The following is a 576,716-nucleotide window of genomic DNA, read 5'->3' on the forward strand; positions in this document are numbered from 1 at the left end:
TATGTTTGTAGATGTTAAATAGGTATGCACAGGAGAGATGAATAAACTTGCACTTTAGGGGGGGCGATTTATCAAAGCATCAATCTAGGCACATTCTAGATGGGCTAAACGCTCGCCATACATCGCTGACGCGAATCTACATTTGACTGCCTTATTTCTTAACAAGTCTGTCAAAAACATGTGCATCATCGCACTGTTGATAAATAAGAGTCATCGATGTTGTGGATATCCTTATTTTTCAACTGATCTACCCTTAATGTCCATTAAATGAAGACAGTTTATTTATACCATTTAATTTCTGTCCATGAAAAAGCACATTTTTGTAAAGCTAATCTTTTATTTTTTCATCTGTTAATGTCCAAGAAATAGCTAGATTTATACCTGAACAAACAATAATATCTCATAGAAAGTTATTTTTCATTTATACCACTATGGGGCCCATTTATCAAGCTCCGTATGGAGCTTGAGGGCCCGTGTTTTTCTAAAGACCGCTGCTCCATAACCTGTCCGCCTGCTCTGAGGAGGCGGACAGGCATCGGCACAATTCAATCCGATCGAATACGATCGGGTTGATTGACACCCCACTGCTGCCGATTGGCCGCGAATCTGCAGGGGGTGGCGTTGCACCAGCAGTTCACATTGCGTCATATTTTGTGCAAAGTATTGCATCAAATTTGGTGCGTAGTGGAGAGTGGGACTTGTATTACATGCGTTAAACATGGTGCAAATAGATTTATCAAAAAATGGAAGCTAGCTATAGTATTTAATGTATTTATTTAATTTGTATCCCTATATCTACTAGTGCTGCTGCCAGACAGGCATTGACACACATCTACTTGTGCAGCCTGTTGCTGGTTTATTAATTTCCTCCTTCTGTGTCTAAAAGGTCAGGGACTGTGTTCCTTTGTTTCAATCCTGTATAAATAATTTGTCCCCTTGCTTTGTAATGAACTCTACTACAGAGAGATGAAACATAAACCATAAGTAGGGTAACATCTCCCTACTTGATTTTATTTAGTAATAAGAGCAGATCTTAAAATATTTTGTTATCACAAAAGGTTAAAGGGACATGAAACATTTTTATTATATTTCATGATTCAGGTGGTTCATTAATATCCTCCTTCCGCGTCATAAAAGTATCACAAATTTAAAAAATTTCTGCATGTTCATTGTTAACTGTCTGCGATGACAAACAGCATAGAAAAAAACCTTTTCAGACTCCCATTGATTTCTATAGCATTCGCGCCCTCAGAAGTGGTGGTTTGAAGGATAGGTACGCTGCGTCGGAATAGACGTGATTGTACCTGTTTAATGTTTGATAAATTGGTAAGAGGGTCAAATACAGTCGAATGTGATGGCGGATCATCAGTAAAACGCTCAAATAGAGTCGAATGTGAAGGTGGATGATCTGTATTATGCTCAAATAACGCAAGCAACGATTTGCATCGGATTGATCTTGAGGGAGCTTATATTATGTCAAACATTTCAACATTGATACTGTGTTAACTAAGATGGATCAATGTTGTGTCTAATTTGTCGCGGACTTCACAGTTGAAGCTTTCAATAGGATTGAGCTTGCATTCTATTGGTTGTTCCAATCAGCCAATAGAATGCAAGCTCAATTCTATTGGCTGATTGGATCTTTTTAGGATTTTTTTAACTTTAATTCCGATTGGCTGATATAATTCTATCAGCCAATCGGAATTCAAGGGACGTCATCTTGGATGATGTCCCTTAAAGGAACCTTCATTCTTCAGTAGCCGTTGACAGAAGAGGATGCTCCGTGCCGGATGTCTTGAAGATGGAGCCGCTCCGCGTTGGAAGGGTGAAGATAGAAGATGCCGTCTGGATGAAGACTTCTGCCTGCCTGGAGGACCACTTCTTGCTGCTTGGATGAAGACTTCTCCCGGCTTCGTTGAGGACTTCTGCCCACTTGGATGAAGACTTCTCCCAGCTTGATGAGGATGGATGTCCGGTCTTCAAAAACTGTAAGTGGATCTTTGGGGGTTAGTGTTAGGTTTTTTGAAAGGGTTTATTGGGTGGGTTTTATTTTTAGCTTAGGGTTTGGGCAATGGAAAAGAGCTAAATGCCCTTTTAAGGGCAATGCCCATCAAAATGCCCTTTTCAAGGCAATGGGGAGCTTAGGTTTTTTAGATAGGATTTTATTTGGGGGGGTTGGTTGTGTTGGTGGTGGGTTTTACTGTTGGGGGGTTGTTTGTATTTTTTTACAGGTAAAAGAGCTGATTTCTTTGGGGCAATGCCCCGCAAAAGGCCCTTTTAAGGGCTATTGGCAGTTTAGTTTAAGCTAGGTTGTTTTTTATTTTGGGGGGCTTTTTTATTTTCATAGGGCTATTAGATTAGGTGTAATTAGTTTAAATATTTGATCATTTCTTTTTTATTTTGTGTAATTTAGTGTTTATTTTTTTTTTTGTAATTTAGTTAATTGTATTTAAGTAATGTAATTTATTTAATTGTAGTGTAATGTTAGGTTTTATTTTATAGGTAAATTTGTATTTATTTTGAGTACAAACTTACCTGTAAAATAAAAATAAAACCTAAGATAGCTAAAATGTAACTATTAGTAATATTGTTGCTATCTTAGTTTTAGTATTTCGTTTTAAATAGGAATTATTTAGGTATTAATTGTAATTTTTATTTAGATTTATTTTAATTACGTTAAAGTTAGTGGGTTTTAGGGTTAGGTTTAGACTCAGGGTTAGGTTAAGGTTTTAATAATTTTAGTATTGTGGCGGCGAGGTTGGGGTGGCAGATTAGGGGTTAATAAGTGTAGGTAGGCAGCGACGACATTGGGGCAGCAGATTAGGGGTTAATAATTGTAGGTAGGTGGCAGCGATGTTGGAGACGACAGATTAGGGGTTTATAAGTGTAGGTAGGTAGCAACGATATTGGGGGCAGCAGATTAGGGGTTAATAAGTGTAGGTAGGTGGCAGTGATGTCGGGGGTGGCAGATTAGGGGTTAATAAGTATAATGTAGGTGTCAGCGATGTCAGGGGCAGCAGATTAGGGGTGTTTAGACTCGGGGGTTTATGTTAGGGTGTTAGGTGTAAACATAACTTTTATTTCCCAATAGGAATCAATGGGGCTACATTACAGAGCTTTATGCTCCTTTAGTGCATGTGTTAGGCTTTTTTTTAGCTGGCTCTCCCCATTGATGTCTATGGGGAAATCGTGCACAAGCAGGTAAAACCAGCTCAAAGCCGCGCTGGTATTTGTGTGCGGTATGTAGCTCAACGCTGCCATATTGCCTGCTAACGCCGGGTTTTTGCAAACCTGTAATAGTAGCGATATAGGGAGGTGAGCAGTGACAATAGCTTGCAAATGATTACCGAGCCACTCATAACGCAAAACTTGTAATCTGTCAGAATATTAGCACATGCAACAATGTGTGCAATAATTATACAGTAAACATGTCACATATAAATTTGTGCTTTGTTAAATAGACTACATATATTTACATTGTTCTTTTTAACTATCTCTAACCAGTCAATACCATTTCACCAATATTTCATCCAGCAAGTCCACTAGCACACCTCAAGGAGGCATTGTTAACATTACAAAATACATGCCTATACACATATTAAGGTCTATAAATATTTTAAACGAATTGAATAACAAATGCATGTTTTCTCATATCAACATAGGAAGACATGACTATATTACAAGTCGCGCGCTAATGTTAGTGCGCATGCAATATTAAGATATCACACCTGCGTTAACATTCGTGCGTATTACAAGTTGAAAATTATTGCAACCGTACTAGTGCATACTATCGGCTAGATTACGAGTTGTGCTTTAGGGTAAAAAAGCAGCGTTAACAGGTCCTAACGCTGCTTTTTTATGACCGCTGGTATTACGAGTCTTGCAGGTTTAGGGGCACCGCACACTTTTTTGGCCTTACCACAAAACGACTTACGTAAACTTTGTAAAGTCTTTTTTCAATGGGACTTCCATGGCGCCGGTATTAGGAGTCTGTCCTGGGAGGCCAAAAAGTGAGCGGTACACCCTACCCCGTCAAGAGTCCTAACACATTTAAAAGTCAGTACTTAAGAGTTTTATGGTACAACGCCGTAACATAAAACTCATAACTAAAGTGCTAAAAAGTACACTTACACCCATAAACTACCTATTAACCCCTAAACGTAATTGTAATTGGCTGAGGGAGCGCACACTTTGACACACATGATATCTCTGCAGCCAATGACAGAACCTCTTCAGTCATAGTTACAAAGACCAATGAGAATCCGTTGCCAGCGGATACAAACAGTTAAGCTATTCATATGAAGTTTTAAAAAATATAGCTACCTTTTAATCGATATTAACACTCTTTCACCAAAAAGTTCATTTCTAACAAAGACACGTACAGGGATTTCACTTACTTTAGCCTATGTCTTATTACGCTGAAATCCTAAGATTGGAGTCGGTATTTTTACATAAACAGGCTGCAAAAAGATTTTTTTTTCATTGTTTTAAACATTGGACAATTTATAGTTTTTATGTATTTCTCTTAGATATTCAAATATTTACTTCTGTTTGTCATATTATGTTGCTTACATTTGTATTTCTATAATGTATTTAAATATTTGCATTTGCAAATTGTAGGTTTTTCCTTATATAAAACTGCAATTAGATATACTGCTGTGTGTAGACAGGTGTTCATCAACCACTAATTAGAGAACACACCCTACAGAAGGGAGGTAAATCTTTTGTATGTTAGTTTGTTAGGTATAAAAGGCAGAGGTAGGTTTGAGAATTATTATATGCCTGATGAAACGGTTTGCTAACCGAGAAACGCATTGCAAATATTGGGGTCCACACTGTTAACCCCTTGGTTTACTTGCCACAACAAACCTATGTGTTGTTGTATTTTATTTTTGTGCTTTTAATAAATTATAATTTTTTTAATTCATCTGCAAGTGGATCACTCTACCTACTTTCTGCCAGACATCCTTTACAACAGATATCCCTAACATTTGGTACAAGTTTACTTTGGGAAATTTGGATCTACTACCTCACAGCATTTGAGACTGTGCCTTGAGGTGAGCTGCCACAGCTGCCTAAATCTGGAGCCTGTCCCCACCAGCACATTGGTGTGCTTTTGGAGCATGTGAGTACCCATTTTATATCCAGTACAATTTTGCTGTTTATACTCTTAATGGTCTGCACATGTAGTGCTCCTTTCCTGTGTTTTCTACAACTCTCCAGCACTACATCATTGAGAGCGTGACTGAATGGGTGAGCTGTCACACCTGTAATAATCTGCAGCCTATCCCTACTAACACATCAGTGTGTTCTTGGAGTATGTGAGTACCCATTTGGCTATCTTTTAAATTCATTGTGTTTACATTGGACGATACATCACATGAGGCGCCCCTCTGTTCTTTTCCTTTTTGTATAGTATCACCTGGACCTGCCAGTGAGGAGGAGGCAGCCACCACTTGAAAAGCAGCTTATACCTTACCAAGGACATTATACTTTGTTTTATATGCCAATGGTGTTCTAAGACTCTTTCCAATTTGTATATATGATTTATTTCTGTTTGTTTTATACTGCTTATTACAGACGTGCCAATTCGACACTATTTCACCCTTCATATAGCATATTGTAGCGCCCCCTTGTGTGACCAGGTCACACTGTTTGTATATACAGTTAGCTCTATTGCAGGTCCAAACCCTAACCTAAAAATAAAACCCACCCAATACCCCCTTAAAAAAACCTAACACTAACCCCCTGAAGATCGACTTACAGTTCTGAAGACCGGACATCCATCCTCAAGGAAGCGGCAGAAGTCTTCATCCAAGCCGGGACGAAGTGGTCCTCCAGACGGGCAGAAATCTTCATCCAGACGGCATCTTCTATCTTCATCCATCCAACAGGGAGCAGGTCCATCTTCAAGACATCCGACGGGAAGCATCCTCTTCATCCGGACTCTTCTTACTGAATGAAGGTACCTTTAAGTGACGTCATCAAAGATGGCACTCCTTAGATTCCGATTGGCTGATCAAATTCTATCAGCCAATCAGAATTAAGGTAGAAAAAATCCTATTGACTCATGCAATCAGCCAATAGGATTGAAGTTCAATCCTATTGGCTGATCCAATCAGCCAATAGGATTGAGCTCACATTCTATTGGCTGATTGGAACAGCCAATCAGCCAGTAGACTGTATTTATTTTAACTAGGTAGTTAGTAAATAGTTAATAACTATCTACTAACTAATCTACCTAGTTAAAATAAATACAAACTTACCTGTAAAATAAAAATAAAACCTAAGATAGCTACAATGTAACTATTAGTTATATTGTAGCTAGCTTAGGGTTTATTTTATAGGTAAGTATTTAGTTTTAAATAAGAATTATTTAGTTAATGATAGTAATTATTATTTAGATTTATTTTAATTATAATAAAGTTAGGGGTGTTAGGGTTAGACTTAGGGTTAGGGTTAGGTTTAGGGGTTAATAACTTTAGTATAGTGGTGGCGGTGACATTGGAGGCGCCAGATTAGGGGTTAATAATATTTAACTAGTGTTTGCAATGCGGGAGTTCGGCGGTTTAGGGGTTAATATGTTTATTATAGTGGCGGCGATGTCCGGATCGGCAGATTAGGGGTTAATGATTTTATTTTAGTGTTTGCGATGCGGGAGGGCCTCGGTTTAGGGGTTAATAAGTAGTGTATGGGTGTTAGTGTACTTTGTAACACTTTAGTTATGAGTTTTATGCTAAAGCTTTGTAACGTAAAACCCATAACTACTGACTTTAGATGGCAGTACGAATCTTGACGGTATAGAGGGTACCGCTCACTTTTTGGCCAGGCAAAACTCGTAATACCAGCGATATGGAAGTCCCATTGAAAAATGTAGTTACGGTAGTTACATTGCGTTACGGCCAAAAAAGTGTGCGGTACAGCTATACCTGTAAGACTCATAATAGCAGCGGTAGTGAAAAAGCAGCGTTATGAGGTTTTTTCACTCATAACGCAAAACTCGTAATCTAGCCGTTAGTTTTTAATGCATTTTAATATTTAATATTATAATGTGCTTTACATAAGAGAAAATGCTCCATATATGTTTAAATAGATATGCCTATAAATATCTGTATATACCTATATCTATTTATCTATCTATCATCTATCTATCTATCTATATTTAAATATATAGCAATGTCCCCGCACACTATATCAGGTTATTATAATGTAACAAATATGCATTAAACACAGTGTATAAACATAGATGCAAGGTATAAAAACAAAATCCAGACTGGGCATCCCCAGTCAAACTTAAACTATGACGTCAGTTCATAGCATCAAACCCCTTCATGCAATGCTAGCATTTGGCATAATGAGCCCCATGAAACAAAATGTATTCTCCGGCCAATGAATGAGTGTGTTCAGGTGTGTTAAACTGCTTCATACATGTAACTTTTTATTCCCCTTCCCGCTCCCAATAGGTTAGTAGCTATATAGATGCAAAGTTCAAGTGATAGTGTTATCCAAGCAGCTGTCATTGTGGCATTAATGTGATAGAGTTATCCAAGCAGCAGATACTGTAGCATTGGTGAAGCACAAACAAGCACACGCAGAGGATTTTATTGAGACACCGGCACTCAAGGATCAACTCCGCCAGGTCCCAAGACAGTTCTCTTAAATGCATAACTGTGTCTGAAATAATTTGTAAAGCAGGAGAACAGGGTAGCCAGATAAGTACATGTATGTAACTCATGCAGCAAACATAATCATAGAATGTCAACACTCATAGAGCAAAGACCTCTAAATGCAAGTTATAAGTCACATGGGTATAAAGTAACATCCGCGTTTAGAGCAATCTCACCCAAGTTCCAGTAGTTCATCCTGCGAATACCAATGACACAGTCCTTTACGCCCCAGCTTTTCCACATGTGTGTCCAGAAAGTCCATTATTCTTTACACTAGGATAAATTATCAATAAACTGGAAGAGGTCATTGTGGTATATTTGGAGTGATAAATTTGACACCACCGGACTTAGTCAATCTCCAAGATGGTTTCAGTCCAAAAGGGGACACATTCGCACAGTGCACAATTTATAAAATAATAACAAAAAGTATAAAGATCTGAAATAACTGTAAATGCAATCATTGCACTTTGTTCTGCCTCCAGTATTTCATCCTGAACCTGACCTCTGCTTGCTCACTCTGCTGCGCCTAAGCAGTTTTCAGCAGCACATCCATAAAAAAGTTATACTGTGGAAAAAGTGTCTGCAAGCAGACTTTCTACTGACAAGTGCACTTACACCTTTCAAGGAATAACTGTAGCATTCTATAAACTTTCAAACAAAATGCAACTCAGGTTTAGGAAGAAATATTAGAAACTATAGGGAAGAAAAGAGAATAAATGTCTTATTTATGTAGTGGTCTGGAATAGGTTACAAACCTTCCTGAGGTTCCAAATATTTCTGTTCTAATAGATTAGCAGTGAAAAAAAAAAAAGATGATATAAATTGACACATAACACATTTTGTAATTAAATATATTTATGTAGTCTTGCAATAAATTATAGTAGCTGAGACTGAAAACCTGAATACATTAAAAGACAGTAAGTATGTGTCAGGATTGTGCATAACGACATAGGACAAGGTGTCATGATTTCAGTATTGTGGTTGAATTGTTTTTGAAATGAAAACATATGAATGAGTCAGACCCATATTAACATTTGTTGATAACAATAAAAATCTAAATTCCATGTCTATTAAAATAGGTTCTTTTGGGATATATTGTATGTTGATTTGGGTGTTTCTCCAGCATTTGTTATTAACGTTATTTATTTCCAAAGTGCTGTCAAATTCTGTAATAGTGGATGCATGAATGGGTGTGCACAATGACACTGATTTATGATAAAAGGAAATACAGATACTTATAGCAAACAAAACACACAGGAGTGGGAGAGCACTGATCTCAATGTATTACCATTTAAAGTACCAGCAGGTTACATTGTCTAACACATTACAGTCATCCCCTGGAACATCAGAACATCTAACTTTAGTGCAACCAATCCTCAGATATAATCACTATGCCTTTTTTCTATTTTCACTACTACAATACTTAAAGGGACAGTCTACTTTAAAATTGTTACTTTAAAAAAGATAGATAATCCCTTTATTACCAAATTCCCAATTTTTGCATAAACAACACTGTTATGCTAATATTTGTTTTACATCTGTGATTACCTTGTATCTAAGCCTCTGCAGATAAATGGTGTTACAGAATTGGCAATAAATCCTTAGGGAACATTTGTACACAAATAAAACATTTTCTTAAAGGGATATTAAATCCACTTTTTTTTTCTCTTGAATCAGATAGACCATGTCATTATAAACAACATTTCAATGTATTTCTATTTAATTAGCTTTCTTCTCTTGGAATCCTATGTTGAAAAGCATAGCTAGGTTTGTTCAGGAGCAGTAATGCACTACTGAGAGATAGATGCTGATTGGCATCTAGAGAGAGAGAGAGGGAAAGAAAGAAAGAAAAAAACAAACACACCCATAATATTTGGCCTGGAAAAAAAGCCAAAAGGCTTCAGCCAATAGATTGAGATCAAGGCCAATGTTACAGATATAGTCAAAGGTTCATACTCCTAAGCCTTAATGATTATGCTCTCACAGGAAGTTTTATTATAGGATCCCAAAACTAAAGATATTTGTAATAGAAGTAAATTGTATTTTTTTATTTAATTGTATGTTCTGAATCCTAAAGATTTCATTTTGATTTTCTTGTTCTGTTAAAGGTACAGGCCCCTATTTAAAAAAGGTCTTGCGAACCTGATCCGACACTGCGGATCAGGTCCGCAAGACCTCGCTGAATGCGGAGAGCAATACGCTCTCCGTATTCAGCATGGCACCAGCAGCTCACAAGAGCTGCTGGTGCAACGCCACCCCCTGCAGACTCGCGGCCAATCGATCGCCAGCAGGGGGGTGTCAATCAACCCGATCGTACTTGATCGGGTTGATTTCTGGCGATTCCTGTCCGCCTGCTCAGAGCAGGTGGACAGGGTTATGGAGCAGTGGTCTTTAGACCGCTGCTTCATAACTTGTGTTTCTGGCGAGTCTGAAGACTCGCCAGAAACACAGGCCGTCAAGCTCCATTCGGAGCTTGTTAAATGGGCCCCATAGTCTAGACTCAATACTTATTCATTATTACTTATTGTCACATACCAGACAAGCATCTTGCAACGGGTTCCACATCTATAAGCCTGTAAGAAGTACATAAAAAAATTAAATAACCATCGTTTGTTAGCAGCCGAAAATGACCGTAAAGCTCCACCAACAAATTTCTTCTTGCCCAGTTAGCTATTTTCTTGTATAAATGTTTAGCAGTACATGTTTAATATTTTTCAGTTAGGTATTTTAAATTGCACGTGCACAAATCAGCATGTGCAAGTAGGAAAAATAATTGGAGAAACTTAACATACCAAAACAAATAGGTGGTCGGAGCGCGGTGACCATTTTCAGCTCTTAAGTAAAGATTTTGGGCTAACAAATTATGAATATTTAAATATTGTATGTAGTTGTTAAAAGCTTATATATGTAGGACCAGTTGCAAAATGCTACTCTGGTATGTAACAATAAGTAATCAAAATGATGTATTGGTTCTAGACTGCCCCTTTAAGTCATTTTAATCTAGAAACTTACATAAGCTCACAGAATCTATTTAGCAGTCATATATGTAGTCCGGAAATTTCTACCCAGATTCAATCATGCAGATAGCTAAATTTATTGAGATCATCAACAGAAAGCTTTTTGCTAATCTGATGTGAATCTAATTTACACTGCAGTAAACATTTTTTCACCTTTAATGGAACACAACTAACTGTACAATCAATCACCTCACTCCTCTCTGTGGCAGTACTTCAGCTCAGATCTGATCTACGTTTGCTCACTCCACTGCACTTAAGCGTTTTTCAATATTGCTCCTAGAAAAATTCATACCTTGAAAATGAGGTGAGTAAAAAGTGTTTGCAAGCAGACTGTCTCCTGACCACTGCAGTTATACATTTAAAGCAAAAAAATGGTTACATAGACATTCGAAAACAAATCAAGTTTATCATAGAAATAAGTAAAAATGGAATATAATGTAAAAAAGTGCTGAAAATTTTAAAAAATAAAAACAGTTAAGCCCATGTTTTGTACCTGCAATGGGTTAAGCTTTGGGGGGAATGCTTTTAAAATGACTATATTTTAGTTGCTTAGATTTCCTGGTTCACTATATGTGCTCTATCGGGATGGATATTATTTGAGAAATCGATTCTTAAAGGAGAGGTAAAACTACAAAATAATGTTATATAGTGCAGAATTATATGACATTATTTTAACGCTATTTTTATACTGCAGCCATTGCAGCCATATTTTATTATCAAGTACAGCTTTTCAGAGCACCGCTCCTTGCTCCTCTACTGAGCGGGTCTGTTTTTTTTCCTAAACGCATCTGGGCAACTGTCTACTCACAGCCAGCTCAATCGCGCCATTAAACTCAATGTAGCTCGCTCCAACTCTGGTCTGGTAGCGGAAGTGAGCTACATTGAGTTTAATGGCGTGACAGGGCGGCTGTGAGTAGACAGCTGCCTAGATGCGCTTAGGAAAAAAAACAGACCCACTCAGTAGAGCAAGAAGCGTTGGTCTGAAAAACTGTACTTAATAATAAAATATGGCTGCAATATTTTGTAGTATAAAGTTAGCGTTAAGATATTGTTATATAATTGTGCACTATGTGCAGAATTATATAACATTATTTTGTAGGTTTACTGCCCCTTTAAATGAAACAGGACTAGTTTGATTTGCAATTACATTTTTACTTGTTAAATGTCCTCTCTACATCTATTTCCTCTATTCTTGGGCTGCATAGAGTACCGGAAAACTTCAACAACAACAAAAAAAGGGAGGGCTTACCCTCAAACCCTCAAACGTGCATTTAAATTTTATTCTGATTTTTAATTTTAAGAACTTTAAGAAAGTAATGAACCCAGACTATTGTCAGTATATATAAACTGTACATAATACAAGGCAGAACCAGGCAAAGACAAGAGCATTTTGAGCAGGTCTGGCACCAACGATTCTCATAAAATATATAAACCTTTCATTAGTACCTATAGAAAAAAGTGAAAATTAATTAGTTTTTATGACTGCTTTATCGGTATCCATCTTCCCTGCTTATTTATTGTGGCAATTAAGCATAGGTGAAAGTATAAAAAAAATTAAAGGACCAGATTACAAGTGGCAAACTAACTGCGCTCAATGGCCCGGATTACAAGTTGTGTGGTATGGCTTTACCACACGCAAAATGGTCTAAATCTAAAGCATCTATCATCCTATTGGCTGATTTGAATTTGTCAGCCAATAGAAATGCACGTGTTTTTGTGTTATAAAAAGGGTACCTTGCATTCAATCTTCAGTGTGCGGCTTGGAACCGCATGAAGAGGAGCTCTGTGTCGATGCTCTGATAAGGAGGACCAATGTCGCAGATGACATCACCAGAGGACTTCGCCGTCGACACTGGGATGAAGATAGAAGAGGGACCATGGGATAGATAAAGATTGGAGAAGATGCTCCGCCAATGGATGAAGCTGTTTCTTCACCAGGCGGAGGATGATCGCCGCTCTTATTTATTATTTTTTATTTTGGGCTGAAAAAGAGCTGAATGCTCTTTTAAGGGCAATGCCCATTCAAATGCCCTTTTTGGGGCAATGGTTAGATTAAGTTTGTTTGATTAGGTTATTTATTTAGGTTTTTTATTTTGGGGGTTAGGGGGTTTTTATGTTAGGGGGTATTACGTGTTTTTTTAAGGTAAAAGAGCTGCCCTGCTATTGGAAGTTTATTTTTAGATTGGGGGTTTTTATTTTTTGGATTTTCCTAATTCCGATATTACGAGTCTTGGAAGAAGACACCCTCTCCTGTCAAGACTCCTACCACATTTAAAAGTCAGTAGTTAAGAGTTTTATGGGCTAACGTCGTAACATAAAACTCTTAACTAAAGTGCTAAAAAGTACACTAACACCCATAAACCACCTATTAACCCCTAAACTGAGGCCCTCCCTCACATCATAAACACTTAAATAAAGTTTTTAACCCCTAATCTGCCGACCGGACATCGCCGCCACTGTAATAAATATATTAACCCCTAAACTGCCGCACTCCTGCCTCACAAACACTAGTTAAATTTTATTAACCCCTAATCTGCCGTCCCTAACATCGCCGACACCTACCTACATTTATTAACCCCTAATCTGCCACCCCCAATGTGGACGCTACTATATTAAATGTATTAACCCCTAAACCTAAGTCTAAACCTAAGTCTAACACAGGTAAAAGAGCTGATTACTTTGGGGCAATGCCCCGCAAAAAGCCCTTTTAAGGGCTATTTGTAATTTAGTATAGGGTAGGGAATTTTATTATTTTGGGGGGCTTTTTATTTTATTAGGGGGATTAGATTAGGTGTAATTAGTTTAAAAAACTTGTAATTATTTTATTATTTTCTGTAATTTAGTGTTAGTTTTTTTGTACTTTAGTTTATTTAATTTAATTGTATTTAATTGTAGTTAGTTTAGGTAATTAATGTAATGATAGTGTAGTGTTAGGTGTAATTGTAATTTAGGTTAGGATTTATTGTACAGGTATATTTGTATTTATTTTAACTAGGAAGTTATTAAATAGTTAATAACTATTTAATAACTATTGTACCTAGTTAAAATAAATACAAACTTGCCTGTAAAATAAAAATAAACCCTAAGCTAGATACAATGTAACTATTAGTTATATTGTAGCTAGCTTCTGGTTTATTTTACAGGTAAGTATTTAGTTTTAAATAGGAATAATTTAGTTAATTGTAGTAATTTTATTTTGTTTTATTTAAATTATATTTAAATTAGGGGGGTGTTAGACTTAGGGGTTAATAAATGTAGGAAGGTTGCGGCAACATTGGGGGGGCAGATTAGGGGTTAATAAATAGTATGTAGGTGTCGGCGATGTTGGGGCAGCAGATTAGGGGTTCATAGGGATAATATAGATGGCGGCGGTGTCCAGAGAGGCAGATTAGGGGTTAAAAATATAATGCAGGTGTCGGCGATGTCGGGGGCGGCAGATTAGGGGTTAATAAGTGTAAGATTAGCAGTGTTTAGACTCTGGGTTTATGTTAGGGTGTTAGGTGTAGACATAATCAATGGGGCTGCGTTAGGAGCTGAATGCTGAATTTTTGCAGGTGTTAACTTTTTTTTCAGCCGAATCTGCCCCATTGTTTCCTATGGGGAAATCATGCACAAGCACATTTAGCCATCTTACCGCTACCGTAAGCAATATTGAGGTGAGATGTGGAGCTAAATTTTGCTCTACGCTCACTTTTTAGAGGCTAACGCCGGGTTGAAAAAAACCTGTAATACCAGCGTTGTTTTAAGTGAGCGGTGAGAAAAAAAGGAGCGTTAGCAACGCAAGCCTTACTGACAAAAACTTGTAATCTAGCCGAAAGTGATTAACCCCTAAACTGCCATTCCTCACAATGCAAAATACTTAATAAATGTATTAACCCTTAATCCGCCATCCCCCCACAATGCAATAAACCTAATTACACTATTAACCCCTAAACTGCCACCCCCCACATCGCAAGAAACCTAATGAACCTATTAACTCCTAAACCGCCATCCCCCCACTATGCAAATAACTAATTTAAGCTAAACCCCCTTACCTAACATCCCCTAAATTAACCCCAGTTAGATAAATTAAAAAAATACTAAGTTAAAATTAAATTTAAAAAAACTAACATTACTTAAAAAAAACTCAGATTAAATTAAAATAAATAAATCTAAAATTACAAAAAATAAAAAAGTCTAAGATTACAAATAAATAAACCAAATTATCAAAAATAAAAAAATTAAACCTAATCTAATACCCCTATGAAAATAAAAAAGCCCCCCAAAATAAAAACACACTAATCTAAACTAAGCTAACAATAGCCCTTAAAAGGGACTATTGTAGGGCATTGCCCTAAGTTAATCAGCTCTTTTACATAAAAAAATACTAAGTCCCCCCTAACAGTAAACCCCCAACCCACCAAACCCCCCAAAATAAAAAAAAACTAACACTTAAAAAACCTAACATACCCATTGCCCCTAAAGGGGCATTTGTATGGGCATTTCCCTTAAAAGGGCAATCAGCTCTTTTGCAGCTCATGAAAATAAAAAATCCCTAATCTAATATAAAAAGCCACCCCAAAAAATAAAAAAAATCCTTAGTCTAACCCCCAAATAGGTACTCAACATTCCTGATGTCCGGCGGAGAAGGTCTTCTTCCAGGCTGTGAAGTTCTTCTTCCAGGCGGTGAATGTCTTCTTCCAGGCGGTGACATCTTGTTCCAGCATGGCGACCTCTTCTATCTTCATCCAGAGTGAAGGAGGCGCGGAGCAGAAGTCACCGCGGAGCAAAAACACGGATATGAACAGCCAATAGGATTTCAGTAGCTCTCATCCTATTGGCTGATTTGAAAATTTCAGCCAATAGGAATGCAAGGTACCTGAAATATAAAACAGGTACCTTGCATTCAATCCTCAGTGTGCAGCGACGATCGTACGAACAGAATCCTCCACGCTGGATGGCTCTGTGGCCGGAGTTCTTGCTCCGCGGTCACCTCCGCTCCGCACCGCCTCCATCCTGGATGCAGATAGAAGAGGTCCTCACGCTGGAAGAAGATGTCACCGCCTGGAAGAAGACATTCACCGCCTGGAAGAAGTACTTCAGCGCCTGTAATTTTAGACATTTTTATTTTTTGTAATTTTAGATTTATTTATTTTAATTTAATCTTATTTTTTTTAAATAATGTTAGTTTTTTTAATTTCATTTTAACTTAGTATTTTTTTATTTGATCTAATTGGGGTTAATTTAGAGGGTGTTAGGTTAGAGGGCTTAGTGATTAAATTAGTTATTTGCGATGTGGGGGGATGGTGACTTAGGGGTTAATAGGTTAATAAGGTTTATTGCGTTGTGGGGGGATGGCGGTTTAGGGATTAATAACTTTATTAGGCAGTTTGCGATGTGGGGGATGGCGGATTAGGGGTTAATACATTTATTAGGTAGATTGCGATTTGGGTGAATGGCGGATTAGAGTTTAATAGTTTAATTAGGTAGATTGTGTTGTGGGGGGTTAGCAGTTTAGGAGTTAATACTTTTATTATTAGTTGCAATTTGGGGTGATGGTGGATATAGGGGTTCTGACGTTTTTTTGAACTTTTTTTTTCTTATGCACCGCCAGTTTCTAATCTGCCATAAGTCACTGGTGACTCCAGAAATGTGTATTTACTCACATTTCTGGACATCGCCAATTTATCTGACTTACGGCAGTATATGAACTGCCGGCACGGTTTATGTGATTCCCCGATGTGCAAGGTGAAATTACTGGCGACGCGGGTTTCAGCAGTTGCGCTGAAGTTTGCGCTGCATATGTAATCTCACCTTGATTTGACCTAGTTATCAAAGCCTACAGACTGGCAAAAGTTTAAATCTGTGACGTAACATACGATCCGCCAATCTCAATCCGACACAGATCGATGCTTACATCATTACAGATGTTCCGAATACACATTCCCCACTAGTTGACACTTTGTCATAGTTATCAAATAGTTAACCAGTACGCTCGCAGCTATTCTGGCCCAGCGTACCTGGTTTTCAATCCGCCACCCTGGAGGCCACGGATGCCATAGGAATCAATGGGAGTCTGAAAGCACCGAAAGCTCATGCTGCCAGATATCCCATTCATTTCTATGGTAAAAAAACAGTAACGTTTACACCTAACACCCTAACATAAATCCAGCGTCTAAACACCCCTAATCTGCCGCACCGACATCGCTGCAACCTAAATAAAATGTATTAACCCCTATCCCGCTGCTCCAGGACCCCAACGCAACTAAATAAAATGTATTAACCCCTAAACCCCTGACCTCCCACATAACTACCACTAACTAAACCTATTAACCTCTAAACCGCCAGCCCCCCACATCGCCATAAACTAAATTAAGTAATTAACCCCTTAACTTAACAACCCTCTAACTTTACATTAAAATTACAACATCCATATCTTATAATAAATTTAAATTTACCTTTAGAATTCAAATAAACTATATTAAAGTATTAATTAACCTACCCTAACTATTACACTGCAATTAAATTAAACTATATTAAACTATTAATTAACCTACCCTAACTATTATACTAAAAATACATTAAACTACCAATTAAATTAACTATATTACATATTTAAAAACCTAACCCTACTCAAATTATTTAAATCTACAATTAAAATTTCTAAATTACAATATAAATAAACACTAAGTTACAAAAAATAAAAAACACTAAGTAACAAAAATTAAAAAATACTAAGTTACAAAAAATAAAAAAACCACAGTATCAAAAATAAAAAAGAATTACACCGGATCTAATAGCCCTATCAAAATAAAAAAGCCCCCCCCCCAAATAAAAAAAACCCTAGCCTACAATAAACTACCAATGGCCCTTAAAAGGGCCTTTTGCGGGGCATTGCCCCAAAGAAATCAGCTCTTTTACCTGTAAAAAAATGCAAACACCCCCAACAGTAAAACCCACCACCCACACAACTAACCCCCTCAAATAAAAACCCTATTTAAAAAACCTAAGCTCCCCCTTGCCTTGAAAAGGGCATTTGTATGTGCATTGCTCTTAAAATGACATTTAGCTCTTTTTCTGCCCAGACCCTACTCTAAAAATAAAACCCAACCAAAAAACCCGTAAAAAAAAAAAAAAAAAATTTTTTTTTTTGGTAATGTAGCTTTTTTATTTTTTGTATTATTTTTTTTTTTTTTAACTAATCAGCCAATAGGATTGAGCTTGCATTATATTGGCTGATTGGAACAGCCAATAGAATGGGAGCTCAATCCTATTGGCTGATTGGATCAGCCAATAGGATTGAACTTCAATCCTATTGGCTGATTGCATCAGCCAATAGTATTTTTTCTACCTTAATTCCAATTGGCTGATAGAATTCTATTAGCCAATCGGAATCTAAGGGACGCCATCTTGGATGATGTCACTTAAAGGTACCTTCATTCAGTAAGAAGACTCCGGATGAAGAGGATTCTCCGCGTCGGATGTCTTGAAGATGGACCCGCTCCGCGTCGGATGGATGAAGATAGAAGATGCCGTCTGGATGAAGACTTCTGCCTGTCTGGAGGACCACTTCTCCCGGCTTGGATGAAGACTTCTCCCGGTTTCGTTGAGGACTTCGGCCCGGCTTGGATGAAGACTTCTTCTGGTAAGTCGATCTTCAGGGGGTTAGTTTTAGGGTTTTTTAAGGGTGTATTGGATGGGTTTTATTTTTAGGTTAGGGACTTTGGGCTGCAATAGAGCTAACTGCCCTTTTAAGGGCAATGCCCATCCAAATGCCCTTTTCAGGACAATGGGGAGCTTAGTTTTTTTTAGATAGATAGATAGATAGTATTATTTGGGCGGTTGGTTGTGTGGGTTGTGGGTTTTACTGTTGGGGGGGTTGTTTGTATTTTTTTTACAGGTAAAAGAGCTGATTTCTTTGGGGCAATGCCCCACAAAAGGCCCTTTTAAGGGCTATTGATAGTTTAGTTTAGGCTAGGGTTTTTTTTTTATTTTGGGGGGGGCTTTTTTATTTTGTTAGGGCTATTAGATTAGGTGTAATTAGTTTAAATATCTGTAATTTGTTTATTATTTTCTGTAATTTAGTGTTTGTTTTTTTGTACTTTAGCTAATTTAATTTAATTTAGGTAATTGTATTTAATTTAGTTAATTTATTTAATTATAGTGTAGTGTTAGGTGTTATTGTAACTAAGGTTAGGTTTTATTTTACAGGTAAATTTGTATTTATTTTAGCTAGGAAGTTATTAAATAGTTAATAACTATTTAATAACTATTCTACCTAGTTAAAATAAATAAACACTTGCCTGTAAAATAAAAATATTGTAGCTAGCTTAGGGTTTATTTTATAGGTAAGTATTTAGTTTTAAATAGGAATAATTTAGTTAATGATAGTAATTTTATTTAGATTTATTGTAATTATATTTAAGTTAGGAGGTGTTAGGGTTAGGTTTATGTTTAGGGGTTAATAACTTTAATATAGTGGCGGCGACGTTGGGGGCGGCAGATTAGGGGTTAATAAATAGTATGTAGGTGTCGGCGATGTTGGGGGCAGCAGATTAGGGGTTAATACATATAATGTAGGTGGCAGTGATGTCCGGAGCGGCAGATTAGGGGTTAATAAGTATAATGTAGGTATCGGCGATGTCGGGGGTGGCAGATTAGGGTTAATAAGTGTAAGATTAGGTGTGTTTAGACTCGGGGTTCATGTTAGGGTGTTAGGTGTAGACATAACTTTTATTTCCCCATAGGAATCAATGGGGCTGCGTTAGTGAGTTTTACGCTGCTTTTTTGCAGGTGTTAGACTTTTTTTCCGTCGGCTCTCCCCGTTGATCCCTATGGGGAAATCGTGCACAAGCACATTACACCAGCTCACCGCTGACTTAAGCAGCGCTGGTATTGGAGTGCGGTAATGAGCAAAATTTTGCTCAACGCTCACTTCTTGTCTTTTAAAGACGGGTTTCTGAAAACTCATAATACGAGCGCTGTAGGTAAGTGAGCGGTGAGAAAAAACTGCACGGTAGCACCGCACAGCCTCTAACGCAAAACTTGTAAACTAGGCCACTAAGAAGATTTTCTCCTAAATAAATAACATTGGAATGTAAAATAGTAAAACATATTTAGAAATATTCAAATTGGTCATAAATGATTTTTAAATGTATTTGAGTGGCAAGGGCTCCAAAGTGTGTGTGTATGTGTATATATATATATATATATATATATATATATACATACAACATCAATTCCGAAATAGTTGGGACAGCAAAAAAAACAAAAAGAATCATTTGAAAATTAAATTTCCCCTGTACTATATTGCAAACATATTGAAAATACATTATTAACACATTATTTGATGTATTACTTTGTGAATTTAATGTATTTTTTAAAATATACACTCATTTTAAATCCATTTACCCTGACACCCCCCCCCCATACCATGAGAGATGCTGAATTTTGGACCTGAGGCTGAAAACAGCTTGGATGATCCTTTACCTCTTTGGCCTGGAGAACATGACAGCTATTTTTTCCAAAATCTATTTGAAATATTGACTCCTCGGACAACAAAACACGATTCCACTGAGCTACTGTCCATCTCAGATGAGATCAGGCCAAGATGAGTCGGCAGCACTTCTAGAAAGTGTTGATGTATGGCTTCTGCTTTGCATAGTAAAGCCTTAACTTGCATCTGTGGATGCAGCGGTAAATGGTGTTGACTGACAAAGGTTAACCAAAGTATTCCCAAGCTCAGACGAGGATTTTTCATTACAGACTCATGAGGGTTTTTGAGACAGTGGCATCTGAGGGATTGGAGATCACGTGCATTCAGAAGTGGTTTTCGGCCTTGCCCTTTACGCACCGAGATTTGACCGGATTCCTTGAATCTTTTAATTATATTGTGCATTGTAGAAGGTGAAATGCCCAAAATCCTACTGATTTGTCTTTGGGGAATGTTGTTCTCAATGTGTTGGATTATTTGCTGATGCATCTGTTGGCGAGCCTCAACCTATCCTTGCTCTTAAAAGACTAGGCCTTTTTGGAGGCTCTTCATATAATATGATTACGCAATTGCCTCACCTGTTTCACATCACCTTCTTATTTAAACTTGTCACATCACTATTATTCCTAAATTGCCCCTGTCCCAACTTTTTTGGAACATGTTGCAGTCATCAGATTTGAAATGAGTGTATATTTTAAAAAATACATTAAATTCACAAAGTAAAACATCAAATAATGTGTTAATAATGTGTTTTCAATATAGTACAGGGTGAATTGAATTTTCAAATGACTCCTTTTGTTTTTTGTTTTTTTAGCGTTTTCCATACTGTCACAACTTTGGGGTTGTATATATGTATGTATGTGTGTGTATGTATGTATGTATGTATGTATGTATATATATATATATATATATATATATATATATATATATATATATATATATATATATATGTGTGTGTGTGTAGATATATGTATAGATATATACATACATATATATATATATATATATATATGTATATATATGTGTATATATGTGTTTATATTATTATTATTCTTCTTTATTTATAAAGCGCCAACAGATTCCGCAGCGCTGTCCATGGGTAACAAAGATAAAAGGACATTACAATATGAGACACCAGACAAAATTTAACAAACAAATACAGGGGGAATTGGGAGCCCTGTTCCCGTGGAAACTTACAATCTAAATGGGTAGGAGGGTAAGAACAGGAGGTGGGGACTGCAAAGGTGGGAATGGTGTTAGTGTAGAGTTAGATGAGGGCAACTATTAGGCACGTGGAATTCATTAGTTACTGATTTGGTGATAGGCTTCCCTGAACAAGAAAGACTTTAAGGAACATTTAAAGGAGGAGAGGTTGGGGGAAAGTCTGACAGCTCGAGGAAGTGCGTTCCGGAGGGTTGGTGCCGCACGAGAGAAGTCCTGTAGTCTAACATGGGAGGAGGTGATGGTAGAAGAGGCAAGGAGTAGATCATTGTTGGATCTTAAAGGATGGGCTGGAGTATATTTGTTGAAGAGTGAGGACATGTAGGGGGGGATGCATTGGTAAGGGCTTTGTAGGTCAGAGTGAGAATTTTGAATTGAATTCTGCTGTGAATGGGGAGTCAGTGAAGGGACTCACAGAGGGGTGCAGTGGATACAGAGCGTTGGGAGAGGTGGATTAGCCTAGCAGAGGCATTTAGGATGGATTGAAGGGGGGAGAGGTGGGAGAGAGGAAGGCCAGTTGGTAGGTTGTTACAGTAGTCAAGCCGGGAAATTACTAGGGTGTCAGTATATAGCAGGGTTATAAAACAATTTATTTGTTATTATTCTTTAAAACAAACCCCCAATTAAAATGTATATACGAAACAATTTAAATTAATAATTATTCCTAAATTCTTTATATTAGTTACAATTTATATACACATTGAAATATATTAAGTAGAGACTAACTTTGAATCAACTATGCATGCTTATTCTGTTACAATATTCTATACCACAGGTCATTATAAAAATATACCTTTAAAATTAACCTTACTCACAATAATTTGCATTAAAATACCGAGGGGCGGAGCTAGCTGCCTAAGGGAGCGGAGGTGTTAGCTGACAGCTCTCTGCTATATAACATTTATAAACTGTTATAACCTTTCCAACCGGACTCAACTTTGGCCATAGGAAGCCTAACTAGGTGATCAAGGTGTAGGCATACTTAGACTGGACATTCGAGCCTGTAAAACTACCCTGCCTTGCCACCGAACTGTCGCCTGCTACAAGCGGAAGTGAAGGATTACATCAGGCGCCTGACATATCACAGCTGCGTGGCCTCAAATCCGACACAGGCTCAGTTAAGCTCCGGAGGGTCGGGAATCCGCTCCGGAGCTGAAGATAAAGCACCAGAGGCCAGCGGCTGTCAGTACCGCGTGAGCTCACAGAAGACCGGCCCTGAACGGAGACGCAGAGGCCCATCTAACCCACCCAGCCCATCTAATCAAGCCTGTAGCGGTTGGCCAACTTGCCCCTCACCTTTCAACCTGTAAACCACGCAGCAACAACTGAGGCAAGCTGGTACGGAGGCTGCATCTACATCCTGAAGCAGGTTTCCCCACGCGTGAGCCCTGGAAGCTGATCTGCGACTCTGCAGCTAGTGGCACGAACGGCCGCCATTTTCACACGGCCCACTCAGACGGCAGTAACTGGATATCCCGCAGCAGAAGCACTAGAGGCGGGTAAGATACTCTACATGGGGGGCCATATCACCTTGACCAATACTGTCCCCTGTGTGAAGAAGGATAGAGAGACTGAGCAATTTACCCTAGCGTTGCAGATATCAGCTGCAGTACCACTCGCAACACAGTAAAGGGTACAGACATTAAACCGCATCTGACATAGTTGCTCGACTAAGCCACCCCAGCTAGTCCATAAGTGCATCATACTATTCAGGCAATTGGGGAAAGAACAGGGTGCATGAGGCAGACGCAAACAACATAAGAGCTTCTGCTTATTGACATCAAAGGTTGAGGCATCTTGATTTATAACAAAAGACACGGCCCCATAGATACAACATACTTGGTGACAGGGCCTAAGGGACTTTAGGTGTATTTCGCAAGTAGAGTTAAAGATCATCACGCTCTGAATAGATCAGTGCTAGCTCCAGTACTGAAGCTGGTGTTGAGGCAAGCAAAAATAAATATTTTAATAGTGATCATAACTGCCAGACTGCACCCAAGACAGCCTTATCTATATACAGCAGAAAGTCCTACATCAGACCCCCATTCTGCGCCTCTGGGCCTGCACGCCACAATAGACCTCTCACATAACAGTCTGCACCAGCCACAACTAACAGGACCTGAGAAATCTACTGGAGATAAAATCCTACTAGAGTGAGCAGGCACTTCTACATATGCAAGCTGAGCCAGAGACAGGCTCTATCACTTAGGGGCGCATCTACATTAAAGCCTAAGAAGTTTCATTAAAACTGCCCAGCAACCGCAAACTTTAACCCATCTCCCCACCATTTCCCACCTGTTACCACAGGTGGGTCATATCCTCATCCCCTTTACCCTCTTCGCCGAAAGGAGGCAAATCCCCTGGGGAGCAGGGTATACACTAAAGGCTGCAGTTACCACATACCCGGCTCTAGGGTATAGGAGTTACACTTGCATAAGACACACACTTCAAGAAGAGACCACTCTCTCTCACAGTAGAAATAACTGCCCGCACAGGACAAGACATCTATCAAAAGAGCTTCCAGACTAAACCATCTTTCTCAGAGCATTCCTCCTTATTTGAGGAGAACAACACATAGCAATATGTAATTGAACTCTACCTGTTTGTGGCCCCGCCGGCCAATGCATTCCTACTAGCATATGTGAAACAAGCAGGCTCTCAGCTGCAACACGCATAAACTAATAGACAGTCTCATATCTCATAATAACAAGATGTCGCAGGCCCAGAAAAGAAAGCAGAAACCCCACGCCACACCAAAAAGAACAGTGGTAGATAATTTTCAGCACCGCTCTAACATGGCCCACACGAGGTCAGAAGATGAATATTCAGATACCGGGAGTGCCTCAGACACCCAGGCCGGCTCAACATTAAAAGCAAAAGGCCTCACAAGTTCTAGGGGCCTCCAACAGTCCTAATAACAATATGATAGAAACCATTCAGTCCCTATTGACCTCGCATCATGATTCCTTAACTAAGAGATTTGACAGGTCACATGCAGATTTGAAGAGGGACATCGGCCTCATAGGGAAGAGAACAGATGCGCTGGAGCGCAAGCAGGAAGATCTGGCAATAGACCACACCAACCTTCTTAGTTACTCCCAATCTTTAGCCATTCAAATTACAGATTTAGAACTGAAGATGGCGGATCTAGAGGACAGATAGCGCCGTAACAACATACGCATTAAAGGTGTACCGGAATCAGTTCTACCACAGGACCTGGAGAAATACCTACATGGACTATTTGAAGCGGTATTGGGACCTGCGACAGGTTCTGAGAATCTCATAGACAGAGTACACAGAGCCGTTAGAGCACGAACAGCTGATGGTGGTCAGCCAAGAGATGTAATAGCGAGGCTCCATTATTATACATACAGAGAAAGAGTTATCAGAGCTTTAGCCAGAGACAAACGTCTACCTGAAGAATATACAGGACTGCAAATCTATCCAGATCTTTCCACTCACACACTACAGATTTGCAGGCATTACCAGCCTTATACCAAAATACTGAGAGAGAGAGACTTAAAATATAGGTGGGGATTCCCAGTAAAACTCTTTATCGCCAAAGATGGTCATCAGTACATGGCCTCCACCCCCCAGCAGGCACGTGAGTTGCTACAAAAATGCTCCCCTCGGATGGAGAAGATCGTGCTACCGACACAGAAATAAACACTGGCCTAAGGGCATCGGCTCCACCGTGGAAACCACTGCCGCAGAGATCCTCTAGCACTGTTGGAAAACTCAATGAGACCCTCAAGAAACACAGAGACCCTATTGGTCCACATCAGGACACAGACACTTAGAGAACCTGCTTGCTCGTCTGCTTATTCATTTTCTTTACTGTATCCTCTGACAGGAGAAGAAGAAACATCACAGGAGGAAGTGCTCTCTTGTACCCAAGGACTATCTCGCTGACTGAGCAGAATGAAGACGGGTGAGATCAGAACAATCTTATACTATAGTTTGCTCATTTACTCAAGTAATGGACACTCACCATAGACCTTAAATATGTTTGTTTCCTACTGTTGCTTGCATTTATATTGTTATTTTATTACATTGAGTTATATAGTTAGATAATAGACTAGTACTTGGATCATTTATTTGAGTGATAGACGCTAGCCATGACCTATGCACCTGTTTGTTTCCCGCTATTACTCGTAAACTCATATTTCATTTTACTATGCTGAATTGTATATCTAGATAATTGTATGCTCCAATACCCTGCTATCCTACTTCTTTCAGTGCCTGATCATGAGGGGCACTGAGAGTAGACTGAACCTACATCCAAGAGCTACCATTGAGTATGGAACCATCATAGCATTAGAGACTTTAGTGCGAGTTGGACATATACTATAACCGTACCCCACTTTAATACCCCCTGCCAAACCTTGACCTATACAGAGATTACTGAAGTGCTTGATTTAGCCCAGGTACAGGTAAATTACTATAGGACTACTTTACCCTTCCCGAAATCCTTAGACAACGATCCCTGACCACGACGACCAACAGATCCCCAGTCAGCAGTCCACAAGATAGCGAAAACCCTATGCTCTTTAATAGTCCAATCCCCCCCTAGACGCACATTAGCTACCCGAGAAACACCCTCACCGACCAACGACTCCAATGACCATAGTACAGGAAGCCCACGACTGCAACCTTCTTCCCTCCACTGACCTATCCATAAGAGACGAAGCACGCATAGTACCACTAGTGAGAGCCTGCACACACAACATATAGTACTCTATACTAGGCTCAGTAGCTTCAACAATAACCAGTGTAATAAAGGTAGCTATGACATTATCTATTACTTTTGTTCGACTGATTAGCATTGTTTAAGGTTCCTCCTGTTGAGATTAATGTATATATTAAGAGGATCACAGCACTGAATGTTATCCTATGGATGACATACGTACTAAATACATATGCTTTTTCTTTTTCTTTTTATAAGGTCTTTTTTCTCTCTTTTTTCTCTTCTGTTTTTTTTTTTTTTCTTTTCTTTTTTTTTTCTTTTCTCCTACATTGGCCTGGCGGGGCCATGGACCCCTCTCCGCTAGCTCCCCCCCAAAAAACATATAAGTTGTGCCCCACTAGCATAGACTAGTTGGTGCACTCATTGCGAAAGTGTATACTTATCACTTTTAACCAGTCAAAGAAGTTTTAACTCTTTGAAGTTTATATAATACTTCTCATTCCAAACCACACTACGTACTTCTAACTCCTTCCGTACAAGATTAGCCCCCTGCATCCGCCTACTAGGCTGACCTCATATTCCAGGTGACCCAGGCAACCCTCCCTTGGCCCCTATACGCATAGCCACATTGAATGCACAAGGCTTAAATTCCCCCACGAAGAGGAGACTACTGCAGCAATATACCTCTACACACAAAGTACACATTATGCTCTTGCAGGAGACCCATTGGATGGGGGAACCCCGGACCTCTGGGATTTCTCGGCTCTATCCAGTATGTGAGACTGCCTCCAGCACGGAAGGCAAAAATAAAGGGGTCGCCATTTTGATCAGTAGAGATTTATCCTTTAAAATGGAATATATCGAGAGAGATAACGAAGGTAGATTTCTGATACTCATCTGCCTACTCAATGACACATTGTTCACATTGTTCACATTAGTCTCACTGTATGCACCTAATTCCAAACAAATTCCATTCCTCCGTAAACTACTAGCACACATAGAACAGATTAAAAGAGGACACTTAATAATAGGGGGGGACTTTAACATGATCTGGGACCCAGCCAATGACAAAAAGTCCACTATCTCTATGCGCTCGGATAGAAACATTTCCCCAACCTCTAATGCCTTTAGGAAACTCATATATCAACACAATCTTTATGATGCCTGGAGGTGCCTGGCACCCTCAGTAAAAGACTATACACACTTCTCGAAGGCACATAACTCATACTCCAGACTGGACCACATATTTTGTGACTCGTGGTCATTGGACCAACTTGTCAACCCTACCATCAGACCATGCACGTGGTCAGACCATGACATGGTCTATTTAGACTTTACTAAGATGCAAACCCTGGCCAATAGACCCCCATGGAGACTCCATGAGCAATGGCTGTCTGATACAGAACTCCCAACACTTCAGGAGATTGTGAAGGAGTTTCTATCACACAATGACACAGGAATCACTGATGTGAGCATGGTATGGGCCGCCCTTAAAGCGTACCTACGCGGACATTTCATACAAAAAACGGCCCGACTACGTAAACAGAACAGCCAGCCCTTAGCAAAACTATATGGAGATCTCCGCACCCTTGAGCAAATGAACAAAATGAGCCCTAGCACCCAAGTGGCCCATCAAATTGGACTCATCAGAGACGAGATCTCCAAGAGAGATCTGACACGGGTTCAGGAGAATCTCCATAAACTCAAACAATTGTATTACCACAAAGGAAATAGGGCAGACAGGCTTCTAGCCAACAAGCTCCGCAAGCGCACGCTACAGCAGAGGATACCCTGCATTGTAACACACAATGGTATGGTACACTCTCCAAAGGAAATAGGCGCTGCATTCGCTAATTATTATTCTTCCCTCTACAACATTGAGAAATCAGAAGCAGCTGGCAAACCTGACCATAACAACATCCTCAGGTTCCTAGAAAAACTACCTATACCCACACTCTCTGAGGAATCCAAGATCGAGTTGGGACGGCAGTTTACGCCAGCGGAGATCAAAGTAGCCATAGACGGCCTAGCACCCCGCAAGGCCCCTGGGCCTGATGGGTTCACGGTAGTGTTTTATCGAATGCTCAGCCCGATCCTAACCCCGATATTGCTCCGACTGTTTCAAACGGCAGCAACTAAGGGTGCCTTCCTTGTGGAATTTTTAGAAGCAAATATCACCACAATTCATAAGGAAGGAAAAGACACGCTGCTATGCTATAGGCCTATCTCGCTTATCAACGTAGACGCCAAAATCAATGCGAAAATATTAGCGAATAGGCTAGGGAAGCATCTACAGACAATTGTGCACTTAGATCAAGTGGGCTTTGTCCAGGGGAGACAGGGCACCGATAACACCCGGCGTCTCTTAAATATATTCTCGGAGGCCGCAGATATGGGACTCCCTCTACTCACCCTGTCGATAGACGCCGAGAAGGCCTTTGACAGGGTGGGGTGGGATTACTTGTTTCAAACCCTATCAGCATTCGACATACCGGACCCTTTCATTACGGCGACAAAAGCATTATATTCTGCCCCAACTGCAGTTGTTAGGGGAGTGGGATTCTGCTCCCCTAAAATCACAATCAGCAATGGAACCAGACAGGGATGCCCTCTTTCCCCACTATTATTTGCCCTAGCTATTGAACCCCTAGCAATTGCAATCAGAGAATCAACGCAGATTTGTGAAGTGCAAATGCATGATACCCCCCAGAAGCTCGCGCTATTTGCTGATGACCTTACGGTCTTTCTATCAGACCCGGTTACTTCACTTCCCCCATTGATGGCCCTCCTCAAACAATTCTGGGATATTTCCCATTACAAGCTGAATGTTGCCAAAGCGGAGGTGTACTCCATCAATATCCCACAGAATGAGAGGGAAGCAGTCCAACTTGCTTACTCCTTCAATTGGTCCAGCAAAGGAATCCGCCACTTGGGAGTTTTTCTCTCCCATAAGCAGTCGGTAGTGATCAAGGAAAACTTTGAAACATTACTAACGACCATCACAGCGGAGATTAATACTAAGAGATATAGTGATATATCTTGGATGGGTAGAATAGTGGCTCTCAAGATGATGATCTTGCCAAAGCTCACCTACCTGTTCCGCTGCATCCCGATACCAGTCCCAGTCACGCTGATACGGAGGTTCCAGACCCTCTTTAACTCGTACACTTGGTGTACCAAAAGACCTCGGGTAGCTGCACACATCCTGCAAATGCCGATAGAGAGGGGGGGGCCTTGGACTACCTAGCGTTAGAAAATATTATGAAGCGGCTATGCTGACCCATGCTACAGCCTGGGGCAGGGATCTCCCTCCAACGAGGTGGAGAGAACTAGAGCAGGCATCACTGCCAGCTTACATTTACCTAGAAGATTTGCTTAGGCTGCCCCCGCATTGGCAAACCAAAGTGCACGTCGCTAACAGTATAGTAAAGGGGTGTCGAGATACCTGGATTAAGTTGCGGCACAATAAATTAGTTGCCCCACATCCCTCACCAATACACCCAATAAGGGGCCTCCTATTGGGACTACTCAACACACATCTTGACACATGGACTTCAACGGGCATAAACACTGTACGAGACTTTTACAATAATGGACAGCTACGAACACACAAGGACATGCTCGACCTCCCCACACTGACACCCAAACACCAATTCGACTTACTGAGACTTCGTACCCTGATGAGATCCTGGGGTTTCTTAGGGGAAACGCTGAGGGATCTGACCATTTGGGAGACACGTTGGATAACTAATTCCCAACAACATAAACCCCTCACAATACACTACCACTGTCTGATGGAGGAAGGGACTACTTCAAAAACGATTCATATGGATGCCTGGGAGAGAGACCTACAGACTATACATACACCAGAGGCTTGGAGCAAAGCCATTAGTTTAACAAAAAAGGCAACCCATTGCATCACCCTCTATGAGTTGTATTTCAAAGTAATCACCAGATGGCACTTAGTCCCCACGAAATTGCAGAGACTCTTTCCTGACCATTCACGGCTGTGCTGGAGGGAATGTGGAGCCGGGGTCCCCCATCCATGTTTGGTGGACATGTCCTAAATTAACGACCTACTGGCAGAAAGTAGAAAAGGTCTGTGTAGACCTTGAACTGGCATCATCCTTAAGCCCGGCCCTAGCCATCTTACATCTAAACGTAGACAAACTCCCCAAAACCAAACAAAATCTCCTGATATGCATCCTCATTTCTGCTAAATTGCTGATTGCCAGGAATTGGAAAAAGAGCCGGCCTCCTAGACTGCAGAGTGTTATTGATAATGTGACCTATATCAAAAATATGGAAAATTATATTGCCAGGGAACGAGGACAACTGAACAATTACTGCTTAATTTGGGAACCCTGGGAAACCATGTTACGTCGCCCAGCCCCGACCTGAATATTCAAATATGTGACCCTTGCCACTCTGCCCCTGCACATCCCTGGATATCAAGACAGTTGCCCAACATCCTGACTGGTAGATAGCGGGCGGAGAGGGGTCGGAAGACCCCCCATAACCATAGGAGTTTATAATGTGATGTAATGTAATGTTTAACACTAAGCTATTAGATCGCTTCCATTGACTGGTTTATTACCCCAAGGATAACACCTTTACTGTATATTAAACTATGACTATGCACCCCTAAGAGTTCTTTATATATGTAAAAGGTAACCTCTGTAAAAACGAGGACTCCCTTACAGAGAAAAGCTTGCATTCTTACTTACTGTTTGTAATCACACATATGTATGTATCTTTCATGCTATGCCAAACATAGATATTGTCTACATTTTTGTATGAGAAATGCTGTATGTTGAAAATATGTCCTCAATAAAAAAAAAAAAAAATTGCATTAAAATACCACCATGAAATACCAGAATATGGACCACTAACTTTAACAGTGCTTAGTTAAACAATATAACAAGATACTTTAACAGCCAATTTCTATGCCAACTTAGAGCCTGACTTAGAGATATGCAATACAAAGGACCTTTATCCAGCAAGTAAATGACTTAGCATTAAATATGACTAGTTTTAAACTACACAGGATTATGAACATTAGCTTAAAATACAAAGTGCCCTTTTAAAATTACCCACTGCAGTCTAGAATGCCTTAGAATGCCCTTGATTTAAATATTATATATATTTACCAATTTCTTATACTTTATCAGGTCACCAGTTTGAGCATTCAGTTAATATCCAAATATGTCTATCATCATATGTTTTAGGGGAATTATGCACATTTGTAAGAGAATTAATCTTTATAGTCTCTTATTCACAGAGTGTCCAAACGTATTTGTTTTACAAAAAACTGTGTTCGCACACTGGTCTCTCTATAAGCAAAAATGGCAGCAAGCAGGATTGCAAATAGTCACCAAGCAAAGTTTTTCCACCAAGATCCTTTTTTTCTGTGTGCAGAGTTTTTGTCTGAGACAAGACTCCTCCCCATATCTTAATCATTCGATAGATTTGGATACACACTCTTCTCTGATTGGCTACTGGGAAATGTCATTTTAACAGCCAAGTGTCTTTTGGTTGTAGTTCTGGATTTAGGCCATCGGGGGCAGCAGACAAGACAAACAGTTTCAACACTGCTATACAGTAAATATAGTTCTTATATATATTTTTATCAAATGCCTATTTTTATATACTTTTAATCTCTTTAATCTGTTTTAATAATTATATGTTCCATATACGGTCCGTTTAATATAATTTTATTCTGAGTATTTCAAGACTAAGCATGAATATATTCCACTTATTATATCTTAAAAATGCGTTTAAAAGTTGCATTTTTATGAGGGACTAGTAATATCAATCAATAGAACATATATGTCTATCTGAATTATTCTGTATATTAGTTCATTTGATATACTGTTACATATTTTATTTCCTAGTCTCATCTTATATAATATATATATATATATATATATATATATATATATATAATTATATATATATATATATATATATATATTATAGTTATTTATTAATACATGTCTCAACAGTGTTTAAGACATGGGCTCAAAATCTGTGATGCATATATATATTAACTTATAGAGGCCAATTTAACAAATGTCTTGCAGACTGATCCCACATTGCGGAACAGGTATGCAAGACATTGCTGAATGCGGAGAGCAATACGCTCTCCGTATTCAGCATTGCACCACCAGCTCACAAGAGCAGCTGGTGCAACACTGCCCCCTGCACATTCGCGGCCAATCGGCCGCCAGCAGAGGATGTCAATCAACCCGATCGTACTCGATCGGGTTGAATTTCAGCCATTCCTGTCCGCCGGCTCAGAGCAGGCGGACAGGGTTATGGATCAGCGGTCTTTGTGACCGCTGCTCCATAACTTGTGTTTCTGGCGAGTCTGAAGACTCGCCAGAAACACGGGCCATCAAGCTCCATTCGGAGCTTGATAGATAGGCCCCATAGTATCTTATTTGGAAACCTCATCTTTACACCAGTTACTCCCTGTAATTCTTATTAGATTTCTGGAAAAAAAAGAAAAATGTGTTTATCTTGAAATAAATGGGTTAGAAATTTTTAATTTACTATACAGCTACTTATTCAATACAGCAGACATGTATCCAATATAGTATAAGTTTCAGATCAATACATATATATTTATATATATATATATATATATATATATATATTTATATATATATATATATATTTATATATATATATATATATATATATATATATATATACACAAACAGTTTACAGTACATACACTCTCACTACCTATCATCAACTGCCAGGGTGCTCTCAGGGAGTGTATAGTAGCAAATAATTCAAAGCACTCACTGGTCTTCTGCCATCAAATTGAAAATTTATTAAGTTACGTTTCGGGACATATAGTGTCCCTTCTTTGGGACGCTATATGTCCCGAAACGTCACTTAATAAATTTTCAGTTTGATGGCAGAAGACCAGTGAGTGCTTTGAATTATTTGCTACTATATATATATATATATATATATATATATATACACACATATACATCTCTCTCTCTCTCTCTCTATATATATATATATATATATATATATATATATATATATTTATATATACAGTACATACATACATGTTGTTAATATAATCTTACATAAAGATTAAGTCACAGCATTCCCATATGTCTGTAGGTAACTTGAGTTCAGATTCTTTGTGTATCTGAGGTTTAGGGGTAATTAACAGGCCTGTGCTATATTACTATATTCTCAGAATTTCTGTCTTCTTATCTGACTTATGTAGATAATCTTGTCTCCAACATCCCATGATGTATCCTGGCCTTGGTAACCATCAGGCCCCATGTCTACCCCTCCTGTGGAGCCCTGAGCTTCAAAGTCCAAATGCCCATTATCTATCTTCACTAATTGAACAATTGTATCATCCCTTTTGTTTTCCAACTTGTCTTTAAGCAGCAGTGAGGGGGGGGTAGGGGCTATAGTGAGACCTATTCATATCAAATTAGATTTTAGCTAAAATGAAATATTAGATTCTATGATAAATCTGTAGTTTATTTAAGGTTACTTCACAGGTACCCTGACAAGGGAATGGATTAGCTGTTTAGTAGTTTCAGCACTCAGAAAAGGATGAATTTTGGAGATATTGCGTAGGTGGTTGCGACAGAATGAAGAGAGTGATTGGATGTGGGGTATGAAGGACAGATTGGAGTCAAGTGTAACTCCTAGGCAGCTGACTTGAGGTGATTGAGAGATAGTGGTGTCACCGACAGTGATAGTAAAGTTAGAAACTAAAGTAGAATTAGATGGGAGGATTAGAAGAAGCTCAGTCTTGGACATGTTGATTTTTAGGTGGTTAGAGGCCATCCAGGAAGAAATGCCAGATAAGCAGTCGCTGATGTGGGAAAGGACAGAAGGAGAGTGTGCAGGGGTGGATAGGTAGATCTGAGTATCATCAGCATAGAGGTGATAGTTGAAGCCATAGCTACTGATAAGTTTACCCAGTGAGGGAGTATAAATAGAGAAGAGTAGAGGGCCTAGAACAGAGCCTTCAGGTACTTCAGGTACAACAGACAGAGGCAATGGAGAGGAGTAGTCACCAGCAAATGAGACAGAAAAGGACCTATTAGAGAGATAAGAGTGGATCCAGGAGAGGGCAATGTCACAGAGGTCAAGAGAGCTGAGAGTCCGTAGGAGGAGGGGATTGTCAACAGTGTCAAAGGCAGCAGACAGGTCAAGTAAGATAAGTATAGAATAGTGGCCATTGTTATATGAGTTTATATGTTTGTATTGTACATATATACACATATAAACACATAAATACACAAATATATAAATATATACTTTATATATATATATATATATATATATATATACACATACATATAAACACATACACATATTTAGACATATACTCTTATATATACATTATAGCCCTTTCCAGTCAAACACCTTGTCATATACCATATACCTTTTAACCCTTATAAAACATGTTTATTGTTATTTATATTAAATATTTTTTATCAGAAAGTGTATATATGAGTGTAATACTTTATTTTAATGTATGTTGTGTTTGGTGCAACTTTTTTTAACCCTTACACCAGGTCTTCAGGTGCCCTAATCCGTTGAGCGATCAAATGCAACCATTTACTTTTAACTTGTAATATGGTTATTGCGTCTCATGCTTACAATAATGTGCTTGAGGCGAGGTCTGCAAATCATGTCCACCTGACACGATAAATGGAGCTCTTTGACTCAAAAGAAATGTTTGATATTTGCCATGAATGAATCATAAAAAATAGCATTTAAATTGGCATGGAGAGAAAGGACCCACATCTTTGAAGATCTTTTAAAAATTCACATTCAGAATCCAGCTTTCAAGTTAAAATTTGTCTTTTTTAAATGATTTGAGGGACCTTGCAGTACTGAGGAGACTTTTTAGATAATCTCACTAGATCAGAGAGCTTTAGATCATTAGGCTGTTAGTCCCTGATTCTCTTTACTTCTCTGGTCTGGTAAGATTACCTATGAAGTCAAGGCAAATTGTAGCTTAAAACCTGTTTATCTCGCTATTCAGGGTTCTGTATGTAAAGTAGAGGCATCTACATTACACTATAATGTTGGGAAAAATCTCCATATTTTTTGCCTAATTTCTCTCCATGCCAGCAAGTTTTTGACACTCAGTGCTCTCCCCAATGTTTTGCAGCTCATTTAGAAATAATGCTGCACCAGGATCTCGTCAATTTAACAACAGAAGCAGCATATCTTTATTTATTTACTACCTTTTTTGCAAGACACCTACTAGACATAAACCTACTAACTAGACATAACTGAAACTGTTCCTTTTCTTGCGCTATCTTAAATAGATGCAAACAATTCTCTGCATGCATGAATCTTGTATCCCTTGTATTTGTTCCTGCAGATAATGTATTATACCAGCTCTAGAAACAATACATAAAAAGATTAAGTACAAACATCTGTTGAAAGAACTGCAGAAGCTGTTGTTAGTCACTAGTAAAACATGGTGTCACATTCAGGTTACTTTTAATGGTTCTCCTAGAAATACATAAAACTATGATACTCTTGCTGTCATCTTAGATTATTTGCTGCCATATGCAACTAACTCAACCACTACATAAAAATAATACATTTTGAAAGCCATACGATCTCCTCCAACCTACATTTAGTGTAGTAGATAGGGTGTTGTAGGCTACACGTACTGTATAAACAGAGGCAGCTGCATACTAAAGCCGTACTTAATATATCAAAAATAAATATGCTTTATAAAAAAAAAGAAAATATGTTGTAGGTCCCTCACTAGGACATGTTTATTTAACGTGCTTAAAAAACTATGGGGATTATTTTTTACACTTAGACAATGAGCATAAAGAAGTGTGTAAGTTTTAGGATTTGTGCATATACTGGTGATGCGGCATCATTTGTGGGCCTCTCCTTTTTATATTGGACATGAAGAGGTAGATCCATCATATCTCGTAATATCTCCTGGTTCTTATGATCCCTATAATGTGGTTTTATTTAGCTTTAGCCTCCAATTATTAGTTTAAAGGACGGAAAAAGGGAAGATACCCAGTTTAGTTTCTATTTTTTATGCCCCACATGCCAAGGCAATTAGCAGGTTGTTCAATAATACCTTGGTTTAAAATCAATCTAGAATGCATGTGTGGTCACTTTTGCTGATACTTAGGGAATTTATGCTACATTTTTTTTAACTGTTTTTATAGCAAAATCTGTCAATTTCCTTGCACCAGCAGATCAAATCTTTTTGCTCTATACAATTTCTAAATTATTAAGGGCCATATTACAAGTGGCACGCTAAATATGTTTTTGCTCACGTACTAACACAACTTAAAGTAAACTTTAAAAACGGACAGATTAGCGTGCTTATTACAATTTGAAATTAAAGAGTTAGTCAAGTAAAACCCGATGCTTGTTAACTAACAGATTAACAAATTATCCCCATATACATCAATGAAGTGCGCTTTAGAAAAAACATCTCAACACCACGTTACGTTAGAACTAAAGCGTTAAAAAAGAAGATAATGTTTTTATTTTATTTTGAAATGTATATTTATATATATATATATATCTAAATATATGATTATTTTTTAAATATATATATATATATATCTTTATTTGAATATACACAGATATAAATATTTATAGGAATATATATTTAAAAATACTAAGAATATTTCCTATGTGATGAACATTGGAATGTAAAATAATTCATTAAATAAACAGTAAAAAACATAAATATTAAAAATATTTAAAAATATTTTTTCAGGTTTTAATGTATTTGAAATTTAATCTAGGTCTTCAGTCAAGCAAACCCAATACACGTTAAGTTTGTGCTCGAGTGAACATGTTTTCTTTCAACTTGTAATTTGCTTGCATGTTAGAGCGGTCGCGATATTGCTTATAACGACCTGCGCTAACTTTAGCGCATCACTTGAAATCTAGCCCTAAGAGTTGTCACTTAACATATGACTAAAAAGTCTTGCACTGACTTATTTACTTGCTCTGATTTCTTTTTTGGAATAAAAAAAAAAATATCTGTTATTATTCTCATTGAATCTTCTCTATTTCCTTGAAGCGTTTTATTCTCTATTGAAGCTTTGACTCAGTAGTTTTCAATAATGACTAATTGCTAAAAGCCTCTAACCTCGAGAGCCAGTCAATATTATTGGTCTTCTTTAAGTGAATAAAATCCTTAATATTTGTGTTTCCATTATTCAAATACTTTATTGATGTAGAATTGTTATTTTGCCGAATGACATTGCTCAAAGAAGTGGTCACTTAAATATTGAATATTGATAGCTTTAAGATAAAAAGACATATTACAATTCACCTTCACGATTGACACATATATTATATTTTGTAATCCTTTTTTTTTTAGAGAGCATATTTCTTATTTACAATAATCAGCTTTCCTAGTTTCAGCAATGTCATTAACTTTATAAGAGGCATATTACATTTTTATTATTAAAGGGACATGAAATTAAAAAATAAACAAATCTATATGGATGAAGCTGTTTTATATTTGATTTATAATATCCTACTCTCTCTCTCTAAATAGTGCCTTTGAAATAAAATAAAGTGATTAAAATGTGACAACCTACAAAAGGATGCATGCAGATCAAACAATTAGAGAATGTAGAGGGACATGCTGGCTGCTGACCATTGGCTGATTCACTCATATCTTTATGTGCTGAGCCTACTTATTGTATGCCTAAGTTATTATGTTCTGAGGCACCATTCTAAAATAACACCATTATCCAAAAAATGAAACTACTTTATATTCATAGAACAGTTTAATTTTTTACTGGTATGTCCCTTTAAGTGCCAATATAAGGAATGCTTACTATAAATGACCATGGTTTAAATATACCAGCTTTTTTCAGCCAAAGTGTAATTTTATTGCATTTTTTATAAAAAAATAATTAAATAGAGAACATATCCCTACAAAAAAAGGTTTTTCGGAACAGCTGTTCTAAATTTGCCATTTTAAGATTATTATTATCGGTTATTTGTAGAGCGCCAACAGATTCCACAGCACTATAAACAAAGGGGGAGTACAACAAAACAATTATAGGGATCAAATGGGTAGAGGGCCCTGCCAAGAGTTGCACTGTTGTAGTCAGCTCTTAAGAAGGTGATCTACAAACAGCTGGACTATTAGGCTTACATGCTAAGGGGGTTCAGGGGATAGCAATGGAGGAGTGGAACTGGTATAAAGAAAGGTTAGCATAAGTTGTATGCATCCCTGAACAGTAGAGTCTTTAGGGAGTGCTTGAAGCTTTCAAAACTAGGGGAGAGTCTTGTGGGGCGAGGCAGAGAGTTCCACAAGATGGGAGCCAGTCTGGAGAAGTCCTGTAAACGAGAGTGTGATGAAGTAACCAGAGAGGAGGAGAGTAGGAGGTCATGAGCAGAGCGAAGGGGACGGGAGAGAGAGAATCTGGAGACAAGGTCTGAGATATAGGGGGGAGCAATGCAGTTGAGGGCTTTGTATGTAAGAGTGAGAATTTTGTGTTTGATCCTAGAGGCAAGAGGAAGCCAGTGAAGGGATTGGCAGAGAGGTGCAGCAGATGAAGCGACGTGTAAGGAAGATGAGTCTGGCAGAGGCATTCATTATGGATTGTAAAGGAGCTAGGTGGTAGGTGGGGAGACCAGAGAGGACAGAGTTGCAGTAATCGAGGCGGGAAAGAATGAGAGAATGGATTAAATCTTAGTTGTGTCTTGTGTAAGGAAGTATCTAATTTTAGAGATATTTTTAAGGTGGAAGCGGCAGGCTTTAGCCAAGGACTGAATGTGATAAGTGAAAGAAAGATCTGAGTCAAATGTGACCCTGAGACATTGGACATGCAGGGTAGGGGTAATGATGGAGTTGTCGGCAGTTATAGAGAGATTGGGGGTGGAGATTTTTGAAGAAGGGGGGAAAATGAGGAGTTTTGGAGAGATTTAGCTTGAGGTAGTGAGAGGACATCCAGGAAGAGATGTGAGAAAGACAGTTAGTGACACAGGTTAGCAAAGAAGGAGATAGGTCTGGTGCAGAGAAGTAGATGTGGGTGTCGTCGGCATACAAATGATATTGGAAACTGTGGGACTTTATTATGGAACCTAGTGATGATGTGTAGATTGAGAAGAGAAGGGGACCGAGGACAGAGCCTTGCGGTACTCCGACAGAAAGTGGTGACGAGGCAGAGGAGGCCCCAGAGAAGGCTAAACTAAAGGTACAGTTTGACAGGTAGGAAGAGAGCCACGAAAGGGCTGTGTCACAGATGCCGAAGGATTGGAGGGTTTGGAGCAAAAGAGGGTTGTCAACAGTTTCAAAGGCTGCGGACAGATCAAGGAGGATAAGCAGAGAAAAGTGGCCTTTTGATTTTGCTGTAAGTAGGTCGTTGGTAACCTTAACAATAGCTTTCTCTGTGGAGTGATGGGGACGAAATCCAGATTGCAGTTGGTCAAGAAGGGAGTTTAATGTAAGGAAATGGGATAGGCGTATGCGTACATATACTAGTTTTTTGAGAAGCTTTGAGGCAAGAGGGAGGAGGGAAATAGGGCGGTAGTTGGATGGGGAGGTAGGATCAAGGGAAGGTTTTTTGTGGAAAGGTGTGACCAGTGCATGTTTCAGTGATGAGGGAAATATACCGGTGCTGAGGGAGAGGTTGAAAATGTGTGTTAGTATAGGGGTAAGGGTAGCAGAGAAGGAGGGGAGTAGCTGTGAGGGGATAGGGTCAAGGGGACAGGTAGTGAGGTGAGAGCACAGTATAAGTGCCGAAACTTCTTCTTCAGTAACAGGGGAGAATGAGCTAAGTTTCAGGTTATGTTGGTTGTGGTTAAGTGAGAGCATTTGAGGGGGGGAGAGAATGGAATTATGTTGAGAGCTGATTTAATTTCTGATGAAGTCAATTTTGTTATTGAAGTAGCTGGCAAAGTCTTGAGCTGAAAGAGAAGTTGTATTAGGAGGTGGGGGAGGGCAGAGGAGAGTATTGAAAGTGGAGAACAGATGTTTTGGGTTTGAAGAAAGATTAGAAATAAAAGTAGAGAAGTAGTGTTGCTTATGGAGATTAAGGGCAGAATAGTAGGAGTTCAAGATGAATTTGTAATGAAGAAAATCTGCTGAACTCCAAGATTTTCTCCAGTGCCGTTCAGCGGGAACATCTGCGTAGGTACCGTGTCAGAGGAGTATGCCAGGGCTGAGGATGAGTGTGTGATTTCCGAGCAATGGTAAGAGGGGTGAGATTGTCAAGGATGGATATAAGGGTGGAATTATAGTGACAGATAGATTTTTCAGTGCAGGAAAAGGAGGAGAAGGATGAAAGGAGCGGTTTGAGGGAATTAGCAAGCTGTTGCTGATCTAAATACATAATGCTTCTGTGAAGTTTGGTGTGAGGAGTAGAAGGAGGGAGAGTTGTATGAAGGAATGATATGTTGCAAGTAAGGAGGTGGTGGTCAGAAAGAGGAAAGGGGGAGTTTGTGAAGTTTGAGAGAGTGCATCAATAGCTAAAGATCAAGTCAAGAGATTGACCGTCTTTGTGAGTGGGAGAATCAGTCCATTGTTACAGACCGAAAGAGGAAGTGAGTTGTAGAAGTTGTTTTGCAGATGAGGCAGTGGGATTGTCAAGGGGGATGTTGAAGTCGCCAAGAATGAAGGCAGGGGTGTCTGAGGAATGGAAATAAGGTAGCCAGGCAGCCAAGTGATCTAGAAATTGAGTTGAGGAGCCAGGGGGTCGGTATATGACTGCAACACGTACAGAGAGAGGGGAGAATAAGCTAATCATGTGGGTTTCGATTGAGGGAAATGTGAGGGAAGAGATGGGATGTATTTGTTGAAAGGTGCAACGAGAGGAAAGTAAAATACCAACACCACCACCTTGTCTATTACCAGACCTAGGAGTGTGGCTGAAGTGGAGACCCCCATGTGACAGAGCAGCAGTGGATGCTTTGTCTAGGGGAGAGAGCCAGGTTTGATAATAAATCATGATTTTTAGTATTTTTCCTGCTCTTGTTTTTTTTTTTTAAATAATAATAATAGATGTTTTTTTTAGACTTAAAAATCTGTATGATTGTATGTTTATTGTAAACTGGGGTGGTCCTGCATCATTTACACAATTGTAAATAAGTAAAGAGAAATTTCTCTAAAAAACCTAGATTTCAATTTTGCGCTATACCGGGTGCATATAGAATGCAAAATTGAGCGGTATAACACTTTCCATATCGGTGACATTACAAGATACTGAAAAATCTCCTTATGCTGTGCATTATGGTGCATTAAGCTCCATACCACACAAATGCCAAGGGCTGAGTTTACGTGCATGTGCACGTTTTCCCCCATAGACATCAAAGGTGAAAAAGTGTTAGTAAAAAAAATAACACCTGCAATCGCAGAATTACAAATCGCCGTAATGCAAACCCATTGATGTCTATGGGGAAAGGAAAGTTATGTTTAAACCTAGGCTGTGTGTGTGTGTGTGGGCTGTGTGTGTGTGGTGTTTGTGGGGACTGTGTGTGTGGGATCTATGTGTGAGCTGTGTGTGTGTGGGCTGTGTATGTGTGTGGGCTGTGTGTGTATGGGCTGTGTGTGTGGACTGTGTGTGTGGGCTGTGTGTGTGCTGTGTGTGTGTGGGGGCTGTGTGTATCCTTGCAATCTCGCTATTTTATATTGCGGGCTATTGTAATAATTTTGTTGTTTTGGTGTGTGTGTGTTTTTTTGCTATTATGTCTCTATATAACTATATGTTAGTATGTGATTATTTCTTTTTATAAATATACTATAAAAATTTTTAATATTGTTTCACATTTAAATCCTTTACTTCCCTTTTCATTTGTTTAAACTGATACTATGGCAACCAATGTGGGTGTTGTCTTTAGATTTAGTTTTTATTGGTTAGGAGTCGTTTAAATTAGCAGCAGCTTATGTGTTGAGTATAGTCTGATGAAACAATGGTGTGCCACCAAGAAATGCGCTGCTGTTTGCAAATGTTTTTAAACCTTTTTAAATAAATGGTTTTAACTTTTGCTACTGCGACTCCTTCATCTCTGAGACCCTATTGGAGTTCTCCCGGTGTTACCGCTGCCTAGACTGATATGGATATCATGTGGTTGCTGTGTGTGGCCATCCTCCAGTATACCTCCGCTGTTTCCATGTGATTGCCGTGGTGTTTGAGTCTGTCGGGTGACTTTGAGGACCCAGCTTGCCTTTTTTGCACATTACAGTGCTTTCCTCCATGTGAGTAGATTTCTACCTGTCGTTTGTGCTTCCCTGATACTGTGTGATCTACCCTATGAGGCGCTTTCCTTTCTTCTCTCTCTGTTATATCAACCAGATCACTTTACTTACTGACTGACCACTTATTTCTTGATCAATCTTCATGAAGTTAATAGGAAAATAGTATTTGTGAGCTGAGCTATGGGTAGGAAGAGAGTTTAAAGAAACAAAGCAATGAACTACCTCTCCCTACAAGGCCTAAGCCCTAAAGTCACCTGTAGCATGAGAGGTGACAAATATAATACAAATAAATATTACCGTGATGCCTATGATGACACAGAGGTGGCCTCAGACCAGACTAGTAGTACAACTCGTGAGGAAAAATCAAATAAATGTTTTATATGAATAAATTAACACAATGTATTATTAAACAATGAATGAATGATTAAAAAACATTCATTGACAGTTCTTCTTTTCTTTAAAAGGAATTGCAGTCATAGCCATGTTAATGATCCACTCTTGTTCCTCCTTTAGCATCTGGCTAGCCTTCACACTGTGTGGAAGTGTCCAGCAATCTTACAACACTTCTAAATTATGTTGACTAATCTGCTATGACCCTCGGTTGGGAGAGAGGATCTCACAACAAGATGAAGAATGTGCGGCGCACATCACACTCTAAGTGCATTGGTCATGTTAGCTGCTCCATCTGTAACTACAAAGCCCATGCCTGATCTCCAACCAACATTTTTTTGAGGGCTGATAATATATGTGCTGAGGTATGCTGGCGATCCATAACCTCAGTGTGGAGAAGGAAGGAACGATAGCCCAAAATTAAATAAACTTCACTTTTGATTCTTATATATATAAGTTAAGATTATTTACTTTACTTGTATGTTACTATTGTACTTTGTGACTGTTGTCAAACCAAATAGTGTTAATTTATTTAAAGGGATAGTAAACCCCAAAATGTTCTATTATGATTCAAATAGAACATACAATTTTAAACAACTTTCCAATTTAATTCTTTTATTAAATGTTCTTCATTCTCTTGGTATCCATTGCTGAAGGGACAGCATTGCACTACTGACAGGAAGTTGAAAATATCTATTTAGCCAATCACGAGACAAATGTGTGCAGGCACCATTTAGCAGCAGCTCCCGCTAGTGCATGATATGTGCGTATTCATTTTTTAACAGGGGAGTCTAAGAGAACGAAGCACATTTGAAAATAGAAGTGAATTTAAAAGTGTCTTAAAATGACATGCTCTATCTAAATCATGCAAGTTTAACTTTCCTATCCCTTTAATTAAAATAAATCAATATATGCAATGGCAATTTCACATCCCACTAAAGTTTTACTTCTAAATCTATAATCTTACAAATCATATCTTAATCTATTCACTAGTCTACTACTTACTAAATAAAACTGTTCAGTTACACTGTGGTTAATAATACACTGCAGTGCTAGGTAAACAACTATTAAACACTCAGGGCCTATGTTCTTTGCTGCTCCTTAGCTTGCCTAGATAAACCTTTCAGCAAAGGACAACAAGAGAATGAAGCAAAATAAATAATAGAAGTAAAATGAAAAGTTGTTTAAAATTGTATGTTCTGCCTAAATCATGAATGTCTAATTATGACTCTACTGTCCCTTTAAGAAAAAAAAAGTTGCAAGTATTCAAAGGAATATGGTATGTGGCTATGTACTTGACTGCAAAAGGCTATAATATATATAAATATATATACAGTATATATATATATATATATATATATATATATATATATATATATATATATATATATATATATATATATATATATATATATATAGATAGATAGATATAGATATAGATATAGATAAAATAGAAGTAGTTTCAGCACTGCTTTATCAAAATGAATAATTTATTGAGGTGTAGAGGACAAAACACAGCAACGTTTCAAGCCTACATAGCTTGATTAAGGGCTATGTAGGCCAAAAACGTTGAAGTGTTTTGTCCTCTACACACTCAATAAAGGATTCATTTTTATAAAGAAGTGCTGAGACTAAGTATATTTTCTTGGATTTGGAAATACAGTGCTGTACCTCCTCTTTTGTGTGTGTGTATACATATATATATATATATATATATATATATATACTGTATTTATATTATATGTGTCTAAATAATAATATTTAATGTGTTGTACTGTGTATTTATTGTAAACATTTCATATTCCAATGTTCTTCACTTACAGGAAAATGTTATTTTTATTGCAAATACATATTTTTTTATATATATATATATATATATATATATATATATATATATATATATCTGTATATACCTAGAATATCAGTATAAATAAAAAGAGAGAAGCGCTCAACCTGGGAATGAACAATAGCATAATAGCTTGTTCTATGGCTAGTTACCACTCAAGAAGCAGCCTCCTTTTGCTCAACATGTGCCTTTCAAAGAGAAGAACTTTCCTGAAGCATACCAGTCTGATCCTGACTTCACAGTACAGTCCAGCCCTGAAATACCAGGCAATCCCTCTCTGAACGAGAGAAACAGCAAAACCCCAGACATACGTTTCGGCCTATTGTGGGCCTCGTCAGTGAGGTGCAGCCATATCCCTCTAGGCACACTGAGCAACGGGTCCACGTCTGGATTCCTGCATCACACTTAGGGAGACTTCCCTAAGTGTCATAATTTGCATAAATAAAAAAAGAGAAGTGCTCAACCTGGGAATGAACAATAGAATAATAGCTTGTTCTATGGCTAGTTACCACCCAAGAAGTAGCCTCTTTTTGCTCAACATGTGCCTTTCACAGAGAAGAACTTTCCTGAAGCATATCAGTCTGATCCTGACTTCACAGTACAGTCCAGCCCCGAAATACCAGGCAATCCCTCTCTGAACGAGAGAAACAGCAAAACCCCAGACGTACGTTTCGGCCTATTGTGGGCCTCGTCAGTGAGTTGCAGCCATATCCCTCTAGGCACACTGAGCAACGGGTCCACATCTGGATTCCCGCATCACACTTAGGGAGACTTCCCTAAGTGTCTTAATTTGCATAAATAAAAAGAAAGAAGAGCTCAACCTGGGAACGAACAATAGCATAATACCTCAGTGACGAGGCCCACAGAAGGCCGAAACGATAGTCTGGGGTTGTTGTTTCTCTTGTTCAGAGAAGAATTGCCTGGTATTTCAGTGCTGGACTGTCATTGGGCAGGGTCAGACTGATATGCTACAGGATATTTTTTCTCTGTGAAGGGGCATAGTGTGCTAAAAGAGTATGCACCCTGAGTGGCACTGAAAATGAACAGACACGGAAGTTTTTCTAGCTTTTGTTCTGTCTCAGCTGAGTGCATCTCTCTCTCTTTTTATATTTATGCAAATTGCTCTTGGGTCTCCCTAAGAGTAAAAGTGGAAACCAGACTTGGACTCCTTTCACACATGCCCTTAGAGAGATGCGACATCACCTCGCTGATGAGACCCACAGAAGGCCGAAACGATCATCTGGGGTTGTTGTTTCTCTTGTTCAGAGAAGAATTGCCTGGTATTTCGGTGCTGGACTGTCATTGGGCAGGGTCAGACTGATATGCTACACGATATTTTTTCTCTGTGAAGGGGCATAGTGTGCTAAAAGAGTATGCACCCTGAGTGGCACTGAAAATGAAGAGGCACGGAAGTTTTTCTAGCTTTTGTTCTGTCTCAGCTGAGTGTATCTCTCTCTCTCTTTTTACTAGTATATCAGTATATCTATTCCTATAGATATATATTTTACATGAAAATGATCATATATATATTTATCTATATATGTTATAATAAAATTTAAAAAAAATTCTATGTGAAGAGCATAGGAATGTAAAATATGTGCAAGGTTTTGTAATGTAGGTCTAAAGCGGTGTCAGGTTAGTGCACATGAAAACTTAGTTATCTTAAAGGATTACTTTCTGTTATAATTTTTAAGCTAAACAACTAACATATTAAAGTTAATAAACATTAATTAAAACCTACTGACCTATATTTTCTCCAAAACGAAGTTTCATAACGTTCTAAAAGTTATATCTTTTATTCGCCGATGATGTCACGTTATCCTGCCCACTATTTTCAGCACTGCATGTTCAAAATACTTAAACCAGTAACTTTGTGTTTAAAGCGCCATTTTGAAACCTAGGTATTGTAAGCGGATTGGTACAGAGCAAAGGATACCCACGGAGTGGGTTTGGAAAACAATTAAATTTGCAGACAAGATTTCTGCTATACGGTAGAGATATGTTAATGAAATGCTATTGATAAAAAGCGTATTTGGGGTAGTTAGTTAGTAACAGGCATAGAAAATATTTACTTACAGTGGCCCTTTAAGGAACGTCATTGAAATATGAAATTTAAAAAATATATATATTTTACAGTATATGTAATAATTATCAATTATAAAAACATAATAATATGTTATTAAATACTTCAATAACACGCCTTAAGATAACTACATTTAAATGAGTGCTAGACCTACATTGCGAAAACCCGAATTGCGTTACATAACATACTTCCCTGACAGACTGCATGAAAACCATCACTCTGTTTGCCTGTTCTTCCTGGTTTTGTTTTATTGCATAAAACCTGCAGACTGTTATGGAAACAAAAACTAATAAACAGATTCATGAAAAGAATATTCATTGATCAATATTTGTTTATTAGTTGCCCATGATATTAGTTAATTGTATATTAATGAATATCGTGAATAACAAAATAGTTTGATGTTTTTTACATTTGTTACAAAACAAATACACATCTCTAAAATATATACAAAACACAATTGTAGCTCACTTTCACTTAAACTTAAGCTGCCAGGGTGCTTGTAACATCCATATAAAAACATCAAAGAAAAACAGGCACATTCTGGTCTTGCTCACAAATAAAGCTTTTATTGCTGTGATGTTTCAGGGATAATCTAACTTTCCATCTGAGGAGGACGTCTGAGCAAAACCATTGCCTGCCTTTATTTTATACATATATATATATATATATATATATATATATATATATATATATATATATATATATATATATATATATATATATATATATATATATATATGTGGTACAGAAGAATGATGAGATAGGGACATCTCCTGACTCCTGACTCACCCTATAGCGCTACTATAAAGGTGTTAAAATACCCAAAATATCTTATAGGGCACCTCTATACAACAATCTAGCTGTGAAAAACCTGCAGCCAATTCCTAAAATGCAAAGGAGTCCCTTCACACCTCTAATACAGTAAAAAATGAAAAACAAAGGATGCAGGATGGCGCAGATGAAACAGCTAGTATACACTGATATTAATCAATAAAGGTATTTACATAAAAGGTATAAACCTGTGATCATTCATACCATGTAGGAAACAACTATGATAAGATAATTTATAATAAAGTATAATCAAATATAAAAATATGTAGTAAGATACACAGTCCCAAAAGATGATAAAAATGAAGTCAGAATAGCAATCTTCATCAATTTCTCCCCATTTAGATGTGCACTTACTTCCAGCAACCTCAATCCTATGAGGTAAGAATGTAGCAATATCACTGATGGGCTAGGCACCTCCTGTAGTATGGATCAAGCTGATCGTGGGTCTCTCAATATGAAGACTTCAAGGCCTTGTCACTTTCTGCTCATGTAGAAATATGGCACACACCCTTGATTGTCGTGCTCTCTTAGTGGATGGAAATTTTCAATTCCGGTAACCTTAGCAAAGTCCCAACACAAATGATGTATGGAGCATATAGTGGTTGTCTCAGTCCTTTTCCCCAGTGCAGTCTCCAAAACTCCAGATGATGCAGCACTCTCTTAACACCTTAGTAGTAAGTAATATTTCTTTGGAGCACTTAGACAGTGCTATTAGGCGCAGGCTGGGTATTTGTACAGCAACCCAGCTTACTGCTCTGCCGAATACAGACACTCAGGGATGCAGAGGCCCAGGGTAACAGGAACAAACCAAACAAATATATATATATATATATATATATATATATATATATATATATATATATATATATATATATATATGAAATTGTTTACTTTTTTAAAGGGTTAATACTAACCTTGGCATGTGCTACATGCTCACCAAACCACATTAAGTTAAGTATTGTAGCTAAAGGTAAACTTTGAAACATTTACATTCATTTTTTACTAGACAATGTGCCTTAATTTCATCACAAATGCAAATTCATGATGACAGACGGCTAGATTACGAGTCTTGCATTATGAGCTGTGCGGTGCTAAAGTGCAGTTTTTCTCACCGCTCACTTAACTGCAGCGCTGGTATTATGGGTTTTTACAAACCCGGCGTTAAAAGGCAAGAAGTGAGCGTAGAGCAAAACTGAGCTCAACACTTCACGATTTCCCCATAGACATCAATACGGAGAGCCGGCTGAGAAAAAGTCTAACACCTGCAATAAAGTAGCGTAAAGCTCAGTAACGCAGCCCCATTGATTCCTATGGGGAAACACATTTTATGCTTACACCTAACACCCTAACATGAACCCCGAGTCTAAACACCCCTAATCTTGCACTTATTAACCCCTAATCTGCCGCCCCCTACATCGCTGACACCTACATTATATTTATTAACCCCTAATCTGCCACTCCGGACATCGCCGTCACCTACATTATACTTATTAACCCCTAATCTGCTGTTCCCAACATCGCCGACACCTACATTATATTTATTAGCCCCTAATCTCCCGCCTTCAATGTCGCTGCAACCTACCTACATTTATTAACCCCAAATCTGCCGTCCCCAACGTCGCCGCCACTATTCTAAATTTATTAACCTCTAAACCTATGACTAACCCTAACCCTAACACCCCCTAACTTCAATATAATTTAAATAAATCTAAATAAAATTACTATCATTAACTAAATTATTCCTATTTAAAACTAAATACTTACCTATAAAATAAACCCTAAGCTAGCTACAATATAACTAATAGTTACATTGTAGCTATCTTAGGGTTTATTTTAATTTTACTGGTATGTTTGTATTTATTTTAACTAGGTAGAATAGTTACTAAATAGTTATTAACTATTTAATAACTACCTAGCTAACAATTAAATAAATCCCCTACATTAAATACAATTAAATAAATTAAATTAGCTAAATCACAAAAAAACCTAAGTTCCCCATTACCCTGAAAAGGGCATTTGGATGGGCATTGCCCTTAAAAGGGCATTTAGCTCTATTGTTGCCTAAAGCCCTAACCTAAAAATAAAACCCACCCAATACACCCTTAAAAAATCCTCTTGAATGACGTCACTTAACGAAATATTCATTCCGAAGAAGACATCAATTGAAGAGGATGCTCTGCGCCGGATGTCTTGAAGAAGGAGCCGCTCCGCTTCGGAAGGATGAAGATAGAAGATGCCGTCTGGATGAAGACCTGCCCATCTGGAGGACCACTTCTGCCCGTCTGGAGGACCACTTCTGCAAGCTTTGTTGAGGAAATCTTGCCGCTTGGTTGAAGACTTCTCCCGGTAAGTGAATCTTCGGGGGTTAGTGTTAGGATTTTTTAAGGGTGTATTGGGTGGGTTTTATTTTTAGGTTAGGGCTTTGGGCAGCAATAGAGCTAAATGCCCTTTTAAGGGCAATGCCCATCCAAATGCCCTTTTCAGGGCAATGTTGAGCTTAGGTTTTTTTAGTTAGGATTTTATTTGGTGGTTTGGTTGTGTGGGTGGTGGGTTTTACTGTTGGGGGGGTTGTTTGTATTTTTTTCACAAGTAAAAACAGAATTTATGTTTACCTGATAAATTACTTTCTCCAACGGTGTGTCCGGTCCACGGCGTCATCCTTACTTGTGGGATATTCTCTTACCCAACAGGAAATGGCAAAGAGCCCAGCAAAGCTGGTCACATGATCCCTCCTAGGCTCCGCCTTCCCCAGTCATTCGACCGACGTAAAGGAGGAATATTTGCATAGGAGAAATCATATGATACCGTGGTGACTGTAGTTAGAGAAAATAAATCATCAGACCTGATTAAAAAAACAGGGCGGGCCGTGGACCGGACACACCATTGGAGAAAGTAATTTATCAGGTAAACATAAATTCTGTTTTCTCCAACATACGTGTGTCCGGTCCACGGCGTCATCCTTACTTGTGGGAACCAATACCAAAGCTTTAGGACACGGATGATGGGAGGGAGCAAATCAGGTCACCTAGATGGAAGGCACCACGGCTTGCAAAACCTTTCTCCCAAAAATAGCCTCAGAAGAAGCAAAAGTATCAAATTTGTAAAATTTAGTAAAAGTGTGCAGTGAAGACCAAGTCGCTGCCTTACATATCTGATCAACAGAAGCCTCGTTCTTGAAGGCCCATGTGGAAGCCACGGCCCTAGTGGAATGAGCTGTGATTCTTTCAGGAGGCTGTCGTCCGGCAGTCTCATAAGCCAATCTGATGATGCTTTTAAGCCAAAAAGAGAGAGAGGTAGAAGTTGCTTTTTGACCTCTCCTTTTACCAGAATAAACAACAAACAAGGAAGATGTTTGTCTGAAATCCTTTGTAGCCTCTAAATAGAATTTTAGAGCACGAACTACATCCAAATTGTGCAACAAACGTTCCTTCTTTGAAACTGGATTCGGACACAAAGAAGGCACGACTATCTCCTGGTTACTATTTTTGTTAGAAACAACTTTCGGAAGAAAACCAGGTTTAGTACGCAAAACCACCTTATCTGCATGGAACACCAGATAAGGAGGAGAACACTGCAGAGCAGATAACTCTGAAACTCTTCTAGCAGAAGAAATTGCAACCAAAAACAAAACTTTCCAAGATAATAACTTGATATCAACGGAATGTAGGGGTTCAAACGGAACCCCCTGAAGAACTGAAAGAACTAAATTAAGACTCCAAGGAGGAGTCAAAGGTTTGTAAACAGGCTTGATTCTAACCAGAGCCTGAACAAAAGCTTGAACATCTGGCACAGCCGCCAGCTTTTTGTGAAGTAAAACAGATAAAGCAGAAATCTGTCCCTTCAAAGAACTTGCAGATAATCCTTTCTCCAAACCTTCTTGAAGAAAGGATAGAATCTTAGGAATTTTTATCTTGTTCCATGGGAATCCTTTAGATTCACACCAACAGATATATTTTTTCCATATTTTATGGTAGATTTTTCTAGTTACAGGCTTTCTGGCCTGAACAAGAGTATCAATGACAGAATCTGAGAACCCTCGCTTTGATAAAATCAAGCGTTCAATCTCCAAGCAGTCAGTTGGAGTGAGGCCAGATTCGGATGTTCGAACGGACCTTGAACAAGAAGGTCCTGTCTCAAAGGTAGCCTCCATGGTGGAGCCGATGACATATTCACCAGATCTGCATACCAAGTCCTGCGTGGCCACGCAGGAGCTAACAAGATCACCGATACCCTCTCCTGTTTGATCCTGGCTACCAGCCTGGGAATGAGAGGAAACGGTGGGAACACATAAGCTAGGTTGAAGCTCCAAGGTGCTACTAGTGCATCCACTAGAGTCGCCTTGGGATCCCTGGATCTGGACCCGTAGCAAGGAACCTTGAAGTTCTGACGAGACGCCATCAGATCCATGTCTGGAATGCCCCACAATTGAATTATTTGGGCAAAGATTTCCGGATGGAGTTCCCACTCCCCCGGATGAAATGTCTGACGACTCAGAAAATCCGCTTCCCAATTTTCCACTCCTGGGATGTGGATTGCAGACAAGTGGCAGGAGTGAGTCTCCGCCCATTGAATTATTTTGGTCACTTCTTCCATCGCCAGGGGACTCCTTGTTCCCCCCTGATGGTTGATATACGCAACAGTCGTCATGTTGTCTGATTGAAACCGTATGAATTTGGCCTTTGCTAGCTGAGGCCAAGCCTTGAGAGCATGGAATATCGCTCTCAGTTCCAGAATATTTATCGGGAGAAGAGATTCTTCCCGAGACCAAAGACCCTGAGCTTTCAGGGGTTCCCAGACCGCGCCCCAGCCCACCAGACTGGCGTCGGTCGTGACAATGACCCACTCTGGTCTGCGGAAGCTCATCCCTTGTGACAGGTTGTCCAGGGTCAGCCACCAACGGAGTGAATCTCTGGTCCTCTGATCTACTTGTATCGTCGGAGAAAAGTCTGTATAATCCCCATTCCACTGACTGAGCATGCACAGTTGTAATGGTCTTAGATGAATTCGCGCAAAAGGAACTATGTCCATTGCCGCGACCATCAAACCTATTACTTCCATGCACTGCGCTATGGAAGGAAGAAGAACAGAATGAAGTACTTGACAAGCGCTTAGAAGTTTTGATTTTCTGGCCTCTGTCAGAAAAATCCTCATTTCTAAGGAGTCTATTATTGTTCCCAAGAAGGGAACTCTTGTTGACGGAGATAGAGAACTTTTTTCTACGTTCACTTTCCACCCATGAGATCTGAGAAAGGCCAGGACAATGTCCGTATGAGCCTTTGCTTGAGGTAGAGACGACGCTTGAATCAGTATGTCGTCCAAGTAAGGTACTACTGCAATGCCCCTTGGTCTTAGCACCGCTAGAAGGGACCCTAGTACCTTTGTGAAAATTCTTGGAGCAGTGGCTAATCCGAATGGAAGTGCCACAAACTGGAAATGCTTGTCCAGAAAGGCGAACCTTAGGAACCGATGATGTTCCTTGTGGATAGGAATATGTAGATACGCATCCTTTAAATCCACCGTGGTCATGAATTGACCTTCCTGGATGGTAGGAAGAATTGTCCGAATGGTTTCCATTTTGAACGATGGAACCTTGAGAAATTTGTTTAGGATCTTGAGATCTAAGATTGGTCTGAATGTTCCCTCTTTTTTGGGAACTATGAACAGATTGGAGTAGAATCCCATCCCTTGTTCTCCTAATGGAACAGGATGAATCACTCCCATGTTTAACAGGTCTTCTACACAATGTAAGAATGCCTGTCTTTTTATGTGGTCTGAAGACAATTGAGACCTGTGGAACCTCCCCCTTGGGGGTAGCTCCTTGAATTCCAGAAGATAACCTTGGGAGACTATTTCTAGCGCCCAAGGATCCAGAACATCTCTTGCCCAAGCCTGAGCGAAGAGAGAAAGTCTGCCCCCCACCAGATCCGGTCCCGGATCGGGGGCCCACATCTCATGCTGTCTTGGTAGCAGTGGCAGGTTTCTTGGCCTGCTTACCTTTGTTCCAGCCTTGCATTGGCCTCCAGGCTGGCTTGGTTTGAGAAGTATTACCCTCTTGCTTAGAGGATGTAGAACTTGGGGCTGGTCCGTTTCTGCGAAAGGGACGAAAATTTGGTTTATTTTTAGCCTTGAAAGACCTATCCTGAGGAAGGGTGTGGCCCTTACCCCCAGTGATATCTGAAATAATCTCTTTCAAGTCAGGGCCAAACAGCGTTTTCCCCTTGAAAGGTATGTTAAGCAATTTGTTCTTGGAAGACGCATCCGCTGACCAAGATTTTAGCCAAAGCGCTCTGCGCGCTACAATAGCAAACCCCAAATTTTTCGCCGCTAATCTAGCCAATTGCAAAGTGGCGTCTAAAGTAAAAGAATTAGCCAATTTAAGAGCATGAATTCTGTCCATAATCTCCTCATAAGAAGAATCTTTATTGAGCGACTTTTCTAGTTCATCGAACCAGAAACACGCTGCTGTAGTGACAGGAACAATGCATGAAATTGGTTGTAGAAGGTAACCTTGCTGAACAAACATCTTTTTAAGCAAACCCTCTAATTTTTTATCCATAGGATCTTTGAAAGCACAACTATCTTCTATAGGGATAGTAGTGCGTTTGTTTAGAGTAGAAACCGCCCCCTCGACCTTGGGGACTGTCTGCCATAAGTCCTTTCTGGGGTCGACCATAGGAAACAATTTCTTAAATATAGGGGGAGGGACAAAAGGTATGCCGGGCCTTTCCCATTCTTTGTTTACAATGTCCGCCACCCGCTTGGGTATAGGAAAAGCTTCGGGGGGCCCCGGGACCTCTAGGAACTTGTCCATCTTACATAATTTCTCTGGAATGACCAAATTGTCACAATCATCCAGAGTAGATAACACCTCCTTAAGCAGAGCGCGGAGATGCTCCAATTTAAATTTGAATGTAATCACATCAGGTTCAGCTTGTTGAGAAATTTTCCCTGAATCTGAAATTTCTCCCTCAGACAAAACCTCCCTGGCCCCCTCAGACTGGTGTAGGGGCATTTCAGAACTATTATCATCAGCGTCCTCATGCTCTTCGGTATTTTCTAAAACAGAGCAGTCGCGCTTTCGCTGATAAGTGGGCATTTTGGCTAAAATGTTTTTGATAGAATTATCCATTACAGCCGTTAATTGTTGCATAGTAAGGAGTATTGGCGCACTAGATGTACTAGGGGCCTCCTGTGTGGGCAAGACTGGCGTAGACGAAGGAGGGGATGATGCAGTACCATGCTTACTCCCCTCACTTGAGGAATCATCTTGGGCATCATTTTCTCTAAATTTTGTGTCACATACATCACATCTATTTAAATGAGAAGGAACCTTGGCTTCCTCACATACAGAACATAGTCTATCTGATAGTTCAGACATGTTAAACAGGCATAAACTTGATAACAAAGTACAAAAAACTTTTAAAATAAAACCGTTACTGTCACTTTAAATTTTAAACTGAACACACTTTATTACTGAAAATGTGAAAAAGTATGAAGGAATTGTTCAAAATTCACCAAAATTTCACCACAGTGTCTTAAAGCCTTAAAAGTATTGCACACCAAATTTGAAAGCTTTAACTCTTAAAATAACGGAACCGGAGCCGTTTTTATATTTAACCCCTATACAGTCCCTGGTATCTGCTTTGCTGAGACCCAACCAAGCCCAGAGGGGAATACGATACCAAATGACGCCTTCAGTAAGCTTTTTCTATGTATCTGAGCTCCTCACGCATGCATCTGCATGCCTTGCTTCCCAAAAACAACTGCGCAATAGAGGCGCGAAAATGAGGCTCTGCCTATGATTAGAGAAGGCCCCCAGTGAAAAAGGTGTCCAATACAGTGCCTGCCGGTTATTTAACATAATTCCCAAGAATAAAATAACTCCTCAAAGCTATAAACTATTAAAAATGCTTATAAATCAATCGTTTTAGCCCAGAAAAATGTCTACCAGTCTTTAAGCCCTTGTGAAGCCCTTTATTCTTATTTAATAAAAATGGCTTACCGGATCCCATAGGGAAAATGACAGCTTCCAGCATTACCAAGTCTTGTTAGAAATGTGTCATACCTCAAGCAGCAAAAGTCTGCTCACTGTTTCCCCCAACTGAAGTTAATTCCTCTCAACAGTCCTGTGTGGAAACAGCCATCGATTTTAGTAACGGTTGCTAAAATCATTTTCCTCTTACAAACAGAAATCTTCATCTCTTTTCTGTTTCAGAGTAAATAGTACATACCAGCACTATTTTAAAATAACAAACTCTTGATTGAAGAATAAAAACTACATTTAAACACCAAAAAACTCTAAGCCATCTCCGTGGAGATGTTGCCTGTACAACGGCAAAGAGAATGACTGGGGAAGGCGGAGCCTAGGAGGGATCATGTGACCAGCTTTGCTGGGCTCTTTGCCATTTCCTGTTGGGGAAGAGAATATCCCACAAGTAAGGATGACGCCGTGGACCGGACACACCTATGTTGGAGAAAGAGCTGATTTCTTTGGAGAAATGCCCCGCAAATGGACCTTTTAAGGGCTATTGGTAGTTTAGTTTAGGCTAGGTTTTTTTTATTTGGGGGGGGGGGGCTTTTTTTATTTTGATAGGGCTATTAGATTAGGTGTAATTAGTTTAAAGAATTTGTAATTTGTTTTTGTTTTTCTGTAATTTAGTGGGTTTTTATTTTTGTGATTTATTTTATTTTAATTTAATTTATTTATTTAATTGTATTTAATGTAGGGAATTGATTTAATTGTAGTGTAGTGTTAGGTGTTATTGTAACATAGGTTAGGTTTTATTTTACAGGTCAATTTGTATTTATTTTAGCTAGGTAGTTATTAAATAGTTAATAACTATTTAATAACTATTCTACCTAGTTAAAATAAATACAAACTTGCCTGTAAAATAAAAATAAACCCTAAGCTAGATACAATGTAACTATTAGTTATATTGTAGCTAGCTCAGGATTGATTTAACAGGTAAGTATTTAGTTTTAAATAGGAATAATTTAGTTAATGATAGTAATTTAATTTAGATTTATTTAAATTATATTTAAGTTAGAGGGTGTTAGGGTTAGAGTTAGACTTAGGTTTAAAGGGTTAATAAATTTAGAATAGTGATGGCAACGTTGGGGATGGCAGATTAGGGGTTAATAAATGTAGGTAGGTGGCGGCGATGTTGGGGGCAGCAGATTAGGTGTTAATAAATATAATGTAGGTTGCAGCGATGTCCGGAGCGGAAGATTAGGGGTTAATAAGTATAATGTAGGTGGCGGCGATGTTAAGGGCGGCAGATTAGGGGTTAATAATATATAACTAGTGTTTGCGAGGCGGGAGTGCGGCGGTTTAGGGGTTAATAGATTTATTCTAGTGGCGGCGATGTCCGGAGCGGCAGATTAGAGGTTAAACATTTTATTATAGTGTTTGCAATGCGGGAGGGCCTCGGTTTTGGGGTTAATAGGTAGTTTATGGGTGTTAATGTACTTTTTAGCACTTTAGTTATGAGTTTTATGCTACAGCGTTGTAGTGTAAAACTCATAACTACTGACTTTAAAATCTTGTCAGTAGAGGCTGTACCGCTCACTTTTTGGTCTCCCAGGACAAACTCGTAATACCAGCCCTTTGGAAGTCCCATAGAAAAAAGGGTTTACAAACTTTACGTAAGTCGGTTTGCGGTAAGGCCAAAAAAGTGTGCGGTACACCTATTCCTGCAATACTCGTAATACCAGGAGGTGTAAAAAAGCTGCGTTAGGACCTGTTAACGCTGCTTTTTCACCTTACTGCAAAACTCGTAATCTAAGCGAGATTTTCCATATGATTGCACTAATTTCTAAATTTGTTAGTATAAATTAATTTCCTTAAATTAGCTTTAAAAGGTAAAATACTTACCTACAGTTGGCTGGGGAGCTTTGCTAATTCACAGAACCCCAGGCCCTCGCTAATAGACAATTTAGCACAGCAGATCCCAAAGATTGTTGTAAAGGAGAAGGTACTTTAGCAGAGACTCTGGGAGTTACCCCGCTAAGACACTTATTAGCGTGGCCCTGGGCTCTGTGAAAAGGGTCGGAATTAACAAAGCTCCCCCAGTTCACTATAGGTAAGTATAAAACTTTAGAGCACAAACTTTTGCGCCTGAGCGATAAGAGGCTTATTGCGGGGTTTGCGCTCGTTGGGCTTACCATTGGTATTAAAAGTTTAAAGTAAATGCAATCGCTTGAGCGCAATCGCAATCTATGCTAGAATGATTATCACGACTTCAGAGCTCTGGTTAACTGTTTCGCAAAACATAAAAGTTGCACAACACACATCAAAAATATATTATAAAGAACAGTTACACTCATAATACCACCATCTAATAAAAATTATTAAGATAAAATATTGTACACAAAGTTATAAAGGCTCAAATATATGAGATCTCAAAGGCAGGCTTTAACATTGAGACACATACATATACATGCTTAAAGATGTCTAAGTATGTATGTACTTTATATATATATATATATATATATATATATATATATATATATATATATATATATATAAAACTATATATATATATGTGTGTGTGTGCATATGTATTTATGTATTTATATGTGTATATATCTATTTACAGACATATATATACATAGAAACACATAAATACATATGTACACATATACAGGGAGTGCAGAATTATTAGGCAAGTTGTATTTTTGAGGATTAATTTTATTATTGAACAACAACCATGTTCTCAATGAACCCAAAAAACTCATTAATATCAAAGCTGAATAGTTTTGGAAGTAGTTTTTAGTTTGTTTTTAGTTATAGCTATTTTAGGGGGATATCTGTGTGTGCAGGTGACTATTACTGTACATAATTATTAGGCAACTTAACAAAAAACAAATATATACCCATTTCAATTATTTATTTTTACCAGTGAAACCAATATAACATCTCAACATTCACAAATATACATTTCTGACATTCAAAAACAAAACAAAAACAAATCAGTGACCAATATAGCCACCTTTCTTTGCAAGGACACTCAAAAGCCTGCCATCCATGGATTCTGTCAGTGTTTTGATCTGTTCACCATCAACATTGCGTGCAGCAGCAACCACAGCCTCCCAGACACTGTTCAGAGAGGTGTACTGTTTTCCCTCCTTGTAAATCTCACATTTGATGATGGACCACAGGTTCTCAATGGGGTTCAGATCAGGTGAACAAGGAGGCCATGTCATTAGATTTTCTTCTTTTATACCCTTTCTTGCCAGCCACGCTGTGGAGTACTTGGACGCGTGTGATGGAGCATTGTCCTGCATGAAAATCATGTTTTTCTTGAAGGATGCAGACTTCTTCCTGTACCACTGCTTGAAGAAGGTGTCTTCCAGAAACTGGCAGTAGGACTGGGAGTTGAGCTTGACTCCATCCTCAACCCAAAAAGGCCCCACAAGCTCATCTTTGATGATACCAGCCCAAACCAGTACTCCACCTCCACCTTGCTGGCGTCTTAGTCGGACTGGAGCTCTCTGCCCTTTACCAATCCAGCCACGGGCCCATCCATCTGGCCCATCAAGACTCACTCTCATTTCATCAGTCCATAAAACCTTAGAAAAATCAGTCTTGAGATATTTCTTGGCCCAGTCTTGACGTTTCAGCTTGTGTGTCTTGTTCAGTGGTGGTCGTCTTTCAGCCTTTCTTACCTTGGCCATGTCTCTGAGTATTGCACACCTTGTGCTTTTGGGCACTCCAGTGATGTTGCAGCTCTGAAATATGGCCAAACTGGTGGCAAGTGGCATCTTGGCAGCTGCACGCTTGACTTTTCTCAGTTCATGGGCAATTATTTTGCGCCTTGGTTTTTCCACACGCTTCTTGCGACCCTGTTGACTATTTTGAATGAAACGCTTGATTGTTCGATGATCACGCTTCAGAAGCTTTGCAATTTTAAGAGTGCTGCATCCCTCTGCAAAATATCTCACTATTTTTGACTTTTCTGAGCCTGTCAAGTCCTTCTTTTGACCCATTTTGCCAAAGGAAAGGAAGTTGCCTAATAATTATGCACACCTGATATAGGGTGTTGATGTCATTAGACCACACCCCTTCTCATTACAGAGATGCACATCACCTAATATGCTTAATTGGTAGTAGGCTTTCGAGCCTATACAGCTTGGAGTAAGACAACATGCATAAAGAGGATGATGTGGTCAAAATACTCATTTGCCTAATAATTCTGCACTCCCTGTATAGACACATATACAAGTGCATTGGAGCCCTTTGCAGTTAAGTAGATGTAAACATGTTAAAGCATATTTATGCAATATTCATTTTTAGTAGTGTTATAGTGTATATATAGTGTAAATAGTTAACATTCCAAACTTCTGCACATAGCAGAATATGTTATACATATTTCTAAATAGATATTCCTCTCTCTCTCTCTCTCTCTCTCTCTCTCTCTCTCTCTCTCTCTCTCTCTCTCTCTCTCTCTCTCTCTCTTTCTCTCTCTCTCTCTCTCTCTCTCTCTCTCTCTCTCTCTCTATATATATATATATATATATATATATATATATATATATATATATATATATATATCATTGGACTGTGGTAATTAGAATTTGTTGCACCTTGGTCCTTATTCCAAGAGCGAGTGGGAGTGTACCTTTCATCTTTGCTTGATATATATATATATATATATATATATATATATATATATACTGTATATATAAACACCAGATATATGTAGAGATATGTAATTATGAATAAATAGAACATACCCTGTTATTTAAAGAACATTGGAATGTGAAATATTAATATTTTCATGTCAGTTAAGCACAAATGAGAATATGCAATCGGGTTTGCCCGAGAGTCGGGTATTAGATTTTCTACCAATTAATTTTCTCCATTTCCTTCTATGGAGGAATACGTGAACACACACGCAAAATTCTAACTTCGGCTTTTTTCACTTGTCAGATTAGTGCAAAAGTGAAAACAGTTTACTTTCAACTCTTAATATGAGCGCAACCCGACAAGCACAAAAAGCTTACTTCACTAGAGGGGAAGTGTTCATTTGGGCTTCAATCATAATCTGGCCCATAGTAAGTTATTTAAAATTAGTTTCTTTTGATTTTTAATGTAAATCACTCCAGGTGATATATAGCAGTGTTTCTCAACTGCCGTCCTCAAGTACCCCCTACAGGCCAGGTTTTCATTATAGTTAAACTATAGCACAGGGGAAATAATCAGATGATCAGTAACCACGGCAATTAACCTGCACTCACCCATCAGCTGATTATTTCACCTGTGCTCTAGTTCAGCTATAAAATAAAAAAACCTGTCCAGTTAGGGGTATTGAGGGCCGTGGTTGAGAAACACTGATATACAGCATGCTAATGCATTTTTTGCTAAATTCCAGAAAACCTTGGAAAGAAAAATAAAACTGTAATATAATAATTTTGTACATTTGATTTTAAATAAGCAAACCCATTGCATTATCTTTACTAAAGCTAAATATGCTATACCAAAGCATTTTCCCCCCATTTTATGCCTAATGTCCAATTTAAAGCTCTTTTTTCAGCAGAGAAACTGTAACGCTTTATCATTATTTTTACTTGTTCAGTTTCAAATGCTTTTCAGATGAATCTAATCATTTCTGTATTGCAAAACAAATAGGATTTTTTTTGGAATTCGGATGTGTTCCTTCCGCTTGCTTTCAAATGTGCTACATTTATGTATCATTTAACAAGAATATATATTGTGAGCGGTTTGTGGGAGGAGGGGTGGATTACAGCAATTTGTCTTCTAATCTTTTTATACTCTTATGGCCAGTAATATATGAGCGTAAAAAAACTGTTCCAGCTAAATGTTAAATCCACAATCTACACGTATTGACTGTACAAATATGCATTTCTTTAGTTTTATTAAGTTGGCCGTAAAGGGGTTAAAGAGACAGTGGACTTGATTCTTTAACAGTCTCTCAACATCTCTTCATTCATTATAGTGCATCTTAGAAGAGGCTTGGTGAGACTTGAAAGGACTTCATTCATATAGTACAGTGTCAATGTAAAAACACAAAGATGTTGTCTTTTATCAGAAAATTACATAGAACTAAGGGAAATTAACTTCAACATTCAATCATCTCATAATATGTTTAATCAAGAAAAATAAAACAACATTCCAATATGCATTCATTATTTATTTAACTTTATTTTTTTGCTGTAACGTTCTTCTGAAATTTGTGTTAGGTCTACACCCTTCAGATATGGCGATGTGCCTCCATTATACTTAGGTATGGAGAAATTCACCTGTGACTGCAACATTCTACATAGTGATACGTTAGATCTGATCAATAAAGTATATCGGGGACATAAAAAAACCTCTTCATTTTTTTTCCAACTATGATTGTCCAATGTTTCCTAGAGAGACCAAAAAGCTAATTCTGCAACATATTTTTATTCAAAATGCAGCAAATCCATAGCTAGTTTAGTCATTTTGAAGAAAACATTGGTTATAGATTTTGCTTCTTGACCTCTCTGTGGGACAAGCACAATCATTTGTAATTGAGGACTTAATTGCAGTGAGCGCAATGCTATGAGTTTAATGCTCCATTAATATTTAAGGTCTAAATTATTATAGCTTTAATTTCTAAATGAAACTGAGTTTTTATATCGAATACAGATCTTTAACCTGGTGTTTTCACCTTAGCTCAATTAGACCCCTTAATTGTCCCACTATGTATTAGAAAACATCAATAAAAATATCCTCTTTATACAATATAGGACTAGATTCACAGACATGTGTGAGCTTGAAGAGGGGCCTCATTGTAAAAATGGGATCATGTTCAAAATAAATTAAGCATTACAATATTTCTCAGAATACAGTAGTGGGTGTTCCTTACGTTGATATCTATAGTCTATAGTGCCCATTACATGAAATCTCACACATGAAAGATGAAAATGTTGCTAATCAGGTAAAACAATTACAAATGCAATAACTTCAGAAACATGCTTGAAACACAGCAATTGTTTGTAAGTGTAGAATATTATCATTTTTGTTTTGTTATAGAAAAGTATTCTTGCTTGATAAAACCAAAGGCATCTCAGAAACCTCTCAGACAGATCAAGGGTCTGACCTGGATTGACCAACTTGAAAATCTTTCTGCAGGTCTTTGCATTTATTTATGCAGCACCAACCCCTGCTCACATGCGACCAATTGCGCGAGAGCAGATCCTGTCAACAAGTTAGAGGTGATTTATCTCCACAATCTCAGAGGTGGAAGAGAAGTTGTAAAGCAGTGGTCCTATGACCGCCCCTTTGCAACTTGCATTAAGAAGACTTGCATGAGCAAGGCTGTATCGTAAAAGCTCCAAAGCAGCCTCCACTACCATAACAAATGGAGCTGTATGTGTCCCACTGTATTATATGGGTGTAATTGGGATCTAAACCTCTGCCAAACATGTGAAATTCAAAAAGACTCTATTGTCTTTGAGAAGTATTTTGTCTAGCGGTATTTCAAAGTTTACGAGATTGTCTAATTTTTATTTTTTACCTTTTTTGGACTGGCAGTTCCTGGTTTGTAACGGGTGAATAGTGATGTCGCGAACTTAAAATTTTCGGTTCGCGAACGGCGAACACAAACTTCCGCAAATGTTCGCGAACGGGCGAACCGCCATAGACTTCGATAGGCAGGTGAATTTTAAAACCCACAGGGACTCTTTCTGGCCACAATAGTGATGGAAAAGTTGTTTCAAGGGGACTAACACCTGGAATGTGGCAGGCCGGAGGGGGATCCATGGCAAAACTCCCAAGGAAAATTACATAGTTGATGCAGAGTTTGGTTTTAATCCATAAAGGGCATAAATCACCTAACATTCCTAAATTGTTTGGAATAACGTGCTTTAAAAATCAGGTATGATGTTGTATCGATCAGGTAGTGTAAGGATTACACCCGCTTCACAGTGACAGACCAAACTCCCCGTTTAACGCACCGCACTGCATTATTCTAGGGCCAAAGGGAATCACAGGACCACGACCACGACGGCCCCTGCGGGGTGGCCTGTCTCTGCCTGTCATTTTTTTTTCAATTAGTGGTACTATGCGTGCACGCTACTGTGACAACAGATATGAGTGGCACTGTGCACTGGCAGAAGTTGGCAGAGTAGATGCTGTAGGCCTGACACACATGCTTGCAGACAACTAACTGCTATTCAATCTATTACAGTCAAAATTGTATTTTTTTTTTAAATGTTCATTACTGTTACACTAGATATGAGTTGCACTGGTGTGACACTGCGCCCTGGCAGGCCCTGAAACGCACACGTGTGAAGGAAACTGACTGCTATTATTTCACAGTTAAATTTCTAGTTTTTTTTTAACCCCTTAATGACCGAGGACGTACGCCATACGTCCTCAGAAAAAATACAGTTAACGCCTGAGGACGTATGGCGTACGTCCTCGGTTTGGAAAGCATCTGGAAGCGATCCTGATCACTTCCAGCTGCTTTCCGGTTATTGCAGGATGCCTGGATATCGAGGCATCCTGCAATAACAAATTTTACCCCTCCGGTGCAGAGAGAGCCACTCTGTGGCCCTCTCTGCACCGGGCATCGATGGCCGCATTCGTTGGTGGATGGGAGCTGAAGTGGGAGGCCGGTGGGCGGCCATCGATTCAGTCCTTGTCAGAGAGGGGGGTGGGATCGGGGGCGGGATCGCCGGGGGCGCGTGCACGGGAGGCGGACGGGAGCATGCACGGGGAGGGAGCGGGTGGGAACCGCTACACTACAGAAAAAAATGTTTTTATAAGTGGGAGAAAGGGGTGCAAAATATTTAGTACTTGGAAATCTAAGTGATCTGGGAGCGGGTGGGAGATTGGTCTTGGGGGGGGAAGCTAAACTACAGAAAAATGAAATAAAAATAAAAAAAAACCATTTTATTTGCAAACTGGGTACTGGCAGACAGCTGCCAGTACCCAATATGGCCCCCAATAAAGCAGAGGGGGAGGGTTAGGAAGCTGTTTTGGGGGGTATCAGGGAGGTTGGGGGCTAAGGGGGGGATCCTACACAACAGCATATGTAAATATGCTAAATATATATATATATATATATATATATATATATATATATATATATATATATATATATATATATATATATATATATATATATATATAAAGATAGCTTTTATTTTAGTACTGGCAGACTTTCTGCCAGTACTTAAGATGGCGGGGACAATTGTGGGGTGGGGGAGGGAAGAGAGCTCTTTGGGAGGGATCAGGGGGTCTGATGTGTCAGGTGGGAAGCTGATCTCTACACTAAAGCTAAAATTAACCCTTTAAGCTCCCTACAAGCTACTTAATTAACCCCTTCACTGCTGGGCATAATTCTTGTGTTGTGCGCAGTTGCATTTAGTGGCCTTCTAATTAACAAAAAGCAACACCAAAGCCATATATGTCTGCTATTTCTGAACAAAGGGGATCCCAGAGAAGCATTTACAACCATTTGTGCCATAATTGCACAAGCTGTTTGTAAATAATTTCAGTGAAAAACCTAAAGTTTGTGAAAAAGTTGACTATTTTTTTTAGTTTGATCGCATTTGGCGGTGAAATGGTAACATGAAATATACCAAAATGGGCCTAGATCAATACTTGGGGTTGTCTACTACACTACACTAAAGCTAAAATTAACCCTACAAGCTCCCTAATTAACACCTGCACTGCTGAGCATAATACACGTGTGGTACCAGCGGCATTTAGCGGCCTTCTAATTACCAAAAAGCAATGCCAAAGCCATATATGTCTGCTATTTCTGAAAAAAGGGGATGCCAGAGAAGCATTTACAACCATTTGTGCCATAATTGCAGAAAATGTTTGTAAATGATTTCAGTGAGAAACCTAAAATTTGGAAAAATGGAACATTTTTTTTTTATTTGATCGCATTTGGCGGTGAAATGGTGGCATGAAATATACCAAGATGGACCTAGATAAATACTTTGGGTTGTCTACTACACTACACTAAAGCTAAAATTACCCCAAAAAGCTCCCTACATGCTCCCTAATTAACCCCTTCACTGCTGGACATAATACACGTGTGGTGCGCAGTGGCATTTAGCGGCCTTCTAATTATCAAAAAGCAACGTCAAAGCCATATATGTCTGCTATTTCTGAACAAAAGGGATCCCAGAGAAAAATGTACAACCATTTATGCCATAATTGCACAAGCTATTTGTAAATAATTTCAGTGAGAAACCTAAAGTTTGTTAAAAAATTTGTGAAAAAGTGAACAATTTTTTTTATTTGATCGCATTTGGTGGTGAAATGGTGGCATGAAATATACCAAAATGGGCCTAGATCAATACTTTGGGATGTCTTCTAAAATATATATATATACATGTCAATGGCTATTCAGGGATTCCTGACAGATATCAGTGTTCCAATGTAACAGTTTGGAAATAGTAAAGTGCTATTTGTATTTATGGCCCTATAACTTGCAAAAAAAACAAAGAACATGTAAACATTGGGTATTTCTAAACTCAGGACAAAATTTATAAACTTTTTAGCATGGGTGTTTTTTGGTGGTTGTAAATGAGTAACAGATTTTGGGGGTCAAAGTTAGAAAAAGTGTGTTTTTTTCCATTTTTTACTCATATTTTATAATTTTTTTATAGTAAATTATAGGATATGATGAAAATAATGGTATCTTTAGAAAGTCCATTTAATGGCGAGAAAAACTGTATATAATATGTGTGGGTCCAGTAAACGAGTAAGAGGAAAATTACAGCTAAACACAAACACCGAAGAAATGTAAAAATAGCCCTGGTCCCAAACGGACAGAAAATGGAAAAGTGCTGTGGTCATTAAGGGGTTAATGTACACTACTGTTACACCAGATATGAGTTGCACTGGTGTGACACTGTGCCCTGGCAGGCACTGAAACGCACACGTGTGAAGGAAACTGACTGCTATTATTTCACAGTCAAAAAACTGTTGTTTTTTTTTTAAATGTACACTACTGTTACAACAGATGAGTGGTGGCACTGGGCAAGTGGGCACAGTATACGCTGTGAGCCTGACACACACACTGGCAGGCAGGCAACTGCAATTAGATTACACAGGAAAAAAAAAAGCAGACATGTTCTAGCCCTAAAAAAGGGCTTTTTGGGGTGCTGTCCTTACAGCAGAGATCAGAAGAGTCCTTTCGGACTGTAGTGGACACTGAATACACTAGCCTAGCTATTGATTTCCCTAATTAAATCAGCAGCAGCTACACTGTCCCTCCTCTCACTAAGAATGCAGCTTCCGAATGAATCTAAAATGGATGCTGTCCAGGAGGTGGGAGGGTCTGGGACGGAGGGTCTGCTGCTGATTGGCTGGAATGTGTCTGCTGACTGTGAGGTACAGGGTCAAAGTTTACTCAATGATGACGAATAGGGGGCGGACCGAACATCGCATATGTTCGCCCGCCGCGGCGAACGCGAATAAGCTATGTTCACCGGGAACTATTCACCGGCGAACTATTCGCGACATCACTACTGGTGAAATGAAATTAGGCTGGAAGAACTTGAATCAAATAGAAAAATATCATGAGCAGTTTAGCTTTCTGTCTGAGCGATAACAAAGTAATTTGGTAAATGACTTACTGCAACATATTCATTCTGATACATGTGAAAAAATATAAATTAGAAATGCTTATAATTGCTAAAATGCTGTATCAATTTAAATATTTAGAGTATATTTTGTGCATATTTATATTGGTGCATAGCACAAGAGAACCTTTTAAAAAAATAGAAACAAATTGCACTCTGTTTTGGAGCGTCAAATTAGAGAGTCAGAGTAAATTGTTTACTTTTAAAATATAACATCCCCCCCCCACATTATAGAAATGTAAAGACAGATATATTCTCAGTGCTTTATAACTACAGGTATACCCCGCTCATACAGCGGGTTAGGGACCGGAGCCCCGCTGTAAAGTGAAAACCGCCTTAAAGTGAAACAAGGCGGTTTTAGCTTTCTTTTCACATGCCAGTGTGTTTAAAAGCTTGAAAACATGTTTGAACTAACATATATTAGGTGTGTAATAGCGCTATATTTAGTTTAACACAAGCACAGCTCAGTATTCAATTAGTATTCAATAAATACTGTACCTGTAAAATAGTGACAATTACTGTAGTAAAATTTGCCAGACTATAGCACTGAGACACAGTTTGCACTGAAATGCTGTAAACAGAGTGAACTGCGCATAACAAAATGGGCCCAGTCACTTTTCACGCAATCTCATGATAATTACAGCACTGTTTCAAAATCCTTGGAGGTTGAAGTTCAGCTCCACAAAGCGCTGTATTAGCGAATCGCTGTAAAGTGAAGCGCTGTAAAGTGAGGTATACCTGTATAACGCTTTTATTTTCATACATGATCTATGGATAAACAATTAAAGGGACAGTCTAGGCCAAAATAAACTTTCATGATTCAGATAGAGCATGTAATTTTAAACAATTTTCCAATTTTCTTTTATCACCAATTTTGCTTTGTTCTCTTGGTATTCTTAGTTGAAAGCTTAACCTAGGAGGTTCATATGCTAATTTCTTAGACCTTGAAGCCCACCTCTTTCAGATTGCATTTTAACAGTTTTTCACCACTAGAGGGTGTTAGTTCACATATTTCATATAGATAACACTGTGCTCGTGCACGTGAAGTAATCTGGGAGCTGGCACTGATTGGCTAGACTGCAAGTCTGTCAAAAGAACTGAAAAAAGGGGCAGTTTGCAGAGGCTTAGATACAAGATAATCACAGAGGTTAAAAGTGTATTATTATAACTGTGTTGGTTATGCAAAACTGGGGAATGGGTAATAAAGGGATTATCTATCTTTTAAAACAATAAAAATTCTGGTGTAGACTGTCCCTTTAAGTGTCTCAGATGCCTGGTAGAGGGAACAACTCCTGTGAGCAGCTAAAGGCACATGAAAAACTCCAGTTCAATTAACAAAAAATATCTCTCTTGTGAAATCAACCATGTTTGCATTTAGAATTCCTAGCTGATATAGGATTCAACTGGCTAAACTGACTACTTGAATTTATGATGAGCAACAGATCAAATTAATTTGCTTCTCATTTAATGTAATGTTTACATGTATACATTTATTCTGTTAATACAAGGTGCACATACTGTTGACATTTTACTTTGTAATTAAAACAATAAACACCTTGTACCAGCTGTTGCAATGCAGAAGTTATGTAGATATAAATGTCAACCAAGGTCTTATAGTTTTTGTAATATAGTAATCATTCCAAAAACACAGTAACACCCATCCAGGGAATGAATACACATAGGCCCCCATTTATTTGTTTATGTTTTATTTTTCCTTTGTAAAATAAAACTGACAGCTTCAAAAAGTGACAGGGGACTTTTCTGGGTGTATCTGAATCTCTCTTGCAACTCTCAAGATATTCTCTAAGCATTTTCTACCTGCAGGTCTTACTGATTTATCTCAACAATAGCATTCAGATATTTTGCTTAAAATTCATAACACACTTAATTTAACTGACAGAAAAGTAGTGTGTACTAAACTAAAAGCACATGCAAGCTAATTTGTAGTTAAAACATTTCAGTTTAATTTGTACTTGCTGCATACTGAGAAATTGTATCAGTACCGGGTTCACCCCTTTTAACCACACTATCCCCTGTGTGATTCTCTATCCAAAGAGCAAGATTATTCTATGGTAGGAAACTCTATCTCTCTGGGAGTACCAGGTTCCATCCTTTTTCTTTAGTGAATTCAGTGTGATAAGCCCCTGTGAATTCCAAGCTACCATTTCTCTCTAAGACAGAGCTTTTGGGCCCAAAGAGAACCTCTCCTTCAGGGCCTCTGGAGCAATTGCTTGTGCAATGCAGCACCCTACTTAAATGAGAGCAGGGCTTGTCAGTCATCACAGACGCATGAGTCCCTGGATTTTTCACATTGTTCACATTTTGTGCTAGGATCCTCAAGCATCTTCATCCACTCTTTGAACTTCTCTTCTGGGTGGTTATCTAATACGTAAACTTTTCCAAAGTGTAAAGCTTAAATGTGCTGACAAGTGCTCTTTCACAAAATACTAAAATAATTTACTCTGATAAATAATTAAATTGTGGAATCACTATAACTTGTACAGACAGTAAAGTATAAGGTTACATTCAGGATCAAACCTCAAACTACAATAAAACATCTACTTAAATAAAGACCTTTTTTAATAACATATGCAGGGGGAAATATCCAGTCATTCCCAGCATGCCATTAATTATCATTAGGAACATGCTGATGAACTCTAATTGAATTCAGGTGAGCCAGCACACCACAGCGCCAATTAAATACATTCTGACATTTCACTCACAGTGCAATTTTTATTGGGAATATTCCACACAGAATATTGTATTTATCATAATGCCCATAAAAGTATGAATTTTTAGCAGGCTCTTTCTTTATGAGTTCTGTTATATTTTATTTCAAAACTGAAGTATTATATGTTTGCTCTTTTTATAGCACAATAAAAGCATGTCTATGTATGCACATAATCTAAAGACATGTCTACTTAGATGATAATTGTGTTATGTACAGCTTTGGGAAGTGTGTTTTTTTTTCTTATCTACCACATACAGTTCTTTATGTTTTGTATTTGCTTTTAAATTAAATAGCAATAGCCAAAAACAGATCATTGGGAATTATGTAAAATGTTTATTTCTTTACTTTATTAAATGTGATTTAAAATAATAATAATCATAATATGTAATGTTTAATGACTGAAAATGTGAAGCGTCTCAAAGTATATGTTACTTAATTTGTGCTTGCCACTGAGTGTCTGTGGTCATAAATAATTGTGGGATCACTTCACCTATATCTTCTACAGATTAGTAGATGTTCCATCCTTTAACATCTATAGCTGCGTTTAGTGCCCAATACATGAAATGAGAACCTATTGCTAAGAGATTAAACCAATTGCAATCACAAAAACTTGAAAACATGTTTGTAAATGTTTGTAAAAATTATAAAATATTTGCACGTCTGTTTTGTTATAAAAAAGTAGTCAAACTGTTTTTTATAGACATTTTTAGGTTGGTATACTTTCCAAAACTGCAAATCCATCACATGCTTAAAGGGACATACATTTGCATGATTCATATAGAGCATGTCTCTGTAAGACACATTTAAATTCACCTCTATTTTCAAATTTTCTTCGTTCTCTAGGTATCCCCTAGTTGAAATAGAAAACGCACATATCCTACACTAGTGGGAGCTAGCTACTGATTGGTGCCTGCACACATTTGTCTCATGTGATTGGCTAACTAGGGCCTAGATTTAGAGTTTGGCAGTAGCCGTCAAAACCAGCGTTAGAGGCTCCTAACGCTGGTTTTAGGCTACCGCCGGTATTTGGAGTCAGTCAGGAAAGGGTCTAACGCTCACTTTGCAGCCGCGACTTTTCCATACCGCAGATCCCCTTACGTCAATTGCGTATCCTATCTTTTCAATGGGATCTTTCTAACTCCGGTATTTAGAGTCGTGGCTGAAGTGAGCGTTAGAAATCTAACGACAAAACTCCAGCCGCAGAAAAAAGTCAGTAGTTAAGAGCTTTCTGGGCTAACGCCGGTTTATAAAGCTCTTAACTACTGTGCTCTAAAGTACACTAACACCCATAAACTACCTATGCACCCCTAAACCGAGGTCCCCCCACATCGCCGCCACTCGATTACATTTTTTTAACCCCTAATCTGCCGACCGCCACCTACGTTATACTTATGTACCCCTAATCTGCTGCCCCTAACACCGCCGACGCCTATATTATATTTATTAACCCCTAACCTGCCCCCCACAACGTCGCCGCCAGCTACCTACAATAATTAACCCCTAATCTGCCGACCGCAAAGCGCCGCCACCTACATTATAGCTATGTACCCCTAATCTGCTGCCCCTAACACCGCCGACCCCTATATTATATTTAATAACCCCTAATCTGCCCCCCTCAACGTCGCCTCCACCTGCCTACACTTATTAACCCCTAATCTGCCGAGCGGATCTCACCGCTACTATAATAAAGTTATTAACCCCTAATCCGCCTCACTCCCGCATCAATAACCCTATAATAAATAGTATTAACCCCTAATCTGCCCTCCCTAACATCGCCGACACCTAACTTCAATTATTAACCCCTAATCTGCTGACCGAATCTCGCCGCTACTGTAATAAATGGATTAACCCCTAAAGCTAAGTCTAACCCTAACACCCCCCTAAGTTAAATATAATTTAAATCTAACGAAATAAATTAACTCTTATTAAATAAATTATTCCTATTTAAAGCTAAATACTTACCTGTAAAATAAACCCTAATATAGCTACAATATAAATTATAATTATATTATAGCTATTTTAGGATTCATATTTATTTTACAGGCAACTTTGTAATTATTTTAACCAGGTACAATAGCTATTAAATAGTAAATAACTATTTAATAGTTACCTAGTTAAAATAATTACAAAATTACCTGTAAAATAAATCCTAACCTAAGTTACAATTAAACCTAACACTACACTATCAATAAATTAATTAAATAAAATACCTACAATTACCTACAATTAAACCTAACACTACACTATCAATAAATTAATTAAATACAATACCTACAATTATCTACAATTAAACCTAACACTACACTATCAATAAATAAATTAAATACAATTCCTACAAATAAATACAATGAAATAAACTAACTAAAGTACAAAAAATAAAAAAGAACTAAGTTACAAAAAATAAAAAAATATTTACAAACATCAGAAAAATATTACAACAATTTTAAACTAATTACACCTACTCTAAGCCCCCTAATAAAATAACAAAGCCCCCCAAAATAAAAAATGCCCTACCCTATTCTAAATTAAAAAAGTTCAAAGCTCTTTTACCTTACCAGCCCTGAACAGGGCCCTTTGCGGGGCATGCCCCAAAGAATTCAGCTCTTTTGCCTGTAAAAAAAACACATACAATACCCCCCCAACATTACAACCCACCACCCACATACCCCTAATCTAACCCAAACCCCCCTTAAATAAACCTAACACTAAGCCCCTGAAGATCTTCCTACCTTATCTTCACCATACCAGGTTCACCGATCGGTCCTCGGAAGTCTTGATCCAAGCCTCGGAAGTGTTGATCCAAGCCCAAGCGGGGGGTTGAAGAGTGACGTCCATCCTCGGGCTGAAGTCTGGATCCAAGCGGCGACTGAAGAACTCCATCATCGGCCTGAAGTCGGAAGTCCATCATCGGGATGAAGTCTTCTATCAAGCAGCATCTTCAATCTTCTTTCTTCCGGAGCCATCATCTTCCAGCCGACGCGGAACATCCTCTTCTCCCGACGCCTACTCGCCGAATGACGGTTCCTTTAAATGACGTCATCCAAGATGGCGTCCGTCGAATTCCGATTGGCTGATAGGATTCTATCAGCCAATCGGAATTAAGGTAGGAAAATTCTGATTGGCTGATGGAATCAGCCAATCAGATTGAAGTTCAATCCGATTGATCCGATCAGCCAATCAGATTGAGCTCACATTCTATTGGCTGTTCCGATCAGGGGTACATAGGGATAATGTAAGTAGCGGCGGTTTACGGAGCGGCAGATTAGGGGTTAATAATAATATGCAGGGGTCAGCGATAGCGGGGGCGGCAGAATAGGGGTTAATAAGTGTAAGGTTAGGGGTGTTTAGACTCGGGGTACATGTTAGAGTGTTAGGTGCAGACGTAGGAAGTGTTTCCCCATAGCAAACAATGGGGCTGCGTTAGGAGCTGAACGCGGCTCTTTTGCAGGTGTTAGGTTTTTTTTCAGCTCAAACAGCCCCATTGTTTTCTATGGGGGAATCGTGCACAAGCACGTTTTTGAAGCTGGCCGCGTCCGTAAGCACCGCTGGTATCGAGAGTTGAAGTTGCGTTAAATATGCTCTACGCTCCTTTTTTGGAGCCTAACGCTGCCATTCTGTGAACTCTCAATACCAGCGGTATTTAAAAGGTGCGGCCAGAAAAAAGCATGCGTAGCACACGCACCCCTTTGGCCGCAGAACTCTAAATCTAGGCGTAGATGTGTTCAGCTAGCTGCCAGTAGTGCAATGTTGTTTTTTCAGCAAAGGATAACAAGAGAATGAAGCAAATTGATAATAGAAGTAACGCTGTTTAATATTGTCTATCCAAATCATGAAAGAAAATTGTGGGGGTTCCTCTTCCTTTAATGTAGCTTAACAAATAAAAAAAATATCCCAATATTAATCAAATGCTTATAATCTTTTTTTATTATTATTTTTATTTGCAGTTCAAAAAGAAACATAGTACAATGCAGTGCATGCAGACACAATAAGACCAGAATTGGCAAAGTAAACAAAGTCGTATAAAACTACATGGTATTACTCTGAGGTCTCTATAAGTGTTCACTTAACAGGAGTGACCATGTCACACAAAGTACCATGTTAAGAAGGTCAGATCTTGTAAACCTGAGGGCACCAAGGTGGTGAAACAAGTTGTCAGGGTTCTAAGTTCTCAATTAATGTTCACAAGACCCCAGGTAGAGTAAACAAAGATTAACAATAGCTATAATTCAATAGTTATAATACAAATAACTATACAAAAGAAAAGAAAAAAAGAAAATCAACAACAAGAACACAAGTTGTGTTTATCTATTTATAACAGGGTCAACCAAAACCTTTTATTTGAACATTTTCTATAATACGAGTTATTTAATTATTTATTTCCTAAAAAGTGTTTTGAAGTACAGAGAGAACATAGTTATATCAAATGTCAGCTATTTGCTAAAGAAAAAACTCTCAGAAAAAATTCATATCCTGGAAAAAGTCCAGTTTGCCTATCTTTAAATAGTGAAATCGCTTCAGAAGGAGAGTGTTATCTACTACTGACTTTCAATCGCTCATGTTGGGGGTATTAGTTGACTTCCAGAATTTAGGAATCAGTTGTTTTGCAGAGTTCAGGAGTATCTGGAAAAAAAGTGTTTCTTAAGCATGCAGGAGAAGTTTGGTTTTGCGTTTAGCAAAGCAATATCTAAAGTTAATATAATATTTGTCTGAAGTATGTCATTTATAGCAGATATTATTTGGTCCCAGTAAGGCTTTATTTTACAGCAACCCCACCATATGTGTGATAAGTCCCCTTTGGACCCTCATTCTTTCCAACATTTATCATTGGCTGTGGGGAATAAGTATTTTATTTTAGAGGGTGTGAGATACCATTGCATCATTATTTTAATCTTTACCTCCAAGGCCTTAACCGAGTGTGCGGATTTGGACAATGTTTTAAGTCTGGAAGAACAGGTCTCAACGGAAAGTCGGGATCCCGTTTCTTTCTCCCAACTGCCTATATAGCTTGGGAATTAGGGGGAAATACATTTTAAAACTATTTTATATAGAGTAGAGAGAGTTTTTTTAGGGGGTTTGTCACTGACGCAAATGTATTCAAAAGGCATTAGAGGACGTAACATATCTTTTTTATGTTTATGAGAATTGAGAAAATGTGACATCTGGTGGAATCTTTTCCAGGATTTTAAGAATCCCGGACCTATTTCCCCCAGTTAAGAGTGTAGAAGGATCTTACTGTCTTGGGTGAGTATATGGATAGGGAGAAAATGTGTGAGATTCTAGACCCGTTCAGGTTGTTTCTCTGTTCCCACTGGGAATTCACTAAAACCTAATAAGGGGGAGAGGGGAGAGTATTTGGAGGTCAGGAAATTATTATTTTTATGTAACTTCATCCAATCGCTCCATGTATTGGTCATAATTGAGGACTTTGAGGGTAGGTATTTATATGTATTATCTGGATTCCAACACATGTTACCCATGTGTGAAGTTGTTGTGAGGTGAACTTCTAATTGGACCCAACTCTTGCATGTGTCTGGATGATATCTAGACCATTCCATAATTCTGTGTAAGGAAAAAGCTTGCCTGTAGGCCTGCAAATTTGGTATGCCCAGACCACCCTCCTAGGTAATTTGGGTCAGAATGTGTCTAGAGAGTCTTGGAGGTCCACGTCTCCAGATATAGTAATATATAATTTTCTGCAAAAGATTAATGTGATGAGAAGAGTTCGATATAGGGAGTGTTTGCATGAGGTATAAGGCCTTGGGGAGCAGCATCATTTTGACTGCAATTATTTGTCCCAACCAACTTAAGTTCTTTGGGAGCCAGGTGGATGTAAGGTGGCCAAACTCTGAAATGAATCTGGTATAGTTTTTTTTTATGTAGGATATCAGGATGGGAAGAGATATAGACCCCTAAGTACTTTAAATATTTTTTTTGTATTTTAAAAGGACATTTACTAAGCAATTCACAAGTGATTGTTGAGGATAGATTTATTGGCATAAGTTCTGATTTATGAAAATTTACTTGGAGATTTGAGACCAATCCATATGACTTTAGTTCCTCCAATACCACAGTGAGAGAGCCAGAAGGGTCAGTCAAAGTCATAAGTATGTCATTCTCATAGATTGCGAGTTTGTAAATTTGCTGGTCCACATGGATACCTTTGATTTTGTGATTTTGGTGAAGGTTGATAGCTAATGGTTCCAGGGCTAGGATAAACAGCAGAGGGGACAGAGGGAAGCCCCGTTGCGGATCTCCAAGAGATCGGAAAGGCATCCATTGACTCTTACATTTGCTGAAGGGTTATGGTAAAGGGCAAACACTTGCAAGATACATTTAGAAGGGAGTCCAAAGTGTCGTAGAGTGGTTAGTAGGAAAGTCCAGTCAAGTCGGTCAACAGCTTTTTCTGCATCTGTCAATAAAAAGCAGGAAGGTGTGTTAGTGGAAGAGACAAGCTCCAGAAGATCTAGAACTTTGATAGTGTTATCTTTGGCCTCCCTCTCCGGTACAAAACCCACCTGGTCATGAAGAATCAGAAATGGTAAGATGGGCTCAGTCTGGTTGCTAGAATTTTAGAAAAAAAAATTAAATCCACATTCAAAAGCGAAATGGGCCTAAAATTTGCAGGGAAGTCTGGGGGCTTGCCCGGTTTAGGGATGGCTGTAACACATGCTTGTGTCATTGTATCTGGGAATTGTAAGCTTTTGGGAATTTGATTAAACAGATTTGTAAGTTGTGGGGCTAAAGTTTGTATGAATGTTTTGTAATAAAGATTTGTGAAGCCATCTGGGCCAGGGGCTTTATTAGGCTTTAGATTTAAGATAGCGTCCCTGACTTCTTGCACCTGTATAGGTTGTTCTAGAATATTGATGGCATATTAGGTACAGGAATATTTTGAAGGTATTTTTCACAGAGTTTTCTGTGTGCTACCTCATTTCTCAGTGGGAAGATATTGTGAAGTTTATGATAGAAAGATTTAAAAGCTTCATCCAAACTAATAGTATCTTCTATGACCAAGTTATTTTCTCCTTTTAGATGATGAATATACGCTTTATATTTTTGCTGTTTTAGGGATTTTGCAAGCATCTTACCCGCCTTATTGCTTGTAAGTTAATATATTGATTTTGTGCTTTGATGTGAAGTAGTTTATTAATAAGTGATCTGGCCTCAGATAGTTGAGATAATACATTGCCATCTTTGGGGTTCAATTTATGCAAATAATCGAACTCTGGGATTTTTTAGGCAAGGATTTTATGTTCTAGCCTCTCTTTTTTGTTTGTTTGAGCTTTCAACTTTAAGAGTTCACCTCTCATGAAGCCAAAGGGTGGCCTCATTTACATCAAGGGTGTCGTTTATGAAAAAGTAAGACTGAAGCTGATCTTCAAGATGTGTTTTGTGCCCCGGCTGTAACAGGTTGGAATCATTCAGCCACCATTGAAAGTTTTTTAATGGTGTAGATGGCCAATTCAGGACGCAAGAGGCCATTTAATGATCGTACCATATAGTGTGCTTAATACTAGTTTCTGCTACATAGGATATGGAAACATGATCTACTAGCACGTAACCTAGTCTTGAATAGCTTTGCTGGGGGTGTGAAACGAAAGTGTACTTCCTTTTTTGTGGTTATATGAATCTCTACGTATTGTGTAGTGATAATAATTTGAGTTTGCTAAATCGAATGCAGTGCACTCTGTGGGACTGTGGATCTAAGATTTGAGCAGTCTACACTGGGATTTAGTGTAATATTTAAATAGCCAGCCACAATCAATGGGCCTTTGATTAAAGGGGTTAATCTGGTGATAACTTGTTGTATAAAGGCATCTTGACCCTTGTTTGGTGCATATAGGTTAACGATAGTGATTGACTTGCCATACAGGAGACCTACCACGCAAAGATATCTCCACTCTTTGTCCATATCAGTGTGTAGTGCCATGAAAGGGGTCGACTTATGGATAAATATGATAACACCATTAGTTTTTTTTTTTGAAGGGTTAGTGCTGTGGTAGTGCTGGGGATAAATAGGAGAGAAGTATTTAGGTTAATGTCTCGATTTAAAGTGGGTTTCTTGTAAGAATAGTATGTCCCCCCCCCCCCCGGTTCTTAATATCACAGAAGGCCATTCTCCTCTTGGAGGGGGAATTAAAACCCTTCACATTCTTAGAAATAAATCTTATTTTCCCCCGCTGTCTATCTGCCATTCGAGTTATTTATGGGTGGTATGAGTATACTCAATTTATAAATTTGTGGAGACAGTGGCATTGGGTAACATAAAATAAAAACAAACAATAATAAACAAACTAAGAAAATTAGTTGTCAACATTGACAAAGGGTAATAAACACTTAGAGGATGACTAAAATCCTCATCATGTAAAACTCTAAACTTGCATAGTGATCTCAAAATATGTAAATCTAATTAACTGAAAAAACCCCACAAAACCTGTTAAGGCATCGGGTTGCGGCATCACACCAAAACCGAGTAACTGAATAACGTTACACAATAAACATATAAGTTATCAAGAGCTGATAAGTAAATATTTGTAATCAACAATAATTAAAAATGTCTATCTTATAAAGTCTTTCTAGAAAAGGAAAAATTAGACGAGCTGAAGTAAACCGTTTAATGACGAATCTTTAGAGAGAAAAGGATACATGACCTGAGGTTTCAGGTGCCCTCAGGGTTATATGATGTTGCTTCTGTTTTGGAGGTTTCTTTGGGTTACTCTTCTGCCATTGTCATTGTGGTAGAGGTAGAAGAGTTGGTGGGGTTTCAGGGTTAGGCTCGTGGCCGCTTCAGGGATGGGTAGATTTAGGGTTTTGCAGGTTTCCGGGATGTTGCTTGGCGACCTGCAGACTATCCGTCTACCTCTCCAGGTTATTTGCAAGTGGAATGGAAATTGTATGCAATTTTCTGTTTCCATAGAATGGAAGTAAGGGGCTGCATCTCCTTTCTTTTTTGGAGAGTTCTACTAGACAGATCAGCATAAATATGCAGGTCTACCCCATTGTATCTGATCGGCTGTTTCAGACGGGCTTGTTTCATAATTTCTTCTTTGACCAGATAGCTTGTAATTCTAGCTATAACATCCCTTGGAGGTTGTTGACCAGTGGGTTTAGGGCAAAGTGCCCTGTGGGCCTTATCCATTTCAACTAAAAATGAAGTAGCCTCGTCTTTAAGGAATCTGAAAAGATCTTTGAGATATTGGAATAGTTCTGATGAATTAATTTGCTCAGGGATACCCCTGATTCTGACATTGTGTGGCCTACTTATCAAGCTGTCAACTTGGTATTGGTGCTGTCGAATGCAAGTAAGGGCCATTGGTAGTTTATTGTAGGCTAGGATTTTTTTTTATTTTATGGGGGCTTTTTTATTTTCATAGGGCTCTTAGTTTAGGTGTAATTAGTTTAATTTTTATTTTGTGTAACTTAGTTGTTAGTTTTTTTAACTTTGTAATTTTTAATTGTAGATTTAAATTATTTGAGTAGGGTTAGGTGTTTAAATATGTAATATAGTTAATTTCATTTGTAGTTTATTGTAATTTTGTAGATTAATTATTAATTTAATATAGTTTAATGTAATTTTAGTATTACGGTTAGGGTAGATTAATTATTAGTTTTTATATAGTTTAATGTAATTTTAGTATAACAGTTAGGGTAGGTTAATTATTAGTTTAATATAGTTTAATTTAAATCTAAAGGTAAGTTTTAATTTATTATAAGATAGGGATGAGTTAATATTTAATATAAAGTTAGCTGGTTGCTAGGTTTAGGGGTTAATAGGTTTAGTAAGTGCTAGTGATGTGGGAGGCCAGGGGTTTAGGGGTTAATACATTTATTTTGTTGCGGTGGGCTCCGGGAGCGGAAGGATAGGGATTAATAACATTATGTAAGTGGCGGCGGGGTCTGGAGCGGCGGAATAGGGGTTAATATCTTTATGTAGGTGGCGGCAGTGTCAGGCGGCAGAATAGGGGTTAATTAGTATAATGTAGGAGGCGGAAGTGTCGGGGCGGCAGATTAGGGGTTAATAAGTATAATGTAGGTGGCGGCGGTGTTGAGGCAGCAGATTAAGGGTGTTTAGACTCGGGGCTTATGTTAGGGTGTTAGGTGTAAACATAAGTTTTATTCTTCCATAGGAATCAATGGGATATCGGGCAGCAGCGTACATAAGCTTTTGCTGCTTTCAGACTCCCATTGATTCCAATGGCATCTGCCGCCTCCAGGGCGGCGGATTGAAAAGCAGGTACGCTTGGCCGGAATAGTGGTGAGTGTACCTGTTAGATATTTGATAACTAGCAAAAGTAGTCAGATAGTGCCGAATTTGCATTCGGAACATCTGCAATGACGTAAGCATCGATCTGTGTCAGACTGAGACCAGCGGATCGTATGTTATGTCACAAATTTCAACTTTCGCTGGTAGGCTTTAATAAATAAGGGGAATCAAGCTCGCCACAATTACGCTGCGGAATTCCAGCGTATTTGCAGTTGACGGCTTGATAAATAGGCCTCTGTGTCTTCTGCTGCGGCTTTCAACATCGTTGAGCTTATTCTCTAGCTGCTGAATAGTTTTATTTTGATTGGAGATTCTTGTGTATACACTAGATATTGTGGAGGTATGTGAGTCTAAGTCTCCAGATTCTCGACTCTCTGGCCCATGTCAATCATTTCTTTCTTGAGATCCGAAATCTCATCTTTGATGCGCTGTTTAACTTGTACAATCAGGGTAGAGAAGTCTTTTTTTGAAGGCAAGGATATAAGGAGAGCTCTGGGGATGGTGATTGCTTTCCTTAGAGGATCATCCTCAGAATCTGAGGATGGAGAGAGACCGCACTGCAAAGATGGCGTGCTTCTCTAGTGTGTAGCAGGAGTTTCATCCAAGGATAAAAAAGTTATTAACAGAATAAGTAGAAGAGGACGTGGATTTTACTTGATTCTCCTTTTTATTTAACTTTTTGGGGACATGTTGTTGAAAACTCTTGCTGGCTTGGAGGTATAATGAAGAGCTGCTCTGGTTTACTGCTGAACAGTTAGTATAAATGTGTAGTGCAAAAAAAGAAAAACAAGTTTAGAGAAAATCAAGCATTAATCATCAGCTTATGGTATGTTAAATGATAGAGGGCATTTCTACTGCTTTTTGCGCAGAACAAATATCCCTTATAACTGTAATTCTGGGACCAGCTTATGCTGTGTGACACAACAGGCTGCACACCCTAATAAAGGCCAGATCCATCTGCCATTGTAGATCTCAAGCAGCCACGTGGCAGAGGTAATGGACTGAAGCCACTCGCAATTGTTTCCAGGGACAACATACACTCCTCACCACAAGACATCTTTAATTAGGAGGCAGAGTGTGATTATAGAGCATCCTTACTTCTTGCTGCTTTAAGGAGTTGTATAGCTGTGTATGGGCATTATTTTCCTCCCCCGTGTAGGGCCTGGCTAATCACTACCACTGTGCAAACTGCTGCAGGGCTCTTTGTAAGTGGGACAATTTTGTCTTACCGCTTACAGGCTAAGCGGCTGTGGAGTCGGATGTGGTCGAAGAAGCTTCAGTTGCTTTAGTGATCAGAGGCTCAGCGACACCCGTGACATGGTGGCCTCGGGCAGTCTGACTGTGGGACTCCGGATCTGTGCTTGTTCATCGAGGTGGAGTACACAGTGTCTGCTGAGCGACAGGACATGCACTAACAATGCAGGGGCACAATTTAGGTGATATAAGTTGAGTTTTTTAGGTAATTAGGCGAGTTTTACATGATGTGGGTGCTGGAGCTCCTTCACTGTGCAGCCTCTTCCATCGAGCGCTGGCTCCGCTGCCCTCCATATAACCCCAAACTCCCAAACTTTTGTTAAAACCAACATTTGTGCACTTAAACACACAAGAGCCACTGTATATGTGCTCCATGGAAAATTTCAAAAGCAAACCATGTAAGGATAGATTTTTTTATATAACAGCTGTTTAACTTCATGAAAGAATTTCTTAGTGGTATTACATTGCCAGACTGGAAAAGTGTTTGTTTAAGCTGGACAGGTAGCTCAGCATTCTAATGCACTGTGGCTGAGTTTTGAAGCAACCCAAGGGTTGCAGGTTCAAACCCTGGTGAGGTCCACTCAGCCTTTCATCCTTTTGAGGTCGATAAAATGAGCAGCGCCTTGAGACCCTTACGGGCAATTTAGCTGTGCTTTACAAGTAATCCAATACATAAAAAAGGGTTTGTTTTAGAATTTATATTTGGAAAGGACAAAAATGCAGACCTTACTTGGCTTTTGTGTGTTTAGAGGGTTGAGTAAATATGAAGAGAAATTAAAAAGAGGGCAAAAAAATTTAAGCTTATGTAAAATTAAAATAAGAAAAAAATGTTCTTTTAGCTTTGACTCGCTTCTTAATATTTACATGTACTTCATATTTAGCTAGATTACAAGTTTTGCATTGTGGTTTGTAACGCTGAAAATATAATATTTTCAGCGTTAAAACAGCACCGCAGCTATTACAAGTGTTGTCGGTATAGGTGTACTGCACACCTTTTAGTCTATACCGCAATGTCAGTCCCGCACACGTAAAAATGACATATTTTCATGGGATTCCCATATCGCTGCTATTACGAGTTTTGTGGTGAGGCTAAAAAGTGAGTGTTACAGCCTAAAACAACAAGATCTGTACCGCCATCCAAAGTCAGTAGTTATGAGTTTTACGCTACAAAGCTGTAATATAAAACTTATAATTAAACTGCTACAAAGTACACTAAACACCCTCAAACCTACCTATTAACCCCTAAACCGAGGCCCTCCCGCATCGCAAACAATATAATATATTTATTAACCCCTAATCTGCCACTTCCGATATCGCCGCCACTAAAAATTTTATTAACCTCTATTCCGCTGCTCCCCGACATCATCGTATTAACCCCTAAACCGCCGCCCACCCGCATCGCAAACACTATTTAAATATTATTAACCCCTAATCTGCCGTACACCCACACCGCCGCTATAATAAACCTATTAACCCCTAAACCTCAAGCCACCCACAACGAAATATACTAAAATAAATTCTTAACCCCTAAACCTCATGCCCCCCACAACGAAATATACTAAAATAAACTATTAACCCCTAAAACGAAAACCCCCCACAACAAAATAAACTCATTTAAACTAGTAACCACTAAACCTAACAACCACATAACTTTATATTAAAATTACAATTTCCCTAGCTTAAATTAAATTAAAACTTACCTGTCAAATTTAAAAAAATTATTTTAAACTAACAATTAAACTATTATAATTATTAAACTAAAATTAAACTAACTGCCAATTAAATAAAAATAAACTACCAATAAAAAATCCTAACACGACCTACAAAAAATAAAAACTAGCTAAATTACAAAAAAACAAACACTAAATTACGAAGAAAAAAATATATATATCAAAAATAAAAAAGAATTACACCTAATCTAATAGCCCTATCAAAATAAAAAAGCCCACCCAAAATAAAAAAAAACTAACCTACAATAAACTACCAATGGCCCTTAAAAGGGCCAAATATATCAGCTCTTTTACCTGTAAAAAAAATACAAACACCACCCCAACAGTAAAACCCACCACCCCCACAACCAACCCCCCCAAATAAAAACACTAACTCTAAAATAACCTAAGCTAACCATTGCCCTTAAAAGGGCATTTGTATGGGCATTGCCCTTAAAGGGCATTTAGCTCTTTTACTGCCCAGACCCTAAACTAAAAAAAAAAAAAAAAAAACCCTTAAAGAAACCTAACACTAACCCCAAGACGATCCACTTACAGTTGTTGAAGTCCCGCTTGAAGGATCCATCCAGCCGGCGAAGTCCTCATCCATGTGGCATGAAGTCTTCCTCCAGGTGGCCTCTATCTGGATTTTTTTTTTTCTTAATTGTTTCACCTTTTCTGGGGTTATGTGTATGCAATGATATATTGCCAAATTGTGCATTATAGCCCCTCTATTAGAATATTTGCACCTTTTTTAAATATATAATACTATTTTACTCCTAAAAATTGCTAAAAATAATTTTTACTTGGTAATTGCTATTTTAAATAAAAGAAGGATAAATATTTGATGCTTTGAAAAATAAAGGGACATAAAAGTGCAAATTTTTGCACTGTTACTTACATTATATTAAGTAAAGTTTCTTAAAATCACATGCTCTGAATTCTGGAAGTTTGCATTTTTACTTTCATGCTCTCAGTCCAATATAATAAAACCCGTAGGGACAAGGTGCAGCCAAGCCCCCTGATCTTGCGCATCAAAATCTTTTTTTTTTGTGAATATAAGAAACCTATAGAATCAGCGATGCAGAATTTTGGGATGCTATGATATTATGATATAAATAATAATAGAAGCAGCCAGAACCTGTGAATATTTAACAACTCCATAAAGGTTAAATAGATATACATATGCTAAATCCAGAATAACAAAATAAAGAATTACCACTGAAAACATAAATAGTCTTAATGACAAGCACTGCATTTCCATTGAAATGTGGATCATAATATTATGGATATTTATTTTTGGATATCAATACTAGATGTTGTGGCAGCATTCTCCAAAAATATATTGGCACAAATTACTAAAATAAAACCTTTCACATTATCTCTAGTAGACAGCATATCCATTTACTGGGTGTACTTGTTATCTTTTGAAGTCACAAATACATATCCTGTAATATATAATGGTAAGAGAGTGTTTCAGAAATAGTTGCTTGTGGCGCAAATAAAATTCAATTTATATTGATATTGCAAATCATTCATTGTTATAGTGACAGTTTCCATTTCTAAGTTGCTGAGTTCTCAAGTACAATGTCCTTTCTGTTTTGTGTTTCAATTTTTGCACATAGAATATGTTCTCCTCCTGGGATTTATTTGCATGACAGTGGGACTAAATAATTCAGATTGTAGTTATTGCCTGTATTTTGTATGTCAGATAGTACGCAAATGACTGTCTCAAGAGTCATGTCTCAGTTAAAACATTCTTGGAATATTTGAACAAATAATCTAGCTCTCTGACTGTGGGCAACAACTAAAGACCAATACACTTTTCCCCCAATGGAAGGATATGATAGTGCATACCTAGCATTTTCTAGGTATTAATATAAGCAAATGTCCCTAACTTATAAGGAATTATCTCTAACCTAAAATAATACATTCTACCCAGGGTATGTGTGAAAGTGATGGCCAGGAAATATGTAGCTCTGAATATGTTTTTGGGAGTTAATCTAGGTGTGGAAGGAATAAAACAAAAAAGGCTTCACTTAAAAAGTCACATGTAACACTGCTTATATTTCCAGAAAAATTAAAGATAAGGAAGAATGTGTTTGTACACAAAGTGATAACATAATGAGGCACAAAACCAGCTACTTCTTATACACAAATAAACCTGAAAATGCAATTTCTGATACATTTTTTACTTGGCAGCTGGTATAACAAATCATTGAAAATACATTAATATAATTTTTTTTTACAGTGTACTGTCACTTTAAGGGAATGGCTTAACTGAATATTTAAGATAGATTTACTAATCCCAACCGAAAAGGGACAGTCAAGTCCAAAAAAAACTTTCATGATTTAAATAGGGTATGCAATTTTAAACAACTTCCCAATTTACTTTTATCACCAATTTTGCTTTGTTCTCTTGGTATTCTTAGTTGAAAGCTAAAACTAGGAGGTTCATATGCTAATTTCTTAGACCTTGAAGACTGCCTCTAATCTGAATACATTTTGACCACAGAGGGCATTAGTTCACATGTTTCATATAGATAACATTGAGCTCATGCACGTAAACTGACCTAGGACTGAGCACTGATTGGCTAAACTACATGTCTGTCAAAAGAACTGAAATAAGGGGGCAGTCAGCAGAAGCTTAGATACAAGATAATTACAGAGGTAAAAAGTATATTAATATAACTGTGTTGGTTGTGCAAAACTGGGGAATGGGTAATAAAGGGATTATCTTTCTTTTTAAACAACAAAAATTCTGGTGTTGACTGTCCCTTTAAGGTAAATTATAATAAAAATGCATAATATAATGAAAATAGAGGTTAAAATCTTCCAAACTCAATACAATTATGTTAGATTAGAATATTTTAATTTAATGTCACGAGGGGCATGCAATTATTATGTCATTTTAAAACTAGAATGGACTTATTGAGTTTTGAATATAAGGAACATTGTCTCCATCAATTTAGAAGAGGGGCATTTATATGGAATGATACAGTGTGTGACTGATTACTCTTAAAATGATGACAAACTCTGAAATTGGAACTTGCACCATATGCAAAAAAAGTATAATCTCTATATTTTCCGATAGCACTATAGGCTAAATACAAACCGATCATCAGATCTTCATTATTTTAGCTGAAGTAGTCTTCATGTATATCTCTATCTATCTTTATATATTTATATATGCACACCTTACAAAACGAGTATAAATACTTCTTTGGGAGTGCTGCCAATAAGACAATAAGACCAAATAGTTACACAAAACAGGAGGTATTGGCGCACATCCACTTGCGAATAAACAAAACATTTTTAAATGCTGCAAACATTTGCCTACCAAAATGACCTATGCTTTTATATTAAGATTGGGATTTTAGTCACACAATGGGGCCTATTTATCAAGCTCTGCATGAAGATTGATGCCCTGTGAAGGCTCGCCAGAAACACAAGTTATGAAGCAGCGGTCTAAAGACTGCTGCTTCATAACCTGTCCGTCCTGCTCTGAGGCGGCAGACAGACATTGCCGGAAATCAACCCGATCCAATGCGATCGGGTTGATTGACACCCCCTGCTAGCAGCCGATTGGCTGCGAATCTGCAGGCGACGGTATTGCACCAGCAGTTCACCAGAACTGCTGGTGCAATGATAAATGCCGAGAGAATATGCTGTTGGCATTTATCAATGTGCAGCAGACATGATCCGCAATATCGGATCATGTCTGCTCGCATCATAATAAATAGGCCACAATATGTCCTTTTTCTACTTAACTAGTGACCAACTTGCAAGGCGTTCCAATGTTGACTGGTCCTAACACTACATTACTTTACCGTTATGCTATGAATTATTCCTGCTTCTCTATAATAGAATGGGACTCCATGGTTTTATATACAATTCCAATACACACAGGCCTAGATTTAGAGTTCGGCGGTAGCCGTCAAAACCAGCGTTAGAGGCTCCTAACGCTGGTTTTTGCCGCCCGCTGGTATTTGGAGTCAGTGATTAAAGGGTCTAACGCTCACTTTTCAGCCGCGACTTTTCCATACCGCAGATCCCCCTACGCCATTTGCGTAGCCTATCTTTTCAATGGGATCTTCCTAACGCCGGTATTTAGAGTCGTTTCTGCAGTGAGCGTTAGAGCTCTAACGACAAGATTCCAGCCGCCTGAAAATAGCAGGAGTTAAGAGCTTTCTGGCTAACGCCGGTTTATAAAGCTCTTAACTACTGTACCCTAAAGTACACTAACACCCATAAACTACCTATGTACCCCTAAACCGAGGTCCCCCCACATCGCCGCCACTCGATTAAAATTTTTAACCCCTAATCTGCCGACCGCCACCTACGTTATACTTATGTACCCCTAATCTGCTGCCCCTAACACCGCCGACCCCTGTATTATATCTATTAACCCCTAACTTGCCCCCCACAACGTCGCCGCAAGCTACTTAAAATAATTAACCCCTAATCTTCCGACCGCAAATCGCCGCCACCTACGTTATCCCTATGTACCCCTAATCTGCTACCCCTAACATCGCCGACCCCTATGTTATATTTATTAACCCCTAATCTGCCCCCCTCAACGTCGCCGACACCTACCTACACTTATTAACCCCTAATCTGCCGAGCGGACCTGAGCGCTACTATAATAAAGTTATTAACCCCTAATCCGCCTCACTAACCCTATCATAAATAGTATTAACCCCTAATCTGCCCTCCCTAACATCGCCGACACCTACCTTCAATTATTAACCCCTAATCTGCCGACCGGAGCTCACCGCTATTCTAATAAATGTATTAACCCCTAAAGCTAAGTCTAACCCTAACACTAACACCCCCCTAAGTTAAATATAATTTTTATCTAACGAAATAAATTAACTCTTATTAAATAAATGATTCCTATTTAAAGCTAAATACTTACCTGTAAAATAAATCCTAATATAGCTACAATATAAATTATAATTATATTATAGCTATTTTAGGATTAATATTTATTTTACAGGCAACTTTGTAATTATTTTAACCAGGTACAATAGCTATTAAATAGTTAAGAACTATTTAATAGTTACCTAGTTAAAATAATAACAAATTTACCTGTAAAATAAATCCTAACCTAAGATATAATTAAACCTAACACTACCCTATCAATAAAATAATTAAATAAACTACCTACAATTACCTACAATTAACCTAACACTACACTATCAATAAATTAATTAAACACAATTGCTACAAATAAATACAATTAAATAAACTATCTAAAGTACAAAAAATAAAAAAGAACTAAGTTACAGAAAATAATAAAATATTTACAAACATAAGAAAAATATTACAACAATTTTAAACTAATTACACCTACTCTAAGCCCCCTAATAAAATAACAAAGCCCCCCAAAATAAAAAATTCCCTACCCTATTCTAAAATACAAATATTACAAGCTCTTTTACCTTACCAGCCCTGAACAGGGCCCTTTGCGGGGCATGCCCCAAGAATTTCAGCTCTTTTGCCTGTAAAAAAAAACATACAATACCCCCCCCCCAACATTACAACCCACCACCCACATACCCCTAATCTAACCCAAATCCCCCTTAAATAAACCTAACACTACCCCCCTGATGATCTTCCTACCTTGTCTTCACCATGCCAGGTTCACCGATCCGTCCTGGCTCCAAGATCTTCATCCAACCCAAGCGGGGGCTAGACATCCACTGAAGAAGTCCAGAAGAGGGTCCAAAGTCTTCCTCCTATCCGGCAAGAAGAGGACATCCGGACCGGCAAACATCTTCTCCAAGCGGCATCTTCTATCTTCTTCCATCCGATGACGACCGGCTCCATCTTGAAGACCTCCAGCGCGGATCCATCCTCTTCTTCCGACGACTAGACGACGAATGACGGTTCCTTTAAAGGACGTCATCCAAGATGGCGTCCCTCGAATTCCGATTGGCTGATAGGATTCTATCAGCCAATCGGAATTAAGGTAGGAATTTTCTGATTGGCTGATGGAATCAGCCAATCAGAATATAGTTCAATCCGATTGGCTGATCCAATCAGCCAATCAGATTGAGCTCGCATTCTATTGGCTGTTCCGATCAGCCAATAGAATGCGAGCTCAATCTGATTGGCTGATTGGATCAGCCAATCGGATTGAACTATATTCTGATTGGCTGATTCCATCAGCCAATCAGAAAATTCCTACCTTAATTCCGATTGGCTGATAGAATCCTATCAGCCAATCGGAATTCGAGGGACGCCATCTTGGATGACGTCCCTTAAAGGAACCGTCATTCGTCGTCTAGTCGTCGGAAGAAGAGGATGGATCCGCGCTGGAGGTCTTCAAGATGGAGCCGGTCGTCATCGGATGGAAGAAGATAGAAGATGCCGCTTGGAGAAGATGTTTGCCGGTCCGGATGTCCTCTTCTTGCCGGATAGGAGGAAGACTTTGGACCCTCTTCTGGACTTCTTCAGTGGATGTCTAGCCCCCGCTTGGGTTGGATGAAGATCTTGGAGCCAGGACGGATCGGTGAACCTGGCATGGTGAAGACAAGGTAGGAAGATCATCAGGGGGGTAGTGTTAGGTTTATTTAAGGGGGGTTTGGGTTAGATTAGGGGTATGTGGGTGGTGGGTTGTAATGTTGGGGGGGGGGTATTGTATGTTTTTTTTTACAGGCAAAAGAGCTGAAATTCTTGGGGCATGCCCCGCAAAGGGCCCTGTTCAGGGCTGGTAAGGTAAAAGAGCTTGTAATATTTGTATTTTAGAATAGGGTAGGGAATTTTTTATTTTGGGGGGCTTTGTTATTTTATTAGGGGGCTTAGAGTAGGTGTAATTAGTTTAAAATTGTTGTAATATTTTTCTTATGTTTGTAAATATTTTATTATTTTCTGTAACTTAGTTCTTTTTTATTTTTTGTACTTTAGATAGTTTATTTAATTGTATTTATTTGTAGCAATTGTGTTTAATTAATTTATTGATAGTGTAGTGTTAGGTTAATTGTAGGTAATTGTAGGTAGTTTATTTAATTATTTTATTGATAGGGTAGTGTTAGGTTTAATTATATCTTAGGTTAGGATTTATTTTACAGGTAAATTTGTTATTATTTTAACTAGGTAACTATTAAATAGTTCTTAACTATTTAATAGCTATTGTACCTGGTTAAAATAATTACAAAGTTGCCTGTAAAATAAATATTAATCCTAAAATAGCTATAATATAATTATAATTTATATTGTAGCTATATTAGGATTTATTTTACAGGTAAGTATTTAGCTTTAAATAGGAATCATTTATTTAATATGAGTTAATTTATTTCGTTAGATAAAAATTATATTTAACTTAGGGGGGTGTTAGTGTTAGGGTTAGACTTAGCTTTAGGGGTTAATACATTTATTAGAATAGCGGTGAGCTCCGGTCGGCAGATTAGGGGTTAATAATTGAAGGTAGGTGTCGGCGATGTTAGGGAGGGCAGATTAGGGGTTAATACTATTTATGATAGGGTTAGTGAGGCGGATTAGGGGTTAATAACTTTATTATAGTAGCGCTCAGGTCCGCTCGGCAGATTAGGGGTTAATAAGTGTAGGCAGGTGTCGGCGACGTTGTGGGGGGCAGATTAGGGGTTAATAAATATAACATAGGGGTCGGCGATGTTAGGGCAGCAGATTAGGGGTACATAGGGATAACGTAGGTGGCGGCGGTTTACGGAGCGGCAGATTAGGGGTTAAAAGTGTAATGCAGGGGTCAGCGATAGCGGGGGCGGCAGATTAGGGGTTAATAAGTGTAAGGTTAGGGGTGTTTAGACTCGGGGTACATGTTAGAGTGTTAGGTGCAGACGTAGGAAGTGTTTCCCCATAGGAAACAATGGGGCTGCGTTAAGAGCTGAACGCTGCTTTTTTGCAGGTGTTAGGTTTTTTTTCAGCTCAAACAGCCCCATTGTTTCCTATGGGAGAATCGTGCACGAGCACGTTTTTGATGCCGGCCGCGTCCGTAAGCAACTCTGGTATCGAGAGTTGCATTTGCGGTAAATATGCTCTACGCTCCTTTTTTGGAGCCTAACGCAGCATTTGTTTGAACTCTCGATACCAGAGTTAAATTTATGGTGCGGCCAGAAAAAAACCCGCGGAGCGTTAACAGCCCTTTTACCGCCGAACTCCAAATCTAGGCCTAAGTTTGGGGGTGGGGTGTTTTATTCAATGGGAGATGGCCAGTCTCCTTTTTTTAATATTAATCATCAAACTTTGTTTTAGCAGCTTTAACACACCGTACAAAAAGAGTTTATGGGCCCCAGTGTTTCAGCCTCGTGTGAGCGAACTTGAAATTCTAGCTAAGTAGCAGCGGTTTTAAGACTGCTGCTACTTAAACTCTCCGCCACCTAATATGCCACGCCACCTAATTTTTCCCACACAGTAAGAGGCAGCCCCACAGCTTATGCATACAAGGCCACTTGTACAGTCCTCTATAGGATGCTGAAAACATTCAGAAAAAGGGTGACATCTAGGTAAATAGCTAGCCTTTATTTCTACACAAGTCAAAAGTATCTGGCGGGTGAAATGTGCCCCCAAAGCCACTGCCATCAGGTAGAAAACTTCACCAAGAAGCTCTTCGTGTCATTATATGTACCTAACTGATATGCCACAATGTGTTTGTTAGGCACAATTGGATTATACATATGCAATGTCACTGGAGGCTTGTAGCCTTCTATAATTATTCTTTAGTTCCAGCACAGGAGCAAAGAAAATGTGTAGTAGATCCTTTACCATATCATCAGCGATGAAGATGTGGTTATATTTCTTCTGTCTCTATACTACAATCAAATCTTACCCTTCTATTCCATCTGACTCAATATACAATCTGGTGAGTACAAAAAGAGGGTGGAAAAAAACTCTGTATATGCAATGATAAAAAAATAGATCACCATATAGTATATCTGTACATTCAAAGAAACTGCATGGTCTTTTTTACACAAAAAAAAACCCCTCAGCCAATAGGGTTTTACTATAGCAGGGGATTCTGGGTATTAATATCCAAATAATGCTTCACTTTAACTCAGCTTTTATTGTTTCTGAGATCTGTTTTGAATATGCTTTCCGTCTTGCCAGTGAAATTATGTTAAAGGCCACTTTATATCAAAGTAAGGTGACTCTATTGTTGTACAATTATAGCGCTACTAAGCGCATAGCTTACTGCCATATTGGCAACAGGTCACATGTGCTAAAGCAACAACATTTTTAAAGGAACAATTATTGCAAGTTAAAGAATATTTAAAATATTTCTATTTGATTTTAAAACGCACTACATTCTATTTTGTATTTGACATTTATGACTCTTTAAGTATATATTTAAGCATTTTTCTGTTACCTGTCTAAAATATTACCACTTTCATATTCTGTTATTCTGATATTCAGAAAAGGTTATCACAGTTTCTACAAAGATGCAGGAACTGACCTTTTGAGATATTATTTCAGAGGGTGGCGTTTTAGCATTTCTGATGGGAGCAGGTATATCCATCACAATGCTTGTATTGCTCTTATCAGGAAATGTAGCTTTTTGTCCTCAGACGCACTGCAGGAATGTTATAGATTTCTAAAATATAAAAAAAAACTTGTTTCTTGTTTTACATAAAACTATTTTTTTATTAAAGCATTTTAAAACTTGTATAAAAATACCAGCTGGTGTTATGGTATAAATTACGGAGGGAAAAAGCTTAAATTTTTTATATTAAATATTAATGCTCTGCATCACTCTTTTATTATACTTGAAAAGCTTAATTAGCACAGAAATAGTTAATAAATTAAAAAAAAAAAAATGTATCAACCGTCCAGAGTAAATTAAAAGCATTGACCATATAAGAGTTCCTTTGAGCAGTTTATTTATTTATAAAACTCATAATTCTTCACTGGAGTCTAAGGGGATTTTGCAGATAAATACTTTACTAGGCTTTTACTTTATTTTTATGTGTGTATGTGTTTCTGTGTGTGTGCACAAGCAGACTCATACAGCTTATTGCCTCCAAACATCCCTCTTCATCTTTTTTGCTTCAGCTATTACTGTGGACTACGATTACATTTATATACTTCTCTAGATATATTCAGAAATGGATATAGGCAGAGTCATGGTCTATGGAAATTAAAACTGGGCATCATTTGGGCAGATCAGGGTTGTTTAGCTGTGTTGCAAGGCAGTCCCTGGTTTCATTTTGTTAAAATGGGTATTTTGATAGGAAGGGGAGTGCAGCAGAGGGTCTGGAACTCACAAATCATGATTATCCAGATAAGAATGTTAATAATATATATTTACAAACATTGCTTCAAAATGACCATGTTAATGAAGGTTCACTTATGCATTTTGGCTAAAAGCGCCAGTTAATTAAATACATTTTATTTGCTGTAAGGTGATGTGTGTAGCTTTTTGTCTTTATTTGCTATCAGATTACCATATTACAAGGAGCAGGGTGTTAGTTCAGTCTTTATTTCCTATCAGATACATGTTACATAAGCTATTCAAAGTATAAAGTAAGTGCATAATTTAATGTAGTTTGATTTAATAATAATTAAAAAATAATAATGGAGAGTGTAGCTCTGCCACGTGATGTTTGCTGCACTCTCCATTCCAGCATGCAACTGATTTTGTATACTTTTTTCCAAGCAGTTGACACAGTGAGTTTTCTTTGTTAGTGTTATTATTCTCTGTACACGTTTTATCAATTTAAATGTATATTATACTCATATGGATTGGTAGATGTGGTCTATGCTAAACTATAAACATTACCACATCAATGGTAGGTGTTGCCTACCTCTCAGAATTTTTTTATTTTTGTATTTATATAAATCATCTAGATGTAAAGGTATATTCATATACTAATTTTTATTTTTCATACAGTGTCTTATTGTGAATCACGTCCAATATATTAATGATATGGTTATTTTACACAACATTTTTGGTAGGATGTATAGATGTTTTTAGTTAGTAGCTATTATTTTATCAAATGTTATTTATACACTTCATGGGAAATGCTATTTTTCTTATTTTATATGTATATAGGCCTGATGAAACAGCCCTGCGAGGTTGAGAAACGCGTCACCTTTTACATTTTTGATAAAGATTTTATGCAATTAAACATTGTCACAAAGATCCATTTTATTGTTGACATCTGATGAATAAATATTGTAGTACCTGTGTATCCTGCCATTTAGAGCACCTTTTTATCCCTCTACCTGTGATCAGTCAGCTGGAAGGCTGGGATGTTCCAGCTTGCTATTAGAGCACCTGGAGGTGCTCTTTTTGGGAGTATTCTGTACACTATTTCATAACAATTTGATACAGGCTGTGCTAGGCCATCTTGGCGCCCTTGTTTTCTTTGTGTTTTAGTTTTTGCTGCCATCAAGGTTCACCAAGACCCTGACCAAGGAGCAGCCTTGGCCGAGGAGGAACAATAGTTATACAACTCATTGGACTTGTGCACTATTTATCCATATCACTTTTGATTGATTGACTATTCACATTTATGACTTATTCTCATATTGGGTGCACCCTTTATTATTCTTTGGTGTTTTGAGTGGAACAAATAAAATAAAGTCTGACCTGTTGTCTAATTTCTTGTTACCGATTATCAAACTCCAGCAACCACAACTTTGAAATGATCACATAACTCTGTGGTACAGGAATCTACTAATACCCCAAGAAAAATAACATTCTTCACATTAGCGAGTGAGAGAACTGCTCCACTATGTTAAAAAACATTGGGGGGACAAACAGGAAATAATCATATTATGAAGAATTGAAGTGTACACACGCCCACATTTCATTCTAACATTTTAGGAATTAAGAAATGCAAACAATGTAAAATAAAACGTTAAAGGGACATGCAAAGCAAATTATTTATTTCATGATTCAGCCAGAACATGTTATTTTAAACAACTTTCCAATTTATTTCTATTATCTAATTTGCTTTATTCTATTGGCATCCTTAGTTTTAAAGCATACCTAGGTAGGATCAGGAGCAGCAAAGCATTACTGGGAACTAGTTGCTGATTGGTGGCTGCACAAATATGTCTCTTTTCATTGATTCACCAGATGTGTTAAGATAGCTCCAAGTAGTGCATTTTTTGAATCATGAAAAATAAGAAAAAATAAATTTTTGGGGGGTTTTGTGTCCCTTTTAGATATATTTTAGTGTTGGGTAAAGTACATAAAGTTATAATCAAAATTATTTGGAGAGGAACATCTATCACACATTTACTGAAAGTAAAATATTATTACATTTCAAGCATAATAAGTCATCATTTGTACAGAAAAAACATTGTATACTGTTATTCCTTCAGCTATAATCAATGATAGTGTCAATTAAGAATATAAACAATGTTTCTTGCATTATCCATATGGCTACTCTAGGGGCGGACAGATGTTTAAAAAAATCCCTGAGAACATTCAGCCTCTACAGCTTACGTCTTGTACATTTCAGAGACACCTACATCTCTGATCTGAAGTGATCCTGAAGCTTTATATACTATTAGTTATCGAGCTGCTGGAAACTTCACAGCTGGAGTTGAGAAATCCCCTGATTTTAAATATTCTTCTCTTTTTCCAGTATGAAGGAGTGTTGGCTAAAAACTTAAGCAGCCTTTTCTTTTGAGGAATGCATAATTAATTTATTATTTAACCATATTATTATTCATGTATTCACTACCCCCTCACTGCACTGAGATGTTGTGGTATTGATACTGCATATCTTTGCTCTGGATATTGTCAGCATAAATAATTTATGTTAAAGTAGTTCATGTAAACATTTTTGCTTAAGGGCCAGCGACAATAGGATTAACCAATCATTGTAGACAGACCTGTTATTTTCTTGTACATTTGAATTTTGCATATAATGTCTGATAGAGAGTAGTAGGAAATTAGATCTGCTTTGTTCTTATGTTTAACCACTTACATTTTATATTTGACTGTATTATTCTAGCCATAACTCTCTGTAAATGGATATACTCTCAAAAAATACAACAAGCTGTGGTTAATTGTTTATATAAGACATAGTATATGACATTGGTTATAAAGAATACCATGTTATCTCTTTAAATTGATACTAATGATTCTGTTATAAGTGTCCACTTGGTTTATTACAGTTTGCTCATAGCATAATATAATAGCATTAGCCAATCCATTCTGTATTATGCCCCTATGGCTTTATTTTGCAAAATATTTCTGAAGAAGTTTTAGATCTGTCTAACAGGAGTGATAGTGTAATCAAACAAATTGGGGGGAACGACCGGCACACAGAGTCAAATGTAAAAAACATCAGCTTTTATCATCTATTATCAGTTATTAAAGGGATACCGAGCCCACATTTTTTTCATGATTCAGATAGAGCATGCAATTTTCAGCAATTTTAAACATCCTGTTCATTTAATGTTGCCTTTTAATAAAGTAATTGATATAAGGCTCAGGGCAAAATATCCTTGCTGTCCTCTCACAAATCTGTATTTGAAGTCCAGGCTTTATTCATATTTTCTCCTCTAATATGGCTGATAATGGTTTGCTGTAATTTATTTTGACCTCTAGTTTAGGAATTGTTTCTGTTTTTAGCTAGAACAGGGGTTCCTAACCATTTATGTTCTTTTGAAATATGCATTACACCCATTTACGTGTGTATTTTGTGTATATTGTCTGTGAAATTCTAGGTTCCCCACTAACATATTAAAATGGTTTAAGATTCAAATAATGAAAAGTAATTAGTGTATATATAAGTAATATATTTAATTAAAATATACATTTGATACCTCAAACAGCTAAAATCATATTTTAAGTCTTAATTCTTACACAAACTTATATGAAATATGTTGAAGGCCACAACACCATGACTGAAAATCACTGGCTATATATAACTATTGCTACCTTCTTTGTAGGTTAGCAATTATCAACACTTTGGCCTTGTTTACTATGTTTTTGATTAATTAATCATTGATATATTTATGGAAGAATTATACATTTAAATGACTGATCTTTTTTTTTAGCGTGATGACCACTTATATTACCATTATTCATTATAATGCTCAAAGTATGCATATATGCCTAATGTAGTATTGCAAAGACTGTTACAACAGTATTGATTTATGGGTAATTGATTAGTGTGAGCAATATATTTCAGTCATTCTATCTTATGTCTTTTATGTACATTTGCATGTCACACACTGGGAATAGAATCATGTGGACAGTATGTTTGATTGTATTGAGATTTTAAAAAGGTCAAGTTATAGGTTAAGGCAGAAACACAGTACATGATTGGTAAACAGTAAAACAGGCCATACCTAGGCCAATAATATGATTCAGCCAAGGATACAAGTGGAAGGTGTAATCCATTTGGAACATAATAAAGCCAAATAAAATCAAATAGTAAACACAATTCTAGAACCAAGCAGCAAACAGTAATGCTACTTAACCCTGCATAGCAAAACTGTCTTCCAGAATTATTTCATACAAGAGACCATGCATGGTAATGGCTAGCCTGTGAGGCACTGATGATCTGTAAAAATTCAAAACTTACAACTAGGTGTAAAACAGGAAAAATTAACCAGTCATTACAAGTGGCTGGTTATTGCTACCGAGAGTTTCCGGTAGCAATTAGCACTTATAAAATTAACCAGAGGTTAATTTTATAAATATGACCCAAATGCCCACAAAATACTGTCTACTTTATTAAAAAATAAAGATAGCAGCATCTTTATTTTTTATTAAAATTACCGCGCTAGGCAGTATTTTGGGGATAAAGTTGGTGGGAGTGGGAAGAAAAGTGTCTTTACTTTGTGGCCAATGGGAACTGTGTGTTCCCAGTAAATATATATCTATATTTTTATATACATATATATATATATATATATATATATATATATATATAGGGAGTGCAGAATTATTAGTCAAGTTGTATTTTTGAGGATTAATTTTATTATTGAACAACAACCATGTTCTCAATGAACCCAAAAAACTCATTAATATCAAAGCTGAATAGTTTTGGAAGTAGTTTTTAGTTTGTTTTTAGTTATAGCTATTTTAGGGGGATATCTGTGTGTGCAAGTGACTATTACTGTGCATAATTATTAGGCAACTTAATAAAAAACAAATATATACCCATTTCAATTATTTATTTTTACCAGTGAAACCAATATAACATCTCAACATTCACAAATATACATTTCTGACATTCAAAAACAAAACAAAAACAAATCAGTGACCAATATAGCCACCTTTCTTTGCAAGGACACTCAAAAGCCTGCCATCCATGGATTCTGTCAGTGTTTTGATCTGTTCACCATAAACATTGCGTGCAGCAGCAACCACAGCCTCCCAGACACTGTTCAGAGAGGTATACTGTTTTCCTTCCTTGTAAATCTCACATTTGATGATGGACCACAGGTTCTCAATGGGGTTCAGATCAGGTGAACAAGGAGGCCATGTCATTAGATTTTCTTCTTTTATACCCTTTCTTACCAGCCACGCTGTGGAGTACTTGGACGCGTGTGATGGAGCATTGTCCTGCATGAAAATCATGTTTTTCTTGAAGGATGCAGACTTCTTCCTGTACCACTGCTTGAAGAAGGTGTCTTCCAGAAACTGGCAGTAGGACTGGGAGTTGAGCTTGACTCCATCCTCAACCCGAAAAGGCCCCACAAGCTCATCTTTGATGATACCAGCCCAAACCAGTACTCCACCTCCACCTTGCTGGCGTCTGAGTCGGACTGGAGCTCTCTGCCCTTTACCAATCCAGCCACGGGCCCATCCATCTGGCCCATCAAGACTCACTCTCATTTCATCAGTCCATAAAACCTTAGAAAAATCAGTCTTGAGATATTTCTTGGCCCAGTCTTGACGTTTCAGCTTGTGTGTCTTGTTCAGTGGTGGTCGTCTTTCAGCCTTTCTTACCTTGGCCATGTCTCTGAGTATTGCACACCTTGTGCTTTTGGGCACTCCAGTGATGTTGCAGCTCTGAAATATGGCCAAACTGGTGGCAAGTGGCATCTTGGCAGCTGCACGCTTGACTTTTCTCAGTTCATGGGCAGTTATTTTGCGCCTTGGTTTTTCCACACGCTTCTTGCGACCCTGTTGACTATTTTGAATGAAACGCTTGATTGTTCGATGATCACACTTCAGAAGCTTTGCAATTTTAAGAGTGCTGCATCCCTCTGCAAGATATCTCACTATTTTTGACTTTTCTGAGCCTGTCAAGTCCTTCTTTTGACCCATTTTGCCAAAGGAAAGGAAGTTGCCTAATAATTATGCACACCTGATATAGGGTATTGATGTCATTAGACCACACCCCTTCTCATTACAGAGATGCACATCACCTAATATGCTTAATTGGTAGTAGGCTTTCGAGCCTATACAGCTTGGAGTAAGACAACATGCATAAAGAGGATGATGTGGTCAAAATACTCATTTGCCTAATAATTCTGCACTCCCTGTATGTATATATATATATATATATATATATGTATGTGTTAATACATTTATATACACATATTAACACATAAATATATATGTATATAATCATATACAAATATATTTAGCACTGCTGCCCATGGCTGCGCTAATTACTGATTCTGATGCAGTGTATAACAGCATTAGAACGAGGATCCCATAGGAGCCTATGGAAGCTCGCTTTCGTGAAAATTTGAAATACACATTATCATACACTGGTATTACACAGTGGAGCACAAATATTGCTTTCATCAAAGTGATATTTAGCGCTCCACTTAAAATCTGGCCCATAATTAGCTATCTGACAATTAATATTTGTTCTAAGTAGAAATTTAACTAGCAGAATGTGATGTCATAACTGAGATATTTTCCCATTGCTATACAGATTTACAACATGTTATTGATGTTTTATATTATCACATTTTCGCTTGTGTTCTAAACAATATTTTACAGATATTTCTTAACTGCTTGTCCATCTCCTTCTGGTGATTTTTTTCTTTCCTTTTAGTATATCTAAAAAGCACATTACATTCATTTTCTGTGTATGTTTCTGCTTTAACTAAATGGATTTTGCAATTGACGTATTGGATGACCTGAGTTTTACAGGGATTAGAATAATGTTTTCAGCTACAGCAAAAATATCCAATTCTAAAAAAAGTAGATTTTGTTTGCAAAAATACAAAGATTGACATATACTGCTAAATTTTTTACTTTATATGTAAGAAAATAAAAACACAGTTTAATCTTTAAAACACAATTTTTAAACATGCTGCATAAAATCTGTGGGTACAGGTCCAAATAGGATGGGTTTGGTAAAACAAAACAAAAATATCCTTGCAGTATTAAATAAATTAACGGGAGAGTAAACACCTTCACCTAGATTACAAGTTTTGCGTAATGGCTGTGCGCAAATAGCGCATGCATAAAGTTAATTGCGCACTCTTCATAACATACGTAGGTATTACAAGTCTGAAAAGTATTTTGTTACGCATCACGTTAACACGAATAACGCGTTTATTTCACTTGCGTAATCATGGGCGTGTAATGGATTCCCCCATAGAGATCAATGCAAAGTGAACAATAAACAGATTTTTTAGCTAACACTCAATATCGCGAGAGATACACAGTGCTCTGTCACATTTCACATACAACCTAATGGACACTAAAAATAATCAGGTCAAATGTACAAACAACAATCGCTCACACAACATAGCACATCCGCATTCAACATTCGCAATCGTTTGCAAAAAATACTAACATTTACACTAAACGAGGATTCAGAAAATACGTTTGGATCTGCATCACGGAACAAAAGAACAAGAAAAATGAATTTCACACTGATACACAAACAAAACATTCGCATTGGTGATTAGGAAAGATCATTAAAAATTAACATTTAGAACAGTTAACAAATACTATACGATCCGAAATCTTAATTTGCAATACTAAATTATGAGAATGTTATGCAAAACGATTACTATGACATCATCACATTATACACATTCCCTAAAAACATATGTGGATTTTGAAACTAAATATGAGCATGCACAAATTCAAACTACCACTCCACATTGCACACATACAAACGAGTTTGTGTACAAATTTGTCTGGGTAAGTGTGTGAGTTTACTTTGCAAACAGGTACATCATAAACCATTTACATAGAGTATATATGCATGCTCTAAACATGGCTTCCGTGACTGTATTTCTTTTTTGAGATAGGTACAGGTCTAGGTGTTGGAGGTTAGAGATAGTCAGAGATAGAGAGACAGAAAGTTAGTGAGTTAGTGAGAGAGAGAGAGAGAGAGAGAGAGAGAGAGAGAGAGTTAGTGAGAGAGAGAGAGTTAGTGAGGGAGAGAGTTAGTGAGAGAGAGAGAGAGAGAGAGAGAGAGAGAGAGAGAGAGAGAGAGAGAGAGTGAGAGAGAGAGTTTGGGTAAGTGTGTGAGTGCTGCTTTGTTTTTCATTACTTACACATAGTTAAACATATTTACTTTCATTTACACGCAAACACATTAAATAAATACATACACATAGCAGTATTACTACATATACACACACATACACTCCATACCCCATTCTCTTTAAACCTATATCCAACCAATAGTTATATTTTGTTCTTTTTAGACCAATTTATTGTTTACATACCCTCATTTAGTCCTTTTCTTATACGTTTGTCTGTTAATTACTACCCCTTACCCTATTTTATAAATCCCATTCACACTTTGAGCACTTTTTACTTTCATTTCATTATTTTGACCCTCTTTCATTTGTGCACTTTCACCTTCTGAAAGGGTATGGCGGGAAGGAGGACTAGGGGAGAGCCGAGGCAGGAGATCAGTGAGGAGATGGGGGAGGAGATTAGGCGGCAGAATAGGGATGAGATAAGGCAGGAGATTAGTGAGGAGATTAGGGAGGAGATGAGGCAGGAGAGTGGGAGAGGAAGGGGGAGAGGAAATAGAGAGGAAGGAGGAGATGAAGGGGCAGAGGTCAGGGTGGGTGGGCACAGCCACATTGTTGAAGATGAACAAGTGGCTGGGCCCAGTGGGGCAGGTCAGGAGCACAGACAGGGTGCAATACAGTCTGGAGAACAGAGGCTTACATCACATGGGAAACCCAGGAAGAGGGAGGAGAGGTATACCACAGAGGAGAAGGAGGCCCTTATAGCGGCCTATATGGAGAGGGCTACGAGGCTACAGGCACCAAAGGCTGCCCCTTCATTGAAGAAAAAGTTGTGGCTGGAGATAACAGATGCTGTCAATGCAGTGGGAGAGTTCAGGAGGGACATAAAATCCATACAGCACTGCTGCTGGGACTGCAGAAGTGAGCTCAAGAAAAAAATGTCGAGGGAGAGGCAATACAATTCCCGGGACCGGTGGCGGGCTGGAGCAGACATTCGTCTACAGCCGATGGGAGGAAATACTGAGTCCCAACATCTCCAAGGTGGCCCTAGTCGGGATCGAAGGAGGAATCGATAACGGGCACCTGCACTTCTCATCTGCTGGTAAGTTCATTTACTAATCTCTTTTCATCCACCTCATAACCCATTCACATGCAAAATAAATTATGGATATGACTAACGCAATTACGCTTTTTTAAACATTATTATGAAAACACATTCAGAATTATCTTGAGAAAATTGGATTTGAAGAAAAAGCTATCACATTAGTATCTAGTCTACAGATTATGTGTGTATTAATACTTTGGGGCAAAAAAGTATTTAATCAGCCACCAATTGTGCAAGTTCTCCCACTTAAGAAGATGAGAGAGGCCTGTAATTTTCATCATAGGTATACCTCAACTATGAGAGGCAAAATATGGAAACAAATCTAGACAATCACATTGTCTGATTTGGAAAGAATTTATTTGCATATTATGGTGGAAAATAAGTATTTGGTCACCTACTAACAAGCAAGATTTCTGGCTCTCACAGACCTGTATCTTCTTCTTTAAGAGGCTCCTCTGTCCTCCACTCATTACCTGTATTAATGGCACCTGTTTGAACTTGTTATCAGTATAAAAGACACCTGTCTACAACCTCAAACAGTCACACTCCAAACTTCACTATGGTGAAGACCAAAGAGCTGTCGAAGGACACCAGAAACAAAATTGTAGACCTGCACCAGGCTGGGAAGACTGAATCTGCAATAGGCAAGCAGCTTGATGTGAAGAAATCAACTGTGGGAGCAATAATTAGAAAATGGAAGACATACAAGACCACTGATAATCTCCCTCGATCTGGGGCTCCATGCAAGATCTCACCCTGTGGGGTCAAAATGATCACAAGAATGGTGAGCAAACATCCCAGAACCACATGGGGGACCTAGTGAATGACCTGCAGAGAGCTGGGACCAGTGTAACAAAGGCTACCATCAGTGACACACTACGCCGCCAGGGACTCAGATCCTTCAGTGCCAGACGTGTCCCCCTGCTTAAGCCAGTACATGTTCGGGCCCATCTGAAGTATGCTAGAGAGCATTTGGATGATCCATAAGCGGATTGGGAGAATGTCATATGGTCAGAGGAAACCAAAGTAGAACTGTTTGGTAGAAACACAACTCGTCGTGTTTGGAGGAGATAGAATGCTGAGTTGCAACCAAAGAACACCATACCTACTGTGAAGCATGGGGGTGGCAACATCATGCTTTGGGACTGTTTCTCTGCAAAGGGAACAGGACGATTGATCCGTGTACATGAAACAATGAATGGGGCCATGTATCGTGAGATTTTGAGTGCAAACCTCCTTCCATCAGCAAGGGCATTGAAGATGAAACGTGGCTGGGTCTTTCAGCATGACAATGAATCCCAAACACCCTGCCTGTTAAATAAAGCAAATATTTGTATTTTTAATAAGCCTGCATGCCATATTTCTTTTGATGTGTTGACAACATTGAATACGTTAAATAAAGTGCATTTTTTAAAAACCTAGCTTAAAGTGTTTTACTTATTAGGGAAATCTATTTCATTTAATAGGTGCATGAAAGCAGAAAATTCTCTTACATGATTTTGACAGAGCATAACATTTTATACAACATTCACATTTACTCATATTATTTGATTTATTATCTTGCTATCCTTTGCTGAAAGGTTTATCTAGGAAAGCTCAGGAGCAGTAAAGAACCTAGCTTCGATCTGCTGATTGGTGGCTGCATATATCTACCGATTATGATTGCCTCACCCATGTGTTTACTTAAAAACTAGTAGTGTATTGATGTTCCTTCAACACATTATACCAAGAGAATGAAGCACATTTGCGAATAGAAGTTAATTAGAAACTTGGTTAAAATTGTATGTTCAGCATAACTTATGAAAGATACATTTAGGGTTTCATGTCCCTTTAAGAGTGAAATTCATGCTCACAGTACTATATTTGGATAACAACAATGTTCAATCGATACATGACACAATATCGAACATTTACATTAAGAATAAATATCAGGACATAACAGCTATAAAAAGTATGCATCTCATATATATATCATGATATAGGTGAATGCATATTGAGAAACTTCAAATACAAATGCGCATGTTTAGGAAATTACAATGTAGACAATTAAACAGAACACATAAATTATTTGTTAATGAGAAAATATTTAACATATTAAACAAGATGGAGTATATTCATCACTGAACATTCATGGATTAGCACTTGTCTCAAAATATATTCGGGATCAACAACCCATTGTCTTCATTCGTTTCTTCCACAAGACAGTCATCAATAGATTTTTGTTTGCTCTTTATCATCTATGTTTCAATAATGTACAAGATTGACACAATCCATAAACCTAGAAAATTATGGTTTTAAACTTGTGTTCTTATTCACAAACATGGCGCATCCAATATCGCGGAACAACGTGATCCAATCAAATGACGGATTTTACACCTTTGCATGTCAATAACAAATGTATTTCTATTTAAAAAACTAGCATGTGCTATATTGTTAACTAGCAAGCGTGTTTGTTTTATGTAATGCACAGCTTCACATAATGTAACGCTAGATAACATAATACTGTGATATGTGAAATATAATCCATCGTTGTTAATAAATATATATTTCATTAGAATAGTAAGATTAGGAAATATTTAGGAAGCTTCAAAGTTTAACATATAAATAATACTACTATATACATAATAAAAATGTGTGTATTGTTTAAACATTATATGTTACCTATAACAATATATTGTTTGATAATTAAATATAATAAAAAAAAGAGATTAATCATCTAAAATGTGTGCATTACATACAGTGATTTCTTATGTAATGCTACTACAATAAGATGTAATGAAAATTGGAATATATGTGCTGGCAACATTCAGATTATAGTCTGTTTTAAATATATTATATGTGTATGTTGATTTCCAAAGCAAAAATATTAAAAATTACATTATGACTGTATATCCATAAATTAATAACTGTTGTCAGCATCACTTAAGGATTATCAACATAAAATAACTTTTATTAGAAATTACATTAATAAATAAAGAAGAAATATAAATATGATAAATATGATTTATGAAGGTTATAAAACATAAATAAATAAGATAATAGGACAAATAAATCAGAATGATGACACAACCCCTTTGGAACCACCTGACAAGGTGACATAGTTCATCACAGTCCTTTCGGGGAGTTGACAAGGGTAAACAAAGGGCAACATAGCCCCTTTGGAGCCATCTGACAAGGTGACATAGTGCATCACAGTCCTTTCACGGAGATGACAAGGGTAAACAAAGGCCAACATAGCGCTTTTGGAGACATCTGACAAGGTGACATAGTGCATCACAGTCCTTTGAGGGAGTTGATAAGGGTAAACAAAGGCCAATATAGCCCCTTTGGGGACATCTGACAAGGGCAAGCAGAGTGCAACAGGCACAAAAATAAACTTAAAAAAAAAAATAAGCCAACGGGCAACAAAACAAACATGTTATATGGACGGAGGAGTTATTCCTGCTCCCTTGGGTCATCTCCGGACCCTCCACTTCCTGGGGCATCCTCCTCACCTTCCTCAGCCTGAGGTGCTGCAGCTGTGGCTTGCTGCTTTGCATTCATACGGATGAGGTGGATAAGCATGAGGCGATTAAGTCGCAGCTGCAGCACCATGGAGTCCTGCATCCATGCCAGCAACTGATGGCAACCCAGCATGGTTCTCTTCAATTGCACTAGAGCCTCTAGCATCAACCATGCTGAGTCATAACCTAAACAAAAAAGAATAATTCAAAATGAATATTAGTTACAGAACATAATCAAGATATAGCAAAGGGACATTGTACTAATTTAAATACAAATCAGATAGAAGAATAATTACACATGAAATATGTAATATCATATTTATCATATCATATCATATCAGCCAATCAGATTCAAGTTCTATCCGATTGGCTGATCCAATCAGCCAATCAGATTGTGCTCACATTCTATTGGCTGATCGGAACAGCCAATAGAATGCGAGCTCAATCTGAATGGCTGATTGGATCAGCCAATCAGATTTTTCCTACCTTAATTCCGATTGGCTGATAGAATCCTATCAGCCAATCAGAATTCGAGGGACGCCATCTTGGATGACGTCATTTAAGAGGATGGATCCGCGTTGGCTGGAAGAAGATGGCTCCGCTCCGCTCCGGATGGATGAAGATAGAAGATGCCGCTTGGATGAAGATGTCTGCCGGTCCGGATGTCCTCTTCTGCCCGGATAGGATGATGACTTCTGCCGCTCTGGATGTCCTCTTTTGGTCCATCGGTGCCCAGTTGGGTGAACACGACTCAAGGTAGGGAGATCTTCAGGGGGGTAGAGTTAGGTTTATTTAAGGGGGGTTTGGGTTAGAGTAGGGGTATGTGGGTGGTGGGTTTTAATGTTGTGGGAGGGGTTGTATTTTTTTTTACAGGTAAAAGAGCTGATTACTTAGGGGCATGCCCCGCAAAAAGCCCTTTTAAGGACTGGTAAAAGAGCTGGTTACTTTTTAATTTAGAATAGGGTAGGGACCTTTATTATTTTGGGGGGCTTTTTTATTTTATTAGGGGGTTTAGAGTAGGTGTAATTAGCCTAATATTCTTGTAATCTTTTTTTATTTTTTTTAATTTAGTGTTTTTTTTTTTTGCAATTTAGTTTAGTTTATTTAATTGTATGTAATTGTAGGTAATTTATTTAATTAATTTATTGATAGTGTAGTGTTAGGTTTAATTGTAACTTAGGTTAGGATTTATTTTATAGGTAATTTTGTAAGTATTTTAACTAGGTAGCTATTAAATAGTTATTAACTATTTAATAGCTATTGTTCCTAGTTAAAATAAATACAAAGTTGCCTGTAAAATAAATATAAATCGTAAAATAGCTACAATATAATTATTTGTTATATTGTAGCTATATTAGGGTTTATTTTACAGGTAAGTATTTAGTTTTAAATAGGAAGACTTTAGTTAATAAGAGTTAATTTATTTCGTTAGATTAAAATTATATTTAATTTAGGGGGTGTTAGGGTTAGGGTTAGACTTAGCTTTAGGGGTTAATACATTTATTATAGTGGCGGCGAGGTCCTCTGGTCGGCAGATTAGGGGTTAATAAGTGTAGGTAAGGTAGCGGCGACATTGGGGGGGGCAGATTAGGGGTTAATAAATATTATGTAGGTGTCGGCGATGTTAGGGGCAGCAGATTAGGGGTTCATAGGGATAATGTAGGTGGCGGCAGATTAGGGGTTAAAAATATTTATTATAGTGGCGGCGATGTGGGGGGGCCTTGGTTTAGGGGAACATAGGTAGTTTATGTGTGTTAGTGTACTTTAGAGCACTGTAGTTAAGAGCTTTATAAACCGGCGTTAGCCAGTAAAGCTCTTAACTCCTGACTTTTTCTGCAGCTGGAGTCTTGTCGGTAGAGGCTCTATCGCTCACTTCAGCCAAGACTCTAAATACCAGCGTTAGGCAGATCCCATTGAAAAGATAGAATACACAATTGGCGTAAGGGGATCTGCGGTATGGAAAAGTCGCGGCTTGAAAGTGAGCGTTAGACCCTTTCCTGCCTGACTCTAAATACCAGCGGCCGGCCAAAACCAGTGTTATGACCCCTTAACGCTGCTTTTGACGGCTAACACAGAACTCTAAATCTAGGCCATAGAGTTCCGTCTCTTATGTGATGTACTTGTCATTGGATCATATCTCGAGTGCATTATTAAATGTGAACAACATACAGTTCTTTTAGACACATGCCTGTGGATTGACTTTAGAGAGTCCACCAATTGGATAATATGGGCGTGTGTAATATGAATTAATATAATTTATAAATGGCCACTCCACATCAGCTGAAGATATTATATCATGGAAGTTTAAGATTGTTTTAAATTAAGGAACCTCAATACCATTGCTTATTGGATAAAACACAGTATATTATCCTTTTTTTTTTGGTGTACACCTTATTTTTTAAATATTGTGAATTATTTTTGCACTATTTATACATATTTTTTTTTTTTTGGACACTCATTTATACATTTTTGGACACTTTTTATTTGATTTTTTTTTTTTTGGATATTCATCAATCACAAAGATAAGGGGCGTGATCAAATATACGGCGCAGGTTTCGGCGCAAGTGTGGGAAACTGTGCCGCCCGTAATTTCACCTTGCACATTGGGGTATTACATATACACCACCGGAAGTTCATAAAGTTCCGTAAGTCTGATAAACTAGCGATGTCCAGAAGTAAGCGTAAATACAAATTTCTGGAGTCGCTAGTGACTTACGGCACTTTAGAAACTGCCGGCGCCTAAGAAAAGTAAAGAAAATAATAAATCTCCCGTAGCAGTCTAACCTGCCTCCCAAAAATAAGCCCGACACGTAAAACCCCTATATCCACAATCCCCCCTCTCACTACTAATAATAAATGTATTAACCCCTAGACCGAAAAACCCCCACAACGCAATCAGCCTAATTATTAACCCCTAAACCGCCATAGCCCACACCGCAAGTTATAACTAAATGATTAACCCCTAAACCACCATAGCCCACAATGCAATAAACCTATTCTAGTATTAACCCCTTAACCACCATAGCCCACATAGCCTATTAAATGTATTAGCCCCTAATCTGCCGCCGCCAACATCACTGCCACTATAATAAAGCAATAAACCCCTAAACCTAAGTCTAACCTTAACACCCCCTAACTTAAATATTATTTAGATAAATCTAAATAAAATTACTATTATTAACTAAATTATTCATATTTAAAACTAAATACTTACCTATAAAATAAACCCTAAGATAGCTACAATATAATTAAAAATTACATTGTAGCTATTTTAGGATTTATTTTTATTTTACAGGCAACTTTGTATTTATTTTAACTAGGTACAATAGCTATTAAATAGTTAATAACTATTTAATAGCTATTTAGTTAAAATAAGTACAAATTTACCTGTAAAATAAAACCTAACCTAAGTTACAATTACACCTAACACTACACTATCATTAAATTAATTAACTACAATTACCTAAAATTAAATACAATTAAATAAAATAAACTATAGTACAAAAACAAACACTTAATTACAGAAAAAAATTACAAAAAGTTTAAACTAATTACACCTAATCTAACCCCCCCAAATAATAAAATTTCCTACCCTATACTAAATTACAAATAGCCCTTAAAAGGGCTTTTTGCGGGGCATTGCCCCAAAGTAGTCAGCTCTTTTACCTGTAAAAAAAGAAATACAACCCCCCCAACATTAAAACCCACCACCCACACCCAACCTTACTCTAAAACCCACCCAATCCCCCTTAAAAAAAAACTAACACTACCCCCTTGAAGACCACCCTACCTTGAGGCATCTTCACCCAGCCGGGCAGAAGTCTTCATCCGATCCGGGCACAAGTGGTCCTCCAGCCGGGCAGAAGTCTTCATCCGATCCGGGCAGAAGAGGTCCTCCAGCATCCTTCCTGGCCGACGGACTAACGACGAATGAAGGTTCCTTTAAATGACGTCATCCAAGATGGCGTCCCTTGAATTCCGATTGGCTGATAGGATTCTATCAGCCAATCGGAATTAAGGTAGGAAAAATCCTATTGGCTGATGCAATCAGCCAATTGCATTGAGCTCGCATTTATTGGCTGATTGGAACAGCCAATAGAATGCAAGCTCAATCCTATTGGCTGATTGGATCAGCCAATAGGATTTTTCCTACCTTAATTCCGATTCAGCCAATCGGAATTCAAGGGACGCCATCTTGGATGACGTCATTTAAAGGAACCTTCATTCTTCGCTAGTCCGTTGGCCAGGAAGGATGCTCTGCGTCGGATGTGTTTAAGATGGAGCCGCTCCTCATCAGATAGAAGAAGATAAAAGATGCCGCTTGGATGAAGACTTCTGCCCGGCTGGAGGACCTCTTCTGCCCGGATCGGATGAAGACTTCTGCCCAGCTGGAGGACCACTTGTGCCCGGAATGGATGAAGGCTTCTGCTCAGCTGGCTGAAGACGGCTCAAGGTAGGGTGGTCTTCAAGGGGATACTGTTAGTTTTTTTTAAGGGGTATTGGGTGGGTTTTAGAGTAAGGTTAGGTGTTGGTGGTGGGTTTTAATGTTGGGGGGGGTTGTATTTCTTTTTTTACAGGTAAAAGAGCAGATTACTTTGGGGCAATGCCCCGCAAAAAGCCCTTTTAAGGGTTATTTGTAATTTAGTATAGGGTAAGGAATTTTATTATTTTGGGGTTTTTTTTTATTTTATTAGGGGTCTTAGATTAGGTGTAACTAGTTTAAACTTCTTGTAATTTTTTTCTGTAATTTAGTGTTTGTTTTTGTACTATAGTTTATTTTATTTAATTGTATTTAATTTTAGGTAATTGTAGTTAATTCATTTAATTCATTTAATGATAGTGTAGTGTTAGGTGTAATTGTAACTTAGGTTAGGTTTTATTTCACAGGTAAATTTGTACTTATTTTAACTAGGTAGCTATTAAATAGTTATTAACTATTTAATAGCTATTGTACCTAGTTAAAATAAATACAAAGTTGCCTGTAAAATAAAAATAAATTCTAAAATAGCTACAATGTAATTATTAATTATATTGTAGCTATCTGAGGGTTTATTTTATAGGTAAGTATTTAGTTTTAAATAGGAATAATTTAGTTAATAATAGTAATTTTATTTAGATTTATTTAAATAATATTTAAGTTAGGGTGGGTGTTAGGGTTAGGGTTAGACTTAGATTTAGGGGTTAACTACTTTATTATAGTGGCGGCGACATTGGCAGCAGCAGATTAGGGGTTAATACATTTAATAGGCTATGTGGGCTATGGCGGTTTAGGAGTTAATACTAGAATAGGTTTATTGCAGTGTTGGCTATGGCGGTTTAGGGGTTAATACTAGAATAGGTTTATTGCGGTGTGGGCTATGGTGGTTAAGGGGTTAATACTAGAATAGGTTTATTGCGGTGTGGGCTATGGCGGTTTAGGGGTTAATAGAGTTTATTAGTTATTGTGTTGGGGGGTTGCGGTTGACAGGTAGATAGACATTGCGCATGCGTTAGGTGTTTATTATTTAGTTTATTTTTGCAGGCATTTTATGGAGTTACGTGCTCCCATACTCAGCGCAAGGCCTGCTACGGCTGCCTTTTATGGCGAGGTAAAAATGGAGTAAGATTTCTCCATTTTTGTCACGTAAGGCCCTGCGCTGGATATTGGATACCGATTTACGACGCGGTCCCATGTTAGCCTATGGGAGTAAAAATTGCGAGCGATGGGTGAAATATACGGGCATAACTTGTATGCTACGCCGTATATGTAATACCAAAATTGCGCAAAATCTGGCGTCGCCGGCTTTTGCGGGCGACGCTCTACATGTAATGGAGGCCAAGGATTTTGGATACTTGTTCCACTTGGATTTCACATTTATATGATTCTGATTTCATTTTTATCATCTGTTTAATACATTTTTATTTCCTCTGTTAATGTACAGTTTTATATACACATTGCAATACCATATGCAATCTGGGCAAACTAATTTGTATCTATTGAAATTCCATTTAGGATCAAGTAATAATGTTCTTTTTTATTCTTATTTAAGATTAAATTTCAAGTTTTTAAATCTTATTATATTTCATTGTATATACCCTCATTTATCTTACTTAAAGCTTTTCTAGCTACCAGCTATTTTAGCGCTCCTCTCATCACGCTTATATTTCAGTCCACTCCAAGATCGGGTTGAGAGATCTTGCAATTAGGAGGAGCTTATGTAGCATATTTAGGTGCTGTGAAACAATCTCTATTCGAACTATTCACTTAGATTAAGATGATTGCCTTGTTAATCTTAAAAATAATTTTTAAAATATTAACGGTTCAATCAATTACTATTCAAAACATATACACGGTAGATACTACCTTTAACATTAACTATTAAGAATAGAATGGTATCTGACATTACTTTTTTAGAGTATGTTTTATTAATCTATCTTTTACATTAGGATTTCAATGTATGTCATCACAATATTAATAGACACATTCATAATTGAACTGTTTAGGTTAGAGGAATATTAATGTTTGTCCGAGTGAAATTGACAGTCTACACATAAATCATGTTAAAACCCCTTGACAGATCATATATCATGAAATTAAATTGTGAAATTTCAACATGATTATGTTTTATGTATACTTAGAAGTGGCTGATAAGCTCCGAACAATGATGACATAATGAGATGGTCTGCATCTAGGCACTCAGATGATTATCAATGACTGTCTGTACAATTATAAGATGATTATTGTGTGATTGGATGTAATATACATGTGATATCATGATGTCATTCATGACAATTTATACATAAATAAGCAAAATATATTCTTAAGTTCTATGTTCATGCTGCATGATATAGAAAGGGGGGCAATAGTGTATTGGAAACTTAATGGGATAATATATTTGACTTACCATCAGACTCCAAAGGAACATCATTCTCGCCATCACACATATAACATCCAGATCTGTAAAACATAATATGTTGTGTACATGTTAAAAAAAAAATCTTAAAACATGTGTTACTGGTGCTCAAGGAAACACATCAATGTTGCATTAAAGAGATACTGAACAAAAGTAATGCATTTCATAATTTATATGGAGCATGCGATTGAAATCAAAGATATATTTCTCGATGATTAAGATTTAAATTAATTGTCTGAAATTTGTATATCATGAAAAAAAGCATAGTACATGGAACATTTAATGCTTATCATGTGTGTATCGCTTGATGATTGTTGTCTACATTTATACAAAATATCATCATGTGCTATCCATGTTCTGAAACACAAAGTTGTAGACTAAGAAGCTTTGAGATTTTAATATTAAACTAACAAAAAATATTTATAATTAGAGGAGTACATTATAAGGTTTATTCAAATGGAATGATCCATCATAATCATGATCTGAAAAACGTTTGTTAATACACCTTTAATGACGTATGAATGAGTAAATGGATTTACCATCATCCTGCAAAGGCAGGTCTGGATTGGTGATGGATCCCTCCGGGCTTGTCAGATTAACTTCAACTATTAATGATATCAATAAAAACTTATGTAACACAAGTTGTACATCTGCTTTAAAAAACATTTTTGCATGAATAAAAATGTATTCTAAACAATTTAAAATAATATATTTTCAAATGTTAAGAGTAGACCACTAATATGAAAATGCTATTCATTAGTTCATCAAGGTGAGTATAAAGAAAATGATGTCTTTAACAGATGTACTATTTCTTAAAAGATTAGACATCCAATTCTTATCATATTCATCTATTGTAAAACTGAAAATATCTATTGGTTCCTGTTTCAAAATAAATCCAGACAGACAATTAACACTTTGAATAACAACTGGTGACAGCTAGAACATAATACATGTGGCACATATAGATAAGTTTGTGCAATGTACAGTAATGTGGTTTCTGACACAACACATATTGATCATAATGCAAGACATAAGATATATTAAAACATATGTCATCATGGTGCTGTTAGAATATGCTTATATATAAAGGTAATCCTAGAGGGAAATATGTTATTTAAAGCACAGTATTGTTTCATCAAAACAGTGTAATGGGTAAGAAAGATATTTTGTATCTTTAGATAAATACAATATCAATATTTGAGACCGTCGGGGGTGGAGCCAGCCGGCCGGGGTGCACACGCACTGAAAGGTGGCTCCGTGTAATATTTTAACCTAAGTACTGCTATCTTAGTCTGAGTGGAGACTAACCTACATAAAACGGGTAGCGGATCACCCTGTAAGACTCCTGGAGGGATTTGAGGACTGTGGCTTACATATTTGAGCCATATCGGCTTATGCTGGGGAACGCATTGTGTATAGCTGAGAAAGAGGTGCCCGGCGGACATATTGGAGCCAGAGAGCGGTGTCGGTCCGACCGCGGCGTTATCCCTTGAGGAGGTAGTCAACCTCTTTTTCCCACAGGGGCAGTTGAGGAGTGGCGAGAGAGGAGATCCCTCTGTCCTTACCAGGTGGAGATTCGGCTTCCCTGAGGTGGCTTGTTCGTTTCAAGGAGCCCCGTTGGCCATCTTGGATTCATCACACAGGCTGTCACAAAGTTCTGCAGCCCCCTGTGCCTGCTATCTACTGCAAGCAGTGAGAGGTGAGAGGCAGTAGAGGGGATACTTTGAGGGGAGAGGTGGAGGTTTCCCCAATTACAATAAGACCGGTAGGTGCTTCATTTACACACCGGCAGCTCAGGGGCTTTTTATTCTTGACCACGTGGACATTAGAAATCCTTCACTCCACATCGCATCTCCACACATAGGTCACAAGTTTTACAAACAGCAGCTCATTACAATACTTGCACCCATCATTTATTCATAGAACTTTGCCCTAGGAATTCCAACACATATTTTTCAAGTATGTCATGCTTGTGTTACCTTTTGAATTCATCCCTGTTATATTTCATCACGCATTAAGTTTGTATTTTTTGTCACGTTAAGTTATGTATGACTTATATACCAAGTTTAGGAGCCACTACCTTTTTCTTGTATTCAATGTTTATCCATACGATTTTTATTAAACTTCAGGTATAATTATTTCTAGTGTGCTATGTCTGCATCACCCTTATGTACAACGATGCTGTGTTATCCTATGCATTTATATTGTTCTTTGTGCTATGTCAGTTCATGTACGGATGCATCCATTGTTTTGGATACAGACTCTACTCCTATCTGGGAAAACAGAGATTATTTATAAGTCACACAGTTTTTTCTTTAATCCTTTATCCATAGGACTTTGTCCTAGTAATCCTGACACAGCTGTCCCCAGTATGTCATGCTTGTGTTACCTTTTGTATCCATTACTGTTATATTTCTTTATGCACTAGAATTGTATCTCTTGTTATGTTAGCCAATGCATGTCTTAAACACCAAGTCACTATTATTCTTATGTACTTATTATTTCTTCATAAGATACTGATTTAGGCCTTCAGATATAATAGCTTCTTGAGTGTTACACTTGCATCGCCCCTATGTTTCATGATGTTGCATCATCCTATGTACATAAATTGTCCTTAGTATCATACCATACCCTGTATGGAATAAGCTCCAGAATTTAAGACAAACACAGTTATAGAGGGCTGCGCCTCTGCTGCCGGTGTGACCTGGTCACTTCAGAGCTTCCCGCCCACTTTTTATTCTGTGGATAACGGGGATGACTTAGTCCTCCCTATGGGTGTTTGGGTCAGGGCTGGCGGCTGAGGTTTCATCCTTCCGAATTTTAATCATTGTTTGTTAATGTTACGGGTCCCTCTGCTCTAGGCGGACTTGTGTTATTCAATAAGTCAAAATTGATGTTCTTTATATGCATTCTCTGTTGAGTTATTTTTTTACACTGTTGGTTTACAATTGGTTCCCACATTTACACACAGCTTGGTTCCTCGGCACCCTAGGGTTCCTAGATTCTCAAGATCCCTCTGCTCCTCCCTCCCTACTCTTCTATCTCTTTACTTACTCACCTTCCTGCTCTCTTGCCCTGTAAACCTTGCAGTAGGGTTCCTTCCCTTTCTTTTACTTTCCTTATTTGTATCGGTTGTTTTCTCCGGCCTGGCTGGTTCTTTCTAGCCCCCCCCCAATTAGGCTTGAATTTTCTATTCAATTTATCCACATGATGTTATAAACTAGAAATTCCCCTTTTTTCTTTTCTTTTTCTCTTCTTATTGTTCAGAAGCCTACTTGCGGTTTCCCTTGTAACATACCGCATGTACTAGGGTGACCTTAGAGCCGTGGCCCTCCTTCTTTGGTACATACTTTTATTGACTAAATATTTTCTCTAGGTTACTTTGAAGTTGAAGATTACCCTGCCCTAGGTATTCACTTGAAACTCCCCCTTTGCTCCCCCCCCCTTTTTTTCTTTCTCTCTTTTTCTTCTTTCCCTCTCCCTTCCTTTCTCCCGAATTCACGATGGCCATTACATGTGTATCCCATAACGTGAGAGGCCTCAACTCCCCCACGAAAAGGAGCCTTCTTCTCCGCTCTCTCAAATTTTTTCAGGCTAAGATAGATTTTTTGCAGGAGACCCATTGGGTGGTAGGTAAACTGCCAATGCTGCGCTCCCCACTATACCTGAACATGTTTACGGCATCTTTTACTAAAAAGTCTAGGGGGGTTGCTATCCTGGTTCACAGGGATATTTATTTTGAACAAATCCACATAGATGCTGATCCTCAGGGTCGCTATATAATTTTGGTATGCAAACTGGATGGAGAAATATATACATTAGCTTCATACTATAGCCCCAATACAAAACAAATCAGACATCTCAGAAAATTCTTTACCAAACTATGTAAACTCAAAAAAGGATCACTGCTGGTAGCAGGTGATTTTAACATGGTCTTAGACCCTTCCGTAGATAAACCCATTCCCCAGGGGCGGTGTTTGTACAAAACCTCCCTTGTTACTGCGAGGCAATTTTATTCCCTCCTGGCTCAGGTGGACCTCTTTGATGTATGGCGTTCCCTCCACTCAGAGGATAAAGATTTTACCTTTTATTCCCCCGTACACAATTCCTATTCTAGGATTGACTTTTTTTTTGTAACTCTTGGTTCCTAGACCAGATATCAGCGGCTCATATAGGTAACTGTACATGGTCTGACCACTCTCCCATTACTATTCAGCTCCCTCTTGCTTTGACTGCTTCACCTAGACCCTCCTGTGCCTCCAGGATTCCCTCCTTTCCATCCCAGGCCTGAAGGATACTATATCCAAGGAGATTTTCTATTTTCTGCAGCATAATTACATGGGCAACATAGACAACTTCTGTTTATGGGGCGCCTTAAAGGCCTTTCTTAGGGGCCTTTTTATCAAAGTGCACAGCCACACCCGTAAAAATTCCGCTGTGTCCCTGGCTCAATTACATAAGTCCCTTAGATCTATTACCAACCAGCATATGTCTATGTTAAATCCTTCCCTCATTCCTCTCATTGAGAGTACCAGGAAATCTATAAGGCTCTTGGAGAACCAAAAAGTGCAAGACTGTCTTAGGGCTAATAGGCGTCTTTTTTATCTTAAAGGTAATAGACCAGATTTCCTCTTAGCAAGAAAATTAAGAAACCGTATGGCCAAAATCGAGAATCTTCTGAGGGGGAGAACCAAGATCACTAACCCGAAAGATATAGGGGCAGAGTTTGCCAGTTACTATTCACAACTCTATAATTTAGGGGAAGAGAAACCCCAGAATAAGCCCTGTGGTGCTTCTATCTGGGACTTCCTGTCTGTAGTGAACCTTCCTAGCCTGTCACAGGAACAGATAGAGATGATAGAGTCTCCTCTTACAGCCAATGAAATCACTTCGGTGATCCTAAAGTTGAAACCGGATGGCTATACTTCTCTCTTCTATAAGTCCTTTGTTCACCAGATATCCCCGGTCCTTGTAAGAATATTCAGCAAAGCAGGAGCCACAGGCTCTTTTCCTGAGGAATTCTTGCAGGCTACAATTGTTACTCTGCTGAAGCCGGGTAAATCCCTGGATACCTGTCCCAATTTCAGGCCCATCTCACTATTGAATGTTAACATCAACGTGTATGCCAAGGTGTTAGCAAATCGCTTGAATGCCCTTATCCCTCAATTAATAGATTCCAACCAGGTCGGATTTACGTTGGGCTGTGAGGGCCCGGATAATACCAGGAGGCTGCTCAACATCCTTCTGGAGGTCGGTCGGCTCGGTCAACCCTGTGTCACCTTATCTCTCGATGCTGAGAAAGCATTTGACCGAGTCGACTGTTTATACCTGAGGGAGGTGTTGCTGACATTTGGCTTTCCACAAATTTTTTGTAATAAGATTATGGCCCTATATTCCTCCCCCTCGGCAAAGGTTAGTGGCATTGGCTTCCGCTCTCCTAGCTTCAAAATCTCTAATGGCACCCGTCAGGGGTGTCCTCTTTCACCGTTGCCCTTTGCCCTTGCAATGGAGCCGCTTGCAGGAAAAATTAAGGGTTCCTTATAAATTGAGGGAGTTAATATCTCGGGCAGTACACATAAGGTGATTTTGTTTGCGGATGACCTAACTGTGGTTACTTCCAAACCTTTATCATCGCTCCCTGCCTTGTTTCTCCTCTTGGAGAAGTTCGCAAAGATCAGTTACTACAAATTGGATTTTTCTAAAACAATTGCATATGCGTTAAATATCCTGGCTTTTGATATCCAGAAGCTGGAAGCCCATCTTCCCTTCCAATGGTCCAAGGAAAAGATACATCATTTGGGAGTTTATCTTTGCCACGACATCCCCACGGTTATCTCTAGTAATTTCGCTTCTCTTTAACATAAATTTAAGATCCTATTGAAGCAATGGGAATCCCCTTTTTTGTACTGGTGGGGCCGAATAGCTGCAGTGAAGATGAATCTGCTCCCCAAAATCACATATCTTTTTCATTGCCTCCCAATTCCGATCCCTAAGCCTATTATAATTCAATTCCAGAGGGCTTGCAACCTCTTCATTTGGAGGGGAAAGCGATCAAGAATAGCGGTAAAATACTTATATAATCCGGTCCTGGCAGGGGGAGCTGCTCTTCCTAATAGCAGGGGGAGCTGCTCTTCCTAATATTATTAAATATCATGCGACAGCGAGACTCACCCACCTATCAGCATGGGGAGAACGTAAGTTGACTTGCAAATGAGCTGTTATAGAACAAAACTCTATATCTTCCGGCATCCCTTTGCAACATTTAATATGGGTCCCTAAACATGCTAGGAACCTGGTTACCTCTGGGAACTACATAGTTCAGGCAAACCATAAATTCTGGGACAAAATTCAACACTCTATCGGCATCTCCCTGCATCCATCACCGATACATCCTCTAGCTGGCCTTCTTAAACCATATCAAATTCACATGTGGAATGGTGGGCAGAACAGGCTTTATTGACTGTGGCAGACCTATGGGTTAATGGGTCATTTATGTCAGTGGCCGCATTCCAGAAGAAGTACCCCCACAGACCCCTTTTTCACTTTGAGTTCCATAGACTTAAGTGCTTCTTACGATCCTGGGGGTTCCTTGCTACCCCCTCAACCATGTACTGGATGGGAGAGGAGATGCAAACAGGAGACACGTGCCCCTAGGATGTTCTCCATGGCCTATATGGACATCCTAAACACACCCATTTTTTGTAAGACTCCCCAAATTAAGTAGTGGGAAAGGGTGCTTGGATTTGAGGCATCGGAGGAGGCCTGGTCCAGAGCCATATTGCATAATAGATGCGCGATTCATAACGTCGCTAAAGTAGCAATATATATGATTCCTCTCCTCTTTTTCATATATTTATGATTTCTGTAATCCAATTTACTGTTTGTATCTACTGTATAACCTCAATAAAAAGTATTTAAACAAAAAAATTCAGCCAATCGGAATTCAAGGGACGCCATCTTGGATGACGTCATTTAAAGGAACCTTCATTCTTCGCTAGTCCGTTGGCCAGGAAGGATGCTCTGCGTCGGATGTGTTTAAGATGGAGCCGCTCCTCATCAGATAGAAGAAGATAAAAGATGCCGCTTGGATGAAGACTTCTGCCCGGCTGGAGGACCTCTTCTGCCCGGATCGGATGAAGACTTCTGCCCAGCTGGAGGACCACTTGTGCCCGGAATGGATGAAGGCTTCTGCTCAGCTGGCTGAAGACGGCTCAAGGTAGGGTGGTCTTCAAGGGGATACTGTTAGTTTTTTTTAAGGGGTATTGGGTGGGTTTTAGAGTAAGGTTAGGTGTTGGTGGTGGGTTTTAATGTTGGGGGGGGTTGTATTTCTTTTTTTACAGGTAAAAGAGCAGATTACTTTGGGGCAATGCCCCGCAAAAAGCCCTTTTAAGGGTTATTTGTAATTTAGTATAGGGTAAGGAATTTTATTATTTTGGGGTTTTTTTTTATTTTATTAGGGGTCTTAGATTAGGTGTAACTAGTTTAAACTTCTTGTAATTTTTTTCTGTAATTTAGTGTTTGTTTTTGTACTATAGTTTATTTTATTTAATTGTATTTAATTTTAGGTAATTGTAGTTAATTCATTTAATTCATTTAATGATAGTGTAGTGTTAGGTGTAATTGTAACTTAGGTTAGGTTTTATTTCACAGGTAAATTTGTACTTATTTTAACTAGGTAGCTATTAAATAGTTATTAACTATTTAATAGCTATTGTACCTAGTTAAAATAAATACAAAGTTGCCTGTAAAATAAAAATAAATTCTAAAATAGCTACAATGTAATTATTAATTATATTGTAGCTATCTGAGGGTTTATTTTATAGGTAAGTATTTAGTTTTAAATAGGAATAATTTAGTTAATAATAGTAATTTTATTTAGATTTATTTAAATAATATTTAAGTTAGGGTGGGTGTTAGGGTTAGGGTTAGACTTAGATTTAGGGGTTAACTACTTTATTATAGTGGCGGCGACATTGGCAGCAGCAGATTAGGGGTTAATACATTTAATAGGCTATGTGGGCTATGGCGGTTTAGGAGTTAATACTAGAATAGGTTTATTGCAGTGTTGGCTATGGCGGTTTAGGGGTTAATACTAGAATAGGTTTATTGCGGTGTGGGCTATGGTGGTTAAGGGGTTAATACTAGAATAGGTTTATTGCGGTGTGGGCTATGGCGGTTTAGGGGTTAATAGAGTTTATTAGTTATTGTGTTGGGGGGTTGCGGTTGACAGGTAGATAGACATTGCGCATGCGTTAGGTGTTTATTATTTAGTTTATTTTTGCAGGCATTTTATGGAGTTACGTGCTCCCATACTCAGCGCAAGGCCTGCTACGGCTGCCTTTTATGGCGAGGTAAAAATGGAGTAAGATTTCTCCATTTTCGTCACGTAAGGCCCTGCGCTGGATATTGGATACCGATTTACGACGCGGTCCCATGTTAGCCTATGGGAGTAAAAATTGCGAGCGATGGGTGAAATATACGGGCATAACTTGTATGCTACGCCGTATATGTAATACCAAAATTGCGCAAAATCTGGCGTCGCCGGCTTTTGCGGGCGACGCTCTACATGTAATGGAGGCCAAGGATTTTGGACACTTGTTCCACTTGGATTTCACATTTATATGATTCTGATTTCATTTTTATCATCTGTTTAATACATTTTTATTTCCTCTGTTAATGTACAGTTTTATATACACATTGCAATACCATATGCAATCTGGGCAAACTAATTTGTATCTATTGAAATTCCATTTAGGATCAAGTAATAATGTTCTTTTTTATTCTTATTTAAGATTAAATTTCAAGTTTTTAAATCTTATTATATTTCATTGTATATACCCTCATTTATCTTACTTAAAGCTTTTCTAGCTACCAGCTATTTTAGCGCTCCTCTCATCACGCTTATATTTCAGTCCACTCCAAGATCGGGTTGAGAGATCTTGCAATTAGGAGGAGCTTATGTAGCATATTTAGGTGCTGTGAAACAATCTCTATTCGAACTATTCACTTAGATTAAGATGATTGCCTTGTTAATCTTAAAAATAATTTTTAAAATATTAACGGTTCAATCAATTACTATTCAAAACATATACACGGTAGATACTACCTTTAACATTAACTATTAAGAATAGAATGGTATCTGACATTACTTTTTTAGAGTATGTTTTATTAATCTATCTTTTACATTAGGATTTCAATGTATGTCATCACAATATTAATAGACACATTCATAATTGAACTGTTTAGGTTAGAGGAATATTAATGTTTGTCCGAGTGAAATTGACAGTCTACACATAAATCATGTTAAAACCCCTTGACAGATCATATATCATGAAATTAAATTGTGAAATTTCAACATGATTATGTTTTATGTATACTTAGAAGTGGCTGATAAGCTCCGAACAATGATGACATAATGAGATGGTCTGCATCTAGGCACTCAGATGATTATCAATGACTGTCTGTACAATTATAAGATGATTATTGTGTGATTGGATGTAATATACATGTGATATCATGATGTCATTCATGACAATTTATACATAAATAAGCAAAATATATTATTAAGTTCTATGTTCATGCTGCATGATATAGAAAGGGGGGCAATAGTGTATTGGAAACTTAATGGGATAATATATTTGACTTACCATCAGACTCCAAAGGAACATCATTCTCGCCATCACACATATAACATCCAGATCTGTAAAACATAATATGTTGTGTACATGTTAAAAAAAAAATCTTAAAACATGTGTTACTGGTGCTCAAGGAAACACATCAATGTTGCATTAAAGAGATACTGAACAAAAGTAATGCATTTCATAATTTATATGGAGCATGCGATTGAAATCAAAGATATATTTCTCGATGATTAAGATTTAAATTAATTGTCTGAAATTTGTATATCATGAAAAAAAGCATAGTACATGGAACATTTAATGCTTATCATGTGTGTATCGCTTGATGATTGTTGTCTACATTTATACAAAATATCATCATGTGCTATCCATGTTCTGAAACACAAAGTTGTAGACTAAGAAGCTTTGAGATTTTAATATTAAACTAACAAAAAATATTTATAATTAGAGGAGTACATTATAAGGTTTATTCAAATGGAATGATCCATCATAATCATGATCTGAAAAACGTTTGTTAATACACCTTTAATGACGTATGAATGAGTAAATGGATTTACCATCATCCTGCAAAGGCAGGTCTGGATTGGTGATGGATCCCTCCGGGCTTGTCAGATTAACTTCAACTATTAATGATATCAATAAAAACTTATGTAACACAAGTTGTACATCTGCTTTAAAAAACATTTTTGCATGAATAAAAATGTATTCTAAACAATTTAAAATAATATATTTTCAAATGTTAAGAGTAGACCACTAATATGAAAATGCTATTCATTAGTTCATCAAGGTGAGTATAAAGAAAATGATGTCTTTAACAGATGTACTATTTCTTAAAAGATTAGACATCCAATTCTTATCATATTCATCTATTGTAAAACTGAAAATATCTATTGGTTCCTGTTTCAAAATAAATCCAGACAGACAATTAACACTTTGAATAACAACTGGTGACAGCTAGAACATAATACATGTGGCACATATAGATAAGTTTGTGCAATGTACAGTAATGTGGTTTCTGACACAACACATATTGATCACAATGCAAGACATAAGATATATTAAAACATATGTCATCATGGTGCTGTTAGAATATGCTTATATATAAAGGTAATCCTAGAGGGAAATATGTTATTTAAAGCACAGTATTGTTTCATCAAAACAGTGTAATGGGTAAGAAAGATATTTTGTATCTTTAGATAAATACAATATCAATATTTGAGACCGTCGGGGGTGGAGCCAGCCGGCCGGGGTGCACACGCACTGAAAGGTGGCTCCGTGTAATATTTTAACCTAAGTACTGCTATCTTAGTCTGAGTGGAGACTAACCTACATAAAACGGGTAGCGGATCACCCTGTAAGACTCCTGGAGGGATTTGAGGACTGTGGCTTACATATTTGAGCCATATCGGCTTATGCTGGGGAACGCATTGTGTATAGCTGAGAAAGAGGTGCCCGGCGGACATATTGGAGCCAGAGAGCGGTGTCGGTCCGACCGCGGCGTTATCCCTTGAGGAGGTAGTCAACCTCTTTTTCCCACAGGGGCAGTTGAGGAGTGGCGAGAGAGGAGATCCCTCTGTCCTTACCAGGTGGAGATTCGGCTTCCCTGAGGTGGCTTGTTCGTTTCAAGGAGCCCCGTTGGCCATCTTGGATTCATCACACAGGCTGTCACAAAGTTCTGCAGCCCCCTGTGCCTGCTATCTACTGCAAGCAGTGAGAGGTGAGAGGCAGTAGAGGGGATACTTTGAGGGGAGAGGTGGAGGTTTCCCCAATTACAATAAGACCGGTAGGTGCTTCATTTACACACCGGCAGCTCAGGGGCTTTTTATTCTTGACCACGTGGACATTAGAAATCCTTCACTCCACATCGCATCTCCACACATAGGTCACAAGTTTTACAAACAGCAGCTCATTACAATACTTGCACCCATCATTTATTCATAGAACTTTGCCCTAGGAATTCCAACACATATTTTTCAAGTATGTCATGCTTGTGTTACCTTTTGAATTCATCCCTGTTATATTTCATCACGCATTAAGTTTGTATTTTTTGTCACGTTAAGTTATGTATGACTTATATACCAAGTTTAGGAGCCACTACCTTTTTCTTGTATTCAATGTTTATCCATACGATTTTTATTAAACTTCAGGTATAATTATTTCTAGTGTGCTATGTCTGCATCACCCTTATGTACAACGATGCTGTGTTATCCTATGCATTTATATTGTTCTTTGTGCTATGTCAGTTCATGTACGGATGCATCCATTGTTTTGGATACAGACTCTACTCCTATCTGGGAAAACAGAGATTATTTATAAGTCACACAGTTTTTTCTTTAATCCTTTATCCATAGGACTTTGTCCTAGTAATCCTGACACAGCTGTCCCCAGTATGTCATGCTTGTGTTACCTTTTGTATCCATTACTGTTATATTTCTTTATGCACTAGAATTGTATCTCTTGTTATGTTAGCCAATGCATGTCTTAAACACCAAGTCACTATTATTCTTATGTACTTATTATTTCTTCATAAGATACTGATTTAGGCCTTCAGATATAATAGCTTCTTGAGTGTTACACTTGCATCGCCCCTATGTTTCATGATGTTGCATCATCCTATGTACATAAATTGTCCTTAGTATCATACCATACCCTGTATGGAATAAGCTCCAGAATTTAAGACAAACACAGTTATAGAGGGCTGCGCCTCTGCTGCCGGTGTGACCTGGTCACTTCAGAGCTTCCCGCCCACTTTTTATTCTGTGGATAACGGGGATGACTTAGTCCTCCCTATGGGTGTTTGGGTCAGGGCTGGCGGCTGAGGTTTCATCCTTCCGAATTTTAATCATTGTTTGTTAATGTTACGGGTCCCTCTGCTCTAGGCGGACTTGTGTTATTCAATAAGTCAAAATTGATGTTCTTTATATGCATTCTCTGTTGAGTTATTTTTTTACACTGTTGGTTTACAATTGGTTCCCACATTTACACACAGCTTGGTTCCTCGGCACCCTAGGGTTCCTAGATTCTCAAGATCCCTCTGCTCCTCCCTCCCTACTCTTCTATCTCTTTACTTACTCACCTTCCTGCTCTCTTGCCCTGTAAACCTTGCAGTAGGGTTCCTTCCCTTTCTTTTACTTTCCTTATTTGTATCGGTTGTTTTCTCCGGCCTGGCTGGTTCTTTCTAGCCCCCCCCCCAATTAGGCTTGAATTTTCTATTCAATTTATCCACATGATGTTATAAACTAGAAATTCCCCTTTTTTCTTTTCTTTTTCTCTTCTTATTGTTCAGAAGCCTACTTGCGGTTTCCCTTGTAACATACCGCATGTACTAGGGTGACCTTAGAGCCGTGGCCCTCCTTCTTTGGTACATACTTTTATTGACTAAATATTTTCTCTAGGTTACTTTGAAGTTGAAGATTACCCTGCCCTAGGTATTCACTTGAAACTCCCCCTTTGCTCCCCCCCCTTTTTTTCTTTCTCTCTTTTTCTTCTTTCCCTCTCCCTTCCTTTCTCCCGAATTCACGATGGCCATTACATGTGTATCCCATAACGTGAGAGGCCTCAACTCCCCCACGAAAAGGAGCCTTCTTCTCCGCTCTCTCAAATTTTTGCAGGCTAAGATAGATTTTTTGCAGGAGACCCATTGGGTGGTAGGTAAACTGCCAATGCTGCGCTCCCCACTATACCTGAACATGTTTACGGCATCTTTTACTAAAAAGTCTAGGGGGGTTGCTATCCTGGTTCACAGGGATATTTATTTTGAACAAATCCACATAGATGCTGATCCTCAGGGTCGCTATATAATTTTGGTATGCAAACTGGATGGAGAAATATATACATTAGCTTCATACTATAGCCCCAATACAAAACAAATCAGACATCTCAGAAAATTCTTTACCAAACTATGTAAACTCAAAAAAGGATCACTGCTGGTAGCAGGTGATTTTAACATGGTCTTAGACCCTTCCGTAGATAAACCCATTCCCCAGGGGCGGTGTTTGTACAAAACCTCCCTTGTTACTGCGAGGCAATTTTATTCCCTCCTGGCTCAGGTGGACCTCTTTGATGTATGGCGTTCCCTCCACTCAGAGGATAAAGATTTTACCTTTTATTCCCCCGTACACAATTCCTATTCTAGGATTGACTTTTTTTTTGTAACTCTTGGTTCCTAGACCAGATATCAGTGGCTCATATAGGTAACTGTACATGGTCTGACCACTCTCCCATTACTATTCAGCTCCCTCTTGCTTTGACTGCTTCACCTAGACCCTCCTGTGCCTCCAGGATTCCCTCCTTTCCATCCCAGGCCTGAAGGATACTATATCCAAGGAGATTTTCTATTTTCTGCAGCATAATTACATGGGCAACATAGACAACTTCTGTTTATGGGGCGCCTTAAAGGCCTTTCTTAGGGGCCTTTTTATCAAAGTGCACAGCCACACCCGTAAAAATTCCGCTGTGTCCCTGGCTCAATTACATAAGTCCCTTAGATCTATTACCAACCAGCATATGTCTATGTTAAATCCTTCCCTCATTCCTCTCATTGAGAGTACCAGGAAATCTATAAGGCTCTTGGAGAACCAAAAAGTGCAAGACTGTCTTAGGGCTAATAGGCGTCTTTTTTATCTTAAAGGTAATAGACCAGATTTCCTCTTAGCAAGAAAATTAAGAAACCGTATGGCCAAAATCGAGAATCTTCTGAGGGGGAGAACCAAGATCACTAACCCGAAAGATATAGGGGCAGAGTTTGCCAGTTACTATTCACAACTCTATAATTTAGGGGAAGAGAAACCCCAGAATAAGCCCTGTGGTGCTTCTATCTGGGACTTCCTGTCTGTAGTGAACCTTCCTAGCCTGTCACAGGAACAGATAGAGATGATAGAGTCTCCTCTTACAGCCAATGAAATCACTTCGGTGATCCTAAAGTTGAAACCGGATGGCTATACTTCTCTCTTCTATAAGTCCTTTGTTCACCAGATATCCCCGGTCCTTGTAAGAATATTCAGCAAAGCAGGAGCCACAGGCTCTTTTCCTGAGGAATTCTTGCAGGCTACAATTGTTACTCTGCTGAAGCCGGGTAAATCCCTGGATACCTGTCCCAATTTCAGGCCCATCTCACTATTGAATGTTAACATCAAAGTGTATGCCAAGGTGTTAGCAAATCGCTTGAATGCCCTTATCCCTCAATTAATAGATTCCAACCAGGTCGGATTTACGTTGGGCTGTGAGGGCCCGGATAATACCAGGAGGCTGCTCAACATCCTTCTGGAGGTCGGTCGGCTCGGTCAACCCTGTGTCACCTTATCTCTCGATGCTGAGAAAGCATTTGACCGAGTCGACTGTTTATACCTGAGGGAGGTGTTGCTGACATTTGGCTTTCCACAAATTTTTTGTAATAAGATTATGGCCCTATATTCCTCCCCCTCGGCAAAGGTTAGTGGCATTGGCTTCCGCTCTCCTAGCTTCAAAATCTCTAATGGCACCCGTCAGGGGTGTCCTCTTTCACCGTTGCCCTTTGCCCTTGCAATGGAGCCGCTTGCAGGAAAAATTAAGGGTTCCTTATAAATTGAGGGAGTTAATATCTCGGGCAGTACACATAAGGTGATTTTGTTTGCGGATGACCTAACTGTGGTTACTTCCAAACCTTTATCATCGCTCCCTGCCTTGTTTCTCCTCTTGGAGAAGTTCGCAAAGATCAGTTACTACAAATTGGATTTTTCTAAAACAATTGCATATGCGTTAAATATCCTGGCTTTTGATATCCAGAAGCTGGAAGCCCATCTTCCCTTCCAATGGTCCAAGGAAAAGATACATCATTTGGGAGTTTATCTTTGCCACGACATCCCCACGGTTATCTCTAGTAATTTCGCTTCTCTTTAACATAAATTTAAGATCCTATTGAAGCAATGGGAATCCCCTTTTTTGTACTGGTGGGGCCGAATAGCTGCAGTGAAGATGAATCTGCTCCCCAAAATCACATATCTTTTTCATTGCCTCCCAATTCCGATCCCTAAGCCTATTATAATTCAATTCCAGAGGGCTTGCAACCTCTTCATTTGGAGGGGAAAGCGATCAAGAATAGCGGTAAAATACTTATATAATCCGGTCCTGGCAGGGGGAGCTGCTCTTCCTAATAGCAGGGGGAGCTGCTCTTCCTAATATTATTAAATATCATGCGACAGCGAGACTCACCCACCTATCAGCATGGGGAGAACGTAAGTTGACTTGCAAATGAGCTGTTATAGAACAAAACTCTATATCTTCCGGCATCCCTTTGCAACATTTAATATGGGTCCCTAAACATGCTAGGAACCTGGTTACCTCTGGGAACTACATAGTTCAGGCAAACCATAAATTCTGGGACAAAATTCAACACTCTATCGGCATCTCCCTGCATCCATCACCGATACATCCTCTAGCTGGCCTTCTTAAACCATATCAAATTCACATGTGGAATGGTGGGCAGAACAGGCTTTATTGACTGTGGCAGACCTATGGGTTAATGGGTCATTTATGTCAGTGGCCGCATTCCAGAAGAAGTACCCCCACAGACCCCTTTTTCACTTTGAGTTCCATAGACTTAAGTGCTTCTTACGATCCTGGGGGTTCCTTGCTACCCCCTCAACCATGTACTGGATGGGAGAGGAGATGCAAACAGGAGACACGTGCCCCTAGGATGTTCTCCATGGCCTATATGGACATCCTAAACACACCCATTTTTTGTAAGACTCCCCAAATTAAGTAGTGGGAAAGGGTGCTTGGATTTGAGGCATCGGAGGAGGCCTGGTCCAGAGCCATATTGCATAATAGATGCGCGATTCATAACGTCGCTTATCTGAAACTCTTCCATAAAATTTTATTTCAATGGCATCTAACCCCTCTCAGATTATTTCAGATGTCCCACATTCATTCCCCCTTGTGTTGGAGGGGCTGCGGGAGCATTGGTACTGCGGCAGATATATGGGGTTGGAATGCGCCAAGATTCGTAGGCTCTGGACTAGGGCTCTCTTGTGTGGCAGGCAGTTCGGGATACGATAGGGGGGCATGCTTTGAAGGGTCTTTTCCACATGTTTCCTGAGAGGCTACCTGTGCAAGTCCTTCATTTGTGTATATATCTATTCACAGTGGTCAAGTTGGTAATAGCCTGAGCGTGGCGTCAGCCTAACAGTCCTGTGTGGCCCCAAGTTTTGCTTATTATGACACATATAGAATATATGGAATGACCCATTTTTGCAGCTAATGACAAAATTGATACCCACTGCCTGAGCTGGGAACTTTGAAGACAATGCCTCGAGCCAGCGGGGAACCCCTGAATTTCTCTTAATTTATGGCCCCAACAAAATTAGGCTACTGATCATCCATATCTCCTAGATAGCAGGCTGAAAACCCTCCCCCCCTTCCATTTTTTTTTCTCTCTCTCTCTTCCCTCTTTTTCTCTCTTCTTCTCTTACTTCTCCCTTGTTTTGCTTTGATTTCTCTAGGGCTCGGAGTATTTTTGACAGGGCTCTTCCCTAGAATACCTAATTCCCTAAGGGGTCATGGCTCTGGTCGGTTGTCAGTTCATTAGCATATCATGTGTTCAAAGAGCTTATCTTATTTTGTAACAGTTGTATAATGTGTATTATTATATGTTTACTTAACACCAAAGGTAAATAAAAAAAAAAAAAAAAAATGTGAGGTTTATTCCTGTAATATTATATAATTGAGAGACATCGGATATGGTTATGTATAGTGGCTACTATATGATTGTGAGGCAATGGTTGTGGACATGTAAAGTAGCAATATATATGATTCCTCTCCTCTTTTTCATATATTTATGATTTCTGTAATCCAATTTACTGTTTGTATCTACTGTATAACCTCAATAAAAAGTATTTAAACAAAAAAATTTTTGAGACCATCCCTCTAAAGGAATAGTCTATTGCATATGTTAATGTAATTAATCGAATAGAGCATGCAATTTCAATCTGATATATAATTTTCTCCTATCATAATTAATATTTAATTATCATTCTATCGTAATTAGAAGAATAAAATATCTAAGCATATGAGATGTTTATTTTGATATTCAACACCTGTGTAAATATTTTTTACTGTTGTCTAAATGTAGCCAACAACTGTCGAGCACTACCCAAGTGCTGAATACAAAATGTGCCAGACCATAAGATTACATTCAACTATAGATAGCAAGATTCTGAGGAATATCTTCGAATACAATTAAATTCAGATTTTGATTACAATGGAATTCGATCTCTGAATCATTAAATTTATTTTAAATACACTTTGAATTTATTTAGAGGATCCATGTTAATATAGATCAATGGGAATGTATTAGGCAATGGTATGTCCAAATTTGTATGCCAAAAGTGAAGTATAATGAGACATACCAGAATGGGACAAACCCGAGTTTGAGGGTCCAGCACCAACATTCATATCTGCAAAATATTAAATCAGGATTGGATATCATTAATTAAAATCATAACTTTGACACACCATCATTGTTTTTGAATTTGACAAAGTAAAACATATTTTAATTCTTCACGTGAGTTAATTGTTTTTTAAAATGTATTTATAAATAAAGAGATCATGTATGTTTATTTTAAAGCTTATATGTTGTTGACTGTCCCTTTGAGTCATATTATGCATTATTGTATTGTCATCAATTGTTACACATTGATCTTTCATTTATACATTTATATTGATAGTATCAATCATTTTATTTATAATATTGATAATCATGATACTGTATTCTTAACATTTATACAAATTAATGTATACATTTGACCAACATGTCTAAAGTAATACCACTGTAACAGCAAACCTATGTTCACGTCTCTGCGCAATTATATCTTCCATGAGCATTGCACAATAATTAAAAGCGTCTGTGATTATTAATTTATTTAGATCTAGTAGTGTGATGAGTATATTTTATTTTAGAAGACTTTCACATATATTTACAATTGTGTGTATCACGAAATTCAAATATGATCATAGTAAATATTTAATGATACAAATTAATATTTCAAAGTTTTGTATGAATCGATATTCAATGTATAAAATGGCGGAGGATAGGAATTTTGTGGATGCGCACTTCCATTTTAGCTCTGTGACGCATATTCGTGATTGCGTAAAAAATAGCATTATTCCTATTTGACGAATCTAAATTCAGACGTATACCATTCTATGTAACGTCTGTTGTGAAATCTATATATGACTGCATAAACATTGCTTACATATTAACTCAAATATTAAGTCTGATCTTTACCTGGTACAACCTCTGTCCTACTTCCTCCCAGGTCACTGATTGGAGCTGCACTGGCCTCCAGGTTGGGGGTTTCATGGCCAGCAGCTGGGGGCTGGGAGGGGGCCAAGGACTGGGGGGCTGCACATCTCTGGGGGAAACGGAGATTGAGGAGGGTGCATAAAGCCTCCTCATGAGGACAAGTTTCTGTGGGGGTGGGCCCGGATCCGCACCGCTCCGATGGACACGAGTCCACTCCCTCATGAGGTGGACTTTATTCTGCAGCTGCAACTTCATATCCCTGAATCTCCGGAGCATTTGCTCGGGGACGTCTGCCACCCCATTAACAGAGAGGGAGACAGACGCCCAGATTGCCTCCTCGACCGCATACACCAGTGTAGCACTTTCCTCTCTGGTGAACCTGGGAGTAGACATCCTGTCTACAGGCACTAGAGAACTGACACAAATGTCTACGTGTAATAGACTTTTATATGGGTAAGTAAACATGAGATATACCATGGGACATGGTATCTGTACATCTGATTGGATAACATACTGTAATTATGTTCCCATGTCTGTGAGGCCATACTGACTCAAGTCATGTTTGTGTGATGAACTCTGATTGGCCGTTACTTAATGGTTTATGGATTCGTATCTTTGTAACATCCATACACATACCTCCTAGGGGTGCTATTACTACATTTGGCATGCAGAATTTCATTTTGAATTGCTGGAAATATAATGTGTATGTGACGCATATATAATATACGTAATCCGTTAAATATTAATCTATTTTTTTGACATTTGATCTATATTTTATTTTTTATCACGATAGTAAATATAATCCAGACACATTATTAAATGTTTATTATACATTTCAAAGTTTAATATTGATCAATAGATGTGTAACATTGTTCAAGTTTTTTAAAAATATGTTTATAATATTTTTGAATCCATAATGTTAATATTGTATGTATTCCTTGGTTCTTAAATGAATATCATGACTCATTGTGAAGTATTGTCAGTGCTTCTTTTTTTAAATGTATTTACAATCCCAACAATGCACATCGATTGTGTGTGTGAAATTATATTTGACTTTTCCATAAATGTGAATCTCATGTTGAAAGATATGTTTACCACTCTATATTTCAATAATGGTGAAGTGTTCTTTCTATTTATAATGGACGTTACTTTGAGAAAATAAAGGGACATATTTTTTTTATATAAAATAAACTTTTGTTTCTTATTTTCAAAAAATAAAATAGAGCATATATTTGAAAAAAGATGAAAAAGTCCAGTTCAAGCCTCAATAATAAAATTGTTTTGTATTTTATTAGTAATTCATTAAAAAATGAGAGTATGGGAAATGAAACCCCATTGCAGAGTCAAAGAAAAGTCTGACCGGTTTCGGTCCACAGGACCGTAATCATAGACCTAAATGCATGCACCTGTTTGCACCTTTTAAAGGAAAAGCAACATGGCGATTGGTTAAAAACAATGTATTCAATGACTCAATAATTGTTCCTGTTTAAAAGGTACACACTTAGACATTTACACAGAGAAAATACTGAAAAAGAGAATGAGCACTGTACGTGATCCAAAATTACCCATCAATATCGTATATACATAAGTAAAAAGACATATCCAAAACTGCTCATTACAGAATATTCAAATATTATGGTACACCATTCACATTCAAAATGAGCAAAAAACTTAATGTAGCAGTAAATGTAGGGGACACATATCCACCTATGCCCTTTAAAAAACCTAATACTCGGGGATAGCTTAACTAATTATGCTACCATCATAGTTGATACAAGATAGGGCATATAGTGATATATTTTCATGAATCTTCTTAAACGGTTGTCACTTAGTCAGTTGATCCAAAACTCAAATATTTGGAATCCACACTCTATAACCATGGCACATATCTATCACAACCGAGAGCAACCCCTATATATTTACTGACAAGTCCTGTTCTAATAACATACCTTATATCTATAATGGGGAGGGACTAATAGATGTACAATTGGGTAAAGGAGTGCTAAATATTTGGTATATATTTACAAGTTGAAAATTGCAGACTAAAGTCAATTGTTTATTACCTATACCAATAATTGATTATATCATATTCAGAATTGAAACCTACTGGTATCAAAAATTAAGTTTGAAAATCCAGTAGGTTTCTTGCCTGCACAGGGTAAACAACAAGTCTCCACATCTTGGTTTCTTAGGAATTTGCTCTATGGCTTGCCATCTAAAACTAGTCACATCCTGATTATGGGCCTCCAGGAAATGCCTTGAAAGTGCAGAGCAAGGTCTCTCACCTGATATATAGGATAAATGTTCCCTGACTCTGGTCCCCACCTCCCTGGTGGTTCTGCCTACATAGGATTTTGAGCACAAGGTACAGTTTATCAGGTAAATGACAAAGGTACTCCTGCAGTTAACACAACCTTTGGTCTCAAAGGTATCACCAGTAGCATAAGATTTAAATGTTCCACAAGTCTTAATATGGTCACAGGACGTACAGATACGTTTACCGCACTTGTACGTACCATTGTGATGTAGCCATAAACTTGATTGCTTATCTTCAAGCATACTGGGGGAGAGTATGCTACCTAAGGATGCACCACATTTCGCTACAAACATGCATCCTCCCTCCACCTTATCTCTCAATTTAATATCACCCATAAGTATAGAGAAATTCTTCTCAACTATCCTACAAATCTACTATATTGGTTAGAGTACAAAGTTATAAACTTAGGTTTCATATGCTTCCCAGAGGAGCTATCCTTTTTATTAATCATTCCCTTTAACAGAGACAGCCTATTAATTTTACTGACCCTCTTGTGAGTCTTTTCCACTAGACCTCCAGGATATTCTCTTTCCTTAAGTCTATTCTTTAGATCACAACTTTCCTCCTGGAACAGCCTCTTGGGTGCAGTGTCGTCGCACCCTCATGAATTGGCCTTTAGCAATACCAATAAACACATGTTTAGGGTGATTGCTTTTGGCGTGCAACAGGCTGTTTCCAGAAATTGGCTTACTATATAATGAAGAGACAATCATGCTTTCTTGGGGCAAACCTCTAAGAGAGATATCCAAAAAGGAGATGACATCCGTACTCCACTCATAAGTGAACTTGATACCAACCTCATTAATATTTAGATCTTCTACAAAGAGGCTCACCTTTTTCTGATCAGCTGCCCAGATTATAAGCAGATTGTCTATATACCGGATATATTTAACAATATAACCAGATGGTTGGGTACCACTGCCTCCATAAACGTGGGACCTTTCCCACTACCACATTAAGAGGTTGGCGTAGGAGGGGGCAAATTTAGCCCCCATAGCGGTCCCACGCCTCTGGAGGTAGTAATGGCCTTGAAACATGAAAAAGTTATGGTCCAAAAGGAACTTAACCGAATGTACAATCAAGTCCTTCATACCTGATGTAAAAATCAGTAAACAAATCTAGATAGAATTCTATAGCCCTCAGGCCATATGTGTGGGGGATAGAGGAGTACAGTGAAACAACATCTATTTGTTAACCAACTGTACTTCTCCTTCCAACCTACTTCCTCCATCACACAAATGGCCTGAGTGGTATCCCTAATATAGCTAGGTAATCTAGGGACCAAAGGCTGCAAAAAATGGTCAACCAATTGGGATAGTGGTTCCATCATGGAGCCAATTCCTGCAACAATGGGTCTACCATTGACATTCGTTAAAATTTTATTCACCTTTGGGAGGTGGTTGAAAATGGGGATAACCGGATGTTTGACCATCAACTGATCTGCTGTTAAATGATCTATCAGTCCATCCTCCACCGCCTTATCCAAAAAGTGACTTAGTTCCCTAGAAAAACCCACTGTGGGGTCCCCTGGAAGCTGTGAATATGTTTCTGGATCATTCAGTTGCCTGTATGCCTCAGCAATGTAACTAGCCTTGTCTATGACTATGACGCTGCCACCTTTTGTCCGACTGTTTAATGATTATACTATCATTATGTTGTAAACTAGTTAGTGCTGCTTTCTCTTTAATTGTCAAATTATGTGGCCCAGATGTCGTGTTCATGGACAACTTAGTGAGGTCTTCCACCACTCTCTGGTGGAAAACCTCAAGTGATTTACCCCTGGCATGAATAGAATAAAATGATGATTTTGGTATTACTCTAGGTATGGTCATGGGGGGTATCCTAACATACCTTCTCCCACATGTAATAGACTCTTTAGATATACTACAGCACATGTATCTTCAAAATCTAAATTATCATATGTAGCTGCATCTTGGGGATTGTAATGTGTGTCACTACCTTGACTGGTGTATCCTGAATCAGAGAACTATTTACCAACTGTGAGGTCACTGTAAGATTTTAATGTGTATAAATGTAGTATTACTGTAGTTATAGAGAGATGGTATTATTACAGTTATAAAGAGGTTAATATGTCCTTCTTACTATTTTAAACATCAGGCATGAAGTAATGCTGAGGTAGCCAGTTTACGTATACCAAGAGTTAAGATCATATATGGGTAAAGAAGATTGCTGTGGATAGCAAGAGCTTACAATAGTGTAGAGCATCTTATTTGGAACAGAGACAAAAGTATATGGTCAGCATTCTTAAAGGGTATAAGAATCAGGAGAAAGGAGAATAAGCTAGAGTTCATCTTTGGAAGGGAAACACCAACGATACAAGCTGTAACCAGGTCTCCCACAAGAAACAGATGGGGTAATATTCATTTTATGTATTATTTCTCTGTTAAATTGTTTTTATGTGTTTAACCTTGTAAACAATAACATGTAATCTTGTTATTTATCTGTTCTTTAATAAATGTGTGATGGTTTAAATAGTTGAAGGTAGTATGGTTGTCTGTTTCTGGAGGGTTTAATAGATATACAGTACGGTATATGAAATATATTAATTTTGCGACGTGAACAGCTTTTAACATAAGATCCTTTGGTTTAAGAGTAATTTCTTACATTTTGACGGTAGCAGGTAGGAGAATTGTTAAGATTCGTGTTCACAATAGATAGCTTTATTTTTAGGTTTTGTTAAAGAGAGATAGATTACTTGTGCTGAAGAATTAGCTGGCAATCTTTAGATGAGTAGTTGTTTGTAACATTCACAAGGTTAAAAGGTTATGGAGCTGTTTTTGGGGAAAATCGCTTCAGTTAAAAAACAGAATGAAATTTTAAACTATAGTGAAGGGGTTTTTAATCCATGGTCTAATATACAAGAGTATGTTAATAAATCTATTGACAATAAGATATTTTCCAAGTCTGAGGGAAAGAAAGCATTAATGTTTGGTGCATACAAAATAGCAGAAAATTATTCTAAAGTAACTGGAGAATTGCAGGATTTACAAAGACAGTTAACTGTGGTGAAATGTCGGAATTAATCTTTAACTCTAGCAAATACTTCAGCTGTTTCTTTTAGTCAGGAAACTAGAGAAGCTTTGTTGACAAATAGAGAATTGAGTTCAGAGAATGTGTCTTTACAACAAATGTTACTTGATGCTCATGGAGCAATATGAGGTTTAAAACAGTCAGGGCAAGTGTGTGTACCTGAGGATCATTCTAAATGTCATGAAATTATTAATGATTTACAAATAAAACTGGGTCAAAGAAATGCATTAATCGCTGCATGCAAAATACCAGTTAATTTTGTAGAGTCAGAGTGTGTTGAAGATGTGAGTGACAAAAAGAATGTGGAGAATGTAAAGATGGCACCGATTCTAGTGAAAGAACAGTTGGATGAAGAGGGAGAGATCATTTCACGTACTAAAATTAACCAGCCTTTGTCTAGAACAGAAATTGCTACATTAAGTAAGGAACTAGGACAGTTTAAATTAGGCGATGATCCCTTAGATGTTATGATTAGGTTATCACAATTTGAAAGAATACACAAAAAATTGCAAACAAATGATATATTTGATATAATTGTAACAAGTATGGATGATGCATTAAAAGCAAGCATGCCTTCAGATGTTATTCTTAGACCAAGAGTTAAACAACAGTTAGTGCATGAGTTACTAAAAACATTAGGAATTGATGAAATGGATGCTCATTCATCATATGGAAATTGCAAGCAGAGAAAGAATGAATCAGTGCAAGGATTTGCTGATAGACTGTTTGAAATTTATAAACTAACTTTGCCTGAAAATACTGAGGCAGATCATAACAATGAAATGTATAAACGTGGGTTACTAAACCGCATTAATCCAGAAATTATAAAATTGGTTGGTTTGACTGTGTCTTCAAGTAACATTTTTAACAAAATAATTGAATGTCTAAAAAAAGCAGAGTTGTTGTGCAGAGAAACTAACAAGGGAATAAAACAGAGAATGTCTGTAGTTGGAAAGCCATTCCCAGATAACAGAGAATGTACTAAAATCATTTCTAACAAGAAAATATTGGTAAAATTGAAGTATTATCTTCGTAAAAAATGGAGACATATTAATGCCCAATTTGTACAAAGACACAATACTGTTGTAGCAACATCTGCTGAACAATTTGAAACTAGATACAAATTGGAAAATCTAAAAAAGGAACTGGAAAGAGTTAAATTGATTCAAATTACAAATACAATTACCAGTTCTGAAAATGGGTAAAAAGGGATAATTACCTCCAAATCATGTCTGGAGTGAGGTTCAGACATAATGTATATAGTTGCCCAGTTTTTAAAGGAGTCGTGAATGGGGGCTCATGATGGAATGTATTTTTAATAAATACTGGTGTGCCTATATTCATTATTTATACCTCACAAAACCTCAATCTAATCCATTGTTCGTAGGGGGAAAAACAAATTGTGTTGCAAGTTTTTCAAGGTTTCATATAAAGATGTTATAAAGCTAAAAATGATATGAATTTAATTGATAATGGTATTTTGAATTAGAAGAATATTTAGTGAATTTGTATGATGAAATGTCAATTTTGGGTTATAAATTTCTCACAAAATATAATGTTTTACTTTATTATGCTAATGGTAAAATATAGTTTAATACAGATGATAAACATGTTATTTCTGTTTCACATTATGTTTATAGACTAAAGAAATATGACACGTTAAGTTTACTTGTACATACAAATGCTAAGGTTACAAATATTTTGCAGCAGTTTGCACATGCATTTGCTGAACATACATATGATTTGGGAAATTGCAAGGGGAAGAGTTTAGAACAGGAAATGTACAGTTAGCTATAAAAGTAATATCCATATTATTATTATTATTATTATTATTATTATTATTATTATTATTATTATTATATTGCTAGGGAAAGTGAGCCACACGTACAACAAACAATATATTATTTATAGGAACAAGGTCTATTGAGAAAATGTAAATTTGTTACTAATTTTACTATTTAGTTTGTACAGAAACCTGATGGAAATTGGCGTTTAACTATTGATTAAGGTAAATTACATCCAGTGACATCTGCCTAGGCATCAAAATGTCAGAGAGGTTCCTACTTTTTCCTTTATCCCTCCAAATACAAAAAGTGTTATTGCAAAGTTCACATTTTCCTTTGAACTTAATTGGTGAAACTAGGAAACAGTATAATTTCATCTGCAAGATTTTAAAAGTGGGTGCTGATGCTAATGAAAAGAAATATAGACATTAAAATAAAGGAAACAACTTTGTTGCCAGTATGTTTGCTATATGAAGGTGAACCACATAAATAGTCACTTTTTTGTGTTCTCTTTTTCCTCTCAATCCAAGTTTAAATATTTTGGTGCAAAGTCTAGATGTTTACTGTGATGGTTCTTTTCATCATGAGGATGGTAAAGAATATACAGGTTTTGCAATAATTTTACCTGATAAAATAGATATGCATTCATGTGAGATACATTATTCGCAATATGCTAAATTGGCTAATGTTTGTTGTACATTGGAACACTAAGCAGATATGGCTATTGACATTTATAATAATAGTGCATATGTGGTTAATACACTGACAATGAGTCCTTTGTATGTATATAATGGTTTTAAGTCATATGATGAAAGACCATTGGTACATACAAATCTGTTGAAGTATATTTCATATTTGCTAAATAAATGTAAATTGCCATATGCAATAATTAAAGTAAAAAGCTCATACTAAAAGTGATGAATATAATGAACAAAATAACTTAGTTGATGCTTGTGCTAAAAAGGCTGCAAAACAAGTAAAATTATGGGAGTTCAATGAGGAACCTGAAATTTCTGCAATTACATTAAAAAAATAAAAATAAAAAATGATAAAATAAAAATAAAGCAAATTTGGTGTCATTGCAAAATTCTTATATTTCTTATATAATATTAAAATAAAGGCATTTAGCAGGGAAACCTTTATCAATGCCAGTATCATGGGCAAATTACAAATTTATAAAATCTGAAGAAAAAGTTATTTGTATTTCCAGTTGTTGTATTCCTTAAAGGGACAGTGAACACCAGAATTGTTGTTGTTTTAAAAGATAGATAATCTCTTAATTACCAATTCTCCAGTTTTGCATAACCAACATAGTTTAATTATACAAGTTTTACCTCAGAAGACTGACCCTTATTTCAGTTCTTTTGATAGACTTGCAGTTTAGCCAATCAGAGCTGTCTCCATTGTAAATTCATGTGCATGAGTTCAATATAATCTATATGGAACACGTGAACTAATGCCTTCTAGTGGTGAAAAAATATAAAAATGCATTTAGATTACAGGTGGTATTTAAGGTCTAAGAAATTTGCATATGAACCTCCTAGGTTTAGCTTTCAACTAAGAATATCAGCAATATAGCAAAGCAAAATTTGTGATACAAGTGAATTGGAAAGTTGTTTAAAATTACATACCCTATTTGAAACATGAAAGTTTATTTTTGGACTTTCCCTTTAAGAATGTGTAGATTAATTTTCAAAAATGTAATTTGCTTCCTATAGGCGGACATTATTCTGCAGATAGAACATGTGACAAAAATACAGAAAAATTTGTAATGGTGGCCACCAATGAAAGATAATATTTTTTGTTTTTTTCCAATATGTTCTAGAAATTTGCCTTGTCTGCAGTTTAATTCTTCAATCAATATGAATCAATAATTATTAAGGTTTTTACTTTTCCCCATGACAAACCTTGGTTACAAATATAAATAGATATTATTTTGTTTTGTTGTTTTTTACCTAGAATACTAGAAGAATACATGTATAGTTTAGTGGTAGTAGATGTATTTACAAAATGGATTGAAGTTTTTCCAAAAACAAATCAAGTAGTTTTTATAGTTGCATAGGTTATTTATTTGAGCTTTTCTCTAGATGGGAATGCCATTTGTAGTAGAAAGTAATAATGAGCCTGCATTTAGTGGGAAAATATTTCAAGGAAATTAATTAATCATTGGGAATTAAGCATAAATTATATATTGCTTATAGACTTTAATCATCAGGAGCAGTAGAAAGGGGTAATAAATACTATAAACAATTATAAACTAAAATTTGTAGCATTAAACTTTCAACATGGAAAAAACGTTACCTTTATGTTCAATGACCATAAGATCTATCCTACATTCTACTACAGGTGTCACGCCATATCAAGTAATAACTTGTAGATTGAATAAAACATTTGGAAGGACTTTACTTTCAATTGCTACATCAAATTTACAAGGGGCAATAATAAAAATTTGGATAAAAACATAAATTATGCTTACCTGATAATTTTCTTTCTATTTATGAAGAAAATGAGTAGCACAACATATTGACAATGTAAATATGTTGGTAGCTCAAAATATTGTAAGGAGTAAAGCTCAAATAAAAACATATTTTGACAAAATGTTAGACCTTTTGAAATATAATGTAATAGTTATAGTAATGATAATGAGATTTTATGTCTAAAAAAGTCGCTCATTTGTTCCTAAAATGAATTGTTCTTTTTGTGTTTCGGATAAAGATAATTTTATTGTTTATTTCTTTGAAATAACGTATACGAAAACAAAAAAAACAATTTTAAATGGTATTATATTAAATAATTTTAAAAATATATGAATTAACAGATACTGCATTTGATTTTTCTTAGAAAGAATCTGAAGAAATACCAAAAAGATGACAGCCTATCTTCAAGTTGGGAAAATCCATGTCCTAGTGTTGTTATGACCGATTATGGAGGGTTTTGCTGGAAGAAATTCTTTTGCATTTTCAGAGGACTACATGGGTACTTCGAATTGTCTAAGACAACTTCAAGATGGAAATCGTGATTGTGGTATCAAAATCAATGTAACTGAACTAGTTTTGGAAGATGATCAATAACATCAAAATAAACATTATGATCCTGAATGTATTAACATAGCATTGGGCAAAGGATCCAGTCTAATGTTACAAAGTTATACAGAATGGGTTAAATGTGGCAAAGAAACATCTATTTTTAAGTTTGTTTTTGCAAAATATAAAAGTTAAGGACAATGACATTATTTTGGGAACAAAAGAACGTTACAACATCCGATTGTACGATTTTACTTTAAAAATGTTAATTGTTGTTAAACGTATAATTATTTTGTTTATGTTAATTTTGTATAAAGAGAATAGTTTATAGAGTAATGTGCTAAACCTTACCGTTACACTATAAGGCCTAGCAAAGGGGTGGACTGTAAGATTTTAATGTGTATAAATGTAGTATTACTGTAGTTATAGAGAGATGGTATTATTACAGTTATAAAGAGGTTAATATGTCCTTCTTACTATTTTAAACATCAGGCATGAAGTAATGCTGAGGTAGCCAGTTAACGTATACCAAGAGTTAAGATCATATATGGGTAAAGAAGATTGCTGTGGGTAGCAAGAGCTTACAATAGTGTAGAGCACCTTATTTGGAACAGAGACAAAAGTATATGGTCAGCATTCTTAAAGGGTATAAGAATCAGGAGAAAGGAGAATAAGCTAGAGTTCATCTTCGGACCAACGATACAAGCTGTAACCAGGACTCCCACAAGAAACAGACGGGGTAATATTCATTTTATGTATTATTTCTCTGTTAAATTGTTTTTATGTGTTTAACCTTGTAAACAATAACATGTAATCTTGTTATTTATCTGTTCTTTAATAAATGTGTGATGGTTTAAATAGTTGAAGGTAGTATGGTTGTCTGTTTCTGGAGGGTTTAATAGATATACAGTACGGTATATGAAATTCGTTTGCACAGGGCCCATTATTGATATATGTATATATTAATTTTGCGACGTGAACAGCTTTTAACATAAGATCCTTTGGTTTAAGAGTAATTTCTTACAGTCACAGACCAGTTTATTCACATCAACTATGGTCTTAATAAATCAAATCTTTTAGAAGGTATAAATCTCAGACCATAATTGAGTACTCTGCGTTCAACTTCTGACAACTGGTACTTGAATATATTAATCACCATGTCTACTGGTAATTGCTTTGTCTTTTTTTCTCCCTTAGGGGATACCTTGTTTGCTCTTGATTCACTGTATGGGGTTTTGGGGTAATTATAACTTCCCCCCCCCCCCTTCGAATTGGTTCTGGGCCAATTAATTTCAAAGTGGGCGTTTTTTTGTGTTTGTTGAAATTTTGTTTTTCCCCAATAAATCGTAATGTGAAAGTTTTAAAGTGTAAAATCTACCATATACAGTGCATCTTCTTAATGTTTGTTCATATGCATAACAAATACTTATTGAACGCAATGTTATATTAAAAACCACACGTCCACGCTACTTTATTGAAAGTGCATACTTGTGTATAATGTGTGCATAGACATGGCATAGAATCTAATGGATCAATGTTGCTGCAATATTGTTGCAAAATGATAAAGTAACGGCTGACATCTATAATATTATATATATAAGTGATGGGCGAGATCTCAATATTTTACGTGTCCCATTGAAATCGCAATAATAAAAAAGATCTTCCAAACCTCTCGTCTATGTAACATTGAGTGAGAAACTGATGAAAGGGGCGGTAAAGTCCTAATGCTCGAATCTGTATGGTTGAAGCATAGAATTATGTAATCATATTAACTACATGCCTGGCTAGTTTCCAAATCTTTGTTCTGTTGTTTTTTTTGTCAACATTCTTATTGTGTGATGATTAAAAAGATAAATGTGTGTTTTGTTGTGTGATGCGTGTTATGCACATATATGTATGTATTGTCATTCTCTCTCACAAATGTTCATTTATATAAAACAGTATGGCATTGTTGTTCCTTCCAAAAAAAGCAACAACTATAATATTTTCTAAGGACATATTATAATTATACGTAATTCCTAATGGTATATTATGTTTAAATCTTGATGTTAAAGGGACATTAAAGCCATAATTTATCTTTCATGATTCAGAGAGAGAATACAATTTTTAACAACATTCCAATGTACTTCTATAATGTAAATGTGTTCATTGTTTATATATTGTTTGTTGAATAAATAGCAATAAACATGGGTGAGGCAATCACAGAAGGCATCTATGTGCAGCCACCAATCATCATCTACTGAGCCTATCTACATATGTTGTTCATCAAAGGATATGAAGAGAATAAACTAAATGATATAATAGACGTAAATTAGTCAACTGTTTATAATTGCCTACTGTTTCTGAATCAGGAAATAAAAAAAATGTTGTTTTATGTCCATTTAAATATGTGTTAATTCTTAAAACTGATTTCGTATTTGTGATGATACAATTGATTGTGATTTATAGTTGATGTAATGTAATTTCCTAAAATATTTTGAGCTTGTACTGATGTTCAGACATATAAAACACATAACTCCAGTGCCAAATAGTATATTTCGTGATCTATTTGTGATTGCGGGACCTAAGCAAGAATGAATGAATTAGCGCAACCCGTATAACGCTGGTATTATGAGTTTAAAAAGAGAAAAATATTGCTTGCAAGAAGCCGGTCGCGTGCATGAGCACGTATTCCCCATAGAAGTCAATAGAGGAGAGAAATTGAAAGAAAAAAACTTCCAAAACTACTGTTGCGCGCAAAGTGAGTAGCGTCATGTCATTCTGTGAAAAAGTACATCAAATCGTGATAATTTCATATTTAAAAAATGTTTTGTGTACGTAATCTGCTGTATACTGTTTGTATGTAGCAAATACTATATGTATGTGATGATATTTGTACGTAGATTTAGGTAAATGAGCGTATGTTCATGTATGTCTAGTGTGAGTCAATGTAAAATAAGTTTGTGCGCACCCGAGATCTTGTATCTTTGATCCATTATATTTTTACTTTAATATTTTTTTTTAACAATAAAAAACAATGTACAGTGTTTGTATGAATGTAAGTGTACTTTATATAATATTTTTGAAGTGATTCATGAAGGTTTTTGGTGGCAATATATAAATAACTACTGGTCTTGGATAGCATAATGGATTTGTGCGTACATGGCGATTTTTTTTTCAAACTTGTAAGGGCTGCATTAGGGAAACTGATGCGTTATGGGCCATTTGACAACCAGTACTATTATACATTTTAGAACAAATTAACTACTTTTTACTTTAATTATTTTTTTCAACCTGCACGCCGTATTTAACAAGCAGCGGTCATAAGACCGCAGCTTCCCTAACCTTCCGCCACCTCTTAGGTGGCGAATTTCAGTCTCTCCGGTCTAGTCCTACTGGGGAGATGGACAGCTCCGGTCCGCGCGTGATTGGCTATGCACGGGCAGGGGGCAGGATTGCACGCAAGAGTAAAATAGTGCTCGTGTGCAATGCTGAATTCCATCAGAGGTGAGCTGCGGTGGACAGTGGTGACACTAGGGTTAGTGTCACCCGGTGCGGTAAGTTATGGTGTCACCCCCTACCCCTCAGAAAGCAGACACATACAAACACAAAAATACAGGCACACTCACATACAAACACACACTCAGACACACTTAAAAACACACTCAGACACACACACAAAAACACTCAGACACACACACAAAAACACTCAGACACACAAACACACTCTGAGAAACACTCACACACACACACAAACACTCACACACACACACACAAAAGCACTCAGACACACACACAAAAACTCAGACACACACATACAAAATATGTAAACTGTACTGCATTAATTATAAAGCTCATGCCTAGAGTTGCTCCCTGGCTCAGAAGAGCATCAAATGAAAGATAAACAGTGCACTCTAAAACTAAATCACTAAAGAAAAGGTTTAGGTCCGCAAACTATGAAAATTCTGCTCTCTGTTACAAGTCTGTCAGTGCACAGTCCCGGGCCGCGTGCCTACCGCTTCTTATGGCCAATCACCTCTGCACTCTGCCCACCCCAGACCCACACCCGCCCTCCCCTCATACCTCTTCAGTGTGAACTTAGTGTACTGTAACCGTACCGGTCTGGTGGGCATCATATGTGGCTCCTTCACTTTAGAGACAGTGTCAGACAGTAATGCGGTCAGGTGCCAGGACTCCCTCTCACGATTTCCCGGTTCCTGTTTAGAGAGACAGCACAGCAGTGAGTGACTCCACTGCTCCACATGTCACTGAGCAGTGAGCACAGATAGGCAGGCAGGTTTAGGCTAGCAGCGCAACTTCGCAAGCCCCACGGCATGTCCACAACATTGGTGTAGGGGTGGAGCAAAGTACAAACAAGCAAAAGCAGCCGGGAAAACTATTTGTGGAAATTGCAGCGCTGACTCAAGGGGCAAAAAAATTAAGTGTGTCTACAACTTCCCCAGTCCCACTAATGTTCACAAATGCTGGCCCCTCTAATAAAAAATATATGCATCTCTACATTGTATTTCTTTGAATTTCAATAAAATTAAAAAAAAAAAAGGGTGTCACCCGGGTGTGACCCGCACCCCTGCACCTACCTAGTGATGCCACTGGCGGCGGACAGGGACGCGTATGTGCGCCCCTGTCTGCCTCAGCTTGATAAATCGCCCCCTTAGTCTGCAGATAACAAACCTAGCAACTGTTGTAAAGTTAGTAAAAAAGGAATAGTTTTGTAGTTACTATCAGTTAAAGCAAATTAGGGGCAGATATGTGGCAGAGTTATAGCCTTGAGAAGTCATCACGGTGCATTTCAAAATCTGTGAGTTAGAAATTGCTCTATTTTCAAAGCTAATTTACATAAAAAGGGGTCAAAATAAATAATGAAAATATATCTCAAAGTTGTTTCATTATGCATAACTAAGCAATTAGCAACATTAATAAATGTTGGACGGACATGATCCGTCCGACATCGCTAAATGCGGACATCATACGCTGTCGGCATTTAACATTGCACAAGCATTTCTAGTGAAATGCTTGTGCAATGACGCCCCCTGCACATTCGTGGCCAATCGGCCGCTAGCAGGGGGTGTCAATCATCCCAATTGTATCTGATCGGGATGATTGCTGCTTACGACCGCTGCTTCTTAACTTATGTTTCTGGCGAGACTGAAGGCTCGCACGGAAACCGCTGAATTCGCAGCATGTTAAATCGGCCCCTATATATCAAATTCCCAAGGCTTATATTGTCTCTTAAAACATATCTATTGTTTCTACAAGAAAATAGAAAACCACATGAATAATTGTGCTTAAAAAGCAATAACCATGTTTTGCTGACATTGGGCTAGATTGCAAGTGGCGTGCTAACTGTTGAACGCAAGAGATAATTGGTTTACCATGACTGTTTACACACGTCATAAGTAGTGCGCTTATTGCATGTTGAAAGTAAAAGTGTTTGCTTGAGTGCAATTGAATTTAACGCCCGTCAGGATAGCACGATTTCAGAGCTATGAATAACTGTTACACGAGTTAAAAAAGTTGCAAAACACTCATTCAAATTATATTGTACTAGTCCTAAAGCCCATGTACACGGGCCATTTTTTGCAGTACAGCAGTCCCACCCCTTGCTCTCTCTCTATCCCCCCTCTCTTTTGTGCTTTCTCCCCCCCTCTCTTTTGCGCTCTCTCCCCCCACTGTTTTGTGCTCTCTCCCCCCACTCTTTTGCGCTCTCTCCTTCTCTCTTTTGCGCTCTCTCCCACTCTTTTGCACTCTCTCCCACTCTTTTGTGCTCTCTCCCCCCCACTCTTTTGCGCTCTCTCCTCCTCTCTTTTGTGCTGTCATCCACTCTCTTTTGCGCTCTCTCCCACTCTTTTGCGCTCTCTCCCCCCTCTCTTTAGTGCTCTCTTCCCCCTCTCTTTTGCTCTCTTTCCCCCCTCTCTTTGCACACTCTGCCCCTCTCTTTTGCGCACTCTGCCCCTCTCTTTTGTGCACTCTGCCCCTCTCTTTTGTGCACTCTGCCCCTCTCTTTTTTGCACTCTCCCCCCTCGCTTTTGTGCACTCTCCCCCCTCTCTTTTGCTGTCTCTCTCCCCCCTCTCTTTTGCTGTCTCTCTCCCCCCACTCTTTTGCTGTCTCTCTCCCCCCTCTCTTTTGCTGTCTCTCTCCCCCCTCTCTTTTGCTGTCTCTCTCCCCTTCTCTTTTGCTGTCTCTCTCCTCCCTCTCTTTTGCTGTCTCTCTCCCCCCTCTCTTTTGCTGTCTTTCTCCCCCTCTCTTTTGCTGTCTCTCTCTCCCCTATCTTTTGCAGTCTCTCTCCCTCCTCTCTTTTGCTGTCTCTCTCCCCCTCTCTTTTGCTGTCTCTCTCCCTCCTCTCTTTTGCTGTCTCTCTCCCTCCTCTCTTTTGATGTTTCTCTCCCTCCTCTCTTTTGCTGTCTCTCTCCCCCCTCTCTTTTGCTGTCTCTCTCCCCCCTCTCTTTTGCTGTCTCTCTACCCCTCTCTTTTATACAACACACAGAGAAAACCCAGCACTCACTTACAAGCTCTCAGCTAAGATTTAAAAGCAAAAATGGAAAGGTTAGTAACCGCATCTGGCCAAATGGGACAAGCTCAGGTACCACGTCAAGGTCCTTTCCAATACCTGAGACCCTAAAACAGCCACACAATGCAAGCTTTCAAATCAAAACAAACTGAAAACAAGGGATGGGTGCACAGGAATATGTGACCACCCTAGACATATACAAAACACGGAAGGGAACTGCACTCTCATACCGGACCGGGTACACATCCCATGACCCTGCAACATGCCCAGCCCTGGGTGCCACTGGCACTCACAAGAAGCTGTGCTGTTTGTTTTGATTTGAAAGCTTGCATTGTGTGGCTGTTTTAGGGTGTCAGGTATTGGAAAGGACCTTGACGTGGTACCTGAGCTTGTCCCATTTGGCCAGATGCGGTTACTAACCTTTCCATTTTTGCTTTTAAATCTTAGCTGAGAGCTTGTAAGTGAGTGCTGGGTTTTCTCTGTGTGTTGTATAAATTTGTTTTGTAATTTTCCCTATGGTTCTTGCACCCAGACCTGTCTGGGGTTAACTGCCTGTGGCTCTGGGGACAGAACAGCTTCCTGTGAGTGCCAGTGGCACCCAGGGCCGGGCATGTTGCAGGGTCATGGGATGTGTACCCGGTCCGGTATTAGAGTGCAGTTCCCTTCCGTGTTTTGTATATATATATATATATATATATATATATATTAAAATACAAGCGAAATGTCGAAAGAAGTTCAGCGCTGCAAACACGTGGAATACAAATACAATGTTACTATGTCAAATATACTAAATGTCTTTCAGATATGATGGACAAATGTTCTATCTATCCCACTGGTTCTATATGAACCGATATAAGACAAAGTCCGGTGAATATAAAAGTTCAACAATAGTAGTGCAATGGTTTGAATTGATAATACTAGGTGGAACTCAAATTACAACAATTGCAACAATGATGCTGGGGGATAAGTGGTATACCCTTACCAGAGGGTACCTCAATCTTATGAGGTAATGTCAGCGCGTCTGTTTGGATTCTCTCCAGTCAGTCTTGGATTTTCCTCCTGTGTGTGAAAAGATCCAGGTCTTTACATTCGTGCCGACTTGTGTATGGTGCTTTCAATCTAGGAACTTCCTTGTTCTTTATATCACTGGCTTGGTATCTCCTCGTAGTATGGTGGTTCCGTCTGGACCTTGGCTCTCACCGTATTCAGAGGGACAAAGCAAAGAAAAGGAAAGAGCACATAGCGTGATACTGTATAAAAAATTTATTACATACAAGAACGAGATAAGAAATACACTCACATTCAACAACCTCAATCCTTATGAGGTAAGTAAGAACTTGTACATATATTTTTATACACCTTACACAGGTGTTACTATGCCCGGTATCGTTATAGATCACTTGGTGGTGGTTTAGACTTCACTCAGTGTGGATTGTTAGAGTTAAAACAGTAGAATAGGATACTTGTGGTTGAAAGGGTCTGTCGCCAGGTATCGTGACAGTTCACTTAGTGGTGATTTGCACTTGATTCAGTGTAGACTGTTCAAGTTGAAAACAGTAATGATAGATTGGGATACTAGAGCTTGATATGGCTTGTTGCTGATAGAGTTACAGCAGCTACGGTCTCAGTTATACAATAAAAGAGACTATAAAGAGACTGAGAGCCTATCCCTCAGATTTATAACACTGGACAATATTATGTTGACCCGTCTAACCGGCAGAGTAAAACCGGAATAAATTGAATGTATCAGAGCCTGCTATGTGAAGTAGGTGAAGTAGGTTAAGGCTGCTGTTTTGTCAAAACCTATCTTGTAATTAAGTAGGCAGGTCAGTGTTTGCAACTTCGTTAGCCAAATCAGTGGCTTGGTGTATAATGCGCTGATTATGTGTATATGTGGATGAGAATAAAATGCCAAAGAAAAAAGCAAAGTATTAAAACTCCAACTACTGTTGTATAAATAGTGGAGAGATGGCACTCTAGGACGTGCCTCTAGTTTCGGTCAAATAGATGAGCCGTGTGAGTATCGTCAGGGACCGCTGTGAGTCACTGTGCAGATGTCAGCCACTTCAGGAACAAAGAACAAAGCCACTCTCAGATATCGTAATCCTTACGCGTTTCGAAGCTTGCAAGATGCTTCTTCATCAGAGGGAGTTTGTGGCTTGTTTGCAGAAGTGGCTGAAATTTAAAGGGCTGTGAGTGGGCGTCTTGGTTCCGACTGACGTAGTACGTCATAGCGTTTGCGGCTGCGACGTGACAGTGACTCACGTGTTGTCTTGGAAACAGATTTTGTATATATGAATACCTTATGTGTGCGGACTTGGTTGATAAATAAAATTGTATTTTTCAACTGGGTAGAGAAAGGGAAAATATATAATTATTTATTATTGGTATATATTATTCCATCGAAATGGTTGTGTCCTGGGTCTTATAAGTGAAGTCTTAAATGAAATGCGATATTCTAAAAAGCGCTTGTATAAATTGCTAATAGAGACTCACTCATTTTCTTCCAGCCAGGTGTGAGTGTATACATAAAACCATAATCATTGGTCTTAATGTGTTACTATGGGGGTTTAATAAAATTAAAATTGAAAATAAATTCTAGTGGCCGGCTGCCCAATTAATGTTTGAGCCTGTATAAAAACTTATTCTACTTTTACTCCTTTTTTCCCTATTTTGCGAATGCCTTTGATAGAGGAGTTGGAGGAATGTTCTATCATTTCTATAAGAATAAAAAACTAAAGAACTAGAATAATGAGAATAACCATTGTCAGAGATGGAAGGAGGGGGTTTTTTTAGGAAATTTTTAGACCTATGGGGAGTGTATAATATGTTAAACTATACCAACCCCCCTTGCCAAACTCTGAAAACAAATACCATAATTACAGTATTTGTGTAGTGAGAGATAAAAAAATGCTGTCGAACTGATCAGAAAAAGATAATAATCGGGATGTGACCCCTTGTGAGTAATGGACAGCATAAAGTTACTCATTAAAAGTTTGTTTGTTTTGGATTGAAAGAGTACTGGTTTAAAATATGGTTAATGTTACTGTTTAAAGGAAAGCAGCTAGATCTATATCTTCATTCATACCCCTTGGGGTCATGGTGCCCATATAGTGTATCCAGTATGATTCTCTTTGTCTTAATTTTTGAAATCTGTCTCCCCCTCTATCTGGGGCCAAAACCTGTTCAAGAATAGTGCCCTTTAGAAGTGCAGGGTTTTGTTGATGGAAATACTTGAAATGTCTGGATAGGCTATGATCTTTATATCCTTCTTCGATGTTTTTCAGATGTTCCAATAGGCGAGTTTTGTAAGTCCTTTTCGTGCGCCCGATATATTGGAGTTTACATGGGCATTCCAATAGATATACCACAAAGCTGGTTTTACAGTTAGTGAGTCTGTTGATATTGCATTTCTTATGTGGAAATGTACGAGACTGTACTATTTTGGTGGGTTTCTTTGGGTCATATGCATGTTCACATCCCTTGCAATTCAGGCGGTTACATTTGAAGAAACCTTTGCTTTTTGCTGTTAACCAATTTTCTCCAGACTTCTTTTTAATTTGAGTGGGGGCCAGCATTTGTTTAAAATTTAGATTTTTCCTAAAAATTATTTTTGGTGCTGGACCAATGGCATTTTTCAAGAGTTTGTCCTGCTGTAATATTGGCCAAAATTTTCTTAGGATCTTTTTAATCTCTGGAGCCGCTTCATTGTATGTTGTGATCAACGAGATCTTTTGAGGTTTATAAGAATTATTTTTTGATTGACCTTGTAATAAATTTTTTCTTTCTAATTGTCTCACTTTTTTTCGGGAATTCTCAATCAATTTTTTTGGATATTTCTTTTCGATAAATTTAGTTTTCAAGATGTCTGATTCAGTGTTGTAATCTTGTATCTTGGAACAGTTCCTTCGCACTCTTTGGAACTGTCCGAACGGAATGTTATTTATCCATGGTCGATAATGACCACTGTCGGCTCTTAAATAGCCATTGCAGTCAGTTTCTTTTGTGTATAATTTTGTTAGAATCTCTTCATTTTCGTGGAATAACACTAGATCTAGATATTCTATACTTGTATCGGAGATTTTAGATGTAAATTTCAGATTATAGATGTTTGTGTTTAGGTAATTGATGAATTCACTGATAGTTTTTTCGTCTCCTTCCCATATGACCACGATGTCATCAATATACCTTCCCCACCAAATCACATTATGCTGGAAAGGGTTGTTGGTATAAATGTATGCTTTTTCCCATTCCCCCATGTAGAGGTTTGCGTAGCTGGGGGCCATAGTGGTCCCCATAGCTGTCCCACTGATTTGTAGAAAAAATCTGCCATCAAAAAGAAAATAGTTTTTTTCAAGGACAAACCTAATGCTATCCAGGATGAACTGTTGATGTATATCTGTCAGGGATGTCTCTTTTAGTACTTGTGACATTGTCTGTATTCCCAAATTGTGCGGAATACAAGTATATAAGGAAGACACATCTAGTGTCATCCATTTGTATGTATTTTTCCATTCCCTTTGTCCCAATTTTGAGATTAGATCCGTGGAATCTCTTATGTATGAGGTTAATTTTGGAACCAAAGGTTTCAAGAAATAGTCAACATATTGTGATAATCTTGCAGTCAGGGAGTCAATTCCTGACACGATCGGACGTCCTGGTGGGTTTTGCTGGTCCTTGTGTATTTTTGGCAGGTGGTAAAAGATTGCCTTCCTGGGATGTTGGTGGGTTAAGAATTTTAATTCATTTGTGTTGAAAAGTTTGTTAAACTGTGCAGTGTCTAAAAGAGAGTCATATTCTTTTAGGAAAGATTCCGTAGGGTCTCCTCTAAGTTGGACGTATGTAAGAGGATCATTCAGAAGTCTATATGCTTCTTTGATGTAGTCAGTTTTATTCTGGATGACCAGACCCCCTCCTTTATCTGCTTCCCTTAGGATAATGTCATCCATATCCATAAGAGTTTTTAGGGCCTCTTTTTCTTTTTTGCATAAATTATCATGTCTGATTTTGAAGTTTGTACAGAGGTTGTCTAGTTCTTTGGTTACTAGATCATTAAATGTTGGAATGAAGTTTCCTTTGGATTGTGTCGGATAGAAAATGGATGAAGGTTTTAGATTAGAGTTATTGTTCGTGTTGATAATAACATCTTCTGGGTTATTGTCATTATTGGAGTATAATTCTTCCAGAATGTTAAGTGTTTCGTAGTCCATTTCTTCTAGTTGTTCTCTCATATTCGTGTTGTCTTTTACTTTGATTTTTTCAAAGTGTCTACAGAGGGTGAGTTTGCGGATGAACTTGTTGAAGTCAATAAATAAAGTAAATGGATTTGGGCCTCTTGTAGGTGCGAAACTGAGGCCTTTGGATAATATTTCTAGTTGTATATTAGAGAAGTTACTGCTGGAGAGGTTAAATATTTTTAGAAATCCCTCTCCTGTTTTCCTCTCTTTGGAGTTCTCGGCACTTCGTCCTCTTCTGGTCCTTTTCTTTTTCTGTTTTGGTCCCTGGACCATTGTGGTCTGAGGTTTACTTCGTAATTTGTGGATATCTATAACGATTAATAATTATGAATTCCAATAACTTTGAATTTGGAAACTATTTTGACCCCTTTACTAAAATTAAAAAACTATCGTTCAATTTGGACGATGAAAGCCAATTGATAATAGAACAGAATGCTAATCCCAAAGAAATCTTCGAAAACTTAGAGAAACTAAGTAAAAAACAACTAACACACTGGTACGACAATTTGAACTTAGAAAGATACCTTAAATATAAGATAGTCCCCAAAGGCTTAAAACTTTACAAATCGTCCATTTTTGACCCTGAGGACGTAGAGTATCTCTCTGAGTGGGATACAGCATTGGAGGAGTGTTCTATCACTCTAATAAAAATTGCCTCTAAGTACCGTAATTACAAAATAGGGAATATTACGGAAGAGATAAAAGAGCTAAAAAGTAGTTTGGAAAAATTCAAAGGGGACCCAGGGGTAAAAGAACTAGATGAAATTAATAAAGAAAAAATCTCTCGCTTCGAAACCACTCTAGAAGCAAAAAAAAGAAAAAAAATTCTGAGAGACTATTTAGACATGCAAGAGGGGGAAGAGTCTAGGGGTCCTGATGGGGAAGACAACATATGGGAAGACATTACGTCTGTAGAAACATCAGGTAATGATAATCCCGCAATTAATACCCAGGTTACACCACATTCTAACAATAACCAAAATCATAAGGGCACCAGACAAATTAATTTTAAACTCCCTCCAAAAGGTATAAAAAGAAAAGACAGCACTAAAGCTTCTACAAATCATTTCAAATATAACACTCGTACAAACAGTACTAATTCAGATACTTTTCATTCTAATGGAAAGCGGCGGGATCAATATCCAAATTTCATTAAAAACAAAACCAAAGATAACTTTCATTACCCATTGAAACAAACTACATGGAACCCCAATAACCATAATGGAAAACAAAGGGGACAGACCAACAACATGGACCATACATATAATAAACATCACTATCAAAATGTACACAATAAGAAAGAAACTACATACCAACAATACCAAAACCAGAAACATAGATACCAGACAAATCCTGAACGTGACTGGAGAAATTCGAATCCAGGTCCGAGTGGGTATACCACACACAGACAAGAAGATAATATGTATAGAACACATAATAACGGAGAATACAAACGGAATTTTTTAGAGGAAGAATGGACAGGCTACCATCATCCACAAATCAGACAAAATACTACAGAGATACCAAAAAGAAACAGGATAGAATCCACAAATTACGAAGTAAACCTCAGACCACAATGGTCCAGGGACCAAAACAGAAAAAGAAAAGGACCAGAAGAGGACGAAGAGGAAGAGGGCTGGTGGAATCCAGAAGGAAGAAACGAAGTGCCGAGAACTCCAAAGAGAGGAAAACAGGAGAGGGATTTCTAAAAATATTTAACCTCTCCAGCAGTAACTTCTCTAATATACAACTAGAAATATTATCCAAAGGCCTCAGTTTCGCACCTACAAGAGGCCCAAATCCATTTACTTTATTTATTGACTTCAACAAGTTCATCCGCAAACTCACCCTCTGTAGACACTTTGAAAAAATCAAAGTAAAAGACAACACCAATATGAGAGAACAACTAGAAGAAATGGACTACGAAACAATTAACATTCTGGAAGAATTATACTCCAATAATGACAATAACCCAGAAGATGTTATTATCAACACGAACAATAACTCTAATCTAAAACCTTCATCCATTTTCTATCCGACACAATCCAAAGGAAACTTCATTCCAACATTTAATGATCTAGTAACCAAAGAACTAGACAACCTCTGTACAAACTTCAAAATCAGACATGATAATTTATGCAAAAAAGAAAAAGAGGCCCTAAAAACTCTTATGGATATGGATGACATTATCCTAAGGGAAGCAGATAAAGGAGGGGGTCTGGTCATCCAGAATAAAACTGACTACATCAAAGAAGCATATAGACTTCTGAATGATCCTCTTACATACGTCCAACTTAGAGGAGACCCTACGGAATCTTTCCTAAAAGAATATGACTCTCTTTTAGACACTGCACAGTTTAACAAACTTTTCAACACAAATGAATTAAAATTCTTAACCCACCAACATCCCAGGAAGGCAATCTTTTACCACCTGCCAAAAATACACAAGGACCAGCAAAACCCACCAGGACGTCCGATCGTGTCAGGAATTGACTCCCTGACTGCAAGATTATCACAATATGTTGACTATTTCTTGAAACCTTTGGTTCCAAAATTAACCTCATACATAAGAGATTCCACGGATCTAATCTCAAAATTGGGACAAAGGGAATGGAAAAATACATACAAATGGATGACACTAGATGTGTCTTCCTTATATACTTGTATTCCGCACAATTTGGGAATACAGACAATGTCACAAGTACTAAAAGAGACATCCCTGACAGATATACATCAACAGTTCATCCTGGATAGCATTAGGTTTGTCCTTGAAAAAAACTATTTTCTTTTTGATGGCAGATTTTTTCTACAAATCAGTGGGACAGCTATGGGGACCACTATGGCCCCCAGCTACGCAAACCTCTACATGGGGGAATGGGAAAAAGCATACATTTATACCAACAACCCTTTCCAGCATAATGTGATTTGGTGGGGAAGGTATATTGATGACATCGTGGTCATATGGGAAGGAGACGAAAAAACTATCAGTGAATTCATCAATTACCTAAACACAAACATCTATAATCTGAAATTTACATCTAAAATCTCCGATACAAGTATAGAATATCTAGATCTAGTGTTATTCCACGAAAATGAAGAGATTCTAACAAAATTATACACAAAAGAAACTGACTGCAATGGCTATTTAAGAGCCGACAGTGGTCATTATCGACCATGGATAAATAACATTCCGTTCGGACAGTTCCAAAGAGTGCGAAGGAACTGTTCCAAGATACAAGATAACAACACTGAATCAGACATCTTGAAAACTAAATTTATCGAAAAGAAATATCCAAAAAAATTGATTGAGAATTCCCGAAAAAAAGTGAGACAATTAGAAAGAAAAAATTTATTACAAGGTCAATCAAAAAATAATTCTTATAAACCTCAAAAGATCTCGTTGATCACAACATACAATGAAGCGGCTCCAGAGATTAAAAAGATCCTAAGAAAATTTTGGCCAATATTACAGCAGGACAAACTCTTGAAAAATGCCATTGGTCCAGCACCAAAAATAATTTTTAGGAAAAATCTAAATTTTAAACAAATGCTGGCCCCCACTCAAATTAAAAAGAAGTCTGGAGAAAATTGGTTAACAGCAAAAAGCAAAGGTTTCTTCAAATGTAACCGCCTGAATTGCAAGGGATGTGAACATGCATATGACCCAAAGAAACCCACCAAAATAGTACAGTCTCGTACATTTCCACATAAGAAATGCAATATCAACAGACTCACTAACTGTAAAACCAGCTTTGTGGTATATCTATTGGAATGCCCATGTAAACTCCAATATATCGGGCGCACGAAAAGGACTTACAAAACTCGCCTATTGGAACATCTGAAAAACATCGAAGAAGGATATAAAGATCATAGCCTATCCAGACATTTCAAGTATTTCCATCAACAAAACCCTGCACTTCTAAAGGGCACTATTCTTGAACAGGTTTTGGCCCCAGATAGAGCGGGAGACAGATTTCAAAAATTAAGACAAAGAGAATCATACTGGATACACTATATGGGCACCATGACCCCAAGGGGTATGAATGAAGATATAGATCTAGCTGCTTTCCTTTAAACAGTAACATTAACCATATTTTAAACCAGTACTCTTTCAATCCAAAACAAACAAACTTTTAATGAGTAACTTTATGCTGTCCATTACTCACAAGGGGTCACATCCCGATTATTATCTTTTTCTGATCAGTTCGACAGCATTTTTTTATCTCTCACTACACAAATACTGTAATTATGGTATTTGTTTTCAGAGTTTGGCAAGGGGGGTTGGTATAGTTTAACATATTATACACTCCCCATAGGTCTAAAAATTTCCTAAAAAAACCCCCTCCTTCCATCTCTGACAATGGTTATTCTCATTATTCTAGTTCTTTAGTTTTTTATTCTTATAGAAATGATAGAACATTCCTCCAACTCCTCTATCAAAGGCATTCGCAAAATAGGGAAAAAAGGAGTAAAAGTAGAATAAGTTTTTATACAGGCTCAAACATTAATTGGGCAGCCGGCCACTAGAATTTATTTTCAATTTTAATTTTATTAAACCCCCATAGTAACACATTAAGACCAATGATTATGGTTTTATGTATACACTCACACCTGGCTGGAAGAAAATGAGTGAGTCTCTATTAGCAATTTATACAAGCGCTTTTTAGAATATTGCATTTCATTTAAGACTTCACTTATAAGACCCAGGACACAACCATTTCGATGGAATAATATATACCAATAATAAATAATTATATATTTTCCCTTTCTCTACCCAGTTGAAAAATACAATTTTATTTATCAACCAAGTCCGCACACATAAGGTATTCATATATACAAAATCTGTTTCCAAGACAACACGTGAGTCACTGTCACGTCGCAGCCGCAAACGCTATGACGTACTACGTCAGTCGGAACCAAGACGCCCACTCACAGCCCTTTAAATTTCAGCCACTTCTGCAAACAAGCCACAAACTCCCTCTGATGAAGAAGCATCTTGCAAGCTTCGAAACGCGTAAGGATTACGATATCTGAGAGTGGCTTTGTTCTTTGTTCCTGAAGCGGCTGACATCTGCACAGTGACTCACAGCGGTCCCTGACGATACTCACACGGCTCATCTATTTGACCGAAACTAGAGGCACGTCCTAGAGTGCCATCTCTCCACTATTTATACAACAGTAGTTGGAGTTTTAATACTTTGCTTTTTTCTTTGGCATTTTATTCTCATCCACATATACACATAATCAGCGCATTATACACCAAGCCACTGATTTGGCTAACGAAGTTGCAAACACTGACCTGCCTACTTAATTACAAGATAGGTTTTGACAAAACAGCAGCCTTAACCTACTTCACCTACTTCACATAGCAGGCTCTGATACATTCAATTTATTCCGGTTTTACTCTGCCGGTTAGACGGGTCAACATAATATTGTCCAGTGTTATAAATCTGAGGGATAGGCTCTCAGTCTCTTTATAGTCTCTTTTATTGTATAACTGAGACCGTAGCTGCTGTAACTCTATCAGCAACAAGCCATATCAAGCTCTAGTATCCCAATCTATCATTACTGTTTTCAACTTGAACAGTCTACACTGAATCAAGTGCAAATCACCACTAAGTGAACTGTCACAATACCTGGCGACAGACCCTTTCAACCACAAGTATCCTATTCTACTGTTTTAACTCTAACAATCCACACTGAGTGAAGTCTAAACCACCACCAAGTGATCTATAACGATACCGGGCATAGTAACACCTGTGTAAGGTGTATAAAAATATATGTACAAGTTCTTACTTACCTCATAAGGATTGAGGTTGTTGAATGTGAGTGTATTTCTTATCTCGTTCTTGTATGTAATAAATTTTTTATACAGTATCACGCTATGTGCTCTTTCCTTTTCTTTGCTTTGTCCCTCTGAATACGGTGAGAGCCAAGGTCCAGACGGAACCACCATACTACGAGGAGATACCAAGCCAGTGATATAAAGAACAAGGAAGTTCCTAGATTGAAAGCACCATACACAAGTCGGCACGAATGTAAAGACCTGGATCTTTTCACACACAGGAGGAAAATCCAAGACTGACGAGAGAATCCAAACAGACGCGCTGACATTACCTCATAAGATTGAGGTACCCTCTGGTAAGGGTATACCACTTATCCCCCAGCATCATTGTTGCAATTGTTGTAATTTGAGTTCCACCTAGTATTATCAATTCAAACCATTGCACTACTATTGTTGAACTTTTATATTCACCGGACTTTGTCTTATATCGGTTCATATAGAACCAGTGGGATAGATAGAACATTTGTCCATCATATCTGAAAGACATTTAGTATATTTGACATAGTAACATTGTATTTGTATTCCACGTGTTTGCAGCGCTGAACTTCTTTCGACATTTCGCTTGTATTTTAATTTTTTTGTCAGTGTTAGGGGTACACTGTATCGTACTTGTTCAAGCAGCTCAAATACCTACACCCATTAAGCTTACAGAGAACATATACATCTCACCTGTATATACCTCACAGCTAGATGTAAAAATCTATTCACACTTTCTCAGTAATATATTACCTACCTTTTGGTGGAACAACTGAGCGCTGATCCTTTCTTTATATTTCTCATATATATATATATATATATATATATATATATATATATATATATATATATATATATATATATATATATATATTGTGTATATATGTATTTATGTACTTATATGTGTATATATGTATTTATGTACTTATATGTGTATATATGTATTTATGTACTTATATGTGTATATATGTATGCATTTGGAGCATATTCTTCACATAGGGAAATCTGTTCTAAGTATTTTTAAATATATATATATATATATATATATATATATATATATATATATATATATATATATATATATATTTATATATATATATATATATAGTGGGACCTCGGTTTACGAATTTAATGCGTTCTCCGGGACGTTTAGTATTGCGAAAAATTTGTAAACCAAAACACGGTTTCCCTTAGGAATGCATTGAAAACCAATTAATGCGTTACGGAGGTGAGAAAAAAGTCAAATAAAGTATTTTATCTGTTCAAAACTCTTTATAAAGTGCACTTTAAAGGCATAAATACTGTACAGGGACATGATTAATCAAGCAATAACATTTCAAACATCCAACTTTATGTTTTAAAACATCACACATCAACTTTTAAAACATGGCAGACTGTTGGTAACATGGTACAGTACACTTTAACTGTACATAAATAACACGTCAACAGGGAAAACATGGAAAATAGCAAAACAATTTCAACACTGTTTGGAAGATGAGGAGGACAAGGGCAATTGGGCAGCACTAACACAAGCAGGTTCTGCAAAACACACAGTAAAAGGCATGCACAGCACATGAGCTGTAACCGGCATGCACAGCACATGAGCTGGCATGGAAACCACAGTAAAAGCCATGCACAGCAGATGAGCTGTAACAGGCATGCACAGCACATGAGCTGGCATGGAAAACAACCCCACATTGCAAAACACACAGTACAGTACTGTAACAGGCATGCACAGCACATGAGCTGTAACAGGCATGCACAGCACATGAGCTGTAACAGGCATGCACAGCACATGAGCTGGCATGGAAATCACCCCCAGAATGCAGAACACACAGTAAAAGGCATGTAAACAACATGCTCAGCTCCCTACCTTTCCACTTCTTGAGATGCACCAAAAAGGCTCCAAAACCTGCTGCAAAAGGCTCCAAAACCTGCTGCAAATGGCTCCAAAAGGCTCCACAACTTGCTGCAAATGGCTCCAAAAGGCTCAACAACTTGCTGCAAATGGCTCCAAAAGGCTCAACAACTTGCTGCAAATGGCTCCAAAAGGCTCAACAACTTGCTGCAAATGGCTCCAAAACCTCTCCAACACCTCCACACTACACACTCACGTGCTACCCACACTTCAGTATGCAGGGGGCGGAGCTATAAACTGGGACACTTGTTTCGTATTGTGAAAAAAATTCGTAAACCGAGGCATTTTTTTTAAGAATTTTCATTTGTAAACCGAATTTTTCGTTTACCGAGGCGTTCGTTAACCGAGGTCCCACTGTATATATATATATATATATATCTGTATATATCTATACCTATATATATAATCATAGGAATAGAGGTGAGAAAAGCGCTAGTATCAGTTCTTGTGGCCAATTTTCAAATGTTATGTATCCCCCAAAAGGGTGTCTACTTACTTCAATATACCTCACTCCTAATGAGGTAAGTGCCAAGTGCGAGAAGGTCACACACTCACATAATGAAACCTCAATCCCAAATGAGGTAAGTTAATCGCAATAAAAAAAATCCACGTCTGGGTCAGGTTCCTGCCAAATAGTCTGTCCAATAAACTCAACTAAATTGAATGTAAATAAAAATATAAAAATCTTTAACCTCTCTGATAAAATATTCACTGATAAGGCTCTTGCAGTTTTAAAAAAAAGGCTTCTTGTTTGCCTCAACAAAGGGTGCAAACTCTTTTTCTCCGATTTGTTGATCTACATACGTTTATCAGAAACCTAAACCTTAAAATGACACTTTGAAAAGGTGAAAAAAGATAAACACAACACTGAAACAAATCTAGCCATGCAGAATTTTAATTAGAAGATGTAATTGCACTAGAGTAATAAGAATCTGCTAACCGTGGGGAATTGAATACAAAGAAGGGGACTACCTCCGCTATTTCAATTGCAACATATACAGATTTAAAACCAGCATCTAATTTCTTCCCGGTACAAGCTAAAGGTAATTTCACCCCAGTATTTGAGAATCTAGTAATCCAAGAAATTAATGAATACTGTAAACATTTCAAAATAACCAAATGCAATCTTACAAGAAAAGAAAAAATGGAACTGGAACTTATCAAAAAAGATATGGAGATAGTGATCAGGGAAGGTATAGTTATCCAAAACAGAGGATTACCTATATGAAGCTTATAGATTTCTGGTAGATGAAGGGGTATATAGAAAATTACCTTCAAACCCTACTGAGATTTTTATAAGTGGAGCTTGAGCATTAACTGAGCTAGAAGTAAGCTTTTTGTGCGTGTCAGGTTGCACTCGTATTACAAGTTGTAAGTAAACTGTTTTCGCCCACACGCTAACCCAAAGAGCATAAAAAGCCGAACTTACAATATCTCCCATGCGATAACCTATTCCCCATAGAAGTCTTATTGGAGCAAAAAAGTGATTGCATATTCTCAAGTGCGCTAACCTGACATGAAAATATTAATATTTTACATTCCAATGTTCTTCACATAGCAGAATATATCTATACCTATAGATAGATAGATAGATAGATAGATAGATAGATAGATAGATGATAGATAGATGATAGATAGATAGACAGACAAATATATATCTACACATACATATCCATCATTTTTATTAGATGGTATTATTATAGTATTTTTGATGTGTTTTGTTTTGTGACCCTTTTTTGTTTCGCAAAGCTGTTTACCAGAGCTCTGAGGTCACGCGAACCCAACACATTTTAACTTGAATTGCACTCAAATGATTGCGTTTATTTTCCACTTTTAGTACAAACGAAAAACCCAACACACGCAAACACCCGTGATAAACCCCTTTTGGCTTGCACGTAACTGTAAGCACTCCACTCGTAGTCTAGCCCTTAATGTCTCTGCTGTACTGTGAGTTGGTTTAAAAATGAATTTCAAACTTAAAGGAAGAAAGAGGTGATGCAGTAAAATAAATAAACACGTTGCCATGGGTTACGACATCTTGCATCAAATATTAATAGGTTTCATTTTATGAAGCAAATATTTATGGGCAGGATGCAATGGTATTTTTATTTAATCCTTTTTATGTTTGTCAGAATCATTTAGGTCCAAGCAATCAATTTAAACAAAGGTTTTTATTGCATGGGTAGGAAAAAAGAAATCTACTCTGGCTGAAACATATTAAAAAAAGAAAGAGACAGTTTATTCCCAGCATTTAAAGTTCATATGAAAATTAAGACCATGTTTATTTTTCATTAATGCAGGCTGAGAGGCTTAATTTAACAATCTGTCTTGAAAAAATAATTAATGCAACTTCTTCCTGCTTTATATATCATATAGACTGAATCATTTATTTTATCACACACACACATGTATTTTTATTACACAGATGCACAAACACACACCAGAATAAGAAAACACATAATCATTATATTTTAAGCTAAAATGCATCATTTCTACTAATAAAAGTAAAAACAGATTTCCTAGTAGATTAAAAAAAATAGAAATCTTAATATTTAGCAAGGCCGTCACTTGCCTTAATGACTACTTTAACTCTTTCTGGCATTAATTCTGCAGTTAGGTGTATTTCATTACCCCAGCACTACATTAGAGCTTCTCCAACAGTTATTAGAAATGTCACAATGGTCTCCATTCACCAAGCCCATCATTTGAGGCTCGCTTGAAACGATAGTTAATCAAAATGATTGACAGCCCCTGCTAGTAGCCGATTGACCCCCTGCAAGCAGGGGGCGGCATTGCACAAGCATTGCTGATGCAATGTCTAGCCAATGTTTAATGTAGGCAGCATATGCTGTCTCCTCACAGTGATGTCCGCTCAACGTTTTTCTTTTCAAATGTTTCCAAAGATCTTCATTGGGGTAAGGACCAGTGATTGTAAAAGAAAAGCCATACAAAATAGCACTCTTTGCTCTTCCTTGAAATTCAAAAATGCCCGACACAGCTTCAATGTGTGCTTAGGATCATTGTCCAGCTGGAATATTTATCCTCTTACACATAGGGGCTTTAAGACCGCTGCTCGTCCGCCACCTCTGAGGCGGCGAACTGCAATACGCCCGATCAGATACGATTGGGTTGATTGACACCCCCTGCTAGCAGGCAATTGGCTGCGAATCTGCAGGGGGCGGCATTGCACAAGCAGTTCACCATTTAGCAATGCAGAGCGGACATTATTCGCTATAGTGAATCATGTCTGCCCGGGGTATGATAAATCTACCCCAAAATCTTAAAACAGAAGGAGGACAGAAGGAATGGCATGGCTCTGTATAATGGAGCTGTACTTCTCTTTGGTTAAAGTGTTGTTCATGTTTTGCAAGTCAACCATTTCAAACAAAAATAACATTCCTATAACTGAATATTTTTGTTCCATATTTAATTCTAGGTTTTACACATTTTGGGCTAGATTACGAGTGGAGCGCTATTTATTGCTTTTTCTCGAATGCTAACTACTCTCAACTTTGGCTCTTTGCACGCATCTGGTAGCTCGTATATTATATATAAGTTGAAATTATAATTTTTTTTATCTTGTGCACTACCCCAAAGTGCAAAGAGACAAAGTTTGAATATTGTGACCACATTAACATACTCCCATAGCCTTCAAAGGAGCAAGAAAAGCAGATAAAACCTAACACTCATACTCACGCTCTAACGCGAATCGCCATAAGCCCCTACTATAATAATCCGTAAACCACCACATAGCCCACCGAAAAGCACCCCACTACACCATTAACCCCTAAGCCACCATACCCCCATAATGCAAAGTACCCCGCTTCACCATTAACCCCTAAATCGTCTCAGCCCCAGATGGCAAAGTACTCACTAACCTCTAAACCCCCTAACCAGTTAACCCCCTATCCCGCTAACACCCCCTACGTTACCAAAAAAAGAAACCTAACATTACATTAAAAAAGCTAACATTACATTGAAACAATAATAATAACATTACATAAAAACCCCCAACCTATTAAAAAAAAAAAAACCTACCCAAAAAACGTCTACCACTAGACCCCAAAGATGGTACTCACCATACTTGAATTGGTCTCCTACGTGATCACCAACTGCGGTGCTCCTCATCTATCCTGTCGGCGGTGGTCTTCTATCTTCATCCCGGTAGTGGTGGTCTTCTATCTGCATGCTATTTAACAGAGATAAAAAAAAAACCTCTTGAAAAAAAAGTCACTTGGTTACAATATTTTACAACTTTTTAATAAATAATCAAATTAATTGGACCTGAAAATGCTGAAGAAACAGCAAGTAATGCAGCAAATTGCCTCCTGGATGGTTCTCTGCTATTTTCAGCACAAAGCTAACTAGATATAAACCAAGTGCCTCACTGGAATATGCTAGCGTTCACTTTGTAATAAAGTGGATCTTATCCATGGCCCTGTACCTTTAGATTTGGTTTATTCACAAGGTGGATCTCATACAAGCAGTTTTCAAAGACTAGTACTGACTGTTTAGCCCAAAAACTGATATTTTCTGAGCATCAGTCTTTTATTAGTATTTATATTTATTTTGTTTTTACAACTGCACTAGGCCGTGTTTAGGGTCTAAAGTCGATGGAAGTGGGGTGTTAGAAAAAAAGGCACTGAAAAGTGACTTTACATTTCGGTCTATGGAAACTGTGTGTTCCCAGTAAACATATATGTTTATGCTTATATACATACAGTATCTCACAAAAGTGAGTACACCCCTCACATTTTTGTAAATATTTTATTATATCTTTTCATGTGACAACAGTGAAGAAATGACGCTTTGCTACAATGTAAAGTAGTGAGTGTACAACCTGTATGACAGTGTAAATTTGCTGTCCCCTCAAAATAACTAAACACAAAGCCATTAATGTCTAAACTGTTGGCAACAAAAGTGATTACACCCCTAAGTGGAAATGTCCAAATTGGGCCCAAAGTGTCAATAATTTGTGTTGCCACCATTATTTTCCAGCACTGCCTTAACCCTCTTGGGCATGGAGTTTACCAGAGCTTCACAGGTTGCCACTGGAGTCCTCTTCCACTCCTCCATGATGACATCACAGAGCTGGTAGATGTTAGAGACCTTGGGTTCCCCCACCTTCCATTTGAGGATGCCCCACAGATGCTCAATAGGGTTTAGGTCTGGAGACATGCTTGGCCAGTCCATAACCTTTACCCTTTTAGCTTCTTTATCAAGGCAGTGATCATCTTGGAGGCGTGTTTCGGGTCGTTATCATGTTGGAATACTGTCCTGCGGCCCAGTCTCCGAAGGGAGGAGATAATGCTCTGCTTCAGTATGTCACAGTACATGTTGACATTCATGGTTTCCTCAATGAACTGCTCCCCAGTGCCGGAAGCACTCATGCAGGCCCAGACCAAGACACTCCCACTACCATGCTTGACTGTAGGCAAGACACACTTGTCTTTGTACTCCTCACCTGGTTGCCGCCACACAAGCTTGACACCATCTGAACCAAAGAGGTTTATCTTGGTCTCATCGGACCACAGGACATGGTTTCAGTAATCCGTGTCCTTAGTCTACTTGTCCTCAGCAAACTGTTTGCAGGCTTTCTTGTGCATCATCTTTAGAAGAGGTTTCTTCTGGGATGACAGCAATGCAGACCAGTTTGATGCAGTGTGCAGTGTATGGTCTGAGCACTGACAGGATGACCCCACACCCCTTAAACCTCTGCAGCAATGCTGGCAGCACTCATACCTCTATTTCCCAAAGATAACCTCTGGATATGATGCAGAGCATGTGCACTCAACCTCTTTGGTCGACCATGGCGAGGCCTGTTCTGAGGGGAACCTGTCCTGTGAAACCGCTGTATTGTCTTGCCCACCAAGCTGCAGCTCAGTTTCAGGGTCTTGGCAATCTTCTTATAGCCTAGGCCATCTTTATGTAGAGCAACAATTCTTTTTTTCAGATCCGCAGAGAGCTCTTTGCAATGAGGTGCCATGTTGAACTTCCAGTGATCAGTATGAGGGAGGGTGAGAGCAATAACACCAAATTCAATACACCTGCTCCCCATTCACACCTGAGATCTTGTAACACTAACGAGTCACATGACACAGCGGAAGGAAAATGGCTTATTGGGCCCAATTTGGACATTTCCACTTAGGGGTGTACTCATTTTTGTTACCAATGGTTTAGACATTAATGGCGGTGTGTTGAGTTATTTTGAGGGGACAGCAATATATTACATAGTAGATAAGTTTAATTTCTTCAGTGTTGTCACATGAAATGATGTGATAAAATATTTACAAAAATTTGAGGGGAGTACTCACTTTTGTGAGATACTGTATATATTTATGTATTAATATGTGTATATACACATATTAACACATAAATATATATGTATATAAGCATATATGTATATAATTACAAATGCTGCTATTGCCGCGCAACTTACCGCCTTTGCTGCTCTTTAGTTCTGATACAGTGTGACGAGGTACCCATTGGAGCCTATGGAAGCGCGCTCTCATGAGCGCAATGCTTCCCAGCAATGCGAGTGCAAGCTTGTGTTCGCATTGCTGTTAACTTGTAATACCAGCACACAATAGCGTGCACTGGTATTACACAGCAGAGCGCAAATATCGCTTTCTTGAAAGAGATATTTTGCGCTCCACTTGTAATCTGGCCCTATATCAGGTTTGGATATATGAAAGCTACACTAAAATCTAGACAGACAGTTCCATTTATCTTGGTGTACAAGGTTCCCTATTAGTAAACCTGTCTGGGTTCAGGGCAATTGGGCATCTGGGCATTCAGGGCAACATATTTACTTTATCATTATTATTATTATCAGGTATTTGTAGAGCGCCAACAGATTCTGCTGCGCTATAAACATAGGCGGTATACAAGATAACATTTATAGGGATCAAATGAATAGTGGGCCCTGCTGAGAGTTGCACTGTTGCTGTTGGCTTTTATGAAGGTCACCTACAAACAGCTCAAAGGCTTACATGCTATGGGGTTGATGATGGGTTGTGTTTCTATTCAAATGCAAACAAATTGTCACTTAAAATAAAATATAATGTATTGGCATAATTTACCACCTTGTCATCCCTAATAGTGGTATAATACATGTACAAAAATTACTTCAATCGTTAGTACTTTATCTATATTAAATCTGACTTGATAGTGTTAATTGTAAAAAATATGATTAAAAAGATTGCATATTGAATTTATAAATAATTTTTCTGATCTATAGAGGTCCTTCCAATGAGACTTCAGTTTGCACCATCAATGTAGTGATGTTAAAGAGACAGTAAAGTCAAAATTTACCTTAAAGGTTACATGAAACCCACAATTTGTCATTCATGATTCAGATAGAAAATACCATTTTAAAAAACTCTCCAATTTATTACTGTTATCAAATTTGCTTTGCTCTCATTTTATTCTTTGTTGAAGGGATATCTAGATAGGTAGCTTACCCATGTTTGGAGAACTACATGACAGGAAATAGTGCTGCCATCTAGTGCTCTTGCTAATGTATAATATTGTTGCAAAACTGTTGCCATACAGTGCTGCAGGCACGTTCACACTCTTGAGTTTACCTTCCTGCTTTTTAACAAAGGGTAACAAGAAAATGAAGACATTTTTATAATAAAAGTAAATTGGAAAGTTGTTTAAAATTGTGTGTTCTATTTGAATTATGAAATAAAAAATTGGGGTTTTATGTCCTTTTAAATGGAATGGATAAAGCACAACATTTTAATCAACATTCCTATTCACTTCTGTTATCAATTTTGCTTAGTTCTCCTGGTATCCTTTATTAAAGAGTAATCATAGGTGAGCTCAGGAGTGTGCACATGTCTCTGGCAGCAGAGTTTGCAACATTGTTTATAGCAATGTTATACATAAATGCAAACACTGCTGCCATAGACTATTAAAGACAAATGCACGCTGCTTAGCTTCTACCATACTACCTTGCTTAACTCTGAACAAAGGACATTAAAGGGACACTGAACCCAAAGTTTTTCTTTTGTGATTCAGATAGAGCATGCAATTTTAAGCAACTTTCTAATTTACTCCTATTATCAAATTATTTTCATTCTCTTGGTATCTTTATTTGAAATGCAAGAATGTAAGTTTAGATGCCGGCCCATTTTTGGTGAACAAACTGTGTTGTTCTTGCTGATTGGTGGATAAATTCATCTACCAATAAACAAGTGCTTTCCATGGTCTGAACCAAAAAAATAGCTTAGATGCCTTCTTTTTCAAATAAAGAAATCAAAAGAACAAAGAAAAATTGATAATAGCAGTAAATTAGAAAGTTGTTTAAAATTGCATGTTCTATCTGAATCACGAAAGAAAAAATTTGGGTTCAGTGTCCCTTTAAGAGCAAATTAGATAATTAAAGTGAATTGGAAAGTTGTTTAAAATCGCAGACTCTATTTGAATAATGAAAGGTTGCTTTTCCCCTGATGTACTTTCAATACATAGGGGGCAATTTATCAGCTGAGGCAGACAGGGGCGCACATACGCGTCCCTGTCCACCGCAGCTCACCTCTGGTGGGCTGAATTCTCCAGGTGGAATTCAGCATTGCACACACTTGTGTGCAATCCCGCCCCCTGCCCACGCATAGCCAATCACTCACGGGTAGGAGCTGTCAATCTCCAAGGTCGGACTAGACTGCGGAGATTGAATTTTGCCACTTTACGCTTCTTGTTAAATACAGCGTGCAGGTTCTCTTGTGAGAACCTGCAGCCGTAGTGGGTCGAAATGCTTGCAAACCCTTTGATAAATCGACCCCATAGTTACCAATGCATTTGACCCCTTGAGAATGCCGGTTCACGGCGAAACATGTTAGGGGAGGTTGAGGAGTGAAATGGGATCTTACCATGTTTTAAACTAGCAAGGAAATGCAAGATCATAACTATAGCATAAAGAGCTGCAGTTCCGATGAGATTGTCTATTATTGTACTCTGACAATGGTTTATTGAAAGGATCTCACTCACATAATAATCTATAGTAATTATTTATAGTTGTACTCAATGCACAGGATCCTATGTATCCTAAAGATCGAAACAATATTGTAGTATAGGTGGAATAAGTTTATGGTGTATTTTTAAGCCAACCAATTGTCTAATCACTGCATTTGCAGCCCCGCATACATGTGTGTTTTCAGCATGTTGCAGCGCTATGAGTAATTTCTCGATGACTGGTCTATTATTTACTTATCATCATTTGTATTATATTTGCAAACAGACATTGATATAGCAACCCTATATATTGATTTTTTATTAGCAGTGTCTTTTGAATTGTTTTCCCAGCAAATAACCACGGATTTACAATATCGTCCTAGGCCAATTAAAGGGATAGTACCCTGTCCCATTTCTCACTACTATGCTGAGTACACATTTACAATCCTACTCACGTTCCTTGTGTTGTTAATGAACTACCATTTTTTTTTTAAATTGCCTTAATAAAAGTTATATTTTTTTCCCCACTCTGCCAATCATATAACTCTTGTTCCACTTTAAGCCATTAGGAAAATGAGTGCTTGAAGTTGTACATACATTTCGGTCTTGTACTGATAGTCCACCACCGATACCTAGTAAATTACTACTACATTTACATAGTTATTATACTTGTACACAAAAAAAATAATTACTACAGGGTGTTTCCACAATTACTATTAGTGTAGTGCCATTAGCTTCTATTGACAATATATATATATATATATATATATATATATATATATATATATATTATTATTCTTTATTTATAAAGCGCCAACAGATTCCGCAGCGCTGTTCATAGGTAACAAAGATAAAAGGACAGTACAATATGAGACACCAGCCAAAATTTAACAAACAAATACAGGAGGAATTGGAAGTTTATGGGGTATATATACATATATAATATATATATATATATATATATATATATATATATATATATATATATATATATATATATATATATATAAAGTCCATGGGTAGCTGCACTCCCACTCTTAGATAGACAGTAATCAGGGTGCAAAGTCGAAAAAGTTTAAATAGCAAAACCAGGGACAGCACTCGCTGGATTAATAAAAAAAAACCCACTAAATGTATTCATGGTGACGTTTCGGGGTTCACAGACCCCTTCCATCCTCAGACCAAACAACAATGTGACAAACACAAATCTTAAACAATAAACCCCACCCCCTTGAGATTCAAAAAAATTGTGCCAAAATGGTTAGCAACATTGCACACAGCAATAAGCCAATAAGACGTTAGATGTTAGTGCATGTTAAGTGTTTGTAGTGCATCAAATATACAGAAATAGTCTTGTATCATAGTGTAATATCCACCTTATTCAGTGTCTTACTTTCTCCTATACATAGATAGAAGGTGTCACTCATTCCAAAATAATATCTTAAGCCCTCTAGATGTTATGCTTTAGTAAAATGTTAGTTGCACTTACCTCATTCCTAAAATCATAACCCTTAATATTGGTTATGCACGTTTATTGATTGCGTTGTTGGTTCCACATCATCAGTGTTTAGCTGTGAGTAGCATATTGCGGTAGTGTGTCAGAAGCCACACTGCACATTTCGTGTGCATATTGCGTCACTGTCATACGGCTAATTAGCATATGTAAACACATGGAAGCAATACACTACCGATCCCCTTATGTATGTGTATCAAATGGTTATTACTATAGTTCTAGATCAATTTTGTCATATTACCATTAAACTTGTTTACTGTTATATATTGTGAATATATATATATATATATATATATATATATACCATGTAGCCCTCAGTTTACGCCAGGGTTAGGTTCCAGAAGGAATGGTTGCAAATCAAACCATTGTAAATTGAAACCCAGTTTATAATGTAAGTCAGTAGGAAGTGAGGGAGTTAGGTTCCAGGCCTCTCTCAAAATTGGCATGAGTAACGCCTAATACATTATTTTTAAAGCTTGGAAATGAAGACTTTAAATGATAAACAGCATTATAAACTTAATAAAATAATCACACAACAAAGAATATATACTTAAACTAAGTGAAATGAACAAAAACATTTGCTAAACAGCATTATAAACCTAATAAAATAATCACACAACACAGACTTTACTTGCATTTTTCTGCAAACAGTTCTTTCTATGCATTCCAATCTGGACTGATTTATAGACCGGAAAATCTTGTTCCTTTGCAAGCTGCTCGATAGCTCAGGTCTGGTTAAACTGATTAATTTCAGCTTGCTTGGCTTGCATAACTTTGCTGCAACACAAGCGGACAGCTCCACCTACTGGCTATTTTAATCAATGCACTGCTTCTCAATGTTTTTCAATAGCAGTCACATGACTGAAAAAAAGGTTGTTATTCTGAAACGGTGCAAATTGAACAGTTGTAAGCCGATAGACACATATATATATATATATATATATATATATATATATATATATATATATTTACCTGTATATGTTAAGAAAAAATGAGAAATTACAGATGAGCCCTTGTCCAGCACTACCCATATATTATAAATTGCAAAAAGTCAGACAGGTTACTAACAAATGAAAGGCACAACACATGTGTTTGAAACAGTCAAACATTTATTAACCCACTTAATAACCTGTGGAGAAACTGCTAAATGCACAAATCTAGACACCTTCACAAAAACAAAAATCCCATCAATAAGCACAATATCACTCCCTGGCTGCTTAAGAAGTTAGTAAAAATTGTCCACATTCCTCCTTGCTTATATCCTTGCATGCTTAACAGTGTGAAACAGTGTGAAAAATATACATTCATTGTTAATTTTGTTGTTAGGCCAACACAATGCAAATTCAAGCAAACTCTGTAGTCCCCTGTTAGCCCCAAATCTGCAGGGGGCGGCATTGCACCAGCAGTTCACAAAATACATTGTATCATGTCCGCTCGCACATTAATAAATTGACCCCTTTATCTCAGTCATTTGTCCAATCCTCAAATTGTTGTATATCACTTCTCATTTTTGTATCGTCTGCAAAACAGACATACTTTCCCCTGTAGCCCTTTGCTGATATCTCTGAAAAATATGTTAAACAAAACAGGCCCCAGAACTGACCCCTGAGGAACACCACTAGTAACAGCCCCCACTGCTGAATGTACTCCATTTACTAAGACACAATCGGTTAGATTACGAGTTATGCACACTATAGGGAAATGAACGAATGCAAGAAAAGTTGCGTTTATTTAACCCCCTATAGGTCAGCCATTACAAGTTTTTAAAAACCCGGCTTGTGCGTGCGATATGGGGTTTTTAAGCTCCATACCCCACACTAAACAAGTGCTGTTTTGACGTGCTCGTGCAAGATTTTCCCATAGACATCAATGGGGAGAGCGGGTGGGAAAAAAGTCTTACACCTGCGATCGCGGAAAGAAAATCTCCGTAACGCAGACCCATTGATGTCTATGGGGAAAAAGAAATTAACATTTAAACCCAACACCCTAACATAAACCCTACGTCTAAACACCCCTAAATAAAGCTATTAACCCCTAATCTGCCGCTCCTCATGTCGCTGCCACTATACTAAAATGATTAACCCCTACTCCGCCGCACCCCAACATCGCCACCACTATATTAAAGTTATTAACCCCTATTCCACCGCTCCCTGACATCGCCGCAACTAAATAAAGCTATTAACCCCTAAACCTCTGGCCTCCCACATCACTACCTCTAAATAAACCTATTAACCCCTAAACCGCCAGCCCCCAACATTGCAACAACCTAAATTAAACTATTAACCCCTAACAGTATACAAACCCCCACCCCCCAAACTAACAAGGACATTTTGGGGGGCACTTAAAAGGACCTTTTGTAGGGCTTTGCCCTAAGTTAAACAGCTCTTTTGCTACAAAAAACAAACACCCCCTAATAGTATACAAACCCCCCACCCCCCAAACTACCAAGGGCCCTTAAAAGGGCCTTTTGGGGGGGGCTTAAAGTTAAGACAGCTCTTAGAGCTAAAAAGCTCTTTTGCTACAAAAAAACACCTCTTAAAAAAATACATTACACAAAATAAACAAATTATCCAAAATAATAAAAATGATTCCTATTCTAACACCCATTTAAAAAAACACCCCAAAATATTTTTTTTTTATCTAGAATAAACTACCAATGGTCCTTAAAAGGGCCTTTTGTAGGGCATTGCCCTAAAGATATCAGCTCTTTTTCCTGAAATTAAAATACAAATACCCACTAACATTACAAACCCCCACCCCCCAAACCCACAAAATAAAAAATACTATCTAAAAAACCTAAGCTACCCATTGCCCTGAAAAGGGCATTTGGATGGGCAATGCCCTTAAAAGGGCATTTAGCTCTTTTATATGCCCAAACCCTAAACTAAAAAAAAAAAACACCCAAAAAATGCGTTAAGTCCCGCTTGAGCGATCTTCATCCAGGCGGAGAGAAGTCTTCATAAAAGAGGCCTCTTCAATCTTCATCCAGGCAGCATCTTCTATCTTGTTCCCTGCGGCGCAGAGCGGGTCCATCCTGAAGACATCCGGTATGGAGCATCCTCTTCATACGGTCACCGCTGTACACTGAATTTTCAATGCAAGGTACACGATCCAAGATGGGGTCCCTTGCATTCTTATTGGCTGAATAATTTGAATCAGCCAATAGGAATTAGAGCTGCTAAAATCCTATATGCTGTTCAAATCAGTCAATAGGATTTAAGCAGCTCTCATTCTATTGGATGATGAATCATCCAAGAGAATGAGAGCTGCTTTAATCCTATTTGCTGCTCAAATCAGCCAATAGGATTTAAACAGCTCTCATTCTATTTTTCAGCCAATAGGAATGCTAGGGACGCCATCTTGAACCGCGTACCTTGCATTGAAGATTTAGTGTACGGCGGCGACCATATGAAGAGGATGCTCCATGCCGGATATCTTCAGGAAGGACCCACTTTGTGCCGCCGGGATCAAGATAGAAGATGCTGTCTGGATGAATATTGAAGAGGCCGCCTGGATGAAGACTTCTCACTGCTTGGATAAGGACTTTGCCGCCGGGATGAAGATTGAAGAGGCCGTCTGGATGAAGACTTCTCGCCGCTTGGATGAAGATCGTTCAAGCAGGACTTCAAAAACTGTAAGTGGATCTTCAGGGGTTGGTGATAGGTTTTTTTAAGGTGTTTTTGGGTGGGTTTTTTTTAGTTTAGGGTTTGGGCATGTAAAAGAGTTAAATGTCCTTTTAAGGGCAATGCCCATCCAAATGCCCCTTTCAGGGCAAGGGGTATCCTAGGTTTTTGTTAGAGTTAGGTTTTTATTTTGGGGGTTGGTTGGGTGGTGGGTTTTACTGTTAGGGGGTCTTTGTATTTTTTATTTTTTTCACAGGTAAAAGAGCTGTTTAACTTAGGGCAATGCCCTACAAAAGGTCCTTTTAAGGGCTATTGGTAGTTTATTGTAGGCTAGGGGATTTTTTTATTTTGGGTGGGCTTTTTATTTTGATAGGGCTATTAGATTAGGTGTAAATCTTTTTTATTTTTGATAATTTTGTTACCGCTAGATTTAGAGTTCTGCGGCCAAAGGGCTGCGTCAGCTACGCGTGTTTTTTTCCTCCCGCATCTTTTAAGTACCACTGGTATTTAGAGTTTACAGAAGGGCTGCGTTAGGCTCCAAAAAGGGAGCGTAGAGCATAATTTACCGCCACTGCAACTCTAAATACCAGCGGTGCTTACGGACGCGGCCAGCTTCAAAAACGTGCTTGTGCACAATTCCCCCATAGGAAACAATGGGGCCGTTTGAGCTTGAAAAAAATCTAACACCTGCAAAAAAGCAGCGTTCAGCTCCTAACGGAGCCCCATTGTTTCCTATGGGGAAACACTTCCTAAGTCTGCACCTAACACCCTAACATGTACCCTGAGTCTAAACACCCCTAATCTTACACTTATTAACCCCTAATCTGCCACCCCCACTATCGCTGACCCCTGCATATTATTATTAACCCCTAATCTGCCGCTCCGTACACCGCTGCAACCTACATTATCCCTATGTACCCCTAATCTGCTGCCCCTAACATCGCCGACCCCTATATTATATTTATTAACCCCTAATCTGCCACCTCCAACGTCGCCACCACTTACCTACAAATATTAACCCCTAAACTGCCGAACGGACCTCACCGCTACTATAATAAAGTTATTAACCCCTAATCCGCCTCACTCCCGCCTCAATAACCCTATAATAAATAGTATTAACCCCTAATCTGCCCTCCCTAACATCACCGACACCTAACTTCAAGTATTAACCCCTAATATGCCGACCGGACCTCACCGCTACTCTAATAAATTTATTAACCCCTAAAGCTAAGTCTAACCCTAACACTAACACGCCCCTAAATTAAAAATAATTTTTATCTAACAAAATAAATTAACTCTTATTAAATAAATTATTCCTATTTAAAGCTAAATACTTACCTGTAAAATAAACCCTAATATAGCTACAATATAACGAATAATTATATTGTAGCTATTTTAGGATTAATATTTATTTTACAGGCAACTTTGTATTTATTTTAACAAGGTACAATAGCTATTAAATAGTTAATAACTATTTAATAGCTACCTAGTTAAAATAATTACAAAATGAACTGTAAAATAAATCCTAACCTAAGTTACAATTAAACCTAACACTACACTATCAATAAATTAATTAAATAAAATACCTACAATTATCTACAATTAAACCTAACACTACACTATCAATAAATTAATTAAATAAAATACCTACAATTATCTACAATTAAACCTAACACTACACTATCAATAAATTAATTACATACAAATACCTACAAATAAATGCAATTAAATAAACTAACAAAAGTACAAAAAATAAAAAAAGAACTGTTACAAAAAATAAAAAAATAATTTACAAACATAAAAATATTACAACAATTTTAAGCTAATTAAACCTACTCTAAGCCCCCTAATAAAATAACAAAGCCCCCCAAAATAAAAAAAATGCCCTACTCTATTCTAAAATAAAAATAGAAAAGCTCTTTTACCTTACCAGCAATTAAAAGGGCCTTTTGTGGGGCATGCCCCAAAGAATTCTGCTCTTTTGCCTGTAAAAACAAACATACAATACCCCCCCAACATTACAAACCACCACCCACATACCCCTAATCTAACCCAAACCCCCCTTAAATAAACCTAACACTAAGCCCCTGAAGATCTCCCTACCTTATCTTCACCACGCCGGGTATCACCGATCCGTCCAGAAGAGGCTCCGAAATCTTCATCCAAGCCCAAGCGGGGCCTGAAGAGGTCCATCATCGGGGCTGAAGAGGTCCATCATCCGGCTGAAGTCTTGATCCAAGCGGGGGCTGAAGAGATCCATCATCCGGCTGAAGTCTTCTATCAAGCGGCATCTTCAATCTTCTTTCTTCCGGATCCATCTTCATCCCGCCGACGCGGAACATCCATCCTGGCCAATCAGATTGAGCTTGCATTCTATTGGCTGTTCCGATCAGCCAATAGAATGCAAGCTCAATCTGATTGGCTGATTGGATCAGCCAATCGGATTGAACTTGAATCTGATTGGCTGATTCCATCAGCCAATCAGAATTTTCCTACCTTTATTCCGATTGGCTGATAGAATCCTATCAGCCAATCAGAATTCGAGGGACGCCATCTTGGATGACGTCCCTTAAAGGAACCGTCATTCGTCATTCGTCGGGAAGTCGTCGGCCATGAAGATGGATCCGGAAGAAAGAAGATTGAAGATGCCGCTTGATAGAAGACTTCTCTAGAAGGATCTCTTCAGCCCCCGCTTGGATCAAGATTTCAGCCGGATGATGACCTCGCTTCGGCTTGGATGAAGATTTCAGAGCCTCTTCTGGACGGATCGGTGATACCCGGCGCGGTGAAGATAAGGTAGGGAGATCTTCAGGGGCTTAGTGTTAGGTTTATTTAAGGGGGGTTTGGGTTAGATTAGGGGTATGTGGGTGGTGGGTTGTAATGTTGGGGGGGGTATTGTATGTTTTTTTTTACAGGCAAAAGAGCAGAAAAGGCCCTTTTAAGGGCTGGTAAGGTAAAAGAGCTTTTCTATTTTTATTTTAGAATAGGGTAGGGCATTTTTTTATTTTGAGGGGGCTTTGTTATTTTATTAGGGGGCTTAGAGTAGGTGTAATTAGCTTAAAATTGTTGTAATATTTTTATAATGTTTGTAAATTATTTTTTTATTTTTTGTAACTTAGTTCTTTTTTTATTTTTTGTACTTTAGGTAGTTTATTTAATTGTATTTATTTGTAGGTATTTGTATGTAATTAATTTATTGATAGTGTAGTGTTAGGTTTAATTGTAGATAATTGTAGGTATTTTATTTAATTTATTTATTGATAGTGTAGTGTTAGGTTTAATTGTAACTTAGGTTAGGATTTATTTTACAGGTAATTTTGTAATTATTTTAACTAGGTAGCTATTAAATAGTTATTAACTATTTAATAGCTATTGTAACTGGTTAAAATAAATACAAAGTTACCTGTAAAATAAATATTAATCCTAAAATAGCTACAATATAATTATTCGTTATATTGTAGCTATATTAGGGTTTATTTTACAGGTAAGTATTTAGCTTTAAATAGGAATAATTTATTTAATAAGAGTTAATTTATTTTGTTAGATAAAAATTATATTTAACTTAGGGGGGTGTTAGTGTTAGGGTTAGACTTAGCATTAGGGGTTAATAAATTTATTAGAGTAGCGGTGAGGTCCGGTCGGCAGATTAGGGATTAATACTATTTATTATAGGGTTATTGAGGCAGGAGTGAGGCGGATTAGGGGTTAATAACTTTATTATAGTAGCGGTGAGGTCCGGTCGGCAGATTAGGGGTTAATAATTGTAGGTAGGTGGCGGCGACTTTGGGGGTGGCAGATTAGGGGTTAATAAATATAATATAGGGGTCGGCGGTGTTAGGGGCAGCAGATTAGGGGTACATAGGGATAATGTAGGTTGCAGCGGTGTGCGGTCGGCAGATTAGGGGTTAAAAAAAAATATTTGAGTGGCGGCGATGTGGGGGAGCCTCGGTTTAGGGGTACATAGGTAGTTAATTTCCCTTTTACTGAAGTTAAACTAACAGGCCTGTAGTTACCAGATTCTTCTCTACTGCCCTTTTTATGAAGAGGTATTACATTTGCTATTCTCCAATCATCTGGAACAGCTCCTTTTAATAGTGACTGATTAAACAGATCAGTTAATGGGGCACTTAGCACTGATCAAAGTTCTTTTAAAAAACCCTTGGATAAATATTATCAAAACCTACTTTTACATTTATTTTTGATAATGCTAACAAAACCTCATTCTCTGTAAAAATATTAGTGTTAAGCTCATTTCCATTTTTTTAAGCATCTAACATTGATGTTTGTGTATTGCTATATTAATTGCACTCATGAATGTAACTGTGTCATCACTATCATTTATGCATAATACTACCGGAAGTGACGTTATTTCAGCTTTTTCGTAATGATGGAACGCATATTTGTGTTCCACTTCACGCTGTTTGGTGCCACAGGGAAATGAGGGCTATGATGTTTTGTATCAATTAATCATACTATAAATTTGTGTTGTTTGGCATTTGTAAATTTGCTCTGAAGAAGGGGACAAAAGGTTCCCCAAAACGTCAATAAACGTTTAACACTGTCTGAAATTCAAGTTCTTGCATTATTCTATTTGAATATTTAATTCATTTTTGCACCTAGGTTGCTGTCTCTGGGAGGGTGTATCTATTTATTTGACTATATATTTGAGGTATATTTAGAGATACATACATAAGCATATCTATATATATGCAGTATATGCCTCTGACGATATACTGACGCATGTTAAATTCAATTGAGCTCAAGCAAGCAAGCTTACTTTCAACTTTTAATATGCGCACTACTTCCAACGCCCAAATGTTAGCGAGACACTCGTAATCTTTCTCTCTGTATGTAAGAAAAGAAACTAGGAAGTGGCCTTTATGAGTATGAAGCTCTTGACTGAATAATCTTGTGCACCTGTGCACTCACTGACAGAGGAGAATATTTATGCAAATACAGAGGCAACAAGGACAAAAGGAGCAGAGAATTGTCTACACAGTCATTTCTAAAACAAATTAAAGGAAAGAGGAATAAGAAGAGTGGGGGTGGAGCTCATAGTGAACAAGAAAATAGCTAAAGTTTTATCAAATTACCCAGGATCCTTTCCTGCTTCATGTGATGCCACAAAGCATGAGAGAGAAATATTCTTATAATACATAGCAGTTTTACCTAAATATAAATTCTGGTTCCACCACATTTAACCTGTTGTTATTTTTACCCAGTATACTTTACTTTTAGTGCCTTAACACGTTAAAGGGATACTAAACCCAATTTTTTTCTTTCATGATTCAGATAGAGCATGAGATTTAAGCACCTTTCTAATTTACTCCTATTATAATTTTTTCTTTGTTCTCATGCTATCTTGATTTAAAAAGCAGTACTGTAAGCTTTAGAGCCGAACCATTTTTTGTTCAGCACCTGGGTATCACTTGCTGATTTGTGGCTAAATGTAGCAAACAAATCAGCAAGTTCTACCCAGGTGCTGAACTAAAAATGGGCCGGCTCCTAACCTTTCACTACTAGTTTTTTAAATCAAGATAACATGAGAACAAAGAAAAAATGATAATAGGAGTAAATTAGAAAGTTGTTTAAAATTGCATGCTCTATCTGAATCATGAAAGAAAAAATTTGGGGCTAGTATCCATTTAAGTGATAGTAATGACCACGAATAAGGTACAATGCAGATACCCAAAACATATTACAATATGTTTTGTTTTTATGTAGAATTATATAGTTTCTGTAATATTTTACTTCTGAAGAAGACTTGTGAATCACTATAAATGGTCATTTTACTGTAGCAAATATAACATGAAAAATCCTGACTTTTTTTAAATATTACAATTTAAATCATTAACAGAGTGAATTAATTACTGCTATTAAATTAGTATCTGAATTGTTAAGCATATACTAATTAAGGCAATGTTTTATCTACAAGCACAACTGGAGATGCTTTTCATAATTTTATTGGATATCACAAATGTAATCATGCATACATTTCAATTAGTCAACAAAATCATCTCAATTACATTAATAAACACTTCATTCATACACCTTTTTCCTTGAATTATTTTCTTAATTGAACCCATATAACACAATATATGAAAATCACACTGCTAATTACATGAACGTATTGCATAATGTTTGAAAGGGTTTAAAATAGGAAACTAAGAAATTATTATCAGGGCTGAATTAGTTAGTAATCATACTATGCAGTTGTGTGTGGGAGGTCTCCCCACTCAAGACCTTCCTTTAATCTTTTATAACAATTTTTTTAACCAGGGATTGCTAAATACAAAATTACTGTCTAAGGATATACATTGGTAGTAAAATTGTCCTTACATGCAATGTCTGCTGTTTATTGCTTTCATGGTGCTAGGGGTTTACATTTTTATATGATGAGGTTTTGAACCTAGAAATATTAAAATTAAATCACAATCTGGGGCCAATTTAAGAAGCTGTCAATCAGCCCCAATGCAGCTGTTTCTGCACGAGCCTTCAGGGCCGCTGGAAACAGCAGTTAAGAAGCAGCGGTCTTGAGACCACTGCTCCTTAATTCGTACACCTCCTCTGAGGCTGTGGACATCAATGGAGATCAATCCGCCTTATCATATACGCCTTCTAAGTCTGCACAAGACCTAAAAAGTTATTTTACTTCAGAAAGATCATGTCAGACTAATCTGATTGACTTATTTGATTATGTAACAAAAGTATTAGTCCCGGGTCCAGATTTCAGCAAAGCATTTGACACCATCCCACACAACAAAATAATTCACAAACTGTATCTCCTTGGTCTAGACTCAAAACATTGTGAACTGGGTAGAATGCTGGCTTAAGGATACAAAACAGAGTGTCTTAGTAAATGGAGTACATTCAGCAGTGGGGGCTGTTACTAGTAGTGTTCCTCAGGGGTCAGTTCTGGGGCCTGTTTTGTTTTATATATTTATCAGAAATATCAGCAAAGCACTACAGGGGAAAGTATGTCTGTTTGCAGATGATACAAACATATGCAATAGAGTAGATGTTCCAGGGGAGGGGTAGACAAAATGAGAAGTGATATACAACAATTGTAGGATTGGACAAATGACTGGTATCTAAATTTTAACAAAGTAAAGTGTAAAATGAAGCGTTTAGGGAAGAAAAATCCAAATGTTAATTACAGATTTATTGACACTTTACTGACTGTTACAAATGAGGAACGGGATTTAGGATTTATTGCTTCAGGTGATTTAAGGCCAGCAGATTGAATGGATGTATAGGTAGAGGTATTTGCAGCAGAAATAGTAAGGTTCTTATGCCACTTTACAGATTATTAGTTAGGCCTCATCTTGAGTATTATGTGCAGTTCTGGAGACCACATTTTCAGAAGGATATAAAAAAACTTGAATCTGTACAAAGGAGGCCTACCAAAATGCTACATATTCTAAAAAAATAAAACATACCAGGAGAGGTTCAATGACCTAAATATGTATAGCTTATAGGAGTAAAGCTGAGGCTTTTAAGTATTTTACATCAAGTGAAAAATTCAAGAACAAGGGGTTGTGATCTCAAGCTGAAGGAGTAATTTACGGAAGCACTTCTTTATAAAAAGGGTAATTGATTAATGGAATAAACTCCCACAAGAGGTGGTAATGACAAACACTATGGAGGACTTTAAGAATGACTGGTATATGCATAAGGCTATCCTGCAAACTAGATAAGTTTATACTTTTAGGAAATATAGGGCAGACTTGCTGAGCCTATGGCTCTTATCTGCCATCAAAATCTATGTTTCTATGATTAAAAATACCCTTTTAACCCCACCTACACTGATTCTACTACATAAGCTGCCACCACCCAGCTGAAATAATCAACTGAACAGCAACCATGATTATTAACCTGCTCTCACCCTTCTGCTGATTTTTTTGACCTGTGCTCTAGTTAAGATATCATGGCCTGTTAGGGGAATTTGAGGACTGTTGACAAACACTAATTATTATTATTATTATTATTATTATTATTATTATTATTATTATTATTATTATTATTATTATTCTTTATTTATAAAGCACCAACAGATTCTGCAGTGCTGATCTATACTATTATACACCTATTATACACCTATTATACACCTATGTACCTGCTTTAGAGTTTTAAATAGTTATGTTTTATTATGTATTGTAGAAAGCAATGAAAAATTGTATTTTAATTTAAAGTTTATATATTTTTGATGTTTTTCATTTACAGGATAAGGACACCGATATTGTTTTGCTTTAAGAATTCTGCAATGTAGCATTATGAGATTTAATTGGTTGGTTTCAAATTTGGCAGGGAACTAGACCTTAAAGCCATATTTATGATCTAGCAGGTCCTCACCACCAACTTCCTGTACCTTTCTGAAGTTAAATACCTACCTACCCAGGCTGCCCTTAATAATAAACAGAAAAAATAACACACATTGTTATTGGTAAATTAACAACTTTAGAATTTATTAGGGAAAAAAACATTAAATGACCAAAAAAACTACCAATTAAAAAATCTAAATTACAAATTTAAAAAAAACTTAACACTAAAAATTATAAACACTAAATTACGAAAAATAAAAAACTCTCACCGAGATTACGAGTTTTGCTGTAACAGGGGTGCGTTGCTAACGAGCATTTTTTTTTTCACCGCTCCCTTAAGACAATGCTGGTATTACAGGTTTTTTTAAACCCAGCATTAGCCGCAAAAAGGTGAGCGTAGAGCAAAATTTAGCTCCACATCTCACCTCAATACCAGCATTGCTTACGGTAGTGGTAAGCTGGCTAAACGTGCTTGTGCACGATTTCCCTATAGGAATCAATGGGGCAGAATCGGCTGAAAAAAACCTAACACCTGCAAAAAAAGCAGCGTTCAGCTCCTAACGCAGCCCCATTGATTCCTATAGGGAAACACATTTATGTCTACACCTAACACCCTAACATGAACCCCGAGTCTAAACACCCCTAATCTTACACTTATTAACCCCTAATCTGCTGCCCCTGAAATCGTCGCCACCTACATTATATTATTAACCCCTAATCTGCCACTCCGGACACTGCCGCCACCTACATTATCCCTATGAACCCCTAATCTGCTGCCCCCAACATCACCGCCACCTAAATTATAGCTATTAACCCCTAATCTGCTCCCCAACGTTGCCATAACCTACCTACAATTATTAACCCCAATCTGCTGCCCCCATCATCGCCGCTACTATATTAAATTTATTAACCCCTAAACCTAAGTCTAAACCTAAGTCTAACACCCCCTAACTTAAATATAATTTAAATAAATCATTCCTATTTAAAACTAAATACTTACCTAAAAAATTAACCATAAGATAGCTACAATATAACTAATAGTTACATTGTATCTATCTTAGGGTTTATATTTATTTTACAGACAACTTTGTATTTATTTTAACTAGGTAGAATAGTTATTAAAAAGTTATTAACTATTTAATAACTTCCTAGTTAAAATAAAGACAAATATACCTGTAAAATAAATTCTAACCTAAATTATAATTACACCTAACACAGTATTACCATTGCTTGGTATTGAAGGTAATACTGCTCTGTCAAGCCTCTCTGAATCTAAGCAGAATCTTGTTTAAGCATATCCAGTATCTTCACGAAGACGCTGCTCTGCTCTCACTTCCAGCTGATCGGCGGTGACGTCACCTCAGCTGCTGCCTGACACTTCCGTGTACGCCAGATACACGCTACCTGCCACAGATCTATCAGCTGCTTTGTCAAGGTACCATCCAAACTTGCCTTATTAATCTTACCTGTCATGAACACTTGCACTCATATCCTTTGCCAACGCTTGGTAAGGTTTATAATTCAAAATTCAGACAATCTTATAATTTTTCATTTTTTATGCGCAATGTATTTTTTCTCTTGCTAGCAATCTTGAGAGTCATATTCATTCTTACTGTTCTAATATGTTCATGTGTGGACAACATTAGCAACAAGACAATGTTAATGTGTTTGCATTGAACTATAATATATTTTCCCAACATTCAAGCAGTATAGAGTTAAGTCTGCCTCTAGACTGCTAGAAATTGGAAACACACCTATTTTTAATTGCTAGCAACCTAGTTGCTAATCAATGAGCAGAAAAGTAACATCTTTATTTTTGTGGAATTATTACAGAATACCAAGCCTGAAAAAATTTAAGGGGTATAATGGATCCTGTGGAACTCTCTAATTATGTTGCCACACTTGGACAAAAGGTGGATCAGCTGAATCTGGGCTTAAGAGAACTACAGGTGGAAAACCAAACTTTAAGGAACATAATTAAAGAAGGGATTAGTTCCAATCCACCTCACAGTGACTCACACCCAGAACCACCTGTATGCCCCCCAGATAAGTTTAGCGGTGATAGGAAACATTTTAAGCAGTTTATTAATGCTTGTACTTTATTTATCACCCTAAAACCAAAAACCTTCCCCACAGAGCATGGGCAGATTCACTATATGAACAAAACAATCCTATATTAAATTCATTAGATAACTTCATCACTGCCCTGTCATCTCTTTATGAAGACCCCCACAGACAACACACAGCAGAAAATAAACTCAGAAATTTAAAACAAAACAAAAAACCTGTTGAGGATTACAAATCTGAGTTCAAGATCTGGCAAATGGATTCAGGTTGGAATCAAGTCTCACTTAGGAGCCAATTTAGGCTAGGCTTATCAGAAGCCATTAAAGATGAATTTGCCAGACTTGACCTGCCAGATGAACTAGATGCTCTAATGCAGCTTAGTATCAAAATTGATCATAGAATAAGAGAAAGAAAACAGGAGAAGTATTCCCATGACACAAATACCAGATACTCAGATATGAAAACAACATCACAGCACGTAAAAGTCACAGATGAACCCATGGATATAGCAACTATCAGGGGACCATTGACCTCCGAAGAAAAAAACAGACGTAAAGCAAATCACCTTTGCATGTACTGTGCCTCCAATGAACATGAGGTTTCTGCTTGTCCACTACTTAAAAGAACAAAGAGGGGTAAGATAAAAAACATTGAGGTTACCATATCACTATCTAACTCACAAGTAACCAACTGTTTAATTCCCATTTCTCTGCAGTGGGACCACCACCGCCACCGCTGTGAAGCTGTGATCGATTCTGGGGCATACGCCTCTTATATTGATTTAGCACTTGTAAAATTAAATAAAATTCCACTGATTAAAAAAATTAAACCTGTCATGGTGCGTCTTATTGATGGACAACAATTGGTCTCCGGTCCCATCACACACCAAACAGTACCACTGTTAATGACAACACACAATCAACATCATGAATTCATCACATTTGATGTGCTTCCTTCACCCATTTTCTCTATTGTCTTGGGTTTGCAATGGTTAAAGGTACATCAACCAACTATTTGTTGGGTAGAAAACAAGGTAAACTTTACATCTTCCTATTGTAAAACCACCTGTTTTCCACATACTCCACTCTTAGCAGTAACAGAATCTAAGATACCCCCAGAATACTTAGATTTTGAACAGGTTTTTAGTAAAAAGGAGGCAGAAAGCCTACCTCCGCACAGACCTTACGATTGTCCGATAGATTTAATACCCGGGTCTGATATTCCTTACGGCCACATATTCCCACTATCTGAAGCTGAACTAGTAGATCTTAAAAAATACATTAATGAGAACCTTCAAAAAGGGTTTATAAGACCCTCCACGTCACCTGCAGGATCAGGGATATTTTTTGTAAGAAACAAGGATCAAACCCTACGCCCCATCGTGGATTACAGGGAGTTGAACAAGAGAACCATAAAAATAGGTATCCCCTCCCCCTCATCCCAGAGCTTATTGAAAGGTTAAAAGGCGCTACCATCTTTACTAAACTGGACTTGAGGGGAGCATACAATCTCATACGCATAAGACCTGGTGATGAATGGCTCACCGCGTTCAGAACCCGCTATGGATTGTATGAATATACGGTCATGCCGTTTGGGCTATGTAATGCCCCCGCAACCTTTCAAAGGTTCATAAACGACATATTCAGAGATTTACTAGACACTTCAATGGTTATTTATTTGGATGATATTCTTATTTATTCATCTAATATTCAAGAACACATAAAACAAGTCAGAGCCGTCCTCTCCAGGCTACAGGCTCACCACTTATATGTCAAACTGGAAAAATGTATTTTCCACACACAAGATATCACATTTTTGGGATATCACATAACTCCTAATGGCGTGTCCATGGAAACTGATAAAGTCTTATCCATATTGAATTGGCCAATACCTAAAACAAAAAGAGATGTACAGAAATTCCTTGGTTTTTCAAATTTTTATTGAAAATTTATAAAGAATTTCGCTAATATTGCTAAACCCCTCACAGAATTAACGAAAAGCAAAAAACCATTTCTATGAACTAATGAGACTAATCTAGTCTTCCAATTTCTTAAGAAATGTTTTACAACAGCTCCTATACTCATTTATCCAAACCCAGAACTTCCATTTGTATTGGAGGTGGATGCCTCTCATTATGCAATAGGTGCAATCCTCTCCCAGCGACCAACACCACAAGAACCATTACACCCTATTGCTTACTACTCTCGTGTTCTAACTGTCTCCGAACTTAACTATCATATAGGAGAAAAAGAGTTATTGGCAATGAAATCTGCTCTAGAACACTGGAGACACCTTCTAGAAAGTACTGAAGTTCCAATACAGATTTATACCGACCACAGGAACCTCCAGTACTTGAAGACCCACCACACTTTAACTGCCAGACAAGTTAGATGGAGTCTATTTTTCTCGAGATTCCACTATAACATAATCTACAGGCCAGCCTCTAAGAATATCAAAGCTGATATCCTTTCCAGACTCCCAGAAAAAACAAATATTCCAAACCAATATGGAACTTTAATCCCAGAAAACTGTTTCCAAGAAAACCTAGGCTTGGCCTTTAATGATGACTCTCGTGTCAAGACGGAACAACTAAAGGATTCATCAGTTCCAAAGACATTGCTAACCAAAGGAACTGATGGACTCTTCTACAAATTTGAAAAACTCTATATACCACCTTCCCTCAGGTTGGAAATTCTTAAAAGTATGCATGACTCACAATTAACAGGACACCCTGGAGTTCAAAGGATCATAGAACTCACTAAAAGGTTCTACTGGTGGCCAAACATGATTTCTGAAATTAGAAATTATGTACAGACATGTGAGATTTGTACAACTTGTAAACATGAAAAAACTAAACCAGTTGGTTACCTACTATCCCTTCCAATTCCTGAAAAGCCTTGGACACATATAGCGGCTGATTTTATTGTTGAACTGCCAAAATCCAACAATAACAACACCATATTGGTTGTTGTAGACCTTTTCTCTAAAATGTCTCATTTTATCCCGTTCCAAAAATTGCCCACCTCCATGGAGACTGCAACCCTTTTGATCAACAATGTAATAAAATTACATGGACTCCCTCTTTCCATAACCACTGACAGAGGTAGCCAATTTACTTCCCGGTTATGGAGAGATCTTTGTGCCTCCCTAGGCATTGAAAGGCGTTTGAGCACGGCTTACCATCCTCAAACGAATGGGCAATCTGAGAGGACTAACCAGTGGCTAGAAGAATACCTCAGATGTTTCACAACTCAAAATCAAGACAACTGGGCATCTCTACTACCCTTCGCAGAATTTGCACATAATAATGCTTATCATTCTTCAATTAAAACCACTCCATTCTTCACAAATTATGGATACCACCCGGTTTTTCACGTCAATCCTCAACAAGAAAGTCTTTGTCCAGTGGTGAACGATACAACCAACAGTATTGCAGAAACTTTTTCCATATTAGCAGGGAATATTAAACATGCCCAAGACAGACAAAAAACTTATTACGACCTCAGAAGGAGACCAGCTCCTAATTATATGATTGGTGACCTTGTCTGGTTATCCACTAGAAACCTTCGCCTCTCAACGCCCTCTAGGAAGTTAAACAAGTTCTATATTGGACCTTTTCCGATCAAGGCTGTTATTAATTCCAATGCTGTTACCCTGGATCTACCGGACTCTTATAAGATTCATCCCACCTTTCATGTCAACTTGTTGAAACCATATAAAGAACTGAGGGAATGTTCAAACTCACTTCCCATTCAACTTCCTGTCTCTCCTGATAATGAGTTTGAAGTGGAAAGTATCCTGGACTCTAGGAAAGTTTCAGGTCGTTTACAGTACCTGGTGCACTGGAAGGGCTACCCTTCAGGAGAAGACTCTTGGGAACCCTCTGTTAATTTGTCAGCTCCTCGACTGGTTTCCCTCTTTCATCGGAGGAATCCACTTCGTCCTCATCCTTGAACCCCGGTGTGGTTCATTTTGAGGGGGCCCTCTGTAACATACTCTGTTCCTTTAACAGCCGTTCCTCCTAGCCTCCTTTTCACTCACCTTCCCCCTTATAAGGCACACCCACATAACCTTCATTGCTTGGTATTGAAGGTAATACTGCTCTGTCAAGCCTCTCTGAATCTAAGCAGAATCTTGTTTAAGCATATCCAGTATCTTCACGAAGATGCTGCTCCGCTCTCACTTCCAGCTGATCAGCGGTGACATCACCTCAGCTGCTGCCTGACACTTCCGTGTACGCCAGATACACGCTACCTGCCACAGATCTATCAGCTGCTTTGTCAAGGTACCATTCAAACTTGCCTTATTAATCTTACCTGTCATGAACACTTGCACTCATATCCTTTGCCAACGCTTGGTAAGGTTTATAATTCAAAATTCAGACAATCTTATAATTTTTCATTTTTTATGCACAATGTATTTTTTCTCTTGCTAGCAATCTTGAGAGTCATATTCATTCTTACTGTTCTAATATGTTCATGTGTGGACAACATTAGCAACAAGACAATGTTAATGTGTTTGCATAGAACTATAATATATTTTCCCAACATTCAAGCAGTATAGAGTTAAGTCTGCCTCTAGACTGCTAGAAATTGGAAACACACCTATTTTTAATTGCTAGCAACCTAGTTGCTAATCAATGAGCAGAAAAGTAACATCTTTATTTTTGTGGAATTATTACAGGTATGTCTTTTATTAAATGGTAATTAATTTTAAGGTTCCTGGTCCACCCCTTTCCTGTGATGGTCCTGATCTTTCATGTCTTTCGTTTCTAAATGTATCTGTTACTCCATCCGTCTATGTTCTTTTCTCTGTGGTCTTTTCCCCGTGACTTTCTTTCCTCTTGATTTTGTTTACTGTGTCCCTCTAACTTTCTTAATCCAAAAAAATACCCCTCTCACTTCCCCTATCACTTTCTTTCCCCTTTGATAAGTCCTCCAACCTCCCATCTCACTCCTCAATTCACCATCTCTCCTACTGTCACTCGCATTTTACCCCACACACCCCTTCCTCACTCTCTCTTTCTCTCTCAACACTCATTCTGATGTCAAAATAAAGAAAAAAATATGTGATATTCACGTGTTTTTGCAAAACATTGTATGTAGTGTTGTGTTGCGTGTGGTGTATGCGAGTGTGTGTTTATGTTTCTGAATTTTATGTAAGAAATGTTTTTAAAAACAACAAGGCTACCTGTCCCTCTATAAGCACAATTCAACAACACAGATAAAATTCTAGGGCTGAACAGAAATTCGTATAGCGTACAATTTGGTGATAATGAAGTGTTCCATTATGGGTTGCTGTCAACCTTCTTCCAGGAAGGTGTTTGGAAAATCCCCTAAAATGCCATAAACATAACATAAATTCGAAATTTAGAAACCAAATAATACTAGAAACTCAGATAAATCTTTATGTACATTGGGTGTTTTTCACGGAATGATTGGAATAGCTTTGAAACTTAATGGAAAGGAGACCATACAAAAATGTATTATGTCTTTGCTTTGTAACATTAGTTTTACGAGTTTAAACAGAAAGGCTCTATCTTATGTATAAAGTCAAGGAAATACTATTTTTACTCTGGCAGTAATGATTTTCAGAACATGCAGCTATAGTTTGAACAAAAGCCAATCTGCTGTGTATTTAGAGCTATTTTAAATGTCTAATTTTTTTTAATTAAGGGATCCCAGATAAGTATATTATTTTTTTCATATCCGATTTGGAAAATGAAGCACTTAAACCAGAATGTTTTTATTTAATCATTTATTTAATCAATGAATAACATGATTATACCACACACTGCTCTAGTAGCCCTAACAATGTTTGAACCCTATCACTATAAACTCTCCAATCTACCAGCTCCATAAAAATTTAGGCCAGACCTCCTTCTGCTATTAATCCCCAAAATGACAGACCCTTTTACAATGAACCCCTATGCAGAATCCCTACCATTATTTAAACTATAAACACTGAACCCCATTGCAAAATAACCGTTTACCACATATGCCACTGTAACACCTACCATTATCTAGCCCAAAGCTCTACTACATATTACAATAAACCTAACTACATAGACCCCTTTTTCTCCAAGGGTAGACTAAATTTCAAGAACCCCCACAGCTTTTAAGGCCCCTCCTAAAATCAAATAATTAATCAGTAAGAAGAGGGGCTAGCTCGATTCTTTCACTGAGCCCTTATTCTTCAATTTTATTTACTTGACCATTCAGGTGTTAAATAAAATAGTATAAATGAAAGGAAATCATTCTCCGGCCATGACCTACATTGGTTAAGAGGAGCGTGATGGACCATTATTGAAATGGCTGTAAGAAACTGATTTCTCAGGAATGAAGAGTAAAATAGGACAAATTACTTTAAAAGGGCTATTGGATATTTTGTAGGCTAAGGGTTTAGTACTGATGATGCCCTTTGGTTGCTAAGAAAGCCTTTGGGTTCTAACATTTTTGTAAGGTGCTAGGCCCTTGGGTAATGGTGGGTCTTAGCAACTAGGGTAATTGTGGTGTGGTGTCCAGCTGTTTAGAGATTAATAGCGGTAGATGTTCCAGTGATATAGGGATATACTGTTATGGATATCCAGAAATATATTAGTAAATTATAATGTCTGTCACTTTAAGGGTTAATAGTATTACGTTATATACAATAAAGGTACAGTGGTTAACAACAATGCTCTGGGTCTGATGTGTTAGAGGTTATTAGTTGTTGATGGTTCAGTATAGTAGGTCTTAATTCAGACAGGGGTAGATCACAATTAGAGTTAATTTTAATGTAGTGTGCAGTGGTTATAATATAGTAAACACATTGGTAACTACATTATAAAAACATCAAGTCAATGTGATGGTTTATCTACAATGTATCTTTCCATATTGAGTTAATAACTCTTTTGTGGCTGATGAAATAGCTGAACAGTCACAGAATTAGATCTTATATATGCTGAAATCGAGCAATCCATGAAATCCCTGTGGGGGAATAAAATGGCCGACAATCTAAATTAAAGGGACAGTCTACACCAGAATTTTTATTGTTTTAAAAGATAGATAATACCTTTATTACTCAAAACCTAGTTTTGCATAACCAACACTGTTATACTAATACACATTTTACCTCTTTGATTATCTTGTATCTAAGCTTCTGCAAACTGCCCCCTTATTTCAGTTATTTTGACAGACTTGCATCTTAGCCAATCAGTGCTGGCTCCTAGGTAACTCCACCTGCATGATCACAGTGTTATCTATATGACACACGTAAACTAACACCCTCTAGTGGTGAAAAACTGTCAAAATGCATTAAGAAAAGAGGCTGCCTTCAAGGTCTAAGAACTTAGTATATGAACCTCCTAGAATACCAAAGGAACAAAGCTAAATTGGTGATAAAAGTAAATTGGAAAATTGTTTAAAATCACATGCCCTATCTGAATCATGAAAGTTTATTTTGGGCTAGACTGTCCCTTTAATGTAAGGGTTAGGACTATGTAAAGAACATAGAAATGTAAAATATGCATAACGTGCTTTCGGGTTTCACATTTTAGGTCTAACGTGGTGTTGGGATATCACATGTGAGGAATTAGTCATCTTAAAGCGTGTTATTGAAAAATTAAATATAAAATGTTAAAAAATATTAATATTAATTAAAAATGATTATAGATACTGTAAAATATATGTATATATAGAGTGCCCTCCACTAAAATGGGTATCCTTGGTAAATATGAGTAAAGAAGGCTGTGAAAAGATGTCTTTATTATTTAACCTTTTGATTTTTTGTTCAAATTATACACAAAAAAATCTTTGTTAAATATATGTGTGCTACCCCTATGAATTCATATGAGAAAAATATATTTGAAGTATATTCCCATTGATATTTTACATTTTTAGTACATCTGAGGGACAAGGAACAGAAAATTGTTCATCCATGACTTCCTGTTTCACAGGGGTAATTTCTCTTAGTCATTCATCACAATGGGTAAGAACAAGGAATATAGCTGTTATGTGCGGCAAAAGGAACTTCAAATGGGATCGGGTTCTATGGTCAGATGAAACAAAAATAGAGCTTTTTGGCAATAAACACCAAAAGGTGGGTTTGGCTTACACAGAGAGGTAGCCATATGGAAAAGTACTTCATGCCCACGGTTAACCATGGTATTGGCTCTTTAATGTTTTAGGACTGTTTTTCTGCAAGAGGACCTGGATATTTTGTTAGGATATATGGCATCATGGACTCTATCAAACAAATATTAAATGAACACCTGACTGCCTCTACCAAAAAGCTTAAAATGGGCTGTGGTTGGATCTTCCAGCAGGGCATTGATCCAAAACATACATCAAAATCAACACAAAAATAGTTTACTGACCACAAAATCGAGGTCCTGCCATGGTCATCCCATTCCCCTGACTTGAAGCCCCAAGAAAACCTGTGGGATGAAATGAAGAGATCTGGAGAAATTATGTATAGAGGAATGGTCTCAGATCCCTTGCCATGTATTCTCTGACCTCATCAGGCATTATTCGACAAGACTCAGAGCTATTACCTTGGCAAAGGGAGGTAGCACAAAGAATTGACTAAAAGGGTGCCAATAATAGTGTCACACATATATTTAAAAAATATTTTTTTTTTGCATAAACCTGTGTTGTGTTTGCAATTGTTTGATATCCATAGGAGCAGAGTATTTTTAAGTATTTTGTGAACAAAAGATCAAAAGTTTAAGCAATAAAGACAATTTTTCACAGTCTTCTATGCTCATATTTACCACGTGTGCCAAAATTGGTGGAGGGTACTGTATGTATATATATATTATTTTTTTCCTATGGATTATTTTGACTTTTTTTACAGTATCTATAAAACCCCAAGCATGTTTTTTAATTTGTATTATTAAATATACAGTATATTTCTATATATAACTGATAATGTTAATTTAAATTGATATCTATACCTATATATCCATAGGAATAGATATATAGGTATATGCAGATATATATAGGAATATATATAGGAATATATATTTACAATAAAAGTACATTTTCCTATATGTGAAGAACATTGGAATATCTTGTGTCTAGGGATGTGCATTTGGATCTTTTGTGAGGATCCGAATGCAGAAGTAAGCAGCGGCTCCTTCCCTTCTGATATGTTCATATCTGGATTGATTCTTGTAAAAGATCCCCACTCTAAAGATCTTTTACAGGAGTTAATCGGGCTAAGAAAATATCTGAAGGACACGAACCACTGCTTACTTCCGCATTCGGATCCTTATGAAGGATCTGCAAGTACATCCCTACTTGTGTTCATCTGTAATTTTGGGATTACCTGTGTCTTGCCTCTTGGGCAGGGATGTAACTACAGATGTCTCAGAGGTCTCAATTAATATTGGGCCCACACATCTAGGGGCCTCTTCTGGCCCTCCAGACAGCAGTGGCATTCCTATAGTGGGTCCAGGGTTGCCTGGGCTCCACCTTAATTGTGTCTGGACACTCTGTGTGCCCCCTTGCAAAATATGAATCACAGAATAAGGAAAGTGTATGAACTTGCCTTTATGGTGGCAGTGTTTCCAAGATAACCACCACAGTATTGTTGTATAGGAAAACCTGGCACCATATTTGTATAGTAAGGCTACACAGGTGCACAATTAACCAAGGTCGAAGGAATACACAGTCACAGAGAAGCAGCTCCTCTTGATTATACATGTTAATGCCTGTGGGTGCCTGTTTTTTTTTGTGATTGTGGATGTGTGGGTGCATTTGTGTGTTCATGTGGGTGCCTGTGGATGTTAGTGTGTGTTATTTTTCTCTGGTCTTACATATGATGGCAAGTGCACAGATGCCTGATATGTTGACTGACTGTGATACAGGACAATATCACAGTCTGTCAATACAAGGGCAATACGTGTTTATTCTACTTGGAAAATGTTTTCTGCTGGATTGGAATGCTGCTGCCAAATTGTCCCCATGCTGGGTATGGTAAAACGCGTCACCTGTTATAGTAATAGTAATAATATACATTCTGCTCTGTTTAATGCATAGATAGACAGACAGACAGACAGACAGACAGAGAGACTGACTGACATACATACAGACAGACAGACAGACAGACATATAAATAGATAGATAGATAGATAATAGATAGACTTGAAACCTACACTAATAAAAGGCTTTAGGATTGTATACATTCTGCACACACTTATGTATAGACTAACTGCAATTAGACCCCCCAACACTTGGGCCCTTGTGCTAATGTACCGACTGTACTATTGGTAGTTCTACCCCTGATCAGAGACATTGCTTTCTGAGTATGCCATGCTTGATATTGTGCATCTCAACAGTTCCAAGCAGTTAAAGTACAGCTTGTATGAGGTTATAGAGTGAGTGTGGCCAGATTATGGCTACATTATCCAGTTGCTGTAAAAATGTGTATACATATCTGTATTATTTTTTCTCTTCCAACTTATATTATTTGTTTCCTTAATAAATTGTTTGCAAAAGTAGAAAAATATTTTTCTGTTTTTCTATCACTGTACCTGAATTTTTAACAATACAAAAAGAGAAATGGTTGGACACTGAGGCTAGACCATTGGGTATTTTTATCAGTGTCTATTTTGTCCAATATAGGATTAATGCATACTGTATATTTGTTATGTATAAAATTATCAGTCCAGTGAATAAAGGTATAAACTTACTACATGGCCCTTGGCAGAAACACTTCTACTAATATCATTGACGTATTTATCCTTTTTAAAAAGTAAGTTTACCAACTGCAATTAAGGAAAACCAAAAAAGAGTCATAATGAGTAACTTTAATGAAGAGCGATTGAAGTTTTGAATTTTAGTGTCAGGAAGATCTCCAGTAATGAAGGTAATTAAAGAGTACAGACGTTCTATTTTCTCCCTATATTCTTGGTTACTTTAAAGGGAACTGAAGCAGGTGTCTGTATGAAGTATCTACTTATGTTCAGTAATACAATTTCAAAGTGAGCAGGCAAAAAAGATTTAAAAGAGTTATCATACAAAAAAGCATCACACACCTACACTGCTATTTTATCCAATTTTCATCTGTCAACTAGATGAACAAGCATAGATCTCTCAAACTACTGAATTCTTCCCATGTATTTGTCAAGTTTAATGAATTTTAAAATACATTAAAAAGTTTTTTAAAAACTAGTGTTGAATTTATACATGACTTGTCCTCTTCTACTCATTATGAAAGAGAGGCATAAACAATATATGCTTGAGTAACACTGCCCATATGAAAATGGGACTGGTCAATATTATAGGACCCATTACTGGTAGAGGCACTGGTAAAGGCAGTTATATAACATGTTGCAGAACTGTCTCTACCAGTGAAGGTCTCTCTAGCCATCATACTCATTTGTAAGTTTTACAAAAGTTAACTGTACTCGCAACTACCTGGAGCCCCCAGTTCAATTAACCCTATTTCCAACTACCCATAATCTCATTACCATCAACTCTTAGCAAAACTATCCAAACTATACAGTTAACTGTTACTGCTATGAGGCCTAACTGCAACCAATAAACCACTGCAAACCGCTCTTAAAGGGACATTATACACTCAATTTTTCTTTGTCTAAATGTTTTGTAGATAATCCATTTATATAGCCCATACAGTTTTTTTTTTTGTTTTTTTTTTTTTATAGTTTTGCTTATTTTTAAATAACATTGCTCTGATTTTCAGACTCCTAACCAAGCCCCAAAGTTTTAGGAGAATACCGACATATAACTACTCCAGCTTGATCCTGTTTGTGTAAAGAGTCTTTTCAAATGCAGAGGAAGTGGCAGGGGGGAGTGTCTGTTTTTCCCACTTGCAGTGGGTGTTCTAGCTACCTTTTTAACAGAGCTAAATTGGGAGCTTCTATGTAAGGCCTAGATTTGGAGTTTGGCGGTAGCCGTGAAAACCAGCGTTAGAGGCTCCTAACGCTGGTTTTAGGCTACCGCCGGTATTTGGAGTCACTCAAAAAAGGGTCTAACGCTCACTTTTCAGCCGCAACTTTTCCATACCGCAGATCCCCTTACGTAAATTGCGTATCCTATCTTTTCAATGGGATCTTTCTAACTCCGGTATTTAGAGTCGTGTCTGAAGTGAGCGTTAGAAATCTAACGACAAAACTCCAGCCGCAGAAAAAAGTCAGTAGTTAAGAGCTTTCTGGGCTAACGCCGGTTCATAAAGCTCTTAACTACTGTGCTCTAAAGTACACTAACACCCATAAACTACCTATGTACCCCTAAACTGAGGTCCCCCCACATCGCTGCCACTCGATTACATTTTTTAACCCCTAATCTGCCGACCGCCACCTACGTTATACTTATGTACCACTAATCTGCTGCCCCTAACACCGCTGACCCCTGTATTATATTTATTAACCCCTAACCTGCCCCCCACAATGTCGCCGCCAGCTACCTACAATAATTAACCCCTAATCTGCCGACCGCAAAGCGCCGCCACCTACATTATAGCTATGTACCCCTAATCTGCTGCCCCTAACACCGCCGACCCCTATATTATATTTATTAACCCCTAATCTGCCCCCCACAACGTCGCCTCCACCTGCCTACACTTATTAACCCCTAATCTGCCGACCGGACCGCACCGCTATTATTATAAAGTTATTAACCCCTAATCCGCCTCACTAACCCTATAATAAATAGTATTAACCCCTAATCTGCCCTCCCTAACATCGCCGACACCTAACTTCAAACATTAACCCCTAATCTGCCGACCGGAGCTCACCGCTATTCTAATAAATGTATTAACCCCTAAAGCTAAGTCTAACCCTAACACTAACACCCCCCTAAGTTAAATATAATTTAAATCTAACAAAATTAATTAACTCTTCTTAAATAAATTATTCCTATTTAAAGCTAAATACTTACCTGTAAAATAAATCCTAATATAGCTACAATATAAATTATATTTATATTATAGCTATTTTTGGATTTATATTTATTTTACAGGTAGCTTTGAATTTATTTTAACTAGGTACAATAGCTATTAAATAGTTAAGAACTATTTAATAGCTAAAATAGTTAAAATAATTACAAATTTACCTGTAAAATAAATCCTAACCTAAGTTACAATTAAACCTAACACTACACTATCAATAAATTAATTAAATAAAATACCTATAATTATCTACAATTAAACCTAACACTACACTATCAATAAATAAATTAAATACAATTCCTACAAATAAATACAATGAAATAAACTAACTAAAGTACAAAAAATAAAAAAGAACTAAGTTACAAAAAATAAAAAAATATTTACAAACATTAGAAATATATTACAACAATTTTAAACTAATTACACCTACTCTAAGCCCCCTAATAAAATAACAAAGCCCCCCCAAAATAAAAAAATGCCCTACCCTATTCTAAATTACTAAAGTTCAAAGCTCTTTTACCTTACCAGCCCTGAACAGGGCCCTTTGCGGGGCATGCCCCAAGAAGTTCAGTTCTTTTGCCTGTAAAAAAAAACATACAATACCCCCCCCCAACATTACAACCCACCACCCACATACCCCTAATCTAACCCAAACCCCCCTTAAATAAACCTAACACTAAGCCCCTGAAGATCTTCCTACCTTATCTTCACCATACCAGGTTCACCGATCGATCCAGAAGAGCTCCTCCGATGTCCTGATCCAAGCCCAAGCGGGGGGCTGAAGAGGTCCATGATCCGGCTGAATTCTTCATCCAAGCGGGAGCTGAAGAGGTCTTCCATCCGATTGAAGTCTTCATCCAAGAGGCATCTTCTATCGTCATCCATCCATCCGGAGCGGAGCGGCAGCATCCTGAAGACCTTCGACGCGGAACATCCATCCTGGCCGACGACTGAACGACGAATGACGGTTCCTTTAAATGACGTCATCCAAGATGGCGTCCCTCGAATTCCGATTGGATGATAGGATTCTATCAGCCAATCGGAATTAAGGTAGGAATATTCTGATTGGCTGATGGAATCAGCCAATCAGAATCAAGTTCAATCCGATTGGCTGATTCAATCAGCCAATCAGATTGAGCTTGCATTCTATTGGCTGTTCCTATCAGCCAATAGAATGCGAGCTCAATCTGTCTAGCTTATTGGCATATTTTTTGATAGACCAGTCTAGCTGGACCTGTATGTATTAGATACATTGATAGATTTCATTTGCTTCTTTGGTTTATACATTAAATAACAAAAATGCCACTATAATATATGATAGATATATGATAAAAGCAGATTCATCAACCTAATGGTAAAGGTTTATTTTAGTAGCTATGTGTAGCAATGCCTTAAACAGTGACGCAACTGCCAGTGGTATTTCAATCTATTAGAATATACTTTTTGTGCAGGTTTTCATAAGTCTTTTGGCCTTATCTAATTCAATAGTCTTTACTACTTGAAAACCCATTTTGCCTTAAATATATTGGCTTTCCACTAAACAAAATAAAAAATAATGTATTTGTTTCAGAGATGCCAACCAGTCCCCATTTTGTGTGAAAATTGCTTTCTGGCAGGTCTTACCCACTGCCCCCTTTAGGTCTTCCTGCCTTATAAATATCTAGCTTTTGCAAAGTGGAATCTGGGACAACTGTGCCTATATAATGTCAAGTTCCACCTCTAACCTTTAAGACTCTGCCCTGAATGCACCCCTAAGTAGTGGACTTATTCAACAGAGGGCTTGGTGCAATTTTTTTGGGCCCCCAAAGGAATTTCAGTAGTAAGCAATAGTAATAATGTACATGTAGCTCTGTATAATGATTTTGAGGATATACAGATAGATAGATTGATAGATAGATCAGCATTATGCATTAATAAAGGCTCACTTTATATGGATTGTACACATTCTGCACTTGCCTATGTATAGACTGGATGCTATGCCCCCCCCCCACCACCACCACCACCACTTCGGCCCTGGTGCCACTGCAACTACTGCACCAATGGTAGTTCCACCCCTGCCTCTGATCATAACTCACCAGTCCTGGATATTTTCTAGTTATAGTTGGATGGTATATATTGTATATATTCATATTATTAAACTTTAATTCTTCAGCACACTGAAATCATTTTATTGTTTATGACTGCAGCTATTTTTATAATTTTTGCTTAAAATATGAAATTATTCAAAATGTTATAAAATTGTCAATTTGTCTTGAGTTGGTGTAATTGCTTAACTGGAAAAAAAAACCTACTTTAAGCAATCAGTCTTCATAGATATTGAATATAATGCAATGTTTTAATTTGGCTGCTTATATGCTCTTCCATGTGTATGCCAAGTAAAGCATGTTTTTCCCCATTTTTATCCTATCCAGTTGTAAGAAAACATTATGTTATATCATCACCATTTAATGGTAGTTTAAGGTAAAAATGACAGCTTCATCAATCAGAGCAAACGCCCAAAATACTGAAGAATTTTTAGCATTTTTGTTATCACTCCATGTAAAAAGAATTAGAGCATTTTTTTTTACCTATCAAAACTATATAGTGTTTTTTTAGTAGACAGCCCAGGGTATTGAACTAGGCCCATTTTGGTATATTTCATTCATGCCATTGTTTCACCGCCAAATGGGTTTCTCACTGAAATTTATTTACACGCAACTTTTGCAGTCATAAGGCAAATGGTTGTAAAAGGTTTTCTAGAGTCCCCTTTGTTCAGACATTTTTAGCAATTAGGACGCTAATTACAGCTAATTACAGCTGTGCACCACACTTCTGAAATTCTCAGCAGTGAAGGAGTTAATTAATTAAAAAAAGTTAAAAATAACCCAAACACAATCACAGTTAATTAAAAGGTCAACATAAGAAGATAATATTGCATAACTCATAATCCAATGTTCTGCACATTCTATTGATTCTTAAAGAGATATTAAAATATTTATTGGATAGATTTTTGCACAATTATATATTATACATATATATATGGGGCTAGAAGAGATTCAAATAGAGGATATGTCTATAACGGGGTAGATAATAGTCATGATGATCAGGATATCTATCAGACAATGATATACCAACATCCCAATAAAATTAAAAATATAAATACCAATAAAAATGAAAGAGCACTATATGACAATATGGGTGTGAGGCCCAAATTTCCAAAGTGGCAGAATATGAGTAATAAAAATCAGCATCAAAATACTGGTGCTCATTTTAAACCAAATCGAGAATTGCACCAAGAATCTTCTTCTTTATCTTTTTTAGGGGTTTGCAACTCCCCTATGGGGAGAAATCCCAAAAGAGGAGAAAGATAATAGGATGCAGAGGAGGAGTGGGACTCCAACTCAAAAAGAATAAAAGGGAGAGAATGGCAATAATGAATGATCATGGTGAAAAAATATTTAATATGAGTAAAAAAAATGGACGCAGGTTAAAAAAGTGTCCTAGAAAAGGGACTTGCTTTTGCACCCACAAATAATCCAAGGGATTTTGAATTATTTATAGATCTTGAAAAATTCTCCAGGAAACTTACTTTGAAGAGGTTTCATGCCAATAAAAATAAGGCAGATGTGGAGGACCCACCACCAAAAACATGTGATGAGTCTTTCACACTGGACACATTACTTTCACTTGAAAGAGAGATTGTGGAGCAAAATAGAATTGTAAGTAATCAGGATATTGTACATATTTTGGAAGAATTGGAGTTAGAAGCAACAGACCTTAAGGTGAATCACACAGGTCTAAAACCCAATTCAGCATTTTTCCCCTGCAAGCTCAAGGCAACTTTATACCAGTTTTGAATAAACTGGTATTGAAAGATCTGTAAGACATTTGCATGAACAAAAACAGTAATATAAATTATAATCTAAGTTTGAGGGAGAAAAGAGCACTAACTAATTTACAAAATGATAATACATTGGTTATTCGTGGAGCGGTTATTCGTGGAGCATGTGTGTAGTTCCCTAAGTGTGCTAGTTCATAAGTGTAGAGAGAGTTATAACAACAGAGTTAGACAAAGGAGTGGATAACAGAGATAAGTACTTTTCAAATTTCCCATATTAAATGCAAACATGCTACACTTTCTAATATCTTTATTAACATTTTCCTCCCTTCTCCTTAAAGTCACAGCTCTTCCATTCAGAAACAGCACTTAGAACATTCATATTTCTCCTTCTCTTCTACCTTCCCCTCTCTACAACACAAATTAACTCTATTCCTATCTCACACCCCTCAGCCAGCCATGCGTCACTGATCCTAAACTTAAACACTCACATAAGACACATTCTCATCTTTACGCTCACCATCTTTCTTCTTCTTGCAGCTGGGGATGTCTCGCTTAACCCAGGTCCACTCTCTACTTCCCTCAGATCACTACCCCAAATGACACCTCATACACGTTGCCCATGTAACCCTCTAAACCTCATTAACTGCACCTCTATTAGTACACCCAAATTCTCGTGTGCCCTTTAGAATGCACGCTCGGTATGCAATAAGCTTACATCCATTTGCAACCTATTTATTTCACGTTCACTTAACCTGTTAGCCCTCACTGAAACTTGGCTTTCCTCCTCTAACACAACTGCTGTAGCCTCTCTGTCCTATGGTGGCCTGCACTTCAGTCACACTCCCAGGCCTGGAGACAAACAAGGAGGAGGAGTAGGAATTCTGTCTCCACACAGTACCTTTCACTGCATTCCTTCACCCCCTCTTTTTCCTTCTCATCTTTTGAAGTTCACGCTATCCGCTTCTTCTCCCCTATAGCTCTTCATGTTGCAGTTATCTATCGCCCCCCTGGCCCAGCATCACAATTTCTGGACCACTTTGAAGCCTGGCTTCCAAATTTTCTCTCTTGTAATGTCCCTTCTCTCATCTTAGGGGACTTCAACATACCCCTTGTTAAGCCTAACACGCCTGCTGCCTCTAAACTTCTATCCCTTACTATCTCTTTAGGCCTGTCCCAGTGGACAACATCTCCAACACACTGTGAAGGCAACTCCATAGACCTGGTCTTCACAAATCTCTGTTCTGTTTCCAACTCCCTTAACTTCCCCTTTCCTCTCTCTGACCACCATCTACTAACTTTCTCTCTTACCTGCTACATCTTTGCAAGCCCTCAAAGAAATGCTACCTTACAGGAATTTAAATGACTTGGATGTCACAGACTTTTCCACTCAACTGAGTCCTCTGCTCTCTGGCATTTCATCCCTCTCTTGTCCAAACCTTGTGACTCTACAGTATAATTTGGCACTAAAATCAACACTTGACAAAACTGCACCCTCCACTCTTCGACGTACATCAATCACTCGACGGCAACCGTGGCACACTAAATAGACCAGATATCTTCAGCGATGCTCACGGGCTGCTGTATGGCAGTGGAGGAAATCACACACCTGTGCTGACTTCCAACATTATAAATTCACCGTTAAGTCCTACAACTCTGCGCTCAGCCTGGCCAAACAATTCTATTTCTCCTCCCTTGTGTCATCTTACACATCCAACCCCAGAAAACTGTTCTCAACCTTTAACTCCCTTCTACATCCGCCTGCCCCCTGCCCACTACCAACCTCACTGCTCAAATTATTGCTGATCACTTCAAAAATAAAATTAAACACCTCACACCCCTCAAACCCAGCAATCCTACCCACCCCTTCTATTAACAAAAATCTATGCTACTTCCCTCCTGTAACAGAGGAATAACTCTCTGTACTCCTATCCTTGGCTCATCTCACAACCTGCCCACTTGACTCTATTCCGTCATGACTTATTCCCTCTCTCTCTGCTTCACTAACCCCTACCCTAACTCATCTCTTTAACCAATCTCTCACCACTGACACATTTCACATTCAAGCATGCGTCAATCATACCAATCCTAAAAAATTCCTCGCTTGACTCCTCCACGCCTTCTAACTATCGACCGGTCTCCTTACTTCCCTTTGCTTCAAAATTATTGGAACGACTAGTCTATAATTGGCTAACTCAATTTCTCACATCTAACTCCTTACTTGATCCACTACAATCTGGTTTCCGCCCTAAACACTCATCAGAAACCTCTCTTGCTAAAGTAACAAATGACCTGTTTTCAGCTAAAGCAAAAGGCCATTACTCCTTACTAAGTCTTCTTGACCTGTCCGCAGCTTTTGACACAGTTGACCATCCTCTCCTTATAAAAATACTACATTCATTTGGCATCTGAGACACAGCCCTCTCCTGGTTTGCATCATATCTGTCAAACTGCTAGTTTTCAGTTTCCTTCAACAACATAGCTCTGTCTTGGGCCTCTTGCTTTTCTCTGTTTATACATCCTGCCTTGGAAAACTTACAGCCTCCTTTGGATTCCAGTACCATTTATATGCTGATGATACCCAAATCTATCTTTCCTCTCCTGATAGCTCTCCCTCTTTACTCAACCAGATTTCTAACTGTCTCTCTGCAATTTTCTCTTGGATGTCTTCACACTACCTCCAACTCAAACTGTCCAAAACTGAGCTGCTTCTTATCTCTCCCTCTTTGAGACATCACACCCCAGGTCCACTGTCTTGGAGTCAGACTAGACTCAGAACTCACATTCAATCCACATATACAAGCTCTTACAAAATCCTGCCGTTCACACCTACGCAACATTTCCAGAATTCATCCCTTTCTTACTCAAAAAAACTACATAAATACTTATTCATTCCTTCATTTTGTCATGCATTGATTATTGCAATCTACTCCTAAATTGCCTTCCAAAACACCGCTTCTCCTCCCTCCAATCTATTATGAATGCTTCTGCTAGACTCATCCACCTAAGTCGATGATCTACATCAGCTGCTCCGCTCTTCCAGTCTCTACACTGGTTCCCATACACTCCAGAATACAATTTAAAGTATTAACCCTAACTTACAAAGCACTCAACAGTCTAACTCCCAACTATATTTCCTCTCTCATCGTGAAATATTCCCCATACCGTCCTCTTCGATCAACCTCTGACCTATGCCTCTACACTCCTGTTATCTCTACATCCCACTCCCACCTCCAAGACTTCGCACATGCTGCTCCTGTCCTCTGGAACTCTCTACCCGCTTCATTAGACTGTCCCCAACCTTGTATAGCTTCAGACACTCCTTGAAAACTCACCTATTCAGAGAGGCTTACCATCTCTCCTCCATACAACATCCCAACCAAACTAATACATGTACATGAACTGCCTGACTCACTGCTGCATATACAACCGATGTAACAAGCTACCCAAACCTTATGTCTCTGCACCCTAAACCTATAGAATGTGAGCTCTCCGGAGCAGGGCCCTCTTCCTCCTGTACTAGATTTGTTTAGTTTTGTTATGTTTTTGTATTTTAGCACAAATCTTTGTCATTGTATACCCCTATCACTGTACCCAGCGCTGCGAAATTTGGTGGCGCTATACAAATAAATGATAATAATAATAATAATAATAATAAAATGTGGGTAACACTAGATGTTTCATCCTTGTACATGTGTATACCACACAATTTGGGCCAAACAGCAATCGAATATTATTTTAGAAGGACTGGTTATATTGATACTTCCCAACATATTGTATTTATTTTAAAGAAGAATTATTTTTTGTTTGAAGGAGAATTTTTTCTCCAAACCACCGGTATCACAATGGGGACGAAATTCGCCCCCAATTTAATGAATTCACCAAGATTACGAGTTTTGCGGTAACAGGGGTGCATTGCTAACAAGCATTTTTTTCCACCGCTCCAACGCTGGTATTACAGGTTTTATTAAACCCGGCGTTAGCCGCAAAAAGGTGGGCGTAGAGCAAAATTTTGCTCCACATCTCACTTCAATACCAGCGTTGCTTACGGTTGCGGTAAGATGGCTAAAAGTGCTCATGCACGATTTCCCCATAGGAATCAATGGGGCAGAATCGGCTGAAAAAAAACCTAACACCTGCAAAAAAGCAGCATTAAGCTCCAAACGCAGCCCCATTGATTCCTATGGAGAAACAAAAGTTATGTCTACACCTAACACTCTAACATGAACCACAAGTCTAAACACCCCTAATCTTACACTTATTAACCCCTAATCTGCAGCCCCCGACATTGTCACCACCTACATTATATTATTAACCACTAATCTGTCGCTCCGGACACTGCCGCCACCTACATTATCCCTATGAACCCCTAATCTGCTGCCCCCAACATTGCCGCCACCTACATTATAGTTATTAACCCCTAATCTGCCCCCCTCCCAACGTCGCTGCAACCTACCTACAATTATTAACCCCTAATCTGCCGCCCCCATCGTCGCTGCTACTATATTAAATGTATTAACCCCTAAACCTAAGTCTAAACCTAAGTCTAATACCCCCCTAACTTAAATATCATTCAATAAATCTAAATAAAATAACTACAATTAAATAAATTATTCGTATTTAAAAATAAATACTTACCTTTAAAATAAACCATAAGCTTGCTACAATATAACTAATAGTTACATTGTATCTATCTTAGGGTTTATATTTATTTTACAGGCAACTTTGTATTTATTTTAACTAGGTAGAATAGTTATTAAATAGTTAATAACTATTTAATAACTTCCTATTTAAAATAAATACAAATTTACCTGTAAAATAAATCCTAACCTAAATTACAATTACACCTAACAAAAAAAAGTAAAATAACCCCTCCAACATTAAAACCCACCACCCACACACCCAACCCTACTCTAAAAACCCCCAATCCCCCTTAATAAAGCCTAACACTACCCCCTTAAAGATCACCCTACCTTGAGCATCTCTTCACCCAGCCTGGCACAAGTGGTCCTACAGAGGGGCAGAAGTCTTCATCTGATCCGGCCAGAAGAGGACCTCCAGACGAACAGAAGTCTTCATCCCGGCGGCATCTTCTATCTTCATCCATCTGGAGCGGAGCGGGTCCATCTTGAAGCCAGCTGACGCGGAGCATCCTCTTCTTCCGACGACTCCCGACGAAAGAAGGTTCCTTTAAATTACGTCATCCAAGATGGCGTCCCTTGAATTCCGATTGGCTGATAGGATTCTATCAGCCAATTGGAATTAAGGTAGAAAAAATCCTATTGGCTGATGCAATAGAATTGAGAATAGAATTGAGCTTGCATTCTATTGGCTGATTGGAACAGCCAATAGAATGTGAGCTCAATCCTATTGGCTGATTGGGTGAAGACGGCTCAAGGTAGTGTGATCTTCAAGGGGGTAGTGTTAGGTTTTATTAAGGGGGGATTGGGTGGGTTTTAGAGTAGGGTTGGGTGTGTGGGTGGTGGTTTTTAATGTTGGAGGGGTATTGTATTTTTTTTTACAGGTCAAAGAGCTGATTACTTTGGGGCAATGCCCACCAAAAGGCCCTTTTAAGGGCTATTTGTAATTTAGTATAGGGTAGGGAATTTTATTTTTTTGGGGGGCTTTTTTATTTTGTTAGGGGGATTAGATTAGGTGTAATTAGTTTAAAATTCTTGTAATTATTTTTTTATTTTCTGTAATTTAGTGTTTTTTTTGTACTTTAGTTTATTTAATTGAATTGTATTTAATTGTAGTTTAGGCAATTCATTTTATGATAGTGTAGTGTTAGGTGTAATTGTAATTTAGGTTAGGATTTATTTTACAGGTAAATTTGTATTTATTTTAACTAGGAAGTTATTAAATAGTTAATTACTATTTAATAACTATTCTACCTAGTTAAAATAAACACAAAGCTGTAAAATAAATATAAACCCTAACGGCTAGATTTAGAGTTTTGTCGGTAACGACCCGCGTAGCTAACGCTGGCTTTTTTCTGGCCGCACCTTTAAAATAACTCTGGTATTGAGAGTCCACAGAATGGCTGCGTTAGGCTCCAAAAAAGGAGCGTAGAGCATATTTAACGCAACTTCAACTCTCGATACCAGAGTTGCTTACGGACGCGGCCAGCCTCAAAAACGTGCTCGTGCACGATTCCCCCATAGGAAACAATGGGGCTGTTTGAGCTGAAAAAAAACCTAACACCTGCAAAAAAGCTGCGTTCAGCTCCTAACGCAGCCCCATTGTTTGCTATGGGGAAACACTTCCTACGTCTGCAACTAACACCCTAACATGTACCCCGAGTCTAAACACCCCTAACCTTACACTTATTAACCCCTATTCTGCTGCCCCCGCTATCGCTGACCCCTGCATATTATTATTAACCCCTAATCTGCCGCTCCATAAACCGCCGCTACTTAAATTATCCCTATGTACCCCTAATCTGCTGCCCCTAACACCGACGACCCCATATATTATATTTATTAACCCCTAATCTGCCCCCCACAACGTCGCCTCCACTTGCCTACACTTATTAACCCCTAATCTGCCGACCGGACCGCACCTCTATTATAATAAAGTTATTAACCCCTAATCCGCCTCACTAACCCTATAATAAATAGTATTAACCCCTAATCTGCCCTCCCTAACATTGCCAACACCTAACTTCAAACATTAACCCCTAATCTGCCGACTGGAGTTCACCGCTATTCTAATAAATGTATTAACCCCTAAAGCTAAGTCTAACCCTAACACTAACACCCCCCTAAATTAAATATAATTTTAATCTAACGAAATTAATTAACTCTTCTTAAATAAATTATTCCTATTTAAAGCTAAATACTTACCTGTAAAATAAATCCTAATATAGCTACAATATAAATTATATTTATATTATAGCTATTTTAGGATTAATATTTATTTTACAGGTAACTTTGTATTTATTTTAACCAGGTACAATAGCTATTAAATAGTTAAGAACTATTTAATAGCTAAAATAGTTTAAATAATTACAAATTTACCTGTAAAATAAATCCTAACCTAAGTTACAATTAAACCTAACACTACACTATCAATAAATTAATTAAATAAAATACCAACAATTACCTACAATTAAACCTAACACTACACTATAAATAAAAAATTAAATACAATTTAAAACTAACTAACTAAAGTACAAAAAATAAAAAAGAACTAAGTTACAAAAAATAAATAAAATATTTGCAAACATTAGAAACATATTACAACAATTTTAAACTAATTACACCTACTCTAAGCCCCCTAATAAAATAACAAAGACCCCCGAAATAAAAAAAATGCCCTACCCTATTCTAAATTACTAAAGTTCAAAGCTCTTTTACCTTACCAGCCCTGAACAGGGCCCTTTGCGGGGCATGCCCCAAGAAATTCAGCTCTTTTGCCTGCAAAAAAAAACATACAATACCCCCCCCAACATCAAAACCCACCACCCACATACCCCTAATCTAACCCAAACCCCCCTTAAATAAACCTAACACTAAGCCCTTGAAGATCTCCCTACCTTGAGTCGTCTTCACCTAGCCGAGCCAAATTCTTCATCCAAGCGGAGCAAGAAGAGGTCCTCCATCCGGTAGAAGTCTTCTTCCAAGCGGGGCAAGAAGAGGTCCTCCATCCGGTAGAAGTCTTCATCCAAGCGGGGCAGAAGATGTCTTCCATCCGATTGAAGTCTTCATCCAAGCGGCATCTTCTATCGTCATCCATCCGGAGCGGAGCGGCAGCATCCTGAAGACCTCCGACACGGAACATCCATCCTGGCCGACGACTGAACGACGAATGACGGTTCCTTTAAATGACGTCATCCAAGATGGCGTCCCTCGAATTCCGATTGGCTGATAGGATTCTATCAGCCAATCGAAATTAAGGTAGGAATATTCTGATTGGCTGATGGAATCAGCCATTCAGAATCAAGTTCAATCCGATTGGCTGATCCATCTTGGATGACGTCATTTAAAGGAACCGTCATTCGTCGTTCAGTCGTCGGCCAGGATGGATGTTCCGCGTCGGAGGTCTTCAGGATGCTGCGGCTCCGCTCCGGATGGATGACGATAGAAGATGCCGCTTGAATGAAGACTTCAATCAGATGGAAGACCTAATTTGCCCCGCTTGGATGAAGACTTCTACCGGATGGAGGACCTCTTCTTGCCCCGCTTGGATGAAGACTTCTATCGGATGGAGGACCTCTTCTTGCTCCGCTTGGATGAAGAATTTGGCTCGGCTGGGTGAAGACGACTCAAAGTAGGGAGATCTTCAGGGGCTTAGTGTTAGGTTTATTTAAGGGGGGTTTGGGTTAGATTAGGGGTATGTGGGTGGTGGGTTGTAAAGTTGGGGGAGGGTATTGTATGTTTTTTTTTACAGGCAAAAGAGCTGAATTTCTTGGGGCATGCCCCGCAAAGGGCCCTGTTCAGGGCTGGTAAGGTAAAAGAGCTTTGAACTTTAGTAATTTAGAATAGGGTAGGACATTTTTTTATTTTGGGTTTTTTTGTTATTTTATTAGGGGGCTTAGAGTAGGTGTAATTAGTTTAAAATTGTTGTAATATTTTTCTAATGTTTGTAAATATTTTTTTATTTTTTGTAACTTAGTTTTTTTTTATTTTTTGTACTTTAGTTAGTTTATTTCATTGTATTTATTTGTAGGAATTGTATTTAATTTATTTATTGATAGTGTAGTGTTAGGTTTAATTGTAACTTAGGTTAGGATTTATTTTACAGGTAAATTTGTAATTATTTTAACTATTTTAGCTATTAAATAGTTCTTAACCTGGTTAAAATAAATACAAAGTTACCTGTAAAATAAATATTAATCCTAAAATAGCTACAATATAAATATAATTTATATTGTAGCTATATTAGGATTTATTTTACAGGTAAGTATTTAGCTTTAAATAGGAATAATTTATTTAAGAAGAGTTAATTAATTTCGTTAGATTAAAATTATATTTAACTTCGGGGGGTGTTAGTGTTAGGGTTAGACTTAGCTTTAGGGGTTAATACATTTATTAGAATAGCGGTGAGCTCCAGTCGGCAGATTAGGGGTTAATAATTGAAGTTAGGTGTCGGCGATGTTAGGGAGGGCAGATTAGGGGTTAATACTATTTATTATAGGGTTAGTGAGGCGGATTAGGGGTTAATAACTTTATTATAGTAGCGGTGCGGTCCGCTCGGCAGATAAGGGGTTAATAAGTGTAGGCAGGTGGAGGCGACGTTGAGGGGGCAGATTAGGGGTTAATAAATATAATATAGGGGTCGGCGGTGTTAGGGGCAGCAGATTAGGGGTACATAAGTATGACGTAGGTGGCGGTCGGCAGATTAGGGGTTAAAAAATTTAATCGAGTGTCGGGGATGTGGGGGGGCCTCGGTTTAGGGGTACATAGGTAGTTTATGGGTGTTAGTGTACTTTAGAGCACAGTAGTTAAGAGCTTTATAAACCGGCGTTAGCCCAGAAAGCTCTTAACTACTGACTTTTTTCTGCGGCTGGAGTTTTGTCGTTAGAATTCTAACGCTCACTTCAGCCACGACTCTAAATACCGGAGTTAGAAAGATCCCATTGAAAAGATAGGATACGCAATTGACGTAAGGGGATCTGCGGTATGGAAAAGTCGCGGCTGAAAAGTGAGCGTTAGACCCTTTTTTGACTGACTCCAAATACCGGCGGTAGCCTAAAACCAGCATTAGGAGCCTCTAACGCTGGTTTTCACGGCTACCGCCAAACTCTAAATCTAGGCCTAAGATAGATACAAATGTAACTATTAGTTATATTGTAACTAGCTTAGGGTTTATTTTATAGGTAAGTATTTAGTTTTAAATAGGAATAATTTATTTAATTGTAGTAATTTTACCATCTTGATTGGTCCCTATAGGTTATTTAAGCCATACTTTTACCAGCAGTAGACATCTTGAGAAAGGCCCAGCTTTGGGGCCGAAATGCATTGATGTACATGTTATAAGTAGTCACTGCTCGAGTTTACATATAGGGTAAGCCTATTTTCAATTAAGTTTATATTCATATTAGCATTATTATACTATGTGATTTTTGTTTTTTACAGGTACTGCAATTTTTGGATCCTATTGGATTCTTATTCACTTTTTTTTACTTGATTCACTTTTCTCCAATTTTTTATTTTTTTTTATTTTTATTTGTATCATATATTTTTGATAACCATCTTTATTTTGATTTTTGATCTCTTAGATACCCCATCATACACAAAGGATTAATTGGATTCACAAGGGCACCGGATCTGTTACACAGAACATTTGTTAAGGATATCATCACTCATTAAGACTTTTTATATCATTTGGGACTTTTAATACACATTTTTTTTGTGTTTAAATGTTTTGGTATTCCCCTCTCTCCTGAGGGGCACTTACTCTATTGTTTTTAACTATTTTTTAATTGTTTTCAATCAAATTGTTATATGTACATAGAGACCTATACAGTTCTCAGGTGCCCTTATCATACCTCATTTTGTTTGAGGTTATATCTTTTGAGTTTTTAATTGTGATTGTAAATAAATATTGTGTATTTTTTTATGTACTGTACTTAGAGGTGTTGCGCCTTGTTTTTTCTATTATATATTTATATATATATATATATATATACATGATTATATATAGGTATAGATATTTACATATATATATATATATATATATATATATATATATATATATATATATATATATATATATATATATATATATATATATATATATATATATATATATATATATATATATATATATATATATATATGTTTTATATATATATATAGGAATATCTTTTTATAAATACACAGAACATATTCTGCTATGTGCAAAAATAAGAATGTATAATATTTACAATAAATACATAAACACTTTATTAAATATGAATATTAAATAAATATGATTTGCCATGTTTTCATCTACTTGACTGCAAAGTAGGGATGGACGAATGTGGTGAAAGTGCAATTCATTTGGTAGAACAAGTAGTCCTGTGGACATTCATTTTGGACATTCGAATGTTGACAAGAACAAGAATCCATTAAAATTCGATAATCGAATGCTATTTCCAGTTTTTGAATGTTACTTTCATTTTCATAATTAAATCAACCATATACATTTGAAATTTTGAATTTAACATTTGATTTAATACAAACTATTCAGAAGTTCAATAGTTCATATGGTAGGGAATTTGGAAAATTTTTACATAATAGATACATATATATCACTTCACATTTTTCTATTTCAAATATTGCATAATTTAAATATTACATTTAAAGAGAGCATTAGAAATACTATTACTAATATATGGATTACATTTTTTCTATTTTGAATATTGCATTAGAATTATGCAAAATTTCAATTAGAAAAAATCTTATCAAATATTACACTTAAAAATAGCATTATAATGTTAGAATGTTGTACAAACATTCAAAATTTGAAACAAACTAACAAATGTATTTCGTTTCATTTTCGAATGTTGCAAAACATTTGCCCATCCCTACTGCAGAGGGCTCCAATGCACTTATATATATACGTCTTTGTATGTATGTGCTTATATGTGTATAAATGTCTGTAAATACATAAAAACACATATAAATACATAAATACATATGTACACACACACACACACACACACACACATATATATATATATATATATATATATACATTTATATGAATGTATCTCAATGATAAAGCCCTTTGCAGATTATTTATTTTTAACACCTGGGACCTCATATATTTGAGCCCTTATAACTGTTTTATGTAATCATTTTATTTAATAATTTTTATTAGATGGTGTTAATATGAGTGTGACTGTACTTTTTAATGTATATGTGATGTGTATTGTGACACATTTTTGTCAAGCGTAACAGTTAACCAGAGCTCTGAGGTTGCAGTACTCATTCTAGCGTAAATCGCTATTGTGCTCACATGTTCACATTTACTTTCAACTTGTAATAAGAGCGCAATTTTACTTGCGCGCAACCGGCCACAAAACCCAATATCGCTATCACACAAAAGATAGCGTTCAACTTGTAACCTAGCCCATTGTGTGCTAAAGACAAGTTGCGCACTCCTAAGCTCATTTTAGCCTGCCTAGGTCTACTCTTAAAAAAAGGATACCAAATACCAAGAGAAAAAAAATAATAATAATTGAAGCAAACTTGATTTTTTTTTTGTAATGCATTATCTGTCCAAACGATTAAACTTTAAATTTTACTTTACTGTCCCTTTATTTCAAATGGATGTGTGTGTGTAATGAAAGCCAAGAATCATATAATAAGAATATGACGTTTTTACATGGCAATGACTAAAGGAATTACAATAATGTATATTATACATTTGACTTGGCATATTCTAGATTCCTAAAGAATTTTTATGGTGTTAAATGTGTATTATAAGCATATTCAAATACAAAGCCTGTAGCCATTCTGAGCTGAGATGTGTATATAAAACTACAAGTCATGCACACAATAGTATGTTCCATAAATTTAGTTCTTTTCTGCTTTGTGATTTTATCTCCTTCTTTAAAAATGATGTAGCAATGAATTTAAAGAAATGTTTTTTTTTATATTCCCAATACAGCTCAGGGAAAGAAAACAGAGCTATATATGTCTATTGTTTACTCTTTCTCAAAAGTTGCTGAATATATTTATATAGTTTTACGCAGGAAATATTATAGTATAATACCAAGCATGACATACATAAATGGGCAGTAAATGCTTTGAGATTGTAAAATAAAATGCTTAATAACATATAGTAAAACAACTTTGCAATATTTTTTGATGATTTATTTTCCTCCTTTTCTAGTAATTTATCAAATTAAAGGGATATGAAACCCAAAAATGTTCTTTTGTGATTCAGATAGAGAATGTGATTTTAAACAACTTTCTAATTTACTTCTATTATCAATTTTTCTTCATTCTATTGGGGGGAGATTGAATAAGCAGCGGATGCTGTTTTCTCTGTCCGAAATTTCCAGCTCGCCAGAAATGAAAGTTTCAGTAAGTAGCAGCTGTCGTAAGAACGCTGCTCCTTAACTTGTCCGGCTCCTTTTAGGTGGAGGACTTCACTCATTCCGATCTGATACGATCGAGATGATTGACACCCCCTGCTAGCGGCCGATTGGCCGTGAATGTGCAGAGGGCGGCATTGCACAAGCATTTCACAAAAAATGCTTGTGCAATGTTAAATGTCGACAGCGAATCATGTCCGCTTGACACTTAGTAAATTGACCCCTTTGTATCTTTTGTTAAAAGGCAGGGGCGTATGCTTAGGTGCTGACCTTATTTCTGTAGTCCTATATGGCAGCATTTGCAAGAATGTAATCCATTTGCAAGAGCACAACATGACAGCACTATTTCCTGACATGTAGCGCTCCTGATGTCTACCTAACTATCTCTTCAACACTGAATATAATGGTAACAAAGCAAATTTGATTACAAAAGTAAATTGGAAACTTTATAAAAATGGTATGCTCTATCTGAATCACAAAAGCAAATTTTGGGTTTTATATCCCTTTAAGGGTTTTCTCATTCTTAGAACCTGAAGTGCATATGCCACTTCACATGCCTACTCCACCACATATTTGTCAATAATTGGCTTCAGCATGGGGGATTAGATTAGAATCTACAAAACAATAACAATATGACAGTGGCAAATCCTTGTTTTTTCCAACAAGTCTGGATTGGCTTCTCCAAATAAGGCAAGTGGTTGCTTGAGTTTGGCTGCTGAACACAATTGTAGCAAATAAGGTATTAATGCAGTCAAAAATAATACTCACCTAATATATGATTTTATGTCCCCCCTGGTACTGCAGCTTTCTTTATTGCAGTGAACCTATTTTAATCTGTGAAAAGGTGTGAAGCCCCCCCTCTTTGTACTGGAGGCCGCCATCTTGGAACACAGGTATTCTCATACAGTATGACAGCAATAGTGAGATTTTACATATCAATGAGGTTGTCAACTTTTTAACAACTGTATAATGTTCTTCAAGTTAGGGTGTATGATAGAAAGTAGGAGCTGTACGTTTTTGTTGTGGCTGCATGGTTCTATAATAATACTAAGGGATCTTTTAATTATATTTTGAGTATCTGTAAAACTGTGTAGAAAATGCAAAAATATAAAGCTCACACAATGTATCATGCACACTAACTCCAAGCAAATGATGCAGCTGCCAAAAAGGAGAGAATATCATTGATCTGTGAGTGTGCACAGACTGTGAGAATACCTGAATTCCAGGATGGCAAAATCCAGTATGAAGAGGCGGAGCTTTAGTATCTGGCACCCATAAGCTAATAAAGTAGGAGAACTAATTTGAAAAGAGCTGCAGGAATAGGGTGAGATGCAATAATGTGGTGAGTAGTTACTACTCTTTTGTAGTTTTGCTCAGCAGATTAATGTCCCTTTAACAGATTCATTACATCATGTTCATAAATATAACACAGCAAAATTACTTTAAAGGGACAGTATACTATAAAATTGTTTTTCCCTTAACGTGTTTCCAATGACTTCTTATGTCGGGTGCATAGTATAAAATGTATGAAAAATTGCTTCTTCATGTTTATTTTTGTATATCAAATATCTGTTTTTGTTATTTGAAACTGCAACCCATTTTAATGAGTTTAGCTTGCAGGAAAATCAGATCTCCTTATATACACACGTGCTATTTTGTATTATCTCTGTCTGTGTACATAAGCACAATACTTAGAATAATCAATTGAAAATTAACATTTTATTACTTATCTCTTCTAAGCCACACAGGGAGTGTAATTTCTTCTACTGGCTAGGTTTACACAGCTTTTCTTTAGCCTGTACATTAGTATAGGCAAGGATACCACAGGCAAAATCAGCTATTTCAAATGTCAAAATAAAAATACATTTACAATATTTGTAAATCATTTAATACACTCCAGCAGGTAAAAAAAAGAATAATTGGGAACAAATTAAATGGGAACAACTTTTAGGGTACACTGACCTTTGAAATTGAATTTGTGCTACCAAAATATGTTTAAGATAATGTAAGATCCTACAACTTGAAGGTGCTAATATTATACAAAGTGAAATATAGATTCTAGTTCTTTGTTTATTTGTTGCATCAAAATAAAGCATTTAAAATGTATCTTCTTGTGTTCCTGTATGCTGGCAGGCAGTGTCCATGTCCTTACTAATAAATCTGCCAGTGATCTAACAAACTTAAAGAATCCCCATGCACAGCAGCACAATATCATAAAATGACTTTCTTTCTGCTAGTAGGTTCATGTATAAAACAGGTGACTTCACAGAACTCTGCCTGTAATCATGTAATAGCAAATTTTATTTTGTAATAGTCTTTATTCTATAGCTTTTATTTGATATATTGAATCTAATTTTCTCCACAAGTAGAGATCATTTTATTAAAAAATAAAGAAATATATACTTTGCCACCATTGAAAACCTTCAACACAGTTTCTGAACCCAAGATCAATATAATAAAAAATAAACGGCTAGATTACGAGTTTTGCTGTAAGAGGGGTGCGTTGCTAACGTGCAGTTTATTCTCACCGCTCACTTACATACAGCGCTGGTATTACAGGTTTTTATAAACCTGGCGTTAACAGGCAAGAAGTGAGCGTAGAGCAAAATTGTGCTCCATGCCGCTCTCCAATACCAGCGCTGCTTAAGTCAGCGGTGAGCTGGTTGTATGTGCTCGTGCACGATTTCCCCATAGACATCAATGGGGAGAGCTGGCTGATAAAAAGTCTAACACCTTCAAAAAAGCATTGTAAAACTCAGTAACGCAGCCCCATTGATTCCTATGGGGAAATAAAATTTATGTTTACACCTAACACCCTAACATGAACCCTGAGTCTAAACACCCCTAATCTGCCGCCCCCGACATCGCCGACACCTACATTATACTTATTAACCCCTAATCTGCCGCTCTGGACATCGCAGCCATTATAATAAACATATTAACCCTAAACCGCCGCACTCCTGCCTCGCAAACATTAGTTAAATATTATTAACCCCTAATCTGCAGTCCCTAACATCGCTGCCACCTATCTACATTTATTAACCCCTAATCTGCCGCCCCCAACCTCGCCGCCACTATACTTAATGTATTAACCCCTAAACCTAAGTCTAACCCTAACCCTAACACCCCCTAACTTAAGTATAATTTAAATAAATCTAAATAAAACCTTCTATTATTACCTAAATTATTCCTATTTAAAACTAAATACTTACCTATAAAATAAACCCTAAGCTAGCTACAATATAACTAATAGTTACATTGTATCTATCTTAGGGTTTATTTTTATTTTACAGGCAAGTTTGTATTTATTTTAACTAGGTAGAACAGTTACCTGTAAAATAAAACCTAACCTAAGTTACACTAACACCTACCACTATACCAGTTTAAGTTGTATCATCATTGATATTTCTTGGATTGTTTATAATTTTTGACATTAGACACAATTTTTGGGACACTTGACTATTGGACACTTTATTCTTGCTGGACATCACGTTCATTGGACATTAATTGGACAACTCTCTGTGACATTTTTATATATATTATGGATCCTTAATCCACATATTACTGCTTTGGGATTCCCATTTTTATTGTACTAATAAATTATTATTCTATTTTAACATCTGTTGTATTAAATTTACACTATTATTGTAACTAAATTATCTACCTCGTATATACTGTTTAGTGGTACTAAAAGACCCCATTTATCTGATCAGGGTTCCTACATTACCCCAGCCTTAGGCGCTTTATATAATTACCAATTTCTATTTGTCCTCTTTGGGCCAGCTAGGAGGCCTTTGTATAAAGCTAGAGGGTAAAACCCGTGGTGCTTAGTCTAACCCCTGACATTTCAATATTTAATTTTTACTCAATTATGCATAAACACTATGGAGCCGGTTATTTAAACTTCACCGCTTGTGACGTGGTTATTCACGCCTTCCCTCTCATGGGCTGGAATTATTTTTAAAAAGGGGTAGTAACTGTGAGTGGCAAAATGTCTTCTATAAAAAGTAATAAAGCTTGCTGGAAAGAGAAACTGCGCTGTATAGAGCAAAGTTAGTAGTGAGCAGGGGCCGCAATTTAAAAATTAAATCCTGCATCAAAAAATAAACACATTGCACTGCTTTCTGCATATAGCATCTTTTGTATGCATGTGTTTTTCTATTAGGGTTTTAAGGGCTAGATTATGAGTGGAGCGCTAAATGCACGGAAGCGATATTAACGCTCCACTGAGTGATACCAGTGCACACTAATGTGCGCTGGTATTATGAGTAAAGCGCAATGCCATTGCTTCACCCGCATCTCCTACCTTCTTTAGCATATCGCTGACTAATCCGGCTTCCTCCAATCATTGCATGCCCCACAAGCTGGATGCCAAAGGGGGCAAGCAATGATTGGAGGAAGACGGATTTGTCATCGATATGATAAAAAGGTAGGAGGGTTGGGGGGAGGAATGGCAGTATGTTTACTATGAGGCCTATTTATGAAATGTCTGTCGGACCTGATCCGACAGTGCGGATCAGGTCCGACAGACATCGCTGAATGCGGAGAGCAATACGCTCCCTGTATTCAGCATTGCACCAGCAGCTCTTGTGAGCTGCTGGTGTAACGCCGCCCCCTGCAGACTCGCGGCCAATCGGCCGCCAGCAAGGGGGTGTCAATCAAGGCTCGCCAGAAACACGGGCCCTCAAGCTCCATACAGAGCTTGATAGATAGGCCCCTATATATGAGGAAAATATTTTAAAAACAAAGTATCTTTCAAAATTTTAATAAATGAAAATGCCCCTGTTTTAAAGATTACATTTATATACTGCCCAGTATTGTGTTGTACTTTACAATCACTTTAAAGTAGTATATTTTGTAATATTTATCAATATTTGTTTTTATTTCATGTAGATACTCATTACTTTCTTTTCAAAATAGATGACAGCTTCCAAAGACATCCGGGTTTAGTTAATTTTCTTTGTTTATTCAAAGAGGTCTGCAAGATGATTCCTATTGCCAATTTATTGAAACAGAAGTGGTAATAATATTTCAGAATAGTTTAATACATGAGTAACTTTAAAAATTGCTATATAATTTGTAAAGCTATACACTGATTTATTTTCTCAAACAGAAAAACAAGATTTACAGGAAATAATACTAATCTAAACACACAAGACAATAGATCACTCTTTTTCAACCAATATTTATTATTAGATAAAATAATACCATTTTCTACATTTACACGTTTTAAACATATTCAACCTTACATATTCCCTAAATATTTTAAAAATACATTTTAAAAACATACCTGAAAAACATAGTGTCCGTTCTTAGAATCATAAACGATAAGGTGATATGGCTACAAAATATGCAGAATTTAATACACAATAAACTAGGCAGACTATGCAGGGATAGAAAGGTATGCAGATCTATGTAGTTAGACTAGCGTTTCCATATTGCCACTTTAAAAAAATAAAATGACCTGAAAATATGAAAGATAAATGTTAGTGGCCATTTAAACAAATGGTTTGAAAATATTTTGTGGGTTTGAAAATGTTTCCTTAAAGGGACAGTATACACTCATTTTCATATAACTGCATGTAATAGACACTACTATAAAGAATAAGATGCACAGATACTGATATAAAAATCCAGTATAAAACTGTTTAAAAACTTACTTAGAAGCTCTCAGTTTAGCTCTGTTGCAAAGGTAGCTGGAAAGCCCACTGCAAGTGGTAAATAAGACACTCTCCCCCTCCCCCTTCTTTTGCATATGAAAAGACCCTTTACACAAACAGGAGCAAGCTGGAGAAGGTAGTTGACGGTATTCTCATAAAACTTTGGGGCTTGGTTAGGAGTCTGAAAATCAGAGCAATGTTATTTAAAAATAAGCAAAACTATACATTTATTTAAAAAAAAAAAAACTTTATGGACTATATAAATAGATCATCTACAAAACATTTATGCAAAGAAAAAGTGAGTGTATAATGTCCCTTTAAAAGGACCCTGACATATGTATTTTTCACAGGGGTCAGGTCCTCTTTTAAAGTGGCAGTATGGCAACTCTTAGTCAGACCATTATATCTGGCTTTTTCCTTATACATTTAACATAAATACAGTAAATCAAGACCATACCATTAAAGGGCCACTCAATGCAGTAGAATTACATAATTAGCAAGTGCATAATTAAAAGACAATACAATGACACCTACTCTGAATTTCAAATAAGCAGTAGATATTATTCTGGCTAATGTATTTTTTCTCCCATTTTCTGGCCCCCTTTATCACGTGATAGACATCAGCCAATCACAGACAAATATACGTATACCCTGTGACCTTGTGCACATGCTCAGTAGAATCTTGTTTCCCAGAAATTGTGATTATCATAAGACTGTGCAAAATTTAATAATGGAAGTAAATTGGAAAGTGTCCTAAAACTGCATGCTGTATCTGAATCAAAAAAGTTTATTTTTACTTTAGTGTCACTTTAAGAGCTAGATTACGAGTGGCGCACTAGCAGTTGAAAGTAAACGCGATCTCTTGAACGCATTTGATGTAAACGGGCGTTGGTTAGCGCAACTTCAGAGCTCTGATTAACTGTTTTGTGAAACAAATAGTCTCACAAAATACATCAAAAATAAATTACAGAGTACACTTACTCATAATAACACCATTTAATAAAAATATTTGTAAAAAATAATGCACACAAAAGTGAAAAAACATATTTATGCAATATTTATATTTAATAAAGTGTTTAGCTATGTATTTACTGTAAATATATTACATTCCAATATGATGCAATTAGGGAAATATGTTATAAGTATTTCTAAATACATGTTCCTATATATATATATATATATATATCTGTATATATCTATACCTATATATATTATATATATATATATATATATATACTGTATGTGTATTTATATATATATATATATATATGTGTGTGTGTGTGTGTGTATATTTATCTTTTTATTTATTTATATATATATATATATATATATATATACAGTATCTCACAAAAGTGAGTACACCCCTCAAATTTTTGTAAATATTTTATTGTATATTTTTATGTGACAACACTAAAGAAAATGACACTTTGCTACAATGTAAAGTAGTGAGTGTACAGCCTGTATAACAGTGTACATTTGCTGTCCCCTCAAAATAACTCAGCACACAGCCATTAATGTCTAAACCGTTGGCAACAAAAGTGAGTACACCCCTAAGTGGAAATGTCCAAATGGGGCCCAATTAGACATTTTCCCTCCCAGGTATCATGTGACTTGTTAGTGTTACAAGATCTCAGGTGTGAATGTGGAGCAGGTGTGTTAAATTTGGTGTTATCGCTCTCACACTCTCTCATACTGGTTACTGGAAGTTCAACATGGCACCTCATGGCAAAGAACTCTCTGAGGATCTGAAAAAAAGAATTGTTGCTCTACATAAAGATGGCCTAGACTATAAGAAGATTGCCAAGACCCTGGAACTGAGCTGTGGGCATGACCATACAGTGGTTTCACAGGAGATGTTCCACTCAGAACAGGCCTTGCCATGGTCGATCAAAGAAGTTGAATGCACATGCTCATCGTCTTATCCAGAGGTTGTCTTTGGGAAATATATGTATGAGTGCTGCCAGCATCGCTGCAGAGGTTAAAGGGGTGGGGAGGGGTCAACCTGTCAGTGCTCAGACCATACGCCACACACTGCATCAAATTGGTCTGCATGGCTGTCGTCCCAGAATGAAGCCTCTTCTAAAGATTATGCACAAGAAAGCCTGCAAACAGTTTGCTGAAGACAAGCAGACTAAGGACATGGATTACTAGAGTCATGTCCTGTGGCCCGATGAGACCAAGATAAACTTATTTGGTTCAGATGGTGTCAAGCGTGTGTGGCGGCAACCAGGTGAGGAGTACAAAGACAAGTGTGTCTTGCCTACATTTAAGCATGGTGGTGGGAATGTCATGGTCTGGGCCTGCATGAGTGCTGCCAGCACTGGGGAGCAGTTCATTGAGGAAGCTATGAATGCTATACTGTGACATACTGAAGCAGAGCATGATCCCTCCATTCGGAGACTGGGCCACAGGGCAGTATTCCAACATGATAATGACCCCAAACACACCTCTAAAACCACCACTGCCTTGCTAAAGAGGCTGAGGGTAAAGGTGATGGACTGGCCAAGCATGTCTCCATACCTAAACCCTATTGAGCATCTGTGTAGCATCCTCAAATGGAAGGTGGGGGAGTGCAAGGTCTCTAACATCCACCAGCTCCGTAATGTCATCATGGAGGACTGGAAGAGGACTCCAGAGGCAACCTGTGAAGCTCCCGTAAACTCCATGCCCAAGAGGGTTAAGGCAGTGCTGGAAAATAATGGTGGCCACACAAAATATTGACACTTTGGGCCCAATTTGGACATTTCCACTTAGGGGTGTACTCACTTTTGTTGCCAACGGTTTAGACAATATTGGCTGTGTGTTGAGTTATTTTGAGGGGACAGCAAATTTACACTGTTATACAGGCTGTACACTTACTACTTTACATTGCAGCAAAGTGTAATTTCTTCAGTGTTGTTACATGAAAAGATATAAAAAAATATTTACAAAAATCTGAGGGGTGTACTCACTTTTGTGAGATACTGTATATATATATATATATATATATATATATATATATATATATATATATATATATATATATATATATGTTATGGGTAAAGTTAAAAATCCGGGTAATTCTAGGATTACCCTGGTAAACCTTACATTACCCAAGCGGCTGTGGATAAAGCCCGATTTAATGTAATTCCCCCATCAACACAAATTTTTTGGCCTCTGCCTGGGGGGTTTAAGGAAGGTGCCCCGCCAATCCACTGGCATGCACCCCAAGTGAACATTGGGGAATGAGGTTTACAAGTGTCATCTCCAAACTATTCACAGTTCAAAGCACAGGGGCCCAAGAAGATACTTTGTAATCCACATACAGTGAAACAATAAACGTAACTTGATTGAAGTTTGTTACAACATCCAATCCCCAGATGATCTAGTATCAAATGAAATGCCGTATAGAAAGTGCACTCCTCTCCTCCTGAACCTCGCACACCACAGGTTAAAGGTGTATAACAGAGCACTTTAACATATAACATTCATCATACATTACTATTAAATTCCGTTTGCACTAGTTACTTTCTAATGATGTATGACACACTATTGATTTAATGAAAGAAAGTTTAGGAGCACCGGGTGAAGATTAGAATAAAATAAACCACTTTATTAGAAATTCATTAAACGCTGTACTCCAAGCCTCTTGTAAAATGTATTACACTGGATTCACTTAAAAACACATTCTGTACACCAATTGGTCTATAGGTACACACTCTTTGTAAACTGACCAATAGGATAACCATTGTTCTTTGTAATCCCTATTCTCTAAAACAGATCACAGCTAATGTTCAGTGTGCTTAATTGCGGTCTGTGAACGCAATCCTACTGCTTCTCTGCCATCCTATACTATGAGAAAGACTACACTTATTGCTCATATAGTACTTACATTGCTAATAGGGAGATGTACACAATGAAAGAGAAAGAAAGGTGGGACTATGAGTTACAAGCAACATTATATGCAACAATGTAAAAATATAGCAAAACAGGGGGGGGCGGAGCTTGACCGTGCTGGAGAATGGTCGCACTTGCCTAGAGCTCCGGAGCTAAAGTCGGCCCAAATATTACTATTCTAGCAACTTAGCTGAGCCTGACACACAACAATCACCCTAAACAGAGGGGAACTACCTGCCTAAATCTATACCACTGGAGAAGGATCCAGAGACTGCAATAGAGGTGCGGCGCACCTTCCGTACAGACCGCAACCAAACTAAAGTAAGAAGTAATCAGCACTTACATTGGAGGGACCCAGTTAACAGCGGACACCTTTAGACCTGCTTAAAGCCATCCCAAAACATAGCGGTCGCTTCACCCTGCAGTATTTCACAGACTCAGCTGCATCAAGGGAAATAGACCCGACGGACTGCCGGACAATACCGAATACATTTTAACACAACTGAGTGCCACAGAGACCTAGAAAGTTATTAACAAGAGAGCAACCTTTATTTACACTAACACTGCTCCTGTGAACCCATGTTAAAGGAGACCGCTCTCAACATCCCATAAAAACCACTGTATTAGAGACAAATAACGCAGCGTGCTGCAGGCCCTCACATATTAGCTCATTGCTAGACTGAACCGAGGAGAGAGCCTGCAGAGCATCGCAGAGCCTGCCTGGTTTGGGCTTTTCCTCTTATGTGTGTTTTCTCTGGTGTTCATTTCTGACATCATTCAACTGTCCTCACAGCCTTAAATACCAAGGTGGTGCTGCATATTTTACTTTGGCAGCCTGGTCAGTCTATCCTGAGGTGGGGCCCTTTTTATTCACTTTTTTTTTTACTTTTGCTTCTGTCGGTCATTAACAAAATGGCGCAGAAAAAAAGTGGACAACAAGACAAGGGCTCAAAGACACGAAATATGAACCACTATCTCAAAAGTGTAGACGTGCAGCCAGATGAGGAAAGCATGCCGTCACAACACACAAATTTGAACGAAACAGCACAACTTCCCTCACAACTAAATATAATGCCCCAATACATCACCAAAGAAGATTTGAAATCCCTCTCCTCCAAAGAAGACATAAAAGAGGTGGTTTTTGAAATTAAAAATGTGTTTATTGAGCTACGTAGAGATCTGACAGAGGTAACGCAGAAAGTTGCAGTAGTAGAACAAAATCAAAATGTCATGCAGGAGCAGTTAAGAGAAAATACCTCACAAACGCAGCAAAACACCAATATGATACAGAGCTTGCATGATCGTATTGAGGACCTGGACAACCGCAGTTGGCCGAATAACCTCCGCATCAGGGGGGTTCCTGAACCGATCAACCAAGGCAACCTGCATGATTTATTTAGACTGATTAAAGGCATACCTATGGCCCCTGAAGTGATAATAGAAAGGGAACATAAGGCGCATCGCCCTAAACCCTCAAGTAAAGCACCGCCGAGGGATGTAATTCTCAGGCTTCTTAATTACAAGGACAAAGAGGAAATACTTAGAAGCAGCAGAAACAAGCACCTGATCCAACATGTCGGCATCACCCTACAGATTATTTTGGACCTCAGTCCGGCGACCCTGCAGAAACGCTGTGATCTGAGATTCCTCACCGCAACACTCCAAGATAATAAAATTCCCTATAGATGGGGGTTCCCCACGTGCATTATCGCCACCAACGGAGACAAGACTGCCTTATACAGGTCACTATCTGTCCTAGATATTTTCTGTGACACACTGGGTGTTGCGGCTCCAGTCCCTGACAACTTGTCCCAACAGACTCCATTGAGGAGTGAAGATCAACCCCAGCCATAAGAAACATTCACATTCTTGGACTTCCTCTCTAAACGAACTGCCTATACTTAGAAAGGACTCACTCGCTTAACAAGAAGAAGAGGTAGTCAGTATAATGCACTGAGCAGGTCTGTATGATACCTTAAACCTAAGAGTACTGTTTGTCACCTGCTCCCTGTTACTCTATTTTAGTATAAATGGATAGGAATGTAAACACAACATGTTACCCCTCGGGTTTACTGTTCTTATGCTTTGTAATTTCATATGCAACTATCGTTCATTTATCAGATTCAGTTGTTTTACATGGTTTGAATGATTTTAAATTGTGTGCAGGTTTAACTATGTCTTTATATTTCAAAGTGCGCCGGTTTATGGCACATACATACCTCTCTAAATAGACCCTTTAAGTGTAAGAGTTTATTGCGGAAAACACCTTTCTGGTTTTCCAGTGTTTTTTCTTATCTCCCTTACCCCTCTACACCTTTGTTCTCCTCTCCTGAACACATCACACACTCAGCCACTTACAGAGCTAGCAAACTTGATTTCCACTGGTTGCACTGTTTGTAACACTGTTTAAAAGGGAAATCACACACTCAAAATATTTTTTTCCCCTCTTTTCCTCCACGTTTCCCCCCTCTCCTCTGCCATACCCCCTTCTTGGCCCATTCTCCTTCTCTCCCGGACTCCTTCTCTCTCCCACTCCACCACCTTTCCTTTGCTGTCTCTTCTCAAGATGAATCACTCGCTAAATAAGCCGAAGGTACACCCCTTGAAATTCATAACTATCAATGTAAAAGGCCTAAATAACCCGGGCAAGTGCTCTATAGTCATTAGAGACTTACAGAAAATGCAGGGCGACATCATTTTTATTCAAGAGTCACATTTTGCTAACAACAAAGAACCTAAATGGCACAGTGTTAAATTTCCTCTGGCTTACTTTTCCTCAGGACCCGGTAAGCGTAACGGGTTGGGTATACTGATTCACCACAAAACACCCTTCCAACTTCAGAAGTTGGAAAAAGACAAAGAAGGCAGATTAATCATAGCAGTAGGTCTACTTCACAGCAGGCAAGTCACACTGGTAAACATCTATGCCCCCAACACCGCCCAACATATATTTTTCAGAAACCTCTCTGGTAAAGTCACCCCCTATTTTTAGGGGGTGACTTTAACGCTCCACTGAACCCCGGACTAGACACGTCAAATTTACTATCTAACTTGACTCTGGTTGTTTATGCTTCACCCAAGCCAGAGTTTTTAGTAAAACTATATGTGGGCAATATTTAGTTTTCTATATAATTCTATCTTCTCCTTAAATATGGAGATACTTCAATATAATGTCATTAGTATGTATGTGGGCTTGCTAGTCCTGTTATAAATAAATGATTCCTGATATCCAATAAATGAACAGCATAGGCCTTACGCTGCGCCTACGCTAGCCGCAATATATCTTATGGCTCCGCCCTCCACTCCATCCACTCCCCCCTATATTAAGAGCGGTGCTTCCCCGCTGAATATCCTCCTCCCCCTACTATATACATATGCCATCGCTTCTGGAAGCTCCTAAAGAGCTGTCTATCTGACCAGTAGTTATTTCTTCTTCTTTACAATTCTGGTCCATTTGGCCTAAATTTGTGTTCTCATCTGGTCAGTCACGTATGCTATTTTATTAAAAAATCGAGGTTTCATTCACCGATCATTAATGCTTTTTTATAATTTTCAAAGTATTTTGTTCAAGTTGGTTTGTATCTTTTGCTTTATATTCATAAGAGATGTGTTATGCTCTATGTTTGACATGTAAAACCTCAAAAAAAAAACATAAGGCATGATTAGCGAGGCAACGTAGGTAAAAGTATAATTTGGCTCTTAGTAACATTATGTCGCTTGAGGAAAGACACAAGAAAAACCCATCTGACTCGGAAGTGGAGTCGGCTCTTGGCCATGCTAGACTAGATTTCAAACGTCTCTTACAAGAAGAAAATCAACGCATTGCACTTTACATGCAGCAAAAATTTTATGAGGGCGGAAACAAATCTGGCAAACTGCTTGCTAGACGCTCCCAACTGAAATCTTTCATTCATACATTGAAAGATAGCAAGGGAAAGATTTATAAAGATAGCCCCAATATCGCTAACACGTTTCAATCATATTACAGCTCCCTTTATAATCTTGAATCAACCCTTGTAGACACACAACTAGGGGACGCTACCATCAATGACAGAGTTCAGGAATACCTACGTACTACTGACTTGGAGAGATTAGACCAAGATGCAGTTGACTTTCTTGAGACACCCCTGACACGAGAGGAAATACAGACAGCCTTGAAGGGCCTTCCCAATGGGAAGAGTCCGGGCCCTGATGGTTTAGGGGCAAAATATTACAAATACTTTTTTGCAGATCTGCTTCCATTCATGTAGGACCTGTTTAATCAGTTAGCAGATACAGAATAACTCCCCTCCTCTATGTTGATGGCCTACATTACGGTTATTCCGAAACCGGGGAAACCAATGGATCAACCTCAAAGTTACAGGCCTATTTCACTTCTTAATATGGACGTCAAGATCTTGGCAAAGGTCTTGGCGAACAGAGTGAACAAGTATCTTCTGGGCCTGGTCTAACTAGACCAGGTCGGGTTTATTCCGGGAAGACAAGCGAGGGATAATACCCTTAAAGTGCAACAGCTGATGGCCCATGTGCAAAAAAAGGGAGTGCCGCTCGCCCTGTTATCAACGGATGCTGAAAAAGCTTTCTACAGGGTGAGTTGGCACTTCTTACACTCAATTTTATCTAAAATGGGATTTGGCGAAAGATTCCTTAAAACAGTTTTTGCCCTATACTCCTCACCTAACGCGCGGGTCAAGGTGAACAATGTTTTATCGGACACCTTTATAATATCCAACGGAACCAGGCAGGGGTGTCCACTTTCACCCCTGCTGTTCGCTATCTCAGTAGAGGCTCTAGCAAGTAATATAAGAGCTAATCCCGCCATACAGGGAATGGAGATAGAGGGTAGAGTGCACAAAATAGTGATGAATGCAGATGATCTTCTGTTTACAATCACGGAGGTCGAGGGGACAATCCCAGCTCTGCTGGAGGAGTTTAGGAAATATGGAGAAGCCTCTTACTTTCATCTAAATAGTGCTTAGTCCGAGCTTCTGAATGTTTCGTTATCCAATACCGCAATGGACTGGCTCAAATTGTACAGCCCGTTTGCGCTAAAAACGAAGCATCTCACCTATTTGGGTATTAATCTAGCTACCACCAAAGCTGACGTCTTTGCGGAAAATTATGCAAAATTGAAGAATCAGATTTCAGCAGACCTATCCTTGTGGAAACGTAAACTAATATCCTGGCTAGGCCGGATCCACGTTATTAAAATGAATGTTCTCCCCTGGTTGCTGTATTTGCTCCAGACTGTCCCAATCCCCTTACCCCGTGCGTTTCTCCCATCACTGCAGGGTATGCTTGAGGAATATGTTTGGCAAGGCATTAAGCCCAGGGTCAACAAGAGCACCATATATTTACCTAGAGAGTACGGCGGTTTGGGTCTCCCAAACCTCCTTTTATACTGGAGGGCCACACTTCTCCAGAGAGTAGTACAGTGGTGCCAGGATAGTGACCAGAAGCTTTGGATAACCCTAGATAAAAGCACCTTACGCGCCAAGAATTTATTTTCCTTCTTATGGACTGAGAAGCAGTTTAGGCATTCTGACCTCGCCCATTTTCCCCTACTAAACGAAATGCTGGTAGAATGGGACAGTACACTACAGACTGACCCACACATCTCGACAGTCTACTCACCACTGATGCCCATGTACGACAACCCCGGACTTGCTTTACACCTGAAAAAGGCCGCCTCTTGCAACCTAAAACAGAGCAACCATGTACACTGTTACACGTCCAATGGCAGAATTAGGTCACGTAGAGAGATCGAGGAGGCCCACCCGGACTTCCCTATCCCCTGGTACGCTTATTTACAAATTTGCCACTACATCTCTACACACCGACACAAGCCCCAGTTAATGAGAAAGCTTACGCCCTTTGAGCAGCTATGCTTGAGGAGGTCTGTTTCCAGACATTTGATCTCTCTAATATATAAAATCCTTTTAGTGCCAGAAGGAAACATACTGCCGACCTACACCAAAATGTGGCACAGGGAGCTGGGGATTGAACTGGAACCCCAGGACGCAGTATAAACATTTGAGTCACTGGTACTTGACACCTTCACTCTTGAAAGCAATATACCCAGGTGCCTCTGACAGGTGCTGGAGGGGTTGTGGGGAAACAGGCACCATGGTACACATATGGTGGAGTTATCCCCTACTAGATAACTTCTGGTCCTCGGTCTGAGATGAGATGAATAGCATCATGGACATGGATATTCCAAGAGGTCCATGTACTCTGTTCTTCCACCTGCCATTCCAAATATCTGACCCGGTCAAGAGAACACTCTTGCTCCTGATGATAACTGGAGCAAAAAACTTGATCCCACTACATTGGAAATCTCCACAGGTTCCGACTCTTACAGAGTGGAGGCAAAAAACTCAGAATTTGCTTATACTTGAAAGATTCCATTATGCCCGAGTTTCTAAATTAGACAGATATGAGCATCTCTTGCAGTTGTGGGGAGGCTTTAGATAAGTGTTTGAATTCCATGAAACAGGCGGTTAGTTGTGAGTTGAATCTGGTGTTCTGATATTGGATCGCCCCTCCGCCTTGCACCCTAGCTAACCACAGAGGCCCCCCTACTCTTCCCTCTCTTACTCTCCTTCCCTTTCTTCTCCCCCCCCCCCTTTTTTTTTTTTTTTTCTTTCTCCGGGTTGTGCATAGGAACCGGGTTACAAAATGGTAAACAGATAATATATAACTAATTGTTGTTGTTCTACAGCTTCACACTCTATGCAGCCAGTGTGAGACAATTAAACTGTGTGTAAGGAGGGGAGGCACCCATTGTATTGGCTGTTAGTGCCTTTATTCTTGTTGATGGGACACTAATTGTCAAAAAACATGTTTAATGTTGACTATAACAAGTTGGTAAGTTGGTCTCTTGTGACATAACATGAAAAAAGACAAAAAGAACTAAGTAGTTGGATATGTTTAGAAGAATGAGGTGTACTATACCACAGATATCGCCTGTAACTACATTTATGAAACTTGATTGTATGTATTCATTCCTGTTATATTTCTGTAATATGTTTTACTCAATAAAGCTCTTTTGAAAAAAAAAAAATATATAGCAAAACAGAACCAAAGTTATTAGGGAAGAATTTAATGTGGTACTGATCTAAGATTCGCTAAAATCCTCTTGAGAAGACTCCTATACTAATCTTAGATTGCTAAATTTTGATATATGTAGATAGGCTACCTACTAGAATAGGGGCCATTATGAGTAGCAGTTAAAAAGTATATACCTATCAACATACTGCATTGTTATATACATAAACATCATCAAGTTGCTGCTCTCGCCCAAGTTTTGTTGTGTTAGACAGAACTGGATCATTTAAAGTAATGTATACACAATGTGCCGCTGTAGTCTAGTGTTTCTCGTTTCCAGTCCCGTTAGCTCTAACAAGTCAGAATTTCTTGATATCTGACCTATTGCCCAGGTGAAATAATCACCTGATGGGTGAGAGCAGGTAAAAAGGACATTAAACTGCTGTGTACAATTACAAAAGAATAGTAGTTACTCACTATGTTACTTCATTGCATTATGTTTCTGCAGCTCTTGAAGAATCCATTCTCCTGTTTTAATATCATTGCCAGATACAGAAACTCTGCATCTTTGTACTGGGGTTGCCATCTTTGAGCTCAGGTATTCTCACAGCCTGTGACAGAAGAAGTGCACACTCACAGATCAGTAATATTGTCCCCTTTATTTTACAGTTGTATAATGTGCTTCAGGTTAGTGCGAATGATACATAATGTGAGCTTTACATTTTTGCACTTTTATATAGTTTTACAGTTACAGAAAATATATTTAAAAAATATAGAGCAATGCAGCCACTGCGATAATTGTGCTCACTTTAGCCTTAGTACTGTAGATTACTACAAGGAACTTCTGTCCTGGAGGAAGAGTTCATTAAATGAGGCAAAAAATGACACACAACAGGCTCAATGGCAGAATAAAACTTAGCATTTAATAACACATAATTATACTTAAAACACATGTCCTACTACAAAAACAGGTACTTCACTAATGCTGCAGTACAGATAATAGTTTTTACTGTGAAGATAGGTAATTAAAAAACAAGTTTTATTCTGAGGTTGAGCGCTGTGTATCTTTATTTTGTTTTTACAAGTAGAACTAGATCCCTTCCATGAAAGTAATGAAGTTTGACGTCCTGTGAAATACATTTCCAGAAATTAAATATTTATCATCAGGCATTAGAGTTTTCATGAAGTTTTATCATGTAAGATGTTCTGATAACCCAATAACATATCATTAATAATACCAAGTAAATGTACACAAATAATTTTTCACCTTATTTATATTCTGATGCCCCTAAGGAAGTCAATACTGGTAACTGATTTACTCAACATTAGGTTGTTCTCTTGTAGCAATAAAAATAATTTTAATGCAGCATAAGTAGTTCAGTAAATTAAATGTTTCCAGTTTAATAGCAACCACTTCACATATGAATTTTGAATGTCTATATTTAATCCTGCAAGTAAAATTTTATAGACATTTGTGTTTTATCACTAATGTTCGACATATTCACCACCGGAAAATGCAGATGTACTTCCACTGAGCGTAATGTGAAAATCTAATTTCCTTTGCGTTTGCTGTGTTATTGAATGTTTCTTTTTATTTACTAAAGGAAACAATGAAACTGTTATTATAAAAAAAAATACATTTTGGCTACTAATATTTAAATTAAAAATAAATAAAATGTAAAAAAAAATAAAAAATTATATGCTCCAATTAGTATAATGTAATATTTTTTTCTTATGCTATTAAATGTTGTGTATCTTTGCTATGTGTATTCCACATAAAAAAGTGTTAAACACACAGGAAAAGCCCTGCTCTGGAGCCACAAGCATTGTACAAGATGAGCAGCGAACTAATCAGGGGCGAAATATGCATGTAGTCACCAATCACTGACTGTGTCCTGCTCTGGAGAGGCAATCTTTGCAGCTGCTACACAGGACTTTAGCAATGTGTAGAGGTTAAACACATAGGCCAGGCTTAAAGACGAGTACAATACTAACAGTATGGAACATTAACATTATTGAAGTCCAGTCCATGCCACTTGCATTTTTGCATTCAGAAGTCATTGGTTAATATGTATTGTGTGTGCAGTAGTATAGTATTTATGTTAGCAATCACAGGTACATCATTTCTCTCAAGCAATAGATTTCTATGAGAAGCTGGACTAAAATTCATGAAAGATAAAGCTTGACCCTTAAATACATACGGCTAGATTTAGAGTTTTGTCGGTAACGACCCGCGTAGCTAACGCTGGCTTTTTTCTGGCCGCACCTTTAAAATAACTCTGGTATTGAGAGTTCACAGAATGGCTGCGTTAGGCTCCAAAAAAGGAGCGTAGAGCATATTTAACGCCACTGCAACTCTCGATACCAGAGTTGCTTACGGATGCAGCCAGCCTCAAAAACGTGCTCGTGCACGATTCCCCCATAGGAAACAATGGGGCTGTTTGAGGTGAAAAAAAACCTAACACCTGCAAAAAAGCCGCGTTCAGCTCCTAACGCAGCCCCATTGTTTCCTATGGGGAAACACTTCCTACGTCTGCACCTAACACTCTAACATGTACCCCGAGTCTAAACACCCCTAACCTTACACTTATTAACCCCTAATCTGCCGCCCCCGCTATCGCTGACCCCTGCATATTATTTTTAACCCCTAATCTGCCGCTCTGTAAACCGTCGCTACTTACATTATCCCTATGTACCCATAATCTGCTGCCCCTAACACCGCCGACCCCTATATTATATTTATTAACCCCTAATCTGCCCCCACAACGTCGCCTCCACCTGCCTACACTTATTAACCCCTAATCTGCCGACCGGACCGCACCGCTATTATTATAAAGTTATTAACCCCTAATCCGCCTCACTAACCCTATAATAAATAGTATTAACCCCTAATCTGCCCTCCCTAACATCGCGGACACCTATCTTCAATTATTAACCCCTAATCTGCTGACTGGAGCTCACCGCTATTCTAATAAATGCATTAACCCCTAAAGCTAAGTCTAACCCTAACACTAACACCCCCCTAAATTAAATATAATTTTAATCTAACGAAATTAATTAACTCTTATTAAATAAATTATTCCTATTTAAAGCTAAATACTTACCTGTAAAATAAATCCTAATATAGCTACAATATAAATTATATTTATATTATAGCTATTTTAAGATTTATATTTATTTTACAGGTAACTTTGTATTTATTTTAACCAGGTACAATAGCTATTAAATAGTTAAGAACTATTTAATAGCTAAAATAGTTAAAATAATTACAAAATTACCTGTAAAATAAATCCTAACCTAAGTTACAATTAAACCTAACACTACACTATCAATAAATTAATTAAATAAAATACCTATAATTATCTACAATTAAACCTAACACTACACTATCAATAAATAAATTAAATACAATTCCTACAAATAAATACAATGAAATAAACTAACTAAAGTACAAAAAATAAAAAAGAACTAAGTTACAAAAAATAAAAAAATATTTACAAACATTAGAAATATATTACAACAATTTTAAACTAATTACACCTACTCTAAGCCCCCTAATAAAATAACAAAGCCCCCCAAAATAAAAAAAATGCCCTACCCTATTCTAAATTACTAAAGTTCAAAGCTCTTTTACCTTACCAGCCCTGAACAGGGCCCTTTGTGGGGCATGCCCCAAGAAGTTCAGCTCTTTTGCCTATAAAAAAAACATACAATACCCCCCCTCCCAACATTACAACCCACCACCCACATACCCCTAATCTAACCCACACCCCCCTTAAATAAACCTAACACTAAGCCCCTGAAGATCTCCCTACCTTGAGTCGTCTTCACCCAGCCGAGCCAAATTCTTCATCCAAGCGGAGCAAGAAGAGGTCCTCCATCCGGTAGAAGTCTTCATCCAAGCTGGGCAGAAGAGGTCTTCCATCCGATTGAAGTCTTCATCCAAGAGGCATCTTCTATCGTCATCCATCCGGAGCGGAGCGGCAGCATCCTGAAGACCTCCGACGCGGAACATCCATCCTGGCCGACGACTGAACGACGAATGACGGTTCCTTTAAATGACGTCATCCAAGATGGCGTCCCTCGAATTCCGATTGGCTGATAGGATTCTATCAGCCAATCGGAATTAAGGTAGGAATATTCTGATTGGCTGATGGAATCAGCCAATCAGAATCAAGTTCAATCCGATTGGCTGATCCAATCAGCCAATCAGATTGAGCTCGCATTCTATTGGCTGTTCCGATCAGCCAATAGAATGCGAGCTCAATCTGAATGGCTGATTGGATCAGCCAATCGGATTGAACTTGATTCTGATTGGCTGATTCCATCAGCCAATCAGAATATTCCTACCTTAATTCCGATTGGCTGATAGAATCCTATCAGCCAATCGGAATTCGAGGGATGCCATCTTGGAAGACGTCATTTAAAGGAATCATCATTCGTCGTTCAGTCGTCGGCCAGGATGGATGTTCCGCGTCGGAGGTCTTCAGGATGCTGCCGCTCCGCTCCGGATGGATGACGATAGAAGATGCCTCTTGGATGAAGACTTCAATCGGATGGAAGACCTCTTCTGCCCCGCTTGGATGAAGACTTCTACCGGATGGAGGACCTCTTCTTGCTCCGCTTGGATGAAGAATTTGGCTCGGCTGGGTGAAGACGACTCAAGGTAGGGAGATCTTCAGGGGCTTAGTGTTAGGTTTATTTAAGGGGGGTTTGGGTTAGATTAGGTGTATGTGGGTGGTGGGTTGTAATGTTGGGGGGGAGGTATTGTATTTTTTTTTTTACAGGCAAAAGAGCTGAACTTCTTGGGGCATGCCCCGCAAAGGGCCCTGTTCAGGGCTGGTAAGGTAAAAGAGCTTTGAACTTTAGTAATTTAGAATAGGGTAGGGCATTTTTTTTATTTTGGGGGCTTTGTTATTTTATTAGGGGGCTTAGAGTAGGTGTAATTAGTTTAAAATTGTTGTAATATATTTCTAATGTTAGTAAATATTTTTTTATTTTTTGTAACTTAGTTCTTTTTTATTTTTTGTACTTTAGTTAGTTTATTTCATTGTATTTATTTGTAGGAATTGTATTTAATTTATTTATTGATAGTGTAGTGTTAGGTTTAATTGTAGATAATTATAGGTATTTTATTTAATTAATTTATTGATCGTGTAGTGTTAGGTTTAATTGTAACTTAGGTTAGGATTTATTTTACAGGTAAATTTGTAATTATTTTAACTATTTTAGCTATTAAATAGTTATTAACTATTTAATAGCTATTGTACCTGGTTAAAATAAATACAAAGTTACCTGTAAAATAAATGTTAATCCTAAAATAGCTATAATATAATTATAATTTATATTGTAGCTATATTAGGATTTATTTTACAGGTAAGTATTTAGCTTTAAATAGGAATCATTTATTTAATAAGAGTTAATTAATTTCGTTAGATTAAAATTATATTTAATTTAGGGGGGTGTTAGTGTTAGGGTTAGACTTAGCTTTAGGGGTTAATACATTTATTAGAATAGCGGTGAGCTCCAGTCGGCAGATTAGGGGTTAATAATTGAAGTAAGGTGTCGGCGATGTTAGGGAGGGCAGATTAGGGGTTAATACTATTTATTATAGGGTTAGTGAGGCGGATTAGGGGTTAATAACTTTATTATAGTAGCGGTGCGGTCCGCTCGGCAGATTAGGGGTTAATAAGTGTAGGCAGGTGGAGGCGACATTGAGGGGGCAGATTAGGGGTTAATAAATATAATATAGGGGTCGGCGGTGTTAGGGGCAGCAGATTAGGGGTACATAGCTATAATGTAGGTGGTGGCTCTTTGCGGTCGGCAGATTAGGGGTTAATAAGTGTAGGTAGCTGGCAGCGACGTTGTGGGGGGCAGGTTAGGGGTTAATAAATATAATATAGGGGTCGGCGGTGTTAGGGGCAGCAGATTAGGGGTACATAAGTATAACGTAGGTGGCGGTCGGCAGATTAGGGGTTAAAAAATGTAATCGAGTGTCGGCGATGTGGGGGGGCTTCGGTTTAGGGGTACATAGGTAGTTTATGGGTGTTAGTCTACTTTAGAGCACAGTAGTTAAGAGCTTTATAAACCGGCGTTAGCCCAGAAAGCTCTTAACTACTGACTTTTTTCTGCGGCTGGAGTTTTGTCGTTAGATTTCTAACGCTCACTTCAGACACGACTCTAAATACCGGAGTTAGAAAGATCCCATTAAAAAGATAGGATACACAATTTACGTAAGGAGATCTGCGGTATGGAAAAGTCGCGGCTGAAAAGTGAGCGTTAGACCCTTTTTTGAATGACTCCAAATACCGGCGGTAGCCTAAAACCAGCGTTAGGAGCCTCTAACACTGGTTTTCACGGCTACCGCCAAACTCCAAATCTAGGCCATAGTGAAGTTTATCATTTAGAGGCAGATTATCTAAACTTTGCCAGATCTGATTTGGTTTTTAACTCTGACCCTCCCAGGGGCTGCCCTGGTGGAATTATCTACGTATTTATGAGTGAATGGCTCAATTATTCTTTTTGTATAATTTTTAATTTATGTTTTTCACTGTGCACTTTTGTAATGTCTGCATCTTCTTCTCATACGAAATATGAGTATACGCCCCTTAGCGAGACCACCTGTTTCCAAGGTAAAAAGTGGCATTAGATAATTCCCCAAGGGAAAAAGAAGTACTGGCAAGCATTCTTAAATAATCTCACCAGCCAAGAGATCTTTAGATAATAAGTCCCTTTGCTATACACATTTAATGTAATTTTTACACATAAGACTTATCACTTGCATACAGAGCTGTAGCTTGTGTCTCCTGAGTAGTACAATTGTGGCCAAAGGTATAAGAGTATGAGATCTTCCAAATCTAATATATGCCTTTTCTATAATCATCATCCCAGCCTCTCAGAGTTACCTCAACCTTCATTTAACTTAGTTCGAGTTTTAACTCTAAACGTTTCTAAAATATTGATCTGTGCTCCCCATGAGTTAGGATGTTGGGCAACATTGTGTTAGATAATACAATTATGACTAGCAGTTACTATTAGACAACTTTCAAGAAATAGTATAACAGTGACCCTGGAAAAAGATCACAAGGCAGAGATAGCGCATTTCAAAGTATTGAAGAATTTAGGTTAAATAGCATGGAGGAAAAAACAAACACAGGAGGAGTCCAGCCACTGTCAGTACCAGGTTTATTGATCGTAGGGCATAGAATCAGTAGGAATAACCCTAAAACTCCTGACGTGTATAAAACGATATAGTATCATTGTACATAGTAACCAACGTAATACATGTGTGATATAAACAATAGCTATATTAGAAAAAAGATAAAAGATATAAAGTGATTAAAACCAATAATGGGGGGGGGGCGGAGCTGGCCAGTAAAGTGAACAGACGTGTTTTCATGGAGCTCCTCTGCTCTAACTAATAGAAGTCTGGCAAATGTACTATTCCCTGACAGTTTATACCTTTACACTGTCCTGAAACTGAGAATAGTTGCCACTGCAACTATAACTATAGGGCAAAGACTATATCTATAATTGATGGACTTCTGGAGCTTTTCTGGCAGAATCACTGTTTGAGGCCTAATTTCCCTAAAGAAGCGACCTAGGTATACATTCGCTATACATTCTTGAAGAATCCTCTCTTCAATTTCTGCTGAAATGAAGCTGGACGCTGCGCTATACAGGTTCGAGGATCGTGTCTCTAGGAGCCTGAAAGAATATTTTTCAGAGATGAGTCTACTACTTACACAACTCTCTGATCAGTTATTCGCTGCATGGGACAGACAAGATGGCGGTGGTGATTTGGGAACCAATGCGGCTACTAAAATACTGCCCCTACATATGCTGAAGCTAGCGGTCCCTTTGAGATCAGATAAAGCCCCAGCAAAAGCATGCAGAAATTTTTACAAACTGAAAAGGGAGCAATTGCAACTTCTCATGAAAGTGCCGGGCCCGGGAATCATAGAGTCGGATCTTCAGTCAGTCGGCAATCTGAATCTGCGCACCTACCTGGAAGATTCCATAAGAGTGCTGCCGCATAAGCTGGTGTGTGAAGTTGTTGGGGGTTTTATCCCTCCCGGATGGTCAGCTGTTTGCGATTTTCTAGCCGGGTGTCACAGAAGCACGGTACGTTCCACCTGGGCATACGGCTCCCGCATCTCAGTACAGCTGTTGGGGATTAGAACTGCACCGGTTGCTGGCATCGGCTAAAAGGATGACTGTCGCGTCAGTTCACGGTGGCCTATCTCGTCTTCAGGGATTGGTGATGAGATGAGTCACTCTTGAATATGCCATAACTTATTTTGCGACACCCTGCTCCCTGAGCATGTCCCATGTATATGTACTTCAACGGTCTTGAATTACAGCATCACCTCTGCTGGACTCTATGCAAGCACAGAGACGCTCGGGAGTTGGTTGAGAGGGTGAAGCATACAGTCTCACCTATGCCGGTCTGTTTGACTTCTGACTTATATAGTATTATTTCCTCTTGTTTTGGACACTCCAGTTATAACGTTGACTTGTTACTTACTTTGTTCTTTAAATTGAAATTTTTATACATGCTTGCACAGTAAGAAACTCAATACTGAGAAACTGTTCTTTTTCTGTAGTCATAGGAGCTTGTGTTAGTTTTGATTTTATATTGGTTCTTATGCATATCTCATGTATTCACTTATTCCATGTGAAATATCCTCACTGTGTCTCTTAGTTTAATGGTAGACTTGCAAAAATACAGTCACATAATATAACTTACATTACCCACAGTGGGCAAGTGCGGTCTGACTGATAACCCTCTCTTGCAAAATGGTGATCCTACTATCTGTGTTTTTTTTTATGCCAGAGGCGGGCTCACAAAGTGAGATAATATTTGAGTCTTACAGGAGAGACACTATATTCTGTAATACACTGCCATGTTCTCACCATATTTTTCATAGTATGTAAGCCATCTACACTTTCTAGTTAACTTTAAGCTGTAAGTTTCTAACATTTTGCTCATAGTATTGTTCATTATTATACATCTGTTTGGTTATAGCCTGTTTTTGCCCTATTTATTTTGACTCACATAAGTGAATATCCCAGTGTCACACTCTTTCTCTATACCGTGCTGTTCTCTGAAGATTGGTCTTCTCTGTCCTAACATATCTGCAGATATATTCTAGGCCATGTCCTCTGTCTACAGTTTAATTCTATATGGATACCTGAACGCCAGTTTATTTAGCTTTCTGTTAAAGGGTCTAAAGTTATGTCTGTGACCACTGTATGCATTACTTGTGCAATAGAACTCTCTTAACTACATGTCTTTCATGATTGCTGTTAGTTGGAACGTGATTTCTTGCTCCCATATCGAGCACACACTTATTGAACTGTAAATTCAGCATCTTAAGGTTTGTTGCTCATAGCTGGTTTACTCAGAGATATTCAGTCCTTAGCCCATATGTTTATCTTAGTGTGAAGTTTGCTAGTATGACTTAAATTACCTCAAGGGAACATTCTCAAGTGTGCTCACACTCTGTTTATTGCTCCCATCTTTTACTAATTATGGATATATATGTGAGCTATATTACAAGTTTTGCTATAAGGGCAATAGTATACCACATCCTATCCCAAGTATTGCTATTAATTTTATTCCCATATTAACCTCCTTTAAGCTTGCACATGAGGGACTTATAGCTTTTTCAGGATATAACTTTCTCAGATACCTCCCATCACCATCTGACCCCTCTCCTCCCTTTCCCGCCGGCGATTAATAACTGCGGGTCATATCCCTCCTCCTTTTACCCACATCGCCTATAGTTGGCACCTCCCCAGGAGAGGGGCTCATGTAGTTATCCTTCACCTTTTGCATCTATAAAAATGTCCCCCCCTGTTAGTATCTGCTCCAGCAAGCTACCCTTACTTCCACATGCCTCAAACTATCTTTTAGGGAGTCTGTGGTGACATTTTATCACAGGAATATTGGAATATAGCTCACAGATTTTATCACTGTCAATTCACATAGCTGGTTTATTCAAGTAGTTCTTTTGTCTAGTGTCTGTCTAGGTGGGACACTCCCAATGGCCTGTGAGTGGCATTTGATAGGCCACTCCCTTTTGAATTGGGGAATAAAATACTGTAACACCAGAACCTCTGTCTTTTTTTCTTATCCTGCTCCTGCTAAAAAGATGAATGATGTTGGACACAGAGAATCTGGCTAAGTATTTCTGGGATAATATTCTGTCTAGCAGTATTGCACAAATTGGGGTTGTAGTAGAGTTGCCCTGTATTAATTAAATTTTGGACTGTTTATCTGTAAAATAGATGTGTATATACCTGTAAATATTTCTCTTATTATTAACATATATTGATTCCTAAATAAACTGTTTGGAAATAATGGAGACCCTCTCATAGAGTTTATTTCACAATTTATTTGTGTTGGTTTTAGTGGTTTCACCATAGAGATTTAGTAAATTATATTTAGTAGAAAGTAAAGATATTTTAAATTAATAAATAACCACAGAGTCCAAGAGAAACCTCTATTTATCATTGAGGGAATTTATTGTTTCTGACTTTACATCATATTTTAAGGGGAAATTCCTTAATTGAAAAACTGAGGTTTACTTTTATTTGTATAACTGGGTGATTTTTTGTATTTTTACTCTGTCAATCAATACTGATATTTTGCTGTGATTTTATTTTGTTCTTGGAACTGTGACTCTATTTGCTGGTTTTGTTTCTCTACAACCTCAATAAAAAATATTTTTTGAAAAAGAAAAGAAAATCACATTACCCTGCTTTCTGCGTATAGCATCTTATGATCGCCTGTATTTTCGTATGCATGTGTTTTTCTATTAGGGTTATAAGTATTTTGAGTGTTTTGAGAAAAGCTTGCAAGAAAAAACTGAGAGATTTCTAGTGCGGAAATCTTTACAGAATTACAATGGGATTGGAGAGACAATTTCATACACGGAACGCCCATGTTCAGCCTATTTTACAAAAAAAACAACTATTACACTTTGTATGGGGAACTTATAAGTACAAATTTCACTGTGTTTGTTGCACATCCAGTGTACTTAAATTATGATTTATAGTGTGCATATTTAATACAATTTATTGCCGTGTAATTTACATACAAATTTTTCGGTTTTGATAAAATACGATTTTTGTTGAATAATTTTGTTACAAGTTTTGATGCACCTTAACAAGACATAATTTTCTGTGTATTTTTTGTTTAAATGGTTCAATTATTTGTTTTGTAATATTTTTTAAAATATGAATTTTATTGTGCCATTTTGTAATGTCTGCATCTCCTCTAAATATGAAAATGCAGTATGCGTTACTTAGCAAAACCCCATGTTTTCAAGGTAAAAAGAGGCTTTAGATCATTCCACCAGGGAAATAGAAGGACTGATTCTTTAATAATCTTGGCAGCCCAGAGACCATTAGATCTTCTGGCCCCTAGAGACCTCCTTCCTACAAAATATGTGATTTTTTATTTGTGTCTTGCTGGTTTGTAGGAGTTACGGGAACTGAGATTGAGTCTTTTATATATATACCAGCTGTGAGCTCCCTTCTCCTGTTTCATTGTCCCTGCCACTTCTGGATTTCCAGGTCTAAGTCATGTAAACATGTCGACAAGTGACAATGTTACTTAAAAGGCAAGATTCCCCCAACTTGGGCCTAACCTGATGCCAACTCATAGCCCGCCTAACACTACAGTTTCAAAATCAGCCTCCCTAGGATGACAACATCATATTGTCGTCCACACAAACAACATTGTGCCTATGACAACTACTTGTTTTCATCTCCAATACATGGGTTAAATATGTAATAAACAGATGTGCATTAATTTTATATAAAAATACTGATATTTATTTTGTTTTCATGAAACGAATATCCAAATGAATGCACAAACTAATTGGAGGAAAAACAATAAATACTAACAAAATGTGTTATATTTGTTTCCATTAAATTAGCTTTCAAAGGTAAAATACTTACCTATAGCACATTGTGGAGCTACACTAATCATGACGCTTCTTCACAGAACCCTGGACCACGCTAAAGGAGAAGGTCTTTTAACGCAGGCTCGGGGATCTGCCATGCTAAGCCTCCTATTAGTGCAGCCATGGGCTTTGTGAAGAAGGATTGGGATTAGCGCGCCTTCTTAGCGCGCCATAGGAAAATTTAAAACTACAGGTGGCACTTGACAGCTGCATTAAAAGTAAAGGAACATTTACATTTGTTTTAATGAAAATTAATGTAAATGTTACAAAATATTCAGTATTTGTTTTGTTTTAAACAAAAAGTATGCCAAATAGTGCAACAAACAAATATTCTGATTTTTTTTTTTCAGAATATTCATTATGAATTATTTGGCAGAAACTAATTATTCAATGCTTCAAAAGTATAGTAATAAACAAGGCCACAATAAATTAAGACTAAGGTTCTGAGCTATGATAGTTCCATATACTGGAAAAATATTCTCAAAAACAAAAAAATGTGTTATATATGGTCAATAGCCCTAGCCATTATTTCCTAACCACTAGATTTAGAGTTCTGCGTTAGCCGTCAAAACCAGCGTTAGGTGCTCCTAACGCTGGTTTTTACCACCCGCTGGTATTTAGAGTCAGTCATGAAAGGGTCTAACGCTCACTTTCCAGCCGCAACTTTTCCATACCGCAGATCCCCCTACGCCATTTGCGTATCCTATCTTTTCAATGGGATTTTTCTAACGCCGGTATTTAGAGTCTTGGCTGAAGTGAGCGTTAGAAATCTAACGAAAAGACTCCAGCCGCAGCAAAAAGCCAGGAGTTAAGAGCTTTCTGGGGTAACGCCGGTTCATAAAGCTCTTAACTACTGTGCTCTAAAGTACACTAACACCCATAAACTACCTATGCACCCCTAAACCGAGGTCCCCCCACATCGCCGCCACTCTGTTAAATTTTTTTAACCCCTAATCTGCCGACCGCACACCGCCGCAACCTACGTTATCCCTATGTATCCCTAATCTGCTGCCCCTAACACCGCCGACCCCTATATTATATTTATTAACCACTAATCTGCCGCCCCCAACGTCGCCGCTACCTACCTACAATTATTAACCCCTAATCTGCCGACCGGACCTCACCGCTACTATAATAAATGTATTAACCCCTAATCCGCCTCACTCCCGCCTCAAAAACCCTATAATAAATAGTATTAACCCCTAATCTGCACTCCCTAACATCACAGACACCTAACTTCAAGTATTAACCCCTAATCTGCCGACCAGACCTCAACGCTACTCTAATAAATTTATTAACCCCTAAAGCTAAGTCTAACCCTAACACTAACACCCCCCTAAGTTAAATATAATTTAAATCTAACAAAATAAATTATTTCTTATTAAATAAATTATTCCTATTTAAAGCTAAATACTTACCTGTAAAATAAACCCTAATATAGCTACAATATAAATTATAATTATATTGTAGCTATTTTAGGATTTATATTTATTTTACAGGCAACTTTTTATTTATTTTAACCAGGTACAATAGCTATTAAATAGTTAATAACTATTTAATAGCTACCTAGTTAAAATAATTACAAAATTACCTGTAAAATAAATCCTAACCTAAGTTACAATTAAACCTAACACTACACTATCAATAAATTAATTACATACAAATACCTACAAATAAATACAATTAAATAAACTAACTAAAGTACAAAAAATAAAAAAAGAACTAAGTTACAAAAAATAAAAAAATAATTTACAAACATTATAAAAATATTACAACAATTTTAAGCTAACTACACCTACTCTAAGCCCCCTAATAAAATAACAAAGCCCCCAAAATAAAAAATGCCCTACCCTATTCTAAAATAAAAATAGAAAAGCTCTTTTACCTTACCAGCCCTTAAAAGGGCCTTTTGCGGGGCATGCCCCAAAGAATTCTGCTCTTTTGCCTGTAAAAAAAAAACATACAATACCCCCCCAACATTACAACCCACCACCCACATACCCCAAATCTAACCCAAACCCCCTTAAATAAACCTAACACTAAGCCCCTGAAGATCTCCCTACCTTATCTTCACCACGCCGGGTATCACCGATCCGTCCAGAAGAGGCTTCGAAATCTTCATCCAAGCCCAAGCGGGGGCTGAAGAGGTCCATCATCGGGCTGAAGAGGTCCATCATCGGGCTGAAGAGGTCCATCATCCGGCTGAAGAGATCCATCATCCGACTGAAGTCTTCTATCAAGTGGCATCTTCAATCTTCTTTCTTCCGGATCCATCTTCATCCCACCGACACGGAACATCCATCCTGGCCGACGACTTCCCGACGAATGACGGTTCGTTTAAATGATGTCATCCAAGATGGCGTCCCTCGAATTCCGATTGGCTGATAGGATTCTATCAGCCAATCGGAATTAAGGTAGGAAAATTCTGATTGGCTGATGGAATCAGCCAATCAGATTGAGCTCACATTCTATTGGCTGTTCTGATCAGCCAATAGAATGCAAGCTCAATCTGATTGGCTGATTGGTTCAGCCAATCGGATTGAACTTGAATCTGATTGGCTGATTCCATCAGCCAATCAGAAGTTTCCTACCTTAATTCAGATTGGCTGATAGAATCCTATCAGCCAATCGGAATTCGAGGGACGCCATCTTGGATGACGTCATTTAAAGGAACCGTCATTCGTCGGGAAGTCGTCGGCCAGGATGGATGTTCTGCATCGGCAGGATGAAGATGGATCCGGAAGAAAGAAGATTGAAGATGCCGCTTAATAGAAGACTTCAGCCTGATGATGGATCTCTTCAGCCGGATGATGGACCTCTTCAGCCCGATGATGGACCCCTTCAGCCCGATGATGGACCTCTTCAGCCCCCGCTTGGGCTTGGATGAAGATTTCGGAGCCTCTTCTGGATGGATCGGTGATACCCGGAGTGGTGAAGATAAGGTAGGGAGATCTTCAGGGGCTTAGTGTTAGGTTTATTTAAGGGGGATTTGGGTTAGATTAGGGGTATGTGGGTGGTGGGTTGTAATGTTGGGGGGGCTATTGTATGTTTTGTTTTACAGGCAAAAGAGCAGAATTATTTGGGGCATGCCCCGCAAAAGGCCCTTTTAAGGGCTGGTAAGGTAAAAGAGCTTTTCTATTTTTATTTTAAAATAGGGTAGGGCATTTTTTTTATTTTGGGGGGCTTTGTTATTTTATTAGGGGTAGGTGTAATTAGCTTAAAATTGTTGTAATATTTTTATCATGTTTGTAAATTATTTTTTTATTTTTTGTAACTTAGTTGTTTTTTTATTTTTTGTACTTTAGTTAGTTTATTTAATTGTATTTATTTGTAGGTATTTGTATGTAATTAATTTATTGATAGTGTAGTGTTAGGTTTAATTGTAGATAATTGTAGGTATTTTATTTAATTAATTTATTGATAGTGTACTGTTAGGTCTAATTGTAACTTAGGTTAGGATTTATTTTACAGGTAATTTTGTAAATATTTTAACTAGGTAGCTATTAAATAGTTATTAACTATTTAATAGCTATTGTACCTGGTTAAAATAAATAAAAAGTTGCCTGTAAAATAAATATAAATCCTAAAATAGCTATAATATAATTATAATTTACATTGTAGCTATAGTAGGGTTTATTTTACAGGTAAGTATTTAGCTTTAAATAGGAATAATTTATTTAATAAGAGTTAATTTATTTAGTTAGATAACATAGGGGGGTGTTAGTGTTAGGGTTAGACTTAGCTTTAGGGGTTAATACATTTATTAGCGTAGCGGCGAGGTCCGGTCGGCAGATTAGGGGTTAATACTTGAAGTTAGGTTCGGTGATGTTATGGAGGGCATATTAGGGGTTAATACTATTTATTATAGGGTTATTGAGGTGGGAGTGAGGCGGATTAGGGGTTAATAACTTTATTATAGTAGCAGTGAGGTCTGGTCGGCAAATTAGGGGTTAATAATTGTAGGTAGGTGGCGGCGACGTTGGGGGCGGCAGATTAGGGGTTAATAAATATAATATAGGGGTCGGCGGTGTTAGGGGCAGCAGATTAGGGGTACATAGGGATAATGTAGGTTGCGGCGGTGTACGGAGCGGCAGATTAGGGGTTAATAATATAATGTAGGGGTCAGCGATAGCGGGGTGGCAGATTAGGGGTTAATAAGTGTAAGATTAGGGGTGTTTAGACTTGGGGTACACGTTAGGGTGTTAGGTGCAGACTTAGGAAGTGTTTCCCCATAGGAAACAATGGGGCTGCGTTAGGAGCTGAACGCTGCTTTTTTGCAGGTGTTAGGTTTTTTTTCAGCTCAAACGGCCCCATTGTTTCCTATGGGGGAATCGTGCACGAGCACGTTTTTGAAGCTGGCCGCGTCCGTAAGCACCGCTGGTATTTAGAGTTGCAGTGGCGGTAAATTATGCTCTACGCTCCATTTTTGGAGCGTAACGCAGCCCTTCTGTGAACTCTAAATACCAGCGGTATTTAAAAGGTGCGGGGGAAAAAAAGCACGCGTAACTAACGCACCCCTTTGGCCGCAGAACTCTAAATCTAGCGGTAAATATGTTAAACTAAATATTAAAATGAATACAATGCATATTAAAAAAACACAGGATCTGAAAATCACAAATGATCTATATTATGCAAGAAGATTTAATGTATTTAAAATAAATATGTCTGTAAACAAATGCTTACACCATTATACCGTTTATGAAAAATACATTGCCAGATGCATCTGAAAGGTAAAATATATATACTGTATAAATATAAAAAACAAAAAGTATTGAGTTTGGGAGGCCAGTGAGTAGAGTTGGACAGCTTGGCTCTATTGGTATAATAGTCAGGGCTATAGAAAGGGGTTTTAGAGAGGTAAGAGAACCAACTCTTATTATGAATACACTCCTAGCACTCCAGGGTTTATAGAGAGATTGTATAGCTGGTTTAGATCATAAGGAATCATAAACAACAGTTAACAAATGTAAGCATTGTGGAAACAATAATAAAACATAACCTTTATTAAGTAGTATAAATAAAATAGGATTGTGTGCATTAAAAACACTCTTAGGTACCAAAACCATATTTAATGGTTCAATATTGACTAGTGGAGAAAATAGTCAGAATCATATACAAAAATACACGAGAAAGCTAGTTTGAACAATGTTTAATATATCTAACAAAATGCTATGAAATCAAACAGAACTGGTAGGTCTTTAAAAATAACCTGGTAATAGTGCTGTTCAACATGTGCTATATAGCAAAGTAATTAGTAACTTTTTGCTAGTTTAGTAAAGAAAAGCTAATAAAAAGTTTGTGAATAGATAATAAATGAGCCCTGGGTAATAATTAAGAGGGTTCACCGGTGGTTTCGCATCATTTAGTAAACAACCTAGTGTTTATAAATAGCCAAACTGCTTGGTATCGTTTGGCCTATTATTTGTACAAGGTCTAGCATATTGTGAGCATTTACACAGTATATTCCCATCAATATAGTAATAGAGCATGACTGTTAGTGATATCTGATATGGCCCCTGTTTCTGGCGAGTCTTCAGACTCACCAGAAACAGCAGTTATGAAGCAGCGGTCACAAAGACCGCTGCTCCATAACCTGTCCGCCTGCTCTGAGTAGGCGGACAGACATCGCAGGAAATCAACACGATCGAGTACGATCGGGTTGATTGACACCCCCTGCTGGCAGCCCATTGGCCGCAAGTCTGCAGTGGGCGGCATTGCACCAGCAGCTCTTGTGAGCTGCTGGTGCAATGCTGAATACTGTGAGCGTATTGCTTGCCGTATTCAGCGAGGTCTGGCGGACCTGATCCTCAGTGTCGGATCAGGTGCACCAGACCTTGATAAATATGTCCCTTTGCCTAGAAGTTATGAATCTAATTATACTATAAAATATGGATGAAATATCAGATAACCTTACTGTTCAACACAATCCCTTAGTATATAGTACAGTAGGTAGAAACTGTTACTACTGTTCCACAATAGGATTAGGGTTGTGTAAGTGATCAGATAATACAGTAACTGAGATCGTAATGCTAGATGAGAGCAAACACACATATTACCTCAATATACAAATAATTGTCATGAGTTAGAAACCCTCAACAGCATTTGGCATCATATAACCAGTAATAAGGTAACCTGTAGATTGTGGTAAGCATTTACACCATGTAATGCCACTTAATAATAGACCTTACATAAAGTTATAAAAATCCTCCTTAACCAGTAATAGGAGATTGCATAGCAGAGAATCGAGAGAATAAAGAGCTTGAAAGTTAGCTTAATTTATGGTATAGTATACTGAGCACTAAAATAAGTTCACTTTGTGTCATCTTACTATTTTTAGTTGACAAAATATCAGCCCTTTAATTGATACACTCAGCTGAATATAAATCTATTATGGATTTTTACTTTAAACCACTCTTCAACCTTATTTTATTTCACACAACTATCCCCTTATCTTTCACTTAAGAAATTTACTTTATATACACAATTATCGATCACAAACTCTATATAGTACCCCAGTTATATATCAGTCATTTGAATATTAACCCATCTTCAATGTTTGTTTATTTTACATTAAAAAATCATACAAAGTAATGTCATTCATTCACAAATGTTTATACACTTGATTTTTTCACTCTCTCTATAATAGATTGTAATGGTGCATTAACGAAGTTACTAATATACAAGAAATGCCAATATTATAACATCCGTTACTTATTTAAAAAAATCACCCTTTTTTTTTTTTTTAAACAAGCTTGCCAATGCTTTAAAACACGTTTGATACATCCTGCTTTACTAAGAAATTCTGTAACCATTCTTTAGTTCAGTATATGTCTACTCTACAGCGATAAGCTCTATACAAACCAGGATGGCTGAGATATCCACTGGATTGGCTGTCCAGAAATTACAACGCAATTGTGGGCGTGACCAAAAAATTCACACAATATAAAGTCGACAACCCAGTGGCGCAATCACTTTTGACAAAGCCGACTAGGCAAAACATGTTAGGGATGTTAGGGTATTGATAAGGAGTCCTAGGAGCTCCTGTATTTTAGTTTACCTTAGGATACTGCTCTTTAATATTATGCATCCATAATAGCTGGAGTGCTCAGTATACTATACCATAAATTAAGCTAACTTTTGAGCTCTTTATTCTCTCGATTCTCTGCTATGCAATCTCCTATTACTGGTTAAGGAGGATTTTTGTAACTTTATGTAAGGTCTATTTTTAAGTGGCATTACATGGTGTAAATGCTTACCACATACTACAGGTTACCTTATTACTGGTCATATGATGCTAAATGCTGTTGAGGGTCTCTAACTCATGACAATTATTTGTATATTGAGGTAATATGTGTGTTTGCTCTCAACTAGCATTACGATCTCAGTTACTGTATTATCTGATCACTTACACAACCCTAATCCTATTGTGGAACGGTAGTAACAGTTTCTACCTACTGTTCTATATACTAAGGGATTGTGTTGAACAGTAATGTTACCTGGTATTTCATCAATGAACTTCACACATTCCTAAAGGCTCTCTCTCCCTCTTGCACATCAGCCCGAAAACAGTCTCATTACTGCAAATCTGCATCTCACCTCATGTCACTCTCCCTCTTGCCCATACTAGTTGCTAGCGACATCTCCCCTAATCATGGTGTCCCAGAGACAGCGTATGCTGTCAGCATTTATCGCTGTGCAGCGGACATGATACCCTACATCGTATCATGTCCGCTCTCACATTAATAAATTGACCCCTAAGAGTTGGTTCTCTTACCTCTCTTAAACCCTTTTTTATATGTTAATTAAATACACAGCACCTAAAACCCTCTGTATATAATCTAAAACTATTTAGACTCTTTCATTTGGGATTAAAGGGTTTTATATACACTTAGTAGTGCCATTGGACTCCTTTTTTCAAATAAGAGTTAGCGCTGTGTATGGCACGGCAGTGCATGATGGATTTGGGCTTTGGGTATTCCTGGCAATTTCTTTCCTGCAAACCGGGACATAAATGGACCAGAAAAAGTCACAGGATGGAAAGAAGAACAGAGGCTGGTAGAATGATTTGAAGCTTTACTAAAAGTGTTGATACCTGAAGCCAATGCAGAAAGAAAGCAGCAAATGAGAAGTATAGCAACCCACAGATGTTTTAACTGAAGCTACCATGAATGGAAGTGGTCACATGATGATGGCCTGAAATGTTCTTATGTAGGCAACATAGGCAAATTTTAATATTGTAGGTAACACTAAGGGAGCATAAGGATGTGTGGATAGAAATGGTTCATAGAGAAAAAGGAGTCTATTGTTACTTATTTTCAGACTGGGAACAAATTATTTTACTGGCCTGATTTGATGATAATTAAAAGAGACTGTTAACACCAGGATATTATTTGTTTTTAATACATTGGTATTTTTTTTAATTAATAGGAGAATCCTTTAAATGAGTTAACATGTACAAATTAAATATTAGTTTTAAGGGAAAGCTATTTTTAGGAAACTACTTTTTGTATACACCTATATTTCAAAGTTACAGTCTAAAAATGTCAAAAAATAAACAAAAACTATATACACTTTTGATGGGTCTATTTTTCTTTTGAATACTTTTTCCTGTAAGATATTTGACAATTTTTAACAACATTCTGTCTCTATAATAATAGCAGAATTGTTTCTGATTCATAAAAGAAAAATAGCAGCATTGGTAGCAATGTAAGGTTCATGTTTCTACAAGGCTCCAAACTGATTTATATGCTTGTCAGAAAAACACAGCTAAGACATTAAGGTCAGGTGTATTGTGTACAATAACATGCAAAGAAAAGATTATAAAGCAAAAGCTATATCAAAGTAAGATTCAATGGGAAAGGGTTATCTATGACCTTGTGCATTTCTCTGCTGAAATGGACAGCAGAATTCTACCTCTTAAATGTTGGTTTTCTTACTATATTGAAACTTGTTTCAAGTTTAGTTTGCTGTTTTCCATTCAGTACTCATTAAAATATTGTTTACTTAAGTTCTCTTGTATCAGAGTTACACATTATAAAATAGTACTGCTTATCATTGCTACAGTACTGCAAAAAACAAAGCTGAGATGGGAAATAATCAATTTTCTACATTTATGAAACTGTAAACGTCAAGTATAACCTTGATGATACAAGGTGTAAAGTGTCTATGTATTGATACAGGATATCACCCTTATGCTATCACCGTATGAGTAGTATCTTGTATAAATAAACCAAGAGAAAATAGATATATATGTTTATGGTTTTTACAGTGATGAATCACTAGGTTTATTAAGGTGGATTAGACTAGATAACATATCATTTTTATTATCTACATATACTGTATATGGACATTCTAGTGTGTTTTTAAGTTTTAAACTGAATCTTTTACAATTCTTAAACTTCGTACTGTAAAGAAAATATGGAAAAAATAGGTGCTGCTCCCATCCAGGCACCTCCCCATAAAAAGTGTGAAGCTCCCAAGGCAATATCTCCCATACCTACAGTATGTCTCACCTAAGGGGGTCACTATCACATATTACAGATACACCAGATACATATCGATCAATGATTCCCTCCAGAAACTCACCTATAACCTTGAAGGAACTCACATAACTTATTAAGCATCCCACAATAAAAACTTCTAGCACCCAATAGAGTTGCCACAATGGACCCCCCCTAGCACTCATTAATAATCAATCCAAGAGATGTTCTAGCACCCATGAATATTTTTATCTGCAAAGGACTCCAATGCACTTTTTTTCTAACATCTGACACCTCATATCTTTAAGCCCTTATAACTTTTTTGTGCAATGCTTTTTTTCTTTTTTATTTATTGATTTTTATTGAAGATTTTCAATTACAAAATATAATTAACAAGATAGAGTTAACAAGATGAACATTATACAACTCTTAGCAGTACGTTACATTTTTATTTCCACTATCAATACTTCGCTGCTTATGCCACAGAGGATCGTAAAACTCTCTAGCTAACCAGTCCCGGTCAGCCCCTGGCAGGTATTGGTTGAAAAGATTAAGAATTTGTTCTTACCTAACCAAGGAGACCACCGGGGCGGGGGCAAAGGAGATAAGACAGTAAGGTGAGTATGTTTCTATTATGAAAAATTAACAATTAACCACAAACATGCATTCCACAAGTTTACAAATTTAACAGTTGAAAAGTTTGGTTTAATTTAACGGCCCACAGGTTTGTTTTGGCTTGTAGTTTATACCCTAACTTATCACTTATGACTCTAACTTATCAATTATGACTAATGGCTAGTGACCATGCTATATTTCCCACCAAATCTTTTGCTTCAAACTCGCGATCTTAGAGAAGGGTTCTGGTTATTATTGATAGACAGGGTGTCCCAATAAAGTTTTATGTCTAAATACATAGGGAGTCTATTAGTTCTATAGTATCCATACTGTTCTAAGGGTAAAGTGTCACCCATTTTTTGGTGCCAGAGTGCCAGGGTGGGGAGTTGAGGAGATTTCCAATATGTGGCAATAATTAGCCTAGCGCAGTTGAAACCCATTTGTAATAGTGCAACTCGCAATTTACATTTGTTTATGGCGGTTTTGTTAAGTAGCGCTAATTCTGGTGTTAAAGTCTTCCCCCAGAAGTTCCTTAAAAATCTTTTCTAGGTCTTTCCAAAAAGGGGTTATATCCCTCATCCTCCAGCACAGTGGGGAGGATGAGGGATATATTTTATGTAATCTAGCTGGCGTTAAATATCAACGCAGCAGAATTTTTAAGTTCAACTCCAGTACACGAGTTGAGGTTGAAGATTTTCGAGTATTCGCGTATATTTGTTTCCATTCTTGTGTCTCTAAGGTGTGGTGGAGCTCTTTGCTCCATTGTATAACATGTAAAGGAGTTTGAGTAGATAATGCAGATTCCAACATGTTTATGGATCTAGTCAATTAACCTTTCTGTATGGCAGGCAAGGTGCAAAGATGCTCAAATGGAGTGAGTGGTCTAGTGAGATCTAATTTGAAGGAGGTACTGTGTAAGAAGTGGTGGATTTGGGAATATTTGAGCCATGATGAAAATGCGCCATTTTGTGTTGTACGTTAGCCTTTGGTTTCAACTTCCCCTGATCCAAGATGGAGAGGAAAGGAACCGACTCAGGTGTTTCTAGGATTTTCCCTATTGTACTCTTAGGTGCATAACCCCCTAAAAACTCCATGTTCGAGGAGATTGGCATTAATGGAAAAACCTTTGTCGAGATTCCTGTTGTTTTTGTTATTATATGGTCCCAGGTATTGAATACATGACGGTATAAGGCAGACTCAGAACATGCTAGGGGCCTACTTGCTTTAGGGGTCCAGCAAAGGGATCCCAGGGAGGGAGTTTTCAGAATTTGTGAATCTGGTGAAACCCAAGATTTAGCCTCAGCTTTGGTGTGCCAGTCATATATTTGCTGGAGAACTATTGCTTTGTAATACATCTCTATATTCGGGACTCCCAATCCCCCTCCCCCTGCAGTAGTTGCATTGATTCGCAGACGTATCCGCCCCCAAATTAAAGAGTTTATACACCTTTGAAGCTGTTGTAAATATATCCTAAGTAAGCCTATTGGGATGGTGTGTAATATGTACAAGATTCTAGGCAAAATTGTCATTTTAATTGCTTGTATTCTGCCCCACCACGAAAGGGGTCTATCCTGCCATGATAGGAGGGTCTGTTGTGTATTTTGGAGAAGGGGTTTATAATTAACATCAAATAACTGGGAAATGCGAGGGGATAGTTTGACTCCTAGATATCCTAGCTGGGATGTTTTTATTTTATATGGGCAGACTGTTTTAAGGGAAAGGATTGCTTTCTGAGAAAGCGAGATACTGAGGACTTCCGATTTCTGGTGGTTAATAAGGAAGTGGGACAGGGAACCGAAAGTTGTAAATTCCTGGACCAATGTCGGTATAGAGGCTTGAGGAGTGGATATTGTTACTAGGACATCATCAGCAAACATAGCGAGTTTATATTCATTGGATCCTATTGAGATACCTTTAATTAATGGGTTGTTTCGTATGTGTGTGGCTAGGGCTTCCATAGTCAATATGAATAGGGCTGGGGAAAGAGGGCACCCCTGTCTAGTGCCATCCATCAGAGAGCACCCCGTTAACTTTAACTTTAGCTGATGGCTTGTTATATAGGTGGAATATTCTTTTTATCATCAGTTCCCCAAATCCGAACTGATGGAGAGTTTGTCTAAGGAAGGGCCAATTCAGTCGATCAAATGCTTTCTCCGCATCTGTTGACACCAGGGTGGAGGGGATGCCGTGTGTGGAGGCATATTCTGACAAATGTATCACCCTGATAGTGTTGTCCCTAGACTCTCTTAAAGGGACAAAACCAGCCTGGTCCACATGTATAATAGAGGGTAATACTGAGTTAATTCGCCTAGCTAGGACTTTGGCATATATCTTGATATCACTGTTAAGCAGTGAAATTGGGCGGTAACTGCTGGGGTCCGTCAGAGGTTTCCCCATTTTGGGGATGACTCAAATATAAACTTCAAGTAGTCATGGTGAGAGCTATCCGTCATCTGCCAGGTCATTGAAAAGTGTCGTTAAGTGAGGGGCCAGAATTTGTGAAAATTGTTTATAGTAGAAGTTGGTTAGTTCGTCAGGTCCTGGGCTATTGTGTGGGGGGATGTCTTTAATTGCTAACAGGATTTCTTGGGTTGTGATTGGGGCTTCTAAGGTGTTGGTTGCTTCTTTAGACAGTGTGGGGAGTTGGGCCTCGGATAAGTACTGGTCTATGAGGGATATATTTGCCGTGTGTTCAGTTGGTGATATGTTGTAGAGTTTGCTGATATAATCACTAAAATCATTTGCAATACCCTTGCTTTCCGAGGTGTCAAGGCCATTTTGTGTTTTAATTGAGTACACATAGTTGGCAAGGTTTTTCTTTTTCAGAGTTCTGGCCATGAGTGTTCCCGCTCTATTCCCTTCTACAAAGTAAAGCCTTTTAAGATAAAAGGCCTTTTTGTGGGCTTCAGTGCATAGAAGGTTATTCATATCTAGCCGAGCATGTTTAATAGTTTACGCGTACTTAATGTTAGACGGGCTCAGCATGTGGGCGGACTCTGCGCTTTGTAGGGCCTCCAATAAATGGGTGTATTCAGTCCTGTAAATCTTTGCCAGGATGGCTTTTTGTTTGATGAATTCACCCCTAATGACTGCTTTGTGTGCTTCCCATACCATGGCTGGGGATGAGTGTAGGGTGGTGTTGTGATTAAAATAGTTTTGTAGGGATAACTGAATCTTCCTAACTATGGGTGGCTGCCATAGCAGGGAGTCATCTAGCCTCCAGGGGAAGTCCAAAGATGGTCTCTCCAGCCAATCCAAGGCCAGGGATACCATTGCATGATCTGACCATGGTGTAGGCTAATGTCAGTCCAGGTTGGTCAATACAAATATAGTCAAGCCTGGAATAAGTATGTCTAGGGTTAGAGAAAAAGGTATATGTTTTCTGTGATGGGTGTTATAGCTGCCACACATCTATTAACGTGGCAGATCTCAAGTGTTGAGTGATAATTTTAAGTGAGCTTTGGGGATGTGAACTTTTCACCTGTGAGCAGTCCAGTGAGGGATTCAATGATATGTTAAAGTCCCCAGCTAGAATTCTTGTACCTTTTGAAACTCCCAGTAATTTCCCAATAAAGCATTTAAAGAAACAGGCTTGACCTGAATTTGGTGCATAAACATTGGCCAGCGTGTCCATCTTATTAAACAGAAGTCCCACCAGTATCAGAAAGCGACCCTCATTGTCAGAATGCTGTTGGATAAGCTGAAAAGGGATAGATTTATGTAAAAGTATACCTACACCGATCTTTTTCTTTGAGGGGTGTGAATTGAAAAAACCCACTGGGTATTGTTTAGAGGTAAATTTGGGTTCTGCATTTTTTATGAAGTGTGTCTCTTGGACATATACAATTTTTCTTTTATGTTTGGTGAACCAGTTGGTTGCTATTGACCGTTTTGTGGGGGAGTTTAGCCCCTTCGTGTTTTGGGTGGTTAATCTCAATGTTCGCTGGGTCATTGGGGATTTCGGGGTGAAGAGGGCTGCTTATGGTGATTTAATATGATACGAGGTGTAGCATCTAATAGGAGATGTATTCCTGTCTTTTTAAACAGTGACTTGAGCCCTATATGGTGTGGTGCATAGATAACATACCTTACTTGACCGTTTTTAGGTTGTTGCAAGGATGGTACTGTACTAAGAACCTGTGGGAGATAGCGCCTTAAAGAAAAACAAGATAACAATAACTGTAAATATAAAAACAAATTGAACAAGATAAATAAACATTGCATATTCCTTACAATACTGGTAGCTAACACTAGTAGCTACTTGAGCAGTTGGTCAGAAAATAAGGGGGGGGGTATCTAGTTAGAAACCAGAATCTGGCTCTTCACTAGTGAGCAGAACCCTTTGAGAAGGGTTATTATGCTATTATGAAAATGCTAGTGGAGCACCGCTGGCAGTTACAGTATTACTAACATCTTGGCAATACATTAGACTAAGGAAAGTGTCTTGTATGTAAACACATACACGTACCTACACAGACACACACATACATAAACAGGTGCCCTAGAGGGGAGGGGCAATATTAAAAGATTATCAATTCCTGGTGAAGTTTCTCCACCTGTCACAATACCGTACTAGGATTTGTCCATACTGATTTCTTGAGGTACTGAGCTCCTCATGGTGGTTTCGGCACTGTGGAGGTTTGATTTGAAGTCGTTTTGGCCCTTTTTGTTTTGGTTTAATCCACACTGGACGTAGGGGTCTTGAGCGAGTAGATGGTGATTGGTCCCTGGAAGCAGGAGGGGAGTGAATGGGTGGTAATTGTGGTTGTGGTATCTCCAAGTTCTTACAGAAAGACTCTAGATCCTCTGGTGTTTTGTAAATGAACATTTGGGAGCCCCTCAGTACTTTAACACTGAAGGGGAATCCCCATCTGTAGGGGATCTTAAGGTTTTGGAGGTAGTTAGTTAGAAACTTTACTTCACGCTGTTTGTTCAATGTAATAGGACTTAAGTCTGCATATATTTGAATGTTGCTTCCTTCAAATGCAATGTTCTTTGCCTTCCTTGAGGCTTCCATTATTCTTTCCTTGTCTGTGAAAACCTGGAATTTTAAGACAATGTCTTGTGGCGGTTTGTTGTCTGGCGGCTTGGGTTTAAGGGCGATGTGGGCTCTTTCTATAGGTAGCAATGGGGTTTCTTCACTCTGCAAAAGGAAGCAGAACAACCGAAGCAAATAGGGAGCAATTTGGTTAGAGGTTATGGATTCAGGAACCCCTCTGATTGAGGTGTAATTGCATCTGGTGCATTATTTGATCTTGTATCTCGATGGTGCGGTTATGGGAGTTTAATTCCTTGCTCACATATTCAGCATCCTCTTCCAGGTACATGACCCTATCCCCCAGCTCTGAAATATCCATTTTAACTTCCACTAGACCATCTTTAATGAGTTTCCCCACTTGTGTGAGTAATAGAGCAAAGTCATCTTTGGTGGAGAGTTTTATTAGGTCTGGTTTGGTAATAGGTTCCCTGTCTTGCAATGTTAATGGGGTTGTGCTTAGGTTGGTGTCCGCCATTTCTTGGTTTTGGGGGTCTGAGCTGCTGTCTGACGCTGCTTCCACAATTTAAAAAAAAATATTCAATTTACTAGCAGCAGTGGTAGCCCCTTTAATTGTTTTATCCTGCCTGGGGTTTCTCTTAGAGGCCATTGAGGAAGTGCTGTTTTGTTGCGGACTAAGTTGATATGTGTTGAAAGTAGTAACTTTACTCTATGTTCGCTTGGTTTCAGATTTTAGGACCAAGAATGATCTCCCCGTATGTTTTAGCTATTCGTTTGTAAGGTGTTTTTCAGCACTCTGGCGCCGTGCAAGTTAGTGCACGCTTCAGACCGAATGGAGTTTATGGCACCAAATAATGGCTGAGGCCTTCTTAGTGAATAGTGTGTTTTTATTTATTTACCTCTAATTATAATGTAAAAAAAAAATAGTACAACACCGCCCTGATAATAAAAGTCTGAGATAGTGTACCATAAAGTGGACAGCAGATAGGCCCCATGATTTTAAGCCTTAAGGTTATATTTACAAGGCCAGCTCCATGTGCGCCTTTCCGGGTCCCTTCTAAGATATATATATGGCTGAAAATGTATTGTCCCTTATATCTTGAGGGCGGTCTAATCGGGCCTACTATGTTATCTTACTCCCCTCATGCGGCGCGATGTGCAGAGTCTCTTTAACCTCCTAGCGTTCCCCAAGTAGGTGCGTGGTTTGGTTTTTTGAGTTCTCTGTCAGACTGCTTATGATACAGTCCCTTAGCTAGTGCCGTAGGCTTGTTAATAGGAACATTGATTGTCTCTATAGCTACTTGAGTGTTCAAGCTGGGGACATGAGACTAGCATCAGAAGAATGTCGATTGATTATTCCAACCTCTGCAAATGTTTGTAGCCTGTTCTTGCTGCTGTTAAGTGCCAAGATTCATTGCGGGTGTCTGCCGATACTCAGAGCTCTCTAGTTAAGCGGCCATGCTGGTCACTGGCTGGCTCCGCCCCCCGCAATATTTTTTATTAGTGTTATTATGAGAGTAACTGTAGGGAAGAAAAAAAAAAATCACAAATCACCAGGCGCTTTTTATTTCTGCAGGCCCAAATAATCTCTTTTTATATCCACAGCTACCCAACCTCCCCTAACTTCCCGTACAAATGATTGCAATAAGCTTGTTAGAGAATTTACAGCAATCTTTAATCAGATTATGCAACAAAGCTTATTGTGATGTAAGTATAATCTTTCTACCTATAACATCACCAATAAGGTTTGATACCCTGTTCCACAATTGTCTGATTTCTGGGCAAGACAACCACATATGAAAATATGTACCAATCTCTTCACAATTTCTAAAACATGTTTGTGGGATATCTTGACTTATATTATGAAGTCTGGTCGGGCTCAAGTACCACCAGTTAACCACCTTCAAATAGTTTTCTTTGAGATTAGCACTAAATGTAAATAAAGCCTCTGCCTTAACTTGGGATTTCCATTTAGATTTATCCAATGTGTTTTGTAGTTTAAATTCACATTTTTGCATGTAAGGCAATTTTTGTGTGTCTCGAGCAAAATTAATTAAAGGATAGATTCCAGAAATGGAACCTCTTGTTCTTGACTTAACTAGGCAGAGGGACTCAAAAAAGTTAGGGAGGACCACATTTTCTGACTTGTATATTGTATCTAAGCCTAGAGGTCAGTTGGAGTTAATGAAAGGTAATGAAACCAAGACTTAGGAGCAGAGGAGGAGAGCTCTGAATAACACTCATAAGAGATTAAACCTGAGCCTGACATCACATCTGCTATTCTATAAAGTCCTTTGATAGCCCAAATATTGATTAAGTTTTTATCAGCATAGGGGATCAAGGCTGTCAATGGAGTTGCCCTAGAGTTATTTCTCATTAGGGAATTTTTTGTTATTGAAAAGTCCCAAATATTGATACTATTGGAGATTGAAAGGTAGAGGTTCCAATCAGGGGGTCTCTTTGAGAGATGGGGTGCACTCCAACCATATCACTCTCCAGTCCAACCCATGCAATATCATCTTGTGAATTATGCCATAGTGAGATCTGAGCCAACCTAGCTGAGTAATAGTAGGATCACAGGTCAGGGGCTCCTAAAAGAGTGGGAGGTAATTGGGTCAATAAAGGTTTTTCAATTTTATCAGTGATGGCAATTCCCAAGTATGTAAGGACTTTGGTGACCCATTTAAATTCAAATTTTATTTGCAATTACTTTTTCGTATGATCAGGCATCTTTATCCCCAAAGCCTCACATTTTCTATTGTTTATTTTGTATCCTGACAATTTCCCGAATACCTCAATTATTTGATAAATGATTGGGAGGGACATAAGGGTTTCGTCAAGGTGAGGATGATATCATCGGCAAATAAAGCAATTTTATGTTCTTTATTATTAACCACAATTCCCAAAACATCTGTATTTAATCTAATTCTTGCGGCAAAGGGCTCAATACATAAAGCAAATATGAGTGGGGAAAGGGGGAATCCCTGCCTGGTACCATTAAATATATCAATGTTCGAGGATTGATAAACAGCTAGTTTAATATGAGCAGTAGAGTTGGAGTATATTAAGGATAAGACTTTTTGAAATGATCCCCTAATACCATATTCATCCAAAGCCTGAAACATGTAGGGACAGGAAATTCTGTTGAATGCCTTCTCTGCATCCAACGAGAGAAACAGGGAAGGCACTTCTTTCATATTAGTATAATCAATTATATCTAAAAATCTGCAAATATTATCAGGAGCTTCCCTATGTTTAATAAAACTGACCTGGTCTGGAGAAATTAAGGTGGGCAACAAAGGGTTGAGTCAATTTGCTACAATTTTAGTAAATGGTTTCAGGTACTGGTTAATAAGAGAGATGGGTCTATAGTTCTAACAATGTAATTTGTCTTTTCCAGGTTTGGGTATAATCGTAATCCTGGTAGAAAGCATAGCTTTCAGAATTTGGTGACCCTGCATGATATTATTGAAAACATCCACAAATTTAGGGGCTAAATCCCCTGCTAGTGTGTTATAGAGGAGGCCAGGAAACCTGTCTGGGCCCTGTACTTTTGAGGGTTATACAGTGGGGCAAAAAAGTATTTAGCCAGCCACCAATTGTGCAAGTTCTCCCACTTAAGAAGATGAGGCCTGTAATTTTCATCATAGGTATACCTCCACTATGAGAGACAAAATGTGGAAACAAATCCAGACAATCACATTGTCTGATTTGGAAAGAATTTATTTGCAAATTATGGTGGAACATAAGTATTTGGTCAATATCAAAAGTTCATCTCAATACTTTGTTATATATCCTTTGTTGGCAATGACAGAGGTCAAACGTTTTCTGTAAGTCTTCGCAAGGTTGTCACACACTGTTGCTGGTATGTTGGCCCATTCCTGCATGCAGATCTCCTCTAGAGCAGTTATGTTTTGGGGCTGTTGCTGGGCAACACGGACTTTCAACTCCCTCCAAAGTTTTTCTATGGGTTTGAGATCTGGACACTGGCTGTTATAACTACAATATATATATTGTGTAGCTGTAATACCAGAACAACCACAGGAAAGGCTTAGCCTGCAGTGTCAGTGTTAATACAGCACTTTAATAGTAATGGATGATTCCCAGCAGCTGTGCAAGAAGTGAAACTGAGGGATTGCAGAGTAATACAGCAGATAGAGGTTAGGATAGCTGCTGATATATATATATATATATATATATATATATATATATATATATATATATATATATGTGTGTGTGTGTGTGTGTGTGTGTGAAGCTATGCAAGAAGTTCAGCTGGTATGTTCTTATTGCTTTGATTGATGCAAAACATAAGATGTGTTTAGAATGCAGGCTGTAGGTTAGGCAACTAGTGATTAGTAAACAGGTTAGCCATAGATAAGCAAGTGCATAGTATTGCAAGCAACAGAATGACAGTCAATAGCAATTAGCAGCACAATGCAGTTTGTGATATACTTGCAAGTACTAGTGGTGGCAACAGATGGAAATCCGATGGTTGGTGCATGTTACACGGAGAGATGGAAGCAGTAGCGGTGTCCGTGAGAGCTACTAGAAGGAGTGAGCGTGGGACAGCGTGTAGATCCGGCTGTACTAGATCAATCCACTGGAAACAGGAAGCTTTCTGTAGCTGAGAACGGAGAGCAGCTGAACAGCTGAATGAGCAACAAAGGAGTCAGGTACTTGGTTCAGGTTAGCGATGAAGGCAACAAGTAGCCTTAAAGGTAGAAAAGACTTGAGGCTCAAAATCTGGCAGCTGGTTGGAGGAATGTATCCTTAACATATGCCAAACAAAATAATCAAGCAAAGAGGGTAGCAGGAAGTGCACTTATAAAGCAAAAGAAGGTGGAGCTGAATTAAAGGGGACATTACACTGGCTAGGCCACTCCAGGACCTTGAAATGCTTCTTACGAAGCCACTCCTTCGTTGCCCGGGTGGTGTGTTTGGGATCATTGTCATGCTGAAAGACCCAGCCACGTTTCATCTTCAATGCCCTTGCTGATGGAAGGAGGTTTGCACTCAAAATCTCACGATACATGGCCCCATTCATTCTTTCATGTACACGGATCAGTCGTCCTGTTCCCTTTGGAGAGAAAAAGCCCCAAAGCATGATGTTGCCACCCCCATGCTTCACAGAAGGTATGGTGTTCTTTGGTTGCAACTCAGCATTCTCTCTCCTCCAAACATGATGAGTTGTGTTTCTACCAAGCAGTTCTACTTTGGTTTCATCTGACCATATGACATTCTCCCAATCCACTTCTGGATCATCCAAATGCTCTCTAGCATACTTCAAACGGGCCCGGACATGTACTGGCTTAAGCAGGGGGACACGTCTGGCACTGCAGAATCCCTGGCAGCGTAGTGTGTTACTCATTGCAGCCTTTGTTACATTGGTCCAGCTCTCTGCAGGTCATTCACTAGGTCCCCCCATGTGGTCCTGGGATGTTTACTCACTGTTCTTGTGTTCTTGTGATCATTTTGACCCCACAGGGTGAGATCTTGCGTGGAGCCCCAGATCGAGGGATATTATCAGTGGACTTGTATGTCTTCCATTTTCTAATTATTGCTCCCACAGTTGATTTCTTCACACCAAGCTGCTTGCCTATTGCAGATTCAGTCTTCCCAGCCTGGTGCAGGTCTACAATTTTGTTTCTGGTGTCCTTCAACAGCTCTTTGGTTTTCACCATAGTGGAGTGTGGAGTGTGACTGTTTGAGGTTGTCGATAGGTGTCTTTTATACTGATAACAAGTTCAAACAGGTACCATTAATACAGGTAATGAGTGGAGGACAGAGGAGCCTCTTAAAGAAGAAGATACAGGTCTGTGAGAGCCAGAAATCTTGCTTGTTTGTAGGTGACCAAATACTTATTTTCCACCATAATATGCAAATAAATTCTTTCCAAATCAGACAATGTGATTGTCTGGATTTGTTTCCACATTTTGTCTCTCATAGTGGAGGTATACCTATGATGAAAATTACAGGCCTCTCTCATCTTCTTAAGTGGGAGAACTTGCACAATTGGTGGCTGGCTAAATACTTTTTTGCCCCACTGTAGTTGTTTAATGGCTTCTACTACATCAGCTAAGGAAATTGGGGAATTTAGTTTATCTATAGATTCCATATCTAATGATGGTAATTTACACTCTGCTAAGAATTCTTTAATGGATTTATCTGACCACTTGTTCAATTGCCCTAGGGACAGATGATACTCAGCAAAAGCATCAGCTATCTCCTTGGGATTATTAGTGGCCTTCCCAGTCTTTGTTTGAATTTGGGGAATAGAGGTGGATCTTGTAATGTTTTTTATCTTTCTAGCTAACATACGGTCCGGCTTATTCGCAAAGATGAAATATGAAGCATCTACCATTTTTAAAGAATACATTGTTTTTTATAGAGGAGATCATCAAGTTTGTTTTTCTTAAGTTTAAGATCGTTAAGTTGAGATTGTGAAGGGTCAGAGTGCACCCCCCTCTGGGAAATTTCAATATGTTTCCATAGTTGTCTAATTAGATTATTTCTAGTCTTAACATTTTGGGCATTTGCCTTAATCAATAATCCTCTAATAAAGGCTTTGAAAGCTTCCCATACTGACAATGGGTTTTTGGTTGTATCTATATTGGTGGACATAAAGAGATGGATGTTTTCCTTAAGTCTAGCTAGTACCAGGAGATCTTTAAAAACTGTAGTGTTAAGTGACCAAAACCTACCCCTTGAGGGATCTAAGACTCAGTGTAAGTTCAACCATAGAATGATCCAACCAAATTCTTGGTATTATATCAGAGGATTGCACCAGTGGAAGAAGAATTTGGCTAATTAAAATATAGTCAATTCTGGTATGAGATTTTTATTCTAGGGAATAAAATGTGTAATCTCTTACCCCTCTATGTAAAACCTTCCACCCGTCAATAAGGTTATGATCAAGAATTAAATCACTCAATATCTTCTTTTGGGTTCTGCTCCTGCTTGTCTGGGGAATATTTGATCTATCCCTATCTGGATCCAAAATCAAATTAAAATCCCCCGCCAATATTATTTTGTATTTTTTCCAATAGTTAAGAAGTTTTGCTGATTTTGGATATAAAGGGAGCTTAGTTATCATTAGGGGCGTAAATATTTCCCAGTAAAACCAGGTATTCATGAATAAGACCTCGTAATATTAAAAAAACAGCCCTCTCTATCTCTAATTTCTTCCTGTTCTTGAAAATGTATTGAAGAATGAAGCAAAATAGAGACACTGCTTCTTTTAGTCTTAGCCATTGCATGATATTGACAAGCAAATGCAGAATCCCAGTATTTTGGTGTTTGAGATTTGGTGAAATTAGTTTCTTGCAACTAAGGATGTGTGCATTTTGGTATTTATAATCAATAATAGCCTTTTTTCTTTTCACATTAAAGTGCAACCCCCTGACATTATGTGTAGTTATTTTAATAGACCTGATTATAAGGGATTAATATATATATATATATATAAATATATATATATGCTGTGTAAACTGACCATGAGTGAAAACAAATGGAGCAGGCAAGAGAAGAAAAAAACATACCTTCCAAGACATGTGCCTGAGTAGGGTTCCCAAGACATGTTCCTGAGAAGGGTTGACCCCTCTACAGGACCAAACTGCGCCTGGTGACAAAATAAAAAAGGGAGGGGGAGGAAAAAACAAACAGAACCAAAACACAAATAGAAATAAATGTCCATTCAACATGTCCCATGTATGAATTTATCGGAAAATAGGTGTACTATTACTATTATTGTTACGTTTTTGTAGAAGTAAAATAAACTGAGTGGAATACCGGTCTAGGGAATGGTGCCCCTACCTTAGGAGGATGAAAGCTCATCGATAAACATAGCTAAGAACTGTAAAAAAAACTTAGTAGATCATGTAAATAAAAGTGCAAGCTTTTTTCTTCCTGCTTACTTCTATTTTCTTGTGTGCGTTACAACCTACCTCTCTAAGATCTAACATCATTTTTAAAGAACAACATAACAATTCCTTATAACCCACCTTTCCTCCACTTACTTGAAACTTCCATAACTATTTATTATTTCCCTATCTGTTACATTAAAGTAGGTGTATGATCCAAGAAGTTAATTGATACTAGAATAGACTGGAGCAAATGAATAGTAATACTAGTATCTAACTCTTTAACCCATTAAAATAAATAAACTAATTCTTAATACTTATGTATGGGGTACAAAAAGGAAATCTCACAACCCCAACAATATATCAGAATTTTCAGGTAACTTCATAAACCAAATTATGATTATACCACAAAAAGTCTTGCCAAGTCCCAGTTTTTCCAAATCAATCACTTCATCCTTAACAGATTCTTAATTGCATTTTTTTCCATGCTTCTTATCTTTTTCCACTGTTCATTTGAATGATCGTCTTGGAGATCTTTGGGGAAGTGGAACCTCAGATTCTGCTTCCAGTAGTTGCAGCTTTTGTAATAGGTCTCTTCCCTCTGAAAGTGTAGAGCAGAAGTAGGTAATCTAGTTGAAAGTAAAGGTTAATTTAAATGGAATGTTCCACCTATATTTCCCTTGAGTGTGATAGGGGATAAATCTGCAAATAGCTGAATTTTGTGACCTTCAAATTCTAGGTTAGCAGATTGTCTTGCCGCTTGAAGAATCTTTTCTTTGGTTGTGTAATAGTGAAATTTCACTTTGATATCTCTTGGGGTATTAGCAATCAGTGGTTTGGTGAGCACCCTATGCTCTGTTTGGTATAAGAAGCCTCCAGATTGCGGGCAAAACCTCATCAAGGTCTGTGAAATTTTCTAGAAGGTTTCTGAGTCTCAGGTAAGATGTCCTTGATCTATTTTCCAGATTCTCTAGATGAGTCTCCAATTGCTGGAAGTTAATCTGTTGCTCACTGAGGGTCTTATGTATTTATTGTTTCTCTTCATAGATAACATTAATTCTTTCCTCTAGTTCGGAGGTACGTCCTCCAATTTCCAAGATATAATGTTTAAGTTCCTGAAGGGCAGATTTTAGTTCGTCATGAAAAAGTGCTTTGACTTGTTTCAATACGAGTTCTTGAGATGAACCTGTAAGTTAATCATTTACTGTTGTAGGATTATCCTCACAGATAGATCTTGTGAGGAAGTTTGATCAAGAGCCTGAAACTTTTTGTTGGCTTGAGATTTCAAAATACATTCCTTTACTGATTGTGTTCTGCTCTTGTAGAAGCCATTTTATATTGAAATATGAGTTCTCTTTAGTATTGTGTGGGAGAGTTAAGAGACACTATGAGAATACTGCCTGCTTTCGATTGTTTTAGATCAGATTGGGCAGTTTTATCAATTTTGTAATATATGCTTATCACATGGAAACATAGGAGACAGGTGAACAACATGCGTCAATTTATTCCCCAAGTTCAGGAGTCTCTTTGAGTGATTATATTATATTCTTTATCTGGGGTAAGCTTTGAATGAGGTCGACTAGAAAGCCTCAACTCAGAGAAAATGTTACCTCCATCTGAGTATATTATGTGCGCCACAGGGGAATGGGGGGTTGTAGGCCTAAAGTGTGCACCAAGAAAATGCTAGTCTCTTAATTGTAAAGTTTCTCACAGCTTATTCTGTGTTACCTCTCTCAGCAGAGTCTTCGGGTCCACATGCTTTATCCTCGTTACAGATGGACTGTACGAATGTAAGTTTGAGCCGCAGAAGTTAGTAAAGGTGCTAAGCGCCGCGGACCTATCCAGGTTTTCATGTCGCAATCTGAAGTCTTCAATTTATTGGCGTAGCCTGTCACTGCTTGTAGTTGACCTTTGTGGTTTAGAATCTTGAGTTGATTTGTCCACTTTAACTCAGAAACAGTCGCTTCAAAACAGGAATAAACTGTATTTATATGTCTTAATTACAGGAGCTCACTCTCAGTAGGAACAGTAGGAGAAATATCAGGGTATAAATGGTGCCAGAAGATTATTAATAAATTAAGGCCCACCCACCAAAATCCTGGATACAATGACCTTATGCCAGGGATATCCTCGTTCCTCACACCAGGATATCATCCAGCTAAGGTGCCACTGCAATTCCTCTGGCTCTTTTATTTGACTTTTTAATAAATTGGTTGATGAACTTTTTAACTTGGAACCTCCACTGCCTGCTTATTACCAATCACTTCCATTGGAAGTATTAAGCTGTCAAAATTTCAGCAATTGTTTGTTCCTGTGATTCCTGGGCCCCTGCTATCCTGGACTGCTGCATCCTTGAGTGTCTGCATTCGGCAGAACAGTAAACTGGGTTGCTGTATAAATACCCAGCCTGTGCCTAATAGCACTGTCTGAGTGCTATTAAGAAATGTGTGTACCCTGACATAGGGGCCTTTTCTTTCTTATCTGGTTCTGTTTATTACCGATACAGACAGGCGCCTCTCTATGTTCCTATTTTTCCTCTGAATAATCTGCATGTTAGCATCACAAATGAACGAATGCGCCACTCTTAAGGCCTTGATTTGTACTCAAATTTAATCGAGAGGAGTCTCCACCTCGACCATAGCTGATAGAGCATCACATCAGTAGGTAGCCACACCAGCCACCGGTTGAAAAACGAACCCAGTGAGTTGGAACATCTTCCACAGCATGAACTCTATCTTTTTATCCATGAGTTCCTTGAAAGAGGAGCTATTCTCTAGTGGAATAGTCGTTCTCTTAGCAAGCAAGGAGATAGCACCATCCACCTTAGGGACTTAAAGCTCATGTTCCTGTCTGTGAGTGTGCAGGGCCAGTCTAATGTCTCTCTCTCCTCCTGCTAGTAAAACAGGAAATAAGCAATATATCTACTTTTATCTTTAGGAGGTCAGTTCCTTGCTCTGCTTTGTTTTGCATTTAACCCCTTGGCTACCTCAGAAGACAACCAAGCTAGGATACAAAAAAATTGTTATGATATAAAAATAAAAAGTATAGCCACAAACAAAAGCTAAAATTTACAACACAACATATATAATTTTGTTTGTGGACATACTTTATATTTTTATATCATAACAGAATATATATATATATATATATATATATATATATATATATATATATATATATACATATATATATATATATATAGATATATATATATATATATTCTGTGGCAGCCAAGTGTTAAACGGAAAACAGAGTAGAAGAAAGAAGTTAAGGCTTAACCTGTGTGTGTATATGTACCTGGATTTGTGTGAATAGATATGAAAGGGTAGTGTGCATGTGTTGTTTGGGAGTGTGTGATATGTGTGTTGTATGAGAGTGTGCGTGTGATGTATGAGAGTGTGTGTGATGTATAAGAGTGTGTGTGATGTGGGTGTTGTATGACAGTGTCTGTGAGTTGTATGAGTGTGTGTGTATGGGGGGGTGTGTTGTATGAGAGTGTGTGTGAGGAGTGTGTGTTGTATAATAGTGTGTATGATGTGTGTGTTGTATGACAGTGTGTGTGATGTGTGTGTTGTATGACAGTGTGTGTGTGTGGGGTGTGTGTTATATGAAAGTGTGTTGTGTGGTGTGTGTTGTATGAGAGTGTGTGTGTTATTACCTTTTACAACCCTTTCACATTTGACTACAATCAGGATTAAAAGTATGCAGACATTTTAGTTACTTTTCCAAAAGTTGCTGGTATCTTGTAAATTACTTTATCAACTTTCAGAACAAGAATATAAATTGGATCGCAAAGGTATGTGGGTATCATTAAACTGAGTCTTGGGAAAAAAGTTTGAAGAACCCTGCCCTAAACGACCTGCCCCCACATTGTTAATGCTAAACTAAACCTATTAACCCCTAAACCGCAACACACACCCCCACATCGCAAATCACTAAATTAAACTATTAACCCTTTTTTATTGGGGGACCGAAAAATTTATATCAGCCAATAGGATGAGAGCTGCTTAAATCCTATTGGCTGTTTAAATCAGCCAATAGGATTTAAGCAGCGCTCATTCTATTAGCTGATTTGAATTTTTTGCTACCTCCTGTCTCTATAACAAGCTACATTATTCAATTAATCCTTCTCTCTCTTCAGCTGCACTGTTCATTAGCCCATCTCTCTTAAACTCACCTTACTTTTGTACTCATGAACTTTACCTATTCCTAAACACTCTCTCTCCCCCTGCACCTGATCTCAAAAACAGTCTCATTACTGCAAATCTGTGTCTCATCTCATGTCACTTTCCCTCTTGCTTTTACTAATCCTGGTCCCCAACAGCTGCCTAGCCATGCACATAGATGTGTACCGTCCCATAGACTCAGAAAACAAAACTCTGCCAACCTTACTCACATTCCTCTTGCATCTAAAGCCACTACCCCTTTTCACTTGTGCACTCTGGAACTCTCGCTCTGTTTGCAACAAGCTAACTTCTATACATGACCTCTTTATCTCCCGCTCCCTTAACCTTCTGGCCCTAACAGAAACCTGGCTCTCTCCCCTAGACACAGCATCCACTGCTGCTCTGTCACATGGGGGTCTCCACTTCAGCCACACTCCTAGGTCTGGTAATAGACAAGGAGATGGTGTAGGTATTTTACTTTCACCTCATTGCACCTTTCAACAAATACAACCCATCTCTTCCCTCACATTTTCCTCATTCAAAACCCACATGATTAGCTTATTCTCTCCCCTCTCTATATGTGTTGCAGTCATATACCGACCCCCTCGCTCCTCAACTCAATTTCTAGATCACTTGGCTGCCTGGCTACCTTATTTCCTTTCCTCGGACACCCCTGCCCTCATTGTTGGTGACTTCAACATCCCTTCAACATCCTACTGCCTCCTCTGCAAAACAACTTCTGCAACTCACTTCCTCTTTTGGTTTGTCACAATGGACTGATTCTCCCACTCACAAAGACGGTCACTCCCTTGACCTGATCTTTAACTATCGATGCACTATCTCAAACTTCACAAACTCCCCTTTTCCTCTTTCTGACCACCATCTCCTCACTTGCAACATATCATCCCTCCCTACAACTCTCCCTCCTCCTACTCCTCACACCAAACTTCACAGAAGCATTATGTCATTAGATCAGCAACAGCTTGCTAATTCCCTCTCAGCTCTCACCTCATCCTTCTCCTCCTTTTCCTGCCCTGACCAATCTGTCTGCCACTATAATTCCACCCTTACATCCGTCCTTGACAATCTATCCCCTTTTACCATAGCTCAGAAATCACACACTTATCCTCAGCCCTGGTATACTCCTCTGACACGGTACCTACGCAGATGTTTCTGTACTGCTAAGCAGCACTGGAGAAAATCTCAGAGTTCAGCTGATTATTTTCCTTACAAATTCATCTTGAACTCCTACTATTCTGCCCTTAATCTCTATCAGCAACATTACTTCTCTACTCTTATCTCTAATCTTTCTTCAAACCCAAAACGTCTGTTCTCCACTTTCAATACTCTTGTCCGCCCACCCCTCCTCCTAATACAACTTCTTTGTCAACTCAAGCCTTTGCCAGCCACTTCAATAACAAAATTGACTCCATTAGAAATGAAATCAGCTCTCAACATAATTCCTTTCTCTCACCCACTCAAACGCTTGCAACCAACCACAACCCACATTGCCATAAACTTAGCTCTTTCTCCCGTGTTATTGAGGAAGACATTTTGGCACTTATACTGCACTCTCACCTCACTACCTGTTCCCTTGACCCTATCCCCTCACAGCTACCCCCCTCCCTCTCTGCTACCCTTAACCCTATATACACATCTTCAACCTTTCTATTAGCACTGGTATATTTCCCTCATCTCTGAAACATGCACTGGTCACACCTATCCTCAAAAAACCTTCTCTTGATCCAACCTCCCCATCCAACTATGGCCCTATTTCCCTCCTTCCTCTTGCCTCAAAGATTCTCAAAAAACTAGTATATGCACGCCTATCCCATTTCCTTACAATCTGGATTTCATCCCCATCACTCCCCAGAGACAGCAATCATTAAGGTTACCAACGACCTACTTACAGCAAAATCAAAAGACCACTTCTCTCTGCTTATCCTCCTTGATCTTTCCACAGCCTTTGATACTGTTGACCACCCTCTTTTGCTCCAAAACCTCCAATCTTTCAGCATCTGTGACACAGCCCTCTCCTGGTTCTCTTCCTACCTGTCAAACCGTACCTTTAGTGTAGCCTTCTCTGGGGCCTCCTCTGCCCCGTCACCACTTTCTGTCGGGGTACCGCAAGGCTCTGTCCTCGGTCCCCTACTCTTCTCAATCTACACGTTATCATTAGGTTCCCTAATAAAGTCCCATGGCTTCCAATATCATTTTTATGCCAACGACACCCAAATCTACTTCTCTGCACCAGACCTATCTCTTGCCTTGCTAACCCGTGTCACTACCTTTCTTGCTCACATTTCTTCCTAGATGTCCTCTCACTACCTCAAGCTAAATCTCTCCAAAATTGAGCTCCTTATTTTCCCCCCTTCTTCCAAAATCTCCACCCCCAATCTCTCTATAACTGTCGACAACTCCATCATTACCCCTACCCCGCATGCCTGATGTTTTGGGGTCACATTTGACTCAGATATTTCTTTCACTCCTCACATTCAGTCCTTGGCTAAAGCCTGACAGTTCCACCTTAAAAACATCTATAAAATTAGACATTTCCTTACACAAGATACAACTAAGATTTTAATCCACTCTCTCATCCTTTCCCGCTTCGATTACTGCAACTCTGTCCTCTCTGGTCTCCCCAGCTGCCGCCTATCTCCTTTACAATCCATAATGAATGCCTCTGCCAGGCTCATCTTCCTTACACGTTGCACTTCATCTGCTGCACCTCTCTGCCAATCCCTTCACTCGCACTCTGACATAAAAAGCCCTCAACTGCACTGCTCCCCCTATATCTCAGACCTTGTTTCCAGATACTCTCCCTCCCGTCCCCTTCGCTATGCTCATGACCTCCTACTCTCCTCCTCTCTTGTTACCTCATCACACTCCCATTTACAGGACTTCTCCAGACTGGCTCCCATCTTGTGGAACTCTCTGCCTCACTCCACAAGACTCTCCCCTAGTTTTGAAAGCTTCAAGTGCTCCCTAAAGACTCTACTATTCAGGGATGCATACAACCTACAATAACCTTTCTTTATACAAGTTCCTCTCCTCCATTGATATCCCCTGAACCCCCTTAGCATGTATGCCTAAGATTCCAGCTGTTTGTAGATCACCTTCTTAAGAACTGACTACAACAGTGTGACTCTTGGTAGGGCCCTCTACCCATTTGATCCCTATCATTGTTTTGTTGTACTCTGCCTTTGTGTATAATGCTGTGGAATCTGTTGATGCTCTAAAAATAACTGATAATAATAATAATGCCTTACTTTTTGTCCAAACCAGATAGGAGAAACCCCATGTTTCATTGCCAGAAAGGTTTCAGGGCCAAGATCCAATTTAGTGATTTTGTTAGCAAACTTTTATTTATTTTGAAACTTAGACTAAACTGAGTTTTAAGGTACATACGTCTGTTATGCTTATTTAGGGTAAACATGAATACAGTAGCCCGAGAAATACAGATTCTTTAAACTTTTTTATTCTTTACTTGATTCTAATGCATTAACCCTTTGATGACCCAAACAAAGAAATTACAAAAGCCATGTTCTAAAGTTTCTGCCAAACTCAACTAGTCATTTTAAATTGAATCAGTGTACACACTCAAGCTCCATTTTTATAGATGGTGGTTACTCTAAAACATTGAAACATAGTCTCTCAAGGATACAACATAGTTATTGTTAACAGATTGGAAACCTAAGCAAAATTGAGACTTACAATATCAGGTGTATGCAGGGATGAATATACCTCATATTTTCTATAATAATTATGATGATGAGAAAAATGCATTGCTGAAGGATGTTACAGTTAAGGATTAAGCACAATTTTTTGCTGTTACACAAAATAATTGAGGAGATGTCTGGCTGTACAAACATAAGATAGTTCCATTTATTCTAAAAAGCTGGTAAGGCTTCCTGATTTGACCTTGTACCAAAATCAGTACATCCTGGTTACCATCATCCTAGTTTAGGCTACTCTACCTCCTTTCTGCTCTCTGGGAACTCTCATCCTTCCATGTTGTAGGTTATGTATGTTCTAAATCTTGTTCTCCAAGTCTCAAGTCAGTTTTTACCTCTCTGCCGGTCCTCCTTCAGCTCAAATACTAGTATAATTACAATGTTTAAAGGAATACGAGGAGCACAGGCGAGGGTGTATTTGTAGGTAAAAATATATTTATTGAATAACAAGTCGCGCCTAGGCGCGAATGAGTGAATTACACACAATAAAGTTAGTCCAATGACTAACCAAAAACAAATGCAGTGTGATGGGGGAAATGCAACCACCCCGGGATTAAAACTGTACAAAAAACCTACTACCTTGGCAGACTGTGAACAAACAGGTATACGCGTTTCAGCGGATTGCAATCATATAGCTTATGTTTAGATTTGTATTATTTTTTCTCTAATAGAGGGCTCTCTATTTATGTATACTTTTCTCATACTTACAAAGATTTAATCATTCTGTGCGTTCCCTGATAGTGCCTCACATAGACTTAAAACTGTTTAAACACCTATTTTTGACTAATATATATTTAGCTTACTTACATAACAATAAATTGAGTGGTGTTTACCCACTGAAAATAATTAAGATCATAATTAAGATTATAATTAAGATCATATTCTCATATATAACAAGTGACATTGGACCCAATAGGGTCTATAAAATGACTAACATAAAACTATGGTTGTACCTGCATCAATTGGTCCACATGCGAGCAGCAAATTAGTCACCCATGTAAACTTTTAAAATTACAAAATGGAGGTTTCAAAAGTGCATATTCCAATAATTCCATTATGTATTTTGCTCCTGACTTATACTGTTGTACTGTATTCTATGTATTGTTTATCACTTATGTCATAAGGCATTTGCTATATGTTTTCACTTGTACAAAACCTCAATAAAAAACATAAAAAAACCCCAAAATGGTATGGTGTTATTTAGAAATTAATATGAGCTTGTTTCCTTTACATTATTCAAGGTCTTAAAAGACAGCATCTTTTTTTTTGTTATTTTGACCAGTTGTCATTTTCTGCAAATAAATGCTCTAAATGGCAAGTTTTTCTGTTTGGAATTTGTAACAAATGTCAGTAGTTTATAGAATAAAACAAAAATGTTCATTTTACTTAAACATATATCTATAAACAGTAAAATTAGAGAAACTGATTATTTTGCAGTGGTCTCTTAATTTTTCCAGAGCTGTATGTTTACAAAACAATAATTTAATTAATTAGTATTTCTGATATTTAATATCAGGTAAACATTATATTGATCAAGAAACTTCAATGAAAATGTAAGTTTTAATAATTATGGAATAAGGGAATCCATAAAAACATTTCGGCTAGATTACGAGTTGTGCGTTAAGGTAAAAATGCAGCGTTAAGAGGTCTTAATGCTGCTTTTTTACGCCCGCTGCTATTACGAGTCTTGCAGGTATAGGTGTACTGCACACTTCTTTGGCCTTATCGCAAAACGACTTACGTAAACTTCGTAAAGTCTTTTTTTCTATGGGACTTCCATAGCGCCGGTATTACGAGTCTGTCCTGGGAGGCCAAAAAGTGAGCGGTACACACTACCCCGTCAAGATCCCTAACGCATTTAAAAGTCAGTAGTTAAGAGTTTTATGGTACAACGCCGTAACATAAAACTCATAACTAAAGTGCTAAAAAGTACACTAACACCCATAAACTACCTATTAACCCCTAAACCGAGGCCCTCCCGCATCGCAAACACTAAAATAAAATTTGTAACCCCTAATCTGCCGCCCCACCTACATTATATTTATGAACCCCTAATCTGCTGCCCCCAACATCGCCGCCACCTACATTATATTTATTAACACTTAATCTGCCACCCCCAATTGCGCTGCCACCTACCTACACTTATTAACCCCTAATCTGCTGCCCCCAATGTCGCCGCCACTATAATAAACATATTAACCCCTAAACCGCCGCACTCCCGCCTCGCAAACATTAGTTAAATATTATTAACCCCTAATCTGCCATCCCTAACATCGCCACCACCTACCTACATTCATTAACCCCTAATCCGCCGCCCCCAACGTCGCCGCCACTATACTAAATGTATTAACCCCTAAACCTAAGTCTAACCCTAACACCCCCTAACTTAAATATAATAGAACAAATCTAAATAAAAATTACTATCATTACCTAAATAATTCCTATTTAAAACTAAATACTTACCTATAAAATAAACCCTAAGCTATCTACAATATAACTAATAGTTACATTGTAACTAGCTAGGTTTTATTTTACAGGCAAGTTTGTATTTATTTTAACTAGGTAGAATAGTTACTAGATAGTTATTACCTAGCTAAAATAAATACAAATTTACCTGTAAAATAAAACCTAACCTAAGTTACAATAACACCTAGCACTACACTATAATTAAATTAACTAAATTAAATCCAATTACCTAAATTAAATTAAATTAGCTAAAGTACAAAAACCCCCACTAAATTATAATATAAAATAATAAACAAATTACAAGATATTTAAACTAATTACACCTAATCTAATAGCCAAATCAAAATAAAAAAGCCCCCCCAAAATAAAAAAACCCTAGCATAAACTTAACTATCAATAGCCCTTAAAAGGGCCTTTTGTGGGGCATTGCCCCAAAGTAATCAGCTCTTTTACCTGTAAAAAAAAAATACAACCAACCCCCCAACAGTAAAATCCACCATCCTCACAACCAACCCCCCAAATAAAATACTATCTATAAAAAACCTATGCTCCCCATTGCCCTGAAAAGGGGCAGTTAGCTCTTTTACGCCTAACTGCCTGATTGGAACTGCCTGATTGGAACAGCCAATAGAATGCAAACTCAATCCTATTGGCTGATTGCATCAGCCAATAGGATTTTTTCTACCTTAATTCCGATTGGCTGATAGAATTCTATCAGCCAATCAGAATCTAAGGGATGCCATCTTGGATGACGTCACTTAAAGGTACCTTCATTCGTCGTTAGTCCGTCGGATGAAGAGGATGCTCCCCTTCAGATGTCTTGAAGATGGTGCTGCTCCGTGTCGGATGGGTGAAGATAGAAGATGCCATCTGGATGAAGACTTCTGCCCGTCTGGAGGACCACTTCGCCTCGGCTTGGATGAAGACTTCTCCCGGCTTCTTTGAGGACTTCGGCCCGGTTGGATGAAGACTTCTGCCACTTCCTTGAGGATGGATGTCGGATCTTCAGAACAGTAAGTCGATCTTCAGGGGGTTAGTGTTAGTATTTTTTAAGGGTGTATTGGGTGGGTTATATTTTTAGGTTAGGGACTTTGGGACGCAAAATAGCTAACTACCCTTTTAAGGGCAATGCCCATCCAAATGCCCTTTTCAGGGCAATGGGAAGCTTAGGTTTTTTTAGATAGTATCTTATTTGGGGGGTTGGTTGTGTGGGTGGTGGGTTCTACTGTTGGGGGGGTTGTTTGTATTTTTTTTACAGGTAAAAGAGCTGATTACTTTGGGGCAATGCCCCGCAAAAGGCCCTTTTAAGGGCTATTGGCAGTTTAGTTTAGGCTAGGGTTTTTTTTTATTTTGGGTGGGCTTTTTTATTTTGATAGGGCTATTAGATTAGGTGTATTTAGTTTAAATATCTTGTAATTTTTTGTTGTACTTTAGCTTAATTAATTTAATTTAGCTAATTGTTGTTAATTTAGTTAATTTATTTAATTATAGTGTAGTGTTAGGTGTTATTGTAACTTAGGTTAGGTTTTATTTTACAGGTACTTTTGTATTTATTTTAGCTAGGTAGTTATTAAATAGTTAATAACTATATAATAACTATTATACATAGTTAAAATAAATACAAACTTGCCTGTAAAATAAAAATAAACCCTAAACTAGATACAATGTAACTATTAGTTATATTGTAGCTAGCTTAGGGTTTATTTTATAGGTAAGTATTTAGTTTTACATAGGAATAATTTAGCTAATTATAGTAATTTTATTTAGATTTATTTAAATTATATTTAAGTTAGGGGGTGTTAGGGTTAGGGTTAGACTTAGGTTTAGGGGTTAATACATTTAGTATAGTGGCGGCGACATTGGGGGCGGCAGATTATGGCTTAATGTAGGTAGGTGGCGGCGATATTAGGGACGGCAGATTAGGGGTTATTAATATTTAACTAATGTTTGCGAGTGTGGCGGTTTAGGGGTTAATATGTTTATTATAGTGGCGGCGACGTTGGGGTGGCAGATTAGGGGTTAATAAGTTTAGGTAGGTGGCGGCAACATTGGGGGTGGCAGATTAAGGGTTAATAAATATAATGTAGGTGTTGGCGATGTAGGGGGCAGCAGATTAGGGGTTCATATGTATAATGTAGGTGGCGGTGGTGTCCGGAGCGGAAGATTAGGGGTTAATAAATATAATGTAGGCGTCTGCGATGTCGGGGGCGGCAGATTAGGGATTAATAAGTGTAAATTAGGGGTGTTTAGACTCGGGGTTCATGTAAGAGTGTTAGGTGTAGACAGAAATTTTATTTCCCCATAGGAATCAATGGGGCTGCGTTACTGAGATTTACGCTGCTTTTTTGCAGGTGTTAGACTTTTTCTCAGCTGGCTCTCCCCATTGATGTCTATGGGGAAATCGTGCACGAGCACGTACAACCAGCTCACTGCTCACTTAAGCAGCGCTGGTATTGGAGTGCGGTATGGGGCACAATTTTGCTCTACGCTCACTTCTTGCCTTTTAACGCCGGTTTGTAAAAACTCGTAATACCAGCGCTGCATGTAAGTGAGCGGTGAGACAAAACTGCTCGTTAGCACCGCACAGCTCATAACGCAAAACTCGGAATCTAGCCGTTTGTTTTTTAAATTATCTGGCATTTTTTTGTATTGTCTTAATTTCAATGATCCATTCCAACAATTTTGATAATATTGTGGTTCTACATCATGATAGAAAAATAAGCTTGCTAAAATTATCCTTTTTCCATTTAAAAATATATTTTTAATTTTAACAAGATTCAAGATTTAAGATTTTTGCCTTATGAAATAAACATTAACTGGAGATATCTTTGCAAATCAGGTTTACATCATGGAAGTTCTTGATCAGAGCTGTGAAATTAATGATTATATGCTCTGAACTAGGACATGGGACGCCAGAGGCAAATGACAAGATTAATATGTATACACCATTAACTATTTATACAGTAATTAGAATCAACTTAAACATCAGATTGGGCTTGACAGCATATTTAAAAAAAAAAATATATATATAAAATCATAAATGTGTTTTGACCAATTAAAACTGACCATTTCCTTTAAACTTGTTTTTATCGTTAAAGGGACACTGTACCCAAAATTTTTCTTTCGTGATTCAGATTGAGCATGACATTTTAAGCAACTTTCTAATTTACTCCTATTATCAAATTTTCTTCATTCTCTTGGTATCTTTATTTGAAATGCAAGAATGTAAGTTTAGAGGCCGGCCCATTTTTGGTGAACAACCTGGGTTGTCCTTGCTGATTGGTGGATAAATTCATCCACCAATAAAAAAGTGCTGTCCAGAGTACTGAAACCAAAAAAAAGCTTAGATGCCTTCTTTTTCAAATAATGATAGCAAGAGAATGAAGAAAATTTGATAAAAGGAGTAAATTAGAAAGTTGCTTAAAATTGCATGCTCTTTCTGAATTACAAAAGAAAAAATTTGGGTACAGTGTCCCTTTAAGAGAATTTTAGGTATCATGGATAAATAATATGTGGCAAATTTATGCATAGCAAACAAAATTAGTGGATCATGAATATTCTTACATTGAAGCCAGGGATAAGGGAAAAAAAAGATGTGCATATATTAAAATATATTTTAATGTTGCAGGGAAAGTGATATAGGTACAGGTTTTAAAAATTAATCACAGGGTTAAAGACACATTTGTGCAAATGCTTGATTACATGTATTTAAAAGAATTCTTATTCATAATTTAGGCATAGGACAATGTGCGTCCTTGATAAAAATGATTGTTTAAAGCGTCAGAGTTTAAAATGATTAGACTAGAATTTTTATACATTATAACACGATTTCATTGAATTAATAATGTGATCTGCGGTTTGGAAATTTTATATTAAAAGCTTCAAATAAAGCTTAGGTCACTATATTGTCACACATAGTAGTGTATAGTGTATTTGAGAGTAGAATGAAACAAGGATTTATAATTAGAATGTTATATGCATAGATAGAGACATAGATCCGGATCACAAAGGGAAACCTCGCCATGGAGGATATGTGATAGATAAACAGACAGACAGATCAAGCAATCGATTGATAATAAATCATTTTCATTTTTGTTTGTGATTTTAGTAAATAGTTTTTTTGTTTTTTTTTAAATAAAATCAAATCTGATTATATCATAAATTAGTTCCTGATGAGAGATACTTTTCCGTCATCCAGTCATGAATTAGATTAGTTGTATTTTATAATATAAAGTAGTTTACAAAATCGTATCACTGATTTCTTATTGAGCCTTCTAGCTTCATTAATATTTTTCAAGTCTTACAATAGTTATTGAAATCATGTGTGACAGTCATTTATTCCAAACTTATAGGGGTTTCTATCTTAAAATTAGTTTGGTTTTAAAGAATGATCACATGATATTTGCTTATTTGCAAGTCCAACTAGATTTGTTATATTTGTTCACTGTGAGCTAAATACACACATGCATGCAAGCACATCTACACACAAGCATACTGTATATACAGTGGGGCAAAAAAGTATTTAGCCAGCCACCAATTGTGCAAGTTCTCCCACTTAAGAAGATGAGAGAGGCCTGTAATTTTCATCATAGATATACCTCAAATATGAGAGAAAAAATGTGGAAACAAATACAGACAATCACATTGTCTGATTTGGATAGAAATTATTTGCAAATTATGGTGGAAAATAAGTATTTGGTCAATATCAAAAGTTCATCTCAATACTTTGTTATATATCCTTTGTTGGCAATGACAGAGGTCAAACATTTTCTGTAAGTCTTCACAAGGTTGTCACACACTGTTGCTGGTATGTTGGCCCATTCCTGCATGCAGATCTCCTCTAGAGCAGTGATGTTTTGGGGCTGTCGCTGGGCAACATGAACTTTCAACTACCTCCAAAGGTTTTCAATGGGTTTGAGATCTGGAGACTGACTAGGCCACTCCAGGACCTTGAAATGCTTCTTACGAAGCCACTCCTTCGTTGCCCGGGCAGTGTGTTTGGGATCAATGTCATGCTGAAAAACTCAGCCATGTTTCATCTTCAATGCCCTTGCTGATGGAAGGAGGTTTGCACTCAAAATCTCACGATACATGAGCCCATTCATTCTTTCATGTACATGGATCAGTCGTCCTGTTCCCTTTGCAGAGAAACAGCCCCAAAGCAAGATGTTGCCACCTCCATGCTTCACAGTAGGTATGGTGTTCTTTGGTTGCAACTCAGCATTCTCTCTCCTCCAAACATGACGAGTTGTGTTTCTACCAAGCAGTTCTACTTTGGTTTCATCTGACCATATGACATTCTCCCGCTTCTGGATCATCCAAATGCTCTCTAGCATACTTCAGACGGGCCTGGACATGTACTGGCTTAAGCAGGGGGACACGTCTGGCACTGCAGGATCTGAGTCCCTGGCGGCAAAGTGTGTTACTGATGGTAGCCTTTGTTACGTTGGTCCCAGCTCTCTGCAGATCATTCACTAGGTCCCCTGTGTGGTTCTGGGATGTTTGCTCACCATTCTTGTGATCATTTTGACCCCACAGGGTAAGATCTTGCGTGGAGCCACAGATCGAGGGAGATTATCAGTGGTCTTGTATGTCTTCCATTTTCTAATTATTGCTCCCACAGTTGATTTCTTTACACCAAGCTGCTTGCCTATTGCAGATTCAGTCTTCCCAGCCTGGTGCAGGTCTACAATTTTGTTTCTGGTGTCCTTCGACAGCTCTTTGGTCTTCACCGTAGTGGAGTTTGGAGTGTGACTGTTTGAGGTTGTGGACAGGTATCTTTTATACTGCTAACAAGTTCAAACAGGTGCCTTTAATACAGGTAATGAGTGGAGGACAGATGAGCCTCTTAAAGAAGAAGATACAGGTCTGTGAGAGCAAGAAATCTTGCTTGTTTGTAGGTGACCAAATACTTATTGTTTACCATAATATGCAAATAAATTCTTTCAAAATCAGACAATGTGATTGTCTGTATTTGTTTCCACATTTTTTCTATCATATTTGAGGTATATCTATGATGAAAATTACAGGCCTCTATATACATTTGTGAATGTATATAGTTGTTTTGTGTAAATGCAAATAAGTCAGAATCCTTTTCAAAATGGTCAGCAGTAGACAGAATGCATAGTTTATGTGTGCCGTGCCAATTCTGTCTGGTGGCAGTCATCTTGGAAAAGCTATTGCCATATTTGTAAAAAATTCAGTGGCTCTTGATGGTGGGGCAGCAGAAATAATTTAACCTACAGTGAAGAAAAGGTAAGTACCCCTTTCTACATACAAACAAGAGTGAGGCTTATTTATCATTCTAAAAAATGCATATGGGGTGAAGATATAAAATTATTTATTCATATTAAGTTTAAAGGTTTATAACTATATTTGAATTACTGCCAGTTTTTCATTGCTGTACTTGTCAGATTACTGGCTAAATCACAAACGATCTTCACATGTCACTTGTACAAAGCCATTGCTTTGTGGGGTTTTTTTTTACAAATATGGTTGGTAAAATTTATTGGGTCATACACTGTGCGGCCACTTTATTAGGTATAGCTACCTAGAAGCATGTTGAGCCTCCTTTAGCAATCAAAACAGCCTGAATTCATCCAGGCATGGATTCAACAAGATGCTGAAAATGTTGTGGAGGTATTATGTACCATGCAGACATGAGTATGTCAAGCAACTCCTAGAGATTCAATGGAGGTGTAGTCCTGCAGTGAATAGCCCTTTCCAGCTTACCCCAAAGATGTTCAATAGGATTGAGATTCAGGGACTGAGTGGGCCACTGCAGCAAAGAAAAGTCATTGTCATGTTCCAGGAACCATTCAATAGTGATGCGGTCTTTGTGTACCGGCGCATTATCCTGCTGGAAGTAACCATTTGCCTGAGGATAAAATGTCAACATGAACGGATGCACTTGGTCAAAAATTATGTTTACATACACTGTGGCATTCAGACATGAATCTAGGGGTATCAATGGACCCAATGTGTGCCTGGAAAACATTCAGCAAAAAAGAAAAAGAAAAAAAGAAAAAGTCACCAATAATTTTAAAAATAAAAAAATAACTTTTATTCATCCATTTAAAATATGGAAGGACAGTACCCCTTTATAAAATAAATACTAACGCCTTTCGGCAGGGACCCGTACTTAAAAATTACTATCACACTCGACTTTAAGAACCCCTCTCTGGGCCCTGATTGGTAGAAAATTTTTTTAAACATTAAAGATACAGGGTCAATGATTAGGTTATTACTTGAAGGAAATGCAGATAGATTATTAACAAACATGGAACCTAAAGTCCTCCTTTAATACACATAATATATACATAGTTTAGATTAGCAAAAACATATATAAATAAAGGGTATCTGAATATATATCGTTCTCACATTTAGTGACAAATATATTTACATTTCTCGATTTCTTAGATATCATCTTATTGGTGACATTAGTGAATTACATTAAACATATTTTAGTTCATAGAAATCTATTGATTGCTACTATGTGTCAAGAAAAACATATCACTAGGATCATAAGTCACTCTTTAGAAAAAGAGAAACAAGAGATCAGTGTATTAACTATTAGATACATAGATTTACAACAATATAAAAGAAAAAAATAAAATTTTTAAAAATATATGAAATATTCATGAGTGTTAAACAATTGTAATTACTGTAGTAAACTGCACACTGTGTCATTGTTATAAGGAGATAAGTGCCTAAATGGTCATAGAAGACATAAAACATATTTATATATACATACTAGCTTGTAAAATGTGTACATACATAAGAATTAACATCACTAAACCTTACTTTCACAGATGAACAGTGGAGGTTGAACAAGAGAAAGGGGGGGGGGGGGCAAGTGCCCCCAAAGTGGGGGTATTAGCACCAATAGTTGATAAAATCTTGGTCTGAAGTCTGAATATCTAGTGCATCTCTTGTCTGGACAATACTTGGTATTTATCACTCCCTCTCTTCTGTTCTTGCACCTCCTTCTCAATGACCATCCATTTCAAGGTCTCACAATTTTTATCCAGTTTTTTCACAAAATGGTCAACAAAAGGAGTATTGATTTTACCCACATTGATTGTGGACAGATGTTCTCTGAAACAGGAGTGCACTTCTCTTGTTGTTAACCCTACATACTGTAGGTTGCAAGATGAACACCACAGTAGGTAAATAGAGTAAGTGGATCGACAATTTAAGCAGGATGCAACATTTAAGGTTTCCCCTGTCACAAATGACTGAAAAACCAAGTCAACATGTACATTCTCACATGCTTGGCACTGTGAGTAACCACACGTGAAAGTTCCCTTATACCTTAGCCAGGAAGATGATGCCATTCTGATCTTGGTTTATTTAGTTGTGATGGAGATACCATACTTCCAATGGATTTGTTTATATATAAAAAAGTTATAATATTGCACCAAGGGGCAAGATATCATACACCTCACATAGAAAACATTAAACATATTTTAGTTCATAGAAATCCTTTGATTGCTACTATGTGTCAAGAAAAACATATCACTAGGATCATAAGTCACTCTTTAGAAAAAGAGAAACAAGAGATCAGTGTATTAACTATTAGATACATAGATTTGCAACAATATAAAAGAAAAAAGAAAAATTTTAAAAATATATGAAATATTCATGAGTGTTAAACAACTGTAATTACTGTAGTAAACTGCACACTGTGTCATTGTTCTAAGGAGATATGTGCCTAAATGGTCATACAAGACATAAAACATATTTATATATACATACTAGCTTGTAAAATGTGTACATACATAAGAATTAACATCACTAAACCTTACTTTCACAGATGAACAGTGGAGGCTGAACAAGAGAAAGGGGGGGGGCAAGTGCCCCCAAAGTGGGGGAATTAGCACCAATAGTTGATTGATTTATCACTCCCTCTCTTCTGTTCTTGCACCTCCTTCTCAATGACCATCCATTTCAAGGTCTCACAATTTTTATCCAGTTTTTTCACAAAATGGTCAACAAAAGGAGTATTAATTTTACCCACATTGATTGTGGACAGATGCTCTCTGAAACAGGAGTGCACTTCTCTTGTTGTTAACCCTACATACTGTAGGTTGCAAGATGAACACCACAGTAGGTAGATAGAGTAAGTGGATCGACAATTTAAGCAGGATGCGACATTTAAGGTTTCCCCTGTCACAAATGACTGAAAAACCGAGTCAACATGTACATTCTCACATGCTTGGCACTGTGAGTAACCACACTTGAAAGTTCACTTATACCTTAGCCAGTAGGATGATGATGCCATTCTGATCTTGGTTTATTTAGTTGTGAAGGAGATACCATACTTCCAATGGATTTGTTTATATATAGAAAGTTATAATATTGCGCCAAGGGGAAAGATATCATACACCTCACATAGAAAACAATTCCTTCTACTTATTTAATTGAAATGGTAATTACAATACACACAATAAAAAAAGATACAATGTTAGAAAGCAGTTCAATAGTAACAATTACTAAATGTGCTTGAGAAACAGTTACTATCTGTATAGTTATACCACCAATTTCTAGGTGTTGTCCATCCATATAAAGACAGGTATTACCACCAACACAGTCTTTTGGTAAGCCACTCAGAATATATCCATTTGGTATGAGTAGTAAACAACAGAAGTTAATTATCCTTAAGTGATTCTTAGTGTATTACACATTCATTTCAATGATGTGATCAGATAATACTTGCACTGCTTAGGTGTTACATTCAATACATTTACAAGCTGTGGGGATCTGAGATAGTAAGAGGAAGTTTGCCCTTTAGCTGCTGAATAGGGCACATGTCGGGGATGACAGCTTCTGGCAAGTAGAAGACTGTTCCCCGAAATCAGTTTCCTATATACTTCAGAAGTGATGTGACCCATGGGCCAACCCCTCCCTCAATTGAAGATCTAGGTAAAGCACCACAGACCTATCAAACTCATAGGTAAACCGTAAACCTAATTCATTGTGTCCAATTGACTGAACAAATTCCTTTGCCATGTCACTGTTCCCCTCCCTCACAAAGAGCAGGTCATCAATAAAAGGGTGATATAATCTGATGACTCTGACCTAAACATGTTACTATCTGCATAGATGTGGGACCGCTCCCACCAACCCATATACAGGTTGGCGTACGTAGGCGCAAACGTCATGCCTATCGCAGTCCCACATCTCTGCAGATAGAACTCATTTTCAAATTGAAAGAAATTGTGCGTCAACAAGAACTGGGTGACCTCCAATACAAATGACCTGAATGGCTCACTGTGTGTAGTTTAATTTTCCAAAAAGAATTTGATCACTCTCAGACCCATATCATAGGGTATGGATGAATATAAAGCTACAACATCCACAGTGAGCCATCCTGAAGCCGGGGTCCATTCCACCTGTTCCACCTCATCACATTCAATACATGCTTAGAGTCCCTGACATAACTCAGGAGAGTCTTCACCAAAGGTTGCAAAATATCCTCCAACCACTGAGAGAGATGCTCAAGCATGGACCCTATGCCGCTCACAATGGACCTACCCTGAGCATTCTCTGTCGATTTGTGTATCTTTGGCAGGTGATGGAAGATTGTAATTGCAGGGTGTTCCACATACAAATAGTGGAATGTGTTCATGTCAATAAACCTCTGTTCCAATGCTCTATCTAGAAGGTGTAGAAGCTGACACTAAAATACTCGAGTTGGATCCTGCCTGAGTACTTCATAATTCTTACTGTCCCCTAGCTGCCTAAGGGCTTCCTCTATATAGTAGGATCTATTCATCAGGACAACTAAACCCACTTTGTCCGCCTGCTTTATGACAACTTTCTTATTTTCACTCAATCCCTTCAGGGCCATTTGCTCCTGCTTAGTCTCTAATTTTGTGTCAAGGCTCTCAAGTCTGCCTCTATTCTCTCTTTCCTATGCTTTGAATAGGGTAGAAGGTAGAGGGGTTCCTGTAGATTGTACTCACTGCTGATGCACCTCTGTCATCCTCTATCATACTCTCTCTCTCCAATCCCCTCAAAGCAATGAGGTCACATGTCTCCTAGAAAGGGAAACCATGGTATGCATTATCAGTCCCTGTCTCTTGGGACGGTGTAACACGATTCTCTACACTTGCTGAGGAAAATTTTTTACGTAAGGTAACATCCCGTACAAATCCAACATAGTTTGAAACAAATTATAATTATGGTGGGTATAAAACCTAGGCCTAGGCCCTAGACTAAGGGCTCAATGATTGCAAGCTCTATGGGCTGGTGAGATTATTAAAGAATGGTTGCCAGTCCTTCTATTTCCCTGGTGGAATCTAAAGCCACTTTTTACCCTGAAAACCTGGTGTCTTGCTAAGGGGCGTTTTCATATGAAATGTGCACAACAAAGTTTGCATTTTAAACATCATACAAAACAAATATTTGAAACATTCACACAAAAATAAGCAGGGAAAAATTGTATAGTTAAGGTGAATCAAAAATCGTAACACAATTCTTCACCAAAAATCGTATGTTAACAAAAAAGTAAAACTGTTATTTAATTTACACAGGAATAAATCAAAATTAAATATGCACAGCGTAAATCAAAATTGTAGTACACAGGATGTGCAAAAATCACACAGAATTTTGAAATTATAAATACAAAATGCAAAGCGTAATTGTTGTTTTTTTGTAAAATGGGCTGAACATGGGTGTAACATGGGCGTATATGAAAATGTCTCTCTAATCCCAGCGTAATTCTATAAAGATTTTCGCACTGCAGATCTCACAGTTTTTTCTCGCCAACTAAAAGGTGGCGAGCTTTTCTCAAAACAATACAAACACTTATAACGCCAAAAGAAAAAGAAATGCATACTAAAATATAGGCAAATGTAAGATGCTATACGCGGAAAGCAGCCTAATGTGAGTTATACTGGCTGCAGGATTTTAATTTCAATGTGCTCCCCCTGCTCCCTGCTAACTTTGCACTAAAGGAGTGAAGTTTCCCTAACCAGCGAGCTTCATTACTTTAAATAGGGGCCATCTCGCCACTCGCAGGGACTGCCCCTTTTTTACTATCATTGCACTGGAGCAGTCCTGCAAGAGTCAGCGAGAAAAAGTAGGTTTGATCTGGCAAAGATTATATCTTCGAGCCCTAAGTACTTTTTTTCATCTTTAGTTAACCTATGATCTGAAAGATTTATGACGGTTAGTATTTTGAGGGAGCCCATGTCTGTCTCATTGGGTACCTCCCCTGTTGAGTTGCTGGTGTTCCTGTGCCCCCCCCCTTCTCTAGTGTGCTGGCCTATCCGAAAAACCTGTTCTAATTGTACCAATTCTTCATCCCTATCTCCATTTCCCCCAGTGTTTGAAGGATAAGGGGGATACGTCAGGTCAGGTGTGGGTTGATACCTCCTATGCTGCTGTACCTGTGTTCTATTAGGCCCTTGTTGTTGTGCTGCATGTGCCCTATTGGGCCCTTGTCGTGCATCCATTCTTGTGTACATATTGTTACTTCGTCCCATTGACCTATTATAATCTGTGTTTTTGTTGACTAACTCTTGTGGAAATGCCCTATTATCCTCACTGCCTGATTGTCCATTGTCATCCCCAGAATCTGCTTCACTGTCTGAGAAGGTTACTGTTCTATTGCCCCTATTCCTCTCCTTCCTCTGCCTCTTCTGTGTCCTCTAGTATTATTCTGACTTCTCCTATACTGAGATCTTTGGCCCTTGTTCCAAATATACACTTTCCCATTATCATAGTCTGATTTGTCTCTCAAGAATTTAGTATGTTTAATACCAATTATTTCACCTTTTATCTCAACCATTGTTCTCTGTAAAACACTGTCAAATTTGGGATATTCTATAGCATTACAAAAGCCATTCAGCAGTAGCTGTATATCATCAGTCTCTGTTCTGATATTACATAATAATTCTGATTTATAATCTATTAATAACTTTATTAAAGGGCAGAATTATATAACATTAGCCCAATGCGCTTAGGTAAAAAATTAAACTCGCTCAGTAGAGCCAGGAGCGGCATTCTGAAAAATAGATTTTCGTAGGTAAATATATTTGTCTATAAATATGTATACATATGTATACATGTGTATTTATGTGTTTATATGTGTAAATATGTTTGTGCACACATACATAGATACACATATAAACACATAATTACACATGTATACTCATATATAGACACACACACATACACTTTTGAGCCCTTCCCTGTCAAATACCTTGAAACATGCAATATCATTTTTTATTCATTTTGTATGTGTTTGAATGTAATTTGAATAGAAGTACTTTAAATTCCTATGTTCTTAACATAGAAAAAATGCCCTTTTATTTTAAAATATCTATTTCTGTATATAAATTCAAAAAGAGAATCTCTCACTCAGGAACAGCTCAGTAGCGTGTTCTATGGCGATTTACCACCTGAGAGAAGCTTCTTTTAGTCTAGCAGTGCTTTTCATGGAAAATAACTTTCCTGAAGTATATTAGTCTGATCCTGCCTAACCTGTTCAGTACAGCCTCCAAATACCAGACAATCCTCTGAACAAGAAACATGGCAATGCCAGACAATTGTTTCAGCCTTCTATGGGCCTTGTCAGTGAGGTGCAGCCATATTCCTCTGAGCACATTGGTCAAGGAGTCCACAACTGGTTTCCCTCATCACCCTTAGGGGAGACTTCCCTAGGGTCATATTGCAAATACATACAGAAATTGAAGTGTTCTCTCATGAACGAACAACATCTCAGTAGCTTTTTCTATGGTTATTTACCACCTGGGAGCAGCCTGTTTAGGAGAATAGCCTGTTTTTTCATTTCGGACTGACCTTTTTAGACGGGATCAGACTGATACACTTCAGGAAAGTATTCTTATGTGAAAAGCACAATTGGGATAAAGTAAGCTACTCTCTTGCTGCTAACCAGGCCATAGAACAAGCCACTGCATTTCTGTTAACTCCTGGCAAACTGCTTTGCTTTCTATTCGTATTATGACCCTGGATAAAGTCTCCCTAAGAGTGATGGAGAAACCAGACTTGGACTCCTTGTACAATGTGCTTAGAGGGATATGGCTGCACCTCACTGACGAGGCCCAAAGGAGGCCAAAACAATTTTCTGGGGTTGCCATTTCCCTTGTTCAGAGGATAATTATCTGATATTTTGGGGCTGAACAGACCTTGTTAGGCGGGATCAGACTGATATACTTCAGGAAAGTTTTCCTCTGAAAAAGGCACAGTTAGGCTGAAATAAGCTACTCCTATGTGGTAACCCGGCCATAAAACAAGCCACATAGAATAAGTCACCAAGCTGCTCGCTCCTGGCAAACTGCTTCTCTTTCTGTTTTTATTTATATTTCTCAATATATCTGCGCTTTTTCACAGAAGTACCCTGTATACATTGTTACCAATAACTGCATGATACATTGTAGCCAAATCCAGTCATATCTGTAAAAACAGCTACTATTTTGAAATCCATTAAAAGCACAAAAACTCTGAACTATAAGGGTACTGGTAAAATCAATGTACACAGCAGGGATACATAAGCTCAAAAGAATGTGCAATTGATCACTGCCCTATGGACACTCAGCCTCTCACCATATTTAAATTATAAATTTAAAGGTATAGCAGTATAATAAAATACATAAAGATTACTCCACCAATTTACATTTTGTTATGTAATTATAATGGGACAATGTCCATGTGGATGATGGAAAAGTGGCTAGTGTGCCTAATTAACAATATTGTAGCTTAAATATTCATACAAAAAAAATAATACAAAAGAATCAACATTAGTTGGTGTATTTAAACCCCTGGTAAGGATAGGCTGGAGAGAAAAAAAATCGAATTATTGCTTACTTAATTTACCTTCCCTGTCACCCCCTCTCCAAAAAATTGGTACATTATCTATGCCTTGACACATGAATAAACTAGTGTTTGTCAGGGTACTTTCTAAACTAACAGGCTATAGAGGTATTTGAATCCAGATCCTGAATTGAATGTATGTGTTCCAAAAAATTTTCCCAGAACAGTTGCTTTCTTCAACCCACATACTGTATTAACCAGCCTCCACATGGTAATAAATAAACTACATGGGTAGTTTTACAATTGATATAACAATTAATTCTGTGGTTCTTGGATTTAACTGTAAGAAGTAAAAGTATCACCCTCAATTGCATAATTACATGTCTTGCCAGTCTTATGCTTACATTAATAAAAACCCTTTTTTTCTTTTAAGCCATGTTATCTATTGATGGATGGGCAAAAGAGTAAGTAAATCACATCTAGGAATCTCATTCACATGTTCAAATGCCCTATTCAAACAATTGTCATCATATCCTGTATCCAGCAAATGGTTAGTAAACTAGCACAACATTTGAAGTCTTCTCTTTTGAACAAATCATTTTAGCTCACATATACTGTCCCTTAGTATTGCATTTGGGATGTCTTGGATGGCAAGAATTATACTTCAAAATGGTATTGCCAGCTAAAGGTTTAACAGTAAATATTAATATCTATAACTCCCTTATCTGGATTAGCTTTGAGTGTAACATCCAATAAGTTGATTCAATCCTCATATTGTTCTCCTGTAAAGGTAATGAATGCAACAAGAATTGCTATTTAAATAATTAAGGTAGGCTTATAGATTCATCATCACCATCCCACACAAATATCAAATCTTTAATGTAGCAATAGTACTGTATGATCCTATTTCTGAATGGATTCCTATCTCCATAGACCTGAAAATCCTCCCACCAACCCATAAATATGGTAGTGTAAAAGGGGCAAACTTTGTCCCCATAGCAGTTCCATGCCTCTTGAGGTAGAAACTACCTTCAAACATAAGAATGTTATGTGTTAGACGGTAGTTAATCAATCTCAACAGGAAGAATATGGTATCGTCTTCTAAGTCACTGTAAAAATCCAAAAAATATTGAATAGCCTCTAGACCCCTAGAATGTTCAATTAATGTATAAGGAAAAGGAACATCCACTGTTAAAAGTCTAAAGGTCGGTCTGAACTCAAACTTTTCTATTTTATCCAACAAAGAGGTAGTATCCTGTATAAAAAATGGTAAACCCTTCATGAAAGGCTGAAAAAACAAATTAATTTATTCTGACAATAGCTCATTCAGAGAGTCGATGCCTGCAATAATGGGACATCCAGGGGGATTATGCTGGCACTGGATACTTTCTGTAACCCGCTCTCTTTAGTACCTGTATTGAATATGTCTCAGATGGGAGGACCTTAGTGCACTTGGGCGGATACATTATTACCAATTAACCAGAGGATTCTGAGTTAGATATGCAAAATAGATATACAATATCTCATGCTTTTTGATTCTGGTACTATGTTTAACCACAGCGATCTCCATATGGGGGAAATTCGGCATAAGGGGATCACTGTGGTTATAAACAGTACCAGAAGTAAAAAGATATTGTATATCTAATTTGCATATATTACCCTCAGGAGCATTGGTAACAATTTATAATCAGTACTTCTATGGAAAACCAATTCAACATAACTTCAAATATAAATATAAATATATATATAGTATACAACAGAGGTGAGTACACCCCTGGGCAATATCACTTAAATATTAAATTATTCAAAATTGTATCACCTCTCAATAATTGTTTTATTTCTAAGTTGACAAGTAGAGTATTTCCTATTATAAGCAATTCAAAACAAATACTTTAGAAAAATTATATTGAAAATACAGGCCCCAAAGTAGAAACTTAATGCAACAAAAGGGAATACACCTGTGGTCACTGACAAACAAGTTAGATCACTGAAACAAAATTGAGTACACCTATGATTTCCAATTTGGCTAATTGCATGAGCATAGTTACCAGAACAGTCTAATTTTTTTGACCAATGGGCTGTGTCTATCTGCAAGTCTGCATCATGTCTCCACATGGAAAAGGATGGAAAAGGATACAGGAAGATTGGTGACCAACTAAAAATCATTCAAAATGCAGTTGCAGCAGTAATCAGGAGGTATAGATCGATACACAGTGCCAAAAAATCAGAGCCGCAGTGGCTGTCCTCCTAAAATGACGCCATGGAGCAGGCAAGTTCTTCAGATGTGCATCAAGGCAAGTGCTTCAGATTAGGCTCAGGGATTATCGATAGAAATTGGAGTTTCTGTGACAACTCAGACAGTGCTAAGGACATTGTATAATATCAACTTCTATGAACAACATCCAAGGAAAAAAACCCTTGCTTGCTCTTTGGCACAAAACTGCATGATTAAACTTTGCTAAACAACATGAAAATCCTGATAAATACTGGCAGCACATTATTTTCTAAGATGGCCAAGACCAAGATACAATTTTTTGGCTCAGATGGCGTGCAGCATGTTTGGTGTGAACATGGTCAGGATTATTACAGTGAATGCATAGTTCCAACAGTGAATCATTGAGGTGGGAGTGTGATGATAGGGGGCTGCATGACTGCAAAAGGTGTTGGGAAGATGACATTTATAGATGGCACCATTAATGCCAGGGATATACCAAAATACTGACAGACAAGATGACTCCCAGTCTCCCGAACTTTGGCAGAGGATGAATATTCCAGCATGATAATGATTCAAAGCACATTGCCAAATCACAAAGGAGTTTCTAAAGGAGAAACAAGTGATAACTATGACCTTGCAAAGTATGTCACCTGACGTGAATCCAGTAGAACACCTTTGGGGTATTTCAAAGAGAATGGTAGAGCAACTCAACCCCTCCAGCAAAGAGCAGCTAAAAAATTTTTTATCTCTGAAGAATGGCAGAACATCTCTCCAGAAATCTGTACAACACTGGTTTCCTCCATGCCAAGGAGGTTTGAGTCTGTCATCAAAAATAAAGGTGGACATGCAAAGTATTGAAAAAAATAATACATTTTAATGTCAGTAATGAAAGGTGCACTGACTTTTGTTGCATTGCTTTTCAGCTTTGGGGACGGTATTTTTGATATCATAAATCTAAACTATTAGTTTTTAATTTTACATAAGAGCATATACCCTACTGTAAGACTTAGTCGTAATGCAGTTACTGTTAGGTTATACAATTTTGAATCATTTGACATTTAAGTGATATTGCATTGGGGTGTACTCCCTTCTGTTGTATACTGTATATATTTTTTTATATATTTATATATATATATAAATAAATATTTTCAACAGAGTGCACTCCAGAACATGATCCACAGCAGCCTTGGGTGCTAATCAAAAACGATATAAGCAAGCAAACATGAAGCACTCCAAAGGTCTTATATATATTTTCTTCACTTTATTGTGAACGTTTTCGGGCCCAAAATCGCCCGTCCTCAGACTTACAAAGATGAAATCACTTACCACCAGCCGTATTTAAATCCCATCACCAAGCAAACGTGAACACGCTCTCCATGGTAGACGCGCCTCCCAGAATTGAGTGACGTCATTGTCCTTGGCAACGTGTATGACTACTACAACATAAGCAAAACAGACGCGGATTTGCATACAACAAGGATATGATAGAATAGGAAACTTACTGACAATATCCAAACAGGACGCGGTGTCCAAATCGCCAATCATTGTGTCCAGACAAGCTGGTTACCATAGGAACCAAAAGCTTCTAACCGTAATACCGGAAATGGTCATATCAGCACTCAATGAGGGGTGGGACATCGCGGTTGTCAAAGCAACAAGTAAAGCATCACACATTAAGGGCATACTGCTAAATATACAATAGAGATCATGCCGGACAACAGAGAGAGTATACATGTGGATGCCAAAACAATTAGGCATGTTAAACCAACCGATAATCTCTAATGTTGTATGGCATGTGTGGTAAAGAATATATACATATATAGAAAGTTACATCAGAAGCGGGGATGAAACAGGTTAGCCACAACAATATATGTATAGACAATAGGGAAACCCGGTGTCCAAACCACCCATCATTATGTGAGGATCAAAAAGTAGTTAAAGAAGCCAAACAGCCACACGACATAATATCAAATATATTCATATCGGCACATACTGGGGGGTGGGGCAATGCGGTTGTCAAGCAACCAATAAACAAGACACATCACACCTAATAGAGCATAATAGAATCCAAACAAGAGGCTCCAAGGATGACATTTGTGATCACATTTACTGGAGAGAAAGGTCCTTTAATGGATACTTTAAAGCAACACTGGAAAATTATTAGCACTGAGAAGTCACTACCTCTGGTCAAAACGGAACCACCTAGGGTAGGGTATAGGAGGTCGAGATCTTTACGTGATCTTTTGATCAAAACTGCCCTATATACTGTTACAGACAATCGACATGGCTGGACATTAAGAAACCTAGCGTCTTTCGATGCTTAGGTTGTACGACGTGCGGAGGTCTCATAACCGGTCCCACTTTCACTCACCCACACAAATGCAAAATCTATAAACATAGGTTTTGCCATACGTGTACGACCACGTATATTGTATATCTCTTACACTGTATCTGTGGGCTCTATTATATATTATATATTTTTGCACAAGTCACTTGAATTTTTGTTATCTATTAGTCTTATCATTATAGTGCTATCTGTGTATGGGATTGGTTTGATTTTCAATTATAATTTTGTTGTCTCTGTTTTCTTACATTGTACAATGACAATAAAACAAATCTAATCTAATCTATTATGTGGGTAAGACCTCCGACGGCCTCCACACTCGGATTGTGAACCACCGATCTGCAATCAAGACAGCACTCAAAAAGGGTTAATCAGAACAACCGGTTGCCAGACATTTTATGGAGTTACAACATAGTGTGATGGACCTCAAATATACGATCATAGACCATGTACCACCACTGCCAAGAGGAGGGGATAGAAATCGGATACTCCTCCAAAGAGAAGCTAAATGGACATTCCAATTGGATACTATTGTCCCTAATGGTCTCAATACTCAATTGGACTGGCAGGTGTTTCTATAACAACATTGATATTTGAGATCCACGATCTCTTCAGTTACGTTATAGTCTCATGCTTTATTGATGTTAATATTCCTATGTAATATTCCTATATTTTATCCATCATTTATCGGCTGTAGTCACTATCTTGTTTTGGAGATTTTGCCTTAATCTCATGTATATTTGTGTGATACAGCATTTGGTTATAGACTATATCCTAGACTTATTTTATTCTCTGACACACGCCGCATAACAGTGGATACTACTATACTCGTTGGTTTAATATGCCTGATATTTGGCATCCTACGATCTTTAGTTTATATTCTCTATGTTGTTCGGCGTGTATTGGATTATGTATTATGCTCTATTAGGTGTGATTTGTCTTGTTTATTGGTTGCTTGACAACCACGTTGCCCCACCCCCCAGTATATTGATGGGTGGTTTGGACACCGGGTTTCCCTATTGTCTATACATATATTGTTGTGGCTAACCTGTTTCATCCCAGCTTCTGATGTAACTTTCTATATATGTATATATTCTTTACCACACATGCCATACAACATTAGAGATTATCGGTTGGTTTAACATGCCTAATTGTTTTGGCATCCACATGTATACTCTCTCTGTTGTCCGGCATGTTCTCTATTGTATATTTAGCAGTATGCCCTTAATGTGTGATGCTTTACTTGTTGCTTTGACAACCGCAATGTCCCGCCCCTCATTGAGTGCCGATATGACCATTTTCGGTATTAAGGTTAGAAGCTTTTTGGTTTCTATGGTAACCAGCTTGTCTGCACACAATGATTGGTGATTTGGACACCGCGTCCTGTTTGGATATTGTCAGTAAGTTTCCTATTCTATCATATCCTTGTTGTATGCAAATCTGCGTCTGTTTTGCTTATGTTGTAGTAGTCATACACGTTGCCATGGACGATGACGTCACTCAATTCTGGAAGGCGCGTCTACCGTGGAGAGCGTGTTCACGTTTGTTTGGTGATGGGATTTAAACATAGCTGGTGGTAAGTGATTTCATCTTTGTAAGTCTGAGGACGGGCGATTTTGGGCCCGAAAACGTTCACAATACAGTGAAGAAAATATATATAAGACCTTTGGAGTGCTTTTTTTAAAAAAAGAACATTTTCAACTATGTGAAGAACATAGGAATTTAAAATATTCTTTACTTATTTTGGGTCTATCGCAGTGTTAGCTTTCGAGCTAAGGTTTTTTTTCCAGCATACCCAATAGAAGTCTATGGAGAGAAGACGTCAGTGGAGTTGGCCTCTGCCTTTTGCTTCCACACTAACTGTACTTACTAAGTACAGTAAGTGAGCAAGCGAAAAAATAATGTATCAAGGCACTTGTAACCTTGCCCTGTGCATTTAACTAACTAGCCTTCTGTGTGTTATTGACAGCCAAGGGGGAAACTGTCCTCTGTTAGTAGATGGCAGCTAAAAGCAGTTTTAAAGCAATTTTTCACAAATCAAAAATGGCTACATAATTTAAGTTTAAAGATAAGAATTGATTGATAACTGGATATTTTATCTTTTAATGCATTACTTTTATGCTTTAAATAGAAGAAAAAATTTTAATATGAAAAATCTAATTTGCTGAATAACAAATAGCGTGAAGGGATAGCTAGAGCTATGTTCAACATAATCCAATTTGGAAATGGTACATTTAAAAGCAAACATTAATTTTCAAGTAAAATGATTATATAAGTCACAACTTATTCTATAAATAGAATCCCAGTAGTTATTTAATATATCACTAAATGCAAACATTTGCTGAAGCTTAGTCATGAGATCTTTTGATAAAAGGTTTTATTTTTAACAGATATAAGTTCAGTATTAACCTCATCAATATTTAAGTATTTTTTTCAGAGGGCAGGGGGTTATCATCCTGCACAAGGTAATGCTATTACCCATTTTCTGGAAAGCTATGCTATAGTTTCATGATATCATCTCTAATCTGATTGTATTTATCTTTTGGCACTTATGTAGCAATGTGAATTGTATATTAGTCTAGAAGCTGGAGATTAGAATAGAGTAGACACAAAAGCCAAAAAAAAAACAAAAAAACTTCTCAATTTTGCTTGTTTCCATGATGTGTAGGAGTCTTTATAACAAATCACTGGAAAATAGTAATTAATTAGCTATGCTTTTCTTTCCATTTATGATACCTTTTCAGTATGGAAGTGGAGGAAAGAGAGAGGTAACATAGGTGAGATATTCGTTGAAAAATAACTTGCTTAAAAATATGCTTGAATTATCCTAGTTATATATACTTGAACAAGCATTGAACAAAGGACAAGACACTAGGCAAGTGCTGTTGTAATACTGTGTTGTATGTGTCTCTATGCCTCCCACTTACAAAGATGGACACTTCCTTGATCTTATTTTCAGCTATTGATGCAGTCTCTCAAACTTCAGCAATTCCCCTTTTCCTCTTCTTGAACATCTCCTCACTTGCAACATCAAATCACCCGCTACAAATCTCCCTCCTTCTACCCCTCACACAAAACTCCACGGAAGTATTAAGTTACTAGATCAGTTCAGCAACAGCTTTAAAACTCGCTCAAACCTCTGCTCTCTTCAATCTCCTCCTTTACCTGCCCTGACCAATCTATCTGCCACTACAATTCCACCCTTACATCAGCCTTTGACAATTTGGCCTTTCCTACTATAGCTCAAAAGTCTTGCACTCATCATCAGACCTGGCAAAATCCTCTGACACACTACCTATGCAGATGTTCCCGCACTGCTAAGCGACACTAGAGAAAATCTCTGTGTTCAGCTGACTGTCTTCATTACAAGTTCATCTTGAACTTCTACTATTCTGCCCTTAACGTCTATTTTCCACTTTCAATACTCTTTTCCGCCCACCCCCACCTTCTATTACAACTTTTCTCTCAGCTTAAGATTTTGCCAGCCACTGCAATAACAAAATTGATTCCATCAGAAACAAAATCATCTCTCAACATAAACATAGTAACAGTCTCCAACCCGCTCAAAAGCTTGATATTATCCAAAACCCACAAAGCTTTAAATTAAGCTCTTTTGCCCTGTTACTAAGGAAGACGTTTCCTCTTACCTCACTACCTGTCCCCTCAATCCCATCCCTTCACAGCTACTCCCCTCCCTCTCTTCTCTTACCCCTATACTCAAACACATTTTAAACATCTCCCTCAGAATCTGTATATTTCCCTCATCTCTAAAACATGCACTTGTCACACCTATCCTTAAAAAAACCTTCTTTCGATCCAACCTCCCCATCCAACTACCGCTCTATTTCCCTAACCTCATTTGCCTCAAAGCTTCTTGAAAAGCTAGTATATGCACGCCTATCCAATTTCCTTACATTATACTCCCTCCTTGACTCACTGCAACCTGTATTTTGCCTCAACACTCCACAGAGACAGCAATCATTAAGGTTACCAATGACCTAGTTACAGCAAAATCGACAGGCAACTTCTCTCTGCTAATTTTCCTTGATCTGTCTGCAGCCTTTAAAACTGTTGATCACCCTCTTTTGCTCCAAACCTTCCAATCCTTCATTCCAATCATCCATTTATGCCCACTGTCTTTTCAGATACAGTGCAAAAATGCCTTATTAGTCTCACACACAGTTAACAATATTTATGTATTTCTTGTATGTTATCATTTCAAAGAGCCTTTGCGTAAAGTGGAATATATATTTTTCTTTTGTCCCACTTTTGGAGGCCTATTTATGAAGCCATCAACCGCAATTACGCTGGAATTCAGCAGCGTAATTGTGGCGAGCCTGATTCACCTTATTTATCAAAGCCGACAGACCGGCAAAAGTTGAAATTTGTGACGTAACATACGATCCGCCAGTCTCAGTCCGACACAGATCAATGCTTACGTCATTACAGATGTTCCGAATACAAATTCGGCACTATCTGACTACTTGTCCAAGTTAGCAAACTACTAACAGGTACGCTCGCCACTATTCCGGCCCAGCATACCTGGTTTTCAATCCGCAACCCTGGAGGCCGCGGATGCCATAGGAATCAATGGGAGTCTGAAAGCACAGAAAGCTCATGTTCGCTGCTGCCCGATATCCCATTGATTTCTATGGTAAAGTTTACACCTAACACCCTAACATAACCCCCGAGTCTAAACACCCCTAATCTGCCGCCCTGACATTGCAGCCACCTACATAATGTTATTAACCCCTATCCCGCCACTCCCGGACCCCACCGCAATTAATTAAATGTATTAACCCCTATCCTGCCGCTGCCGGACCCCACCGCAACCTACAAAATGTTATCAACAAAATGGCTAGTGAGGGAAGAATCCCCCAACAAAAGGCTGCACTGATAGCACTCAAAGCAAAGACTTATGAAAAGAGAAACAAGAAAACTTAAAATATAACTTTTATTGTTATGGCATTAAAATATAGGGACCCAGTGTGTGAAGAATCACATGAAATAAATTCAAAAGACTGAGATGACCAATATCCTGCAAATAGTAATGCCTTTGGAGATATATAGATCTCTGCAGGATTGGCACTAAGCGGGCGATATCTAGTATTGGGACATCAGTAAAATTGTTAGGAGTATACCTACAACAATGGTATTATTAATAGACATGTGCACGGCTAAAAAATTCGGTTCGTTTTCGGTACGGATCGATTCGGACTTTTCGAATTTCGTTTCGGATCGAATCGGATTCGGCAAAATTTGAATAAATTCGTTTCGGATTTATTCGGATCCGAATAAATTCATTTCGGATTTATTCGGATTCGGCTGAATTCGGTTCTATTCGGTTCCGAAATTCGGTATGTTTTAGTACACTAAGTCACTAACACCCATAAACTACCTATGAACCACTAAACCGAGGCCCCCCCACATCGCAAACCCTATAATAACATTATTTAACCCCTAATCTGCCGATCGGATATCGCCGCAACCTACATTATAGCTATTAACCCCTAATCTGCTGTCCCTAACACCGCCGACCCCTACATTATAGTTATTAACCCTTAATCTGCCCCCCCCAACGTCGCCGCAATCTAACTACAAGTATTAACCCCTAATCTGCCGACCCGATATCGCCGCCGCCTACATTATAGCTATTAACCCCTAATCTGGTGTCCCTAACACCGCCGACCCCTACATTATAGTTATTAACCCCTAATCTGCCCCCCCCAACGTCGCAGCAATCTAACTACAAGTATTAACCCCTAATCTGCCGACCCGATATCGCCGCCGCCTACATTATAGCTTTTAACCCCTAATCTGGTGTCCCTAACACCGCCGACCCCTACATTATAGTTATTAACCCCTAATCTGCCCCCCCAACGTCGCCGCAATCTAACTACAAGTATTAACCCCTAATCTGCCGACCCGATATCGCCGCCGCCTACATTATAGCTATTAACCCCTAATCTGGTGTCCCTAACACCGCCGACCCCTACATTATAGTTATTAACCCCTAATCTGCCCCCCCCCAACGTCGCCGCAATCTAACTACAAGTATTAACCCCTAATCTGCCGACCCGATATCGCCGCCGCCTACATTATAGCTATTAACCCCTAATCTGGTGTCCCTAACACCGCCGACCCCTACATTATAGTTATTAACCCCTAATCTGCCCCCCCCAACGTCGCCATAATCTAACTACAAGTATTAACCCCTAATCTGCCGACCGCAAATCGCCGCCACTATAATAAATGTATTAACCCCTAAACCGCCGCACTCCCGCCTCGCAAACACTATAATACATTTTATTAACCCCTAATCTGCCCTCCCTAACATCGCCGCCACCTACCTACAATTATTAACCCCTAATCTCCCGCCCCCAACGTCGCCGCTACTATAATAAGGTTATTAACCCCTAAACCTAAGTCTAACCCTAACACTAACACCCCCTAACTTAAATATAATTTAAATAAAACGAAATAAGTTTACTATAGTTAAATAAATTAATCCTATTTAAAACTAAAGACTTACCTGTAAAATAAACCCTAAGATAGCTGCAATATAACTAATAGCTACATTGTAGCTATTTTAGGATTTATTTTTATTTTACAGGCAACTTTGTATTTATTTTAACTAGGTACAATAGTTCTTAAATAGTTAATAACTATTTAATAACTACCTAGCTAAAATAAATACAAATTTACCTGTAAAATAAATCCTAACCTAAGTTACAATTACACCTAACACTACACTATCATTAAATTAATTAAATAAATGAATCATATTTAAAACTAAATACTTACCTGTAAAATAAACCCTAATATAGCTGCAATATAACTAATAGTTACATTGTAGCTATTTTAGCATTTATATTTATTTTACAGGCAACTTTGTATTTATTTTAACTAGGTACAAAAGCTATTAAATAGTTATTGACTAATTAATAGCTACCTAGTTAAAATAATTACAAAATTACCTGTAAAATAAATCCTAACCTAAGTTACAATTAAACCTAACACTACACTATCATTAAATAAATTAACTACAAGTACCTACAATTATCTACAATTAAATAAACTAAAGTACAAAAACCACCCACTAAATTACAAAAACAAACAAACACTAAATTACAAAAAAATAAAAAAATATTACAAGAATTTTAAACTAATTACATCTAATCTAAGCCCCCTAATAAAATAACAAAGCCCCCCAAAATAAAAAAAAATGCCCTAACCTATACTAAATTACAAAAGTTAACAGCTCTATTACCTTACCAGCCCTGAACAGGGCCCTTTGCGGGGCATGCCCCAAAGAAAACAGCTCTTTTGCCTGTAAAAAAAAAACACAATCCCCCCCCCACATTACAACCCACCACCCACATACCCCTACTCTAACCCAAACCCCCCTTAAATAAACCTAACACTACCCCCCTGAAGATCTCCCTACCTTAAGTCGTGTTCACCCAGCCGGGCCCAAGTCTTCATCCGATGGGGCAGAAGAGGACATCCAGACCGGCAGAAGTCTTCATCCAAGCGGGGCAAGAAGAGGTCTTCCATCCATCATACAAGTACCAAAATACAAACAAACACTAAATTACCAAAAATAATAAAATATTACAATAATTTTAAACTAATTACACCTAATCTAAGCCCCCAACTAGCTATTAATATAGCTACAATATAACTAATAGTTACATTGTAGCTATTTTAGGATTTATATTTATTTTACAGGCAACTTTGTATTTATTTTAACTAGGTACAATAGTTATTAAATATTTAATAACTATTTAGTAACTACCTAGCTAAAATAAATACAAATTTACCTGTAAAATAAATCATAACCTAAGTTACAATTACACCTAACACTACACTATCATTACATTAACTAAATAAATGAATCCTATATAAAACTAAAGACTTACCTGTAAAATAAACCCTAATATAGCTGCAATATAACTAATAGTTACATTGTAGCTATTTTAGCATTTATATTTATTGTACAGGCAACTTTGTATTTATTTTAACTAGGTTCAATAGCTATTAAATAGATATTGACTATTTAATAGCTACCTAGTTAAAATAATTACAAAATTACCTGTAAAATAAATCCTAATCTAAGTTACAATTAAACCTAACACTACACTATCATTAAATAAATTAACTACAAGTACCTACAATTAAATACAATTAAATAAACTAAACTAAAGTACAAACCCCCCCCCACTAAATTACAAAAAATAAAAAAATATTACAAGAATTTTAAACTAATTACACCTAATCTAAGCCCCCTAATAAAATAACAAAGCCCCCCAAAATAAAAAAAAATGCCCTACCCTATACTAAATTACAAAAGTTAACAGCTCTATTACCTTACCAGCCCTTAAAAGGGCCTTTTGCGGGGGCATGCCCCAAAGAAAACAGCTCTTTTGCCTGTAAAAAAAAACACAATACCCCCCCCACATTACAACCCAACACCCACATACCCCTACTCTAACCCAAACCCCCCTTAAATAAACCTAACACTACCCCCCTGAAGATCTCCCTACCTTGAGTCGTGTTCACCAAGCCGGGCCGAAGTCTTCATCCGATGGGGCAGAAGAGGACATCCAGACCGGCAGAAGTCTTCATCCAAGCGGGGCAAGAAGAGGTCTTCCATCCATCAGAAAAGTACAAAAAAACAAACAAACACTAAATTACCAAAAATAATAAAATATTACAATAATTTTAAACTAATTACACCTAATCTAAGCCCCCTACTAGCTATTAATATAGCTACAATATAACTAATAGTTACATTGTAGCTATTTTAGGATTTATATTTATTTTACAGGCAACTTTGTATTTACTTTAACTAGGTACAATAGCTATTAAATAGTTAATAACTATTTAATAACTACCTAGCTAAAATAAATACACATTTACCTGTAAAATAAATCCTAACCTAAGTTACAATTACACCTAACACTACACTGTCATTAAATTAACTAAATAAATGAATCCTATATAAAACTAAAGACTTAGCTGTAAAATAAACCCTAATATAGCTACAATATAACTAATGGTTATATTGTAGCTATTTTAGCATTTATATTTATTTTACAGGCAACTTTGTATTTATTTTAACTAGGTACAATAGCTATTAAATAGATATTTACTGTTTAATAGCTACCTAGTTAAAATAATTACAAAATTACCTGTAAAATAAATCCTAACCTTAGTTACAATTAAACCTAAGTACAAAAAAACAAACACTAAATTACAAAAAATAAAAAAAATTACAAGAATTTTAAACTAATTACACCTAATCTAAGCCCCCTAATAAAATAACAAAGCCCCCCAAAATAAAAAAATGCCCTACCCTATACTAAATTACAAAAGTAATCAGCTCTATTACCTTACCAGCCCTTAAAAGGGCCTTTTGCGGGGGCATGCCCCATAGAAAACAGCTCTTTTGCCTGTAAAAAAAAACACAATACCCCCCCCCACATTACAACCCACCACCCACATACCCCTACTCTAACCCAAACCCCCCCTTAAATAAACCTAACACTACCCCCCTGAAGATCTCCCTACCGTGTCTTCACCCAGCGGGCCGAAGTCTTCATCCGATCGGGCAGAAGAGGACATCCAGACCGGCAGAAGTCTTCATCCAAGCGGGGCAAGAAGAGGTCTTCCATCCATCATAAGTCTTGATCCAGGCGGCATCTTCTCTGTTCATCCATTCGGAGCGGAGCGGCAGCATCCTGAAGACATCCCACGCAGAGCATCCTCTTCTTTCTTGATCCGACGACTAAGTGACTGTACCTTTAAGTGACGTCATCCAAGATGGCGTCCCTTGAATTCCGATTGGCTGATAGGATTCTATCAGCCAATCGGAATTAAGGTAGGAAAAATCTGATTGGCTGATTCAATCAGCCAATCAGATTCAAGTTCAATCCGATTGGCTGATCCAATCAGCCAATCAGATTGACCTCGCATTCTATTGGCTGATCGGAACAGCCAATAGAATGCGAGGTCAATCTGATTGGCTGATTGGATCAGCCAATCGGATTGAACTTGAATCTGATTGGCTGATTGAATCAGCCAATCAGATTTTTCCTGCCTTAATTCCGATTGGCTGATAGAATCCTATCAGCCAATCGGAATTCAAGGGACGCCATCTTGGATGACGTCACTTAAAGGTACAGTCACTTAGTCGTCGGATCAAGAAAGAAGAGGATGCTCTGCGTGGGATGTCTTCAGGATGCTGCCGCTCCGCTCCGGATGGATGAACAGAGAAGATGCCGCCTGGATCAAGACTTCTGATGGATGGAAGACCTCTTCTTGCCCCGCTTGGATGAAGACTTCTGCCGGTCTGGATGTCCTCTTCTGCCCGATCGGATGAAGACTTCGGCCCGCTGGGTGAAGACACGGTAGGGAGATCTTCAGGGGGGTAGTGTTAGGTTTATTTAAGAGGGGTTTGGGTTAGAGTAGGGGTATGTGGGTGGTGGGTTGTAATGTGGGGGGGGTATTGTGGTTTTTTTTACGGGCAAAAGAGCTGTTTTCTTTGGGGCATGCCCCCGCAAAAGGCCCTTTTAAGGGCTGGTAAGGTAATAGAGCTGATTACTTTTGTAATTTAGTATAGGGTAGGGCATTTTTTTTATTTTGGGGGGCTTTGTTATTTTATTAGGGGGCTTAGATTAGGTGTAATTAGTTTAAAATTCTTGTAATTTTTTTTTTTTTTTGTAATTTAATGTTTGTTTTTTTGTACTTTAGTTTAGTTTATTTCATTGTATTTAATTGTAGGTACTTGTAGTTAATTTATTTAATGATAGTGTAGTGTTAGGTTTAATTGTAACTTAGGTTAGGATTTATTTTACAGGTAATTTTGTAATTATTTTAACTAGGTAGCTATTAAACAGTAAATATCTATTTAATAGCTATTGTACCTAGTTAAAATAAATACAAAGTTGCCTGTAAAATAAATATAAATGCTAAAATAGCTACAATGTAACTATTAGTTATATTGTAGCTATATTAGGGTTTATTTTACAGGTAAGTCTTTAGTTTTAAATAGGATTAATTTATTTAGTTAATTTAATGACAGTGTAGTGTTAGGTGTAATTGTAACTTAGGTTAGGGTTTATTTTACAGGTAAATTTGTATTTATTTTAGATAGGTAGTTATTAAATAGTTATTAACTATTTAATAGCTATTGTACCTAGTTAAAATAAATACAAAGTTGCCTGTAAAATAAATATAAATCCTAAAATAGCTACAATGTAACTATTAGTTATATTGTAGCTATATTAATAGCTAGTAGGGGGCTTAGATTAGGTGTAATTAGTTTAAAATTATTGTAATATTTTATTATTTTTGGTAATTTAGTGTTTGTTTGTTTTTTTGTACTTTTCTGATGGATGGAAGACCTCTTCTTGCCCCGCTTGGATGAAGACTTCTGCCGGTCTGGATGTCCTCTTCTGCCCCATCGGATGAAGACTTCGGCCCGGCTTGGTGAACACGACTCAAGGTAGGGAGATCTTCAGGGGGATAGTGTTAGGTTTATTTAAGGGGGGTTTGGGTTAGAGTAGGGGTATGTGGGTGTTGGGTTGTAATGTGGGGGGGGTATTGTGTTTTTTTTTTACAGGCAAAAGAGCTGTTTTCTTTGGGGCATGCCCCAGCAAAAGGCCCTTTTAAGGGCTGGTAAGGTAATAGAGCTGTTAACTTTTGTAATTTAGTATAGGGTAGGGCATTTTTTTATTTTGGGGGGCTTTGTTATTTTATTAGGGGGCTTAGATTAGGTGTAATTAGTTTAAAATTCTTGTAATATTTTTTTATTTTTTGTAATTTAGTGGGGGGTTTTTTGTACTTTAGTTTAGTTTTTTTAATTGTATTTAATTGTAGGTACTTGTAGTTAATTTATTTAATGATAGTGTAGTGTTAGGTTTAATTGTAACTTAGGTTAGGATTTATTTTACAGGTAATTTTGTAATTATTTTAACTAGGTAGCTATTAAATAGTCAATATCTATTTAATAGCTATTGAACCTAGTTAAAATAAATACAAAGTTGCCTGTACAATAAATATAAATGCTAAAATAGCTACAATGTAACTATTAGTTATATTGCAGCTATATTAGGGTTTATTTTACAGGTAAGTCTTTAGTTTTATATAGGATTCATTTATTTAGTTAATTTAATGATAGTGTAGTGTTAGGTGTAATTGTAACTTAGGTTATGATTTATTTTACAGGTAAATTTGTATTTATTTTAGCTAGGTAGTTATTAAATAGTTATTAACTATTTAATAACTATTGTACCTAGTTAAAATAAATACAAAGTTGCCTGTAAAATAAATATAAATCCTAAAATAGCTACAATGTAACTATTAGTTATATTGAAGCTATATTAATAGCTAGTAGGGGGCTTAGATTAGGTGTAATTAGTTTAAAATTATTGTAATATTTTATTATTTTTGGTAATTTAGTGTTTGTTTGTATTTTGGTACTTGTATGATGGATGGAAGACCTCTTCTTGCCCCGCTTGGATGAAGACTTCTGCCGGTTTGGATGTCCTCTTCTGCCCCATCGGATGAAGACTTCGGCCCGGCTGGGTGAACACGACTCAAGGTAGGGAGATCTTCAGGGGGGTAGTGTTAGGTTTATTTAAGGGGGGTTTGGGTTAGAGTAGGGGTATGTGGGTGGTGGGTTGTAATGTGGGGGGGGGATTGTGTTTTTTTTTTACAGGCAAAAGAGCTGTTTTCTTTGGGGCATGCCCCGCAAAGGGCCCTGTTCAGGGCTGGTAAGGTAATAGAGCTGTTAACTTTTGTAATTTAGTATAGGGTAGGGCATTTTTTTTTATTTTGGGGGGCTTTGTTATTTTATTAGGGGGCTTAGATTAGGTGTAATTAGTTTAAAATTCTTGTAATATTTTTTTATTTTTTGTAATTTAGTGTTTTGTTTTTTTTTGTAATTTAGTGGGGGTTTTTTGTACTTTAGTTTATTTAATTGTAGATAATTGTAGGTACTTGTAGTTAATTTATTTAATGATAGTGTAGTGTTAGGTTTAATTGTAACTTAGGTTAGGATTTATTTTACAGGTAATTTTGTAATTATTTTAACTAGGTAGCTATTAAATAGTTATTAATTCTTTAATAGCTATTGTACCTAGTTAAAATAAATACAAAGTTGCCTGTAAAATAAATATAAATGCTAAAATAGCTACAATGTAACTATTAGTTATATTGCAGCTATATTAGGGTTTATTTTACAGGTAAGTATTTAGTTTTAAATATGATTCATTTATTTAATTAATTAAATGATAGTGTAGTGTTAGGTGTAATTGTAACTTAGGTTAGGATTTATTTTACAGGTAAATTTGTATTTATTTTAGCTAGGTAGTTATTAAATAGTTATTAACTATTTAATAACTATTGTACCTAGTTAAAATAAATACAAAGTTGCCTGCAAAATAAAAATAAATCCTAAAATAGCTACAATGTAGCTATTAGTTATATTGCAGCTTAGGGTTTAGGGGTTAATACATTTATTATAGTTGCGGCGATTTGCGGTCGGCAGATTAGGGGTTAATACTTGTAGTTAGATTGCGGCGACGTTGGGGGGGCAGATTAGGGGTTAATAACTATAATGTAGGGGTCGGCGGTGTTAGGGACACCAGATTAGGGGTTAATAGCTATAATGTAGGCGGCGGCGATATCGGGTCGGCAGATTAGGGGTTAATACTTGTAGTTAGATTGCGGCGACGTTGGGGGGGGCAGATTAGGGGTTAATAACTATAATGTAGGGGTCGGCGGTGTTAGGCACACCAGATTAGGGGTTAATAGCTATAATGTAGGCGGCGGCGATATCGGGTCGGCAGATTAGGGGTTAATACTTGTAGTTAGATTGCGGCGACGTTGGGGGGGCAGATTAGGGGTTAATAACTATAATGTAGGGGTCGGCGGTGTTAGGGACACCAGATTAGGGGTTAATAGCTATAATGTAGGCGGCGGCGATATCGGGTCGGCAGATTAGGGGTTAATACTTGTAGTTAGATTGCGGCGACGTTGGGGGGGGGCAGATTAGGGGTTAATAACTATAATGTAGGGGTCGGCGGTGTTAGGGACACCAGATTAGGGGTTAATAGCTATAATGTAGGCGGCGGTGATATCGGGTCGGCAGATTAGGGGTTAATACTTGTAGTTAGATTGCGGCGACGCTGGGGGGGGCAGATTAGGGGTTAATAACTATAATGTAGGGGTCGGAGGTGTTAGGGACAGCAGATTAGGGGTTAATAGCTATAATGTAGGTGGCGGCGATATTCGGTCGGCAAATTAGGGGTTAATAAAATAATGCAGGTGTCAACGATAGCGGGGGCGGCAGATTAGGGGTTAATAAGTGTTAGATTAGGGGTGTTTAGAGACTCGGGGTACATGTTAGGGTGTTAGGTGCAGACTTAGTGTTTCCCCATAGGAAACAATGGGGCTGCGGTGTTAGTTTTTTTTCAGCCGAAACTCCCATTGTTTCCTATGGGGAAATGCAGAATTTTACCGAGCTAATTCGGATTTATTCGGAGATACGGCAGCTATTTCGGATTCATTCGGTAGATTCGGAAGTATTTTAATTCGGAAATCCGAATCGATCCGAATCTCCGAATTTACCGAATTTTCCGAATTTCCGAATTAATCCGAAACGAACCGCACATGTCTAATTATTAAGAGCAGGGGAGGCTGTGAATGTGACCTAGTCTGTTATGGTTGTAGAGAGCAAAGGTTTTAATGCTCTGTTAAGTCTGATGGACTGAGTAGCATGTTATTATTTAGATCACAGTGTTCTCTAATTTCTTATGATTAATAGCAGGTGTTTCTTGTTTCTCTTTTTATAAGTCTTTGCTTTAGGTGCTATCAGTGAAGCCTTTTGTTGGGGGATTCTTCCCTCACTAGCCAGTTTATTGTGACTTGCTGCACAGCACCTCTTCCCTATTTAAACATTCACTAGAGGTTTTACAACATTGTTAATAGCCTCAGTAACATTTTATTAACACATACTAGGGAAGCTAGCTTTAGTGGTGCCATTGTACAACCTTTGTCATCAAAAATGTTATTAACCTCTATTCTGCCGCTCCCGGACCCCCCCCCCCCCCGCATCTAAATGAAGTTATTAACCCCTAAACTGCCGCTCCCAGAGCCCACCGCAACTAACAAAATGTATTAACCCCTAAACCCTTGGCCTCCCCATCACTACCACTTACTAAACCTATTAACCCCTAAACTACCAGCCTCCCACATCGCCATAAACTACATTCAGCTATTAATCCCTAAACCTAACAACCCGCACTGACAAGTGCCTTTACATTGCGGTCTATGGGGAACTTTCTGTTCTCTATAAATATATATGTACAGTATATGCTTATATACATATATATTTGTGTTAATTTGTGTGTATGTGCATATACACATATAAACACATAAATATATGTATATAAGCATTTACATATTTATTTTACATTTGCTGCTCATTGCTGCACGACTTACCCCCTTCGCTGCGCTTAGGTTCTGTGCCGTGTATAAAGGCTTTAGAACGAGACTCCCATTGGAGCCTATGGAAGCGCCCTCTCATGAGCCCAAAGCTTCACTTCTAATACCAGTGCACAGTTGTGTGCGCTGGTATTACAAGTGGAGCGCAAATATGGCTTACATGAAAGCACAATTTTGCACTCCACTCGTAATCTGGCCCTATAATAATAATATTAATAATGATAATAATAATAATAATAATAATAAAAGCAACCCCTAGTTGGTATTTGCTTTCAACCCATAACAAAGCGTTCTAGTAGAAGTAGCATTGCATTAAAAAAATTAAAAACTTATAGATAGTGATGTCGCGAACATAAAAATTTGGGTTCGCGAACGGCGAACCCGAACTTCCACAAATGTTCGTGAACGGGCGAACCGGGTGAAATCTGGCCACAATAGTGATGGAAAAGTTGTTTCAAGGGGACTAACACCTGGACTGTGGCATGCCGGAGGGGGATCCATGGCAAAACTCCCATGGAAAATTACATAGTTGATGCAGAGTCTAGTTTTAATCCATAAAGGGCATAAATCACCTAACATTCCTAAATTGTTTGGAATAACGTGCTTTAAAACAACAGGTATGATGTTGTATCGATCAGGTAGTGTAAGGGTTACGCCCGCTTCACAGTGACAGACCAAACTCCCTGTTTAACGGGACAGTCTACACCAGAATTGTTATTGTTTTAAAAGATATATAATACCTTTATTACCCATTTCCCAGTTTTGCATAACTAACACATTTATAATAATATACTTTTAACCTCTGTGATTATCTTGTATCTAATCCTCTGCAAACTGCCCCTTTTTTCAGTTCTTTTGACAGACTTGCAGTCTAGCCAATCAGTGCCTGCTCCCAGATAACTTCTCGTGCACGAGCACAGTGTTATCTATATGAAATACGTGAACTAACACCCTCTAGTGGTGAAAAACTGTTAAAATGCAATCTGAAAGAGGTGGGCTTCAAGGTCTAAGAAATTAGCATATGAACCTCCTAGGTTAAGCTTTCAAATAAGAATACCAAGAGAACAAAGCAAAATTGGTGATAAAAATACCTGAATATCCCTTGACATGTATATATTTTTTTTAGAAGACATCCCAAAGTATTGATCTACCCATTTTGGTATATTTCATGCCACCATTTCACCGCCAAATGTGATCAAATAAAAAAAAACTTTTTCACTTTTTCCCAAACTTTAGGTTTCTCACAGAAATTATTTACAAACAACTTATGCAATTATGGCATAAATGGTTGTAAATGCTTTTCTGGGATCCCCTTTGTTCAGAAATAGCAGACTTATTTGGCTTTGGCATTGCTTTTTGGTAATTAGAAGGCTGCTAAATGCCACTGCGCACCACACATGTTTTATGCCCAGCAGTGAAGGGGTTAATTAGGGAGCATGTAGGGAGCTTATAGAGTTAATTTTAGCTTAAGTGTAGTGTAGTAGACAACCCAAAGTATTGATCTAGGCCCATTTTGGTATATTTCATGCCACCATTTCACCTCCAAATGCTATCAAATAAAAAAAAATTGTTCACTTTTTCCCAAACTTTAGGTTTCTCACAGAAATTATTTACAAACAACTTATGCAATTATGGCATAAATGGTTGTAAATGCTTCTCTGGAATCCCCTTTGTTCAGAAATAACAGACTTATATGGCTTTGGCATTGCTTTTTCGTAATTAGAAGGCTTCTAAATGCCACTGCGCACCACACATGTTTTATGCCTAGCAGTGAAGGGGTTAATTAGGGAGCATGTAGGGAACTTGTAGAGTTAATTTTAGCTTTAGTGTAGTGTAGTAGACAACCCAAAGTATTGATCTAGGCCCATTTTGGTATATTTAATGCCACCATTTCACCGCCAAATGCGATAACATTTTAAAAAAACTTAAATTTTTTCGCAATTTTAGGTTTCTCACTGAAATTATTTACAAACAGCTTGTGCAATTATGGCACAAATGGTTGTAAATGCTTCTCTGGGATCCCCTTTGTTCAGAAATAGCAGACATATATGACTTTGGCGTTGCTTTCTGGTAATTAGAAGGCCGCTAAATGCTGCTGCGCATCACACGTGTATTATGGCTAGCAGTGAAGTGGTTAATTAGGTAGTTTGTAGGGAGCTTGCAGAGTTAATTTTAGCTTTAGTGTAGAGATCAGCCTCCCACCTGACACATCAGACCCCCTGATCCCTCCCAAACAGCTCCCTTCCTTCCCCCACCCCACAATTGTCCCCGCCATCTTAAGTACTGGCAGAAAGTCTGCCAGTACTAAAATAAAAGGTTTTTACATTTTTTATTTTTTTTAGCATATTTACATATGCTGTGGCGTAGCATCCCCCCTTAGCCCCCAACCTCCCTGACCCCCCCCCCCCAAACAGCTCTCTAACCCTCCCCATCTGCCTTATTGGCGGCCATCTTGGGTACTGGCAGCTGTCTGCTATTATTTCACAGTCAAAAAAGTGTTGTTTTTTTTAAATGTACACTACTGTTACACCAGATATGAGTGGTGGCACTGGGCAAGTGGGCACAGTATATGCTGTGAGCCTGACACACACGCTGGCAGACAGGCAACTGCAATTAGATTACACAGGAAAAAAAAAAAAAAGCAGACTGATGTTCTAGCCCTACAAAGGGCTTTTTGGGGTGCTGTCCTTACAGCAGAGATCATATGAGTCCTTCAGGACTGTAGTGGGCACTGAATACACTAGACTAGCTATCGATTTCCCTATTAAATCAGCAGGAGCTACACTGTCCCTCCTCTCACTAAGAATGCAGCTTCCGAATGAATCTAAAATGGATGCTGTCCAGGAGGTAGGAGGGTCTGGGAGGGAGGGTCTGCTGCTGATTGGCTGGAATGTGCCTGCTGACTGTGAGGTACAGGGTCAAAGTTTTACTCAATGATGACGAATAGGGGGCGGATCGAACGCAAACAAGCTATGTTCGCCGGGAACTATTCGCCGGCAAACTATTCGCGACTTCACTACTTATAGATGCTTTAACCTGTTTTCTTCTTGAGCGGGTTATAACCCAATGCAAAGCAAAGTGGTTAATTATTGATCAGCTTTTGTATTTTAATCTTGTGTCGTCTGTCAGTTTCCATTAGTAGAGATGTGGTCATTTTAATGTCCTGCCAGTTCTACACCACAGCCTAGTTATATGCAAACATACATGACCTGTTCATCCTTTTAATATTAAAAAAAGATAAATAATAATAATAAATACATAAAGCTTAAATCTTGTTATGAAAGATTCTTTAATTTGTTAAAATTGTTCTCTTCTATAAGCATTATACAAAAAAATAATTTGAAGGTGGTTTTAAAATATGGTAAAATGATTTGATAAAGTCATAAATTCACCAGAAGGAGCAATACACGTATACATGTTTACAATTATATATAAGGTTTATAAAGTCAACATTATAGATTGTAAATAACATGCACAGTTGTGGAAGATTCTTCAACGCAGAAGTATAACTTGTAGCCATATCTAATCTCATTTGTACATTAAACAGTAGTACATGTTGTAGGGCATACTCTTTTGATATGAAGGTAACGCCAGCATGCTATTCTTTAATTTAAGGATAAACATTTAGACATCCTAACCTCATGTGTCTTCAGGACAGCATGAGATTGCTTTCAAGCAGGATAATGAATACTTTTAAAGCTATGGAATTAAATGTGAATTTATGATTTATTTTCCTCCCACAAAAGTGAGCTTGGTTATAGCATTACGCAGACATGTACCAGAAGAGGAAAGTGAATGGCAACACCATATTAAAGTTTCCCATGTAATGTTAGATAAACCAAGGACAAAATCTTATTACACTGTGTTTTTAGAGGCCATCATATCCTGCTATACATTATGCTCTGATAATATTTGTTACCTTTCAATGGACTATAAGAATAATCATACAAGACTAATGTTACCGTAGTCCAATTTTTTTCATAATGTGTCTTATCTTATGCTCCTTAATAACTAATAGCATTTCTTAGCACTAGAGTTAAGAACACCCTTCCTTGTACTGAGTGTAATAGAAAATTATCTTAATAGTCACTAAAACACCAGGATCTGGGAATAATCTCTAGACTAAGAAAAACAACTTGCTGTGAACTGTACTGTAAAGGTTGCTTTAGAATATATTAGTTTAGGTAATTTGGGTTTATTTAATGGGGTGTTAGGTTATGGGGTGTTAAGTTAGTGCACTGTACTTAGTTATTTAAATAGTTATTTGCATTGTGGGTTTTGGCGTTTTAAAGGGTTAATAGGATAAATAGGTTTATTGCGATGTAGGGGTTTTGCGGTTTAGGGGTTAATAGGGTAAATAGGTTTATTGCGATGTAGGGGTTTTGCGGTTTAGGGGTTAATAGGCTAAATAGGTTTATTGCGATGTAGGGGTTTTGCAGTTTAGGGGTTAATAGGGTAATTAGTTTTATTGCCATATAGGGGTTTTGCAGTTTAGGGGTTAATAGGGTAAATAGGTTTATTGCGATGTAGGGGTTTTGCGGTTTAGGGGTTAATAGGGTAAATAGGTTTATTGCGATGTAGGGATTTTACGCTTTAGGAGTTAATAGGGTAAATAGTTTTATTGCGATATAGGGGTTTTGCGGTTTAGGGGTTAATAGGGTAATAGGTGTATTGCGATGTAGGGATTTTGCGGTTTAGGGGTTAATAGGGAAATAGGTTTATTGCGATGTAGGGATTTTGCGGTTTAGGGGTTAATAAGTTAAATAGGTTTATTGCGATGTAGGGGTTTCGCGGTTTAGGAGTTAATACTTTGTGTAGGATTTTTTTTTATATATTTAGTGCGGGCGCTGTTTTTTTTTAATACTTGATGCAGGCGGTTAGTTTTTTTTTTTTAAATACTTTAATGTGGGCGATTAGGTGTTGCTTTTGTAATGCTCCAATTGCTTTTGCTGCACCCAGCGGGATGCAGCGGATGGATTCCGAAAATGGCAGGGTGGTGAAAGAATCCACTTTCTGTGGATTTTTTCACCACCCTGCCATTTTCGGAATTCACCTGGATGCAGCTTCGCTGCATCCAGGTGAATTCTTTTGTCCCAGCGCTGTCAACATTCCATTGAGGATGCGTGCGCAACTGCCGACGGCGACGGACATTACAAACGCAATTATAGTATAGATTATCCTGTAAGTAAAGAACATTGGAATGTTAAATATGTACAGTACATATATAGTAAAACACAAATACTTAAATACATATGCACACACACATATATACAGGGAGTGCAGAATTATAAGGCAAATGAGTATTTTGACCACATCATCCTCTTTATGCATGTTGTCTTACTCCAAGCTGTATAGGCTCGAAAGCCTACTACCAATTAAGCATATTAGGTGATGTGCATCTCTGTAATGAGAAGGGGTGTGGTCTAATGACATCAACACCCTATATCAGGTGTGCATAATTATTAGGCAACTTCCTTTCCTTTGGCAAAATGGGTCAAAAGAAGGACTTGACAGGCTCAGAAAAGTCAAAAATAGTGAGATATCTTGCAGAGGGATGCAGCACACTTAAAATTGCAAAGCTTCTGAAGCGTGATCATCGAACAATCAAGCGTTTCATTCAAAATAGTCAACAGGGTCGCAAGAAGCGTGTGGAAAAACCAAGGCGCAAAATAACTGCCCATGAACTGAGAAAAGTCAAGCGTGCAGCTGCCAAGATGCCACTTGCCACCAGTTTGGCCATATTTCAGAGCTGCAACATCACTGGAGTGCCCAAAAGCACAAGGTGTGCAATACTCAGAGACATGGCCAAGGTAAGAAAGGCTGAAAGACGACCACCACTGAACAAGACACACAAGCTGAAACGTCAAGACTGGGCCAAGAAATATCTCAAGACTGATTTTTCTAAGGTTTTATGGACTGATGAAATGAGAGTGAGTCTTGATGGGCCAGATGGATGGGCCCGTGGCTGGATTGGTAAAGGGCAGAGAGCTCCAGTCCGACTCAGACGCCAGCAAGGTGGAGGTGGAGTACTGGTTTGGGCTGGTATCATCAAAGATGAGCTTGTGGGGCCTTTTCGGGTTGAGGATGGAGTCAAGCTCAACTCCCAGTCCTACTGCCAGTTTCTGGAAGAGACCTTCTTCAAGCAGTGGTACAGGAAGAAGTCTGCATCCTTCAAGAAAAACATGATTTTCATGCAGGACAATGCTCCATCACACGCGTCCAAGTACTCCACAGCGTGGCTGGCAAGAAAGGGTATAAAAGAAGAAAATCTAATGACATGGCCTCCTTGTTCACCTGATCTGAACCCCATTGAGAACCTGTGATCCATCATCAAATGTGAGATTTACAAGGAGGGAAAACAGTACACCTCTCTGAACAGTGTCTGGGAGGCTGTGGTTGCTGCTGCACGCAATGTTGATGGTGAACAGATCAAAACACTGACAGAATCCATGGATGGCAGGCTTTTGAGTGTCCTTGCAAAGAAAGGTGGCTATATTGGTCACTGATTTGTTTTTGATTTGTTTTTGAATGTCAGAAATGTATATTTGTGAATGTTGAGATGTTATATTGGTTTCACTGGTAAAAATAAATAATTGAAATGGGTATATATTTGTTTTTTGTTAAGTTGCCTAATAATTATGCACAGTAATAGTCACCTGCACACACAGATATCCCCCTAAAATAGCTAAAACTAAAAACAAACTAAAAACTACTTCCAAAAATATTCAGCTTTGATATTAATGAGTTTTTTGGGTTCATTGAGAACATGGTTGTTGTTCAATAATAAAATTAATCCTCAAAAATACAACTTGCCTAATAATTCTGCACTCCCTGTATATATATATATATATATATATATATATATATATATATATATATATATATTTATACACACATTTAGACGTGTGTACGTTTGTATCTCTATGTTAAAACCCTCTACAGCCCTTTTTTTTTTCAAACCCCTGAAACCTCATATCTTTGAGCCCTTTTTAATGCAATTTTTATTAGACAGTGTTATTATGGTATAACTGAACTTTTAAATGTATTTTTGATGTGTTGTGTGCAACTTTTTTGTCTTGCGTAACAGTTAACCAGAATTATGAAGTCATGCTAACCCGACGTGCGTTAAATTTGATTGCGCTCAAGTGAACGTGTTTACTTTCAACTCCCGTTGAGCACAAAGAGCCACAAAATACCCCATATCCCTTTGCACGCAATAGTTAGCACACCACTCGTAATCTAGCCCATAATGTCCAACATCTACTTTTATGCGATGTTTGTGCTATCCCTCAAACAACATTAGGAAATTGTAATGGCTAGTCGAATAGGAATGCTTTACATTTAACCAATTCCCCTTCTATCCTGGCAACTTGCACACTCTGGTAACAGCATACTTGATAGAAGAGATAGGCATAAAGTCTCATGTAGGAGATAGCATACCAGACATCTTGTAACTCTGTATAAAAACCTTAGAGTTGTCTGTAAAGCCGCACTCAGGAGACAAGCCTTTCTGCTGCACTGTTGGTGTATCTCCCTCTGGGTATTTTGCAAATGGAGTCCATTGAACAATATCTGTACATTCAGTCTCCCGATCCAAAATAGAGCTTCTGTTGGTCTCAGCCACTATCTATGGGTCCTCCTGGAAGTTGAGATTTATTGGTTGGGTATCACCTAAAGAAAAATGCAGGTGACATCCAGCAGGGAGTGTCAACAGAGCTCGCTGTTATATTTGCACCCCAAGTCTCCACATCTCAGACTTTTGGGCACTGATGTTGTTGTACTCACCCGGTGGTTTCTAGTCCTCTGCAGGGGCTGATTACAACGTTAGGGCAGGCCTAAAAGCTGAACGTAATAGCCATTCAAGATCCAAAAAATGTTGCTGAAGAAGCCTTTTTCACCTCAGCTTCCCACTTGTCAATGGTGGCAATGAGTAAAAACTGAGTATGAAAACATGGTCCGTCTTTCATTTATCGACTAGCAAATCTCCCATAAGCAGCAGGTTAAGTACAAGTCTAGGTAAGAAACGAAAAAATGGAAGGCTGCTGAGCAACAGGTAAAAAAGAGTTTTATTCCATTAAAAAAACGTAACAAAAAGACACAAAATAACAAGGAGGGTAGTTAGCTATCTAACATGTTTCGCGCTAATACGCGCTTACTCATAGATGCTAATTGCAAGTAAGAAAAGCTAGTGCATTTAAGGGGCCAGGCACCAATAGGAGACAAATCTGTTAAATGACGTAACACAATCAATTTCACACATATAGTTTCTCCCTATTAAAGGGACAGTCTACACCAGAATTTTTATTGTTTTAAAAGATAGATAATCCCTTTATTACCCATTCCCCAGTTTTGCATAACTAACACATTTATAATAATATACTTTTTACCTCTGTGATTATCTTGTATCTAAGCCTCTGCAAATTGCCCCCTTTTAAAGTTCTTTTGACAGACTTACAGTCTAGCCAATCAGTGCCTGCTCCCAGATTACTTCACGTGCACGAGCACAGGGTTATCTAAATGAAATATGTGAACTAACACCCTCTAGTGGTGAAAAACTGTTAAAATGCAATCTGAAAGAGGTGGGCTTCAAGGTCTAAGAAATTAGCATATGAACCTCCTAGGATAAGCTTTCAATTAAGAATACCAAGAGAACAAAGCAAAATTGGTGATAAAAGTAAATTGGAAAATTGTTTAAAATTACATGCTCTATCTGAATCATGAAAGTTTATTTTGGTCTAGACTGTCCCTTTAATTACAGTACTCAGCCCTATTCAGATGCAATAGGTTGTATGTTAAAAACAAATACATATTACTTGTGAAAGTATAGCAATACTTGCTCATTAGACAAATTGCATCAATTATATTAATATTTAAAAAATTACAGATAATTCAGAAAACAGTTTACATACGGCTAGATTTAGAGTTTTGTCGGTAAGGACCTGCGTAGCTAACGCCTGCTTTTTTCTGGCCGCACCGTAAAAATAACTCTGGTATTGAGAGTCCACATAAAGGTTGCGTTAGGCTCCAAAAAAGGAGCGTAGAGCATATTTAACGCAGCTTCAACTCTCGATACCAGAGTTGCTTACGGACGCGGCCAGCCTCAAAAACGTGCTCGTGCACGATTCCCAATAGGAAACAATGGGGCTGTTTGAGCTGAAAAAAACCTAACACCTGCAAAAAGCCGCGTTCAGCTCCTAACGCAGCCCCATTGTTTGCTATGCGGAAACACTTCCTACTTCTGCACATAACATGTACCCCGAGTCTAAACACCCCTAACCTTACACTTATTAACCCCTAATCTGCTGCCCCCGCTATCGCTGACCCTTGCATATTATTATTAACCCCTAATCTGCCGCTCCGTAAACCGCCGCTACTTACATTATCCCTATGTACCCCTAATCTGCTGCCCTAACATCGCCGACCCCTATATTATATTTATTAACCCCTAATCTGCCCCCCACAACGTCGCCTCCACCTGCCTACACTTATTAACCCCTAATCTGCCGACCGGACCTGAGCGCTACTATAATAAAGTTATTTACCCCTAATCCACCTCACTAACCCTATAATAAATAGTATTAACCCCTAATCTGCCCTCCCTAACATCGCCGACACCTAACTTCAATTATTAACCCCTAATCTGCCGACTGGAGCTCACCGCTATTCTAATAAATGCATTAACCCCTAAAGCTAAGTCTAACCCTAACCCTAACACCCCCCTAAGTTAAATATAATTTACATCTAACGAAATTAATTATCTCTTATTAAATAAATTATTCCTATTTAAAGCTAAATACTTACCTGTAAAATAAATCCTAATATAGCTACACTATAAATTATAATTATATTATAGCTATTTTAGGATTAATATTTATTTTGCAGGTAACTTTGTAATTATTTTAACCAGGTACAATAGCTATTAAATAGTTAATAACTATTTAATAGTTACCTAGTTAAAATAATAACAAAATGACCTGTAAAATAAATCCTAACCTAAGTTACAATTAAACCTAACACTACACTATCATTAAATTAAATTAATTAAATAAAATATCTACAATTACCTACAATTAAACCTAACACTACACTATCAATACATTAATTAAATACAATATCTACAAATAACTACAATGAAATAAACTAACTAAAGTACAAAAAATAAAAAAGAACTAAGCTACAAAAAATAAAAAAATATTTACAAACATAAGGAAAATCTTACAACAATTTTAAACTAATTACACCTACTCTAAGCCCCCTAATAAAATAACAAAGCCCCCCAAAATAAAAAATGCCCTACCCTATTCTAAATTACTAAAGTTCAAAGCTCTTTTACCTTACCAGCCCTGAACAGGGCCCTTTGCGGGGCATGCCCCAAGAAGTTCAGCTCTTTTGCCTGTAAAAAAAACATACAATACCCCCCCCCAACATTACAACCCACCACCCACATACCCATAATCTAACCCAAACCCCCCTTAAATAAACCTAACACTAAGCCCCTGAAGATCATCCTACCTTGTCTTCACCATACCAGGTTCACCGATCCGTCCTGGCTCCAAAATCTTCATCCAACCCAAGCGGGGGCTGGCGATCCATCTTCCGGCGGCTGAAGAGGTCCAGAAGAGGCTCCAAAGTGATCATCCTATCCGGGAAGACGAGTAGATCCGGACCGGCAACCATCATCTTCCAAGCAGCATCTTATATCTTCATCCGATGAGGACCGTCTCCATCCTGAAGACCTCCAGCCCGGACCCATCTTCATCCGGCGACGTCCAACTGAAGAATGGCGGTTCCTTTAAGGGACGTCATCCAAGATGGTGTCCCTCGAATAGAATCCTATCAGCCTATCGGAATTAAGGTAGGAATATTCTGATTGGCTGATGGAATCAGCCAATCAGAATCAAGTTCAATCCGATTGGCTGATCCAATCAGCCAATCAGATTGAGCTTGCATTCTATTGGCTGTTCCGATCAGCCAATAGAATGCGAGCTCAATCTGATTGGCTGATTGGATCAGCCAATCGGATTGATCTTGATTCTGATTGGCTGATTCCATCAGCCAATCAGAATATTCCTACCTTAATTCCGATTGGCTGATAGAATCCTATCAGCCAATCGGAATTCGAGGGACGCCATCTTGGATGACGTCCCTTAAAGGAACCGTCATTCTTCAGTTGGACGTCGCCGGATGAAGATGGGTCCGCGGTGGAGGTCTTCAGGATGGAGCCGGTCCTCATCGGATGAAGATAGAAGATGCCGCTTGGAAGATGATGGTTGCTGGTCCGGATCTACTCTTCTTCCCGGATAGGATGAAGACTTTGGAGCCTCTTCTGGACCTCTTCAGCCGCCGGAAGATGGATCACCAGCCCCCGCTTGGGTTGGATGAAGATTTTGGAGCCAGGACGGATCGGTGAACCTAGTATGGTGAAGACAAGGTAGGATGATCTTCAGGGGCTTAGTGTTAGGTTTATTTAAGGGGGGTTTGGGTTAGATTAGCGGTATGTGGGTGGTGGGTTGTAATGTTGGGGGGGGTATTGTATGTTTTTTTTTACAGGCAAAAGAGCTGAACTTCTTGGGGCATGCCCCGCAAAGGGCCCTGTTCAGGGCTGGTAAGGTAAAAGAGCTTTGAACTTTAGTAATTTAGAATAGGGTAGGGCATTTTTTTATTTTGGGGGGCTTTGTTATTTTATTAAGGGGCTTAGAGTAGGTGTAATTAGTTTAAAATTGTTGTAATATTTTTCTTATGTTTGTAAATATTTTTTTATTTTTTGTAACTTAGTTCTTTTTTATTTTTTGTACTTTAGTTAGTTTATTTCATTGTAGTTATTTGTAGGTATTGTTTTTAATTTATTTATTGATAGTGTAGTGTTAGGTTTAATTGTAGGTAATTGTAGGTATTTTATTTAATTAATTTATTGATAGTGTAGTGTTAGGTTTAATTGTAACTTAGGTTAGGATTTATTTTACAGGTAAATTTGTAATCATTTTAACTATTTTAGCTATTAAATAGTTCTTAACTATTTAATAGCTATTGTACCTGGTTAAAATAAATACAAAGTTACCTGTAAAATAAATATTAATCCTAAAATAGCTATAATATAATTATAATTTATGTTGTAGCTATATTAGGATTTATTTTACAGGTAAGTATTTAGCTTTAAATAGGAATAATTTATTTAATAAGAGTGAATTAATTTCGTTGAATTAAAATTATATTTAACTTAGGGGGATGTTAGTGTTAGGGTTAGACTTAGCTTTAGGGGTTAATACATTTATTAGAATAGCGGCGAGATTCGGTCGGCAGATTAGGGGTTAATAATTGAAGTTAGGTGTCGGCGATGTTAGGGAGGGAGGTTAGGGGTTAATAAATATAATATAGGGGTCGGCGGTGTTAGGGGCAGCAGATTAGGGGTACATAGCTATAATGTAGCTGGTGGCTCTTTGCGGTCGGCAGATTAGGGGTTAATTATTGTAGGTAGGTGGGGGAGACGTTGTGGGGGGCAGGTTAGGGGTTAATAAATATAATATAGGGGTCGGCGATGTTAGGGCAGCAGATTAGGGGTACATAGGGATAATGTAGCTGGCGGCGGCGTGCGGACGGCAGATTTGGGGTTAATAAGTGTAGGTAGCTGGCGGCGACGTTGTGGGGGGCAGATTAGGGGTTAATAAATATAATATAGGGGTCGGCGGTGTTAGGGGCAGCAGATTAGGGGTACATAAGGATAACGTAGGTGGCGGTCGGCAGATTAGGGGTTAAAAAATTTAATCGAGTTGCGGCGATGTGGGGGGACCTCAGTTTAGGGGTACATAGGTAGTTTATGGGTGTTAGTGTACTTTAGAGTACAGTAGTTAAGAGCTTTATGAACCGGCGTTTGCCCAGAAAGCTCTTAACTACTGACTTTTTTCTGCGGCTGGAGTTTTGTCGTTAGATTTCTAACGCTCACTTCAGACACGACTCTAAATACCGGAGTTAGAAAAATCCCATTGAAAAGATAGGATACGCAATTTACGTAAGGGGATCTGCGGTATGGAAAAGTCGCGGCTGAAAAGGGAGCGTTAGACCCTTTTTTGAGTGACTCCAAATACCGGAGGTAGCCTAAAACCAGCGTTAGGAGCCTCTAACGCTGGTTTTCACGGCTACTGCCAAACTCTAAATCTAGGCCATAGTAAATGATACAGAAAAAGAAAAAATAGTAAAAATAGATGATACCATGCCCTAAATTGGAAAGCAACAAAACAAAATCATATTGCCCAATACATAATAAATTCATATTAAAGCACAATTGGTATTTGTTATGCCCATATGTGACATGATAAAAGATTGTTGAGAATATTTAAAATATTTAAAGAGATAACCATATACAGCTGTTCTCAAAAGGTGGAGTTATGACCATGTATCAATATATATTGATATAATTATATATTGATATAATTAAGGGGATCACCCAAGTGGACAAAATGCATGCATTAGACATATGTAAAAGATAAGGTACATGTATATGAAAATCAACAAAAGATGAATTAATATTTGAGTTAATCATGCATGAATGTGCATAAGTATCCATATACATGCCTTATGAGATACTAAAAAATATCTATATGCATATATATGACCACATGTATGACCCCATATATGTATCTCTCTCTTGTAATCCAGACAATTATAGATTTGGGTATATGGAACCTGTCTAGTGAAAGCTTTGTCGCTAATGTAGGTGGTTTTCTTGCTACAAATTTACAGTCTTTAATATAAGGTTGTAGAATTTCATCCCCTCTCAAGACGTGTAGGTGTTTTTTAATACTGCTACAAATAGAATTATATTGAAGTGAGAATTCAGTTGAGAATACAATACTGTTCTCATCCAAATAACTTCTCTTTTTAAGATCATCCCTAGGTGTAGCAATACTACTGGTTATCCCTGTTGAGAGAGAAGGATCTTTTGGTTTTGGTTTCCAATATTTAATCTCCTCAAATGCTTTGAGTAGTTCTTTTTCATTATAGCCTCTGGCTTTGAGCCTTACAATTAGCTCCTTGCCACCTTGAATATAATTTTCAAGATTACTGGCATTACGCCTGAGTCTGATAAATTGACTCCTAGGTATCGATTTCACTAGATGGTGTGGGTGACAGGAAGTGGCATGAAGTATGGTGTTACCTGCTGTGTCCTTTCTATATGTACTGGATAGAATTTTATGTGTAGAATTATCACCATAAAGATGGAGATCCAAAAAGTTAACTCCCTCAGGGTGTAAATCTCCGGTGAACCTCAAGTTAATTTCATTGTCATTTATGATAGTTAGGAATTCATCAAAAGGAAAATCATCCTTTACAATTAAAATAAGGTCATCTATATACCCCCCTCTTATGCAAATTTGTTTGTGGGTAAGTGGGAGCTCCAACATTTATATGATATAGGGGAGCCCTTCAGGTCCAGCATCCTTATGTACATGGGGTATATAGATGACCTTATTTTAATTGTAAAGGATGATTTTCCTTTTATTATTATTATTTTTTTATTATTATTGGTTATTTGTAGAGCGCCAACAGATTCCGCAGCGCTATTAACAAAGGCAGAGTACAAAAAAAAAAAAAAAAAAAAACAGTTATAGGGATCAAATGGGTAGAGGGCCCTGCCAAGAGTTGCACTGTTGTAGTCAGCTCTTGAGAAGGTGACCAACAAACAGCTGGACTCTTAAGCTTACATGCTAGGGGGGATCACGGGATAGCAATGGAGGAGAGGAACTGGTATAAAGTAAGGTTAGCGTAGGTTGTATGCATCCCTGAACAGTAGAGTCTTTAGGGAGCACTTGAAGCTTTTAAAACTAGAAGAGAGTCTTGTGGAGCGAGGCAGAGAGTTCCACAAGATGGGAGCCAGTCTGGAGAAGTCCTGTAAACGGGAGTGTGATGAGGTGACAAGAGAGGAGGAGAGTAGGAGGTCTTGAGCAGAGCGAAGGGGACGGGAAGGAGAGTATCTGGAGACAAGATCAGAGATATAGGGGGGAGCAGTGCAGTTGAGGGCTTTGTATGTCAGAGTGAGAATTTTGTGTTTGATCCTAGAGGCAAGAGGAAGCCAGTGAAGAGATTGGCAGAGAGGTGCAGCAGATGAAGAGCGACTTGTAAGGAAGATGAGTCTGGCAGAGGCATTCATTAGGGATTGTAAAGGAGCTAGGCGGTAGGTGGGGAGACCAGAGAGGACAGAGTTGCAGTAATCGAGGCGGGAGAGGATGAGAGAGTGGATTAAAATCTTAGTTGTGTCTTGTGTAAGGAAGTGTCTAATTTTAGAGATGTTTTTAAGGTGGAAGCGGCAGGCTTTAGCCAAAGTCTGAATGTGAGGAGTGAAAGAAAGATCTGAGTCAAATGTGACCCCGAGACATCGGGCATGCGGGGTAGGGGTAATGATGGAGTTGTCGACAGTTATAGAGAGATTGGGGGTGGAGAGTTTTGAAGAAGGGGGGAAAATAAGGAGCTCAGTTTTGGAGAGATTTAGCTTGAGATAGTGAGAGGACATCCAGTTGGAGATGTGAGAAAGACAGTTAGTGACACGGGTTAGCAAGGAAGGAGAAAGTTCTGGTGCAGAGAAGTAGATTTGGGTGTCGTCGGCATACAAATGATATTGTAAACCATGGGACTTTATTAGGGAACCTAGTGATGACGTGTAGATTGAGAAGAGAAAGGGACCGAGAACAGAGCCTTGCGGTACTCCGACAGAAAGTGGTGACGGGGCAGAGGAGGCCCCAAAGAAGGCTACACTAAAGGTACGGTTTGACAGGTAGGAAGAGAGCCACGAGAGGGCTGTGTCACATATGCCGAAGGATTGGAGGGTTTGGAGCAAGAGAGGGTGGTCAACAGTGTCAAAGGCTGCGGACAGATCAAGGAGAATAAGCAGAGAGAAGTGGCCTTTTGATTTTGCTGTAAGTAGGTCATTGGTAACCTTAACAATTGCTGTTTCTGTGGAGTGATGGGGACGAAATCCAGATTGCAATGGGTCAAGAAGGGAGTTTATTGTAAGGAAATGGGAAAGGCGTGCATAAGCTAGTTTTTCGAGAAGCTTTGATACAAGAGGGAGGAGGGAAATAGGGCGGTAGTTGGATGGGGAGGTAGGATCAAGGGAAGGTTTTTTGAGCATAGGTGTGACCAGTGCATGTTTCAGCGATGAGGGAAATATACCGGTGCTGAAGGAGAGGTTGAAAGTGTGTGTGAGTATAGGGGTAAGGGTGGCAGAGAGGGAGGGGAGTAGCTGTGAGGGGATAGGGTCAAGGGGACAGGTAGTGAGGTGAGAGCGCAGTATAAGTGCCGAAACTTCTTCCTCAGTAACAGGGGAGAATGAGCTAAGTTTAAGGTTATGTGGGTTGTGGTTGATTGAGAGCATTTGAGGGGGTGAGGGAATGGAATTATGTTGAGAGCTGATTTCATTTCTGATGGAGTTGATTTTGTTATTGAAGTGGTTGGCAAAGTCTTGAGCTGACAGAGAAGTTGTATTAGGAGGTGGGGGAGGGCGGAGAAGAGTATTGAAAGTGGAGAACAAACGTTTTGGGTTTGAAGAAAGATTAGAGATAAGAGTAGAGAAGTAGTGTTGCTTATGGAAATTAAGGGCAGAGTAGTAGGAGTTCAAGATAAATTTGTAGTGTTGAAAATCAGCTGAACTCCTAGATTTTCTCCAGTGCGGCTCAGCAGTACGGGAACATCTGCGTAGGTATCTTGTCAGTGGAGTATGCCAGGGCTGAGGATGAGTGTTTGATTTCCGAGCTATGGTAAGAGGGGCGAGATTGTCAAGGACGGATGTAAGGGTGGAATTATAGTGGCAGATAGATTGGTCAGGGCATGAAAAGGAGGAGAAGGATGAGAGGAGAGGTTTGATGGAGTTAGAAAGCTTTTGTTGATCTAATGACGTAATGCTTCTGTGAAGTTTGGTGTGAGGAGCAGAAGGAGGGAGAGTTGTAGGGAGGGATGATATGTTACAAGTAAGGAGATGGTGGTCAGAAAGGGGGAGTTTGTGAAGTTTGAGAGGGTGCATCGATAGCTAAAGATCAGGTCAAGGGAGTGACCATCTTTGTGAGTGGGAGAATCAGTCCATTGTGACAAACCAAAAGAGGAAGTGAGTTGCAGAAGTTGTTTTGCAGAGGAGGCAGTGGGATTTTCAAGAGGGATGTTGAAGTCACCAAGAATGAGGGAAGGGGTGTCTGAGGAAAGGAAATAAGGTGGCCATGCAGCCAAGTGATCTAGAAATTGAGTTGAGGAGCCAGGAGGACGGTATATGACTGCGACACATATAGAAAGAGGAGAGAATAAGCGAATCATGTGGGTTTCGAATGAAGAAAATGTGAGGGAACAGATGTGGTGTATTTGTTGAAAGGTGCAATGAGAGGAAAGTAAAATACCAACACCACCTCCTTGTCTATTACCAGACCTAGGAGTGTGGCTGAAGTGGAGACTCCCATGTGACAGAGCAGCAGTGGATGCTGTGTCTAGGGGAGAGAGCCAGGTTTCTGTTAGGGCCAGAAGGTTGAGGGAGCGGGAGATAAAGAGGTCATGTAAAGAAGTGAGTTTGTTGCAAACAGAGCGAGAGTTCCAAAGTGCACAAGTGAAAGGGGAAGTGGCTTTTGATGCAAGATGAATGTGAGTAAGGTTGTCAGAGTTTTGTTTTTTGAGTCTGTGGGATGGTACACATGGATGTGCACGGCTAGGCAGTTGTTGGGGAACAGGATTAGGGGAGATGTCGCCAGCAGTTAGTAGAAGCAAGAGGGAGAGTGACATAAGATGAGATACAGATTTGCAGTAGTGAGACTGCTTTTGAGACAAGGTGCAGGGGGGAGAGAGAGTGTTTAGGAATTGGTAAAGTTCATGAGTACAAAAGTAATGTGAGTTTAAGAGAGATGGGCTAATAAACAGTGCAGGTGGAGAGGGAGAAGGAGTAAATGAGTAATGTAGTTTGTTATAGAGACAAAAGGCAGCAAAAAGGAATAAGAAGATATTAGGCATTTTTACAAAAGAGGGTACCAGATAAACACATAAGACACAGTATTACATTAGCAATTGCAATTGAAAACAGTAAGGTATATCAAACATAATATTACAAAAGTACTTGCCTTGTGTCTTGCCCCTTGCCCAATCCTTGTTCAGTTCTTGTATAATTCTATTGCTATATTGCTAGTGAATCACTTATAAAATGTTCACTTTGAAAATGTGAACATATGCTATTGTTACAATATACACTGCCCATGCAATGCACTCCTGTGCAATGCACATCCCAGACTGGTGTGAAATATATGCAGGGAGGGCAGTCAGCTGAGTCCACTAAATTTAGTTGATTGCTAATCAAAGACAATTGGAAAGGCCAATTGGAAAGTTAGATTCTGGTCTGGTCAGGGTGAGATGTTAAGTAAACAGACAATAAAATTTGGGGGAGGTTAAAACTATGGAATAAGACAGCTATACATTTTAGAATAATAGCAAGTATTGATAAGGATTGAACATCACATGGCAGTTAAATGAACATTAGAAATAACACATTGGATAACAGTACAACAGATGTAGGACTAAATTAACAAACTAAAATCATTTGCTCTATGTAAATATTCATGTACCAGAAGAGAGTTACAGGAGAGTAAAAAACACCAGAGAGCAGTGAATAGTTGCAGAATCACAGGGTCTCTATTCACGTACCAGAAGAGAGTTACAGGAGAGTAAAAAACACCAGAGAGCAGTGAATAGTTGCAGAATCACAGGGTCTCTATTCACGTACCAGAAGAGAGTTACAGGAGAGTAAAAAACACCAGAGAGCAGTGAATAGTTGCAGAATGACAGGGTCTCTATTCACGTACCAGAAGAGAGTTACAGGAGAGTAAAAAACACACACCAGAGAGCAGTGAATAGTTGCAGAATGACAGGGTCTCTATTCACATACCAGAAGAGAGTTACAGGAGAGTAAAAAACACCAGAGAGCAGTGAATAGTTGCAGAATGACAGGGTCTCTATTCACGTACCAGAAGAGAGTTACAGGAGAGTAAAAAACACCAGAGAGCAGTGAATAGTTGCAGAATGACAGGGTCTCTATTCACGTACCAGAAGAGAGTTACAGGAGAGTAAAAAACACCAGAGAGCAGTGAATAGTTGCAGAATGACAGGGTCTCTATTCACGTACCAGAAGAGAGTTACAGGAGAGTAAAAAACACCAGAGAGCAGTGAATAGTTGCAGAATGACAGGGTCTCTATTCACGTACCAGAAGAGAGTTACAGGAGAGTAAAAAACACCAGAGAGCAGTGAATAGTTGCAGAATGACAGGGTCTCTATTCACGTACCAGAAGAGAGTTACAGGAGAGTAAAAAACACCAGAGAGCAGTGAATAGTTGCAGAATGACAGGGTCTCTATTCACGTACAAGAAGAGAGTTACAGGAGAGTAAAAAACACCAGAGAGCAGTGAATAGTTGCAGAATGACAGGGTCTCTATTCACGTACCAGAAGAGAGTTACAGGAGAGTAAAAAACACCAGAGAGCAGTGAATAGTTGCAGAATGACAGGGTCTCTATTCACGTACCAGAAGAGAGTTACAGGAGAGTAAAAAACACCAGAGAGCAGTGAATAGTTGCAGAATGACAGGATCTCTATTCACGTACCAGAAGAGAGTTACAGGAGAGTAAAAAACACCAGAGAGCAGTGAATAGTTGCAGAATGACAGGGTCTCTATTCACGTACCAGAAGAGAGTTACAGGAGAGTAAAAAACACCAGAGAGCAGTGAATAGTTGCAGAATGACAGGGTCTCTATTCACGTACCAGAAGAGAGTTACAGGAGAGTAAAAAACACCAGAGAGCAGTGAATAGTTGCAGAATGACAGGGTCTCTATTCACGTACCAGAAGAGAGTTACAGGAGAGTAAAAAACACCAGAGAGCAGTGAATAGTTGCAGAATGACAGGGTCTCTATTCACGTACCAGAAGAGAGTTACAGGAGAGTAAAAAACACCAGAGAGCAGTGAATAGTTGCAGAATGACAGGGTCTCTATTCACGTACCAGAAGAGAGTTACAGGAGAGTAAAAAACACCAGAGAGCAGTGAATAGTTGCAGAATGACAGGGTCTCTATTCACGTACCTGAAAGCAGAGGAGAGAGAATAGGGTTAGCTTGATGCAGTGTGCAATTTTTCAGCAGATGTCAATAGGCAGCATGTTTTCTTAATAAGCAGCACTGTGCTGAGTAGTGAATGCAGTTCTTGTATAATTCTATTGCTATATTGCTAGTGAATCACTTATAAAATGTTCACTTTGAAAATGTGAACATATGCTATTGTTACAATGTACACTGCCCATGCAATGCACCCCTGTGCAATGCACATCCCATCATAAATGACAATGAAATTAACTTGAGGTTCACCGGAGATTTACACCCTGAGGGAGTTAACTTTTTGGATCTCCACCTTTATGGTGATAATTCTACACATAAAATTCTATCCAGTACATATAGAAAGGACACAGCAGGTAACACCATACTTCATGCCACTTCCTGTCACCCACACCATCTAGTGAAATCGATACCTAGGAGTCAATTTATCAGACTCAGGCGTAATGCCAGTAATCTTGAAAATTATATTCAAGGTGGCAAGGAGCTAATTGTAAGGCTCAAAGCCAGAGGCTACAATGAAAAAGAACTACTCAAAGCATTTGAGGAGATTAAATATTGGAAACCAAAACCAAAAGATCCTTCTCTCTCAACAGGGATAACCAGTAGTATTGCTACACCTAGGGATGATCTTAAAAAGAGAAGTTATTTGGATGAGAACAGTATTGTATTCTCAACTGAATTCTCACTTCAATATAATTCTATTTGTAGCAGTATTAAAAAACACCTACACGTCTTGAGAGGGGATGAAATTCTACAACCTTATATTAAAGACTGTAAATTTGTAGCAAGAAAACCACCTAAATTAGCGACAAAGCTTTCACCTAGTTTAGTGAAATCTAATATCGGCACTGACACTAATTGGCTCAGAGGTAAAGGTAACTTTAAGGCACATCTTTCAAATTGTCTAACTTTTATGCTACCTGCCTTACTTCTTATATAGTATACTTACTTAACTGCCAACGTTGTGGGGCCCAATATGTTGGTCAATCAACTAGGAGTCTTAGCGATCGTACTAGGGAACATTTGAGAGATGTGAAGAACTTTAACAAAGATTCTTCAGTAGCGAAACACTTTAACCTTTTTCATTTTACTAATGTACCAAGATTTAAAATTAAGGTTATAGATATAGCTAGAGTTTCCTTACGTGGTGGTAATGTGTTAAAAATGTTGGATAAGAAGGAGTTATTTTGGATCTATAAGTTAAGATCTAAATCACCATTAGGTATGAACTTAGAGTGGGATATGAGATATTTTGTCGATTAGATAAATACGAGTTTGTATATTTACTAATGTATATTGATATTCATACATATATTTTCATATTAGTATGTTCTCAATACTCATTTATACAATTCACTAGACAGGTTCCATATACCCAAATCTATATTTGTCTGGATTACAAGAGAGAGATACATATATGGGGTCATACATGTGGTCATATATATGCATATAGATATTTTTTAGTATCTCATAAGGCATGTATATGGATACTTATGCACATTCATGCATGATTAACTCAAATATTAATTCATCTTTTGTTGATTTTCATATACATGTACCTTATCTTTTACATATGTCTAATGCATGCATTTTGTCCACTTGGGTGATCCCCTTAATTATATCAATATATAATTATATCAATATATTTTGATACATTGTCATAACTCCACCTTTTGAGAACAGCTGTATATGTTATCTCTTTAAATATTTTAAATATTCTCAACAATCTTTTATCATGTCACATATGGGGATAACAAATACCAATTGTGCTTTAATATAAATTTATTATGTATTGGGCAATATGATTTTGTTTTGTTGCTTTCCAATTTATGGCATGGTATCATCTATTTTTACTATTTTTTCTTTTTCTGTATCATTTACTATGTAAACTGTTTTCTGAATTATCTGTAATTTTTAAATATTAATATAATTGATGCAATTTGTCTAATGAGCCAAGTATTGCTATACTTTCACAAGTAATATGTATTTGTTTTTAACATACAACCTATTGCATCTGAATAGGGAGAAACTATATGTGTGAAATTGATTGTGTTACGTCATTTAATAGATTTGTCTCCTATTGGTGCCTGGCCCTTTAAATGCACTAGCTTTTCTTACTTGCAATTAGCATCTATGAGTAAGCGCGTATTAGCGCGAAACATGTTAGATGGCTAACTACCCTCCTTGTTATTTTGTGTCTTTTTGTTACATTTTTTAATGGAATAAAACTCTTTTTTACCTGTTGCTCAGCAGCCTTCCATTTTTTTGTTTCTTGCTGAGTCTATTAGCGGTTGTCCTCCGCTATTTGGTTGGCTCCACATACCCTTCTCCAGTTTTTAGTCTAGCCCGCTCACCCCGGTCCTTTGCGGAAGTGTACTGCAGCAGCACCGCTTTCCCTTCTCTCTAAGTACAAGTCTAGTTGTATGATCTCACTGTTCTAATAACATTTTGTCACTTTGAATAATATTGAAAATAAGTGACGTCTTCCATCGTAGGTTGAAAATACAGCATATGTAATCTGTTTATACCCCCTCTATGGGGAAGGGTTATTGAAGGGCTATCCTTGTAAGGTTGCCTTAGGCCTCAACACTCTGGATCAGTTATATGGCGTAGAACTCTGGCATCAAAAGATTCATAATAATCTGGAGATTTCAGACACCTTTGTGTAGGAAGTAGTTGGCTTTACAAACTGTTGGTGAGTGGCAGGTTATCAGAATTCCACACACAGCAACTAATATTGCTACCACTCAAGGTGCTGCCCAGAGACACGACCCAACTTTTGTGCATATTTTATTAATAAAGGTTTATGGACCTATGACAATACTTATCTTTGTTTATTTTCTATTAACTTTGTTTGGGATAGGAGTGAAGTATATCATTTTTTGTTTTCATGATAGGAGTTCTTTCAATTTAAATCATCGATCCTTAAAATTACTCATCTGTGATTACTTAAGATAAATACAGTCCAATATATGTAATTTCTTAAATCAGGTTGAAAATCTTATTATATCATACACACGGAAGGGTGACATAATATATTTGTACATGAAAATGGAAGATGTTAAAGCTGGTCACATTAATATTGAAACCATCAGAAACAGCATGTTTTTTGCCCACCACACCTCAAACTGCATGAAAAAAGAAACTATTTTTATTTAGGATAATAAAATACATTTTAAAATAGCTTTTTTGTAGGTGCAACAAAAATAACATTAATGTCTTTTTAAGGTCATGTAATACATTTAGTGCCAGATACAGAAATAAGTAAATTGCCTGGGGTTCAAAGCAATATTTAAAACATATGGAACCTGCTGATGTTGTAATTTGAAAGTTCACATGAATATGTTATAAAATGTGCTGCTGCCAGAGTTTCATATTAATAAGGGTTTCAGCTTCAGGCATGGTAAGCCTAGGGCTAGAGTCCAAAGCAATCAAAGGAATACAGAATAATTAGAGAGAGACTGGTCATAAAAGCGCCAAAACAACCAGCCATGTATAAGTCACATCAACAAAACTGCAGAACCATTCCTATGTCTTGCAAGTAACAATTGATTAAATTGCATTTACTGTGCCTTTGCCTTGCAATGTATCCAAGCACAGAAGCAGACCTGTGCAATCAGTCCTACATCATACATAAAGGGACATAATACTCATATGCTAAATCACTTGAAACTGATGCAGTATAACTGTAAAAAGCTGACAGGAAAATATCACCTGTGCGTCTCTATGTAAAAAAGGAAGATATTTTACCTCACAATTTCCTCAGCTCAGCAGAGTAAGTTCTGTGTAAAACATTATACTCAGCTGCTGCCCAGCTGCAGGTAAAAAAAAGAATAAGAAATGAACAGCAGCCAATCAGCATCAACAGTGCTGATGTCATGAACTCTTTTTACTGTGATCTCATGAGATTTCACTTAACTCTCATGAGATTTTATAGTAAACTTCCTTAAACTGAATAGGGAAATAAGATGGGTGTGCATGAAAGCTCACCCCCTTTGCTGTCCTGGGAGAGACATACTGATTTGCTGCTTAGAAGTCCTTTACAATGGGAAGTGGCTATTGATGAATTTTTGAGGTAAAATAGCTTTCATTTTTACATAGAGATGTTCAGGTGATATTTTCTAGTTCGCTTTTTACAGCTATGCTGCATCACTTTCAAGTGTTTCAACATTTGGGTTTCATGGCCCTTTAAATGATAGAAAAATACATTTTTAACATAATCTAAATGTTATTTGCACTACACTGCAAAGTTCCCACTCTTCATTAGCAGGGTATTTTTTTCTCGTAGAATAAAATACAGATAAGTACAATAAAAGGGACATTAAAGTCAAAAGAAAGCCTTCAGGATTCAGATAGTGTATGCAATTTTAAACAACTTTCCAATTTACTTCTATTATGTCATTTGGTTTGTTTTCTTTGTAACTTTAGTTGAAAAGTATTCCTAGTTAGGCTTAGAAGCAGTAAGCACTAGTGAGTGCTAGTTGTTGATTGGTGGTTGAACATTCATTTTGTGATTGGCTCTCCTGATGTGTTCAGCTAGCACACAGAAGTGAATTACAGCTCATTCAACACAGGATACCCAGAGAATGAAGCAAATATGATAATGGGTTAGATTACAAGCGGAACGTTAATTTATTGTGCGCCTACAAATGACCAAATTCGGCCTTTTACGGGTGCACAATAAATAACCAGCCATTAGCTGCACTCAAAAAATTAACCCATAGGTCAGACCTCTGGTTAATTTTTTAAATGTGCCCCAAATGCCCCCTCCCCACATACACACACAAAAATGTGTAGCTGAAAAATTAAAAAAAATGTAGCTTCTTATTAAAAAATAAATAAATCACGGACTAGACAGTTTTTGGGGGCTAACGTTGGCAGGTTTGGGGTGTTAAAAATAATGGCACTGAAAAATGCCTTTACATTGCGGCCTATGGGGACTGTGTGTTCTGTATAAATCTATATGTATATGCTTATATACATATATATATTTATGTGTTACACATATTAGCACATAAATATATATGTATATATTCATATACATATATTTTTAAATTAGCTGCCCATCACTGCGCGACTTATCCCTTTCGCTACACTAGTTCTCATTCTGTGTCTCAAGTTATGAGAACGAGGCTCCCATTGGAGCCTATGGAAGCGTGCTCTCATGAGCAAAATGCTTTCGTGCAATGTGAACGCGAGGTTGTGTTCCATCTGACTCGTGAACGAAAAAAATTGGATTTTATGTCTTTTAAAATATATTTCAGTTCATAGAGCTGGCAGTGACTTGTATCATGTAAACTGAGTTGTCACAAATACAACACAAGGCATTGCCAGTTCTCTGAGAAAACAAAACTGCTCAAAATGCTGGTGTATGAAGCATATTTACATATGCTTTGCTTTCACATGCATAGAGATATCTTCTAATAGAAGCTAATGCAAGTATATTGCAAAAATGTTTTTATTCAAAAGTGAAATGAATTGATGTATATTTCAGTTTTGACTGGAATATCCTTTAAATATCAAAGTGTTGCATCCAGGTATTCGAACTTACATCCACTTACAAAAAGGGGGAAAAAAGCAGATTAACAAAGTTTTAGTTTTCTAATGGTTTCCTACATTTTCATATTATGAAAACCTTTGCATTGAGAACTGTCACTAAAACCATTTCATACTTCCACAAAAGACATTTTTCACACAAATTTTGGAGCTATCTAGATAATCTGCATCAGCTGCTTAATATTACAAGTCATGTCGTATGGCTTTACCGCAACGATCCATTCCGCACTCAAAGATCTGTAGTTATGTGTTTTGCAAAACAAAATTTTTTCACAAAACACATAAAAAATATGTTACAAAGTACACTAACACCCATAAAGTACACTATTATTCCCGAAACCGCCACCCCCGCATCGCAACTACTAAAATAAAGTATTAGCCCCTAAACTGCCGTCCAACCACCCTGCGACTACTAAAATAAACCTATTAACCCATAAACCGCCACCCCCCGCATCACAACTACTAAAATAAAGTAGTAACCCCTAAACCCACTGCTCCCCCACACATGACTACTAAAATAAACATATTAACCCCTAAACTACCATCCCCCCACATCTTGACTACCTAAATTAAACTATTAAACCAGAAACCTAACACCCCCTAGCATTAAATAATAGTTTTATTATACTAACTACCTTAAAATAAATAAAAACTTAACTGAGAAAAAAAATAAAACCTAAGCTTAAATTAAAAAAAAAAAACTAACATTACTTGTTTAAAAAAATAAAAAATGCCATAAATATAAAAACTTACATTACCAAAAATAAAAAAACCTACATTACCAAAAATTAATAAACCTAACATTACAAAAAATAATAAAACCTAACATTACTAAACAAAAATAAAATAAAATAAAATTACACAAAATAAAAAAAGCTAACTTTACAAAAAATAACAAATGAAATTAACTAAAAAAAAAAATATTCCTATTCTAATACCCTATTTAAACACCCCCCCCCCAAAAAAAAAACGAATCGCTAAGTAAACTACCAATAGCCCTTAAAAGGGCCTTTTGTAGGACATTTCCCTAAAGTTAACAGCTCTTTTGCAAAGAAAATAAACACATTATCCCCTAAAATTAAAACCCCCAACCCCCAAAATAAAAACTCCTAATCTACCCATTGCCCTAAAAAGGGCATTTGTATGGGCATTGCCCTTAAAAGGGCATTAAACTCTTTTTAAGCCCAAAAAAAAAATAAAAAGCCCTAATCTAAAAAAAACACACTCAAAAAAAGCAAAATACCTAATACTAACCTCAAAATAGGTACTCACCATTTCTGAAGTCCGGCATTCCATCTTCATCCAGGTGACAAAAGTTCTTCATCCAGGCGGTTCCATCTTCATCCATCGCGGGACAAGTTTCTATCTTCTTGGCGGAGGCGGAGCGGTCGGCGGATGTGGAGCGGACGGCGGAGTGGAGATGATCATCGAGGCAGAGGTCCTCTTCATGCGATAGTCTGTCACACACTGAAGATTGAATGCAAGGTACCCTTTTTATATGGGGGTACCCTTGCATTCCTATTAGCTGAAACATTCAAATCAGCAAATAGGATTAGAGCTGCTTACATCCTATTGGTTGATTTGATCAAAGTCAAATCAGCCAATAGAATGTAAGCAGCTCTCAGCCTATTGTTGGGCTAATTTGAATTTTTCAGCCAATAGGAATGCAAGGGTACCCCTATATAAAAGGGGTACCTTGCATTAAATATTCAGTGTTCGGCGGATGATCGCATGAAGAGAAACTCACCATTTCTGAAGTCCGGCATTCCATCTTCATCCAGGCGACAAAAGTTCTTCATCCAGGCGGTTCCATCTTCTTCCAGATAACCCTACAGATAACCCTAGTCATATACTGTATTTTAGCCTGTAAATTATATTTGCCAGAAGAGCCTACCAAAAAGCCCTATTTCAATTATTAACAATCTACGTGAAAAGTCTACCACTGCAACAACTCTAATTAATGAACCCCTTATCTGCAGGTAACAAATTGACAAGCACTTTAAAAATGATTGCCTTAACCACCAATACTCTCACCACATTGACCTCTGACATTAAATCCCTGTGTGTGCATTGGGGTACCTGTTTATTTAAGGAATATTACATATGTGTTGATATAGGTGTCAACCTTTCCAGCTGTATGAAATTTGATGTCTCTGCCTAAATTCTCAAGGCCAATTCTCTAAGGTGCTTGGATATCCTGAAAGCATTCCATTTGAAGACTTAGTGTTGTGTCCCTTCCTGTCCTGCCTTATTCTTATTTCCTGCACCTGTGTCATGCCTCCACGCCTCCCGTGGTTACTGAAATCCTTACCCCTGCCATGGGTTCCTGGAGTTCATATTGGGGCTTATTCTTGATTTATCGACACCAACTTGACTCCTGAATTACACTGCTGTCTTAACCTATGGTGCTACAATATAACTTATTCATCTACTGACCTTGGCTTGCTTCCATACATATGGTAATATCTAATCTTCTGGCTACTGTGTTATACCTGATTCAGCTCCTGAATTTGGCATGCAATTCATAATTTCATATTATATTGTGTAAGTTTATCAATTACATTTAAACACTTCATAACAATCCCACTTTAGCATTGTGATATATGTGTATAACTTTCTTACTTATAAAAATTGATATAAGTGATCTCAGAATATGTAATTAAACAAAAAAAGCAATTGTGTTTATTATCATGGGAACTCAGCATGCTGTTCATTTCTCCTAATTAATGTAATGTTAAAGCAGTGCAAATCCTAATAAAACTTTTTTCCAATGATTTTCTAATAGACTAAAATAACCTTACGTTTTAAATCCCAGTGAAAAGCCAAACAAGACACCATGAAAGGGTTGGCTAATAGAATGAAATACATCAGATTGGACCCCTTTCACTATCTAATGGACACATAATGTTCTCAACTAGTCCAAACTAATCACCCCAAACTAATTAATTAGGGGTGATTTATATCCACCACTTCTAAAAAAAAGGACCTTCTGCATGGGCATTCTAATTAAATTAAACAGGCCAGTTTTGACCCTATTTACTATCTGACGGACACCTCTGAGGTGGTGGAGAGATTGAGAAACAGTGGTATAAATGTTAACCTCAGCTGCTTAGCGCATTGTCTGAGAGAGCTAGTGCTCTTATTTTTATCTGTACTTTTTTTCTTTCTTTCACAAACAAGTTAAACAATGTTCAATCAAATATAATTATTGGATTAATGATGAAAACATTAAAACCAGCATGAAACATCTCAGAAAGTGGTTATTGATTCTGACAAACCAAATTTTGCACCTATACAGTTGTTCAGTGCTATCCATCTACCAAGCACACCAAGCATTTCCATGCTGCCATACAGAATCTAATATAAATGTGTCAATAATGCTAACAAAAGGCTGCAATTGTTTAACATTGACTTTCAGATTAAAATTATCCACATTGTATTTTCATTACTAAGACTTATGAACTGTGTTTAGTTGTATGTACACTAAACTCCCTGAAGAGTAAGTGTGACTCCATTAGCATACTAAGGGCTAGATTACAAGTGTAGCTCTAATTTATCATGCCCATAAATGGGCAAATGTGCTGGTTTACGGAGCACAATAAACAACCAGCCATTACAAGTGGCTAGTTAATGCTACCACGAGTTCATTCACGGTAGCAATTAACACTCCAAAAATTAACCAGGGGTCAGACCTTTTGTTAATTTTTAAATTATCCCAATATTGCCCCAAAATAAAGTGTGAGGTATCTTTTTGTTTGTTTTTTTAAATTGCACAAAGCCATTTTTAGGGGTTAAAGTGTGTTGGTTAAAAACAGCACTGAAAAGTGTCTTTACGTAGTGGTCTATGGGGACTGTGTGTTCCCTGTAAATATATATGTATATGTTTATATACATATATATTTATGTGTTAATATGTGTATATACATATATATTTATGTGTTAATATGTGTATATACATAGTATATATTTACATTTTGCTGCCCATCGCTGCCCAACCTACCCCCTTTGCTGTGCTAGGTTCTCAGCCGTGCCTGACGGCATGAGAATGAGGCTCCCATTGGAGCCTATGGAAGCACGCTCTAGTTAACCCAAAGCTTCCCTGCAGTGCGAACGCGAGGTCATATTCACATTGCGCTCAACTTATAATACCAGCGACTGCACGCGCTGATATTACTGAGTGGAGTACAGATATCGAGTTTGCGTAAGCACTATTTTGCGCTCCACTTGTAATCTGGCCCTAAATCAACCATAAATTTTAAGACATGCACTTATGAGTATGTAATACAAAATTCTTTATTTTCATTCTTTTTGAGCCATGTTCATTAAAGACGTATAAAAAAGAAAACATATGCTTTGTGTAACTGATTCATTTTTCTGGTCTTAGGGGCCTATCTATCAAGCTGTCAACCGCAAATACGCCGAAATTCCACATCGTAATTGTTGCAAGATTTATCCGACTTTTAACAGGTACGTTTGTGGCTGTTCCTATGCATCGTACCTGGTTTTCAATCCGCCACCCTGGAAGCCGCGGATGCCATAGAAATCAATGGGAGTCTGAAACCAGCGAAAGCTTATGTTCGATGCTGCAAGAAAAAGAAATATAACCCATTGATTTATATGGTAGAAAACAAGTAACGTTTACACCTAACACCCTAACATAAACCCGAGTCTAAACACCCCTAATCTGCCGCCCCTGACATCGCCGACACCTAAATAAAATGTATTAACCCCTATCCCGCCGCTCCCCAACATCGCCGCAACCTAAATAAAGTTATTAACCCTATCGCGCCGCTACCCGCCACTGCCGCCACTAAATAAACGTATTTACCCCTAAACCTCTGGCCTCCCACATAACTACCACTAACTAAACCTATTAACCCCTAAACCATCAGCCACCCACATCGCCATAAACTAAATTAAGCTATTAACCCCTAAACCTAACAAGCTGCTAACTTTAAATTAAAATTACAACATCCCTATCATCAAATAAATTTGAACTTACCTGTAGAATTAAAATAAACTATATTAAACTATTAATTAACCTACCCTAACTATTATCCTACAATTAAATTAAACTACCAATTAAATAAACTAAATTACATATTAAAGAAACCTAACCCTACTGAAATTATTTAAATATACTATTAAACAATATTAAAAGTACTAAATTACCAAAAAAAACCCAAAAAAAAACGAAGTTGTAAAAAAAACAAACACTAAATTACGAAAAATAAAAAAAACACATTATCAAAAATAAAAAAGAATTACACCTAATCTAATAGCCCTATCAAAATAAAAAAGCCCCCCCAAAATAAAAAAACCCTAGCCTACAATAAACTACCAATGCCCTTTTAAGGGCAATACCCATACAAATGCCCTTTTCGGGGCAATGGGGAGCTTAGGTTATTTTAGATAGGATTTTTATTTGGGGGGGGTTGGTTAGTTGGGTGGTGGGTTTAACTGTTGGGGGTGTTTGCATTTTTTTTTACAGGTAAAAGAGCTGATTTCTTTACGGCAATGCCTCACAAAAGGCCCTTTTAAGGGCCATTGGTAGTTTATTGTAGGCTAGGGTTGTTTCTTTTATTTTGATAGGGCTAATAGATTAGGTTTAATTCTTTTTTATTTTTGATAATGTGATTTTTTATTTTTCGTAATTTAGTGGGGGGGTTTGTAACTTAGTTTTTTTGTGTGGTAATTTAGTACTTTTAATAATGTTTAATAGTATATTTAAATAATTTGAGTAGGGTTAGGTTTCTTTAATATGTAATTTAGTTTATTTAATTGGTAGTTTAATTTAATTGTAGGGTAATAGTTAGGGTAGGTTAATTAATAGATTAATATAGTTTATTTTAATTCTACAGGTAAGTTTAAATTTATTTAAAGATAGGGATGTTGTAATTTTAATTTAAAGTTAGTGGCTTGTTTGGTTTAGGGGTTAATAACTTTAGGTTGCGGCGGGGTCAGGGAGCGGCGGGATAGGGGTCAAACATTTTAGTATAGTGGCAGCGTTTAGTGACAGGGTATGAATAAAGTTGGGAAAAAGCCGAATAGACGAGAGATCGATTACTGCTAGTTAACAACAGTCCGATGCTCATCGCCCCGTACTTGGTGCGTGTCTTTTTTTACTCCTTTTTTCATAAATAAGGAGAGTGTATTGAGATACGCGGCCGCGATGTTAGGTGATTTTAAGTGACCATATTGATGCCGGCAAATGCAACACAGTTGACGGCTTGATAGATATCCCCCTTAGTGTCAATACATTTTGTGGAGGCCCAAGCATTTGTATTCTACTGTTAACAATATTTTTATGTTACTATTTCTCTCCAGGTAAAAAAAAATGCTAAATGGAATATGCATTAGACAAACTTGAAGCTAAATAAAATGATTACACGAGAGGGCTCCCTGCTGTGTTCTACTTTGTGTTGCACACTGCAATGGTTCAATGAAGTGTTTATTTAATGCTATGCATAATTTGACAGCTTTTGATCTTATTTTTCTGACGTGCTGGGAGTTTATGCAATTCTTGACACTCAACTCTAAAGCATTGACCCAATAATTCTAGTAGATCAATAATTTTCTGAAGAGGAGTAGTTTTTCAATAACACTGGTCAAAGTACTGTAGGAAAATCACATCAAAACATAGCAATGACTTAATTATTAAAAGACTCCATGATCAGCTAACTATGGTTCCCTGCAGGACTCAACAGGCACTGATTTTTATACATGTGATAAACTAAAGTAAAAACAAGATTATCTTAAGTGTTTATTTAACTATACAAAATGATGTTCTTAAAGGGACATGAAACCCAAACATTTTCTTTCATGATTCAGATAGAGAACCTTTCATGATTCAGATAGAGAATACAATTTTAAACTACTTTCTCATTTATTTCTATTATCTAATCTGTTTTATTCTCTTGGTATCATTTTTTGAAGGAGTAGCAATGCACTAATGGTTTCTAACTGAACAAATGGGTGAGCCAATCACAATCGGTATATATATATGCAGCCACCAATCAACAGCTAGAACCTAGGTTCTCTGCTGCTCCTGAACTTGCCTAGATAAACCTTTCAGCAAAGGATAACAATAGAAGGAAGCACATTAAATAATAAAAGTAAATTGGAAAGTTGTTTGAAATGGTATTCTGTATCTGAATCATGAAAGAAAAAATGTGTGTTTCATGTCCCTTTAACGTCTTTAATGATTCAATTTAATTTTAGTATTTGCAATACCGTGCGGCCTCTTGCACCTCTAACAGGATTTATACAGACCGCTATAGACAAGTGAACATTATACTACTAGATGCTGTATTGGTAACATTTACATCACATTGATACATATGGGACCATTTATATAGTTCATACAGGCGTAAAACCTAATATAGCACCTAATATTCAGTAATAGTAAACTCTTCTTTACACTCATTCTGTGTAAATAAAGTACTATTTATTTGAAAATCTGCACCCATTTTCATGTGCATTATAGCTATATATATATTAGTATACTACACCCCTATACTTTTAGTAGGAATTATAAAAGGACACGTATGTGGAATATTATCTTTACCACAGTGTGGAAATACTTCCTACCCATGTGAGTAACTTACCTCATGTGATTGAGATAACGCCAGGTGAGCAGTTTTCATATTCAAGCACAGAACACTTTAGTCTTGGATTTACTACACTGTAAGGGGTCTATTTATCAAGCTCCGTATGCCCCTTGTTTCCAGCAAAGAAGTTATGAAGCAGCGATCTAAAGACAGCTGATCCATAACCTGTCCGCCTGCTCTGAGGCTGCGGACAGAAATCATCCCAATCGAATACGATCGGGTTGATTGACACCCCTGCTAGCGGCTGATTGGTCGCGAATCTGCAGGGGGTGGCATTGCACCAGCAGTTCACAAGAACTGCTGGTGCAATGGTAAATGCCGACAACGTATGCTGTCGGCATTTATCAATGTTCGGCGGACATGATACGCTACATCGTATCATGTCCATCCACACTATAATAAATAGTCTCTATTTTGTTCATTTTTTATTTTTTCTTTGCCTGCTCTCTCTCTCCACTTATCATCTTTTTGGCTCTGATTCATCCCCACCTGAGCGCAGTCCTGACTCTTAACACAGATATATATATATATATATATATATATATATATATACTGTATATATATATATATATATATAAAGAGATAGAAAGGTGCTCTCTCAGGAACGAACAACAGCTCAATAACTTCATATATAAAAAAGTAATGAAAATGAATGGTCAATACAAAAATTAAAATAATATAAAAGGAATAAAACTTCCCTTCTGAAAATGGTGGCAACCTGCTTAAGTCTCTCCTGTGGCTGCAAAAAACTTTGGTATCCAGATATAGCGGTGACCACTTCCAGGAACTGCTTGTAAGGTGTAAACACGTCTTCCACTTTAATGGCTTCTAAAGAAGAGTGTAGAACGTACAGATGATCACCAATACTGAGTGGAATATGCTCACAGACAACACTGTGTGAGTATCAAACATTTATTCAATATCAGATGCAGGAAACAATTGCATACAGAAGTCTTTACTTCAATAGCAGCTTCTTACAATAAAACTCCTCTGTGCATTTCAAAAGATAGCTGTCTTTTTCAAGAGTTCACTAAATCATGCTAGAAGCACTTTCTAGCTTGATATTGCAAACTCTTTAAATTGTTGAAGCGCGTAAAGGAGTTTTATTATAAGAAGCTACGGTATACAGTAAATATATATATATATATATATATATATATATATATAGTTTTATTGTAAGAAGCTGCTATATATATGTAGAAAATATATTTGGAGCAAAATAAAAAGCACTGCCTAAAAGTCACTGTGGCCCATCGCTCAAAATATTGGGCGCTACTGTTTTAAAGTATATAAACATCCACATCATAATGTATTTAGGCAAGTGAATGATTTTCATTGTAAATATTTTAGGAACAATGGGGCATATTTATCAATGTGTGAGCGGACATGATACTAAGTATCGTATCATGTCCACTGCACATCGATATGTCAGTATGGCCAGGTTATGATACAATATATTTAATAATTATTCTTTAAAGTAAACCCCCAATAAAAATGCATATATCAAAACAATACAATTAATGTAAATTCCTAAATTCTTTATATTAGTTAAAATTTATAGACACATTGAAATATATTTGTAGAAAACCAGATACGAATCAAAACTATACACGTTTAAACTGTTATAATATGCTATGCAAAGATTATAAAAATTACCTTATTTATTAACCTTATTCACAATTGAATTTCATTAAAATACCACACTGAGATACCAAGGTATGGTTTGCTTAACTTCCAGACAAATATATTTAGTCAACTTAGCTCACAAAATATTCTATTTAACTCTAATTTAAACACCAGGAGTTATATATATTCTTAATGTAAACAGCCAGTTTATATGCCAATCTATCTAAGATGAAACAAATTCTTTAGTAGCAATACAGTAAATTAAAAAATATATTTATATGGCTACAGTTATAAATTACTTGACAAACAAAAGACAAACTTAAAGCTATGCAAGACTATGGATGCAAGCTGAAATATAATTTGCTCTTTTAAACCTCTTTACTGCAGCAATAATGAATAGATTTATTTAAATATTACCTATATTTAGCAACCTCTTATACTTTACCAAAAATAACCAAACTGATATTCAGCTTCCAGAATTATCAATAAGTCCAATTCACCTCAGAAAAACAAAAGAAGTATTTTGCAATGTGGATAAGAAAGGGTAGCTCAATTTCGCTTATAGTGACCGTTTTCCAGGCAGCAATTATCAATCACAAGTTAGCAGAAAAGAACCATGCTTAGGGTTAAATCATGTGATATAACCCCACCCCTTTTTGTTCTGTACCATCATTGGTGAATTGGTTATGCCCTTAATGAATGCTTCTCTTTCCATTGGCTCACTGATAATGCATGGTTACCAGGGAAACACATCTTTGTTAACAGTCAAATCTTTTGGCTGTAATTCTCACATCACAACACCGGGGGCAACATGACAAAACAAACAGCTCCACTTTCAACGCTGCCAACAGAAAATTACAGATTCTTGTATATTTCTAATATGTACACTATACTTTGATATTAATAAACTATCGGTTAGATTACAAGTTTTGTTGGTAAAGACTAGCGTTGCTAACGCTCCTTTTTTTTCAGCGCTCACTTTAAACAACGCTGGTATTACAAGTTTTCTGAATGGCTGCGTTAGCCTCAGAAAAGTGAGCGTTGAGCAAAATTTAGCTCCACTTCTACCTGTAATACCAGCGTTGCTTATGGTAGCGGTAAGCTGGCAAAACGTGCTTGTGCACGATTTCCCCATAGGAAACAATGGGGCAGTTTCGGCTGGAAAAAAACCTAACACCTGCAAAAAAGCAGCGTTCAGCTCTTAACGCAGCCCCATTGTTTCTTATGGAGAAACACTTTCTAAGTCTACACCTAACACCCTAACATGAACCCCAAGTCTAAACACCCCTAACCTTACACTTATTAACCTCTAATCTGCTGCCCCCAACATTGTCGCCACCTGCATTATGCTATTAACCCCTAATCTGCCGCTCCGGACACCGCCGCCACCTACATTATCCCTATGAACCCCTAATCTGCTGCCCCTAACATCGCCGACACCTATATTATTTTTATTAACCCCTAATCTGCCCTCCCTAACATCGCCGCCGCTACTATAATAAATTTATTAACCCCTAAACCTAAGTCTAACCCTAACACCCCCCTAAGTTAAATATAATTTAATTACTATAATTAAATAAATTAATCCTATTTAAAACTAAATACTTACCTATAAAATAAACCCTAAGATAGCTACAATATAACTAATAATTACATTGTAGCTATTTTAGGATTTATATTTATTTTACAGGCAACTTTGTATTTATTTTAACTAGGTAGAATAGCTATTAAATAGTTAATAACTATTTAATAGCTACCTAGTTAAAATAATTACAAAATTACCTGTAAAATAAATCCTAACCTAAGTTACAAATACACCTAACACTACACTATCAATAAATTAATTAAATAAATTACCTACAATTATCTAAACTAAAATACAATTAAATAAACTAAACTATATTACAAAAAAAACAAACACTAAATTACAAAAAAAATAAAAAAATTACAAGAATTTTAATCTAATTACACCTAATCTAAGACCCCTAATAAAATAAAAAAGCCCCCAAAATAAGAAAATTCCCTACCCTATACTAAATTACAAAAGTAATCAGCTATTTTACCAGACCTTAAAAGGGCTTTTTGCGGGTCATTGCCCCAAAGTAATCAGCTCTTTTAACTGTAAAAAAAAATACAAGACCCCCCAACATTACAACCCACCACCCACACACCCCTACCCTAAAACCCACCCGATCCCCCCTTAAAAAAACCTAACACTACCCCATTGAAGATCACCCTACCTTGAGCCGTGTTCACCCAGCCCTGCACCACTGGTCATCCGATCCGTCCAGAAGTGTTCATCCGATGGGGCAGAAGAGGATATCAGGACCGGCAGAAGTCTTCATCCAATCGGGGCAGAAGAGGTCCTCCATCCAGCAGAAGTCTTCATCCAAGCGGCATCTTCTATCTTCATCCATCCGGCGTGGAACGGGACCATCTTCAAGACATCCGACGCGGAGCATCCTTTTCTTCCTGACGACTAACGACGAATGAAGGTTCCTTTAAATGACGTCATCCAAGATGGTGTCCCTAGAAATCCTATTGGCTGATAGGATTATATCAACCAATCGGAATTAAGGTAGGAAAAATCTGATTGGTTGATTTAATCAGCCAATCGGATTGAAGTTCAATCCGATTGGCTGATTGGATCAGCCAATAGAATTGACCTCACATTCTATTGGCTTATCCAATCAGCCAATCGGATTGGACTTCAATCCAATTGGCTGATTAAATCATCCAATCGGATTTTTCCTACCTTAATTCCGATTGGTTGATAGAATCCTATCAGCCAATCGGAATTCGAGGGACGCCATCTTGGATGACGTCATTTAAAGGAACCTTCATTCGTCGTTAGTCGTCGGTAAGAAGAGGATGCTCCGCGTCGGATGTCTTGAAGATGGACCCACTCCGCACCGGATGGATGAAGATAGAAGATGCCGCTTGGATGAATACTTCTGCTGGATGGAGGACCTCTTCTACCCCGATCGGATGAAGACTTCTGCCGGTCCGGATGTCCTCTTCTGCCCCATCGGATGAACACTTCTGGATGGATCGGATGACCAGTGGTGCCCGGCTGGGTGAACACGGCTCAAGGTAGGGTGATCTTCATTGGGGTAGTGTAAGGTTTTTTTAAGGGGGGATCAGGTGGGGTGGTGGGTTGTAATGTTTGGGGGGTCTTGTATTTTTTTTTACAGGTAAAAGAGCTGATTACTTTGGGGCAATGCCCCGCAAAAAGCCCTTTTAAGGGCTGGTAAAAGAGCTGATTACTTTTGTAATTTAGTATAGGGTAGGGATTCATTTTGGGGGGCTTTTTTATTTTATTAGGGGGCTTAGATTAGGTGTAATTAGATTAAAATTCTTGTAATATTTTTTTATTTTTTGTAATTTAGTGTTTGTTTTTTTGTAATATAGTTTAGTTTATTTAATTGTATTTTAGTTTAGATAATTGTAGGTCATTTATTTAATTAATTTATTGATAGTTTAGTGTTAGGTGTATTTGTAAATTAGGTTAGGATTTATTTTACAGTTAATTTTGTAATTATTTTAACTAGGTAACTATTAAATAGTTATTAACTATTTAATCCAGTAGTAAGAAGAAGGCGGCGTCGCTCAGTCCAAGTCACACGGCAGAACAAATAATCTTTTTCAGAATCCAGAAAACAGGTAGTAGGTCCGTGTTGGAGCGGTGCCAGCACTAAGTAGGTTTGAGCGGACCAGAATACTATGTAGAGAAGGACAGACGGCACTCCAGGGTAAAATTTAAAAAGTCTGTCTTTATTTATAAATTGGTTTAAAAATAACAACACTCATGTTGCAAACAAGTAATGGAGGAGGAGACCTTACATGTTTCGTGCCCTGCGGCACTTAATCATAGGTACCTATGATTAAGTGCCGAAGGGCACGAAACATGCAAGGTCTCCTCCTCCTCCATTAATTGTTTGCAACATGAGTGTTGTTATTTTTAAACCAATTTATAAATAAAGACAGACTTTTTAAATTTTACCTTGGAGTGCCGCCTGTCCTTCTGTACATATTAGCTATTTAATAGCTATTCTACCTAGTTAAAATGAATACAAAGTTGCCTGTAAAATAAATATAAATCCTAAAATAGCTATAATGTAATTATTAGTTATTTTGCAGCTATATTAGGGTTTATTTTATAGGTAAGTATTTCGTTTTAAATAGGATTAATTTATTTAATTATAGTAATTTTATTTTGTGTTATTTAAATTATATTTAACTTAGGGGGGTGTTAGGGTTAGGTTTAGAGTTAGGATTAGGGGTTAATACATTTATTATAGTAGCGGCGACATTGGGGGCGGGAGATTAGGGGCTAATAATTGTAGGTAGGTGGCGTCGATGTTAGGGAGGGGCAGATTAGGGGTTAATAAAATTTATTATAGTGTTTGCGAGGTGGGGGTGCGGTGGTTTAGTGGTGAATACATTTATTATAGTGGCGGCGATGTCCGGTTGGCTGTTTAGGGGTTAATAAGTGTAGGTAGGTGGCGGCGACGTTGGAGGCGGCAGATTAGGGGTTAATAAATATAATGTAGGTGTCGGCGATGTTAGGGGCAGCAGATTAGGGGGTTCATAGGTATAATGTAGGGGACGGCGATGTCCGGTCGGCAGATTAGGGGTTACATTTTTTATTATAGGGTTTACGATGTGGGGGGCCTTGGTTTAGGGGTTCATAGGTAGTTTATGAGTGTTAGTGTACTTTGTAGCACTGTAGTTAAGAGCTTTATGTTCCGGCGTAAGCCCATAAAACTCTTACCTACTGACTTTTAAATGCGGTAGGAGTCATGGAGGCAGAGGGTGTACTGCACACTTTCTCCAAGACTTGTAATACCAGCGTTAGGCAAATCCCATTAAAAAGATAGGATATGCAATTAACATAAGGGGATTTGCGGTATGGAAAAGTTGCGGAAAAAAAGTGAGTGGTACACCTGTACCTACCTGACTCCTAATACCAGCGGGCGTTAAAAAGCAGCGTTAGGACCCCTTAATGCTGCTTTTTAAAGCTAACGCCAAACTCATAATCTAGCAGTATGTGTTTGATATTCATAGGACCATATAGTGCTATTTTCTCTGATCACTTCAATACCAGACACAAGTGCATTTCTAATAATCATATTAATAAGCAATTTACACTGCCAATCATTTTTCGTCACGGAATCACAGCATTTAACCTTCTGGTACTGCGCTGCATCCCAACATGAATACAGTATATTTCATATTTCTAACAAATCCTAAATGCATGAATCCCGTTTATGATCCATAGCAAATACCCATCTAATATTAGACAATTAGACAATCTCCCAAATATAAGTGTTCATATTTAATATTATACAAGTTTTATTTTCAATTAATTGCAAAGTTACAATCATATATTTTCTGTTTAGCTAGCAATACAGATGTGTATTTGATGTTCAGGGGCAATTAACAGGCCTATGCTAATTTACCATTTCCCTGGGTTTTTGACATTTTTCCACTACTGATTTCAGACTCAGCGTCCCCCTCACCACAGGTAGCATCCTGATCTAGGTACCATGTTTGAAAAGATCTAATCTCATTAAGTGGTGAGGTAAAGAATGTTTTGAAGTTTGTACTTTAAGCTAGGGAGCAAATTCTCTCTTTTTGGGACATCTTGGGCGCGATCAAATATACGGTGCAGGTTTTGGCGCAAGCGTGGAAACCAGCTTCGCCCGTAATTTCACCTCGCACATCGGGGTATTACATATACTGTGCCGTTAGATGCTAAACTGGCATAAGTAGGACAAACTGGCGTTCTTCCGAAAAGTGTGCAAATACACATTTTAGTCATTGCAAGTAACTTACGCCAGTATTTTGTCCACGTAAAGTAACAATAAAGAGTAGTTTTATGCAAATTAGGCTAACACTCGTAAAAATGAACTGCTACTACATCTAAAAATGCGACACGTAATTACGCTATTCAAAATTCATATATAAAAACAAGCGCAGCCGGCATTTTCTTCAGTGTGTTTGGATGGTTCATTGAGCTACAGCACACTACAGTGGAGTGGAGGATTAGTCAGAGTAGAGAGAGAGGCGCAAACAGAGGAGTTAGTTAGGTCGCATTGTTGGTTGATTAAGCTTGTACACTTACACATATTTTTACATATTGCACACATATTGCATACATACATATACAAAATACACAACACTTTTTTTTTCTAACACCTCACACATTTTATTTAAATTTTACAGTGTGATAGGCTGAGTGTTTGGTTGTGATTGTGTGTGATTGAACTGGGAGTGAGTGTGAGTGTAAGTGTGTGTAGTGTGAGGATGGCAGGGAGAGGTAGGGCGGAGGGGAGAGGAGTGACAGGGAGAGGAGTATTGTAGAGGACAGGAGGAGCAGTGGGGTCCCCGTCAGGGAGTAAGTGGAGTGGGGAGAGGGAGAGCTAGAAAGGATGATGGGAGGGGAGATGCCCGAGAGCCCCAGAGACCAGGTACATCTAGAAGAGGGACAGAGGGTGCACATGGGGACGGAAGGGGGGAGGAGGGAGAGGAGAGGGAGGAACCCACACCAGGGACATCACAGGGAGCAAGCCAGGTGTCCATGGAGGATGAGAGGATAAGATGTCCAAACTTCTCATTCGATGAAAATGTTGCCCTAGTCCAGGCCATCATGGACAATTACAGTGCCCTCCTTGGGCAGGAGAAGGGCAATGGCAGTGCCAAAAGGCGTAAAACAGCATGGTTGGCGGTAGAGGATGCCATCAACAGTGTGGCCCCACAGAGGAGGACTGTTGAGGGCCTTAAAAAGTGGTGGAATGACTGCAAGAGGCGGGTGAAAGAAAAGATGGGGCAGGAAGCTATGCACCAGAGGGGAACAGGCGGTGGTCCACCCCTGGACATAGAATATAACACCTGGCAGGAGATGATACGCAGGTCCCTGAGTATCACAGCAGTCAGTGGACTTCCAGGGGCTCGTGACTCAGGGGCTGCAACCACAGTACATCATGCTGGTGAGTAAGATCCCACACACTAGTATTATATGTATTTGAGATATAACATCCTTTAATGTCACACATTCATGTACACAATGAGGAGCATGGTATTTGGCCTACTAACAAAAACATCTACAATGATATTTGACATTAATGCTACTTGACACAATGAAATTCATGATATGAGGTGGAATAATGCAATACTAACATGTCTCAGAGTAACACAGGCCACAAGCCACATGTAGAGTTTTCAGTAAATGGACACTATAGCCATCACAATACTTTTAGCTCAAGAAAGCAGGTTCTGTGCCTACATCAGGCTAAAGTAAATTGTGTGACCATAGTGTCACTTAAAGAACACATTTTTTCCATCATTGACATGTACACATAACTATTGTATGAAACACATACCTGTATACTGTGCATATTAAAATCCCTCATATCACAAATCACAATGTGCACATGCATGTTATAGAGTTTGACATGAGAATCAGTATAGGCCCTAGCATGTATCAATGTACATAAATAATAAATAATCCCAGCCAATGAGACTTTGAAAACAAATTATTTATTTTGATATAATTGTAATGTTTTCAAGGCAATATATAATATATCAGTCTCAGGAGAGATAAAAAGACCCGCTTGCTCACATCCACACAAACCCCATCCACCAGACACATACGTACCACATACAGGATGAATAGCCTATATACAAAAAGAAATATATTTACGAATATATCTGAAGGCGCTACTATATATATATGTACATGCCTCCTTAAAGGTGAAAGAAGTTTATAATGTAAAAAACCATTGGCTTCATGAGAAATCATACATCCCTGACCTCTATAATTAAAGGGGCCTAATGCAAACAGGCATGCCGCCACCTCCACCACCACCACCAGTCACAGGCATGCAGCCACCACCACCAGTCTTCAGGCAACAACATGAACAGTATGCTCCCAGGCATGAGCAGGGTTGGATGGCTTCAGTTGAGGACCCGGAAGTGATGACACCACCATTGACATATGACCCCTGGCAAGATTCCTGGCCAGAGGAATATTCTTCTTTTGGCTTTGAGGGGGAGCCAAGGCAGCCACAAAGGGTCCATGTATTTACCCCCCCCCCCCCCCAACACAATCTCAGAGCAGTCATGGCTTTTACTCACAGAGTATGTCACAAGAAGTGCCAACTGGACAGGCTGAGTGGTCACACACTGGTCATCAGTGGGACTATCAATCCACCCTGAGAGCTCCACCATTCTCATCACTTGGCAGAGCTCCACCATCCTCATCACTTGGGAGAGCTCCACCATCCTCATCACTTGAGAGAGCTCCACCATCTGCATATGAAAATATAGCTGAAAGTACTCAAGCACCAGCAGATGCAGTTGAAAATGTCCCACAAGCACCAGCAGATGCAGCTGAAACTGTCCCATAAGCACCAGCAGATGCAGCTGAAAATGTCCCACAAACACCAGCAGATGCTGCTGAAAGTGTCCCACAAGCACCAACAGATGCAGCTGAAACTGTCCCACAAGAACCAGCAGATGCAGCTGAACCTGCACCTCAAGCACCTAGAAGCCCTGCTGCTCAAGAGCCTGTGAATGCATTGTATTCTCCCCTGGGTGAGGAATACATTGCACTCCAGAGGAAGCTCATAACAAGCTCCGAGAGCAGACAAAGAGGCCAAGAGAGATTTCACAGGAGCCAAGGGAGGTTTCACAGGAGCCAAGAGAAGTTCTTCAGGAGCCAAGAGAGGTTCTTCAGGAGCCAAGAGAGGTTACACAAATGTAGCATAGAATTGCAGAGGGACATGGCAGCATCATTAAGTGGAAGTGTTCAAAACCAGTCACAGATTATGCAAATTCTGTCTGATATGCAGTTGCGGATGGACAATAGATGGCGGGAACAAAATCAACTCTTGGGTGTGTTTGTTGAGCACTTTACACACCAGCAGGACACTGCCTCCAGCCTATCATCTGTGGCCAGCACACCAGCAGAAACATCTGAATCTCTTAAACCAGAACAAGGAAATCCACTACAGTACCTCAGCCCCCTCATCCAAGAAGCCTAAAAAGAAATAAATATTATTGTTATTTACCATATAATTGTCATCCACATCCATGTGAGGTGTGTTTTAGTACACTAATATTGTTAAAACATATAATAAGGCCTGTGTGGAAATGCCCCCAAAAAGGTAATATTTTCATGTTTATGACATATTCATGTTCTATAAAGCACATCACATAGTTGTGTATGAAGGGTACATATAGTAATATTCACTTCTAAGATGTAAATCAAGGTTTCTCACATCCAATATAAATCGCCACGTGGGTATATATATAAATAATAATGTATTTATAGAAGGTGTGAACATAAGTTATAAACATCCATTTCTTTCATGTAATTGGCAAGAGTTCATGAGCTAGTGACATATGGGATATACAATCCTACTAGGAGGGGCAAAGTTTCCCAAACCTCAAAATGCCTATAAATACACCCCTCACCACACCCACAATTCAGTTTTACAAACTTTGCATCCTATGGAGGTGGTGAAGTAAGTTTGTGCTAAGATTTCTACGTTGATATGCGCTTCTCAGCATTGTTGAAGCCCGATTCCTCTCAGAGTACAGCGAATGTCAGAGGGATGTGAAGGGAGTATCACTTATTTGAATACGATGATTTCCCTAACGGGGGTCTATTTCATAGGTTCTCTGTTATCGGTCGTAGAGATTCATCTCCTACCTCCCTTTTCAGATCGACGATATACTCTCAATTTACCATTACCTCTACTAATAACTGTTTTAGTACTGGTTTGGCTATCTTCTATGTGTGGATGGGTGTCTTTGGGTAAGTATGTTTTTATTACTTAAGACACTCTCAGCTATGGTTTGGCACTTTATGCAATTAAATAAAGTTCTAAATATATGTATTGTGCTTATATTTGCCATGAGTCAGGTTCATGTATTTCCTTCTGCAGACTGTCAGTTTCATATTTGGGAATGTAAACATTTTAAGAAATTTATTTCTTACCTGGGTTTAGTCTTTTTTTCAATTTGACTACTTTTTGCAATTGCGGGTCTTAGGCCCGCGGGTGCGTCAAATGCTAGACTTTATTGCGTCATTTTTGGCGCAAACTTTTTTTGGCGCGAAAAAATACGTTTATGACGCAACTTCGTCATTTCCGGCATCATACGAGACGCTGAGACCTTTCACACGGCGGCGTCATTAGTGACCCAAGTGTGTCTTTTCCGGTCAATTTTAGCGCCAAAAAAGGTTACGTTACGTTGTGCGTCATACTTGGCGCCAATTTTTTTTTCATTATTTCAATACCCCATTCATGTTTGCCTCCTGCTTTCTTCTCTATCAAGAGGCCTATGCTTTTGCATTTTTTCCCATTCTTGAAACTGTCATTTAAGGAAATAGACAATTTTGCTTTATATGTTGTTTTTTCTTTTACATTGAGCAAGATGTCCCAATCCGATCCTGTCTCTGACGTTTGTTGTAAAATTGTAGAAATTATTCCACCGAATGTCATTTGTAATAGTTGCCATGATAAACTTTTACATGCAGATAGTGTTTCTATCAGTAATAGTACATTGCCAGTTGCAGTTCCTTCAACTTCTAATGTGCATGATATACCTGTTAATTTTAAAGAATTTGTTTCTGATTCTATCCTTAAGGCTTTGTCTGCTTTTCCACCTTCTAATAAACGTAAAAGGTCTTTTAAAACTTCTCATTTAGCTGATGAAATTTCAAATGACCAACAACATAATAATTCATCCTCTTCTGATGAGGATCTATCTGAAACAGAAGATCCTTCCTCAGATATTGACACTGACAAATCTACTTATTTATTTAAAATTGAGTATATGCGTTCTTTATTAAAAGCAGTGTTAATTACTTTGGATATTGAGGTAACCAGTCCTATTGACGTTCAGTCTAATAAACATTTAAATGCTGTTTTCAAACCTCCTGTGGTTTTCCCAGGTGTTTTTCCCATTCCTGAGGCTATTTCTGATATGATTTCTAGGGAATGGAATAAGCCAGGTACTTCCTTTATTCCTTGTTCAAGGTTTAAGAGATTGTATCCTTTACCAGCAAAATCTATAGAGTTTTGGGAAAAGATCCTCAAAGTTGATGGGGCTATTTCTACTCTTGCTAAACGTACCACTATTCCTATGGAAGATAGCACTTCCTTTAAGGATCCTTTAGATAGGAAGCTTGAATCTTATCTAAGGAAGGCCTATTTATATTCAGGTCATCTTCTCAGACCTGCTATTTCTTTGGGTGATGTTGCGGCTGCATCAACTTTTTGGTTGGAAAATTTAGCGCAACATGAATTGGATTCTGACATATCTAGCATTGTTCGTTTACTGCAACATGCTAATCATTTTATTTGTGATGCCATTTTTGATTTTTTTCTCTCACGCATCCCTGTAAATCCAGTAAAAGCTCAGGCTTTTCTGAAGTGTGTTTCAGACCTGGAGTCTTCAGGGGTAATCATGCCAGTTCCTCCTCAGGAACAAGGTTTGGGGTTTTATTCAAACCTATTCATTGTACCAAAGAAGTAAAATTTGTTCAGACCAGTTCTGGATCTGAAAATTTTGAATCGTTATGTAAGAGTACCAACTTTCAAGATAGTGACTATAAGGACTATTCTGCCTTTTGTTCAGCAAGGACATTATATGTCCACAATAGACTTGCAGGATGCATACCTTCATATTCCGATTCATCCAGAACACTATCAGTTTCTGAGATTCTCTTTTCTAGACAAGCATTACCAATTTGTTGCTCTTCCATTTGGCCTAGCAACAGCTCCAAGGATCTTTTCAAAGGTTCTGGGTGCCCTACTATCTGTAATCAGAGAACAGGGTATTGCGGTGTTTCCTTATTTGGACGATATCTTGGTACTAGCTCAGTCTTTACATACTGCAGAATCTCACACGGATCAACTAGTGTTGTTTCTTCGGAAACATGGTTGGAGGATCAATTTACCAAAAAGTTTCTTGATTCCTCAGACAAGGGTCACCTTTTTAGGCTTCCAGATAGATTCAATGTCCATGACTCTGTCTCTAACAGACAAAAGACATTTAAAATTGGTTGCAGCCTACCGGCACCTTCAGTCTCAGTCATTCCCTTCAGTGGCTATGTGCATGGAAGTTTTAGGTCTCATGACTGCAGCATCGGACGCAATCCCCTTTGCTCGTTTTCACATGAGACCTCTACAGCTTTGTATGCTGAATCAATGGTGCAGGGATTATACAAAGATATCACAATTAATATCCTTGAATCCCAATGTACAACACTCTCTGACATGGTGGATAGATCACCATCGTTTGGTTCAAGGGGCTTCTTTTGTTCGCCCAACCTGGACTGTGATCACAACAGATGCGAGTCTTTCAGGTTGGGGAGCTGTTTGGGGGTCTTTGACAACACAAGGGGTTTGGAAATCTCAAGAGGCGAGATTACCAATAAATATTTTAGAACTCCGTGCAATTCTCAGGGCTCTTCAATTCTGGCCTCTACTAAAGAGAGAACCGTTCATTTGTTTTCAGACAGACAATATCACAACTGTGGCTTATGTCAATCATCAGGGTGGGACTCACAGTCCCCAAGCTATGAAAGAAGTAGCTCGGATACTTTCTTGAGCATAATCCAGCTCCTGTCTAATCTCTGCGGTGCATATCCCAGGTGTAGACAATTGGGAGGTGGATTATCTCAGCCGCCAGACTTTTCATCCAGGGGAGTGGTCTCTCCATCCAGATGTGTTTTCTCAGATTGTTCAGATGTGGGGGCTTCCAGAGGTAGATCTCATGGCCTCTCATCTAAACAAGAAACTTCCCAGATACCTGTCCAGGTCCAGGGATGTTCAGGTGGAAGCAGTGGATGCGCTGACACTTCCTTGGTGTTATCATCCTGCTTACATCTTCCCGCCTCTAGTTCTCCATCCAAGAGTGATTTCCAAAATCATCATGGAACAGTCTTTTGTGTTGCTGGTGGCTCCAGCATGGCCACACAGGTTTTGGTATGCGGATCTGGTTCGGATGTCCAGTTGCCCGCCTTGGCCACTTCCGTGACGGCCAGACCTACTATCTCAAGGTCCGTTTTTCCATCAGGATCTCAAATCATTAAATTTGAAGGTATGGAAATTGAACGCTTAGTTCTAAGTCATAGAGGTTTCTCTGACTTACAAGCTCGTAAATCTGTCTCTAGAAAGATTTATTATAGAGTTTGGAAGACTTACCTTTCATGGTGTTCTTCTCATAAATTCTCCTGGCATTCTTTTAGAATTCCTAGAATTTTGCAGTTTCTTCAGGATGGTTTGGATAAGGGTTTGTCTGCAAGTTCATTGAAATGACAAATCTCCGCTCTTTCTGTTTTATTTCACAGAAAGATTGCTATACTTCCTGATATACACTGTTTTGTACAGGCTTTAGTTTGTATTAAGACTGTCATTAAGTAAATTTCTCCTCCTTGGAGTCTTAATTTGGTTTTGAGGGTTTTACAAGCTCTTCCTTTTGAACCTATGCATTCTTTGGACATTAAACTACTTTCTTGGAAAGTGTTGTTCCTTTTGGCTATCTCTTCTGCTAGAAGAGTTTCTGAGCTATCTGCTCTTTCTTGTGAGTCTCCTTTTCTGATTTTTCATCAGGATAAGGCAGTTTTGCGGACTTCTTTTCAATTTTTACCTAAGGTTGTGAATTCTAACAACATTAGTAGAGAAATTGTTGTCCCTTCTTTATGTCCTAATCCTAAGAATTCTTTGGAGAGATCCTTACATTCTTTGGATGTGGTAAGAGCTTTGAAATATTATGTGGAAGCAACTAAAAATTTCAGGAAGACTTCTAGTCTATTTGTTTTATTTTCTGGTCCTAGGAAAGGCAGAAAGCTTCTGCTATTTCCTTGGCTTCTTGGTTGAAACTTTTGATTCATCAAGCTTATTTGGATTCGGGTCAAACCCCACCTCAGAGAATTACAGCTCATTCTACTAGATCAGTCTCTACTTCATGGGCTTTTAAGAATGAAGCTTCAGTTGATCAGATTTGCAAAGCAGCCACTTGGTCCTCTTTGCATACATTTACTAAATTCTACCATTTTGATGTATTTGCTTCTTCGGAAGCAGTTTTTGGTAGAAAAGTTCTTCAGGCAGCTGTTTCAGTTTGATTCTTCTGCTTTTTTGATTTAAGTTTTTTTCTTTCAAAAGTGAAAGTAAACTTATTTTTGGGTTGTGGATTATTTTCTCAGCGGAATGTGGCTGTTTTCATTTTATTCCCTCCCTCTCTAGTGACTCTTGAGTGGAAGACTCCACATCTTGGGTATTGATATCCCATATGTCACTAGCTCATGGACTCTTGCCAATTACATGAAAGAAAACATAATTTATGTAAGAACTTACCTGATAAATTCATTTCTTTCATATTGGCAAGAGTCCATGAGGCCCACCCTTTTTATGGTGGTTATGATTTTTTGTATAAAGCATAATTATTTCCAAATTTCCTTTGTTGATGCTTTCTACTCCTTTCTTATCACCCCACTGCTTGGCTATTCGTTAAACTGAATTGTGGGTGTGGTGAGGGGTGTATTTATAGGCATTTTGAGGTTTGGGAAACTTTGCCCCTCCTGGTAGGATTGTATATCCCATATGTCACTAGCTCATGGACTCTTGCCAATATGAAAGAAATGAATTTATCAGGTAAGTTCTTACATAAATTATGTTTTTCATTCTCCTTAATGATAGTCAATAAATCATAGAGACCTAAACATGAATTAAACAAATTAGATATTTTCAGTAATTAGGGTGGTTAAGGGAAGGCTTTTGCAGACGAAGCTCTATATGTAATGGAGGCCCTTGTCTGCATTGAGATCTGAGATGTGTATTCAAATTACATGGGTTTTAAGTCAATTTTTGACATCATTGTCAACCTTATAGTAATGTCTGATAAAAACATGGCTTTATATATAAACAAATTCTTTTGTCTTATTATCTATATATATGGTAGTATATATATATATATATATACAGGGAGTGCAGAATTAATAGGCAAGTTGTATTTTTGAGGATTAATTTTATTATTGAACAACAACCATGTTCTCAATGAACCCAAAAAACTCATAAATATCAAAGCTGAATAGTTTTGGAAGTAGTTTTTAGTTTGTTTTTAGTTATAGCTATTTTAGGGGGATATCTGTGTGTGCAGGTGACTATTACTGTGCATAATTATTAGGCAACTTAACAAAAAACAAATATATACCCATTTCAATTATTTATTTTTACCAGTGAAACCAATATAACATCTCAACATTCACAAATATACATTTCTGACATTCAAAAACAAAACAAAAACAAATCAGTGACCAATATAGCCACCTTTCTTTGCATGGACACTCAAAAGCCTGCCATCCATGGTTTCTGTCAGTGTTTTGATCTGTTCACCATCAACATTGCGTGCAGCAGCAACCACAGCCTCCCAGACACTGTTCAAAGAGGTGTACTGTTTTCCCTCCTTGTAAATCTCACATTTGATGATGGACCACAGGTTCTCAATGGGGTTCAGATCAGGTGAACAAGGAGGCCATGTCATTAGATTTTCTTCTTTTATACCCTTTCTTGCCAGCCACGCTGTGGAGTACTTGGACGCGTGTGATGGAGCATTGTCCTGCATGAAAATCATGTTTTTCTTGAAGGATGCAGACTTCTTCCTGTACCACTGCTTGAAGAAGGTGTCTTCCAGAAACTGGCAGTAGGACTGGGAGTTGAGCTTGACTCCATCCTCAACCCGAAAAGGCCCCACAAGCTCATCTTTGATGATACCAGCCCAAACCAGTACTCCACCTCCACCTTGCTGGCGTCTGAGTCGGACTGGAGCTCTCTGCCCTTTACCAATCCAGCCACGGGCCCATCCATCTGGCCCATCAAGACTCACTCTCATTTCATCAGTCCATAAAACCTTAGAAAAATCAGTCTTGAGATATTTCTTGGCCCAGTCTTGACGTTTCAGCTTGTGTGTCTTGTTCAGTGGTGGTCGTCTTTCAGCCTTTCTTACCTTGGCCATGTCTCTGAGTATTGCACACCTTGTGCTTTTGGGCACTCCAGTGATGTTGCAGCTCTGAAATATGGCCAAACTGGTGGCAAGTGGCATCTTGGCAGCTGCACGCTTGACTTTTCTCAGTTCATGGGCAGTTATTTTGCTCCTTGGTTTTTCCACACGCTTCTTGCGACCCTGTTGACTATTTTGAATGAAACGCTTGATTGTTCGATGATCACGCTTCAGAAGCTTTGCAATTTAAAGAGTGCTGCATCCCTCTGCAAGATATCTCACTATTTTTTACTTTTCTGAGCCTGTCAAGTCCTTCTTTTGACCCATTTTGCCAAAGGAAAGGAAGTTGCCTAATAATTATGCACACCTGATATAGGGTGTTGATGTCATTAGACCACACCCCTTCTCATTACAGAGATGCACATCACCTAATATGCTTAATTGGTAGTAGGCTTTCGAGCCTATACAGCTTGGAGTAAGACAACATGCATAAAGAGGATGATGTGGTCAAAATACTAATTTGCCTAATAATTCTGCACTCCCTGTATATATATATATATATATATATATATATATATATATATATATATATATATATATATATGTCATTCACCTGTACCCTGACATAATAATGCATTTATCATTGCACCAGCAGTTCTTGTGAATTACTGGTGCAATGCCACCCTCTGCAGATTTGCTGCCAATCGGCCGCTAGCAGGGGGTGTCAATCAACCTGATCGTATTCAATCGGGTTGATTTCTGTCCTCGGCCTCAGAGCAGGTGGACAGGTTATGGAGCAGCGGTCTTTAGACCACTGCTTCATAACTTCTGTTTCCGGTAAGCCTGAAGGCTTGATAAATATGCCCCAATGTCTCTTATTTCAATTGATCACAATTCCCACTTGATTAGAAAGAGCTGTACATGGCATTTGGTAGAGTTTTATATTCAAAGGCATTCCAATTAAATTAAAATGAAGACTCTGGAATAACACAGGCATCACTAGCTGTTCAACTTCATTTCTTTCACAATTAACCCCCCTGTACCCTGCAAAGGGATAATTCAACATTGTGTTTAGCCAGCTGCTTTTTCATGATTTTAAGAATTTTCATATTCAGCGTCCATGATGTCTTGAAAACCCAGTTTGTCTTATTTTGTGAACTAAATCTTAGTTCTATCTACAGCTTTTTTTTTATCAAAACGTTTTGTGTATGCTCAGTTCATATGTTAATACTTTTTAAATTATTCTCTAGATGTTCAAACACAATAATCAGAACATTTATTTTCAACTGCGATGATGTGTTTGTTTGAATACATTAAAGGGACATGAAACCCAAAATGTTGTTTTTAATGCTTCAGATAGAGCATACAATTTTAAACTACTTTCCAATTTACTTCTATTATCTAGTTTGCTTAGTTCAATTGGTATCCTCTGTTGAAAAGCAGAATTCGTTTGGCACAAGAGAAGGTATCTGGCTGCTGATTGGTGGCTTGACATATTTGCTTCTTCTCATTGTATTACTGATGTGTTCAGCTAGCTCCCATTAGGGCATTGCTGCTCCTTCAATAAAGGATGGCAAGAGAATGAAGACAAAATTGATAGCAGAAGTAAATTGGAAAATTGTTTAAAATGTATGCTTGATCAGAATCATAAAAGAAGAAATGTGGGTTTCATTTCCCTTTAACCATAAAATTACTCAGATGATATGTAATTATAATTAGTAATTGCACACATGCAGTGAATTCATATTATTGTTTAAATAGAAATGTACTGCAAAATTATCTTCCCTTTAATGTGTTCACACATATGAAAGTGCACCGTTTTATGGCCAGATTACGAGTGATGCACTTATTGTTTCGTGGCAGTTTGCGAGCATCAGAAGTAGTGCTCGTATTACAAGTTTAAAGTAAATACAAACGTGTGAGCACAATCGCAATTTACGCTACAATGATTCCCGCTACCCGAAAGCTCTGGTTACCTGTTATGCAAGACAAAAAAAGTCACAAAACAGATCAAAAATACATTTAAAAGTAGAGTTATACTCATAATAACACTATCTGTTATCAAGTTAAGGAAACCAAAAAAAAATCCATATCCTCTGAAATTAAGAAAACCAATAAAAACATCATATATACAAACAGAAATATTTAAAAACAAATGCATGTGATCTTCAACAAACGATATCATCCAATTCTTAGATTACAGATCTTTTTTCAATGCCAAGATAGATACAAAATTTGTATATTCTTTTCGGTACTAGGCAATAAACACTTAAGTCTCCAAATGTATACATTTCTCTAAAATAGATACGCTAAAAATAATAGTTCTCAACCTATTAAAAGGTATCAAAATGCATTAACAAAAAAACCTCAATCAACTACAATGCAAACAATTCCAAAAAAACAAAAACCAAAGATCTAAACAAAACAGTTCATCTGAGTTGGAAAAGAAGTTCAAAACAATTTGGATTGTCATCATAAATCAACAACCACTAACAAAATAACTCTGAAACACTCAAGTAAAATATGCCATGACATGTAACCAGCAATCTAAGAGTTAACTCCCAGGCTTTAAAAGAGCGAAGAATCCATCCCACTGGTATCTTGAGAAAGGCTGTCAAGCCGAAATGCGTAGATACCTGAACCCAGCCACATTGATTTGTGGTGAACACGAAACGGACGGAGCTCTTTATTGCTCGCCCCACATCTCCACCTAAACATTCAAGTCCGGCAAGACCAAACATCACTGTGCCAAGACACGGCACACTACAGTTACCCGCAACCGGACCGCCAAGATAACAAGCCGCAAAAGGAATCTCCAAGGAGTAGTGACTACCGTCACAAAGAATTGGTCACTGACCGAGAGAAGACACAGCAATTTGACGTACACACTCCAGAAAAAGGATTACCGCAATCTCAAAATTCCCGGACCGAACCGAGGATCATCAAAGGTGTAGGGTCACCGTAAGGCTCATAATTTTGGAGTCTCAAACCATCAACCGGGAATCGCGGACTACAAGTTTTTGAAAAATACAAGAAGCAAACACTACAGGAAAGCGGATATACACGCAGACACTACGGATCTATACCGCAGCACTGACCACCATACCAGTATATTTTCTCTACATCACAGACTCAGCCACATAGTGTGATCAGTCAGACACACTATAAGGTAACAAATTGAATACGAACACTTGGTCCTATGTGATATATTTTCTCCAACACTGAAATATATATATATCTCACCAGCACAGTATTACATAATACAAGAAACACGGAAGAGACTTTGAGAAACAGATATATAACCACCCCTAGGGTCATTCAAGTTGTTTTGAAAATTGTCTTATTGATTATTTCATATACCTGTATGCATAAAATCTCAAAATTATCTTTTAATATATGAATGTATAAACTATATATAAGACTGTATAGACTTTTAACAAACAGAAGTCAGGATACAAATGTATAAACCTATAGATATACTTGATCCAGGTCCCAGGGAATATACCCACAAGAACTAATTCCGCAAAACTTTTAGAGGGAAAAAAAGGAGATAATAGTTGCTTTTGTATCAGAGTTGAAAAGGATTTAATGGTTGCAGCCCAATTTTCCAAAAATCACCCTATTCTTTTCTCTGATGCACGGAGCAAATGAAATTACTCATATACAATTTGAGATTGAATCCCCTTCAAAATGAGGGAAAAGCTTGGTGCACAATTAGCTTTCCAATTCTTTAAAATATAATATCTGACTATCAATATTACTGTATTTAGTGTGGTTATCCAGGGATTGACCCTTTTTCTAAGTGCTAAAAAGAACCTAATTAAACTATTAACCCCTAAACCGACAAACACCCCCTAAATTAACCCTGATACTAAGTTACACTTCAATAAAACCTAACATTAAATTACAAAAAAATAATCTAAAATTACAAAAAATAAAAAACTCTAAAATTACAGAAAAACCCCCCCAAATTATCAAAAATAAAAAAATGAAACCTAATCCCTATGAAAATAAAAAAGCCCCCCCAAATAAAAACACCCCCCTAAACTAAACTAATAACCCTTAAAAGGGCCTTTTGTAGGAGATTGCCCTAAGTTAAACAGCTCTTTTACATTTAAAAATTACTAAATCCCCCCCTAACAGTAAAAACCCCCAGCCACCAAACCCCTAAAATAAAAAAAACTAACACTAAAAGAAGCTAAACTACCCATTGCCCCTAAAGGGGCATTTGAATGGGCATTGCCCCTAGAATGGCATTCCGCTGTTTTAATGCCCATTAAATCCCTAATCTTAAAAAAAAAAAATCCTTACACTAAGGACCAAATAGGTACTCACCATTCCTGAAGTCCGGCATAGAAGGTCTTCTTTCAGGAAGCACCATCATCTTCTATTTTCAACCAGAGCGAAGGCGGCGCGGAGGTGAGGAGCTGGCTTCCCCGATGCGTGGATCCTCAGCGGCGGTCCTCAGCAGCGTGGAGGCTCCTCTTCATGGGATCGTCTGTCGCACACTGAAGATTGAATGCAAGGTACCCCATATTTATTGGGGTATCTTGCATTCCCATTGGCTGACATTTTGTAATCAGCCAATAGGATGAGAGCTACTGAAATCTTATTGGCTGATTTGAACAGCCAATAGAATTTCAGTAGCTCTAATCATATTGGCTGATTTCAAAATTTCAGCCAATATAAATGCAAGGTACCCCAAATTGATTGCGGTACCTTGCATTAAATCTTCAGTGTGGGGGGCCGAGCTAGCCGGGGCTGAGTGAAGACATGAAGTAAGGGAGCTCCTGAGCAAAATTATATTTATATAAACTATTTAGTTGGCTAAATCCTTTCTGATAACAGAAAAACAGCTTCTATTAGAACACACTCTGTGCTTTTCAAGTAGCAGCTAAAAACAACAACTTTTAATGAACTGGCGTAACTAGCGACTGAAAATACAGAGATGAAAAGAGCAGCCTGACTTGTTCATCGCTGGTGTGCCAGAATTCTAGAGACAGTGCTAAAATAAATACCGGACTCTCCCAGGCAGTTACTGGAACTTCGGAAACTAAGGCATATGTGGCCAATGTAGAACTACAAGCTGATCGGATGTGTTGCGTATGTAAGTTTCGGCGCGAACGGCTGCCATATTAGCCTGGTCTGCAAGATTAGTTCTAGAGAATCCCTCAATACAGTGCAGTCGCACTGCAGAGATTTCCCACCATAATATGTTCCTATCCTCACTCGCCCCATCAATACTATACGGAACAACGTTATAGCCATATCGCTCATATTAGTGACCTGCGGAGAGGCTTATGGACAGCTATATCAGAGGAAAAGCAGCATCTCACAATCACAACTTAAAATTTAGTCACAAACTGTCAATAACAGGCTGCGCTGCCACTTCATCATTGAGTCACAGTTAATTACTATGATGCAAAAACTTATCTTCTCTCTGGACAGCCACACATACTCCCTTAAACAGGAGATAAAAGACGCCTTCACTATCTCTAAGAGCGAAGCGAAGGGACATGAGGTGAGAGCCGAGGATAGTGATCAGACCTTCTCAAATTTACCTAACTCATCTTGTGATCCTAATCAGCCGGAGGAAACAATGCTATTTAGCAGAACTTTTATTAGGAGGTCCTTACTAAAGGCTGAGATGACCTGTTCATACCGACCTCATACCCTTCCGGTCCCTATTGTTGGTCCTGTTGTCACACATTTACTTGAGGCAGTTCAGGAGAACTTTGATCTAACCACCAGACGGCGGGTGAAAAACATGTCACAGCTTAGTGGTGAGTCTCTTTCAGAGGAATACTGCAGCCCCACAATCACACCACAGGCCCTGCGTAGTCCTGACTTGTGTATCATCACTACTCTCGTTAATATTTTTTTTTTTTTTTTTTTTAAATATTTATTTATAACCAACAGTGAATACAATATCCATATCGGCAAAAAAAAAAAAAAAAAACAAGAGATATTTCAGTTTGTCATACATGTTATGATAACAGAGAAGAAAAGAAAACGAGAAACAATATCAACCAAACATGAAGTATATATTATAATTCATATATACAATAGATTAACCTGAGTTATCCACCTATTTGGTCATTACTCATTGTTGGAGTTTTTTTTATTTTATTTAAATTAAAACAAAACAAAACAAAAACAACCCGAGAGAAGAGAAAAAAAAAAAAAAAAGGGAGGGAGGGGAAAGGGAAGGTGGCCATCTCTCATTCATCTCGCCCAGCTACCAGATGCCTAGTAAGATTAGTTCAGAATTTTGAAATGGGAAGATCATATATTCTTTTTCATTTTCAGGGAGTGATTTAATATATACTGCCCATTTATTGAAAAAATTCCTTATGTCCTCTTCATTGTCTATGTCTGTATCTTTTTGTTCTAATAAACATTGTTTTTTTAGACAGTTTTGGATTTCGCATACGCTGGGCGCTGAGCGCGTTTTCCATTTTTTACAAATTAAGTATCTAGTGGCTAATATCGAGACAGAGATCAAGTTATCATTGGGGTGGCGTTCAGTTAGATTATCGTTACATAATATAATTTGATATAGAGTAAGAGTTACAGGGGGAATTTTCAGCACCTTATTCAACCAATATTCAAGCTTGCACCAAGTATTTCTTACTTTTGGACAGAACCAAAGCATGTGTTCTAAGTTGGCTGCCGGGAATGAGCATTTGGGGCATTTATCAAAGCCTGAGTTGTGAACCCTGCGACCCGTTTCCGGAGTAAAATATGCCCTATGAAGAATTTTAATATGTGCTTCCCGCCAAGTAGCTGAGAGAGTTGTTTTTTTCACTTTGCTTATAGAGTGTTGCACTATTTTTGAGTCTACCCTATTTTGTTCTGACAGTGAAGTCCATGTTAGAGCAAGTCTTGCTAAATTCTGGTTGCCCCTGCTAATAGCCAAGAGGTGATAGCATACAGAGATAGAAATCCGATCCACAGTCGTAAGTGTAAGCCAATTTTCAAGTTTACCTAATTTCCAAGACCATCCTACCTCTCTAGTTGTTTCCAAGAAATAATGCCTTATCTGTAAATAAGCAAAGAAGTCTTTGTTGGGTAAGTTATATTCCCCTTTTAGTTTTTCAAATGTTTTAATGGTTTTTCCATCCCCATCTATCAGTAAGATCAGTTTATTTAATCCATTATTGTGCCATCTATTGAAGACCTCAGACTGTAGACCGGGTTGAAACTTTGGGTTCCCTATCAAGGTGAGGTGTTTTGAAATTTTAGGGTTAAAGGATAAAAGCTTTGATATTTTCCACCAAGCCCTGATAGGGTTGGATATAGATTTAAGTCTTTTAATTTCTAGGGGTAGCTCTTTAGGAGGGGAGTGTAGGAGTGCTAGGGGAAGATAAGGATCGCAGACATTACTTTCAAGATGGTTATTTAGGATATAATCCTTAGATAAGATCCAGCTACTAGCTATTCGTGCCAAGGAGCTGAGATTGTATGCTCTGATATCTGGCAGTGCCATACCTCCGGAATCGCATGGGAGAGAGAGTTTTTTAAGGGAGATTCGTGCTTTTTTCCCTTGCCAAAGAAATTGGCTAATCAAGCTATTGATTAGTCTTACATCCTTTTCGTACAGGATTACTGGGACATTCAGAAGTATATAAAGGAGTTTCGGGAGAAGAACCATCTTAAATATTGCCACTCGACCCGAGACCGAGAGTGGAAGTGTGTGCCAGGTTCTCAGCTTTTCTTTAATTTGCCTAATAATAGGGGGTATGTTAAGTTCATATAGTTTGTCGGCATTCACCGGAACATTTATTCCCAAGTATTTAAATGAATCTATTATTCTCTTGAAAGGGTTTTCTGTACAAGAGTCTTTATCCCTACGGATCCAGAGAATTTCTGACTTAGCTGTGTTTATTTTGTATCCTGAGAAGGTACCAAAATGGTCTATTATTTGCATAAGTTTTGGGATGTTAATTTTAGTGTTAGATATATATAATAGTACATCGTCTGCATATAGGCCAATTTTCATTTCATGATTTGAGATCTTAATTCCTTCCAAGTTTTGTCTTACCATGATTGCCAAAGGCTCAATGGCCACGTTGAACAGGAGAGGGGAGAGAGGACACCCCTGGCGGGTTCCTCTTTCCAGAGTTATTGATGGGGATACCATGCCATTAATGATTAGGCGTGTAGCTGAGCCTTTATAAAGGTTCTTAACAAATTCAGGAAATTTGCCCTTAATTCCAAATTTTGTCAGGGAGGTGTTGAGATGCTTGAAGGTGACAGAGTCAAACGCTTTTTCTGCGTCAATGGACAGAATAGCCATGTCCGGTACTCCGGGCATTTCCTCTCTCCCCCCTCCCGTCTGCCGGGCCTTTTCCAAATATTCAAGTGTAAGTAATAGTTCCCTTATTTTTGCCGAGGAGTTCCGTCCATTCATGAAGCCCGCTTGGTCCGGATGGATTACCTGTGGGAGTATTTGCTGTAATCGAGCTGCTAAAATGGAGGTAAGAATCTTATAATCTGAATTAAGTAAGGCTATTGGCCTATAAGATTCTTTGAGCCTTGGGTCCTTCCCTTCCTTGAGGATCAGAGTTGTATGTGATGCCGAGAATGAAGGAGGGACTGGTTTACCATTCATATAGAGATCATTATATAAATTTATTAAGTATGGAGAAATTTCTAAAGAAAGAATTTTGTAAAATTCACCAGGTAATCCATCCGGACCTGCTGCCTTACCAGTGGGAAGACCAGAGATTGCCTCAGTTAGTTCTTGCGCTGATATGGGGGAGTTAAGGATACTGATATCTTCGTCCGTTAGTGAAGGGCTTTTGATCATATTCCAGAACTCCGTGGCCTTGTCATGATCATAGCCTTTACAGGAGTATAACTCCTGATAATAGTTCACCAATGTGGATGCGATTTTATCCGGATTTAGGATTTGCACACCCTTATCTAGAAGTTCTTCGATATAGGGTTGCTTTTTTTCGTTATTGACCATTCTGGCAAGCATCTTTCCGGACTTGTTCCCGAATCTATAAAGTTTAGCCTGGGTTTTTAATTCCTTTTGTGTTTGTTGAGTTAAAGAGAATGTATCCCGGGCTTCCTTAGCCTGTACGTACTTAGACCAGTTTAAGGCGTTCTTCTGTAATATGAATTTATTATATGCATTAGTTAATGCTTTTTGTATCTCTCTCTCCCTTACCTTCAATTTCTTGGTCAGGGCTATCTTGTAGGTTAGAATTTCTCCTCTAAGGACCGCCTTGGCGGCTTCCCAGAACAACTCTGGACGTTCGGTATATTCTGAATTAAACCGGAGATATTCCTCAAATTTAGATCTAATGTGGGTTTTGAATTTCATATCTGTCGCTAAGTAATATGGGAAGAAGAAACGCGAAGATTTGAATCTTAATTGTTCAGGCTTAATGTCTAAAGTAATAGGGGCGTGATCTGATAGCAATATAGGGGTGATTCCTGCTTGGGCTCTCAAGGAGCCCAAGCGCTCATCTACGAGAAAGAGATCTATGCGAGACATAGTTTTATGCGCTTTTGAGAGGCACGTGAATTCCTGAACATCTGGATTCTGACTTCTCCAGATATCGTATAATGCTAGGTTTTGTTTTAGTTTCTTAAACATTTTAGATTCTAAATTATCCTTTTTCTGTTTTTTTTGCTTCATAGATTCTCTAAGTCTATCTAATGGGGAGTGCGGTGCCATGTTGAAATCGCCACCTATAATTGATAGCCCCTGATTGTACAGGAGGAATTTAGTTTGGATTCTATTCCAGAATTCTGGGTCAAAGGTATTAGGGCCATATAGGTTGCAAATTGTATAAATTTCCTGGGCGATTTTTACTTTTATTAGGACATATCTCCCCTCCGGATCAGGCTCGCAGTGGATCACCTCAAGCTGAGCTCTTTTACCAATTAAAATTGCCACTCCCCTTTTTTTGCCTATGCTTGGCGAGAAGTATACGTCTCTTACCCATGAGGACTTAAGTTTGTTAGATTCTTCTGAAGTGAGATGGGTTTCCTGGATTAATCCTATATCAGTCTGATATTTCCTTAGTTGTGTTAATATGGTTTTCCGTTTAATGGGGGTGGAGATCCCTCCCACATTCCACGAAACTATTCTAAGTTTTTCTATTTTTCTGTGTCTTTATAGCATGAAAGTAAGGTGAGGGAGAGAGGTAGGGGAAAAGGGAATGGAGAAAAAAAAAAAAAAAAAACAAGAAAAAACCACCTGACACATATGGAACTTGACCCATTTAGCCCTACTTAAGAGGTCTTCCCAGTTATCGAACCTACACTGTTTAAGTGGGAGCTACATCGTCTGTTGCTAGGGAGTCTAAGGATGAGAAGAATTTCTCGGCTGCGTGTGCCTCCAGGAAAAGATGTGCCGTTCCATTCACAGTAACTTTTAATTTAGCTGGGTAAAGTATGGTCGCATTTATTCCAGAATTTATGAATTTAGTGCATATAGGTGCCAGATCTCTCCTTTTGGAAGCTGTCTCAGCCGAGAAATCCTGAAAAATAAGGATCTTAGCTCCATTAATAATGAGAGGTTGTGTTTTATGGTAATGCTGGAGAATAGAGATTTTGTCCTGGTAATTGAGTAGCTTTACAATAACAGGTCTAGGCCTATTAGATTTTTGAGCTAATTGTGGTGGGCCCAATCTGTGGGCTCTCTCTACCAAGATGTTGTTGTATAAAGGCGAGAGTTTGAGAGCTGTCTTTAGTGTGTCAGAAACAAAGACGGCAAGGTCCTCATATTGTTTCTCCTCTGGAAGACCTATTATTCTGATGTTGTTTCTTCTGCTACGGTTTTCAAGGTCTTCTAGTCTCATAAGGGTTTTTTGATTACTGCTACTGATGCTGTCCAGCTTAGTGCCTTGTACTACTACCGTGTCTTCCAGATCCGATACTCTCTGCTCGACCTCCTGCATTCTTGAGGAGAATTGTCTGATTTCCTGAGATAGAGAGGAAATATCCTGCTTAATTTCCATCCTAAGAGCATCGAATTTGGGAGAGAGGGCATCAGAAATGCTGGCAACTAGATTTTGGACATTTAGTACTTCAGGTGTGGCTGCACTTAGTAAAGTTGATTGAATCTCAGCTATTGAGTCCTGTGTGTTTTTGGATTTCTTATCTCTTTGTCTACCTGCCATTCCTGGTGAGGATGCTTTAGAAGAAATACCAAGAAATTTATCCATGTACTTCTCTATAGAAGAGAAAGAAGCAGAGAGAAGGAGAGAAGGGGGGAGAGGGAGAGAAAATAAAATAAAAAAAAAAAAAAAAAAAAAAAAGGAAAGAAAGGAACGTAGAAGTGCAAGGGAAGTGGGGGAATGTGGGGGGATGGTACGTGACCTATGGGAGGTGATTGAGTCGAGCAGGAAGTTGTGAGTACGCCAAATCTAGGGTAGTGCCTTCGTGTGGGATTTTCCAATTGTGTTGTTTGTGATTATATAAAAAAAAAAAAAAAAAAAAAAAAAAAAAAGGAAGAAGTGAGCTAAGGAGGAATATATCTCAAGATCCCTAAAAGGGAATCAGTGGGGTGGGCGTAGAGGAATGCGCCAATTCAGTGTCGGGCTGTGGCTTGTGATGCCCTATTTAATTTACGTGCTATTTGGGTGATTTGTGTAGATGAGTGAGAAAAAAGGAGAAAGAGGGAGAAAAGGGGGGGAGGGGAGGGGGAAAAAAAAGGAAGAGGCGTTTAGAGTAACGTTGTGTATTCGCGTTTACCCTATATGTTATTTATCTGCTCGCTTTTTCTAAGGTATGAGGGCTTTAGTGTTTTTAATCACTGGGTTTAGAATATTTGGCAGAATAATAACGACAGTAAGTTGGTGGGGAACCTCTTTAGCAATAAGAAGTCAATTATCAGTGCTCTTGTTGTATTTTTAGTTTTAGTGCAAAATCGCTGAGATAGAGTATCTTTCCCAAGTTTTGAAACTACCGGATATTGCACAGTGCTGGACATATACTTATTTACTTATGGCCCAGAATCTTTCAGTGTACTGAGTATCAGGGATTACCATGCTCTTATTGGTAATAGGTGATATGAGTAAGCAGATAATATTGATTCAGAGAGTTCTTTAATATCTAAGGGGTTAATTAGAGGTATTTTATTTCTAAGAGAAGGAGCTAGGGGAGATTACCCCTGTTTACTATTATTGTGATAAAGTATTGAATACTACAGGTAGGTCAGGGGATTGCTGCCTGTATCCCTATTGTATTTTTTTTTTTTTTCCTAGACACAAGGCAGGGAAGAAACTCAGGTAATACAGATAAATTTTGGTTTTCCAGCTATACTAATTATCATGTAGACCTTTCAAAGGGTCAGCGAGAATGTTGATTAATAAGAAGATTCAGTTTGAGCCTTAGTGACCCAGCTTTAGTAAGATACCTGTATGTATAGCGTAGTAACACCTTTAAAAAGCCATCAAACAAAAAACAATTCCTTTTTGCATATGCAGTATAAGTATGTACGCAATCTGACAAAGCTAGACAGTGTTATATACAAAACAAGAAGAAAAGTGCAACATAATCAGTTGGTAGTATCAGGTTTTGAAACTTTTGTATCAGAGAGGAAAAAAAGAGTGAAGGAGCTTATTCAAGTTTGTTAGAGACTGAGACTACCAGATATTGCGCAGTGCTAGATATATGCTTATTTCATGTGGCACAGTAATTTTCAGTATACTGAGTATCAGGAGTTACCACGCTCTTATTAGTAGTAGGTGATATGAATAAGCAGGTAATATTGATTCAGGGAGTTCTTTAAAATCTAAAGACTTGATTAGAGATATTTTATTTTTAAAGGAAGAAACTAGGGGAGATTACCCCTGTTTATTATTGTTGTAGTAAAGTATTGAATACCACAGATAGGTCAGGAGATTGCTGCCTGTATCCCTATTGTATCTTTTTCGTAGGCAGAGAGCAGGGAAAAAACTCAGGTAATACAGATAATTTTTGCTTTTTGCAGCTACACCAACTATCATGTAGACCTTTCAAAGGGTCAACAAGAATATTGGTTAGTGATATGATTCAGTTTAAACCTTAATGACCCATCTTTAGAAAGACATGTGTAGTGTAGTAACGCTTTTAAAAAGCCATCAAACAAAGACAATTCCTTTTTGCATAAATAGTATCAGTATGTACGCAATCTAATAAAGCTAGACAGTGTTATATCCCAGATAAAAAGAGAAATGCAAGATAATCAGTTAATAATATCAGGTTTTGAAACTTTTGTAACAGGTAGGGGGAAAGTGAGAGAGCATATTCGAGTTGTTAAAGATTAAACAAATATTCTCATAGAAGAAGTCTTTTTGTTCTCGGTCTCTTCTTAGGTTCAAATTGCCCCTTTATATATTTCTAGTCCACAGTTATGATATCAAGATAGGGAGCAAGAGAGCTTGTTGAATGTAATTAAGTGCTCTAGACGATTTAGCGTCTCAGGTTTATCCCCCTTGGTAAGCTTCCAGGCCATTCGCCATCAGCCTGATTCTTTCCCTGTCTCCCCCCTTCCTCCTCCTATTCACCTCTGCCTTTAGCAAATTGACTTTTAACGGGTCTGGCCTAAGATTTTTAGGAGCCTCTTCAGGTATCCAGGAGCAGTGTTTGACCCACAGTGCAGTAAGAAAGAAGTTCAGGTAAACTCACCCCTTGCCTCCGCCTGTCCACTCGCCGTGTTCGCCAGCGACATCCAGGTCCCCGCAAGCCGACACGGGGCTGCCTCCAGTAGCCGTTTCCCCTCCGCCCCTATCGAGGATCACGCTCGGCTCTCCTCACGCAGCAACGGTGGGAGGAGAGCAAGAGGGCTGCATCAAACACCGGCGTCAGCCGGAGAGGGACGGCTCCAGCGTCAGAACCCCAATCCAAAATCGAGCCCAGCTCCCTCCCGCGCAGCACCGGTGGGGGAGGGAGAGGGCGGACACCAAGCTGCAACGCTGCAGGGGGGGCACTTCCAGCGGTGCCGCAGGTGAGGTTCAGGTAATTACAGAGCGGTCGAAGATGCTGAGAATTTTCCTGGCGAGGGCTACAGGCGGAGTGGGGGAGATAAGGTTTGAAGTTTGAACGGAGTGGCAGAGTTTAGTTTGAAGGAGGAGGGAGATACAGTCTAAAGCAGAGAACGTAGATAGCGTGGTAAGAGATAGTTTTTAGGCTGGGTAGGTCAAAATAGAGACAAGTTGAGTCCAGGCAATGAAAAGAGTTAGTATGAACCAGTGGGATGGTGGGCCACTGGTGAAGGGTTCCAGAGCTGCTTTTACCAAGCTGTCCTTACAAAGAGCCCCAGGACTTGGGGCAGGCGCGCAAAACAATCCACCGCCAGTATGTGTGTGGCTGGAGGTGTGGGCTCAGCAACACCTGTTGAGCTCCTCCTCCACCGGAACCCCTCGTTAATATTTTTTTAGTAAGCATACCATGAGAACGGGTCTGGGATAACTCAGGTTAGACTTTAGTTTGGTGCTGGGCTAACTGTTAGTAGGGTGCCCTACGAAGCCTAAATATTCCATGTACATTTTCAGACTTTGAACTCTGATTGCATTGGACGTATACCTATGCCACGTTTGGGAATTATTAGTATTCTAAATGAAGGCTGGCAGCCTGAATAACTGGGACATAATAATTTATTCTATAGCTTGGTGTTGTCCAGCTTTAGGTTTGTTTCTCATGTTAAAATTATATTAGGTAACCACGCTACACCTACACTACCTGGCTGCATAGATTATTTTGTTTAGTTTGTGTCTTAAATATATATATATATATATATATATATATACACAATTTTGTAATAGACTGAAAATTTCCTGCTATAGTCCAGCTTAATTTTTTGCACTAGACAGATAGAAACGTAGCCAATTGTTGAATATTACTATAGGGTAAGAGTCAACTTCCCAGTGATAAAGTTGTTGATTTCCCACATGTAGGTATCTTATCTGTCAATATTACTGAATCCAATTCCTACCTATATATATAAGTAATTTTGTAATACTATTGGAGTTTGCTGCTACTTCTAATGACTTAATTAGTGTTAGACTTGATTCAGTTTAAAAGCTATTTCATGGTTTACTACGGGATCTAACTTAATGTCCTGATTATTAGCAGCCTTATTAGTGTTACTGGCTACTTCATGATTTACTCAATTGTTCTTATGCATATATGGGTACGTATAGATTAACGATATTTACCTATGCACCATTTAAAATGTTAGTTATTGTATTTGATATATACAATTCTTGTTTATATGTTTGCCCTGGGCCCAGATAACCCTGGTATTGCTTAAGGGAGATTATTCTGAAGCAATGTTATCTGCTAGCTATTTATTGTCCCAAATAATAACCCTTAGACCTGAAGAGTATGGACTCAGTATTCTAGATACTCCGTTACTCCTCTTTTACTTTAAGCTCCACAACCGGAGTTCATAAAAATTTGTACATAAAGCCCCTTGTAGTGTCACTGAGATGGGTATATGTTAAAATTAAATATGAAGCATTGCCTCAAGGCTTTTATGCAGCTACTCCTTAAAGCTTTCTCTGATGCGGGTCTGTCCATATAGGGAAGATAATTTTACAGCCGTACTGTTACTTTGACAAATGTGCTGTAGTTACCAGTCTATGAAACACTTGCTCTGGATGATATATGTTTTCTAGACACAATAATATACTTTATAGGATGGTCCATCTAGGTTATACCTCAGAAAGCATAGTGATATTATATGTATTGCCTAATACTCTGGCGTAGAGAAGTGCTGTTTATATTAACATTACAGATCATAGCTCAGATCTGATCATTTTTATTTAATACATGTTGTTACGCATATAGCCTTTTAGCACTATGCCTCCTATAAACCACCAGATTTATTTCAGGGTTTCTAGTATTTAAAATAATTTAGCTGACGCTATTTAAATAATAAGTAGGTACTTAAATAACTACTTTACCATAGCCACTAAAGTATATTTTAGGTAGAGCCTCACTGATACCACATATATATTTTGCAGAGTTTACTCTTTTCTAGACACACACTCTTCCATCATGCCTAGGTACACTGCCAGCCTGTTCTACCATTTTAGATATGGACAAATACTCCATCATCATACACTACTATCTCTTAACTGAGTGAGGTTTACATCTCTCTTTGCGTGTTAAAACTACCTCTAATCCATAGTTAACTTTAAGACATAGGCTTGCCAGCTAATGCTACTACCTGCCTCCATTTTTTAACTCTGTTTAACACGGGTAATTTTGGTATAGCATAGTTGGTATAGTGTGGCTTTTCATTATAAAGGTGCTTCTAAGTGTTCTGTGTATTTTTGTTGTTTATTGGTCGCTGCTGCTAATTATATTGAATTCACTTTACTAGAGAGCTGAGATAGGTAATATGCATAGTAATTGCTTTTTTTTATTCTACTCACTCAGTTGAGAATCTACTAATGACCTTGCTAGGTGTAAACTTCCTGAGGTATAATATTGTCAAGCATAGTAAACCCATTTGTTCTGAACTTTCCTTAACGTTTTAATATACGATCTTACCAGCTACTGACATAACCCCCTGTTGACACATCTTAGTATAGGTCCCTAGACTTCCTAAGATGCTAATTGGTGTACAGCCTTCACTAACATTGTTTTAATTTTCCCAGAGGCCCTGCTTTATCTTTTATGTCGCCCGTAAATTGCTATATATAAGTGCTTACATATATACATAGGAGCGGTGCTTACCCGCTGAAATTCTCCTCCCCCCATAACATAATATTCATTCCTTTTCTTTTTGCAGCTCATAAAGAGCTATTCATCTGACCACCAGTTATCGGCTATATCAATAGACCATTTGGCCTAAAAAACAGCCTTCACTAGGCCAGTCACTAATGCTAATATATTATAAAATCGAGATTCCATCTGCCTATCTATTGTGAATTTGATAATTGTTGATATATGTTGTTCAATTGTATTTGTATTTCTTTCTGTTATCAAAAGGCGATCTATGTCATATGTTTATTGTACAAAACCTCAATAAAAAAAATAAAAAAAAATCTGCAGTGTACGACGGACATCCGACGAAGAGGAACCTCCATGCCACCAAGGAATGCCCCCGCCGAGGACCACTGCTGAGGATCCACGCATTGGAGAAGACAGCTCCGCACCTCCACTCCACGCCGCCTTCGTTATGGATGAAGATAGAAGATGATGAAGCAGCTTGGAAGAAGACCTTCTCCGCCGGACTTCAGGAACGGTGAGTACCTATTTGGTCTTTTTTTAGATTAGGGATTTTTGGGCTGGAAAAGAGCTGATTGCACTTTTAAGGGCAGTAAAAGAGCTGAATGCCCTTTTAAGGCCAATGCCCATACAAAGGCCCCTTTAGTGGCAATGGGTAGTTTCGGATTTTTTAGTATTATTTTTTTTTGGGGTGGGTGGTTTGGTGGTTGGGGTTTTTTTCCTGTTAGGGGTAATTAGTAATTTGTTTAGGTAAAAGAGCTGTTTAACTTAGGGCAATGCCCTACAAAAGCCCTTTTTAGTATTAGATTAGTGGTTGTTTTTATTTTTGGGGGGTTTATAGGGGTATTAGTTTAGGTTTAAATTTTTTATTTTGGAAAGCTTTATTTATTTTTTCTTTAATCTTACATTTTTTTGTGCGTAATTTTAGCCTTGGGGTTTGTAGTTTTCTTTTTAAATAGACTGCCCTCTGGGCAGGCTTAATGCCTAGTATATATTTATATATATATATATATATATATATATATATATATATATATATATATATATATATATATATATAAGAGCTAGGAAAGGGAGGGCACTCTCAGGATTTATATACATCAAAGTTAGTTTATTGTTTATAACAACAACGTTAGAAAGTCATAAGGATAGGTCGACGTTTCGGCTTACATAGAAGCCTTCATCAAGACAGATGAACAACTCACAACGGCGACTTGCAGCCACACACAACACCACCAGCTCTTATCTACAATCCATTGAGGATTGCACCCAGGTGCTTCATTATTAATTGAAGCTGGAGTGCTGGAACACGTGCTAATTGGATAATATATATATATATATATATATATATATATATATATATACAGTATATATATATATATATATATATATGTAAAATAATTATATGGCATGACTGCTTGTTTAATAGATATAGAGTAGACTTGTGCGCAATCGAAAAATTTGGTTCACCTCTTTTCGTTTAGATTTCGGCCGTAAAAAAATTTGGTTTGAGATTTTTATAATAATTCGGTATGTGTCCGTAATTCGGTTTCGGAATTTATTCATGTTGTTCCGAATCTTGAAATTCTGATGCATTCATAACTGTTCCCGAATTATTATTAATGTCGGACCGAATCTTTATTACGGACTGAATCATTATTTCTAGCTTATGTTTCGGCGATCGCTGAACAAAAATATGTTAAACAGCCTCTGCCACTAAATAAAGCAATTAACCCCTAAATTGCCACCCCCCCACATCACTAACACTAAATAAACCTATTAACCCCTAAACCACACCCTCCCCCACATCGCCAACACTAACTTAACCTATTTACCCCTAAACCGCCGTTCCAAAACATTGCTGACACAAACTAAACCTATTAACCCCTAAACCGCACCCCCCCACATCACCGACACAAACTAAACCTATTAACCCCTAAACCTATTAACCCCTAAACCACACCCCCTCCACATCGCCAACACAAACTAAACCTATTTACCCCTAAACTGCACCCCCCCACATCGCTGACACAAACTAAGCCTTTAAACCCCTAAACCGCACCCCGCCCCATATCGCCAATACTAACTAAAACTATTAACCCCTAAACCACACACACCCACATCGCCAACACTAACTAAACCTATTAACCCCTAAACTTAACACCCCCTAACCCTAATCCTAAACCTAATACTAAACCTAACACCCCCTAACTTTAACATAATTAAAATATAGCTAAATTAAAGTTACAATTATTAACTAAATAATTACTATTTAAATCTAAATACAAAGTAACTTGCCTGTGCAATAAAACCTAAGCTAGCTACAATATAACTAATAGTTATATTTTAGCTAGTTTAGGTTTTATTTTTATTTCACAGGTAAGTTTGTATTTATTTTAACTAGGTAGACTAGTTAGTAAATAGTTACTAACTACCTAGTTAAAATAAATACAAACTTACCTGTGAAATAAAACCTAAGCTACGTTACACTAAAACCTAAAATTAGAAAAAATAAAAAAAAACTTATAAAAATAAAAATACCTACCATTACAAAAAACAAACAAAATTATCCAAAAAAATAAAAATGATTCCTATACTAATACCCTTTAAAAAAAACACCCCAAAATAAAAAGCCTAATCTAAAATAAACTAAAAAGGGCCCTTAAAAGTGCCTTTTGGGGGACCCTTAAAAGGGCCATTTGTAGGGCATTGCCCTAAGTTAAACAGCTCTTTTGCTACAAAAAAACAAACACCCTCTAAAAAAATACATTACACAAAATAACAAACAAATTATCAAAAATAATAAAAATTATTCCTATTCTAATATACATTTAAAAAAAAAAACACCCCAAAATAAAAAACCTAATCTAGAATAAACTACCAATTGCCCTTAAAAGGGCTTTTGTAGGGCATTGCCCTAAAGAAATCAGCTCTGTTTATGAAATAAAAATACAAATACCCACTAACATTACAAACCCCCACCCCCCAAACCCACAAAATAAAAAAAGCTATCTAAAAATCCTAAGCTACCCATTGCCCTGAAAAGGGCATTGGGTTGGGCATTTCCCTTAAAAGGGCATTTAGCTATTTTACTGCCCAAACCCTAATCTAAAAATAAAACCCACCCAAAAAAAACCTTAAAAAAACTAACATTAACCCCAAGACGATCCACTTACAGTTTTTGAAGTCCTCATCCAGGCGGATGAGAAGTCTTCATCCAGGCAGCCTCTTCAATCTTCATCCTGGCGGCGAAGTCCTCTTTCAAGTGACGAGAAGTCTTCATCCAGACGGCCTCTTCAATCTTCATCCAGGCGGCATCTTCTATCTTGATCCCGGCAGCGCAGAGCAGGTCCATCCTGAAGACATCCGGCGCGGTGCATCCTTTTCATACAGTCGCTGCCGTACACTGAATCTTCAATGCAAGGATGGCGTCCCTTGCATTTCTATTGGCGGAAAATTTTGAATCAGCCAATAGGAATTAGAGTTGCTAAAATCCTATTGGCTGTTCAAATCAGCCAATAGGATTGAAACAGCTCTCATTCTATTGGCTGATTCATCATACAATAGAATTAGAGCTGCTTAAATCTTATTGGCTGATTTGAACAGCCAATAGGATATTGTGTGGTCTATGTCTGGCGAAGACACCAATGAAATAAGTCCTTGTTTAATACAGGGACCCAGGAGAAGTCAACGGTGGGGTAAAATTATAACAAAAATAAAAATAGACGACACCAAAATAAGAGTAATCATAAACGAGTAGTTGATCCCATAAAAAAGGTCACTTTCTCAGATTCAGAGCCAGATGTTTCAGATGACGATAGATTTGCCTCTAGCATAGATGGAGCTTCAGGGGATGAACAGCTATCAGAGGGAGAGATGGTACCCATTGAAGGTGAGAAAGACACAATAGGTAATGGTAGTAAAGGCATTTTGAAGGGCCCGTTGCACCCAGGGGCTAGACCCAAGACAGGAGCAACTAGTACCCAGTTTACATCCAGTAATAAATAGGGCTCAAACCAATCTAACTATCCTGGTAAGGGACCAGTTAAGTTGAATACTCAGATTTTTCAAGAGCCCGAGAGGCAATTCCAAGGAGGGGAGCACAGAAGCAAGTGTCAGGGGGCTCAGGTACACAGAATCAGGGACAACCTCGTTATATGCTGAGGACAAAATGTCAAAACACCAAGAAGCAGAAGAAATATCAGTAGACATGGTGATCAATATTTCTTCTTACACATTATCAGATGTGGAACTGAAAGTTCTTAACTATGGGTTAGGCTTTGTCCCATCCAGAACGTTTAATTTATTTCAAACTGTCCTTGATGTAAATAAATTGGTAAGGGACCTAACCTTGCAGAGGTTCTTTTCATGTGAACATACTCAAACACCTCAACCTGCAGATCAGACCACTCTAAGTACATATGTAGTGAGCTCTTTGTCCTTTGAGGATGCCTGCACATTAGTAGCTCTTGAAGGACTTCATGCAGAGGGTAACACAACAGAAGATCCTCACTCAAAGGTCTCTAGATCTTTGTTAAAGTCCCATTCATCATTTTATCCCCTTCATGCTAGGGGTAAGGCCCTAGAGGTCTTTCATAAGAGAGTTGTGGAGGATTTAACGGATTTATCTAAATCCATTACAGGGGGTAAACAATGATATTGTCATCAAGCAGTCTGATAAAGGTGGCAGTGTTGTTGTTATGGACAAGACTAGTTATGTCAATGAAGCACTACGACAGTTGAGCGACACGGACACCTATGCCCTACTAACAGGTAATCCAACAGCTAAATTCTCACGTGAACTTGTGCACTTATTGAATGGGGCGGTGGAAGATGTGTTGATGGATGTACAGACTGCAGAATGGATTATGGTTGCCAATCCGGTTATCCCCATCTTTCATCACCTCCCTAACGTTCACAAGAGAATACAAAATATGAAGGGAAGACCGATAGTGGCAGGCATAGGATCCCTCATGGAGCCTCTTTCTAAATGGGTTCACTCCTTTTTGCAACCACTGGTCCTCAAATGACCTAGCTATGTCAGGAATACTACTCATACCTTACAGGTTATGGAGAATATCAAATGGCTGGCTCACAATTGATGTGGTCTTGTTGTATTCATCCATTCCACATCAATATGGTCTGATAGCCATAGGTTACTTTCTTGACCTTTATACGGATCTCTCCAGTAAAATGAAGAATTTTCTAACAGAGGCAGTCAGGTTTCTTTTGGAACACAACTTTTTTGCTTTCCATGGGCGCTTCTACCTTCAGAGGCGTGGCACAGAGATAGGGGCAAAATTTGTCCCCTTGTATGCCAACCTGTTCATGGGTTAGTGGGAGAGGTGCCACGTCTATGGAGGTGCTGGTGTCCCCTCCACACACATCATCAACTACATAAGGTTTATTGATGACCTCCTTATTGTATGGTCCTCCTTATTGTATTTTGTGAACAATCTGAATAACAATACCATAGGGATTCGTTTTACCTATGAATGGCAGAAGGAGGTCATCAATTACCTTGATGTGACTCTAAGAGGCATTAATTCAACAGGACAGGTCATTTCCACACTTTTTAGGAAACCAATTGCCTGTTACATGCCCAGAGTTTTCATCCTGGACATGTAATTAGGGGTATTGCAAAGGGCCAGTTTACCAGACTGAAAAGAAATTGCTCACTCAATGATTCTTTCTAAAAAGAGAGTGGTCTTTTGAGCCAAAGACTCAGGGATAGAGGTTACCCCAAAAAGGTAGTGGACAAGGCATTCAAAGAGGTCAAACACATGGATAGAGAGTCAATGTTTTCAGAAGTATCTAAAACCAAACAGAGGAAAATGTCAAGTGATTGCTATCAACCCAGATTTGTGACCCGTTTTTCGAATCAATATGATCAGATTTGTAGGATCAATAAAAAGAATCTGCCCATCCTTATGGGAGACAAAAAATTGAGGAAAAATGTAGAAAAGGGTTGCGCCTATACAGCAAAAAGAAATGTCAGTATAGGGAATATTATATCGCCTAGCCTTCTAAAAGGGAATACCTCTGGGTGCTCCTGGTTACACTGCTCAGGTACATACAGGTGGGGTAGGAGGACATGTACACATACAGATTTCTAAGTCATTTACCTTGTTACAAACGGGTGAGGAGTTTCCTACTAAAGGATGTGTGAATTGCAAAAGTCTCTATGTTATATACCTAGTGGAACGTACCCAGAGCATATGTAGGTAGAACTACTAGGGAAGTGGGTACCAGAATTCGTGAGCACTTGTCTTACATCTCAGGTGAGCATCCCTGTTCGGCTCTGTCTAGACATTTTTTGGAAGTCCATCAAAAAAACGTGAATATGTTTAGATGGAAAGCAATAGAGCAGATACAGAGACCACCTAGAGGTGAGGACAAGCTATCTATACTATGCAGACAGGAGACCTATTGGATTTTCAAGCTAAATAGCTTGGTTCCAATAGGTTTCAATTCAGAGTTTGACATAATTAATTACTGGCAGAGATAGGGTCTGGTTAAGCTAAAACTGTATATATTTAGTTCTGCCCTATTATGACGATCCTTATCTATGGTGTTCATCATTACCAAGTTATGGTTGAAGCCTAGGTAGGCAATCATATTTGGTCTTTCTCATTATCGCAGTCATATAAACCCCCTTTGCCAACTTGTAATGATTCATAATAATAAGAATAAAAAAATAAAAAAAATAATTCCACTTGATAGTTATGTGACTGATTTGGATTATATGTCTAATAGAGATGGGTTTCTGATGTACATAAACTCTATATTACATACTAAATGTTATGAGTATCAAACAGTACTTATTGATTTTTTTGTATAAATACATCATATATAGTAGCTATCTTGCTTTTGGGCTATGTTAAATAAGTACTGATGTCTTTTTTTCTGACCCAAAGTGTGGTTTAAACATTCTGTTCATTTCCAAGTGCAGCTGTGAATAAGACATTTAAGAGTTAAATCCAGACCAGCCTTTCCACTTGCTTTTAATCCAATCACAGTGTATCAGTCAGTATATAGGGCTGCTACAGGTGTAGGAAATCTATGTCTATGATTACGGTGGCTTGACACCGAAACCTGTCAGACGTTTTTCTGGTTGGTCAACAAGGATTACCGTTCTCCTTTGTGCTCTAAAATAATGTTTTCTTTTGCTAATTTTAATCACTAAGGCTTTTTGGACTCTTTATTTTTAATCTATTAGTTATATTGTAGCTAGCTTAGGTTTTATTGCACAGGTAAATTACTTTCGGCTAGATTATGAGTTGTGCGTTAGGGTAAAAAAGCAGCGTTAAGAGGTCCTAACGCTGCTTTTTTACGCCCGCTGGTATTACGAGTCTTGAAGGTTTAGGGGCACCGCACACTTCTTTGGCCTTACCACAAAATGACTTACGTAAACATCGTAAAGTCTTTTTACTATGGGACTTCCATAGCGCCGGTATTACGAGTATGTCCTGGGAGGCCAAAAAGTGAGCGGTACACCCTACCCTGTCAAGAGTCCTAACGCATTTAAAAGTTAGTAGTTAAGAGTTTTATGGTACAACTTCGTTACAAAAAACTCATAACTAAAGTGCTAAAAAGTACACTAACACCCATAAACTACATAATAACCCCTAAACCGAGGCCCTCCCGCATTGCAAACACTATAATAATACAATTTTTAACCCCTAATCTGCCGCTCCAGACACCGCCACCACCTACATTATATTTATGAACCCCTAATCTGCTGCCCCCAACATCGCTGACACCTACATTATATCTATTAACCCCTAATCTGCCTTCCCAAATGTCGCAGACAACTACATTATATTATTGACCCCTAATCTGCCGCTCCGGACACCGCCGCCCCCTACATTATATTTATGAACCCCTAATCTGCTGCCCCCAACATCGCCGACACCTACATTATATCTAATAACCCCTAATCTGCCTTCCCCAATGTCGCCGACACCTACATTATATTATTAACCCCTAATCTGCCGCTCCGGACACCGCCACCACCTACATTATATTTATGAACCCCTAATCTGCTGCCCCCAACATCGCCAACACCTACATTATATCTATTAACCCCTAATCTGCCTTCCCCAATGTCACCGACACCTACATTATATTATTAACCCCTAATATGCCGCCCCCGTCGCCGCCACTATATTAAAGTTATTAACCCATAAACCTAAGTCTAACCCTAAACCTAACACCCCCTAACTTAACTATAATTTAAATAAATCTAAATAAATATTCCTATCATTAACTAAATTATTCCTATTTAAAACTAAATACTTACCTATAAAATAAACCCTAAGATAGCTACAATATAACTAATAGTTACATTGTATCTAGCTTAGGGTTTATTTTTATTTTACAGGCAAGTTTGTAATTATTTTACTAGGTAGAATAGTTATTAAATAGTTATTAACTATTTAATAACTACCTAGCTAAAATAAATACAAAAGTACCTGTAAAATAAAACCTAACCTAAGTTACAATAACACCTAACACTACACTACAATTAAATACATTACATACAATTTGCTAAATTAAATTAAATTAGCTAAAGTACAAAAAAAACACTAAATTACAGAAAATAATAAACAAATTACAGATCTTTAAACTAATTACACCTAATCTAATAGCCCTATTAAAACAAAAAAGCCCCTCCAAAATAAAAAAAACCCTAGCCTAAACTAAACTACCAATAGCCCTTAAAAGGGCCTTTTGCGGGGCATTGCCCCAAAGTAATCAGCTCTTTTACCTGTAAAAAAAATACAAACAACCCCCCCAACAGTAAAATCCACAAACAACCCCCCAAATAAAATACTATCTAAAAAAACCTAAGCTCCCCATTGCCCTGAAAAGGGCATTTGGATGAAAGGGCAGTTAGCTCTTTTGCAGCCCAAAGTCCCTAACCTAAAAATAAAACCCACCCAATACACCCTTATAAAAACCTAACACTAACCCCCTGAAGATCGACTTACTAGGAGAAGTCTTCCTCCAAACCGGGCCGAAGTCCACAATGAAGCCGGAAGAAGTCTTCATCCAAGCCGGGCGAAGTAGTCCTCCAGATGGCATCTTCTATCTTCATCCATCCGGCGCAGAGCAGGTCCATCTTCAAGACATCCGACACGGAGATTCTTCTTTTGCCGACGGACTAACGATGAATGAAGGTACCTTTAAGTGACGTCATCCAAGATGGCATCAGCCAATCGGAATTAAGGTAGAAAAAATCCTATTGGCTGATGCAATCAGCCAATAGGATTGAAGTTCAATCCTATTGGCTGAACTACTCAGCCAATAGGATTGAGCTTATATTCTATTGGCTGTTCCAATCAGCCAATAGAATGTGAGCTAAATCCTATTGGCTGAACCAATCAGCCAATAGGATTGAGATTACATTCTATTGGCTGTTCCAATCAGCCAATAGAAAGCGAGCTAAATCCTATTGGCTGATCCAATAGGATTTTTTCTACCTTAATTCCGATTGGCTGAATTCTATCAGCCAATCGGAATCTAAGAGACGCCATCTTGGATGACGTTACTTAAAGGTACCTTCATTTGTCGTTAGTCCATCGGCAGAAGAGGATGCTCCGCGTTGGATGTCTTGAAGATGGACCCGCTCCGTACCAGATGGATGAAGATAGAAAATGCCATCTGGATGAAGACTTCTGCCCGTCTGGAGGACCACTTTGTCCGGCTTGGATGAAGACTTCTCCCGGCTTCGTTGAGGACTTCGGCCCAGCTTGGATGAAGACTTCTCCCAGGTAAGTCGATCTTCAGGGGGTTAGTGTTAGGTTTTTTAAAGGGTGTATTGGGTGAGTTTTATTTTTAGGTTAGGAACTTTGGGCTGAAAAAGAGCTAACTGCTCTTTTAAGGGCAATGGGGAGCTTAGGTTTTTTTAGATAGTATTTTATTTTGGGGGTTGTTTGTGTGGGTGGTGGGTTTTACTGTTGGGGGGGGTTGTTTGTATTTTTTTTTTTACAGGTAAAAGAGCTGATTACTTTGGGGCAATGCCCCGCAAAAGGCCCTTTTAAGGGTTATTGGTAGTTTAGTTTAGCTTAGGGTTTTTTTTTATTTTGGGGGGCTTTTTTATTTTAATAGGGCTATTAGAATAGATGTAATTAGTTTAAAGATCTGTAATTTGTTTATTATTGTCTGTAATTTAGTGGGGGGGTTGTACTTTAGCTAATTTAATTTAATTTAGCAAATTGTATGTAATTTATTTAATTGTAGTGTAGTGTTAGGTGTTATTGTAACTTAGGTTAGATTTTATTTTACAGTACATTTGTATTTATTTTAGCTAGGTAGTTATTAAATAGTTAATAACTATCTAATAACTATTCTACCTAGTTAAAATAAATACAAACTTGCCTGTAAAATAAAAATAAACCCTAAGCTAGATACAATGTAACTATTAGTTACATTGTATCTAGCTTAGGGTTTATTTTATAGGTAAGTATTTAGTTTTAAATAGGAATAATTTAGTTAATGATATGAATATTTATTTAGATTTATTTAAATTATATTTAAGTTAGGGGGTGTTAGGTTTAGGGTTAGACTTAGGTTTCGGGTCAATAACTTTAATATAGTGGCGGCGACGTTGGGGGCGGCAGATTAGGGGTTAATAAATATAATGTAGGTGTTGGGGAAGGCAGATTAGGGGTTAATAGATATAATGTAGGTGTTGGCGATGTTGGGGGCAGCAGATTAGGGGTTCATAAATATAATTTAGGTGGCAGCGGTGTCCGAAGCAGCAGATTAGGGTTAAATAATATAATGTAGGTGTCGGCGACATTGGGGAAGGCAGATTAGGGGTTAATAAATATAATATAGGTGTCGGCGATGTTGGGGGCAGCAGATTAGGGGTTCATAAATATAATGTAGGTGGCGGCGGTGTCCGGAGCGGCAGATTAGGGGTTAATAAATATAATGTAGGTGGCGGCGATGTTGGGGGCGGCAGATAAGGGTTAATAAGTGTAAGATTAGGGGTGTTTAGACTCAGGTTCATGTTAGGGTGTTAGGTGTAGACATAACTTTTATTTCCCCATAGGAATCAATGGGGCTGCGTTAAGGAGTTTCTCACTGCTTTTTTGCAGGTGTTAAACTTTTTTTCAGCCGGCTCTCTCCGTTGATTCCTATGGGGAAATCGTGCATGAGCACGTTACACAAGCTCACTGCTGACTTAAGCAGCGCTGGTATTGGAGTGCGGTAATGAGCAAAATTTTGCTCAACGCTCACTTCTTACCTTTTAACGACGAGTTTCTGAAAACTCGTAATACCAGTGCTGCATGTAAGTGAGCGGTGAGTGAAAACTGCTCGTTAGCACCGCACAGCCTCTAACACAAAACTCGTAATCTAGGTGTTTTTATTTAGATTTAAATAGGAATTATTTAGTTAATAATTGTAATTTAGCTATATTTTAATTATGTTAAATTTAGGGGGTGTTAGGTTTAGGGTTAGGTTTAAAGTTAGGGGGTGTTAGGTTTAGGGGTTAATATAGGTAAGTTACTTTGTATTTAGATTTAAATAGGTATTATTAGTTAATACTTGTAAATTTAATTTAGCTATATTTTAATTATGTTAAAGTTAGGGCTAACTAATATAGTTTAATTTAGATTGTTGCGATCTGGGGGCCAGCGGTTTAGGGGTTAATAGGTTTAGTTATTATAGGCAATGTTTGTGAATGGCGGTTTAGGGGTTAATCACTTTAGTTAGTTCCGGTAATGTTTTGGAACAAGGGTTTAGGGGTTAATAGGTTTAGTTAGTGTTGGCGGTGTGTGGGGGGCGGTTTAAGGGTTAATAAGATTAGTTTGTCTTGGTGATGTGGGGGGTGCGGTTTAGGGATTAATAGGTTTAGTTTGTGTCGATGATTTCGGGGTGTGTGGTTTAAGGGTTAATAGGTTTAGTGAGTGTATGCGATGTGGGGGGTGCGGTTTAGGGGTTTATAGGTTTAGTTTGTGTCGGTGATGTTTTGGAATGGTGGTTTAGAGGTTAATAGGTTTAGTTTGTGTCGGCGATGAAGGGGGGTGCGGTTTAGGAGTTAATAGGTTTAGTTTGTGCCGACAATGTTTTGGAACGGAAGTTTAGGGGTTAATAGGTTTAGTTAGTGTTGGCGATGTGTGGGGGGTGCGGTTTAGGGGTTAATAGGTTTAGTTTGTGTCGGCGATGTTTCGGGACTGCGGTTTAGGGGTTAATATGTTTAGTTAGTTTCAGCGATGTCGGGGAAGGGTGGTTTAGGGGTTATACCTTAGACTTAGAGTTAGTTAGTGACGGGAGCTGCGGTTTAGAAAGGAACAATGAAAAATTCTGAATATGAATGATGGATCTGAAAGTTCAGAAACATATTTATTAATTTTCGGAATTTTTCAGAATTTTTCAGGTTGTGCCAATTCGGCAATTCGGATGAATCCAAATCGCCGAATTTGCCAAAATTCTTCCGAATTCTGAATTTGTCCGAAACGAAACGCACATGTTTAATATAGAGGTGAGATGCTTGTTTGCATGCATTTTTTTTTTGTTTTGTTTCAAAAGTTTTATTGAGTTTTATCTGTATACATACAGTTTTGAACCAAAAGAACGACAATACAAACATACAAATATGTTAACTTACAACTTTACAAGAGTCAGCTTTTCGTGTTGATTTTCACTATCTGTCTTTTCATTACTCTTAAAAATAAAAATCAAAGGTATACATTTTTGTAATACAGTACCTCTTATCTTATATCATATAGTGTCATTTACCCTTAGTGTCCTATGCCAGGGCCGGCATTTAGCTGGGCATTCCGTGCTTGGGTAAACCAGGACTTCGTCAAGTCCCAGTATAATTTGATATCTAAAAAGACCCCCTTTCTCTGAGCTTTAAAATAACCATATTCCTCCAGTTGGAGAGTGTCTTCTACATGTTTCAGCCATTCACTAATTGTTGGTGGCACCGGATTCTTCAATTTCCTAACTAGTAAAGATTTAGCAGAATTGACTGCGAACTATAACACCCTCTGTCTGAGCTGGCAGATGTTATGGGGGAGAGCATTCAACAGTGCCATTTCGGGAATTAGAGTAAACGTTGTGCCTAGTAAATGCTGTAAAAACTATTCTCTCTCTTGCCATAAGGGTCTTATTATGGGACAGCTCCACCACATATGTAACATGGAACCCTTTTGTTTACATCCTCTCCAACACAGGTCAGACGACAGTGGATATATACTCCTCAAACGTGAAGGTGTCAGATACCACCTTGACAGTACCGTAATTAAGCTCCAATATCCTCGTAGACGAGGAAGATTTTTTAATTAGAGAGTATATACGATTCCACTCCTCATCGCTTATTTCAGTGTTGAGGTCTTGCTGCCATTTATATGTGTATGTCGGCCATATTGTGCTGCTGTCTGCTATTAGAATGGTTTTTGCTACTGAAAGCGTATGTCGAAGTGGGCCCTGAGAGTTGCATATACTCTCAAAGCGCGTCAGAGGTCTCGTCCAGTCAGATTTGTATTTAGATGTGTCTACTAAATGTTGTAATTGTTTGTACTTTAACCAGTGTGTGAAAGCCCCGTTCAGTATTTTGCCTAACTCATGTCCATTTAAAATAGAGTGAATAGGTACAGTATACCCAATTTCCAGAGTTGCCCTAGCTACCTCCCCATATTCCATACCCACCATAAACTCTGCATTTGGGGACATTGGAGTAAGTGGTGACCTCAGCATAGAAACATGAGGTTGTGACCTTAATATCCCATCCCAGACTGTGAACACTGAAGCATATACCTTAAATGAGCTTGCTGCTTCTGGCCTGTGTTATTTTGGAATCCAGCATAAGGCTCCAACTTGTGGTGTCTTTAGAATGTGTGAATCTATCGTTGTCCAGGCTTTTGTGGAAGTATTCCTGTGCCAATCTAATATCCTTTGGATACTGATTGCTTTGTAGTATGTTTCCAATCATGGGAGGCCCATACCTCCCCCAGCGAAAGGCCTGTATAACGTGTTCTGGTTTACCCGGGGCTTTATCGATCCCCAAACATATTTATTTAATAATGTTTGTAGTTTTCTTAAAAAGCTGGCTGGGATGAGAATTGGGATTGCTTGCATTATATATAATATTCTCGAGAGCGTTGTCATTTTTAAGGTTTGTATTCTACCCCACCAAGAAAAAGGTCTCGAGGACCATACATTCAAGTCGGCTTGAATGGTGTTATATAATGCCATGAAATTGAGGTTAAAGAGTAATTTATTAATTTGGGGTTAGTTTAATACCTAGGTATTTTATTGCTTTGGTTTGAAGTTGGTACGGGCAATTTTCCATAAGAGAAGCTAACTCTTCTCTAGGTAGGTTAACATTTATTATTTCGGACTTGAGATGGTTTTTCGAAAAGTAGGATAGTCTACCAAATTCCCTAAACTCTTCAGTCACAGCTGGCAGGGATGTGGATGGGGATGAGAGAGATAGTAGTACGTCATCAGCGTACAATGAGACTTTGTACTCATCATGCCCTAGAGGTATACCCTGTATTTGTTCGTTTTACCTTATGCGAGCAGCTAACATCTCTATTCCGAACACAAATAAAACAGGGGAGAGAGGGCAGCCCTGTCTTGTACCATTTCCTATCTGGAAGGCGTCTGACAGTACGCCATTTAGCTTTATCTTAGCAGTCAGATTATTATACAGTGTTTGAATTCTTTTGATAGCTAAATGACCAAATCCAAATTTCCGCATTGTGGCGAACAGGCAAGACCAATTGAGGTGGTCAAAGGCCTTTTCCGCATCTGATGTTAACAAGATAGAACTGATTTTGTTTGTTTTAGCATATTCGATCAACTGCAATGCCCTGATGGTATTGTCCCTGGCTTCTCTGCCGGGACAAATCCCACTTGGTCAGTGTGCACTAGCAATGGGAGAAGGGGGCTAATTCTGGATGCTAGAATTTTCTGTATATTTTAAGATCAGTGTTTAAAAGCGAAATTGGTCTAAATTTGGAGGGAGAATCTGACAATTTTTTTAATTCAGGAATTACAGCAATATGCTCCTCCTTTGTTAGTGTTGTAAATTGCGCATCCCCATCCAGGGTTTGAAACAGTGACAATAAATGTGGTGCTAGTAGTTCGCTAAATGTTTTGTAGTATTTATTTGTGAGACCATCTGGACCTGGGCTTTTACCGACTGGCAATGAGTGTATAGCTTTTATAATTTCCTGAACTGTTATTGGTTCATCCAGAACTGATTTTTGTTGATCATTCAGCCGGGGCAAATCCAAGGATCCTAGGTAACATTCAATATCTGCCTCACTGGGAGAATGGGTGGACCTGGACAGATTGTAAATTTGGTTATAGAAAACTCTGAAAACTTCAGCTATCTCCAGGCTTTCATGTTTTATGTTGCCAGAGCTATCTTTTATAGTAAAAATATGATTCTTGGCTGACTTTTTCCGTAGTGGCCTGGCTAGCAAAGCTCCTGCTCTATTACCTCCCTGGAAGTACACCTTCCTCAGGAACAGTGCCTTCCTATGCACTGCTTTTACAAGATAAGCATTCAATGCCAACCTAGCTTCTGTGAGTTTATTAAGGGACCACATATTTGTAGGAGTCTGTTTATGAGCAGTCTCCACTTGAGAAAGGTCCACTGAGAGCTTTTTATATGTCAGGTTTAGAGCTTTTTGGATTCTTATACTATGGTGGATAAAATTACCCCTTATTACTGCTTTATGGGCTTCCCATAGCATTCCCTTATTATCTACCGAGTTAATTTTATGGCAGTATCTCTGTATGTATGGCTAGCGAGATATAGTTATGTTCCAGCAATAAATAGTCAATTTGTGAGAATGATTTCTGTGTATGGGAATAAAAGGTATAATTTCTTGAACACGCATGCTGTAGCCTCCAAATGTCCACTATTGTGTTCATCTTAAGGCTCTCTGTTACACTGTTGCTGGTATTGTTAGCTCTATATTTTTTAGTAGTGGAGCTGTCTAACCCCGGGTCAAGCGTCACATTAAGGTCACCTCCAACTATCAGCACCCCCCTTTTGATCTCAAGAATTTTGTCACTAATCTTTTTTAATGAACTGGGTCTGTTTTGTGTTGGGAGCATATATACACACCAGAGTAACTGGTGTGTCAAAAACGGTTCCTCGGAGTATGAGGAGTCTTCCCTCCAAATCCTCATATTTATCAGATAGTTGGAAGGGCACATTTTTGTGGAACAATATCCCCACCCCTGAAACCTTCTTAACTGGATGAGAATGAAAAAAACGCACAGGATAATCTTGAGGTGTCAATTTAGGTGTGTTATTTTTAATAAAATGAGTCTCTTGAACAAAGACTATATCTCCCTTTAGCTTACGAAAATGGTTTAACGCAATAGACCTTTTTGTAGGTGAGTTGAGGCCTCTACAGTTCTGAGACAAGAATATTAGTGGGCTGCTAGCCATAATATGGGTGGCATAGGCCTTTTATGCTGTGTATATGGAGTTGTCATGATATATGTTGGCTCGCACGGAGAATACACTGCCCCACCAGCCCTGGCAAACACAGGACACTTACCTTCATACATGCTATCAACTAAGTTTCTCTTAGTGGAGTGCATCAGGTCTATGGATACATCTGGAACTGACTTCTTGAAAACAAAACAAAAAAAAAACATATTAACAACAATACCTTAACAAAACAACTACAAAAAACAAAAAACATCTTGGTGTAGTCAAACACTATCGTGTCTGGACTAAACGAGGGGTAGTTAGTAACTAAGTTACTGGCAAAGTTCATATGAGGAAAGTGTGCCCTTCTAAAATTTTAACTACGCATGTCTATAAGATTCTGGAAGACCCGTGGGTCATGAGTACAATGGACTAGGTTAGACAAAAGATAAAGGAGAAGGTAAGCAAAAACAATAAAAACAAGATACATATTTATCGAGTAATAGAACTCTACATCAAAATAAGAGATCATTTTGATGAATAGTGTACTCTCTGTCTACGTCCTGTGATAGATTCTTCTAGCCATTTCAGAGTTGCTCCATGAATCACGTTGTTTCAGTCTCCTTGGCTCTAGAAGCGGCTGTAGATGCTTGACTTCGTTGCCTTTTTCGATTAATTTTTTGCCAATGAGAGCGCTGAGGTAGTTGCGACTCTGTTTGTCTCTTCCTGCTGGATCACTGCTGTGTAGAGATGGTGGAGTGGGTAATGGTATTTCGAGTGACTTGCAAAACTCCTCTTCCGACGATTTATAAGTGACAATTTTGTTTCCTTTATTAACTTTTAAATAGAAGGGGAATCCCCATCTGTATTGTATGTCCTGTCCACGAAGGTGTTCTGTGAGATATCTGGCCTCTTTTCTATTATTCAAAGTCATCAGACTTTGGTCACCGTAGATCTGAAGGGACTTCCCTTCAAAGGTGAGTGGCGATGCCTTTCTTGCCGCTTGTGCCACCAGCTCCTTGTCCTGGTATTTGTGAAACTTTATAATGATGTCTCCTGGGGGCTCAGACTCCTTTGGCTTAGGCCTGAGTGCCCTATGTGGCCTGTCCAGCTGGTACGGAGGAGAAGGAGTGTCATTTGTCAGGTGTTGAAAAAGCCTTTGCAAGTATTGAGGGGTGAGGTTTGATGTGATAGTCTCTGGAATAACTCTGATTCTCAAGTTCTGCCTTCTTCCCCTATTATCCAGATCCTCCAGATGGCTCTTAAGCTGTTGAATCTGAATGTCCTGAATTGAGAGACACCGAGAATGTCCATCTATTGTGTTGTTAGAGTCATTCACCTGCTCCTCCATGTAGTCAATCCTTTCTCCCATATCCGCCAGATATTTTTTAACCTCCTGCCACTTGTTGCAATAAAATGTTAAAATCCTCCTTAGTTGGCAAGGTTTCTAAAGGCTCGATGATATATTGTTCGCCAGCTCAAACCTTCTTTTTCTCGCTGACACTCGCAGGGCTGCCCCAGTTCAATGATCGTAAAAAAGGGGCAGTCCCTGCGAGTTGCGAGATGGCTCTTATTAAAAGTAATGGAGCTCACTGGATAGGGAAACTTCGCTCCTTAGTGCGAAGTTAGCAGAGAGCAGGGGGAGCACTTTAAAATTAAAATCCTGCAGCCAATATAACTCACATTACGCTGCTTTCTGCTTATAGCATCTTACATTCGCCTATATGTTTGTATGCATTTGTTATTCTATTGGGGTTATAGGTGTTCGTATTATTTTGACAAAAGCTCGCCACCTTTTAGTTGGTGAGAAAAAACTGTGATATCTGCAGTGCGAAAATCTTTATAGAATTATGCTGGGATTAGTGAGACATTGTCATATACGCCCATGGAACGCCCATGTTCAGCCCATTTTACAAAAAAACAGAATTTATGCTTACCTGATAAATTACTTTCTCCAACGGTGTGTCTGGTCCACGGCGTCATCCTTACTTGTGGGAATATCTCTTCCCCAACAGGAAATGGCAAAGAGTCCAAGCAAAGCTGTCCATATAGTCCCTCCTAGGCTCCGCCCACCCCAGTCATTCGACCGACGGACAGGAGGAAAATAACAGGAGAAACTATAGGGGGCCGTGGTGACTGTAGTTAGAGAAAATAATTCATCAAACCTGATTAAAAAACCAGGGCGTGCCGTGGACCGGACACACCGTTGGAGAAAGTAATTTATCAGGTAAGCATAAATTCTGTTTTCTCCAACATTCGTGTGTCCGGTCCACGGCGTCATCCTTACTTGTGGGAACCAATACCAAAGCTTTAGGACACGGATGAAGGGAGGGAGCAAATCAGGTTACCTAAACAGAAGGCACCACGGCTTGCAAAACCTTTCTCCCAAAAATAGCCTCTGAAGAAGCAAAAGTATCAAATTTGTAAAATTTGGCAAAAGTGTGCAGTGAAGACCAAGTCGCTGCCTTACATATCTGATCAACAGAAGCCTCGTTCTTGAAGGCTCATGTGGAAGCCACAGCCCTAGTGGAGTGAGCTGTGATTCTTTCTGGAGGTTGCCGTCCGGCAGTCTCGTAAGCCAATCGGATGATGCTTTTAAGCCAAAAAGAAAGAGAGGTAGAAGTCGCTTTTTGACCTCTCCTTTTACCAGAATAGACGACAAACAGAGAAGAAGTTTGTCTGAACTCTTTTGTAGCTTCTAAATAGAATTTTAGAGCATGGACTACGTCTAAATTGTGTAACAAACGTTCCTTCTTTGAAACTGGATTCGGACACAAAGAAGGAACAACTATCTCCTGGTTAATATTTTTGTTAGAAACAACCTTTGGAAGAAAATCAGGCTTAGTACGCAAAACAACCTTATCTGCATGGAACACCAGATAGGGCGGAGAACCCTGCAGAGCAGATAACTCAGAAACTCTTCTAGCAGAAGAAATAGCAACCAAAAACAAAACTTTCCAAGATAACAACTTAATATCTATGGAATGTAGAGGTTCAAACGGAACCCCTTGAAGAACTGAAAGAACTAGATTTAAACTCCAGGGAGGAGTCAAAGGTCTGTAAACAGGCTTGATCCTAAACAGAGCCTGAACAAATGCTTGAACATCTGGCACAGCTGCCAGTCGTTTGTGTAATAAGACAGATAAAGCAGAAATCTGTCCCTTTAGAGAACTCGCTGATAATCCTTTATCCAAACCCTCTTGTAGAAAGGAAAGGATCTTAGGGATTTTGATCTTATTCCATAAGAATCCCTTGGATTCACACCAGCAGATATATCTTTTCCACATTTTATGGTAAATTTTTCTAGTAACCGGTTTTCTGGCTTGAACTAGGGTATCTTTCACAGAATCTGAAAACCCATGCTTTGATAGAATCAAGCGTTCAATTTCCAAGCCGTCAGCTGGAGGGAAACTAGATTTGGATGTTCGAATGGACCTTGTACTAGAAGATCCTGTCTCAAAGGTAGCTTCCATGGTGGAGCCGATGACATATTCACCAGGTCTGCATACCAAGTCCTGCGTGGCCACGCAGGAGCTATCAAGATCACCGAGGCCCTCTCCTGCTTGATCCTGGCTACCAGCCTGGGAATGAGAGGAAACGGTGGAAACACATAGGCTAGGTTGAAGGTCCAAGGCGCTACTAGTGCATCCACTAGAGTCGCCTTGGGATCCCTGGATCTGGACCCGTAGCAAGGAACCTTGAAGTTCTGACGAGACGCCATCAGATCCATATCTGGAATGCCCCATAATTGAGTCAACTGGGCAAATATCTCCGGGTGGAGTTCCCACTCCCCCGGATGGAATGTCTGACGACTCAGATAATCCGCCTCCCAGTTTTCCACACCTGGGATGTGGATCGCAGATAGGTGGCAGGAGTGATCCTCTGCCCATTTTATTATTTTGGTCACTTCTTTCATCGCCAGGGAACTCCTTGTTCCCCCCTGATGATTGATATAAGCAACAGTCGTCATGTTGTCTGATTGGAATCTTATGAATCTGGCCTTTGCTAGTTGAGGCCAAGTCCTGAGAGCATTGAATATCGCTCTCAGTTCCAGAATGTTTATTGGGAGAAGAGACTCTTCCCGAGACCATAGTCCCTGAGCCTTCAGGGATTTCCAGACCGCACCCCAGCCCACTAGACTGGCGTCGGTCGTGACGATGACCCACTCTGGTCTGTGGAAGCTCCTTCCCTGGGACAGGTGGTCCAGGGTTAGCCACCAACGGAGTGAGTCTCTGGTCTTCTGATCTACTTGAATCACTGGAGACAAGTCTGTATAGTCCCCATTCCACTGTTTCAGCATGCACAGTTGTAATGGTCTTAGATGAATTCGCGCAAAAGGAACTATGTCCATTGCTGCAACCATCAATCCTACTACTTCCATGCACTGAGCTACGGAAGGACGAGGAATAGAATGAAGAACTTGACAAGCGTTTAGAAGTTTTGACTTTCTGACTTCTCTCAGGAAAATCCTCATTTCTAAAGAATCTATTATTGTTCCCAAGAAGGGAACTCTTGTCGACGGAGACAGGGAACATTTTTCTATGTTCACCTTCCATCCGTGAGATCTGAGAAAGGCCAGAACGATGTCTGTGTGAGCCTTTGCCTTTGAAAGAGACGACGCTTGTATTAGAATGTCGTCCAAGTATGGTACTACTGCAATGCCCCTTGGTCTTAGAACCGCTAGAAGGGATCCCAGTACCTTTGTAAAAATCCTTGGAGCAGTGGCTAACCCGAATGGGAGGGCCACAAACTGGTAATGTTTGTCCAGAAAGGCAAACCTTAGGAACTAATGATGTTCTTTGTTAATAGGAATATGTAGATACGCATCCTTTAGATCCACGGTAGTCATAAATTGAACTTCCTGGATGGTGGGTAGAATCATTCGAATGGTTTCCATTTTGAACGATGGTACTCTGAGAAATTTGTTTAGGATCTTTAAATCCAGAATTGGTCTGAAAGTTCCCTCTTTTTTGGGAACTACAAACAGATTTGAGTAAAATCCCATTCCTTGTTCCGCCGTTGGAACTGGGTGTATCACTCCCATCTTTAACAGGTCTTCTACACAATGTAAGAATGCCTGTCTCTTTATTTGGTTTGAGGATAAGTGAGACATGTGGAACCTTCCCCTTGGGGGTAGTTCCTTGAATTCCAGAAGATAACCCTGAGAAACTATTTCTAGTGTCCAGGGATCCTGAACATCTCTTGCCCAAGCCTGAGCAAAGAGAGAGAGTCTGCCCCCTACTAGATCCGGTCCCGGATAGGGGGCTACTCCATCATGCTGTTTTGTTAGCAGCAGCAGGCTTCTTGGCCTGCTTACCCTTGTTCCAGCCTTGCGTCGGTTTCCAGGCTGGTTTGGATTGAGAGGTATTACCCTCTTGTTTAGAGGATGCAGAGTTAGAGGCCGGTCCGTTCCTGAAATTGCGAAAGGAACGAAAATTAGACTTATTCTTGGCTTTGAAAGGCCTATCTTGTGGGAGGGCATGGCCCTTTCCCCCAGTGATGTCTGAAATAATCTCTTTCAATTCTGGCCCAAAGAGAGTCTTACCCTTGAAGGGGATATTAAGTAATTTTGTCTTGGAAGATACATCCGCTGACCAAGACTTTAGCCAAAGCGCTCTGCACGCCACAATTGCAAACCCTGAATTTTTCGCCGCTAATCTAGCTAGTTGCAAAGTGGCATCTAAAATAAAAGAATTAGCCAACTTGAGTGCGTGAACTCTGTCCATAACCTCCTCATACGGAGTCTCTCTACTGAGCGACTTTTCTAGTTCCTCGAACCAGAACCACGCTGCTGTAGTGACAGGAACAATGCACGAAATGGGTTGCAGGAGGTAACCTTGCTGTACAAAAATCTTTTTAAGCAAACCCTCCAATTTTTTATCCATAGGATCTTTGAAAGCACAATTATCCTCGATAGGAATAGTAGTGCGCTTGTTTAAAGTAGAAACTGCCCCCTCGACCTTAGGGACTGTCTGCCATAAGTCCTTTCTGGGGTCGACCATAGGAAATAATTTCTTAAATATAGGAGGGGGGACAAAAGGTATGCCGGGCTTCTCCCACTCCATCCGCCACCCGCTTGGGTATAGGAAAAGCGTCAGGGTGCACCGGAACCTCTAGGAACTTGTCCATCTTGCATAATTTTTCTGGAATGACCAGGTTGTCACAATCATCCAGAGTAGATAACACCTCCTTAAACAGTGCGCGGAGATGCTCTAATTTAAATTTAAATGTCACAACATCAGGTTCTGCTTGTTGAGAAATTTTACCTGAATCTGAAATTTCCCCATCCAATAAAACCTCCCTCATGACCCCTTCAGATTGGTGTGAGGTTATGACAGAGCAATTATCATCAGCGCCCTCCTGCTCTACAGTGTTTAAAACAGAGCAATCACGCTTTCTCTGATATGCAGGCATTTTGGATAAAATATTTGCTATGGAGTTATCCATTACTGCCGTTAATTGTTGCATAGTAATAAGCATTGGCGCGCTAGAAGTACTAGGGGCCTCCTGCGTGGGCAAAACTGGTGTGGAAACAGAAGGAGATGATGTAGAACTATGTCTACTCCCTTCATCTGATGAATCATCTTGGGCAACTTTACTATCTGTGGCAATACCGTCCTTACTTTGTTTGGACGCTATGGCACAATTATCACACAATTTTGAAGGGGGACACACATTGATCTTCAAACATATAGAACATAACTTATCTGAAGATGCAGACATGTTAAACAGGCTTAAACTTGTCAAAAAAGTACAAAAAACCGTTTTAAAACAAAACCGTTACTGTCTCTTTAAATTTTAAACAGTGCACACTTTATTACTGAATATGTGAAAAAGTATGAAGGAATTGTTCAAAATTTACCAAATTTTCACCACAGTGTCTTAAAGCATTCAAAGTATTGCACACCAATTTTCTGAGCTTTAACCCTTAAAATAAAGAAACCGGAGCCGGTTACAGTTTTAACCCCTCTACAGTCCCAGCTACAGCCTTTGCTGCGACTTTACCAAACCCAGGGGGGAATACGATACCAGATGAAGCCTTCTAGGAACTTTTCCAACTACTTTCAGTAGCATCTGCATGTCTTGCTCTCAAAAGTAACTGCGCATTAATGGAGCGAAAATGAGGCTCAGCCTACAACTGGGAAGGCCCTTCCTGACTGGAAAGGTGTCTAACACAGTGCCTGACGTTAAAAAACGTTCCCCAAGCTTATAAGTGTGAATTACAAGCATAAACGTGTATAAAATGCCCAAATAAAGCAATCGATTTTGCCCATAAAAGTGTCTACCAGTTTTATAGCCCATATTAAGCCCTTTATTCTGTTTGAGACAAGAAAATGGCTTACCGGTCCCCATGAGGGGAAATGACAGCCTTCCAGCATTACACAGTCTTGTTAGAAATATGGCTAGTCATACCTTAAGCAGAAAAGTCTGCTAACTGTTTCCCCCAACTGAAGTTACTTCATCTCAACAGTCCTATGTGGAAACAGCAAACGATTTTAGTTACTGTCTGCTAAAATCATCTTCCTCTCACAAACAGAACTCTTCATCTTTTTCTGTTTCAGAGTAAATAGTACATACCAGCACTATTTTAAAATAACAAACTCTTGATAGTAGAATTAAAAAACTACAACTAAACACCACATACTCTTAACCATCTCCGTGGAGATGTTGCCTGTGCAACGGCAAAGAGAATGACTGGGGTGGGCGGAGCCTAGGAGGGACTATATGGACAGCTTTGCTGGGACTCTTTGCCATTTCCTGTTGGGGAAGAGATATTCCCACAAGTAAGGATGACGCTGTGGACCGGACACACCAATGTTGGAGAAAACAACAATTACACTTTGCATTTTGTATTTATAAATTCAAATTTCTGTGTGATTTTTGCACATTCAGTGTACTACAATTACGATTTACGCTGTGAATATTTAATTTGATTTATTCCTGTGTAAATTAGATACTAATTTTACGTTTTTAATAACATACGATTTTTGGTGAAGAATTTTGTTACGATTTTTGATGCACCTTAACAATACAATTTTTTCTTGCTTATTTTTGTGTGAATGATTCAAATATTTGTTTTGTATAATGTTTAAAATACAAATTTTCTTGTGCACATTTCATATGAAAATGCAGTATACGCCCCTTAGCGAGACACCCTGTTTTCAGGGTAAAAAATGGCTTTAGATCATTCCACATGGGAAATAGAAGGACTGTCGAGCATTCTTTAATAATCTCGCCAGCCCAGAGAGCTTTCAATCATCGAGCCCTAAGTCTGCCTTGGTTAATGGGGCACTCTTTTCTATCATTACAACTGAAGGGGATTGGGTATTTAGCATTTTTTCTGCTTCTATTTCTGCATCAGGCTCAGAGTGCTGTGATGAGCTTAAAGCTCTGATGTAAGGGTTTAACTTTGTAGCCGTATTTGTGTTAGGCTTCGTGCCTTTGTCCACTCTGGGCTGTCTTTTTGTAGCCATTCTGTTCTATGGGTAAGAAAAGGTGGTAATATAACCTCTCTATAATTTCAATGTCTCTTTTGGCTGGGATTCTACTTGTGCTAATGTTATGTTATTTGCAGTAATCTGAGTAGTAGGCTGTTTAAATATGGAGACCCAGATACCCACAGTTATTATTAAGCTACTTCCCTTGTCGTGTCCACTGTCCACCTCAGCCTATAGGTCTTTTACTGAACTTGTGTTCGTTATATACTGGACCTTGCTAGTCCCTTGACTCAAGACCTGTGCCCCTTCTGTGTCTGTACTTGCGCTTTTCGCGGCCTAACAGAAAATGATAATGGAGTGGAGGACTTCTGGTATCCTCGTTGTTTACTGAAGTGTTGCGCCGTTGTAATTGCGGTATCTCTACTTACTGTTCCTCACCTTCTCACAATTTTTATAATAGGATTCTCGGATCTGCTTGTGGTACTATTCCGTTAGAGCGCCCAATCTCTATTGGATAGATTTAGAGTTCTGCGTTAGCCGTCAAAACCAGCATTAGAGGCTCCTAACGCTGGTTTTGGGCTACCGCTGGTATTTAGAGTCAGTCAGGATAGGGTCTAACGCTCACTTTCCTGCCGCGACTTTTCCATACCGCAGATCCCCCTACGCCAATTGCGTATCCTATCTTTTCAATGGGATCTTTCTAACGCTGGTATTTAGAGTCTTGGCTGAAGTGAGCGTTAGATTTCTAACGACAAAACTCCAGCCGCAGAAAAAAGACAGGAGTTAAGAGCTTTATGGGTGTCAGGGTTTCCTCTCATATTACCTGTCAGTAATCACTATCCCTTTAATTCTCTGCTCACCTTATCCTCTCCACCCTATTTAAGGTTGCCTCCCACTTCACATAGTGCTTAGTATTGAAGTTATACCTCTCATACACTACAAGCCAACTCCTGCTCTGTACTGAGTTTCCTAACAGACGGATTCACGCAACCAGATCAATCTACCAAAGTGAAGACTGTTCACATTTCATACGATTCAGCATTTGGTAAAACTATATTATGTTATTTATCCACAGCGCCCTTTAACACTTTGTCATTTTCTTTTGCTCCGGATTACACTGCTTCGGCAGTCAGCTGGGATACCATTACGCTCATGCAAGCCACGAGGCTGTGACGTCACACGCCAACTTCAGCACAGTCGGACTACACAGCGCTCTATAACGATACATTGTATCACTCAGCTCTCTCAAACGAATAGTTTCTCCGGTAAGCCTAATCTTCATAATTAATTCTGCTGTGGTATGCTGCAACAATATTTCAGTCCTATTCAATTCTTAAGCTAATTGGACAATATTCAACATCGATATATTCCTATAATACTTTATTTTTATTTTTTCCAATCACACCTCATTTAATTAATTGTTGCACTAACTATTGAATAATTTTTATAGTTGTTGTGCATCATATTTCTATTTTTGTTTTTACCTATTTTACTTTATCTGACCTCTGGGGTGTAAACCGATTTCCCTGCTGCATTCCCTCCGTGCATTCCTCTGCACATGAGGCAGCTATAGGGTAATACTATTTACACCACCATTATAGAAATCACAGCTTGGTGTTACAATTGAAGATACATCCTGTCATTGTATTTTTCAGTAACTTTCTGCTACACTAATATACATCTATTTTGTCTCGGCAATTGAGGTCTAACCATTGATACTAAAAAATTATTTCCTTTTCTTCAGATTTGCATACGGGTGTGACAGAATACTAAGCCCTAAAGTAATATGGACCCAGCTGAGACCAACCCACACATAATTGCCCTTCAACAAAGGGTTGATTTATTAACTGATGGTCTCAATTCCCTTAAAACAGAGAATGAGACTATAAAAGCTTATATTAGGGATGTGGTTGACAAAAGAATTTCTGGCTCTGAGCCCCAAGTTAGTCCCCCAGAAAAATTCCATGGGGATAGATCCCAGTATAGAGAATTCAAAAACGCATGCTTGCTTATGTTTGCATTAAAACCTCATACCTATCCTACTGATAGGGTGAGGGTTCTTACTACGATATCATACTTAAGGGGTGAACCCCGTACTTGGGCGAATACATTCTTTGAGAACAATGAAGAAATCTTAAACTCATTAGAGAATTTTTTTACTGCTATGGGTCAGCTGTATGAGGACCCATACAAACAGCTTACTGCAGAAACAGCCATGAGAGGTTTGAGACAGAAAAAGAGGGTTGTAGAAGACTACATCACCGAATTCAAGAAATGGGCAAAAGATTCACAGTGGAACAACTTATCATTGCGGAACCAGTTTAGATTGGGTTTGTCTGACCCTATTAAAGATGAACTTTCAGGAATAGATCTACCTTCTACACTAGAAGATTTGATGACCCTGTCCATCACCATAGATAGACGCCTCCGGGAAAGGCAGCAAGAGAGGTCTTCACATGATTTCTCTTACAAAAAACAAGTTACTACCTCACATACTACTTCCTCTACTAAAATCTTGGCTGAACCTATGGATATAGGATTCGTAAAAGGTCCTCTTTCTCCCCAAGAGAAACTCAGACGACGCAACTTAAATCTCTGCCTATATTGTGCTTCTGACGATCACACAGTAAAAGATTGTCCATCCCTTCTCAGACAGAACAAGGGTAAGATTTCATACCAGCCATTTTGTTGTACTACCCAGGTACAAACTCATTCTTATTTAACACTGTCTCTTCTCTTACAGTGGGAACAACAGCGGGCCAGTGCATCCGCGATAGTTGATTCTGGAGCCACTGCTTCATACATAGATAAGGAGTATGTCACTGTAAATAAAATACCGCTAACCCAGAAAAAGTCTCCTGTTTTTCTTAGGGGAATAGATGGTAGAGAAATCACCACTGGTCCTGTGGTTTATGAAACTGTACCCCTCCTGGTGAGTACCACTGACCACCATAGAGAATTTATTACTTTTGATGTAATCTGTTCACCTGTTTCCCCTGTGGTTCTGGGTATTCAATGGCTTAAAACTCACAATCCAGCTATAAACTGGTTTAACAACTCACTGACTTTCTCTTCTCCTTACTGTATTAACAACTGTTTTCCGGTCACTATCCTACAGACAACCGAAGTGTCACCTGAAAACCTTGTACCTGATGTGTACAAAGAGTACATTGATGTTTTTAGTAAGACAGAAAGTGAAAACCTACCCCCTCATCGTAAATACGATTGTCCCATTGATATCATCCCAGGATCTGAAATACCTTGTGGGCATATATTCCCTCTGTCGAACCCTGAACTTCTGCATTTAAAAACTTACATCCATGAAAATCTAAAAAAAGGCTTCATTCGCCCCTCTACTTCTCCCGCAGGTGCGGGGATATTTTTTGTGAAAAATAAAGACGGTTCACTAAGACCCATAATCGACTATAGAAAATTAAATCAGATTACCATAAAAAATAGGTACCCTTTACCGTTGATTCCGGAGCTCATAGAGAGACTTGAAGGGGCCAAATACTTCACTAAATTAGACCTAAGGGGGGCTTACAACCTAATCCGAATAAGATCTGGGGATGAATGGTTGACGGCGTTTCGAACTCGTTATGGATTGTTCGAATACGTCGTCATGCCATTTGGGTTATGTAATGCCCCTGCTACTTTTCAGCATCTTATCAACGACGTATTCAGAGATATCCTGGATGTTTACATCGTCATCTACCTGGATGATATACTGGTATACTCCAAGTCCTTATCTGAACATATTACTCATGTTAAACAAGTACTCTCCAGACTTAGAAGTAACCATCTATACGCAAAGGCTGAAAAATGTATATTCAATTCGCAGTCTATCTCATTCCTAGGTTACGAAATTTCCCCAGCAGGCATTCGTATGGAGGACAACAAAATCAATACAATTCTACAGTGGCCCATCCCTAAAACAAAAAAACAAGTACAAAGTTTTATGGGATTTGCCAACTTTTATCGAAAGTTTATAAAAATTTTCTCCAAGCTCACAGTTCCACTTACTTCATTAACAAAATCTAATAGTACTTTCAAATGGTCCTCTGATGCTCAAAAAGCATTTGACTTCCTCAAGGAAAAATTTACCACTGCTCCCATCCTCCGCTTCCCTGACCCAAAGTATCAATTTGTCCTGGAAGTCGATGCATCCAACTATGCAGTAGGCGCAATCTTGTCTCAGAGGGAAGATTTGAAAAAACCCCTACACCCTGTCGCCTACTACTCACGAACCCTGAATTTGGCTGAACAAAACTATCCCATCGGGGATAAAGAGTTACTTGCTATAAAGCTATCTTTGGAACATTGGCGACACCTGTTGGAAGGGACTGCTATTCCTATTCTAATTTATACCGACCATAGGAATTTACAGTACCTAAAGTCTACTAGGACCTTATCTGCTAGACAAGTCCGCTGGAATCTATTCCTATCAAGGTTTAATTACCTAATTACTTTTCGCCCATCTGGAAAAAATCAGAAGGCGGATGCCCTCTCTCGTATGCCAGTGGACAAACCTTTACCATCCCTTCAACAATCTCTTATCCCACCTCAAAATTTTCTCTGTTTCACCACAAACTCCATGCCTATCCTAAAAACTGAACAAAGAAAGGATAAAACAAAGGCGAAGCTTGATCTTATTATCAAACCCGATGGCTGTTACTACTTCAACTCTAAATTATACATCCCACCTACTCTCAGATCTACTCTCCTCCATTCTGTACATGACTCTGTACTCGCTGGGCATCCTGGCATTACTAAGACTTTAGAATTAGTTAACAGAAACTATTGGTGGCCTCATATGACCACTGACATAAAAAACCATGTTCAAACTTGTGGTACATGTATAGTTTCAAAAAAGGAAAAACAGCCCCCCTATGGTTTGCTACTTTCTCTACCTACACCAAACAGGCCATGGTCTGACATTGCACTTGATTTTATTGTTGACCTGCCTCTTTCCTCAAAAAATACCACCATTCTTGTTGTTGTGGATTTGTTCACAAAAATGTGTCATTTTATTCCATATAACAAACTACCTACTGCTATGGAGACTATCCGTTTACTTATTTCCAATGTGATCAAATACCATGGTATACCCTCTACTATCCTTTCCGACCGAGGCACACAATTCTCCAGCAAGTTATGGTCGCAATTCTGTAAAATATTCAACATTGACAGAAAACTTACTACTGCGTATCATCCACAAACAAATGGACAGACGGAAAGATGTAATCAGTGGCTTGAGCAATTCTTGAGAGCATTCTGTTCTACACAACAAGATCATTGGTCTGAACTTTTACCTTATGCCGAATTCTGTTATAATAATACGTTACATGCCACTACCAATCAAACCCCGTTCTTTGCAAACTATGGTTTTCACCCTTCTTTTCAGTTGTTACCTACCTCACAGTCTCTCTCTCCCAGCATTTCAGAATTATCTGACTCCATCTCCTCTAATTTCAAATCTATCGAATCCTCCATAAAACGGGCCAAAGACATACAAAAACATTACTATGACAAACACAGAAGAACTCCTCCAGTCTACCAAATAGGCGATTTAGTATGGCTTTCTACAAAAAACTTGAGATTGAATACTCCATCTAGAAAACTCTCCCCTCTTTTCGTTGGACCATATCCAGTTGAGAAAGTGATCAATCCAAATGCTGTTCGACTCAAGTTACCTGATACAATAAAGATTCACCCAACATTTCACGTCTCCCTACTAAAACCGTATAGGGAGGTTAGACGTAACTCAAATCAACGGTCTACTCCTACCATTACCATTGATCCAAATGTCGAGTATGAAATAAGATCTATTCTCGACTCCCGCCTGTACAGAGGAGCTCTACAATACCTCATCAGCTGGAAGGGCTACTCCAAGGAGGAAGACTCTTGGGAACCTGCTAGCAACATTTCAGCACCTCGTCTGGTTTCCAGTTTCCATCAAAGAAACCCTGATCGCCCAGGACCATGAGCCCCTGGAGTTGCTCATTAGATGGGGGATTCTGTCAGGGTTTCCTCTCATATTACCTGTCAGTAATCACTATCCCTTTAATTCTCTGCTCACCTTATCCTCTCCACCCTATTTAAGGTTGCCTCCCACTTCACATAGTGCTTAGTATTGAAGTTATACCTCTCATACACTACAAGCCAACTCCTGCTCTGTACTGAGTTTCCTAACAGACGGATTCACGCAACCAGATCAATCTACCAAAGTGAAGACTGTTCACATTTCATACGATTCAGCATTTGGTAAAACTATATTATGTTATTTATCCACAGCGCCCTTTAACACTTTGTCATTTTCTTTTGCTCCGGATTACACTGCTTCGGCAGTCAGCTGGGATACCATTACGCTCATGCAAGCCACGAGGCTGTGACGTCACACGCCAACTTCAGCACAGTCGGACTACACAGCGCTCTATAACGATACATTGTATCACTCAGCTCTCTCAAACGAATAGTTTCTCCGGTAAGCCTAATCTTCATAATTAATTCTGCTGTGGTATGCTGCAACAATATTTCAGTCCTATTCAATTCTTAAGCTAATTGGACAATATTCAACATCGATATATTCCTATAATACTTTATTTTTATTTTTTCCAATCACACCTCATTTAATTAATTGTTGCACTAACTATTGAATAATTTTTATAGTTGTTGTGCATCATATTTCTATTTTTGTTTTTACCTATTTTACTTTATCTGACCTCTGGGGTGTAAACCGATTTCCCTGCTGCATTCCCTCAGTGCATTCCTCTGCACATGAGGCAGCTATAGGGTAATACTATTTACACCACCATTATAGAAATCACAGCTTGGTGTTACAATTGAAGATACATCCTGTCATTGTATTTTTCAGTAACTTTCTGCTACACTAATATACATCTATTTTGTCTCGGCAATTGAGGTCTAACCATTGATACTAAAAAATTATTTCCTTTTCTTCAGATTTGCATACGGGTGTGACAATGGGCTAACGCCGGTTTATAAAGCTCCTAACTACTGTGCTCTAAAGTACACTAACACCCATAAACTACCTATGTACCCCTAAACCGCGGTCCCCCCACATTGCCGCCACTCTAATAACAATTTTTAACCCATAATCTGCCGACCGCACACCACCGCCACCTACGTTATCCCTATGAACCCCTAATCTGCTGCCCCTAACACCGCCGACACCTACATAATATTTATTAACCCCTAATCTGCCGCCCCCAATGTCCCCTCCACCTACCTACAATTATTAACCCCTAATCTGCCGACCAGACCTCACCGCTACTATAATAAATGTATTAACCCCTAATCCGCCTCACTCCCGCCTCAATAACCCTATAATAAATAGTATTAACCCCTAATCTGCCCTCCCTAACATCGCCGACACCTAACTTCAAGTATTAACCCCTAATATGCCGACCGGACCTCACCGCTACTCTAATAAATGTATTAACCCCTAAAGCTAAGTCTAACCCTAACACTAACACCCCCCTAAATTAAATATAATTTAAATCTAACAAAATAAATTAACTCTTATTAAATAAATTATTCCTATTTAAAGCTAAATACTTACCTGTAAAATAAACCCTAATATAGCTACAATATAAATTATAATTATATTTTAGCTATTTTAGGATTAATATTTATTTTATAGGCAACTTTGTATTTATTTTAACCAGGTACAATAGCTATTAAATAGGTATTTACTATTTAATAGCTACCTAGTTAAAATAATTACAAAATTACCTGTAAAATTAATCCTAACCTAAGTTACAAGTAAACCTAACACTACACTATCAATAAATTAATTAAATACAATACCTACAAATAAATACAATTAAATAAACGAGCTCAATCTGATTGGCTGATTGGATCAGCCAATCGGATTGAACTTGAATCTGATTGGCTGATTCCATCATCCAATCAGAATTTTCCTACCTTAATTCCGATTGGCTGATAGAATCCTATCAGCCAATCGGAATTCGAGGGACGCCATCTTGGATGACGTCCCTTAAAGAAACCGTCATTCGTCGGGAAGTCGTCGGTGAAGATGGATGTTCCGCGTTGGCGGGATGAAGATGGATCTGGAAGAAAGAAGATTGAAGATGCCGCTTGATAGAAGACTTCAGCCGGATCATGGACCTCTTCAGCTCCCGCTTGGATCAAGACTTCAGCCGGATCATGGACTTCTTCAGCTCCCGCTTGGATCAAGACTTCAGCCGGATCATAGACCTCTTCAGCTCCCGCTTGGATCAAGACTTCAGCCGGATCATGGACCTCTTCAGCCCCCGCTTGGGCTTGGATGAAGACGTCGGAGCCAGGACGGATCGGTGAACCCGGTGTGGTGAAGGCAAGGTAGGGAGATCTTCAGGGGCTTAGTGTTATGTTTATTTAAGGGGGGTTTGGGTTAGAATAGTGGTATGTGGGTGGTGGGTTGTAATGTTGGGGGGGTATTGTATGTTTTTTTTTTACAGGCAAAAGAGCTGAATTCTTTGGGGCATGCCCCGCAAAAGTCCCTTTTAAGGGCTGGTAAGGTAAAAGAGCTTTTCTATTTTAATTTTAGAATAGGGTAGGGCATTTTTTTATTTTGGGGGTCTTTGTTATTTTATTAGGGGACTTAGAGTAGGTGTAATTAGTTTAAAATGTTTGTAAATATTTTTTTATTTTTTGTAACAGTTCTTTTTTTCTTTTGTACTTTAGTTCGTTTATTTAATTGTATTTATTTGTAGTTATTGTATTTAATTAATTTATTGATAGTGTAGTGTTAGGTTTAATTGTAGATAATTGTAGGTATTTTATTTAATTAATTTATTGATAGTGTAGTGTTAGGTTTAATTGTAACTTAGGTTAGGATTTATTTTACAGGTAATTTTGTAATTATTTTAACTAGGTAACTATTAAATAGTTATGAACTATTTAATAGCTATGGTACCTGGTTAAAATAAATACAAAGTTGCCTGTAAAATAAATATTAATCCTAAAATAGCTACAATATAATTATAATTTATATTGTAGCTATATTAGGGTTTATTTTACAGGTAAGTATTTAGCTTTAAATAGGAATAATTTATTTAATAAGAGTTAATTTATTTTGTTAGATTTAAATTATATTTAACTTAGGGGGGTGTTAGTGTTAGGGTTAGACTTAGCTTTAGGGGTTAATACATTTATTAGAGTAGCGGTGAGGTCTGGTCGGCATATTAGGGGTTAATACTTGAAGTTAGGTGTCGGCGATGTTAGGGAGGGCAGATTAGGGGTTAATACTATTTATTATAGGGTTATTGAGGCGGGAGTGAGGCGGATTAGGGGTTAATACATTTATTATAGTAGCGGTGAGGTCTGGTCGGCAGATTAGGGGTTAATAATTGTAGGTAGGTGGAGGCGACATTGGGGGCTGCAGATTAGGGGTTAATAAATATTATGTAGGTGTCGGCGGTGTTAGGGGCAGCAGATTAGGGGTTCATACTATTTATTATAGGGTTAGTGAGGCGGATTAGGGGTTAATACATTTATTATAGTAGCGGTGAGGTCCGGTCGGCAGATTAGGGGTTAATAATTGTAGGTAGGTGGAGGCAATGTTGGGGGCAGATTAGGGGTTAATAAATATAATAAATCCTATAAATATAATATAGGAGTCGGCGGTGTTAGGGGCAGCAGATTAGGGGTACATAGGTATAATGTAGGTAGCGGCGGTGTACGGAGCGGCATTTTAGGGGTTAAAAAAATATGCAGGTGTTAGCGATAGCGGGGGCGGCAGATTAGCGGTTAATAAGTGTAAGGTTAGGGGTGTTTAGACTCGGGATACATGTTAGGGTGTTAGGTGCAGACTTAGGAAGTGTTTCCCCATAGGAAACAATGGGGCTGCGTTAGGAGCTGAACGCTGCTTTTTTGCAGGTGTTAGGTTTTTTTTCATCTCAAACGGCCCCATTGTTTTCTATGGGGGAATCGTGCACAAGCACGTTTTTGAAGCTGGCCGCGTCCGTAAGCACCGCTGGTATTGAGAGTTGCAGTGGCGGTAAATATGCTATACGCTCCCTTTTAGGAGCCTAACGCAGCCCTTCTGTGAACTCTAAATACCAGCGGTATTTAAAAGGTGCGGGGGAAAAAAAGCCATCATTAGCTACACGGGTCGTTACCGACAAAACTCTAAATCTAGCCGTATGTGTTCCGTAATAGGGCTTAATGCTGTTATGGCTCCGGTCTGTGTCCTCCGCTCCAATCTTATTATGCGCTGCAGCGGTGATACTTATGAAGAGGCAGCTGTTGTCTGGAGCCAAAATAGTTTTAATTACATGCCTTTATTCTTCCCCATACAAAATTCAGCACGGAGCTTCTCTCATCCATATTAGCAGTCGGCTCCGCCCCCCCCGTTTGCATGTATTTATATATAAATATAGGTATTTAAATATTTACATTTATTATCATATTGAATTTATATTAATTCTACATTTAATTTAAAATTAGGGTTGTTCATTACTGTAAGAAAAATGTTTAATGTCTGCCTTATGTTTATGACCACTTTATCAGGAACCATATAAGCAACTTATCCAGTCAGTCAACAAAAAGCCAGACATTTAAAAATAGACAATAATATATATTCTAGATTAATAGCAGTTAATTTCCTATGAAGCAATATTGATTTGGAAGAACAGAATCAATATTTGCATCTCAATTTATACTGAAGTATTTTTATACCAGATTGCTTGTTGTAGCAATTTCCCTATGGACAAGTCAAATTGATATAGTGATTTAGAACTGAAAAAAAATCTGTAAAAAGCATCTGTATATACCTGTTCTGAACTTTTTTTTAGTTATTTTTGCTCTAGTTTGCCCATTAAATACTTCTATAACCTATATTTCGACCTTTAAATTCCTACGTCTACTGATCAGTTTTGTGAAGACATTGCACATGTAATAAAAATTGATACAGTAAACATCACTCTAGTTATCTCTAGAAACCTCATTTAGCAAAATGGAAAGGAGCTATTTTAAGGTGTTAAAATTATTCTAAATTTCAGTTTTAATATGGATTGACTTTCTATTTAGGAACACCAGCTAATTTCACTGCTGCATTCAAAAGAAGCATTTGCAAAGTTAAAATGATTTTATACTGAACAGCTGTAGGGTTGAGCAAATATCTGGAATATAACTTTCAGATAAATTTCTGTAGAACAAATATTAATTTTGCTATTTTAAAATGTTATATTTAAAGGGACACTAAAGTCAAAATTAAACTTTCATGATTCAGATAGAGCATGCAATTTTAAGCAACTTTAATATACTCCTATTATAATTTTTTCTTCCTTCTCTTTGTTTCTTTATTTTAAAAGTAGGAATATCTGCTTAAAATTGCTGGCACATTTTTGTTTCAGAACCTATGTTATGCTTGCTTATTGGTGGTTAAATGTAGCCACCAGTCAGCAAGTGCTAGCCAGGGTTCTGAACTAAAAATGGGCCTGCTTCTTAGCTTACATTCCCACTTTTTCAAATAAAGATACCAAGAGAACAAAGAAAAAATGATAATTAATTAAAATTGCATGCTCTATCTGAATCATGAAAGAATAAAATTTGGGTTTACTATCTCTTTAAGGAAAAACATGTTAAAAACAGAACAATTAACCTTAAAAATGAGAAACAACAATATCTTACATTCAAATTAATTTCAAAATATTCTAGTGTTCACATTGTAAGTCTATGAAAATCAGTATTTGAATTCTAACTCTGATATTTAGATTGTTTTTAAATCTATTGCAACATAAATAAAAACATAATTTATGCTTACCTGATACATTTATTTCTCTTGTGATGTATCAAGTCCACGGATTCATCCATACTTGAGGGATATTCTCCTTCCCTACAGGAAGTGGCAAAGAGAGCACCCACAGCAGAGCTGTCTATATAGCTCCTCCCTTAGCTCCAACCCCCAGTCATTCGACCGAAGACTAGGAAGAAAAAGGAGAAACTATAGGGTGCAGTGGTGACTGAAGTTTTTTTAAATAAAAATATACTGCCTGTCTTAAATAAACAGGGCAGGCCGTGGACTCGATACATCACAAGAGAAATAAATTTATCAGGTAAGCATAATTTATGTTTTCTCTTGTAAGATGTATCGAGTCCACGGATTCATCCATACTTGTGGGATACCAATACCAATGCTTTAGGACACGGATGAAGGGAGGGACAAGACAGGTACCTTAAATGGAAGGCACCACTGCTTGTAGAACCTTTCTTCCAAAAATAGCCTCCGAAGAAGCAAAAGTATGAAGTGAAGACCAAGTTGCCGCCTTACAAATCTGTTCAACAGAAGCCTCATTTTTAAAAGCCCATGTGGAAGCCACTGCTCTAATAGAATGAGCAGTAATTCTTTCAGGAGGCTGCTGGCCAGCAGTCTCATAAGCCAAACAGATGATGCTTTTCAGCCCAAAGGAAAGAGAGGTAGCCGTAGCCTTTTGACCTCTCCTTTTACCAGAATAAACAACAAACAATGAAGATGTTTGACCGAAATCTTTAGTTGCTTGTAAGTAGAACTTTAAAGCACGAACCACATCAAGATTGTGCAACAGACGTTCCTTCTTTGATGAAGGATTAGGACACAGTGAAGGAGCAACAATCTCCTGATAGTGATGTCGCAAACTGCCATTGACTTCAATAGGCAGGCAAACTTTAAAACCCACAAGGACTCTTTCTGGCCACAATAGTGATGGAAAAGTTGTTTCAAGGGGACTAACACCTGGACTGTGGCATGCTGGAGGGGGATCCATGTCAAAACTCCCATGGAAAATTACATAGTTGATGCAGAGTCTGCTTTTAACCCATAAAGGGCCTAAATCACCTAACATTAAAAAATTGTTTGCAATAACGTGCTTTAAAACATCAGTTATGATGTCGTATCGATCAGGTAGTGTAAGGGTTACGCCCGCTTCACAGTGACAGAGCAAACTCCCCGTGTAACGCACCGCAAACAACCGCAAACAGTCCATTTGCACAACCACGAGATAGATAGATTTGATAGATAGATACATAGATTACATAGCTCAATCGATGCAATATACATATGATCGATACAAATTACATAGATCAATAGATGCAATATACATTTGATAGATACGAATTACATAGATCAATAGATGCAATATCCATTTGATAGATACGAATGTTATCGATCCAAAGATGCAATATACATTTGATAGATACGAATTACATCAATCAAAAGATGCAATATACATTCTATAGATACAAATTACATCGATCAATAGATGCAATATACATTTGATAGATACGTTTGATAGTTAGATAGATCTGATAGATAAATAGATAGATTTGAAAGATATATAATTTCCCTGACAGAGTATAACAATAAGACATTCGGTCTGGGACCCGTGGTGTGTTAAGTAGTACTATTCTTAGCAGTTTACTACTACCTGTTACTCCCCCTATCGGGGGAGGTCTGTATGGCCTGCATTTTTGGAACAGGGAGATGGAAGAAGATGATTGGTCTGTCCTCCTACTTCAAATTTGTCAAAAACACAACTGACTGTCTCAAAATAGTCCGGACACAAGATAGATAGATAGATAGATAGATAGATAGATAGATAGATAGATAGGATAGATAGATATACATAGATTGATAGTTAGATAGAATCGATAGAAGATAAATAGATAGATTTGTTAGATATATAATTCCCCTGACAAAGTATAATAATTAAACATGCGGTCTGTGACCCATGGTAACTAGGTTGTGTTAAGTAGTACTATTCTTAGCACTTTCATCCCTGTAACTCCTCCTATCCGGGGAGGTCTATATGGCCTGCATGATTACCATGACAAAGTATAACAACAAGACACGCGGTCTGGGACCCATGGTAACTAGGTTTTGTTAAGTAGTACTTTTCTTAGCACTTTAATCCCTGTTACTCCCCCTATCCAGGGAGATCTATATGGCCTGCATGATTACCTTACCAAAATATTACAATAAGACATGCGGTCTGGGAACCAATGTTAACTAGGTTGTATTAAGTTGTACTATTCTTAGAACTTTAATCCCTGTTACTCCCCCTATCAACAGAGGTCTATATGGCCTGCATGATTACCCTGACAAAGTATAACAACCAAACATGCAGTCTGGGACCCATTGTGGTACTGGTATAACAAGGTTTTCTTAAGTATTACTATTCTTAGCAGTTTAATCTCTGTGATTGGTCTGTCCTCCTACTTCAACTTTGTCAAAAACACAAGTGGCTGTCTAAAAACAGTCCGGACACAAGATAGAAAGATAGGATAGATAGATATACATAGATTGATAGTTAGATAGAATCGATAGAAGATAAATAGATAGATTTGTTAGATATATAATTCCCCTGACAAAGTATAATAATTAAACATGCGGTCTGTGACCCATGGTAACTAGGTTGTGTTAAGTAGTACTATTCTTAGCACTTTCATCCCTGTAACTCCTCCTATCCGGGGAGGTCTATATGGCCTGCATGATTACCATGACAAAGTATAACAACAAGACACGCGGTCTGGGAACCAGTGTTAACTAGGTTGTGTTAAGTTGTACTATTCTTAGCACTTTAATCCCTGTTACTCCCCCTATCAAGGGAGGTCTATATGGCCTGCATGATTACCCTGACAAAGTATAACAACCAAACATGCAGTCTGGGACCCATGGTGGTACTGGTATAACTAGGTTTTCTTAAGTATTACTATTCTTAGCAGTTTAATCCCTGTGATTGGTCTGTCCTCCTACTTTAAATTTGTCCAAAACACAAGTGGCTGTCTCAAAACAGTCCGGACAAAAGATAGAAAGATAGGATGGATTGATATACATAGATTGATAGTTAGATAGAATCGATAGAAGATACATTTGATAGATTTGTTAGATATATAATTACCCTGACAAAGTATAATAATTAAACATGCGGTCTGGGACCCATGGTAACTAGGTTGTGTTAAGTAGTACTATTCTTAGCACTTTCATCCCTGTAACTCCTCCTATCGGGGGAGGTCTATATGGCCTGCATGATTACCATGACAAAGTATAAAAACAAGACATGCGGTCTGGGACCCATGTTAACTAGGTTTTGTTAAGTAGTACTTTTCTTAGCACTTTAATCCCTGTTACTCCCCCTATCCAGGGAGATCTATATGGCCTGCATGATTACCTTACCAAAATATTACAATAAGACATGCGGTCTGGGAACCAATGTTAACTAGGTTGTATTAAGTTGTACTATTCTTAGAACTTTAATACCTGTTACTCCCCGTATCAACGGAGGTCTATATGGCCTGCATGATTACCCTGACAAAGCATAACAACCAAACATGCAGTCTGGGACCCATTGTGGTACTGGTATAACAAGGTTTTCTTAAGTATTACTATTCTTAGCAGTTTAATCTCTGTGATTGGTCTGTCCTCCTACTTCAACTTTGTCAAAAACACAAGTGGCTGTCTCAAAACAGTCCGGACACAAGATAGAAAGATAGGATAGATAGATATACATAGATTGATAGTTAGATAGAATTGATAGAAGATAAATAGATAGATTTGTTAGATATATAATTCCCCTGACAAAGTATAATAATTAAACATGCGGTCTGTGACCCATGGTAACTAGGTTGTGTTAAGTAGTACTATTCTTAGCACTTTCATCCCTGTAACTCCTCCTATCCGGGGAGGTCTATATGGCCTGCATGATTACCATGACAAAGTATAACAACAAGACACGCGGTCTGGGACCCATGGTAACTAGGTTGTGTTAAGTAGTACTTTTCTTAGCACTTTAATCCCTGTTACTCCCCCTATCGGGGGAGGTCTATATGGCCTGCATGATTACCTTACCCAAATATAACAATAAGACATGCGGTCTGGGAACCAGTGTTAACTAGGTTGTGTTAAGTTGTACTATTCTTAGCACTTTAATCCCTGTTACTCCCCCTATCAAGGGAGGTCTATATGGTAAGGTTGTGTTAATTAGTACTGTTCTTAGCATTTTAATACCTGTTACTCACCCTATCGGGGGAGATCTATATGGCCTGCATGATTACCCTTACAAAATATAATAATAAAACATATGCTCTGGGACCCATGGTAAGGTTGTGTTAAGTAGTACTGTTCTTAGCATTTTAATACCTGTTACTCACCCTATTGGGGGAGGTCTATATGGCCTGCATGATTATCCTGACAAAATATAATAATAAGACATGCGGTCTGGGACCCATGGTAACTAGGTTGTGTTAAGTAGTACTGTTCTTATTAGTTTAATACCTGTTACAACCCCTAATGGTGGGAGGTCTATATGGCCTGCATGATTAGCCAGACCAAACAAAACAACAAGACATGCGGTCTTGGACTGGGACCCATGGCTAACTTGGTTTTGTAAAGTAGTACTATTCTTAGCACTTTCATCCCTGTTACTGCCACCTCTCGGGGGAGGTTGATATGGCCTGCATGATTATCCTGACAAAATATAATAATAAGACATGCCCTCTGGGACCCATGGTAACTAGGTTGTGTTAAGTAGTACTGTTCTTATTAGTTTAATACCTGTTACAACCCCTAATGGTGGGAGGTCTATATGGCCTGCTTGATTAGCCGGACCAAACAAAACAACAAGACATGCGGTCTTGGACTGGGACCCATGGCTAACTTGGTTGTGTAAAGTAGTACTATTCTTAGCACTTTCATCCCTGATACTGCCACCTCTCGGGGGAGGTCTACATGGCCTGCATGATTATCCTGACAAAATATAATAATAAGACATGCGGTCTGTACTGTTCTTATTAGTTTAATACCTGTTACAACCCCTAATGGTGGGAGGTCTATATGGCCTGCATGATTAGCCGTGCCAAACAAAACAACAAGACATGCGGTCTTGGGCTGGGTCCCATGGCTAACTCTGGTGTGTAAAGTAGTACTATTCTTAGCACTTTCATCCCTGTTACTTCCAGATCTCTTGGGGAAGGTCTACATGGCCATCATGATTACCCTCACCAAAATATAACAACAAGACGTGCGGTCAGGGAACCATGGTAAGGTTACTTCCATTTGCACAATTGAGTATACCAGTTGCAGGCAGAGGTTCTGACCCTGCATTATGGCTGCACCTCTCCCTAAAAGAGGCATCCGTTACAGAGTCTGTGGGCATGTATGCAAAGAGCTGGCCTGCCTAAAAGGAGCAGCAAGGCAGTACAGGTCGTTCTCCTTCAGCCGTTTTATACGATGGCCCACGACCCTCATTAGCCACAACAGCATGAAACACCACATATGCCATCCTTTTGCACAATAGAGTACAGGTATGGCATTGATTTGCAGAACCCGGAGATATTTTAGAGGAACCAGGAAATTTAAAAAGAAACATGATTGGACACCCAGTACACGTCATTCTCCTTCAGCCTTTTTATAAGAGGGTCCCGGACCCTCAACAGAAACAACAGCTGGAAAGAGCACATATGCCATCCTTTAGAACAATAGAGTACAGGTATGGCATTGATTTTAGGAACACAGAGATAATTTTTAGGAACCGGGAAATTGAACAAAAAAACATGCTTGGACAACCAGTACAGTACAGGTCGTTCTCCTTCGGCATTTTTATAAGAGGGTCCAGGACCCTCAACAGAAACAACAGCAGGAAAGAGGACATATGCCATCCTTTTGAACAATAGAGTACAGGTACGGCATTGATTTTAGAAACCGGAAGTTAGTTTTTAGGAACCGGGAAATTGAACAAAAAAAAAGATTGGACACTCAGTACACTTCGTTCTCCTTCAGCCTTTTTATAAGAGGGTCCAGGACCCTCAACAGAAACAACAGCAGGAAACACCACATATGCCATCCTTTAGAAAAATAGAGTACAGGTATGGCATTGATTTTAGAAACCCGGAGATAATTTTTAGGAACCAGGAAATTGAACAAAAAAAATGATTAGACACCCAGTACACTTCGTTCTCCTTCAGCCTTTTTATAAGAGGCTCCAGGACCCTCAACAGAAACAACAGCAGGAAAGAGGACATATGCCAACCTTTTGAACAACAGAGTACAGGTACGGCATTGATTTTAGAAACCCGGAGATAATTTTTAGGAACCGGGAAATTGAACAAAAAAAATGATTGGACACCCAGTACACTTCGTTCTCCTTCAGCCTTTTTATAAGAGGATCCAGGACCCTCAACAGAAACAACAGCAGGAAACACCAAATATGCCATCCTTTAGAAAAATAGAGTAGAGGTATGGCATCCATTTTACAAAACCAGAGATAATTTTTAGGAACCGGGAGATATAAAAAGATGCTTGGACACCCAGTACACTTCGTTCTCCTTCAGCCTTTTTATAAGAGGGTCCAGGACCCTCAATAGAAACAACAGCAGGAAACACCACATATGCCATCCTTTAGAAAAATAGAGTACAGGTATGGCATTGATTTTAGAAACCCGGAGATAATTTAGAGGAACCTGGAATATTGATCAAAAAACGAGCTTGGACACCCAGTACAGGTCGTTCTCCTTCAGCCTTTTTATACGATGGGCCACAACCCTCAACAGGCACAACAGCATGAAACACCACATATGCCACCCTTTTGCACAATCGAGTACAGGTATGGCATTTATTTGAGGAACCCAGAGATAATTTAGAGGAACCGGGAATATTGATCAAAAAACGTGCTTCGACACCTAGTACAGGTCATTCTCCTTCAGCCTTTTTATACGATGGGCCACAACCCTCAACAGGCACAACAGCATTAAACACCACATATGCCACCCTTTTGCACAATCGAATACAGGTATGGCATTGATTTGAGGAACCCAGAGATAATTTAGAGGAACAGGGAATATTGAACAAAAAATGTGCTTGGACACCCAGTACAGGTCGTTCTCCTTCAGCCTTTTTATAAGATGGCCCACGACCCTCAACAGGCACAACAGCATGAAACACCACATATGCCACCCTTTTGCACAATCGAGTAAAGGTATGGCATTGATTTGAGGAACCTGGAGATAATTTAGAGGAACTGGGAATATTGAACAAAAAACGTGCTTGGACACCCAGTACAGGTCGTTCTCCTTCAGCCTTTTTATAAGATGGCCCACGACCCTCAACAGGTACAACAGCATGAAACACCACATATGCCACCCTTTTGCACAATCGAGTACAGGTATGGCATTGATTTGAGGAACCCGGAGATAATTTAGAGGAACCGGGAATATTGAACAAAAAACGTGCTTGGACACCCAGTATAGGTCGTTCTCCTTCAGCCTTTTTATAAGATGGCCCACGACCCTCAACAGGCACAACAGCATGAAACACCACATATGCCACCCTTTTGCACAATCAAGTACAGGTATGGCATTGATTTGAGGAACCCGGAGATAATTTACAGGAACCAGGAATATTGAACAAAAAACGTGCTTGGACACCCAGTACAGGTCGTTCTCCTTCAGCCATTTTATAAGATGGCCCACGACCCTCAACAGTCACAACAGCATGAAACACCACATATGCCACCCTTTTGCACAATCGAGTACAGGTATGGCATTGATTTGAGGAACCCAGAGATAATTTAGAGGAACCGGGAATATTGAACAAAAAACCTGCTTGGATACCCAGTACAGGTCGTTCTCCTTCAACATTTTTATACGATGGCCCACGATCCTCAACAGGCACAACAGCATGAAACACCACATATGCCACCCTTTTGCACAATCGAGTACAGGTATGGCATTGATTTGAGGAGCCCGGAGATAATTTAGAGGAACAGGTAATATTGAACAAAAAACGTGCTTGGACACCCAGTACAGGTCGTTCTCCTTCAGCCTTTTTATAAGATGGCCCACGACCCTCAACAGGCACAACAGCATGAAACACCACATATGCCATCCTTTTGCACAATCGAGTACAGGTATGGCATTGATTTGAGGAACCCGGAGATAATTTAGAGGAACCGGGAATATTGAACAAAAAATGTGCTTGGACACCCAGTACAGGTCGTTCTCCTTCAGCTTTTTTATACGATGGACCACGACCCTCAACAGGCACAACAGCATGAAACACCACATATGGCATCCTTTTGCACAATAGAGTACAGGTATGGTAACGATGGAACCCGGAGATAATTTAGAGGAACCAAGAGATGGAAAAAGATGCTTGGTCAGTCCTCCTACTTCAAATTTGGGGCACTGCGTGTGCAATCTACTGTGCCACCAGATATGAGTGGTGTGTTAAGTAGTACTATTCTTAACAGTTTAATCACTGTTATGTGCATATTTTTTTTTGCTTTGAGTTTTGTAGCCACAGTGCAGCAGCAGAGTCCAGAAAATTAGGCATGTACAAATGCAAATGCAGAGTCCTGAAAAATTCGGTATTGTTGCAGCCGCTGCTGTAGCAGCGGCCAGAAAAATTGATGTTTGTAAAACAGTTAGAAAGTGCCCTAAAACCTTGCGGCTTGAACACTAGTTGTTGGCGGATAAGTCACGCAAGTCATCCTGCATTATAAGAAAAAAAAGCCAGCGTGTGTACCATTTGTAGCCCAAGGCAGCTCATCTCATCATCAGGCCTTTTTTACTCAAATGTATCGCCCAATGTCAGTCCCTTCGGGATCCATCCCTCATTCATTTTAATAAAGGTGAGATAGTCAAGATTTTTTTGACCTAGCCGACTTCTCTTCTCAGTGACAAAACCTCCTGCTGCACTGAAGGTCCTTTCGGACAGGACACTTGAAGCGGGGCAGGCCAGAAGTTCAATTGCAAATTGGGATAGCTCAGGCCACAGGTCAAGCCTGCACACCCAGTAGTCAAGGGGTCCATCGCTCCTCAGAGTGTCGAGATCCACAGTTAATGCTAGGTAGTCTGCTACCTGTCGGTTGAGTCTTTCTCTGAGGCTGGATCCGAAAGGCTCTGGCAATGCATAGGAGTTAAAAATGTCTGAATGTCCTCCATCAACAAGACGTCAGGAAGGGAGGAGGAGGGTTACTTTCATCTCTTCCCCTGTTACATTCCCGTTGTGCTGTGACATCACCCTTATACGCTGTGTAAAGCATAGTTTTTAATTTATTTTTAAAATGCTCCATCCTTTCCGACTTGTGGGAATTTGGTAACATTTCAGGCACTTTATGCTTATACCGGGGGTCTAGTAGTGTGGACACCCAGTACAGGTCGTTCTCCTTCAGCATACGAGGGTCCCTCAACAGGCACGACAGCATGAAAGACCCCATTTGCACAAGGTTGGATGCCGAGCTAATCATGTCCCGTTCCTCATCCTCACTGATGTCACTGAGGGTATCTTCTCCCCCCCAGCCACGTACAACACCACGGGTACTAGAGAGGTGACAACAACGAGCACCCTGGGATGCCTGTTGTGCTTGGTCTTCCTCCTCCTCCTCCTCCTCCTCAAAGCCACATTCCCCCTCTGACTCCTCTTCCTCACAATCCTCTTCCTGCGTTGCCGCAGGTCCAGCAAGCGATGCTGATAAGGCTGTTTGTGGGGGTGATGGACACCACAACTCTTCCTCTTCACGCTCATCTACGGCCTGATCCAGCACTCTTCGCAGGGCATGCTCCAGGAAGAAAACAAATGGTATGATGTCGCTGATGGTGCCTTCAGTGCGACTGACAAGGTTTGTCACCTCCTCAAAAGGACGCATGAGCCTACAGACATTGCGCATGAGCGTCCAGTAATTTGGCAAAAAAATCCCCAGCTCCCCAGAGGCTGTCTTAGCACCCCGGTCATACAAATACTCATTAACAGCTTTTTCTTGTTGGAGCAGGCGGTCGAACATTAGGAGTGTTGAATTCCACCGTGTCGGGCTGTCGCAAATCAAGCGCCTCACTGGCAGGTTGTTTCGACGCTGGATATCGGACAAGTGCGCCATGGCCATGTAGGAACGCCTGAAATGCACACACACCTTCCTGGCCTGCTTCAGGACGTCCTGTAAGCCTGGGTATTTATGCACAAAGCGTTGTACAATCAGATTACACACATGTGCCAATTTCATTGCCCAATTTCAATGCCGCCACCAAATTACTTCCATTGTCAAAAACAACCTTGCCAATTTCCAGTTGGTGCGGAGTCAGCCACTGATCCACCTGTGCTTTCAGGGCGGTCAGGAATGCTGGTGCGGTGTGACTCTCCGCTTTCAGGCAAGTCAACCCCAAGACGGCGTGACACTGCCGTATCCGGGATGTTGAATAGTACCTGGGGAGCTGGGGGGGTGCCATTGATGTGAAGCAAGACGCAGAAGCAGAAGAGGACTCAGCCGAGGAAGAGGTTATGGAAGAGGATGGAGTAGGAGGAGTAGAGGAGGTAGCAGCAGGCCTGCCTGCAAGTCGTGGCGGTGTCACCAACTCTTCTGCAGAGCCACGCATTCCATGCTTGTCAGACATCAGCAGGTTTACCCAATGCGCAGTGTAGGTGATATACCTGCCCGGACCATGCTTTGCAGACCAGCTATCCATGGTCATATGGACCCTTTCCCTAACGCTGTGTGCCAGACATGCCATTACTTCCTTTTGAACAATAGAGTACAGGTTTGGGATTGCCTTTTGTGAAAAGAAATTTCTGCCAGGTACCTTCCACTGCGTTGTCCCAATAGATACAAAGTTTTTTAAAGCTGGTGGGCTAAGAGTTCAGACAAGCCAGCTGTCAGATGCCGGGCAAGGGGGTGACTTTGAGAAATTGGCTTCTTACGCTCAAACATATCCTTGACAGACACCTGACCGTGGGCAGATGACCAGGAACTGCTACGTAAGAGAGTCTCAGTGGAGGATGGTCGAGAGGGGGCAAGGAGGACAGCAGTGGTTGATTTGGCTGAAGATGCTGGAGCAGGAGGAGGAGGGCGGCTTTGAGTTTGTGTGCTGCTTCTACTCATGTGTTCTTCCCATCGGCGTTTGTGATGTGAGACCATGTGCCTTCGCAAAGCAGTTGTACCTAGGTGGGTGTTGGACTTCCCACGACTCAGTTTCTTTTGGCACAGGTTGCAAATGGCATCGCTGTTGTCAGAGGCAGACACACACAAAAAATGCCACACTGCTGAGCTCTGCGATGACGGCATTCTGGTCGTGTCAACAGCATGCGTTGATGGTCGTCGGCGTGCTGTCTGGCTGACCCCTGGTGCCGATGCATGCTGTCTGACTGTGCCACTAGCTCCTTGAGATGACCTCCCCCTGCTTCCAACTCGTCTCCTCCTCCTCTGTGTCTCCCCATCTGAACTTTCCCCCTCTTCTTCTTCTCTTCTAGCAGGCACCCACGTGACATCCACCGACACATCATCATCAACCGCTTCACTTGTATCTGACACATCAAGAAAGGAAGCAGCAGCGGGTACAACATCATCATCATCATCATCACACCGTACGTCCATGTCTATAATGCTGCCTGACTGAGACATATGACTGTTATCTACATCCTCTGTCAATGATGGTTGCGCATCACTCATTTCTTCCAACTGATGTGTCAATAACTCCTGTGACAGATCAAGTGAAGCGGCTGTGGTGCTAGTGTTGGTGGTGGCGACAGGCGGGCGAGTGGTACTGGTCACTTGAGAGGTGCCCAAAGCACAGCTGGACGTAGATGGTGCGTCAAGGTTAGGAGGACTAGGAGCGGAAGCTGTAGAAGATTGGGTGTCCTTTGTTAGCCATTCAACTAGGTCCTCCTCAGAACTTTTCGTGTCCCCCCTGGCACCCGGTATCTGAACAATGTGCATATTTGTAGGGTCTAAAGGAATCACAGCACCACGACCACGGAACCTGCGGGGTGGCCTGCCTCTGCCTGTCATTTTTTTAAAAATGTACACTTACAATACTATTAAACAAATTATGAGTGGTGGCACTGGGCAAGTGGGCACAGTATACGCTGTGAGCCTGACAACAACAAAAAAATGATGTTTCAAAGTCAAAAATGTTTATTTTTTAAATATTAAAAGTACTGTGACAACAAATATGATTGGTGGCACTAGTTGGCAAGTGGGCCTGTCTGGCACACACGCTGGGAGGAAGGCAACTGCAATTAGATTACATGCTTCTTTTAGTCCAAATTTTTTTTTAAAAATTGACAATACTATTAGACCAAATATGATTGGTGGCACTAGTTGGAAACGGCAAGTGGGCCTGGCACACACACTGGCAGGCAGGCAGGCAACTGCAATTCAATGGCACTAGGAGACTGATGATTCACAGTCAAAAAAGTTATGATTTAAAATATTTTCAATACTGTTACAACAAATATGATTGGTGGCAGTAGTTGGCTAGTGGGCCTGGCACACATGCTGGCAGGCAGGAGGAAACTGCAATTCAATGGCACTAGCAGACTGATGATTCACAGTCTAAGAATTTTTTAATTTAAATATTTACAATACTGTTACAAAAATTATGATTGGTGTAACTAGTTGGCAAGTGGGCCTGGCACACACGCTGGCAGGCAGGCAACTGCAATTCAATGGCACTAGGAGACTGATGATTCACAGTCAAAAAAGTTATGATTTAAAATATTTTCAATACTGTTACAACAAATATGATTGGTAGCACTAGTTGGCTAGTGTGCCTGGCACACACGCTGGCAGGCAGGAAACTGCAATCCAATGGCACTAGCAGACTGATGATATACAGTCTAAGAATTTTCTATTTTAAATATTTACAATACTGATAGAACTAATATGATTGGTGTAACTAGTTGGCAAGTGGGCCTGGCACACACGCTGGCAGGCAGGCAACTGCAATTCAATGGCACTAGGAGACTGATGATTCAAAGTCAAAAAAGTTATGATTTAAAATATTTTCAATACTGTTACAACAAATATGATTGGTGGCAGTAGTTGGCTAGTGGGCCTGGCACACACGCTGGCAGGCAGGAGGAAACTGCAATTCAATGGCACTAGCAGACTGATGATTCACAGTCTAAGATTTTTTTATTTTAAATATTTACAATACTGTTACAACAAATATGATTGGTGTAACTAGTTGGCAAGTGGGCCTGGCACACACGCTGGCAGGCAGGCAACTGCAATTCAATGGCACTAGGAGACTGATGATTCACAGTCAAAAAAGTTATGATTTAAAATATTTTCAATACTGTTACAACAAATATGATTGGTGGCACTAGTTGGCTAGTGGGCCTGGCACACACGCTGGCAGGCAGGAGGAAACTGCAATTCAATGGCACTAGCAGACTGATGATTCACAGTCTAAGAATTTTTTATTTTAAATATTTACAATACTGTTAGAACAAATATGATTGGTGTAACTAGTTGGCAAGTGGGTCTGGCACACACACTGGCAGGCAGGCAACTGCAATTCAATGGCACTAGGAGACTGATGATTCACAGTCAAAAAAGTTATGATTTAAAATATTTTCAATACTGTTACAACAAATATGATTGGTGGCAGTAGTTGGCTAGTGGGCCTGGAACACATGCTGGCAGGCAGGAAACTGCTATTCAATGGCACTAGCAGACTGATGATTCACAATCTAAGAATTTTTTATTTTAAATATTTACAATACTGTTAGAACAAATATGATTGGTGTAACTAGTTGGCAAGTGGCCTGGCACACACGCTGGCAGGCAGGCAGGCAACTGCAATTCAATGGCACTAGCAGACTGATGATTCACAGGCAAAAAATTATTTATTTTAAATATTTACAATACTGTTATAACAAATATGATTGGTGGCAATAGTTGGCAGCAAGTGGGCCTGGCACACACGCTGACAGACAGGCTACTGCAATTAGATTACACTAGCAGACTGATCTTTCAGAGTCAAAAAATTATTATTTTTAATATTTAAACTACTGTTATAACAAATATGATTGGTGGCACTAGTTGGCAAGTGGGCCTGGCACACACGCTGGCAGGCAGGCAACTGCAATTCAATTGCACTAGCAGGCTGATGATTCACAGTCAAAAAAGATTTTATTTTAAATATTTACACTACTGTAATAACAAATATGATTCGTGGCACTAGTTGGAAAGTGGGCCTGGCACACACGCTGGCAGACAGGCAAATGCAATTAAATAACAATAGCAGACTGATGTAACAGTTTGTTTTTAAAAAAGTTACAAAAATGTTACAACAGATAGGAGTAATGGCACTCAGGATAGAACTAGGCACAGTATGTGCTGGCAGCCTGACACACAGGCTGGCACTAGTGGTGGCAGGCTGGCCTGTAAACTTAAATTAAATAACACTAGAAGACTGATGTAAAAGTTTTTTTTTACAAAATTTAATTTAATGTTACACCAGAGAGGAGTCGTGGACTGGCACTGAGGATGGAAGTAGGCACAGTATATGCTGGCAGCCTGACACACAGGCTGGCACTAATGGCAGCCAGGCTGACCTGGCAACTAAAATTAAATAACACTAGAAGAGGACTGATGTAAAAAAAAAAAAATTAAATTTACACTAGTGTTGTTACACCAGATATAAGTGGTGGAAAAAAAAAATTATTCAGTGTCACACTATATGATGTGGGCCACAAACACACAGGCCTGATGGGAAAAGAAATTAGATTACACTAGCAAAATTATTTTAAAATTATTTTTTTAACTTTAAAATAATGTAAAGCAGATATGAGTCGTGGCTCCTAGGGCAGCAAGTAACCACAGTATGCTGAGTAAGCCAGAAACACACAGGCCTGATAGAAAATGAAATTAGATTACACTAGCAAAATGATTTAAACGTTTTTTTTTTAAAATTGAAAATAATGTTAAGCAGATATGAGTCGTGGCTGCTAGGTAGGGCAGCAATTAACCACAGTATGCTTGCTGTGTAAGTCAGAAACACACAGGCCTGATAGAAAATGAAAGTAGATTACACTAGCAAAATGATTTAAATTTTTTTATTTTAAATTTAAAAAAATGTTAAGCACATATGAGTCATGGCTGCTAGCCTAGGTAGGGCAGCTATTAACCACAGTATGCTCTGTAAGTCAGAAACACACAGGCCTGATAGAAAATAAAATTAGATTACACTAGCAAAATGATTTAAAGGTTTTTTTTTAAATTTAAAAAATGTTTAAGCACATATGAGTCGTGGCTGCTAGCCTAGGTAGGGCAGCAATTAACCACAGTATGCTCTGTAAGTCAGAAACACACAGGCCTGATAGAAAATAATATTAGATTACACTAGCAAAATGATTTAAAGGTTTTTTTTTATTATTTAAAAAAATGTTAAGCACATATGAGTCGTGGCTGCTAGCCTAGGTAGGGCGGCATTCAACCACAGTATGCTCTGTAAGTCAGAAACACACAGGCCTGATAGAAAATAAAATTAGATTACACTAGCAAAATGATTTAAAGTTTTTTTTTTTAAATTTAAAAAAATGTTAAGCACATATGAGTCGTGGCTGCTAGCCTAGGTAGGGCAGCTATTAACCACAGTATGCTCTGTAAGTCAGAAACACACAGGCCTGATAGAAAATAAAATTAGATTACACTAGCAAAATGATTTAAAGGTTTGTTTTTTTAAATTTAAAATTTTTTTAAGCACATATGAGTCGTGGCTGCTAGCCTAGGTAGGGCAGCAATTAACCACAGTATGCTCTGTAAGTCAGAAACACACAGGCCTGATAGAAAATAATATTCGATTACACTAGCAAAATGATTTAAAGGTTTTTTTTTTATTTAAAAGAATGTTAAGCACATATGAGTCATGGCTGCTAGCCTAGGTAGGGCAGCAATTAACCACAGTATGCTCTGTAAGTCAGAAACACACAGGCCTGATAGAAAATAAAATTAGATTACACTAGCAAAATGATTTAAAGGTTTTTTTTTTAAATGTAAAAAAATTTTAAGCACATATGAGTCGTGGCTGCTAGCCTAGGTAGGGCAGCAATTAACCACAGTATGCTCTGTAAGTCAGAAACACACAGGCCTGATAGAAAATAATATTAGATTACACTAGCAAAATGATTTTAAATTTTTTTTTAATGTAAAAATATGTTAAGCACATATGAGTAGTGGCTGCTAGCCTAGGTAGGGCAGCAATTAACCACAGTATGCTCTGTAAGTCAGAAACACACAGGCCTGATAGAAAATGAAATTAGATTACACTAGCAAAATGATTTAAAAGTTATAAGCAGATATGAGTGGTGGCTGGCACAGAGCAATGAACCACAGTATATGCTGTGTGAGCCTGAGTGACACAGGCCTGATAGAAAATGAAAATAAATTACACTAGCAAAATAATTTCAAATTTTTGTTGGTTAAATTTAAACTAATGTTAAGCAGATATCAGTGGTGGCACTAATCACAGTATATGCTGTGAGCCTCACACACAGGCTGAAAGCCAGGCAAATTAAAATAAAAATACAAAGAAAAAAAAAATGGGCTTTTTGGGGTGCTGTCCTTGCAGCAGAGATGAGATGAGTCCTTCAGGACTGTAGTGGACACTAAATACACTAGCCTAGCTATCTATTTCCCTATTATGTCAGCAGCAGCAACAAGAAAGAAAGCAAGATCGTAATGAGTCTAAAATGGCTGCTGCCAAGGAGCTGGGAGGGTCTGTGCGGGAGTGTCTGCTGCTGATTGGCTCAAATGTGTCAGAAGGCTGTGACATACAGGGTCAAACTTTCCTCAATGATGACACATAGGGGGCGGATCGAACATCGCATATGTTCGCGGTGAACTGTTCGTGGGCGAACAGTTCGGGACATCACTATCTCCTGATTGATCTTCCTATTAAAAACAACCTTAGGAAGAAACCCAGGTTTGGTACGCAAAACCACCTTATCTGCATGGAAAACAAGGTAAGGTGAGTCACACTGTAAAGCAGATAACTCAGAAACTCTTCAAGCCGAAGAGATAGCTACTAAAAACAAAACTTTCCAAGATAGAAGCTTAATATCTATGGAATGCATAGGTTCAAACGGAACCCCTTGAAGAAATTTAAGAACTAAGTTTAGGCTCCATGGTGGAGCAACAGGTTTAAATACAGGCTTGATCCTGACCAAGGCCTGACTAAATGCTTGAACGTCTGGGACATCTGCCAGACGTTTGTGTAAAAGAATAGACAAAGCAGATATTTGTCCTTTTAAGGAACTAGCTGATAATCCCTTCTGCAATCCTTCTTGGAGAAAAAATAATATTCTAGGAATCTTAATCTTACTCCATGAGTAACCCTTGGATTCACACCAATAAAAATATTTGCGCCAAATCTTATGATAAATCTTCCTGGTGACAGGCTTTCTAGCTTGAATCAGGGTATCAATGACCAACTCAGAGAAACCACGATTTTATAGAATCAGGCGTTCAATCTCCAAGCAGTCAGACGCAGAGAAATTAGATTTGGATGTGTGAATGGACCTTGGATTAGAAGGTCCTGCCTCATTGGCAGAGTCCACGGTGGAACCGATGACCTGTCCACTAGGTCTGCATACCAAGTCCTGCGTGGCCACACAGGTGCAATTAGAATCACCGAAGCGCTCTCCTGCTTGATTCTGGAAAACCAGACATGGGAGGAGAGGAAACGGTGGAAATACATAGGCCAGATTTAAGGACAAAGGCACTGCTAGGGCATCTATCAGTACCGCCTGGGGATCCCGGGACCTGGACCCGTAATGAGGAAGTTTGGCGTTCTGACGGGATGCCATCAGATCCAACTCTGGTATGCCCCATAGCTGAGTCAGCTGGGCAAATACCTCCGGATGGAGCTCCCACTCCCCCGGATAAAAAGTCTGACAACTTAGGAAATACGCCTCCCCGTTCTCTACCCCTGGGATATGGATTGCTGAGAGATGGCAAGAGTGATCCTCCGCCGATCGGATTATTTTGGTTACCTCCATCATCGCTAGAGAACTTTGTCTTCCTCCTTGATGATTGATATAAGCTACAGTCGTGATGTTGTCCGACTGAAATCTGATGAATTTGTCCGCAGCTAGCTGAGTCCACGCCTGGAGCGCATTGAATATCGCTCTCAGTTCTAGAATGTTTATCGGGAGGAGAGTTTCCTACTGAGACCATAAGCCCTGTGCTTTGAGGGAGTTCCAGACTGCACCCCAGCCTAGCAGGTTGGCATCTGTCGTTACTATGAGCCACTCTGTCCTGCGGAAACACATTCCCTGAGACAGGTGGTCCTGAGACAACCACCAGAGAAGAGAATCTCTGGTCTCCTGGTCCAGATGCAGTTGAGGAGATAAATCTGCATAATCCCCATTCCACTGTTTGAGCATGCATAGTTGCAGTGGTCTGAGATGTAGGCGGGCAAAAGGAACTATGTCCATTGCCGCTACCATGAGTCCGATTACCTCCATACACTGAGCCACTGATGGCTGAGGAATGGAATGAAGAGCTCGACAAGTGGTTATGATTTTCTGACCTCCGTCAGAAATATTTTCATTTCTACCGAGTCTGTCAGAGTCCCCAGGAAGGAAACTCTTGTGAGAGGGAAGAGAGAACTCTTTTTTATGCTCACCTTCCACCCATGAGATCTCAGAAAAGCCAACACGATGTCCGTGTGAGACTTGGCTAGCTGGAAAGTCGAAGCCTGAATCAAGATGTCGTCTAGATAAGGCGCCACTGCTATGCCCCGCGGTCTTAGAACCGTCAAAAGGGACCCTAGCACCTTTGTGAAAATTCTGGGAGCCGTGGCCAACCTGAAGGGAAGGGCCACGAACTGGTAATGCCTGTCCAGAAAGGCAAATCTGAGGAATTGATGATGATATCTGTGAATAGGGATGTGTAGATACGCATCCTTTAAGTGCACGGTAGTCATATATTGACCCTCCTGGATCAATGGTAGAATAGTCCGAATAGTCTCCATCATGAATGATGGTACTCTGAGGAATTTGCTTAGAATTTTGAGATCCAAGATTGGTCTGAAAGTTCCCTCTTTTTTGGGAACCACAAACAGGTTTGAGTAAAACCCTAGCCCTTGTTCCGCTTTTGGAACTGGGCAGATTACTCCCATGGTATGTAGGTCTTCTACACAGCATAAGAACGCCTCTCTCTTTGTCTGGTTTGCAGACAATTGAGAAATGTGAAATCTCCCCCTTGGGGGAGAGTCTTTGAAGTCCAGAAGATATCCCTGGGACACAATTTCTAAGGCCCAGGAATCGTGAACATCTCTTGCCCAAGCCTGAGTGAAGAGAGAGAGTCTGCCCCCTACTAGATCCGGTCCCGGATCGGGGGCTACCCCTTCATGCTGTCTTAGAGGCAGCTGCAGGCTTCTTGGCCTGTTTACCCTTGTTCCAAGCCTGGTTAGGTCTCCAAACTGACTTGGATTGGGCAAAATTCCCCTCTTGCTTTGCAGCAGGGGAAGCTGAAGCAGGACCACCCTTGAAGTTCCGAAAGGAACAAAAATTATTTTGTTTGGTCCTCATTTTATTTGTTCTATCCTGAGGGAGGGCATGGCCTTTCCCTCCAGTGATGTTTGAAATAATCTCTTTCAGTTCAGGCCTGAATAAGGTCTTTTCTTTGAAAGGGATGTTCAAAAGTTTAGATTTTGATGACACATCAGCAGACCAGGACTTAAGCCATAACGCCCTGCGTGCTAAAATGCCAAAACCTGAATTCTTTGCCGCTAATTTAGACAGTTGGAAAGCGGCATCTGTAATGAAAGAATTAGCCAACTTAAGGGCCTTAATTCTGTCCATAATATCCTCTAATGGAGTCTCCATCTAAAGAGCCTCTTCTAGAGCCTCGGACCAGAAAGCAGCTGCAGTAGTTACAGGAACAATGCACGCAAAAGGTTGGAGAAGAAAACCTTGATGAACAAAAATTTTCTTTAGGAGACCCTCTAATTTTTTATCCATAGGATCTTTGAAAGCACAACTGTCTTCGATAGGTATAGTTGTAGGCTTAGCCAGAGTAGAAATAGCTCCCTCCACCTTAGGAACTGTCTGCCACGAGTCCCGCATGGTGTCAGATATGGGAAACATTTTCTTAAAAACAGGAGGGGGAGGGAACGGAATACCTGGTCTATCCCACTCCTTAGTAACAATATTCACAATCCTCTTAGGGACTGGAAAAACATCAGTGTAAACAGGAACCTCTAAGTATTTGTCCATTTTACACAATTTCTCTGGGACCACTATAGGGTCACAATCATCTAGAGTCGCTAATACCTCCCTGAGCAATAAGCGGAGGTGTTCAAGCTTAAATTTAAAGGCCATCATATCAGAATCTGTCTGAGGGAGCATCTTTCCTGAATCAGAAATTTCTCCCTCAGATAACAAATCCCTTACCCCTACTTCAGAACATTGTGAGGGTATATCGGATACGGCTACTAAAGCGTCAGACGGCTCAGCATTTGTTCTTAACCCAGAGCTGTCACGCTTTCCTTGTAAACCAGGCAGTTTGGATAAAACCTCTGTGAGGGTTGTATTCATAACTGTGGCCATGTCTTGTAAAGTAAATGAATTAGACTCACTAGAAGTACTAGGCGTCACTTGTGCCGGCGTTACTGGTTGTGACACTTGAGGAGAGCTAGATGTTAAACCCTCATTTCCTTCTGTCTGAGAATCATCTATTGCAATATTTTTAAGTGCTAAAATATGCTCTTTATAATTTATAGACATATCAGTGCAAGTGGGGCACATTCTAAGAGGGGGTTCCACAATGGCTTCTAGACACATTGAACACGGATTTTCCTCGGTGTCAGACATGTTAAACAGGCTAGTATTGTAACAAGCAAGCTTGGAAAACACTTTAATCAAAGCAAATAACACTTAGAAAAAAACGGTACTGTGTCTTTAAGAGAAAAAAAGCTGCACAAACTCCGCAAAACAGTGTAAAAAAGCAGTAAACTCAACAAAATTTTTACAGTAGCATCATAAAGCCTTAGTAACTTTGCACAGCTATGCAAATAAACAATTAACCCCTTAATGTAAAAACCGGATTGACAAAACGTCAAAAAACGGTAAAAAACGTTCAGAACCTTGCCACAGCTCTGCTGTGGCACCTACCTGCCCTTTAGGAATGATTTGTGGGGAATAAAACTTCTTTACAGCCCTCAAAAACAGTAGGAACCTCTGGAGAAGCAGCTGGATGTAGGGTTGCCACCTTTTGACCAGAAGATTCCTGGACACTTTCTAAATGGGGGTGGAGGGGCGTGGCTTCTCACAGCCTCAAATTCAATATGAAATCAAATTGATATATTATATATAATATATATGTATATAATATATATATATAAATATATAATATACAGTATATATGTATATAATATATATAAAAATATATAATATACAGTATATATATAATATAATATATATATATATATATATATATATATATATATATATATATATATATATATATATATATATATATATATATATATATATATATATATATATATATATATATATATATATGAAGGTGCAAGTAGAATGTGTCCACTCAGTAAGCTGAGTGGATACAAGCGTTACTCTATAGTAGGCGCTAGTCAGGTTGTGTAGAGCATACAGGCAGCTATATAAGGCAGATACTGGATGAGGTGTGCACCCCAGGCAGTAGGAGTAAATGTGGGTACAAGGGTTATAACAGCGCCTATATATCCACTAAAGCATAGAATATGTACAGCAAAGTGGGTAAAAAATAAAAATAGACAAAAAAAATATATATATAAAAAAATATAAAAATAAAATAAAGAACTTGGTAGTTCAATTTGAGTCTTTAGGATATATATAGTCCTTAGTGTATGTCCAACATACGGATGATATGTAGTAATGGATGGTATATAATACCCTTACCAGATATTACCCCAATCTGATGAGGTAAGTATGCCGCACTGGGGGTATGTGTTGGTCGTTCAATCTTCTCCTTGTATCCAGTGAGATGGCTGTATCAGTTTTCGTTAGCCTCCTGGAGTATGCAGGGATGTGCTTCTGATGGTAGATGTATCCCTTGAGCTTCCTGTGGATTAGTGGTTGGCCTCTTGGAGTACTTTTTCTGTCTTGGTATAAACTGGAATGCTGGGCTCTGGAGGGAATGTTCAAAAGCTCTGGGAACAAACCAAACGTATTATAGGTGATAAAAATGAACTTGAGCCATTGAATTCTTTATCTTAAACAAGGCAATGGAAGTGCTTCCAAAGGTCAAAAAGTGACGTTGTGCAAATGACTTTGTCTCTAGACAGGCTGATAATAGTTTCCTCAGATTCTAGCACTCTACAAAGTGTCAATTGCTCACTGACACTTTGTAGAGTGCTAGAATCTGATGAAACTATTAAGATAAAGAATTCAATGGCTCAAGTTCATTTTTATCACCTATAATACATTTGGTTTGTTCCCAGAGCTTTTGAACATTCCCTCGAGAGCCCAGCATTCCAGTTTATACCAAGACAGAAAAAGTACTCCAAGAGGCCAACCACTAATCCACAGGAAGCTCAAGGGATACATCTACCATCAGAAGCACATCCCTGCATACTCCAGGAGGCTAACGAAAACTGATACAGCCATCTCACTGGATACAAGGAGAAGATTGAACGACCAACACATACCCCCAGTGCGGCATACTTACCTCATCAGATTGGGGTAATATCTGGTAAGGGTATTATATACCATCCATTACTACATATCATCCGTATGTTGGACATACACTAAGGACTATATATATCCTAAAGACTCAAATTGAACTACCAAGTTCTTTATTTTATTTTTATATTTTTTATATATATATTTTTATTGTCTATTTTTATTTTTTACCCACTTTGCTGTACATATTCTATGCTTTAGTGGATATATAGGCGCTGTTATAACCCTTGTACCCATATATATATATATATATATATCCACCTTGTATGTCTGCACTCCCAATGCTGTAGAGTCATCGACCAGGGTGCAAAGTCAATCAAGTACACAGTCTTTATCCAATAAGGGACTGCACTCGCTGGGTTTAGTGCAAAGAACCTTTTAAGTCTTTATTACGGTAACGTTTCGGGGTTCGCAGACCCCTTCCTCAGACCAGACAACAGTGCAAGTGAAAAAAGTGTGCAATATATAACACTAGCCCCACCCATCACACAGTTAGTAAAATTGCGCCAAAAACACAATCACCATGGTAACACATAAACAAGGCCTAATAACCATAACACCAGAAATAATACTACATAAATAAATATCTTAAATTACCTCAATCCTAATAGACAATAGTAGATACATATATGGAGTTAGATATATAGACATATGAAGGCTTGGTATAGGTCAGTGGTATTATACATAAACAAGCATGAATTGTCAGAACACAGATCAAAGCAAACAGCATAAAAAAGGGGAATGTGTGTTTAAACTTGATGGTACATTATTAGAGAATCATCCCTGTGTCTAGAAGCAAGGATCAACAGATTAGATGTAGTTGCAAAAAGCGTAAGAGATATTATCACTCTAATAACCAAGGAAGCTAAATGTAGTGTGGTAAAAATAACCACTTGTAGGTTCGCAAATAGCCCGCTGCTGCGGTACCAATTTCCCCCATGTATGAAAATAAGGCCCAGATGATTCCTGTGTGAGTGTTGAGCTACTTGTAGTTTATCAGGAACGCTTATGTATTAAATGTATCATAGCACCATGTCAGCTCCCTAATATGTGTAAGTCAAACCCGCACTTCAGAGACAAACCTACTATCCCCAGCATGAAATATCATGCGATAGTGTGAATAATCAATACTACCCAGCAAGTACATAGAGAACTGTCTAACCCAAGCATAGACCTAGGCAACAAAAAATAGAATGCAGTGTGAGACTATTACCTTAATCACATAGGTGTCATGTCCGTGATAGAGCAGAGCCCAGTGAACGGGCGCAGATCAGCTCAACCCAGCGTGTGTATGATTACGTCGAGGCCGCATAGCTAATTAGCATAGCCTGTCAGTCACCCCAGTGGGCGTTGCTGTGTCCAGGAGTGACAGGATGATTAGTACTCGCGTGTTTAGCCCAATAGGCGATGTGCAGGAACATGTTGTGTGTCAAACCAGAAGGTACTATGACACGATATATAATCTGATCTCAAGATGTCAAACAGAGATAGAATCAATGGCATATCTATGCACATGTACATCTGAGGATAGAGGAGGATACACCAATGTTAACTCTATGTGTGCTATTACAGGGATCTATAGCGATAAAAAAGTAGCCATAATATATCATAGACAAGGCTAATGGTACAAGACTCAAAAACAAATTCAAACATAAGGGAATAGTCCTGCGGTATCAAAAGAGGGTCATACATGTACAACAGCGCTGATAATGCGTGATCATATACAATAAATAGCATACATATGCAGATGTTCCTGTGCAACTGAAGATAGAGAAGGATATATCAGTGATAGCCCTATGTGTACTACTAAGGGGATCTATAGCGATAAAAAAGATGGCACAATGTGTCATAGACAAGGCTATTTAGACAAGAATCAAAACAAATTCAAACATAGGGAAATAGTCCTGCAGTGTCAAAGAGGGTCATACATGTACAATGGCGCTGTTAATGTGTAGTCATATACAGTGCTAAACAGTATTTGCACAGTTAATGCTGTAGAGGTAAATGCACTAGCTGAGAAGCCCAAGCCCTGCATGTTAAATTAATACTATAATTAAACAATACCGTAGCCCTGCATAAAAGACAAAAAAACACGTGTGACATTGCCCGAGAAGATGACTCGTACAGCGGGATCTCAATAAGGATATCATTGACCACCTGTTTAAAAGTGGCAATCAAGATACGCATAAAGCCAAAGCCATAGGAAGGCAAACCATGGAAGGATATATCATCAGAACAAATATCACAGGGATGATCAGGTCACAGTCCATAGTTGTCATTATAATTAATGAAAAGTACAGTGGTATCAAATGACATCGAAAAAGCAGGCAGATCCGTGTAGGTCATATTCCACGTAAGTTAGTAAAGGTACAATGTTGCAATTGAGACGTATATTCCAGCCCCAAGTAGAGAGATGGATTGAGAGGAAACAATGCCAGTCATTGGAAATATTAAGACCTCTAGGGTGTACGGTATCCAGTCTATGTATCCATCTGGCCTCCATCTGCAGGAGTGCCCTGCCGCGGTCACCCCCGCGCCTGAGGGGAGGGACGTGGTCAATTAAGATAAAGCGTAAATCAGTTACCTTATGTCCCGCTTGTAGGAAATGTCTTGCCACCGGTTGGTCCGAGGTCCCTTTGTCAAGGGCAATTCGTATAGCTGAGTGGTGGTTTGCCATTCTTAGGCATGCGTTATCAGTTGTTTTGCCAACATAAAATCGTCCACAACAACAACTCAGAAGGTATACAACATGGCTCGTTGTGCAGGTAATAAAGTGCCTTATAGTGTATTTCTGGTTAGTGTGGGGGTATCTGAATACTTTGCATGGGATCATACCGCTGCAGGTTGTGCAGCCCTTGCACCTGTAACAGCCCATTTTGCTAGTTTTAAGCCATTTCTTCGTGTAGCTCTGTTGTGGATCCGTTTGCATGAGTAGATCCCTCAGATTTGTGTACCCCATGATTGGTGGATCCATATGTCCGAAGGGGAGTGTTCGGTCTGTGCCCAGAATTTCCCACCTGTTACGAATGGAGTCAGCCAACACTTTCTTTCCTTTGTCATATGTAGTTGTAAAAACCATCCTTGGGATCTCTTTCTTGTTAACAGCTTGAGTGTCTTGTGATTTGTCAGACACAATCTCATCTCTAACTTGCTTGATGAGGTCATCTTTATATCCCCTTTGTCGGAATTTATCAGCCATCAGGTCTAATTGGAGTTCCCTGTTCGTTGCCTCAGTGTTGTTCCTTACAACACGTATCATCTGGGATTTGACAATTGGCTTCCGAGTATGTGGGGGGTGGTTACTCGTAGCTTCCAGCAATGAGTTTCTGTCGGTAGGTTTAGAGTAGAGAGTTGTGAATAACCTGTCATGTTTCTTGTAAATCCTTAGATAAAGGAAGTCGATCTTGTCAGGATCATGTTTCAGCTCAAACTTGATTGGGTCTGGTAATGCATTAAGTTGTGTTACCCATTCAATGAGTAGTTTCACCGGTCCATGCCACACAAAGAAGACATCATCGATATATCTCCTATAATGTCTTATCATTCCATGATTGTAGACATCCATGATGTCCCTTTCGAATTGCTGCATATATAGGTTTGCATATGACGGTACCATATTCGATCCCATGGCAGTCCCTGTCAGTTGTTGGTAGAAGGTGTTCTCAAAGCGGAAATAATTCAATTTCAGACATTTTTCCAGGATATTCAGGATGAAAGTTGTGGGTGGTCCTACATATGGAAACTGGTCCATTGCTGCTGCAATTGCACTCATTCCACCGGCATGAGGGATCACCGTGTAGAGACTCCTCACATCCATAGTTACAAGAATATCCTCCTGAGTGATTCCTTCCACAGTGTTTAGTATCCTAATGAGCTCACCAGAGTCCTTAATGTAGGAATCCATGGATCTGACAATAGGTTGTAGGAATGCGTCTACATATTGAGCCAATGGTTGTAGCAAAGAGCCCCTTGCGGAGACTATTGGTCTACCTGGGGGATTCAGTTGGTCCTTGTGAATTTTTGGCAAGGTATAGAGTATCGGGTGAATAGGATGCGTAGTGCAGAGGAAATCAAACTCATCCTGATCAATCCACTTAAGTTGTAGTGCTTCCACCAGTGTTGTGTCAATCTCCTTTTTGAATTCCTCTGTAGGGTTCCAAGTAAGTTTTTTGTATGTAAGTACATCTTTCAATTGCCGCAGTATTTCAGTACTGTATTGCATATAATTCATGATGACAATAGCGCCACCCTTGTCCGCCGGGCGTATGACAATGTCTGGGTCAGAGGCAAGTGTCTTTATTGCCAATCTCTAGTTTTGTTTAAGTTTGGTCGATGGTGTTCACTGTTACAATGCCCTGAGTCATTGGTAATCAGCCTTGTAAAAGTTTTAATGCTAGTTCCACAGGTGTTAGCACTGTTAGGTTCAAACTTGCTTTTGACTTTAAAATTCTTGGGTTCTGTATTTTCATTCAAATCCTTGAAATGTTCCTTAAGCTTTAGGCTCCTCTGGAACTTTTGTATATCCAGGTAGGTATCAAAGTCATTATTTTTAAAAGTAGGAATGAAAGTAAGGCCTTTGTTGAGAAGGCTTTTCTCTCCGTCCTTCAGTGTCCTGTCACTAATATTGATGACAATGTCACGATTCTCTACCTGGGTGGTAGGGGTGGTCTTCTTGCCACAGTAGTTCCTCCGCCTCGGGTGCGGCCTCGGCCTCTTGTGTTGGCCGATCTGGTTGTGACCCCTAAAAAATATGAGTTGGAAGTAGATGGTACTTGATCTGTGTGTCCTTGTTCCACATAATCATCCTTTCACTCCGGGACACAGCAACGCCCACTGGGGTGACTGACAGGCTATGCTAATTAGCCATGCGGCCTCAACGTAATCATACACACGCTGGGTCGGGCTGATCCGCGCCCGTTCACTGGGCTCTGCTCTATCACGGACATGACACCTATGTGATTAAGGTAATAGACTTACACTGCATTCTATTTTTTGTTGCCTAGGTCTATGCTTGGGTTAGACAGTTCTCTATGTACTCGCCGGGTAGTATTGATTATTCACACTATCGCATGATATTTCATGCTGGGGATAGTGGGTTTGTCTCTGAAGTGCGGGTTTGATTATACATATTAGGGAGCTGACATGGTGCTATGATACATTTAATACATAAGCATTCCTGATAAACTACAAGTAGCTCAACACTCACACAGGAATCATCTGGGCCTTATTTTCATACATGGGGGACATTGGTACCGCAGCAGCAGGCTATTTGCGAACCTACAAGTGGTTATTTTTACCATTTAGCTTCCTTGGTTATTAGAGTGATAATATCTCTTACGCTTTTTGCAACAACATCTAATCTGTTGATCCTTGCTTCTAGACAAAGGGATGACTCTCTAATAATGTACCATCAAGTTTAAACACACATTCCCCTTTTTTTATGCTGTTTGCTTTGATCTGTGTTCTGACAATTCATGCTTGTTTATGTATAATACCACTGACCTATACCAAGTCTTCATATGTCTATATATCTAACTCCATATATGTATCTACTATTGTCTATTAGGATTGAGGTAATTTAAGATATTTATTTATGTAGTTTTATTTCTGGTGTTATGGTTATTAGGCCTTGTTTATGTGTTACCATGGTGATTGTGTTTTTGGCGCAATTTTACTAACTGTGTGATGGGTGGGGCTAGTGTTATATATTGCACACTTGCACTGTTGTCTGGTCTGAGGAAGGGGTCTGCGAACCCCGAAACGTTACCGTAATAAAGACTTAAAAGGTTCTTTGAACTAAACCCAGCGAGTGCAGTCCCTTATTGGATAAAGACTATATATATATATATATATACATATATATATATATATATATATATATATATAAATTATATATACCAGCACCGCTAGTATAATTATACTAAAGGTCTAATACACAGAAATATAACCGTGTTCTCCATAAAGAGATACACCTTCTATGTAGTGCACGGTAAGGGTTAATATGTTTGAATGATTAAATAAAGAAATAGAACCCTTTTAGTTCCAGCAACAGACCATATATTTTCTATATATAAACCACATGACCAAAGTAGTGTAAGTAAAGAGACCCTAACACAGTATTTTTTATTTAAAGATAAATGTTATCAACAAAATCTGGGAACAACAATGGGGACTTGTTGTGCCCCTACATTTGCTTGCCTCTATCTAGGGAAATGGGAACATGACTGCATACTGAACAGTGTAGAAATGACAAATGACAGTATTTCCCTATGGTTAAGATTCATCGATGATGTCTTCCTCCTCTGGGAGGACACGGAGATGAAACTTATTGAATTTATGCATAAATTAAATAAAAATGATTGGCACCTAAAATTTACCTACACCTACAGTAAAGAGGAAATATCATTCTTAGATTTGCGAATTATGAATGTCAATAATAACTTAAAAACAGCCACTTATCGCAAAGAAACTGCAGGAAATGCATTGTTATCTTTTGACAGTCATCATCCAATGAAATTGATTCAAAATATTCCATACGGTCAATTTTTGAGACACAAACGAAATTGCACAGATTCGGAACAATTTTACACTGAAGCAAAACTTCTTAAAAATAGATTAAAACAGAGAGGATACTCCCAACAATGTTTAAAAAAAGCTTTTGCCAAAACCAAAAATAAAAACAGAGATGAATTACTATATGGTCAGAAAGAGCAAGCTCAAGATAACTCCTTGGTTAGATTCATAGCAACATATAACAATAAATGGCAAGATATACATGCAGTTTTAAAGAAGCATTGGCATATACTCTGGATAGATAAATCTATAGGAAAATTTGTAGGTGAGGTTCCACTAATGACAGCCAAGAGATCACCAAATTTAAAGGATCTATTAGTAAGTAGCCATTTTGAAAATAAAGATACACAAAATTGGCTAAATAGAAGAAAGGATGGTAACTATAAATGCTCTCATTGTTCAGTGTGTAACAATATGCTGATAGGGAGGAATTTTTGTGACAGATTTGGCTCCTATCACAATATAAAAGGTCACATTACTTGTAAAAGTGAAGGTGTAGTTTATATGGTCTTATGTAATTGCCCCCTTTACTATATAGGTAAAACCTATAGGGAGTTAAAAGAAAGGATCAAGGAACATAAAAGGCACATTAAAAACAAATGCATCAAAACAAGTAGTGTGGCTAGACACTTTTTGGAATGCCATGGAAGCAACAAAAATTTACTGAAATGTAGAGGTCTGGAAATGATTGACCTAAAAGGTAGAGGAGGAAATCTTGATCAAATCCTCTTGCGTAAAGAAAGCAAGTGGATATTTAACTTAAAGAGTTTAAAACCTCTTGGCTTGAATGAAGAGATTAATTTTGGATCATTTTTGGGTGATTAATAAATTATAATTAATCTTATATTTTTTATTTTTCATTTTTCAATTAAATTTAAAATCAAAGTTAATATAACAAACTCCAACTATTATACACAAAAATAAGTGAGGAAAATTTTTTTGTGTATATAACAAATGATCCAAAGATTATTAAATTCAATAATTTATAAAAACAAATATCTTTCTGAATTTAGTTGGAAGATTCTAGAAATGTTTATCAACATTAGAATATCCATAAATTGATTTGGCAACACAATTTGAAGAAAAAATTTGGAATTGTGAAGAAACAGTCCCTCTTGTTTGATCTCTGCAGAGAGAACATAAAGCACTTGTAATTTTTCGTTATTTGAGATTGAAACATAGTTTAATATTGAATTGATTGAAATGTACATGTATCTATAATATCGTTTATCCTAGGCAACAATGTGTTAGTATTTAGTAATATATTTCACCAGGGGGCTTTGTAAAATGTTTGTAATACACAAAAATAAGGCGGAGCATTCTGTTTAAATGAATGGAGGTTAAGCTCCAATCACATACAGCTGGAAGAAGCCCATAGGAAGCACGGGTGAAACGCGCGTAGCTGCTTGTTTGAACACAGCGGTGCTATCAGCTGAGCACCGCTGAGAAATCTCCCCACGCCAGGAATCCTGTATCTCCTATTGCTTTAACGAAGGCGTGCAGAGCACCTAAAGAGCCTTTGTTTTGGAGAAGCGGAATTATCCGGTGACTTGGAATTTTGGTCTGGTATGCTTAAACCCATATTCTGTGAAGGAGCAACGAGCAGGTAACAAATCATCACCCTATGGCCATTCACGCTAAAGGTAATAACGAATAATGAAGCACTGAAGTTATGCTGAAACAAGGTAACATAAAGGCGAACTGTCATTCACATGTATAATACTGAAGTGATATAAATATTTGCCTGCAAGTTGGTTACGAACTGACACATCAAAGGTTATTACCTGAGTGATCTACTGGCATAGTGGGATACTTGCATTAACGTTTCCCTATGTTTGGATTACAAAATAAATAATTCATGTATCTCAGAATAATCATGGGACATTAATTTCCCGGGAATGTTACTAATGGATCCAAAAGAGTCGTCATCACAACCCGAGTTGTTTAATATATGAACTAATTTGTATCCTGGCCTTGGGGGGGATATTATTTTGTTGTTTGAGAATATTTATATATATAAAAATAATGTGGCGTAAAATACTGTGTTAGGGTCTCTTTACTTACACTACTTTGGTCATGTGGTTTATATATAGAAAATATATGGTCTTTTGCTGGAACTAAAAGGGTTCTATTTCTTTATTTAATCATATATATATATATATATATATATATATATATATATATATATATATATATATATATATATATATATATATATATATATATATATATATATACAGGGAGTGCAGAATTATTAGGCAAGTTGTATTATTGAGGATTAATTTTATTATTGAACAACAACCATGTTCTCAATGAACCCAAAAAACTCATTAATATCAAAGCTGAATAGTTTTGGAAGTAGTTTTTAGTTTGTTTTTAGTTATAGCTATTTTAGGGGGATATCTGTGTGTGCAGGTGACTATTACTGTGCATAATTATTAGGAAACTTAACAAAAAACAAATATATACCCATTTCAATTATTTATTTTTACCAGTGAAACTAATATAACATCTCAACATTCACAAATATACAACAAAACAAAAACAAATCAGTGACCAATATAGCCACCTTTCTTTGCAAGGACACTCAAAAGCCTGCCATCCATGGATTCTGTCAGTGTTTTGATCTGTTCACCATCAACATTGCGTGCAGCAGCAACCACAGCCTCCCAGACACTGTTCAGAGAGGTGTACTGTTTTCCCTCCTTGTAAATCTCACATTTGATGATGGACCACAGGTTCTCAATGGGGTTCAGATCAGGTGAACAAGGAGGCCACGTCATTAGATTTTCTTCTTTTATACCCGTTCTTGCCAGCCACGCTGTGGAGTACTTGGACGCGTGTGATGGAGCATTGTCCTGCATGAAAATCATGTTTTTCTTGAAGGATGCAGACTTCATCCTGTACCACTGCTTGAAGAAGGTGTCTTCCAGAAACTGGCAGTAGGACTGGGAGTTGAGCTTGACTCCATCCTCAACCCGAAAAGGCCCCACAAGCTCATCTTTGATGATACCAGCCCAAACCAGTACTCCACCTCCACCTTGCTGGCGTCTGAGTCGGACTGGAGCTCTCTGCCCTTTACCAATCCAGCCACGGGCCCATCCATCTGGCCCATCAAGACTCACTCTCATTTCATCAGTCCATAAAACCTTAGAAAAATCAGTCTTGAGATATTTCTTGGCCCAGTCTTGACGTTTCAGCTTGTGTGTCTTGTTCAGTGGTGGTCGTCTTTCAGCCTTTCTTACCTTGGCCATGTCTCTGAGTATTGCACACCTTGTGCTTTTGGGCACTCCAGTGATGTTGCAGCTCTGAAATATGGCCAAACTGGTGGCAAGTGGCATCTTGGCAGCTGCACGCTTGACTTTTCTCAGTTCATGGGCAGTTATTTTGCGCCTTGGTTTTTCCACACGCTTCTTGCGACCCTGTTGACTATTTTGAATGAAACGCTTGATTGTTCGATGATCACGCTTCAGAAGCTTTGCAATTTTAAGAGTGCTGCATCCCTCTGCAAGATATCTCACTATTTTTGACTTTTCTGAGCCTGTCAAGTCCTTCTTTTGACCCATTTTGCCAAAGGAAAGGAAGTTGCCTAATAATTATGCACACCTGATATAGGGTGTTGATGTCATTAGACCACACCCCTTCTCATTACAGAGATGCACATCACCTAATATGCTTAATTGGTAGTAGGCTTTCGAGCCTATACAGCTAGGAGTAAGACAACATGCATAAAGATGATGATGTGGTCAAAATACTCATTTGCCTAATAATTCTGCACTCCCTGTATATATATAAATATATATATATATATATATGCCACAGTCAGTACATTGCATAAGAACACCCTCACTGAGCCACAGCGTACATTGTGGAAAAATAAAATAAATCTTATTACTAACCTCTCTGCAGCTTCCAAAGAGATTTTATTATACTGAGTTTGTTATACAGGAGGCCGGGCTTACAGTTGCATCATTTCCTAAGAGACAGAAAACTATGTCTGTGGTTCTTAGGAAACGATAACGTAGCTGTAAGCCCATCCTGCTGTTTAACGAACACAGTATAGTAAAATCTATTTGGAAGCTACAGAGAGGTTAGCGTTAATGGGGTTAGTAAGTTACAGGACCGGTCACCGGCTGCACGCACCTATGCTCCCTCACTGTCTTCTTGTCTCCTTAAATGGCACAATCTGCGCAGTACAGGCTCAGCGCAGCAATGGAAGTGAAGTCACGTGAGCCTCCTCCTCCCTCCCACATACAGGCAGCACCTCCCACATACTCCAGGCAGCGCAGGTTCCGTCTCTCCTCCTGCCGGGCTATGAGCTCCTCTGGCCAGCTGTTTTTTTTTTTTAATCTGCGATCAGTGCTGTGCCATCCCCAGGGGAGCTCTTAGCCCGGGGCATTTGACGGTATTTCTGGGGCACGGGACATACAGTCCCAGACCGGGACTGTCCCGGTGAAACCGGGGCAGGTGACAACCCTAGCTGGATGTCTCTGAGGAAAAGAAACTGCGCAACTGAGCCCTGAAAATAGGCCCCTCCCACCTCACTCGATGTTATGGGGCCTAAAAGAAACACAACAGAGTGTTTCTAAACTAGCCATGTGGGTTAATAACCCTTAAACAAGCCACAATGACCCCTTAAAATCTTCATCCCTTTTCTGCCACAGAGTAAATAGTACACACCGGTACCATTTAAAATAACAAACTTTTGCTTGAGAAAATAAAAACTAACATTTTTTCACCACACTCACTTTACCCTTCCTAATACTTAGAGTAGGCAAAGAGAATGACTGGGGGGTGGAGCTAAGGGAGGAGCTGTGGGTGCTCTCTTTGCCACTTCCTGTATGGAAGGAGAATATCCCACAAGTATGGATGAATCCGTGGACTCGATACATCTTACAAGAGAAAATAACATTATTTATTAACAATGATTTAAAACAACATACGTTGCCATCATTCATTGCTTCAAATTACATTTGCCAAAATATCGACCTATCCAATACAAATTAATACAAGTTTACTAGTACCATATAAGCAAGAAATTGATATATATATATATATATATATATATATATATATATATATATATATGTTACAGTTAAAGTGCAGAAACAGTTAATGTGCACATTACCTAGCTAATCTGCAGATTAACTGATTTGCTCAGTTAAAGTGCAGAATCTGCACTTTACCTAGGTAATGTGCACATTAACTGCTTCCATGTAGTTAAAGTTGGAAAAGTTTGTTTCTCTCATGTAAACTGTTTATTGAAAAAGAAGCCAAAGAATGTTCCGATTTTGGCCGAGGGCAGATACGCTCCAGAGTGCTCTGTTCTAATCACCTAAGTAATGTGCACATTAACGGATTCCGTGTAGTTAAATTTGGAAAAGTTTGTTTCTCTCATGTAAACTGTTTATTGAAAAAGAAGCCGAAGAATGTTCCGATTTCGACCGAGGGCAGATACGCTCCAGAGTGCTCTGTTCTAATCAGAGCCTCGGGTGCCACAACTGCCTCTGGGAACCTTACCATGGGTCACAGCCCGCACGTCTTGAAATTCTCTGTCTGGGAAATTATCTATCGAATCTATCTATTTATTATCTGATTAGAACAGAGCACTCTGGAGCGTATCTGCCCTCGGTCGAAAACGGAACATTCTTCGGCTTCTTTTTCAATAAACAGTTTACATGAGAGAAACAAACTTTTCCAACTTTAACTACACGGAATCCGTTAATGGAATATTCTTCAGCTTCTTTTTCAATAACCAGTTTACATGAGAGAAACAAACTTTTCTAAAAAGCTAAAGTGCTTGAAAGTGTATTATTTGTGTTTTCAACTGTATTATCACAGATACATTACAGCTAGAATGGCAGATATTTCACATTCTCAGTACAATGTTCTTACATTTATTTTGTGCTCATTGCATAATTCCACAATGGGTTGCAGGGAAGTTGATTCTGTAACAATTCAGAATGCAGAATGGGAAATATACAATGCTTAGAAGTGTAGAGGCCAAGATGCTAATAAATGCAAAAACAGAATGAGAGCAGTTGTTATACCCTTGGGAAAACTATTATAAACTTGTTAAGAAGTTGAAGTGTGTCTGGGCAATGAATGATGCATAAAGCGCGCCCACTGCCCTTTAAGATTTTGTTTTTACCTCCATTTTCAGAAGAAAGTGCCCCAAGCTCTCTAAAAAAAAGTGATATGAACTAATTATCATAGGAAAAACCATGGGACTCCCTTTAGTTTATATATATATATGTTACCGCTAAAGTGCATGTTTTGCACTTTAACTAGTGCCTAGTAGGTAATGTGCAGTAATTTGAGAAATGAAACCATTTTTCTGCACTTTAACTGGTCACCCTAGTTAATCTGCAGATTAGCTAGGTAATGTGCACATTAACTGATTTCTGCACTTTAACTGTAATATATATATATATATATATATATATATATATATATATATATATATATATATATACATATATATATATATATATATATATATATATTGTGACAGAACCCAAGGCATAGTAATGGAAGGTGTCTATATTCCCTCAAAAGTGCTGCAGTGCGGGGTATGGTCTGACAACCCCAGGGAGAATTGTTATGTTTGTTTGCCACATAGAGAAAATATGTGATTTATTTCTGGGTCTCTGGGGTGGAGTATTTGGAGAGTAGGGTGGGCCAGTGCTCCACCCCGCAGTTTGCAGGTAGCACATTATGTCAAAAAGTCCAGTCCAGGAATTCTGTCTGACTCAGCTAGCTACTCACCTGCATATGGTAATTGACAGCAGGTGCTAATAAAATCCCCAGTCAGGGTTTGAGAGGTAGATTTTTGCCAGCAGTAAAGGAAAACTGCAAACACTCTCCTGAGAGACTGAGAGGAATTATATCTAAAGAACAAAGTTTGAAAGGTCTGTGCAATATTACTTTTGTGAAAAGCTACTTAGTGCAGACAGTTGTACTTGTTAGTAAGTGCTCAGTGGAGCAAGCCTCTTTTGTTTATGTTTATTTTGCCTGTTTTTGCCAGACCTGATAATAAACAGACTGTATTTTATAAAGCTACAACCTTATGTGGTGTTTCCAGCTTTGAGGACTGTGTGTTTCCAAGATCCCAGGTCACATATGGTGGAGGTAGCGGGCAACACACTGATAGTCTGTTAAGGAAACAATACCACACTTAAAATGGAGGAAGTTGTAAAGGCTTTACTACAGGCTACGGCCTCACAGCAACAGGCCACTGCCACACAGCAGCAAGCTACTGCCAGCCAGCAAGAAAATATTGCAGTGCTACAAAAACTGGGATTTCCTTTTGCCTTATTTAATGTTTTCCATCCGAGAGGTCCCTCAAGCTTCTACTGGGTTTTCGCCCTTTGAACTTTTGTATGGAAGACACTCCAGAGGGTTGCTAGACATAGCTAAGGAGACTTGGGAACAGGAGTCAACCCCTCACAGAAGTGTGATTGAACATATAACTCAGATGCAGGATCGGATGACAGCCATTATGCCCATAGTTAGAGAACACATGGAAAATGCCCAACAGCACCAGCAGAAGAGCTATAATAGAAATGCCAGGGTTCGTGTGTTTAATCCAGGAGACAGAGTACTAGTCCTGGTTCCCACTGTAGAGAACAAATTTTTGGCAACATGGCATGGGCCATATGAAGTCATTGACAGAGTGGGGGAAGTAAATTACAAAGTAAGACAGCCTGGGAGGCGAAAGGAGGTACAGATTTACCATGTGAATTTACTTAAACCGTGGAAAGAAAGAGAAACACTTGTGGCTATAAAAACAGCAGACCTCCCTACAATGGAGGAGCATGAACCCGTAGTCAATATCTCAGAAACCCTGACTATCCACCAGAAGAGGGAGGTAACAGACTTCATCAGATTAAATAAAGATGTTTTCTCCTCAGTCCTAGGAAGAACTACGATAATAGAGCATGACATTGTCACTGAACCGGGAAAAAGGATAAATCTAAAGCCATATAGAATACCTGAAGCCCGGAGGGAAGCAATCAAATTGGAAGTAAAGAAAATGCTGGACCTTGGGGTAATTGAAGAATCCCAAAGTGACTGGAGTAGCCCAATTGTGCTTGTACCAAAGCCTGATGGCACAATCAGGTTTTGTAATGATTACCGGAAGCTGAATGCAATATCCAAGTTTGATGCATACCCCATGCCAAGGGTTGATGAACTTGTGGAGAGACTCGGGAGAGCCAGGTACCTTACCACATTGGATTTGACCAAGGGTTATTGGCAAGTGCCGCTTACAGGACGGGCAAAGGAAAAGACTGCCTTCTCTACTCCAGATGGGCTCTTCCAATACAAGGTGTTACCTTTTGGCCTACATGGTGCTCCAGCAACATTTCAAAGAATGATGGACCGGATCTTAAGGCCACAAGCTCATTATGCTGCAGCTTACTTAGATGACGTGGTCATACATAGCGAAGATTGGGAGTCTCACTTGCCAAAAGTGCAAGCTGTCCTTAATTCCATAAGAAATGCCGGTCTGACAGCAAATCCGAGTAAATGTACCATTGGCTTGGAGGAGGCCAAGTGTCTTGGCTATTCCATTGGAAGAGGAATAGTAAAGCCACAACTTGCTAAAGTTGAAGCCATAAGGAATTGGCCACGACCTATGATGAAGAAACAGGTCAGAACATTTCTTGGGCTTGTTGGCTACTACAGAAGGTTTATCTCCAACTTTGCTACTATAGCAGGTCCTTTATCTGACCTCACTAAAGCAAAAGCTCCAGTAATAGTGAAATGGTCCTCTGAAGCTGAACAGGCATTTCAAAATCTCAAGGAAGCCATCTGTAGACAACCAGTGTTAGTCACCCCTGATTTTTCAAAGGAGTTTGTTTTACAGATGGATGCCTCTGATGTAGGGCTTGGAGCAGTGCTTTCCCAGGAAAATCAAAGTGAAGAGCACCCAATACTATACCTGAGCCGTAAACTTCAACCTAGAGAAAAGAACTATTCGATTGTTGAAAAGGAGTGTCTAGCAATTAAATGGGCTGTTGAAACTCTCAAATATTATTTGTTGTGCAGAAAATTTAGACTAGTTACTGATAATGCACCTCTCAAATGGATGAATCAAAATAAGGATAATAATAGTAGAGTTACACGCTGGTTCCTTAGTTTGCAACCCTATCTCTTCTCAGTAGAACACAGGACAGGAAGTAAACAGGGTAATGCTGATGGCCTTTCACGTATGCATACGCTTTTGGCCATGGTCGCTCACCCCACTAGGTCTGAGCTGGCGGGGAGGATGTGTGACAGAACCCAAGGCATAGTAATGGAAGGTGTCTATATTCCCTCAAAAGTGCTGCAGTGCGGGGTATGGTCTGACAACCCCAGGGAGAATTGTTATGTTTGTTTGCCACATAGAGAAAATATGTGATTTATTTCTGGGTCTCTGGGGTGGAGTATTTGGAGAGTAGGGTGGGCCAGTGCTCCACCCCGCAGTTTGCAGGTAGCACATTATGTCAAAAAGTCCAGTCCAGGAATTCTGTCTGACTCAGCTAGCTACTCACCTGCATATGGTAATTGACAGCAGGTGCTAATAAAATCCCCAGTCAGGGTTTGAGAGGTAGATTTTTGCCAGCAGTAAAGGAAAACTGCAAACACTCTCCTGAGAGACTGAGAGGAATTATATCTAAAGGACAAAGTTTGAAAGGTCTGTGCAATATTACTTTTGTTAAAAGCTACTTAGTGCAGACAGTTGTACTTGTTAGTAAGTGCTCAGTGGAGCAAGCCTCTTTTGTTTTGTTTATGTTTATTTTGCCTGTTTTTGCCAGACCTGATAATAAACAGACTGTATTTTATAAAGCTACAACCTTATGTGGTGTTTCCAGCTTTGAGGACTGTGTGTTTCCAAGATCCCAGGTCACAATATATATATATATATATATATATATATATATATATATATATATATATATATATATATATATATATATATATAGTATCTCACAAAAGTGAGTACACCCCTCACATTTTTGTAAATATTTTATTATATCTTTTCATGGGACAATACTGAAGAAATTACACTTTGCTACAATGTAAAGTAGTGAGTGTACAGCCTGTATAACAGTGTCAATTTGCTGTCTCCTCAAAATAACTCAACGCACAGCCATTAATGTCTAAACTGCTGGCAACAAAAGTGAGTACACCCCTAAGTGGAAATCTCCAAATTGGGCCCAATTAGCCATTTTCCCTCCCCGTGTCATGTGACTCATTAGTGTTACAAGGTCTCAGGCGTGAATGGGGAGCAGGTGTGCTAAATTTGGTGTTATCGCTCTTACACTCTCTCATACTGGTCACTGGAAGTTCAAAATGGCACCTCATGGCAAATAACTCTCTGAGGATCTGAAAAAGAGAATTGTTGCTCTACATAAAGATGGCCTAGGCTATAAGAAGATTGCCAAGAACCTGAAACTGAGCTGCAGCACGGTGAGCAAGAACATGCAGCAGTTTCACAGGACAAGTTCCACTCCAAACAGACCTCGCCATGAAGTTGAGTGCATGTGCTCAGCGTCATATCCAGAGGTTGTCTTTGGGAAATAGATGTATGAGTGCTGCCAGAATTGCTGCAGAGGTTGAAGCGGTGGAGGGTCAGCCTGTCAGTGGTCAGACCATACGCCGCACACTGCATCAAATTGGTCTGCATGGCTGTCGTTCCAGAGGGAAGCCTCTTCTAAAGATGATGCACAAGAAATCCTGCAAACAGTTTGCTGAAGACAAGCAGAATAAGGACATGGATTACTGGAACCATATCCTGTGGTCCGATGAGACAAAGATAAACTTATTTGGTTCAGACAGTGTCAAGAGTGTGTGGCGGAACCAGGTGAGGAATACATAGACAATTGTGTCTTGCCTACAGTCAAGCATGGTGGTGGGAGTGTCATGGTCTGGGCCTGCATGAGTGCTGCCAGCACTGAAGAGCTACAGTTCATTGAGGGAACCGTGAATGCCAACATGTACTGTGGCATACTGAAGCAGAGCATGATACCCTCTCTTCAGAGACTGAGCCGCAGGGCAGTATTCCAACATGATAACGACCACAAACACACCTCCAAGACGACCACTGCCTTGCTAAAGAAGCTGAGGGTAAAGGTGATGGACTGGCCAAGCATGTCTCCAGATCTAAACACTATTTAGCATCTGTGGGGCATCCTCAAACAGAAGGTGGGGGAGCGCAAGGTCTCTAACATCCACCAGCTCTGTGATGTTGTCATGGAGGAGTGGAAGAGGACTCCAGTGGCAACCTGTGAAGCTCTGTTGAACTCCATGCCTGAGGTTTAGGCAGTGCTGGAAAATAATGGTGGCCACACAAAATATTGACACTTTGGGCCCAATTTGGACATTACCACTTAGGGGTGTACTCACTTTTGTTGCCAACCGTTTAGACATTAAGGGCTGGGTGTTGTGTGGGGGGACAGCAAATTTACACTGTTATACAGGCTGTACACTCACTACTTTACATTGTAGCAAAAGTGTCATTCAGTGTTGTCACATGAAAAGATATTATAAAATATTTACAAAAATGTTAGGGGTGTACTCACTTTTGTGAGATACTGTATATATATATATATATATATATATATATATATATATATATATATATATATATATATATATATATATATATATATATATATATACATATATATATGTGTGTTTGTGTATATAGACTAAAGTGTGATGTAGTTGCACTCTCACCAGATGTCACCAACCGCTATGGTGCTATATCAATATTAATACATGAAATCCACATTAAGCACACCACTGGTCTTCAGTCATCTGTGATACAAAGCTCATATATTGGTGTAATGTTTCGGGATGTAAACTATCCCTTCTTCAGACAGACAAACAATGTGAAAATCAAACTTAAATATACCTGCCAAAAGACCAATCAAGATTGGTCGTGTGTCAACTCTTTTTGCTCCGTGTGCAAATGAGCCTCATTGTGAAATATATGTATCATATATAAATAATGCGTGTTAACTAATGTGTTCAAAGTGTTGCAATCTGATACAATTTAATAACCCTTTGTATGTCTCATAAGCTCCGCCAGTCAGATCATCTACATCATCTAAAGCAGAAAGCAAACAAAACTTATCTGTGGCCATGGTAAACAACCTGATGTCATAATCATTCATGAATGTGAGCACAATTACACAATTGGTTGATACAATCAACAAACATGCCCAGTAGGACATATTTCGCTCACTATCTATACCCACTAGTCATGTCATCATCACATCAAAATAAACAATCAAACTCAATATCGGCATCATCTTACAATACCCGATTGAATCAAATACTACTAGACCACAAATAGATGTGCTGTTTCTAGAGTCGGACCTTATTTCCCTAGAATATATTATAGTGAAAATGTTACATATAGTGAATCGCCACCAATCATCAATCATCACTGGCCTGTAGATCAACTATGAGATAGCTATTAACCTCTTTTCCCACAGAGTAGTGGCGGTATATTTTTTGCATGAGCTATATATGTCCACTGATGTAATCCCAGCTCATGTGTATGAAGGAAGGTGTGTACGAAAGAAGATGTGTACAACATTACCGCAATCATTGGTCACTAGCCCATTTGATCATGCCTCCTCTAGGCATTCCAAAACTATCACACTTTAACCCAGTGTATCCCTGAAGCATATTCAAGCCTCATGCGCAATCTGTGTGCACTAACAGCAATGATGTTGAATAGTCAAACTTCAACAAGGGGAACAACGAAAGAATGGGAAGGTAAAAAAAGCACCTAATCCGATAGAGTCAATGTTACCTTAGGGACCCGGAGCGCCCTGTGACTGTATAGATACATTTGACTCTATCGAATTAGGTGCTAATTAATGTTGTCATTCTTTCGTTGTTCTCTTTGCTGAAGTTTCAATATTCAACATCAATGCTGTTAGTGCAATGCTGATATCAAAGGAAACAGCTAAAGTGTAACGGTAACTGAAGGAGATTGCCAGAGCTGTGGCTTACTAATAAATTAGGAAGAAAATACCTGCAGAGTTGTATTAGTCGGTTTGTCCAGTAAAAAGCATCATTGCCTGCAGTAGGATCGGATGATACCATCAGAGTATGAAGCTCTGTCTCGCTTTCTTATCGCTATATGCACAAATATACAACATGCAAGTATACACTTTAGCTATTCCCTTTCTTATCTCTCCATTACAAAAGATGCTTCCCAGCTGTTTCTTGACTTTTTCACTTCCTCGTATTCTATCACATTATTAGTGATGCACCGTGCACAGAGTCTTTCAAACCTCGCTGCTGGGGGTGACAAAAAGCTTCTAATAAATGGCAAAGCAAATTGCAATTAATGCCAACATTCAGGGCAAGTCCTAATGTGATTAGAGCTGGTACACTTTAATTATGCACAATTTGAGCATGTATAAGTGGGGACAAGCAATTAGGAGTATACAGGAGGCGTTTCTACAAAGTGCATGCAAATTCCCAATAGGTAGCTAGCTCTTCTTCTACCAATCAGGCACGCATGTCCGCCGCAAATAATGCCCCCTTTGTCAAAAACTGTGCATGAACGACACAATAGGACACGCAGGATCGACAAATCCCTTAGATGAAGCTGGAAATTGTTTGGGTGATGTCAGGGAAGGAAGGATCAGATGGCCATTTCAAAACGGCCAGAGGAGGAAAAGTAAGTCTTTTTACTACCAATGTATATTTAGATCAAAATTGAAAGGTGTCAATCAACCCAATCGTATTCCTAACTTGTGTTTCTGGCGAGTCTGAAGACTCGCCAGAACCACGACCCTTCAAGCTCCGTATAGTGCTTGATAAATATGGGCCATTGTCTTTTGTTTTACATTCCTTTTCTTCTTCAGAGAATAATTTTTCTTTGGTTTTGGCTGGTCTGCTACCTTTTCAGGTTTTTCCAGTGGTAAGTGGTCACATGGCATTAATACATTTCTGTGAATTACTCTAGTTCTACCTTCTCCATTTTCTGGTCTGATTTCATAGACAGGGCTTTCTTTGCTTTTTCTTTGCACAACTATGTGAACTTTCTCTTCCCAGTAGGATAGAATTTCCCCAGGTTCTCCTTTTTCAGTTAAGCACTCAACCACCAGGTTGTAAATCATTCTCATGGATTCTTCTATCATAGTATACTTTTCCTCTTGTTGTTTCTTTGTTGGCTGCTTTGAATGCAATGTGGTATGCTTCACTCATTCCCTTTTGCCAGTATGTTACGTAGTCTTGATCTGTTTCTTGCTTTTCTCCAACAGGATGATTGAACAGAAGGTCAATAGGAAGTCTTGGGGATCTCCCAAACAGTAGGTAATACGGTGAGTATCCGGAAGACTCACTGCGTGTGCAATTATAGGTGTGAACAACTTTTCCCAATGAGTTCTTGCAGTCTGAAACCTAATATTGTGTGAGGGAGCTGTGCCAAAGATAAAGCTCTTAACTAAATAAAGTGCACAAGGCAACATATGCAAATTATCATATATAACAAATGTATATAAAAAAATATATATGTGATGAAACAATCAGGCTGTGTCTGTATAAATGTGTGTATAAATGTGATAAGATGTGTGTATAAATGTGATAAGATGTGATATGCTGCAACAGCAGTATATAAAACTTATAGTGACTGAAAATAAAAACTTTAAAAACTTAAAGTACAAATTAAAAATAAAAACTTTGGTGGTAAGTCCAAACTTGGTGGTACGGATCTTAGTGAGTCCAAGAAACAGTGAATGACAGCAGGCAGCACTAAAATGAAGCGAAGATCAGCAGCAATGTCCTAAAAGACAAGATGGAAGAGGCGCCTCATGGTGTGATATCATAGGGAACAAGACAAATGTGGTGAGTAAAGAATGACAGAATACTCACAAACGTCCTTGCACATCCAGTGCAATAAAGCGCAAGCCGAGGCTTCAGAGCCACTCGGCTGACTCAAACACACCTGCTAGAACACAAGGCCATGATGAGGATTGTCACGATTGACGTCTCAAATGGAAAAGGAGAGCCAGACAATCAGGAGGAAGCTACTATGAATCCACGTAGGTCAAACAGCCAGGCAAATCTCTCATAGAAGGTGAAACAGAGTCGGGTACAATAAAAAAGTGGTTTTATTAAAAATGTTTTAAAACAAAAACAGCAACGCGTTTCTCGGCACCAGTTGCCATTTCATCAGGCTGTAAATTAAAAATAATTGACCCTGCTCTATATACCCTATAACTGACCAATAAAATGATTGGATTTAACCGAAGCCCACCAATGTTAAAATCAGTATATCACACACCCACCCCGCTTGATCCCATTGGTTCCTTAAACTTTAAGCATCAATAGCAACCAATGATATATTATGGTTCATCCATGGGCGCAATACAACCGAAACAATAACATTCAGCAGACTAAATGAATTCAATACACTTTAAAAACTCACAATAATATATATAAATAAATAATCTCATTTTGCCAAATAGCAATCGACAGCCTACATAGTGAAGTTGTACATCAAAGTCTACCTAACATAAGCCAATATAAGCGCTGGCAAAGCGCCCAACTACCAATGCACCAAAAACAGCAGTACCAAACAGCACTAAAAACTATAATGTGGTAAAATGGTGCATATGTGGACATAGCATGATTCTGAGGCATAGATGAAAACATGGATAAGTCCTACATTGACTATTAGCTATGTATAGTGTATTTACTCACCACATTTTTCTTGTTCCCTATGATATCACACCATGAGGCGCCTCTTCCATCTTGTCTTTTAGGACATTGTTGCTGATCTTCTCTTTTTCTGTCAGAGTTCTTAACATGGATAGCAGTGTCCTGTTGAATCTTTCAACTAGGCCATTTCCTTGAGGGTGATATGGTGTTGTATGAGAGCCACAGACTCCAGATAGTTATTTCAGCCTTGTAAACATCTGATTCTAAAAACTCTTTTCCCATATCATGGTGGATCTTGTTTGGAAACCCAAACTTGAGCCCAAAATCATTAAAGATCTTCTCAGCTACAGTCTTGGTGGCTTTGTTTCTTGTGGCATAGGTCTGTGCGAACCGGGTGTAGTGATCCATGACTACTAGGATGTATTCAAATTCTTGCTTACATGTCTCCAAATGCAGAAAGTCGATGGATACCATTTCAAATGGATAAGTTGTGGTAATGGTAGACAACAGTGCTCTAGTAGGCTTATAGGGCTTCTTTTTCTTAAGACATTCACATACTCTGGTCACAAAGTGTTCAACATTCTTTTGCATATGTTGCCAGCAGAATCTATCTCTAATTAAAGTAAGTGTCCTTTCAACACCAAGGTGTCCCATTTCTTGGTGTATTTCTTTAAATACGAGTGGGTGGTATTCTTTGGGCAAGATCATTTGGTCTCGTTCCAACGTTTTCCTGCATAACACTTTATCTTTTGTCCATTGTTTCAGTAATGACTGGGTGCTCTGTCTTCTGGACTTCATTTCCCGGATGCTGATTCTTTGACTTGTACCTCAGAACTCTTTCAATGAACAGGTCTTTTTCTTGAGATTTTCAAATCTGCTCTATAGTCAGGGGGCTAGTAACTGTACTAGAGGGTGCATCTTATACCAGTTCCAGTGCACTTGTGAAAATTGTTCCTATCCCCTGGGACGGTCCTTCCCACTCTACAGATATTCCCAGTACTGACGAGCTGATGATATCCTGTTTGATTTCTTCAGTAAATTGATTTATCTAGTCATTTATCTCTAGCGGCATTCGGGATAGACCATCTGCATCTGCATTTGACTTATGTGGGCCGTATCAAATAGTGAAGTTAAAATCTGCAAGTTGTTCTACCCACCGGTGGCCTGTGGCATTCAATTTGGCTGTAGTGAGGATATAGGTCAGAGAGTTGTTGTCTGTATACACCACAAATGAGGCTGTGTGGTACAAATAGTACCTGAATCATTCACAAATGGTCCATTTCAATGCCAGGAATTCTAATTTTCCAGAGTGTATGTGGTAATTCTTCTCCTGTGGCGTCAGTGTTCTGGAGCCATATGCAATCACTACCATCCTGCCTCCTTGACTTTGATATAATACTGCTCCAAGACCTTCCTGTGATGCATCACAGTGTAACACAAAAGGCTGTGTGAAATCTGCATATCCCAGGACAGGTGGTTTCAACAAATAGTCGATAAGCTAGTTTAGAATTTTCTGATTGCTATTTGTCCAGTTAATAGGTCTGCGAGACGGTAGATGTCCTTGCTGCTTGGTTGTTTGTCCCTTCTTTTTTGCTTGGGGGTTCCCTCTTGTACTGATGCCGTGTCTTTCCCATTTAGCTCAGATGAGACCAGAGATAGCAACTCATATAAGGGCCTGGCAATTCTGGAGAAGTTTGGAATGTAGGACCGGTAGTTTGAGAGAAATCCCAATATCTTCCTCAAATCTCTTATTGTTTCAGGCTTTTTTTCTTTTAATTTCTGTACTGGTGCAATCTCAGCTGGATCCATCGTGTATTCTTCTCCTGAGACCATTTTTCCCAGAAATCTCACTTTTCATTTGAATAGTTTGCACTTCTGAGGAGTTATCTTGACACCATGTTGCTGGTACCTTTGTAAGACAGTCTAAACATGCTTCAAGTGATCTTCAAACATACTGCTATGAACAAGATTGTCATCCAAGTAAGGTTAGCAGATAACATCTCTCAGGCCTGAAAGACAATCTTACATAATCCGTTGGAACTTGGCAGGAGCTGCACTTAGCCCAAATGGGATACGGACCCACTGAGAGTGGACCCACTGAAGTCCCCAGGGAGTAATGAAGGTAGTTAACGGGTGACTTTTGGTGTCTAGGAATCCCTGATGATAGGCCTTCCCTTGGTCAAGAACAGAGAACCACAAGCTGCCACTCAAGGAGTCCAACATGTAATGTATTCTTGGGATTGGATGGCGATCAGGCACTGACTTTCTGTTCAATTCCCTATAGTCACAGCAGACCCTTAGACTTCCATCCTTCTTCCTGAAACAGACCACAGGTGAAGAGTATGATGATCTTGACTGGGTTATCCATCCCTTGTTTAGCAGATCTTGGATGTGCTCATTCACTTCTTGATGGAGGGGTTTTAGAACCAACATGTATGTCTTCTGGACAGGTGTGGTATCTTTAAGAGTGATGTGCATGTTGAGAGATGGGACGCAACCAATATCATCATCATCAAAGGTGAAAGTATGTCATTCTTCCCTCAACACTTGTCTTTCTGCTTGTTGCTGAGTCTCACTTAAATGGTCCACATTTACCGGAGGATCCCACTTCTGGTTAGTTCAACCACTGCTGTTAACCCACTTCTTTACTTCAAACTCTGGTGGCTTCAGCACATTGTTAGAGTGGCGGCTTGTTTGTTCACGTTGTAACTCTTGGTCACTGACTGGTGGCACTGTTTTTACAGTTTGGAGGTGACCCAGGAGACAAATTTGGTCTAATGTTAAATCATGTTTAGAAATATTTGCAGTAGGGATGGGTACATGCATTGGACTTCCCTTGGGAACTGCTGCTACCACTTCACTGAGGGCCAAACCTTCTGGTAAAAGACACAGTTCGGATGGAACAAATAGCATCTCTTGGCCTTTGGTTATGACTTCCACATGGGCACGAGCATGGATAGAGGTAATCTGGTCTGCGGGTAGAACTATTTTCTTCCGCTCTGTTCTCACAATGCTTGTATCATAACTTGCAGCTGAAGTCTGCATGGGTTTCAGCATGGTTTCAGCTGTCTTTGTTGTTACTGAAAATGTGGTGCTCATCATCTGTATAATCTTGACTGATGCTCCTGCTACCCTCTTCTCTTGACTGACTAATTCTTCAATTACATAGAACCCAATAATTGTATCTTCAGCCACTTTAGGGTCACTTGCAACTAAAATAGGGACTGTCAGTGTCTCTGCTGATGCGGGTTCACCATCCAATTGAAATTTTACCTCAATCCATCCAAGAAATGGTATTTCTGTCTGGTTAGCTGCTAGTTCCATCAGAGTTCCAGGTCCAAGCAGTTCGGCAATGGGTCAGATTGTGGTGTGTAGGAGATATTCTTTTCTCCAGATGTCATTCACCATGCTGGCTTTTACCCCAGTGTCCCACAAAGCTTCAATGGTGACATCATCAAGTCAGCAACGGACAAGGCATTGTCTTCCAACCAGATCTAGCAGCTTGGCTTGATGTTGTGGTGGTAAATCATTTGCTGTGTTTATAGTACAGGTTCCCAAAACTTTATTACTGGACACTGTACCCTGCTATATTGAAGTATTAGTAGGATGATGGTGTCCTTGCTGTTTCGGGGTTCTGACGGGTGTTTTTTGATGTTGGTAGGACACGTGGTAAGGAGCTACTGTGGGTCCCATCTCAGCAGCCTGTTCAAGTTTTACGGTGGCTGTATCTTTACTCTGCATCCCCGTGACAAGTGTCCTGTTTGACCACAGCGGAAACAGTGAGTACATGAGGTTTCTGCATTGACCTCCCAGCATTCCTTACAACCTCTCTGTCTTGCTTGTGTCTGGATCATTTGAAACTCTCTTGGTCGTGGTCGACTGCTGGTCTCCATGGCTGTGAGGAACATTTTCTTCATTTCAAACACATCTGCCTTGAGATCTTCAATCAGTAGGGATCTGGACTAGATTCTTTGAGATTTACTGGCATCTTCTTCAAGTCTCTAGCAGTTTGGCCCCTGTGTGCTGCACATATCTCTTTTAACTATGTGGATACTCTAGACAAGGATTTGCTGTCATTGGAGTGCACTTCTGTGTGGAGTTCATTTAGTCATGGACCTTTTCCATTGGCAGTTTTCTCTAACTTCTGTTGTGTTTCCATCTCTAAATTAGCTGCTTCATTCACTCTTTCAATCAGTACTTCATCTGTGACAGCAATATCATTAAGGTAAGGTTTTACCTGAAACTTTATGGCATCACTCAGGAGTCCAGTTTAAATAGATTGAAGAAACTTCAGTTGAATAAGGTCTGTACTGTACTGGTCTTCAGTTTTTTTGTCACTTGATTTCCACTGTAGCTTTTCTTTCAACTCAATTGCTCTGAATAAGAAGTTCTGAGCTGACTCTTTGGGTTCTTGAGAGATATTCATCAGCTTATGGAACAGATCAGAGGAACTATCTTCCTTAAAATGTCCCATTAGGATAGTTTACAACATGCTGAGAGTAAGTCTATTCTTAATCTCCAACAAATCTCTGAGATGAAGTCCTGGGCTGACTGCCTGTATCAATGCCTCAATAATCTCCACTTCAGAATGTCCCTTCCGGATTCGTGCTTCAATCTGGTGGGTCACACTTGTGTAGGACAGTTTGTCTTCCTGTCCCCCTTCTCCAATCTGACCACAGATTCTGAATTCCCACCGGAGGGTTACTTCTCGCACAAGTGGCTGGTAACGGTACTGTCACTTCCCCCCCTTTTCTCACACTTCCACTGCTCACACTGATTCTATTCTCTAGTGTTCTCATCTCCTCTTCTAACGCTTTGCGAGCTCCTTCTTGAGATTGTTGCAGTTGTAGGTAATTATCTCTTAGATCTCTCAACTGAGTGAGCTCCACTACCATTGGTTCTGCATCTGCCACACCCTTCTTACTTTCTGTAATAACCATTAAAAGGTCTTTTAAGTACTGGCAAACCTCATCTTCCTCTTGACTGCCTTCAATCTCCTCCAAAACTCTCTCTGCCTTCCTGATAAGGGTTCATCTAGACTTGGTGAGGAGACCCGCTTTTGTCCAGGCACTTTAGAAATTGGCAAACTTCAACAAGACAAGCTTCCTCTAGCTGCAGTAGCGTTGTGCTCACTTCGTCTTGCAATTGCTCCATTTTCTAACATTATTCTCAAAGGATTTTCTAGTGACTTCTAATGACTTCTAGATTCGTCTCTGGTAAAAGGAGTAGTCTTTTCTTGCTTTAATTTACTCCTCCTGGCACTGGCTCACCAAAATATGCTGCAATTTTAGAATAAATAGGTGTAGCTTGTTCTGGTCTGGTGCAACACATTTATTTTGTGATTTTCACCTGAAACAGATAAATAACTCTGCTTTACTCTAGGTGCTATGTTTCTTAACTGCATTCAGTGCTTGCTTCAGGATTACTGAACCACTGACTATATATAACATTATAATATAAATTATTATTATACAGTCTGTTTTCCATAAACAATTGATGCAAACATATCTGAAATTAAACAAGTCTATACAGCATAATACACTATTGGAGTATACAGCATAATATACCATTGGAGTATACAGCACAATACACCATTGGAGTTTACAGCACAATATTATATTGGATTATACAACACAATATACCATTGGAGTATACAGCACAATACACTATTGGAGTATACAGCACAATACACTATTGTAGTATACAGCACAATATACAATTGAAATATACAGCACAATATACTATTAGAGTATACAGCACAATATACTATTGGAGTATACAGAAAAATATACTATTGGAGTATACATCACAATATACCATTGGAGTATACAGCACAATATACTATTGGAGTATACAGCATGATATACTATTGGAGTATACAGCACAATATACTATTAGAGTATACAGCATAATAATAACATTCTGCATAACTTCTTCACAAATAAAACATATTTTGAACTGACTTTTGTTAACCTGTCGCCATCCATGCTAATGGAGCAAATAAACTATACAGACGTTAATACAGTTACTACAGTTTACAATACACATTATACGGTTAGTGTGGCTGAGAACATAGCAATTGCCTAGGAGGTTGCTGGTAGGAGGTTAAAATAGCAGCACAAGAACTATGGAGAATGCAGTAATGAATTTGTCAAAAACAAAACAAGCAAAAAAAAGTTTAATAAAATTGCTTAGTACTCAAGTCTGCATACTGTATTATTTTGGGGTGCAATGAGTTTAATACCCTTTTAATACACAGAGTGCCACAATAGCACAGTGGAAACGTGGTTTGAGGTCTGACGAGTCAACATTTAAAATAAAGGTTACTTAATTAAAGCCAAATCAAAAGGCCACTTCTCTCTGTTGATACTCCTTAACTTCTCTGCAGCCTTTGATACTGTTGGCGACCCTCTATTGCTCCAAACCCTCCAATCCTTTGGCATTTTTGACACAGCCCTCTCTTGGTTGTCTTCCTACCTGCCTATTTGTACCTTTAGTGTAGCCTTCTTGGATGTATTCTCCAAACCTTTACCACTTTCTGTTGAGGTACTACTAGGCTCTGTCCTTGGTATCCTCTTCTCAATCTATACATCATCATTAGGTTCCTTAATGTCTCAAGAGTTTTAATATAATTTATAAGCTGATGGCACCCAAATCTACATCTCTGCACCTATCCTCTTCATTGCAAACTTGTGTCAGTAACACAATATCTCATATTGGATGTCCTCTCACTTCCTTAAGTTAAAACTCTACAAAACTGAGCTCCTTATTTTCCCCTCTACCCCTATCTTTCTATAACTGTTGATAAAACATAATTACAAAAACCCTGCATGCCCGCTGTCTTGGGGGTCACACTTGACTCAGATCATTCTTTTACTCCTCACATCCAGTCTTTGGCCAATTCCTGTCCTTTCCACATTTCTCCAAAATTTGACACTTCCTCATACAAGTCTACTAAGAGTTTAATCCAGTCTCTCATCATTTCCCGCCTTGATAATTGCAATTCCATCCTCTCTGATCTCCCTAGCTGCCGTCTATCTCTTTTACAATCCATAATGAATGCCTCTGCCAGGCTGATCTTCCTTACACATCACTCTTCAACTGCTGCATCTTTCTGCCATTCCCTTTACTGGCTTCCTCTAACCTCCAGAATAAAACCTCTAAAATAAAAAAAAATCCTTACTCCTCACATTCAAGGTCCTCAATTACACTGCTCCACCCTATTTATTCCATTTTGTCTCCAGATGCTCTCCTTCCTGCCTCTTTGTTCTGCTCATGTTCTCCTACTCTCTTCCTCTCTCGTTACCTCCTCACAGTTCTGTCTGCAGCACTTTTCCAGAGCGGTCCTTATTTTGTTGAAATCTTTGCCTTGTTCAAGTCTCAAACACTCCCTAAAGACTCTACTGTTCAGGGATGCATACAATATATGCTAAACTTTTCTTACCTCAGCTCCTCTCCTCCTTCTGTCATCCCCTTGAAAACCCTTAGCATGTAAGCCAACAGGCCTAGCTGTTTTGTAGATTATCCTGATGGGAGCTGATTTAAAACAGTACAATTCTTGGCAGGGCGCTCTATTCATTGGTTCCCTATAAATGTAGCCTTGCATATCATACCTATGTTTATAGCGCTGCAGAATCTGTTGCGCTGATAATAATAATCATTAATAATAATAAGAACATGGAAAATTAGCCTATAATCATTAACATCATTCAGTCTTTTCTTTCGGTAAAATGGCTATGTGAGTAAAAGCTCAAGACAAAAAGGTTCCACTGCAATTATGCTATTAAAAATATCGATTGACACTTTTGTAATTTTTGGATGTGATCAGATATTTAAAAATTTAGAATACCTTTTCTTTATTTGTTGGGATAATGTGGGGATTTACAACTATCATAACGCATGCTAACCACCAAAAAAAATGAAGAATTAACCCTTTAATGACCACAGCACTTTTCCATTTTCTGTCCGTTTGGGACCAAGGCTATTTTTACATTTTTGCGGTGTTTGTGTTTAGCTGTAATTTTCCTCTTACTCATTTACTGTACCCACACATATTATATACCGATTTTCTCGCCATTAAATGGACTTTATAAAGATACCATTATTTTCATCATATCTTATAATTTACTATAAAAAAAATATAAAATATGAGGAAAAAATGGAAAAAACACACTTTTTAACTTTGACCCCCAAAATCTGTTACACATCTACAACCACCCAAAAAAAGCATGCTAAATAGTTTCTAAATTTTGTCCTGAGTTTAGAATTACCCAATGTTTACATGTTATTTGCTTTTTTTTGCAAGTTATAGGGCAATAAATACAAGTAGCACTTTGCTATTTCCAAAACACTTTTTTTCAAAATTAGCGCTAATTAGATTAGAACACTAATATCTTTCAGGAATCCCTGAATATCCATTGACATGTACATATATTTTTTTAGAAGACATCCCAAAGTATTGATCTAGGCCCATTTTGGTATATTTCATGCCACCATTTCACCGCCAAATGCGAACAAATAAAAAAAATTGTTCACTTTTTCACAAATTTTTTCACAAACTTTAGGTTTCTCACTGAAATTATTTACAAACAACTTATGCAATTATAGCATAAATGTTTGTAAATGCTTCTCTGGGATCCCCTTTGTTCAGAAATAGCAGACATATATGGCTTTGGCTTTGCTTTTTGGGTAATTAGAAGGCTGCTAAATGCCACTGCGCACAAAACGTGTATTATGTCCAGCAGTGAAGGGGTTAATTAGGGAGCATGTAGGGAGCTTCTAGGGTTAAATTTAACTTTAGTGTAGTGTAGTAGACAACCCCAAGTATTGATCTAGGCCCATTTTTGGATTTTTTTTACATTTTTCACAATTTTAGGTTTCTCACTGAAATTATTTACAAACAGCTTGTGCAATTATGGCACAAATGGTTGTAAATGCTTCTCTGGGATCCCCTTTGTTCAGAAATAGCAGACATATATGACTTTGGCGTTGCTTTTTGGTAATTAGAAAGTCACTAAATGCTGCTGCGCATCACAAGTGTATTATGGCTAGCAGTGAAGGGGTTAATTAGGTAGTTTGTAGGGCGCTTGCAGGGTTAATTTTAGCTTTAGTGTAGAGATCAGCCTCCCACCTGACACATCCCACCTCCTGATCCCTCCCAAACAGCTCCCTTCCCTCCCCCACCCCACAATTGTCCCCACCGTCTTAAGTAGGGTTGCCAAGTGTCCAGTATTCAACTGGACAGTCCAGTATTTTAACAGGCTGTCCAATAAAATCTGTACAAAAATACTGGACACTTAAATGTCCAGTATTTTTAAAGACCCCTGTCAGCTAAATGTAAAGGACCTTCTAGGCCTTTATGCATTAGAAATATGGCTCAAAAAGAAGTTACACTGTGCATTTTCTATTATATGTGTTACAGGCAACCATGAGGGTGGTCAATCATTGCTGGGTTGGTTACCTCTAGCATCCAAGGGGGTTACATCACTGCTCTGTACATGTGTTACTGGCAATCAAGGGGATAAAATGACTGCTTAATTATTTTTTGCTCTCAGAGTTTCAGGCTCATATTACGAGTTGAAAGTAAAAAGTTTGCTCTCTCATGTTCATAATGTCACAGTAAAAAATAGACTTTGAGAAGTTGCAAATACAAAATCACATTCCCCCCATAGACTTCAATGTAGCTGAAAAATACCTAGCACCCACAAGTCACATAAACACGATGGCGGTTATTTAAAAGCATAACATAAGAAGATAATATTGCATCTTTCATAATCTAATGTTCTGCAGATAGCAGAATATGTTCTATGTATTCTTAAAGAGAGATTTAAATGTATATCTGATGGATATTTGCACAAATATATATTTATACATACATATATATATATATATATATATATATATATATATATAAACTTGATTATATATAGGTCTAGATGTATACAGATATATAGGATTATCTATTTAAAAATACATAGAACATATCCCCCATTGTGCAAAAACATTGGAATGTGAAATTTATATAGTAAATACATAGTTAAACACTGAATATTGCATAAATATGTTTTTCATGTTTTCATCTACTTAACTGCAAAGGGCTCCAATGCACTTATATATATGTCTAAATGTATGCATATGTGTTTGTGTTTATATTCTGTAAATACGTATATACAAATATAAATACATATATACACACATATACATACACATACATATTTAGCCATGTGTATGAATGTACAGTATCTCTATGTTAAAGCCCTTTGCAGTCTTTTTTTTATATATAACACCTGAGACCTCATATCTTTGAGCCCTTATAACTTTTTAATGCAATTTTTTTATTTAATATTTTTGTATCAGATAGTGTTATTATGAGTGTAACTGTACTTTTAAATGTTGATGTGTTTTGTAAATTCAGCAATGTATATCAAGGGAATTAAGCACATTTGATAATAGGAGTAAATTGGAAAATCATTTAAAATTGCCTGCAATATTCTATCTGAATCCGGAAAGAACAAAAATGTGTTTTATATCCCTTTAGTAGGTCCCATACGATGTAACCTGTAGTGTACTGCAAACATTTAACAATAAATGCTCTCAAGAATTAGAACATTATATTTTTTTATCAAGGCAAAGAATTTACTAGACGTGCAAAAATGCATACTTTATTATTCAGTTTGTAAACAAATAATGTAGTTATCCTCTTTCTTTGGCAATTACTTTGATCTGACACCAGATAAAAGAGCAATTTAAAAGCAATTTAAAATATCTAAATAGCTGATTTCTAAGTTTTAATAGAGCTGTTTTTCAAGTTCTCAGTATACTACAAATAAGCCTTCTTTACTAGGTGTGTTACAGTATGATGAGCTTGTAGGCAACTTGGTAAATGGAGGCCTGCACTGAATTAAGCATGGACATAACTGCTAGAGGTTAATCCAGGGTGATCCAGTTGCTGCTGGGTGATTCGGGTGATCCAGTTGCTGCTATCATTAAGAGATATTCTTTGTGTCCTCATATTTAAATATAGAAACATTTTTATTGCAGATATGTGCAGAACATCTGACCATTTAATAGTTTTAGGTAGGAACACTTTTACTATGTCAAGGGCACTTGGCAATCAGGCACAATTTGACTCTTATTATATATGGAAGCCTTATTATTCTTTAATAGTTCTGCTTACATACAAACCCAGTACAAAAATAGTGGTGTCTTGCAGGGGAATAATATATTGTAATACTGCAAAGTGTTTTTTCACTATAGGCAGGTTGTTTCGCCCTCGTTGGGGCTCTTCAGTATGATGTAGGTGCTATGTTATGGGACTCAAGCATTGATTTTAGGTTTACGGCTATATGCCAGTTTTGCTGATGATTACATTAATTTTCGTAACCACACTTACAAAGCGTGAAATTAATGCTTGAGCAGAACAGCAGCACCAACCATAGACAGCCTGTTTGGCCCATTTGGGGCTCATTCCTCCATTGTATTAATCCTAGCAAAAAATAAATGTACTTATCTGTGCAAAATTGCAACACTTACAATTCAAAATCCATTTCAATATAATGGGCAGCCCTGTAGCAAAGGGTGGAATGCTTGAGGACATCAGCATCAACCATAATGATCTGAGTGAGAAAGAGTCCCAAAGTAGCGAAACAGGCTGCCTATGGTTGATGCTGTGTTATTTAAGACTCATGTATTTCACAGTTTGCTATACTACTGGTTTAAACTGACAGGAGCATAAGGGGTGCCATATTAAAATGCATTTTGAATTAGTAATACTCTGTGGGATAATTTGTATATTCTATGCATTGTATATTTATTCCTTGCTGAACTAATTAAATGGAGGGTTTATCTCACTCTATTAACAACAATACATTTATTTGGTACAATGGGAGTCCCTGCTCTAAAGGATTTCCATGGGTGTAAGTGCAGACCCTGTTCCAAGGAGCTTACAATCTAGTGTTTCAGTGCTTTTCTCAAAGAGCTTACATTCTTGTATTTAAGGAGAACTTACCTCTGGATACTTACAGTGTAGAGAAATAAAAGAAATCACTGATGTAAGACTGCACTCAGCATATGGCATAACACTAGTCCCTCTGAAATCTTCAATCTTCCTGCCACTGCCATAGAGTATTCCAGTCTTCGTTATATTGCTTGCCAGATATGAATCAGTCTATGCACATCTTGTAAGGATTTTTCATCCAATTCAAGAACATAGGTGCATGACACACTGTACCTTATAATGCAGTTTTTTTTTTTCAATTTCTAATCTAAGGTATAAAATACAGGACCATCCCATGACCTATCAAATCGTGTGCTTCACTAGGACTCTCTGCTTTAAAAATCCAACAGTAGTACTTGTCCCACAGTGACTGTAGACATTCAAGTTTAGTTTCACAGATATAATAGTCCTTGTTCCAGGTTGCTGCAGTTCTCAGATAAAATTGTAAACCAGCTGCAAGGTGCTTATTGGTGTCCCTACGTCAAGGCATTGCATTGAGGATATAAGTGCAAACATATTAATCATATCATTGTATTCTCTTCACCAAGATCCTTAACATTATTACATTAGACAGATATGTGCAGTAAGAATGGATTTAAGCCATTCAATTTAATTTAATATCAGTTTATTAAAGTTATAGCAGTGTAAGTGTAATTATGCTTTATTGTTGGTGTTATGACTCAAGTTCTAGTGTCACAGAGATGATTTATATATTGTATATCAATAAGCCTTGAAAAGTACAGAAAGCTTTAAACATACAGAACCAAATTAAAGCTAAAGATTTCTATGAAATGGGAAAGTAAAGAAAAGCATGACAGAAATGTGAGAAATTATCTGACCTCACTGCACATGTCTGTAGGCTCTTGGAGCAGGATCTGTATTTACAATCTAATGTGGTAATGGGATGTCTTGCTCAAAGAGCTAACAAACTTGTTAATCTCAGAAAATCTTACCTTAGATACTTACAGTTTAGTAATATAAAAATCCTTGAAGGAAATCTGCCATCAGCACGTATACTGCTGGCCAGATGCGCATCAGTCTGATCTGAATTTATTTCAGATTGCCAGTTGCCTTTTCTTCATCCGGGTCAAGCAGAACAAACAGCTGCATCAGATGCTGCACATTACAGTACAGTGTTTCATGAGGTTCCCAGCGAGTTTGCAGCGTAAAAACATCTGCCATTAGCGTGAATACTGCTGGCCAGATGTGCATCAGTCTGATCTGAATTTATTTCAGATTGCCAGTTGTCTTTTCTTCATCTGGGTCAAGCTGAACAAACAGCAGCATCAGATGCTGCACCTTACAGTGCAAATACTGCTGGCCAGATGCGCATCAGTCTGATCTGAATTTATTTCAGATTGCCAGTTGTCTTTTCTTCATCCGGGTCAAGCAGAACAAACAGTTGCATCAGATGCTGCACCTTACAGTACAGTGTTTCATGAGGTTCCCAGCACCAGTTGGTTTGCCGTGTGAGGACATCTGCCATCAGTGCAAATACTGCTGGCCAGATGGGCATCAGTCTGATCTGATTTTATTTCAGATTGCCAGTTGTCTTTTCTTCATCCGGGTCAAGCAGAATAAACAGCTGCATCAGATGCTGCACCTTACAGTACAGTGTTTACTGAGGGTCCAAGCACCAGTGAGTTTGCAGCGGGCGGACATCTGCCATCAGCGCGTATACTGCTGGCCAGATGAGCATCAGTCTGATCTGAATTTATTTCAGATTGCCAGAAGTCTTTTCTTCATCGGGGTCAAGCAGAACAAACAGCTGCATCAGGCTTCACTTTACAGTACATTGTTTAATGAGGGTCCCAGCACCAGTGAGTTTGCAGCGTGAGGACATCTGCCATCAGCTCATATACTGCTGGTCAGATGCGCATCAGTCTGATCAGAATTTATTTCAGATTGCCAGAAGTCTTTTCTTCATCGGGGTCAAGCAGAACAAACAGCTGCATCAGATGCGGCACCTTACAGTACATTGTTTAATGAGGGTCCCAGCACCAGTGAGTTTGCAGCGTGAGGACATCTGCCATCAGCGCGTATACTGCTGGTCAGATGCGCATCAGTCTGATCTGAAATTATTTCAGATGACCAGTTGCCTTTTCTTCATCCGGGTCAAGCAGAAAAAAACAGCTGCATCAGACAGTGCAGTGTTTAATGAGGGTCCCAGTACCAGAGAGTGCAGCATATAAATTGCAGACCCATGCCGTGGGGTTTATATTCTAGGGCTTTACTAGAAGTCCTTGCTTTAGAGCATTTGCAGACTAATGATGCAGTAATTCTTACCATCCTTAAAGCTGGTTTAAAGCCTTTACTGCCAGCTGCAAGTCTTATAAAGATATGTAGAGGAAGCACAGAAAGGCATTGGTGTGTCCTACAGTTTTGGCTATAATACTTATAATGCTATAATATGTTTAAAAAAATCTATTTGTAAATATTATATTTAATAAATTATATTTATTTTTAAATAAAGGTGTGAAGATAATATTGATCATTATTATGTAAGGTTTGTATGCTATGTTGAGTACTGGTGCCCATAGGAAGCTACAAAGTTTAAGCTATTACTTCTGTCATTTATCTGTATTATTTTACAATGTATATAAATGTGATTTAGTATTATTCAGTTACTGAGTTGGGGTGATCATGGTAACACTACCTGTAGTAATTGGTTTTCATACCTGCAGCTCCCACTGGATGCCATTTGCATTATGTTGGAGGTAGTCACTGTTCTTCTCACCAGCACATATACAGAGTTGTAGTTGTAAAGTCTAGCCCAGTCAAAACTGAAGCTCAGCAGGATCAATCTGGCAACTCTAGTAAAGTGAGCAGCAGTTATGAGGGTGGTTGCTTTGTGTTGTCAGTTGGTTTTGTGACATAACTGCTGCATCACATAAGCCACTCCCCTAATAATGTTACCATGACAACCAGGCATCACATTATACCATCACTGTCAGTTTAGCTTGTTATTAGTGTAGTTAATTAAGCATAATAAAACAACTTTGGAATATACTCATTATTTATTTTGCCCCTTTTCATGTAATTAGCTCTGAAAATTGTACATTGAGTTGGAACTGCATCCTGCTGACTTTTCAGAGCTAACTCTGCAACACATATTTTCCTAATTGGCTTTAATAGATAACAACTGCAAAACAATTCATTTTATGCTAACTTAATGGCAATGATTAGCCTTGTTGTCTGCCGACTCAAACTTATTTGGCTCCTCCAAATAAGGTGAGTATTGGGTGCAGTTTTTCTATTGAAAACCAATTGCAGTAAATAGGATTTTATTTTGATAAACAAATGTTTACACTTGGCTGATATGTTATTCTATAGGACAGTAACAGAAATGTCTCCTAATTACAATGAGTTTACTGTCCCTTTAAGTTCTAATAAAACTCCCATTATAAATCCTGAGTTTCCAGTGCGTATATGTTGAGAATAGATTATTAAAATGACATGAACTGCTTTGGTTTGGTAATATCTACAGAGCTATGACTGAGCCTCAGGATCATGTCATGTGATTACCTCTGGGGTTATGCATTAGAAATATGGCTCAAAAAGAAGTTACACTGTGCATTTTCTATTATATGTGTTTTAGGCAAACAGGTGTTTGTTCAATCATTGCTGGGTGTTTACTTCTGGTAGCCAAAGGGGTCACATCACTACTACGTACATGTGTTACTGGCAACCAAGGGGATAATAAAATGACTGCTTAGTCGTGAAAAATATATGTGGTGGGATCAAGGGTGGGGCCTAAGGTTGAGCTTTTGTGGGGACATTTTGTGAACCCAGCTACAACCCGTGTCCAGTCACCTATAGGTTGTCCGGTATTTTTATAGCGCACAGCTATCAACCCTAATCTTAAGTACTGGCAGAAAGTCTGCCAGTACTAAAATAAAAGTTTTTAAAAAAAAAAAAAATAAAATAAAAAAAAATAAGCATATTTACATATGCTGCTGTGTAGAATCCCCCCTTAGCGCCCAACCTCCCTGATCCCCCCCAAAACAGCTCTCTAACCCTCCCCCTCTGCATTATTGGGGGCGATCTTGGGTACTGGCAGCTGTCTGCCAGTACCCAGTTTGCAAAAAATAATGTTTATTTATTATTATTTTTTTTTCTGTAGTGTAGCTTCCCCCCCCCCACAGACCAACCCCCACCACCTAACTGATTGTTTTTTTAACATTTTTTGCCCCACTTTTATTTCATTTTGGGACACATTTTTTCTGTAGTGAAGCGGTTCCCACCCGCTCCCGCACGCGCCCCCAGACATCCCCGCCCATTATCCCGCCCCCCTCCACATGACCAGGGCCATCGATGGCCGCCACCCGCCTCCCACACAGGCTCCCACCCACCAACGAGGAAAGCCAGTGCAGAGAGGGCCACAGGTAAGCATACATTTTCTTTTCTTTCCTAAGATATGGTGAGATATGGCTTTATCAATTACTGTTGAGAAAAAATACACACACTAGAGGACACAGATGACTAGGGAGGGACAAGTCAGGCCTTATTAATAACCTTACTCCAAAAAGACGCCTCGTCCGAGGCAAAAGTATCAAATTAGGAAAGATTATGCAAAGAGAACCAAGTTGCAGCCTTGCAAAACTGTTCCACAGAAGCTTCATTCTTGAAAGCCCAAGAAGAGGAAACAGCCCTAGGGGAAAGAGCTGTAATTCTCTCAGGAGGCTTCAGTCCAGCAGTTTCATAAGCAAAACTAATTATAATTCTAAACCAGAGAGAAATAGAAGTCGAAGTAGCTTTCTGACCTTTACGTTTCCCAGAGAAAAAAACAAACAGGGCAGAAGACTGGCGAAAATCCTTAGTCACCTGTAAAAAAATGTTTTAACCCCTTAACGACCAACGACGTATGGGGTACGTCCTGCAAAAAAATGCAGTTAATGACCAAGGACGTACCCCGTACGTCGTTGGTCTTTGAAAGCCCTGGAAGCGATCCTGATCGCTTCCAGCCTCTTTCATGTTATTGCAGTGATGCCTCGATATTGAGGCATCCTGCAATAACAGTTTTGAGCAGTCCGATGCAGAGAGAGCCACTCTGTGGCCCTCTCTGCATCGGCCATTGATCGCAGTGTTCATTGGTGGGTGGGAGCTTACCAAGGGAGGCGGGTGGGTGGCGATCAATGGAGGGGGGCAGGATCGCATGTAGGGTGCGTGCCAGAATGCGCGCGCGTGCACGGGAGCTGCCAGTACCCAATATGGCGCTCAATAAGGCAGGGGGGGGGGGGTTAGAGAGCTGTTTGGGGGGGGGGGGATCAGGGAGGTTGGGGGCTAAGGGGGGATCCTACATAGCAGCATATGTAAATATGCTCAAAAAATAAATAAAATAAAAGATAGCTTTTATTTTAGTACTGGCAGACTTTCTGCCAGTACTTAAGATGGCGGGGACAATTGTGGGTTTGGGGATGGAAGAGAGCTGTTTGGGAGGGATCAGGGGGTGTGATGTGTCAGGTGGGAGGCTGATCTCTACACTAAAGCTAAAATTAACCCTGCAAGCTCCCTACAAGCTACCTAATTAACCCCTTCACTGCTAGCCATAATACTCGTGTGATGCGCAGCGGCATTTAGCGGCCTTCTAATTACCAAAAAGCAACGCCAAAGCCATATATGTCTGCTATTTCTGAACAAAGGGGATCCCAGAGAAGAATTTACAACCATTTGTGCCATAATTGCAGAAGCTGTTTGTAAATAATTTCAGTAAGAAACCAAAAGTTTGTGAAAAAATTATTAAAAAAGTGAACAATTATTTGTATTTAATCGCATTTGGCAGTGAAATGGTGGCATGAAATATACCAAAATGGGCCTAGATGAATACTTTGGGATGTCTACTAAAAAAATATATATACATGTCAATGGATATTCAGAGATTCCTGAAAGATATTAGTGTTCTAATGTAACTAGCGCTAATTTTGAAAAATAATGGTTTGGAAATAGCAAAGTGCTACTTGTACTTATTGCCCTATAACTTACAAAAAAAGCAAAGAACATGTAAACATTGGGTATTTCTAAACTCAGGACAAAATTTAGAAACTATTTAGCACGGGTGTTTTTTGGTGGTTGTAGATGTGTAACAGATTTTGGGGGTCATAGTTAGAAAAAGTGTGTTTTTTTCATTTTTTTCCTCATATTTTATAATTTTTTTTATAGTAAATTATAAGATATGATGAAAATAATGGTATCTTTAGAAAGTCCATTTAATGGCGAGAAAAACGGTATATAATATGTGTGGGTACAGTAAATGAGTAAGAGGAAAATTACAGTTAAACACAAACACCGCAGAAATGTAAAAATAGCCTTGGTCCCAAACGGACAGTAAATGGAAAAGTGCTGTGGTCATTAAGGGGTTAAAAAGCACGCACAACATTCAAGTTGTGCAACAACATTCTTTATGAGAAGAAGGATGAGGACATAGAGAAGGAACAATAAATTCCTGATTAATATATCTGTCCAAAACCACTATAGGAAGGAAACCTAACATAGTACAAAGAACCGCCTTAACGACAAGAAAGATAAGAAAAGGTGAATCACACTGCAAGGCTGAGATTCCGAAAACTCTCCGAGCAGAAGAGAAGCAATAAGAAACAAAACCTTCCAAGGTAACAAATTAATATCTATGGAATGCAATGGCTCAAATGGAGCCTGCTGTAAAACTTTAAGAACAAAGTTAAGGCTCCAAGGAAGAGCAACAGACTTAAACACAGGCCTGACTCTGATCAAGGCCTGACAAAAAAATTGCACATCTGGCACGTCCGCCAGATGCTTATGTAGCAAAATAGAAAATGCAGCAATCTGACCCTTCAGGGTACTGACTAACAAACCCTTCTCCAGACCTTCCTGGAGAAAAGACAAAATCCTAGGAATCCTGACCCTACACCAAAAGTAGCCCTTGGATTCACACCAATCAAGATATATATGCCATATTTAATGGCTAATCTGTCTAGTAACAGGCTTATGAGCCCGAATCATGGTCTCAATGACCAACTCAGAAAAACCATGCTTAGACATAACTAAGCGTTCAATCTCCAAGAAGAAAGCTTTAGAGAAACAAAAGAATGGACCCTGATTAGAACTTAGAAGTTCTTTCCTCAGGAACAACCACCAAGGTAGAAGAGATACATACCCACAAGGTCTGTATCAAGATCCTGCAAGACTATGCAGAAACTATTACAAATACTGATGCCCACTCCTATGTGATACGAGCAAAGACTTGTGGAAGGAGAGCAAGCTGAGAAACAGGGATGTCAGACTGAAATCCCAAAGAACCACCAGGGATTTTAACAGAGCAGCCTGTTGATCTATAGACCCTTAAACATAACAAGAAAGTTTGGCATACTGCCATCTCCAATTCCAGCACCCCCCATTTGAGCGTTAACCTTGAAAACACCCACGGGAGAAACATAAACTCCCAAGAATGAGCTGACTCTCAAGAAGTCTGCTCCTGGTATTCACTCCTGAAATGCGAATAGTGGAGAGACAACAAATGTGAGCGTCCACCCACCAAACAATCCACTCCAATCATGGCTAAGGAACTCCAGGTTACACCCAGGTGGTTGATGTAAACCACTGAGATGAAATTGTCTTGAAAAACTGAGGCCAAGCCATCAGAACATTGGAGAACACTCTCAACTCCAAAATGGTTATGGTATAGCAGACTCCTTCCAAGTCCATAGTCACCAACCCAACAGGCTGGCATCCATGGTCATCATTACTTAGGAAGGACTCCTGAAGCATGAGTTCCGAGACAGATGTTCCTATGAAAACCACAACAGGAAAGAATCTCATGTCGACAGATCAAGATCTATCCTCCGAGACAGAACTACATGATTTCCGTTCCACTATCTGAGCATGCATAACAGCAAACTCTCAGATGGAATCGAGCAAGGGATGATGCCCAATGAAGCAACCATCAGAACAATTACCTCCATACTTCGAGCCACTGAAGGGCCAAACAGTAGAGTGCAGAGAGAGGTAAGAGGAAAGAATACTTGATTTTTCTAACCTCTGACAAAAATATTGTCAGAGATAGGAACTAATATGGTCCTTAAGAAAACTAACACTGTAGCTGGAACAAGGGAACCCATTTTCAGATTCACTTCCCATCCATGGGAATGAAGAAAAGACAACAAGATCTCTGTATGAGAGTTTGCTTGTTGAAAAGATGGTGCCTGGACCATTGTGTCGTCCAGGAAGGGTACCACAGCAATACCCTAAAACCTGATCCCTGCCAAGATAGCCCCCTCTGGGAGCCGTGGCAAGGCCAAAGGGAAGAACCACACACTGAAAATGTTTGACAGAAAGGCAAAACTCAGGAACTTTAAAATACACGTCCTCCAGGTCTATGGTCACCATGAACTGACTCTTTTGGACCAAAGGAAAAAATGGAACAATTCTATCTATCTATCTATCTATCTATCTATCTATCTATCTATCTATCTATCTATCTATCTATCTATCTATCTATTGGGTACTTGTAAAGCGCAAACTAATCACCCGTGAGGGTCTCAATGGAAAGATTGTGCCCTGAGAAATTTGTTAAGACACTTTAGGTCTAGAATAGGATGGAAAATTCCCTCTTTTTCAGAACCACGAACAGGATTGAATAGAATCCTAGACCCTGTTTCCTTACAGGAACTGGATCTATCTCTCACAGAGAAGAGAGGTCCGAACGCACTTCAAAAATGCCTCACTTTTATCTGGCCTGCAGATAAATTTGAGAGGAGGAACCTGCCTCTGGAAGGAAAGGTATCAATTATATTTAGTAACCCTGAGATACTATGTCCGTAGCCTATCTGGGACATCTTGTATCCATGTTTGAAGCCAAACACAGAAATTCAGCCCCGACTTGATCCTGTCCCGGATTGGGGGCAAACTCATTTGGGTCTATTCATCATGTCTTGTGGTAGAAAAAAACCTTTTCCACCCGTAAAATCAAAAATATTCCTGTCAGATCAGGACCAAACAAGGTCTTACCCTTGTAAGAAAGCGCCAGAAGCTTGGACTCAGGGGAAAAATCCACTGCAAAATCCACAGCAAAGCCAGATATCTTAGCTCCTGGCAGAAAGACTGGCATGGTAGCATCAGAAATAGAAGAATTGGCTAGCTTAAAAGCCTTAATTCTGTTTCTAGATCTCCTCCAAAGGAGTCCCTACCAAAATGGAATCAGACAAGGCATCACACCAATAAGATGCCGCAATTTTACTTTATGCACCATGCACCATGATATTTAATGGAGACAGCGACAGGAAACATCTTTAAAAAGACAGGAGACGGGGGGAAAAGGAATCCCTGACTTCTCGCATTCCTGTGAAAAATCTCCTAGCATGGTCTGGAACAGGAAAAACTTCCACAGAAGAATCCTAGTATTTATAAAGTTTACTAGATTCTTTAGGGTTGAAAACAACAGGGGTATCGGAGTCGCTCCGATGTAGCCAAAACCTCCTTTAACAATACACAAAGGTGTTCAAGCTTAAATCTGAAGGTTACTAATTCAGCACCAGATGAAGGAATTATACTGTCCGAATCTGAGAATCTAATGTGTAGCATTAGATGGGACAGAAACCTCACTATCTGAATCTTTTAAGTTTCTCTTGCATCTTCCCTTAACTTAGAAAAAGCAGATAATGTTGCAGATACCGCTGAAGATATCTGTGCAACAATTTCTACAGGCAAGTAAACTCCTCCATGAGATTAAGAGAAACCGCAGAGCACTGCATGTGACACCATTAAGGCTTGGGACATTTAAGGAGAGAGCTGTGGAATTGCCTGCACAGCATCATCGTATGAGACGTTGGGCTCAATGTGAACAAACTAACAAATTATGCAGCACAAAACTGCATCTGTCAATAATTTGAGCAAACAGGCATAAAAGGCTTATATAAAACGACACAGAGAAGCCATGTCCATTCAATTAAATTTAAAACTATATTACATTCTTTGAAACTAAAACTTTATTAGACAGAAAATATGAAAATATGTTGTACTGTCATTTTAAAACTTGTGTTGAACACATCCTACTGCATTAACACAAACTCCGTCCCCTGTAGAAAAGCATAGCTGTATATACAGTATTAAAACATAGCCAGGGATAATACAGGCATAAGCACAAAGATGTGTCTGTTCTGTTAGTAACAAATGTGAAAAAGAAAAGCGCTTTAATTTTGGCTAACTAGCTAGCCACTAACAGTTCAAAATGAAAAAACAGACTCGCTGTACAAAAACAAGCAGCATAGAGTTTCCATGCCGAATTAGAGGAGGAAAAGATGACGGCAGCCGATAGGACGCCACTCCACTTATTGACGAAAACGGAAGGCGGGTCACGTGGCTGCCGACAAGAACAGCGCAGACGAATCCAAAGTGTGCGTTCTAACCGAATTCTCCGCCATGACTGTTGCATCTTAGCTGTAATGGCGAATTAGATACTCCTTAGTGTACACTTCAAACTGACATGGCTGACAATAAGTAAAACTATAGGGGCGTAAATTGCAAGCTCTGTTAGTGTTTCACAGCGTCTACTTGCGTGGAGAAAGTGCAAAAATTACACATTAGTCCAGGAGAAGCTGCTTATCTGTAATACTAAAGCGTGCTACTCCTCAGGTAATTAACATACGGCTAGATTTAGAGTTTTGTCGGTAACGACCCGCGTAGCTAACGCTGGCTTTTTTCTGGCCGCTCCTTTAAAATAACTCTGGTATTGAGAGTCCATATAATGTCAGCATTAGGCTCCAAAAAAGGAGCGTAGAGCATATTTAACGCAAATGCAACTCTCAATACCAGAGTTGCTTACGTACGCGGCCAGCCTCAAAAACGTGCTCGTGCACGATTCCCCCATAGGAAACAATGGGGCTGTTTGAGCTGAAAAAAAACCTAACACCTGCAAAAAAGCCGCGTTCAGCTCCTAACGCAGCCCCATTGTTTGCTATGGGGAAACACTTCCTACGTCTGCACCTAACACCCTAACATGTACCCCGAGACTAAACACCCCTAGCCTTACACTTATTAACCCCTAATCTGCCGCCCCGCTATCGCTGACCCCTGCATATTATTTTTAACCCCTAATCTGCCGCTCCGTAAACCGCCGCTACTTACATTATCCTTATGTACCCCTAATCTGCTGCCCCTAACACCGCCGACCCCTATATTTATTAACCCCTAATCTGCCCCCCACAACGTCGCCTCCACCTGCCTACACTTATTAACCCCTAATCTGCCGAGCGGACCGCACCGCTATCATAATAAAGTTATTAACCCCTAATCCGCCTCACTAACCCTATAATAAATAGTATTAACCCCTAATCTGCCCTCCGTAACATCGCCGACACCGGATGAAGATGGGTCCGCGGTGGAGGTCTTCAGGATGGAGCCGGTCCTCATCGGATGAAGATAGAAGATGCCGCTTGGAAGATGATGGTTGCCGGTCCGGATCTACTCTTCTTCCCGGATAGGATGAAGACTTTGGAGCCTCTTCTGGACCTCTTCAGCCATCGGATGATGGATCGCCAGCCCCCGCTTGGGTTGGATGAAGATTTTGGAGCCAGGCATGACCGATCAGTGAACCTGGTATGGTGAAGACAAGGTAGGATGATCTTCAGGGGCTTAGTGTTAGGTTTATTTAAGGGGGGGTTGGGTTAGATTAGGGGTATGTGGGTGGTGGGTTGTAATGTTGGGGGGGGGGTATTGTATGTTGTTTTTTACAGGCAAAAGAGCTGAACTTCTTGGGGCATGCCCCGCAAAGGGCCCTGTTCAGGGCTGATAAGGTAAAAGAGCTTTGAACTTTAGTCATTTAGAATAGGGTAGGGCATTTTTTATTTTGGGGGTCTTTGTTATTTTATTAGGGGGCTTAGAGTAGGTGTAATTAGTTTAAAATTGTTGTAATATTTTTCTTATGTTTGTAAATATTTTTTTATTTTTTGTAACTTAGTTCCTTTTTATTTTTTGTACTTTAGTTAGTTTATTTCATTGTAGTTATTTGTAGGTATTGTATTTAATTAATGTATTGATAGTGTAGTGTTAGGTTTAATTGTAGGTAATTGTAGGTATTTTATTTAATTAATTTAATTATAGTATAGTGTTAGGTTTAATTGTAACTTAGGTTAGGATTTATTTTACAGGTAATTTTGTAATTATTTTAACTATTTTAGCTATTAAATAGTTCTTAACTATTTAATAGCTATTGTACCGGGTTAAAATAAATACAAAGTTACCTGTAAAATAAATATTAATCCTAAAATAGCTATAATATAATTATAATTTATATTGTAGCTATATTAGAATTTATTTCACAGGTAAGTATTTAGCTTTAAATAGGAATAATTTATTTAATAAGAGTTAATTAATTTCGTTAGATTTAAATTATATTTAAGTTAGGGGGGTGTAAGTGTTAGGGTTAGACTTAGCTTTAGGGGTTAATACATTTATTAGAATAGCGGTGAGCTCCGGTCGGCAGATTAGGGGTTAATAATTGAAGTTAGGTGTCGGCGATGTTAGGGAGGGCAGATTAATTTAATAAGAGTTAATTATTTTCGTTAGATTTAAATTATATTTAAGTTAGGGGGGTGTTAGTGTTAGGGTTAGACTTAGCTTTAGGGGTTAATACATTTATTAGAATAGCGGTGAGCTCCGGTCGGCAGATTAGGGGTTAATAATTGAAGTTAGGTGTCGGCGATGTTAGGGAGGGCAGATTAGGGGTTAATACTATTTATTATAGGGTTAGTGAGGCGGATTAGGGGTTAATAACTTTATTATAGTAGCGGTGCGGTCCGCTCGGCAGATTAGGGGTTAATAAGTGTAGGCAGGTGGAGGCGACGTTGAGGGGGGCAGATTAGGGGTTAATAAATATAATATAGGGGTCGGCGGTATTAGGGGCAGCAGATTAGGGGTACATAAGGATAACTTAAGTAGCGGCGCTTTGCGGTCGGCAGATTAGGGGTTAATTATTGTAGGTAGCTGGCTGCTACGTTGTGGGGGGCAGGTTAGGGGTTAATAAATATAATATAGGGGTCGGCGGTGTTAGGGGCAGCAGATTAGGGGTACATAAGGATAACGTAGGTGGCGGTCGGCAGATTAGGGGTTAAAAAAATTTAATCGAGTGGCGGCGATGTGGGGGGGCCTCGGTTTAGGGGTACATAGGTAGTTTATGGGTGTTAGTATATTTTAGAGTACAGTAGTTAAGAGCTTTATGAACAGGCGTTAGCCCAGAAAGCTCTTAACTACTGACTTTTTTCTAAGGCTGGAGTTTTGTCGTTAGAATTCTAACGCTGACTTCAGACACGACTCTAAATACCGGAGTTAGAAAGATCCCATTGAAAAGATAGGATACGCAAATGACGTAAGGGGATCTGCGGTATGGAAAAGTCGCGGCTGAAAAGTGAGCGTTAGACCCTTTTTTGACTGACTCCAAATACCGGAGGTAGCCTTAAACCAGCGTTAGGTGGCTCTAACGCTGGTTTTCACGGCTACCGCCAAACTCCAAATCTAGGCCATATTTTGTAGAACCCCGCTTTAACGTTGTGCTCACACAACTAAACAAGCAAGGGTTAAGAGCAACAATAGCCAAAACAGCTCCACAGCAAAGTGAATTAAGCCCAATCCCAGTGCATACAGTTAAAATACAGAAAACTGAGCCACAATAAATTAAAAGGGGGTATCCTTAAATTTCTCAGAAACTAATTAACCCCTTAATCTCTAAGTCACTCACCTGCCTGCGTCCTGCCTATAAATATCCTGCATAAAGGATATATATATATGTCCCATAAAGTTGCAGCTATTTATCTTTTATTACTTAAGTGCTCATCTCCCCACCTGGCAAACAAAAAGGCACTTACCTGCAATCTAGCCGTCCAGCAGGAGGACAGCCTACACAGTATGAGTGGACGCCACTCCTCACAGGGATCTGTAGAAAAAAGAAAGAACAGAGTAAACCTACTCTGGCTTTCTATACCCTAGGCAGCAATTATGTTAGGAAAAGCAGCAAGGCCCACCTCACAAGTTCCTAACTGCTTTAAAGTCACCACTGCCCTACTGAAGATACTAACGTGGAGTACGACTAGACCCAATCTTGAAAGGAAAGATTAGATTAAATTTACTCCGGCTTTCAAACTAGTTAAAATCTTGCTTGAAGTAAAAGTAATTCAATTTTCTTCAGACACATAGAGGCCCATTTATCAAGCTCCGAATGAATCTTGAGGGTCCGTGTTTCTGGCGAGTCTTCACACTCACCAGAAACGGAAGTTATGGAGCAGTGGTCTTAAGACCGCTGCTCCATAACCTGTTCGCCTGCTCTGATGAGGCGGACAGAGATCCACACAATTCAACCCGATCGAGTACGATCGGGTTGATTGACACCCCCTTGCTGGCAGCCGATTGGCCGTGAATCTGCAGGGGGTGGCGTTGCACCAGGAACTCACAAGAGCTGCTGGTGCAATGCTGAATACAGAGAGCGTATTGATCTCTGCTTTCAGCGAGGTCTGTAGGACCTGATCCGCACTGTCGGATCAGGTCCGACAGACCTTTGATAAATAGGCCTCCAAAACTTCACCTCCTCCATGCACCAAGGCAAAGAGAATGACTGGGAGTTGTGGGAAGGGAAGTGATACTTAGCAGTTTTACTGTGGTACTCTTTGTCTCCTCCTGCTGGTCAGGAGTGGTATTCCCAACAGTAATTGATGAAGCCGTGGACTCACCATGGGGGGTAGTTATCAAGCCGTCTACTTTACCTGCCTTTGCAGGTCCAATACGCCCGCCTAAGCTCGCCTACCATCGCCACCGCGGACCTTCAAAATGTCGCCTAAGTTATCAAAAAAGCTGTCAAAAAGCCATGCACCAAGTACAGGGCGATGAGCAGTGTACTGTTAGAGTTATCACTCATCCGATCTCGCTGCTCTTCGGCTTTTTGACAGCTTTATTGATACCCCTGTCACTAAGCACCCACACTAACTACACTGTTCTACCCCCTATACCGGTGCCCCTGGAGCCCCCCGCAACTCAAGTTATTAACCCCTAAACCGCCGCTCCTAGACTCCGCCGCAACTCTTATAAATGTATTAACCCCTAAACCGCCACTCCCGGACACCGCCGCCACCTACATTATACCTAGTAACCCCTATCCTGCCCCCCCTATACCGCCGCCACCTATAATAAAGTTATTAACCCCTATCCTGCGGATCCCGGACCTCGACGCAACTAAATAAATAGTTTAACCCCTAAACCACCGCTCCTGGACCCCGCCGCAACCTATATTAAACTTATCAACCCCTAATCTGCCCCCCCACACCGTCGCCACCTATAATAAGTTTATAAACCCCTATCCTGCCCCCCCTACACCGTCGCCACCTATAATAAATTTATTAACCCCTATCCTGCCCCCCCTACACCGCCGCCACTGTAATAAAATTATTAACCCCTAAACCTAAGTCTAACACTAACCCTAACACCCCCCTAACTTAAATATTAATTAAATAAATCTAAATAATATTTCTCTTATTAAATAAATTAATCCTATTTAAAACTAAATACTTACCTTTAAAATAAACCCTAATATAGCTACAATATAAATAATCATTATATTGTAGCTATTTTAGGATTTATTTTTATTTTACAGGCAAATTTCAATTTATTTTAACTAGGTACAATAGCTATTACTTAAGTTAGGGGGGTGTTAGGGTTAGTGTTAGACTTAGGTTTAGGGGTTAATAATTTTATTACAGTGGCGGCGGTGTAGGGGGGGCAGGATAGGGGTTAATAACTTTATTATAGGTGGCGACGGTATAGGGGGGGCAGGATAGGGGTTAATAGGTATAATGTAGGTGGCGGCGGGGTCCGGGTGCGGCGGTTTAGGGGTTAACATATTTATTATAGTGGCGGTGGGCTCCGGGAGCGGCGGTTTAGGGGTTAACATATTTATTATAGTGGCGGTGGGCTCCGGGAGCGGCGGTTTAGGGGTTAACATATTTATTATAGTGGCGGCGGGGACCGGGAGCGGTGGTTTAGGGGTTAACATATTTATTATAGTGGCGGTGGGCTCCGGGAGCGGCGGTTTAGGGGTTAACATATTTATTATAGTGGCGGTGGGCTCCGGGAGCGGCGGTTTAGGGGTTAACATATTTATTATAGTGGTGGTGGGCTCCGGGAGCAGCGGTTTAGGGGGTAAAATATTTATTTAGTTGCAGCGGTGTAGGGGGGACAGATTAGGGGTGTTTAGACTCAGGGTACATGTTAGGGTGTTAGGTATAGACAGCTCTCATAGGAATCAATGGGATGTCTGGCAGCAGCGAAGATGAACTTTCGCTAAGGTCAGACTCCCATTGATTCCTATGGGATCCGCCGCCTCCAGGGCGGCGGTTTGAAAACCAGGTACGCTGGGCCGGAAAAGTGCCGAGCGTACCTGCTAGTTTTTTGATAACTAGCAAAAGTAGTCAGATTGTGCCGCACTTGTGTGCGGAACATCTGTAGTGACGTAAGAATCGATCTGTGTCGGACTGAGTCCGGCGGATCGAAGCTTACGTCACTAAATTCTACTTTTGCCGGTATCTAGGGCTTGATAACTAAGGCGAATCAGCCTCGCCACAAATACGCTGCGGAATTCCAGCATATTTGAGGTTGACGGCTTGATAACTAGGGGCCCATATCTTAGGAAAGAAAAATAAACGTAATTATCCAAAATAAAATTTTTAAAACCTAAACTAATACCCCTATAAAAAGCCCCCCCAAAATAAAAAAACTAATCTAACACTAAACTACCAACAGTTTACCTAAAAAAAAAATACAAAGTACCACCTAACGTTTAAACCCCCCCTACCCAACCAACCATCCAAATTAAAAAACCTAAATCTAAAAAACACTAAGCTCCCCATTGCCAATAGGATTTCAGTAGCTCTCATCCTATTGGCTGATTTCAAATATTCAGTCAATAGGAATGTAAGGTACCTAAATGGGGTACCTTGCATTCAATATTCAGTATGTGGCGGTGACCGAATGAAGAGGATCCTCCACGCCAGTCCTGCTCCATGACCGCCGGTCCTGCTCTGCGATCACCGATCCAGCTCCATGGTCAACTCTGCTCCGCGCCGCATTCACTCCGGATGAAGATAGAAGATGTCCCTGCGCTGGATGAAGTTGGAGCCGCCTGGAAGACCTTCACTGCCGGACTTCAGGAACTATGAGTACCTATTTCGGGGTTAGACTTAGGTTTTTTTTTTTTTTTTTTGGGTGGTTTTTGTTTTTAGATTAGGGATTTATTTTATTTTTTAATGGGCAGCAAAAGAGCTGATTGCCCTTTTAAGGGTAATGCCCATACAAACGCCCCTTTAGGGGCAATGGGTAGCTTAGGTTTTTTAGACTTTAACGCAGTTGCAAAATTCTAACTTAGGCTTTTTGTGCACGTCGGGTTAGCGATGTCAGAAAATTTCTTACTTTCAACTTGTTATATGCACGCTACCCTACGAGCACAAAAAGCTTACTTCTAGCTCAGTTAACGAAAGAGTGGGAGCACAAAATGACAGGTAAAATGGGGGAGCTGGAGCTTAGTTGCAGAAGAGGACTATGATATTATTAGTATAACTGAAATCTGGTGGGATGATTCACATGACTCGGCAGTTAACTCAGAGCCTCAGAGGGTCATATATATCAATGTGCGAGCAGAAATGATACGAAGTAGCTTATCATGTCTGCAGCACATTGCTACACATCGATAAATGCAGACAGCATACGCTGTCGGCATTTATCATTGCACCAGCAGTTCTTGTGAAATGCTGGTACAATGCCGCCCCCTGCAGATTTACTGCCAATCGGCCGCTAGCAGAGGGTGTTAATCAACCCAATCGTATTTGATCGGGTTGATTTCTGTCTGCAGCCTCAGAGCAGGCGGACAATTATGGAGCAGCGGTCTTTAGACCGCTTCTTCATAACTTCTGTTTCTGGCAAGCGGATCATGTCCGCCCCACATCGATAAATCATTGCACAAGCATTTTGTGTGAAATGCTTGTGCAATGCCACCCCCTGAACATTTGCGGGGCAATTGGCCACTAGCAGGGGTGTCAATTATCCTGTTTGTATGCGATCAGGATGATTGCTGTCTGCCGCCTCAGAGGTGGTGGACGAGTTAAGGAAGAAAGCAGAATTATATAATTTTAGGAAATCGTTAAATAACATATATTGGTACAAAATATTCTCTAATACAAATATATGGATAACATTTAAAACTGTGTTAAATAAATATATATATCAACACATACCACATGGTTATAAAAGTAAAATAAATAAATAAATAAATAAATAAAAGCCAATGTGGCTAAATAAAAATGTGTTAAGAGAAATTTGTAAAAAACATAGGGCATTAAAAAAGATGATACATAGACTCAACATTCCAAATATATAAGGAATGTAACAAGGCATGCAAAAAAACCAATCACATTAGCCAAAATTGAAAATGAAAGATTAATTTCAAAAGATTCTGAGTCAAATCCTAACAGGTTGTTTAAGTACATAAATTACAAAAAATCTTAGAAGGAAAATATAGGTACATTAAAATGTGTGAAGGATAGCATGATTAACAGTGACAGGGAGAAGGCTTAGGTACTAAAACCTGCTTTTCTCTTTAGTATACACAAGAAAGGAACCAATGGGAGATACATTGGGAGATACATTGAAGCAAACTAGAACATACACGCCCATACCATTACCTGGGTTATCACTAGAAGATATCAGGAAAAAAATGGATAATATTAAAGGGACAGTCTAGTCAAAAATAAATTTTCATGATTCAGTTCGTCGGGCATGCATTTTGTTCTCTTGGTATTCTTAGTTGAAAGCTAAACCTAGGAGGCTCATATACAAATGTATAAGCATTTGAAGGCTACCTCTTATCTGAATGGATTTTGACAGTTTTTCACCACTAGAGGGCATTAGTTCATATGGGCCATATAGATAACATTGTGCTCATGCCCGTGGAGTTACCTAGGAGTCAGCGCTTATTGGCTAAAATGCAAGTCTGTCCAAAGAACTGAAATAAGGAGGCAGGCGGCAGAGGCTTAAAAACAAGGCAATCACAGAGGTAGAAAGTATATTAATATAACTGTGTTAGTTATGCAAAACTGAGGAAAGGGTAATAAAGGGGTTATCTATCTTTTTAAACAATAACAATTCTGATGTAGACTGTCACTTTGGGGTAAATACATTTCCAGGCCCAGATAGAATACACCCAAGGGAATTTAGCACTGTTATAGCCAAACCTCTACTTTTAATTTTTCAAGACTCATTATCCTCAGGCATAGTACCCCAGGACTGGTGTAAAGCTGATGTGTTGTCACTTTTTAAAAAGGGAAGCAGGGCTGATCCAGGAAGCTACAGACCAGTTAGTCTGACATCAATAGTGGGGAATATACTTGAGGGGATTATAAGGAATTATATTGATGAGTATATTTTTGTAAACAAGATTATGAGTTCAATTCAGCTTGGTTTTATGAGAAATAGATCATGTCAAACCAATCTAATTAGATTCTATGAGGAAGGAAGTAAAACAATAGATAAAGAGGATTCAGTTGATTTGATATACTTGGATTTTGCAAAGGTGTTTGATACAGTGACACATGAGAGACTAATGTACAAAATTAAGGGACTGGAAATAGTTGAAAATGTTAGCTCATGGATATATAAATAGGTAAAAGACAGGAAGCAATGAGTAGTAGTAAATGAATCATACTCCAATTGGACAAAGGTAATTAATGGATACTTGGCCCTGTTCTTTTTAGCAACATCTCTATTTTTGCAGATGATACAAAGTTGTGTAAGGTCATTAGGTCAGTTCAGGATAAAATTGCTTTAAAAGGAAATCTACAAAAAATTAGAAGAATGGGCAGGTAAATGGAAAATTAGATTTAATACTGGGAAATGCATGCTTATTATTTTGAAAATAAGCAGGCAACCTATTATTTAAATGGGACTAGCAAAACAGAGGAGGTAAGGGATTTGGGAGTACTTATAGATAACATGCTAAAGATTGGTGCACAATGCAGGGCAGCGGCTTCTAAGGCTAATTAAAAGAGGCATTGATGCAAAGGAGAAAATCATAATTATGTCACTATATAAATCCCTGGTAAGACCCTATCTTGAGTATGGAGTGCAGTTCTGGGAGCCCATCTCAAAAAAACAATACATATATATTTAAAATTGCTGCTCAACGCTGCGGAACTTACTCTCTTCACTACGCTAGTTCTCATGCCGTGTCTCACGTCATGAGAAAAAGGCTCCCGTTGAAGTCAATGGAAGCACACTATTGAGTGCAAAGTTTCCATGCAATGCAAACGCAAAATCGCATTTGCATTGCAGGCCACATCAGATACCAGACTACAATTGCGTGCGCTGGTATTATGAGTGGAGAGCAAATATAACGCTCACTAAATCGCAATTTTGCATTCCACTCGTAATATGTCCCTTAATCTCCAGCATCGTAAACATTTTTTCACTGTAAGAGCAATCAAATTGTGGAAATCATTTCCTAAGGAGGTAGTAAATTCCAATTCATTAGATGCATTTAAAAAGGGTTTAGATACATTTCTGGCTAGAAATAGAATTCAGGTATATGATTTATTGTGTTTAATGGGTTACCTTTTCAATTGGATTAATTTAAGATCTACTGGAGCTTTTATTGTAAGTATATTAAGATTAGTATAGTTTGAACTCGATGGACTGTTTTTTTTCAACCTTATCTACTATGTTACTATGCAAAATATCACTCATAATCTAACCCTAAATTTGGTAACAATATTTTTGTGTGAAAAATATTTGAATTGCTGTAGTGTATTAAACTGTTTATATTTAACTCTTTTGCCTTTATTTTGTCATTTATGTTGAAACCATTACTTAACTTCTGTCGCAGTTAACACTTGAGCGGCAGCGTTAAATATCGCTCCACGCCTCCACTAGTAATCTAGCCATTTATAGGGTTACATTTTATGTCCCTTTAAATTTAAATACAGGGGGGGCGGAGCCTGGAGCTCAATGTGGATGGAGGCATAATCCCTGAGCTCCGTCAAACACTGCCTAAATAGAGACTATTAACGGCCAAAGAACTTTCTAAAAATCGCTGGAAAATGTCAGGGGAAGTTATGTGAGCTAACCAGCAACAACTGAGAGGTTAAAACAGCCGGCATAGGAACTGATAAACAGCGCATACAATATAGAACAAGCTGCGCCGCATGCCGCCCGCCATCTTGGATGCAATGACCTGACACCCGAATCCAGCATAATGGCGGTAAGCTAATAAATATCAGACCCCGGACTTTACCCGACCATACATCGTAGCAGCACTGTACTAAATTGACCGCTAGCCACTTATTCTGATAGACAGGGGGGGTGAGGAGCGGTTCTTCCCCCCATCCTCACTAACGAGGAGACGACGAGCGGTCCCGGTGCAGAATCAGTAAAAAGACACAGTGAAGAGCTAATAACAAGTGCTACTGGGATATTATTTAACGGTTGGGGACAAATATCCTCCAGAAGGAGATACACTAATCAGAGTCTGCGAAGTCTGGCTAATAAGCTGTGATGCAAAAGTTTACTCGCATAAAATGACAAATGGGGTAGGAAAAGAACTATGTAAAGAAATAAGCTGCACACTGTAACCACATGTGATTATAACACGGTACTAAAAGGAGTTGAAAACTATGCTACTACTAAAGTGACACATTCAAGAAGCTGCATTATAGATCTCAATAAACCGCCATCTCAATATTTCTGAAGCAGAGCAAGGCCTCTTTACTATTAGATAAAAGAAAATCAACCGCTATATTAACAAGAGGCCCATCTAGGATCTAAGAGTGCAGCTCACAGTGCAGGCCACTACAATAAAGTTAGACCTATATATCTTTCTGTGAGTAGGGGACTTAAGCTGCAGGCACAGTAGAAAGCAGAAATTTATTTGCCACGACTGATAGCAAAATTACATTAAAACCAACAAAGGAGATAAAAAACTGCTAAATAGATATAAGATTGATATACACTACAACTACAACTATAAAGTGCGGGGCAGCCAGACAAAACAAACAGAATAATTAGGTGTATGCCATTATCCTCAGTTTAAACCGACTATTAATTTCTCTTTCAAGAAGAAATTTCAAACAGCTATAATGGCGGCGAGAAAAAACAATAAATCCTCTCAGGGTCTTAGAGCAACTTCGGCTAACTTATTTTTTAAACCTGCAAAAGAAAAGATTACAGAGATAACTAATAGCACAGCAGACGAAGATATAGACTCTGAAACAGACTCGCAGTGTGCTGAAGAGGACTCTATCCCTTTCACCAAGGCTGACCTCAGGTCACTGGTTTCTAAAAAAGATATTGATAAAAACTTCAACAAGCTGTGGGAAAAGATTGACGCATTCCAGAGTACTGTGACTAATAGTCTATCAGAAATAAAGCAAGATGTAACAGAGCTGGGCACTAGAGTGGCAGCGAGTGTCACCCAACAACTTGCAGCACAACACCAAGAGCTATCTGAGATGCAAGATAAACTAGAAGATCTTGAAAATAGAAGCCGTAGGTGTAATCTGAGATTGAAAGGGATCCCGGAATCTATAGCGGCTGAAGAATTAAGTAATTACCTTCATCAACTCTTTCAAGCTATATCAGGCGATGTCAATGATGATAAGTACCAACTAGAAAGGTCACACAGAGCACTCCGACCCAAACCAAAAGAAGAAGCACCTCCTAGAGATGTGGTTGTTAAGTTTTTAAGATTTCAAGAAAAAGAGGAGATCCTCACAGCAGCAAGAAGGAATCCAACATTTAAATTCCAAGGATCAGTGATCCAATTTTATCAAGACCTATGTATCAAGACACTTCAAAAGAGAAGCGAACTGAGACCACTCACTACGTTACTGAGGAAACATCAAATCAGATACAGGTGGGGATTTCCTTTCAATTTATACATTCTACACAACGGCAGATCTCTAAGCCTTAAAGAACCAGCGGAGATACCAACAATCTGCAAACAACTGGCATTGGAAACGCCAGAACTACCGCAATTGGATCAATCAGAGGATCTGATACACCAATCATTGGGATCTACTCAACTAAGAAGACAAAAGTGGTTAAAAGTCACGAAAAAGAAAACCAAACTATGAGGCCCTTGCCTTATGAATAAGGAAGCGATCAATTGCCTGTGGAGTTGGTGAGAGTATGAGTCAAGGTGATCAAGAACTGTAAGTGTTACAAATCACTGACTGTTGATGTTGGTTTCAAGAACTAGACTATTAATAGCAGAAACATGGTTAATTAGAACACATTTTTTAAGGCCCAATGCTACTTTTTCAGCAGTGGGAGTAAGCAAACACTCATAAAGTGGATAATGTAAAGGGGGAGGGGTGGGTGGGATTGGGGAATTTTTTCCATTTTTATGTTGTTCTTCTTCTGCATTCAGTTTTTCAATGCGGGAGAAGTTGGTTTTTTTCTGTTCTGTATGTTCTCACTCATTGTATCACAGATGCTTTGCTGAAAATACTATGCAACCTAACTGTTCTTATTTTTGTTTTTATCCTACTATGTTGTTCTCTATATAAATATAAGTTTCCCAGTAACAAAGACACCTGCTTAGAATTACCAGAGAAGATATCAGAGGAATTGATAGAGACGGATCCGGGGGGGGAGCCCCAAGCCTTAAATTGTAAGTAATGACTAATGACATTCATTTAATATCACACAATGTTAGGGGCCTTAACTCAGACCTTAAGAGACGGACAGCACTAGCCCAATATCTAAAAATTAAAGCTAATATAATATTCCTGCAAGAGACACATTTCACTAACGACGTAATCCCGAAATATTGGTCAAGACACTTTACTCAACACTATCACTCAATGACAGACAAAAAGAAAAGAGGGGTCTCAATCTTGATACACCAATCCCTGGGATTAATAGTAGAGGAAACAATCAGAGATCCAGATGGGAGGTTCTTAATAGTAAGAGGGAGACAACGTGATAAGCAAATTGTTCTATGCAATATTTATGCCCCCAACGAGACCCAGATTTCTTTTTTCACGCATATTTCCTATCTGCTTACCCGATGGACGCAAGACAGAATCCTGTTAGGTGGTGATTTTAATATAGAGCTATACAAATACCAAGATACAGACCAAACCAAATTGACTCAGAAACAACTTAGACATAACTCTATGGTAAAAAAAATTAGGGAGATCTTTCTATCTCACAACATACTAGATTCCTGGGACACCCTATACGGGAGAACGGCAGACTACACTTATTATTCACATGCTCATAAAAAGTACTCAAAATTAGACTATATCTATGTAAGCCAGATCTGGCTTCCCGACTTATCTTCCTCTACCATTCATGCCTGCGCTTGGTCAGATCATTCCATAGTTCACATTCGCATTAAAGAAACATTCCAGATTAGCACAGCACGTTCCTGGAACTACGACCCATATGTTTTACAAAAACCAGGTATACATAATTCTATCTCACAAGCTATGTCAGAATACTGGACATTAAATACGGGTACCACCTCGAATCCGATTACCATCTGGGCAGCACACAAACCTTTCGTTAGGGGGTTACTCATAAAAGAAAAAGCAGCCCTTAATAAAGCTAATAGATCACAGATAGACTCTTTACAAGCTCAAATAGATTCGCTCACAAAGCTACACCAACAGGGCCAATCAGAAACTGTGTTCCGAGACTTACAAGCAAAGAGAGTAGAATTATTAACCATAATGAATAGGGCATCTCTCAGGGCAGCGCACAGATTGAAAGCAAATTATTTTCTCTATTCTAACAAACCAGATAAGTACTTAGCTCATAAGCTCAGGGAACAAATAAAGTCTTTTTCTATACCAACACTACAAAAACAGGACGGAATATACACGTCAAATCCACAAGAAATTGCTGATAGTTTTGCTCAATATTATGCCCAACTTTATGACGGGGAAAAGACGACACGCAATGACAAGACAAGACAGACATTACATAGATTCTTAGCTCAGGCTAATTTAACACCAATTGATGAAACAATTAGAGATGAACTGAACGCGGAGGTGTCAGCCAGGGAGGTCCTACTAGCTATTAGGGACCTTAAGGCGGGAAAAGCATCGGGCCCTGACGGGTTTCCAGGGGAATATTACCAACTCTTCAAATCCATCCTAACCCCACACATTGTAACATTCTGCAATGACATTCTCCAAGGTAAAGCAATCCCAACAGAAATTCTACAGACTAAGATAGTGGTGATCCCCAAGCCAGGAAGAAATCCAAAATTGTGCCAAAATTACAGACCCATATCCCTAATTAACCAAGATATAAAAATTCTTAGTAAAATTTTGGCAAACAGACTCAAAACATTCCTACCGACCTTGATCCACCCAGACCAGGTGGGGTTCATAACGGGACGAGAAGCCCCTGACAATAAAAGACGTACGATCTCCCTGGTTGACTACCTTCATAAGACAAAAACGCCTTCTCTGGTCCTTTCTTTGGACGCGGAGAAGGCGTTTGACAGAATAGACTGGGTTTTTATGTTTGAAGTCTTAAGCAAATTAGGATTCAGTGGCCCATTCGTACCAGCCATCAAAAGCATTTATTCCAACCCCACTGCACACATTAGAGCGGCAGGCTATCAATCTAAAAAGATTGATATTCGAAATGGTACTAGACAAGGTTGCCCCTTATCGCCGCTCTTATTTGCTCTATGCATAGAACCTCTGGCAGCGGTGATTCGCTCAACTCCAGAGGTACACGGAGTCTTACTAGGTAACAAAGAATTTAAAATTTCTTTGTTTGCTGATGACGTTCTTCTCACCCTGACCAAACCAATGGAATCTCTACCCCATCTATACCGTATCTTACAAGATTATGCTGACATCTCAGGGTATAAAGTCAACCAGGAAAAATGTGAGGCACTGGCCATCTCCCTCCCCACCCATGCTAAAAAGACCATTGAAGCTAATTTCTCGTTTGAATGGGCTAAAGGGGCAATTAAATATCTAGGGGTCAAACTATCAGGCGATATCTCAGACCTTTACAAACTAAACTATATTCCCCTTTACAAGATAATCAGAAAGGAGGTTAAAAATTGGAAAACTGGAGGTTTCTCTTGGTTCGGCCGATTGTCGGCGATCAAGATGAACGTTCTTCCCAGACTGTTATATTTTTTTAGAGCCTTGCCGATCAAGATCCCACTCCCAGAATTAGACAAACTTCAATCAGACCTGATTAGATTCATAAGGGGAAATAAAAAAGCTCGAATACCTTCGCAAGTATTAATGCAACATAAACAACTAGGAGGAGTGGGGATACCAAATTTACTCAATTACTATCAAGCAGCGAGACTAGCACAGACTACTTTAATGAGCAAAAAACAAAAATAAATAATTTGGGTGAGGGTGGAGACTTTAAGGTCAGGATACAAACACTCAGAGGATATCCTATGGGAGCACCCGAAAGACACACTTAAACTAACTGACGCCTCGAAACTGACAGGAGAGATGATGTCAATGTGGCACTCAATAACCGACAAACTGAAGCTCCTACCATCTGACTCATTAATGAGACCATTAAGGACACTGATGGGTCCAGACTTTCAGAGACTAATTAGCAAATGGGAAAATAAAGGGCTCTATAGATTAGCAGACTTTCTCCATAAAGGGAAAATAGCCACTCACCAACAAATACAAGAAAAAATATTACCAGATAAGTTACACTGGTTCTTATACCTACAGATTGCATCCACCATAAATGGGGTCATGCCCAAACCTCCCAGACAACACTTAACGACTCTAGAAAAACTGTGTAGTGCCGACTCACGCCATAGAGGTTTAATCTCTACCCTATATATAACTTTGCAGACAGCCAAACACACTACTAAATCCCCCTTAATGGTGAAGTGGGAGAGAGATATTAATAAAACATACTCCAAAGAGGAATGGGAGGAAATCTTTCAGGGTTCAGGTAGAGGTATGATCAGTGCAGATCTGAAAGAAAATTGCATTAAGACGGTTTTCAGGTGGTACCTTACTCCAATGATTACATCGCACTATACTCAAGCTAGCAATAGAAACTGTTACAGAGGCTGCGAAGAGGCAGGAACATATTTCCATATGTGGTGGGAGTGTCCTAAGGTACAACAAATATGGGTTAAACTATCCAAGCTGCTGAGTGAGGTGCTTTCAGAAAGCATCTCCCTAACCGCGACACAAGCTTTATTAAATGAACACATAAAACCCTTCAATTCAGCCACCAACACATTTATACGCATTCTATGCACAGCTACTAGGACATGTGTGGCTCGTTATTGGAAGGTAGGGACACCCACATGGGGAGAGGTTATGGAGAAGATAAAGACAATATACAAACTATCTGAAACAGCCTCATTCATTCAAGCTAATCACGAACAATTCTTAAAGATTTGGAACTATTGGATTTTAAGCGGACACTAACCTGATATAAGACAGAAAGATAGAAACAATACCAATTTAGAACTAAGGTAGAGTCTGCACTATAGAGGGGACTGAGAACTGACAATTGACTGCAGATAATTAGGCTGAAACAGAGAAGGTGGGGCTCCCACCCCGGATCGTCAACAGGCGAAATGATGAAACAACCAGGTTGAGGTTTGGAAATACAATGAGTGAGGGGGGGGGTTGTTTTTGGTTTATTGTTTACTGTTTATTGCTTACTGTTATTATAGTTTAATGAACAGGAGGATTGAGTGGAAAAGTTTTAAGAAAATACAATAAAGCGGCATGGAGAGAAAGGGGATGCCAAGGAAACTTTCATGTCTTCTGGTAGCGATCTGCTGCACCCCTTAATCCATGGTGCTATTAATAAACGTATGAATAATCACACAGACAGTTGGAACTCAATGGTCCATAAATAGAGTCATCATCTGCCCTACTAGCAGTCCTTGCTACTTCTGACTGAGGAAACATAATATCTGTTATAGACTCTTAACTGATGGACGCATAGCAGAAAGAGGGGGGGGGGAACAAAAAGATGATGATCTTTGTAAGACAAATGTATGATGTGTGACATACTCTGTATATATTTTGTAATAAAAAATTATTTCAACTAAATTTAAATACAGTTATACTTGCACAGTAGAAAGTAGCATTCGTTCAGAATGTACATATTTTTATAGTTCTGCCTAAGAACTAAACACCAATGTTTTTATTACAAGACAGGTTTTTTTTTTTTACTTATAATCAGACATTCAAAATTATAAGTCTATATTATCACTAGTTTATTGTAGACGTGCTGCTTAAAATGTTGCTCTGATCAGTATTAATGACTTTAATTACCATAAATATTGTTGTGGTCGGTTTCCATAATGAATGATATGATTTTACAAGGAATGACAGGTGGAATAAACAACAATTCTTGGACTTCCGAGACTTTTCATTCTGAGTAATCATGTTTGACAAGCAGTGGCTGCATGTAAGGCTGGCTGAAAATTACTTTTGTTCAGCTATAAGGCAAAAAACAAAGGTAGCAAGCAAAAAAAAAAAAACTATAAACGATTGCAGATTGTATTCCTATTCTGGCTTCCTTTCAAAGCATTTTCAAAATGTACAGAACAAAAAAAAACATATATTGTGTGGGTCTCTGAGTACAGAATTGCTGCTAGTGGTAGTCGGCATTTTTTTAAAATTTGTCTTCAAGATATATAGAAATTTGAAAATAGAGTTGTTCAGCTACGTTCTTACATGAAGTTAGTCTTGGATCTCTGTGATCTTAAAGTCTATATATTTCAAATGTATCCTTTTAATCTTGAGATATGTGTGCATCTTTAAAAGTATGCAAGAAAAAAAAAAAGGTGTGAACTGAAATAGAGAAGTCCCTTCAAATAGAGAGCTCTTTTGTTCAAGTTAAAAAAAAACCCTTATGCATATAGTACTCTTTTGAGACAGGAATAAACCATTTTGGCTCCTAAAATATGTAAAAATTATAAATAAGAAATGGCATACGGTGGGTTCTGGACCATAAAATTTAGGGGTGCAAAAAAAGTTGTCATCAAGGCTAAATATCAGTGGCACAGGAGCACTTTCCTTCTTTTCCTCTGTGCAGAGCACTGGGTGTTATGCCCTGGGGCAAGCAAGCAAGGCTTCACAATAGTACTAAAAAAAGGTAAACAGACTCAAGTATACAGTATAATAATAACAGTGTTTATTATGAACCTATTGCATTAACATAAATCAGTAATCAGCTTATAAAGCAAGGCAGTGATTACACATTAATTATCTTCGAGTTTTGAAAGCGGCATTAATATCAACGTACAAAGAATAGACAGGCAGAGGAGTGCAGTTACAGTCTGTGTCATCATTCAGTGAGACCACGTAGTAGATTTCACAGGTGCTAATGTCCGAGATCTCTCTCTAAGATGTTGCATAAATTTCTCTCGCCCCACTCTAGCAATTCTAATAATTAAAGTATAGTTTAACAGGCATGTCTAAAGTTATGTTATTCATAATATTTCATGTAGCGAGCTTTTAGCAAAATAAGAACGTTCTCACAATAAGAAAAAGTACGTAGCACTATCTCTCTTGGAATATGACATCCCACTCTTTCTAGATTAGAGTTTCTACTATGAAATAGACAAGTGCGCAAAAACTCAATATCTCTCGTGCGCAAAAGTTAGGGTGCCACTTGTAACCTAGCCCTAACTGTTTGATCAATTATTATGTGCATGGAATCATTGAATTTTATTTTTTCTTTTGATAAAAAATAAGACTTTGGATGCTTATGTGAGAAGAATATCAAATTGAAAATAGTTGCAATTTTATAAAAATGAGTTTCTTTTTCTGTATTTTACCTATCCAGCAACATAATTCATTAGCCTAGATTTAATAAAACCTCATTTGTGAAACCTTGCAACAAAAAAAACAAACTTTGAAACTTGAAAATTGAGGCACTAATAAAGATTTATTAAAAGCTACAGACATTTTTTGCAAGCATACTTACGGTGGCTGGCAGTTTCCCCCGAGATTTTGCACAATAAACCTAAAGCAGTGCCGGAGCACTTACTGCGGTCGGCGGGTCCTTCATAGTCCTCATGCACTAAATCTGACACAGGCTCACAGCACGCTTACTTCTGCATTCTTAGGCACAAATACCAGCTCCAGGTGGACTAACCTCAATACATGCTATCTTCGACTTAGACATTGGGCAAGCTAATAGATCAGAAAGCAGGAGTTTGGAAAAAGCTATTCTACACAGGCGCATACAACATTGATATAGAACTTTGTATTTTTCTGTCAGGTTAGAACGTTCAACAGTTTAGAACCGCAATCTCTGATTACATTACATCATAGTGATGTCAAGTTTTTTACTACCCAGAAATCACATCCGTCAATGCTTGGTTATTCTGATACCCAGAAATCACATCTGTCAATGCTTGGTTATTCTAGTGTGAAGCCATAAGTATCCCTAGCTCCAGTGTTATTTGTGGTCTTCCCTTCACGTCATTCTATTACTTGTCCGGTGCTTTTCTTTTATGGTAATATTTTATTGGATTTTATAACATTTTATAACATATCAAATGAAAATATTACAAAAAGAAAGTGAATGTGTTACAGTACAAATACATTCAAATATAACATTTCCCCTTTCAAGTTGGGGACATAGCTGAATCAGCACGTGGATCAACAAGGTTTCACGGTAAATTTATGAATATTTTTTTTTTTTTCTTTTAATATTTGTTGTTTTAGGTTTGAAATGTCCTTTCAAAGAGTTTCTTGAGTCTATTTTGCTTATTTGATTCAGTTATTAGTAATCCTCATATATAAGCTTTTAATGTTCCCCATGTGTATATGGGATAAGTAGTGGATCCCTCATTAATCTGTACAAATTCTTTAATTTCAGTTTTGAATTTCTGTGTTAGCAATATGTCTTTAAATACATTAGGGTTCAAGGCCCATGATCATGTTCTCTTAGGATCAACAACACCTTCGATGTTAACTGCTACCATTGCATGGTCTGAACAAGGGCAATTTAAGATTTGAGCTCTTGTTATAAGTGGTATTAATATTTGACTCATTAGTACATAATCAATTCTGGAAAAGGAGTTGTGTACTGGTGAGTGATAAGTGTAGTCTTTTTCCCCATGGTTAAGGGTCCTCCACCCGTCTATTAGGGAATGGTCTGTAATGAAGTCTTTTAATAGTAAATGTGTTGGGTTTTTGTTTTTTTCCTTGTTGTTTAGTTCCTCTTGTTCTATCAAAAGTGTCATCTAGGGTCAAGTTAAAATCCCCCCTACAATCATTCTATATTTCCTCCATTGTGTCAGCATGTGACTAATTTTTGAGAGGAAGAGGGCTTGTCTTTCATTCGGAGCATATATGTTTGTTATGAGAACTGGGGTGTTGTGTATTTGGCCTCTTACTATTAAATATCTGCCTTCTTTATCTGTTATGACTTCTTCTTCTTTAAAATTAAGTGAAGCATAGAGTAGTATGGAGACCCACAGTGTTTTCTTTGACTACTGGTGGCATGGTATTGTATTAAGAATGTTTTATCCCGATATTTGAGTGTGCAAGTCTTCGTGAAGTGGGTCTCTTTTAAAAGTACTATGTGTGTGTTGTGGGATTTATAATCTGTCAGTGCTTTTCGTCTTTTGATGTTAGAGTGTAGTCCCATGACGTTGTGGGATATTATTTTAATAGTCGCTATAGGTTTGTATCGTTGATAGCATCTCAGTATTGCGATAATCTGCATAGATTGGTTTAGTTGGATGATGTGGTGGCATGTTTTGCAGCCTATAGTGTTTGGGTATGGGTCTGTGGAAAACTTTTCTACTATCCCTTCTAACAATGGGGAACTTTCTATTTTTCTATTGTGCATTATTTTATTTAAGCAATAAAATGGGTGTATACATGACCTTGTAAGATGTGTCCATTTAATGTCAGTGTAACAAACAAAAATGCAAAACAGTACTTTCATAAAAAAAAACAGTTTTCTATAACAGAAGTAACTCTATATAATAACTGAGTTGCAGCAATTTTATGACAACTGTAAAATATGAACCTGTGTATGAGGGGGGGTAGTGAAGGATAGGAGAAGAGAAGGGGCAACTGATTAAGAATAATCATGCTGTAATATTGATGTGGTAACATGAGATATGAGGAAGGAAGGGAGAGGGGAGGTAAGAGTGAGGGGAAAGGGTGGGAAATGGGATAAGGGTATATGTATCAATAAGATATGTCACCTATCAGATGTTCATATTCTTAGAAGTCTCTGAGTAGTAGTTACTATATATGGATGTGTAAGAAGTAGAGAGTGTTTAGGTTTGATACTCAAGTCACGTTTGTAAGGTGTCTTCATCTGGTTGTTGCTCTGACCAATCTGGGCTCTTGGATCCTTGCCTTTCTCTTCTGGGTCTTTTAAGTTTCCCTACTGATATCCATTCTTTCTGGAGTGGTTTCCTTTGTGGCTTGGGCATATCTGTTAATGCATATCTTTTAGTAGGTGTAGTCTTCTCAATATGGTTTCTCCTTCTTCTAGAGTGGAGCAGGAGAAGGAGGAGTTCTGATACGTGAAAGTAAGCCTGAATGTAAAGTTCCATCTATATTTGATTTGCGCTGATGTTAGCGTTGTCAGAATTGGTTTTAGCTCTCTCCTTTTGTGAAGAGTTATAGGTGCCAAATCAGAGTAGACTTGAATCAGATGACCTTAAAATCAGATCACATTCATTGATCTAGTTGCCTGCAGCAGTTGATCCTTGATGTGGTAGTAGTGTAGCTTCTCTATGATATCCCTGTGTTGAGATGCTTGAGGTAGTTTGGTTAGTACTCGATGCACCCTGTCCATTAGAAATAAAGCTGTATCTGTCTCAGGGAGAAATTGTTTAAATAATTGTACAACAATATCTGTGAGGTTGGTGTAGGTCTCTGGTAGACTGCATATTCGAAGGTTAGATCTTCTAGACCTTTTCTCTAGATCTTTTAATTGATCTTCCCGTTTTCTTATATGAATGGCTTGTTCCTGGATGGCATTTTGTAGGTTAGGTATTTCTTCTACTACTTCTTATAACTTTTCCTCAATGTCAGATATGTGGCCTCCTATCTCTTGTATGTCCTGCTTTATCCCTGACAATGCTGTTTTAAATTCTTCCTGAAACAGGACTTTTATTTGTAGGAGCAGGTCCTTATTAGGTGATTCTGTGGGGTGTGCATCTTCTGGTTTATTAGATATTGAAGGTGTGTTACCTCCTGGAGAGGATAGTGGCTCTTGTGCTTTGTGTTTTAATTGGGAGCAAGATAAACAGTCTTTCACTGTTTGTGTTTTATTCTTCATTCTGTAGGTTTTTGTTGTTGCAATATTGTAGGGCATTTTAGGTATCCTGTTTCAGGGTAGACTTGGTGGTTGAGATGTCAGTTTTTCAGCTTAAAGGAGAAGGTGACGCAATTGTTAAAAGGTTCATGCAAATGAAAGATTTTGCTGCATACTCATTTATTATAATTTATTGCCTTTTCATCTTTAAGGCTTGTTAGTGCTTGGACCTTAATTTTATGGGTAGTTGTAATGTATGTCCCTCTTTAGTTGAAATAATTTTTATTGTCATGGATCACATCAAATACAACATAATAAAACAGTGTGCTGGGTTACAATGTCCTAGTATTCTTAAAACAATTAAAGTTTTCAGCACCCTGTTTATATCATTTTCATCAATTTTTCTCCCCCCTTCCCTAACTCCCTCTCCACCCCCTCCCCCCTCTTATCCCATTTCCCTAAACCTAAACTTCATAACTGTATACAAAGAAAAACCTTTAACTTTAAACTTTTCCCGTCGAGCAGTGACAATGTTGTAGATTTCTTTAGAACGCTATATCTATATTTAAGAAAGTTCCTATTCTCTCCAATTTAATTGCCCTAAAAAAGCCTTATTGGTTACTTAGTGTTGATCTGTATGTACCTACATATTTCTGTTTATTTAAAATCCAGTGTATCCACATGTTTTGGAATCTCTCAGATGTCCCTTGTATCCATGCAGCTGATTCTAGCATATTATAAACATCTTCAATTTTGATCATTACCTCACCCCATTCTGGAGCCCCCACTTTCCATTTTCTAGCTATACATATTCTGGTTGCTGTACATATAATATTAACCCATCTATTAGTAATTGAGTTCATTGACTCCTGGGGGATATGTAGTAAGGCCTGTGAGGCTGATAATGTAAAGGAGTCGTCTAGAATCACCTTAAATAGTTGAGAAAGCTTGTCCCATGTAGGTTGCATCTTTGGAAACTCCCACCACATGTGAAAATAGGTCCCTATCCCATTACATCCCCGATAACATAATCTACTACACTGTGTGGTGTAATGTGAGGATTTCAGTGGTGTAAGGTACCATCTATATGAGGTTTTTATTGAGTTTTCGATAAGGTCTGCCCCATTAAGCTTCTCCTCATTGAGGAGAAAATCTGGCTCCAATCTTCTCTATCATAGGTTATAGCTAAATCTTGTTCCCATTTGTCATAAATTACCAATTTTGCTGAACTATTTGCTTCTTGAATGGCTAAGTATAAGCGTGTAATCATTTTTTTATTTCTACCGGGTGTCATTATCATTTGTTCTAGAGCAGTTTTTGGGCAGGCTGGGATGCTGCCTAGTCTATATGTATTTATAGCATGGGAAATTTGGAGATATAAAAACCAGTGCAATGTATTTGGGTGTATTTTATCTCTTAATTGTGTAAATGTCAACAACTTCCCATTGTCTAGGAAATCAGCTACCCTATAGAGGCCTTTATTTCCCCACTTATCTATTTGTTTTTGAAATTCTTTTGGGAGTAGTGTACTTAGAGGTATTATAATAGTGTGTGGCGAGAGTAATTTCATTGTATGTGTTAGTGACCTCCACATAAGCTTAGAATCTTCTGTAGTTTTTAGTTTAATTATCCTCTGGTCTTTTGGATCTGAGGGTTTCCATAATATATCTCCCGGAGTGCTTAGTCTTCCAATATCTGCTTCAATACCTGGCCATGTCATCCCCTGGCAATCTTTACATAAAAGAGCATTTTGTGCCAGTCTGGCAGCATGATAATAATCTCTAAGATTAGGGACTCCTACACCTCCCAATAGCTTGTGTTGTTTTAAAATATGAGCAGCTATTCTAGCTGTTTTATGTCCTCTTATAAATTTAATAATTTCAGATTGTAGTTCTTCAAACTCTTTTATTGGGATTTTAATAGGTAAAGCTCTAAATAGATATAACAGTCTTGGTAGGACATTCATTTTAATGGCCGATAATCTGCCATACCAAGAAAAGTTCCCTTTCTTCCATTTCAATATATCTCTTCTTATAGTTTTGTAAATTGGGATGTAGTTTGCTTTATACAATGTTTCTATGGTGTCTGTGATTTGTATGCCTAGATATTTTAGGGAATGATTAACCCATTTAAAATCAAAGTTCGCTTCTATCAACTTTTGTGTGTGTCTTGGTAATGATAGAGGGAGTGCTTCGCATTTATCCGAATTTATTTTGAAACCCGAAACATTGGAAAAATCTTCTAATAATTGGTACAAACTAGGGAGGGAAAGCATTGGTTTTGTAATTGTAAGCAAGATATCGTCTGCAAATAAAGTTAGTGTTTGTTCCCCTTTATTTAATTTAACCCCATGGATATCCTTAGAGTTGCGAATACAAGACGCCAAAGGTTCTATGCACAACGCAAATAAAAGTGGAGACAACGGACATCCCTGACGACTTCCATTCAATATATTGTTGCTACTGGATTTGTGTATATATTTTTGATTGCCCCCCTAAATTTACTACCGAATCCCATATATTCGAGAACTGCCATCATATATTGCCAATCTACTCTGTCAAACGCCTTCTCCGCATCCAGAGAAAGGAGCAGAGAAGGCGTTTCTGTTCCCTTCAGATATTCTATCAGCGTCACTATGCGTCTTACATTATCAGGGGCCTCCCTATCTTTAATAAACCCTACCTGATCAGGATGGATCAATGAAGGTAAGTATTGTTTAAGCCTGTTTGCTAGGATTTTGGTGAGAATCTTGAGATCTTGGTTAATTAAGGAAATTGGCCTATAATTTTGTACTATTTTGGGGTTTTTCCCTGGCTTAGGGATTACTACTATCTTGGCCTGTAAAAGTTCAGAGGGAACCGGCGTTCCTGACATGACATCTTTACAAAATTTATGTAGGTGGGAAGTCAAATTGGTTCTAAATAGCTTGTAGTAATCTCCTGAAAATCCATTGGGACCTGCTGCCTTTCCTATTTTAAGATCTTTAATAGCTGCAGACACCTCAGTAGCAGAGATCTCTGCATCCAGTGCCTCTGCGTCCGCTTTGTCTAATTTTGGCAGATTCGCTAACATTTGTAGTTTATTTCTTAGGGTCTCTATCTGGGGGGATTGACCCACCTTCTTCCCATCATACAGAGATTCATAATATTTGGCAAAACATTCTGTAATTTCTTGTGGATGAGATGTCATAGTACCATCTGGTTTTTGAATTTGTGCTATTGTGAAAGATTTTGTTCTTTCTCTTAGCTTATGGGCCAGATATCTATCTGGCTTGTTTGCATATAGGAAATAGTATGTTTTTAATTTATTAATGGACCTCACTGAATTATCAGATACAATTTTAGCCAGTTCTTTTCTTTTCTTTGTCAATGTGTCTAGTGATAGTTGGCAGAACAACGTTTCGGGCTACAAACCCTTATTCATGTTCATAACTTGTACATCACACATAATCACCTTAAATACCTACAACCAGGTAAAACCACACCTTTTTAATTTAACCCTTTACAAGGCACAAAGAAGGCCTGTCATACTGACCTCTAGTGGTTCATACCTGAAAATACATATTTTGCACCACATTTATTTAAAAACATTTTTTTTAAAAAATACAAAGTTAAAAAAGCATTTAACAGATGTCATAGCAAGATATTATATACAGAATTCAAAAAGCAGAGAAACAATGATTATCACATAATTCTTAGTATTATTACACCTCTTAAAGGAACACACTCAAATCCAATTCTCTATTCATTCCATTGGGAGCCAATGTGTTTAACTTATTGATCCAGAAAGCCTCACGTTTTTGTAACAATAATTCCCTATTACCACCACGCCTAGGGCTTTGTACAAAATCTATAATTTGAAAGCGCAGTTGTGCAATTGTGTGGTTACAGCTCAAAAAATGATAGGCTACTGGTGCATTTAAATTATTGGTCCTTATGTTAGATTTATGCTGTATAATTCTATCTCTGACCCGCTGGGTCGTTTCACCTATATAAATTAACCCACACGGACACTTAATTAAGTATATTACAAAGTTTGCATTACAATTAAAGTAGCCCCTAATCCTGAATTTCTGACCCGTTTGGGGATGTATAAAAAGATCACCTTTTATCATATTGTTGCAATTTGAACAATTCAGGCAAGGGAAGCAACCATTATTTTCTGATGTAATAAAGCCTTGTTTAGATTTCTTATTTGACCCAACATCAGCTTTAATTAATTTATCCCTAAGACTGGGTAATCTAGTATAGGCTGACATAGGAGGCTGTTGGAATGCTGCAACCTCTGGATTACATTCCTTCAAAACATTCCAATGTTTACGAACTATTTTTTGTATTGCTGCACTGTTAGCACTGTATTCTGAGACAAAAACCAATCTATTAGGGTCCTTTTTCTTTTTGACATCTGTCATATTGACCCTACTCTTTGGTATCTGTAAAACTTTTCTCAAATTTGTCTGTATCATATCATAAGGATACCCACGCTCTATAAATCTTACACCCATTTCTTCTAACCTTTGCAGGGCCAATTTTTCATCTTTAACAATACGTTTAACCCTAAGCATTTGACTATATGGTAGTGACTGGATTAGAGAAGGGGCATGGGCACTAGAAAAGTGTAGAAGGCTATTCCTGTCTGTTTGTTTCCTATATAAATCTGTCTTTAGACATGAACCATCCTTATAGACTTTAGTGTCCAAAAAATTAATAGATTCTTCACTCCAAGATAGGGTAAACTTAATACATCTAGAAGCCATATTGAGATCTGCAACAAACTGCTGAAGGGAGCCAACGTCGCCCCACCAAATGCCAAATATGTCATCTATGTAGCGCCACCAGGTGGCGCCACACAGATGAAATAAATTGTTCTCATAGACAAACTTCTCTTCGAATACACTCATAAAAATGTTGGCATAGGTAGGGGCGACGTTGGACCCCATAGCAGTACCCTGCTTCTGTACAAAATAAGAGTCTTCAAACAAGAAGTAATTACAGTATAACACAATCTCCATCAGTTCAATAATAAATTGTTGCTGCATAACTGTAAATTTATTACTTCTAGCCATCATTAACCTAATAGAATCTAATCCACTAGAATGGGGTATAGCAGTGTACAGACTCACAATATCCAGACTATACAAAATACATTTATCCATATTGCCTGGTAAGCTCTCAATTTTAGATAGAAAGTCATCTGTATCTTTAATATATGACATTGCTTGTGACACAAAAGGTCTCAAGAGCTTATCCAGGTAGATGGATATGTTTGTGCAGATAGAATCAGTGCCAGCTACAATGGGGCGTCCTGGAGGTGCCCCAAGGTTTTTGTGAACCTTGGGCAGTGTGTATAATACTGGAACAATAAACTCATTTTTAATTAAAAATTTCCTTGTTTCGCTGTCAATCAAACCATTCAAGTAAGCTCGCTCAATACATTTTTTTATATCACACTGGATCTTGGAAGAGGGATCATATGTTAAAGGCATATACACATCAGTTTTAGCAAGCTGACCTTTTATTTCATTCACATAATAATCTCTCTCCATGATCACAGTGGCTCCGCCTTTATCGGCCTGTTTACAAATTAAACCCTTGTGATCAATCAGTGTTTTTAAAGCCACATTATCTTTTTTAGACATGTTTGGTGTAAATTTTTCCTTTAATTGTTTTTTCTTTAAAACATCTAAATCACGTTTTATTAATTTCATATATACATCAATACTCGGGTCATATGCTGTTGGAACAAAACCAGTCTGTACACTGCTATACCCCATTCTAGTGGATTAGATTCTATTAGGTTAATGATGGCTAGAAGTAATAAATTTACAGTTATGCAGCAACAATTTATTATTGAACTGATGGAGATTGTGTTATACTGTAATTACTTCTTGTTTGAAGACTCTTATTTTGTACAGAAGCAGGGTACTGCTATGGGGTCCAACGTCGCCCCTACCTATGCCAACATTTTTATGAGTGTATTCGAAGAGAAGTTTGTCTATGAGAACAATTTATTTCATCTGTGTGGCGCCACCTGGTGGCGCTACATAGATGACATATTTGGCATTTGGTGGGGCGACGTTGGCTCCCTTCAGCAGTTTGTTGCAGATCTCAATATGGCTTCTAGATGTATTAAGTTTACCCTATCTTGGAGTGAAGAATCTATTAATTTTTTGGACACTAAAGTCTATAAGGATGGTTCATGTCTAAAGACAGATTTATATAGGAAACAAACAGACAGGAATAGCCTTCTACACTTTTCTAGTGCCCATGCCCCTTCTCTAATCCAGTCACTACCATATAGTCAAATGCTTAGGGTTAAACGTATTGTTAAAGATGAAAAATTGGCCCTGCAAAGGTTAGAAGAAATGGGTGTAAGATTTATAGAGCGTGGGTATCCTTATGATATGATACAGACAACTTTGAGAAAAGTTTTACAGATACCAAAGAGTAGGGTCAATATGACAGATGTCAAAAAGAAAAAGGACCCTAATAGATTGGTTTTTGTCTCAGAATACAGTGCTAACAGTGCAGCAATACAAAAAATAGTTCGTAAACATTGGAATGTTTTGAAGGAATGTAATCCAGAGGTTGCAGCATTCCAACAGCCTCCTATGTCAGCCTATACTAGATTACCCAGTCTTAGGGATAAATTAATTAAAGCTGATGTTGGGTCAAATAAGAAATCTAAACAAGGCTTTATTACATCAGAAAATAATGGTTGCTTCCCTTGCCTGAATTGTTCAAATTGCAACAATATGATAAAAGGTGATCTTTTTATACATCCCCAAACGGGTCAGAAATTCAGGATTAGGGGCTACTTTAATTGTAATGCAAACTTTGTAATATACTTAATTAAGTGTCCGTGTGGGTTAATTTATATAGGTGAAACGACCCAGCGGGTCAGAGATAGAATTATACAGCATAAATCTAACATAAGGACCAATAATTTAAATGCACCAGTAGCCTATCATTTTTTGAGCTGTAACCACACAATTGCACAACTGCGCTTTCAAATTATAGATTTTGTACAAAGCCCTAGGCGTGGTGGTAATAGGGAATTATTGTTACAAAAACGTGAGGCTTTCTGGATCAATAAGTTAAACACATTGGCTCCCAATGGAATGAATAGAGAATTGGATTTGAGTGTGTTCCTTTAAGAGGTGTAATAATACTAAGAATTATGTGATAATCATTGTTTCTCTGCTTTTTGAATTCTGTATATAATATCTTGCTATGACATCTGTTAAATGCTTTTTTAACTTTGTATTTTTTTAAAAAAATGTTTTTAAATAAATGTGGTGCAAAATATGTATTTTCAGGTATGAACCACTAGAGGTCAGTATGACAGGCCTTCTTTGTGCCTTGTAAAGGGTTAAATTAAAAAGGTGTGGTTTTACCTGGTTGTAGGTATTTAAGGTGATTATGTGTGATGTACAAGTTATGAACATGAATAAGGGTTTGTAGCCCGAAACGTTGTTCTGCTTTTCTGGCTCCCAGTTTGTGACAATAAAGAGAACCTCTGCATAAGGACTTTGTGGTGCGTCTGCTACTTTTTGTTTCACATTACTTTGAGGATTTTTGCAGTAATCCTACTGCAGTATGCACCCTATCAAGGATTGAAGTGCTGGATTTCTGAATTGCTTCTATCTATTGCCTACTGCTGTTTATCCGTGCACCTATCCCAACAATGGAGGATTCACAAGATACTCTGGGAGCCCAAGTGTTTGCATATACAGATGTCGAAGCAGCCAGAATTACCACTCTTGTAAGGGGCTCAAGGGACTTTCTTAGGACCCCCCAGACTGAAGTGAACATGAGTAACTATGAGAGACTGGTAAAAAGGAATATGTCATACCAACTACATGCATCCACCCTAGCTGAATACTATAGGATCAAGCGGATCCCTAGGGGGCTTAGGATGAATACAAGACCAACGCTACTTGCCAACAATAAAGAATATTGTACTAAGTTTGAGCATATTCTTAACAAATGCTCCTTAGACATCATTGTACTTACAGTTGAGTTTCTACAGAAAGCCATAGATGCACAGGCTGATGAGATTAAGGAAGTCGAGTTAAGCTTGAAACAAAGTGCAGGCGATCTGGATGTCGATAAAGCTCTGAAAGAAATTAATGCAAAAATTAATGAGATGAAGAAGGAGCTCGAAAACAAAAAGAGGGTAAAGTTTAGTCGTGATGAGCATGATTATCTGACCGGAGCAGTTTACCGGTGGACCCGGGACCCAACCGGAAGTATGAGGAATACTACTTCCGGCAACGCACGCCGACGGGAACGGAGAGCCCAGAAGGAGGTGAACAGCTCCGATATGACCACCGAGTCCTCGTCGGGGGAATCAGACGCCGGAGGAGACGTGGCGGCAGGAAACATAGCCGCAATTCCGTCAAACAGCAAGCCAGCCCGAGTTACTCAGAGGAAGACCCGCCAGGGGAAGAGACTTTAGTTATCAACATCTCTGACACTGTGCTTACTAAAGATCAAAGTAAGGTATTGGAAAAGGGACTATCCTTCTGTAAACAAGAGAGATGTAACTGGTTTAAATTAGAACAAGACCTGTACAAATTTAATAGAAGTTTAAAGTTAAAATCTTTTTTTTCCAACACAGATAACAGAGAAGTGTTTAGTAAGCAAGTGCAGGGAACTAATGACATGTTAACTATTAAGAATCTTGGATTGAGAAATAAAAGTGGTTTTGTTCCAACAGCATATGACCCGAGTATTGATGTATATATGAAATTAATAAAACGTGATTTAGATGTTTTAAAGAAAAAACAATTAAAGGAAAAATTTACACCAAACATGTCTAAAAAAGATAATGTGGCTTTAAAAACACTGATTGATAACAAGGGTTTAATTTGTAAACAGGCCGATAAAGGCGGAGCCACTGTGATCATGGAGAGAGATTATTATGTGAATGAAATAAAAGGTCAGCTTGCTAAAACTGATGTGTATATGCCTTTAACATATGATCCCTCTTCCAAGATCCAGTGTGATATAAAAAAATGTATTGAGCGAGCTTACTTGAATGGTTTGATTGACAGCGAAACAAGGAAATTTTTAATTAAAAATGAGTTTATTGTTCCAGTATTATACACACTGCCCAAGGTTCACAAAAACCTTGGGGCACCTCCAGGACGCCCCATTGTAGCTGGCACTGATTCTATCTGCACAAACATATCCATCTACCTGGATAAGCTCTTGAGACCTTTTGTGTCACAAGCAATGTCATATATTAAAGATACAGATGACTTTCTATCTAAAATTGAGAGCTTACCAGGCAATATGGATAAATGTATTTTGTATAGTCTGGATATTGTGAGTCTGTACACTGCTATACCCCATTCTAGTGGATTAGATTCTATTAGGTTAATGATGGCTAGAAGTAATAAATTTACAGTTATGCAGCAACAATTTATTATTGAACTGATGGAGATTGTGTTATACTGTAATTACTTCTTGTTTGAAGACTCTTATTTTGTACAGAAGCAGGGTACTGCTATGGGGTCCAACGTCGCCCCTACCTATGCCAACATTTTTATGAGTGTATTCGAAGAGAAGTTTGTCTATGAGAACAATTTATTTCATCTGTGTGGCGCCACCTGGTGGCGCTACATAGATGACATATTTGGCATTTGGTGGGGCGACGTTGGCTCCCTTCAGCAGTTTGTTGCAGATCTCAATATGGCTTCTAGATGTATTAAGTTTACCCTATCTTGGAGTGAAGAATCTATTAATTTTTTGGACACTAAAGTCTATAAGGATGGTTCATGTCTAAAGACAGATTTATATAGGAAACAAACAGACAGGAATAGCCTTCTACACTTTTCTAGTGCCCATGCCCCTTCTCTAATCCAGTCACTACCATATAGTCAAATGCTTAGGGTTAAACGTATTGTTAAAGATGAAAAATTGGCCCTGCAAAGGTTAGAAGAAATGGGTGTAAGATTTATAGAGCGTGGGTATCCTTATGATATGATACAGACAAATTTGAGAAAAGTTTTACAGATACCAAAGAGTAGGGTCAATATGACAGATGTCAAAAAGAAAAAGGACCCTAATAGATTGGTTTTTGTCTCAGAATACAGTGCTAACAGTGCAGCAATACAAAAAATAGTTCGTAAACATTGGAATGTTTTGAAGGAATGTAATCCAGAGGTTGCAGCATTCCAACAGCCTCCTATGTCAGCCTATACTAGATTACCCAGTCTTAGGGATAAATTAATTAAAGCTGATGTTGGGTCAAATAAGAAATCTAAACAAGGCTTTATTACATCAGAAAATAATGGTTGCTTCCCTTGCCTGAATTGTTCAAATTGCAACAATATGATAAAAGGTGATCTTTTTATACATCCCCAAACGGGTCAGAAATTCAGGATTAGGGGCTACTTTAATTGTAATGCAAACTTTGTAATATACTTAATTAAGTGTCCGTGTGGGTTAATTTATATAGGTGAAACGACCCAGCGGATCAGAGATAGAATTATACAGCATAAATCTAACATAAGGACCAATAATTTAAATGCACCAGTAGCCTATCATTTTTTGAGCTGTAACCACACAATTGCACAACTGCGCTTTCAAATTATAGATTTTGTACAAAGCCCTAGGCGTGGTGGTAATAGGGAATTATTGTTACAAAAACGTGAGGCTTTCTGGATCAATAAGTTAAACACATTGGCTCCCAATGGAATGAATAGAGAATTGGATTTGAGTGTGTTCCTTTAAGAGGTGTAATAATACTAAGAATTATGTGATAATCATTGTTTCTCTGCTTTTTGAATTCTGTATATAATATCTTGCTATGACATCTGTTAAATGCTTTTTTAACTTTGTATTTTTTTAAAAAAATGTTTTTAAATAAATGTGGTGCAAAATATGTATTTTCAGGTATGAACCACTAGAGGTCAGTATGACAGGCCTTCTTTGTGCCTTGTAAAGGGTTAAATTAAAAAGGTGTGGTTTTACCTGGTTGTAGGTATTTAAGGTGATTATGTGTGATGTACAAGTTATGAACATGAATAAGGGTTTGTAGCCCGAAACGTTGTTCTGCTTTTCTGGCTCCCAGTTTGTGACAATAAAGAGAACCTCTGCATAAGGACTTTGTGGTGCGTCTGCTACTTTTTGTTTCACATTACTTTGAGGATTTTTGCAGTAATCCTACTGCAGTATGCACCCTATCAAGGATTGAAGTGCTGGATTTCTGAATTGCTTCTATCTAGTGATAGTTGGGATAGTGTATTTTGATGTGCCTTTTCCAAGAGTTCAATCTCTTGTTGCAAGGTAGCTACCGCAAACCTACTCTGTTTTATATATAAAGCTTTTTCCTTTATAAGTAACCCTCTAATATATGGCTTATGTGCAGCCCATATGATTACTGGGTTGATTGCAGGGTCTACGTTTAATTTCCAGTACTCTTCCAGACTCTTTAATATTTTAGTTTGTATACCTGGTTGCTTTAGTATTGTAGGGTCGTATGTCCAGGATCTTTGTCTTTCTACATTAATAAGACCTTTTAGTTGTATCTGTATTATGGAATGGTCTGACCATACTGAGGCGTGAATGGATGAAGAGATTAGGTTTGGTAATAGAATTTGGCTAATAAATATATAGTCGAGTTTGGTATATGTTTTATGTGCAGGTGAGTAGTATGTGTGGTCATTTGTTTGTCCATATAATGTCGTCCAAGTGTCATATATATTATGATTCTCTAAAGATCCCCTAATGGATTTGGTAATAGAGTTAAGTCTTAATTGTTTATTTGTAAGTTTAGATGTATTAGTATCCCTTAAAATCTTTAAGTTTACATTAAAATCCCCAGCCAATATTATCAAGGTTTGAGACCATTGGGTCAGTAAATGCGAAAGATTATCAAAACATTTGTGTTGTTGCTCATTAGGTGCATATATGTTGCAGAGTGTGACTTGTTTGTCTTGCACAGTCCCCCTCACTATAAGATATCTGCCTTCCTTATCCCTTATCACCTCTTCTTTTATAAATTGAATGGAATTATGAATAAGTATTGATACTCCTCTTTTCTTTTTATCGGTTGTGGAGTGAAAGTGTTGCGTGTATTGTTTGTCCCAATATTTAGGGATTTGATGGTGTGTAAAATCTGTCTCCTGTAGGAAAATGATTTTAGCCTTCATATTGTTATATTGGGTAAGTGCAGTTTTCCTTTTAATATTGGTATTCAAACCTCTTACATTATGGGAGATTATCTTCCATCTAGAATCCATAATTGAGCATTTTACCTCTCCCCTCCTCATACCTGAACATCAATGCCTCCATTTTCTGACTAACAACTGCTCTCTTAGTGTCCATCCTGTTATGGAGAAACTTTCCTGACCACTGCTCGACGGTACTTGAAACAAAAAAACAACAAAAACATAAAAACCATAGCTCAACATTAAACAACAACAAACTATTAAGCAATCTGTAATCCTTCAAGTTATTCTTGTTTGTCTGCAACATCAAATCTATCTAAGTGGGTGTGCAGCTAAATATTACATAGTGTATCTTATATAATAATGAATTGAAAAAGTGGATCTTTTATTCCTAGAGGGAACATATAATAATAACTAATGTCATGGATAGTGTAATTTAGTCATATCTTATCAATCTCCAGTTCTTTATAATTTACTTAATGTTCTTTTTACTGACATAAATAAATATACTTTATGCTCGTGCCATTATTTACTACTAGGAGATTGATATTCAAGTCTTTTACCACAACATGAGCCGTGACAATAACTCCTCCACACGGAGTAAGGCAAAGAAAGATTATACTTGTTAAAGAACATCAGTCAGTTCTCTCAGTCTCTTTAATCCTTCAGGGCCTTTGTTTCCTTTTAGAGACCTTTGTCCAACGTTCACTTTGAGCTGTTCCTCTTAATGGCTGAGTGGGTCTTTTGGTATTGTCTTGAGAGTTATCTGGAATCTCTGGACAATCCAGCTTAAGCAGTTGGCAGAGACCTGGTATGTCTTGTTTCTCTTTGATAGTGATTGTTCTGCCCTCATGGTGTATGTGAAGTGCGAAAGGGAATCCCCATCTGTATAATATCTGATTTTTTCGCAGTAGTTGTGTCAGCGGACGGAGAGCAGAACGCTTCTGCAGTGTTTTGATACAAAGGTCCTGGTAAAATTGTATGACTGAGCCCTGAAATTTAAAGGTTGGATTTTTTCTAGCTGCAGTCATGATTTCTTCTTTTTCTTGGAAGCGTAATAGTTTAATTATGACGTCCCTTGGTGGTTCTGTGTCCTTTGGTTTTGTTCTTAGAGCTCTATGTGCCCTTTTCATTTGGAATTTTCCATCCTCAGCAGAGCTTGTGATAGCCTGGAATAGTTGTAGAAGATAATTGCTTAATTCTGTTGTAACTATAGTTTCAGGGATACCCTTTAGATGTATATTACACCTCCTGCTCCTATTTTCCAGGTCTTCCAGCTTGTCATTAATGTCTGCCAATTCCTGTTGTTGATCAGCCATTTGTTGAGTTATGGTTGTAATGTCTTCTTCCAGTGTTTCTTCTTTTTCTTCTAAGGATTCTAACCTGGATCCCAGTTCCAAAATATCCTGTTTGATTTCAGTGAGACTGTTTGTAACAGTGTTCTGGAGGGTGTCCAGCTTTTCCCACATTTTGTCAAATATTGTGGATATGTCTTGTTTGGAGACAAGGTTCCTTATGTCACTTCTGGTAATGGGTATATTATTACCCGCTGGCGAAGTTGGTTCTAGAACTTCTTTCATTTCTTCCTCAGTTACAACAATTTCTTTATCATGAGCCTTTTCTCCTTTCTGAGGTTTAAAAAATATATTGGCTGCTGCAGGTTTATTTGTAGCATTTAGTTTACTTTGTCTTCTGACTGATATGATATAGCTCATATAATAAAATGGAGGAACACTTGAAATGATCTAGCTGTTGAACAAAGGATAGCAAGACCCCTGTTTATGTCCTGAAGTGGGAGAAAGTCTGCTGCAGCACTAGTGTTTTAATAGCACTTTGGAGTCACATGCAAAGCCGGAGTGGTTTACAGGAGAAAAATAAATTGCAGGGAGTGATTTATATAGGGTGAATGTTCTGTGTCAAAGTTATTTTCCTTCCATCCAAAGTTTCTGAGTAGTTTTGGTGATATGCTGTGTACTATAGATAGGTACAATCTGTGCTATATCACCATACAATGCTATTTCTTTTTATGTGTTATTTTGTGATCCAGCTTTCACATTTTAATGCTTTATTTACTTATGCTTCCTCTGCAGCCCGATTCATTAACATCATGTAGGGTTAAAAGTCTTTATTAAATAGTAGGCATGTTGCTGCTCAAGTCTCTCTTGCTGTTTATAATCACTTTATTAACATGCTGCCTCCCACGTGGCTGATTCCCTGCTATGGCGTCTTAAAATTGTCTTTCTTCCTCAATCACCCTGTAGATTAATTGCTTGCCATATTCCCCTCTGAACTCCTTACCCTGTGATGTGGCAGCTTCCTTGCAGTTTTATCCTCTGTTTTCTCTCCAGCTTATCTGATTCTTAGGAGCCCGGCATTTTGGTTCTTGTACTCCCCAGCTTGCAAGACGTCAAAGACTGCATGTCAGCTTTTACACTGAGCAAACTGAGTGGTCATAAAACACAGAGGATTGATGTATAAACACTCCGGTGGTGTTTTAGTGACCCTCTGGGAGCTTATGATAACCTTTTCTCCACTTTTCTTATTCACTGCACCTGGAGCTCACATATCACACGTCCTCCATTATGCCTCTATGTCCCTCTTTAAAGGGACAGTCAACACCAGAATATTTGTTGTTTTAAAAGATAGATAATCCCTTAATTACCCATTCCCCAGTTTTGCATAACCAACACAGTTGTAATAATACACGTTTTACCTCTGTAATTACCTTGTTTCTAAGCCTATCCAGACCCACTCTTTATCTCAGTTCTTTTGACAGACTTGCATTTTAGCCAATCAGTGCTCACTCCTCTGTAAATTTACATGCATGAGCTCATTGTTATCTATATGAAACACATGAACTAACACCCTCTATTGGTGAAAAACAGTCAAAATGCATTTAGATTAGAGGCGGCCTTCAAGGTCTAAGAAATCAGCATATGAACCTCCTATGTTTAGCTTTCAACTAAGAATACCAAGGGAACAAAGCAAAATCGGTGATAAAAAGTAGATTGAAAGTTGTGTAAAATTGCATGCCCTATTTGAATCATGAAAGGTTTTTTTGGACTTGACTGTACCTTTAAGTGAGCTGCATCTGTTATATATGTAGCTTACTGGTTTGTTTCCAGTGGTCTTTAATGGTGTAGCTGTATAGATTCAGTCTCTATCAATAGTTTAGCATAAGGTCTATAGCAGGAGGTTTGTGTTGTTGGAGTTAGTTATGGCTGCTAGCTGGTGATATAGGGTTTTTGCCCAAAGTGTAGGCTCGTAGAAGCTTTACCGCGTATCAAGGCCTTACCCTTATTCTGAGCTGCCTGTTTGCTGTGTTTTGAGTAGTCTCCTTGACTCTTTTCTATACTGTCAGAGCTATCACTGCTAGTTTCTGCCCAAATATTTGAGGGCTGTGCCCTCTATTGTGCCGAAATGTTATGGAGCCTGTTGTAGTAGGCTGAGATCGTGGCAACGCTGGGAGTCCAGATCAGCACCTCGATTTTTGGATTTGTCCTGTGTCTTTGTGCTCAGAGTATACCTAGTGTTAGATAAGGTATTTAGGGTCTGGTTTTAGGCTAGATTGTGCCTGTAAACCCCTCAATGTAAGAGGTTTTCTATGGAGCTCTCACTACATGTGACTGCTCTGTTCAATGGTTAGCTCTGCCCCTCTTGTCCTGTGCTTTTTAATGTCTTCTGGTACATCCACTCCAGGCTGCCTTCACTGTTTCTGCCTTATTGTCTGACCCTCTGGATTTGTCACCTGTCCCATTGTCTCTTTGGTTTTGGCCTTGGCCTGGATACGGGACTGTCTCTTGTCTTTTACCTTTGACCTGATATTATTTGCATACTGATCTCCCGGCTGGACCCTGGATATTATCTGACACTGGCTTTGACTCTCCTTTGGCCCTGTGCCTATCTTCTTTCTGGCAAACCTGTTCCCCAATCCAGGTTCCCCATTAGAAAACTGTATATATAAGGGTGTGCTTAATACTTGCTCCTGGATTCCTCTACCAGTAACCTTACCCAAGTATGCCTAACATTTCAGCCCTTTCTCAGCAACTAGCCACCCATACATAAAATATGAAGGAAATTACAGCTTGCCATCTAAATCTCCTGCAACAATTTGAAGGATTACAAGCTCGCACACCCCATGTTTCTCCAACTGCTTCAGCATCATCTACTCCTGAAATGCCAAAGCACACTATGCCTCTATATGACAACTTCTCAGGAAATCAGATTCACTAACATGCTTTTAGAACATCATGCAAGGTCCTGTTTTCTGTGAAACCCAGGACTTTTATCTCTGATTTTGTTAAAGGACCATTAAATACAGTCAAATTGCATAATTAACAAGTACATAATAAAAAGACAATGCAATAACACAAATAAGCCATAGATTTTTTTTCTAAAAAAAGAAATTTTTTATGGCAATACAAAACAGATATTTAAACCTCCTCTCAAAAGATGTGTAATACGAAATAATGGGAGATTTTAATACAGCAGTGCAAATCCTATTGGTACAGTTAGAGCTGGCGATGGATGACAGATTTGAAATTTTACTGTAGACCATCAGGCCTGTGACTATGCAGCAGGATCCTAAGGTGATAGTCGAGGAAAAAGGCAAGTACCAACTCAACAGCAGAGAATTTATTTGTGCCCTACAACACAAATATGTGAAGTGAATTGGGACGATAGCCCTTATTTGATTATTGTCAGGAGGAAGACCCACCTAGCTGCTTGCCAATTTTTGCTGTTAGGGATGCGGCCGACCCCCTGGAGCAGGCCACGTGTCACCTACATTGCCAGATAGAGGGGTATTAACGGGTATCAAAACATAAAGGTAAACCATTTGAAATCTATGCTGACCAAGATCCCTGGATGAGACTAAAGAAGAAACTTCCCAATGGCGTACCCGGAGCCTCACAACTACAAGCTAAGCTTCTGTACAACACGCTTTCGAAGCAGAATATAGTGAGCTGACAGGCAGCTATTGCATAAAAGTACTTATCTCCAAGAATCAATACATTACTATTATTCACTATTGTTTTTCCTGTCTGTCATCTAAAAACAGATGTTGGAAAAGGTCAGAGGACAATGGACTATCCCCATTTTTTATCTGGCTGGAACCTTACTGATTTCTTTTCTAAAGATAAGTGGATAGAATTTAAAGAGTGACTATTATATATGTTTATCTTGCTGTATATAGTTGAGTGTATATGTAATTTAATGAGAAGTGAGACGACTATAGTATATGTATTTCTTATATAATTTATTATTGGTCTTCTAATTGCACTCGCTATGAGCCTATAACTTGTCATGACATTTTCCTCCTCTTAGTGTGCCATTAGGTCTGATTTCAGTATATTAAGAAGGGGTTACACATTGTCAGATATTTTAGTTTTTGCAGAAAACATCTTCCAGTATATTCAGTAGTCATTGTGTATTGTTTTGACTTACAATAACTAATGGTCTAGTGTCTAGTTAAGTCATGTGCTGAGCCTTACTTTAATTACTCATCGCTAGTTTAATACTAATGTATAGTATTAATCTATAGTGCATACTTACTAGTTTGCATATGCCTATGGGTCTACACTGCTGTATCTTTATGTAATGCTTAAGATAGTATCATGTTAACTTTTTGTATTTTCCTTCAGTTTGCATACTACCTCAGACAGTTTACCTCCCTATATAATATTATGGTTGTAGTTAAAAATGTATATTTTAGTTGCTTAGTTGCAATCAACTAAATATTTTACGCCACTAGTATATATTAGGTATCTAATCACTTGACAAAGGGCTGAACTACAGCTGTTTTTAGGAACAAGAAATGTTGTATGAGAGTATATAAACAGCGCTGTATACAGCAAATATAAACTAGAAATACACAATGTGTAGATAAAACACTTTATTTTACTGACAGACCATGGGGCATATGTATCAAGCTCCGAATGGAGCTTGATGCCCCGTGTTTCTGGTGAGCCTGCAGGCTCGCAAGAAACAGCAGTTATGAAGCAGCGGTCACAAAGACCGCTGCTCCATAACCTGTCCACCTGCTCTGAGCATGCGGACAGACATCGCCGGAAATCAACCCGAATGAGTACGATCGGGTTAATTGACACCCCCCTGCTGGCGGCCGATTGGCCACGAGTCTGCAGGGGGCAGCATTGCAGCAGCAGCTCTTGTGAGCTGCTGGTGCAATGCTGAATACGGCGAGCGTATTGCTCGCCGTATTCAGCGAGGTCTGGCGGACCTGATCCGCACTGTCGGATCAGGTCCACCTGACCATGATAACTAGAGGCCCATGTCTTAGAACATTTAAAAAGATATAACATATACCTATTCACAAAGCAATAGTATTAAATGTTGCTATTGTATATAGTCCTAACACATAGGTTAAAAAACTATTTGCAGAATGGAGGGCAAATTAAAGTTTTTGAGATGAAATGGAGCACTATTGTCCCCACTTTCCTACAATATATAAATTTACAACATACAAATATGCAGTATTAAATCACAAGTATAAAAACCTTTAAAAAACTAAAAATCATATAATACTCTGATAAATGAAGAGCGAGAGAAACTGCAAACACTTGCCAGGCCAGACTCTGTGTATACGTTACCACTACTAGTTTCAGGGTCATGCCCCTTCCTCAGAAGAGGACATCCAGGCAGAAGTATTCATCCAGGCGGCATCTTCTATCTTCTTCCTTCCGCCAGACCTTGTTAAATAGAGACCAAGGCCTTAAACCTTGAAATCCAATCTCTGTTTGTCAAGGAGAGGTTATACACATTCTCTTTATATAATTTATATGTTTAACAAACGTTACAAGTGATCTATTTATTTTCTTACCTTTTAGCCAATACTATACTTCATAAGATTTACAAGACTTGTAGGATAGAGCATCTGCAATAATGATGTGTAAGATAATGCTGGTAATAATTACTTTTAAGATTACTAAGATTTTAAACCAGTTACTTTATTTTTAATGTTTTCCTTGTTTTTATCATATTGAGCTCTTAATTAATGAGTCATCTAGTTATCGGCTACCTATTTATAATCTTATGGCTTGAGCATAAAGTGACCTCATTACAAGAAGGTATATGTTTCCATAATCTATATGTCACAAAACTGTTTGTTCATATAAAGGTTATTTTTTTCACTTTAACACTAACGGCTAGATTATGAGTTTTTGTCGGTAATGGTGTGTGGGGCTAACAAGCCTTTTTTTCTCACTTAAGACAACGCTGGTATTACGAGTTTCCTGCAAGCCGGCGTTAGCCTCAGAAAAGTGAACGTTGAGCAAAATTTAGCTCCACATCTCACCGCGATACCAGCGTTGCTTAAGTCAGCGGTGAGCTGGCTGAATGTGCTTGTGCACTATTTCCCCATAGGAAACAATGGGGCTGAGCCGGATGAAAAAAAACCTAACACCTGCAAAAAAGTAGCGTTCAGCTCCTAACGCAGCCCCATTGTTTCCTATGGGGAAATAAAAGTTATGTCTACACCTAACACCCTAACATGAACCCCGAGTCTAAACACCCCTAATCTTACTCTTATTAACCCCTAATCTGCCGCCCCAACATCGTCGCCACCTACATTATATTATTAACCCCTAATCTGATGCCCCCAACATCGCCGAACCCTACATTTTATTTATTAACCCCTAATCTGCCCCCTTCAACATCGTCGCAAATATATTACATTTATTTACCCCTAATCTGCCACCGCCAACGTTGCCACCACTATAATAAATTAATTAACCCCTAAACCTAAGTCTAACCCTAACACCCCTCTAACTTAAATATAATTTAAATACATCTAAATAAATTTACTACAATTAAATAAATTAATCCTATTTAAAACTAAATACTTATCAATAAAATAAACCCTAAAATAGCTACAATATAACTAATATATTGGCTAAAAGGTAAGAAAATAAATAGATCACTTGTAAAGTTTGTTAGACATTTATATAAAGAGAATGTGCATAACCTCTCCTTGACAAACAGAGATTGGATTTCAAGGTTTAAGGCCTTGGCCTCTATTTAACAAGGTCTGGCAGATGGAAGAAGATAGAAGATACCGCCTGGATGAAGACTTCTGCTGGTCTGGATGTCCTCTTCTGGCCGGATCGGATGAAGACTTCTGCCCCTCTTCAAGGGTGATCTTCAAGGGGGTAGTGTTAGGTTTTTTAAGGGGGGATTGGGTGGGTTTTGAGTAGGGTTGGGTGTGTGGGTTTTAATGTTGGGGGGGTATTGCATTTTTTTTTACAGGTAAAAGAGCTGATTACGTTGGGGCAATGCCCCGCAAAAGGCCCTTTTAAGGGCTCTTTGTAATTTAGTATAGGGTAGGGAATTTTATTATTTTGGGGGGCTTTTTTATTTTATTAGGGGGATTAGAGTAGGTGTAATTAGCTTAAAAAATTTGTAATTCTTTTTTTATTTTCTGTTATTTAGTGTGTGGCCTAGATTTAAAGTTCTGCGGCCAAAGGGGTGCGTTAGCTACGCATGCTTTTTTTCCCCCGCACCTTTTAAATACCGCTGGTATTTAGAGTTCACAGAATGGCTGGGTTTTCAGTGCGTTAGGCTCCAAAAGGGGAGTGTAGAGCATAATTTAACGCCACTGAAACTCTAGATACCAGCGGTGGTTACGGACGCGGCCAGCTTCAAAAACGTGCTCGTGCACGATTCCCCCATAGAAAACAATGGGGCAGTTTGAGCTGAAAAAAAACCTAACACCTGCAAAAAAAGCAGCGTTCAGCTCCTAACGCAGCCCCATTGTTTTCTATGGGGAAACACTTCCTACTTCTGCACCTAACACTCTAACATGTACCCCGAGTCTAAACACCCCTAACCTTACACTTATTAACCCCTATTCTGCCGCCCCCGCTATCGCTGACACCTGCATACTTTTTTTAACCCCTAATCTGCCGCTCCGTAAACCGCCGCTACCTACATTATCCCTATGTACCCCTAATCTGCTGCCCCTAACACCGCCGACCCCTATATTATATTTATTAACCCCTAATCTGCCCCCCACAACGTCGCCTCCACCTGCCTACACTTATTAACCCCTAATCTGCCGAGCGGACCGCACCGCTACTATAATAAAGTTAATAACCCCTAATCCGCCTCACTCCCGCCTCAATAACCCTATAATAAATAGTATTAACCCCTAATCTGCCCTCCCTAACATCGCCGACACCTAACTTCAATTATTAACCCCTAATCTGCCGACCGAATCTCGCCGCTACTGTAATAAATGGATTAACCCCTAAAGCTAAGTCTAACCCTAACACTAACACCCCCCCTAACTTAAATATAATTTTTATCTAACGAAATAAATTAACTCTTATTAAATAAATTATTCCTATTTAAAGCTAAATATTTACCTGTAAAATAAACCCTAATATAGCTACAATATAAATTATAATTATATTATAGCTATTTTAGGATTAATATTTATTTTACAGGCAACTTTGTATTTATTTTAACCAGGTACAATAGCTATTAAATAGTTAAGAACTATTTAATAGCTAAAATAGTTAAAATAATTACAAAATGACCTGTAAAATAAATCCTAACCTAAGTTACAATTAAACCTAACACTACACTATCAATAAATTAATGAAATACAATACCTACAATTATCTACAATTAAACCTAACACTACACTATCAATAAATTAATTAAATACAATACCTACAATTATCTATAATTAAACCTAACACTACACTATCAATAAATTAATTAAATACAATACCTACAATTATCTATAATTAAACCTAACACTACACTATCAATAAATTAATTAAATACAATACCTACAAATAAATACAATTAAATAAACTAACTATAGTACAAAAAATAAAAAAGAACTAAGTTACAAAAAATAAAAAAATATTTACAAACATTAGAAAAATATTACAACAATTTTAAACTAATTACACCTACTCTAAGCCCCCTAATAAAATAACAAAGCCCCCCAAAATAAAAAAATGCCCTACCCTATTCTAAAATAAAAAAGTTCAAAGCTCTTTTACCTTACCAGCCCTGAAAAGGGCCCTTTGCGGGGCATGCCCCAAAGAATTTAGCTCTTTTGCCTGTAAAAAAAACACATACAATACCCCCCCCAACATTACAACCCACATACCCCTAATCTAACCCAAACCCCCCTTAAATAAACCTAACACTAAGCCCCAGAAGATCTCCCTACCTTGTCTTCACCTCACTGGGTCCCGATCTGTCCAGAAGAGGGTCCGAAGTCTTGATCCTCGCCGAATGACGGTTCCTTTAAATGACGTCATCCAAGATGGCGTCCCTCGAATTCCGATTGGCTGATAGGATTCTATCAGCCAATCGGAATTAAGGTAGGAATATTCTGATTGGCTGATGGAATCAGCCAATCATATTCAAGTTCAATCCGATTGGCTGATTGGAACAGCCAATCAGATTGAGCTCGCATTCTATTGGCTGATCGGAACAATCCTATCAGCCAATCGGAATTCGAGGGACGCCATCTTGGATGACGTCATTTAAAGGAACCGTCATTCGGCGAGTAGGCGTCGGTTGAAGAGGATGTTCCGCGTCGGCTTGGAAGAAGATGGATCCTCTCCGCTCCGGAAGAAAGAAGATTGAAGATGCGGCTTGATAGAAGACTTCATCCCAATGATGGACTTCCGACTTCAGCCCGATGATGGAGTTCTTCAGCCGCCGCTTGGATCCAGACTTCAGCCCGAGGATGGACGTCACTCTTCAGCCCCCCACTTGGGCTTGGATCAAGACTTCGGACCCTCTTCTGGACAGATCGGGACCCGGTGAGGTGAAGACAAGGTAGGGAGATCTTCAGGGGCTTAGTGTTAGGTTTATTTAAGGGGGGTTTGGGTTAAATTAGGGGTATGTGGGTGGTGGGTTGTAATGTTGGGGGGTATTGTATGTGGGGTTTTTTACAGGCAAAAGAGCTGAATTCTTTGGGGCATGCCCCGCAAAGGGCCCTTTTCAGGGCTGGTAAGGTAAAAGAGCTTTGAACTTTTTTATTTTAGAATAGGGTAGGGCATTTTTTTATTTTGGGGGGCTTTGTTATGTTATTAGGGGGCTTAGAGTAGGTGTAATTAGTTTAAAATTGTTGTAATATTTTTCTAATGTTTGTAAATATTTTTTTATTTTTTGTAACTTAGTTCTTTTTTATTTTTTGTACTTTAGTTAGTTTATTTAATTGTATTTATTTGTAGGTATTGTATTTAATTAAGTTATTGATAGTGTAGTGTTAGGTTTAATTATAGATAATTGTAGGTATTGTATTTAATTAATTTATTGATAGTGTAGTGTTAGGTTTAATTGTAACTTAGGTGTAAAGTGCGCCCCCTGCTCACTGCTAGCTTCACCCTGAAAGGTGAAGTTTCGCTTTCCATCGAGCTCCAATAATTTCAAAAGAAGACATCTAACCACTCCAAGGGACTGTCCCTTTTTTAAGATAATTCCACAAGGGTCAACCTTTAATCCATGTCTGATCTGGCGAGGTTTTCATAATCAGCCCTTTAGTTACTGAGTATGGGAGTGGACTAAGTATTCAATGTTGTTTAGCACAGATTATTTATAGTCTGATTCCCCATAGAAGAAATAATATTGATACATCTGTTGTAAACAAACAACAATGCATAGTGTTGCCATTAAATCTTCCTACTAGCAGTTATAATATTGTAAATAACTACACAGAATGCATTAATTTACACTTTACACTTCCAGTCATATATTAGTTATGAACTACATGTTAACATAGCAGTTGTGAATGGATTTTGATTTTACTAAGAAAACAAGCCCATTAGCCCTCTATGATTAGCTCACTTATGATAATAGTGGTTCTTTTAAGAATAAGCCAATTGCTAAATAAAGTACCCAGATGCAGTTATGTTTCATATCATGGTTTCTTAGAGGGGTGCATAGAACTGATACTGTTATATATGTGATAAGCAAGGTACTGATTCTGACAAAAAAAAATTCATTATGTTGTGACCTAGCCTGTCTGACTAATCTACAATATCCTTTCTGCTACCCTGCTGATTATCAAGTCCTGGGTTACACTCACAGCCAGACTAGGAGTGGAGAGCTTTTTTAGTGCTAGGAGCGTTAACACGATTGCGAGATTGCGTAGTTTTTATGCTCAAATCCATATTACAAGTGGTGCACTGTTTAAATTACTGTGATTTAATTTGTGTGCAAATGTAGTAATTTACGCTCTCAATATTTTCAATGGGAAGCATTGAGTGGCAATATTAAGAGTTTAGTCAGTGTAAATAGTTGCACTAAACTGTTATATTAACTCCTAAACCACTATACCCCATCACAAAGTAACCAACAATACTATTAACCCCATAAACTCCCACACATCCCATTGCAAAGTAACCCACTACACTATTAACCCCTAAACCTCCACACACCCCATCGCAAAATTATTCACTAACATCTCACCTGTAAAAAAAAAACCTTACAGCAGCTTTAAGTGAGGGCTCAATGCAGCTACCTGTTCCTCTCTAGTCTCAATACCCTATAGGAGCACCATGATACCTGCAACATACATTCTCAAAGAGTTGGGCGACCTCTTACATGGTTGTCGGGAGGCTTTTGAGCTGGCGCTACAGATGGCATTGCATCCTGTGGGGGGAGAACCTACTAAACCCGATCGCTACAGAATGAAACCCGTAGTTGGCTACACCAGAGACACTGCTTGGAGACCTAGGATTTATTTTACAGGTAATTTTGTAATTATTTTAACTATTTTAGCTATTAAATAGTTATTAACTATTTAATAGCTATTGTACCTGGTTAAAATAAATACAAAGTTGCCTGTAAAATAAATATTAATCCTAAAATAGCTACAATATAATTATAATTTATATTGTAGCTATATTAGGGTTTATTTTACAGGTAAGTATTTAGCTTTAAATAGGAATAATTTATTTAATAAGAGTTAATTTATTTAGTTAGAATAAAATTATATTTAACTTAGGGGGGTGTTAGGGTTAGGGTTAGACTTAGCTTTAGGGGTTAAAAAATGTATTAGAGTAGTGGTGAGCTCCGATCGGCAGATTAGGGGTTAATACTTGAAGTTAGGTGTCGGCGATGTTAGGGAGGGCAGATTAGGGGTTAATACTATTTATTATAGGGTTATTGAGGCGGGAGTGAGGCAGATTAGGGGTTAATAACCTTATTATAGTAGCAGTGCGGTCCGCTCGGCAGATTAGGGGTTAATAAGTGTAGGCAGGTGGAGGCGACGTTGAGGGGGGCAGATTAGGGGTTAATAAATATAATATAGGGGTCGGCAGTGTTAGGGGCAGCAGATTAGGGGTACATAAGGATAACGTAGGTGGCGGCACTTTGCGGTTGGCAGAATAGGGGTTAATTATTGTAGGTAGCTGGCGGCGACGTTGTGGGGGGCAGGTTAGGGGTTAATAAATTTAATATAGGGGTCGGCTGTGTTAGGGGCAGCAGATTAGGGGTACATAAGTATAACGTAGGTGGCGGTCGGCAGATTAGGGTTTAAAAAAAATTAATAGAGTGGCGGCGATGTGGGGGGACCTCGGTTTAGGGGTACATAGGTAGTTTATGGGTGTTAGTGTACTTTAGAGCACAGTAGTTAAGAGCTTTATAAACCGGCCTTAGCCCAGAAAGCTCTTAACTACTGACTTTTTTCTGCGGCTGGAGTTTTGTCGTTAGATTTCTAACGCTCACTTCAGCCACGACTCTAAATACCGGCGTTAGAAAGATCCCATTGAAAAGATAGGATATGCAATTGACGTAAGGGGATCTGCGGTATGGAAAAGTCGCGGCTGCAAAGTGAGCGTTAGACCCTTTCCTGACTGACTCCAAATACCAGAGGGCGGTAAAAACCAGCGTTAGGAGCCTCTAACGCTGGTTTTGACGGCTACCGCCCAACTCTAAATCTAGGCCTTAGGGTTTATTTTATAGGTAAGTATTTAGTTTTAAATAGGATTAATTTATTTAATTGTAGTCATTTTATTTCGTTTTATTTAAATTATATTTAAGTTAGTGGGGGGTTAGACTTAGGGTTAGACTTAGGTTTAGGGGTTAATGCATTTAATATAGTAGCAGCGACGTTGGGGGCGGCAGATTAGGGGTTAATAAATGTAGATAGATGTCGGCAATGTTAGGGACGGCAGATTAGGGGTTAATAAAATTTAACTAGTGTTTGCGAGGCAGGAGTGCGCCGGTTTAGGGGTTAATATATTTGTTACAGTGGTGGCGATGTCCGGTCGGCAGATTAGGGGTTAAAAATTAAGTGTTTGCTATGTGGGGGGGGGGGGGCTCGGTTTAGGGGTTAATAGGTAGTTTATGGGTGTTAGTGTACTTTTTAGCACTTTAGTTAAGAGTTTTATGTTACGGCGTTAGCCCATAAAACTCTTAACTACTGACTTTTAAATGCGGTAGGAGTCTGGACAGGAGAGGTTCTACCGCTCACTTTTTCAAGCAATCGTAATACTGGCGTTAGGAAAATCCCATTAAAAAGACATGATACGAAATTGACGTAAGGGGATTTGTGGTATGCGAAAATCGCAGAAAAAAAGTGAGCGGTACACCTGTACCTGCCAGACTCGTAATACCAGCGGGCGTTAAAAATCAGCGTTGGGACCTCTCAACGCTGCTTTTTAATGCTAATGCGTAATCTAGCAGTAATATTCTAACTATTACTATGTAATTTTTAACTCTCTGTGTCATGTTGTTCTAAGGCCTGAGCATGGCCTATACAATTGCTAGACTTCCTCCCTACAGTCCTGTACGTGACAGTGTTATTGGGAGGTATTTATTCTAAAAATATTTTAATTCTATGGGTCACAATTGTTTATTGATACTATTGTGTGCGTCTCTGACATTGTTATGTTTACTGTGATTTTTGTATCTGACCTCGAATGCATATTTTGTAATTGCCTATAAACCTCAATAAAAGAAAGTTATTTAAAATAAAAAAAGACATGCAAAATTTGATAATGGAAGTAAAATGAAAAGTTCCTTAAAACTGCATGCTCTGTCTGAATCATGAAAGTTTAATTTTAACGTTAGTGTCGCTTTAAAGCCCATATCATCATCTTCCTCCTTTCAGGAGAACATTAGGCCTGGGCTCAATCTGCTGCATACTCCCAGTCCTTCTCTGGAGTTTTAACAGCGCAAAGTGTCCTGCGATCCCTACAGCAAGGAAAAAAAACCTATGGGGGAGTATTTGATAGATTTCAGATGTCTTGCTACAGATACAACTTGGAATCTGACAGCACTCCTGGAGCAATTCCATGTCGGCTTATCTGAAACTATAAAGGACAAGTTGGCATGCCTAGAACCACCTTCTTCTCTTGAAGAAATGATATTCTGAGTCTAGACAGGTGATTTTGAGAAAGAAGGAGGGAAAGATATTCTACCTCCGACTAACTCTCTTACTGTATGTTACGGTTACTTCTGTACCTTTGGAATCTAAGAAATCCTCAGTTGAGTCAGAAGAGCCAATGTAAATAGGGTTAATCAGGGGTTCTTTGAATGATGCTGAGAGAAGCAGCCCCCTTAAACTGTGTATATACTGTAGGAAGCCTGGACATTTCTTACATAATTTCCGTACCCGGGACAGGAAAAATGAAGATAATTCTTGTTTAGCCTCTGATTCTATTTCGTCACCTGTTCAACACTTATCTGTCCCTTTGTCTTGACAGTGGGGATATAATGCAGTGACCAACTCTGCCATTATTGACTAAGGAGCCAGTAGATGCTTCAAAGTCAATACTTCTTTATTTGCATGTTGTTGATTGTAATCCCATAAAGTCTGGCACGGTGCTATTTGAAATGATTTCTGTAATTCTTATCCTGGGAAATAAACACTAAATAGCAACATCTCTATTTTTGCAGATGAAAAAAGGTTGTGTAAGGTCATTAGGGCAGGATGAACTAGCTTTACAAGGGGATCTACAAAAATTAACAGAATGGGCAGGTAAATGGAAAATTAGATGTAATACTGGAAAACACAGGGTTCTACATTTTGGAAGTAAAAATAAACAGGCAATCTATTATTTAAATGGGACTAGACTTAGCCAAATAGAGGAGGAAAGGAATTTGTGAATAGTAATAGATAACAACCCCCAGCATAATTCTCAACATTTCCACGCTACAATTCCCACAGTTTTTCTCCCAAATGAAAAGGTTGTGAGGTTGTGACAAAATACTCTAAATACTTAATACCCTAATAGAAAAACACATGCATACTAAAATATAGGTGATTGTAAGATGCTATATGCATAAAGCAGACTAATATGATTTATATTAGCTGCAGGAATTCATTTGTAAAGTGCGCCCCCTGCTCACTGCTAGCTTCACCCTGAAAGGTGAAGTTTCGCTTTCCATCGAGCTCCAATAATTTCAAAAGAAGACATCTAACCACTCCAAGGGACTGTCCCTTTTTTAAGATAATTCCACAAGGGTCAACCTTTAATCCATGTCTGATCTGGCGAGGTTTTCATAATCAGCCCTTTAGTTACTGAGTATGGGAGTGGACTAAGTATTCAATGTTGTTTAGCACAGATTATTTATAGTCTGATTCCCCATAGAAGAAATAATATTGATACATCTGTTGTAAACAAACAACAATGCATAGTGTTGCCATTAAATCTTCCTACTAGCAGTTATAATATTGTAAATAACTACACAGAATGCATTAATTTACACTTTACACTTCCAGTCATATATTAGTTATGAACTACATGTTAACATAGCAGTTGTGAATGGATTTTGATTTTACTAAGAAAACAAGCCCATTAGCCCTCTATGATTAGCTCACTTATGATAATAGTGGTTCTTTTAAGAATAAGCCAATTGCTAAATAAAGTACCCAGATGCAGTTATGTTTCATATCATGGTTTCTTAGAGGGGTGCATAGAACTGATACTGTTATATATGTGATAAGCAAGGTACTGATTCTGACAAAAAAAATTAATTATGTTGTGACCTAGCCTGTCTGACTAATCTACAATATCCTTTCTGCTACCCTGCTGATTATCAAGTCCTGGGTTACACTCACAGCCAGGAGTGGAGAGCTTTTTTAGTGCTAGGAGCGTTAACACGATTGCGAGATTGCGTAGTTTTTATGCTCAAATCCATATTACAAGTGGTGCACTGTTTAAATTACTGTGATTTAATTTGTGTGCAAATGTAGTAATTTACGCTCTCAATATTTTCAATGGGAAGCATTGAGTGACAATGTTAAGAGTTTAGTCAGTGTAAATAGTTGCACTAAACTGTTATATTAACTCCTAAACCACTATACCCCATCACAAAGTAACCAACAATACTATTAACCCCATAAACTCCCACACATCCCATTGCAAAGTAACCCACTACACTATTAACCCCTAAACCTCCACACACCCCATCGCAAAATTATTCACTAACATCTCACCTGTAAAAAAAAAAACTTACAGTAGCTTTAAGTGAGGGCTCAATGCAGCTACCTGTTCCTCTCTAGTCTCAATACCCTATAGGAGCACCATGATACCTGCAACATACATTCTCAAAGAGTTGGGCGACCTCTTACATGGTTGTCGGGAGGCTTTTGAGCTGGCGCTACAGATGGCATTGCATCCTGTGGGGGGAGAACCTACTAAACCCGATCGCTACAGAATGAAACCCGTAGTTGGCTACACCAGAGACACTGCTTGGAGACATATGAGCTCAACACCTACTCCGACAGCAGAAGAGAGGACAATGGACATGGATCCCAGGGGCATAGCTAGCCCAACTAAGCAGAGGACTCTGGAGTAGCACGGCCCGATTTAAAGACTCTACTTCTCCCATTTACTGCATGCAACTCGGCTGAGTCAAATGTCTACACCAGTCAGGCGACAAGTAGTCGCATAGAAGAAGCATGGCAACAAGCGACATACCTCACACCGATCTCGCTACAGTTAAGGTCTACCCAATGTTCAGAATCACGGTCACTTAATTGGGACATTGGTGACTCCCCTTGGGTGTCTGGGATGTATTACATGCTGCCAACGATTGGTGTGGGGTAATGGGGCAGCATATTTCACAAGACGAACGTTATTACTTAAGCCCCTTACATTGCTCTCTGTTTGAGGATCAAGGACTCAGTGACTTTCTCTTTTCCTTTGTTTTGTGTGAGAAGTTACATATATACCCTAAGGGGTTGTTTAGCTGCAATTCGTTTATTATATGGATGTCCAACTTACTGTGCATTTTAATCCCTGTTGGGAACATGTGTGTTTATGTATTACTAGTTAGTCGTCTGTTAGGAACGGCAATCTCTATATACTGTATTTGAATCATTTGGAGGTGCCTATATTTCGAGCATTACACAGTGAGATCTTTATGTGATAAAGCCACTCTTATTTGTTAACCTGAGATGGGGAGGATACATCTTTTTATTTTTGACTGCTGATTTCTTTTTTGGTTGGTGTGGGGAGGTTGTCTATGGCAACGCACTGCACTTTATTAGATTTTGCAGTATTCTTCAGTCATAATATTGCCATCTTTTAAATAGTAAATAACTGCTTTATCACTTCTGTTTGGATTGTTTGGAAGTTCCGTAGGTTATAGCCCCTAGATACTGCGTTCCCTCTAGAACTTACTAATGCCTATTGCTAGACGTTGCACTTTTAAGTGAAAAAAATTCTTCACCGTATGATATGCAAGCCTTTATCACATAGAGGATATAAGAAAGGCTCATTTATGGGGTCCAATTTTAGTGTGAGGAAATGATGCTTTCAGTTTTATTTCAGCTACTATATTCGTCTATTTGTCAGCCTTTATTTCAAACTTGCAATCTAGCCACCTACGTTAATGTTGAGACCTTACAGTCTATGTACAGAGTTACATTTTATTCAGTAGTTTTAATACTGGTATTGTTATATTAAAGCACACAAAGGAGCTTATGGTATTCTCTATCATTTTACACTATCCGCCATTAGCATACCAGGGCTTGATCGACTGACTTGTATTTGTACTCCTTCATTACTAACATACCTGTTTCTCTATGTAAAGTTACCTGTTAATGGATATAGGGCCCGTACCCAGATGGCAAGACTTAAATCTGCTAAAAGTAAGGCATATGTTTCTCCTCTGTTACTAAAGTTCTGAAGTTTTTAAACTTTGATTTTGAATATACGCAGGTCATATTATATTTAATCTTTACAAAGACAGTAACAGAGTCAAGCTCTTTTCAGGGGTTACTCTTAGTTTGCCCATATTGTTCACTTGTTAAACGGTTCCACTCTTAGCATAGTTTCAAGTGTATGTAGAAATTGCACTAGACTGTCCTCCACTCATAACTAACATTATTTCACTCCCTGAAGTTTAAAAAAAAATATATATATTTAAATATGCCACAATAAACCAATCGCTGTCTCTTATATCTCCTGTTACCACAGGCTCCATATCCGGATGCTCAACCAGTCCAGAGACTTATTGTGCGGTTTCCCTCAAAATTCACCTCCTTTATTGTTTCATTTTTTTCTTCATTTTAATTTAAATCAAAGAACAAGTTATTACTACTCTTATTTTTCTTATTTTGGTTTCTGAAAATAATTCATACAATTTATTTCTACTTGTTAGTGGTGTCTTATTGTATTATTAATATGGTCATTTAAACTCTAAGTATAGGTACCTTTTACAGGTTGATCCATTTCATTATTTACATTTGTTTCCAGTGCTGTTTCAATATTAATGGTTTTGCGCTCTTGTTTGTATGATGTGACACTTATATGTAGAGACAACAAAAAAATGAAAAATGTGAGGTTCATCTTTTGCTTATTTGACTGTATTTGTGATGTATCAGTTATGATAAATATTGTGTGTCTGTAACTTTACATACTAAACCTCAATAAAAATTATTTAAAAAAAAAAATAAAAAAACTAACCTTACCTTAAAACTAAGAAACCTAACATTACTTTTCAGTGTGCGTCATTGAACTTTTTTTTTTTAAGTTTGCTGGGTATCCTGCATCTCCTGTTGGATGTATGCTGCATGGTTAGTATTACAAATAATTTATGTAATGTATTGGATAATTAAACCGCAGTTCCCAAACATCGCCGACACTAAATAAACCTTTTAACCTTTAAACCGCCGATCTCAAACATAGCTGACACTAACTAAATTTATTAACCTCTAAACCTCAGTCCCCAAACATCGCCAACACTAGCTAAACCTATTAAACTGAAAACCTCTGTACAACCACATCACCAACACTAACTAAACCTATTAACCCCTAATCCACTGCCCCCACATCGCAACTACCTAATTTAAACTATATTAACCCCTAAACCTAACACCCCCTAACTTTAACACAATTTAAATAGACCTAAATTAAAGTTATAATTATTAACTAACTACCTATTTAAAAATAAATTCAAACTTACCTGTGAAATAAAAATAAAACCTAAGCTAGCTACAATATAACTATTTACTAACTACCTAGTTAAAATAAATACAAACTTACAGTACCTGCAAAATAAAAATAAAACCTAAGCTTAAACTAATAAAACGTAACATTACTAAAAATAAAAAACCTAACATTACAAAAATAAAAAACCTAACATTACAAAAAAATTAAAACTACAATTCCAAAAAATAATAAACACTAAAATTACAAAAAATAAAAAAACTACCATTAATAAATCTGTAGATATTTTTCTTGAAAACATCAATAACCTGGTTAAGAAATCTAGAAAAAGCACTTTGTGACACACCTGGGGGTCGATCCGATATAAATCGTCGCCCGCAAAAGCCGGCGACGCCAATATTTGCGCGGGTTTGGTATCACATATACGGCGTAACCTAGAAGTTACGCCCGTATATTTCTGCCGTCGCCCGCAGTTTTTTGGGCCATAGGTAGGTATACCAAACCCACGCAGTTTGGTATCCAATATGCAGCGTAAGGACTTACGTGGCGAAAATGGAGAAAACTTACTCCATTTTCACCTCGCCACAAAAAGCAGCCGTAAGAAGCCTTACGCTGACTATTGGAGCCCCGTAACTCCCTAAACTAACTAGAAAATAAACCTAACACCTAACGCATGCGCAATGTATATCTCCCTGTCAACCGCGATCCCCCCCCCCCCGAAATCCCTAATAAAGTTATTACCCCCTAAACCGCCGCTCCCGGACCCCGCCGCCATCTACATAAACTAACCCCCTACTGTGAGCCTCTAAAACCGCCGCCATCTACCTTATCTATCCCCTAATCTGACCCCTTACACCGCCGCCACCTATATAAAAATTATTAACCCCTAATCTAATCCCCCTATACCGCCGCCAGCTATATTAATATTATTAACCCCTAATGTAAGCCCCTTACACCGCCGCCATCTCTATTAAAATGATTAACCCCTAATTTAATCTACCTACCCCGCCGCCAGCTATATTATCTATATTAACCCTAAGTATATTATAGTTAATATAGTTATTACATTATATATATTAACTATATTAACCCTAATTATATTAGGGTTGATATAGTTAATATAGTTACTATAGTATTTATATTAACTATATTAACTCTATCTAACCCTAACACCCCTAACTAAATTTATATTAAATTAATCTAATTCATTTATAAACTAAAATATTCCTATTTAAATCTAAATACTTACCTATAAAATAAACCCTAAGATAGCTACAATATAATTAATAATTACATTGTAGCTATGTTAGGGTTAATATTTATTTTACAGGTAAATTGTTAATTATTTTAACTAGGTATAATAGATATTAAATAGTTATTAACTATTTAATATCTACCTAGTTAAAATAATTACCCAATTACCTGTAAAATAAATCCTAACCTAAGTTACAAATACACCTACACTATCAATAAATTTAATAAACTACAAACATCTATCTAAAAATACAATTAAATTAACTAAACTAAATTACAAAAAAAAAAAAAAACACTAAATTACAAAAAATAAAAAAAAATTACAAGATATTTAAGCTAATTACACCTATTCTAAGCCCCCTAATAAAATAATAAACCCCCAAAATAAAAAAAAATTCCCTGCCCTATTCTAAATTCAACAAATTTCAAAGCTCTTTACCTTACCAGCCCTTAAAAGTGCCTTTTGTGGGGCATGCCCCAAAGAATTCAGCTCTTTTGCATACAACAAATACAATACCCCCCCCCCCCATTACAACCCACCACCCACATACCCCTATTCTAAACCCACCCAAACCCCCCTTAAAAAAGCCTAACACTACCCCCCTGAAGATCTCCCTACCTTGTCTTCACCACACCGGGCCGAACTCCTGATCCGATCCGGGCGATGTCTTCCTCCAAGCGGCAAAGAAGAATTCTTCCTCCGGCGATGTCATCCTCTAAGCGGCAAAGAAGAATTCTTCCTCCGGCGACGTCTTCCTCCAAGCGGCAGCAAAGTCTTCATTCTTCCGGCGGCATCTTCAATCTTCTTTCTTCGCTCCGCCGCCGCGGAGCATCCATCCCGGCCGACTGCTGAACTTGGAATGAGGTACCTTTAACCCCTTAACGACCGAGGACGTGCAGGGTACGTCCTCAAAAAAAAGGCAGTTAATGCCTGAGGACGTACCCTGCACGTCCTCGGTGTGGAAAGCAGCTGGAAGCGATCCTGTTTGCTTCCAGCTGCTTTCCGGTTATTGCAGTGATGCCTCGATATGGAGGCATCCTGCAATAACCTTTTGAAGCCATCCGGTGCAGAGAGAGCCACTCTGTGGCCCTCTCTGCACCGGAGATCGGTGGCTTCCTTCGTTGGTGGGTGGGAGCATTACCGGGAGGCGGGTGGCGGCCATCGATGGCCCTGGAGATGTGGAGGGGGGCGGGATCGTGGGCGGGGATGCCCGGGGGCGCGCACGGACGCGCGCGCGTGCACGGGAGGGCGGGGGCGGGCGCGTGCACGGGGAGGGAGCGGGTGGGAACCGCTACACTACAGAAAAAGGTGCAATCAGTTTAAAATAAAATAAAAAAAAAACAATCAATGAGGTGGTTGGGGTTTGTGGTGGTGGGGGGGGGGGGTTTGGGGAAGCTACACTACAGAAAAAAAAAAACTTAAGAAAAAAAAGCACTTTTTTGTATAAGCTGGGTACTGGCAGACAGCTGCCAGTACCCAAGATGGCCCCAATAAGGCAGATAGGGAAGGTTACAAAGCTGTTTTGGGGGGGATCAGGGAGGTTGGAGGCTAAGGGGGGTCCTATACAGCAGAATAATTATTATTTTTTAAAAAAAAAAAACCTATACCCCCCAAAAAGCTTTTATTTTAGTACTGGCAGACTTTCTGCCAGTACTTAAGATGGCGGGGACAATTGTGGGGTGGGGGAGGGAAGGGAGCTGTTTGGGAGGGATCAGGGGGTCTGATGTGTCAGGTGGGAGGCTGATCTCTACACTAAAGCTAAAATTAACCCTGCAAGCTCCCTACAAACTTCCTAATTAACCCCTTCACTGCTAGCCATAATACACGTGTGATGCGCAGCAGCATTTTGCGGCCTTCTAATTACCAGAAAGCAACACCAAAGTCATATATATCTGCTATTTCTGAACAAAGGGGATCCCAGAGAAGCATTTACAACCATTTGTGCCATAATTGCACAAGCTGTTTGTAAATGATTTCAGTGAGAAACCTAAAATTGTGAAAAATTTAACGTTTTTTTTTTATTTGATCGCATTTGGCGGTGAAATGGTGGCATGAAATATACCAAAATGGGCCTAGATCATTACTTTGGGTTGTCTACTACACTACACTAAAGCTAAAATTAACCATACAAGCTCCCTACAAGCTCCCTAATTAACCCCTGCACTGCTGGGCATAATACACGTGTGGTGCGCAGCGGCATTTAGCGGCCTTCTAATTACCAAAAAGCAATGCCAAAGCCATATATGTCTGCTATTTCTGAACAAAGGGGATCCCAGAGAAGCATTTACAACCATTTGTGCCATAATTGCACAAGCTGTTTGTAAATAATTTCAGTGAGAAACCGAAAGTTTGTGAAAAAATTTGTGAAAAAGTGAACGATATTTTGTATTTGATCGCATTTGGCGGTGAAATGGTGGCATGAAATATACCAAAATTGGCCTAGATTAATACTTTGGGATGTCTTCTAAAAAAAAATATATACATGTCAATTGATATTCAGGGATTCCTGAAAGATATTAGTGTTCCAATGTAACTAGCGCTAATTTTGAAAAAAAGTAGTTTGGAAATAGCAAAATGCTACTTGTATTTATGGCCCTATAGCTTTCAAAAAAAGCAAAGAACATGTAAATATTAGGTATTTCTAAACTCAGGACAAAATTTAGAAACTATTTAGCATGTTTTTTTTTTGGTGGTTGTAGATGTGTAACAGATTTTGGGGGTCAAAGTTAAAAAAAGTGTGTTTTTTTCCATTTTTTCCTCATATTTTATATTTTTTTTTATAGTAAATTATAAGATATGATGAAAATAATGGTATTTTTAGAAAGTTAATTTAATGGCGAGAAAAACGGTATATAATATGTGTGGGTACAGTAAATGAGTAAGAGGGAAATTACAGCTAAACACAAACACCGCAAAAATGTAAAAATAGCCTTGGTCCCAAACGGACAGAAAATGGAAAAGTGCTGTGGTCATTAAGGGGTTAAATGACGTCATCCAAGATGGCGTCCGCCGAATTCCGATTGGCTGATAGGATTCTATCAGCCAATCGGAATTAAGTTAAAAAAATCTGATTGGCTGATTGAATCAGCCAATCAGATTCAAGTTCAATCCGATTGGCTGATCCAATCAGCCAATCAGATTGAGCTCGCATTCTATTGGCTGTTCCGATCAGCCAATAGAATGCGAGCTCAATCTGATTGGCTGATTGGATCAGCCAATCGGATTGAACTTGAATCTGATTGGCTGATTCAATCAGCCAATCAGATTTTTTTAACTTAATTCCGATTGGCTGATAGAATCCTATCAGCCAATCGGAATTCGGCGGACGCCATCTTGGATGATGTCATTTAAAGGTACCTCATTCCAAGTTCAGCAGTCGGCTGGGATGGATGCTCCGCGGCGGCGGAGCGAAGAAAGAAGATTGAAGATGCCGCCGGAAGAATGAAGACTTTGCTGCCGCTTGGAGGAAGACGTAGCCGGAGGAAGAATTCTTCTTTGCCGCTTGGAGGATGACATCGCCCGGATCGGATCAGGAGTTCGGCCCGGTGTGGTGAAGACAAGGTAGGGAGATCTTCAGGGGGGTAGTGTTAGGCTTTTTTAAGGGGGGTTTGGGTGGGTTTAGAATAGGGGTATGTGGGTGGTGGGTTGTAATGGGGGGGGGGGGATTGTATTTGTTGTATGCAAAAGAGCTGAATTCTTTGGGGCATGCCCCACAAAAGGCCCTTTTAAGGGCTGGTAAGGTAAAGAGCTTTGAAATTTGTTGAATTTAGAATAGGGCAGGGAATTTTTTTTATTTTGGGGGTTTATTATTTTATTAGGGGGCTTAGAATAGGTGTAATTAGCTTAAATATCTTGTAATTTTTTTATTTTTTTTTGTAATTTAGTGTTTGTTTTTTTTGTAATTTAGTTTAGTTAATTTAATTGTATTTTTAGATAGATGTTTGTAGTTTATTAAATTTATTGATAGTGTAGGTGTATTTGTAACTTAGGTTAGGATTTATTTTACAGGTAATTGGGTAATTATTTTAACTAGGTAGATATTAAATAGTTAATAACTATTTAATATCTATTATACCTAGTTAAAAAAATTAACAATTTACCTGTAAAATAAATATTAACCCTAACATAGCTACAATGTAATTATTAATTATATTGTAGCTATCTTAGGGTTTATTTTATAGGTAAGTATTTAGATTTAAATAGGAATATTTTAGTTTATAAATGAATTAGATTAATTTAATATAAATTTAGTTAGGGGTGTTAGGGTTAGATAGAGTTAATATAGTTAATATAAATACTATAGTAACTATATTAACTATATTAACCCTAATATAATTAGGGTTAATATAGTTAATATATATAATGTAATAACTATATTAACTATAATATACTTAGGGTTAATATAGATAATATAGCTGGCGGCGGGGTAGGTAGATTAAATTAGGGGTTAATCATTTTAATAGAGATGGCGGCGGTGTAAGGGGCTTACATTAGGGGTTAATAATTTTAATATAGATGGCGGCGGTGTTAGGGGCTCACTTTAGGGGGTTATAGATATAATATAGCTGGCGGCGGGGTACGGGAGCGGCGGTTTAGGGGTTAATAACTTTATTAGGTTGCGGCGGGGTAAAGGAGCGGCGGTTTAGGGGTTAATAGCTTTTTTATTGTTAGGATAGTGAGGGGGGATAGCGGATAGAGGGTTAGACAGTGCGGGCTATGTTAGGGAGGCGTGTTAGACAGTGCGGGCTACGTTAGGAGGCGTGTTAGACAGTGCGGGTGTTTTAGACTTTAGTCAGGTTTTATAGGCGCCGGCAGTTTCTAACGTGCCGCAAGTCACTGGCGACGCCAGAAATTTGTACTTACGCAGATTTCTGGACATCGCTGGTTTGTGAGACTTACGGCACGTTAGCATCTGACGGCGACCTAAATTGTAATTTAGGTTAGGATTTATTTTACAGGTAATTTTGTAATTATTTTAACTAGGTAACTATTAAATAGTTATTAACTATTTAATAGCTATTGTACCTGGTTAATATAATTACAAAGTTGCCTGTAAAATAAATATTAATCCTAAAATAGCTACAATATAATTATAATTTATATTGTAGCTATATTAGGGTTTATTTTACAGGTAAGTATTTAGCTTTAAATAGGAATAACTTATTTAATAAGAGTTAATTTATTTCGTTAGATTTAAATTATATTTAACTTAGGGGGGTGTTAGGGTTAGGGTTAGACTTAGCTTTATGGGTTAATACATTTATTAGAGTAGCGGTGAGATCCGGTCGGCAGATTAGGGGTTAATAATTGTAGGTAGGTGGAGGCGACGTTGGGTGCGGCAGATTAGGGGTTAATAAATATAATATAGGGGTCGGCGGTGTTAGGGGCAGAAGATTAGGGGTACATAGGGATAATGTAGGTTGCGTCGGTGTACGGAGCGGCAGATTAGGAGTTAATAATAATATGCAGGTGTCAGCGATAGCGGGGACGGCAGATTAGGGGTTAATAAATATAACATAGTGGTCGGCGATGTTAGGGGCAGCAGATTAGGGGTACATAGGGATAACGTAGCTGGCGGCGGTGTACGGAGCGGCAGATTAGGGGTTAAAATTTTTTAATAGAGTGGGGGGACCTCGGTTTAGGGGTGTATAGGTAGTTTATGGGTGTTAGTGTACTTTAGAGCACAGTAGTTAAGAGCTTTATGAACCGGCGTTAGCCCAGAAAGCTCTTAACTACTGACTTTTTTCTGCGGCTGGAGTTTTGTCGTTAGATTTCTAACGCTCACTTCAGCCACGACTCTAAATACCGGCGTTAGAAAGATCCCATTGAAAAGATAGGATACGCAAATGTCATAGGGGGATCTGCGGTATGGAAAAGTCGCGGCTGCAAAGTGAGCGTTAGACCCTTTCCTGACTGACTCCAAATACCAGCGGGCGGTAAAAACCAGCGTTAGGACCCTCTAACGCTGGTTTTGACGGCTACCGCCCAACTCTAAATCTAGGCCTAAGGAAATAGCAGAGGCCTTCTGACCTTTCCTAGGACCAGAAAATATATCAAATAGACTAGAAGTCTTCCTGAAAACTTTAGTAGCTTCAACATAATATTTCAAAGCTCTCACCACATCCAAAAAATGTAAGGGTCTTTCCAAAGAATTCTTAGTATTAGGACACAAGGAAGGGACAACAATTTCTCTACTAATGTTGTTAGAATTCACAACTTTAGGCAAAAATTTTAATGAAGTCCACAAAACCACCTTATCCTAATGAAAAATCAGAAAAGGAGATTCACAAGAAAGAGCAGATAGCTCAGAAACTCTTCTGGCAGAAGAGATGACCAAAAGGAACAACACTTTCCAAGAAAGTAGTTTAATGTCTAAAGAATGCATAGGCTCAAACGGAGGGGCCTGTAATACATTCAAAACCAAATTAAGACTCAAAGGAGGAGAAATTGATTTAATGACAGGCTTAATACAAGCTAACGCCTGTACAAAACAGTGAATATCAGGAAGTTTAGCAATCTTTTTGTGAAATAAAACAGAAAGAGCAGAGATTTGTCCCTTCAAGGAACTTGCAGACAAACCCTTATCCAAACCATCCTGAAGAAACTGTAAAATTCTAGGAATTCTAAAAGAATGCCAAGAAAATTTATGAGAAGAACACAATGAAATGTAGGTCTTCCAAACTCGATAATAAATCTTTCTAGAGACAGATTTACGAGCTTGTAACATAGTAGTAATCACTGAGTCAGAGAAACCTCTATGACTTAGTACTAAGCGTTCAATTTGCATTCCTTCAAATTTAATGATTTGACATCTGATGGAAATAGGTCCGGCCTTAACGGAAGTGGCCAAGGTTGGCAACTGGACATCTGAACAAGATCCGCATAACAAAACCTGTGTGGACATGCTGGAGCCACCAGCAACACAAATGATTGTTCCATGATGATTTTGGATATCACTCTTGGAAGAAGAACTAGAGACGGGAAAATGTAAGCAGGATGATTACACCAAGGAAGTGTCAGTGCATCCACTGCTTCCGCCTGAACATCCCTGGACCTGGACAAGTATCTGGGAAGTTTTTTGTTTAGATAAGAGGCCATGAGATCTATCTCTGGAAGACCCCATATCTGAACAATCTGACAAAACACATCTGGATGGAGAGACTACTCCCCTGGATGTAAAGTCTGATGGCTGAAATAATCCGCCTCCCAATTGTCTACACCTAGGATATGCACCACAGAGATTAGACAAGACCTGAATTCTGCCCAAGCAAGTATCCGAGATACTTCTTTCATAGCTTGAAGACTGTGATTCCCACCCTGATGATTGACATATGCCACAGTTGTGATATTGTCTGTCTGAAAGCAAATGAATGTTTCTCTCTTCAACAGAGGCCAAAACTGAAGAGCTCTGAGAATTGCACGGAGTTCTAAAATATTGATTGGTAATCTCGCCTCTTGAGATTTCCAAACCCCTTGGGCTGTCAGAGATCCCCAAACAGCTCCCCAACCTGAAAGACTTGCGTCTGTAGTGATCACAGTCCAGGTTGGGTGAACAAAGGAAGCCCCTTGAACTAAACACAAGTAATTTAACCACCACCTCAGAGAGTGTCGAACATTGGGATTTAAGGATATTAACTGTGATATCTTTGTATAATCTCTGCACCATTGATTCAGCATACAAAGCTGTAGTGGTCTCATGTGAAAACAAGCAAAAGGAATCGCGTCCGATGCTGCAGTCATGAGGCCTAAAACTTCCATGCACATAGCCACTGAAGGGAATGACTGAGACTGAAGGTGCCGACAGGCTGCAACCAATTTCAAACGTCTCTTGACTGTTAGAGACAAAGTCATGGACACTGAATCTATCTGGAAACCTAAAAAGGTGACCCTTGTCTGAGGATTCAAGAAAGTTTTTGGTAAATTGATCCTCCAACCATGTCTTTGAAGAAACAGCGCTAGTTGATTTGTGTGAGATTCTGCAGAACGTAAAGACTGAGCTAGTACCAAGATATCATCCAAATAATGAAACACCACAATACCCTGCTCTATGATTACAGAGAGTAGGGCACCTAGAACCTTTGAAAAGATTCTTGGAGCTGTTGCTAGGCCAAATGGAAGAGCAACAAATTGGTAATGCTTGTTTAGAAAAGAGAATCTAAGGAACTGATAATGTTCTGGATGAATCTTAAAAGTTGGTACTCTTACATAACGATTCAAAATTTTCAGATCCAGAACTGGTCTGAATGAATTTTCCTTCTTTGGGACAATGAATAAATTTGAATAAAACCCCAGACCTTTTTCCTAAAAAGGAACCGGCATGATTACTCCTGAAGACTCCAGGTCTGAAACACACTTCAGGAAAGCCTGAGCTTTAACTGGATTTGCTGGGATACATGAGAGAAAAAACCTTCTCACAGAAGGTCTTACTCTGAATCCTATTTGATACCCTTGAGAGACAATGCTCTGAATCCATTGATTTTGGACAGAATTTATCCAAAAATCCTTGAACAACCTTAATCTGCCCCCTACCAGCTGAGCTGGAATGAGGGCCGCACCTTCATGCGGACTTAGGGGCTGAATTTGATTTTTTAAAAGGCTTGGATTTATTCCAGTTTGAGGAAGGCTTCCAATTGGAAATGGATTCCTTGGGGGAAGGATTAGATTTTTGTTCATTATTTTGACAAAAGGAATGAAAACAGTTAGAATCCTTAGATTTACCCTTAGGTTTTTTATCCTGAGGCAGAAAAACCCTCTTTCCTCCAGTAACAGTTGAAATAATAGAATCCAACTGAGAACCAAATAAATTATTACCTTGGAAAGAGATAATAATCTAGATTTAGATGTCATATCAACATTCCAAGATTTAAGCCATAAAGCTCTTCTAGCTAAAATAGTTAAACACTCAACAAAAACTAGAGAAAATCTATTGCGCTTGTGTTCTGACAAAAAATTGATTATATCTGGTAGTAATAATAATATTAATATTAAATTTGAAAATGATTTAAAGAAATTATAAAATATAATAAGCTGTTTCATTGAAAGGAAATCTCCACTAACACACTTGTGGATACCTTAAAGCATATAAATATAGACAAATATATACAAAAGAAGAAAATAAAACATCTTAACACGTTGTTGCAGAATATATTATCGCAACAAATGTATTGTTATTTGTTATTATTTATATTAATATTAGTGTCTTGTATTTAAAAGGTCACAAATAGACCACAGTACCTTTATAAGCTTTACCAGTGACCTAGTACTGGCTGTTGTTGTCCCATATAATGATGGTCCTTACTGTGATTCAATATCAGAGTTCCCAAAAGACAAGCTGATGGAAATGGTTAAAAGTTTTCTTTTAGGTCAGAGTGCCAATGTAGTGCAGCCAGAAATTCCAGCGGTCTTGGCTCAGGAGTAGTCACATAAAAAGGAGAAAATAAAAGAGGCGCACAAGGCACGATTCAAGTGAAAGATTTATTTGCATATACTGCACATGCAAGTGATAATGCACTTACTAGATAAAAACAAATAGCAAGCACTCAAAAGGAGGATTAGAAGTTTACAGCTCCTTGTCACACACAGGCATAGATGGTCCACCCTTCTCTTAGCTAATACAAGTTGCTGCAGGCAAAAGTAATCTGTATCCTTTGCCCGGCTGCTTGTAAAACAAAGTTCCTGCTGCTCTCCTATAATCACCAAGTGATACAACTGCTGGCCTGACGCGTTTCCCCCCAGCTGCGGTCGGGCATTTTCAAAGGCTCATTCAATAACGGATATCCTCGGAGTTGCGCCTATTCTTTTTGAAGGCGTTTTGGCTAATCCAAATATAGGTGTGTGCTAAGTTGCCAATAGTATAAGGGGTTGTGTAAAAGTCCTGTATCAAGCTTTACAATAGCAATTTTGGAAGAATACAAAGTATCTGAAATCTGCAAACATCTTAGATAAACTGTTCACTGGCATGCGATGTGCTGAGTTTGCCAGTGAACAGTTTATCTAAGTTTATCTAAGCTGTTTGCAGATTTTAGATACTTTGTATTCTTCCGAAATTGCTATTGTAAAGCTGATAAAGCTATCTGGAATTACAAATAAAAATCTAATTCTAAATAACATATATTTTTAAATTTCTAAATCTTATTTTTCAAAATAATTTTCGTAAACTTACCCTCAAAACTTGAATTTCCAATATATTTAAAGTTTTGCATTTGCTTCTTCCGACACTCTTTGATCACGTAATTTTGGATCATTGCACACTTTTAAATAAATCATCCTTTGCTATTTTTGTATATAAACATCATAAAGTTATTTGTAAATATTTGTAACTGCAATCGTAATGTATACGTAATTCGAAATTATAAATGTACCTTTTTTTATGACGCAAAATCTACGATTTGCATTTTGAAAAGTGAAACAAGTGTATATAAATTCAGAAAATATTAACAATGGTAAGTAAATGTAATCAAACATATTATATATTTATTGTATATGTTATTTAACTTTTATTTTTTATTTTTTTTAAAGAAATATATGCCACATTTAATGCATATATTTTTTTATTTTCAATATTTTGTTATTTTTTAATTCATAAGTTCTACAAACTGGAGTATCATCCAAAAATAATAGTAAGTCTGGTAGAAACCTTGCATTCACAGAAAAGGAAAATCTTGTATTGGCACAGCAAATACAAATATATTATGATAAACTGTTTGGATCCATGTCTGCAAAGATTTCCAATTCAGAAAAAAATACAATGTGGGAAAACATTGCAAAATCTGTATCAGCTGTATGTGATATGCCCAGATCCGTGTCCAAATGCAAAAAAAAGATACTCTTATTTAAAAAATAAAGTTAAAGCAAAAATGGTAAAAGAAAAAATGAAAGAAAGAAAACAGGTGGTGGAATATATGTACCAATCACATACTCTGATTCTGAAAAAAAAAAAATAGAGAATGAATCCAATCTTCGATGGTTTCCAGAGTTCCTGGACTTACTAATATTGGTGTAAGAACAGGTAATTTTGAAAATATTTATGGATAATGTAATTAAAAAAATGTAACAAAAAATAAAAACCATTTCTTTTTAAATGACACAAGAACAAAATTAAATTTCACAAGAGAATCTTGAGACACCATCAATGGATCTTAATTATTCTAATATTAATTAAAATGAACTGTTTGAAAGTTTATAATGTAATATAATTAATAAAGAAATACGTGTTTAAAGTGAACTACCACCCAAAATATCATCTCAAAATTAGATACCAATTAGAGTAGTGTTGGATTTATCACAAGCCACATTTTCAAATAATAACATAGAACAGGAGGAGGAAAACAACATTAGCAATGAAGCTGAACATACAATTATTTATTTACAAAATGAAAATAATTCATTTCGATCAGAAATGAGAACAATCCTCAGGACAATTAATTTTATAAGGATGTTGATGAATTTAATTATAAATTAATACAACATAATGATTTATTACAAGACAAACTTGAAATTATGAATAACACCATGCTTGAAGTTAAAGAAGAAATAGTTCAACAAAATCATGCAATAAACAAATTAAATGAGTCTGTTGATAAAAATAATACACATTTGGAAAACATTAGTGAGTCCTTAAAATCAATAGCTCAGTCAATGATCTTAATATGTAACAAAAATGATTGTATGATTATAAAATACAAAAACAATATATATATATATATATATATATATATATATATATATATATATATATATATATATATATATATATATACCGGTAATGATAATTTGCAATTCTTGAATGTCTTCCATTTCTAATTGGTCCCTTTTAGTTGCTGCCTCAGTGGTTTCAACAAGTAATGCTGGTGATGTGGTTACTTCTTGCACTAAGTAAAAATAAATGTTATTTTAAATATTAGTTTAAGGAACAATATAATATGTATTAACTAAATAAAATAAACACCTTCATCCACATCCTCAGTATTATTTTGCTATGAAACATCACTTTCTGGGCCCACAGAGACATCTACATGTTCTACACACAAGGGAGAATGTTGGGAAGATGATGCTGAAGAAGACTGTGGATCAATGTCCACATTAGGGTTTACATATATTTTAAAAAAATTAAAAATGCCTCCTCCTCTTATTCTTTCTAAGAACATTCCTTTTAATGTCTGCGACTCTTTTGCAACATTGAGCCACAGTCTTTATATGTGTAGCATTTACATTTACCAGATCAGCAATATCTTCCCAGATTGCATCCCTTGTCTTTAAACTAGTTTCATGTCTCTGTGGTCCAAAAAGCATGTCATAGTTTGGCTCCAAAGCAGATACTAGGATTTTGTTACGTAACAAAAATAATATAACAACAAATATTATTGGTTAACAAATATTGCACATTGACCAATTTTTTATAACTTATACACTATTTCGTAATAATTGAACTAAAAATTTGTGAAAATATTAAAAAAATAAAGAGCGTAAAAACGTTTATTGTACGATTTCACTACATAGAATAACAAAATATAACCAGAACAGTAAATTTCATTGTGAAGGAGATGGCGTAACTTGAGTAAATCTTTAAAGTTTTGCAGATATGTTACAATGATATATAAACATACGTCATACAATTCACACATTTAACATGCATACATGTCTCGCCACCCATTCTTAGGCAAATTAACATGAATAATATTGTTTACAATATTTATTTCATTTAACAAATTTAACTATATAACGTATTTAGACAATATACTATAATTGTAATTTTAAATTTTGAAATATGCAAACATAAACTGAAATAAAGTGATTAATTTAAATTACGAATCGACGCAATGATATATATCAAAACCCATTTTGAAGTTTGTGAAATGATATAAGGAAGTGAACCCTATAGTTTACTATAAACATTTTGTTTCCAATGGACTGCCCACTTTATACGCAAGGCATGAAATATGAGGGATAGGCAAGTCAGAAATACACATTTCTCAACGGCAATGACAAGCTTTCTATCATCGACCCCTTAGTCCTTATCCTAGCTCTAACCTGTAAGTTTGACAAACACTAATGTAGAGACCTCATATCTGCCTGATGAAACAGCGTTTTGACACGCTGAGAAACGCCTTGTATAAAGTTAAGGTGGGCAGCTAGCATATCCCACCTTAGGGTTCCATTGTGTATTTGTATTTTTATATATTTTATTCACTTTTTAATAAATTGGTGTAGCCCTTTGTCATTTTGCTGCAGGGATTAACTGCACTTTGCACTTTGCCCTTTGCTCAACCCTGCATCATATGGTAGTGAGAGCCAATCAGAGGCTGGCAGTTTTTCAGAGACTTCCTGTGAGGAGAGTTTAGTCAGAGCTGTTCAGGGCTGCTGAAAGATGTGTGTGTGATTCTGCCTGGGATGATAAAGGCTGCATCCAGGACCCTGCATGCTGTGAACACTCAGCCTGATGTCACAGTAAGAAGCAGCAGCATTGGGACTAGAGTAAGCTGTCATTTCAGACTGTCAGCACTTAAGTGGAAATAAAGCATCCAGGACCCTGCATGCTGTGAACACTCAACCTGATGTCACAGTAAGAAGCAGCTACAGTAGGACTAGAGTGAGCTGTCATTTCAGACTATCAGCACTTAAGTGGAAAAGCAAGCAGCAGAGAAAGCAGCCAGACCTTTTCTAGAACATTCTACAGGAGGATTCAGGTAGTGGAACAGTTACAGTTATCCCTCACACTAAACAGATATCTGAAACTTACTAAGGGCCCCAACGTGCACCACCACAAGGGACTTCACTTAGCAGTGTATTTTGGGAAAAAGGGTACGCTGCAAAGCGTGGGACTGTTATGTTATTTATATGTTGTTCTATTTGCATTTAAATATATTCTGTGTTACTTTATTATCTGCTTCTGTCCATTATTGCATGTTGTGGGGAACTCATTGTCTCAGTGTTGTGGGTTCCCTGAGAATTGTTATCACTGAGTGGATGCACTGTATGTTACATTAATCAAGATGTCCCAGACTCCCTACTCTAGGGAAGACTTAGGTCATTCCTGTGAAGCCACAGCGTCAAAGGTGACCGTGCAACCTGTATCATTCTCACCAAAGATAGATAAGGAAGGGGTTACATTGGTTTTAATTATTAGCAACATCTTTGGAACCTTACTGATTTATCCTACCACCTACCAATCACTCCCACAGGGAGTTCTATTCTGTAGAGATCGTTATTTTTTCACCATTAGGGTTCATTGTTCCTGTGTTCCTGATTTTTGGCCTATCAAGGTGACCAGTAAGCTGGGTTGCTGCTAACCACCCAGCCTGTTCCCAATAGCACTGTCTGAGTGCTCTTCCTAAATGTGAGTACCCTGATTAGGTTTTGCAAAATACCACATTACACCACTGGCACACACAAGTGCCCTTTCTGTTTCCCACTGCATATACAGATATTAGGATCCAGTGTTCCTGTATATCAAGATTGAACAGTGAACAGTGAGCTGGGTCACTGCTAAACATCCAGCCTGCCTCCAATAGCACTGTATGAGTGCTCCTCACAAATGTGAGTACCCTGATTAGGGCATTTATTGGCTTATTTCCATTCTGTTATTGGTACACACATTTGCCTCTCTTGTTCTCTATATTTCTCTAGATATTTGCGAACAATGTAACAATAGCTTGTTTAATGTTGTTCCTTTTAAAACCCTCAATAACAAGTTAAAGGGAAAAAAAAAACTTACATTACTTAAAAAAAAAAACTAACATTACTTAAAAAAACCCTAGCATTACTTAAATGTTATACCTATTCTAAAACCCCACTTAAATCCCCCCCAAACAAAAAACAACATACCACAACTAAACTACAGAAATAGCCCTTAAAAGGGCCCTTTGTAGGGCATTGCCCTAAAGTGTCAGCTCTTTTTCTGAAGAAAAGAAATTGTCTCCAAACCTCTACAATAAACCCCCCACAAAAAAAGACTATCTAAAAAAAAAAACTACTGAAAGGGACATTTAACTGGACATTGCCCTTTAAAGGGCATTTAGCTATTTTGCTGCCCAGGGTAAAAAAAACACTAAACCCCAAAGATGGTACTCACCTAAGATGAATTTGGCCAGCGGCCCTCCATCTTCATCAATGTGGGGCTCTATCTTCATCACGGCGGTGATCTTCATCCATCTTCTTATCTTCCATCCCCCAACATCCTCTTCATGCGATCACCAGCAACACACTGAATTTTGAAGGTGAGGTACCCCCTTTATATAGGGATACCTTTCGATTAAAAATTCTAATTCAAATCAGCCAATAGAAAAATCTTTCAGCAATTGGTAACTTTGCGATGGGGGTTGTGGCAATTTAGGGGTTAATTGTGTATTAGGGACTTTGCGGTGGGCTATGCGGCAGATTAGGGGTTATTAGAGAATGGATTGCAATTTGGGCTAGCATGCGAGTATGGGTGTTAGTTTTTTCCACTTTTCTCTCTCTATTGAACTCAATGGGAGAGTACATTAACACGGTTGCAAAATTCTAACTCCTGCTCTTTGCGTGCCAGGTTAGTTCGGAAGCAAAAAAGATTTACTTTCAACTTGTAATATACACGCTACCAGACTCGTGCAAAGAGCAGAAGTCGAGCAGAGTTAGTGTGGGAGCGGTAATTACTGTGCCACTTGTAATCTAGCTCTCAGTGTGTTAGTACAGTGTTGCCCCTAGTCACTTCTCAGCCTCTGGGTTCTTTTATGGACATCCAACCTCTATAGACAAACAAGAAACAAATAGAAATAGGTTTCTATGGCAAAGCAGCTGCACACAAGCCTCATATCAACATGCACAATGCAAAGAGTTGTATGGTGTAGTGTAGAGCAATACTTCAAGTGTGGGGAAACTCGAGTGGCCAACACAAAGGGGGCCATTTATCATGCTCCGAACGGAGCTTGTGGGCCTGTGTTTCTGGCGAGTCTTCAGACTTGCCAGAAACAGCAGTTATGAAGCAGCGGTTATGTAGACCGCTGCTACATAACCCTGTCCACCTGCTCTGAGCAGGCGGACAGGAATCGCCGGAAATCAACCTAATCAAATACAATCGGGTTGATTGACACCTCCCTACTGGCAGCCGATTGGACGCGAGTCAGCAGGGGGTGGCGTTGCACCAGCAGCTTTTGTGAGCTGCTGGTGAAATGCTGAATACGGAGAGCATATTGATCTACGCATTCATAAGGTCTTGCGGACCTGATCCGCACTGTTGAATAAGGTCCGCAAGACCTTTTATAAATAGGCCCCATCGTCATGACTCAACCCGATTGAACACCTTTAAGATGAACTGTAATGTTGATTGTGAGCTTAGACTTTCTCATCCAGTTTCAGCCTTCCCATCCAGTTAAACCTTTTTAATGAAATGTATTCATGACAATGAGTTTTGGCTCAACAGTTCACACATTTTAAAGTGACATATTTCCCAAACAGTGAATAGCATGAAAATGATTCACCATATCTGAAACATGTTGAACAGGAAATATAATTAATATGATGGTAAATCCAGTAGTGTTTCAAAAACGCTAGGATTTACGAGCACTAAAAATAAATAGGATTTTTAATGATGACTAAAGCAGCACAGGTACGATTAGCACACTTTTTTTACAAAGCCGTCACTGAAGGTCCTATTCTTATTTTAGGGCTGGTAAATCAAAATCAGAATTTGCATTGAATATGTTTTTTCAAGTACTGTTTACAGCAATCACATATGGCCGTGGCAACAATTTAGAGGCTGAACTATGAGCTTTATAGTGTTTTCTCAGTACAATCATCATAATCACAATAGGACATAAGCACTAAGGCTTTTACATAGTTAATTTTGTCCTGAACACTGAGAGCTGAACTGCATCATTTTCAAGTTCAAGATTACATGCCCTAATACTTAATAGCTAAAAAGTCCTTTACGCTCTTACCTGAATGGTTTATTGTTGTAATCTAATTTTCTCTGCTTGCTACCTAGTACATTTGTACATTCTCTACTTGAATGTAGTAATTGCAGGAACCAGACATACATGATTATTAGCTTTGCTACTCCTGTTTTAAATCATAAAGTTCAGATTCTCAGATAAAATGTGGAATTCCATTATAATAGAAATAAATTCCATACTCATACTGAATCAATAGCTATCGTTAAAGAGATATCTAATTTGTTAGAGCATGTTATTATTGTATTATTGCTTGCATATGGTTTGTTTAACCCCTGCAAAGGAGGTAAAGTCAGTTGCAGAGCAGCAATACACTACTGGGAGCTAGCTGAACAACTCTGATGAACCATTAAAGTGCCATAAAATATATTATAAAAGGGTCAACTGAGGTAAAACAGTGTAAAAAAAAGTATTTTAATAAAACATTTTAAAAATCTGCAAAATTACTTACACTTTAGTGTTGCCATGTGTAGCCTTCTCCACCCCTTATCAGTGTCCTTCTCCAAACCTTTTAGTGTCAAGTAACAAAGTGTGCACTTGAGGATAATTATTTATGCAAGTAAGCGCGGGGGGGGGGGGGGGGGAGTGAGGAGGGACAGAAGGGGACTGCTATTGTTTGTTGCCAAGAGGCTTGTTTGTTTTATTGGGGATAATGTCACATGCTTTGTGAAAGCTTTAGCATTATAATGTGCACTGCCTTAGTCATGTGTCATTTGATTGTGCCCCATACTGTGCATGTGCATGAGTGAATTCTGCTGAAGCTATGGCCTAGATAGCACCTTCCATATATGGAAATGCCCAGGAGGGACCTTGCTGCAAACAAAACTATGCCTGAATTAAAGGGGTTAATGGAGGTTAAAACAGAAACCATTTTGCAGGTAAGTTTTGGCTGTGTTATATATTTAGAAACTTATGTTAGTTCATACTGTTTTATGTCCCTTTAACAAGGGGCAAATGTGTGTAACAACCAGTCAACAGCTAGCTCCCAGTTTTAACAAAGTAGAAGTACCCCCTCTAGGATCAGAAACAGGTGTGCCTATTTTAGGTCCAGGAACACTTGTCCACTTTAGCAAGCCAAGGAACGGAGTGCCCAAAAGGGCCAAAGACAGGAGTGCCTACTATAAGGCTGAGACAGCAGTGCTTACTTGAGGCTGAGACTGAAATGCCCATTTGCCCAGTTCAGAGTAATGAATAAGTAGTCCAATCCTACATAGTACACTGGGGAGATCAAAAAGAGAGGCCAGTAGACAAGCCAGATACAGGAACCAGGAAAACCGCCAAACAACAGGAATTCAGGTTAAGGAGAGAGGCCTTATGCTCTCTATTGACTCTACACTACAGAAAAATGGGAATAGGGGTGTAGCGGGCTATAGCTGTGATTACAAGGCGGGGGGGGGTGATCACTACCCTACAGATTTATTTTTTATTTTTTAATTTAAAACAAATAGCTGCCAGTACCTAAGATGAGAGGGGGAGGGTTAGATAGCTGTTTGGGGGTGAGGAGGGAGGCTAAGGGTGGATCCTACACTGCAGAAAATATATAAATAAACAAAATTAATTTATTTAAAAAAAATCAAAATCTTTATACTGGCAGACTGTCTGCCAGTACCTAACATGGTGCTAAGGAGTGTGGGTGAGTGGGGAGGGAGCTGTTTAGGAGGAATCAGGGAAGGGGGAAGTGTCAGGTAGAAAAATACTGTTAAAAATACTGTTACCTTTACCAGCTAACCTATTACCCCCTTCACTGCCAGGAATTTCAGAAGTATGGTGCGCAGTTGCCAAAAACTAATTGCAAAGCCATGTCTGCTATTTCTGAACAAAAGGGACCCCAGATAAACTTTTACAACCATTTGCCTTATGACTGAAGTAGTTGTGTGTAAACGATTTCAGTGAGAAACCAGTTTCTAAAAAAGTTATAAAAAAAGAGTACATGTAATTTGGTTGATGACAAAAGTGTTTGTTTTTTTACAATCTATAAAGAATGAAACAAACATATACCTTTGCATTTATATTTTACTGCACATAAACAATATATTGCATTAAAGATACAACACTTTCATATTGTTTATGATACAGTATTAACTACATACTGACCTTTTATAGAAGAAATGGAACACACTGAGATCTATTTTCCCCACATACACATTAGTTCATCATATTTTATTTAATGATATTATGTTTGTATATTGCTTGGGGTATTACATGATTAAAAAATAAATAAAAAAAATAATAATTCAAGGCTGTCACATAAAATGCATAAATATGTCAAGGTGCCAAAAGGCAAAAAGACTGCGAACCAAAGGTAATAAACATTACAGATTAACAATTGCTGTATGTGCAGGGTATCTGGGAAGCAGACAGTCAAGTCAGCAGGATCAAGTACAGATGGCCAAATAGACCCAGGTTGTAAGTCCTGGTGAACAGATAGGACACAGTGGTGTCTTTTTCTGTATTTTAAAGCAAGTCTCCCTCATTAGCCTCTGAAACAGGGTTAATTAGATGTTCTCCCCAGGCAGCAGTAAAAGCCTGTATAGGGAAACTCAGTTAATTCTCTAATACTGTGCTCATTTAGTTTAGTTTAATTTATAGTATAACTGGAAGTTTGCTATGATATTAGAAAATATAATTACAGATTTGAATAATTTATGTTGTGAATTTTAGCAGGTTTTACTAAATAAAAAATAATGTTTCTATTGTTTTAATAAACTTAAAGGGATACTTAAACCACATTTTTTATTTCATGATTCAGAAAGAGTAGGCAATTTTAAGCAACTTTCTAATTTACTTCTATTATTATTTTTTCTTTGTTCTCTTGCTATCTTTATTTAAAAAGCAGGAATTTAAAATGTAGGAGCCGGCCCATTTTAGGTTTAGCACCATGGATAGCGCTTGGTTATTGGTGGCTGACATTTAGCACCAATAAGCAAGCATAACCCAGGTTCTGAACCAAAAATGGGCCGGCTTCTATGCTTTACATTCCTACTTTTTAAGTAAAGCAAGAGAACAAAGAAAAATTAGTAATAGGAGTAAATTAGAAAGTTGTTTAAAATTGCATTGTCTGTCTGAATCATTAAAGGAAAAAAAATGGGTTTAGTGTCCCTTTAAAGTCAAACAAATAGAGGCATAAAAATATCTGGATATGATCTCAGAGTTTGCAGTTGTAATATTTCAATGCAATAAGAAATAAAGCTTTCAAATTCTAATAAATTTAAAAGTATTAACAGCTCAAATAATTTTATACAGGAGAAGCAGAGATCAGTATGTCCTCTACATACCAGATGGCAGCACTAACTGTATCTTTATAACTGTAAGTAAGTTTGCCTTTAGCATTATGAGCAAGCACAATTTGGAAACATCATCTCAATATACTTTAAGGCATGCTGCATATCGAGTTCCATCTTCCTAGGCAAAAATAAAAGTGTTTTTCTTTTACTGAGGTTACAAGAAGGTGATACGTCTGCTGCAATTAGTTAATTGCAATCAAATACTCCTTATGTTTAGTATGGGTCAGTGTTTTATACCAACCAGAATTTTCTGCACCTTTTCTGATGACTCTTTATTTAAAGGGGCAGTAAAAAAAAAAATAAACTTCAATGGATTTTATAGAGCATTGATTGTCATTGATAAAGCACTGGTTTACAAACCTGTCCTCAGGCCTCCCCAACAGGCCAGTTTTTTAGGATTACCTTATATGAGAGCAGGTAAAATAGCCATCACCAAGATAAGTTTTGTGTTACGGTGCAGTGCCACTTTTAACGCTGAATAAATGGCCATTACGTTGGAATTTTAGCCTGTAACGCAACGTCCATTCCGCATTAAAAAAAAAAACCTTTTTTGTGTGGGATTTTCAAAGCACCGGTATTACAGGTTGTGCGGTCTGGCTAAAATGCTTTTGCGTTACAGCCTATACCGACACGATCCATACCGCCATCTGAGACCAGTAGTTATGGATTTTGCAAAACAAAAATGTTTCACAAAACTCATACTAAACTGTTACCAAGTACACTAACACCCATAAACTACCCATTAACCCTTAAACCACCACCCTCCCTCATCGCAAACACTATATTAAATGTATTAACCCCTAATCTGCTGCCCACCCACATTGTGACTATTAAATAAACCTATTAACCCCTAATATGCTGCCCACCCACATTGCCAACACTATTTAAATATATTAACCCCTAAACTGCCACTCCCCGACATCACCAACACTATAATAAAGTTATTAACCCCTAAACCAGGGTTGGATGGGCCGCCAGGATACCGGGCAGAGCAGAGGCTGGGCTGGAGGCGTGTTGTAACTTATTTGGTCTCCGTCCCCATGGACAACTGTCTCCCCTGCCGCTCGGCTATTTCCATAGCCGCATCGCTGCTTACATCACCGCCCATCACCTCCTTACAAAATCCACCCATATCCCTCCTTACAGAACCACCCACCTAGTAATCCTACTGAGGGCATTCCAACAGATTCAGTATCCCCATTAGTATCTGTATCCCTGTCTCTCGCCGCACTTGCTTTCAGCCCCTCCCCTTTCTCACAGTGTAAAGCTACCATTGTCAGTAAAGGGGGATTAGCTGGATCAGACGTTAGCTCAGTAACATATACAGAGTAGCTTTACACTGTGAGAAAAGGAAGGGAGCCGGGAGAGAGACAGTGATACAGTATATTTCTATAAGCAAGAATGCTTATGGTAAAAGCTATCAATTCTGCAATGATGAGTTTTACTGTGCACACAACCTGTCAAGCTTATGTCCAATCACATTCTAGAATCACCACAATATTCTTTAGATCAAGGGTGTCAAACTGACGGCCCGCGGGCCATATGTGGACCTCAACATAATTTTGTGCAGCCCACGCCACCTCCATAAAAATTAAATTAAAAATAATAATTATAATATGCTTATTACTTTAAGAGCGAGTGGGCTTACTGTTAGGGTTGCTTAAACGTGCAACCTCCATTCAGGTCTCCATTATAATGACTATATCCTTTTGTTCTGGTGATTTACTTGTTGTATAGTGAGCAGCTGCACTACGGTAGGGAGGTCATTAAAACCCCTCAGTGTTTAATTAGTAACATTGTTATTAAAAAGAGAAAGTGAAACACAGATAAGTGCATAATGATTTATTTGACACGTGTAGCACTTTATGTGTTTGTTACTATGGCAGCACTTATTTCACGCATCATTTTTTGCCCATTTCTTTCAATAATTTTCTCTTTAATTAAAATCGCATACTTTATATTTGATATATATTTTATATGTATTTATTTTATATTTATTATATCCAATAGGTATATGTCTATCACTATATAAACAGTGGGTCGCAATGCTGACAGCATTGTGATCCACTAATTATAATGCAGAGGAAATGTTATACTATGTGCATGTGTATGCTAAACTGTGAGCGCGCTCGTAACAGGGCTGCTCAAGAAAAAAATAGCACGGATGGAGCGTGTGTCACCTTTTTAAAAGCGTTAGAGAGCATTTCATCAAGCTAGAGTAAGTTAATTAGGAGTTACAAAACACAATCTTTTGAAATGTATGCAGTTATAGCAAACATCAATGCTTTGTTTAGCAATGGCACAAGATATGTAGGTAGTGTGCGGCCCACGTGAGTTGCACTTGTATGAAAAATGGCCCGCAACTTAAATGAGTTCGGCACCCATGCTTTAGATTATAGGAGCTAAGTGGTTATAGATGAGAAAGGAAGGAAAAATGGCTGTTACCGTAGTTTTCTAAAAAGCATGTTACTTAATGCTGAAAAACCTCATAGCTTATGTATAAGAGTTCACTTCTATAATAGCAGGGAAAATGTAGACAACATGTTGAATAATAGAAATAGCAGGCATGGATTGGAAAGACTTGTCACAGATGAAAAACAACATGACGATGGGCCAGAGGGAAAGAATGACAGAGGTCAGAGATAAAGCTGAGGACAGAGAGACCAGAGAAATCAGCAGTCATTCAATGAAGAAGATCAAGTGCTGAGCCTGTCTGTTAGTAAAGTAAGTATATAAATATGTCAGAGTGATGGATGAATTCAATAGGATTTACAAACTGCACATTATTGTACATGCAGAGGAACAAACACCTCATACTCATACAGTTACTCTGAACTGTGCATTGATTAAATATTATCTTAGCTCATTCTCACTCCTGTCAATAAGGTCATAGAAAAACAGAAATCTCTAACCTCAAGTAGCATTGCTTGTTAATGTAATATTTATTACACATTTTAGTCTCAAATCTATAATGTTTTTCTCAATATAATGAGGACAAAACATCAAATCAATGAGGCAGTTTAGAAAGCTGATGTTGATCTTAACAATAGTATCGTTTTAGATTAAGATTTAAAGGGAGCTGGAAAATGTTCCATCTAAATGATATTTCAAAATGGGTTGTTTAAAAACGTATTACCCCTATGGTAATGAATTGAACTTTTAATGCAGGGATTATTTCAGGCAACCATTAAGCAGTAGATACCTATGTATTAGTAACACTTCCTTTTAGTTTTGTGATTATGTAAAAACCTAACGGCTAGATTTGGAGTTTTGTCGGTAACGACCCGAAAAACTAACGCCGGCTTTTTTCTGGCCGCACCATAAAAATAACTCTGGTATTGAGAGTCCACATAAAGGCTGCGTTAGGCTCCAAAAAAGGAGCATAGAGCATTTTTAACGCAGCTTCAACTCTCTATTCCAGAGTTGCTTACGGACGCGGCCAGCCTCAAAAACATGCTCGTGCACGATTCTCCCATAGGAAACAATGGGGCTGTTTGAGCTGAAAAAAACCTAACACCTGAAAAAAAGCCACGTTCAGCTCCTAACGCAGCCCCATTGTTTGCTATGGGGAAACACTTCCTACGTCTGCACCTAACACTCTAACATGTACCCCGAGTCTAAACACCCCTAACCTTACACTTATTAACCCCTAATCTGCCGCCCCCGCTATCGCTGACCCCTGCATATTATTATTAACCCCTAATCTGCCGCTCCGTAAACCGCCGCTACTTACATTATCCCTATGTACCACAAATCTGCTGCCCTAACATCGCCGACCCCTATATTATATTTATTAACCCTTAATCTGCCCCCCACAATGTCGCCTCCACCTGCCTACACTTATTAACCCCTAATCTGCCGACCGGAGCTCACCGCTATTCTAATAAATGTATTAACCCCTAAAGCTAAGTCTAACCCTAACACTAACACCCTCCTAAGTTAAATATAATTTAAATCTAACGAAATTAATTAACTCTTATTAAATAAATTATTCCTATTTAAAGATAAATACTTACCTGTAAAATAAATCCTAATATAGCTACAATATAAATTATAATTACATTGTAGCTATTTTAGGATTAATATTTATTTTACAGGCAACTTTGTAATTATTTTAACCAGGTACAATAGCTATTAAATAGTTAAGAACTATTTAATAGCTAAAATAGTTAAAATAATTACAAATTTACCTGTAAAATAAATCCTAACCTAAGTTACAATTAAACCTAACACTACACTATCAATAAATTAATTAAATAAACTACCTACAATTACCTACAATTAACCTAACACTACACTATCAATAAATTAATTAAATACAATTCCTACAAATAAATACAATTAAATAAACTAGCTAAAGTACAAAAAATAAAAAAGAACTAAGTTACAAAAAATAAAAAAATATTTACAAACATAAGAAAAATATTACAACAATTTTAAACTAATTACACCTACTCTAAGCCCCCTAATAAAACAACAAAGCCCCCCAAAATAAAAAATGCCCTACCCTATTCTAAATTACTAAATTTAAAAGCTCTTTTACCTTAACAGCCCTGAACAGGGCCCTTTGCGGGGCATGCCCCAAGAAGTTCAGCTCTTTTGCCTGTAAAAAAAAACATACAATACCCCCCCCAACATTACAACCCACCACCCACATACCCCTAATCTAACCCGAACCCCCCTTAAATAAACCTAACACTAAGCCCCTGAAGATCATCCTACCTTGTCTTCACCTCACCAGGTATCACCGATCCGTCCTGGCTCCAAAATCTTCATCCAACCCAAGCGGGGGTTGGCGATCCATCATCCGGTGGCTGAAGAGGTCCAGAAGAGGCTCCAAAGTCTTCATCCTATCCGGGAAGAAGAGGCGATCCGGACCGGCAACCATCTTGATCCAAGCGGCATCTTCTATCTTCATCCGATGACGACCGGCTCCATCCTGAAGACCTCCACCGCGGACCCATCTTCTTCCGGCGACGTCCAACTGAAGAATGACGGTTCCTTTAAGGGACGTCATCCAAGATGGCGTCCCTCGAATTCCGATTGGCTGATAGGATTCTATCAGCCAATCGGAATTAAGGTAGGAATATTCTGATTGGCTGATGGAATCAGCCAATCAGAATCAAGTTCAATCCGATTGGCTGATCCAATCAGCCAATCAGATTGAGCTCGCATTCTATTGGCTGATCGGAACAGTAAGGTAAAAGAGCTTTTAAATTTAGTAATTTAGAATAGGGTAGGGCATTTTTTATTTTGGGGGGCTTTGTTGTTTTATTAGGGGGCTTAGAGTAGGTGTAATTAGTTTAAAATTGTTGTAATATTTTTCTTATGTTTGTAAATATTTTTTTATTTTTTGTAACTTAGTTCTTTTTTTATTTTTTGTACTTTAGCTAGTTTATTTAATTGTATTTATTTGTAGGAATTGTATTTAATTAATTTATTGATAGTGTAGTGTTAGGTTTAATTGTAACTTAGGTTAGGATTTATTTTACAGGTAAATTTGTAATTATTTTAACTATTTTAGCTATTAAATAGTTCTTAACTATTTTATAGCTATTGTACCTGGTTAAAATAAATACAAAGTTACCTGTAAAATAAATATAAATCCTAAAATAGCTATAATATAATTATAATTTATATTGTAGCTATATTAGGATTTATTTTACAGGTAAGTATTTATCTTTAAATAGGAATAATTTATTTAATAAGAGTTAATTAATTTCGTTAGATGTAAATTATATTTAATTTAGGGGGGTGTTAGTGTTAGGGTTAGACTTAGCTTTAGGGGTTAATACATTTATTAGAATAGCGGTGAGCTCCGGTCGGCAGATTAGGGGTTAATAAGTGTAGGCAGGTGGAGGCGACGTTGTGGGGGGCAGATTAGGGGTTAATAAATATAATATAGGGGTCGGCGGTGTTAGGGGCAGCAGATTAGGGGTACATAAGGATAACGTAGGTGGCGGCGCTTTGCGGTCGGCAGATTAGGGGTTAATTATTGTAGGTAGCTGGCTGCGACGTTGTGGGGGGCAGATTAGGGGTTAATAAATATAATATAGGGGTCGGGGGTGTTAGGGGCAGCAGATTAGGGGTACATAAGGATAACGTAGGTGGCGGTCGGCAGATTAGGGGTTAAAAAAATTGAATCGAGTTGCGCCGATGTGGGGGGACCTCGGTTTAGGGGTACATAGGTAGTTTATGGGTGTTAGTGTACTTTAGAGCACAGTAGTTAAGAGCTTTATAAACCGGCGTTAGCCCAGAAAGCTCTTAACTACTGACTTTTTTCCTGCGGCTGGAGTTTTGTCGTTAGATGTCTAATGCTCACTTCAGAAACGACTCTAAATACCGGAGTTAGAAAGATCCCATTGAAAAGATAGGATACGCAATTTACGTAAGGGGATCTGCGGTATGGAAAAGTCGCGGCTGAAAAGTGAGCGTTAGACCCTATTTTGAGTGACTCCAAATACCGGCGGTAGCCTAAAATCAGCGTTAGGAGCCTCTAACGCTGGTTTTCACGGCTACCGCCAAACTCCAAATCTAGGTCTAAGTGACTACTCTGGCTCCATGCGCACAGGAAGCCTTGTAAAAAATATTTAGTAAGCGGTTCCATCTTGTTAATAAGACACATTAACTGTGCCAGTAGTTTTGATTATGTTAAAGACAAACGCTATATCTTAACCATATACAGTGTTAACTATTATTATAACAGGAAATGCATACTAATGCAAACTAGTGTTATAACATTTAAAAAAAAAAACTGAGCGCATTTACCCGCAAGATCATGTATGCAAAAGTAAAATAGAACATCAAGACCTTGGGGGATATCTATCAAAGCGTCAACTATGTTGCATTCGCCGGCATCAATACGCTCGCCTAACATCAGCAAACATTGCAGCCACGGATCTCAATACGCTCTCCTTATTTATAAAAAAAGCCGTCAAAAACACAAGCACCAAGTACGGGGCGATGAGCATCAGACTGTTGTTAACTAACAATCATCAATCTCGCGTCTATTCGTGTTTTTCCCAACTTTATTTATACCATTTCACTAAACACCGCCACTATACTAAAATGTTTAACCCCTTTCCTGCCGCTCCCGGACCCCGCTGCAACATAACTAAAGTTATTAACCCCTATCTCGCCACTCCCCGACCCCGTCGCAACATAAATAAAGTTATTAACTCCTATGATATATCCCGCCACTGCCCGACACCGCTGCAACATAAATAAAGTTATTAACCCCTATCCCGCCACTCCCCGACCCCGCCGCAACCTAAATAAACGTATTAACCCCTAAACCTCTGGCCTCCCACATCACCACCACTAACTACACCTATTAACCCCTTATCCATCAGCCCCCAACATCGCTAAAAACTAAATTAAGCTATTAACCCCTAAACCTAATAACCCCTTGACTTTAAATTAAAATTACAACATCCATATCTTCAAATAAATTAAAACTTATCTGTAGAATTAAAATAAACTAATTTTAAACTATTAATTAACCTACCCTAACTATTATATCAAAATTACATTAAACTACCAATTAAATTAAATTAAATAAATTACATATTAAAAAACCTAACTCTGCTAAAATTATTTAAATCTACAATTAAACATTATTTCAAAGTCCTAAATTACAAAAAAAAAAATAAATATTAAAAATAACAAACCAAATGATCACCTAATCTAATAGACCTATCAAAATAACCCCCCCAATAAAAAAAACGCTAACCTACAATAAACTAGCAATGACTCGTTTATTGTAAGATCCTCTGCACCGGATGTCTTCAGGATGGACCCGCTCTGCGCCGAATGGATGATGATAGAAGATGCCGTCTGGATGAAGACTTGCAGCGTGGATGAAGACTTCTTGCCGCCTGCATGAGGACTTCGCCGGCTGGATGGATCCTTCAAGCGGGACTTCAATAACTGTAAGTGGATTGTCGGGGGTTAGTGTAAGGTTTTTTTAATGTTTTTTTGGGTGGGTTTTATTTTTACATTAGGGTCTGGGCAGAAAAAGAGCTAAATGCCCTTTTAAGGGCAATACCCATACAAATAGATAGCTTAGGTTATTTTAGATAGTATTTTATTTGGGGGGTTGGTTGTGTGGGTGGTGGGTTTTACTGTTGGGGGGTTGTTTTTACAGGTAAAAAAGCTGATATCTTTGGGGCAATGCCCCACAAAAGGCCCTTTTAAGGGCCATTGGTAGTTTATTTTAGGCTAGGGTTTTTTTATTTGGGGGGGGGCTTTTTTATTTTGATAGGGCTATGAGATTAGGTGTAAAAAAAATATTTTTGATAATTTGGTTTGTTATTTTTCGTAATTTAAACATAGAAACATAGATATTGACGGCAGATAAGAGCCATAGGCCCAGCAAGTCTGCCCGATATTACCTAACAGTATAAACTTATTGAGTTTGTAGGATAGCCTTATGCTTGTCCCATGCATTTTTAAAGTCCCCCACAGTGTTTGTTGCTACTACCTCTTGAGGAAGTTTATTCCATAAATCAATCACTCTTTCTGTAAAGAAGTGCTTCCTCAAATTACTCCTGAATCTACTACCCTTTAGCTTGAGCTCATGACCCCTTGTTCTTGAATTTTCCATTTTATGTAAAATACCCACAGCCTCAGTTTTACTAAACCCTTTAATGTACTTGAAAGTACTGCACACAATACTCAAGATGAGGCCTAACTAATGATCTATAAAGTGGCATAAGAACCTTACTATTTCTGCTGCAAATACCTCTACCAATACATCCAAGCATTTTGCTAGCCTTACTCGCTGCATTACTACATTGTTTACTAAGTTTTAAATCATCTGAAATAATAATTCCCAAATCCTGTTCCTCATCTGTAACAGTCAGTAAAGTGTAATTGAGTCTGTAATTGACATTTGGATTTTTCTTCCCTAAATGCATTATTTTACACTTTGCTGTGTTAAACTTTAGATACCAGTCGTTTATCCAATCCTCCAATTGTTGTATATCACCTCTCATTTTGTCTAGCCCCCCTGGAACATTCACTCTGTTACAAATTGTTGTATCATCTGCAAACAGACATAATTTCCCCTGTAGCCCTTTGCTGATATCGCAGATAAATATGTTAAACAAAACAGGCCCCGGAACTGACCCCTGAGGAACACCACTAGTAACAGCCCCCTCTGCTGAATGAGCTCCATTTACTAAGACATTTTGTTTTCTGTCCTTAAGCCAGCATTCCACCCAGTTCACAATTTTTTAATCTAGACCAAGGAGATACAGTTTGTGAATTAGTTTATTGTGTGGGACGGTGTCAAATGCTTTGCTGAAATCTAGATATGCCACATCAACTGCTCCACCCTTGTCTAATACTTTTGTTACATAATCAAAGAAGTCAATTAGAGTAGTCTGACATGATCTCCCTGAAGTAAAACCATGCTGATTTTGGTCCTCTAAATTGTTTGTCTTTATGTAAATCATAATTCTTTCTTTTAAGAGGCTTTCCATTAATTTCCCTACTACTGAAGTTAAACTAACTGGCCTGTAGTTGCCAGATTCTTCTCTACTGCCCTTTTTATGAAGAGGTATTATATTTGCTATTCTCCAATCATCTGGGACAGCTCCTGTTAATAGTGACTGATTAAACAGATCAGTTAATGGGACAGTTGGCACTGATCGAAGTTCTTTTAAAACCCTTGGATGAATATTATCAGGACCCACTGCCTTTTTAACATTTATTTTTGATAATGCTAACAAAACCTCATCCTCTGTAAAAAGATTACTGTTAAGCTTGTTTCTATTTTTCGTAGCATCCCTTAATGTAGTCATTCTATCTTCACAATCTTTTGTGAAAACAGAACAGAAGTAATCATTGAGACAGTCTGCAATCTGCTTATCTCCTTCAATTATTCTACCATCAACTGATTTCAATGTTACTATTCCTACCTTATTTTTTCTTCTTTCACTGATATATCTAAAGAATGTTTTGTCCCCATGTTTTACTGACTGTGCTATCTTCTCTTCTGCATGAGCTTAACCTTCCTAATTAACTGCTTAGTCTTTTTTTTTGTTGGAGTCTCCATATTTTCATATCATCATCTGCTTGTGTGTGTCTGTAATTTTTATAAGCTATCTTTTTTGTATTTACAGCATGTGCTACTTCTTTGGAAAACCAAATTGGTTTCCGCTTTCTTTTACTTTTACAGACATGTCTAATACAGTGTGTGCTTGCATCTAAAATGGCACCTTTCACAAATTCCCACTGTTCTTGAACCCCTGTAATAAGAGTTTTCCCTTTTAAATAGTTTTTTAGGTATTCTCCCATTAATGAAAAATCTGCCTTCCTAAAGTCTAAAACGTTTGTTTTAGTCTGGGTGGACAGTTCCTGCACATAAATACTAAACCAAACAGATTGATGATCACTGGATCCTAAGTTCTCACCTACAGACACATCTGAAACTGTATCACTGTTTTTAAGTATTAGATCTAATATAGCTTCCTTATGAGTTGGTTCTTTGACTAATTACTCAAGTAATTCCCCTAGCAGAGATTCAAGAATATACCTGCTTCTAGCTGATCTAGCAGAAGGAATACTCCAGTCTATATCTGGCAAATTAAAGTCCCCCAGAACTATAACCTTACCCTTCATGGTCATTTTGGTTATTTCTTCTAATAACATATTGTCCAGTTTTTCATCCTGCAATGGAGGCCTATATACAACCCCTATTCTAAACACATTTTTATCTCCAATTTCCAAAGTCACCCAAATACTTTCCACCTCATCATTTGTTCCTACAATTTCAGTAACCTTTATATTTTCATTTACATACAGAGCAACTCCTCCACCTTTCTTTCCTACTCTGTTCTTTTTAAATAACCTGTATCCAGGTATGACTATGTCCCAGTCATGCAAATCATTGTACCATGTTTCTGTTATAGCTACTAAATCCAAGTTGTCCCTAGTCATTATTGAAATGAGTTCAGGTAATTTATTTCCTAAGCTGCGAGCATTTGTGCTCATGGCACGAAGAATTTTTCTACTAGAATTTCTAGAATTGTTACTTACTAACAGTTTTGGCATGCTGTGGGGGGCAGGTGGATATATTAATGCTACCCCCCTTTATTAGTTTAAATGATTTCTAATAAAGCATTTGAACTCGTGGGGGGGTAACTTAGTGTTTGTTTGTTTTTTGTAATTCAGGACTTTGTAATAATGTTTAATTGTAGATTTAAATAATTTTAGTAGGGTTAGGTTTTTTAATATGTAATTTATTTTATTTATTTAGTAGTTTAATGTAATTGTAGTATAATAGTTAGGGTAAGTTAATTAATAGTTTAAAATTAGTTTCTATTAATTCTACATGTAAGTTTTAATTTATTTTAAGATAGGGATGTAGTAATTTTAATTTAAAGTTATGGGGTTGTTAGTTTTAGGGGTTAATAGCTTAATTTAGTTTTTTGCGATGTGGGGGACTGACAGTTTAGGGGTTAATAGGTTTAGTTAGTGATGGTGATGTGGGAGGCCAGAGGTTTAGGGGTTAATATGTTTATTTACGTTGTGGCGGGGTCAGGGAGTGGCGGGATAGGGGTTAATAACTTTATGTTGTGGTGGGGTTGGGAAGTGGCGGAATAGGGGTTAATAACCTTATGTAGGTGGTGGCGATGTCGGGGGCAGTATATTAGGGGTGTTTAGACTCGGGGTTTATGTTAGGGTGTTAGGTCTAAACGTAACTATTTTTCTACCATAGAAATCAATGGGGTATGCTTCATTCTCTTGCAGCATCAAAAATAAGCTTTCGGTGCTTTCATACTCCCATTGATTTCTATGGCATCCGCGGCCTTAAGGGTGGCAGATTGAAAACCAGGTACGATGCGCCAAAATAGCCGCAATCGTACTTGTTAGAAGTTTGATAAATGGGAAAAAGTGTCAAATAGAGCCGAAAGTGTATTCGGAACATCTGTAATGACGTAAGCATTGATCTGCGTCGGATTGAGACTGGTGGATCGTATGTTACATCACAAACTTCAACCTTTGCCGTTCTTGAGGCTTTGATAACTAGGTCGGATCAATCTCGCAACAATTACAATGCGGAATTCCGGCGTATTTGTGGTTGACACTTTCATAGATAGGCCCCATAGTATTATTTAGAGTCCCGTTATTTGTGACAGTAGATATACTTAATAAGAGGCTAGGTCATTAATAACATATTCAGCGACCTCTCGCTACAATTTCAGTTTTGAGTCTATTTCTAAACCAGAATGTTCCGTGTTAATAAACTATCTAAACGTCCAGTAGAAAACAATAGGTAATAAAAAACATGGAAAGTTTTTTGTACCATTTAGGAACTTGAAAGTGGGACTTTAAACTATTGAACATATGGGGTAGGATACTGGATACTAGCTAACAAAAGACCTTTGCGAAATCTGTAGGAAGAAGTTAACAGCAAAATTTACTGATGGACTGAAGTCACAATGTGCTGTTCAAAGGGGCATCTGCAGGCTATCCCTTTCCTGTCTTTGTAGTATATCCATCACTTTTCAAATTAGCGATGTTCCCATCTGATGCTCAGAAATATCTCCGCCATGCAGTCTCTCCAGTTATATTAGTCCCATGTAAAGTATGCCGGTCAATGACACTTTTAAAGATCTCTGGAGGTTGGAATGAGACCACATGCTATAAGCTTGTATAGGGTACGTCCATCTTACCTCTGTACTTGTGATTGAGATCGTAGCGCATGGAGCCCTGTCATTCAAAAATTCACTAAGATCTAACAGAAACCACATAGCATAATTAGGGTCTATTCTTAACATAGGAGCAATGAGGTCTTCACAAGCCACATTACCAGAGGGCAGCCCAGGGCTGAATTAAGAGCTAACCGCTTGGGGTGTAAGTTATAACAGGCAAAGATATGCCTACAGCTATAAACCACCAATCCGGCAATGTGGGAGGAATGTGGAACTTGTGCAAGTGGCCACAAAATGACTTCAAAAGCTAGTATATCATAAACCCCTTCTAATGGTAAAAAAAACAACATATATACACATAATAGCTTGTAGTAAAAGATAAGGATATAGTTCAGACTGCTAGCCGTATTCATCAATTTCCAAAGTCCTCTACAACTTGACTACAGGATTACATGTGGAACTTTCTTTGGAAAATAAAAGACAGCAGAGTGTAGCTCTTAAACATTAGAATTATCTAGCAACACTGTATATAGATAGCTCACTGAATGTTAACAGACAGAACCCTTGTCTAGGAAAATTTTTAACTAGTAACTTTAAAAGTCTAATCACAAATACAAAAGCCATATGTCTTAACGGCTCCTGAAAAACAACAAAGTGACACATATGTACTACAGGGGATAGCAGTGCCTGACAGGCTGCAACGCAAGTAAGCCATGTTCCAGAGGCCACAGTCGGGTCTTATCTAAAAAACCCACCAGAGAGCATCTCCCCTTTAACCAATACCTCTCCTGAGTTTATAGGGAACAGCAAAGTTCGTCAGTCGCCATACTATCTTGACATTGTGCCTGCTTCTAAAATCAGTGCCCAGAAACTCCAGCCTGTCAAATCTCAGTGCAAAAAAGTCGTCCACTAGTTCAGATGGGTTTGTGCCGAGCTTTGGTGGTGAACTTGGGCTAGTATGACGGCCGGTCTCCGGAGTGCTTAAAAGTGGCAAAGCTTTGAGTAGATCGGTTGGTAGAGAGGGATTCACACTATTGCGCAGGGTGACATTGGAACAGTCAGTCTGACGCTTCGGGCCTATGATTTCCCGGCATCTTGCAGATTTTGAAGAGTCAGGCTTACGCTGCTGGGATCTATCTGATAGAGAGTCATCGTGCGGGACTCTAGTGACAAGCAGAGTAGTTATCTTCACTGGAGTCTGCTCAGGCACAAATAGGTTCTCACCAAGTGATGTGGGTTCACTGGGCAAATCATGAGCTGCTGACTGTAGGAGCATTATGAGTTTGGCATAATTCTCATCCATCCGCCATGATAATTCCTCCAGCAGGGACTGCACCATAGTATGAGGGTCTTCTATGGATGGTAAGGTCATTTTGCCCCTTAGACAAAGTAGTATACAATTAGTTTGAATGCCGATCTGGTACTAAGTGTCCGGATACCGCAGCAGAACTTTGTGTCCACTTGGGAATTTCAAAGAATGTGAGTTGAAGTAAAAAAAAAACACTCCTTCGCTTCCACTTTCAGGATCCTTGTACAGCTTCCCAAATAAACTTGTAGGAGTCTTCTGTGGACACTTTAGGAGCAATAAATATTATCTATTATCCCCCAATAGTATAATTAAGAGCCAGAGCTCCTACTATATGCGACTAGTAAGCTTGGCTGTTGGCTCCGCCCCCCGTATACATTTTTTTTTACTGTGTACTATCATTATCAATATAAAAGTAGGACAATAGCAGGTATATTTAGCATCATGAACCGTTATAATGCCAAATTGCCTATGGTTAATTTAACAATTAATCTTTATAAAATTGAGGTAGAAATCAATAAGATATATACAAAAAAATTGGTGCCACAAAAATATATTATTAAAAAGAAGTCTGTCTAGAATTATGTTTAATATATTATAATATACATTGTCCAGACACGCTGAAGTCAGATTCAGTTAAAAATTATACACCAAAATTGGTGTTAAATTGGTATTAACCCAAATGACTATATTCTTTCTATGGATACCATATATATCTAAATACACTATACATAATACAGCTGTAATTCATTGTTTTATATCTTTATATAAACAATATATGGAAAAGTAATTACATGGCTAGGGAATACTTGTATAATAGTTAATAACATTCCAGTTATAATATCAAATCAGACCCTTGCAAAACCAAGATATCCTATTAGGTGGTGTAATCAAGCTAAAAATAAAAAAATAAATAAAATTAAGGCTAAAAGTACGGATTTTAGTCTAGAATAAAGGGGCTGATGTCTAATTCCACATAAGTCTGGTAGACCCACCAGGACGCCCAATAATATCAGGGATATCCTCTATATGCTCCAACCTCTCTCTATATGTAGACACACAACTGCAAGGATATGTACAAAAGCTACCTTTGTACCTTAAAGACACCACAGAAGTTTTAAATTTACTCCAAAACCTTGAATGGCAGGAAGATTAGATTTTAGCCACAAGCGATGTCAGCTCTCTCTCTACACGAGTATAAAACATGATAAAGGCATTGCCACAATTGATTGCTTCCTTAAGAGTGAGAATATTACCCAATATAAACACAATCAGTTCATTTTGGAATGCATTAAATTTATCCTTACCAACATTGTATTTGCATTTAATGATAATCTATATTTGCAGGTCCAAGGAACCGTGATGGGCCCGAGGTTTGCTCCCAGCTATGCCAACCTATTTATGGGTAAATGAGAACATCATTTTATCCAGGGGCATAGACTGGGAGCAAGCCTCGTGCTATTCAAATGGTACATTGATGATATTATAATTGTGTGGACAGGTAGTGAAGATAGTTTGAAATCTTTTTTTGAAGACATGAATTGCAATGATTTAAATTTGAAATTCACATACTCCATGAGCAAACAGATGATAACATTTCTTGATCTAGATATATTCATAGAACAGGGGGAATTAAATACCAAAAACCTTTTTAAAACAATAGGCACAAATAATTATATTATATGACTCCCAAGTAGAGATCTTGGAGAGTAGATTTTTACAAAAAGGATAGAATCCTGAGGCTCTTAAAGGGCCATAATACCCAAATGTTTAAACACTTGAAAGTGATGCAGTATTGCTGTAAAAAGCTGACTAGACAATATCACCTGAACATCTCTATGTAAAAAAAGAAAGATATTTTACCTCAAAAGTTCCTCAGTAGCCACCTCCCATTGTAAAGGA

This window comes from Bombina bombina, chromosome 1, assembly GCF_027579735.1.
Source record: "Bombina bombina isolate aBomBom1 chromosome 1, aBomBom1.pri, whole genome shotgun sequence".
In the NCBI taxonomy this organism is placed as follows: Eukaryota; Metazoa; Chordata; class Amphibia; order Anura; family Bombinatoridae; genus Bombina; species Bombina bombina.